The sequence below is a fragment of the Lissotriton vulgaris genome, chromosome 3_1, assembly GCF_964263255.1.
Source record: "Lissotriton vulgaris chromosome 3_1, aLisVul1.2, whole genome shotgun sequence".
NCBI lineage: Eukaryota > Metazoa > Chordata > Amphibia > Caudata > Salamandridae > Lissotriton > Lissotriton vulgaris.
In genome coordinates this window covers 596415282-596991997 of record NC_141689.1, presented here as the reverse complement: position 1 = coordinate 596991997, position 576716 = coordinate 596415282, and the positions used below count along the sequence as shown (strand labels likewise).

The window sequence follows — 576716 nt, the reverse complement described above, 5'->3', positions numbered from 1 at the left end:
CCAAGTTGAAGGTTTTCTTGTCTTTCTTAAATTTGGTAGTCTTGAAGTTAATTGTGTGATCTTTGAACGTTGCTAGTTCTTTCTCAATGTTCTCCTAGAGTACTTTTGCTTCAGACTCAGTATGGTTATCCTTGATTGCTTTTAATTTCTCCTCAATCTCTTCCTGTTCTTTCTTACAGATGCGTTGGGCAGTTTCAATGGTGTGCACCATCAGATCTCTACTGCATTTCGTACTGATACAACTGAACCCCTTCCTATACACTGGGTCGCCGGTGCAGATCACTGGAACATTTTTAACCTGCAAGCCCCAGGGAATTACACCTGCTCTGAGGTTTGCTAGTAAGAAGTGGCCGTGTAGTTTGGTTCTCACATTTTTGAGAAAGAACTAGCAACGTTCAAAGATCACACAATTACCTTCAAGACTACCAAATTTGAGAAAGACAAGAAAACCATCAACTTGGAGACTGTTTACCCCTATCTGTAAGACGAGATTTACACACGACCAGACTCCTCCAGGTTCTTGAACACATATCAAGGAAGATCAAAGAAGAAATTTCTCACGTTCTCTGACACCTCTTCCTCCGAGTCCACTATTGATTCAGATCCAGGCGAGGGTTCGTCAAACAGAAACCAACAAAAAAGGCCTTTTTTAGGGCAGGGCCAGCAACAACCATGCACGAGATTCAAAACCTAATGGGAAATGACAACGCGCAAACAACACTACAAGTCATGAATAAATCACCTATCATCAACTTATCAAATAAGGTGCTCACTAAGACAGAAATGGAGGTACTTGAATTGGGACTGTCTTTTGTCCCTGGCACTATGATGGACTTTACCAAAGTAAAAATGGAAGTCATTGAATTCTTCAGGAAGATTCGCTTGAAGTGGTTCTTTAGAGACTCACCAGATTTTGCCTCTACAGAAGTCTCAGGATTGAGAAACAAATCTTCGTTCTGCCCTCCAAATTACAACATGCCTAAAGAAATAATAACTTTTGAACATGCAGTACTATCAGCATTAAATGTCATTGAGAAAAAGCGAGCCTTTGTCCCAGCAAACATTACACAACAACCCAAGGAGGCTATTGACAGCCTCAGGAACCAGTGAGACGCGGTAATTCGATCGGCAGACAAAGGGGGAGCGTGGTCCTTTAGTCAAAGGATCTATATAAAGCATGAAACACGTGCAGAACTTGGAATGGTATCGACCAATCTCCCATGACCCTACCATCCAAATATTACAAGAAATAACATTGATTGTGAATGATGCCAAGGAGAAAGGCATTTTGGGTAAAAAGAAAGCGGAATACCTGGTGAAAAAACACCCCGAACATCCCATTTGTACTTCTTAACAAAAGTGCATAAGGATGCCTCAACCCCGCCCGGTCTACCGATTGTCTCCGGTTGCGATTCAATCTTTGAACCAGTGTCCAAATTCGTAGATGTTTTTCTAAAACTGTTTTTATCAGAAGTTCCTTCACACCTACGGGACACAATGGAATTCATAAATAAAGTGGAAGGATTCCAATTCGACCCTACAACCCAGATACTTGAAACAATGGACGTGACGTCCTTATATACTCAAATTCCCCTAACAAGACGGTTTGGAAGCTATGGAGATATACCTAGAAAAAAGACCCCGTCCACATCAGTACCAACGGATTTGATTTTGCGTCTAGCATCATTGGCTCTAAAAAGAAACTTTGTTAAGTTTGAGGATGACCTGTTCCTACAGATCAAAGGGACCGCAATGGGTTGTCCTTTTGCTCCTGAAATGGTGGTACTGTATATGGCCCAATATGAAGATAAGTACATATACAATAACAACCCATACAATGTACATATAAAACAATAGCTAAGGTACATCGATGACGTGTGGTGTATCTGGGATGGATCATCCATGGCCTTGGAGGAATTTCATCAATGGCTAAATAATCGCAGTCCTGATATTAAATTCAGCCTGACATATGATTGCAAATCTCTGTCGTTCCTAGATGCGGAAATAAAAAACAACCCTGAGGGTTTGATGTCCTCTTTGTACCTCTAGAAAACGGACAATAACAAAGCTCTGCATTACCGGAGTTATCATCCGAGAAATTTGAAAAACAATCTCCCCTACGGACAATTCCTTAGGGTGAGGCGCAACTGTTCGAAGGTGGAAGATTTCAAGACACGAGTAAAAAAAACCCTATGCCAAAAGTTGCAAGAAAAAGGATATCCACGTAAGCTGGTCAAGCATTCTATGAAAAGAGCATGGTGGACCCCGAGAGAACATTTATTGGAAAAGAAACACAAACCGCCCACAGAACGGATGGTGTGTGTTTCCACATTTGGCCTTCACACACAACCTGTGCAGAAAATCATTCAAAAACATTGGCATTTGGTGGAAGATGCCATTCCCCAAGTGGGCAAACCCCTGTTTGCACTAAAGAAGAACCGCAGTATAGGGCAACAAATCATCTCGACACGCCCTCCAGTCAAAACCCAGAGCACTCTCTTTGGGTTAGGCCCAGTCAAAGGACACCACAAATGTGGAACCTGTTCGGCATGCGACACTACTGTAGAAGGTACACTGTTCAGTGATGGCAAAAGATTTTGGAGGCACGACCTGTTTACAAATTGTAAATCCAAATACATTGTATATGCCATTATATGCCCGTGCCAGCTAATCTATATTGGCAAAACAACACAGGAAGTGCGACAACGGATTATCCAACATCGGTCTGGGTTGAGGAACAAAGTTCTGTCCGCCCCACTAGTGGCTCATTTTATGGAAAAGAATCACGGCCCCAATGAGTTCAAATGGACAATTTTGTCATCAATTAAAATTGCCGTAGGTGCCGGAGGAGACCCTGACCTGCAATTATCTCAGAGGGAGGCATTTCTGATCATGAAATTCAATACAACAATCTATGGATTGAACGAACTTTCTGAACTTAGCAATCTTAGATAACTGTGGTTTCCCAGTTCAAATTATCGATTTTGAACAAGCACGCTCTCAGACAATGGCGCAAAATTTCCTACTGCACAAAGGACACTGAGAGGCAGAGTAGTCGGGCAGATATAGGAAATGTACTACAAAGACCAAGCACCCCAGCAAGTCGCTCCAATGAAATGGCTCCTTTAAAGATTTCAAAAACGCATACGCCTCTAGACGTGCGTTGACGTCCACGCTGAAGCTGCCAGCGGTTCGTTGTATCGAGTGGAAACATACGGAGCAAAAGTAAGCTAAAGATAAAACCCAGTTTACAATTTGAGGCAGTTGTGAAGACAAGCTTTTGAAATGTCTTCTTTATGTTACGCTTACAGACCCGGTGGATATGATCTATAACGAACATCTCTTTGACAACTGTGAATAAATACGGATAGACTCCCCTTAGAAGTTTTAAGGTATGTGAAAAAACTCCCCTGCCTCACAGCAGAGTTGAATGTTAGACAAACACCTTTAGTAAGGGTGACTAAATCGTTGTTTAATCGTTGTCCACAGCACCGGGCACCACAAAAACCTCAATAGACCAAGTACAGACCCGAAAAACTACAGCGAGGTAGGATCATGAATTACGCATTTGTTTTTATGTCAGCCGAGTCCCTGTATACAATACTGTAGTGACTTTGGGTATTTTATATTTTTTACACCTGCAGAATCTCAGTGCCCCCGTGAGAAGCTACGCAGTCGCTCCATTAAGATTTTGCATCAGGTACATTTAGCTTAAGTTGAAGTGAGTGTGAGTCAGAAAATAAATGTATCAGTTGTTCTCACACCGATCATGTATTCATTTGTATGTCCCACAGTACAGGCCACTTTCCAGTCCATGTCCTGAGGAGAACCCCTAAAATATGCCCGGGTTCGAAACGTGTTGACTCTGTGTTGGAACAGGATTCAGGAAGGGCGTTTCAGGATTCTAAATTAAGACATTGTCTACCTGAGAATTGACCTTTGGATTTATATGTTTCCAGCACAGTCAAACAAGCAGGCCACCAAAAAGAATCGAATGGCCCCTTGTTTGTTGTTTTTGTATCAGGACTGGTGCCCCATGCATTGAATGAATAGAGGCATTTTTTCTTTTCATGTATATGGTGTGTTTGTAAATATGACTCATTTATATTGTTCGTAAAATGTGTGCAGTATCGTACTCCATGTGAATTTTGCCATTTGAGTATATTTGATGTTTGGACATATGTAAATGTTTTCTTAAAAATTATGGAATAAGTAAAAATTACTAAATGAAAAGTGTGCCCGCTTAGGATTTTTGTGGCTAAGTGGGGTATGATTCTATTCTAAACAACCTAACTGGCCATTTATGTTGTTGTTCTAAATTAGAGTGGTCTAGGCCAGCTAGTACACAGACCCAAGCCTCCTTTGGTTTCACCACTAATGTAAGTGGGCACCTTGCACCAGTCCAGACAACCCTCATGGTAATTTAAGAGGTCTTAGACAACCTTAGAAGCTCTCTAAGTGGTAGCTGTGGAGAGCATCCTTCAGGCTTCTTCCAGAAGGAGTGTAAAGCAGCTTGTGAAAAAGAACCACACAAGGTATTTACTAAAATATTTATTTATTATATAATACTCTCTGACACCTTTAGATATCTTCTACCTGGAGATAAACACAAGGCACAGAATACTTTGCAAAGAAACACAGTAAATAGGACAAAATACATAGTGGACCTGGGGATCATAATGCATGCTTCAACCCATGGGGGACCTCTGCGGTACCTATCACCTGGGTACCTTAGTATCATTTATTAGTGACATATGGGTATCCCAGTATCCAATCTGGGATGTACTTTAGTACTTGTCATAACAATTTAAGGGAGTCAGCAGATAGGCAGGGGTCCTTATTAGCAGTCAAACTAGTCAGTAATAGTTTAGCACCAGGCAAAAAGTGGGGGTAACCAGAAAAGCAGGTCCTACTTTCCTACACAACCCCCCAAACGTGAAGAGATGAGAATAACCCTGCCCAGTTGAGTATTTTCTAAGTGGAAATATCTGGAAAGTCCATCTGTGTTGGAATGGTTACTCCCAGGTCTATGTTTCACTGTATAGGCAATCCTCTATAGGGAAATGGACCACCTCAAAAGTTTGGGGTGATTGTCCTTCATCTGTTTAAGCCATAAGAGGGGCTTATGGTCTATATGAACAATGAAGTGAATGCCAAACAAGTATGGCCTCAGCTTGTTCAGGGCCCAGAGCACAGTAAAGGACTCTATAGCTGACCAACTTTTCTCTCTGGGAGGGTCAACCTTCTGCTGATAAAAAGCTACTGGTTGATCCTGGCACTCTGCATTAAGTTGTGACAACACAGCCCCTACTTCCAACTCAGATGCATCTATTTGGGCAATTAATGTTTTAGAGTAGTCCGGACTTTGCAGAATGGGATCAGTGCACATGTCCTGCTTACGGTCATCAAATTCCTTCTGACAGCTAACTGTCCACTGAACTTTCTTGGGTATTTTCTTTGATGTAAGATCATTCAAAGGAGTCACTATGGACCCATATCCTTTTACAAATCTACTATAGTACCCGGTCAGGCCTTTGGAATGTGGCAGATGCATTCTTCACACCTAAGGGCATTACAATAAATTGATAATGCCCACTAGGGGTTGAGAATGCAGTTTTTGTTTTGGCATCCTCAGCTAGTCTGATTTGCCAATTGCCAGCCATCTGTCATGATGCAATCTCTGACATGGTCAGGCTGCCTGTAGATTGTACTCTTAACAGCTATACTCTCACCTGTGACCACTTCATGGGTACACCAGGTGGGTTGACTGGGAGTCAGAGAAAATATATGCCTGAATTGATTGAGGACCTTCCTGCAATCAATCTGCTATTGAGCATGGAGATGGTCACTCTCGTCTTCCTGTACCTCATCAGTTGCCATGAGCAAGCACATGTCAGCCCTGTCAACAAAAGGTTTAAGTCTGTTCACATGAAGTACCCTATGGGGACTTCTGGGAGCGCCAAGGTCTACCTAACAAGTGACCTCACCATTTTGTTCAAGTATGGTGTGGGTGTCCACTCCATTTGTCCTGGAGAGCTGCTAGGGCCACAGGCCCCAACACCCACACCTTCTGACCTGGTTGGTAGACAGTCAGGACAGCATTTTGGTCATGCCAAGATTTTTGCAATTCTTGGCTGGCCTCCAGGTTTTTGTTTGCCTTCTTCATATACTTAGCTATGCCGAAGCGCGTACCAAGTACATAGTCCACTATGTCTTGTTTTGGAGGTTTGAGAGATAACTCCCATCCCTCCTTCACCAGACACAAAGGACCCCTAACTGGATGTCCAAACAGAAGTTCAAAAGGTCTGAAACCAACCCCCCTCTGAGGAACCTCTCTGTAGGCAAAGAGAAGGCAGGGTAGTAGGACAACCAATTTTCGGCAACGTTTTTCCCATGACAAGTGGAGTGGACCCTATCCAATTTTAGAAAAGAAAGTTGAGGTTACCTATTTGGTTGACCTTGGCACCCCCAGGAACCCTCATAGGGTCCTGCATATGAATAGATTGAAACCCCACCATGACAGGGCAGACATGACCATCTTACTGGTCACTGATTATGGTGTGGAGGAGGAAACTGAGCCTGTGCCCGACCTCCTCTCTGCTAATGTGCAAGATTGGTCAGTGGAGGGAGTGGTACTCTCTCCCAAGTTGACAGACCAGCAGTACAAAGACTGGTCGAAAGTGCTGGAGCAGTTTGCTGGTACAAAAAAGGGTATACCCAATGTAGTCACTTGGACCTGGGTAGATGATAGTACAAAAGTAGGGGGTCCCAGTGTGGAACCGCTTAGGAAAGAAAGGACACAATAGGAACTTTGAAAGAGAATAAGAACAATATAGATTCACTGTTGTATACTCACAATGAATCAAAACACAAGATATGGTTCACAATTTAATGACATCAAAAAGAAAGTTTGTTGGTTCACAAACGACAAAACAACAGTGCCCCAGGAAAGAGAGGGGGGGGAAGCTTTTTGTGCAAGGAGGGTGCGCAGGTTACTGGGAAATTAGGAAGAGAGTGCTGGTCAACGTGACCTGATTCATGAAATTGTTACAACTGTGTTGGCTTATAAATTCAACCACACTTTTCACATGAATGTTCCAATAATTTCATCACATGACATCATTAAAATAACCATTGTGGACAAATCAACATTGTGGTCAATTGCTGGCAAATAGGATTGTTGTCAGTTTGCTGGCCTGTTCTCATTGACCCCAGGCATCACTAAGTGGTGTGTGCACAACATTGACACTGGTGACAGCCTACCTGTCAAAAATAAACTGTACAGGTTGTCTGACCATGTCAGAGGCAGCATCAAAGCTGAAGTTGCTAAGATGCTGGAATTGGGGGTAATTGAGCAGCATAAATTTGGGACCCGCTCTTCTAAACTTTATGGCCAGGGAAAAGACAGGACAGCAGCAACAATAATATGATAAATTCCCTCATGGCCTCAGCATACTTTCTCAAATGACATTGTTCACATCCTTTAGAAAGGAACCCTTCAGATCCCCACAGATACACTTGTTTCTTCAAAATATATTTGATATTTTATTGATTTTTTTGGATGTATCTCAAAATTCTTTTTCTTCTATATATTTTATATTTTTAATCCATTATTCTTTTTAGTCATATAAACATTAAAAATGCAACTCATCATATACATACTTTACAAACACAGGCATCTTAGTAGCGCTCAGTAACCTCAGCTACAGAAAAAAGAGATTGTTCTGGTTGTATAGTGAAGTGTGTGTAGATGGATGGATGAATAATGTATGTATGGTGATAGGTGTGTAGATCTCAGGGTGTTTTTCTTGTTTTTTATATAAAAAATCTTTTTTGTATAATTGATTTGTAAAATATGTATATGATGAGTTGCATTTTTAATATTTATATGACTAAAAAGAATAATGGATTAAAAATATAAAATATATAGAAGAAAAAGAATTTTGAGATACATCCAAAAAAATCAATAAAATATCAAATATATTTTGAAGAAACAAGTGTATCTGTGGTGATCTGAAGGGTTCCTTTCTAAAGTATATGAACAATGTCATTTGAGAAAGTATGTTGAGGCCATGAGGGAATTTATCATATTATTGGGGGTAATTGAACCATCTGAGAGTCCATGGGCCAGTCCAGTGGTGCTGGTACCAAAACCTAATCCTCAGGGGGACCCAAGGAGTTAAGGCTCTGTGTCGTGTAGTAAGCTTCATAGGTCCATTGTTGACAATGGGTAAATTAGCATGATCTTCGCTGCCATGAACCAGCTTTTGCGCACGACACTGCAGCATCTATTTCGCAATACTTATTTCTGTCCCTTTTACACATGAGAATTGTCTGCTTTGCAGGCTCTTTGCTGTACCCTGTTTAGTCTGCACATGATGTTCAAGGTTAAACAACAATGCCCCTTGTTATTCTGTTCTAATCTGTCCCTCACACCTAGACAGGCTTCAGACAGCTGCACCTCTGGAAATTGTGCACTTTAATATTGCAAACACAAGCGGTTTTCACACACACGGAGAGACACCTTTCCAGAGAGAAGACCCATGTTTGTCCTGCGATGTGAACATTGCATCTAGGCCGTGAGGTAAGGGGGTCTGCTGACAAAGCCCAGAGGTCTTCTGTTTTATAACAAACTATCTCTTGTCACGGGGAGAGTAGTTAGGCCGTTCCGTCCTTTTCCATTGTTTTCTATTACATGACATCCCTGTTTGTATTCTATGGAATTGTAACAATGCTGACTATATTGTGTTTCTGCATTCTGCTGCTGGTATTGGCTTTTCTACTGCACCATATAGTGTGTTATTTGAAATAAACATTTTAAACTATACACCGCCTCTGATTACTCGCATTGTGGACTAGTGTGAGTGACTAAGAAAAAGAGTGTCTGGCTCCCACGATTCCCAAGATAGAGTTACGTGTTCTGTGTTGTTTAATCATGAGACACTATAGCTAGTCGGCAAGGGATTTTGGGTTTGGATGTGGTAGGTTGGTACACCACCTATTCATGAGGTCGTGTTTTCCTTTGCATAGTTCTGTGTATGTGCAGAATCCCCGCAACATGGCGCCACCAACGTTTGGTTCTTATCTGTTGTGCTTGTGCTTGTTCACGATACCCTCACATCCGCCTCCAGAGGCGGCTGTGACGGGAATACCTCCTATATTGAAGTTTTTATAGGTTCTTTCAAGCTTGAAGTTAAATAAAAAAGGTTACTCTCTCTTATTAGCCCGTGCTGTGCTGCCTAAACGTTACTTTTGTGATGGGGCATGAGATTGCAACACACAGTCGTACCCCGCTCAGGGACTACTTAAGGAATTTTGGGGTCCATGATACAGGGGTTGATCTAATTTTTGTAGTTGAAACGGATCCTATGTATCCGTTTGAAGTCTTTTATTCTTGGGTCACGTTTCCGGCAGTTGCGGATGATAATCTGTTTCATGAGTATACCGCCTCTACGGTTCCGGTCGCGTATCGTCCATATCAGACCCTAGAGGTTCCGCTATCGGCTTTGCAACACTGAATTTGGTTTAATGGTGCCCTTCCTCACACATTTAGACCTGTCCGTTTAGGTCCTTTAGCAATTGAAGGAGCCTCATGGCCGGTGTTAGCTGGGTATGCATCGCACCCGCGTGGGTTAACAAACTCTAATCTAGATGAATTGCGGGTGTTTCATACTTCCTTAATTCATGTTCATAGACCTGTTATACAGTTTGTGTCCCGTGCTATTCAGGCAGCTCCACCAGGGGTTGTCGCACACCCGGTGGGGACTAGTGGTGTGACTATCAGTCCTGTTATGGTTAATTCAGTAATGGGCAAGCGTCGGACAAATAAGGATCAACTACTGTCTTGGCTTGCTGAAAAATTTGGACAGCTTGAAGCTGTTTTTCCTAATACCTCTCTTGTAGAGAAACACCGAATTTTAACAATTATTTTGCCTCAAGATTTGCTTCCCGAGTGGGGTAATTGTAACACCTGGGGAAAGGTGTTTGCAGCTGTATACTCGAAGTGTTTCGGCACACCATCTATGAGTGTCATGCCCTCCGTGAGAAAGCGTGTTTAGGATGAACACAGTGCTAAAGCGGCTGTGGAATTGGGGATGCGTCTGGTGGGAGTATTCAACGTGGTGGCTGATATGATCCTTGCAAATGTCAGCTTTCAAGTCGCTAGCGTTCTCCTCGTTCTTCACAGGACACATCCAGCTCGCAAGCTGGTGGTGGGAATAGCCAGGATCATGGCAAGAGTCAGCAAGTTCCATGGGGACATGATCAGACTCGTCAGTTTGATGGCAAGGGGAAGCAGGAAGAGCAACTACGTTTCCGAGTCCCTTTTCAAAAGAAAAATGTTGCTGCTTTAACAGCGAGATATGCCTCAGACAGTGAGAACACGACTACTGGATTGGACTTGGGAGGTAATCCTGCTAGACAGTGCAGCGGAAGTTACAATAGTGCGGGAAGCACTGCGCCCTTGTCTGGAGGTGACAGCAACTGAAACATTCATTACTTCAGAGACAGCCGACACACAGGTAGCCCTCCCGGATCAGCTGTACGAAATAGTTTTTCATGTAGAGGGTGACATTGAGCATGTTAATGCTGGGATTTTTTGGGAGAATCTGACCGCTTCCTATGACATTTTTCTAGCGGAGGCAGATTTGCCCCCACCCTTTGTTCTGGCTGCTGCTCGTGGGGAGGACATGATACTTATCAATTTTTTCATGTTACGTACCAAAAGAGCATGCAGACGCTTTTGCAGCTGAGTGGGCTTTGGCCCTTTCTCCGGCTGTGTACCGTAATCAGGTTGGCTGGGACAAAGATTCACCACCACATGGTATTCTTTTACGGTAAATACCTCAACCGCAACCCCAATATCGTATTAAACGGGAAGCGAAAGGTCCTGTCACCGACATTCTCACTCAGTTGGACTATCAAGGAGTGATTGAGATAAGTATATATCGCCAATGAAAAATCCTCTCTTTACTGTGTCCAAACCTGATGGGTTGTACTGCATAGTTTTTGATTACCGGCATTTGAACTCCGATTGCCGGACCTTTGCTGTACAAAATACCCATAGTTTGCCTTGGTGGACAGCCTACTTTGTTAAAAAATACAAAACAACACTTGATATTTAAAATGGTTTTTACAGCCATAATCTGTCCCCTGAATGCAGCCAATTGACCGCATTCACAACAGGTGGAATCCAGAAAAAAAATACAGGCGTTTGCCTATGGGCTACAAAAACAGCCCTGGAATATTCGCTGCATGTGTTGTCTCTTTGTTAAACAGCATAGACCCAGATGCATATTCGTATGATGATGATATCTATCTCACTAACGAATAAATATTGCAGCAATTGTGTCAAATTGACTGAATAATTCAGCATTTTGCAGATTAAGCTTACAAGTTCAATTTTGCCAAGTCTCACATCACATGTTATGCGGTGCTCTTCTTGAGCTATGAGCTCAACAATGAAGGTCAAGGCCTGGCTCCTCATTTCCTGCAGAAATGCGAACGGTTGCAATCTTCAACCACACTGAAAAAACTTCAGTCTTTGCTGGGATTTTTACATTTCGGGCATACTTATATTCCCGAATATGCCCAGCGTACCAAGACACTTTATGCCTTGATAGAACCTACTTTTTCAAAAGCCAGCTGCTTACCGGAACATTCTGCTATATTACTCTCTTTGCAATATGGTTTGCTTGAATTTAAATACTTGTTAATGCGTGATAACTGCACTACCCTGGTGATGCGAATCGTACCAGGCGCAGTGGATTTCACTTACTTGACGTACAATGAAGGAGACACAGTGCCAATCGCATACAAATCATATTTGTACACTTCAGCCGAAATGAGGTTTTCAACTGTCGAGAAAGCTTTGACAGCTGTCAAAATGGCGGTTCTGAAGGAACGCGCCTTGGCACAAGAAAAAAGCATTTTGGTGGCTTAGAGGCAGTAACGAAGGCAAGTGTGCCAAATTCAAAAGCTTTACACCCCCGTAGGATACAATGGGCTACTTTTTTGACGTCCCCGGATGTCACTTTTATCTTTGACGCTTCTCTTCAGACACAGGAGTTCTTGCAGTATGAACATGTTCATCCACCTCCTTTGTCTTTACTTCCTTTGGCATACTATGCGTGTATTATTTACACTGATGGTTCAGCTCAACTGGCCATAGTTTTAAACATGCTTACTCAGCAGCGTGTGCTATAGTTGCCGGTACAATGGTGAATGGAGGATTCAAATCTTCCATAGTGCACACTCAGGCACTGGGAGACTGTACTACACAAATAGCTGAGCTGTGTGCCTTAGTTCTTGCTCTCAAGTTTGCTGATCCAAAAGTTTTGACTTGTGTTGTCTGAAATTCTTATTACTGTGTTCAGTCTTTCAATGACAACGTATTCTTCTAGTCTCAAAATGATTATTGAGATTCTAAAGGCAGAACAATTAAGCATAAAATGCTTTGGGCTCGAGTGGCAGATCTTAAACAACGTTTGCCACTCCCACGTTATACATACTCTTGGCCATCAGCGTGTCGGGGCACACGCTGTTGGGAATAGTTTGGCTGATGAAACAGCCAAATCTGCAGTAGTCACATGTTCCATAGCAGCCGTTACTCGATCCATGACGAAGATTGATAATGACATTTTGGCAGCAATAGCTCCAGCAAAGGAGGGCCTTAATTAATCAGTTAACTCCTGAACAAGTTCCTTTTGCTAGAATACCAGACGTTGGAGATCGGTTGATTCCCAACGCGGACCGCAAACACACTTTGATTGAAACCGCACATTAAGGCCTGGCCTTGGCACATGCTGCAATGTCTGCTACTGTTTCTATTTTTCAGCAGCGGTACTGGTGGGGTGTTTTATATAAACAGACGTGCAATTATGTGCTTTCATGTGACATTTGTCATCAAATTAAGCCATCCGTGGATACAAGTCCTCCACAAAGACAGCTTAGCATTGCTAATCGGCCTTTTGCTTGTGTGTACCTTGGTCAGTGCGGTCCTTTCTCTTCAGATACTGCATATAAATACATTTTAATTGCAGTAAATTTGTGCACCAGATTCCTTTGGGTGTGGCCACAACACAGTGCTGTCGCTCGAACTGTCATCAGGAATTTGCGCGTCTTTGTAGGGATTTTTGCCTGTGGCACCATTCATTCCGACCAAGGTCCAGCGTTCGCCTCTAAGGTGTACAAGGAATCTATGTGGTCTATGTGCAATTTTTGTCTCCATATAGGCCTGAGGGCAACTCAATTGTGGAGCAAATGGACTGTGATTTAAAGCAATCCTTGACAGCTAGAGTCTTAGGTACTAACAGGAACTGGTTACCCCATTTGTATGGCATCCAACATGTACATAATAATCTCCCTAAAAGACCTCTGGGTGGGCAGACCCCATACAAAATGCTCTTTGACATTAAAATGATTTTGCCAGACCTTGATGGTCTAGATGTTGTGGCGGCAGCCGCAACCTTTGATGTAGATTATCATTCTACTATGTTACAGAATCTACAAGAGACCCGTGCCAGCTTTGCTACTGAACAATTGTCTTCAGCAACTCATGCAGCGCTGCAGAATCTATTGGTCGGCTGGCTTCCAAAGGTTGGAGATCTGATCCGAGAAAAGGTGGGGAACAAAAAAGTATTTGGTCCCTCTTATCGTGCACCGGTTCCAGTGCTTAGCCTGAAGGGTACTCGAACAGTGATTTTACCACCTGTACAAGGTCGCAAAGACAACAGATACATCTAAGTGGACAATGTCAAGTTACAATATCATGCCGATTCTGAATAGTGTGACACCTGCTATTTCCTGCCCCACAATTTCAAGAACTCGAGAAACTATAACATCTTCTAATTTGCCAAATGACACTGTCATCAAGATGATGACTGATATTGAGCCTCCTACCGTCCCTCCTGTATAAACAGATACGACGGATGCTGAATACACATATCCCACAATTGACTCTGTGCATGATTTGTGGGATACTCATTTTCACCTTGGCAGATATTCATTTGATGCATCCTTCACATCATCAGGTGACCCAACAAAATTGTTAATTTTTTTATCTTGGTTTAAAAAGACTTATTTGGTTCCTCCATAGACATACATTTGGTTGACTCTATTTAAAAATGTTCTTATTATGTCCATTGGGTTTCTAACTGTATTTTTTCAACTCATCATTGGTCAGTACTTGCCTGAACGTTTTGCTGTTATCTTTGTCGATGGAATTCTGGCCCCACATTCACCTTCACATATCATGAAGCGTGACCAGACTCTTGTTAAAATTTGAGCATTGCCTGCTTCGGATGGTATCGTTTGGGATAAAGTGGGTTTCCTACAGAGCTGATTAACGTACTGTATGTCTTTAGAGTCTCTGTGGGTGATGTGGTTACACAAGACATTTGTTCAGATGATTGGGCTGCACATGCGATTCAAGCTTTGCTTTCAGATTGAAAAATATTATGCTGCTTTTGATGCTGAAGACTTCTATATGAATTCTGCTAATTATGCTGACCTTTTCTGTTATCAACATTATGGGCATCACTTCATACACAAGACTAGTACATTAAGTCCTGTTGTAAATTACACTCAGTGGGAGCATTGCCCCATGCCAGTAAAGGGCAGCTAAAAAAAATAAAGAAAAAGTTTACCTACTTTACAGAATTTAGCCCATCCAATCCTGAAACTTTCTATTTCAAAATGAATAGTCCCTCCTCTCAAAAACTTATGTTGACACATAGTAAACTAATATATTCTTCTTCCTTTCGCCATAATCTGGCCATAAAGGTTTATGACCATTGGAAGGAAACCATTGATCTAAAATCAATTTGGGGCTCTAAAGAATGGCAGCTGCGAGGCTCCGAGGCCCTGCATCGTGCGTGCCTCATCCCCACTCAAATGCATCTTTGAATAATACTGTTTACCAAATCACATGTTTTGGTTTGGTGACTACTAAACAAATGAATGCCTCAGCAATTCCGACTTTAGCTGAATATAATAATTGGTGCTCACACACAAAATATACCATTGAAGCTTTACAGAGTTTAATTAAAAATAATTAATTTAATGCTTCTGCAATGGATCCCCTGGGTTGGTTAATCTGGCCTAATAGTTCAAATGCTTGCAAACTCCGTTTTCTTAACTCTAGTTTAGGTTATAAACATGACAGGCCAGACCCTAGATTTTCTGATTCACATCCTGTCACAACCTACTCTGTTGGTAAACTGTGTCAACAATGGTTACAGCACTAGACACTGCCGTCTGTTAAACAACATTTATCCTTACTGTCCAATAATAGTAATTTGGCCGACTTTGTCTTAGGAGCGAGAGCTCCTAGAATAAAGAGATGGATATATGCTGCTTACAATGAAATTTGGAAACTATCACAAATAGAAGCAGCATCATGTTTACGGGAAAAAGGCCAGGCAAACTTGGAAAAGTTTTAGGTGTTGTTCACAACAGCATTAATACACTGTCTTCCCACATTTACCATTAGATAAAATTGTTTCTTCTGTTATTGACATTGTTCAAGAAGCTGTTTCACTGTTATATCATGGTCAAATCAATTACGCTCAGTAATGCAGTTTACATGGACTTTGCAAACATTGAAAATGGGAAAAGTGTCATGGGATTTTTTGAACGCTACCACTTTATTTTCCCTGTTTAGTTTGGCAGACAAACAGCAAGTTATGTCCATGAAAGATGCAACTTATACTCTTTTGCACAAAGAATCGACCCTTTATCATTTTTCTGTAGCAGAATCAAATTCTGCAGTTTGGTTAATCCATGGGGTTATAAATTTACAGTTCTCACTGTTTCAATTTACATCCTGTATGAAACATTACCCTGGGGGCCGTTTTGAACCTCTTGGAGCTTCATTTTTACATGAACTGTGGTTTCTGCCTTTCACTTATCGATGTTTAAGGGACAAACCAGAGGTTTACCTAACAGGGGAGGATTGTGATTACACTGTGGGACATTCTCTTGTCTGTAAAAATATAGTTGCACGGAGATTGTAACCGTTCAGCTCTGAATCTTGCGTGTGTTTAAAAAGGTAAACCAGCTCCAGCCATAATTCCCACGTTCACACTGCTTACTAACGGTAGCTATCTTATTTTAAATAACCAAAAATGCTGCAGCTTGCAGGCTGGCATTCCTTACATTGTAACGGTTTCCCAGCGCGGAATTTGTTCTAATAATGTACTATTCCCACCCCCGCACAGGCCGCTGGATAGTCCTGTGTGGCCTTCAATTCCAACTTTGAAGGCAGATTTCAACAAGCTGAGCAGATTGAAGGCGCTTCTAACGCAACAAAAATTTGCATTGACTTCCGCATGTGACACCTTCACGCTCCAGGTGGCTAGTGCGGCGTCTGAGATTCAACACTTTTAAACACAAACCTCCCACAACATTATGAGGAGTTGATTCATCGCATTTTTAATGCGTCGCATACACAAGGCTTGGCTAATTCTTTTAAACATGTGTGTTCAGGCCTCGTTACTTCGTTTCAGACTATATTTGGTGTGATGCCTGCATTCATTCATTCTATCTTTTCCAGCATTTTTGGCTGTTTACCGTTACTACTGGCATTGGCGGTGGGTGTCCTGCTTCTGGTGTACCTGCTTCGCAATGGCTGCTCCTCTAGTGGTTCTGCTCAGGCCAAGCCGGCTGCAACTGCTTCGTGACTGGATGCCTGAATGCTTCGGTACTCTGCCTCTGGCGACGCTCAGTGTGTCCTATGGATTATTGTTTTGTTCAGCTTACTTTACTTGTGTGCAACCTGTCTTTTCGTGCCTCCGCAGTGACTTTACATGGGCATTGGAGTTATGTCTCACCAACGCCTCATGTCCAGTCTCGGATTTCGACCGGCTAATGGGCCCATTAGTTGCTCATGAGCAAGAGTGTAATGGGGTTGGCTTGATGGCGCGTTCTGCTGCACTTGGCAGTTTGGCACAATGGGATATCTGTGAGGCTTTACAGAATCTCCTACTACAGAGCTACATTGAATATCACGCAAGTATGCCGGATGCCTTGCTTTCATCAATTTCTTACTATCACTTCCTCCTCTCTTTCTCGCATTTGACTACTTCCAGGACTTGTTTTTTTTTTGTGCTGCCCAAACTTTTGTTTTTGCTTTTTCCAAATTTAATAGACACACCAATTTAATATCTGCTCAGACTTTTTGTACTTTGCTATCTTTTATGATCTACATATGATGTCCATATCAGTGGGAGGGTTTAGTAAGGCTTATAGGTCCATTGTCGACAATTGCTAAATTAGCATGAGCTTCGCTGCCATGAACCAGCATTTGCGCACGACACTGCAAGCATCTATTTCGCAATACTTATTTGTGCCTCTTTTACACATACGATCTGTCTGCTTTGCAGGTTCGTTGCTGTGCTCTGAGGTTTAGTCTGCACATGATGTTCAAGGTTAAACAACAATGCCCCTTGTTCTGATCTGTCCCTCGTACCTAGGCATTACAGGCTTCACATAGCTGCACCTCTGGAAATTGTGTACTTTAATATTGCAAACACAAGCTGTTTTCACACACACGGAGAGACACCTTTCCAGAGAGAAGACCCGTGTTTGTCCTGCGATGTGAACATTGCATCTAGGCCGTGAGGTATGGGGGTCTGCTGACAAAGCCCACAGGTCTTCTGTTTTATAATAAACTATCTCTTGTCACAGGGAGGGTGGTTAGGTTGCTCCGTACTTTTCCATTAATTTCTATAACATGACATCCCCGTTTGTATTCTATGGAATTGCAACACTGCTGACTATATTGTGTTTATGCATTCTGATGCTGTATTGGCTCGTGTACTGCACCATAGAGCTCGTTAGTTGAAATGAACATTTTAAACTATACTGCGTCTCTGATTACTCACATTGTGGACAAGTATGAGTGGCTAAACAAAAGAGTTACGTGTTCTGGGTTGTTTAATCATTGGTAGCTTAGCTGTAGATGGAGAACGAATGAGAAACTATAGCTAGTCGGTAAGGGATTTTGGGTTCGGATGTGGTAGGTTGGTACACCACCTATTCACTGAGGTCCTGTTTTCCAGTGCATAGTTCGGTTTATGTGCAGAATCCCCGCAACATTGAACTACAGAGGATTGAATGCAGTCAGAAAGACTGACACTTACCCTATACCAAGAGCTAATGTGCTCATTGACAGCTTAAGGTCTGCTAAGTACCTGAGTACTTTTGATTTTACTTCAGGTTACTGGCAGATTGCCCTCACTGATGAAGCAAAGGAGAGGTCAGCATTCTCCACACCAGAGGGACATTATCAGTTCAAGATAATGCCCTTTGGCTTAAAGAATGCACCTGCCACCTTCCAAAGGTTGGTGAACAGGGTCTTGTCTGGGTTGGAACAGATCAGTGCAGCTTACCTGGATGATATAGCTGTATACAGTTCTACCTCTGGGGAATCACTTAAACCACCTAAGGGAAGTGTTTCAGGTCATGCAGCATGCAGGCCTGACTATTAAGGCAAGTAAGTGCCAAATAGGGCAGAGTTCTGTGGTATACCTGGGCCACCCGGGAACCTGGTAGGTGGGGACTCTGTACAGCCTCTCCAAGCTAAAATCCAAACTATTTTGGATTGGACAGCTCCTGTTGCCCAGACTCATGTCAGGGCATTCCTTGGACTGACAGGCTCCTATAGAAGGTTTGTTCAAAATGATGGGACCATAGTGGGGCTATAACAGAACTGACTTCTAAAAAGAGGCCAAAGAAAGTGGATTTGACCCCAGACTGTCAGAAGGCTTTTGACACTCTGAGAGCTGCTGCTATTTGTTCAGCACCAGTGCTGCTGGCCCCTGACTACACAGCATAATTTGTGGTTCAGACAGATGCTTCAGAGCAAGGGATTGTAGCAGTGTTGTCACAGCTAAATGAAGAGGGCCTTGGTCAGTGGGTTGCCTTTATTATCAGAAGACTTCTTCCCAGAGAGCAGAGGTGGAGTGCCATTGAGAGAGAGGCTTTTGCTGTGGTTTGGTCCCTGAAAAAGTTGGAACCATATTTGTTTGGGACTCACGTTGGTGTTCAAACTGACCATAGGCCTCTCAGATGGCTCATGCCGATGCAAGGGGAGAATCTCAAGATGTTAAGGTGGTCCATTTCCCTACAGGGAATGGACTTTACAGTGGAACACAGACCTGGGGTTGCCCATGCAAATGCGGATGGACTTTCCAGGTTTTTCCACTTAGCTGATGAGGACTACCAGGGAGTAGGTTAGTAACCCATCACCTTTCCTTTGGGGGGGCTATGTTGCAAAGTCATCCTGTGTACTGGGCACCCCCCCCCCCCAACATTTTGCTGAATGGTATTGGTGGTAACTGACTCTGACTGACCCTGGGCTCTGCCTAACCAGGCGCAGGGCCAGTGCTATGCTGAAAGAGACGCATTTAGAATACAGTAAAAACCCCTACATACACTAGGGTACACCTTGGTACGGGGTACTCCTGGATTGGCATGGCCTACCCTATCAGACCCCATTAAATATTAGGGCAGAGGGATTAAAACTACCAAGAAGTCCCTAGACCACAATAGGGAATGGCAGTTTAGAGGCCAGCAGCTTTTTCTGCACTTGCATGTGTGCACTGCTGAAGCCTAAGGTCAGTTTAAAAGCAGCCCTGGGTGGCAGGACTTTTAAAAAAAAAAGCAAATTGGGCCCAAATTCGACTTTTGTGTTTGGGGCACATAAAAATGGATAACCTAAAATGTTTTGGCATATTAGGAACCCCCAGGGTCTCCCCTGGTGTCCCAGGGGTGGTGGGGGGTTTGAGGTATTCATAAGGTAGACCCTTATAAAATGAGTTTTATATGCCCTGGGTTAAGTGAAAGTTCACATTTCACTCCCCACATTGTGATAAAGTGCTGCCCAAATTCGACTTTGATGCTAGGAGCCTTGTGGAGGAAGGATCTACAATACTTCTACATATTCAGAGCCCCTAAAGTCTCCCCTAGTTGCCCCATGGGGTGGGGGTCCCGTAGATATAAGCGAAGTACTTATAAGCCCTAGTGCTGGATAAATGAACCAAGTCATTTTTCCCATTGCAAATCCCATGCCACATAGGTTAAAAGGCAAGAAGTTATTAACCAATAACTCCTGATACGAGAATGATAGAACTTCCATTCAAAGACTTCCCACAATGGTAGTGATGATTCCAACAATGTCATAATGTTGAATTTCTCCAAAAAGTTACAGACAAGAAATTATAAGACTTTCTTATTTGTAAGTCCAGATTCAGCCTTAAAGTGCTCTGCCCTGATTGGTCAGAGTTAAGTGGATAAGCCAGGCTGCCTTGAAGAGGTAATAAAGAACCCCTGGGATTAACCAGCTCTGCTGGGAGGGTAGTGTGCTGCTACACAAGAATGCCAGAGCAGGGGGAGGAGTTGAAAACCATGGTCTTCAAAGAGAAAAGGACAGACTCAGTGTCATTTAGAACTTCACTCTTTTGACCCAAAACGAGAGCTAGGCTTCTGGAAGGAATGCACAGATGCAGGGGGTGGAGCTATGGAAAGTAGCCATCCTAGGGGTTTGTTTAGCCAGCTCTTGCCTCCCTGCTGGAAACTCAGCCATTATGAATTTGGAGGATTTGGTGCACTCTGAGACAAAATAATGCCACACTTGACAGGATGTGGTCATATCCATGGAGAGTTGCCCTGCTCCCATTGGTCAGGAGTGACCTCCTGCTTGACCCAGAGAACTTGGAATAAGTATCTGAGAGGGGCAGAGTCTCTTAGATTTGCTGCTTGAAAGTTAAGGTAATCAGAAGGGTCTAATTTGAAGATTTTGATGTGCATTTCCAAAGGCTAGGACTCTGAGTACAAAAGTACTAAAGAGTAGACTCCCTGCAAACTACAGGTTAACAGAGCTTACCAAGATATCATCACAAAGAATCCCCAGCCTGGAGTACTACCAGTGGATTTGTTAGAGTTTTGTTCAAGTGGATTGCGGAAAAGAAGTCTCACACTTTCAAGGACCCTCTTGGTGATTCCAGAACCTTAGATTGTGTGTTGGATACTTGGGGGCTTGCAAGAAGAACTTCAGGAAGGAGTTCTAACTGGACCCAGCCTGCTGGAAAAAGGCTGCACAACAATGGTGAGAAATTCACCAGAACAATTCCTAAAAATGTGTCCCTGTCAGAGAAAACAAAATGACTAAAAGGGGCACTGTTGGTTTCTAAGCACTAGAAAGTGACTAATCTTTAAAAATTCATATATCTGGGTAGCTAAAGTGGATTCTTTCATTTTGGTGTAATTTAAAAGATAAATATTTCCTATTTTTATAAATTGATGTTGGAATTTTATTTTGTGTTGTGTATTAATTATTTACTGAATTGTTTTTTTAATGCTTTACATACCAACTTTGAAGTTAAGCCTACCTGCTCACAGCTAAGCTACCAACGGTTGAGCATGGGAATAATTTTCTAAGACCTATGCTGAGTCCTATCATGTGTTAGTGGCCTTATTGCTAGGGGCAGACCCACATTTGCCCCTACCAATAATCTACTTTCCAACATTTGGTGCTCAGCTGTGTGGATGAGGACTTGTGTTTAAAAGTACACCTTTCAGTAAAGTGAATTAAAATTATAAGAATCCTTTAAATTGCCTTAGAACAAAACTTTTGAGTTTGATATTTAGAATTTGTACTAAACTATTTTAAATCCATTGTTTTGATTTTTCCAAATTGTTCTAAGTCTGTTGTGCCTAGTTGTTGTGACCCAAAACTAGGGAACCATGGAGCTGGACCTGGCTAAACTGTCCCAGTTAGGGGGCTGCCTGCTTTCAAGAAGCTTAGGTAGGCAGGGTTAATTGAGTCCCTAAAGGCCTGGGCTGGGGTAGCTAAGGAGAGTCAAGGGGGGTAGAGGGTGTCTCCCCAACCTCATCCAAGAGGAAGGTGAGGATGATACCTCCTTCATTTTTTCTAGTGTTACCATACGATTTCAGGTGGTGGGAGGGGGAAGAGTCCCTTACTCAGGAACCACCACTGTCCCTTGCAGAGAGACAGCTTAAGGCTCAAATACCTTTCATAGCTTTGGAGCGGAGGAAACTGGAATTGGCTGAGAAGAAATGGGAGAGGGAGGAGGTGTTGAAAAGAAATGGTGGCAGTAAAAATGATGAAGATTTTGAAATGTCCAGGGGTGGTGGTCATGATCACAAACTTCCCAAGAGAATAGTATCCAAGTACACTGAGGGGGGTGACATTGACAAGTGGCTCGCAGCTTTTGAGAGGGCCCTTAGAATGAGTAGGGTCCATTCTAAGTATTAAGGTGCACTCCTGTGGGAGTTGATTACAGTAGCTGGGAGTGATAGTCTCCTGATCCTGAAGGGAAAGGATGCAGAATCATACCAGCAAATGAAGGGGTGCTTAGTCAAGAGATTTGGTTTCAGTCCAGAGCAGTACAGAGTGAAGTTTAGAGGTACCCAGAAATTGAGTTCAAAGTTGTGGGTAAACTTTGTGGACGTTTCAGTGAAGGCACTGGAAGGATGAATTGTTGGTAACAAAGTTGACACATATGAGGTATTGTATATTTTGTTTTTGAAAGAACATATTTTGATACATTGTGCACAAGAGAAGTTACTCCATTATTTAGTGGGCTCTAAGCTGACATACCCCAGAGAGCTGGGGGAAGCAGCTGATGAGTGGGTAAGAACGCAGGTTTCCATTTAGCACCAGAGGGTGACCAGAATTAAGGAAGAAGGGGGGACGAGCCAACCCAAATTCAAAGGGAGGTGGAATCAGGGAAAGAATGGTAGGTTCTTTGATCCCTCAAAAGTGGGTAAGGGCTTTGACTGTAACCAGCCAGGGCATAAACAGGGAGATGCTCTCTGCGCCAAGAAGCTTCCCCCCAAAGGGGCCATCCACAGGGATTGCTAGTGTAAGTGTAGGGGTGGAGAGTGGTATCCCAGAGAGGGGTAGCCAGGTGGTGGAAGGAACCTTAGTGTCCCTGGATGGGGTGAATATTGCAACCCTTGCTGCCTTACCTCTAAACATGGACAAGTACAGGCAGAGGCCTAAAGTGAACGGGACTGAGGTTGAGGCTACCAGAGACACTGGAGCTAGTGTAACTATGGTCCTGGATGAGCTGGTGCCTCCAGGAAGCTTGCTACCTGGTGAGTTTCACCAGGTGACCTATGCGCACAGCACTATCAAATTCCATACTATGGCTGTGGTGGATTTGGTATGGGGAGGTGTGCAAGGCCCTATGAAGGTAGCTGTGCCTAGGGTGCTCCCAGTCCAGTGTTTGCTGGGCAATGATCTTGATGCCCGTGTGTGGTCAGAGGTGGTCAGAGGTGGAAAGAGGACTCCATATGAAAATATTGGAGCTCCTTGAGTCAGTATGTGTTGTGACTAGGTCACAGACTAGCTAGAAGGGAGGGGCTGGACACTTGGACCCTGGAACAAGGGGCCTAGCAGCCAAGGACAAGGGTACTGGGCCTGGAGAGCTAGCCTAGAGAACTCCAAAGGTGCAGGAAGAATCTAACCCTGACGAGGAGGATCCGGCCTCTGAGGGGTGAATTCCATCCCTGCCAGAGCTGTCAGATTTGGCAGAACTGACAGGAGCAGGTGGCCCCTTTAGAGAGGAGGTCATAAGGGGCAGCAAGACTCTCCCACCCTTGAGAGCTTGAGGCGGATTGCTTCTAAGCAAGAGGAGGGGGATGACAGTGGTTTCATAAACTCTATTGAGAAGATGAACTGCTTTGTACTGAGGCCAGAAACCTCAAAGAGGGGGCAGCCAGAAGGTTGGTGGTGCCCCAGAAGTACAGAGAGTTCATCCTGACTTTGGGTCAGGATATCTTCTTAGCAGGACATTTGGGACAGACAAAGATATGGAACCAGTTGGTGAACCATTTCTACTGGCCCCATATATCTGAAAAGGTAAAGGCGTGTTGCAGCTCCTGTGTCACTTGTCAGGCCAGTGGCAAGTCAGGGGGCAAGTCAAAGGCTCTTCTAATTCCACTGCCAGTGGTTGGGGTTCCTTTTGAAAGGGTGAGGATAGACATTGATGGTCCCCTGACCCGCCTACTGCATCAGGGAATACGTAAATCTTAGTGGTAGTGGACCATGCCACTAGGTACCCTGAAGCAATCCCTCTTAGAACCATTGCTGCTCCTGCAGTGGCTAGAGCACTGCTTGGTGTGTTCACCAGAGTGGGTTTTCCGAAAGAGGTGGTATCAGATAGGGGCACAAACCTCCTGTCTAGCCATCTGACTGCTATATGGGATAGGTGTGGTGTCAACTACAAGTTCACCACCCCCTATCACCTACAAGCAAATGGTCTTGCTGAGAGATGCAACAAAACCCTGAAGGGCATGATAAATGGGTTGTCAAGAGAAACTCAGGAGGAGATTGGATATTCTCCTCTCTTGCTTTCTGTTTGCCTACAGGGAGGTGCCACAAAAAGGGGTTGGTTTCAGTCCCTTTGAGTTGTTGTTTAGACACCCTGTGAAGGGGCAATTGAGCCAACTGAGAGTCTTTAGAGAAGCCTCTTAAAGAAGCAAAGGATAATGTGCTTGACTATGACTATGCGGCAGATAATTCTCCCACTTCGCCGCCAAGAGGTGAATCACCCTCCCTATCCGCCTACGGCAGACCGATTACCTCCTTACCTTAAGGAGACTCCTCAAGACTTGGCTCTTCAAACAGTAGCTGTACCCCCCTCCCCAGCTCTTTGAGACCCTCACGGGTATGTAGTGCACTTTACAAATGCTATGATTGATTGATTGATTGATTGATTATGTGCTAGGCCTGAGATCTACAATGGCAGAGTACATGTACAAGGCAAACAGGAAAATGGAGGCCAGCCATGAGCTCATGAAGCCCTGGTACGATCAAAAGGCCACTATGCCTGATTAAACTCCAGGACAATTGGTGTGGGTGTTGGAGGCTGTGGCTCCCAGGGCCCTCCATGACAAGTGGAGTGGGCCCTATCGAAGCTTAGAAAAGGAGGGTGAAGTTACCTTTTTTGGTTGACCTTGGCACCCCTAGGAACCCTCAGAGGGTCCTGCATGTGAATAGATTGAAACTCGACCATGATAGCGCAGACATGACCATGTTACTGGTCACTGATGAGGGTGCCGAGGAGGAAACTGAGCCTGTGCCTGACCTCTCCACTAATGTGGAAGATTGGTCAATGGAGGGAGTGATACTCTCTCCCAAGTTGACAGACCAGAAGCACAGAGACTGTAACCAAGTGCTGGAGTAGTTTGTTGGCCTGTTCTCTTTGAACTCAGGCATCACTGAGTGGTGTGTGTACCACATTGACACTGATGACGGCCTACCTGTCAACAAGAAACTTTACAGGTTGCCTGACCATGTCAGAGACAGCATTAAAGCTGAGGTTGCTAAGATGCTGGAATTGGGGGTAATTGAACCATCTGAGAGTCCATGTGGTGCTGGTACCTAAACCTAATCCTCAGGGGGGACCCAAGGAGTTAAGGTTCTGTGTGGACTACAGAGGATTGAATGCAGTCACAAAGACTGACGCTCACCCTATACCTAGACCTAATGAGCTCATTGACAGCTTAGGGACTGCTAAGTACTTGAGTACTTTTGATTTGACTTCAGGTTACTGGCAGATTGCCCTCACTGATGGAGGAAAGGAGAGGTCAGCATTCTCCACACCAGAGGAACATTATCAGTTCAAGGTAATGCCCTTTGGCTTAAAAAATGCACCTGCCACCTTCCAAAAGTTGGTGAACAGGGTCTTGTCTGGGTTGGAACAGTGCAATGCAGCTTACCTGAACGATATAGTTGTATACAGTTCTACCTGGGGGGGATCACTTAAGCCACCTAAGGGAAGTGCTTCAGGCCATGCAGCAGGCAGGCCTGACTATTAAGGCAGGTAAGTGGCAAATAGGGCCGAGTTTAGTGGTATACCTGGGCTACTTGGTAGGTGGGGGCTATGTACAGCCTCTCCAAGCTAAAATCCAAACTATTTTGGACTGGACAGCTCTTGTTGCCCATACTCAGGTCAGGGCATTCCTTGGACTGACAGGGTACTATAGAAGGTTTGTTCAAAAGTATGGGACCATTGTGGGGCCCCTAACAGAACTCACTATCTCACTTCTAAAAAGAGACCCAAGAAGGTGGATTGGACCCCAGAGTGTCAGAAGGCTTTTGACACTCTGAAAGATGCTATGTGTTCAGCACCAGTGCTGCTGGCCCCTGACTACACAACATAATTTGTGGTTCAGACGGATGCTTCAGAGCAAGGGATTGGGGCAGTGTTCACACAGCTAAATGAAGAGGGCCTTGATCAGCCGGTTGCCTTTATTAGCAGAAGACTTCTTCCCAGAGAGCAGAGGTGGAGTGCCATTGAGATAGAGGCTTTTGTTGTGGTTTGGTCCCTGAAAAAGTTGGAACCATATTTGTTTGGGACTCACTTTCGTGTTCAAATTGAACATAGACCTCTCAGATGTCTCATGCAGATGCGAGGGGAGAATCTCAAGATGTTAAGGTGGTCCATTTCCCTACAGGGAATGGACTTTACAGTGGAATACAGACCTGGGGTTGGCCATGTAAATGTGGATGGACCTGGACACCCCCAACTTTTTGCTGAATGGTACTGGTGGTAACTGACTCTGACTGACCCCGGGCTCTGCCTAATCAGGCCCAGGGTTGTGCTATGCTGAAAGAGACACATTTAGAATACATTGAAAACCCCTACACATACTAGGGTACACCATGGTATGGGGTACTCCTGTGATTGGCCTGACCTACCCTATCTGACCCCATTAAATAATAGGGCAGGGGAATTAAAACTACCTAGGAGTCTCTAGTCCACAATAGTACATGGCAGTTTAGAGGCCAGTAGCTTTTACTGCACTTGCATGTGTGCACTGCTGAAGCCTGAGGTCAGTTTAAAAGCAGCCCTGGGTGGCAACACTGTTTTAAAAATAAAATTGTGCCCAAACTCAATTATTTTATTTGGGGTACTTAAAATAGATAACCTACAATGTTTTGGCATATTAGAAACCCCCAGGATCTCCCCTAGGTGTCCCAGGGGTGGAGGGTCAGGTATTTATAAGTTAGACCCTTATAAAATGAGTTTTAAATGCCCTGGGTTAAGTTAAATTTCACATTTTACTCCCCACATTGTGATAAAGTGCTGCCTAAATTCGACTTTGATGCTAGGAGCCTTGTGGAGGAAGGATCTGCAATATTTCTACAGATTCAGAGCCCCCAAAGTCTCCCCTAGTTATCCCATGGGGTGTGGGTCCTGTAGATATAAGAAAAGTACTTATAAAATATGGTTTTATAAGCCCTAGTGCTGGAAAAATGGCCCAGCACAAGGGCTTATAAAAATGCTCCTTTTTTGCACAATTTAAGACTACAGCCCTGTGGAACAAACCTGCTTCAAAAGCACTAAAGAGTGGACTCCCTGCAAGCTACAGGTTAACAGAGCTCACCTGGACATTACCAAAAAGAATCCCCAGCCTGGAGTACTATCAGTGGATTTGTAAGGGTTTTGTTCAAGTGGATTGCGAATTGAAGTCTCACACTTTCAAGGACCCTCTTGGAGATTCCAGAACCTTAGATTGTGTGTTGGATACTTAGGGACCCATAAGAAGAACTTCAGGAAGGAGTTCTAACTGGAGCCTGCTGGAGAAGGCTGCACAACAGTGGTGAGAAATTCTACAAAAGAATTGCTAAAAGTGTGTCCCTGTCAGAGAAAAAGAAATGACCAAAAGGGGCACTGTTGGTTTCTAAGCACCAGAAAGTCTAATCTTTACAAATTCATATCTCTTGTTCCCTACAGTGGATTTTGTTTGTTTTGGTGTCATTTGAAACATAAAAATACTTCCTATTTTTATAAATTGGTGTTGGATTTTTATTTTGTGTTGTGTCTTAACTATTTACTGAATTTGGTGTTTTTAAATGCTTTACATACCTGTCTTTGAAGTTAAGCCTGCCTCTTTGCAGCCAAGCTACCAAGAGTTGAGCATGGGAATAATTTTCTAAGACCTATGCTGAGTCACATCATGTGTTAGTGGCCTTATTGCCAGTGGCAGAACTACATTTGCCCCTACCAATAATCCACTTTCCAACACATACCCTTTAGAGACTTGTTCAATCTTTCAACCAACCCATTGCATTGAGGATGGTAGGGTGTGGTAAATTTATAATTCACCCTACACGCATTCCAAATTGCAGTTATATAACTTGGCATGAAGTTTGTACCTCTGTCAGTTAAGACCTCCTTAGGGAAGTCAACTCTGCAAACATTCCCAAGAGGGCCCTTGCCACCACAGGACCTGCAGTGGCCTTAAGGAGACTAGCTTCTGGGTATCTAGTGGCATGGTACACCACCACTAGCATATAACTGTGCCCAGATGCTGGTGGAGGGTCCCTAGGACCAATATAATAATTCCAACCCTCTCAAAGGGAACTCCAACCACTGGAAGTAGAATTAAGGGTGCCTTTGTAGTACCCCCTGACTAACCACTGGCTTGGCAAGTGGTACAGGAGTGACAAAACTCCTTAGTGACCTCAGACACATGGGGCCAGTGAGAGTGAGGGGAAAGCCTATCCCAAGTTTTGAAATGAGTACTGTATGATGATTTTCTTTTTATTTCAACACGTATGTTGCTGTCAGTCAGCTCGATGACGGTTAAATACAAAGTCAACAGCCGACCCGTTTCGTCCCCTCATGGGACATCATCAGGGCTCTAAACAAGGAAAAACAAACAATCACTTTTTTGAAAAAACATTCTATACATTTATGACCCTTATTTGCATAGATCAGTTTCCTGTACGGTTCCTGTAAAACAAAAACCACTATCCTAATGTATTCCAAAAATTATTAAACTAGGACAATAATTGAAATACAACAGATCTCTTACTGCCTAATGAACAACCTAAGCATCAATACCTTGAAATTCCATAATGCTTAAAAATGCTCCTTGGGGAGGATATAAAAGGTGGCACAAAAATTGAAAAGAACACCTACGTAATAAGTCTGAACATTCCTTCATCGCTCATGGTCTGATCTCCCCTGCCCCGGTAATTAAATATCTATTCATCATAAGTTGCCATTGACTAGTTTCAAGGAACTACCACCCTCCCACCAAAAGCAGTACCTTTGTTAAATGGCTCACCTTTCTCTAAGTGTTGTTGTTTAAACAATAGGAGAAACAGTATCCTACACTCCACACGTTTCCAGCAGATGACCAAAAACTTAGTTGCCCCTCTGCCTGGTCCTTCCCTCGGTCTACATAATAAACAAAATATGTTGAACACTCATGTATCCTGCCACCTTTACCAAAAACGAAAGCGTGTTTAATGCTGATCTTTATACCTTGATAGGTTAGCCCAGAGGATGCCTCTTCCCCCTCACCTTGTCATTCCAAAGAAGACGTTTTGGAACTAGAGCTAGGGGTGCAGTTGCCTTGGGGCAGTGGTAGTAGAAGTTACCTTGGCTTTAGGACAATCTGCTTCCTTTGTCCAATGGGGTTTTACCTTACAGTTATAGCACCAATGTTTCTTCTTACTTTTCTTGGATGTTTGTGACCCCTCACCCCCAGATGCAGGGTTTTGGGGCTCTTGGGGAGACTCTTTTTTATCTTTCCCCTTGTCCCCACCCTTATCCTGGGATTTTGATGAATTCTGCTTCTTCTGGTCACCACCATAATCCTGTTTTTTTTTTGCTTCACCCTGGTTCTGACCCATTTGTCTGCCTTCTTTCCCAATTCTTGGGGAGAGGTCAGATAAGAGTCCACCAGGCACTGCTTCAAAAGCTGGATCTGACAATTAAGGATCTGCTCCCTCATAATCAAACAGTAAAATCCTAAGTAATCAAGCACTTTGCTGCCATGCAACCGACCTTCCAGAGCCTTAATGGCAAAATACACAAAATTCACCCAGTCCTGGGTCTGTGCTTTCTGGGTGTCTTGGAACGTAATCCTTATTGCCCAGTGGTTAAGCCAAACCCATAAATGAGAGCACTTTTAAAAACTGAGTAATTATCAGCATCCTCTTCTCTAACAGTGAGGAGCTTATCTCTCCCGTTGTTGTGAGGGACTATCTTGCTCAGGTTCCTCTGTTCATGAGAAGTTTCTCTAACTCTAGGGACACTGTTGCTGCCACCATGGGACTCTAATCCCAATTTCTTCCTAGCCCTTTGGATTTCTAGGGACTCTTTGTCAATGGCCACCTGCTCTTGCCTGAGCCTAAACCTAGCTTTCTCAAGTTCAAGCATTTGGTATTCCCTATGCAAAGAGTTCTCCCTCTTACTAGAAATGGAGGTCCCTACTGTATGTCCAGAGGCATTGGATTCTGTAGAGGAGGATCTAGACCTCCTAGGTCTACTCTGCACTTTTCCAGGAGGAACAAAGGGGGCCACCTACAATATCCTCTGGGAGATCTGAGTTTTTCAGGTGGGAGCCATCAGGCTTCACCTGGTCGGGATTATATTCAAGGTCAAAGAGGGGTCCCCCCTGGCCTATCCTCATTTACTCCCAGCCCACCCACTCTGTCCTGTTCATCTCATCCACTGGTTTTCCTTTCCTTGTCTTAAACTTTCTAGTGGCACACAGTGCTTTCAATTTTTGGAGTGAAAGTTCACTGTATCTAGTATTCAGAGAGCCACTGGCATCTCCTTTGGAAGACATACTAAGTTTGGTGGGGTGTTGCACCTACTGAACCTAGTGGGTACTAAACTCTCTAAGGTTGTGGAAAGGGTGTGCTAGACCCTTCACTTACCCAACCCTAAGTTCAGTAGAACTTACTATTATAAGCTTGTATTATAAAGGGGCATGTCCTTCCAGATGCGCAACGGACGTGTGCAGCGGAGCGCCAAAGGCGCACCAAAGGCAAGCCCATCTGCGCCCGTCCGCACCAGTACGTCGCCTATCCCCAGGAATGCTGGTCGAGGTGAGTCGGTTGGACACACTTATTCAAGGGAAACTCTTCTAGATCTGAACATATCAGGCATCCGATGTAAGAGGATTCTACTCCATCCTCTGAGTGGTCCCTTTCACTGGGAATGTGGGACGCTTTCTTTACCTAAACCAACGGTACGTATGCCCCCCAAAGCCACCTGCCCTCAACAACGGCTGCTAATCTTTCAACTGAATAGAAGAATTTTAGCTAAACATTACGCTGAAGTATATGATCTCATTGAGGATAAAAAGCCTGGATATTTTTTTCCTTACTGAGACCTGGCTGCAGGACGACATGACAACACTCCTTAATCTGGCTGTGCCGTCCGGTTATTCCGTGCATACTATAAACAGGCCAACGAGGGGTGGGGGTATCGCAGTGATTGTCAACTCATGCTACCCTTGCCTTTTCACTAAAGTTGGTATTGAAACATGGGAATTTGCCCGCTTTAGCATTCTGATTAACCCTCATCTGACCCTTTCTGGGATCCTGGTGCACAGGCCCCCTGGGCAAGCCAGCAGTTTCACAAATGCATTTCTGGAAGTAGTGGGTACGCTGGCTGTAGGAACTGCAAATTTTAGCATTTTTGGAGACTTGAATCTTCATTTTGATCTTACCTCAGATAAAAATATAGGCAGCTTGCTAGCAGATCTAGCAGCATTTCAACTGCACCAGTTAGTTGCGAGCCCCACCCATTGTGGGGGACATCTATTAGATCCCATCTTCACTAGTATGGAAGCTGTGGTAGTAGCTGCCCCCATTCCGGTCCCTTGGTCCGATCATATGCTGGTTGGCATGTCCCTACCTTTAAAAGAATCATCAGGTATGGTTTCGAGCCAACCAGTATATAAGCGCCCCTTGCGGAAATTACGATGAGAAGATTTTTACGCCTTGCTTAGAACAGACCCCCCTGTACCTTTCGACAATGCAGAGTCAGGGTATGAGATGTTTTGCACCTGGTTGACCCGGACTTTGGATTCTTTGATTCCGGCCAGCTGAATCAAAGGCCGCTCCCAAAAATGTAGCCCATGGTATAATGAGTCTCTAACTACTGTGTACGACACAGAAATAAAAGTGCAGTATATTGCAGCACAAAAAAATATCACAGAGCAATTTGCAGGACACGGGCTGCTTACTATGCCAAGGAGATCAGGCTCAGCCCGAATCTTTCAAAATGCATTTTTAAAATCTTGAAGGATCTCAGTGCCAAAAAAGCCTCGACACCCACAACTATCTCTGAATCACACTGCGAAGAACTGGTTCCCTTCTTTGTGGAAAAAGAGCGTGTAATTTATAGATCCTTTTTGCCTACACCTCTACCCATCCCTTCTAGTCCTGAGCCAACCATCAAACTCATGGCAATCCCTGAAATCTCACATGATGAATTAATTAGACTATGTGGGAAAATTAAGTCAGGCTCTCCTGCTGACCCCTTAAAACCTGCCCAATTTAGGGAGGCATCCGCGCTTGTGCTTGATCCCCTACGTCAGATAATTAACTCCTCCTTTGAATCAGCTCTGATACCGGCGAAGTGGAAACAGGCATAGGTATCCCCCATTATTAAAAGATCTACGTTGGATCCCACTAAACCTGAGAACTTCAGGCCTATTTTCTTGCTCCCTTGGCCGGCCAAGGTGACAGAATCTCACGTTAACAGTTCTCTTACCAGCTTTCTGTCCTCCAACAATATTCTAGATGCCTCTCAGCATGGCTTCCGAGCCGGCCACAGCACCGAGACGGCGCTTCTGAGCATGACTGAACATCTGCGGACCACTTTGGACTCTGGTCAAACGGCGGAGTGCCGCCTTTGACACGGTCTCGCATGCGGTTTTGTTACATCGATTGGAAGAAGCGGGGGTTGGGGGACCTGCTCTGGAGTGGTTCAGAGCCTTTTTAACAGGAAGAACCTTTCGGGTTTCCACTCCCCTGTTCCTTTCCAAGGAACGACGCATTGAGCTGGGAGTCCCCCAGGGCTCGGCACTTAGTCCTACGTTATTCAATCTCTATGTACAGCCACTGGCTGCGGTCGCTAAGCAATGGGAACTTTCAATGGTCTCATATGCCGACGACACGCAGGTAGTGGTGGCTCTGGCAGACGACTCTGCTTTGAACGCCACCAGGTTTAAGAAAGGCCTAACGGCTGTGGCTAATTGGATGACATCTAATTGCTTGCAGTTAAATGCGAGTAAGATGGAGGTTCTTTTAGTGCAGAAGAATGCCGCCGCTTGGGCCGAAAAATGGTGGCCTAATACTGAAGGAAATTTCCCGTCCCAAAATCAGAAGTAAAAAATCTCGGAGTATGGATAGATTCCTCCCTCAGCTTCTGCACTCATACCAAGAAAATGGCAGCCACATGTTTTGGGATACTACGGGGTCTCAGACCTATTTTAAAAATTTTCGACCCTCCTACCCGCCAGCTCATATTGCAATCGACTATTCTCTCCCGCCTGGATTATGCGAGCTCCTTGTTGTTAGGGGCAAACAAGGCAGAGATTAGAAGAATGCAGCGGGTGCAAAATGCGGCAGCAAGAACTTTGGTAGACCTCCCTCGCTCACATCCGGTTGCCAACACCTTAAGTAAACTCCATTGGCTTCCTGTGGCAAAGCGGATCCAATTCAAAGCTCTCTGCCTTTCATTTAAGATCCTAAAGCTCGCTTCTCCACCTATGCTCTGTTCACTACTGACCCCGTATGTCCCCCGACGATCACTGCGGTCGAAAGGCCAACACCTGGTAGCAGTTCCTCAGGTGAAACGCTCCCAGATGGGCGGTCGCTCCTTCCGCTATCTGGCTGTTAAACTATGGAACACCTTGCCGTCCCAGTTGCGTGGCTTAGAGGATATCCTGGCCTTCAGGAAAGCTATCAAGACTTACCTCTTTCCTTCTAACTAGGCCTCTGGGGCTGTTATGTTATGTTATGGCCTGCTGTGCTTTGTAGAGACAGCTGCCCTCCGTGTCAGTGACAGCGCTGGGACGCCCCTTGGCTGGGGCAGCTGAGTGCTATATAAAAATATGTAACATAACATAACATTACATATGCCTAGTATTAGCAATGGTTTTGCAATCAATCAATACAAAGATTTATCTGGTAAAACAATGCAGGCTTGAATCCCAACTGCTGCTCACCACTGTGAGAAGCTGGCCTGGTATATGATGTTCACTAACGTAATTGGGCACTTTGCACCAGTCCAGATAACCCTAATGATGATTTAAGATGTTTTAGGAAACCTTAGAAGCTCTTCAAGTGGTAAATGTGGAGATCTGCCTTCAGGCTTAGTCCAGAAGGAGTGAAAAGCAGCTTGTTTTACCAGAATGTAATCTTATAGAATAGATTATGTGAAAACAAACCACAAAGGGTATTTATAAAAATGTCAATTTATTATATAATACTCTCTAACACGTTTAGAGATCTACTACCCGGAGATAAATAATAATGCACATAATACTTTGCAAAGAAACACAGTACATAGCACGAAATACACAGTGGACCCCAGGGGGGACAAACTATATACTAAGAAAGAGGTATAAGAACCACGACTCATATCAAGACAGTGTCGAGAGGAAGTAGAAGTGCTGGGGATCCAAGGACTCACCCAAGGTGAGTAGATAGGGGCCACACGAAGAGCATGTGCAGTGTGGGAACACAACTGCATGCTCCGCACATCTGTACATTTAAGTTGTGGTTGGATCTTTAAAGATTAAGGACCCTTCCCAGTGGACCCTGAAGAAATCCCGTGGAAGACAGAAGGTTGGAGAGCCACCCCACCAGTGGATACCCTAGTACCCACATACCTACACCAGGGAAGCCGGGTGCATAGGTGTGAAGGGGTGTCGGAAACCGCCGACATACCCAATGGAGGACTTCAGGAAAGTGCTGCTGCTGAGGTACCTACAAGCAGACGGGACAAAGTCTATATCCCTCAGGAATGACCAGGAGACTTGGAAGATGAATGCCCTCCGATGTCTGGTGTTGCAGGATTGGTGACAATTTCCTTGACTCTGCAGCTGTGAGGACCAGGCGATGCTGAGGAGGACCTGCACGAGCCATGCACGAGCTGTCTCACGAAGGATGTCGAGTGCTGAGTGGTCGATGTTTGGTGGGAGCACCAACAAGCCTTGGCAAATGCAACCAACGCAGGAATTAAAGAAGGAACAAGGTCTGGGCCAGCTAGGTCCAGGGGACTCACCAAAAGCAGGGGAGTCGGGGAAGGCCTGAGCAATCAAGGGAGCACAAAAGGAACAAGTGTGACCCTCAAATAAAGGGGGATTTTGAGAGGCGATGCTGAGGGAAAATTAATTATTTATTAAATGTTCCCTCTGCATCATCCCTCAAAATCCCCCCTTATCCGCCACACCGCCCCACCGTTGTGACCTGCACGGACTGCGGCTGGTCGCAAGTTTACCTCGAGCAGCTTACCAAAAGAAGCAGGCCCGGTGCACAGGATGTGATGTGGCTGAACATTCTGGTTACTGGAGGTGCTTGAGGTTGGGGCTACTTGGAGCCAGAAGATCTTCTTGGAAGGAAGCCAATAAGCCTTTGCAACTGCACAGGGGTTCAGTTATTGCAACCCCCACGAGGGATACTGGCCTCAAACTTGGTGGGAGGGCAGGCCTTGGGAGCTGTGGAAAACCAACACCTGTGTTGCAGAACCTTACTGAGTACAGAGGAGCTCAGGATCAGCAGACCAGTAGACTTAGTTGAGGTGCCTGCGAATGTAGGGGAGTGACTCCTTCACCACAGGCCTGGTAAGGATCCTAATGGTGCACATGCAAAGACGATACAGCAGACTGGAAGGGAGAGGAAATCGAGCCCAAACTAAGTCCCGCTTAGTCCAGAGTGCCCAGACTATAGAAAAAGAAGTGGTGTTTGATCGGAATCTTATCCCACTTTGAATCTAGGGACCCACCCACAGGTAAGCCCTTAAGTACCCTTAGGAAAGGGTTGGGAGGATTCAGGGAACCCTCCCAGGGGAGGCTCTGGACAGGGGGAGGTTACTCCCATGTCCTTTGTCAAGTTGTGTGACAGAGCGGAAGCCAACGGCTCCCAGAACTGGTTTGAACTGGATTATACACAGGGACACCAAATATGCCCCTCATTCAGACCTAAAGGCGCTGGCAAGTGCACACATCCGGTCCCAATACACTTAATCCAGTCTGGGAGGTGGTCACACCTCCCTGTGACAGGATGCCTATTGTTCTGCCTTCCCCTGCTCAAGCTTGGCTCAGCAGCTGGAGGGCAGAAATATGTCTCTGGTCGGAAGCAACAATTTTGTGGTGTCCAGATCTAGAAGATTGGTACCGGGAACACTAAGAGCCAAACAGAGGGCTCTTCCAGTGCTTGGAATCATGCCTCCCACACCATTTACGGTGTAGTGGTATGATTGCAACATGTTTGATACCAAATATGATAGTATTCATTGCAGCCATTTTCGAGATGGCCATCTCGTAAGTACTCGGTGCTCGTCAATATGCTATATGGCTGCTTCACTGAAATTCTGGGAGAATGGCCTCTGTAGGCTGTAGGGGTGTCCTGCTCATGCAGGGGAACCCTTTCACTTAGAATCAAGCAGCCTGCCTTCAGGATTGCAAAAGGCCTGCTATAAGGGTGACTTATAGGTTTTAAGTGCAGTGACCCTAGATATAGGAAACTTTTTTTATTAGTAAGTGGAGCTAGCACCAACTCACAAAGGCTGCAATAGCAGGCCTATAGTTCCTTTTTGAATGGTCTCCCATGGGTGGCGTAATGCAGGCTTCAGCCTACGGGGGAGCTCTGGGGTACCTATGCCCTGGGTACCTTAGTACCATATACTAGCGACTTATAAGGGTACCCCACTATCCAATCTGGATTGAACCTAAGTACTTGTCATAACAATTTAAGGGAGAAAGCAGGTAGACTGGGGTCCTGACTAGCAGGATCAAAGTCAGACTAGTCAATAACAGCTAAGCACCAGGCAAAAAGTGGGGGTAACCATAAAAGCATATCTTACTTTTCTATACATTGGTACTTCACTATAAGAGGCAGATAGTTCTGAAGGAATGGTCTCTGGTTTCCAGATCAGGATTCGAGCTCCCCTTTACCCGAAGATGGTATGGACCTATGTTTCTCAAATCGATGCTCTCGCAGCCACTGCACAATAGTTAATGCTTGGTCCATCAGTACAGACATGGTCTCAGCCTGAGCTGCATGAACTAGTTTGACTTTGATTTCTACCTTGACACCTCTGGGAAACAGGGTGACCAACGTCCGCTCAACCCAGATGGTTTCTGCTTCCAGCTGACAGAAATGGGTGAAGTATCCTAAGAAGTCTTGATTACCCTGCTGGATGTTACACAAGGCTTCTGTGGCAGAGGACTCATTGCTGAGCTTTTCAAACATTTGTTTAAATGTGGTCAGGAGCGTTAAATAATCAGCCAGGCATGGATCTTCTGTGGCTTCTAAAGGGGTTGCCCACGCTAACGCTGGGCCAAATAATGCACTAACCAAACATCCAACTTTCACCTTATCTTGTGAAATTGAGCTGGGCCGAAGGCAAAATAAACTGTCAAGGAGTCCAGAAATTACTTCAGCTTACTTGGATCCCCTGAAAAGTATGGTGTTGCATAGGATACTAGGGGAACATAGGACACTCTGCCAGCAATGTCTTGACATACGGTTAGGTTCTCTTTACAAAGATATTGAACTGTCTGGACTAAGGCTTGGGTTGGATCATTCTGGTCACCCTGACCGGTATCCATGGTGTCTAACTCAGGAGCAAAATTTGGGCATCGCACTTTGACCTGTTCTTAATAACCAGTCTTTAACAGCCCTGGTCTATCAGTGCCATTCTAGTGTCAGTAGCCACAATGCCACTGACACTAGAAAAGCACCTAAGCAGGTGGTGTTTCCCAGGAGGACTCACAGAGGAGTAAAAAGTCGACAGGCAAAAAGCCTCCTAATGGCTGATAGACATAACCAACAGATGGTACCCAAAGATGGGTCGCATGGTAGAAGTAACACAGGATATTCCACACAAAAAAACTGCACAAGCACTGAACATGATTCGTAGGAGCGAGGAACACCCCAACAGGGATGGAGTGTAGCGATGCAATGAGCAAAAGGTAAAACAGGAATTGCATCACAGGAAGGTACAGCTGCCATCTTGTATAGGCAAGACACACTAAAGGCAGGACGAGCCACCATCTTGGACTGGGTCATGTAAATACTAAGTAGGATTCTGGGAAGAAGAACTTAGAGCAATAATGAGACGCTTACTGCGTTCTACCAATCATCTTTCTCAAGGAGAGGAATGGATTTGCGGGAGATGATATAGGCAGCTGGCCTCCACGATGTAAGTGTGCAGGAAGAGTGAGCCTGCTCAGGATGAGAGCAGAGAAAGCTGCCGGGCTTGATGCGGGCACAACCTATAACCCATTAGTGGAACTAGTTTGGTTTCATGCAGTTGGTAATAGGGGGATGCAATTAGCAAGTCATAATGCTTAGTGGCACCTTGCAGGGACATATACGAAAGTTATTCACTTTTTTATTTTCTGTGCAGTCTTGGTTAGTTGCATATTCTATACTAGGGATAAAAGTTTAGAGGCACCTCCATATGCTCTGGTTAAAATGATAGTATCACCCCCGAATTGCAATATAAGGATACATTTTAAGTATGGTTGAAACCATTGATTATTTAAAATCTATGAAGAATGTTTTGTGGGTTATCGTTGTTAGTTTACTATTTTATATGTATGAGAATTTCATTGTAAGTTGCACTTTGTTAGATAACGGTGCATACACTAATGGGATGTTTGTATTTTGATGTTGTCCATGTATTGTGTATATCAGACTAAATGGTAAATGCAAAGCTAAAAGTGTCATCCATTATCCATGTGTTACACTATGTTAAGGTTAGTCCATTATTATTAGTGGTATACATTATTAATTATTTTCATTATTGTAGTTGTCATACTGTGGAAAGGTGTATTTTTCATTTGTGATTAAGAAGTGTTGGTGTATTTCTATATATTCATTTTGTATAGGTGCTACTGGTATTTCCCTGACTGTTTTATGTTTCCTGGCAATTCATCTTTTTAGGAATGGTATGCCAGGGAATTGCCTGTTACTTTTTCGTATGTTTGTTAATATAGTTGTAGGTATTATTCCTGTAGGCTCTTGTGAGCTCCTACTGACCTCATTAAGTTATTGGACATTATTTCTGACTTGTATTCCATTAATATTTGGGGATTTTTATGTTCCCTAATGCCTTCCACTATTTCATTTCTACAGGTAGAATTGAATAACATTTTGAGAATTTCGAGTGCGCTTTTTCTCTGGTGGTGCCCTCTGTACTATAAGTATATCCTCTACAATCTAATAACATCTTCCCTTTTCGGAATTTGATATATTTTACTGTTTCTGACACTTTTTCTGTGGGTTTTAAAGTATACAAACTATACATTAATGTTATAAAAAATCCAATATGTGTTGCTGAACTAATTGTAACATTTTACATTGCACATTTTAACTTACATTCTAGATGATGTCTTTACTTTCTTTTAGTGGTAGAAGTTTGCTTTGCTTGTCCATGTGATGCTCTTTTTGATAGTTTTCTTTAGTTGTGGTTTATTGAGAGGAAACATTCTGTAATTCTCAACTGAGATTTCCGCATAGGCGAGATACAAGTTCCAAAGCAAAGTCCAACTTCCTTGAGCCACCAAGTATGCCCAACAATGTCAAAGTAAGAAATGGTGAGATGGGGGAAGATGGGAAACAGGGTAAGAGAAAAGGCACATGTTCCACAGCGCAGTCACGAATGAATGGCAAGGTTCAGAATATTTCTGTCTGATTCCTGCATGTAAAGAAAAGAATAAGAATGTTAGTGTATAATATGGTTTGAATCTAATAGCACGTGCTTTTATTCTAAATGTATTCACAGCTACTACAGTATCTACCTGCCTAATTACCCTCTTCCCCTTATGATATAGTAATTGCAGATGAAGGATCAGATTCCAATCTACATAGGTAAGAGAAGGAAAGTTAGCTGTTGATAGTAATCAGAGTAGAAGCCATATAACAGAAGTGAGAAGCATATATCGACTACCCTGAAATCATGGTAAATCAGGAATTCAGTGAAAGCACAAAAACATATATCCAGACAAAAATGAAAAGAGCAACAGATTCCCAACTTGAATTTTTCATCTAACAAAAAATAAAGAAATCAAACATATGTGTAGGGCTAGGAATATGGATTCGTTCCTTAACCCAAGGAATAAACGAATCCCTTTCTCGTATTTTATGTAGCATCAACAGCAATGCCTAACAGCTTCAACAGAAATGCACAACAGAAAATGGAATCTCCAAACGCTGTGGGCTTAACACTCAGATAAGTAAACAATAGTGCTTTGTCAGCATAGAGCTTGTTACTGCCTTAATTGTAAATGCCGATTCTTTAAATGTCCTTTGTATTGCTTTTTCCAGGTTCCAAAAGATTACAGACGTGACCGCAGAAATCATGGAGAACAGGTTCCGGATCTGTGAGGGAAGACCAGCAGCATTGCAGCCAGACGGAGACGTCGACCACGACGTGTAGTGATCCCTGAAGCAGGAGGTAAGTGAAGGGCAGGGCAGAAGACACGCACAAAATTATCTTCCGCCCTTAACGATCGCATTAATGCTAGTTCTGCTTTACCCCTTCTGCATACACAATTGAGTGTGGGGCAGGCATGGCATGCAGTCCGGCACAGTGTGACTCTCCTACTAATTCTTTTTTAGGAATTATTTAATTGTAAAAGTGTGTCAATTTGTTAACTGTTTTTAAGATTAATTTGATTGGTTAGTTGGAGACTATTTTTTTTGCTCAATTTATGGTAAGTGAAAATTAGTGTTTTAGTTTTTTATTTGATGTATATTGTTGACTTATTTGTATATGTGTTTATGAATTTAATGTATCATCATGTTTTTTATTTGAGGATGGGGCGTGGCTTGATGCCAACTGACATGGGGGCAACTTCGTGAGGCTCCCACTCCTAGGCTGTGAAGACTCGCTTTTAGGAATCTCAGCGCAAAGACACACAACAGAGCTTATCAATGAATGTTCCCTGAAGATGTTGCAAGCTCCTGGGACCACGGACGATATTATTACAAGGTAAACGCTCAGAGGCGGACTCGTGATCCCCCGACCGCCATTTTGTTGCACGAGTCTGCAGAGAGCGTTTACTTTTTTATCGAAAGCGGCGGAAATTACCCTCTCACAATGGCGCTTTTCATGTTAATGAAATGCTTAACTTTCAATGCCTAGATTCAACAGCATCCTGCAAGGTGGCAGCTATTTGATTTTTCTTCACTGTTTTCATTGCTTTTGAGCCTTTATGGACGTGGCAGCCATTTTGAGAGCTCCCTTTGATTTCACCATAAAACTCTCTGAGGAAGTATGAGAGTCACAAGTACTTTTAAAATGATTTTTATTATCCTTTTGTCTACCATATAAATAAGGCTTCTCCTGCGCATTTTTGTGAATTTTAGGCTGATGTGCTAAACCTAATGGGCTTGAACTAATTGAGGAGACAGGGTCATTTCAGGTATTAAACAGTTTTTCTTAAAACAAAGGTTACAACGAATCCTGAAATATCACATTGTCTAACCTCTTCTGGGCCATTGTACAATTCAAAATATTTTCCAACTACACTGCTTTTCAGGTTGGTTCCGTTAACAGGCTGGCTTGGCTTTTTCATATATCGACATTTTTACTTCACAGCTTCGATTTTCCTTCAAAACTCTCCATTTTATCTCATTTAAAATTGGAAGGGCAGAACAAAGGGATCATTTTTCGCTGCTCCACAACCAAAACGTGTTTTTATCAAAAACTCAAAACTTATTTCAGAGCATTCAAAGTTGGAAAATACGGGATCTCTTATGATGGAAGGCAGTAACGCAGTAATGGATCTTGCACGAGTGACATCAGGAAAGTCCAACTTGAAACGCCTGAAACAGGATTCCCCTTTGCCACTTAAACCAGCATCCCCAGTCTCAATGGAGTTGCTATCACAGGAAATCAGAGCGCTCAGACCCTTCATGGAAGAAACCAATTCCAAACTACAAACTTTGTTGAATAATTGGTTACACATGGACATCAGACTCACAGCAGCAGAGCAAAATGTCTCTGCTTTCAAAGAGACCACTAAGAATGTTTCCTTCATGCATACACAAGTCTTAACACTTCAAAAGCAGGTTGAGGACCTAGAAAATCGTAATAGGAGGAATAATTTACGCATTTATGGTTTGAATGAAGGGGTCGAAGGTACAGACTCTATTGTTTTCTTCAAATCCCTCCTTCCAAAGATTCTTCATTTACCAGAAGATTCTAACTTGAATATCCAGCGTGGCCACAGATTGGGGCGCACTCCTACAAATTCCTCATCCTCACAGAGACCCAGACGGATATCTTGGTCTGGTTTGACATTATTTTTTGTGCAAGATTATTCTAAAGCAACGGCAGCTAGACGCAAAGCATTCCTAGATATGAGACCAGATCTCCGTGCCATGGAAGCAATACAGTCTTTTTCACCCATGTATCTTTAAGGTCTTATACAACATCAGAACAACATCATATGAGGACCCAATACGCCTGCAAAGTTTCATTAACATGAATAAGCTTACTCTAATGGATTCTTCAAGACCTTCCTCTTCGCATATTACTTGACTTTCTTTCAATATACATATGGTTTCCATTCTTCATCTCATCCATACGTCTCAGTTAATGTCTAACTTTCATATGTTATAGCTAATTACTGTCTTTAGAATTCTGGTTAACTCCACTTGGCACTTGCAATCTTCATGTTTCGCTGATTCTCTTATAGATTTAACAATGTTCGTCTCATTATTTTTTCTTTTTTCTATAGTTCTTCATTCTCATGGTCAAGATTATGACATGGTGTGTTCATTTCTTGATCTGGTTTGACCCTCGCTTGATGTTTCGTCTGTTCCATGTGGTTTCACCCACCCTCGCATTTATATCTTCATTTGTAGGTATGTTAATTGTTTTGTCTTTTGTATTTTGTTTTGTCTTGAAGTCTCTTTCTATTTTCTATTTTGGTGTCTCATACATTTCTACTTTACTGTTTTCTCTTACTCTTACATCTTCTTTTGTCATTACATTCTTAAATTTCTATCTCTTCATATTTCTTCATCACTCATTTGATATTTGCTTCTTTCTCTATATTAGCATATTAGATTCTCATTCTTGGCTTCAATTGCTTGTTGTAGCTATTCTTTCCTGTTGTGTGATGCAAACGTCTTATGCATTGCCTTTTTCTCTACATAGATTTTCTTCACTTTTGGTTTAATGATTTGGACTTGTGTTTCATATTTTGTGTTCAATACTGTATTTATAGCCTACGTTATTAAGATTGATTACATGGAATGTTAGGGGTTTAAACTCTCCCATCAAAAGACAGTGAGTCCTATCTTATTTGGCAAAATTAAAGACTGACATTGTATTCTTGCAGGAAACGCACCTCACGGACACCGAGTCCTTAAAACTAAAGAAGGGTTGAGTAGGAGAAGTCTTCTTTTCTCAGGGGGGTGGCAAACGTAATGGGGTAGCGATATTGTGCCGTAAGTCACTTCCAGTTACATTGGTATCACAGGACTCGGATACAGAGGGTAATGGATAAATGTTAAATTGTTACTAAAGGATGTTCCAGTTTCTTTCCTCAATGTCTATGCCCCTACCTCTGGCTATACTTCATATTGGCCTACATTTGCAAATCAAATATCCCACTGCATACAAGATAATTTTATATTAGCTGGAGATTGTAATCAGATTTTCGATCCGTTCACAGACAGAAACGCTAAGTCCTCCTTTGTTCCTAATAAACCTCATAAAGCCTTCACTCACACTATTACTCAACATAAACTCCTTGGCGCTTGGCGACTATGTAACCCAACCACTAGAGAATATTAGTTTTATTCTCCTACACATCACACTCAGTCAAGAATTGATTACATTTTTGTCTCTCACAATATCTCACAATCCCTCAGTAATGCAGAAATTGGTCTCATTTTGTCATCAGATCATGCCCCTGTCTCAGTGTGCCTTGATATTTTGCCTAAACCTACCGGTTCACGAAGATGGCGTTTTATTAATGCTCTTCTTTCAAATCCAGAGTTTACTGCTTCCTTTAATACCTTCTTTGATGAATATTTCATGATAAATAATATGAAGTCTTTACCATTTTCAACTATTTAGGGTGCTTTTAGGCTTCTGCGAGAGATTTCATCATTAATTTTGTAGCCAAAAAATGAAGAATTGCACGTAAACATACCACTAATTTGTTAAAAGACATCAAGAAACTGGAGCATTCTTATTATACTTCCAACTCTAAGGAAACTTTAACAGAGCTTATAAATGCAAAATTGCAATTCAACAAAAAATCGACAGGCGATGCCTCATTATATTTATTAAAATCAAGTGAAAAATTCTATGGAGGGAAAAATAAAGCTGGGAAAATACTGGCTAATTATTTAAACGTTAGACAGAATAAATTAAATATTGAGTCCGTTTATGGCGAAAAATCTGTCTTAAAATTCAAGGATAATGACATTTTAAACACATTTTCTCTCTTCTACAAATCATTATATACATAACCCATGGAATCCCTGTCTCTCTTTTTCTCCAACATTCATAAATCCCAACACGATCCTCCTGATCTGACCCCTTTAGAGTCAGATATATCACAACAAGAACTCTTGAAGGCTCTACAACACCTTAAAAAGGACAAAGCACCAGACCCGGATGGTTTCACTGTCGAATTTTAATCAAAAACAGGAGGACCCCCCTAAGACTAAATCTATTAAATGGCGAACACTCTAGTCCATAACAAACATCATTGTAGTCCCACACAGAGAGTATTTATTTCAAAAACATATATATCTATTTATTATTATTTTCCGAAGTTTTCATTTATAGGTCATACAATAATAAAGGCACAAATGTATATACAAAATCTATTTACATATCAAAATGTATGCGGCACATACCCTCTAACATCTTCAAAGTAACCACCAATCACACCCATACAAACCATCATCAGTCATACCATTCAGCAATATATACAAAAAAGTACAAACACTTTACAAAAAAATGTACCTCATTAGAAACAAACATACACAACTGAAAAAAAGCAAAACAGAAAGAGAAGAAAGGCGCCGACGCCGAATATTGTGATATGAAGCGGCAGCCCTGAGTCTAGCTCTCTACATACTACTGTTTATAACTATTGATGTATACTTCAAACCTATGGAACTGTTTTTGAAATTACACAGAAGAGAATACCTGTAATTGTTTGCGCCCTGACGAAGGATTGGTGAATATCGGTCCTGTTCCGAAATGCGCGTCGGCGCCTTTCTTCTTTTTCTGTTTTGCTTTGTTTTAGTTGTGTATGTTGGTTTCTAATGATGTACATTTTTTTGTAAAGTGTTTGTACTTTTTTGTATATATTGCTGATTGGTTTGACTGATGATGGTTTGTATGGGTGTGATTGGTGGTTACTTTGAAGATGTGAGAGGGTATGTGCCGCATACATTTTGATATGTAAATAGATTTTGTATATACATTTGTGCCTTTATTATTGTATGACCTATAAATGAAAACTTCGGAAAATAATAATAAATAGATATATATGTTTTTGAAATAAATACTCTCTGTGTGGGACTACAATGATGTTTGTTATGGACTAGAGTGTTCGCCATTTAATAGATTTAGTCTTAGGGGGGGTCCTCCTGTTTTTGCTTATAGTTTTTCCCTGCCTCCTCCCCCTAATACTTATTTTCAGGGACCCTCATGTGTTTTTGACTGTCGAACTTTACACACATTTTTACAAACTCTTAATACCCAAATTACATTCTGTAATACATTATTTTCGCTCCTTGGAAAGATCCTTTGGCTCTTTCTCAGAAGCACACATCTGTCTTATCTTATCTGTCCATCCCGGACAATTACAAGATCATACGAAAAGACCGCCCCATCCAAACAGGAGGAGGTATCGCCATCGTCCATAAGAACACCATCCGAATCACGACCAGCTCCGTCGACAACCTTGCGGCCGCCGAACACCTTCACTTCCAGATCCACACCGACCCCAGGACCACACTTAGAGGCACCCTCATCTACAGACCACCAGGAACCCGCACACAATTCAACGAAGACATCAGTGACTTCATCAGCCCACTTGCCGTCACAACCGATAACTACATCCTACTGGGAGACCTCAACTTCCACCTGGAAAAGAAAAACGACAGCAACACTTCAACCCTTCTGGACAACCTGGCCAATCTCGGACTCAAACAACTTGTTGACACCCCCACCCACCTAGCCGGACACACGCTCGACCCTATCTTCACCTCCACCAAACACATCTCCTTCGATCACACCACAGCTCTCCATTGGACGGACCACAGCTGCGTCCACTTCAGCTACAAAAAGACCTCGACTCACAACCCCCCACAACCTATTCCTCGAAGAAACTGGAACAAAATCACCACCGACCAACTCTTCACATCGCTTAACCAAAACCCTCCTGCCATATCATCAGACCCAAACCAAGCTGCCACCAAACTCACACAATGGATCACCCACAGCGCTGACGAATTAGCACCCTTGAAAAACCACCAGATCAAACATGGTAGCAAAAATGCCCCCTGGTTCAACGATGACCTTAAGAAATCCAAAAAGTTATGTCGTACCCTCGAGAAAACCTGGAGAAAAAACCCAACCACTGACAACCTGACCACCTTCAAGGACGCCACCCGCAAACACCACCAATTAATCCAATCCACCAAGAAATCTGCATTCAAGGATCGACTCAACGCCCACAACAGCAAGGAACTATTCAACATCGTCAAAGAATTTACCAACCCCATCGCCGGCACCAACGACATCACTCCCTCCCAAGACCTCTGCGACTCTTTATCCTCTTTCTTCCACAACAAAATCGCCGAAATACATAACAGCTTTGAAAACCAGACCGAACAACAGACCACTCCACACCAACCTCCGAACCAAAACAGCACTCTCACAACCTTTACGCCTGGAAACCAATCACTACTGAAGACACCATCCGCTTGATGAACTCCATCCACTCAGGTTCACCAACTGACCCTTGTCCCCACCACATTTTCAACAAAGCAGACTCCATCATCGCACCCCATCTCCGTGATGTCATCAACTTCTCCCTCAACTCCGCAACCTTCCCGAAAAGCTGGAAACATGCCGAACTCAGCGCCCTCCTGAATAAACCCACAGCAGACCCCTCGGAACTTAAGAACTACCGCCCCATCTCACTCCTCCCTTTCTCGGCCAAAGTCATTGAGAAAGCCGTCAATAATCAGCTCGCCGCCTTCCTTGAATCCAACAAATCACTCGACCCTTCACAATCCGGCTTCCGAGCCAAACACAGCACCGAAACCGCACTCATCGCAGCTACAGATGACATCTGAACACTACTGGACAACGGAGAAACAATTGCCCTCATCTTACTTGACCTCTCCACAGCCTTCGACACAGTCTGTCATAGCACCCTCATACAACGCCTCAGCAACGTCGGAATACAAGGAAAAGCTCTGGACTGGATCATCTCGTTCCTCGCCGGAAGAACCCAGAGAGTCCGCCTCCCCCCATTCAAATCAGAGGCCACCGAAGTCATCTGCGGGGTACCACAAGGATCATCGCTCAGTCCCACCCTCTTCAACGTTTACATGAGTCCCCTCGCCTCCATCGTGCGACAACACAACCTCAACATCATCTCCTACGCAGACGACACCCAGCTGATCCTCTCCCTCACCAAAGAGCCAAACACCGCCAAAACCAATCTACACGAAGGAATGAAAGAAGTAGCTGATTGGATGAAGAACAGCCGCTTAAAACTAAACTCGGACAAAACGGAAGTCCTCATCTTAGGATCATCCCCCTCTGCCTGGGACGACTCATGGTGGCCACCGGCCCTGGGTACAGCACCCATACCTACAGATCACGCACGTAACCTGGGCTTCATCCTAGACTCCTCCCTCTCGATGACCAGACAAGTCAACGCCGTCTCATCTTCATGCTTCAACATCCTACGCATGCTCAAAAAAATATTCGGTTGGATCCCCACCGAAACAAGAAAGACAGTAACCCACGCACTGGTCACTAGTTGACTGGATTATGGAAATACCCTTTACGCCGGAACCACAGCCAAACTACAGAAAAAACTCCAATGCATCCAAAACACCTCAGCCAGACTCATACTGGACTTCCCCCGTCATACTCACATTTCCGGTCACCTGAAAGACCTCCACTGGCTCCCCGTAAACAAGAGAATCACATTCCGTCTCCTCACCCACGCACACCAAGCCCTCTACGACCTAGGACCAGAATGCCTCAACACGCGATTATCCTTCTACACACCCACCCGCCAACTACGATCATCCAATCAAGCCCTCGCCGCAATTCCGCGCATCCATAGATCCACCATGGGTGGAAGATCCTTCCCTTACTTAGCGGCCAAGACTTGGAATTCTCTCCCCACTCACCTCCGTCTTACACAGAACCACCTCTCCTTCAGAAAACAGCTAAAACCTGGCTTTTTGATAAGTAATGCACCGATCATTCCCTCAAGCGCCTTGAGACCCTCTGGGTGAGTAGGGCGCTATACAAATTCCTGAACTTGAACTGAACTTGAACTTCCCAAAGAAGGTAAAGATCCTAAACACTGTAAAAACTATAGACCCATATCCCTAGTCAATATTGATTATAACATGTTTTCTAAGACATTAGCTATACGTTTAGATTCCTTTTTACCAAACTTGCTGGGCAAAGAGCAATCTGTATTTGTTAAGGGGCGTTTTATAACAGATAACACACTACTATTGTTCAATGTTCTGTTGAAATCTATCCATCTAAAACAACACCTTGCGGCAATTGCCCTGAATGCCAAAAAAGCATTTGATAGAGTAGAATGGACTTATTTGTTTTACGCCCTTAGATGGTTTGGATTTGGCCCTAAATTTATACCATTGATTTGTCTTTTATACTCCAACCCATGCACTGCAGTTTGTGCTAATAGTTTGATTTTCTAATTTTTTGATCTGGGTACAGGTGTTCTTCGAAGTTGTCCTCTTTCTTCTTTTCTTTTTAATTTGGCCCTGGAACATTTTCTTTCCAAGTTATGTCAAAATCCAAGTTTACATGGTTTCCAAACTTTACAAACTCACATTGAACTTGCAGCCTATGCCGACGATAATTTACTTTTCATGTCAAGGCCAGTCAACTCTATCCCTGCCTTCCTAGCAGAAGTACGTTCAATATTCTCTCATCTCTAGTTATAAATTGAATAATGACAAGTGTGAGATTTTGCCCTTAACCAAATATACCTTTAAATCGGACTTTAGTGCTTCTAATTTTACTTGGACCCCCAACACATTAACTATTTAGACCTACACATTACCTCTTCAATCCCAGACACAGTTTCATTATGCATGAACAAATGCATACAAAAAATTTTGGATTTAACTTCTAAATGGCACCCTCTCTACTTATCCTGGTGGGGTCATTTAAATACCATAACAATGATGTTATCACCTATAATTAGGTATACTATTTCCAATATACTAGTCCATATATCCACTGAATGGTTTAAGAAGATTAACTCCATTCTCTCTTCCTTCTTATGGCAACACAAGAAACCTCGTATGTCACTTTTAAGATTATCAAGCCCTAAAACAGAGTGCAGAGTTAACTTCCCCGACTTTCACGTATACGACAAGGCTTTCCTTTTACACCAAGCTTCACATTGGATGCTTGACCTTTATGGACCTCAGTTGAACGTCATTGATTGTTCCCCTTTTCCTTTTTAGAATATCTTTCCTTCTCACGTAAACCATGGTCCCTTTCTACCCCTATAATTAAATTAACCTCCAAACTTTTGGAGGTACCTCCTATTCCGACTCTTATCTCTGTGGACTCATTTCTCAACTCAACAATCTGGCACAATAAGAACCTGCTCATTAAAAATAAACCCATTTGTTGGAAAACGTGGCGAAAAAGGGGTCTTCTTTGGATACATCAACTGTTCTCACAGTCAAACTTCTTATCCTTTGCTTCACTTAGTAAATCATTTCATTTACCTAACTTATTTAACCATATGCTCTCCTCAAGAAGACAGTGATGGATACTTATTCTAAATTACCCACTACCCAGATTCCCCCTATAGGTTCGGATACTTCCTCATCAACTTACACTTTGCTACAAACCTCTCCCAGAGCCTCTATTTTATACCATTAGCTGTATGACATCAACACAGTTGAACAGAAGCCAAAAACAGAGATAGCCTGGGAATACCATTTTGGAATCTCATGGCCAATGTCATTATGGATTAATCTTTGGAACAAAATTCATAAATCTTCAAGAGCAGCCAATACAACGCAAACATTGTTCTTTATCTATAATCAACTCTTACTTACACCGAAAGATTTAAGTAAAAAATTCACGACTGTCCCGGATACCTGATGGACATGCTCCGCTCTAAACGCTGATTTCTTTCATATATTATTTTCATGCCCACATGTCCGTGTTTTCTGGGAACAAGTTTGGACCCAAATTAATCTCATTTTTGCAACTAAGTTTCCTTTCTCTTTTGTTCATGTTTTTCTGGGCAGTATATCATCCATTTGGGATATTGTTACACTCAATACCAGAATTATTGATTTATTACTAGCGATTGCTTTTCAACAAATTACCACAAATTGGAAAGACTTTACAAACATTTCTTACAAGGCTTGGTGGTACACGATATGCCATAATCATAGGCTGGACACTTCCTTTGTATTTCCCACACAACTGGTGACAAAACGCTTAGATTTATGGTCCCCTGTTACAATGTGAATTGAAGCCAGTGGCAAACGATGCTCCCAACTCCATCCATCTCAGCAAGAAGTTCTTGAACCTCCTTGAATCCCCTAACTATTCCTAGTTCTTATATATTATACTGTTATTCCCATGTCACACTTTTAGTTTTGTTCTTCTTCTTTTTAGTAATAAGTCCAAATTTTCAGCACTGATGGGGGAAACATGGCGGCAGCCGCTTGAGCTGCTGCAGCGCTCTGTTTGTGCTCTCCCGGTCTCAATGTATTTGTGCCGATTCATGTCGGATTTGGATGCGGCTTGTTAGGTAAAATACCTAAACTGCGGACTCCCGACACCACGGTACCTTAATTGAGCAGTTGCTAAACGGGAAAGAAATCACGAGTGAAAGTCGGCGAGAATCAGTGAAAGTCGGCCTTTTCTTCATTACATGCCTGATGGGATTCGAGAGGGCGTGCTCTTCCGCAAGTGCGAGTGCGAGTGCCGTGGTGGAGAAGGCTCAACCGGCTCACCTGGTCTGCAGTAAGAAACTAGTCTCCGCATGCTGTGGGCGTACTCCTCTACTGAGAAGCGATCTCGTGTGGAGCTTGGCCGCCCTGGAGCTTAGACGAGGGTGCCGCATTCGTGGTTTGTTTCCCGGACGCCGGAGGATCGTTGCAGCTACAGAGGTGGAGGCGCCTGAATTATCTGATGAGACGTCGAAGGTAGGGGAGGCATCGCTGCTCCAGGAGCAGAGGGAAGGCGAAGGCAGGGATAATAGTGGTGATGTCGGTAAGAAAACAACTCATGACTCGAAAAGTGACCAGAGCAAGAACAAGGTCAGCAAGGTCAGTAAGGGAGGGCTAAGTAAAAGTAAAAGTAAAAGCAAAAATAAAATAATTTGGCCATGAGATGATATTGCTCCCTTGTGTGTGGTCACGAGTTTGCCTACAGTTGGTTTTGTAGCTGCGATAAATTGTGATGGTGAACCGTTAACAAAAATAGTGGTACCTGAGAGAAACAACAGTTTTACTATAGATCATATTTCTAGTGATAAAAAAAGCCCTCCTCTTATCTTACCGGGCAGGTCAAAGCAAAACGGGCGTACTCGCACAAATCTGCCAAAGGCTCAAAAGCGTCTAAGAGTCAGAACGCCACCTCAGTATCTAGAATAACTCCATCATTGAGGTCTTACTTTAAAGTAGTACCACAAGCAGTACTACTGGCGGACAGGTCAGAAAAGATACCAGAAGGGAAGATTGAATTTAAAGGTCTAATAAGTTCTGAGGATTTGCTTGACAAAACTGACTCTCCAGTAGAGATGGCGATGGGGGGCTCTGATATGTCCACTAACCCTGGAACAGGGGTGGAAGATGGCAGTGATATAGAGAGAGGGATAGGTGATCCAACTGCTGGTTCATCAAGACAATTGCCACCTCTGGCTTTGGTTTTGGCACCCCCATTGGCTCCTCCTCTTGCGCTAGCTTCTTTAGCTGGCTTAAGTCTACAAGATTCCGCACAAGGAGTTACAGCTACTAATGCAGAAATAATCACCACTTTGCTGGCGTCTTTTCAGGAGATGTTCACCTCTCTATCTGTGGATATTAAAAAGGGATTTGAAACCTCAGCAGCTAACCAAGCAGACATTAGGTGCTTTTGCGAAAGTTTAGACAAAAAATTAAGCGACCTATCAATGAGAACAGAGACACTGGAGGACAGAGTGACAGGCCTGTCTCTACATTTAGACGAAGCTAAGTCCAACATCGTCACTCTAGAAAAGAAGATCAAATTCTGTCAGAACGGATGGAGACGCTTGAGAATAATGCTCGCAGGAACAACCTTCGTCTAATGAATATTCCAGAGGATAAAGAAGGCTCAGACATCAAGCAGTATGTTATTTCGCTATTGAAGGAGGCGCTAAGACTTGATCAATCCGAAGAAGAGTAAGCGTTAGATATCCAACGCATACATAGAGAGCCTTTTAGGAAAAATCCTCAAAGAACCAAGCCCAGAAGAATTCTGGTTAATTTTCTTACATACTCCCTTAAAGAAACTATTCTTAACCTGGCCTTAAAACAAAAAACTGTCTCGGCAAAAGGGTTCAACTTTCAAGTAAGATCTGACCTGTCTAGAACCACACTAGACAAACAATGGGAGCTTGGAAAAAGGCTGGAGGCTTTTAGAAGCTATGGTGCAACTGCCCAATTGGTTTTTCCTGCTGCACTGAGAATAATGTATAATAATACTATGCACAATATAAGATCAGTGCGAGCAGCGGATGAGCTTCTGCTCACTATAGGTAGAGAAAAAGGAGAAAGGGGAAACAGGTAATTAGAGGAATTTCAATTAGAAATGAAAAAAAGAGGAGAAAAGAGGGAATAGGAAAAAAAAAAGAAAATGTTCATACACATATAAATAAGCACATAAATAAATAATTCAAATAAAAATGTTTTTTTTTAAAAAGGGGATTTATTAAGCTAATATAAGGAGAAAAAAAAAGCGGTCGAGGTTAGCTATCAAAACACATAACAAAAGTAGTGCATTATACATATGAATATAATGAATGAGCTTAGGCAAAGAGCATATAGGATAGTTTCAATTTATTCACGCTCACGCTCATATTCCTTATGGGTGACTATTCTATCCTTTCTATTGTTCTATTGTTTTTTCCGACTATAACTAGATAGGGAGTTCACAACAGAGGGCTATCTTCTGGTTTTTCCAGATAGATAAAACAAGGGTTTCCCAGGGGGTAAGGGGAGTTAGACAGGTGCCCTTGGGGAGGGGGGGGGGGGGGGGGTTGCAGCGGGGAAAATTAAAAAAAGTCCTCTTTTTCGCGGTAGTTTGGCTTTCTGTGTAATATGGTCACTGTTAAGTTTTGTCTCAGTTATATCTTTCTCTCGAATGGGCATATGGACTACAGAGCCTTTTTTCTTTTTGGGGGAGCGGTAAGAGTGAAGAAATGGAATCATTATATTAATGAGTAATTATGAGTAAACTATCTATTCTCTCCTGGAATACCAATGGTTTACGGACATGTCCCAGGAAAAATAACATCATGCAATATCTTCGAGATTCAACCGCACAGATTATGGTACTTCAGGAGACACTTTTGACCGATCCAGAAATACAGACACTGGTTAAGAGGAATAGATGGATTGATGCTTGCATAACGACGACACAAACTACACACACTAGAGGTGTAGCAATCCTATTTAGAAAATCTATAAAAGCAAGACTGCTCTCGAACCTCGTAGATCCAGGAGGACGATGGGCAATAGTGTCAGCTATAATATATGGCGCTCCAATAACTATAGCAGGATACTACGGTCCTAATCAGGCTGACCCATCGGCATTGAAAGTTCTGTTTTCACATCTATATTTGTATCCTGATCCAGTTATCCTAGCAGGTGACTTTAATATAGTTCTAGATCCTGCAATAGATAAATCTCCATCCAACAGAGCCAAAGTTTTGTCAAAAACTAGGGCATACTTGCAGGACAATATGAAGCAGCTAGGATATAATGATATTTGGAGAACAATGCATGGTCTACAAAGAGGAGTCACTTTTCGGAATTATAGGTTTCATCACCAATCTCGTATTGATTTCATCCTGATCAGTCAGTCTTTAGTACACCAGGTTAAATCAGTATCTCATTTACCATTTCATCTTTCAGATCATGCGGCAATTCTTTTAGACCTGGAAGGATTCCCAAAAAGGCGATCAAGTAATTGGTCGTTTGACCGTTCAATATTGTCATCATCTAATATCATTGAAGCTCTTAAGATCGAGGTCCAGTTTTTTCTGGATGATAATATAGGATCATCCTCTCCAGGCGTCATGGGATGCACTTAAGGCGTTCTTAAGGGGCCAGATAAAGAACAAGGTATCATATTAGAATAAAATCTATAGAGAAGTGGTGACCTCATTGGAATCAGAGTTAGCTAATCTTGAAGCAGATATAACTAGATACTCCAATGCCAGCTCTCCTATGGTACAGGAAAAGCAGAATAAGATGACCATCTTGAAAGGAGAGTTAAGCTCGATATTAAATACTAGGGTCCAAGAAAGATGGGAAGCCAGTAAACTGGCACACTTTGAGTATGGCGAAGGTGCCAGTAAATTGCTCGCATGGAAAACAAAGACCGAGTTAGTCCGTAATAACATTAACTCCATTATTTCTGACGGCATTATAGTTTCTACTGATGTGGATATTAGGAGAACGCTCCGTGACTTTTTTAGTAACATCTACTGTGAAGATATTCAGGTAGAGTCAAAGCAGGTTGAAGACTGGCTGGCGGAAGTTTCTCTTCCCGCTTTGACAGTAGAACAAAGTAATAAACTTGATGCTCCGATTTCACAAGAGGAAGTCAAGAGAGTTGTAGCCAATAGTTAAAAGGGTAGGGCATCAGGCCCTGATAGATTGCCATCTGAAATCTATAAAACTTTATCCCCAATCATTATTCCTTTTTTGACTGAGCTCTTCAATAAGATCCTCCTCGAAGGGATGCCCCCCTAAATCGTGGGATAATGCATCAATTACATTGATCTTAAAACCAGGCAAATCAGCTCTAAATTGTGGGTCTTATAGACCAATTTCCATCCTAAATACAGACTATAAAATCTTTACTTCTGTACTTGCGAATAGGTTGGGTGCAGTTGCAACAAACATCTTGCACACAGATCAAAAAGGATTTGTAAAGGGGCGTCAGTTATATGAACTGACATATGACCTTATAGGTGCTATTGATATGGCGACGGTGACATGCCTCCCTCTAGCTGTATTGACCTTGGATGCCACCAAGGCATTTGATAGAGTTAATTGGGTCTACTTATCAGAGGTACTGGAAAAATTTAATTTAGGTAACAATTTTAGATGCACTATCAAACTCTTGTATAAGAATCCATCAGCATCTTTACTTGTTAACAGTGAACTATTGGACCCTTTCAATATCACTCGGGGAGCCCGACAGGGATGCCCCCTATCCCCCTTCCTATTCGATCTTTATATAGAGCCTTTTGCTCAAAACATTCGAGACGATAGTAATATCAAGTCTTTTGTGTTTGAGGGTTGGGAGAGGAAGGTCGCTCTATATGCGGATGACCTTCTTATTTTTACATCAGAGTTAAGATCAGCATTTCCAACACTAATTACGTTGGCTAAAGAGTTTGGAGCAGTATCGGGCTATGAGGTTAATGCAGCCAAGACAGACATTATGGTCTGGAATGACCCTGAGTCCGTAGTGGGAGTCCAGATAAGTTCAGTCCTTCGATACTTGGGTTTGAACATATATAAAAACATAGATGAGATAGCTCCAGCAAATTTTTTGCTGATCTCTAAAGAATGTCGTAGGCAAATGAGATCATGGTCCACACTCCCGCTATCTCTGTTGGGTAGATCTAATCTAGTAAAAATGACGATCTTACCTAAGATCACATTTTTATTTAATACCATTCCTCTTTTTTTTATTCCAAAATGATAGCCAAACTCCAAAGTGATATACGTTCACTTATTTGGAATAACCATAACCCAAGAATCTCCTGGAAGAAGATCCGGCGTCGTATAGAGAAGGGAGGTTTGGCTGCTCCGGATTTACAACTCTACGGGTGGGCTTTTCAAATGTCCCATATCAGGATGCTGTTAAAATCACCTATAAACCTAGCGTGTGGACACATGTTTGCGGCACTACTTAGAGGAGAAAAAGTGGCAGATCATGAATTTTTGTTTAAATTTGGGGACCCCAAGTTTTTTAAGATAATAAAACTAAAGGTGCTTAGAGATGCATGTAGAACATGGATTAAACTTAGGTGTACCATTAAAATAGATTACTATTCTGCTAAAGCCCCATTATGGAACTCCCCTGGCTCTCCGAGCTGGCTTTTAGATAGTCTTGCAACACCATTATGTGAGGCAGGTATGGCAATTTGGGGGAACATCTTTGTTGAAGGAAGTCTACTACCATGGGAGGTTTTAAGTTTAAAAGTGGGGCCTAGGTTGTCTAGGTTTAAATATCTTCAAATGAAAGGCTGGGCAAATACAAGGTCCCTTGTTAAAGGTAGATTTCAGTTAGGAGGTGATAGCACATTGGTGTCACTACTAACGGATAGACTCCCATTTCAGAAAGAAGTCTCTTTATGGTAGAGCTTATTATTAGATGAAGCAGAGGGTGAGTTCTAATTACCAGATCAGCTATGGTCTACACATATGACGGATATTAGTGCTGAGAATATGTGGCACGAATCATTTAAAATCATGTGGAACATAGTAAAACCATCTTGGCTACGCCGAAACCATTTGATCACATTATATAGGGCCTACTATTCGCCTCATCGCCTGTCAAAGTTTACAGACAATAGGCAGGTTCTATGCCCCAAATGTGGTTTGGCAGAGGCCTCGGACGTGCACATGTTCTTGGAATGCCCACTGCTAATACCATTCTGGAACTCTGTTTCGACTTCAATATCCACCTCTTTGGGATCCCCATTAACTTTATCTCCTGCTCTTGTTATTTTTGGTATTTCTCCAGAGTTCCATGGTCCAGCAAAAAATCTAATTTTCTTCTGTATTCTGTTGGCAAGGAGGGAAATTTGTAAGAAATGGAAAGATCCATCACCTCCAATCTTGCTGGATTGGCAAAGGTCAGTTCTACAAACATCAAAGATGGACCTTTTAAGATCAGGAAATCAAAACAAGAGAAACGTCTGGAGCCTGCTAAACTGGTAAAGAGCTTCGGTTGATCTTGGGTTTTTTTGGGGGGGTTTTTTGGGGGGGGGTTTTTTCCCCAAGGTCCAATGATTACGCTGCTTGGCATCCTCTTCTTTTTCTGTTTGACTATACCCAATATATTCCAACACGATGGGTATATGAACGCAGCATGTGTTCCATATGGTTATTTCAAGGTGGCTTTGTTGGACTACGATACTACTTACTGTGGAGCTAGCAGAGTTGATCTCCTCGGAAGCTCCTTCCAGTTTATCTGAGACAGTAAGCTAGTTTCCACATGCTACTAGTTGATCACCAAGGGCGAAAATGAGGACAAAAAAAAAATACGTCAAAATTTTTGTATAACTTTATTACAGCTTATTTGTATTGTAATGACATGACCTTGACAATGTATACCTTGTATTTGACACCCCTTTCCTTACAATAAAATTTTCTTGAACTTAACATTTTTTTTAAAATTTAAAATATGTTGATTTTCAGGTGCTCTAATTTGTTTTCATGATTATGTTTCTAAAGTTTTAATGTGTAGGTGATATTTGTTATTTATTTGTTTAAAGTATCTTTGTGGGTTTTGTGAGTAATGTTTTTGTGTTTACTGTTAAAGTATAGGGTTGAAAAATGTATGTTGTTGATATTTTTTCTCGGGTGATATTTGCGGATGTTGATATTGTATTTCTCAATAAAGTGTCATGCAGCCCACACTGGATGCTATCCCCAGATTCTTTTCATTGTTTGATACAAAGTCAATGCACCTCAGATTTAGGTCACCCAAAGAAGCTGTAGAGCACAATATTCTCGCACAGAACACTACTAGGCCAGTGTTGAAGTTGTTAGAGGTATAGTGTTCTTGGAGTTGCCAGTGTGGCTTCCCCAGTGCCTTACAAAAGTGATTTTGCCTCTGACAACCTTTTTTGTGGACATTACCTTTACATAGTCATGTGGTAGCAGTGGTCTGCTGTACACGACTAGCTGGGCAGTGTGTCAATTCCACTCAAATGCTATTTGCACACCAAGAGCAGAGCTGCTGACTGAGCTTTTCTGACATCTGTGGCAACCTATGGTGCCAAAGTAAGGCACAGGCATGCGTCTTCCAATTGAAGATACAGGGCGGTGCAAACCAAGACGTTCAGAAAGCACGCTAATTTGCACTTAATGCAGCAATCAAAAGTACCAGGACAACACAGGCACTTCACGTTCTTCTGATTAAACTACTGAGTGCAGTGATGATATTTAGAGAGTCGCCTTTTTCCTGAGGCATGCTGCAGAAGTACCAGCGGACAATGCCTCACCACACAGCCTGCCAGTGCAGATACTTCCCTGGGCAATAGTGAACTGCTGCTCTGCTCCTCCTGATTAGCTAATTCAGCCATTCTATTTTAGTCAGCCTTTCCTTTATGTCTGGAGTCCTTGAGTACCCCTCTCAAGCAGTTAGCAGGTTTATTTCTTCAGGCGAATGCACGCTGGCTGCTCACTTTAGCAAGATTCAAGCGTTCTAAGTTTCTGGTCTTGAACTTGGAAAAGCACGTTGGCTGTCAGTGACCCCATTGCTAGAACCTAAACGGCATTCTGAGTCTCAATTAATTTAATAATATTATCATGAAGGTGAGTTGGAACTGGGTTTTACCTGTCAGGGGCGACCCATAAGAAAGGCACGAATGGGGATAAGGCTCTTGCAAAAGGAAGGATCAGAAAAGGGGGAAAGAATGTCCCTGCACTTCAAAGAGACACTCTGGCTACTATCCTTTACAACCTAGAACCTGGCCTACTGAATGGGTCTGAGGATTGGGAAAAGCCCGGCAATTCCCATTGCTGTCTGGCAAGGCCTTTTCAATCTTTATCTAATGTATCACTCATAAAAGAAAGCAACATGGATTTTTCTGTTATCACAGTCCTGCACAGCACACCTGCTCCACACAAACAGCAACCAAGCCCCACATGGATTGAGTGAAGGACATACATGCAGATGACTGACAGACTGATTTAAAACAGGAAAGGTAGGCAACTCCCCCCAAGAGGACAGGTAAAATACCTGTCCTGCCACTAAATTTTTTGCTGTATTCAGTCAGTTCACCATAATCCATTGAGCTAACGGTAGTCATACAGAGTAACACACACACTCACACTCACTCTCTCTCTTTCGCTTGCTCTCTCTTTCCCGTCATACCTATATTAAAGTATATATTTAGTCATCTTTGATACTGGGGTAGGTTATAAAGCTAATTGAAGCAAATATAACTGCACTTTTAGTTTTGTATACACTCGCTTGAATGTACCTAAACACTATGCGCCTGATTCGCAAAGGCAAACTTACACTTGTTTGTAAGGTTCCATTGTTTTTGTATTCACAAATTACGATTTAATAGTAAATTCATGACTCCAGAGACTCTGCAGTCTGGCGGAGAATTCTGCACATTAAAAGATGGAAAAGGCCTATTTTTTCATGTACAGAATTCTCCACCTTTTTTGCAGAGTCTCAGCAGTTTTACCTTGTGAATCAGGCCCTATATACAGTGGTCCTCAAAGCACGCTTGTCCTCACAGAGATGGTGTTTGTCTGGTTTTGTCAGGGTTTACCAATACTATGAGGACCAGTATGGTCCTTACTGAAGTCAAAAAAATTAAAAAGTCACCGGAAAATTCCTAGTCAAAAGCTGGGCAGGGACCTGACGGAATTTCTTTTCTAGGAAGCTTCCGATGTTTTTTTCTTTTTGCCCAGAGCCATACACGGGGGCTAAACGGTCTCAAAAGACAGTCTCGCCCAAACTTTAAGGAGGTACAGTTTTAAACTTCACCTTAGAGCGAGGTGCAATCAGTTTATCAGCAAAGAGAGTAACAGCCCTTTAATTGCACTGGACAGCAAGCATGTAGAGTTCACTTGTCACTGCAAAATGCTGATAAAATATTACACTTTCTACTAACACATATGCCATCTTTTCTGTGTGCACCAATATAGTGGAGCATTAATATATTAACTCTTGCAATAAACCTGAACTCCACCAGTGCTTAATTTGTAAAAGAATGAGTAAAAGAATGAGTGCCGGTGCTCAAAGCTCCTCTACAGTGGTGCTACTAAAATGGGCACGCCAAATATAAACGCTGCCTAGTACTGAAATCCCCACTTGCCTCTTCAATACACTATCAGACACTGCTGACCCTTTATCTCATTCTTGTCGGTCCCTGTTTTCTCCCTCTGCACCGTTTTTTCTGTTTTTCTCTTCATCCATGTTTTCACTTTTGTCTGTTTTTCCCTCGCTTGCTGCCAGTCAATACCTGTTTGGGGGAAAAAAGTGCTGATCCCCAAAAATGAGAGCTGGTGGTCCCCACCGGCAACCACCGCCTCAAATTGAGAACTGAGCTCTACTATGTTCATGTTTGAGATTTGGCCTTAGGGGTGAAGGGCCCTGTGCTCAATGCAGTATCACAAAGGTTTTGCTGCTCTTACCACGGATCAACTTGACAGCAATGGCCCTCACCTCATTGAGTATAACCATATGAATGGAATCCCATGTAACTGTATGTTCCTTAATTTGTGTGCCTTTTCTGTTTAGAATATTAGTTTGCAATCCACAAATGTTACAACCTACACTGTGAATGGCTATGGGCCAGTTTTCATTCTGCACTAGGAGGTACAATCGTTGTAGCTAATAAATACCATCCATGAACATGTCGCAAGTAAATTAACATGACTTTTGGTTTGCTAATAGTATCAATTACAAATTTGGGTCATTCAGTGATCTGAGTGTGACCTGAGGAGCGTCAGCCCCCCCCCCCCCCCAGCAGTCTCAACACTTTCAGCATAAAACGATAATAAAAGTGTTTAGTATAATTTTATTTTTCTTACAATAGCTGAGGCTTGGGGGTGGGGCCATAATGGAGGGGGAGGGGTTGGTAGGGGCAGCTCACCCAGAGCCCAGTGACCATGTCAGATACGGTGAGGAAGGTCCCAGCCATTGGCTCTCCTTCCTCAATGCAAAGAAGGTAGTCCCTCTAACCAAGGATCCCCCTCTAAGTCCCAAATGCAGAGTAAACACCAGCCATTGTTCAGTGTTTGCCTCAAGTCGAGCCAACTGCAGATGCTTATGTACGGTGGCCACAGCCATGATAGTCAGCAATGCGGCCATGGGCTGACTGTCCTCCCTCGTCCACAACAAAACACTTAGCACAAAATGGAAATAGACAAAATGCAGAAAGAGAACATGCCACTCCTTAATTCAACACTGATAGAGCGTAACGTTGCTCTTTATTTTGTAGGGGTGCATTATAATCATGGTTAGTCTGCATCCACCTATAATCTATTGTTGTATTAACATTAAAGTATTAGAACGTGAATTGTAAAAACATGTAAGTGAAATGCAAGATATCTTTTTCATGTAATCAAATACTTAAAGTAATAAATGTACATGTTTAGGTAAATTTTTCATATAAAGACTCATATAGTGTGTGTATATTAATGGTTCATGTATGTTTGTATTTTAAAGTGAGCACTGTTCTTATGTTAGCTGAACTTGATTTGGCCTAACTTTCCTTTCTCCCTGTTTGCTCTAAGGGAAACTTTTAATTATAGTTTATGTGACTGTGGAGTATTTTTCCTTCTCACATCTCTGTTGCAGGTGCATGAATTTGTCCTTGTTAGTTAGAATAATGTTGTGGGTGTCAAATGAATCACAGGAAACTGCGTAATAGTTGGTTGGTGAGTTTAATGTGGAACAACGAGCCACCGCACCATACACTGGCACAACAGATCACCAACTGGCAATACAGAGAACTGGAACATCCAGAACACTATGACAACAAGGAGATTCCAGAGAAGGAATCAAATAAACACAGGCAAATACAACATTATCTCTTTTTTTTCAAAAACAAACAGAAAACAAAAGAAAAATTAAAAAGAATAAATAAAATAAAACTAGCGAAGTTTCCAAGGAAGACGAATTACACGTGATGATTTCCTGACAGCGCCACTAGTCATGGGACACTCAGCAGATGAAGGACTAGAAGAAGAAGGCAAAAAATGTTGTACAGAACCTGGAACCACACGTTGAGACTCAGTAGAACAAGAGCCTGAGTCGCACCTTTTAACTTTGATGACTTTGCACAGATTCCACCAATGTCCACCTTCTACCATAACAGCATTCCCACACACTTTTTCAACTCGAACAGGTTCACCGAAAGCTTCACATCCCTTCCTAACAGTCCTATAATTCTTTACACGCATCATGTCACCAGGTGAAATATTCAAAGATTTAACAGACATCTTTTCATTAAACCTGTTGGCCATTTTGTCTTGAGCACATTTAACACGCATCTGCACTACATCATTATTTGTTGTGTGAAAAGCAAACTTGTGACCCACAGTTCTCAAAAGCCAGGCAGGGTAAAGAGAAGAGGTAGGTAATCTTCCTCTAAGAGAAACAAAAGTGGCAACTTTTGTGTCAGAGTGCGGAGTGGTGCGATAAAACCAAATCATGGGTCTCACAGCATTTTCCACATCAAAACTATTGGTCTTGACCCACTTAATACACTCCACAAGCACACGGTTCATTCTCTCAACCTGACCATTAGTTTGAGGATGTCCAACAGAACTTCTTAAGTGTTTAACACCAGACTCTTCTAAAAAGACACGCATTTCAGCATTAACAAATTGCACACCATTGTCAGAAACAATACATTCAGGAAAGCCTTCCCTCATAAATATTTCTCTGAGAAAAAGAATGGCACAATTTGCAGTAGGGTTGGTACAAAACTTAACCTCAGGCCATTTACTATGAAAGTCCATTAGTACAAAGGCAAATCTAAGATGAGATGGAAGAAAATGAAAAGGCCCAACAAGATCAATACCAATCTTAAGCCAAGGTCCAGAAGGAAAAGGAACAGGCTGCAAAGGAGGAACAGCAACTGTTAAGCCTTTCTCAGCGGTAGCACAAACACAACATAGCTTGACCCTTTCTTCCACTTCACCATCCATCGAAGGCCACCAATAATGCAATCTCAAACGTCTCTTAATCATGGTTAGACCGAGGTGACCCTCATGTGCCTTATCAATGAGACTGACACATAAATTCAGAGGTGGAATACACCTGTCATCTCTCATAACAACCCCATCTTCAATAGAAAGTTCATCAGAAACTTTCCAAAATGGTTGAATATGTTGAGGCAAATTCTTTTCCCTAGGCCAACCAGCAACAATAAAATCTTTTACTTTTGACAGAGTCACATCAGCACTCATGGCGTCAAACCACTCTCTCTCAGAACAGCCACCACAGACAATAGCATCCAAAGAGGCGATGAAACAATCCTCTCTATCCTCCTCCAACTCAGGACCATCATTCTCCTGCAAAGGTAATCTTGAAAGCATGTCTGCAGTACAATTGTCTTTGCCAGGTATATGTTTGGCAACAAACTGATATTGCAAAAGTTTAGTAGTGAGACGAGCGATGCGAGGGGTAGCATACTTAATACGATCACCCGATAAAATATAGATCAATGGCTTATGATCAGTCTGGATTACAAACTTCCTTCCCCAAACATAAGTCCGAAATTTTTAACAAGCCCAGTAACATGCTAGTAACTCTTTCTCAATCACAGAGTAATTGATCTCAGGATCCCTAAGAACCCTTGAAGCATAGCTGATAGTTACTTCCTTTCGATCAACAACCTGAGTGAGCACAGAACCAAGACCATAATTGCTCGCATCAACAGTAATAACACAACTGACACTAGGATCATACGCTTTCAAGAACTTAGCATTAACCAATTCGGATTTAACTAAATCAAAGGTCGACTGACAAAGCTGATCCCAAACAAAGGTAACACTGGATCTAAGCATACTCGAAAGAGACTTCATTTTAGTGGCGTAATCTGGGATAAAACGTGAATAAAATTCACATAAACCCAAAAATGAACGCAATTCATCTTTGTTCTTAGGTGCTGGACAATCAACAACAGCCTTAACCAAACCAGGTCTAGGAGAAACTCCCAAACCGGAGACCAAATGACCCAGAAATTTGACTTCCTTCTTCCAAAATTCACATTTGGTCTTCTTGACAACAATCCCTCTCTCATCAAATCTGTTCAAGACTGACCTTAAAATATGATCATGTTGATCCAAAAATTTGTCAAAAATCAAAACATCGTCCTGAAAAATCACAACACCTTTGACATCTTTGAGCGCACTCTGCATAATCCTTTGAAAAACAGAAGCCGCAGAGGCAAGCCCAAATGGCATTCTACAAAATTGAAAGGTGCCAAAGGGAGAGTTAAAAGCAGTATAATGTCTGGACTCATCTTCCAGGACAATTTGATGGTACGCAGAAGCTAAATCAATTTTAGAAAACCACTGTGCATCCCTCAGCTCTTCTAGTAAATCCCCAATTTTAGGAAGAGGATGAGCATCCACCCAAATCTCTTTGTTGAGACTCCTGAGATCACAGCAGAGACGAATCTCTCCATTGCGTTTGCGTGCGACAACCAAAGGACTAAGCCACAAGCTAGACTCAATGGGCTCTATAATCCCATTGTTCTCCAATCTTTCGAGTTCTGCTTTGAGATCTGATCTCAAACTAAACAGTACAGACCTTACTTTATGTTTCACGGACACAGCACCACTTTGGATTTTAATCCTATGCTTGAACCCAGAAATTTCACCAAGAGAATCAGAAAAGACTCTTGGAAATTCCTTCTCCAGCCACCGCACCATACACTGGCACAACAGATCACCAACTGGCAATACAGAGAACTGGAACATCCAGAACACTATGACAACAAGGAGATTCTTCCAGAGAAGGAATCAAATAAACACTGGCAAATACAACAAATAACATCTTTGTTTCAGGAGTTAGCCAGACATAGGGATGAGAGGATGCCTTTGAACAAGCACAGATGATAACAAAGGAGGATGTCTTTCATGTCTAAAAAGGCCTGGGGACCAAGGTCATCGAGCAAGAATCTGAACATACTAATGCTTCATAGAAAGTTACCTATAAGGCGGTGTTCAACTGGATGAAATGGTCATGTGATGTATTTGTGGGTGTGATTTTTGCCTTTTGTATTAAGGATAGGGACAGTGCCCGTGGGAAAATCTTCTGCCTTACCCAGAGAGGGGAGAGCATCTTAGAACGAGCTCCGTAGTTTTAAGCTATAACATGTGTGTTTGCTTCTTAATCCCTTTGCTGCTCATGACGAGCTCAGCTCGTCATGCAGTACACTGGTCGTGTGCTCATGACGAGCTGAGCTCGTCATGAAATAATGTATTTCAAGGATCTGCAGCACAGGAGGGGAATTGCCTTAGCAGTCATGTGGTTAAGAAGTCTTCACGTGCTGACCCCTTTCTGGGGCTTGCCTGGGAAATGTTAAATGGGGATGCCACAAGGTAGTGTAGGGACAGACAGTGTTGTGTCTATTATCCATTAATGAAGAAGACCCTGGATGTGCTTTCTATTATCAGTTGCATCTTAATTTTGGAATTTGCTATTCTGTGCATGTTGCACCGCTTAAATATTATTTGTAGATTTAGCTTTGTGTTAATGCCCACATATCTTTACACTCTCATTTTGAGGTGTTTATATGTTCAACTATTTCTGGCATTTCGTGCAATTAAAAACTTAGGCCCTAGTTACGGGGCGGTCTGTCTGACCGTTGACCGCCATCGCATTTGGCAGATGAGCCTCTGACAATGAGTTGGAGGTCCCCCTTGCCCTATTACGATCAGACCACCAGCATGGTGGTTGGAAAGTGCTGTTTTCTACTGCGGCTCATGCTGCAGCCCATGAAGAGGGCTGCAGCACAAGCCGCAGTAAAAAAAGGCACTTTGTGCACATCCATGCACCTTGTGCCAGGCACCAAGTGGTGCCTGGCACACTGTGGATGATGTGTGTGGGGACACCACATGTGCACCCAGGGCCACTTAACAGTGACCCCGGGGGGCCCAGCTTGAGGCCCCCAATGGCCATTTTCATCTGCCTTTTCATGGCGGTGGAACCACCATGAAAAGGCAGTCGAAAAATGACATCCTAATACCTACGGTGGTGCATGTTCAGGCTCCATCTCCATTGTAGGGTTAGGATTACAACCCCAACGAAATCTTGGATCCTGTTGAAGCTGGTCGTCTTCCCACCGACCTCTGCAGTCCGATTGCTTGCATGAAAATGCAGCAGTCGGACTGATGCCCTGGATGTCGGGCAGACCGCCATCGACGGACTGTCAGTGGCTGTCCGCCCCGACATTGAAATGAGGCCCTTAATTTTGATAATGTAAAGTTTATCCAGCTTTGCAATTGTTTTGCCTTTAAATAACATTGAAGCATTCAAAAGAGTCAGAATAGGTTTACTATTAAGTGCTATAATTGATGGCGAAATAGCTTGGCTGCTGTAAATTTTAAAGTATTATTCCAGTGATCGTGTAATTAGCCCAGCTTTTTCTGCTTTTAGCTAGGTGAACTTCCCAAGTAAGATTCTTATCAATTGCTACACCTAAATATTTATAATGTTCCACTTCTTCTAAGAGATTACCTGCAAGTGTAAGACCCAGAGAAACTCTATTGAACCCAAAGAACATTATGTTTTATCACAATTAACCTACAGATCATTTAGGTTGTTAAACTCACATAGCTTTGTCAGTTGGAGTTGAAGCGCTTTTGGTTTTAATGAAAAGAGGACAATGTCATCTCCATATGCAAACTAACTAATGGGCTATTGCCTGGTGTGGGGGCATGGCTATTTGGGTGATCTAAAAACAGGGCTAGGTCTGCCATATATAAAGAGAATAACAGTGGTGATAAGAAACACCCCTGTTTTATACTGTTGGAGGTCCATAATCTCGGCTCCCCTTACAAGGTTTGTTTTCATCCCGGTGTTATGGTGCAATGCCATTAAAAAATATAGCAACGTTTGATCATTGCCCCTATTAACTAATTTCCCCCACAATGTGTCCCTGTTAACTTTGTCTAAAGCCTGTGAGTGATCAATATAACATACATATCATGAAAAGTGCCTTTTCAGTGTCTTGTTGACTAACAATTTAAAAGCTGTGATATTGTCACTAACTGTGCAGCCTGGTCTGATGCCTGTTTGATTAATAGGAATGTGGTTGTTGTCAAATGGCCATTGATACAGGTAGAAAAATAATACATTTGCAAAAAACTTCCCTTCTGAGTTAAGTAGGTCAATAAGACGATAATTCTTAGGAACCTCTTTCTGACCTTTTTTGTAGAATGGGTGGATTAATTCGCCTTGCACTAAGTAAACCCATTTAGCACTTGATCATCAAGGTAGGACAGCAGAATGGCCCATGGCTTACTCAGTTTGGGCCTGTGAAGGTTAAAGAATCAGGACTCAGGACAAGAACAATAGTTAGCAATAAATCGATTTTCAGCCTCAGCTTTAGATTTAAAAAGAAAAATAATTTACTTCAGGTATAATTAAACAATAAACATCTAATAGCTTGACTGAGGAATTGACAAATTGTTTTGGTGCAATCAAAGTCTGTGGCTAAAAATAATGGTTATTCCCCACTGGAATTCTGAATCTGCTTGCCTGTAGTGATCCGGTCTCACATTTCACAATTTCTTTGTGCTTGATGCACAAGCTGCATTCGGACACCGTGGGATTCTTACTCTGTGGAACAGGCTCTACTTATGGACAGGCCTACCATCGTCCATGTTAATATTCCCTCTTAGAAGTATCCTTTCCCAGATACCTTCTAGCTATAAATGTTGACAGTTCTAGTAAACTATTTGGGTCTTGGTTCAGTCAATCAATCAATCAATCACAGCATTTGTATAGCTCACTACTCACCAGGAAGGGTCTCAAGGCGCTTGGGGGAAGGGGTCCGCTACTGCTCGAACAGCCAGGTCTTGATTTGTCTCCTGAAGGCGAGGTGGTCCTGGGTCAGTCGGAGATGGATGGGGAGGGAGTTCCATGTCTTGGCCGCCAGGTAGGAGAAGGATCTGCCTCCGGTGTCTCACCTTTTAGTACCTGGCCACATCACAGGGGGTTTCAGTTGGGTACTTTTCAGCTGAGTCCTCTGGTCAGAACAGTAGGCATGTAGGTCACTTATGGTTGTTGTGGCACCCAGCACTGGGAGTAGAAAGGGAGTGGGAGCCTCTGTGGCTCTTTTCAAAGGTCAGTAATGTTGTTCTCACTCCTTAAGGCGTCAGAGGGGTGGATCTTTAATGTGCAGTTTCCAGAGTGGCCATGCATGCCTGATAAGCCCAAATGGATCGGAATGTCCACACCTACAAGGCAGTATTCCAACTCAGATTCAAGTGGGACGTTTTATGGGAGTCCAATGTTTTTTCACTATATGCCCATGCATGACTATCTGTGGGCTGCATTGGTGAATGAGCTCTCAGATACAAAAGTAGCTGATCCGACTGTGCCCACAGTCATGATGAAAACTCCATCACAGTTACTTAGTTTTCTCCTGTACTGCAGGAAATGGAACAATGCAGTCGCAGATTGTTGGAATTAGTTCTCTTTGCAGGGTCACCCCTACATGTTTTGTCTTCTCCCCATCTGTTTTGCTGAATTTGTTTTTGTTGACCTTATAACTCTGCACTTTACCACTGCTAACCAGTGCTAACGTGTTTGTGCTCACTCCCTAAAACATAGTAAAATTGGCTTACACCCAAATAACACATTTAATTTACTTGTTAGTCCCTTGTAATGTGGAACTACATGTATCCAGGGCCTGTAACTGAAATACTACTAGTTGGCCTGCAGCACGTATTGTGCCATCCACCTATGTAGCCTTTTTAAACATATCTCAGTTCTGCTATTGTAGCCTGTATGCAGCTTTAAATCGCAAATTCGACTTGGCAAAATAAATCTTTTGGCAAGGTCTACTACTACCATTTTATTGCACGGCACCCCTAGGGTACAATATCATGCTTTCTGGATCCAAAGGGAGTGGTATAATTTTGGCAAACTTCACCAACTATCTGTTTCCAAAAACAGCCATACAAGATATAATTATGATGGTTATTAGTAAAGGGGGGGAGAGAAAAGAGAGGCACTGGACATCATCTCACTGACTTATCACTCTGCTAGAAGCGGATATTGATGTTGCTGGAGGCTTAGGTCTACTGAGTGATAGTGATCCGTATAGATGGAATTGATATCTGTAACACCTTATATTTGTATAGAAACCTCTCACACTTGCTATCAGAGCTCCAGAAATGTTTTAAGCCTCCAATGTTCTTGGCCATAAGTGGAACTCTTGACATTCCTGGAACTCAAAAATAAATAATATTTATGTAACTGACAGTACTTGAATAGTGACTCATCTTCCCTGCTCTGATAAAAGTAATTACATTCTGTTTTTGTGAGTACACTCTCTGATTTTGATAAACATTAAAGGTTGGTTCTTTATTGGTAGTATAAACAACCATTTATCTGGACCTAATTGGTCACACTAATATCAATTCATTATTTCTCTCGAAATATTCCACTAAATTAAATGCAAACTTGCATGGTGTAATATATCACCAGTTTTTAAAGGCAAAGAGAGGATACTGAACATTTCTCAAGCACATGGAGAGGCTAGTCACAAAGGTAACTCACACTTTACACATGTAAGTTTACTCTTACACTTTGAGCAACTTTACTACTTTTGGCTAATCAACGTTTACAAGTGCAAAGTAGCTCAAAATTGTAAGCTTACATGTCTTCACCCCCTAGAACAGGGGGCGAAACCAAATTTATGAGCATAAGTTACTACAGCCAAAAAGGTGCAGAAGTCCAGCACCACACATGGCAAACTCCTAATACTGCAACACCCAACCATAGAAAATAGTGGAGGTATGAACTTAAAATTGAACATCATAGAAAATAATGTTAGCTGAAATGAAATTATTTAAAAAATATATATATAATGTTTCATTTAATGCTAAACGTATTTAAAAAATAAAACATTTTTTTTATTTTAACTTATTTAAATACTCTTATAATTTAAAAAAATCAATGTAATATTTATTTCTATTCAACTATAATTAAATTACTTTTAATTTGTTTTATATCTCTCTTTTAATAAGTATTAATACATAATAAAAATATATATGTTTACCTTAGATGGGATCTATTTATAATTCGCATTTCAGAAAAATTATTTTAATTTCATTTAATATATTCAAAATATTACAGTTTAAATTTAAATCAAGTTAATAATGTTGTACTGTTTGTATTCTGTTTGAAATTTTAAATAATATATATATATATATATATATATATATATATATATATATATATATATATATATATATATATATATATATATAGTACATTAATATTTTACAAAAATATTTTTACTATTTTCTTCAAGTTTAATAAATGTCTTTATTTTACCTATACTTTGCTGTAGGGAGATCTCCACCAAAGTCTCTACTGCCATTCTACTACTGCTGACCTGTGTTCTGAACGAGAACACAAGCTCACATTAAAAAAATGGGTGGTTGGGGAAAGCCTTGCACCCGATTTGGAAGGCCCCAGGTAAAGGTGGGCCTGCTACTGGCCCCCAAAGTCAGATTTCAACAGCCGATTTGTTTCGGAATAACCGATTCTGAAAGACTGTTCGAATCTGACATTCTAATCGCTCAGCTGGAAACACGCTCCATAGACCGCTACGATTCAGATCCGATCGACTCGGTTATTCCTAATGCTTTTTAAAACAGTCGGACAGTTTGAACGTTTCCCAGCTATCATAATCGCTCGTTGGGAAACGTGTCTGAGTCGGTCCGAAACGCGAGTTCCGAATCGGATTCAGACAAATCGAATGCAGTTCGAAGCCTTTCCTAACAACATCATAATTGACCCCTATGGGAAAGCATTCAGACCAATTTGGTTCAGGAATGGTATCGAACAACTCGGATCGGGGGAGAGCACCGAGTGATTTTGATGCATCCGGATGCTTCTGGATACGATTCGGTCGGACTTCCATTGACTTCAAGGGGGACCCTGAGTTCTGAATAAGAACACAGGCTCCCATTGCAAAAATGGGTGGATAGGGAAAACCTTGCACCCTGTGGCGGGCAATCCATGGTGCCTGCCACACTGCATGGTTGAAAAGGGGGTCCTATGGGTACCCACTAGGGCCCGATTCCGAAGGCCCCAGGTGAAGGGGCCTGCTACAGGCCTCCCAAAGTCAATTAGTTTCGGAACAAACCGATTCGGAAATGCTGTCCGAATGTGACATCCTAATCGCTCAGTGGGAACCAAGCTCTGTAGGCCGATACGATTCAGATCCGACCAACTCGGTTACTCCCAGTACCTTTCAGAACCAAGTCAGACAGTTCAAGCGCTTCTCAGCCATTGTAATTGCTTGTTTGGAAACATGTCCGAGTTGATCCAAAAGGGGGGTTTCGAATAGGATTCGGACTAATCGAATGCATTTCGGAGCCTTTTCTAACGACATCGAAATTGACCCCTAAGTTGTAAATGTATGTGTAAGGATATCCGATGGAAAAGATCAAAGATGTGGAGGTGGAGATTTACACTTGCAGGGTGCTGAAATGCATTTTGTAGAAAGTAGCTCTACTGTAGTACTACTTTAAGTACTACAAGCTACTGTTTGAGTATCAGGCCCGGAGTACACAAATGCGTACCAAAAAACTTGAAATTATCCTCCTTCAAGGTTCTCTCAGAAACAATCCTTTAAACTATACAAGTTAGTTTCCATAAGATAATTAAATTCCTTAGAATATAACTCTGTATTTAGCTTCGGTTTCCAACATGCTTATGAAATGAAAACAGCTTTGGGAACAACGTTTTGGCCGCTGCAGCAAAGTATCTCAACTGCACAACAAGAAAGCTGTGGACCATGAGAACGCTTATAGTCAATATCAATCAATCAATCAATCAAGCTTTATTTCGACATAAATATCATAAAAGCAACTTCAATTTCAATGCGAGGGAGAAATGCATAAATAGATAAAAAACGTGCAGCACAGTTCTCTCTTGTTCGATAAAATGTGTAGCTCATTAAAACATAAATAATCAAATAGATTAAAACCTACAACAAAATTCTCACTAAATCAATAAAAGATAAAGCTTGTGACAAATGTCATGAATAATCAGCATGATTAAAATAAACAATGTAAAACAGAAAAGGCAATTCAAGGTTTAAAAATTAATTATCTTAATCATGGAGCAGCATACAAAACTTCAATCTTACAATCTGCCTGCTTTTGACCATTATATTGATTTTTTGGAAGCCCTGTGAATGGCCCTGTGCCTGATTGAACCGGCTCGTCCCAAGAACTTTGCAACAGCACAGACATATAAAGATCTTGGGTCTGTTCTCAATATGCGAAGGGCATCACGATGGCTAGTGGTGCCTAGCTGTTTGCAAATGGGTGCAAGCCAACTAGACCTAATGCTGGCGGAAGCAGGGCAGGCAAACATGAAATGTGCAATATTCTCATTAGGATTCCCGCAAGACGGACATTCTGCTGTGGTCTGGTTACAGGAACGCCCCCTTCATAGTAAATTCGGCTACTGGGATTGTGCCAAATCTAAATTGAATGTATAGAGTCCTGTCTCTAGGGATCTGAATCGCATCTAGGTACTGTTCAAATGCTCTAGATGGTTTGTGATAAAAGATTTGATTGACTATGATCTCTAGCACCTATCCTTACTTTACTTTAGAAATCTTTATTTCGACCGTTTGGTCATAAAAGATACATGAACAATAAAATCACATAAATTCCAACACATTCATATAAAACATCGGTGCATGCAGTTAAAAACCATAACCAGATAATGCAAGTGATTATTAAAAAGTGAGCAATTCTACAATCTACCCAGCAATTTTTAAAAGACGACTGCGCGTGTGCCAAACATTCGTAAAGAATTTGGAAAGTGCAAAGACAATTGGGCCGGAAGCATCACTTTTCAGAATCCTGTACATCGGTCCATATTCCCTGCCCCCCAGATTCTTGATCAAGGGCAGCAGCCAGTACTTTCTTGCTGCTTTGTATGCTGGGCAGAAAAAGATCAAGTGCAAATCGTTCTCCTCTTTGTCAGCACAAAGGGGACAAAACTTGGTAGAAGGGACTTTTGACCAGGTACTGCAAAAGGACCGTAATGGGAGTGTGCTGTATCTCCACTGGAGGAATAACTTTCTAGAGAGTATGGGGTAAACAGGGTCCAGAGCTTTCTCAAATATATAAAGATCCTTGGTTTGCAAGAATATAGAGGAAAGGGACCCCTCCGTCTGGGTAGCTATAGCCCTTACCCTTTTGTGCTCGTGGTACAGCTTCGCCAGTGCTCTCCTGGGGATTCTTGGTGCTGTGTCTGCTGGTTCAGTCCACAATTCAGGGAGCCCCATATCTGTGCAAACTGACTGGATGTTTTGGACCCAGGGGATACTGAGCGCCTTAGGATGTTTTAATAATTCGACCAGTTCCGCCCTATAATCGGCGAGATTGTCGCTGCTCCATAGCCTGCGCCAGAAGGCAATGGGTCTTAGGCTTATCTCGTCGGCAAGTGGCCGTAGCCCTAAATCAAGCCTCAGGGGGAGAAGGGGTGTGCTGGGGGGAAGTGCGGTAATTTGCCTTAAGAACCTGTTTTCTGTATTTGACAAGTTCCGGCATGGAATGTGCCCCCACAATTCAGCCCCATACAAAATAGCCCCCCTTGCCTGTGCCTTATATATCTGAATTAGGGCCCCCAATGGGCGGTAGGTCGAACCAGTCATCATCCGGGAAATACCCCCGGTAGTTTGTACTAACTTAAGGTTAGCCCTCGTTTGATGGCTCTCCCAGGTCATATTTTCATTGAGTGTCACGCCAAGATATTCGAACGTGGCTACTCTTTCCAGTCGTACTACTCCCAGTAGGGGGTTTGGGCGCTGTTTAGTGTTTGGGTTCAATACCATATATTTGGTTTTTAAGGCATTGATTTCCAACCCTCTATCCTGGCAGAAGGCCACAAAAGCATCAAGTATCTTTTGAATGCCCATGGATGTTTTGGATACCAACAGTGTATCGTCCGCAAACATTATTGCGGGTACATTGTTGCCATTCAATTTGGGGGCATCTGTGTAGTCGGTGGCGTTTAGATGGGCGATAACCCCGTTAACAAAGAGGCAAAACAGGGTCGGCGCCAGCACACAACCCTGTCTCACCCCTCTGCCCACGGGGAATCTATCGGTCAGCTCCCCCGACCTCCCACACCTCACCTGGGCATAATTATTATGATGGAGCCTCTGCAGGGTCAATAGGATATCTGGTGGGACGCCCATCCCTGCTAAAATGACCCATAGTTTACCCCTAGGCACAAGGTCGAAGGCGGCTTTTAAGTCCACGAAAATCGTGTACAAACTGCCGCCTTCAAACCTTACTGTCCTCCAATAGATCAGATTTAGTCTGAAGACCTGGTCTACGGTTGATACCCCTTTCCTAAAGCCTGCCTGGTATGGACTGAGGGCGCCCACCTCCTCAATCCATTCCTGAAGCCTGTTCAGGAGGACCCTACCGAACAGCTTCTGTGCTACATCTATCAGGCTAATTGGTCTGTAGTTGGCTGGGAGCAGGGGGGATCCTTTTTTGAATATCGGGACCACCTCGGCCCCCAGCCAAGTACTGGGGATTTCCATCCCACCAAGGACGCCATTAAAAAGGGCTGCGAGGTAGGGCGCCCAGACGGTGGACTCCTGCTTGTATAGGTCTCCCGGAAGCCCGTCTAGCCCAGGCGCCTTCCCCGGAGCCAGGCCTGAGATAGCAGCTGTTACCTCACTCAATGTTATTTGGTCCGCCTGCAAGCCCTGTCTCACTGATTCAATTATCACTGGGATTTCTCCAGGCTCAGCGCTATATAGCGACTCGAAGTGGGCCTGCCACACTCCCGGCGCTATGTTAGGCTCCACTGCCGAGTGAAGACTCTCTGATCCCCCATTCACCATTCTCCAAAACAGTCGTTGATCTTGCACTGCTAGGGCCTTTGTGAGCTCTTCCCACTGATTTTCCTCCCATTCTATTTTGGCTTGTGTGAGAAGCTTCTTATAAGCTTGTCTGCATTGCTTAAGACATTCCCCTCCTATGCCATCCTTAATGACTCCAAGGAGTTCTGCTTTGGCTCGTCTACAGGCTGTGTTGTACCATTGTGTTTTGCCTAGGGGCCTCACTCTTGGCTTTTGTGTTTTACGTGTCAAATGGGGTGCCGCCACTTTTATGAGTTCTTTGTGGGCATCAGACAGTTTACCCCTTATATCTATTTGGTTTGCCACACTATCAAGGGCCCCAACATTTTCCAGAATGGGAGTAATCTCTGCATAAAGCAGTGGAATTTTGTCCCTGTTTGTGACCATATGCTCCCACCTAATTCTTCTCCTGGTGTTGTCTAAAAGGAGCGGGGGATGGTTCCCTACCTCATGGGTCACTAAACCCTGCGGTGCTGGGTGGGCGAGGTCTAACTCGAGTGCATTGTGGTCACTGTCCATCCTGTCAATAACCCTAAAATCCTGAATTAATGGCCACCTCGTTAGTTGGACCAGAATATAGTCTAAGTGTGACTCCCTTCCCTGGCGATTATAAGTAATTTTGCCTGGTGTATCCGAGATGGTTCGCCCATTACACGCTCTGAGACCATACCTTAGCGTGAGGGCAGTAATTTGTAATGCTAGCGGGGTCCAAGCTTTCGGAGGAGTCACATCAGCCCCTGGTACTGCCCACCTATCCTCTTCTTCTGATAGGAATCCTTCCTGAAGGCCGGGAAGTGGCTCATAGTGGGAGTTAAAGTCTCCACCCACCACATAGTAAGAATCAGTCGTCAGTTCAGATAAAAAGTTCGACAGTTCATTAAAAGTCGCTGATTCTTTTGCCTTTCCCGTTGGCCTAGAATAGATGTTGACCAGCAAGAGGCTGACTTTATTTGGCCATGTTAGTAGGACCGCAAGGATGTCGTCGGTGCAGCATGGGAGCCGTGTTGCCACACAGCCCAGGTGAATAGCAATCCATGTCGCGAGACCCCCTGAAGGTCGGCCTTTGCCTTCCCACCTGGCTGGAATGAAAAAGCATGCATACCCTGGATACTCATAGTCCTCTCTGGCCCAGGTTTCCTGGAACATACATATGTCACCAGTTTCTATGTACTTTCCCCAGGCAGGCTCTTCCAATTTATTTGTTAGTCCCGCAATGTTCCAAGAGATTATCCTCAAATGTTCAATGGATGGGGGTGTTATGGCAAGGGGGATGGAGGGGGTAAGACCATATTCCACTTGCGCTATAGGACCTGAAGCTGGGGCAGCAGAGGGAGCATGTGACTCCGTGGATCCCAGCTCCCCCTCGCCCTCAGGGAAAGGAACCATAGTTGTTCGCTCTGCAGGGACTACTCCATCAGTGGTAGGGTTGAAGAATTCAATTTGGCCATGTTCTGGGATGGATAGATCATTCAGTGGGGCCGGAATTGCAACAGGGCACATCATCGGTGGGTCCGGGGGGCCACATAAGCCTGATTCCCTTAGCGCAGACTTATGGGCAGTGAGTCAGTCGACCCCGTCCAGCCCGTTCAGACAGTTGAAGCGATTAAAATCGCAGAAAGGTGTGTCCGGTGGTTGGTAATATGGGCGTTGGGCAAAGCCTTTATGGTTACGTCTATAGTCCACCCTTGTCCATTTATCATATGTTTGAGCTAGGTGACTGGGAATTGGGGGAAAGAAAAAGGATACTGGGAGGGTTTGTATCGTGGAATCGAGGGATCGGTTCATTCCTTCACAGATGTGACGAACCGTGCCTGGGTCTTTAAAGGTTACCAGGATGCAGTCCCCCACTATGGTTTTCCTGGTCTTCCCTAGCCATGGAACCCTCCTCACCATAATGATTTCATTATTAAAGTGAGGTGGCAGGGGACGGTTCCAGTTTAACCATTTAATTACCTTTTTCTTGAGGGATTGGTAATCCTCATGTTCTCCTGATCTTAGATGGGGGGCACCAGCTAGGACCACCGTTAATCTATTGGCCTCGGGTGGGAGATCTGGCCTCCGTGGTCTAGGGGTTGGACAAGCTGGCGTGGGTGGGAGGTCATTTACCTGATCTTGATTTGTTCCAGTAGGCTCTAAATGTGAACTATGTGGGGCTAAAGCCACTGGATCAATAGGTCTGTTGCTTGCGTTATTGTGCCGTGCTTGGAGTTGGACAGACATAAGGGGTTGCAGAGGGGCAGCCAGTGGCGTGCTTTTTGGGGGGGCTTTGCTATCGTTAGCTGCGGTTTCTGTTTTAGAGAGTTCCCCACCCGAGGAGTGAGTTTCCGCTAACTTTGTCTGCTTACTTACTAGAGAATTCAGAGTGGTAAGAGAAGTCTCTAGTAAAGTAAGCCTAATCTCAACTTTTTTTAGACTGTCAGTGATGGGCTGCAGTAGGGAGCGGAGTAAAAATTCAATGCTCCCCTTAGCAAAGAATGGATGATTAAGATTCGGTGTATCAGCCTCTGGCTCTTTGGGAGTCACGATTATGCTACGGTTTGGGAACTTAGATGGTGGAGCTATCTCCGTGTTATTCTTCGATGTGATGGTGTTAGTATTCCTCTTACCAAAATCCAAGTGCGATGTTTTGGATTTCCCCCGTCCCCCCGCTGATTTCCGAGCCCGTTTACTGGGTGGGGGCCTGTGTATCTCTGCCATGACATTTAATTTAGGCTTGTTCTTATTGGCCATTGATACTGGTTGGGTTTGAGTTACCAAGTCGACAGGGGTATGGGAGATCTCTAAGGGGACTGACTCTGTGATTTTGTCAGATGGTGTCCCCTGGGTCGAAGAAACTTCCCTTAATAAAGCAGGGAAATCCTCTATTGTTAAGGTGTCTAGACTAGTGGATAGCGCACCTACCTCTTGGGTAGTGGGGTGGGGGATGATATCTAGCAGAGACCTGGTTTTCATAGATTCAATGGAGCGTCTACGCTCCGCCCTACGTCTCTCAAGTGAACCTTCCGAGTCCGTTTCACCTTTGTTGGATTTAAAGTAGTTGTCCAGTGTCCCGGCACAGGAGGCACCATCCCTGGAGGGCGTTTCCCGTGGGGGGGGCGTAGGCATATCCTTGGTTGTGGCACTAGAGGGGATCAAGAGGGGGGGCCCGGCCCGGCCTCCTTCGGCCCCGGACGGCCACAGACGGTCCCGCCCTTGTCCCGGGCTTCTCCCGGCGCCCTCCCGCGCGCTCCCGCGCAGCGGGGACGGCTGCTTCTTTTAAGATGAACTAGGGGGCGCGGCCGGCAGGGAGAGGAGCCCAGCTGACACGGGCGCGCGGGGACTCCTGGAACTCAGAGTCCACCCGCTCTACCCTCGCAGCCCTGCCGGTGTCCCAACTAGCCCCAGGCAAAGTTCCACACACTGCTAAACCGCGAAGCGGGACCCGCGCAGCGGGTCCGGCGAGCAGCAGCGGCTAGCAGGCGGGATTCGGCAGAGGTCCGTGGTCCAAGGTCCGTGGCGTTGCACAAATAAAAGCAGATTCCCGCTGGTGTGGAGGATGAAGGTAATTAAATACCGCTGTGGTTGGGGGCGCGGCCGGCAGGGAGAGGAGCCCAGCTGACACGGGCGCGCGGGGACTCCTGGAACTCAGAGTCCACCCGCTCTACCCTCGCAGCCCTGCCGGTGTCCCAACTAGCCCCAGGCAAAGTTCCACACACTGCTAAACCGCGAAGCGGGACCCGCGCAGCGGGTCCGGCGAGCAGCAGCGGCTAGCAGGCGGGATTCGGCAGAGGTCCGTGGTCCAAGGTCCGTGGCGTTGCACAAATAAAAGCAGATTCCCGCTGGTGTGGAGGATGAAGGTAATTAAATACCGCTGTGGTTGGGGGCGCGGCCGGCAGGGAGAGGAGCCCAGCTGACACGGGCGCGCGGGGACTCCTGGAACTCAGAGTCCACCCGCTCTACCCTCGCAGCCCTGCCGGTGTCCCAACTAGCCCCAGGCAAAGTTCCACACACTGCTAAACCGCGAAGCGGGACCCGCGCAGCGGGTCCGGCGAGCAGCAGCGGCTAGCAGGCGGGATTCGGCAGAGGTCCGTGGTCCAAGGTCCGTGGCGTTGCACAAATAAAAGCAGATTCCCGCTGGTGTGGAGGATGAAGGTAATTAAATACCGCTGTGGTTGGGGGCGCGGCCGGCAGGGAGAGGAGCCCAGCTGACACGGGCGCGCGGGGACTCCTGGAACTCAGAGTTTACCCGCTCTACCCTCGCAGCCCTGCCGGTGTCCCAACTAGCCCCAGGCAAAGTTCCACACACTGCTAAACCGCGAAGCGGGACCCGCGCAGCGGGTCCGGCGAGCAGCAGCGGCTAGCAGGTGGGATTCGGCAGAGGTCCGTGGTCCAAGGTCCGTGGCGTTGCACAAATAAAAGCAGATTCCCGCTGGTGTGGAGGATGAAGGTCATTAAATACCACTGTGGTTGGGGGCGCGGCCGGCAGGGAGAGGAGCCCAGCTGACACGGGCGCGCGGGGACTCCTGGAACTCAGAGTCCACCCGCTCTACCCTCGCAGCCCTGCCGGTGTCCCAACTAGCCCCAGGCAAAGTTCCACACACTGCTAAACCGCGAAGCGGGACCTGCGCAGCGGGTCCGGCGAGCAGCAGCGGCTAGCAGGCGGGATTCGGCAGAGGTCCGTGGTCCAAGGTCCGTGGCGTTGCACAAATAAAAGCAGATTCCCGCTGGTGTGGAGGATGAAGGTAATTAAATACCGCTGTGGTTGGGGGCGCGGCCGGCAGGGAGAGGAGCCCAGCTGACACGGGCGCGCGGGGACTCCTGGAACTCAGAGTCCACCCGCTCTACCCTCGCAGCCCTGCCGGTGTCCCAACTAGCCCCAGGCAAAGTTCCACACACTGCTAAACCGCGAAGCGGGACCTGCGCAGCGGGTCCGGCGAGCAGCAGCGGCTAGCAGGCGGGATTCGGCAGAGGTCCGTGGTCCAAGGTCCGTGGCGTTGCACAAATAAAAGCAGATTCCCCTCCCCACTCCCGGTAGATACGTTTAAGCTCATTTTTTGTCGGGGTTTTGGGAGGCCCATGACTCTTTAAGACCCAAGGTTAGCACTAGAGCCTTGAGATTCGAAATCCATTGTATGTTTTTACCAGTGTCTATTGTCATTACCTCAGTGAAAGCGGTAGCATTGTTTGCAAGTTCTGAGGTATGCCCAATACAACAGAGGGCGGAGTTTGGCCAGATCTTTAATGTGACGCCTACCCAAGTCATACAACAGGGGGGTTAAAAGTGTTCCCTGGTGTAGCATAAGAAGGTTCCCAAGGAACTTATTTTCTGAACTACCAAGGTCGTCGAGATTGTTAAAACCCCATAGTTTGGCGCCATAAAGAGCCGAACTAACTGCCTTAGCCTCATACACAACGAGGGCTGTAGCAATACGCCTGCTATATGACAAGCGATGTTCCTTACTTATCATTCCAGCCGCGCGCTTGTGATTCAGGAACATTTTGTCCAAATGAAATTTCCACTGGGCTTTATCAGGGAGGCGTATCCCAAGATAGTCAAAAGACTTATCTCTCTCGAGACAGACTCCCTCTAAGGTGATGTTGCCCTTAAATGATTTATGGGGGTTGAAGGTCCTAAACTTTGTTTTAGACGTATTTATGACTAAACTCCGAGTACTGCAAAAAAGCTGGAACCTGTTCATAAGCTTCTGGAGGCCTGCTGGTGTCTTCGAGATCAAGAGCGTGTTGTCAGCAAACAGGAGAGTTGGCACCTTATTGCCTGCCAGGGTTGGGGCATCTGCCTATGTTTCTTGCAGGCATTTAACCACCCCATTCACATATAATGAGAATAGGGTGGGTGCCATCACACAACCCTGGCGAACTCCCCTGTTTACTGGAATCCTGCCAGTAAGCTGTCCCTGTGACCCCCACCTAATCTGAGCATAGTTACCCTCATGTAGCCTTATGAGTAAGTTAAGAATTAATGTAGGGATACCCATGCCCTTCTATACAAGCCATAATATATCTCAAGGGACCAGGTCGAAGGCAGTCTTCAGGTCGATGAAGGCAACGTGGAGACTGCCCCCTCCAAGTGTCACTACTTTCCAATAAATCATAATAAGCCTGAAGACCTGGTCCACCGTTCCTATCTTGGTCCGAAAACCCGCTTGAAATTTTGAGAGAATGTCTTCTTCTCTGCCTATAGTTGAATTCTCTGTAATATGACCCTGCCAACTAGCTTCTCCATTGCATCTATGAGGCTAATTGGCCTATAGTTGGAGGGGTCCTCTCTGACCTCCCTTTTATGTAAATTGGGACTACCTCAGCTCCCTTCCATGAGTCCGGGACCGAGCATCCTCCAACCATGGAGTTAATGAGGACGAGAATGTAGGCAGCCCAATTGTCCCAGTCAGCTAGGAATAAGTCCCCTTGGAGGCCATCAGGTCCTGGGGCTTTTGCAGGTAGTATCTTGCTTATGGCTGACTCTACTTCTTTCAGTGTAAATGGATCACAGTCGCCCTCAATTGGAGTAAGTGAGGGTTGAACAGAATATACCTCAGAATCTAAACTGGTAGGCTCGTAATATAGATTACAGTCTAGGGGCCCGATGTAGGTAAATCTAATTTACCACTTCTAAAATACCGAATCATACCGATTCGGTATTTAAGAAGTGGTAAATTAGAGGGGGGTAAATGTAGGTAATTCTGATTCGGTAAATACCGAATCTTACAGATTCGGTATTTACAGATTCTGTAAATACCGAATCGGTATCCCCCATTGATTCCTATGGGCCTTGAAGCCCATAGGAATCAATGTGGAATACCGAATCGGTATTTCTCGATTCGGTAATTACCTATTCTTGCAAGGGTGCAGGGGGTGTCACTTTGACACCCTCTAGCACCCCAATTACAGGCTTGTGTGCCATGTGACACACAGACATGCCCATAAGGCATGTCTGTGTGCCACATGGCACAGGTGTGCATGCGCAGATGTGCATGCACACCTGGATTCGGTATTTTACCACCCAATTGGATTGGGTGGTAAAATACCGATTCTTAAAGCCCTGTGGCACTCAGACATGTGCCAGCTACATCTGCATTTACAGAATCGGTATTTTACCGAGTCTGTATTTACCGATTCGGTAATTTTACCGAATCGGTAAATACAGAACGGTAAAATACCGATTCTGTAAATGCATGCTCTACATCTAAAAACCCTAATACCGGTCGGAAACGGCCAAAATCGGCCGTTTCCGACCAGTATTAGGGCTCCTACATCTGGCCCTTGGTATCCTGAAATTCAAAAATATTCTGAATCCTTTTCTGTAAACTGCTTAGCGTCTGTCAGTGAAATATTCCTGGATGCCATCTGAAATGTATATTGGTCTAGTAAACTAAAATGTGGACCCCAGAGCCCCTTTCTGTTGGGTGACAGAGAGAGTCAGTTTCACGTCACACTAGCTACCCAGCCACTTACCTTTGTTCTGCAGATTTGGTGGGCAGGATAGTGGACCTGGGTGTTCCCTCAGTGGGGCATGTGAGGCAACGACATGAAAGGATTTGGGGTTCCATCCACAGGCTAACACAAAGAGATCGTCTATGCACACCGCTGGGATCAATTGGAGAGGGTGCAGTGACTACTCTCATTTTCAAGGAATTTCTGTCTTCCTCCTTCCTTTGACAGGAGCACTGTCCACTTGGACTTTCAGAAATGCTCTTGGGGCAACTAACAGTTCAGACCCCTGCCTGTCAAGCTCTCTCGTCCCACATTTGTGAACTATTCTTATAAATGGATTCCTATGTTCCTGCAGCCAAATACAGTCCACACATTCCATGCCCACTTGAACATGATTCATGCATTGTCTATGCCTCACAAGGATGAGCGAAGGAGCTGGGTGAAAGGGATTGGCAGAAACCCTTTTAACAGGAGAGACCGCCCTCTCATGCAGGTGGCTGTATAAAATGTTTTTTACACAGCTACAAAGTTGCTTGAACCACATTTATGAACTGCGGTTCACAAAAGACATATGTGTGAGTCACAAACACGCTGAAAAAGAGAGAGACAGTTTATAACCTGCTCAGGCATCTCCGGATCATGCAAAAATGAGGTGGCAAGACTTCTACTACATCTCCCCGAATTCTATGCTACTGGTAGTATATGCTCCACAAACTTCACTGGCTACCAATTGAATGTCACATTCAATTTAAGGCACTTTGCTATGTGCATAATTGTCTATCCAACTCAGGTCTCATCTATCTTAGATTTCTGGTGTCACCATACAAACCCAGCCGGGTTTTTCCACGAATCAAGAAATCACGGTAAGGAGACCGCACCTTTGTCTTTTTAGGCCCACAGCTATGGAATTCCCTTTCCCCTGATCTGAGAGTCTGTCACTCTTTATCGCTCTCCTGCAAAAGCCTAAAAACTTGGGACCTGATTACGATGTGATCGGAAACAGCTCCAACCGTCGGTCAGAGCCTTTCCAACTGCATCGTAATATTCCGGTTAGATTCCTTTCCGACCACCTCATTACGGTGGAGCCGGTAGAGTAGGAATAGGAATCCGAACTGTCATTCCGACTGGCTTCTGACGGGCTCGGAGAGCCCATCCGTCAGTTGGAATGCGGCCAGTAATCCCAAGGGTGGCTCTTTCCGCCCCTGGGATTACGAAATTGGGTTTCGGCAGCCATTCTGTGCCAGCCTTTCCGACACAGAAAGGCTGTCAAAACTCGACTTTGGGGACCCCTGAAAGGCTCCCTTGGGTGCACGGCCTCCAGTTGGAGGCTGAGGGGCACATATGGTACCCCCTGTTGATCCCTGCAACCCATGGCAGGCACCTTGCGGTACCTGCCATGGAGTGCAGGGATTAACTGCACCTCCTATTTTACAATGGGAGCATGCATTCCAGCTGGAATACTTGCTCCCATTGTAAAGTATAGGAATGCGATTGAACAGTGTTCAGTTGCATCCTAATTAATCAGTCGGGACCGCCGACCGGGTGTCGGTTGGCCCCATGACCAAGACGATGTTGGGCGGAGGAAACTCCCCCCAAACATCGTAATCATCCCTTAGTTGTTCTAACACTGGTGTCATGTGAATGTGGGTTCTGCACTGTAGCGTAGGGCTGGGAAACCCTACAGGGTAGCCATGAGCTCTTCAAATCCATATAATAATAATAGTTACTCTTTTAAACACGTGACCATTGCGCTAAGGTCTGGATAAAACGGAAGATGCCATTTATTTGCTTAAATAAAGGATTTAAGAATATAAATAGTCAAAATTCATGGAGGAATAAAAAAAGAACTAGCTAAAACTCTGTGAAGAAAGTGTGTCTTCTTCGTCTAGTGTCATTTGCTCAATAAGAAAGAATGCCCTTTATGTAGTGTAGAGATTGAGAAAGGGTAGGAGCAGAGTGAGGGCAGCGAAAACTTGAGACCCACACCTGTGAACGTTCTGTGCAGGTGACACCTCTTCACGTGCGGTGCCTTTTCTCTGCCTTGTATGTAATCCTGTGACACAGTAAGCAATACCATGGCCCAAATTAATGTATGAATGGAAGGTGCTAATCTCATTTTATGCATGTCAGCTTCTCTGTAAGGACAATCAGTCCACAGGTGCCCTGCTGGCAGACGCCCACAGTCTGCACAGCTGCAGAGCAGGGCGAATCCGAGGGAACGAGCCAGGAACAAGAATTCATTCTTTATTTTACTACCTGGCGGACAGTTTACAAATCAAAGGCTGTGACACTGAATTCTCACCAGCAGGGTCCAGTTGCTGAGCGATGCAGAGACGCTTTATCTGTGCATTTTCTTAGCAGCAAAAGCACTTACTCATTGAATGTGTTTAGTACAACCATCCAGCAAAATCCTGTGCAGATTTTTAACATTGAGAAGAAGTGTACTGCCAGGGGGCCTGAAAAATTCATTTAGCCATAGACTCAGGGAAGTTTGTTTAATATACTACAACCAGGGTATGTCCAGCTGCACACAGTCGGTGGGGATGGCCCTGTTAAAGTCCGTGTGCACCCGTGTCCAAAAAAGGAACCACAATAGCAAAGGTTGCATTTTAGTAATATCTACTATGTGACTCATCCCCACCTCTAGATGGAAAATAAAATACCTTGTACTCATGGGAACAGACAACAGCCTTCCTCCTGTCTAATATCTGTCCTCCTTGCCCTCTCACTCTCTCTCTCTCTCTCTCTCTCTCTAAGACCCCTGCTCACCTCATCCCCCCTGGTGCCCACCTGCAGTAATTTGCTGAAGAACCTGAAGAAAGAAGCAGAGGTGCCAACAGCGGACCCCAGCCTTAAAAACAGGAAAACAAAGGGTACAGCCCACTGAGGAAAGTCCGGTCAAAGTATATAAAACACGGGCAGCCTGGGCCTGCTGGGGAGCTTGGGGGTCACTTCAAAGTATTTTGATGGTTGTATTAGAAAAAAAGAGGGTAGAAAGGTAATCAGTTCTGACAAAATTCAAATCATAATAAGGAAATAAACTGCATCAGCAGAGGAGCATCTCGAAGGCCAAACAGAGCAGCTGAGGCTTCAGTGATTCCCTGAATTTGAAGAAGCTGCTTTTCGAGCAAACATGCAATAAAAGATGCCTTTAAGCCAAAATATTAAAATCAAAATGCTTTTAGTTCATCTGTTACTCTGTCCGTCAATTCATATCCTATTACCGTTTCCCATGAGTCCTTAATAATTGCTTTTCAGTCATGGTTCAAGCTCTCTGTTCCCATTTAGGCCCATTATCCAATTCGGACTTTGTTTCCCCTAGGGCCAGTGACCTACATGATGGTCTCTTGCTTAGCAGTAGTTCCTATTCATCCACTCTGTAGTCCTCTGTGCTCTGGAGCAGAGAAGAAGGGGCTTCTGCCTGGTGACCACCATGACCTGTTACTATCCTCCCTCTGCCCCTCCCATGCCCTATTGCGTAACCTCATTCCATTGGAAAAACCCCACTTGGCATGAAGAAGGGCTTCTGTCAGGTAACCACTATGGTCTACTACTCTCCTCCTCGTCTCTTGTCCTGTTCTGGGTTTGAATATTTCACCGCGGTGTTGTTCCCTCCCTTGTCCTACTATGCTCTAGGGGTGATTTGTGGGCCTGGAGAATAGCCTAAATCAAGCAGGTATGGCTGTGTGGTCCCGCTCCCATTAAGAGTGTGCCCCTGCCCAGGCCTGCAGGAGCCGACATGGCGTCTGCTATTTTGCATGTCGGGTTCATCAGTGTCAACAACCTCCCTGAAGCCAATCTTATTAGACTGGCTCCCTCCCCAACATGTAACTGCCATCACAGCTTCTGCAGGAGTGCACCACAAACACGCCGCCATCCCTGGTAAATATTTATAGTGTATGCCTGGGCTCCAATATTACACCATTTCCAAATCCTGTCTCCTTTCCTTTTTCTGGGTTGGTCTCCGCTCTGTCCCACACCTTATGACAGGATACATAAAGAATTAAGTAAAAGAGAGAGAGGTCTTCATAATGAAATAATCTGCAGCCAAAGCATCTGGCCTGAGAAAAGCAAGATGGTTTCTGGCTTCAAAACTCAAGTGTGTGGTTGGTCGGGAAGGCAGCAGAAGTTTTCTTTTCTGCAACTAAAAATAAATATATAAAATTAATTTGGAATAATATCTCACATACAAATATTTTTACTATTTTTTTTAATGTAATAAACTTTTTACTTTGCCCAAATATTTACTATAAGGAGCTCTCCGCCAACGAATAAATATACAAATAAAAACAATTATAGCACAACTAAATTAATTTTAGATTAAATGTGTAATGGTGTAAATGTATTACATTTAATTGGCATAATTCTTTAAAAGTTTCATTATAAAACAATTCCCACCTAAAGTCTCCAAAAGTATAATGTATTACTAATTATGAAAATTGATGTTTAAAATTAAAAGGAAATAATTTAAGTAAATTTTAATAAAAAATAATGTTACATTTAAATTAAAAAAGTGTTCTTAAAATATGTTACCATAAAATAGAATTAAAAATAAATAAATTAATGTTTATTTTTTAAATACATTAGCATGATATTTTATGTATATTATTTTCTATGGGGTTTAGAGAGGGAGTTGCAGTACAACATGTTGGCCATCAGTGGTGCTGGACTTACTTCAGCTCTCACCTAAAGTGCACATACAAGTGTTTTGGGTTATTTTGGCTATAGTAACTTTGGAAGAGGGGATTGTGACTAGGCTTTCTGTATTGTCTGAAGGTGCATGTCCTACCCTAAACACCTTTCTGATCTTTCCGTAATCCATCTTTACCCCTCCTTTAACCTCTCCCCTTTAGTAATAAGTATTGCTTCTTTTTACATCCACATCCCCAATTTCTCCTACATTTATTAGTAAAGAGTAAACTTACATGTGTAGGAAGTATAGGAGAGGTTGAGGAGGAGATTTACACTTGAAGGTTTGTGAATTACATTTTGCCGTAAGTAAGTAGTGCGACTGTGAGACTATTTTACTAACTACATAACACAGTTTGTGTATTAGCCTAGAGTATCTAAATGTGTGCCAAGAAATATAATTTACCCTCCTTCAAGGTTACCTCTGAAACAATCCTTTAAAATATGCAAGCTCATTTCCAAAACATTAATACATCTTTAGAATACATCTCTGCATTCAGCTACGACTTCCCACTTGCTTGAAAAAGAAAACCCATTTGGCAACTAGGTCCTGGCTGCAGCAGCAAAGTGTCTCAACCGCTTAGCAAGAATGCGCTGGACCATGAGCAAGCCTGCAGCCAATATCTTCAAAATGACTGTCGCCGTTTCCAAACAATATGAGAGGTCTATGGCTTCATGAGAAAGGTATTTTACTGAGTTTGAATGCAGGTGCCTATGCATATTGCATAGTCTTTTGCCGAGAGTTGCCAACATTCCGAATGCACCACTAGCCTTTTCTTTCCTAGAACGAGTGTAGTACTTGTGAGTCAGGAGTACCGCGCTCACTCCTCTGCCGACCAAAGAAAGTTAAGTTTGTAACCCAGGTCATGACATTCCTGAGCAACCTTTTGACTTCTTTAGGCAGCTGGACTGTGAGTCACTTTTAGAGGCAACTTATAACCAAACGGATACATACAATACCACTTTCTCCTCTGTGATATCTCCTTCCCTCAAGCGTTCTCCTAGCAGGATTGTTGCAGGTCTTTATAGCCCTTTCCTTACACGAGAAGAGGGCTAGATGCCCTGAAACTCAGAAATATTCACAGACCACTGCTGTAAACTGCCTAACACCTGCCATTGAAAGATTCCTGGAACACTGATCCACGGATGTGTTCTTAAATTTACACTGATCTTGCAGACTAAAATGGGGATCTCAAAATCCCTTTCTGATGTGGGTTGCATCTCATTTCAGGGAGAGTCAGTTTCTCTTCAGACTAGCACCTCAGTCACTTGCCTTTGAGTGGATTGGGTGTTCCATTAGTTGGGTCTCTAAGACAATGGCACAAAAGGATTTGGGGTTTCCTTCAGCAGGCTAATACAAAGAGAACGTGTGTGCAGACTTCTATGAAAAAAGTAAGCAGCGAGGGGGCAGTGTAGGAAAGTGGGATTTGCTTCCATGGTTACGACCACTTTTTCTTGGTGTCAGTTGTTTTTTTACTAGTCTGACTGGAATCCTTCTAATCAGGACCCCAGTCACTGTGCTCCCTCCCTAAATGGATCATGGTAAGTACTGTTGTACATCCACAATTAGCTACTGGCATACCCTTGTAAGTCTCTAGTACATGGTACTAAGGTACCCAGGGCACAGTGTTGTGAGTGTTGTGTAGTTCCTAAAATAAATAGGAGCTGCACGTTTGGTGGACACATAAACTAAGGGATTGGTGTCCAGACTGATTCCAGACACCCCCACAAGATATGTCAGCCTATAGACCAGCTAGCTCACAGGGCCACTATAAGACCCCGATCTCTACCAATGAGCGAATAGTTCCTGGCAACCATTGAACATGACAACCTTTGACCCTTCAGCGATTGTGGAAACAGTACAGTACTTTTTGCTCAGTCAATCATGCTCGCTTAGCCTCACAGAGATATACAGAATAAATGTTGGGGATGTTTTCAATAAGCATATATTGAACCATCGTCATTCTAGTATGAAACATGTTTGCTGTGACAGTCAATAGACAGAAGCAAATGTAAGAGATTACAAGCACCAACAGAGTTAACAGTAGATACATTTCTATCATGGTGCTAAGCAACAAATATATGCAAGCCTAGATAAGACAAGTAATCCTAGCGTACTCCTACTATGTGTGCCCTATTTAAGTGTACCTCAATGTACCTAGCATGTATGTGTGTGTGAAGCCACAAATCCCCTAGGAAAGAGCCAACCCCTTTACCTGATGGGAGAGAATTAAGGACCCCGTCTTGGTCACAAGTTGGACACCCTGCAAGGGATGTCTGACAGCTGCATGTTGAAGCCTCAGCGTGCAGGGACCTCCTTGTTAGTGTCAGCGTAGAAGCGTCTGCTCTAGTTACCTAGTGATGGTGCGGTTCTTTTATACCAAAAAGGTAGCCTCTGGGGTTCTACCACAATCGATATGTTGTGTGTATAATTATGTAGCTAAGCCTAAATCAATAATTGTAACTATACAAAGAAACCCAAGGATGGAGATAGCAATGACTTTTGTACATAGTATGTTAATCCTGTTATGCACAGTTAAATATAAAAAGTTCCCTTTTGTGTCGTTGACTATTACTATAATATTTATACTATAATCATTCTGCACTGAACCAAAAGAAAATCACTTGATTTCACCAATGTAGCACAGCGTAAACTGACCTTATGTTCTTGTCATTTTATTATTTGAATCCACATCAAGCAATAGAAAATAATAGTTACCATAAAAACACATTAATTACACCTCATTGTAACAATTACAAATATTTAGCAGTTTGCATAGTGCATTTTTATATTCTAATCATTCTTTTAACAGTTGTTGACACAATCCATACAATGCATATACAGTTCTAAGTATAATGTATTCTGCTACATTAAAAAAACAGCTACTTCTGTTAAAACACATTTCTTATGTCCTTTTATCGACACTTTTCGGTGTATCTTATTGTTTGAAAACACCTTCTTCAGGACTCATATTAAAAACAAGATATTTTTCTTTAAAACCAGACCATTATATCCTTGTTCGCTATGAAGTATGAAATAGGGCAGTGGGTCTTTCTTACTAATCCCTCTGTAAACCTCTGTCAAGACAGAGAATCTGGAGAAATTTCACAGACACTGTACATATTCCTTTTCTTATGCCTTATGCCTCCAGTGAAGGAATTGGTGGGTTTGTTCTTCATTCACCCCTTTATTATAATTGAATCCTTGTCACTTTATTTTCAAGCCCAAGCAAGTGTAAAATCGCAGGCTTTTTGTAATTTGGAGCCTGCTCAGTATTCCTACTTGGAAGTACAGCTGACTTTTATCAATTTGGTCAGGTGTACAGTCCTTATGTATAAAGAAGCGTCTCTGCTATCGGAGGTTCAGTTCAATTTTAGGAAAAACCTGTTATGTACGTCATGTGCAAGGGATTAAGATACCATGCTAAAAATAATTATGCATAATAAATGAGGCTGGTTTCAAGGAAACCAATCAACATGTATTCAGCACATAACTGGATAAAAGGTCCGTGCTAGAACCGTTAAGCAGAGCAATGTAGGACAAATGTAGGTAAAAGGTCGCTTTGGCTAGGTTAGGAAACATAAAACCCACTCCACATCTAAAGGTCAACAAGGCCAACCGATGCTAAAATAAGCCTGGGTATCGTCGGCGTAGGATACTAATTCTATGCCATATGATTGAACCACGTCTGCCAGCGGGGCCATATAAAGGTTGAACAGGGTGGGGCCCAGGGCAGAGCCCTGAGGCACCCCTGTTCTAAAGCAATGCTGTCTGAGAGGAAAGCACCTCTCTGCACCTGGAAGCATCGGTCTGTGAGGAAAGCTTTCAGACATCCTAGTGCCGCTTTGGTGACCCCAGCTTTGTTTAGACACTGTAGCAAGATGGAGTGTGCTACAGTGTCAAACGCAGCACTGAGGTCCAGCATAATAAGTGCCATTGTGTGGCCCTCGTCAGCTCCTGCCCGTAGAGTTTCAGTCGCTCTCAGGAGGGCTGTTTCTGTGGAATAGCTCGTCCTGAAACCAGATTGGGAGCTATGCAGGGAGTTATTAGATTTTAAGTGAGCCATAAGTTGTTTGTTGGCTATTTTATCGGCCACTTTCGCTAGGTAAGGCAAGAGAGATATGGGACGCAAGTTTTCCAGGGTATCCTGGCTTACATTGGGTTTCTTTTTGATTGGTAGTACTATTGCTTTCTTCCAATCCTCCGGAAGGCAGGCTGAGGAAAAGGAGACATGGATGACGTGCCTGAAGTAAGGTTCCAGTACTTTTAGACTTGCTCCAAGTATCTTCGGAGGGGCAGGGTCACGGGGGGAGCCGGACTTGATGCTTTTACAGACGCTTACAAGCATTTCAGGAGGGGGAACCGAAAAGCATTGTAGGCATGACTCTGTAAGACTAACTCCTTCACTTTCCGTAAAATCATGACCAGATGTCAGGTTCCCAGAGAAGTTGGCATAGATATCGGTAATTTTCCCAGAGAAGTATTTGGCAATTTTATTGCAGGTTTCCACAGAGTCAGTGTGGGACGTATTATCAGTTGTGAGCACAGAGATCTCTTTAAAGATTTTGAAGAGCTCTTTAGAGGAGTTCTCTGCTTCCCCTATGCGGTTTTTGTAATGCAAGGCTTTGGTAGTACGTATTTTTTTATTATAGTCCTTTTGCACTATTTTATATTGTGTTTTAATAGCCGGGCAGAAATTGATACGCCATTCTTGTTCTAATTTTTTACAGGCGGATTTAGCAGCCTGGAGTTCAGGAGTATACCACGGGGTGGATTTTCTCACATTTTTAGAGCTTTTCATATTTCGAATAGGAGCAGTGTTATTTAGGGCAGTTAAAATACGGTTCTGTAGGCGACTATAGGCTGTCTCACAGTCTGTGCCTCCTGGGGGTCCTCCTGTTTCGAGTATTTCGTTAAAAGTGTCCTGGGAGAAATTTTTCCATTTCCGACACTGGTAACGGTGATCATAATCTTTTTTAGGATCAGGCTCGGATGACTGAATGTGAAACGGAATTAGGGAGTGATCAGACCAGGGTACCGGTATCGGAGATATAGCTTGCACTCCGGTCCAGTTCCCGAAGATAGGGTCCAGGAGATGACCAAGTCTGTGAGTGGGGTCATGATTTATTAGGTCTAGTTGTAGGGAGTGAAGTTCTAACCTGATGTCCTTTGCATCTTTGTCAAGGGGATCATCAAAGTGAATATTCATGTCACCAAGCACCAAAAATCTACTTTTTCTTATTGCTAAGTGTGCTGTGGCTTCTGTCAGGCTAGTAGTAAAATCATATAGCCTACCTGGGGGTCTTTACACAAGAATGCCCGAGAGGGAGTGTTGGGGTCCTATGGTGATGGTGAAAGAGCCTGCTTCACAATGATCGATCGTTAGGGGAGATAGGGAACATTCCATGGGATTTTTAATCGCAATTGCTATACCACCACCCCTGCCCTCCTTCCTGTCCAATCTGGAGAGGGAGTAGCCAGGAGGCATGGCCTCTATAATGTCAGGGTCAGAGAGTTCTCCTAGCCAGGTCTCAGTAAAAAACAAAATATCAAAACCTTCATCCTCAAGTAGGTGATATATCTGAGTACTATGTTTGCCAAGAGATCTACAGTTTATCAAACCTGCCTTAATTTGCTTTTTAGAGGGCACCTTAATCGGTGCTCCATCAGGCGTAAAAGGGCACAGAGGGCAGACATGCAGCGTTAGCGCCTCCATAGTATGTTTACAGGGTAGGGTAACAGCGGGACAGAGATCCAACAGCTCCTGTCTACCATACCGTATCTTGGGGGAATTTGGAAGGCTAGGAATCCTGGCCCCGCGCCCCGTCCGGCCGCAGACGGGCGCAGACGGGCTTGACTTTGGCTCGACTTCGGCGCGCTTCCGGCGCGCCCGCTGCACGCGTCCGCTGCGCGGTCGCGGTCCTACGCACATTTTATAGGAGAGGTAGGGGCAGCTAGAGCACTGACCTTGCAGCCCTGAGCCCGAAAGTGCTGGGCTCCTCCTCCACCCTCCGCTTCAAACGCCCAAAATGGACGCACCGGACCGGGGCGGGAGTTTAAAGAGTGAAATCCCAAGCAGAAATTACGTCAGCCTACAGGCTTCCATCATTAGGTCCCTCAGGTCAAGTTTCTGTTAAAGGACTATATAAGAGAGCACATGTCGTTGTATCCCTCTTCCTCGTCCACTGTCAGGGCCCCTGAATTTCATGCAATACCTTGTGTTAGAACCTGCAGCTGCGCCGCCAAATAGTAGAGCTCAAAATCGGGAACTGCCATTCCGCCCTACGGCTTAGGTCTCATCAAAGTAGTCAGTGCTACCCGCCTTCTCGCGCTACCCCACAGAAAGCTTATGGTCAGAGACCTTAGTTCTTTAAATATGCGTGGTGGTATACAAATAGGTAAGGTTCGGAAATAGTAAAGCAATCTGGGCAAAGCCACCATTTTGAGCAAAGCCAGTGTTGACCAGAATGCCATACACCCCTGCAGAGCCTTTATACAGCGCCCTACATTTGTCAGGTTTATCTCCACGGAATCCAGTTGTTGCATACAATGGTCCACCTCCAAATGTCACTAACACCTTGATTATGTTGCACAAGGTGTTTGAGCCATTAGGCGAGGGAAAAATAGGTGGAGGGAAAAAAGGAAGGGAAAGGAAGGGGTCAGCAGGGAAAGGGAAACCTGAAACGACAAATAATACTTTCATAAGCAACAATAAGCATGTAGGACTACACTCATGAATTCTCGCTAAATGAACCTTGTATACCTGCTAAAAGTAAAATAACAAGACTCTCTGATGTCAGCCTCTCTTCCCCTTCTTCTTGCGATTGAATATTGCCTATTAGAAACATAAACAACCATGTTACAACATCCATTAGGTATACTGGTCAAATGTTGGAAAAGTGTTCCTTCCATCTCCCCTAGGACATACCGCAGAATAAAAAAGAAGACAAGAAACTGGAGTATTAATCCTCAAAGAACCACAAAGAAAATCACTGGTCTCTGATGACGAAAAGATGGATACGGCAGTGTGTAGGAGGCAAGAACCACAACACTCCGCTCCAGACGATTCTGCTAGACCTGAGCAGATACCACTGCTGTAAGAATACACAGTAACGTGCAGTTGCGACCACTAACACGCTCTGCTTCCTTTCCACACAAAGAAACACATAATGTCAATATGGAAAAAATGGTAACGCGTAGTTGAGGCCACCACAACGCTCCGCTTTTCCTTCCTTCTTCTATTTCCAATAATGTCAATAGGCACGGCAGCGCGTAGTTGCTACCACCACTGCGCTCCGCGACATAAATTCCTGAGCCAAAATCATACTAACCAAGGGCATGTAGAGCACAGGCGAGTCTAAGTCTTTCAGAAGAACGATACTAGTTCCTCTAGCAAACGTCTTTTAACAAACCAAAGAAAAAGACGGAGACTCGTAGCAACCAGCTAGCGAGCCCCTTGCAGTCACAGCCTTAACCAAACTAATCCTTTCGGCCCCACGTCGGAAGGCAGCGCGCGCCGAACAAACAAACACCAAGAATCCTTCCTTGGATTCTGAATAACGGACCGGAGAATCCGCCCCGCTCAGCAGACAAGAACACGGCGTGAAGAGAACCTTCTCTCACGCCCGACAGCGTCAATAAACAACTCCAGAATAACATGCAACAGGAAGCGTGTCCTGACTCCTAAAGTACTTCCTGTGCAACACGGGAGGGAATCATGGGAAGTGTAGTTTCCTTAGTGATGCAGGCGCAGTACGGGCTAATTCCTGACAGCATTCCCGTTCAGCAGGTCTACGTTGTCATGGTAGATCCGAACCCCTAGATAGGTAAGGCACGTCGGTTCCCATGTGATCCCTCCTTCTAAACCCGGTGGATTCAAACAAGGCCGGAACGGGAAGAGGCATGTCTTATGCCAATTTACCCTAAGGCCCTATAGCTCCCCATATCGCGAGAGCAAAGATGTTGCTCCTCGCAATGCCTCCTCAGTGTTTTCCAGGAAGAGGAGCAAGTCATCCGCGTATAAAGAGATATACTGCGGTATACCATTGAACCTCAACCCCTGGTAACTTTGTCCTGATCGTGCTCGGACCGCAAGGGGCTCTATCACCAGTGCAAATAGCAGTGGAGATAATGAGCATCCCTGCCTCGTCCCCCTCAGAACAGGATATTGGGTGGATATTACCTCCCCTAGTCGTACCCTGGCTGTCGCCAAGGAATACAACACTCTCGTCCAGTTTCCAAATCGTTCGCCCAGTCCAAACCGTTCCAGCGTCTTGTGTAGTAATGCCCACTCCAGGCTGTTAAACGCTTTCTCTATGTCTACAGAGAGGACCGCTGGTGAGCGTGAGTAATGTTGGCCCTCACCGATAACCTGTAATAATCTTCTTATGTTCGAAGCAGTGTTCCTAGTTGGGATGAACCCCGCCTGGTCTGCTTGCACCAGCGTAGTCATGTATGGCAGGAGTCGGGTCGCCAATATCCGACTTAGAATCTTATAGTCTACTGTCAGCATGGACAATGGCCTGTGAGAGGTCACATCCGCATCTGCCCTCCCTGGTTTTAGTAGAGGGATAATCAGCGCCTCTCACATTGACAGTGGCAGGTAGCCTAGCTCCCTGGCCTCTGTGTAGACCTCCAATAAGCGGGGTGCCAAAATGTCTATATATTGTGCGTAGAATTCTACGGGTAAACCATCTACTCCCGGCATTTTATTCCGGGCCATGTGTTTAACTGCACCGCGGATTTCAGCTAGTGTTATGTCCTGTCCTAGTAGTTTTGCCTGCTCTTCTTCTAACTGTGGGAGCGGGGTCTCTGCCAGATAATCCTCTATGTCCATGTCCTCTGCCTCTAGCGTACTCTTATACAGAGATTCATAGTAACTCGAAAACCGAGAAAGCATCTCTGCTTGTGAATAAACTATAACCCCTGTGTCAGTTTCTATTCTCATGATCGGGCCACCCTTCGGCACTGGGTTTGCTAGGCGTGCCAACAGCGTTCCCACTTTATCCCCTTCTGCATGTACTCTCGCCATATAACCCTTATGGTCAAAGCTTCTCAACCGCTCAACTTCTACCGCTACCTTTTCTTTAGCATCTAGAAGCTGGTCTTGCAGCGTCGGCTGTTCCGGCCGTCGCCTTTCTATTTCCCTCAGTTTATCCTCTGCTTTCATCACATCAGTAAGCACCACACTCCTGGCTCCTGAATATTTACTGGTGCACAGCCCCCTTATGATGACTTTAAAGGCGTCCCATTCCACTGCTCTGGTAGAAGCCGTTCCCTGGTTTTCTTCAAAGTAATGTTCGATGCCCTCTTGTATTTCTGTACGAAAGACTTGGTCTTCCAGTGTTTCGGGGCGGAGCCGCCATGTAGGGATCGTTGACCGCGCATGCAGCCAATTAATCGACAGCAACTGCGGGTTGTGATCAGATACAGTTCTTGTGAGGTATTCAGAGTGTGCAGCCACATGAGCAATCAAGTGAGAGCACAGAATTGCGTCTATCCTGACATGTAGCTCATGTATTGACGAAAAGAATGAATAATCTCTGTCTTGGGGATGTTGTTTGTGACATGTATCTATTAACCACCATCTGTCCTGCCAGTCTAATCTGCTTTTGGCTAATCTCCTAACTGTGGAGTTGGCTAGTGGAGGATGTGACCTGTCAAGTTCTATGTCCGTTATTGCATTAAAATCGCCTCCCACTATTGCAGGACCAGCCAAATAGTGCGCCAATGCGCCCGATAGTTGGTCCAAAAAGCGTACCTGGTCGACATTCGGGGCATACACACTACATAGTACGATGTCTCTACCGTAGAGCCTTCCCTCCACTGCTACATATCTACCCTCTGGATCTAAGACGTGGCTTGTGGCCTGGAAAGGGACACCCACTCTCACCCAGATTAGCACTCCCCTAGCGAATGCCGAGTATGCTGTGCTAAAAACGTGTCCCCTCCACCTACGCTGCTGCACCTGACCCACTGCTCTGGTGAGATGTGTCTCTTGTAGTAGGGCTATATGGATCCCCCTCCTCACAAGATACGCATGAACCTTGTGGTGGCTTGTCATTGTGTTCAAACCCCTTACATTCCATGTGATACATCGCAATTCAGGTAATGCTCTGTGGAGTAGGGGTTTGGGCGGACCGGAATAACAGGCGGGGAGGCCGGATGTAGTGTGCTATGATCAGCGAGATTTATTGACTTTGCAGGGTACGGAAGGAAAAACTCAGGGAAAACAAACAATGTTCGGTAGGCCCTGGATGTCCTCCGCTGGGTGGGCGTCGTCTGGAGGGGTCCTCTGCTGGGCTGGGGTCGTCATGTGAGGGTCTCTGCTGGGCTGGGGTCGTCTTGTCCTGGGATGTGCACCGGTGTCCCTCAGAGGTATATACAAAGGAGAGAAAGTACAGGGCTGTTAGTCCTTTAGCGTAGGACCGTTTCAGTACTGTCACCGACACCGGGTTGTGAAGGTTCGGAAAACGAAATGTGGGGGCGGGACGGTAAGGAAGGCTAAGAAGGAGAGGGCAAGAAAGAGGAGGGGAAGAGGGTGATATCGTGAAGGGAAGGTGCAATGGCTTCTATACAAAATACAGTGTGAGTGGTAGGGTTATCTATAATATAGAGTGCCTCGGTGGTCTATCAGGTGAGGTTCTAGTTACACTAATTTACAACTATCTACAATGGGAACACGGAGAATAGGTAACAGCGTACTCATGTGCCCCGCCGCAACTCTCCAGCGAGTTGCGGCCGCTCTCCAGCCACCTCCTGAGGACTCCACCAGTCTTCGGACCAGACGTCCTCTTCCTCGTCCTCGCCTCGGCTCTTCAACTCGCCTCCGCTTTCCGTCACGGGTTCTTTGCTTGCTGGCTCCTGCCACGGGTCTGCTGCTCGGAACGCTCTCCCTTCCGGGTTGTCGGCTTTTCTGTGTTCCGGGGATGTACTTCCGGGGTCAGGGGGGACCGCTTCCGGTTCTCCGGGTGTCGCCACTGGTTCCTGTAGGGGGAGAGGGGAGGAGTCCTGGTTGACAGGGAAGCGTTATGGCCGGGCTAGGAGATCAGGGACCTCAGGCTCGGACACCACCCCGCTGAGGTAAGGGCCGATTCCTTTCCACATGCTCCCATTGTAGTTACCTCCCAGCTTCATGCCTCTCGTGTTATGTTCGCCCACACCATCGTTCCTTCCCCATGCATGAACAACCCATTCAACTCCCTCATCCCTCCCCCCCAGAACAGGACCTAATATCAAGCTATCAGCCCCCATCCAAACTTTACAACAATTCTCACAACTATGTCCTGTAGTAGCCACTACAGGTTGCCTTAAGGGCAATTGAGGGGTAACTTGGTTCCGACAGGCAGCGGCACTCGCCTCAGGCCCCGCCGCCCTTGATCCCCAATGGCAGCTCGCCGCATTTGCCCTACCCCCTGCCACTCCCAGGCACAATTACATGTTTAACCAGTCCAAGTTGGCTTGTCAGCTGCCAGCGTTCGCTCTGGTAGGTCATTCATCCAGCATGCCTTCCGCTGTTCTGGGCGTAACAGTTGGACCCCTGTTGCTATCCATTTCTGAGAATTCAGTGTCCGATCTCAACTTATCTTCTTCCGACTCCGTTCCCACTGCCGGTTCAGTCCTCTGCGATCCAGTAATTTCTGCTGTCGCTGTCAGTGCCCCCTGTCTGTCTGCATCTATTTGAGTTAACTGCTGTTTCCACAGGTTCTTGTTTCCTTTCCGTATCCGTTGGGATTTACGCGTCTGGGACATTGTAGGTGGTTCGGATTGTTGTCGACCTTTACGATCTGTGCCCGCTCTGTATGTTTCAAGCCATGTCCATGCTTCCTCAGGTGTAAAAAGGAACTGCGTCGTGCCATCCACAATAACTCTTAACTTTGCCGGGAAGATCAATGAATACTGGATCCCTTCCCCTCTAAGTTCCTTCTTAACTGCCAGATAAGAAGCCCTGTGTCTCTGAATCTCTTGCGTGTAATCTGGGAATATTGTGACTTTACTATTTCCGACTGTGAAGGGCCCTGCTGTACGTGCTCTTTGAATCAGCATATCTCTATCTTTTTAGTGGTGTAACTTGGCCACCACCGGTCTAGGTGGACGACCAGGCAGCGGCGGCCGAGCTGGGACCCTATGCGCTCTCTCAAGCGTAAAGTAGGAAGACAGTCCCTCCGGGCAACCTCTGATTTAAACCAGTTCTCCAAGTAAGCAATCATATCGGCTCCTTCTGTTTTTTCGGGTAGGCCCACCACACGTATGTTATTGCGTCGATTTCTACTTTCGGAATCTTCTGCCCTCGTTTCCAATGTCGCTATACGTTCCAGAGAATTCCCTAGTTTGAGTTCCATAGCTGCCTGGGCCGGCGTCAGGTCTTGGAGGGCCATTTCATTCACTTTCACTCTATCCACCAGCTTCGAGTGGTCTGCCCGCAGGAGCCCCAGTCCAGTTGAAACCTACGCAATGTCCTGTTGTAGGGCTACTTTCATTGCCGCTATGGCTTCCAGGATCTTATCGAGATGTTGACGGAGCCCTATGTCCGACATCACTTCCTCGGACCCTGGCTCTGCTCCACGAGGTTCGTCCTGCCCCGTTACCTCTTCTTTTCAGTTTTTCGGTTTCATATCCCACAAGCGGTTGTCACTCTATTCTGTATAGCTATGCTGCGTTGTGCAAGGGGCCACTGATTCCCGCTGCCTAGCCTGAACACCTGGTTAATATTAATCACCCTGGTCGTGTGTGCAAGATCTTTAAAGTTCCATTCGTGGGTGTCACACAGCTTCCAATCCTTGCTGCTTTATCCCCCAGGCATCTCACCACTGCCGCATGGAGGCCCTACAGTCAATGCCCGCAAGGCCCCTACCACTCGTTATCTCCTGTTTCTTCTTTCTCACAGTATCACGGACTCTATTGCTTCATCCGCTTAGCCGTGCGTCTGTGTGCAGCTCAGGGCTCGGTCTTCTCGGTGTCCGCCCCTCAGGCTTTCTCCCAACCCAGATGGTAGCACTCCCTGTTCATCCCTCCTCAGCGCTCGCTCTTCACATCATGCCCCCGGGCCTTTCTTCATGCCTCCAGAGTCTTTGTCCTCCACTGGGCGCTGTAACTTGCCCTGCACGTATCTCACAGGCCCTGGGGTGTCCACCTATCTCCCTCAGTCGAATTGTATCCGGGATCTGTTCTTAGTCCCCTCAGTATTCCTTCCTCGTGTTTTTCCTTAATCCGCTCCCTCAGCCTGTCGCGGTCGTCCACACACCCAGCCCTTGCCCATGCAGTGTTGTGTACCCTTCTCCCGCTCCCACCTCTGCAGTACAGGGACCAGGCACACTGCAACACACTTACCGGGCTCTGCTATCGGGCACTGCTGCTGGCGGTTCATCTCCCCTGACAGCTCGTTGGGCTCCGCTCGTCTTTCCTCCGCCGCCAAACCCTCAGGGATCCTGGGCCACTTGGTTGTCCCCTTTCCAGGTCTGCGATCTCAGCACTGTGCTGGCCGAACTCCAGGTGCTCCTCCTCTTATTTGTTCTCCACCTCCTCGCCAGCGCTCGTAGAGTCAGCTCCGCTGTGATCTCTTCCCTGTGCAATCCGCTGATGGCAGTATCCCTGGTCCGTGTCTTCACCAGGTCGCGTCCCAGGCGTTGGACAGCCCTCGGTCCGCCATTTTAGCTTTCTCTTTCAGGCCGTAGGACACTCCGGGTGTTAAGGCGCTCGGCTCGATTTGCCTGCCTTCTCCTCTACATTCGCAGCAGGGTGGGTTCCCCAGGACCTTGCGCATTTATTATATCCCAGCGCTGGATGTACAGGAGGTTCCTGAGTCGAGGTATGTTATACTCACGCCTCTCCGCAGCCATCTTGTCACTTCTCACGGAGCCGCTCTAGTCTCGCAGCTCACGCTGCAGAGGGTCTGCAGGTGGCTCCGGGTGCTCCGAGGTCGGTCGGGTCCTCTCCCCCCACCTCTCCGATATCGGAAGCGGTAATGTTTGCAGCCGGGTTCCGTTTTAGCAGGATGTTTTGAGGTATCGGGCACAGAGCTCCCAGCTCACGCCGCCTCTCCCATCGGCGCTCAAGCCACGCCCCCCCACACCACCACACTGATAACTCAATTTGTGAATTACATGAGCCTGTGGCAAGCATTCTTTTAGCTTTCAGACCTGTTCCCAAAGCAGCTTTTGCTTTATCGTGCAACTTTTGGAATCTCTAAACCCATTCCAGCCCTAATAGTGAAGATATTCATTGTATGATTGGATACAATAAAATGAATCACACAAAATGAGTGTGGGGAATTCTCGATCCGTATTTCGTAGTGTCAGTATCAGGGCTTTTCGTTCTGCCAGCTGCACAGTGTAGTCCCCTAGGGATTGCGTGTGCATTTTATCGGGTCAGAACTTTCTGCCATGCATGCGCCCTTGAACGATTGCGCAAAGCCACAGAGTATTGCATTTTAGTTCCTATGGCGGGCTGAGAAGATCCGTCAATATAAATAATACACTCAAACTGATCGAGAGGCAGGATTTCATCCGGGAGAGGATATTCTTGATCATACTGCAGAAATGCTTGTGTTTTCAGTGTAGTATCATATTTGCAATCTACATCTGTCGAAGTGAGAGAATTAGCCCTCTTTATCTATTGTGGGTGCAGTGCTTTTGCATTTGGAACACTTGCTTTGGTAACAGCCTCTAAGCTTGGTATTGAAGTCATAACAAGTGTGCGTTTCCCAGTGTGCTAGTGCTATTTCTCTCACTACAGAAGTTTAATTTAAAATTTTTAATTTAAAAGAATTTATAAAGCGCACATATACCATGCGGTTTCTTGGCGCTGGAGGATGCTAATACAAAGGGCAGGAGGACGGGTGCCTAGGACGAGAAGGTTTGCCGGAAAAGGAAAGTTTTAAGGGCTCTACGAAACTCCATGTAGGAGGTAGCCGATCTCATGGCGAGCGGAAGTGTGTTCCAGAATGATGGGGCGAGGACGGGAAATTTCAAGCCTCCCATTCTGCATTTCTTAAAGCAAGGAACTGAGAGAAAGCATTTGGAAGAGGAGGGCAGCTCTCTAGTAGGGTGATAGGCCTGGGTTGCAGAGGAGATAAAAGCAGGGTCCGTCCCTGCATGGGCTTGAAAAGTCATACAGCCCATCTTAAAGAGAGCCCGCTCCTTAATAGGCAGCCAGTGTAGTGCTTTGAGTAAAGGGGTGGCATGGTGAAATTTAGGTAAACCATGGATCGGGCGGGCCGCCTGATTCTGCACTAACTGAAGGTGTTGAAGGGCATAAGCGGGAACACCGTTATACACGATGTTCCCGTAGTCCAACCGCGATAGAACCATCGCCATAAGGATCAGCCTAAGGGCCGGGAAAGAAAAAAAACTGGAAATCTTCCGGATAGTGTGAAGAATGAAGAAACAAGAGGAAACAACAGAACTGATATGGGAGTGAAGTGTGAGATGTTGGTTTAATGTGATACCTAGTGTTTTAACTGAGACTGAGGGAGAAGGAGGGGGACCGAGAGAGGAGGGCCAAAAAATGAGGGGACCAGGGGCTGCCGCTGCCACCCGTCAGGACTAACTCAGTCTTATCCGGGTTGAGTTTGAGTTGGTTACAATTCATCCAATCCCGGATAAACAGCATGACCGATTGGAAACTGTGGATACCGGCTGGTGAGGAGGAAAGATTAAAAATAAGCTGGAGGTCATCGGCGTAGTTATACACCGTGACCTCCATCTGTTGTAATGCAAAAACAAGAGGAAAGATATACAAATTAAACAATAAAGGGGAGAGGGAAGACCCTTGGGGGACACCACACTGTACTTTGCAAGGAGGAGCAGAAAAGGCAGCCAGATGGACGGCCTGGGTCCGGTCGCTCAGGAAGGAGCTGAGCCAGGCCAGTATCGAGCCCCCCAAGCCCGCCGCCTTGATACGGGACAAAATAATTGAATGGTCAACCGTGTCAAAGGCGGCGGACAGATCCAGAAGGACGAGGGCCTGAGGGGTGTTTGTATCCAACCCCTCCCTGAGCTGGTCCAGAACAGAGATGGCAACCTTCTCGGTCGAATGTCGAGGGCGAAAGCCTGACTGGCAAGAGGCAAGATATCCACTGTCTTCCACAAAGGAGCTGAGTACCTGGGTGACGTAGGACTCAAGGACCTTGCCCAGAAAAGGAAGGAGGGAAATTGGCCGATAATTTGCGGGGAGGGAGGGGTCGGCCCCAGGCTTCTTTAAAATGGGAATGATGGTGGCCGCTTTATGAGGGGTAGGGACTATACCTTGTCTGAGAGAATCATTCATAAAGGTGAGGGGAGGGAAAAACTAATCGGATTTTTTTTTACACAGGACGTGAGCTGGACAGGTATCAGCAGGGGATCCTGACTTAACACGAGCCAGGAGAGGAAGAAGAGTTTCCTTGGTCAACGGCTGTATATGGGTAAGGACAGACCTATTGGGGGAGGCTGGGGATCACAGAAGGAAGGGGACGGGGTATGTTAGCCTTAATCAATGCGACTTTCTCAAAGAAAAATTTGTTGAGGGAGTCGCACAGAAACTGAGAGGGGGGTTTTTGAGGTATATCCTATCAGAGGAGGCCAGCTCACGCACAGTGGCAAAGATTTCCCTTGGCTGCTTCTCTGCGGCAAGGATCCTCCCCGAAAAGTATTCGGTCTTAGCGTGGAGGATGTCCCTTTTATATTCGGACAGCCGTGTAACGTGCTTTAAGAGTGGGACAATAGGCAAGCCTCCAAGCGCGCTCTGCTTGGCGCACCTCAAATTTTTTTGCTTTAAGGGCAGGGGAGAACCACTTATTGGCATCATGGGCGCATCTGACCGTGACGCTCTTCATGGGGGCCACGTGGTCGCAAGCCACCGAAAGCCAACTGTTGAGCGTGGCTACTTGAGACAGAGGGGCAAGGCCAGCTAGATCCGGGCACGAGGTTGACAAAGAGGCACATAGGGAAGGGATATCCACTCTACTCCAATTCCTAGCCCAGGTATTTCTGGGGAAGGAAGGTTTTTTTGCTAGGCTGAGGTCTAAAAAAAAAGAGATCAGAAAATGGTCAGACCATGCACACGGAGTGACGGAGGGGGCTGTGATCGGGGCATTAATAGTCCAGATTTGGTCCAGAGTGTGGCCATGAGAATGGGTGGGGGTATGGACCTGTGAGACAAAGTTAAGGCTAAGTAGAAGGTGAGAGAAGGCTCTAGACAAGGCGTCTTCCACCGGGTCGTTGGGCCAGAAATTGAAATCCCCTAAAACTAGGACCGATGCATTGTTAACCACCAATGTGGCCAATAAGTCCTGAAAGGTGGAAATAAAACCGGGGATAGGCTAGGGTGGGCGATAGACCAACACACACGTGATAGGAACCTGAAAGGAAGCGGAGCGCACCACTAAACAGTCCACTGCTAATATGGGAGGGGAGGAGAGGACCTGAAAGTGAAGTCCAGCTCGAGCAATCAAGGCCACCCCCCCTCCCATCTTCCCCTCCGGCCGATCGGCACGGAGGATAAAGTAGGGGGGGGAGAGCTGCCAGCACGTTCGGTAAGGAGTCCGACCGAAACCAGGTTTCTGTTAAAAACAGAAGGTCCGGCTTGATGGAGTCCAAAAGGTTATATAACTCCAATTGATGTTTTACTGCTGACCTAGTGTTCAGAAGGAAAGCCGAGATGGTAGAGGTGAGAGTAGAGCTGGGAAAGGAAAGGGGTTGGGATGGGGTAGAGGAGGAGGAAAAAAAGGAAGGCAGGGTAGCAGGGAGGGAGGAAGAGGGCGTAGCACGGGCCACACCAAGTTCCTTAACCCATGTGAGAGTGGCGGGTGGAGTGGCCAAGAATCCTGATATGAACAGAGTTGTGTAGCAGAGTAGGAGAGGAGACGGGCATAGTGGGGTGCCCCTTGCCCCAGCCGACCGTGGACGGGCGCAGACGGGCTTAATTTAGGCGCAACTGCGGGGCGCCTTCGTCGCGCCAGCTGCGCGCGTCCACTGCTCGTGCGCATGGGGCAGGGCTTAAGTGGGGTCTCGAGCGCGATGTCAGGAGCGCTGACCCAGCCTAGACTGCCCTCCCAAGATGGCGGCCTGATGACCCTGTCAGCCCTCCGAGTAACGGCACACTACCGATCCGGACCGGGGCTATGGGTGCAGGCAGATGGAATAGGAAGAAGGCGGCAGGTAAGCCAAGTAAAGAGTGCACACAGTTAAAAAACACAACACAGTTTTAAAATTAGCAAGAGCCCAAGCGCCGCAACAGCGTCCACCGTCCCACTGCCACTGAGGATTAGTGTCTGCTGCGCGTGCGCATGGGGCTGGGCTTAAGTGGGGTCTCGAGCGCGATGTCAGGAGCACTGACCCAGCCTAGACTGCCCTCCCAAGATGGCGGCCTGCTGACCCCGTCAACCCCCGAGTAACGGCACACTGCCGATCTGGACCGGGGCTAGGGGTGCAGGCAGATGGAATAGGAAGAAGGCGGCAGGTAAGCCAAGTAAAGAGTGCACACAGTTAAAAAACACAACACAGTTTAAAAATTAGCAAGAGCCCAAGCGCCGCAACAGCGTCCACCGTCCCACTGCCACTGAGGATTAGAGCAGTGTGAGTATATTTTCTGTGGATGCAAAACGCATTTCAGTGTTTGTGTACAAATGTGATTTGTATGTTATGGGTACCGTTTCGCCTTCATTGCATGTGATGAAGGTGTACCCTGATTTACCAGCGACTACGCGAATCACCAAATTAGTGGTATTTACACATGTATGTAATGTTTGGAATCTATCATTTCAGATTTGTTGGACTGAAAAATCAGGTCTGATTAGGTCACTGAAAGGTTTAACCCTTTCAGCATAATCCAAAATGTGTGTTCTGCCAAAATGTAGGAATCCTAAAATGAATTGTAAACCTTTCAGAGTCTTTGGAGCTTGGATCAGCGCACAATTGCCTAAAAATAACTAGCTGTCAGGCTTTTCCCTTCACTTGATAGCTCATATCCCAAAAATAGGACATTGAGGTGGGCAATTTTCTAAACTTAAATGTGTAGCCCACATTGGCAAACCACAGAATGATGTTCAAGTGTTCCAAAAACTCATTGCCTGTCAGATAAATATCATCTACATAGGAAAATGCCTCCTAATCACAATTTTGTAGTAACTCTGTTACTCTTGCTAAGAACAACCCAGGGCTATTCTTATACCCTTGGGACAGTCTACAGAAATGGCGGTGAGTGCCTTGAGTGGAGAACGCTGTCAAATATCTGCTTCCAGGTGCTATATTTTTCGCAGAAGAAACCATTCAAGATATCTAGTGTTATTCATTAATGCGGCACTGTGTGCATTTTGCAAATGTTTGTGTGCATGTGTTCAAATGCCTGTAATCCAAAACAAGCCAGTATGAATTGTCGGGTTTCATCACAGGAAACAAAGGATTATTCATGGAAGAGGTGCAGTTTTCAATCACACCTTGGTACTCAAGTTAATCTAAGCTCTCCCTGACTTGTTTCTTTGTGTCCTGTCTTATTGGGTACTGCCTTTGTGGAGTAGGAGTAGATTTTAATGGGATCTTATGGTGAAGTAGCTCAGTAACCTACCCTACATGATTGCAGTAAAGTGTGGGAGCAAGCTGTAACACCCACTCCTACGCATATACATTTTTAAGTGACTCTGGAACGAGGTCTGAGAAAGCTGGTAAAATTACATCTTCCCCCTTAGGGCACTCCATAACTAACTCAGGCGGCCATTATCTTTCAGCCAAAAATATGTTGTATCCATATGTCAGGTTCTCACAAAAGAGACCTTTCACTTTCCTGGGTATGTCCTCCTCCATTTGGAGTGTAATTTAGTATAAAGACACTTACCCTTGGATTTGGTGTCTCCACCGTGATATGTTCATTCAATGCTGCTGTCACAAGAAATTACATCAGGTTCTGGCGAGCTACTGTTACTTCTGCTGCACTGTCTAGCATCGTCAGAGCCCATTCCCCATTCAGAAGCAGAGTCCTCAGTAGTCCTCAGAACATGTATTCAGCACATAACTGGATAAAAGGTCCGTGTTAGAACCGTGATGCAGAGCAAGGTAGGACAAATGTAAGTAAAAGATCACTTTGCTACTTAGGCCTAGGTTAGGAAACATAACAATAGGTTCAGGTCTCCCATTGGCTACAACATGTATTGTGCCACCCATGAGAGACCACTCAAAATGTGACTATAGGCCTGCCATTATAGGCTGTGTGAGTTGGTGCTAGCACAACCCACAACAGACATAAGCATTCTTATATCTGAGGTCACTGAACTTAAAACCTATAAGTCACCCCTAAGGCATGCCTTCCAGTCCTTAAGGCAGGGTGCCTGGCAATAAGTTTGAGGGTACCCCCACACACCCTGCAGATGATTCCCCATGCTTTTTAAGTGCAGTTAGCCATTTTAATACATATAGGGCCAGATGTAGGTGGCCGTTTGAGGCCATTTACCGAGCGGTAACGGCCGATTTTGGCCGTTACCGATCGGTAAATGGGTGACAGCTATGTAGGTAGCATTATTTTACCGAATCGGTAAAATTACCGATTCGGTAATTTTACAGATTCGGTAAAATAAAAAATCAGTAATTTTACCGATTCTGAGGCACCCAGATGTAGGTGGGACTCTTCAGAGTCCCAAAGGCCTTACCGGATCGGTATTTTACCATCAAATCCAATTTGATGGTAAAATACCGATTCCGGTGTGCATGCCATGTGACAGGCAGACCTGCCCTTAGGGCATGTATGCCTTCCACATGGCACCGAGCCTGTTTTGGGGGTGCCAGAGGGTGTCAAAGTGACACCCCCTGCACCCTTGTGAAAATCGGTATTTACCGATTCTGTAAATACCGAATCGGTAATGCCCATTCATTCCTAGGGGCTTCAAAGCCCATAGAAATGAATGGGCATTACTGATTCGGTATTTACCGAATCGGTAAATACCGAATTCTTCCGAATCGGTATTCCAGCACATCTGGAATACCTACATATCCACCCCTTAGATTTACCAATTTTTAATTACCGAATCAGTAAAATTCGTTAATTAAAAATCGGTAAATCTATTTTACCTACATCTGGCCCATAGTTTACATCAGTTATTACGAGATGTCTAACTATTTTGTGGCTGCACCGAACCCGGTCATGTGTGGTATCAAACATGTTGGAATCATATTCCAACACCGATTGCAGTGTTGGATGTATGATCTCTTGTCCTAGGGGGACTCCCTTAGGTACCTCCCCGTACTCCCGGTTACAGCCTTTCAGGGTTTGACACCAAGCTAGTGCTGCTGCCGACCACAGACACAATTTTGCTCTCCTGCCGCTGAGCCAAGCTCAAGCAGGGGAAGGTGGACAATAGGTTTCCCGGGTCAGGGAAGTGTGACCACCTACGAGACAGGACTTAGTGTATTGTGTTGGGGTGGGGGCATTTGCCAGCGCCACCAGACTGCTATAAAGTGCACATTTGGTGCCCTCCTTCCATATCCCAGTTGGAACCAGTTCTGGGAGCCCTTGGCTAACGCTCTGGTGTGAAACTGGACAAAGGACATAGGAGTATCCTCCCCTCAGTGCAGTCCCAACTCTGGGATCTGGGAGAGACCCCTGAGTTATTCCAACCCTTTCCCTAGGGTACTTAAGGTCTTACATGTGGTGGCTCTTCAGATTCTTCATGGGACAAGACTAAGAGCCTGAAACCCTGTCACCCTTCGACTGTCTGGACAGTTGGACTTCGCTGGACTTCACCTGGAACCAAGACTGCATCAAGGAAGACTCCTGCTGCTCCTGGTCTCGCTGTTCTGCAAGTTTTCTTCATCATCTGGGCTTCTTCCAGGATCTTCACCAGACCTGTGGGCATCAAGGACACCCAAATTAACCTCCTTTGAAGTTAAGGAGTCATACCCCTGCATCTGCAGGCACTGCAACAAAGCTGTCCAGTCTGTTGCTCTTGAAGTCTCTCGGACTTCAAAAGGCTCAGCAACACAGGTGGTGGTTCTGCAACTCCCTTGAGGCCTAACCTGTCATCAATTTTGAGGCCAATATCACTCGTTGGAACTGCTGGGACCAAACCCATGTGTACTGCAATGAATTGCCGTTGCCAAGGCTTGTTGGCTTTGCACTCCAGAGATCTTTGGGCTACAAGAAGCTCCAGCATCTCTTCCTGCCAATTAAAGCGTCCTCACCGCATCCTCTGCACCTTGGGCCTTCCTTCTTGGGGAGCTGCTTGAGGTCCTCTTGCGACTCCTGTGCCTTTGACCTGTGGGTCCTCTTGAGGGTCTTCATCTGCTACAGTGGGCTCCCCTGCTTGCTCGGGGCCTGCTCTGACTCCCCTGCTTGTGGTGAGTATCTTGAACCTTGCCAGTCCCAACGTTGCTCCTTCTTCGCTTTCCACGTCTGTTGCAGCTGCCAAAGCTTGTTGGTGCTTCCGCCGTACACTGACCCCCTGGTTCTCAACTTCCAATGTGGAACAGCTTGTACATGGCTCCTGGTCTTCCTCAGCATAGCCTGGTCCTCACAGCTGTAGCAACAAGGGCACCGTCAACTCTTCTGAACTGTCCGTCATCTGTGGGCATTGCTCTTCCACGCCTTCTGATGACCTCCGAGTGGCATGGACACTGTCCCCTCTGCTTACAGGTTCTTCACTTCACTTCAAGAATCCACCCTTGGATTCTGCCAGACTCTTGCACAGTCTTCTCCAGCAGCATCTTTCCCGAAGTCCCCCATTGTGGTCTACGGCGATTTCCGACATCACTTAGGTATAGGTATTCTGATTCCTGGGGTATCCACAGGTTGGGGTGACTCTCCAACCTTCTGTCTTCCATTGGGTTTCTTCATATATTAATGTGTTAGTGAGTGTTGTGGAATAAAAATATATATTTTTATATATAAACTGTGTGGTTATTTTGCATTTAACCTACACTACATGATTACACTGGTAAAACAAGCAGCTTAACACTCCTTCAAGATAAGCTTGAAGGCTGCTCTCCACAGCTACCACTTTTAGAGGTTTCACAGGTTATTTGGATTAGTGCAAGGTGCTTTACTTACATAAGTGTACACCGTATACTAAGCCAGCCTCCTACAAGCAGAGACTGCCCCCATTCAAAAAATGGGCTTCTATCTCCCTTCTTTCTTTCACAGGATCAATTTCTACTTTAAAAAGCTCTCAGAAATGTTCCTTGGGGCTATCTAGAGTTCACATCCCTGTGTGTCAGACTTTCTCCATCCTACATTTTGTTAACCACTCTTATAAATGGATTCCTATGTTCCCCCAGTCAAATATAGTCCACCCACTCCATAACTACTGGCATACAATCACAGAGTAAACATTCAAGCCCTATCAATGCCTCTTATGGATGGAGCCAAGGACCTGAGTGAATAGGCCATTTTCTTATGCAGGTGACAGTGTAAAATGTCTGTTACATAAATACAAACATTTGATCAAACCACTGGCAGCATTTCCCAATTTGGCAGGAGCATAGTAGTCACTCTCCACAGTGTCTGCCCTACCAATCACAGAGTCCCACTGTGGGTCTCAGTCCATGCCACAGTCCTCAGTGTACATACATGTATCAATAAAAGGGTACACAACCTTGCCAAGAGGAACTTAAGCCTGGGGATCAGGCTCCACTGAGTCAAGGAGGGGACATCCCCCTCCCAACACCAAGTTAGTCCTTTTTGACAATTAACTCTCCTAGGGCCATAAACAATAAGTGCCCCGGGGGCACAACAGATGTTTGCGCCTGCTTTGCACGCCCCGGGGGACTTTGGAATTACAGAAGGGGGCGCATATGCTTGTGCGTCCCCTTCAGTAATACCGATAGAGCTGGTGCACTTAATGCACCAGGCTTACCATCATGGGGCATTCCCTCATTTGCATAGGGGTGTACCCTACGCAAATAAGGGAATAACTTTGCCTCTGCGCCCCGCCATATTACAGATGCGGGCATAGAGGCAAAGAAGCTCTCAGGTTGCGCCCTGTGAGTACGCCCCCCGAGAGCAGCCTTCTGGAGGGGAAAAAGAGTGTTCTATGGACCCCCAGACATCCCCGTGCATGCAATTGCACCCACCTACATGGGGATCGCTAATCCCCTTTAAAAGTGCAGGCGGGTTGCCGCCTGTACTGTGAAACCACATAGCCGCTCTGTGTTTTCAAATAAATGCGCTGCCCTGGGGGCAATACGAGTTTGCGGCTGCCCTAGGGGGAAGCCCATTCATCATAGTTGGGCGCATTGTCATTGTTTGCGCCAGGTGTACCTTTTAAAGGGTGCACCGGGTGCAAAAAATGACAATGCATAATACAGCCCCACGTTTAGCCAAATTGAGCACTTAAGATTAGGATAGGATAAGTGTTAGGAACTTAAGAATATTGTTTTTTGATGTAAGTAATATTGTTATCAATACTGACGTTTTCAATATTATGGTGCTTAAAATATGCTTTTAAAAATTATTTTAATATCTTTTAATTAATATACTAATTGTATGTGTTACTATTGTTTATATAAATGTTATTAATGGTTTTTAAAACAGCTTACAATTATAAATAATTTTGAATTTGTAAAATAAATGTTTATAGCAATTTATAGTGTTGTACCGAGTTGTTAGGTTTGAAAGGGGGTAGAGGAGAAAGAGAAGGATAAAAATGCAGTTAAGCGAGAGAAGGGGAAGATTCAGACACTGAATCAGGAGACAAGTATTGGAAGAAACGCTGCACCACCTCAGATTGAACGAAGCCCAGAGGAAATAACAAATTCAGTTGTCGAAGTGCCTACTACACAGAACACGCAGCTAGTTCTGTGGAGACCTCAAGAATATTTACAGGCTTTGATACACGGAGCAAGAACGCGGTCTTTACAACACCAGTAAATTCTAGTGAATTTCCTGGAAATGGAGATGGTGGATTACCAGCTTGGATTGAGGAATGAACAGAGGAAAGAAGGTCAGAAGCTGCAGAGTCCCCAAAGGACATAGAACATTAAAAGAATAAACCTTTAGACATTCCAAAAGTGAAAATAGGTCTAGAGGAATTAATCATAGGATGTTTGGATTTTAATCATTTGGACTAATACAAAAGACCTGAACTGACCTTTTTATGTAAGGAAATTACCCTCAGGGCAGCAGCCACACACAACTATTTGGCAGGAATAGCAAAGAAATAGGATGCTGATCTCACTAATAATGTGAATTTCATCACAATTACTGAGTATCAGACTATTGAGAATTTAAGAGCTCTGAGAATGCAAATTCACATTATTGAATAATTAAATGTATCCGCAGATGGAAGGATGTAGAGAAGTTGGAGCATAGGTGGGCAAAGAAGCATGAAAAGAAAAATAGGGAAGCTGAAGCGAGGCCGGATGAGACGGGAGAGGCGGCAGAGTATCCATTGAGAGAAATAGTGGTGGGTACCTATGTGCATGTTCCATGGAATAGAGGTGATTTGACTGCATTTACAAACAACTTTCCAAAGCTGAGAGACAAACCAGTGCAGTGGTATGATCAAGTGGAAAGGTTTTGTACAATTTCAAAGGCAATGTTGAAAGACTTGGATACGTTCTTTGACCTTGAGGTTCCAGCAGATTTGTGGTCTAAATGTAAAATGTCTGTGCAATGGCCAAAGGCTGAGCCCCCAAGAGAAAAGGGAACTGGTGCACTGTCACCTTTAGTGATGGAGAAATATGTGGCAGTGATAACTTTCCTGAAAGGGAAGATTTCTCCTAAGCATAATGAGTGGTTGAAAATTAAAAGAACTACTCAGGAACGAAAGCAAAATGTTCATGAATGCTATGAGAGGTTGTTGCAGTTTTCAAATAGCATAGTGGAAGTGAATATCCTGAAGAGGAGGACATGGGAATTATTGTGTCACCGCTTGTTTTTTTTTCTTTCTTGAAAACCTTTATTGTTCATTTCAGCAACAGTACAGGCATGGGCTTATAACCACAGGGGCCGGCCGCCAATTAAATTAGACATGAACATGGTATTGTAAAACACAGCTCTTCAGCCGGCAACCCAGGGGTCCGGCAGCGATTCAGCGTACAGTTCGTATTAATCATAGGATATTCGCATAGGATAAAATTAAGGTTTTGTATTTTATTTATATATAAATCTAATTATAAACAATAAATAAACAAGAACTAACGAGGCAAAATAAGCAATGTCGGTGAGTGCCTGCTCCAGGGGGGGGAAAGAAACCACGCCATAAAACAATGTATGTTTCAATATTAAATGAAAGGGGGGGGGGCAGGGAGGAAGTAGACAACCGTGTCTGCGAGGACCTAAACAGTACAAGGAATGCTCGGCTAGGGGGACTGCGACGTTTCCATAATATCTACTAAAGGAGGAGTACACACCTCTCCCTGGTATGAATTCCATTGGTCCCAAATTTTACCCCATTTCCTCTGTCTGCCACGAGCGACATACACAGTTTTTTCCCGAAACATGCACCAGTCCATGTTTTCCTTCCACGCTATGACCGTGAGTGCTCTTTGGGACCCCCACAATTGTGCTATGTCTCTTTTAGCTATCATGTTCCCAAGGGTAGCCCATTGAGTCTGTGCCACATTATAATCATTCGGTTCCCATACATTCAGCAGACAGCGCCGAGCTTCATGCAACAACGAAACTCCCGTAACCTCTTCCATAACTGCATGCACACGGTTCCAGAACACAACCACTTCCGGGCATTCCCATATGATATGAAGGAAAGTACCCATTGAACCACATCCACGCTTACACAATCCATCCACAGAATAACCCATACGGAGTAAACGGGGGCCCGTTATATAAATCCAGTGTAGGATTTTGAGTTGCACCAGTCGGAGATGGGCCGGGATCGCGACCTCCTTGGGAGAGGATATCGCAGCCTGCCAATCCTCATCATCTAAATCCAGCCCATCGCTGGTCCAAACCTCCCGGAGCTGCACAAGTAGATCCGTACGATCGTTAATTAATTTTTTGTATATCAAAGAAATGGTGCTGTCCAGAATATAGGGGAAGATTCCGGAATCGCGACCCCGGCCGGAAAAACCGAGTACAGTGCATGGCGGATCTGCATATAGCGAAAATACTCCCCGTCATTAAGCTTATATTCCGACTTTAGCTCCTCGAAAGTCTTAATCCTATCTTTATTCCAAAGATCTCCGACCCTACAAATACCGATGAGATCCCACTTCTCAAAGCCCTTCGTCTTCCATAAGTTACCCAGTCTTTCAGCGATGTAGAGCGGGGTCGCCCGGGTCAATCTATCCGAACACCCCATTGCTGCGTTCGCACTATGCCACACTCGTACTGCAATCTTGGTGGGTCCCAATAGCTTCCTTCCGACTAATTTGGAGTAAAGCGCCCTGTTGTAATCTCCACCCGGCAACTGCCACTTGTCCATTTCAAATGCGGGATTTGGCATGGGGCCATACATTGCGTGATTGATTGCACACAATTGAGATGCCCAGTAATAGCGCCTGATGTCCGGTAGTGCAATGCCCCCGTCATACCAAGGCAATGTCAATTTGGCCAGGGCGATACGAGGAAGTCCGCCCCATATCAACTGCCTCTGTAAACGCTCTACTTCACGGAAATAGCTCGCCGGTACGAGATCAAGCGTGTTTTGAAGTGCATATAAAAATCGTGGCAGAGACATCATCTTAAAAAGGGCCGCCCTCCCAAGAGGGGACAACGGCAGGCCACACCAGGCCGCCACGTCGGATTTCAGCCGCCGGAGCGGAGGAAGCAAGTTACGCTCATAGCGGACAGCGGGGTACAGTGAAATGAATATCCCCAAGTATTTAAAACCAATTTGTGATACCTGTATCGGACAAACACGCGGCAAGGGGGGAACATCTCCGGTAAGGACATAAACACAGGATTTAGCCCAGTTAATCACCAGACCAGAGTTCTTCCCGATTGAATTAAGTATGTCAAACAGTACTATTAATGACTTCCCGGGGGATGTGGGGTACAGCAAAATATCATACGCATAGAGTGATATTCGATCTTCGAAATCAGGGGTCCACCTGATACCCTTAAGCGATGGCTCCCACCGTAGCCAAGCGGCCCGGGGTTCCAAGGCAAGGGCGAAGAGCAATGGAGACAATGGGCACCCCTGCCGCGTGCCCCTCCCAAGAACAAAGGACTCAGAGACCTTGCCGTTTACCACTACCTGGGCCAGTGGTTCCTCATAAAGGAGTTTAACTCAGCTAATAAACTCTGGGCCAAAACCAAACTTTGCAAGAGCAGCCCAAAGATATGGCCATTCCAATGTATCAAAGGCCATCGTGACATCCAAGGAGACCAAGATGGCCGCTTCACGCAGCGACTCCGCTCTCGCCAGGACGCCATGAAGACGACGCAGGTTCAATGCGGTGTTGCGATGCGGAATAAACCCTGACTGATCCGGATGTATCAAATCGCTGATCACCTTTATCAGTCAGTTTGCCAACAGTTTTGCCAAAACTTTAGGTTCTGCATTCAAAAGCGATATCGGCCTGTAAGACGTGCATCCATCCCGAGGTTTCCCCTCCTTATGGATCACAACAATGGATGCAAATCGTTGATCACAAGGAAGGTAACCAACGTCTCGCGACTCCAAGAACATCCCACGGAGATACGGCACCATTTTGTCTGGACGTAGCTTGTAAAGCTCGATGGGGATACCATTCGGGCCCATAGCTTTTCCGGAGCGGATGGAGCGGATGGAGCGGATGGCGAGTGCTACTTCATCGTCGGAAAACTCTGCATCCATCAGCTCTCTATCAGAATCGGATAGACAAGGCAACGCGATATCTCGTAACAACAAATGCGAGTCCTCTTCTGGTCTGTCTGAGACTGGTGCATATACCTTTTGAAAGTGTTCAGCAAAACATTCCACTATCTCAACAGGGTCCACAACACGCACGCCATCCACTCTCTCAATCACGGGAACCACACGACTCATCCTCTCCTCTCTATCCAACCAGGCAATCAGCTTCCCCGCTTTGTCTCCAACATCATACAGTCGTCCCTGCTGCTCACGATTCATAGCTTTGGCAGCATCAGTCACCAGGGCCCTATAGTCAAGTTGTTTGAGGTTGAGAATGTGCAACTTATCATGTGTGATACTAGACTCCAATTCTCCCTCCAACTCAGTTATTTCGGCCTCCAGCCGTACCACCTCCTCATTCTTTCTTTTCTTTGCACAAGCAATCAACGACAGTGCCTAACCACGGATTACCATCTTGAAGGCTTCCCAGAGTGAGATTGAGGAGGACACTGACCCCACGTTTTCGGCAAAATAATGGTCTATAGACTTGACCAAGCCAGCCCGGTTCTTAGGGTTACGAAGATGCCAGGGATTGATCGGAGCCACTCGACCTTCGGCGTCCAGTTGTATATCAATAGAAAGCCACAGTGGGGAGTGGTCCGAGATACCCCTAGCCAAGTGCCCAATCTCTCTCACTGAGGCGACCTGTGTCGCTGGCATTAGGACATAGTCAAGCTTAGCGAGGCTACCATGTGCACCTAAGTGAAAGGTGTATTGTGTCTGTCCCGGGAGCATCAGTCTCCAGCAATCCACCAGACCCAATGTCTCTAAGAAGCTTCCCAACCAAGACTGCGATCTAGCGAGATCCCTGGGGGGGCAGTGGTCCTCCCTATCACAGACAACCGAGTTGAAATCTCCGCCCATAACAAGAATGCCCTCAGGGAGTCCCAACACTATTCTTCCCAAATCAGCAAATGTCATTGTTTGCAAGCCTGGCGGAACATATACAGAGAGTAAAGAGACCAGGGCCCTTCCCTTCCCACCTACCCGTGATGGCGGCATAGCGTCCCCTGTCATCCAGAATTGTATCATCTTGTAGCATTCTAATCTAGGATCCTGATCGATACTGTGACCTTATGCCCCTATTCGGCTATAAATCCATTTATTCCCTATATTGGCATAACCGTTCAAGTGCAATATTCAGAAACTCATCTCTGGCCTCACACGAACAGAGCCACATTTCAGAATAGCTTTCTCTGCCACTTCCTTTGCAACCAATTAGTGCAATGACATAGCAGAAGTCACTATCTGAGATTCCTAGATTAACACTCCGAGTTCTTCAACAAGATAAAAACTCAGCAAACCTGGAAATCCCCGCTTGCTGTGTTTTGATTAGTAATAGAACTCTAATGAGCACTGATAGACGATCACTTCCTAGTGACATCTTTATTGACGTCTTATGTCCAGCAAACTTACGTCAAACAAGGCACCTTTCAGGTATAAATACTACCAACGTGGCCTTAAGCAAGTCCCCTGTTGCCCGTCGCCTGAAGCTGCTGTTATGCTGAAGATATCATAGCTGCTATCGTTACTGCTATCGCTGCTAACTAGCGATTGATGGTGTGGTGAAATTAGAAGCTGAACAGCCGTCCCCCTGCAAGAGCCCAGCAGATGCAAGCTGCCCGCGGACGCTGTCCCCCCTCCTCCTCCTCCTCAACGTGCTGAGAAGAGACGCTGCCTTTCTCCTGCACAGAAATCCAGCTCCAGCGTTTCTGGTCTACCCTTGCGGGTGACTGGGATATCGAGCCCTGAGGGAGATACCAGACCTCCATCATTCTATTCCAGAGGTATGGTGTTGACTAAACCCTTGAGAGAGAATTCTTGAAGCAAACCTTGGCAAAACCAACTTAACTTAAAGCTACTTACTTACTCCCCTCCCAAGTATTAGGCTTAGGTCAGGTACACTGGGGTAGGCGTAGTTAGAAGCACCAGTTGAGTATTTTAGCCTAATGTATATATGAATGTATATATGTTTTATTCCTTTTAAACCATTGTATGGCTAAGAAACCATATCAATGCTTTTACAGTATTATTTCGCAATACTTATCTTACTGTGAGTACTTTTTATAATAACAAGTCTTGCAATTGTGGCAATTCATTTCTCTTGTACGAGAAGAAAGACTGTTCAATAAATGTTAACCCTTTATTGACAAACGCCCCTCTCTCTATTCTCTACATATTGTGAAAGTAAACTGCACCAACCTGACTGAGTAAAATAACTGTCTATTGTTTCACACGACCCTAGAGATTGACTCTTGATCTGAGGAGCAAAGTTGTCATGTTGCACGGTTGTTGGAAAACTGAATCCCTTCTTGTCTGTACCAGGGAAGCTGATCACTTCCTATTCAGAGAAGAAAGTTTCCAGTGACCTCTGAGCTAGTTGGTAACAAACCCAATTAAGTTTAGCATAGTCAGTAGAGGCCTGGAAGATCCGCACTTCTACGTCGATACTACTGTTTATGTTATTCTAATGCGCAGGGCCTATTGGGAAAATAGGAACTACGCTACAATCTAACTGCAGGGGTAGGGAACTCCTAACTAGGATACCCGCCCCCCTAGATCCAGTGGTGAATCCCGAGTGTGCAACCAAGCGATAACCTCGCCGATTCATGGCATGGCACGTATTTCCGACCAAGTGTGTTTCCTGCAGTAATACCACATCAGGGGAAAGACGTCTCAAAAGCTGTAGTACTACTCCTCGTTTTATCCTGTCACCCAAACCGTTAACATTCTAACTTAGTACCCTCAACCCCCTACCCCCATCCCAGAAGTAAGGGCAGGTTCCACCCCACAGCGAACAGGTCACCCAAATCAGAATATACAACAATGCATTGCCTCTAAATGAAAGAAAACCAAACAAAGTCCCCCTCTCACCCCCAAAGGAACCCCCTGAACACATCCCCCCACCCTGCACCCCTGCGTTAGACTAAATAGCCACCCCAACTTGCAGTGTGCCTGTCGCCCTGACATAAAACTAGTCTACAAGAAGAAAAACCCCGGAAGGAGGGAGAGTCCCGTCCTCCTCACCACCTCTGGGTATTACACCAGTTGCATTACAAATACAAAAAGTCATCAAACCGCAGCTGTGAGTTCTGTGTACTGCTCGGGCAGGTTACCACTCCTCATTCTTGTTCCAGCGGGCCACCCTCTGCGCCCCCAGAGTGTTCCGGGCGTTCTCGTTGCGTCGGCAAAGTGTCCAGCCAGTCACTAACATTCTCAGGCCGATCAAAGAAAAACGTCCGTTCGTTGTACTCAAAGCCTAGCCGAGCAGGAAAAAGCATTGCATACTTTAGTCCCATGTCTCTCAGTCTCCGCTGCACCCCCAGGAATCCCATCCTTTGTTTCTGAATGGATTGCGTGAAATCCGGGTAGAAGCTAACCGTCTCATTCTCAAATTTCGTGGGGCCACTGGCCCGTGACGCCTGCAGGACAGCGTCTCTATCTCTAAAGTTAAAGATTCTGGCTCTTATGGGCCGTGAAGGGGCGCCTGATTTATGCTTTTCACCTGGAACTCTGTGTGCACGTTCCACGGCAAAAAAGTTACTGAGGCCCTTGGGGGCTAGATGATTCAGAACAAGATCTTCCACGAGGAGATCTGTGGTTAACTCAGTGGACTTCTCAGGAATTTGATGATACGAACGTTGTTGCGCCTTGCCCGACTTTCAAAATCGTCCAGTCGGCGGGCAAATAAGTCGTTGGAGGACCGTAGATTACAAACCTCCGTTTGTAAATCGGACATGTCGGTCGTAAGGCTAGCGGTCTTTATGTCTAGAGACTTGACCTTTTCATTGGTCTTCGCTAGGTCCGTCCTGATCAGGTTGACGTCTATAGCCACTGTGTCGAACTTTAGGGCCAATGTCTCATATTGTTGGCCTATGGATATCTTCATGTTCGCAATGGCGCCCATGACGTCTCGTAGAGTCAAATCTTCCATTGCAGCAGAGCCATTTCCGGCCTCTTCCAGAGTTCTACTTGCACCACTGGGGGATCCTTTAGGCTGGGTGTAGCGATCCATAACATTTGTTTGAATGGTGCCCCCACGGTGTGTGATTTTGGTCTTCCGCTTCTCGCTGTCTGGCTTGCCCGCCATGTTGAGCGATGTGCCCCGGAGGGGCCTCTGGGACCTGGTAAGAATGGCTCCTCACAAGTCCGTCCAGGGAGAGTCTTGATATAAGACGCAACAGGCGACCACACAATTCGGCAAGGTAGATCGTCAGTACCGAGTGTGATTACGAGGTTTAGTCCGTGGGCCACCAAAGCTGGGCGGTGGCAGGGCAGGCTTCGGTAGAAAAATCCAAAAACGAAACCGAAAGTCCACCAAGGGGCACAATTCAGCTCCCGCTGGCCGTTGTTGTTCAACTACCACCTGGATATCACGGAGACTCGAGTCCCTGGCTGCTCCCTGGAGTAGGCCACCAATCTTCGGAGTGGCAAAAGTCTGGTTCCCGGCATCCAAATCGATTTTTGACAACAGCTATTACATCAGCTGGGTTATGTCCTTAATAACCCGTCGTCATCATCAGGATTAGTGACAGGATATATGCGGGAGGCGGCGACGGTCTCTGGAGTCCTGTGCTCACGCGACCATCTTGGTTGCGCGCTAAGCTCCTCCGTCACCGCTTGTTTTGAGATTGAAGCCTGAGATTAATTTGAATATCACTCAAAATATCATTTGTTTGAAGTCAAAATGGTTAGATGACATTTTGCGATATACAAATTACTGTAGTGATTAATTGGATACAAAACAGAGAAGGATTAGGCAAAAGTTCATGTCAGCACAGATGAAGTTGGCTCAAAAAGGATTTCAAGTTCCATCGCTGGCTGGAGGTCAGGGTATGAGGCAAGGAGTTGTTGTCTCACAAGCGGGGTTTGTGACAAATTCAAATGGAATGTGATTGTCTCAGGGAAGAGGTAGAGGTGTTTTCCTACAAGTGTGCGACCAGGAGCCAATATTGCTGCTTTGAAGAAAGTTACTGCTTGTCACATTTGCAATAGGGTGGGGTATTGGAAGCACAAATGTCAATTTAATCCTGAGAATATTACAAGGCAAGTCCAAAGTTCACAAGGGAATGACAAGTCAAAAGGTGGAGGTACGACCAGTTTCAAAATCAAATGCAGGGCCAGAACCAAATTACTTCTGGGATGCAAGGACAAATGGGAAATCCCGGAATGAATATAAACCAGTTACCAAAATTCCATCCAAATCAAATGAAAAATGCTATACCACAAGTCCAGAATTTGAATCAAGAAATGTTAGGACAATTTCCTTTGCTTGAACTGGATGAGATTGGTTCTGAAAATGTACTGTGACGGTACTCAGAGAGGAAGAGGACTGTGTATTTGGTGCCATCCTAGAGGAAGACAAAGTGGCCGTTAAGTAGATGCAAATGCCTATGGTCACGGTGTTTCGTTTTTCAATGATACAGGAGCTACCGATCTACAGTTAGAACAGTGGAAATAACAGACTTAACTCTCTCGGGAAGAATAATTCAAGTAGTTGGGGATATTTACCATGTTGACAGTTGCCAAATTACCAGTGGATCTCCGAACTACAGTGAATACTGAGGTTTGGGACTTTACAGAAAAAGATATTGGACTCATACAATGTGTATAATCAGTCTATATTCGAATAAAGCCAAAACCAGCTTTCCCAAGAACACCACCATATATTAATTATCCACTGAAACAGTTGCTGGGATACAACCTGTAATAGAAGACGTGCTTCAGAAAGGCATATTGAAGGAATTAATTGGAAGCTCATGCAACTCTCCTATAATGGGAATTCAAAAACCTAACAGAAAAATATAGAAAAGTACAGGATTTGAGGAAAATTAATGAGATTGTAGTGCCTTGCTGTCCCGTTGTGAAAAATCCTGCTACCGTGCTTTTCCAAATCTCATGTACTGTAGAATAGTTTACAATTGTTTATTTGTGTCAGGCTGTCTTGTCTGCCTTTGCACGAAGATAACCAGTGTTTGTTCTTGTTTGTTTTCAAATAAAGAACAATCATGGAGTGTTTAGTCCCTCAAGGGTATACATAAAGTCTTCCAATTTTTTGTCAGATCCTAAAGAAATATCTTGAGTCTTTGTACAATCTTTTTGATCCTTCACTAAAACAGTATATTGATGTTTTGTTAACCCCTTCGCTGCGGCGGGAATTCCGCCGCAGCGCTAAGGGGGCGGGGGGGCCGAGCGGCGCTCGCATGCTCGTGACGGAGCCGCTCAGTCACGAGCCGCGGTTGAGCTGTGCTCATGACGGAGCGGTTCCGTCATGGCCCCACCCGCTCAATGGAACGTCCAGCGCAGGCGCGAAATTCGCGCCACGCAGGCGCGCCGAGCGGGCCAAGACGGAACCGCTCCGTCATGAGCACAGCTCAACTGAGGCTCATGACGGAGCAGCTCCGTCATGAGCATAGAAGGGGTTAATAGCTTCAGAGTCTCGAGAAGCTTGCAAGAACATCACCATCTCATTATTGACTCACCTGGAAGAGAATGGACACAAAGTGTCCAGGTAAACTGCAGTATTGTCAAAAAGACATTCCCTATCCAGGACACATCATTACGAAAGGAGTCAAAAAGATATCACCAGAAAGAGTGGAAGCAACTTACAGATGAATCCGCCACAAACACAGAGAGAGCTCAGAATGTTCTTGGGAATGGTTGGCCACTGTGGAATGGATACCAACATTTTCCCTGAGAGCAAAACCTCTTCTGAGGTTAACACATCGAGATGTGTCAACTCCAATCCCCCCAAGAGCTTCCTGGAGCTGAAAGATAAATTATGTTGCGCCCCAGCTTTAGGCATGCTGGATGATACAAATGATTTTACACAGTTTTGCAGTGAAAGAGATGGGTGCACACTCTCAGTACTGACACAGAGGCATGGAGGAGCCCGAAGACCTGTGGCTTACTTTTCAACAACCCTTGACTCTGTAGCATCAGGACTCCCCGGCTCCTTAAAGGCGGTGGGTGCAGTTAGTGTAAGTCTGGAAAAGAGTGAAAACAGTGTGATGGGACACCCATTGATTGTGATGGTTCCTCTTTCTGTTGAATTACTACTTACCAGAACGAAAACACAGTATCTGATGCATAATATACTCAATAAATAGCAGAGTCTACTGGCACCAGATAATGTGACCATTAAGAGGTGTAATGTGTTGAATGTTTCTTTTCTTTTGCCTGTGATTGACTTAGAAAAAGTTGATGATTTTGTTCATGATTGCCTAAGCGTCACTTAACTATGCACCAAGCCACAATCAGACATTAAGGATGAACCACTGATTGGACCGATTATATTCTATTTGTTGATGGTTCATTCCTGAGAAGTAATGATGATACACTAAGAGCAGCATATGCTGTTTGCACTATAAATGATGTGGTTGAAACCTCCTGTCTACAGTCTGTCTTTTCTGTACAAGTTGCTGAATGGATTGCTCTTACAGGAGCTTTTAGTTTATCTGCACAATTGAGAGTCACCATCTTTACAGATAGCCACTGTGGCGTTGGTGTGATTCATGAGACTGAAATTGCATGTATTTTAATGTTTAATATTATGTTCCTTTACTTACTCTCACCACATGTTAAATCATTTCTATTAAAAATAATGAGCTTATTGAAACTTGATATAATAAATGGTGATGTTGACTCATATTGTTGCTTAAATATTACCTTGATATATGTTTTCCCATATGCTGACTAGCTCTTGTTTCTGCGCTGAGATTCACAATGAGGTCTTAGCTTAGGTAAGAGGGCTCTTATGGCAACCTTCCTCCATGTAACAATTCTACCAAAGGACTGTATCATTTCTGATGATGAGAGTGCAGACTGTGGAAATCAAAAGAAGATGCATCGTATGACTGGCAACACCACCTTATCAACTGTTCTGATTGGACAACCGGAGAAAATATCAATGTGAATCAATACATGTGTTGCAAGGTTAAAATATCTAGTTAGCTTATTGGGTTTCTTTATGAAACATATGTCTTGATTGCTAATTTCTAACATTCTTTCATATTTCTGTATTTATCTCAATTGAATAAAGATACTTGAGATTCTAACCATATAGATAATAAAGTATTTAAAACTAACCCCACTGCGCATGGTCGGGCCTCCTCCACCGGTCCCTCTCATCTTGGTCCCGCTAAGCCGACCTGATCCTTGGATGGGCAAAACATCTTGAATTCACACAGTTGGCCTGTCGGCCCCATCCAGGGGTGTTGTATCTGGCGTGGAGGGTCGCCAGCCGGGGGGTGTGGAATTGGCTGCCTCCAGCAAGCGGCGTGGGGTCCTAGCTGAGGGTCCCCTCCACCACCCCCTCACTTCAGACTTCAGAATTGCTCCTGGTGCTCCCCACACAACCTGCTATCGGCCTTCTGCTGCGGGGGCCCCCGGTATTGGGCCCAGAGGCATGCTCCTGTGACACTGCTGCCGGATAGACCATTGGGGAGAGGGGTGGATCTGACTGCAGCCCCTCAGCAGCGTGGGGTACTTGGTGCCTGAGCCCACGCATCATTCCTGTGCCTGTGCGGCCCCTGGAACACCCTGCCATGCCCCACACCCGCCGTCACAGACCGCCTGCGGGGGCCACATTTAACTCCACGCACACCAGATTACAGTGGTGGCCGGCCGACTACCGGAACACGCAGAGCGGTGGAGCGGTAGTCCACCTGGAAAGTGGGCGGCTGGGTACTCCTGGGTACTTTTTCTGGACCACGAACTGGCAAGGGGACCCTCCTTCCACAACTGGATCTGCTGCGATCCTCACGGCGATCCATCTCCAGCCGCACCTGGGGATGTAGGCCCCGACTGCACCCAGCGCTGGAGCACCGCCCTCGACGTCCATATCTGCTGGAGCCCAGCTGGCTCTACCCTGACTTTTGAGGCGCCATGGGGAAGGCCAACCACCTTAAATCCACGGCCTCCCATACCCAAAATAGGATGGACCAGTTTATCATAGCAGATAAGGAGACCGCGGGGCAGGGTGAGGGCAGCCCCCCTATCCAAGGTAAAGAACTGGAGGCCATCTTGCAGGCAATCAGTACATCCCAGGCCTCGGAGGAAGGTAAAATAGGGGAAGTCAAGGTGGACATATCCCTCCTCCGCAGGACCTTTGCAACGCCACTGCCTGCCTCACAGAGGCCGAGTCACGTCTCTCCACGGCGGAAGATAACATCTCTCGGCTTAAGGACCAAGTGTCAAACCTACAATCCCACACCAAGGAGCTTCACCGGTGGGCGGAAGATTCAGAAAGTCATTCACGCCGCAATAACCTCCGCCTGGTAGGTTTTCCCGAAGTGGCCGAGACAGCACAGATGTCCGACTTCATCAAAGCCTGGCTCACCTCATGGATGCCTAAAGAAGCCCTCTCCTCCTGGTTCGCAGCAGAGCAAGCCCATCGGTCTCTGGTGCCCAGTCCTCCGCCCGGGGCTCCACACCGCCCGATCATAGCCCGAATCCTCAATTTTAAGGATCGAGACGCTATCCTGCATGAAGTCCGCTCCCTCGAACCCCTCAAATTTCAAAACCACACTATCATGATCTTCCCTGATTACACCAGGGAAGTCCAGTACCAACGCCGCTCTTACACCGAAGGAAAGAAAAAGATGTGGGGCCTTGGCCGACAATACAGCCTTCTGTTTCCGGCCCACCTGCGTGTAATCTTTCCAGACAAAGCCCAATTCTTCGATTCCCCTCAGGTCGCCTGGTCATGGCTGATGGAGGAGCGCCCTGTCAGATCCCAACCTGCCCCCACGCCCGTGCCTCCGGTCCACACAACCACCACCACCTGGGCAACAGCACCAGCAGCGCCCACAATCTCACAGGAGACGCCAATCCAGCAGAGAGACTTTAAGATCCTCCAGCCTGGTGGCCGGTGGGGCTGATGGCTCTCCCAGCCCTTCGGGCTCGCCCACACGCCGCAGACATCAATCAGCCGGCGGCTTGACCGGGACATCATCCCCGCAGAACCTCCAGGAATCAAGGGCCGAAGACTCAGACTTGTCCGGTAGCCCAACCATGTGATTGCTCATGGGAATGGGACCTTGAGACGGGGGCATGTGTCGCCTCCCAGTTTGATCTACATCGGTGAGACACAGATGAAGGAGGGGGAAAACAAACTGTCCAGGTTAACGCTTACCCCCCTGCGACGGCACGTCTCCTCTAACCATGCAATGCAGAGGCATAGACTGTCAGAGAGCCGACCAGCGGACCCTGTGGAATATTGACCTTTGGGGCCCTGCCTGAAGGTGTGTCCTCACTGAACTATGGACAAGACACCGCAGCAGTTTTTTTTTGCTCTGACATGTGTCTACCTGCTGAGACATTGCTTTATCCGTATATATATATGGAGGGGTCCTCCACGTCACTTTACCTGAGCGTTCTAGTTTGGTTATTACTGTTACAACTTTCGGGACGTCAGATGCTTCTGTTTTCGAAGTATAGGGTGGGGGTGGTGGTAGGGGGAGGGAATGGGACCGTTGTTCCATTATTGTCACTGTTACATTGCCATATTCTTCACCAGCCGTATTGATGCACACTCAAAGTTTTCTAGTACACACTATAATGTCCCTTCATGTCGTGCACACAACACAGACACTGCCCCGGTCCTGCGCAAAGCCCCACCTACACACACTGTGGTCTGTGGCGTGGGTGCTCCCCCTTCTATACCAAGGACGACTATGAACACTACTATCAGTCTTGGTGCCTCTCTCCGTACAGTGTCCTGGAAAGTTAATGGGCTATAAGACAAGGTTAAATGAACCACAGTCCAGCGCTATGCCCAGCGCATGACAGCGGATGTACTCCTACTACAGACAACCCACCTAGCGGGGAACCACTCCTCCTTTCTGGCATGGTATGGATATGACAGAGTGTGTCACTCAGGGTTTTCCCTGGCGTTCTGGGGGTGGCCGTTCTTATAAAGCGTTACCACGCATTCATTCACACTCAGGTAACTTACGACCCCCAGGGTAGATATGTGACCCTCAGTGGGACTGTAAATGGGAAAGCCCTCAACCTTATGTCCATTTATTCCACCCCGTCCATGTTCATGAGTACACTGAAAGACACCTTTGACCTCCTCCTCTCCCTGCCATTGGGAACCACCATCGTTGGAGGCGGTCTCCGATGCCTACACTGACACTACCGGCACCCTCTCATCTTCCAGAATTACCCAAGCTAAACGACTAATGAACTGGGCGAGCTCCCTAGGTCTGTGCAATGCCTGGTGACTCTGGCACCCTCGTAGCAGACACTTTAGACACACGTCAGCGGCACACCACAAGCAGGCATGTATAGATGCCGTATTTGTCCCATCCACGGACTGCCAAAAGATTAAAGATATTTGCATACTCCGCCGAGGTATCTCCGACCACTCACCGGTTCTCCTCAGCACTGTGGACCCGCCCACCTCGGCACACCCAATGGGGCGGAGGAACGCCTGATTTTTGCAAGACAAAGACTTTTGCAAGGCGATTGGAACTGAACTAAAACAGTACTTCCTCACCAACAGGCACCCTTTGGGAAGCCGGCAAAGCTTCAATCCGTGGCTTTGCACTGGGTCAGCTCAAATTTCAACGACAAGCCCAAACCCACCAGATCACAATACGAGCGGTGCATGCGTTGCTCCTTGAGCAATCCCCTCCCCGGGATTGTGATGCCACCCACGAGAGGCAACTCACGCACCTCCAGACCGAAATCAAACAACTCTCCTTGGAAGCTGCCAACCTCCTCTGGAGGTCCTCTATAGCCAGGGTGTATGGTTAGGGTGGCAAGAATGGGAAGATCCTCCACCGGCTGGCCACCTATCCGAGAGCCAAACGCATCATCCCCGAAATCATAGACCCAGATGGCTTAACTCACTGATCCCCTTCAGCAATGGCCCAAACGTTTGCCTCATATTACCGCACTCTATACTTGGCCCAAAGACCCAATATATCCCTTTTTGACTTGCTTACCACGCCCCGTCCAACTTCCCGACCTCAACGCAACCGCTATGGCTGACCTGGACCTTCCCATCACCAACAAAAAAATTATTGACGCCATCACTCGTACCGCATCGGGCAAGATGGAATCCCACAGGAGTTCTATGCAACATATAGGGGCATTCTTGTCCCCCACCTGGCAGACCTCTTTGCAGAGGCTCTCGAGAAAGGCTCCTTCCCACAATAGATAGACCTGGCCACGATAGTCGTTCTCCTTAAAACACAACCTCCGTCACCTCGATGTGCGTATTACCGCCCAATATCTGTCATCAACACCAAGATTAAACTCTTTGCTAACATCCTTGCCCAGCGGATGAGGCCTTACCTCCCCCAGCTCATCCACCCCGACCAATGTGGGTTTATGCCCATGTGGGGGACTAGACATTGTCTCCGTCGCCTGCATCTGGCCTTGGCGCATCGTCATTTACTCACCCCTTAATTGGCGCTCCTTCTCGTCGATTTCGAGAAGGCATTTGATTCAGTGGACTGGCAATATATGGAGGGCGTGTTGGTGGAGATGGGGTTCAGCCCACAGTTTCGCAACATGGTGAAGGTCTTATATGCCCAGCCTCGGGCACGGGTGTTTGTCAACGAGGTGTTATCAGAGGTGTTCCCCCTGTGCAGAGGGACAAGGCAGGGATGCCCCCTTTCACCCCTCCTCTTTGCCTTGGCGATGGAGCCCCTGGCAACCCTGATTTGCTCGAACGACCGAATCCAAGGCTGGAAGTGGCCCAACTCAGATACAGACAAAATTTCACTGTACGCAGATGACGTCTCAATCTTCCTTGCAGAGCCAGCTCTGTCGGGCCCTCGCCGTCCCTGGGTCCTGCTGTCCTTTGGGCGGGCCTCCGGTCTTCGGCTCAGACTCAGCAAGTACGTCCTAGTACCCTGCACCTAGCATGGGGCTGTTATGACTGGCAGTCCACAATACCCCTTATACGCCAATCACTCAAAAATGTGGAGATTTGGATTGCTTTGTTACCTGACCTTGCTTGGTCCCTCAACATCACTCCCTTAGTGAAGAAAGGGAAGAGGATCTTGGGAGATGGCAAGCGCTTCCCCTCAATCCCCTGGGGAGGGTCACCCTATTTAAAATGATGATAATCCCCAGATTCCTTTACGTCCTTCAAAACACCCCCTTTTGCTTTCTGCAGTCATGGTTTTGAATGCTTGATGGCATGACCACCAAATTCCTCTGGGGGCAGAAGTCCCCTATAGCACTGACCCGTTGCCGGATCCCGCCTTTTGATGGAGGCATGGGAATGACCAACCTTTATTAGTATTATTTGGCAACCCGCCGCGGGTGGAACTGAGCAAATTAGGCTTACCCCGTATCCAGGCCATGATGTACGTAGACCCCATACCACGTACTATACGTGACTAGACAGGCACAGCACTTTTGTCGTGGCGAGCATCTCTGCGACACACCCAATGGACTCAAAAGTTAACCCGACATACACCTTTGTGGCATGACAATTTGTTGGGCGAGGTTAGCGGGCTGAAGGGATTCCAGACCTGGGACATTATAGGGATTTCTCAACTTGGGGATGTGTGGACCAGCTGCCACGTACCCTCCTACCAGGACTTACAATCTAGGCACTCCCTACATCCCTCACAATTCTAGAAGTATCTACAATTGCACCACGCCCTTCACTCCCACATACCGAAAGGCACTCAGATCCCGGAATACAACCCGCCAGAGGCCCAGATAATGTTAGGGAACCTAGGGAAAGGGGGTATTTCCCGCATTTACCACACACTAATCAATAATACCCCCACTACACTCGATCGGCTTAGAAGCTAATGGAAGGATTGGGTGGGCCCACTGGAGGAGGAGGATTGAAGGGATGCACTGATGGCACCTGAAACGGTCACCACCTCGGCCAGGCTCCACCTAATCCAACTATACTATCTACATGCCGCTTATTTAACCCTAGCATGAATACATAGAGCTGGCCTCTACCCGTCCCCCTCCTGCACACGCTGCGGCCATGAGCCTGCGGATTTCTTCCACTTGGTGTGGGCCTGTCCACGTTTTGCCCCCTTCTGGAAGGGCATTGAAAAGGAACTGACCGACATCTTGGGGTGGGAGGTCCCTCATGACCCGCAGCATTCCCTTCTGGGGATCACGGACAGACTGGACGGGTCGTGCACTGAGAAATTGTTCTTTAACTCAGCCATGGTGGTGGCTAAGCGTAACATTGCAGCTGGAAGGAAACAACCCACCCCGCCCACCATCAGGTCCTGGAGGGAAGGAGTGGACTGGTGTGCGACACAAGAGAAGCCCATGTATGAGGCACAGGGATGCCCAAAGATACATGGCCCGGCACACCTTGCCCCATAGCTGGCAATGATCCTAGAGGCCGTACCCGGTACCGGGCCTGCCAACTGCTGCAATGGTCTTGGCGAGGTGGCGCTGCACAAAGAAGACCAGTGCGGCCACCTCCACCGTGCTGAAGATCTCCCTGGGACTTACAGACTCCCCCCTTAAACGCCCGCAAAGGAGCCGGCTGCGGGGTGCTGGACTCTTCCCCTTGGACTTGCTGGCTCCCTTTGCCATGGTCCTGGGTTAAAGAAAGGAAAAATAGGAAAGAATAGGGAAAAAAGTTAATAAAAGAAAAGAGAGAGCTAAAATGAAAAGTAGTTATTAAAGTAACAAAAAGTAGAAAAAAACATAAAATATAGATGTACAGATAATGAGTAAAAAAGATCTTTAAAAAGTTCAAACAAACAAAGAATTGCAAAGATCGAAGCAGCATAGAAAAGGCATGCCTAGAACCATAGCAATGAATGAAAAACAAGATGGCCACGCCACTGCAACCACGTGGGTAAGTTTGCATGATATTTTCCGCACGAGCACGCAAAAATGGACGCGAACATGTAATTGCGCCACGGAACAGGAAATGCACAACGGGAGCATGCAACAAATGCCCGGAAATGGAAATACGCAACGTGAACCGTGAAAACAAGATGGCCGCGCCCATATACAACCGCATGGGTAACTTCGTGGTAGCCGCGGTGAAAAAAAATCCCGCGAACTCTCAAAAATAAAAAAATCCTCAATCTCATGAAAGTTTGTGTATTTTGCGGACCGCAAAATTCGCCCTTACTTAGAAAACGCTGAGCTTGACCCACACATTCTTTAAAAGCTTGTAGAGTTGTAATATTTACTTGCCTGGGGGGAATTAAGGGGAAGAGAAAATGAGGTGCTGCCATCACCCTCACCTCTAACTCCACGGTCTGGCAGCCCCCAGCCCCTCTGTATCCATGTCTAAGCAGGGGAGAGAAGCTGGGGAACGGTGGACGAAAGCATAGTGCCCTGCTCTTAATCTTAACCACTGCGAGGAAGAGCCGGCCGAAAGCCTGTGGTGCAGCATCCAGTACGGCCTTGAAATGAGGAGCTTGACGGGACCGGAGCAGCTCGACCATAGCAAAAGAGAATCCATCACAGTCAGGGAAGCTGGAGAGCGTGCCATTCCGGGTCCAATGAAAAGCCACAATGCAAAGTAAATAAAAATAAATAAAACAAATTACGGTCATGACAACCCAGAACATAAGACTACGGAGTCAGCATCCCGACCTCTCAGAGTCATGGAATCATGCTTGCAAATTGCAAACCTTGCAAAGTCTATGTAAGTTTTAAAGCTTTATTAAAAGTAAAACAACTAGCTCTGTGTGTACTCTGTGTACTCTGTATATTAAATTTCAGTTGTGCATTATATAAAAACATTTATTAAAATCAACTCCATAGAAGAGAAACGGTGAACTCATGAAACTGAACTATGGCTGATTTACACATTAATTGTGGGAGACCCCTCATCTGGTTGGACACCGCCGGCCAAAGTAGAGACTGTGCCTTGCCCCTTTTTTAAAGACTTTTGGGGGGGGGGAGATTGGGCGTTGGGGTTTTGGAACTTTAAGGGACATTTCATGGACATTGGTTGGGGTTAGGGAGGGGGGTGGGTCGGGTCTTGTGGGATTGTTGTTAGGGTCGAAATAATTATTGATTTTCCACCTAAACATAGCATACGCGTTTTTACTGTTTTCTGGGGGAGGCAGGGGGGGTTAACTGTACGTTTGTTTTCCTGAAACTTAACTGGCTGGTTGATTCAAATTGTCTAAGTAATCGCCCAAATTTGTACAAAAGTGCCACTGACAGAGTTAGTGAATTCAATTGTCCTACTACTTTACTAGTCCTACCGTCAGTCTCTCTTCTCCTCCTACTCCATTATTCTTCCTCCCCCAAAATGATTATCTTACCTGTGATTTGTGTTTGAGAATAGGGCTAGGCACAGGGTTGGCTGCATGGCAAATGGCGATTAAGGTTGGCTATGGAATCCTGGACGGATGAAATGGCATCGTTGTGATGGTAGTAGTAGTGGTGTTACACACTGGCAGTAGCAGCATATAAAAAAAAGGATATGAGACATTGAGTTTCCTGAGAGGAGCATTAGAACAGTACGATAGTACAGTACACAAGAGCAGTGCCATAAATTGTAGCCTAAGCAATGCTAAAGTATTCAATCAAAAGTTAACTACTAGTTGCGTGGATTATGGCTACTACAAGTACTAGTACTGAAGGACACAGCAGCGTACGTTTTCGTCACGTGTAGGAGGATGTTGTGGATGATGAATCCACTCGATGGCGCACATGAAATTCTGAATTGATTTGCAAATACTCATGGGTGTGTGTCAAGCAGAATAAGAATATATCCTCAGATTCCTTGACCTGCCTTGAAATTGATTTTCTGTTGCTTTTGACCTTATCCTCCCCAGAAAGTGTGTGGAATTATTGGAGTCATTTAGTCACACCTCAATGAAAACCACACCGGCGGGGGAAGAGGGTTAGGGTTTGAAAAATGGATGGGAATGGGGGTTTTTGGGAAACTTTTTTAGAGAGAGAAAAAAAGCAAAGCATGGACAAACAACAAATGAAGAAAAACACATTTTTGGATTCGAAGGTATGAAGTTGTTTGCTAAATGGATGGTTAGGTTACTGAAAGTAGTATTTACTACAACTTACTAACTAGTACTAAACAATTAGACAGTACAGGGCTATTACACAATTTCACTTGCCTATCTGCCCTCAGAGAGAATAAACACTTAGTAGTACATTACATTAGTTTCAAAAATAGCAAAGAAACTTATCAAATAGCTGTAGGGATGAATTTGAAGCAGAGAGCAAACGCACAGAGTCGCACTCATAGAAGTTCACAACAATAAAAATGTTTAAAAGATAAGGACATGTGAAGTGGATACTGTAACTGTATGTTGTAGTTGTCAAATTGGGAAGGTGCATGCATCCAGCCATTCCTCTTTTTCGCGGTACTCCTCCATTCCATTGGGCGCTCCGTTGATCAATCTTGGTGACCACACTGTCCACTGCCTGCCTGGCGGATGCAGAATTGCGGATTGCTATGGTAAGCCTGAGTTAATGTTTTTCCCATTGAGCAGGGTAAGTGCCGGCCTGTAATTGTCGATGGAAAAACAGAAAGGGATATTAAAACACCCCGGAGGAAAAATATAAGGTACGATGTGTAGTGCAAAAATAACACTTTCAATTTCAGAGGCGACAGTATTCAGACCCCCCAGGATATAGCGGCATAAAAGTGCAAATTTAGCGGCACAAAAATGTAAATTTAGCGGCACAAATTTGTAAATTTAGCTGCATTATTGCGGCACTTTATTTTACTCGTAATCATTATTTTTCAGCCCTAAATCAATGGAACCTGTTTCAGCATAGTATTCCTCTTTGAAATAGGCATGTTTAAAGTTTCTGCAGCTCTTCGGGAGCACAACTCCAATGTACTAACCTACTAACATTGTGGGAGGGGGCGTATCCTCCCTGGGATTTTTCTAGTGCCCATGAGTGCACCCCTGCCGGGCACCACTTTCACCGCTACCTAGGTGCAGTTGCACAGCTCCCCTTTGCTCCATGGGTGCAGTCACACAGCCCCCATTTGCTCCCTGGGTGAAGTCATACAGACCCCCATCGCTCCCTGAGTGCAGAGTACAGCTTCCTCTTGTGTTGCGTGCACTGACTCCCTTTTATAGGAAGTGCTGACAGGGCAGACATCTCGCAATAATCATCCTTCAGAACTAGGTTCCCCAGTTCCAAATTCAGTAGCTCTGACCATGGTGTGTCATCCTCTCCCCCATTAAACACCATAACGCCCATTGAGAGAAACTCGCACTGCCTCAACTATAACCAAATTGTGCCCGCTATAAACACCTGCATGTGGCTTAATTTAAATTATGCACTACAAAAGAGCAATATGCTGCCTACAAAAAAAAAAGCTAGGGTCCCTGTAAGAGTGCAGCCCGGGGAATATTGCATCATGTATTTCGTCTGGTTCCTCAAGATGAAAGAACTGGATTGGAGAAATAACCTCAGCACGGGGTGATAATGCAGTTAAACACACTCAAACAATAGGGATGAAAGCACTCCCTTCCACAGCCCAGCTACCACAGGTAAATCAGCAGAATCGGGGAACCTACCTGAACCCCCCTGCAGGGAAGCCAAGCCTCGCTTAAAGGTTGCTAGCTGCTTTCAACGTTGGCCCCTTGGAACTTTTCAGGTTTTAATAAGAACTTCTTTAATCCCTCTTCAGGCAATGACACTGAAACCGGATACATTATCAGGATCTGCACAATGTTTGCTGAGAATTTAAAGTTCAAAATTAAGCTCAATTTAACATAACAGCAATGAGCCGGAGAGTTCTGCTAAATATAAATTACCCTTAGCCTCCGTTACTAATTTTCTACGCGTTTCCTGTCAGCATCCGCCAGGGGGCACAGGCTGTGTACCTGTGGGCTATGTTTACCTGTTGCCAGGTCCCATTGTCAGGCCGAGGGGTGGGACGGACTGTTGAAGTTCAAGGTAAGAAGAGGAAGGCGAGGTTAGTTGCTGTGCCTGCCGAAAAGGGAGAGCAGACACGGAGGCGGCCGAGCTGGAGGAAGCGGCGTGAAGGGGAGAAAGAAGGGAAGCTCTGCAGGAACTCTAGGACAGCAGGACCATGGCGCCGTTTTACGGGGTGACGTATGGGCGCACAGCCAATAAAATGGCATCATTTTTTCATGCCTACCGGGAGAGTTTTTTTCGCGGGCAGTTTGGCAAATATCGCGCCCGTAGCGCTTGCCAGCTGATTTCGCGATTTTTTTGCGAATCGCGAAATCGCGAAATGCTGGAGGGTCTGAGTATTACATACATGCATCATTTCTAAAGTGCCTACTCTGAGTCTCTGTTTCCAGGATAATAATTAGCACACAGCAGGCCAGGGCCATGCAGACAGTCAAGGCAGGCACCACTGAGTGAACCAACATCCATGTAGCATACCTCTTTGACACAGACAGACAAAGCAGATCTAATTTTATACAGCAAGCCAAATAGCCGCAATTTTACATGAACTGCTGTCTGGACTCTGGCATAACACTACACTGGCTCGACCACTCCATACCACGACTAGACAGACATGTAGTTCTGCTGTAGTTGTTGTTGACTTGTTTACCTGTTTGCAACTCACGAAATGGCCATAGTTCTTCCGTAAATCGACGATGATGATCCATCCATCCCAGTGAGTGACTGTAAAGATATTATGTAACTTTGGTCATCATGACTCATCATCAATCATCATGGTGTTGGCAAACTCAATGTTGCTCATGCAGTCACAGTCTACACACCGTGAGTCCAAGGACATTTTCCATATTAAAAAATCATGCAACATAGTGGCTCCTGCAGTAGAAGTACAATTTGCACTAATCAAGGTAAACAGAGTAGACTTGAGTTACATTTAGTGTGTAAAAAATTAAATAATAACAGAACACATAGGATTCATTTCATGCACAACAAACAAACAGCAATTGCTTTCATCAGAGCCAGACAGCCAGTGTTGTCCACTGCATGCCATCTCATCAATCATTACCTGTTCCACTTTTTGTCAGCATCTTATTCTTACGTGAAGGGACACAGGGCAGCCTCTGGTGTCAGTTTCAGAAGTAACAGTCAGCATAGTCAGTCATTCCAGTCCCACTTCTTTTAAGGGGACTCGTCTACGAAGCGACAGTTTCTTGATTCTGCGTGATCCGGCCATCTGCCTTGGGGAAATGAATAGGGGGAGTCTGGAGGAGGAGGATAGAGGAGCATGACTGAGTTGTGAACTTGTGAACTTCAGGAATGCAGACAGTGGCACCTTCAATATGGAAATAAGACGAAGACAGTGCTGCTGATGGATTTATTTTGTTTATAGTTTTGTTGTGCTAAAAGTTGCAAAACAAAGAAAGACACACAGAAATAAAAGTGAATAAGGACGGAAAAAAAAGAGTAAGTATTTCAAGCCTAGGTGTCAGGGAAGTAGAGCTCGTCCTCAAACTCTGTGAATTGAAACGGGAGTAGGTCAGCTAACAGAGAAGAACTTCCGTCACCTAAGTCGGTGTCCTCTTCTTCCTGCGTGGGTTCACGTATTTTGTAATCTGGTGGTATGAAGGGCTGATTCATCATGATCATTGTTAACCTCTCCACATTATTGGGCGAGAGGCGGGTCCTTTTTGAAGTTACAATGGCACCAGCAGCACTGAAAACACGTTCAGAAGACACACTTGAGAGTGGGCAATCCTAATATTTAATAGCCAGCTTGGTGTTCAGTGGCCATTGAGGCCTTTTCCCATACCAATAGACCAATGGGTTCTGATCAATGAAGACCTCTATTGGGTCATCCAGATAGGCCTGCAACATCCACTCAAGGTCCTCCAGGGTTGTTCCACTTTGCGTACCATTTGTTGCCTTTGCATCAACACTGGAACGAGCAAACCCTGGATGAGATATCCAATCCGCTTCCGACAATATTATGGCTGGGCCTGGTGCAGGTGATGATGATACGGTTGCTGGTGTCGGAAACGGCTCTGAGGGAAAGTGACTGACTTCAGCCACAGAAGTGGACCTTGACACCGGATGGCCAGCTGCTTCAGTAGTACTTGTAGTGGTTCATTCAATTTCCTATCGCTCTTTTTTGAAACAAGTAGATGACAGAGTTAGCCAATGTTTGTACTTGGAAACATCTGCTTCAGAAAAAGGAATGAATGTATTGCTGGCCAGTGCCTTTTTGTACTGTGGATCCAGAATAGTGGCACAAATGTAATGTTGTTCTGAATGTATTGCTTTAAGCCTTGCATTGTCAACTAGGCGGCTTAATAAGCTCTCCGCCAACCGATATGCGTCTTGTTTTTCAGCATCAGCTCGGAACGTTGAAGACACCGCCTTCAGTTGGTGCTCTAGCATGCGCAACAATGGGATAGCTTTGCCCAAAGTACAGTCCTCCCTGCTGACTTCACGCGTGAAGACCTCAAAAGGACTAAGCATGTCTGTCAGGCTTTTAACTAGGTCCCATTCCTCCACCTCTAGCCTCATGTCTTTCATAGAAGCACCCTGTGTGTGAAAGACATACTCATCGATTACCAAGTACTACTCAAACAGACGCTCAAGCATGTAGAAGGTTGAGTTCCAACGTGTTGCCACCTCCTGGATGAGTTCTCTGACTGGCACTCTACGTTCATGTTGAATGATCCTCAGCTGCTTCCGTGCCTTAAAAGAATGGCTGAAATGTGTGCAGATTCTTTGGCAGGTGGTCAGTAACCTGCTGACTGTGTTTTCATTTTTCAAGAAATCTTGAGCAGTAATGTTAATGCTGTGCGCCAAACACGGCACTCTGAAATAGCCACCATCAGCCATGGCCTTAACTATATTACTGCCATTATCCGTGGAAACATAACCAATCATGCACCTTCTTGGCTGCAGCCATTGAAAGACCTTACTGTTAAACTGCTCCAAAACGTTTCCTGCAGTATGAGATTTCTCAATGGCAAACATGGCTACTGTTGCATGTTTCCTAGTAGCTTGAAAAATTGTGACACTGTCAACACCTGTAGCTATCTTCTCTCTAACCCCCGCAAAAGAGACCCAGTGTACAGTGATGCACATGTTATCAACGGCTTAGCAACTGGTCCACATGTCTGTTGTCAGGTGGATAGTGTGAACTGAACTCTTCGGCAAAGCTGCCCCAATCGCGTCCAGCACATCTTGATGTAGTACTGGAACCGCAACTCTGGAAAAATAGGACCGGCTAGGAACCTTCCATTTAGGGTAGACTGTTGCCACAAATTCTAGAAAACCCACCCCTTCCACGAAAGAAAAAGGGAGAACATTTTAGTCAGCATTGCATTATACGAACGTGCCGTTGGGTGGTTGCGTTCAAATGGCGCCTCCGACCAAAACATGCTTTTCTTGGTGGTCTGGACCGTTTTCATATGTGATGATGATCCAGACTTCTTCAACCCAGTTAGGCTCATTGATGTACTTTTTCGCATTGGTGTCTCTACCAGACTCTTACTGTGCCTCCTAGATGTTGCTGGGGTAGAGGGTGTGGGCGCTAACACTGCAGTGCTGCTGCCAGGGGTACTGTGTGTGTACCAGAAAAAATGTCTCTCGCTTCTTCACCTCCCCCCTGCACGATCAGCTCCTCATCATCAGAAGCAATATCAATGGCTACATTTGGATTTGTACTTTTGGCTTTCCGGATGTTACTTAGGTGCGCCTCCCACTGGATGCTGTGGTATTTTTGGAGATGACCTCTCTGGCCTTCGGTACCATAGTTGGTAACAAGCTTACCCCGACTAACTACTTGTTTACAAATCGAACAAATAACTTTTTTGCTAATACTAAAGAAGTCCCAAACTGGGGAGTTGAAATTTCTGGTGGTGGTGGAGGTGCTACTTTCAATGCCAGATGAAGTGGAGGATGGGCATGGCGGAATTTGACTCTGTTGTGCACTTACAGCACCACTTCTTGAGGTAATGGAGGTTGAGCTGGATGGAGGTCCCTGCCGGCCCTTCTGAAGAGAAAATATGGAAGCTGTAGGTCGTGTTGGTGTAATAGTTACCTGTGTTGGTGGCGGTACCAGTGCCACGACGCCGACATCCCGCGCAGCATTTCGGTATAGGGTGAAAATGTCTGTCTGCTGCATACCCGCTGGAGCTGGAGTGACGGCTGTGAGGACTGGGTCGTCATCATCAGACTCTTCATCAACAGCAGAATACACCACTTCTACTTCTTCTTCGTCAGACTCATCATCACCCATAACTGAAAGCCTTGCGGGAACCTTCCTTTTACCTAGCTTTGTCGGCTCATGGCGTGCCTCCCTCTCAGACTGAATTGGTGGGTGCCAATCAAGAAAAAACCACCGCAATGGAGCGCACACCGCTAGCCCCTCCTCCGGATCGCCCCTCGGGATTCTGGTACTTGTAGTTCAGTAGTGGATCACCCAGGTGGGTGCAAGTCGGTACTTGTTGGACTGATGAATCTCTAGACCCGATACATGTCCCGGGTTTTTGGGTATCGCCCGAGACATGGCTCGGGTTTCGGGATAACTTCCCTCATCAGTAGAGAAAATGGTTTAGGGGTGGAGGAGAAGGCCGCCAAACAACAGTCAATGGCCTCGATGCCCGAACCGGCACGCAGGGCAGCATCCAGGAGCCCGTCGGCTCAAAGCTCAAGGGAGCCAATTAGTAAAAACCACCGCAATGGAGCGCACACCGCTAGCCCCTCCTCCGGATCGCCCCTCGGGATTCTGGTACTTGTAGTTCAGTAGTGGATCACCCAGGTGGGTGCAAGTCGGTACTTGTTGGACTGATGAATCTCTAGACCCGATACATGTCCCGGGTTTTTGGGTATCGCCCGAGACATGGCTCGGGTTTCGGGATAACTTCCCTCATCAGTAGAGAAAATGAAGAGAAAGTATCGTCAGAAGGAAGGGGGCTTGAAGAAGAAGTTGTACTAGCCCTGCTGGGGATCTGGAAGACAATGGATCATCAGGAGTGGCTTGCTCGGCCGATACTTGCGCATGAATCTCGATTTCCTGATGTGCCGCTATTTCTGGAGGAACAAGTATTGTGGGCAGTTGTGCCTCTCCTTGTGCCTCTACTTGTGCCTCTCCTTGCGTTTCTCCTTGCGCCTCTCCTTGCGCCTCTCCATGCGCCTCTCCATGCGCCTCTACTTGTGCCTCTCCTTGCGCCTCTACTTGCGCCTCTCCTTGCATCTCTCTTTGCACCTCTCCTTGCACCTCTCCTTGTTGCACCTGTGGTTGTCGTTGCGGATGTGGTTGAATGCCCGTCAGATGAGTTACACCTTGCGTTGATTGGATGCTACTTTGCGATGAGTCATCACTGGTCGATGGTGAAAGAGCAATTAAAGTGGCTGCCTCTGCGGCACTCATGGGCTTGGGCCTAACTTGGCGTGGTGGCACTGAGACCAATGAAGCGGAGATGCTGCTCCCAGCTTGGCCCCCGCCGGACACCGCTGCTGCAGGCGTAGTTTTTTTTTCCCAAAAAAGTGTCGGTCGGCACACCAGTCTCCTTGGTAAGTGGCGCCACTTGCTTCTTCTGCTCCTTCTTACTGGCAGTGGCACTGGCAACTTTCTTGGTAGAGGAGCTACGGCCACCTTTCTTTTGGCCCATCTTCTTCAGAGGTCAGAACAGCAGGATGCAGTTGCACGAGTTGCAGAGTTGTCTGTGGCCACACGTGACGTTGTGCACACACTGCAGCAGGACTTCTTCCTGGCACTACAACAAGTGATGAGGATGAGGATGATTCCTGGTTCTCAGTCTTTGTGCACCTAAAAGCAAAGAAGCCAGAGGAACATCAGTTAAAAAAATGTTGCATATGTTGTGATTCAATAATACTATTGCAATTAGGCATTTATTTGTATTAAAACAACACACCCAAAAACGGAAAGACCCCAATAAAAATTTGCAATTCTAATAAAAAATGGATGTTTAAATTAATAGAAGAGAGACCACACAAAGAGAGTTGTTTCATGCACCCATTCATAACCCTAGGCCTACTGGCCCGCAAGCTTGCCGGCCTATGGCAAAAACTGCCTGGCCTCAATATGCCCCCCACCCACATGGCCATGCCCAACAACACCCCAAAAATCAAAATACACACAAAAATCACCCCAATCCAATGCCATCCATGCCCTAAATGATGTTTAAATTCAAGAGACCCCACTGAAAGACCTAGTCCATGCACCACTGAGTACCCCTGGGCATAATGGATGAAAGCAAGGCAGACTGGGTTCAGGCCTATGGCACAAAGCACACTGCCTGGCTTCAAAATGGCCCCTAGACCCCCACCCACATGGTCAGGCCCTGGACCAGGCATCAAAATGGCCCCCACCCACATGGCCAGGCCCTGGACCAGGCCCCAACAACACCCAAAAAATCGAAATACACACAAAAATCACCCAAATCTAATGCCATCCATACCCTAAATGATGTTTAAATTCAACAAAACTAACAGAAACAGTTGTATCATGCACCCATGACTAACCCTGGGCCTACTGGATACTGTGGCTACCCACAATATATATTTTTTAAAGTTGTGAAAAAGTTTATAAATTGTAGTTGCAGCAACTGCAATGCCCCAAACAAACAACACCAACTTACTTGTAAAATCTCAAATCCAAAAGTGATCCAAACAAAAAGTCCTCAAATACAAATATCCAGCAGCAGTCACAAAGAGTAATCCTTCCAGATCCAGATCCAAATGAAAAGGGACCAGGACATGGACAAAGCACTGGGAGGAGCCTACTGGACAAGAACAGGAAGTTGGAGACTCTGGGGCACTTCCTTCCTCCCACCCCCCCCAAAAATGGACTCCTTGCACAAAAAAGTGCAGCCAAATGTCAATCTGAGGAGTTATTCTGACCCAAATAATCATTTTCAGAAGGTTTATGCTGCCAGCGATAGATTTCTTGTGCAGAATTGCAATATTTGCGACTTCGGGAAAGCGAGCTGTTTAAATCTCCCGCCGGATGTCAGCTACGCATTGCATCTACGTATTCGCTATCGTTTACTCTTGCGATACGTGATCGCGAGCCCTTATGACGTATTCACGTTCTCATAGTCTTGGAGTACAGGATGGCGGGACTCCAGGACATACTCGCGGTCGCAAAGTCTCGCGTGATCACGCAGCCAGATCCAAAATGGCGCAGCGCACGCAAACCGGGAGGAAAACAACTCGGCGAACTCAGAATCACGGTAAGTCAACGCGCGCGTGCAAGATTGTATTTTTGAAGCGCGACCAAGCAAAAAAAATTCACCATCTCATGAACTGCAAATTGTTTGGCAATTTTGCGTGATTTGCTGACAGCGAAATTGCCAAAAATTCGCAAATTCTGCGATCGGAACGAATTTTCAGCCCATGCTTAGCGTTTTCTTTGTTTCAATCTGGGGACTTTGCGCATGGTGCTTTGTGTGATGTGCTTCTGTTTGTTATTCTTCATCTCCAACCTACATTGGATGCATTTTTACAAACCTTTTTCATTTTTTATTTAAAAGCAAAACAACAATCATTACTGAAGTTCATTTATTTAAAAGAGGCTCCCGTGGGATGATGCTCTTGATTGATTGCAAAGTATAATGATGAATTTTATTAAAGACGAGACAGAGTAACTGCAAGATGTTCTGGTTTGTGCTAAAGCCAGCCTGCTTGTTACTGTTAATGGGAGGGGACTGGGTAAGGTTGATTACGGTGACTACGTTCATAACTGTAGATAGTAAAGTGTGTTGCCATCTGTTACTATTATCAACGGTGCTCCAATCTAGTGTGTTAATTAGTCTCGGCTGGCAGGGGTGACAATAGTACATCTTAGGCGCACAGACAGCAATAAAGTCCACTCACGCTTAGGTTTTAACACCTTTGCTGCTAATGGAATTCCCCTCCTGTGCTGCCCCTCATTGAAATGGGTGTGGTCGTGACGGAACCATTCCGTCATCAGCACAGCCCAACCGTGACTGATGACGGAATGGTTCCGTCACAAGCATCGAAGGGGTTAAAGTGCATTCTGATATTCATGGCTGAGGACAAAGGAGACCTGGATAACCAGAAAGGATTAAGCCATAGGTAATGGTGTTGGTCCAGTGAATGAGGGGAAGAAAATGTGTTTGTGGGATTTTGCAGTAGACAATGAAAATTACAGATGGTTGTGAGATAGAATGTGCTTTCATATGGGTGACGCATGAAGGAACGCAAGAAGGTCAAGGCTTGAGTGCCATCAGGTAATAGACTGTAACAGAAACAACAAGCATTTGCATAGCCAATAGGACTCGCCTTTGGGACCTTATAAGTGTTTAGCCATGCAAAAGTTGATGTTGTTGCACCAAGGATATTGTGCTGGATAACTAAACACTTATAAGGTCCCAAAGGCGAGACCAATTGGGATTTCCAATGCTTGTTGATATTTGGTGTAAATCTATTCAGTAGTTTTTTAAATATTAAAGGAAATCCAAATTTGTATATCTAGGGTTGCGAAGCCTTTGCAAATAATGGCGAGCTTGTGCAGAGATCTTCAGAGCTCTGATTGGCTGGCAACACTTCAACCAGTAAGTTTTGGCAGCCATTTTGGGACTCGGCTTCAGCAAAGTCCCACAAATAAAAGATGCACACAAAAAAAGAAACGGGGGCAGATTAAGAATACCCTAACCCATTAGCCTTGGTCTTGGGGTCCCAATGGGACCACAACTGGGCAAGAAAGCATCTATTGTTTTGATTCACAGTAATTTTCAGATATATACGTGAATATCGCTGTGAATTTTAAAAAAACATGTGTGGTCTCCCGTACCTGTTTTCAATTAAGCCCCCAGGTGGGCCAGGTCCCTGGAGCATGCACATTTCTATAAAAATAATGGCGGGGTAGCACATGGCCTGCCTCAAAGTTCATTTTTATGCCCTGGGGACCACCCGGGGCTACATACAGATATGGGACGCTGCACGGACCACCCCCCAGCCCAGGGACCCCCACCTCCCGGGCTTTTTTTTATAAAGGAGGGGAGCACACATATCCCCCCTCCTACAGCTTTAAGAGTCCCTGAGGATCACCACCTCCCCGGGGCTACGAAAATATTATATATGGGGGGCACACGGAACCCCAAAGGGACCACCGCCATCCCAGGAATTGTTTTTTAGTTTTTAAAGGAGGGAGGCACACATATCCCCTTCTAGGGCTTTAGAAGCCTCTGGCACCACGACTGCCCCAAAGCAAAATTAAACAATAGGGAGGGGCTCCATGCGAATGCCCTGGCCCTGCGGACCACTGCTTTAATTGGGCCAAGTCCAAAATTTTAACTTTAAGGGGGGGGGGCGAAGCGGTCTCGCTCCCAGCCATTTATGGCCCTGTGGAACACCACCTCCTCGGGGCTGACTCATGCAAAACAAAGGGAAAGGGCCACGTACCCCTCCCTCCCCATGGAGCCATTTGTGGCCCTGGGGACCACCACACCCCAGGGCCTATTCCTGTTCGGGAGATAGCTCCCACCAAGGAAAAGCAAACACAAATTCTGCAGCCAGCAAACAGGAGCTGTCAAACTGCTCCGCTTGCTTGGAGCGGAGTTTTCATCTGTTTCCCTGCCTGCTGTCATGACAGAATTGCTCCGACACACAGGGAGCTGCATATTTATCAGTTTGCTATGTGTGGGAGAAATGTCGGCTCTCGCTGGAAGGGGTGAGCCAACAGGGACAGCAAGGGCATTCAGGCTCCCCCGCAGTCCCCAATGGTGCAACTGGGGGCACTGGGTGGGCTCCAGGGCACTGAGCTTGACAAGGCCGTGCCCCGCAGGGCTTTGGCCTCCAAGCCTCAAACTGGCCCAGGGAGGGGTGCCCATTGGATTAAGACCCGGCCCGAGGGATGCGGTCCCTGAGGCCAAAATCAACCTGGGGAGGGGAGTTATACAGCCCCCCTTGGGTTGGAAAAAATAAAAACAGAGACCATGGGTCTCAGTTTTAATTAACCATAGTATGCAAATGCACAAAATATCTGGAAGCTTTGCCCATTTGGCCACGTCACGTTTTCCATAGTAGCATACAAAGAACATCCTGCCTTTTCCATCGTTGATAGACAGCTTAACAAAAGGCCCCCAAGAGCATTTCCAGCCGATTTTGGTGACGCTTTACTGATGCAACGGACTATGAGGACATCTCCACCAAACAAAGAAGGATTTACTTTGTTTAGTTAAGAGGAAGTACTCCTGTTTGGTAGAGATTCGCCTCTTTGTTGTCTTGTCGCCTTCTCTTAACGAGGATTCAGGTTATCACAGATTTGTGTATGGAGATGCTCTAGGAGAAATCACATTGGCAAAATCACATGCACACAAGGCCACTGGAAACATTACCTCATGATCCTTTATGCAGCTGTAGTGTAGAATATGTACAATACATTTTCCGTACAAGGTAAAAATTACTTAATAACCAGATGAAAGTACTCTAGTTGGGTAGATGTGCAAAACTGGGGAATTGTCTTGGAAAAAATGATGTTTGAATCTGGCCTTGGAGCTGATTTCACAAAAATCAAACCTCAACTGGAAGCATTTAAAAATATAAACATAGCAGATGCCCCAATTGAAGCTCCACTTTGGCAAAGCACAAACAATCCCAACTTCTTGGGCTTTGCAAAGGCAAAGCAAGTGTGTTTCCTCTTGTATTCCACAGTGATAAACGATATAAAATCTTTAATGGAGGTGAATTTATTGTTGAGCTATTGGAGCACAATCTGATGTGTAGTGACTGTGATGAGTGGTTTCTTTCTTGCCATCTCCTGGTGAGAGCAGAGTCCATGATTCTCCTTTTTAAATACCCTATGTATGCAAATGCCCAAAGTCCATAGCACCACTCACACACCCACTCACAGACATATAAAGGCATTCACACACCCTCTCACATGCCCATACAGGCACTCACACACCCACTGAGACACTCACACAGGCACTCACAGACTCACTCACAGACACACACAGGCACTCACAGACCCATTCACAGACACACACAGGCACTGACACACCCATGCACAGACACACACAGGCACTGACACACCCACTCACAGACAATTACTCACTCACACAGGCACTCCCAGACCTACTTACAGCCCTACACAGCTACTCACAGACCCACTCTCAAAGGTGACAGGTTATGGTTCAGATTAAAAAGTCACAGAAAAAACAAAGGTTACAGGGACGTCATAGTTAGGCTCAGATTTAACTCGTACAACACCACTGAAATTCAGCAGTTATGGTTATCTGAGCTAACTATAACATACACCTTCACAATGCATTGCTTACGACCTCACATATTACATCACTCATGACATAGTGACATCACTAATGACATCACTGATGACAATTTCCACAGACCCACTCACACACCCACTCACACCCCATACAAACTCTCCTATGCCCACTCACACACCCACACAACCACCCACATATTCATTCACAAACCCATTCAACAACACTGACACCCACTCACTCATACAACCACACTCACTCACCCACACAGCCACTCACATTAGTACTCACCCATATAGCTACTTACAGAGCCACTCACTTACCCAAACAACTACTCACACATCCATTCACTAATTCAGTTAACCACTTACATATCCATTCACACATCCATACAAGCAGTCACACACTCACTCACTTGTACAGCCAGTCACAAAGACACTTACTGTGCAAAACAGCCACTCACACACACACTTCCCCATACATCCATTCAGACAAGCACTAACTTACCCATACAGCCACTAACACACCCACTCACCCATTCATAGAGCCACTCACACAGCCACTCAGTCACCAAAACAGCCACTCACACATTCCCCCACCCATATAGCCACTAAGGCTGCACAACTCACCCATACAGCAAATCACACTCCATCACCAATACAGCCACTCACACAGTCATTCATACAGCTATACAGCTACATCCACTCACACACATACAACATCCCAGACACCCACACTGATACAGAAAGTCACACTCCCACTCAGACGACATATGTTAGAAACAGTATCACTCATTACTAGTTTAGAAAGAATATTTAACTTATCCAGTGACTTACTATATACATTCAAGTCTCAGAAACACTTACAAAATACTTTCACTCACTGGATCATGTCATCAATGATGTAATCGGTGATGTCGCTGACCATGTCATGATTGAGGTAATATGCGAGGTAATAAGTAGTGCATTGGAGGGACATAACTTATAGTTAGCTCAGGTAACTATAACTGCTGAATTTCAATGGTATTGTATGAGTGAAATCTGAGCCTAACTATAACGTCCCTGTAATCTTTGTTTTTTTTAGGTTGCCAGTAGGTAGTTATAGCTAGGATAGTTTTCCATAGGGAATCCGCAACATTCTATTGGGAATAACTTTGGCGCGGGTTGAGGAATCTGCCAGTAATTTTCCTTAAATTTGCCTCGCTGCGCTCTGCTCCTTCCCTGAAAGTTGGGGGGGGGGGGGGATTCGTGAAGCGGGGGCTGAGATAAAAGGGGGGTCCCAAAACGTGTTTTCCCCATGTTAATTTCCATAGAACGGCTGAATGGATTTCCACCAAACTTGGCAAAATTGTAGGGACTGGTTGCCCGATGTGCCTTTGCTATGTCTCAAGATATGTGCTCCAGTGGATTTTGAATAATTTTGGTTAATAAAAATATATATATCTATCAGCGCGCCCAGGTAAGCGCACCGGGGCGCGTACCAGCGCGCTACGCGAGTTCGCGAGCGGAAAGCTGATTGGCTCTCGGGTGTCTGTCAACATTCCAAACAGTCCGGAGCGGCCGCCATCTTGTGTCTCGGTAGGATCGAGACACAAGAGGTGGCAAAAACAAAGAGAGAAATGACCAAAAGGGGGCAGGGTAGACCCCCTGACCCCCTAGGTTTGATGTGGGGGCCATAAAAGGGCCCCGTGGGGATAAAAAAAAATCATAATTTTCGATTTGCGCGGGGGGAGCTACCGGTACGCGCACCGGGGAGCGTACCGGGGAGCGTACCATGGGGGAAAAAGAATCAGATTTTTTTTTAAATTTAGCAAATTGGAGGTAGTTCTAAAAAGAACTGTTTTTTTATTCTTTTTGTTGTTTAATATTTTTTTTATTGTTTTTTGGATGATTTTTTACTTTTTTTGGCTTTTATGAACAATTTTATATTTTTTTGTTATTTTTATAGGGACAAACAAAAAACAGGGAATTGCAAACGGCTCAACTGGAGCAAAAAAATCAGGAAAAAATTAAGGTTTCTTTGGGCACTTGTGGTTCTCACCTGCACGGTTGATGAGTTTAATGCTTTGCTCACCATAGCAAATTGCCCTTCCACAAAATTTGCAAACTATTTTAAAATCTCCAAACTGAGTTTGGATGTTTGGGACCATCTCCCTAGTCTCTGGTCCCGATGGAGTGGGTTGGGTACTTTGGGAGGTGCTGGGAGAAGATTGGGGAGGGTTTCTGGTCAGTTCTCTGACCTCTGCATCAGCATAGTTGTTAGGGTACCGGCGTTGCATGTGGTGAATCATGGTGTTGTTGCCAAAAGAATAGTTTTTTTGCAGGGTTCCCCCTGGAAAGTACAGTGCCACAGATCATGCAAGTAACCTTTGGCGCATTAACTTTTTTGAGGCCCCTTGGGATTTTAAAAAACTCCCAGACAATGTGCTCCTTTGGCTTGTAGGGGGTAGTATCTTCAGGCAGGTAGCGCCTCTCCTCCTCATCCTCCTCCTCCTCTTCTTCATCTCCACCACTGTGGTGTTGTGGTGGTCCTTGTGGTGGTGGTGGTGGTGGTGGAGATGCTCCTGCTGCTGCTGCTACTGTAGCCATTTCTCAGTACAAATAGGTACAAATAGGTCTGCAAAAAGGTCTTCCTCACTCAAAGTACAAAGTGAGAATGAGGAAAAAAGGTGGGGGCTTTCATCATTTGGAAAACAAAACTGTCCTGAACCAATGAAAAGTTTTATTTTCAGGTCACATGACCAGGGCTTTCATCATTTGGAAAGCAAAACTGTCCTGAACCAATAAAAAGTGTTATTTTTAGGTCACATGACCTGACGCGCTTACGCTACGCGCCCCGGGGCGCGCCCCCGGGCGCTTACGTAGCGCGATTGTATGCGCTCGGGTGCTTCCGGGTGCGCTTACGCCGCGCGTATCACGCACACGCGGCTACGCGATACGTCACGATGATGTTTTCGTTTGCGGCAATAGCGCTAATGGGACGCTCACCGGTACGCGCACCGGGGCGCGTCGGAAAACTGCGCTTCCCGGTGCGCTCACCGGTATGCGCACCGGGAGCGCACCAGGGCAACAAAATAAAAAACATGAATAATATACATAAAAAAAATAGTATTACATAAATATACAATATAGGATTCATTATAAAAAAAATTATATTTCATAGCTATAGAAATTTGCTATTAAAAAACCTTTGAAAATTAACAGAAAAAAATAGGTTTGAGGCCCTATATATAGTTAGGAATTAGCATTTATAAAACCTATGAAATTCACTGAAAAAACCATAGGTTTCACACCAGTTATAGTTAGGAATTAGCATTTAAAAAACCTATTAAATTCACTGAAAAAACCATAGGTTTGACACCAGTTATAGTTAGATGGAAATTTTACTGACATAAAACCATTAAAATTCCCACGTTATAGTTAGTTGGACTCACTATAACTTGCGCGCCTGCAATGCACTGCTGATGATGACACATATTACATCACTCATGACATCACTGATGACTCCATCCTTGTGACAGAGTGACAGACCTCCTTTCACTGTAATGCAACCCTTGAAACACATATTCAAAAATAGAAACTAACATTTTCAAAAAAATGGAGATACCCATACCAGTTACAACAACCAATTCAGTCATTCCACCATCAATATACACATCCACTCATTCACCAACAGTTCTATATAGTCACTCATACATATACTCACTCATCATATGTAGTGATACACCTATACATCCTGTTACACACCGACAGTCATCCAAAAGTTACTCACACACATACTCACACATGCAAATAAACTATTGAACATCCATTTATTTGCATATACAGCTATACACACACTACCACCTTACTTCTAAGGAAACTTACACATACTTACTCTCTTAAACAATCACTTATAGAAACACATACTTATTTAAACAGGAACTCTTAAAATCTCCCACTCTCACATATACTCACTTATATACATCAATACTCACATATACTAGATTAAAACATATGTAGATATTGCTAAAGACACTAGTGAGGCAGTCATTAATGCATCTATGTGCTAAGTAATACCCCCACCAAACCATACAGACACTCATACTGATACTAAAAAACGCATCTAATAACCCATACACACACACAAGTAGCTACTCACCAACCCATGCAGCCACTTATACACAAAGTGAAACACTGATACATATATTTAAATATTTAAACATTAGTCGCTAATATATGTATTCTCTAAGATACACTTAATAAGCCAGTTAATCAATCAATTTTAAAAAAACAAAAAAACATTTAGACACTTATTTAAACATTTATTCTTCCATCGACCTTTACAAATACATATATCAAACAAATTTATTGTACAGAAAGACACACATTCACTGAATGGTGTCATCAGTGATGTTATGAGTGATGTCACTGACTATGTCATGAGTGAGGTAATATGTGACGTCATCAGCAGTGCATTGCAGGCGTGCAAGTTATAGTGAGTCCAACTAACTATAACGTGGGAATTTCAATGGTTTTATGTCAGTAAAATTTCCAGCTAATTGTAACTGGTGTCAAACCTATGGTTTTTTCAGTGAATCTATACTACTATTATAAAGAGAGAACTGTGTTCTTTGAGCCAGGTAAACTCGAAAAGTACACCACCAATCGCAACACCCAATACAGCAATAGAAAGGGGGGGTCCTGTAGATGGACATAGGCTATAAAAAATTTAAAAATAAACGTTATTTAAAAAATAAACAATAAAAAAAAGTAGTCCCTAAGAAGTAGCGCCGGCCGTGTGCGCTAACAACGTGGACGTGCGTACTGACATCATCTAGTGCGGGGAAGAGCGGTGGACAGCAGCGGTAAAGTCGGGCTGAGATACATGAAGCGCGGGGAGGAGCGGAACGTGTGCGGCTCAGAGAAGCGATGGGAGGAGGCGGCACGAGGAGTGGTGAAGTCGGGCTGATAGGAGGAGGCGGAACGAGGAGCGGTGAAGTCAGGCTGATGGGAGGAGGCGGAACGAGGAGCGGTGAAGTCGGGCTGATGTGAGGAGGCGGAACGAGGAGCGGTGAAGTCGGGCTGAGGTAGGTGAAGCGCGGGAGCGCTGGGAGGAGGCAGAACGTGTGCGGCTGAGTGAAGCGCGGGGAGGAGTGGAAATGTCGTGGCGGGCGGGGGCGGGAGTGCACGCAAGGCGGAGCGTGTGCGGCTGAGTGAAGCGCAGGGAGGAGTGGAAATGTCGTGGTGGGCGGGGGCCGGGCGGGAGTGCACGCAAGCCTGAAATGCTGCCCCCAGCCCCCTTCTGCCCCATGCAATGCTGGGGCGGGCTGCTAGTATATATATATATATTATATATATATATATATATATATATATATATTACCTACTGGCGGTCGCCAGTAGGTATATATAGTTAGGATTTTTTCTCTATGGGATTTTTGAAAATTCTATGTCTAATAACTTTGACGTTTGTGGCCCATCAAGGGGGGGCCGAGAAAAAAGGGGGGTCCCAAAACGCGTTTTTCCCATGTTAATTTCCATAGGGCGGTTGGCCTCACTTTTACCTCGAACGGCTGAATGGATTTGCACGAAACTTGGCAAAATTGTAGGGACTGTTAGCCCGATGTGCCTTTGCTAGGTCTCAATATATGTGCTCCAGTGGATTTTGAGTAATTTAGGTGCAAAAAAAGATATATATCTGGGCGGAGCCTAACCACACATCTGATCTGATTGGCTGTCAGCACTTCATCCAAGAAGTGTTGGCAGCCATCTTGGGACCAATATACATGATAGCACCTCATTAAAAAGCATTGTAGTTAATAGAGGGTTTTAGGACTTTAGTTACATAAATCATTTGTTGATGGTACCATACTCGTTTTAGGAATTGTGGTGGGTTCTAAGGTGATTTTACCATGTGAAAAAACCTTCTGCTGTGATATCATGAATATTGTTTGAAAGAAAACTAATATCTCATGATTTTCCCTCAGTGGTTTGGAAGGGGATCTATAAGCTAAACTGAAAGCATATTTTCTGTAAATTCACATTATCTTTCTCAGTCATGTGAAAATGAAGTCTGACATTCTCAGTAAAACATGTAAATCCAACAAGGCCAGAGACTGTCCGTTGATTCCTTTGTGTTCTACTGCAGTGATGTCATCAGTGATGTCACTGACCATGTCATGAATGATGTAATATGTGACATCATCAGCAGTGGATTGCGGGTGCGCGATATATAGTTAGTGCAACTAACTATATATGGAATTTCAATGATTTTGTGTGAGTAAAATAAGGTTTTGTAAATGCGAATTCCTAACTATATATGGTCTATAACCTATGGTTTTTTCAGTGAATTTTCAAGGTTTTGTAAATGCTAATTCCTAACTATATATGGTCTATAACCTATGGTTTTTTCAGTGAATATATATATATATATATATATATATATATATATATATATATATATATATATATATATATATATAATATATGTATATATATATATATATATATATATATATATATTCACTGAAAAAACCATAGGTTATAGACCATATATAGTTAGGAATTTGCATTTACAAAACCTTGAAAATTCACTGAAAAAACCATAGGTTATAGACCATATATAGTTAGGGATTAGCATTTACAAAACCTTATTTTACTCGCACAAAACCATTGAAATTCCATATATAGTTAGTTGCACTAACTATATATTGCGCACCCGCAATCCATTGCTAATGATGTCACATATTACATCATTCATGACATGGTCAGTGACATCACTGATGACATCACTGATGACATCTCAAATGACATCACTGATGACATCACTGACATCTCATTTGACATTACTGATCACATCACTGATTATATCATTTATGTGATAATACAATGAACATCTTCAGACTCTAATATAACCTTAGATACAATCAGTATAAACAGACACTCACAGACTGTCACTTATCCATGGAGTTACTCACACACCTACTCAGTCATGCAAAAGATTAATCACACCTCCATTTCCTCAACTATACAGTTATACACACCTTACTTATTCAAACATATACTAACACATATTTACTCTCTTATACAATCCCTGATACAAGTTCACAATGATCGATACAGCCACTCTCACATTCACTAGCTCTTATGTTCAGTTATTTATATATGTCAACTTTCACATGGACTGTGTTTTACATATGTACCTACTTTGACATGTAGCACTGAGATATCCATTCACTCACCAATACACTCATGCAGTCAGTCGACCGCCCATACAGCTGTTTCCACATGCACTTTTGAACCCATACATTTAGTTAATCAACTGCTCACACATCTATGCACAGAGTCATACACCTCCCAGCCACCCACACACATACTCAGTCTCCCATACAAATACTTGGGCAACCATTCAATAACCCATATAGTTACTCATATAGCTACTGATTTAAACATGCAGCAGTTTACAGAACAACATATATAATGATTGCCAAATTAAGACAGTTTAGTCACTAACCCATGCACTCAGTGAGACACATTTAATCACTCACTCATACAGTCAGTCATGCACCTACTAAATCCTTCATCCAGACACTTATACATCCACTCATTCTTCAATATGTAAGACATATTTTAACTTTACAGAAACATACAGTCACTGGGTGTTGTCATCAGTGATGTCATCAGTGAAGTCATTTGAGATGTCATCAGTGATGTCATCAGTGATGTCATTTGAGATGTCATCAGTGATGTCATCAGTGATGTCACTGACCATGTCATGAATGATGTAATATGTGACATCATTAGCAATGGATTGCGGGTGCGCAATATATAGTTAGTGCAACTAACTATATATGGAATTTCAATGGTTTTGTGCGAGTAAAATAAGGTTTTGTAAATGCTAATCCCTAACTATATATGGTCTATAACCTATGGTTTTTTCAGTGAATTTTCAAGGTTTTGTAAATGCAAATTCCTAACTATATATGGTCTATAACCTATGGTTTTTTCAGTGAATTTCATTGGTTTTTTAAAAGCTAATATCTATAGCTGTAAAATATATTCTTTATTACGTGACGTATCACGTAGCCCGTGAGACGCCTCATGATGCATCGCATAACCGTGACGTATCGTCTCTGCAGCGCAAACCAAACCCGTAACGTAAGCGCGCCAGAGCACCCTTAAAGATATATATATATTTTTTTTACCTTAATTAGACAAAATCCACACGTGCACATATCACAAACGTTCCAAAAACACAATATGTCGGACTCCCATTACGCTGCCAGTTAGCTGCCCGGTTAACGTACCGGAAAGCACCTCTACCGCGAAAAATCGCAATATTTTTTTCTTTTGCCCCGCGGGCAACTTTAATAGCCCCCTCATCAATCCTAGGGGTTCACCTTACCCCTTTCCTTCATTTACACCTTTTTTTTTTCCACCTCTTGTCTCTCGATCTCCAGACTGTTTACAATGTTAACAGCCAATCAGCTACTCCTCAGACTCCCGTTACGCTGCCGGTTAGCTGCCCGGTTAGCTGCCCGGTTAGCTGCCCGGTTCGCGTACCGGGACGCATCTCTACGGCGAAAAAATCTGAATTTTTTTAAAAAAAAATTTTTGCCCCGCGTGGCTCTATAATATCCCCCTCATCAATCCTAGGGGGTCAGAAGGGGTCTACCTTGCCCCCTTTCCTTCATTTCCCCCTTTGTTTTGGCCTCCTCTTGTCTCTCGATCCTACCGAGAGACAAGATGGCGGCCGCTCCAGACTGTTTACAATGTTGACAGCCAATCAGCTACTCCTCAGACTCCCGTTACGCTGCCGGTTAGCTGCCCGGTTAGCTGCCCGGTTAGCTGCCCGGTTCGCGTACCGGGACGCGTCTCTACGGCGAAAAAATCGGAATTTTTTTAAAATTTTTTTTTTGCCCCGCGTGGCTCTATAATATCCCCCTCATCAATCCTAGGGGGTCAGAAGGGGTCTACCTTGCCCCCTTTCCTTTATTTCCCCCTTTGTTTTGGCCTCCTCTTGTCTCTCGATCCTACCGAGAGACAAGATGGCGGCCGCTCCGGACTGTTTAGAATGTTGACAGACACCAGAGAGCCAATCAGCTTCGCATCGCAAAGTTCCGATACGCGAAAAGTACGCGAACCGGAGCGCTGCCCGGAGCGCTGTTACAGATATATATCTTGTTTAAAACGTTAATTTCTCAAAATTCACTGAAGCACATATATTGAGACCTAGCAAAGGCACATCGGGCTAACAGTCCCTACAATTTTGCCAAGTTTCGTGCAAATCCATTCAGCCGTTCGGGCTAAAAGTGAGTCCAACCGCCCTATGGAAAAATGAATGGGAAAAACGTGTTTTGGGACCCCCCTTTTTTCTCGGCCCCCCCTTGAAGAACCCCCCCCCAAATTTTCAGGGGCCGCTCAGAAACAAAATGTGCCATTTTCCTGAAAATTTCAGCCAATTCCGTCCACAAACGCCAAAGTTATTAGACATAGAATTTTCAGAAATCCCATAGGGAAAAAATCCTAACTATATATACCTACTGGCTATCGCCAGTAGGTAATATATATATGAAATCCTGTATCGCTTAACGCCAACAGCATCACACTTCCACTCCACTGGAAAAACAAACAAGTCGGACCCAAATCTTCGTGCAAAATTAAATGTTCTTTATTTTCATCGAGTAACACCCAAGCTGTCCTGCATGACGCGTTTCGCCTCTAGCCAGAGGCTTGATCACATGATACGCTAGTAGAGTTAAAAGGAGGGTATTTAAGGCATTTGTGAACCAATAAAAGGCGGAGTTCTATACATAAAAAAAACGCCCAAATTAACCCATTGTGGTCTCGCTTTCTGGACATATATACACAGCGGTATTTTGTTCAATGTTGGTATAAATAAAAGGCATAGTGCCCTAGTTAGTAATGCATATTTAGTTCTTAGTGGTACCAAAGTGTCTACTGAAAATTCCGTAGAAAAATCTATATCATATTTACACAATTTAGGAATTACATCAATTAAGACAAATATATATATATACAATATCATAAATAATTAAAATTCATGATATATACATACTATTTACAATAAAAGACATAGTGTCTGCAATGCAAATCCTATATGTAATTCATATTTGTAGAAATATCAAATTGTGCAAATTCTGGCAGGTAAAGTGCAACGTGCTGTGTACATTTTTTAACCTGTAATGTCAAAGTACCATACATTTTCTAAGAACATAATCATACGACTTGATAATGCATGTAAAAAAATAATACCACTGTCAAATTATGAAAGACAAGCCAACAAGACCTCATTCATAATCTAGTTTCAACGAAACTATTGGTAATTTTGTGCCCCCATGTTGTACCCTCTTAAAGACTCCACAAAAAAGAAGACCCCAGTGCAAATAATATACAACTGTGAAAAAAATAATAAAGTGATTATTTCTTTTCCTTTTCGTTTTTTTATCTATTTTTATATTTTCATACGTGAGAAAAAAATGACATGTAATACATTGTCACAATCATGGCGTGGGAGGTGAAAGAATATACTTTTAAGTAGTATTAGATGTTATTTCTTTCCTATTTATGGCAGACCACGCACACCACCTCCAAGATGTAACTTTATCACTAATCCCACTACTCTCGACCTATTCAGTTAATTATTCAGTCCCAGATCATCCTATGGGTTATATGTTTTTCCCTGGGGTGTCATTCTGATTTTTATGGGGCTATAAGCTACATTATTTATTGATTATAAACAAGTGTACAAATCTTCACCCGCATTCAGGCCCCTAGGGGCCTTACTGTCAAGTTCGATAATGTACCTTGTTTCCAAAAGGCGTAGCTTAGCATCCCTGTCTCCTCCTCTTTTTAATGGCGGCACACAATCTATAGCATAATACAAAAGGCCCTTCGGATCACTGTTGTGGACCTTCACAAAGTGGCGTGCCACCGGGTAGGTTTGGTCTTTCCCCACTATTGCCCTGATGTGCTGCAATACCCGTCTGTGCATCGGCAAGCGAGTGCTGCCTATATATCTTAGCTCACACGGGCACTGCAGCACATATATGGCAAAGTCAGTTTTACAGGACATGCGTTTTTTTATTTGTAATGGCTTGCTAGAGAACGGTGATATGTACTGGGTTTTGCTGCACCCATTTTTACATGCCTTGCATGAAGCACATTTTTTGAAACCGCCTCCCAAAGCTACCCAAGTATCAGAGATAGGTTTTTCAAGGAAATTCTTGACTAGTCTGTCTGACATCGAAACAGACTTTCTGAAGGTGATATCAGGTTTTTTAACCATGTACCTGCCAATAACGGGATCCCCCGTTATTAAATTCCAATTCTTGTAAAAGATACGTCTGATCTCTTTATGTTGCTTGGAAAAGGTAACAATTACTCTGGGTGCGATTAAGTTGGTATTGTCAGTGACCCCTTCCTTTGATTTATCTTTTTTAAGGAGAGCCTCATCTCTAGAAATTGTAAGAGATCTATTTATGGCACGTTGAATTGTTCTAACAGAAAATCCACGGGTCAAGAAGCGTTCTTTGCTTTCAAGTTGTAATTTGTGGCATTCTGTTTCCGAACTACAGATCCGCCTGATTCGCAGCATTTCCCCAAAGGGAATGCTGTCGATCAGGTGCCGGGGGTGCTGACTAGACGCATGCAGGATTGTATTACCTGCCGTTGGCTTTCTATGCATTCTAGTAGCCAATCTGTCACCAGACACATATACCTCCGTGTCTAGGAATACTACTGCTCTATCATTTATGCAGGAAGTAAATTCCAAATTTAAGTCGTTCCTATTTAGTTCTGAAATAAACACCTGCGCTGCTGTTTTCGAACACCGCCAAATTAGGAACAAATCATCTATGTACCGTAAGTACAAAGCTACATGTTGTCGCATGGTGTCTAGCAAGGGGCCGCCCAGCACGCACTCCTCCCAGAGTCCCATGTGGAGACATGCTAGACTCGGAGAGAAGCACGACCACACCTCGAACCTGCTGGTATATTTGGTTGTTAAATAAAATGAAGTTTTGTTCAAGGCAGATTCTTATCATGTTTAACAACATTTTGTTGTGCGCAGTGAAATTCATGGGCCGTTTGTTCAAATAAAATTCCACCGCCCGCACTCCATCAGCATGTCTAATCGATGTATACAGTGATGTAACATCTAGTGTTATGAGCAAACATTCATCATCCCACAGTGTATTGTTCACCTTTCTGATAAAATCAGACGTGTCCTGTACATAGGAATTTAGGCCCTTCACCCAGCCCTGGAGAAAAAAGTCTATGTACCGGGAAATATTCTCCGTTGAGCTATTTATCGCTGATATTATAGGGCGACCCGGTGGTGTGGTGGCGTCCTTGTGTATTTTTGGTATTAGATAAAATGATGGGATCACTGGATGGTCTTTCCTAAGGAACTTGTACTCGTCATCTGTCAACAGTTTAGCACTTCTCCATGCTACAAGTTTAGAGCTCTGTTCTTGCCAAGATACTTTCAATATTGCTTTTTCTGTAGCATGTGGTATCAAGTAATTGTTTCTCAGCTTCCGCTACATACATGTCTCTAGGCCACAGAACTATATTTCCGCCTTTATCGCCCTGGCGGACGATTACATTTTTGTCTGTTTCCAATTTCTTAATTAGACTATAGTAACATTGGTTCTTTTTATTTACCACTTTTCCCTGTTCATTAGTTTTGATATATAACTGTTTGAGCTCCTTAATTGCCAAATCGTGATACACATCAATATTATCATTAATTAGAATGGTTTGAAAGATAGACTTCGGTTTAAAGGGAGTCCAACTTATTGCTCTGTCCTCTCTTGATGTGATCAAGGGTAAATCTTCAACAGTGTCTCCTTCTTGTTGTAAATCCCAAATTTGGTCAAACGTTGATCGATCAGCCGATTCCAGTAAAGATGGGCTTGTTTGTAATTCCGTTTGTTTTTTTCTTTTAGGTTGCAATAGAAAGTGTTTACTTAATTTTAGCTTAAGAATGAATTGATATAATCCATCCTTGTATCGGCATAGTTGACGTTGGATGGGGGACAGTAGGTTAGGCCAAGACTTAAAATCATCTCATCATTTGCTGATAACGGGATTTTTGAAAGGTTGAGGTTAGAATTGCCTTGTTTTAATTCCCCACTACTTTTTTCTTTGACTTGTTCCAGCGACCTTTCGCTGTTTGCTTTTTGTTGTTTGATTTTGTGGTACCGGCATTTTCTTCTGGCCCGTCTTTTTTGGTTGTTCCGGAGCCGCTTGTCACTGTTTTCCCTTCTATCCTCGGTCGAAGGGTATCGCAGCGATCCTGACATAAACAGCTGACTTCCTGGGCTAATGTGAGCTTTTCTGATCCTACCGTGGAGGATCCCGCAGCCTCGTTTTCCGTCTCACTTCCTGATGTGATACTTCTATCAGTAGAAGAGACCGATACCGTTTTGTTTGCAGAGTTGATTTGTCTGGTTTTTCTTGCGCGTGCCTTTACATTTTCATATTTTTTTGCATATGTAAAGATTTACCCATTTTGATAATCTAGGCGGTCGCGCTCAAACTTATAGGCTTTTCTTTTTTTAATCACCTCTTCATCTTTTTTGACCCTCTGTAACATTTCCGTGCGTAGTTTGTTCATTTGTTCACTGGGTCCCAAGTCAGTTAATTCATTTTCGATTTGCTCGATTTCAGCTTGAATCTTTAATCTATCACTTTCCGCGTATTCCACCAATAGATTCATCAATTTGGCGAAGCATTCCAAATTTGTTTCAGCCCATCTGGTAAGCATTGTCGGGTCTGGTGCCTCATAGCTAGGAGCCAATGTGATTCTAAGCCCCCTGGGCACCCTCCCGACTTCCAAGTAACGAGATAAGGATTTGTTTTCCCACCACTTAGACTGTTCTTTCTTCATTAATTTCTCCAATTTTCTGAAAGTGTCTTTGAGTGTGGGATTAGTTGTGGTGGTGGCGCTGCCGGACGATGATGGTCCCTGTATGTTTGTACCTCCAGCCGGAGCCTTATCAAACATACTGTCCGCCGCCTCCTCCATGCTACGTAGCGTATCTGCAGACATTATTGCTTATGACTCAACGAGTCGCTGTGTTTAGGGTTGTTGTTATAATACAAGAACACTTAGACTTTAGGTAGCGATTTCTCCTCGGTCTCCCAAGTTAGCTGACGCGCCAAAAAAGTCTGCACTCCTCCTCACTGGCCTTTCCAGTTCGTCCTACCTTGAATTGGGCTGTCTTCAGATGTGGTCGGTTTTTCACCGCTACCAACGATTCTCGACTCCCATTTTCATGTAGAAAATCCTCATGGACGCCAGGGGCTATAAGCGGTTTGCTCCTCGCCGGAGCCGTGTAGAGTTGTGGTTCCGGGTTAGGGAACCATTCTGCTTCCTGCCGCCAAGCCAAGCAAAGGAGTAGGGGTCCTTATATAGATAGATATATATATGAAAAGATCATCCAGATCCCTCGTGGGCTTACAGCGCCATTTCACACTGCTTCTGCCATGAAAAGAATCACGAACCACTGGAACTGCAGGCAAAATTAATTATTAATTATTTATTCTTGCTTCCTGGTAACGCATTTCGGGCAACACTTGCCCTTGGTCACACACTGTGAAAGCTAGAAATGCAATTTTTTTTATATGTGAATGCAACACCACGTGATCAGGCACCATGAATAGAAATCAAAGAAATACATATACTTGTATGAATCCACTTTGAACACAAAGTCTTTCTTCTTTCTCCAACAATTAAATTGTTTTTTTTGTTGTTTTGTAAACACAGAATGCTTTCTCATTTCTCTTTAGTCCATGTCATATTTTAGTTGTAGTTGTGTCCATTTGGTCTGAGGTTATCTCTTTTGCGATGATAGATCCTTGAAACAATTAGTTATCCTCGTGTAAATACATTGGCAATTTTCTTTTTTCTTTTTTCATGTGCAAAAATGCCAGGAATTCTAAATACAATATAAATATACCTAATAAAATACCTAAAGATATAAATAAATATATAAAAATATACCATTTATATTTAATTAATTGTAAATTGTGAAAAATATTGCTATTGCACTATTTGTTAGGCTCCTACATTTCCACATGTTGACTTCCAGCTTAAATGCCTCTGTCTACTCTTGTTTCTTAAGGTATCTATTCCACCATGTTCTTCGATACATACTAGTCTTATGAGACCCCATGTCATCTTACTGTGTATAAAAAATTCTTCACAATAAATATAAAGTGCCACCTAAAATCCATTGACAATATTAAAATGCTAATACTAATAGTGTTATACTACTCCCCAAATAAGAACCACACCATTTGATTAAAAAAAAGACGTTTACATAGTACCGGTCCCAAGCAATGGAGTGTACCCGGACATGAATAAAATCCACATCCAAATGTTTCCCAATTGCTAAAAAATCATCATGACTGCTGCAGAATTACATTAATATATTAAATTATTGAAAAAATGGGTGAAAAGATAAATGGATACTAAATTTCATTTCTTTACCTATAGATGCAAAAGTAAACACCACCAGACGGCCTATATGCTGATATTATCTGCCTCTAGAGATGGTAAGGAGGGATCGACTATAAAAATTTATGTAAGTCCTCCGTGTTGTTTAGCCCATGAGGATGATTAGAATCCAGTTCTAAAATCAGTCTGGACTCAAGCTGCCTGAGGGCTTTCTCTCTGTCACCTCCCCGTCTAAACTTGGAAACAGCAGCTGCCACAAAATAATTCAAACAACTCAAGTCATTGTTGTGTGTATGTTTAAATTGGCGGCCCACCGGATATGTAGGGTCGTTGTTAACAATCGCACGCAGATGCTGCAATATCCTGACATGCACCTGTAACTTGGTACTACCCACATATTAAAGTCCACAGGTGCATGTCAGGACATATACTGCAAATTCTGTTCTACACGAGAAGTTTCCCCTAATGGCTATCTCTTCTGGACAAAATGGAGAAGTATAGTGTGTGGTATTTTTACCAAACTTGCATGATCTGCAAGTACTGCATTTTGTGAAGCCATTTTTGGGTTGCAACCACGTTTTGGCAGCTGCTAACTCTGGACAAGCCTTCCCTATCTGCGTGCGCATTGAGATGCCCTTTCTATAGGTGAACATGGGTTGCAGTGGTAATCTAGTGGACAAAACACCATCAGTTAACACAATAGGCCAATGACGCTTGATGATGGCTCTCACTTTTCTCTCCTGCTTACTAAAGGCAGTGATCTTTCTTGGGTTAGAATACTTTTCCTCAATGTTATCCTTGTTGGTACAAAATAAAGATTCCCATGATCTTTCATTGGTCTTATTCAAAGCCATTTTCAAGATCCTGTTACTGTAGTCCCTTTGTTTGAACCTATGATATGCCTCTTCAGTGCATCTGTTTAAATCTTCATTGTTATTGCATATTCTTTTTAGACCCAAAAATTCCGCATATGGAATGTTGTCTATCATATGTTTGGGACGAGCACTGCTGGCATGCAGTGTTAGATTGCCAGCAGTGTCTTTTCTATACAAAGTAGTGCACAGTTTTCCTTCCTTTTTGTGCACCTTAACGTCTAGAAAGTCAATGCTATTTTCACTGATATTGGAAGTGAATTTAAGATTCACATCATTGATATTAATCTGTTCGATAAAATCAGTTGCACTAGAGTGATTGCCTTGCCACACAATAAAAACGTCATCGATATATCTGAGCCAATGTAAAATGTGTTCATTAAAAGCTGTAGCATGTGTTGCCTTGAGAACTTGCTCCTCCCACCAGCCAACATGCAAGCAAGCGTAGCTGGGGGAGAAGCAAGCACCCATGGCAACACCGCGTTTTTGCAAATAAATATCATTGCCAAATAAAAAATAATTGTTATGCAGTCACCACGAGATTAAACTTAAAATCATCTTATTGTGTTGATAAAATCCAATCGGTCTAAAACCCAGGAAGTACTGTATAGCGTTCAGGCCCGCGGAATGCTCTATACTGGTGTATAAGGATTCAATGTCTAATGTTATGAACAATAAATCATCTGATCATTCAATCCCTTCAACTTTTCTTAAAAAGTCACCAGTATCCTTCACATATATATATATATATATATATATATATATATATATATTCACTGAAAAAACCATAGGTTTCACACCAGTTATAGTTAGGAATTAGCATTTAAAAAACCTATTAAATTCACTGAAAAAACCATAGGTTTCACACCAGTTATAGTTAGCTGGAAATTTTACTGATATAAAACCATTGAAATTCCCACGTTATAGTTAGTTGGACTCACTATAACTTGCGCGCCTGCAATGCACTGCTGATGACGTCACATATTACATCACTCATGACATGGTCAGTGACATCACTCATGACATCACTGATGACACCATCCCTGTGACAGAGTGACTGACCTCCTTTCAGTGTAATGTAACCCCTGAAACACATATTCAAAAATAGAAACTAACATTTACAAAAAAGTGGCGATACCTATACCAGTTACAACAACCAATTCAGTAATTCAACCATTTATATACACATTTACTCATTCACCAACAGTTCTATATAGTCATTCATACATATACTCACTTATCATATGTAGTGAAACACCTTTACATCCGTTAACACACCGACAGTCTTCCAAAAGTTACTCACACATATACTCACACATGCAAAAAAACTATTGAACATCCATTTATTTGCATATACAGCTATACACACACTACCACCTTATTCCTAAGGAAACTTACACATACTTACTCTCTTAAACAATCACTTATAGAATCACATACTTATTTAAACAGGAACTCTTACAATCTCTCACTCTCACATTTACTCACTTATATAAATCAATACTCCATATACTAGAATAAAACATATGTATACACACTCATATATAAAACATATTTATTTTTTCAGAAAGACACACATTCTTTGGATGGTGTCATCAGTGATGTCATGAGTGATGTCACTGACCATGTCATGAGTGATGTAATATGTGACGTCATCAGCAGTGCATTGCAGGCGCGCAAGTTATAGTGAGTCCAACTAACTATAACGTGGGAATTTCAATGGTTTTATATCAGTAAAATTTCCAGCTAACTATAACTGGTGTGAAACCTATGGTTTTTTCAGTGAATTTAATAGGTTTTTTAAATGCTAATTCCTAACTATAACTGGTGTGAAACCTATGGTTTTTTCAGTGAATTTCATAGGTTTTTTAAATGCTAATTCCTAACTATAACTGGTGTGAAACCTATGGTTTTTTCAGTGAATTTCATAGTTTTTTAAATGCTAATTCCTTTGTATATCGAATTTCTAACCTTTTTTTTTTTTACAATTTGCTGTTTTTTTTTAAGTATTTATTTTTTTTTATATTTTTTTTCTTTTGCGCTCTGGGTGCGCGCTCCGGGAAGCTTTCAGCTAAGCTCTCCTGTAAGCTTCTCCGAGAGCTCATCTGAAAGCGCACCCAGAGCGCAACTGTCGTTCGTGAAAAAAAAATATGAATGAAAAGTTAATAATAATGCAAAACATTTCGTACCATACAAATAAAATTTGTTTTTTTTAATATGGAAAATGATTATGCATTTCTATAAAAGATTGATGACGTCACTTCGGCGCGCAACGTAAGTGCCCTCGGAAGCGCATACGTGCGCGGCGCATAAACGCACGGAAAAGCGCCTACGATCGCGCCACGTTTGCGACCCGGAAGCGCCTACGATCGCGCTGCGTAAACGCACCCGGAAGTGCACCGGAGCGCGCAGCGTAAACGCGTCGGGTCATGTGACCCTAAAATAACACTTTTCATTGGTTGCTAACAGTTTTTTTTTACAATGAATGAAATCCCCACCCATTTCCTTCACTTCTTCTTTCACTTTTGTGACTGAAAGACCTGCCTTTTTTGCTGCTCCATATTCCTGGATTCATCATGGCTGCCAGACTATCCAGCAGTGAAGATGATTTCATTGATGAAGAGCCTCCTACCCCAAAGGTGAAGGAACATTTCATCTGGAAATTTTTTAAGTTTCCAGAAGGCCAGAAGAAGGTGAATGCACCAAAAGTAGAGTGCAGGATCTGCAAACAGGTCCTGTCACGGGGTAACCCCCAAAAAAAATACTCTTTTGGCAACTTCACCATGATTCGCCATGTGGAGAGGAGGCACCCCCAGAATTTTGCCCGGGAAAGTGTCAGGGCTCTGGCACAGGAGGTTCCCAGAGATGGGGCCTCTACATCAACAGGAGGAGCAACTTCTTCTGGAAGAGAACAATCTCAGGGGCAGGTAGCAAACATTCAACCTGCATTCAACCATGGGGTCGTCAAATGCAGATACTGCAATCAACTCCTCACCTATGGGGAGCAAAGTGTCCTGCTCATGGTTCGGGCATTGGAGAACCATCACTGCCCTTCCCACCCCTAATTTTTTTCTTTTCTTTTTGCTCCTGTTGAGCAGTTTCTATTCCCTGTTTTTGTTCCTCTTCAGTTAAAAGAAGAAAACCAAAAGTTCTTTTCAGAACTACCTCCAATTCTCATCAAAGAGCTATAATCTTAAAAAATGAAGAGTAAGTGAAATATAGTGCATTGATAATTGAAAGGAGAATGAGTAAGAAAGAACAGAAAGGTATGAGAGGTGAAAGGAAGTGAAGTAGGAGGACTGAAAGAAGGTGAGTGTTAGAAAAGAAAGTTATGACACAGTGAATAAACTGGAGGCCTCATTTCTGAAAAGTGACGCATCGCTACGTGAAAATAGCGATGCGTCACTTTTCTGGACGCACTCCTTATGACATTCCAGATATGTCATATTTAATATATGACTAATCAATTCGCAAGGAGTTACAGATATGTCAGTATTTCTGACATATCTGTAAACACAAAAGTAACGCATTGCAGGAGTGCGTCACAAAAGTGACGCAACTCCAAAAATGTGTCCTTTCACATGGAAAAAGCACCATGTGAAAGGTTTGCTGTGAAGCAGGCGCAAGATTTTGGCGCAACTGCATCCTAAAAGTGACGCACTGCGTCATTATTACCAAGCTTTTTGCAAGGAACACCCCCTCTGCATGCATTATACCTGACACTATTTTTTAAAAAGTGACGCATCTAGGTACATGGGTCACTTTTTAAAACTCTGCGCCATATTGTATCTGCATCAGGTATAATGTATGCAGAGGGGGCAATCCCTCGCAAAAAGCTTGGTAATAACAACGTACTGAAATCTATGAGATTTCCCTGCGTCACTTTTAGGATGCTATTGCGTCAAAATTTTGCGCCGGCCTCGCATCACTTTTATGTTTACACATATGTCAGAAATACTGACGTATCTGTAACTCCTTGCAACTTGATTCGTCATACATTAAATATGACACATCTGGAATGTCATAAGGACTGTGGACAGAAAAGTGACGCATCACACCAGCAGTGTAATAAAATGTGCCTCGTTGCACTATATTTAAAGGATGCAACAGCATCCTAAAAGTGACGCAGTGAAATCTCAAACATTTCACTGCGTCGCTATTACAAAGCTTTTAGTGGGAGAACACCCCCTCTGCATGCATTATACCTCACGCAGATATAATGTGGCGCTTGATTTTAAAAAGTGACCCATCTACCTAGATACCTCACTTTTTAAATATAACGCAACGCAACACATTTTTTTACACTACTGGTGCAATGCGTCACTTTTCTGTGCGCACTCCTTATGACATTCCAAGTAACGCATTGCTGGAGTGCGTCACAAAAGTGACGCAACTCCAGTAATGTGTCCTTTCAAATGGGGAAAGCAGCATATGAAAGGTCTTGCCTCAGTCTAACACCTGCTGTAAAGCAGGCACAAGATTTTGACGCAACAGCATCCTAAAACTGACGCAGTGAAATCTCAAAGATTTCACTGCGTCGCTATTACAAAGCTTTTTGCGGGAGAACACCCCCTCTGCATGCATTATACCTGACGCTATTTTTAAAAAGTGACGCATCTAGGTACATGGGTCACTTTTTAAAACTCTGCGCCATATTGTATCTGCAACATGATTCGTCATACATTAAATATGACACATCTGGAATGTCATAAGGAGTGCGCACAGAAAAGTGACGCATAACACCAGCAGTGTAATAAAATGTACCTCGTTGCACTATATTTAAAAAGTGACGCATCTAGATAGATGCGTCACTTTTTAAATATTGCATAACAATGCGCATTTTTTTACACCGCTGGTGCGTCACAAAAATTGACGCACAGGAAGCGCAAAACTAACAGCGCAAGGCCTTCATAAATATGGTCCTGGATTTTCCCCGTGCTTCGCCGGTGCGCGTACCATGCGCTTCCCCCGCGCAAAACGAAAAAAAAAATTTAATGCCCTGCAGGACCCTATTTTAGTCCCTACATCAAACCTAGGGGGTCAGAGGGGGTCTACTCTTCCCCCTTATGGTCATTTGCCCCTTTTTTTTTCAAACCCCTTGTGTCTCGATTTTACCGAGACACAATATGGCGGCCGCTCCGCACTGTTTAGAATGTTTACAGACAACTGAGATCCAATCAGCTTCCTGCGCGCAAGTCGCGTGTCGCGCCTGGAGCGCACTCCGGTGCGCGCACGGGAGAGCGCCTATAGATATATATATTTTTTTTAACCTAAATTACTCAAAATCCACTGGAGCACATATCTTGAGACATAGCAAAGGCACATCGGGCTACCAGTCCCTACAATTTTGCCAAGTTTGGTGGAAATCCATTCAGCCGTTCGGGCTAAAAGTGAAATCGACCGCCCTATGGAAATTAACATGGGGAAAACGCGTTTTGGGACCCCCCTTTTATCTCGGCCCCCGCTTGACGAATCCCCCCCAAACTTTCAGGGAAGGACCGGACCGCCATGAGACCATTTTCCTGAAAATTTCAGGCAGATTCGTCAACCGGCGCCAAAGTTATTCAAAATAGAATGTTGAGATTTAACATTGAAAATTATCCTAACTATAACTACCTACTGGCGACCGCCAGTAGGTAATATATATATATATATATATATATATATATATATATAATGTGATCAAGGGCTCTTGAATCCCGAAACAAGTTGTGGGTGGGTTGTTGATCTTTAAAGAATAAAACATCTTGCCATAAACACTGCGGGGTCTGCGTCTCCATCTTCGCCTCCGCCGCTTGGAGGTTGGAAGTGTTGCGAGTTGGAATCTCTCGATATATATATATATATATATATATATATATATATATATATGTATGCAGGATGCACTCACTGTGAGCAAACTCCAATTTGGGGAAGAGACCCATGCTCTCAGCATCAGCAGAGCCTGACGCGTTTCAGGACAACTCCCTTTCTCAAAGGCTTTCTGCAATTGAATGACTGCCAGCTACACGAACAACAGCGTTTGTCCCTCCTTTATTTCAAGGGCACAATCATACTCAAGTGAGTTATTACCACTGCTGCATTATGGGGCTGGTAGTTCGTCATAATAAAACCCAAGTGGGCTGCAGGCAGTCCATTCAATCCAATATTATAAAAATCATAGGGGCACAGGCAGAGTTCATCCCCATTCAAATTTCTTGCCCAACAGTCCTTCTCCGCTGATGCGACGCACCAGCAGCGGGACCGCTGACTTCTGCGGCGGTGCATCCCTCGACCGGGTCGGCCGATTCAAATTCAGTTTCACAGATGCCCACATGCAGGATGCACTCACTGTGAGCAAACTCCAATTTTGGGAAGAGACCCATGCTCCCAGCATCAGCAGAGCCTGACGCGTTTCAGGACAACTCCCTTTCTCAAAGGCTTTCTGCAATTGAATGACTGCCAGCTACACGAACAACAGCGTTTGTCCCTCCTTTATTTCAATGGCACAATCATACTCAAGTGAGTTATTACCACTGCTGCATTATTGGGCTGGTAGTTTGTCATAATAAAACCCAAGTGGGCTGCAGGCAGTCCATTCAATCCAATATTATAAAAATCATAGGGGCACAGGCAGAGTTCATCCCCGTTCAAATTTCTTGCCCAACAGTCCTTCTCCGCCGATGCGACGCACCAGCAGCGGGACCGCTGACTTCTGCGGCGGTGCATCCATCGACCGGGTCGGCTGATTCAAATTCAGTTTCACAGATGCCCACATGCAGGATGCACTCACTGTGAGCAAACTCCAATTTGGGGAAGAGACCCATGCTCCCAGCATCAGCAGAGCCTGACGCGTTTCAGGACAACTCCCTTTCTCAAAGGCTTTCTGCAATTGAATGACTGCCAGCTACATGAACAACAGTGTTTGTCCCTCCTTTATTTCAATGGAACAATCATACTCAAGTGAGTTATTACCACTGCTGCATTATGGGGCTGGTAGTTCGTCATAATAAAACCCAAGTGGGCTGCAGGCAGTCCATTCAATCCAATATTATAAAAATCATAGGAGCACAGGCAGAGTTCATCCCCGTTCAAATTTCTTGCCCAACAGTCCTTCTCCGACGATGCGACGCACCAGCAGCGGGACCGCTGACTTCTGCGGCGGTGCATCCCTCGACCGGGTCGGCCGATTCAAATTCAGCTGGGAGCATGGGTCTCTTCCCCAAATTGGAGTTTGCTCACAGTGAGTGCATCCTGCATGTGGGCATCTGTGAAACTGTATTTGAATCGGCCGACAAGGATGCATATTTGGCCCCTTTTCTAGTTCTTTTGTATATTAATTGTTAGATTTGGGTGTCTCTAGTTGGCAGAGGTAGGTACCTCTGATCAAACACGGCCCCCTGCGTCTAGTCAGGGTAAGGGGCTACACTTATTTTAGGAGGGTTATTCCCTGCTCACCCCTTTGGTAGTTTGGCCCGAGCAGGCAGGCTTATCGCAGAGGCAGTGTGTAAAGCATTTGTGAACACATACACATACACTACAGATCAACACCACTCAAGTTGTATTATAAAAATAAGTATTTTTATATAGACGTAACATAGGATCAAACGTAAAATACCCACAATACTGTACTCAAAAATACACTAAAATTATAGAAAGTATCTGAGTTCTCTCAGGTTGTAAATGCTACACTTTAATGTCAAAGTACCTGAGATGCGTAAAGCAAAGAAAATAAAAGGGTCGCAGGGAAAGTGATGCGTCGGTTACATACACTCAGGGGAGTGAATGCGTTGGTTCCTTACTGCTGAGCAGGGGAGTTGATGCTCGCTTCCTTACTCTGTGGGGAGGTGATGCGTCAGTTTCTTACTGCTCCCCAGTGCGATGGGACAGGATGGAATCTCGATGCAATACTTCTCTCCGGTGCGATATGACAAAGATGGCGTCTTGGGTACTGTGTGACAATGTTGATGCGATGCGTGCACACCCGACGCCCGTGCAGCGACTCGATGATATTTGGAGCTGCAGCAGGCCCTGCGACGCGCTTCTCTGGTGATGCGACTGTGACTTCTGCGGTGGCGGCACACTTCTCCGGTGATGCAGTGTGCTTCGGCAATGTGATGGCAACAGCCACAGATCGCTTCTTTGGCGATGCAGCAACAACTGCTGCGGCGGCGACACGCTTCTTGACGTTGAGTCGCGCTTCCAGATCCCAGAGACACGCAGTCTTTCAGAAGGCCCAGCACAACAGCAGACACTCCTATTCCCAGCAAGGGAATTCAGGGGGAGCTGGTTGGTGAAGTCTTGTATCCCTGAGACTTCAGGCAGGAGGCAAGCTCACCTTCAAGCCCATGGAGATTCTTCTTCAAGTTGATGAAAAGCATACTCAGTCCTCTTCTCCTTTCTTTGGCAATGAAGCAACTACTGCAGGCCAACCCCCAAACACACAGCACAGGGGTAGTCTACTCCTTCAGCTTCCTGGTTCTTCTCCTCAACAAAGGTTCATCTTGATTCTCAGAAGTGATCTAAAGGTCCCCTCTTTTATACACCAAAATCCTTTGTCTCTGAAGGCAGAGAGTGTCTGTGCCTAGTCCAAACCAGTTATGTGCAGTCCTGGCAGTTCTGTGCAGTCCCGGATCACTTTGTTTACAGTACTCCTTCTTTTCCTTTGACAGTGTAGGCCAGGGACATCAGACGCACCCCAGGAGGTGGAGCCAGCATTGTGGAAGGCAGGCAAAGCCCTATTCAGGTCCCAGGTGCTCCCCTCCCACCACTCTATATGCAGATGGGTCTATTCAGCCCTGTCTCCTGGAATTCCCCAGCCCCTGTCACTCACAAACCAGACAAAGAATACACAACCTAGCATAGGCAGGCTTGGACAGTTGAGCAAAAAAAATACCTACCTTCTAAAAGTGGTATTTTCAAACACTGAATGTTAAAACCAACTTCACTAAAATATGTATTTTATCATTCTGAGTTCAGGCATACTAAACTCAAATGTCTACCTAGTTCCCTCCATCAGTTAGGATTATAAAATGTCCTAAAATCCTAGAAAGATGTGTACTCCAACAACTAACACAACACCGGAACATTACCAACCTCCTCGACTCCCATCAGTCGGGATTCAGGAAAGGGTGCAGCACAGAAAGCGCAATCCTCAACATAATTGATGATATACACAAATCTCTGGACTCAGACCAATGCTGCCTCCTCATTCTCGTAGACCTATCGGCAGCATTTGACACAGTTGACCACAAACTTCTCCTCAAAGCTCTTGAAGAAAGGGCTGGTCTAGACGAGGTGGTCCTCAAATGGTTCTCCTCATTCCTACACAACCGCTCCCAGAGAATCAAAATCAGAAGCTTTGAATCCGACCTTCAGACATTCTTGAGGGGAGTATCCAAAGGATCAGTGCTCTCCCCTCTCCTCTTCAACATTTACATGGAACCCCTCGCCACCCTACTCAGAAAAGCTAACATCCCCTTTCACCTTTATGCTGACGATACTCAAATCTACTTGGAAATATCCTCTCCTACAGACATCCAAAGACTCAATGAAACATTAAGGGAGGTGTAAAGTTGGCTGTCAAGCAACCACTTAAAACTGAACACGGACAAAACCGAACTACTCCTCATCTCGAACAAAGAAGTGAACCCACAAATGGCTGAGTGGCTAAAAGAGATTGATGCGCTCAACGGAAACCTCACCCTAGCTGACTCTGTTAAATCATTAGGCATCACGCTAGACTCAAAACTGGATTTCGGCCAAGAGTGCCTTCCTTAACCTGAAGCTACTAAATAAAATAAAACCTTTCATTCCAACCAAAGATCTCAAACAAGCCACTCAAGCATTGGTGCTCTCTAGACATGACTATGGAAACGCAGTCCTCTCGAGAATAGCAAAAACACACCTTGCTCCGCTGAAAACAACTCTCAATTGCAAACAAAACAGGTGATGGACCGAATGTGGATCAATGTCACACATTCAACCCAGTCAAAAGATCTGGGCCCAAATCCATCGTTTTTTTGCACTCCACACCACCCTGGGTTAGAAAATGGCGATATGCAAATCAGCTCTGACCCTGTGCCCCATGGGAACAGTCCAGTCCGAACTACAAAAGCCATGTCCTTCCCAGAACGGAATCAAGCATCCGAGGACCGGACCGGTTTCGAGGTAACACCTCTCATCAGCCCGGCTAGCTTGACTCCAGTGGTGTGGAGTGCCTGGGACCCACGTCTGAGCATCCCCAGCACACTTATGGCGGCAATTGCAAACAAAACAGGTGATGGACCGAATGTGGATCAATGTCACACATTCAACCCAGTCAAAAGATCTGGGCCCAAATCCATCATTTTTTTGCACTCCACACCACCCTGGGTTAGACAATGGCGATATGCAAATCAGCTCTGACCCTGTGCCCCATGGGAACAGTCCAGTCCGAACTACAAAAGCCATGTCCTTCCCAGAACGGAATCAAGCATCCGAGGACCGGACCGGTTTCGAGGTAACACCTCTCATCAGCCCGGCTAGCTTGACTCCAGTGGTGTGGAGTGCCTGGGACCCACGTCTGAGCATCCCCAGCACACTTATGGCGGCAATTGCAAACAAAACAGGTGATGGACCGAATGTGGATCAATGTCACACATTCAACCCAGTCAAAAGATCTGGGCCCAAATCCATCATTTTTTTTGCACTCCACACCACCCTGGGTTAGACAATGGCGATATGCAAATCAGCTCTGACCCTGTGCCCCATGGGAACAGTCCAGTCCGAACTACAAAAGCCATGTCCTTCCCAGAACGGAATCAAGCATCCGAGGACCGGACCGGTTTCGAGGTAACACCTCTCATCAGCCCGGCTAGCTTGACTCCAGTGGTGTGGAGTGCCTGGGACCCACGTCTGAGCATCCCCAGCACACTTATGGCGGCAATTGCAAACAAAACAGGTGATGGACCGAATGTTAGACAATGGCGATATGCGAAAACAACTCTCAATGCATGTGCCAGAATGGTCACTGGAATTAAGAAATTTGACCACATCTCTCCCGCGCTCAAGGAACTTAACTGGCTACCAATAGAAATGCGGGCGAACTTCAGAACGGCCTGCGTCACCCATAAAGCCCTCCACATAAGCAAACCCGAATATTTGGCGTCCAAATTAAAAAAAGCAGTTCAGAGCAGGAACCTCAGAAGCTCTAATACCATACTTCTTATCCCGCTTAAACCACTAAAACAAAAAAACGCGACCATATCCTTTGCTGGAAACGCGCCAAAAATATGGAAATTTATACCTCCCCACATCAGAACTTTGTCCTCCTTTGCTAAATTCAAAAGTCAGCTCAAAACCCTTTTACTCTATCGATCCTTAGCGATTAGATAGGACCAGTTGGAGCGCTGAAAATGACACTGATCCTCTCCTGGCTGGGGGCTAACAAGCCCCTGATACTGAACTCTTGAACATCTTCTTTACTATGTCTCTAATCTGGATTGTCTCACTTTATTGCAAAATGTTCTGCTCTCTTTTGTTCGCCTTATTGTAATATACTCTGCTCTCATTTGTAGGCCAACAAATCCTTGCAAGGGAACTCTGCTACATCCTCTTTACCATGACTCTCATCCGGATTGTCCCTCCCCAATGCAATATGTTCTGCCTCTTTTGCTCCCTTATTGCATTATGTTCTGTTCTCGTTTGTTCTCCTCTGTAACTGTTATGAAGCGCTCCGATACCCTCCGGTCAGACTAGCGCTATACAAAACTTCGTAAATAAATAAAAATAAATAAATAAAAAATAAATAAATAAAATAAATTATCAAACTGCCCATTCTGGCCTATGAGGAACAGGTAGCCTTGCAATAGTGAAAAACGAAAATGGCTGCACTATGAGGACAGGCCACACACATCAGGGCATGTCCCACCTTTTACCTACAATTCACCCTGCCCTTGGACCTACCATAGGGGTGACTAATATGTAGAAAAGAGAAGGTTTAGGGACTGGCAACTGGGTGCACTTGCCAAGTCAACATGGCAGTACCAGACTGCACACAGGCTCTGCAATGGCAGACCTGAGACACACTTCGCAAGATCCTCCAGTGGGTGGCACAATCAATGCTATAAGCCCACCAGCAGCAATTAATTTACAAGTCCGGGTCACACGCAGTGCACTGTACTAGGGTCTGACAAGTAAACCAAACAAGCCAATCATGGAGGGCCCGATTTACAGAACTAACTTAAGACAACATTTTTACTTTTGGTATTCACAGAATGCACTTACTACTTTTGGTATTCACAGAATGGATTAACGACTACGAACTTTATGTCCGCACTTGGGCTGGAGATTCTGGCCTGGAGGCGGAGCTTCTGGCCCGGAGGCGGAGCTTCCGGACCGGAGGCGGAGATTCCGGTTTGGAGGTGGAGATTCCGGGCCGGAGGTGGAGATTTCGGCCATGGCTAAATCTCTGCCACCAGCCAGAATCCCCACCTCTGAGCCAGAAGCTCCGCCTCCAGCCCAGAAGCTCCGCCTCTGGGCCAGAATCTCCGGCCCGAGTACGAACGTAAAGTTAGCACTCGTAAATCCATTCTGTGAATAACAAAAGTAGTAAGTGTATTCCGTGAATACCAAAAGTAGTAAGTTTCTGATTTTGTCTTAAGTTAATTTTGTGAATCGGGCCAGGAGTCACTAATCCATACATCAATTTAGCTTAGGGAGCACTTACACTGTGGCACTGAATAGCAGTGGCACAGTGCCCAAAAGCATCTAAAACCAGCAAAAACAAAAGAAGCAACAGCAAAAAATGAAAGGTCTAACACATGTCCCCTCCAGCTGAAATGTGGGAGAACTACCCTACCTCTTGGGAGTTCTTATCACCAATTCGGAAAAATCTGGACAGACCATCAGCATTGGTGTGCTCTGTACCAGGGGGGTGTTCCACCATGAAGTCAATCCCCTGTAGGGAAATGGACCACCTCAACAGCTTTGGAGTCTCACCCCTCATCTGCATCAACCATCTGAGGGGCCTGTGGTCTGTCTGAACCCGGGTGTCAGTCCCAAACAAGTATGGTCTCAACTTCTTCGGTGCCCAGACCGCAGCAAATGCCTAACGCTCAATCGCACTCCACCTCTGTTCCCGTGGCAGTATCCTCCTACTGATGAAAGCTGCAGGTTGGTCTAGGCCCTTTTCATTAATCTGTGACAGAACAGCCCCCACACCATGCTCTGAAGCATCTGTTTGAACAATAAACTATTTTGAGAAGTTGGGTGCTAGGAGCACGGGCACCGTGCACATGGTACTCATCAGGGCATCAAAAGGTCCCTGACAGGTGCCAGTCCCAATCACTCACTTGGGCTGCATCCTGGAAGTCAGCTCTGTCAAGGGAGCAACAAAGCTGCCATACCCCTTGACAAACTTCCTGTAATACCCAGTTAGTCCTAAAAAGGCTCTCACTTCTGTCTGGGTCTTGGGGGGTTCCCAAGTCAGGATGATCTCAATCTTGGGCTGTAGGGGCACCACCTGGCCGCTCCCAATGTGGTGTCCCAAGTACACAATGGAACCCTGCCCGATCTGGCACATACTCACCTTGATCGTGAGGCCTGCTCTCCGCAGTGCCATCAACACTTCCCAGAGGTTGAACAGATGTTCTTCCCAACTGGCGCTGAACACTGCGATGTCATCCAGGTAGGCGACACTGAACTCTTCCAGTCCAACAAACACCAGGCTGACCAACCTCTGAAAGATGGCAGGAGCATTCTTCATCCCAATGGGCATAACTCAGAACTGGTAGTGCACATCTGGTGTGGAGAATGCTGACCTCTCTCTTGCCCCATCAGTCAAGGCTATCTGTCAGTACCCAGATGTTAAGTCAAACGTGCTGAGGTACCAAGCAGCCCCTAACAGATCAATGAACTCATCAGTTCTGGGGATGGGGTACGCATCAGTCCTGGTGACTGAATTGAGCCCTCGGTAGTCCACACAGAACCGCAGTTCTGGCGTGACACCCGGTGCAGCAGTCTTTGGAACCAAGACCACTGGGCTGGCCCAAGGACTGTTAGAGGACTATATCACCCCCAAATCAAGGATCTTGGAGACCTCCTCCTTGATGCAAGCTCTCACCCTGTAAGTTTTGTGCTTAACAGGAGGACTTTCCTTAGTGTCTGCATCATAGACGCACCAATCAGTGACACTGGGAATCAGGGAGAACAGGTCAGAAAACTGTCCAAGTAACTGGTGACAGTTATTCTGTTGCTCAGGGTGGAAGAGAGGTTCACACCATCCACTGACCCATCTTGCTCTGTTGCAGACAGGAGGTCAGGAAGAGGCTCAGTCTCCTCCTCCATTCCAGCATCTGTTGCTTGGAGCATGCCCACTTCGGACCTCTCTAAGAAGGGCTTCAGGCGGTTGACATGCAGGACCGACAGAGGGTTCCTGGGAGACCGCAAGTCCACCAAGTAGGTAACCAGACTATGAAGCTCCACCACCTCAAATGGTCCGGTCCACTAATCCTGGAATGCACAGGATTCCACAAGGGCCATGACCCACAATTTCTGAACCGGCTGAAGCTCAATTAGATGTGGCATTCTGGTCGTACCACCGCTTCATCTCCTTCTGGCTGGCTTCCAGATTCGCATCAGCGAGTTGCCTGAATCACCTAGTCCGGTTCCTGAAGGCCAGTATGTAGCTATATACATCCTGGGGAGGTTTCCTGGGAAATTTGCTCCCAGCCTTCCTTGACCGAACTCAAAAGTCCTCTCACTGGGTGACCATAGAGAAGTTCAATGGGGCTGAACCCTAAGGACTTCTGTGGCACCTCATGGTAAGCAAAGAGAAGGCATGGTAAGAGGACATCCCACTTACGCCTCATGAGTTCCTCTAGACCCATAATCATGCCTTTGAGGGTCCGGTTGAATCTCTCAACCAGCCCATTACCTTGGGGGTGGTAAGGCGTGGTGAACTTGTAGGTTACACCGCATTTCTGCCACAGGGACATCATATACTTAGAAATGAAGTTTGTACCTCGGTCTGACACAACCTCCCTGGGGAACCCCACATGGGAGAAAATCCCCATCAGTGCACGTCCCACAATGGGGGCCATCACTGTCCTAAGAGGGATGGTCACAATGGGGGCCATCACTGTCCTAAGAGGGATGGTTTCCGGGTACCGGGTGGCATGGTCCACCAAGACCAGGATGAACCTGTTGCCCATGACTGTCTTGGGATCCAGAGGCCCCACAATGTCAATGCCCAACCTTTTAGAGGGAGTGCTGACCACAGGGAATGGATGGAGAGGAGCCTTGTGCTCCTCCCACTCTTTCCACTTGCCTGGCAAGTCTGACAGGCCCTGCAATGAGTGTCTGGACTCTTGCAAATTTGGGGCCAATATAAGTGGGTGACAAGCCTTTCAAAGGTCTGTCCTGCCCCAAATGTCCTGCTAAAGGCTCATCAAGCGCTGGGGTACCACCAGCACAAGGGCTAACTCAGGCTCAGCAACCTTAGGCTCACTATACAGGAGGCCTGCCTCCTACTGGACCGTGGGAATTTCAGGGGCCGGTTTCACTTGCCCCCTACCTCTTCTCTTTAAGGCAGGTACCTGGGCCACTCTCACAGGCTCCAGGTCCTCTTGAACACCCTTACTGGCTACCATAGACCGAGTGGTCATGCAGGTCCACTCAGGCAAACCCAACATCTCTAAATACGCTCTTCACTCAACCTTAGCCCAATGGGAGCTCTCCAAATCGTTACTCAACAGACAATCAACAAGCATGGCTGGCCTCACAGCTACTTGAAGAGTCTCTGAGACCCCCGACCTCAAAGGGAATCTGTGCCACCTTGCAGTGGCTCTCTGTGTTGTCAGCGGCAACAACTGGGTAAAATGCATTGGGGACTACTTGCTCTTCAGACACCAGCTAACAAATGACAGCTGTCACACTGGCTAATACAAAGCTGCCCCTATCAGAGGGGAAGACTCCTCCGTGCACTGCTTTAAGGACTAAAAAGTCTGATGGTCTTGTACATTAATTTGATAAAGTTTTCTCAACAAGTGTAGGTTTGAAACTTTTTTATTCCATTTTGTTGCTTCGTTTCTTGTGTTTCAACACATTATTTTCATGGTTGTAACCAATGAGATTGTCAATAATGCCCAAACATGTTGATGATTCTTCTTTCCCAATGCATTTCGGGCTTTACTGGCAGCCCTTCGTAAGGGGATATCTCTACAAGTGAAGAAAGTAAGTTCCGATCAGTGTGGGTATTCTGGATGGTAGTTAGAGCGCAATGCGAGGTTAGAAAGTGAACTAGTGCTGCAGTTCATGCTAAACATGCCAGTGTATAGTTTAAACAATGTGAGAAAAATCAGGGACTAAAATTGTGAAATAAATGCGCTTAACGTCATGTTGCCATTTACGGTTAGTGCGGTGGATACCACGAGGTGTCTAGTGCCCGGTTCTAATGGGATTGTGCTGTGAAACGTGACCGAAATTGAATCTAGGTACAGGGTGTTTCAGTACTCACGGTCGAAGTTCTATAGCAATCACGCCTGTAACAACAAGCAAGGTCTCAGTACTGTGGAGTTTAGCGGGCTACGGTATAAAAATTAATAAGCAGGTCCTCGTTCGAGGTACTTACTGGGTCTTGGATGAGTCTGCGTCGTAAACTGGCAATGTAGTAACTCGCAAGGTGATGTGTAGTGCCCGAGTGAAACCGGGTGGATTAATGGGAGCTGGGGTAGCTAAACATGGAGGAAGGACTACATGCTTGCTAGTGCCGATGGTCGCCATCTTGGAGTGGGGTGATAAAGCGTCGTGATGTGATAAACATGCAGGAAATGTGTGAAAGCAGAATAAATGGGACTGATGAGGTATTACCTGTGAATATGAAATCGAGATGTATAAATTATAAACACTATACACAAACATATTTCAAGTACAACTACAACAGCATTGCATTCAGAATAAACATGAAATGTCTTTACAGATAACATAGGAATTCCATCCTATTATTCAACCCGTTCGGTTGCATCGTGGCCATATATCGGATCCAAAAGTTCTCTCGTTTAAGCAAAGTGTTTTTATTGTTTCTGGTGGGTTTAATCTGTTCCAAAATCAAGAATTTCAACTGTGCCGAAGTATGGTGTTTCTCGACAAAGTGCGCTGCGACTGAAGACTTCATGTTGTTGGTCCGAATGTTGCTCTTATGTTCAAGTATGCGTACTCAAATTTTTCTCTCTGTGTGCCCTATGTAGCAGGAGCCACACGGGCATTTTAGCATGTAAATCACATTGGCTGAGTTGCAGGTGGCATTTACTTTAAGTCTGACTTCATGGCCTTTCATTGGATGGTTGGTGTAGTTGCCTGGTATGATATTGTGACAATTGCTGCAGTTATGACAAGGTAAAAGTCCTCTGTAAGTTGCTGGTTGAGGTTGTTCACGTGGTTTTGTCAAAATTTCTTTGATGGTACGTCCTCGTGTGTATGCAAATATGGAGGGTTGTGCAAAAGCACCTTGGAAGTCCGGTTCAGTGCTCAAAAGTGACCAGTGTTTGGTTATGATTCACTTGAATTGGTTGCTGATGATGGTGTATTTAGATACCACCACCATACGTGTGTTTTCTTTTTTAGGTTTGACCAGTAGTAAGTCTTTGCGCGCAATCTTCTTGCAGCGAGAGACCGCTTTATCCAATGTTTCTCTAGGATATACTCGTTTCTCAAATCTGCCTACCATGTTATTGAGTTCTTTGTCACACTCATTCTCCGTTGAGACTATGCATTTGATCCTCAACAGTTGTGAGTATGGTAAATTGAGTTTGAGGGCAGGCCGGTGAAAACTGTGATAGTGCAAAATGGAATTGCGATCCGTCGGTTTTCAGAAGATCGTTGTGTTAAATTTGACTCCTTGTCTCTGTATTTCCACATCCAGAAAATGAATGCACTCTCTATCATGGCTCCATGTGAATTGGATTCTTTCATTGATTAGATTCCAGTTGTTAAGAAATTCAAGTAAGGTGCTTGTGCTTCCTGACCATAGAATGAAAATATCGTCTATGAATCTTAGGTAAAGTTTGCCATGTGTCAACCATCTAGGATCATTGAGTATGTGTGTCTCTTCAAAGGATTTCATGAAAATGTTCGCATAGGAAGGAGCAGAGCAATTTCCCATGGAAGTTCCACATAATTGTTGAAAACCAGTTGTTGTTGACGGTGAAGTAGCTATGATACAATGTAAATAGCATTAACTCCATGAGGAGAACTTTTAAATCTGGATCCAAGATCGATTCTGCGAGTACCTTCTCAACTGCTTCAATGCCCAGGTCATGAGGCATCGACGTGTATGAAGAACACACGTCGACTATGCATAACAATAAATCTTGGTCTTTTAACTGATTGGTGCAAGCCTCAGGTTTAACCAAACAATCAGTAGTGTCTCTGATGTATGATCCTGTACGGAGTACAAATGGTTGCAGATATTTGTCAAGGAATTTGCCAGTGGCTTCGTGGATGCTCCCCTTGGTGGATACTATTGGTCTTAATGGTGGACGAGTAGGATGTTTATGTACCTTGGGTACCATGTACAAGACTGGAGCTGATGGATTGTTGGGTGTGAGGTATCTTCTGGCTTTGTCTGTTATCGTGCCATTGTCAAATGCCTGTTTGATGATGCCGTTAATTATGTTGGTGTACTCATAAGTTGGATCGGTAGGTAAAAGAGCATATGTATTCTTATCCGATGTATGAGCATCTACTTGTTCTTGATAATATGTCGCATCCATAATGACTAGTGCTCCCCCTTTGTCGGCCGTTTGGCAAACTATGGATTTGTTATTCGCCAATTGTTGTAGAGTGTTTTGTTCCTTTTTGGTGAGGTTCCCCCATTTAACAGGTTGTTGAAATGGAAGGGTAGCAATCTCATGTTTAATCAAATTCTCAAAAGTGTCTATGATCTTGTGACCTTGAGGAGCCAAAAATGTGCTGTGGGGACGAAGTCCTCTCAAGACATCTTCTTCAGGTATGGGTGCCGGCACCACGTTTTGAATGTAATGGCGTAGACGTATGTTGCGTACCAGTTTGAAAGCACTGACTTCCAATTCCAATGTATTCGTTTGAGTTGTGGGTACAAATGATTGACCTTTTTGTAAAGTACGTATTTCCTCATGGGTGAGATGATGCGAAGAGATGTTAATCACCAACTTGTCCTGCTCATTTATCTCTGGCGTGTGCCCTTTTTGTTTTTTGGTTTTATTGGTGTTTTTTCCACCTCTGCTGGTTTTTCCCCCCTGGGTGGGTTGGTTGTTCCAGACCTGGCTCCAAAAAATGCACCGCAGCATTGGATGTGCCGGGTTGTTGGTGTTCTGTACTCGTAGTCTGCCGTGTAGGTTTCGATCTAGTATCTCCATCAAAAGATGAGGTTTCCTGTTCCGAGTATGGATTGTAAGACCGGTTGGGGCGTCGGCGGGCGTACACTTCTGCCCAAGTGTACACCTCGCCGAGCTTGTAGTCTATTGTGTCACGTTTAAACTTCCGTATCTTACGTTCCTGTGTATCTCGAGTGTGTTTGTCCAACTGGATGTTAATGTCTTCCAACATTTTGGTTAATTCTGTGGCTTCCATGGTGTTGGTCAGCTCTGTGCGTGTATTCTTAATTTCTGTGGCCAGATCTTCTAGAGTTTTTGAAAGTTCCTCTATTATAAGAAGGATTAGATCTAGTGAGCACTTGTTGGGTATGGCCTACCAACGCTGAACAAACCTCATGTTATTCTTGCATAGGAGTGGTTTTAAAGGGACCCTCAGGCCTCTGGGAATCCGTTGGGCCCGGTGGTACCGGAGGAGCGTGCCAGCGTGTAGCTTCTGATTGGATTCTTTCTTTAACAAGTAGAGAAGTTGTTTTATATTGCTTTCTGTGCTGCGTGGATTAGTGGTTGGAGTTATGTCCTCCTACATCATACCATAAATTTTGCTGGCATCATCGGTTGTGAAGGCGAACGTGTCCGCTTTGAGGTCAGTCATGTTGGTGATGGTATTGTAATTCGTTTTGCAAATGAAGGCGTGCTAAGTCTCGGGGACAGAAATCGTGTGAAGACAAGGAATGCAAGTCTCCACTCCTTGTCTTCACACGATTTCTGTCCCCGAGAATTAGCACGCCTTCATTTGCAAAATGAATTACGATACCATCACCAACATGACTGACCTCAAAGCGGACACGTTCGCCTTCACAACCGATGATGCCAGCAAAATTTATGGTATGATCCAGGAGGACATAACTCCAACCACTAATCCACGCAGCACAGAAAGCAATATAAAACAACTTCTCTACTTGTTAAAGAAAGAATCCAATCAGAAGCTACACGCTAGCACGCTCGTCCGGTACCACCGGGCCCAACGGATTCCCGGAGGCCTGAGGGTCCCTTTAGAACCACTCCTATGCAAGGTTTGTTCAGCGTTGGTACGCCATACTCAACAAGTGCTCACTAGATCTAATCCTTCTTATAATAGAGGAACTTTCAAAAACTCTAGAAGATCTGGCCACAGAAATTAAGAATACACGCACAGAGCTGACCAACACCATGGAAGCCACAGAATTAACCAAAATGTTGGAAGACATTAACATCCAGTTGGACAAACACACTCGAGATACACAGGAACGTAAGATACAGAAGTTTAAACGTGACACCATAGACTACAAGCTCAGCGAGGTGTACACTTGGGCAGAAGTGTACGCCCGCCAGCGCCCCAACCGGTCTTATAATCCATACTCGGAACAGGAAACCTCATCTTCTGATGGAGATACTAGATCGAAACCTACACGACAGACTACGAGTACAGAACACCAACAACCTGGCACATCCAATGCTGCGGTGCATTTTTTGGAGCCAGGTCTGGAACAACCAACCGACCCAGGCGGGAAAAAACCCGCAGAGGTGGAAAAAACACCAATAAAACCAAAAAACAAAAAGGGCACACACCAGAGATAAATGAGCAGGACAACTTGCTGATTAACATCTCTTCGCATCATCTCACCCATGAGGAAATACGTACTTTACAAAAAGGTCAATCATTTGTACCCACAACTCAAACGAATACATTGGAATTGGAAGTCAGTGCTTTCAAACTGGTACGCAACATACGTCTACGCCATTACTTTCAAAACGTGGTGCCGGCACCCATACCTGAAGAAGATGTCTTTGGAGGACTTCGTCCCACAGTACATTTTTGGCTCCTCAAAGTCACAAGATCATAGACACTTTTGAGAGTTTGATTAAACACGAGATTGCTACCCTTCCATTTCAACAACCTGTTAAACGGGGGAACCTCACCAAAAAGGAACAAAACAATTTACAACAATTGGCGAATAACAAATCCATAGTTTGCCAAACGGCCAACAAAGGGGGAGCATTAGTCATTATGGATGCAACATATTATCAAGAACAAGTAGATGCTCATACATCGGATAAGAATACATATGCTCTTCTACCTACTGATCCAACTTATGAGTACACCAACATACTTAACGGCATCATCAAACAGGCATTTGACAACGGCACGATAACAGACAAAGCCAGAAGATACCTCAGAAGATAGAAGATAGAAAGTACATTCATTTTTTGGATGTGGAAATACGGAGACAAGGTGACAAATTTAACACAACGATCTTCCGAAAACCCACGGATCGCAATTCCATTTTGCACTATAACAGTTTTCACCGGCCTGCCCTCAAACTCAATTTACCATACTCACAACTGTTGAGGATCAAACGGATAGTCTCAACGGAGAACGAGTGTGACAAAGAACTCAATAACATGGTAGGCAGATTTGAGAAACGAGGATATCCTAGAGAAACATTGGATAAAGCGGTCTCTCGCTGCAAGAAGATTGCGCGCAAAGATTTACTACTGGTCAAACCTAAAAAAGAAAACGCACGTATGGTGGTGGTATCTAAATACACCATCATCAGCAACCAATTCAAGCAAATCATAATCAAACACTGGTCACTTGAGCACTGAACCGGACTTCCAAGGTGCTTTTGCACAACCCCCCATATTTGCATACACACGAGGACGTAACATCAAAGAAATTTTGACAAAACCACGTGAACAACCTCAACCAGCAACTTACAGAGGACTTTTACCTTGTCATAATTGCAGCAATTGTCACAATATCATACCAGGCAACTACACCAACCATCCAATGAAAGGCCATAAAGTCAGACTTAAAGTAAATGCCACCTGCAACTCAGCCAATGTGATTTACATGCTAAAATGCCCGTGTGGCTCCTGCTACATAGGGCACACATACCTGAAGAAGATGTCTTGAGAGGACTTCGTCCCCACAGCACATTTTTGGCTCCTCAAGGTCACAAGATCATAGACACTTTTGAGAGTTTGATTAAACATGAGATTGCAACCCTTCCATTTCAACAACCTGTTAAATGGGGGAACCTCACCAAAAAGGAACAAAACACTCTACAACAATTGGCGAATAACAAATCCATAGTTTGCCAAACGGCCGACAAAGGGGGAGCACTAGTCATTATGGATGCGACATATTATCAAGAACAAGTAGATGCTCATACATCGGATAAGAATACATATGCTCTTTTACCTACCGATCCAACTTATGAGTACACCAACATAATTAACGGCATCATCAAACAGGCATTTGACAATGGCACGATAACAGACAAAGCCAGAAGATACCTCACACCCAACAATCCATCAGCTCCAGTCTTGTACATGGTACCCAAGGTACATAAACATCCTACTCGTCCACCATTAAGACCAATAGTATCCACCAAGGGGAGCATCCACGAAGCCACTGGCAAATTTCTTGACAAATATCTGCAACCATTTGTACTCCGTACAGGATCATACATCAGAGACACTACTGATTGTTTGGTTAAACCTGAGGCTTGCACCAATCAGTTAAAAGACCAAGATTTATTGTTATGCATAGTCGACGTGTGTTCTTCCTACACGTCGATGCCTCATGACCTGGGCATTGAAGCAGTTGAGAAGGTACTCGCAGAATCGATCTTGGATCCAGATTTAAAAGTTCTCCTCATGAAGTTAATGCTATTTACATTGTATCATAGCTACTTCACCGTCAACAACAACTGGTTTCAACAGTTATGTGGAACTTCCATGGGAAATTGCTCTGCTCCTTCCTATGCGAACATTTTCATGAAATCCTTTGAAGAGACACACATACTCAATGATCCTAGATGGTTGACACATGGCAAACTTTACCTAAGATTCATAGACGATATTTTCATTCTATGGTCAGGAAGCACAAGCACCTTACTTGAATTTCTTAACAACTGGAATCTAATCAATGAAAGAATCCAATTCACATGGAGCCATGATAGAGAGTGCATTCATTTTCTGGATGTGGAAATACAGAGACAAGGAGACAAATTTAACACAACGATCTTCCGAAAAACCACGGATCGCAATTCCATTTTGCACTATAACAGTTTTCACCGGCCTGCCCTCAAACTCAATTTACCATACTCACAACTGTTGAGGATCAAATGCATAGTCTCAACGGAGAATGAGTGTGACAAAGAACTCAATAACATGGTAGGCAGATTTGAGAAACGAGTATATCCTAGAGAAACATTGGATAAAGCGGTCTCTCGCTGCAAGAAGATTGCGCGCAAAGACTTACTACTGGTCAAACCTAAAAAAGAAAACACACGTATGGTGGTGGTATCTAAATACACCATCATCAGCAACCAATTCAAGTGAATCATAACCAAACACTGGTCACTTTTGAGCACTGAACCGGACTTCCAAGGTGCTTTTGCACAACCCTCCATATTTGCATACACACGAGGACGTACCATCAAAGAAATTTTGACAAAACCACGTGAACAACCTCAACCAGCAACTTACAGAGGACTTTTACCTTGTCATAACTGCAGCAATTGTCACAATATCATACCAGGCAACTACACCAACCATCCAATGAAAGGCCATGAAGTCAGACTTAAAGTAAATGCCACCTGCAACTCAGCCAATGTGATTTACATGCTAAAATGCCCGTGTGGCTCCTGCTACATAGGGCACACAGAGAGAAAAATTTGAGTACGCATACTTGAACATAAGAGCAACATTCGGACCAACAACATGAAGTCTTCAGTCGCAGCGCACTTTGTCGAGAAACACCATACTGTGGCACAGTTGAAATTCTTGATTTTGGAACAGATTAAACCCACCAGAAACAATAAAAACACTTTGCTTAAACGAGAGAACTTTTGGATCCGATTATGGCCACGATGCAACCGAACGGGTTGAATGATAGGATGGAATTCCTATGTTATCTGTAAAGACATTTCATGTTTATTCTGAATGCAATGCTGTAGTTGTACTTGTAATACGTTTGTGTATAGTGTTTATAATTTATACATCTCGATTTCATATTCACAGGTAATACCTCATCAGTCCCATTTATTCTGCTTTCACACATTTCCTGTATGTTTATCACATCACGACGCTTTATCACCCCACTCCAAGATGGCGACCATAGGCACTAGCAACCATGTAATCCTTCCTCCATGTTTAGCTACCCCAGCTCCCATTAATCCACCCGGTTTCACTCGGGCACTACACATCACCTTGCGAGTTACTACATTGCCCGTTTACGACGCAGACTCATCCCAGACCCAGTAGGTACCTCGAACGAGGACCTACTTATTATTTTTATACCGTATCCCGCTAATCTCCACAGTACTGAGACCTTGCTTGTTGTTACAGGCGTGATTGCTATAGAACTTCGACCGTGAGTACTGAAACACCCTGTACCTAGATTCAATTTCGGTCACGTTTCACAGCACAATCCTATTAGAACCGGGCACTAGACACCTCGTGGTATCCACCGCACTAACCGTAAATGGCAACACGACGTTAAGCACATTTATTTCACGATTTTAGTCCCTGATTTTTCTCACATTGTTTAAACTATACACTGGCATGTTAGCATGAACTGCAACACTAGTTCACTTTCTAACCTCGCATTGCGCTCTAACTACCATCCAGAATACCAACACTGATCGGAACTTACTTTCTTCACTTGTAGAGATATCCCCTGACGAAGGGCTGCCAGTAAAGCCTGAAATGCATTGGGAAAGATGAATCATTAACATGTTTGGGCATTATTGACAATCTCGTTGGTTACAACTATGAAAATAATGTGTTGAAACACAACAAACGAAGCAACACAATGGAATAAAAAAGTTTCAAAACTACACTTGTTGAGAAACCTTTATCAAATTAATGTACAAGACCATCAGAATTTTTAGTCCTTAAAGCAGTGCACAGAGGAGTCTTCCCCTCTGATAGGGGCAGCTTTGTATTAGTCTTTGTGATCCTCAACGCTGTAAGGTTCAGACAGCGATCCCACTGGAGCACGCAAACCTATTAACCATCCAGAAACAATAGAGAATTCAAAAAGCTGTGCAAGTCTCATCCACTCCTAGCTGTCACACTGGCTCAGGTGTCTCTAAGAGCTTTCACCCTCTTGCCATTGATGGTCACACACCGCCTGTACTTCTTAGGGTTATCAGGCAGATGGGTCCTTTGGACCACCTCACAGTCTCCTTAAGAAAATAGGGACATCTCTGCAGTACCCCACCTACCTTGGGCACCCATCTGCTCTCACAGGGCTACACTAGCCATCTGACGGGGTGGTGCACCAGTGGGTGCTGTTTTCCCATTCAAGGGACATCTAGAATCATAAGAACAGTGGCCTACTAGACCACACTTAAAACAGGTCTTGGGCCCCTTGTGAACAGGCTTATCTATCGGGCCACTGCCTTCTTCTCACGGGGAGGCTGGGAACCTTTCCCTTGGTTCCCTTGGGATTACTTTGGGGCCCTTTCTGGGACTCCCTCTGTTTACCCTTCTCCCCCCCACTCTTCTGCTGGGGACCCTGCCCACCTTTGGCGAAGTCTCCCACATGACCCTTCTGGACCCGGGTACTCACCCAGCAGTCCGCCTCCTCAGCAAGCTTCCTAGGGTTAGTTAGCTTGCTATCAATAAGGTGCTGGCGTAGCTCAGAAAAACAATTGTTTGACAAGTGCTCCCATGCAAACAAATCATAGAGCGTCTCAAAATTATCCACTTTGCTACCCTTCACCCAACCATCTAATGCTCTGCAAAATAATAACACATATTCCACCCATGTGGTAGACTCAAGTTTTCTGCAATTCCTAAACCTTTGTCTGTATAGCTCTGGGGTCAAACCAAATCTGAACATTAGGGCTCCCTTCATGTGGGTATAGGACACCTGCTCCTCTTTAGGTTAATCTAACAAAGTGTCCCGCCCATCACTAACAAAGCTGCCCACAACTTCGCTCCCCAATCCTTCTCAGGGACCTGGTTGGCCATCATTGCAGCTTCATAAGCCCTAAACCGTTGACCAAAGTCCTCATTCTTGTGGAAATCTTTAACTACTTCTTTGGGGATGTAGGCTCTTGCTTCTACAGGCACTGGTGGTGTGCTGCCACCAGAGGGAGGAACCTGTAAACTTTTGGCCTTGAGTTCCAATTCCCTCAGTCCTCTCCCATGCTCAAAATGCATTCTCTTTTCCTCTAAGGCTAACTTCTTCAATGCTAATTCCATCACAAGTTCTATTTTCTTGCTCTCTATGTTTTTATGACCATCCATTTTGAGCCTAGCTAGCTTCAACTTGTGCACCCTCTCCCTTGCTTTGTCGTCCAGCTCTCCTGGTGACAGACCCTTGGAAGAAACACTGCTGCCCACCCTGGAAGGTGCTTTCTCCCCGGTTGGGCCCACTGGACCCTCAAGTTGCCCATCAAAATTCTCTGCCTCCCTCCCTGGCTTCTCAGGATGGTCACTGGCATTCCTAGATTCTATGGACAGCACTGACACGAAATGTGCAAGTGTCTCCTATGGCACTGGTGAATTGGTGCTGGGAGAACCAGCTGGTGTTTAGTCAATAAAGTTTTTCAACAAAGGTTTTATGCACTTCTTGTTTTCACAAGTATTTATTCATACTTGTAGCACTTGTTCAATGTAATTGCATAATTATGTTCGTTATTGTCCATCAAGGATCATGTATATCCAACTTTCTCTATTTTCATATATCAAAAAAACATACCTTCCAATGCATTTCGGCCAAATGGCCTTCATCGGGGAAGTCTGTGAAACAAAGAATGTATCTATCACTATTTTATACAACACACAAACTAGAACCAACATAACGTTATCCGTAACCGAATACATTTCGAGCACTTAAATACCATCACGAATCACACGCGATGGCGTATTACACACGATTTCAACGGCAACATTGTGGCATACCTCATGGAGGGTAGTTAAACGAGTTTCCTGAATAATGGGTAGCTTGTTGTTTGTACATGTATTCAAAATTGACAGTTTTTCTTTTATTTAAAGTCCTTTTATTTAAGTACTTTTGCTGTCATATTAGATAAAAGCTGACTCAGTCTTCTCATTGATATACTTTTGTGTGTTGTATAAAATAGTGATAGATACATTCTTTGTTTCACAGACTTCCCCGATGAAGGCACATTTCGTGTCAGTGCTGTCCATATTTATTGTAACATACTCCTGAGCGGGGAGTATTCCTAAGGAGCACTGTATACGCCTTAAAACACAAATACAAATTGCGCAGTGCACAGACATTACCTACAGTTATTCCTAGATTCTACCCAGGCCCTCAGCGCCTTTTGGTATTCACTTTCCTGGTGAGGCCTTTCACATAGATTTTAAATATCCTGCACAAAGCTTTGGGATTAGGCACAGTGTAAGTATCAATTCTCTCTTCTTCCAACACGATGTCTACAGATGCTATTGATGCTGACTTGCTCATGGTAGAAAAGACTGGCAATTCTCAGGAATCAAAAATAGAAAAGAAGTTCCAAGGAAAAACTCTACCAAAATGTATGTGGTTGTGTTATGGTCTGCACTCACTAGTAGTGTACACCAATCACTGTATATGAATCACAAATGCAAGTCCAAATCCTCACCACTAACCAACAATGTTAAGTTTGGGGGTCTCTAGTTGGCAGAGGTAGGTACCTTTGACCAAATAGGGACCCTTGTGTCTAGTCAGGGTAAGGGGCTACACTCCTAAAATAACCCCTGCTTACCCCCTTGGTAGCTTTGCACAAACAGGTAGGCTCATCTCAGAGGCAGTGTGTAAAGCATTTGTGAACACATGCAGTAATACAATGACAACACTACAGATGGACAACACACAGGTTGTATTATAGAAATAAGTATTTTTATATAGACGTAACACAAGACCAAACAACAATAATCCACAATACTGTACTCAAAAATAGACTTTGAAATGGTAGAAAATAGCTCAGTTCTCTCGGGTTGTAAATACAACACTTTACTCTCAAAGTACCAGGGATGCGTAACGCAATGAAAACAAAAGGGTTGCAAGGAAGGTGATGCGTCGGTTCCTTACACTCAGGGGAGTGGATGCGACGGTTCCTTACTGCTGCACAGGGGAGTTGATGCTCGCTTCCTTACTGTGTGGGGAGGTAATGCGTTGGTTTCTTACTGCTCTCCGGTGAGATGCGACAGGATGGCACCTCGATGTGATACTTTTCTCCTGTGCGATGAGACAAAGATGGCATCTTGGTTACGGTGCGACAATGTTGATGCGATGCGTGCACGCTCGACGGCCGTGCAGCGACTCGATATTTGGAGCTGTGCCAGGCCCTGCGACGCGAAAGGCCCTGCGACGTGCTTCTCCGGTGATGCGACGGCGACATCTGCGGCACGCTTCTCCAGTGATGCGATGGCGACAGCGGCAGCTCACTTCTTCAGTGATGTGTCAATAACTGCTGCGGCGGCGACATGCTTCTCGTTGTTGAGGTGCGCTTCCAGCTCCCAGAGACATGCAGCCTCTCAGACGGCCCAGCACAACAGCAGGCATTTCAATTCCCAGCAAGGGAATTAAGGGAGAGCTGGTTGGTGAAGTCTTGTATCCCTGAGACTTCAGGCAGGAGGCAAGCTCAAGTTCAAGCCCTTGGAGATTCTTCTTCAAGTTGATGAAAAGCACACCCAGTCCCTTCTCCTTTCTTTGGCAATGAAGCAACCACTGCAGGCCAACCCCCAAACATACAGCACAGGGGTAGTCTCCTCCTTCAGCTTCCTGGTTCTTCTCTGCAGCAAAGGTTCATCTTGATTCCCAGATGTGATCTAAAGTTCTGGGGTCTGTGTTCCCTCTTCTATACACCAAAATCCCTTGTCTCTGAAGGCAGATAGTGTCTTTGCCTAGTCCAAACCAGTTCTGTGCAGTCCTGGTTCACTTTTTTTTACAGGACTCCATCTCTTCCTTTGATAGTGTAGGCCAGGGACATCAGACACACCACAGGAGGTGGAGCCAGCATTGTGGAAGGCAGGCATAGCCCTATTCAGGTGCCACCACTCTACATGCAGATGGGTCTATTCAGCCCTGTGCTGACTCACCCTGTCTCCTGGAATCCCCTAGCGCCTGTCACTCACATATCAGACAAGGAATACACAACCTAGCAGAGGCAGGCTTGGACAGTTAGGCAAAAAATACCTACTTTCTAAAAGTGGTATTTTCAAACCCCAAATGTTAAAACCAACTTCACTAAAAGATGTATTTTATCATTCTGAGTTCAGGCATACTAAACTCGAATTTCCACCTAGTTCCCTGAGTCAGTTAGGATTATAAGATGTTATAATCAAACTGCCCATTCTGGCTAATGCGGAACAGGTAGCCTTACAATAGTGAAAAATGAAAATGGCTGTAATTCACTATCAGGACAGGCCACACACATCAGGGCATGTCACACCTTTTACCTGCAATGCACCCTGCCCTTGGGCCTACCTTAGGGGGGACTAATATGTAGAAAAGGGAAGGTTTAGGGACTAGCAAGTGGGTGCACTTTCCAAGTCAAAATGGCAGTACCAGACTGCACACAGGCTCTCCAATGGCAGACCTGAGACACACTTTACAAGCTGCTCTTGTGGGTGGCACAATCTGTGCTGCAAGCCCATCAGCAGCATTTGATTTACAAGCCTGGGCACACGCAGTGCACTGTACTAGGGTCTGACAAGTAAACCAAACAAGCCACTCATAGAGTCACTAATTCATACATCAATTTACCATAGGGAGCACTTGCACTGTGGCACTGAATAGCAGTGGCACAGTGCCCAAAAGCATCTAAAACCAGTAAAAACATAAGCGGCAGCAGCAAAAAATGGAAGGGAGACCCACACCAATGGTGCCAGGTCTAACATTAATGCTTTGGAAAAACCCCTGTCTATCTGAGGGAAGGATGTCACAGATCGGAAAACGTCCTGTACCAATTCTTATGCATGCAGACTATGATGGTCTCCCATTGAAAACTTCAAATGGGCTGCAATTCCTTTTGGATATGTTTACCTCCTTTATGCTATAATTAGACAACATTTAAATGTAACTAAAACAAAACATACTAAATCGACTAAGCGCAGGATAGGAGGCTCATTCAACTTAAGAGGTATTAAGTCTTTTTTCACATCTTCTGCATATAACTGTGAAAGAAATGATCCATATATATTGCAGTAGGTGCCTTCCAGTTGGCCCTTACTGCGCTGGCATGTGGAGTTTAATTAAACTTGCCTCATTTCAGAGGCATGAAAATAACTTTATGAATAGGTTCCTGTCAGTCTGGCAAGGACTGATTCAAGTCTTTGCCATGTATTGCCATGTAGGAACTGGAATGGATTCTACTGAGGATATTGTTGGAATGACACCTCTATTGATATGGTTTAAGATATGGCAAAACCACAGGGGATAATACCTGAGACACTTAACAATGTTTCTAAGGATCCTTTGTCGTTATTTTATCGTAGTGATGGATATGTTGATGGCTGCTGTGATTGCTATATGTTGACCTTCTTTACTGCAATAAACAGAATTGTTAAAAAAAGATATGGCAAAAACCTGAAGCTGGTTCTTCTAGATTAATGATAAAAGATTGTACAGCCCTGGAAAACTGCGGAAATCCCTTCATTATGTGAATCTGACATTTTTAAGGCTTGGTTTTCTTTAATATTTTGAAAAACCCGACACCTCATATAAAATATCTTAACAGCAATTAAAATTGGTTATCTTTATTACTGTGATAGGTACCACAAGTCTAGGGATTTGCAGGAGCATAGTGCCTGCTTATTTATGCCTCTGATGACCACACGAGGGTCTTTTTACAACCCTCAATTCAGGTTTTATCTAGCAAGGTTTCGCTTAAGCACTGAGCACTTTCTTGTGGCTCTTGGTTTTCCAGTTTGCCTCCTTGTCCCGGAGATACATTGTCACAACATTCTTTTTGTCATTTGCTGCTATTTTGCACATTATATAAAACTATGCGAAAGTAATTTCTGGTCCCCTTAATACTCTAAAATAAACTTTTGCACAGTGAAAATTAGCGTTATTACATTTCCAGCATCTAGGTTCTTCTGATGTGGCGCATTTAATCTTATTACTAGTGCCTTAATAGTTAGAAAAAGATTATTGTTATAATGCCATAATTGTTGTATTTTTACTTCTTCTTTTGACTTGACTTTTTGTCATGTAATATATATATATATTTTTAAATTCTGTATTAATTGTAACTTCGAACACTTTTATGGCTCTTATACCAATTAGTGTCTTGAATTTAATGGAGCGAGATACTTCAAGTAAGAAAATGGAACAATTGAAACTGTAAAAATGATGGTCAGCGTTGTTGTGTTTTTTTTAATTTTTACAAGCATTTCAGTATAGGACTTGGGTTAGGCGAGGATGCCAAAATACTCAAGGAACAGGCAGGACCCATACATTGTTCGAGAAATGTCTACAAATATTTATTCTCATTATAACCTTTTATTTTATCACATGAACTTATAAAACATCTCAAAAAATCAAATGTTGTTTAATGATACTTTTAAAAGCGCCATTTGTGGAGTATCTTGATTTTAACAGGCAGTTGCAAAGTGTCTGAGGAATCTTCTGTCCTCAATCACCAACCCCAAACAACTCTCCACCCCTGCCCCTCACAAACCTCCCAGCCCTGCCAGCCCTCTAGCACCGCTCTTTGGTACCCTAATGCTCCGAACCCGAGTTGGAGGAGCAGTGTTTTAAATGGTCAGTATAGATTCGGTTTATAAAAGAGACACTTGTATGTCACAAACACGTAGAAAAACAGAGAGTGTTTATGACCATTTTAACAAGTTACGGTTGCGCTTAGGCATGGATTCTTTGTAAAACAGGAGATGGCATTTGCCTTAAGTATTTGATTTTTTAGAAGAATGAAAAAGGACTAGCCACAACCAGAGTCGGATTGGGAACACAATTTGGCCCGGGCACTGACGAAAAAAGTGGCCCACATTCATGGGCGTGCCCTTTCATGAAACACACAAGGAATGTAAATGGGAGGATATTGTTCTTGGGAAGGACACAGGGCCAAGGTGACAATGTCCTACAAGCTGAGCACCTGAAAAACAAGTTCAAGTTCAAGTTTCAAAGCTTTATTCGACATTTGTCATAAAAGCATCCATCCTAACCCTATTACAATAAATACTATAGCTAAAAATACTTTTTTAAAACACATATTAAACAATGACAGTCGAATACTATATATAATAAAAATTTGACCTTAATTCATAAAAATTATTATAAAAAGCATTTCAAATGGCAAAGCAATTAGGACATGGCAACCATATTTCATTTTGTTACATTTAACAATAAAGTGCGAGTGCGGATTACCCAGGCCCAAGCAAGAAATTTTGCTACAGCAACTACAAATGGTGTGGAGCAGTCAGATTCTAATATTCTAAGTGCTGTCGATTGGCTGCGGCTGCCGATGTTTAAGCAAACTGGCTTTAGCCATTTGCGCCTAGGGCTGGTATATAATGGGCAGCAAAACAGCAGATGGGAGATGTGCTCTATTTGATCCTTACAATGATAACAATGTTCCTCCCATGATGGGGACCAATGCTTCTTAAAAGCATTCACTGGTAGTGTTCCAACGCGAAATTGGAAATATAGTTTCCTGTCATGTGGGCGTTCAATTATATCCCAGTATGGTTCACATGACGGAAACATTTTTATGTCCAAAAAGCGGGATGACAAATTTGGTGCAGATCCTTTGCAATACATTGTTAAATACACCATCTCCCAATACAATTCTTTCAATTTTGTTTTCGAAGGAAAACTAGCCACATCCTTGTTACCCCATAGGTGTTCCAGTTTTAACTTTGCAAGTAGGCCCCGTAGTTCTTTTAGCCATACAATACAATGGAAACGATCACACTTGACAACATCTGACAAGGCTGTAGCATAGTGGCTTAACTCTGGGGTCACCATCAAACATCTCCAATATAGAAGTGGCCGCAGCCTAGCTATGTCCTCAATATTTTTCCTGCCAAGGTCCAGTTTTAGTGGGATTATGGGTGTGCTTTGAGGGGCCATTACAAGCCCTTGCAAGAATCTATTTTCTGCCCGCCACAACTCTCCTAGATTTGAAAACCCCCAAAGTTCGGAACCCTATAAACAGGCGCTCAATACTTTCATATTATAAATTTCAAGGGCACAATTTATTGGTTTTGTCAGCGAGGCTCTATGTTTTAGGGCAACTACGCCTGCAAGCTGGCTAAACTTCAGTACTGCCGTGTTGATATGCGATTTCCATTTCATATCGCCCTGCAAAATAATGCCTAGATAGGAAAAAGCATCTACTTTCTCTAGCGGAGTGCCTTTGTATTTTATTACACCTTTGAAAGTGGACTGATGGTTTAGGCACATGAATTTAGTCTTGGTGGTATTCAATTCAAGGCCCATGCTATCACAAAATTCACCAAAGGCATCAACCACTTTTTGGAGACCGCTCGGTGTACATGAAAGTAAGAGCGTTTCATCCGCAAACATTAACACGGGGACGTGAGAACCTGCTATAATTGGGGCATCGCTTGGAGATTTCTTTAAATGATCAACAATACCATTTATGTAGATTGAAAATAGTGTTGGGGCCAGGACACACCCTTGCCTTACCCCTCGCTCCACTGGGAAGGGCTCAGTTACTTCTCCCTGCTTGCCCCACCTAATTTTAGCAAAATTGTTTTCATGGAGGCGCACTAGCAGGGTGAGGAGTTCCTGGCTTAAGCCTACATCAGCCAAGGTCTGCCACAGTTTTTCTCTTGGGACCAGGTTGAAAGCAGCTTTTAAATCCACAAAAACAGCATACAATGTCCCCTTTTTTAGTGTGGCTGGTTGAGTGCGTTAACCAGCCACAAATCTCCGGCGTATTGGGACGGTTACGCCACTTGTTGGAGCACCCTAAAAATCCCACTAAAATTCATCTTTAATTTCAAATAACCACACAACAACTTTTTGAGTAACCACTCGCGCCCGTGCGCCTTGCCCCCGTATCTACAGTCTTTATTCAACCCTTTTTTAGTGTAACATTTCTCCAATAGAGGGCTATGAAGTAAAAGACTTGGTCAACACTGCTAGTCAAGGGACGAAACCCTGCTTGATAGGGTGACAGTATGTTTTTTTCATCAATCCATTGTTGCAGTTTGTTCTGGACTAAGCGCCCCATAAGTTTTTGTGCTGTATCAATAAGACTGAGGGGTCTATAATTTTTAGCCAGGGTTTTGTCGCCTTTTTTAAATATAGGGATGATTTCCGCTCCCTGCCATGAAGCGGGCACTTCCCCTCCCATAGCCACTGCATGAGCCAACCATTTAAAATAAGTACACCATGAGTTCCGGTCAGATAGGAACACATCTGCCGGGATTCCGTCCATACCCGGAGCTTTTCCCCCCGCTACACAATCCAAGGCCATGCTGACATCTTTTTCATTAAATATTTGATGTTTGAAAAAGACGGGTGGAGGGGGGGGTCGGAAGTATGCACTGGATTTCGGGCATACTGCGGTTGGAAAAACTCAGTCCATTTGTTTTTAGCAACATAGTTTTGTGGTTGCGCGGCTGTCCCTCCCCTGTCCCATTTTACTGTGGCCCAAAATAACTTAGAATCCTTAGCTGCGCAAGCCTGTTTCAGTTCGCGCCAGCATTCCTCGTCCCAACGTTTCCTGGCTTGTTTTTGGGTCTGTCTATAGCTATCTCTCGCCTTCCTAACTGCTATGGCATTGCCCGTTCTCAATTCAGTGCTTAAGTTAAGTCGTGCCAACCTACAACTCTTGTCATACCATCCTTGTCTAGGTTGTTCTCTTTTGACTCTATTTGAATCTACTGTTTTAATGAAGAAGCTTTGGAGTTTGCAGAAGAGGTTTTTATGAACCTCCATCATATAGTCCTGGAAGTTAAGCTTCCCATAATGGGACTTGATGTTGTTTACTTCGTCCATCACTATTTTTTTAAGGACCTCTAGTTTTTGCTACATCTTCTATCAGCATTCTCCATTTCAGGTGGCGTTGATTGTTTGAACATACAACATCTTGCGTCACCCGTTCATTTTTTATTGGTATGCTTTATGGTCTCCTAATAGGAATAAAGGGTCATGCGTAGGGGATTGTGATCGCTTTCCAATCTTTCTTCCACAACCATGTCTATCAATTTGTTCCAGGCCCTTACATCTAATAACAAGTAGTCAATTCTACTAGCTGCTCGGCCGTTGTCAAACGTATTGTTCCCTTTTAGATCAGAGGGCGAGCGCCCATTTACCGCTCTCAGTCCTCTTGCTAAGCAGAGACTCTTTAGCTGAATTGCCACAGCACTCCATTTTTTAACAGCAGGCACCTCCAACTGGGGTATTCCCCACTTGGTGTCCTCCTCCTCGGACAGAATCCTATCCTCTTCACCCAAGGGTTCAAAGGTGGCATTAAAATCCCCGCCCACAATAATGTGAGATTGGAGTGTTAACATTTCAATGTTCTGTTCTAGAATAGTTACGGCCTCTGAGGATTTACCGCCACCCACCCCCCTGGCATAAACATTAAACAGGGCAGGTTCTTGGCCATTTTCCCATCTAACGTTAAGTGCTAGAATGTCATTAGATGGTACAGATCTTTGCGTTATTGAGCAATTCAGCGACTGGCGGATACAAATTAATAGGCCTCCAGAGGGGCGTCCTAAACGATTTCTAGTTGCTGGTATGTGGAAATTTAAATACCCCTGGCGAAAAACTGGGTTCAGTGACCAAGTTTCTTGTAACATGATAATGTCATGTTGGTCAATAAAATCAACCCATTCTGGTTTAGCTATCTTATTTGCTACGCCTGCTATATTCCATGAGACGAGGGACAGAGATGATGTTTCTTGATATGGCATTGTCTGGCCCTTCTCCACATTATTTACATTTACATCAGGGTCAACAATTATTATTTCTCCAACCGTCAATGCTGCCTCGCTCTCTGCCGCTTCCCTATTTCTATTTATACCCTCTGGTTCTTTGTCTAGCTCTCCAGAAATTGAGGTTCGAAATTCCCTGTATCCTATTTTCTGCTTATTAGATTGTATGCATGCCATGTAATCTGCCAATCTATTAGTTTGCATTCTCTGTGGTTTGGGAGACAAAGATTTACACCTTGCGAGTCAATCGCATTCGTTTAGATTGGATAAAGCCGAAAAACGATTTTCCAGATTCAGCCCCCAATCACAGATAGGACCATCCCTAGCCCTTCTATTTCCCACAACTGACCACTTAGTCCTTAGTATACTTGGCTTCGCCACGAGTCCTCTTCTACTGTAGAAGAAGTCCAACGTGAGTGGTATTATTTCTGCCGTTCTGCGTTGGGGAGGGAATATGTTGAGCAGGATGTCCGGTAGTGCTTCAGGGCCCTTAAAGTTTAGTACAATACCGTCCCCTGCGAATTTCTTAGGTTTATTCCCTATCCACTTCACCCGTCTTGCTGTTAACAAGTCTTCTGACAGCTTTTGTTTGCCCCAGGGAAATATGTGCATATTATTGCTCAACCATTGCAGTGCTTTGTTTAGTAGGGTATCTGGTGACTCGATCTGGCCTATATTCAGTGGTGGCACGTTGGCAAGAACAAGAATCAGGGTTGAGGCTTCTACAATTAGCTCCACAGGGCTTGTTTCTAGATTAAAGTCAGAATCTATAGTATTCCGTGGGATTATTGGGGGGCCCACAACTATAGGGTTGTTTGGTTGCATGCTAGGATTTAATCTAGTTGGCTGAATAGGAGCTAGTATGTCTACTGTTCCCCCTGGTATATTTCCCATCGATTGTTTTTCGTCGAATTTACCTCTTACCAGATTCGGTATTTCCCCCACACTATCATTAGTAGTTTTTAGGAGGGTCTCCAGTTTGTTGACTTTATCAGTGAGGTGATCAATTTTAGATAGAAGAGGTTTAATTATCCGAGTTAACTTAGTGTCCAGCATACCCATGAGCTTATTCATAATGGCATCGTCCCATCCTATACTGCCATTTTCTTCCTCCCCTTTACCTTCTGAGACACTTTTTTTAGGGGGGGTTGCTGGTCTTTTCCTACTAGACCGCAGTTCTTCTCTTTTAGGGGGAATCTTAGTGGCTCCTCTGGCAGCTCTTGGCGCAGGGACAGGCGTTGGTGGAGAGATACATTCCTCAACTATCTCTTGGTCATGTTGGGAAACATTTAGGTCATCCCCCGCTCTTATGTCAACATTTGTGTCTAGATTTGAAACCATGGATACCGTGGAGACATTTAACAATGGACTATCATTATTGTGATGTGTAGATAGTTCTATGGCATTTGTTGTATCAGAATCCATTACAGTCAAACCCCATTTCTCTCTTTGTGAACATGTTGGTGAGGTACTAAGTCCTAAGGAGGACCTCCGTTCATTATTTATTTTTGCCACCACCTGCACTAAATAGTTGTCCATGGTGTTGGCGGGAGCAATGGGGGTATTTTGTTTCGACATGTACAAGGCTAGAAAAACCCAGATAAGATATAATAAGCTAATGCAATTTGCAAATATCAATGTATTAACCCTTTGTCCCTAAGACAGTTGTTGTACATTGCTTGTTCTTTCTCAGCCTTCGCCTTCTGTCACCCTTCTAGATTGCTTGTAAGATTCTTCCTGAGATGCTTATGCTTGTTCTACTCTGTGGCAGTTAGAGATTGGCCAGATGGGCGACAGTCCTGTTTACTTCTGTGCTGCTGTATTAAATAACTTACCTGCCAACTACCTGCGTGTTGGATCTTCATTGCAACTTACATCATTTGGCGACTTGGTGATGAGATGTATCTGGCCATTCCATGAACTTGGAGATTTACAGCAGAAAACTAACAGAAGAAACAGTGATCTGTTCCCAACGAATCCACTGTGAGCAGCGTTTTTGATCCGAATTTCTCTGCTACTTCAAGCGTCGAGTGGTGTCCTGAGGAATCGATCGTAATTGTATTTTGACATTTTCTTCGCTTCTGGAGTTCCGCTTGATTTAAAGCTGTGACGTCATCTGTTGATCGCGTGCTGATTGCATCCAGTCTCCTGAGTAACTGTCTCCCTAACAACGGAAGACACAACATGTATCATACGTCACCCACTGTTTTCTCGAGCTGGAAGCTGGTACGTCTTGTTGTGAGCGTCATTGACGTGAGGTTAGACGTGTGACCTCGATGACGTCTGACGCTGACAGCCATTTTGAATATATTTTCAAAGTCTGTCAGTCATCAGCTGTCGAGCGCTAAAGAAGCATATTAACGCTATCGAGTGTGATTTTAACAGAGACCATTTCAAGCAGTACTATAATCTTCATTCCACCAAGTAAGCGCGCGCTTTTATAATCTATAGTTTTATTTATTTGCCTCTTCAACATTTAAAGGAATAGATAGTTAGCGCTTGATACATGGCTACATGACTTGGTTGCACTAGCGCTCATCAATGTTATTACTTCAGTGCTTAAAGGAGTAGCGCTTAATACATGACTTGGTTGTGCTAGCGCTCATCGCTTTTAGCGCTTACTAGTGACTTGCCTCTTTTATCTGTCAATAATCCAATTGCATTAATTTATTCAGGACTGGGCAACTACAATTTTATTATTTTCTCTGCTGTGATCTATTAAAGGAAGTATAATCATGGCACAATCTATTAACGTTGCTCTTCCCCCACAATTCTTGAGTGAACCGGGTAATCTATCCACTGCCTGGGAAGATTGGATTATAATGTTCAACAATTACATAGAGGCTCTAGATGGAGAAGACTTTTCACCCAAAAGGAAAAAAGCGCTTCTGATGACGACATTAGGAAAGGAAGGACAGCGTTTATTTAAGTATCTACCACAAGTTTTGTCTTCCAGTTCACAGCCTTTAGATGAGTTCAAAGAAGCTGTTGCAAGACTTGAGAATAGATTTGGAAAAGAAGAGAATCTGGTTCTGCAAAGATACAAGTTCTACAAGAACAAACAACTTGAGGATGAAAGTATAGACGATTTTGTTGCCCGTCTACGTGAACTGTCCGTCAAGTGTAACTTTGGTCAAATGGCGGATGAGCACATTAGGGATCAATTAATTGTACAGGCAAATAATCGCAAAATTCAAGAGCGGTTATGGGCTGCTAAAAACCCTACTCTCAAGGTGGCGATTGAGTTAGCTAAAGTGGTTGAGGAGAGTGAGAAGTGCATGAAAGAACTACAGAAGAGTGGTGTAGATTCAAAAATTGCAGAAATATCACAAAAGGTTGTCAATAGTGACAACAGTGATGAAGAGGCAGCTGCTGTTGCTATTGTAAGGAAAAAGGGTTATGTTCTGCAGAAGAAGAATATCCCTCAACAGTCCTTTAATAGATCTCAACCGCAGCCCTTTAACAAGTCACAGTCTAAGATGTGTTCTAGGTGTGGAAGTTATTCGCATGCGTCTGAGGCAAAATTTTGTTTTGCGAATAATAAGGAGTGTTTACGTTGTGGCAAAATAGGACATTTTGCAAAGATGTGCAAAAACAGGTCCAACTCAAGGGTTACTGTTGTGAATGAGTATGGTGAGCTTAAACGGGATGTTAAAAAATTCTAGTTTTGTGTGATTCTGTATGTTCTTGTGTTGAAAAGAGGGAGCGTATTCCTAAGGCTGATTTTAAAATTGATGACAAATGTATCAGTCTGATGGTTGACACTGGATCTAAGTGGACCATTATTCCATCATCTATGCTGAAGGAAGTGTGGGGGACAGACGTTTAGATATCTGTGACATTTTTCCCTCTGGTTACCAGGGCGAAAAAATTGATCTTCTTGGTTACTTCGAAGGGAAAATTGTTTTTAAGAACAGGTCCACTTGGGGTAAAGTTTATGTTTCTGCAGATGGTCCTGCTATATTGGGGCGTTCCCACCAATATGATTTACACATTATTGTAAACCCTAGAGCTGATGAACCCGTTTTAGTAATAGATAATTGTTCTGTGGATGACATCCTTACTAATCACAATCTTGTCTTCAGGGAAGAATTAGGTGAGTTGCAGGGATACTCTCATAGAATACTGTTGAAAGAGGGCAGTATTCCCGTCCAGCACAAAGCTAGGAGAGTTCCTTTCGCTTTACGTGATGAGGTTAAGTCTGTTCTGGAGGAGATGCTTCAAGGTGGAATTATTGAGCCTGTGGAAGCTTCTCCATGGGTTTCCCCTGTGGTTATTTCGCAGAAACCTGACAACAAAATTAGGTTCTGTGTAGATCTGTGCTCCTTGAACAAATGTGTAGTGGCTGATATATTTCCGTTGCCAAATATTGGTGAATTGGTTTCCACACTTAAGGGGGCAAAGTTTTTCAGCAAGTTAGATCTGAAACATGCATATCACCAGATTCGTCTAGATGATAGTTCAAAACACCTCACGGCCTTCATCACGGGTGAAGGAACTTTTCAATTCACTAGGTTACCATTTGGACTCATTTCTGCTGCTAGTGTATTTCAGCGAATGGTCACAGACGTGTTTAAAGGGCTAGACAAGGTAATTTTCTTCCAGGACGATATTCTCATTTTTGGAGATACTTTGGAAGAACACAACAATGTTTTGCAAAGTGTTTTGCGTAGGGTGGTTGATGCTGGTCTCACCTTGCGTCGTGAGAAATGTGCATTTTTGGTTAAGGAGATTGAGTACTTAGGCTTTTGCCTCTCTGCAGATGGTATTAAACCAAAGAAAAATCTGTTGGAGGCTATTGAATTAGCCCCTCCCCCAGCTGATAAAGAACAACTCAGGTCCTTCATGGGACTAATTGAGTTCTACGCCAAATTTGTGAAGGATTTCTCTTCGAAAACAGCTCCCTTAAGATCTCTGTTAAAAAAGGGTGCCAAATTTTAATGGTCTAGAGAACAAGAATCATGCTTCAGTGAGATTAAGTCGGAACTTAAATCCGCCAATGTTCTTACCCCATTTGATATTAAACGTCTCTCTGTCTTGATGGTGGATGCGAGTGGGGTTGGTCTTGGTGCAGTGCTTCTTCAAAAACATGCTGGAGCAGAGAAAACTATAGCCTTTGCGTCTAGACCATTGTCTGCCTCTGAAGCAAACTATTCTGTGATTGAACGGGAAGCTCTTGCAGCTGCGTGGGGGGTAAACTATTTTAGAACTTACTTGTGGGGCTCACGTTTTATTCTTCGTACAGACCACAAGCCCCTGCTCAATGTTTTGGCGCCTGGAGGAACGGGCAAGGGATCGCCCAGGCTAGCCAGGTTAGCTTCTCGCTTAGAAGATTATCAGTTTGTTCATGGTTGGCGGAATATTCAGGCGGATTGTTTGTCGCGTCTTCCAGTGCCTTCCGTCAAAGGACGGGACTCTTTGGACGATGTATGTGATGATACTGCTGTTGCTTCCTTGCAAGATGTTTTGTTTTTGGGGGAGGGTTCCTTCTCGGCTGAGGAGTGGTCCAAGGGCATGGAAGAAGATTCCGTCCTGAAAGCTGTTGTTGATCTTGTCATTAAAGGGGCGAGAAGGGAGAGTACCCTAGAGCCTTCAGTCAGACCTTTCCTTAGAGTTTTGGGTGAGTTGTCTCTATATGGTAAGAACGTATTAATGAGAGGTGATCGCTTTGTTCCTCCTGGTTCTTTAAGGAATAAGATTCTCAATCTAGCTCATGAGGGTCATTTAGGCCAGACCCTCACCCAGCGGCGTGTGAAGGAGAATTTCTGGTGGCCTTCAATTGACAATGATGCTGTGGATTGTGTGGTTAAATGTTGCTTTTGCAAGGAAGGAGAGAAACGCCTAAAAGTTGTGGGTTCTCATTCAATTGGTAATATCTCTTTTAAGGATGTACCTTGGCATACCATATGCTTAGACTTCATTGGTCCAATGAATGAGTTACCCTCTAATCAACGTTTTGCTGTGGTCGTTATCGATTGTTCCTCTAAGTGGTTGACTGTTCGTTTCATGAGAGAGATTACGACTGATTCTACTATTGGTTTTCTAAGGTCTGTATTTCTTGATGAGGGTTTTCCGTCTGTTCTGATTACCGACAATGGCACTCAATTAACCTCTGCTAAAATGGCTTCCTTTGTGCGTGAGTGTGGCATTGCTCATCATCGCACATGTCTCTACAATCCTGAGAGCAATGGTTTATGTGAGAGAGTGAATCGGTTGGTGAAAGGTGTGATCCAGATGTTTGTTGCGAGTGGCTCCTTTTCGAACGAGCGTGTTCAAGAGCTTGTCTGGGCCTATCGCTCAACTCCTCATAAGCAGGGGGAAAAGTCTCCTTTCGAGTTGATGCGTGGACGCTCCCCTGTTTCGAGATTGACTCCTGCTTGGTTAAGAGGGTATGGTAATCAATCCTCCTCACCTGATTTGGTTCCTTTGCCGATCTCAGTAGGTGATCTTGTCAAGGTCAAACCTGGTCGGTGTGCCAAAGGCCTTTCCAAATTTAGGGGTCCTTTTGGTGTTAAGCAAGCGTTTTCTCATTTTGTACTTCTTGACAACAGAGAAAAGTGGAATTACAGGAGGGTGGCGCTTTACCAAAAGCGTGGAGTAGCTTCTCCAGGGGGTTCTTCCTGTTTTTCTGATAAAAGTTGTAATGGATACATGTTATCCTCTCAGGAGGATTCAAATGCTTCTTTTCTGCCTGCTGTACGGGGGGAGGTGGGTAGGGGTGATGCTTCTTCTTCATGTGAAGTTGGAGTTGGAGTTCCTATCCCTGTTTCCGTTCCTGCTCATCTCTCTCATTCTAGTGTTAGCTTGAGGAGTCCTCGCTCTCGTCACCCACCTGCTTACTTAAATGATTATATTCATTAAGAGCCTTTTTGTTTCTTTGTTTTCTGCATTTTTGTTTCTTTTCCTTTGTTGTCCAAAGGAGGGAGATATGTTGTACATTGCTTGTTCTTTCTCAGCCTTCCCCTTCTGTCACCCTTCTAGATTGCTTTTAAGATTCTTCCTGTGATGCTTCTGCTTGTTCTACTCTGTGGCAGTTAGAGCTTGGCCAGATGGGCGACAGTCCTGATTACTTCTGTGCTGCTGTATTAAATAACTTACCTGCCAACTACCTGCGTGTTGGATCTTCATTGCAACTTACATCAACAGTCAGTAACAAAGACTCGAAAGGCCAATTACCTCACGGCACAAATTTGCAAGAGTCCTGGTCCAGTCCAGTCGTGGCCAGTCTTGGACTGTCTTAGACTGTCCGCCCTTTGTCCGGGCTTAGTCTGGGCGTCCCGCTCGCGTCCCGCGACGCGGAGGGCGCCGTCAATTTGAAGCGCCTCCAGGCGCGGTGACCCCGGTGATGGCTTCCGGGTCGCAGGGCAGGCTGGGAGGTGTAGTGTCCCTCCGCTCGGCGGCCGCGAGATGGACTACAGCGGCGGCGGGAGGGAGACCAACACACGGGCAGAGCGTTGCAAGTGTTGGCGAAATCGGCGTTTGCAGGTATGAATTCCCCACTTGGTCAGCAGCAGATACGAATGGATAAACTCTGATGAGCGTAACTCGTTCCTGTCGTGCACCTTCTTTCTATTGCTTGCGAGTGCTAGGTGTGTTTCCAAAGTGGCTGTCATGCCTCACACGATAACATTTCCATCACTATGATTGTTTCTTCAATTATTTGCAAAAGGTCTCGCCTTTATCTTGAGAATGATTTCTTCTTTTCACAGCGCTGCCGTTGTCCTCCATGTATTGATTCGTTTTCATTAGGACCAACGGTTCATATTCGCACTCTGCTACATTTAGGGCAGCTTCACATCATTCTTCGATCTTGCAATTTGGAGAACCACGCATTCTGGTGGGCTTGTGCTGTCTCTCCTTTTGTAAAGTTTGGCTTCAGTATAGCCAGACCCCTTTTTATTACCAACTTATTCCCAGCTCTCCAGCGCACGAGCACCTGAAAACAGCGAGGCCCCTTTCTCTTAAAAAATGATTCCCCAGCCCTCCAGTGCAGGAGCATCTGAAAACAGCCAGGCCCCTTTCTATTACCAAACAATTTCCCAGCCCTCCAGCGCAGGAGCATCTGAAAACAGCGAGGCCCCTTTCTCTTAAAAAATAATTCCCGAGCCCTCCAGCGCAGGAGCATCTGAAAACAGTGAGGCCCCTTTCTCTTAAAAAAATATTCCCCAGCCCTCCAGCGCAGGAGCATCTGAAAACATCGAGGCCCTTCTCTTAAATAAACTATTCCCCAGCACTCCAGTCCAGGAGCACCTGAAAAACAGCGAGGCTCATTTCTCTTACAAAACTATTCCCCAGCCCTCCAGCGCAGGAGCACCTGAAAAACAGCGAAGCCCTTTCTCTTAAAATATTATTCCCCAGCCCTCCAGCGCAGGAGGACCTGAAAACAGGGAGTCCCCTTTCTCTTAAAAAATTATTCCCCAGCCCTCCAGCGCAGGAGCACCTGAAAAACAGTGAGGCCCCAGCTATTGGTAAATGACTCAGCCCTCGCCAGTCCTTCACTGCCGCAGGGCAATGGCGTGGCAGGAGAAGGCTAAAGCAAAAAAACACAGTGTCAGGGCCATCCATGGGGGTAGAGGGAGGCTAAGGTGAAGATGGTGTGAGTTCCCCACATCACCTGACCCCCATAGTGAGCCCCATTTTTCCTCACCCACTATGCCTTGAATGAAAAGGGCTGTGGGCGAGGACTAATGCAAGCACTGTTTCTGGGCTGCGTGGGCCCCAGGGGGCCGAGGTGAAAATGGCTCATAGGCCTGAGCAACACCTGGCCTCCTGGGAAGCCGATTCTGGCACACAATCACCCCTCCCCAGCCCACCATCAGCATGATTGCTTGGCAGGGCAGGGTGACCCCCTGCCCTGCCAACCAATCATGCTTGGCAAGGAGAGGCCACAGCTGATCATCGCTGAACGGCCAGCCGCACAGCAGCTGCTTTCCTCTCCCTGTCAGTGCTCTCTGTGGACTGGGGGAAAAAAACAGCCCACAGAGTGCACTGAGACACTGGCCCTTCAGCCCATGCCCGAGGGCCCGCAGTGCCAATCCGCCCCTGGTCACAACTCTATGAAGAAAGTGTGCCTTCTTTGTCTAGTGTCATTTGCTCAAAAGAAAGAATGCCCTTTATGTAGTGTGGAGATTGAGGAAGGGTAGGAGCAGAGTGAGGGCTGCGAAAACTTGGGACCCACACCTGTGAATGTTCTGTGCAGGTGGCACCTCTTCAAGTGCGGTGCCATTTCTCTGCCTTGTATGTAATCCTGTGACACAGTAAGCAATACCATGGCCCTTATTAATGCATGAATGGAAGGTGATAATCTCATTTGATGCATGTCAGCTTCTCTGTAAGGACAATCAGCCACAGGTGCCCTGCTGGTAGACACCCACAGTCTGCACAGCTGCAGAGCAGGGCGAATCCGAGGGAACGAGCCAGGAACAATAATTAATTCTTTATTTTACTACCTGGTGGACAGTTTACAAATCCAAGGCTGTGACACTGAATTCTCACCAGTAGGGTCCAGGCGTTGAGCAATGCAGAGACGCTATATCTGTGCATTTTCCAAGCAGCAAAAGCATCTACTGTAGGGTGTACTTAGCATTCACAGCGCACAGAATGACTGCATGGGTTTCTCAGCATTCACAAGCACATCTTGTCTGATACGGGTAGAATGTCAGTCCTGACTATACTACTACTGCCAGTTGTATACAGATGTGTACAATACAGAATAGACCGAGCTATGGAGCTCCTGGGGTTGTGACGAGGGTTTGGGGTATAGCCTGAAAGAAGTCTAGACCTAAACTTTGGCGTCACCTACTACCCAGCTGTAACCAGAGCTGGGCTGGGAACCAAAAGCAGCCATGAGAGTTGTTGCCATACCAGCCTCCACAAGGTCTGGAATGAGCAAGCACACTCGAGCACTGCATAGGAGTCTGGAAAGAACAATGTGCTTTAAAAAGAAGGGCAACTTATTCATATAAATGGCACAGACTCGATTTCCTTTTTTCGCTTTTTAAAATATCCATTGCTCCAATGAAATCCAGTATCAAAATACAATTTTTGTTCTTTTTGGCTCAAACGTTGCCTCTTGGTTATTGCAAAATCGTGATACTGCCTGTTTCATCTCCTCATACAGTCACCATCTCACTACCATCCTTAATGTCTCCATCACCACTGCCACCTTTACCGATGCCTGGAAACATGCAGAGGTCAGACCCCTCCTCAAGAAACCCTCAGAAGACCCCAGCGAGCTCCTGAACTACCGTCCCATCTCACTGCTCCTGTTTCTCACCAAAATCCTGGAGAATGCCATCAACCTCCAACTCACCGAAAACCTGGAGAGAAACAACATGCTGGACCTCATCCAATCAGGATTCAGAGGCAATCACAGCACATAAACTGTCCTGATTGCTGCAGCAGATCACCTCTGCACCTTATTCGACAGAGGGTAATCACTCGCGTCCTGATCCTATTCAAAGTCTCCGCAGCTTTTGACACCATCTCCAACCTTGCACTCATTGATCGCCTGTGCCAAATCGGAATCAGAGATGACGTGCTCAGATGGATGGCATCTTTTTTCATGGGGCGCACCAAGAGAATCCATCTCCCTCCATTTACCTATTAACCCAAGTACACCCCTGCATCGTCCCTCAAGTTTCATTCCTCAGTCCTACCTTCCTCAACATATACATGACACCATTCACAGAGATCATCAGAACCCACAACATCAACCTCATCTCCTACAAGGACAACACCCATCTCCTCTTCTAACTCGCAGAGGACCTCACAATACCAAAGACCAATTTCCACAACTGCAGGAAAAATGTCTGGGACTGGATGAAGAGCAACTGCCTAATGCTCAACACAGACAAAACCGAAGTACTGATCTTCAGCAGACACACCTCCCTCTGGAATGACTCCTGGTGTCCATCGGAACTCGGACCAACCCCCACTCCTAAAGACCAGGCCCTCAACCTCAGCATCATCCTGGATAGTAAACTCTCCATAACCCACCAGGTCAACACTGTCTCTGCAGCTTGCTTCCACACTCTCCTCATGCTCTGCAGAATTTCCACGGGCTACCCATCAACACCCAGAAAACAGTGACATAGGGCCTCATCACCAGTCGGCCAGACTACAGCAACACACTGTATGCAGGCACCACCACCAAACTCATGAGAAGACTCCAGACAGTCCAGAACACGGCAGCCAGGCTGTTCCTCAATGTATCCAAGAGAAATCACATCACCCAGTACCTGAAAGAGCTCCACATCCAGAAAAGATGCCAATTTAAGCTACTGACCCATGCCTACAAGACCTCTGCGACTAAGGACCTGCCTACGTGAACCACCACTTAATTTTCACCTACCATCCTGGAACACTGTTTCACCCACCTCGCCCTTGCACAGACACTGTGCATTCGCTGCTGGAACACCAGAGAACTCTCCTTCTCCTACCTTGCTGCCAAGTCCTGGAACACAGTTCCGCTCCACCTCCGCAAGTCACCTTTACTGACAGAATTCAGGAAGGGAATCAAGACCTGGCTCTTCGACTAACACCCTCAGTAACGCACCTGGATACCCTTAGGGCTGAAAAGAAGCTCTTTATGAGTACATTTTGATTGATTGATTGATTGATTGATTGATTGAATCTTCCCCGACTCCATTGCCCTCCTTCTCCCACCCTCATCCTGCCTCTACCAATCACACTGACCCTAATTATTCATTCTGAACCTAAATTCTGTTGACTTGCAATGCTATAATCTCACTCCACTTCTAGCCTTTTTCTCTTCATGTTCTCCCTCCAATAATACCTCCGCCCCACCCTCTGTATGTATCATTGGTTTGTTCATTCATTTCATAAACGTCTCCTCATTAGACCCTAACCCTGCACTTTGCTCTTATTCTTCCTCAAACAGCTTATACCACCTATATGCTCCTACCATTTTTCCTTCTGCTACCGCCTCCAACACTGTAACCCTTCAACTTCATTCTGTCCGACTTCCATCTCTGCTCTTACTAAGTCTCGTCCCTTCCATGTCTATGTGCTCCAGTCTCTCGGTTTGCATATAGCCTTCATTCTTCCAGTAAATTTAATAACCTGTCCTTAATCCACAATCTTTGTTTCTTTAGTTCTTATGATAATCCTACCCTCCATCAACATTAGGGTGACCCCATCACTCTCGGTCATTACAAACACTTTTTCCAGTCCTGAACTTTTCACCAACAAATTATTGTTTCCAGGCGAATTAGTCTAAGTAGTTTGATGGAAGTACATTGAATATCCATTAAGTTATCACACAAACGTCCTGCATTGGTTGCAGTTGTTGTGAAGAAAGCAAGGGCATACACACCTCGCAATGCCTTGACACCTGTTAGGTATGCCCCAGTGATGAAAGTGGATCGGGCATCGCCGGCTGCTTAGCCTGATAGCGATAGCACCTCAAAACAAAATGCTTACATAAAGTTCTAAAGTTGCTGCACTGTCTCCTGATAGTGACCTATTCACACTGAATCTTTAACTTGCAGCGCGGCTCAAAGCACACACAATGATGGCTGGAGAGTGTGATAGTGGCTGTCAGGTCTTAAAGGCCGGCTTCGCAAAGCCAGCCTCCAGCACTGCTGTGGGACTGCCCGCAATGGCTGGCTCAGCAATGCCTTTAATCTAACTTTGCCTTGTTTAAATAAATCTACTTATTAAGTGGCACCTTCTTATAGGTGTAGGTAATACAATTGTATTTTTGATTTTATAATAAGGTTGGAACAACTTGATGAATCTGCACAAACAACCTAAATTTTGTACAGTTACATTTTAGGGCGGTGGGCACAAAACATGTTTTTAACCTGGGAAGCCACATGTAAATGTAAATGTATTGCAATTTATATAGCGCACGTATCACCCGAAGGCATCAAGGCGCTTGCTTAGGGAACCCGTCCTGGTATTCCCCTGTGAGATACCCCTGCAGGGTATCCGCAAGGTGAAAGCCAGGCATTCCGCCACGAGGGGCCGTTGTGGAGATTAAGCAAGCTATTGCCCAGAGTCGCAGAGTGTGAACCCGTGAATCGAGTAGGCACCGGAGCGAGAATTGTCGAGTCCATGGACAATTTAGGACTCAAGACCCCGCCAAGCCGGGAATTGAACCCTGGTCCCGGGCTGACCTCTGCTTCCAGGTCTGCCTCCTCTAACCAGTGAGTCACACTTCTCCACATAAGAATGTCTGCTCAACTATACAAACACAAAATAGCCAGCAGAATTACACCAACATTGTCATGAAGATAGAAGATGAGAGAGAACATGTTCTCTCCCGCACCTCTCGAGCAATTCCATTGAGTAGTTTGGAAACATTCTTACAAAAGGAGAGGTAACTACATTTTTTATCTCAATAAGTCGTATTACATTCCCTTGAGCAGAGTGTCATGCAAGTATGTCATTTGTTGAAGGATGCAGGCTTGAATCTGAATGTTGAAAACTGTGAATTGCACATGAAAATCTTGAAATTCTGTGGCTGTGTCTTTTCTGATGGGGATTTGAAACCTGATCAGGCTAAAGTGCAAGCATTATCTAATGCAAATCCCCCACAGGGAAGTTCTATGTCACAATCATTCCTTGGAATAGCTAGTTACTGTTTTAGATACTTACAAGATTTTGCTACGGCCAGTGCACCGCTACGAGAACTGACAAAAAAGAATGTATTATTTCACTGATCACATGAATGTGGGAAGAGCTTCCATAAAATCAAGTAAGTCATCGAGGATGCCACTGAAATGGCCTACTTTGGTTCTAAACTTCACACAGAGGTTGTAATTGATGCTAGCCCTGTCGGGTTAGGCACAATCCTTGCATTACACAACAGACAGAAAAATGTTCAGAGACAAATCATGGCATACACCAGTAAAAAAAGCCTGTCACAAACAGAACATGCTTACTCGCAACCTGAAAAAGAACGTTTGGCAGTGGTCTGGGCTTGTGAATATTTACATGTGTTCTTATATCGAAAGCCTTTCAAAGTAGTGACTGATCACCAAGCACTGATGACAATATTTAGCAATCCCAAACTCAAAATGTCTCTTCGAATTGAACATTGGAGTTTGAGATTACAAGAATACAATTAAACAATTCTTCATCATCCAGGGAAAGATCATAATCCAGCTGACTATTTTTCAAGAGGGCAATTACATTGCCCATCTATGACAGCGACAGCCTACATCAATTGTATTGTAAGATCAAGCACAGCAGCTGCCATGTCTTTAGAACAAATTAAAACTGCCATGAGCCAAGATAGTAACATGTTCAAGTTAAAAGGCATGTTTGCTCACCAATTGTGGAACCAGCCTTCTAGACCTCTCTAAAGAAAGCTGTTCAGCATGCTGCATTGGAGAAGCTCGACCTTAAATTTATTTTGATCACTACTCTTTGAGCTTACCGTTTGACCCCTCACTCAACAACAGGGGAAAACCCTGCAAATGTAATGTTTGGAAGAGCCATGATGACCGAGCTGCTACAATGGACCAACCTCAGATCTAAGACTGAGGAAAATATTCATACTAAGGACTTTGGTTGCAAACAAAGGATGACAATATATGCTGACAAATGACAACATGTAAAAGATGTCACCTTTACAAGAGGAGATTGAGTGCTTATCAGACAACCCAGAAAAAGAAAGATGCTCCTTTTGAGCCTGAACCATTTACTATCACTAACACCAAAGGATACATGGTGACTCCCCGGTGTCCTGGGAAGTCCCTTACGAGAGATTCCTCTCACTTTAGACATATGACCCATAACTCACCAAACATCAATGTCATTGTAGAGACTGAGGGCTTAATTATGATGTTTGTGGTCCATCCGTCTGCCAAACCCATGGTGGAGGTGTGGTGGAGGTCAGGGATAGCGGCACCAGCAGTCTGACCACCTTATTACGACTACGGTGGTTGGCCCGCCAAAGGACCACCACAACCGCTGGGGATCGGCAATCCCTGGCGGTGGCATGTCGGTCTAAGGCTGCAATATGCTTGGCGTGCCGCTGCAGCACCGCCAAGCATAATATGAGTTTCTTCACAGCCTGAATTTTCATGATGGTGCTCACGCCATGAAAATGCTGGGAGTGAGGAAACTAAGGGGGCTCATGGCCACCACACCATTACTTTCCAGATGGTATACGGCTCTTTTCTTGTGAACAATCCTACAGTCTAAAAAATACTTTTCAATTTCCTTTGAATACAATAGCACACCATTGTCTTTAAGCACAACTCTAGGATAACTTTCCCTGCTGAGCATTTCCGGTAAGAAATTCCTCACACTACAAGAGATGTCATGTATCCAATTTATCTCTGGCAATCTAAAAAATAAGTCCATCAATACAAAAACATATGCAAACATTGATTCATCTGAAAGAAATTCAATAATATCTATTTCTTTCTTTTAAAAAACGTCACAAAATGGTTTGTGATCTGTTCGAACAGTAAATACCTGACCCCACAGAAAATTTCAAAATGTACTTAGCGCCCAATGCGTTTCTCAATGACTGAGTGGTTTGCTTCTTAATTTCTATGAGCCCAGAAGGCAAACACAATTGTATGTTCAACACCCCCATCAATTGAACCCACACAGCACACAAATCATTAGCACTTGCATCTGTAGTCAGAATACACTTTCTACCAGGGACAAAAACCTTAAAACTTGGAGTGTTTTCAAAGATTTTCTTGAACTTAAGAAAACCTTGCTGACACTTCTGATTCCTCTGAAACTTAACACCCCTGTCGAGTACTATTGCGCATGGCATGAGTTTTGTCAGCCATGCAAATGACACATTTACCGTAAAATCCAATCATCAGAGAAAAGAGAGAAAGTGTTGTGGTTCCTTAATACAATGACTTCCACGCAATAACATTTAGGTGTGATATCCTGACCATTCACAGTATGCCCAAGATATGCGATTCACTCAACCCAACACCACATTTTGCAGCTCACAAGGTCAAATCATGTTCTCAGAGATTCTCCAGTACCTTTGAAACTCTGTCATTGTGTTCAGGCCAACTCCTTCTGAAAAACAGAACATATCTTGATACAACTTCTCACTTTTGATTTCCCCAAAAGTAGAGGTCATAGCACTTTGAAAAACACAAGTAGCTGGATTAAGCCCAAAAGACACATGCAAACATTTGAAAGATCCTCCAGGTGTAATAAAATATGTGTATTCTTGGCTCTCTTTATGAAGACAGATCTGGTGATATGCAGAAGCCAAATCCCTCAATTGTTCTACTATTTACATCATTAATGCAGTAATTAAAAATGAGAAAATCAAACTGAAATAACTCTCCTATGCAAAGGCACACACATGTATAATTGTTGGACTTAGCCCTTTTTGCAGGGTCATCCCTGAACTTTTTGCCTTCCTCTTGTATTTTGTCTGACCTGTTTTTGTTGATTTTATGACTCTGGGCACTTTAACATTGTTGATCAGTGCTAAAGTGCATATGCCCTCCCTATTGTAAATTGATGTATGGATTAGTGATTCCATGATAGGTTTGTTTGGTTTACTTGTCAGACCCTAGTACAGTGCACTGAGAGTGCCCAGGGCTTGCAAACCAAATGCTGCTGGTGGGCTCGCAGCACTGGTTGTAACACCCACAGAAGCAGCATGTAAAAGTGTGTCTCAGGTCTGCCATTGCAGAGCCTGTGTGCAGTCTGGTACTGCCACATTGACTGGGAAAGTGCACCTACTTACCAGTCTCTAAACCTTCTTTTTCTGCATATTAGTCACCCCATGGTAGGCCCAAGGGCAGGGTGCATTGTAGGTAAAAGGTAGGACAAACCCTGATGTGTGTGGCCTGTCCTAATAGTGAATTACAGCCATTTTCGTTTTTTACTATTGCCAGGGTACCTGTTCCCCATAGGCCAGAATGGGCAGTTTGATTATTACATCTTATAATCCTACCTGACTCGGGGAACGAGGTAGGAATATGAGTTTAGTATGCCTGAACTCAGAATGATAAAATGCTTCTTTCAGTGAAGTTGGTTTTAACATTCTGTGTTTGAAAATACCACTTTTAGAAAGTAGGTGTTTTCTTGTCTAACCATCCAAACCTGCCTCTGCTATGTTGTGTATTCCTTGTCTGGAGTTTGGGTGACAGGGGCTGGGGGATTCCAGGAGACAGGGTGAGTCAGCACAGGAGTGAATAGAGAGATCTACATGCAGATGGGTGGGAGGAGTTGCACCTGGGACCTGAATAGGGCTGTGCCTTGCCTCCAAAATGCTGGCTCCACCTCCTGTGGTGCGTCTGATGTCCCTGCCCTGCAATGTGAAAGGAAAAAAGGAGTCATGTAAACAGAGTGCTCCACGACTGACAAAAACTAGTTTGGACTAGGCCAAGGCCTCTCTGCCTTCAGAGAACAAAGAGAACATATGTATAAAAAGGGGACCCAGACCCCAGAACTTTAGATCACTTTTGGGAAACAAGAAGAAACCTTTGCTGATGAGAAGAACCAGAGAGACTATGCTGAAGTGCTGTTTGGGGGATTGGCCTGCAGAGGTTGCCTGACTGCCAAGTAAAGGAGAGAGGAACTTTTTGTGTACTTTCATCAACTTGTGAAGGATTCCCAAGGACTTGAGAAAGAGCTTGCCTCCTGCTGAAGTCTCAGGGACAGCAGGCTTCACCCACCAGCCCCCCAAGAGTTCTTTGGAAGTGCCTGCAGTTGTGTTGGGCTTTCTGAGGGACTGCGTGTCGCAAGGAGCTGGAAGCGCGACTCACGAAGGAGGAGTGTGTCGCCGAACTGCCGCAGTCGCTTCACAAAGCAAAAGCGCCTCGCATCGCAGGAGAATAGGATTGACATCTCACCAGACGCCGCTGCATCATCGGAGAAGTGTGTCTCTGCTGTAGCCACTATCGTCACATCGCTGGGAAAGCGTGTCGCCACTGCAAGCTGTTGCATCGTTGCCGAAGCGCCTCGCATTGCCAGGGAAGAGGATCGACATCGCATCAGATGCCGCCGCATCAAAGTGAAGCGTGTGTCGCAGGGCCTGTCGTGGCTCAGAAGTATCGTTGAGTTGCCGCACGGCCGTCTGGCGTGCACGAATCATGTCGCATCCAAGAGAAGACGCCATCTTTGTTTTATTGCACCGGATCTTCATGGCATTACGGCGTTGCGGGCCGCATCGCCACGGAAGCGCAATAAGAAACCCGATGCATCACCTCCCCACGCCGAGAAGAACTGACGCATCCCTGACGCATCAGTAGGGACCTGAGGCATTGCTGTTCTTGCCTGTAAGGAAAAGACACATCACCTTCCCTGCAACACTTTCGTTGTACAGCGTTACGCATCCTAAGGTACATTGAACTCAAAGTGTTGCATTTTACATCTCAAGAGAACTAAGCTAATTCTACCATTTTTGAAGTACAGTATTGTGGATTTTTGTCATTTGTGGTCTTGTGTTAATTCTATATAAAAATACTTATTTTTATACTACATGTGTGGTGTCCATCTGTAGTGTTGTCACTGGGTTACTGTATGTGTTCACAAATGCTTTACACACTGCCTCTGAGATAAGTCTGTCTGCTCTTGCCAAGCTACCAAGGGGGCGAGCAGGGGTTATTTTAGGAGTGTACCCTCTTACCCTGACTAGACGCAAGGGTCCCTATTTGTCAAAAGTACCTACCTCTGCCAAATAGAGACCGCCAAATCTAACATTGATGTGACTCATAGACAATGATTGGTGAATAATACTAGTGAGTGCAGACCAAACGCAACCACATACTTTTTGATAGATTGTTTTTCCTGGGATTTTCAATTTTTGCAAAGAACTGCCCAGTTTAACCACCATGAGTAAAGCAGCATCCATAGCATCTGTTGATTATGATTGGGAGGAGGAGAGACTAGAATGTTACAACGTAAAACAGTGTAAGCATGTCTGCAGGAGATTTAAAGTTGCAATGACTGGTCTCACCAAGAAGGATGAGTACCAAAAGGCGCTGAGGGCCTTGGTCGAAGCAAGGAATACCCCTGAGGAAGGGGCTGAGAATGCAGATGAGCAGCTGGAGGGCCATTGGATCCAGAGGGGAGGAGAGTAACCTCCCCAGCAGGTAGCAGTGTCTCTGCCAAGGCCTGACACTGGAGGACCCGATGTACAGTCACACCACGCACTATATACTCATGCTACACAGTGCATTCAACGCCCTGTTACCAATTTTTTGTATAATCACCAGATATGTTCTTCTAATGTCATGTCACTTTCAACATTATATATTTTATTCCAGTTGCAGCAGTTCTTGTTTATAACATTGTATGTTCAATTCCAATGGGTGTTTCTGAACATTTTTTGCGTTACATAGAGCACCTTATACCAAGCACACCGGTGAGTTTATCCCAAACACCCCCATCCCACACTGATACAAGCACACACAACACAGAACAACAAGTCTTTCGTCTTTGTAGTTCTCCCAACCGGAGGTCATGCACGTTACTTCCAGTTTACTAGGAAGTTTATAGTTTGTTCCGGGTACAAAGCCCGGCCAGCATCTTTTCCGACATTGCTCACAGGAACGCGTTAAACTTACCAGCTTCTGCCTTTAAGTAAGTACCCTGTAATCCCAACTGTTTTCACATTTGTTGTCACGCTGCTATTTTGTTGCCAACCTCATGCGATACGCATAGCACTGTCTTTTTTACAGACATCGAACACCTCAATATTACGTTAATGTCAAATGAGCATTCATTTGTTATTTCACTCGTCTGTACACTTCTCACCATGTTCTTCTTATTATTCTGCTTGGAACGATTTTTACTGTATCACCCAGTTGCACCGAACGGATGTTTCTTTAATTAACCATCAGTACGGCGCATTTCGTACCGTAGCACAATGTTTGCATTAGACACTGATGCACCGGCATGCTATGCGCAGCGCACTGTTTACCCCCTCGTCTTCTTTTCACTGCACTGATCACTGGGCTCAGGACGTTTCACTAATTACTGACATTCCTGTCATTCATTTGTCAGCACCATGGGAATTGTACTGCATGTACCGTTGCATCACTCAGCCATGTGCACACCCAGTGCTTTACGCTGACACCCTGTTTCCTTTCATCCACAGTAAATTATCCCCTGACGAAGGGCTTTGTAGTGTCCTGGGGGACACGTTCTAGTGTTCCGCAGGAAGCTGTAATCCCAGCATCTCCCTCGAGGGCTGGACACACTGCACTCCCACACCCATCCATCACGGATGCCACGAGTAACATGGCCCCGTCAATAAAAGGGCCAGTTACTGCACTGTCTCGCCTGGTGTCTGTGTCTACCATTCACGTAATGTGGGCCTGAGGCCCAAAACCACATTGGCGACGAGTCGACTAGCTAACCCCGCATGCCTGCTGCTTTGCTTCCTTGTGGAGGAGGAAAAAAGCCTGGCAAGCGGCACCCACGGCAAGCGGTCTACAGCCATCCGTGACTGCGGAGGAGACTGAGCTTCTCATGTCACCCGGTCACCGCCTCCTAGGCCCGGGAGGATCAGCGTTGCCGGCACGGTGGCTTGCTCATACCACGTGCCAGTACGAAGATCAAGGCAATGCTGAGGGAGAAGAAGGCCACCCAGCACTTGCACCGGCATGAAGTCCCAGCAGCACCCACAAATGGCCGCCGCTGCAGCCGTGATGCCAGTGGCCCAAGAGGCATGACAGAGACTTGCTGCCACTAGCGCTGCGCGGGGATCGCCCGAGGCCCTGACCCTTGGTATACCCCACCCATGCCTGAGGTGCCCACAGGCCGCCCCGCCCGCCGTTATTGCACCGACACCCATAAGGAAAAGGGACGTGACGCAATACGACTACTCCCGGCACCGCCAGCAGCAGCCTGTGACAAGAGCTGGTCATGCCATCGGAGGACGTGGAGAGGCTGTTCAGCCTGAATGCCCCACTACCCCGCTCTCAACCCCTGCATCCCAGCCACTGGGATCACGCAACCAACGGCGCACCAACCGGCACTCACCTCTGAACCCTCCCTACCAGCTGGTCAGAGACGACAGGGTGCCAAAGCCTGGTGAGGTGAGACAGTGCTGATTCACAACCTCCCTGTTACTGCACAGAGGACGAAGTGCCGCGCCCCGAGCAGACACCTGCAGCGTTGTAGCCTAGGGAAGAGAGGAGCCTGTGCCAAGCTGCACCGGCCGAGCAAGATCTCTTCTCCACCCCTTGCCCCTCAACTTCCGGGAAACGGCCAAAGTACTGGCAACGCAACCTGGCCGTCAGGAGCAACTGTGCATCTGCTCCTGAATGAATAACAAGCACCGGCAACGGGTGGGTTGCCCCATCTCTCCCGCACGCACACGTCCCCGGAGGCCTGCCACACCAGCAGAGCTGCTCCAATCAATGTTTCCCCAGCAAGAGCCCACAATTCTAGGGGAAGAAATAAAACTGTCCTACCTTCCCCGTGCTTCACACACCGTAAACAAGTTCACAGGCACCTGCCTACCCGAAGCCCTAAGACAGCATGGCCGGCAGCATGTGAAATGCTGCCAGCCTGAACACTGAAGTGGGATTTGCAGGAGAGACTTAGAAGAAGAGCGAAGCTCTCTGATCGGGACGTATTCATTGATCAGAGAGGAAATGAAGGCGGGGGCAGTGCCCTGGCGTGCCTGAAAAACCATACAGCCGGTTTTAAAAAGGGAGCGTTCCTGGACAGGAAGCCAGTGGAGCTCCTTGAGGAGGGGTGTGGAGTGGTGAAAGCGTGGGAGACCATAGACCAACCGGGCCGCCTGGTTCTGGACCATCTGGAGCTTCCGCAGGCTGTATGCCGGGATGCCGTTGTACAGGGCATTGGCATAGTCCAGCCGCGAGATCACCAGCGTGGACATGATCAACTTAAGTGCCTGGGGGGAGAAGAAACGGGAGACGGTGCGGATGGTTCGAAGAGTGAGGAAACAGAAGGAGACTACAGAGCTAATTTGTGAGTGTAGGGTGAGTTGGTTGTTCATTTTGACACCCAGTGTTTTAACTGTGGAGGAAGGAGTGGGGAGGGACCAAAAGAGGAGGGCCAGAAGAGAGAGTTCCAGGGACTGGAAGAACCACCGGTGAGAACCAACTCGGTTTTATCCGGGTTCAGCTTGAGATGGTTGTAGTTCATCCAGTCCCTGATGAAAATCATAATAGACTGGAAGTTTGAGGCAGAAAGGGGAGAAGAGGAGAGGTCAAAGATGAGCTGGAGGTCATCCGCATAGTTATACACGGTGACCTCCAGCTGCTGAAGTGCGAAGATTAGAGGAAAGATGTAAAGGTTGAACAGTAAGGGGGAAAGAGAAGAACCCTGGGGAACACCACAGGTGACTTGAAGTGGGGTGGTCGTGAAGTCTCCCAGCCGAACCGCCTGGGTGCGGTCCCTCAGGAAGGAGGATAGCCAGACCAGGGCGGATCCCTCAATTCCAGCCGCCTTGACACGGGACAGTAAGAGGGTGTGGTCCACCGTGTCAAAGGCGGCGGAGAGGTCGAGGAGCACCAGCGCCTGGTGTTTGTTGTGATCCATACCCTTCCTGAGGTTGTCTAGGACCGACACCAAGACTGATTCGGTAGAGTGCCTGGGGCGGATGCCGGCCTGGCGGGAAGCCAGGCCCCCATTTGCTTCTACGTGGGCGCTGAGTACCGAGGTGACATGGCGCTCAAGCACCTTGCCCAAATAGGGCAGCAGGGAAATGGGGCAGTAGTTGGCTGAGATGGACGGGTTGGCGCCGGGCTTCTTTAGGATGGGCACTATAGTGGCTGATTTGAGCGCGGGGATCACCACTCCCTGCGTAAGGGAACTATTGAGGAAAGTAATGGGGGGTTGGGGACAAGAGGAGTAGATCTGTTGCAGGATTCGTGCTGGACACATGTCTGCCGGAGACCCCGATTTTACTTTGGGGAGTATCCCTAAGAATACTTCCTCAGTGAGGGGGGAAAATGGAGGTAAGATGGCATTGAACAGTGGGAGGGGAAGGATCAACAAAGGTAGACGAAGGGAGGGGTATGTTGGCCTTGATGGTTGCGATCTTGTCCAGAAAGTAGGTGTTTAATTGGTCACACAGGGGCTGGGTTGGAGGGATTTGGGGTGAGGCTCTGTCGGAGAAGGCTAGATCGTTCACTATACCAAAAATCTCCCTAGGTTTATTTTCGGCTGTCGTTATTTTAGTTGAAAAGTAAATGGTTTTGGCGGCTAGGATAGCTTTTTTATACTCAGTAAGTAGTGTAAGATAGTGGGTTTTTGATGAGGGGCAGTAGTTTCTTCTCCATTGCCTCTCTGCTTGCCGTACGGTCAGTTTTTGTTCTTTTAGGTGGTCGTTGAACCACCTGTTGGAGTCCTTGGGTCGTCGGGTGGAAATACGACGCAGAGGAGCCACTGAGTCACAACCTCCAGCCAGCCAGGTATTGATAGCGATGGCTTGAGAGTTGGATGAAAGACCAGAGAGGGTCGGAATGGAGTTCCGAAGCAGGGAGGTCAGGGAGGGAAGATCAACTCGGTTCCAATTCCGCGCCCAGGTGTTTTTGGCGTGTGGGACCTTAGGTACCAGGTTGAGAGAAATGGAAAAAGAGATAAGGGCATGGTCGGACCAGGGAAAGGGAGATACAGACACCGGGGAAACAGGAAGGTTGAGGGACCAAACCTGGTCGAGTATGTGACCGTGAGAATGTGTGGGGACGGATATGTGCGGGACAAAGTTCAAAGAGAGGAGAGGTTAAGTAAATTCTTTCGAAGCGGTACACTCAGAAGGGTCCGAGGGCCAGTAGTTAAAATCGCCTAGCACCAAGACCGCGGCGTAGTTGACCACCAGGGTGGCCAATAGGTCTTGAAATGCAGGTAGAAACAGAGACGAAGGCTGGGGTGGGCGATACATCAGGAGGCATGTGATTGGGGGGGAGAAGGAGAGGGAACGGACTACAAGGAATTCAGTGGGGGGAATGGGGGGGAAGGAAAGGGATTGAAAGTTAAATTCAGACCGAGCAATTAGAGCCACACCACCGCCTATCCTACCCGCAGGGCGGTCGGCGCCCAAAGCAACATAGGAAGGGGGGAGGGCAGCCAAAAGAGCGGGAAGGGAAGAATCACAAAACCAGGTTTCGGTCAAGAGCAGTAGGTCAGGCTTCTCGGAGTCGAGCATGACAAACAGCTCATGATGGTGTTTGACCGCAGACATGGTGTTGAGCAGAAGAATAGATAATGAGGGAGTAGAGGGAGGGGGGTCAGGCGTAGAGGAACATAGCGGCGGTGGGGCCGGCAGAGGCGGCGGTGGTGTTGGAGTAGAAGAAGGGGCAAGCCCTAATGAGGCAATGTGCCTGCGGACGGATTCTGAGAGTGGCCAGTGGCCTTGGAGGGTGGTGATCTCCTCAGAAGAGTACGATGTTAATTTGGCATGGAGTCGTGCCCCTAGCCCCGTCCGGCCGCGGACAGGCGCAGACGGGCTTACCTTAGGCGCGCCTTTGGCGCGCAAACGGCGGGCCCGCTGCGCACGTCCGCTGCGCGTTCTGAAGTTGCACATTGAAGTAGGAGGCCGTAAGGGCGGGAAGGGGGCGTGGCCTACAGGTGGGCGTGGCCAGCGGCGATGGAAGCCGGTAGAAGGGGGTCACGTGAGCGCTAGGTCCGCTGCACGGCGCCCTCAAAGTGCAAAGTGCTTTAAAAGAAAGTAATAGTTTTAAAATCACATGAATCACATTTAAATGCTGCTACTCCCGGCTTTCCGCCTCAGGAGACAGGAACCGAGCGCTCGCGTTTCAGCGCTTAAGAAGGGCAGGAAGGGGGCGTGGCCTACAGGTGGGCGTGGCCAGCGGCGATGGAAGCCGGTAGAAGGGGGTCACGTGAGTGCTAGGTCCGCTGCACGGCGCCCTCAAAGTGCAAAGTGCTTTAAAAGAAAGTAATAGTTTTAAAATCACAAGAATCACATTTAAATGCTGCTACTCCCGGCTTTCCGCCTCAGGAGACAGGAACCAACTGAGCGCTCGCGTTTCAGCGCTTAAGAAGGGCGGGAAGGGGGCGTGGCCTACAGGTGGTCGTGGCCAGCGGCGATGGAAGCCGGTAGAAGGGGGTCACGTGAGCGCTAGGTCCGCTGCACGGCGCCCTCAAAGTGCAAAGTGCTTTAAAAGAAAGTAATAGTTTTAAAATCACATGAATCACATTTAAATGCTGCTACTCCCGGCTTTCCACCTCAGGAGACAGGAACCAACTGAGCGCTCGCGTTTCAGCGTTTAAGAAGGGCGGGAAGGTGGCGTAGCCTACAGGTGGGCGTGGCCAGCGGCGATGGAAGCCGGTAGAAGGGGTTCACGTGAGCGCTAGGTCAGCTGCACGGCGCCCTCAAAGTGCAAAGTGCTTTAAAAGAAAGTAATAGTTTTAAAATCACAAGAATCACATTTAAATGCTGCTACTCCCGGCTTTCCGCCTCAGGAGACAGGAACCAACTGAGCGCTCGCGTTTCAGCGCTTAAGAAGGGCGGGAAGGGGGCGTGGCCTACAGGTGGGCATGGCCAGCGGCGATGGAAGCCGGTAGAAGGGGGTCACGTGAGCGCTAGGTCCGCTGCACGGCGCCCTCAAAGTGCAAAGTGCTTTAAAAGAAGGTAATAGTTTTAAAATCACGTGAATCACATTTAAATGCTGCTACTCCCGGCTTTCCGCCTCAGGAGACAGGAACCAACTGAGCGCTCGCGTTTCAGCGCTTAAGAAGGGCAGGAAGGTGGCGTGGCCTACAGGTGGGCGTGGCCAGCGGCGATGGAAGCCGGTAGAAGGGGGTCACGTGAGTGCTAGGTCCGCTGCACGGCGCCCTCAAAGTGCAAAGTGCTTTAAAAGAAAGTAATAGTTTTAAAATCACAAGAATCACATTTAAATGCTGCTACTCCCGGCTTTCCGCCTCAGGAGACAGGAACCAACTGAGCGCTCGCGTTTCAGCGCTTAAGAAGGGCGGGAAGGGGGCGTGGCCTACAGGTGGGCGTGGCCAGCGGCGATGGAAGCCGGTAGAAGGGGGTCACGTGAGCGCTAGGTCCGCTGCACGGCGCCCTCAAAGTGCAAAGTGCTTTAAAAGAAATAATAGTTTTAAAATCACATGAATCACATTTAAATGCTGCTACTCCCGGCTTTCCGCCAGGGACAAGGTGGAAACAAAGAAAAAGCCGCAGGAAGGATCGTCCAAACTGACACCAGTAGCACATGTAAGCGGGCCCCTGCGCCCACAATTCTGCTACACAATTGCTCCTCTGACGAGGTTTTCACTTGCACAAGACCGCTGCAGTGCGAAAACGAGGTACCTCCACAGTCCTCACACTGCAGCGGTAGCTCTACCTAGTGACTGGTAATCTGCACCAACAGAAAAGGAACTCTCAGGCACGGCCCTATAGTGCCACGGCCCTATGTCTCCATGCCCAAACAGCCACGCATGGCCTATGTGACCCACCCAGGAACGAAAGCGCCTGAAGTGCCCAGCATAACAAGGTACACACATAGGAGTGGCCTCAGCATTTCTATGTCCCAGGACTCTGCAAGGGGAATAGAAGAGCAGTGCCTGCCACCTTTGCAAAGCACGGGGAGACTGACAAACCCCGCAAGGAGCCGCCAGAACCTCAGAGCTAAATTTAGGCAGCAACGCCAAAAACACCCACCACCAGCAAGAGTGGAAGACCAGACAGACAGCACCGTCTCAAGGTAACCATCCCCACTACAAGCACACAAAAGACTGGCGCAGAGCGCGCACCACAAGCGGCTGCCCAATGCCAACGCCAGTGAGAAAGTCACTACTCGCTCCCACTGGTGTACAGACACAACCGCAAGCAAAAAACACAGGCACACTAGTGCCAGAAGAGAGTGCTCAATGAGAAAACGGAGCGCACGTGGTCAGAAGCGAGCAGAAGACAGCACCAGTGAATCCGACAGCACAGGGAGGCACCCGGGAGATATAGACATCTCCACAAAAAAGCACTGCTGAAAGCAGCATCGAGAATGCCTGCATCTCTACTGCAACAGCAAAGCCCTGCAGTGGGCCGCAGACAACACAGTGTTCTCCCTCGCACTGCCTCCCGATGGAGTCGGCAGTGACCCACGACAGGCAATAGAGGAGTAGCACACTCCACGTTGCAGGCCGCCACAGCAACATGCGCTCCAGTGACACGAGACCGGACGTCACGTCGCCCAGCAAGCAAGGAGCCCGTCACAATGTGACCTGTCCAGACATGCACGCCGGAATGAAGGCAGAAGCCGACGCCATGACAGCGCCGCCTCAAGGTCCAAGCACAACGCCCTCAAAGGACGAAGAGAGTGACAGCCCGGTCACCCCGAAAACCGGATGAACACAGTTGTGCTTAACAGACCAACAAAGGGAGAAGACCGAGGACCCACAGCAAGCCAAGAACACACCTTGACACACCAGACAACCACCAAGGATGACCGACGTCCCTGGATACAGCCCTACAGGTGAACCGAACATAAACAGCACCAAGCGCAAACCGTATCCCATCCCAACGCTTCTCCAGGTGACTGTCTATCCCAAAGCGTCGGCAGTCGAAGTCAAGTGGCATCCCTGCTCCTGTCCGCAGATGCCATGGATAAAGATCAGCGCAGAGTGTACGTCCTCACACCGCCTCAAGATGGAGTCTGCAGTGGCCCACAGCCAGGCAAGAGAGGATCCACACACTCTACGTGTCAAGCCGTCACAGACACTTAACCTCAGCAAGACGAAAACATATGGCTGCCAAGTCCCTCCTGACATCCAACTCTCCCAGCAAGTCACCACCACCTGTCATCCTGAGTCACCACATGGCTGGCCACATCCATCACGCCAGCCATCAGCACCTGCGTCAAACACCACTCCCAGAGTACCGATGGACTGGAGTCCTGCACCGTCGCCTCACCAGCCGACAAAGGAAACCAAATGCTACCTGTGAACCTGGCCTACACCTAAACCGCGGCAGCGAGAGCAAGTCTCGGCCAAGACTCATCCGCCCTAGAGGGTTGTGCGTGCGACTAAGTAACGGCTCCTCTGTGGCCCTGCAGCTGCCTCCAGTCCGCACACAAGCAGCCACAGCGCTGCCCTCCTGCAGTCCCACAGCAACCCCGACAATGGGCCTTTCCAGGCAGGAGAGTGAAGAGAGACTTTGCCTCACCGACAGGTCATCGGTTGCAGCAAAAAGGTTCCACAGAGACAAATGATCAGACAACGCCTCCAAGAACTCTCACCTGGGACTCCATCCATATCAATGACGCAATCCACTGTAAAGAACTGTTCGAACTCACCACAGACATTCACTGACGTCAGCGAGATGGGAGCCATGCAAGATATGTCCTCATCAGTGAACTGGCGTTATGCAGCGGACGTCTCCAGGCCAGCGGTGGTGTCCTGAACCCCTCAGGTTAAACTATGGGTGCCCCCCCGAGAATGTCCTGCTGCAAGCAAGTCACCAGCTCATGTCTGACGTACTCCTGCCACCTGAATCAGAAGACTGATGGACCCAGTGGTATCTAGTTTAACTATTTGTTTTTGTCCCCACAGGTTGGACCAACATTTTGTTTGTTCCTCAATAAAGTTGGGAAGGACTGTATTGTCCTGCGGGACACGTTCTAGTGTTTCGCAGGAAGCTGTAATCCCAGCAACTCCCTCGAGGGCTGGACACACTGCACCCCCACAACCATCCATCACGGGTGCCACGAGTGACGTGGCCCTCCCAGCTGCTCCTCCCTCTCACTGACAAGATAAGGGAAGACCCGTGTAAGGAAGAACTGTGACCGACCTGACCTGGTCAGCATCCGGTCGCTCTACCCGCTCCTTGGCTCACTGGTATCATATCGTCATAGCTTGCATTATTATCTGCGCCCGATCTCTGTGCCATTGCTTGAATTAATATCTCCTGATCTCTGTGCCATTGCTTGAATTAATATCTGTGCCAGATTGTGCCCCCGATCTCGTCCTGCTTTGTTTTGTTTTGGCCGTGGTGCCATTTTGTTGTGCCTTCTAGCCCGATCCCCTCCCCATTCGCCACCTCGCTCCGCCCCCCTCCACTCTCCACTTATGGCAGAGTGGCAAACGCGCAGCGGACGCGCCCTATGCGCGCCGAAGGCGCGCCAAAGGTAAGCCCGTCTACGCTCGTCCGGGCCTGGACCGCGCCCTGCGCCAGACCCCCGCAGAGGCCATCCCACCCGCCGAACATACGACGCCGTCACCCTCACTGCACTAAACACCGACCAACTCCCCGACTGCCACTGAGCCGCCCCAGGACGCACCCATGGACCCTTCACCTGCCAATCCTGCATGTTCTACTGCACCAGTTCCTACACTACAACCACAAACGCCAAACAGAGCTCCAACAACAACCACCTGAAGTGCATCCTGCTCAACACCCGCTCGGTCCACAGACACGCCATTGAACTATGGAACCTACTCGACACTACAACTCCGGATGTCGCCTTTCTCACAGAAACCTGGATGAACGCCTCATCAGCACCCGACATCGCCATAGCCATCCCGGACGGCTACAAGATCATCCGTAGGGACCGTATCAACCAAACAGGAGGTGGCATCGCGATCGTCCACAAGAACACCATCCGCATCTCGACCAGCTCCGACGACACCCTCACAGCCGCCGAACACCTTCACTTCCAGATACACACCGACCCCAAGACCACACTCAGAGGCACCCTCATTTACAGACCCCCAGGACCTCGCACACAATTCAGCTAAAACATCGCTGACTTTGTTAGCCCATACGCCCTCCCCTCCGATGACTACATTCTCTTAGGGGACCTTAACTTCCACCTGGAGAATAACAACGACAACAACACCACCACCCTACTGGACAACCTCGCCAATCTCGGACTCAAACAACTAGTGAACACCCCCACCCACTACGCTGGACAAACGATTGACGCAATCTTCACCTCCAGCAAGAACATCTTCTTCAATCACACCACGGGACTCCACTGGACGGACCACAGCTGCGTCCACTTCAGCTTCAGTAAGACCACGACCCACCACCACCCGCAACATGTTCCCCGCAGAAACTGGAACAAAATTACCACCGACCACCTAACCACATCACTGAACCAAAACCCTCCCGCCAGATCAACGGACCCAAATCAAGCAGCCATCAATCTCGCACAGTGGATCACCCACTGCGCTGACGAACTAGCACCTTTGAAAAACCATCCCAACAAGCCAAGAAGCAAAAAAGCCTCCTGGTTCAATGACGACCTCAAAAACTCCAAAAAGAACTGCTGCACCCTCAAGAAAACCTGGCTAAGAAACCCAACCACAGACAACATGACCGCCCATAAGAACGCCACCCGCAAACACCACCAGCTGATCCGCACCACCAAGAAATCAGCATTCAAGGATCGATTAGACAACAACGCCCACAACAGCAAGGAACTCTTCAACATCGTCAAAGAGCTCACCAATCCCAACGCCGGCAACAACGACATCACCCCCTCTCAAGACCTCTGCGACTCTCTAGCCTCATTCTTCCACAACAAAATCGCAGACATACATAACAGCTTTGGCGACCAATCCACTACTCCCACCACTGAACCGAAGCCCGCCACCACCACCCTTCGCGCCTGGACCCTGATCAGCACCGAAGACACCATCCGCATGATGAACTCCATCCACTCCGGATCGCCAACCGACCCTTGCCCCCATCACATCTTCAACAAGGCCGACTCCGTCATCGCACCCCAACTCCGGGATATCATCAACTGCTCCTTCAACACCGCTACCTTCCTGGAAAGCTGGAAGCATGCCGAACTCAGCGCCCTCCTGAAGAAACCTACAGCAGACCCCACCGAACTCAAGAACTATCGCCCCATCTCGCTCCTCCCATTCCCCGCCAAAGTCATAGAGAAGAACGTCAACAGTCAACTCGCAGCCTTCCTTGAATCTAACGGTTCCCTCGACCCCTCACAGTCCGGCTTCCGAGCCAACCACAGCACCGAAACCGCCCTCATCGCAGCCACAGACGACATCCGAAAACTGCTCGACAACGGGGAAACAGCGGCCCTCATCCTCCTGGACCTACCCGCAGCGTTCGACACGGTCTACCACCGCACCCTTGTACATCGCCTCAGGAAAGTCGGGATACAAGATAAGGCATTGGATTGGATCATCTCGTTTTTCGCCGGAAGAACCCAGAGTCCACCTCCCCCCTTTCAGATCAGAGGCCACCGAAGTCATCTGCAGCATACCACAAGGATCATCGCTCAGCCCCACCCTCTTCAACGTCTACATGAGCCCCCTCGCATCCATCGCACGCCAACACAACCTAAACATCATCTACTACGCTGACGACACTCAGCTGATCCTCTCCCTCACCAAAGACCCAACCACCGCCAAAACCAACCTACACGAAGGGATGAAAGACGTAGCAGAGTGGATGAAGAACAGCCGCTTAAAACTGAACTCAGACAAGACGGAAGTCCTCATCCTAGAATCATTCCCCTCTGCTTGGGACGACTCATGGTGGCCCCAGGCCCTAGGCAGCGCACCCAAACCAACAGACCATGCCCGCAACTTGGGATTCATCCTAGACTCCTCCCTCTCGATGATCAGACAAATCAACGCCGTCTCTTCATCATGTTTTAACATCCTACGCATGCTCCGAAAGATCTTCCGACGGATCCCCACCGAAACAAAGAAGACGGTCACCCAAGCTCTTGTCACCAGCCGACTGGACTACGGAAACACCCTCTACGCCGGAACCTCAGCCAAATTACAGAAAAGACTTCAACGCATTCCGAACACCTCCGCTCGACTCATCCTGGACATACCTCGACACAACCACATATCCGAACACCTGAGAGACTTGCACTGGCTCCCCGTCAACAAGACAACCATGTTCCGTCTTCTCACCCACGCACACAAGGCCCTCCACGACCTAGGACCCAGATACCTCAACAATCGCCTGACTTTTTACACCCCACACCCACCAACTACGATCGTCCAACCAAGCCCTCGCCGCGATTCCGCGCATCCGAAGAGCCACCATAGGAGGAAAATCCTTCTCCTACCTGGCGGCCAAGTCCTGGAACTCCCTCCCCACCCACCTCCGTCTTACGCAGGACCACCTTTCCTTCAGAAAGCAACTCAAGACCTGGCTGTTCGATCAGTAACAAACCCCTCTCCCTTAAGCGCCTTGAGACCCTCTAGGTGAGTAGCGCGCTATACAAATTTCTGATTGGATTGGATTGTGTCTACAATTCATGTAATGTGGGCCTAAGGCCCAACACCACAAGCTTGTATGCCCGAAATGCATTGGGCATTTTGAATGATTTGACAATTCAAAGCATAATGAAGCCTAAATGAAAATATGTAATTATTTGACAAACCACAAAGAAAATTAAAGAATTAACGATACCTACCACGCCACGCATTGAGTGATCTTTAACTTGAAGATTAACCATTGAACTTTACTTCGATGCAAGAGGGAGACAGACACTCTCTTAGTCCAAGAGAGTGCAATCACGTCAATAATCCAAATACTACCCTTGACCATATATACACAGGGCACATGACAAACTATTGAATCACTCCATGCAGAGTTTCCGGAGAACTGAAGGGGAAAGGTGATTTATTCTAATGCCCTTAAGTGAAATACAAGTTATTTCAACCTGAAATAGCCTTTTTTATATTTTTTACATCAAATCTGAAGTATCATTTACATGCCAAATGTTTTGATGGCTTGTCTCTCCATTTTGGCTTCCTCGCCTCCTGTATGGAAGAGGAAGCTTATCATACTCGTTAGTCCACTCTTCAGTGCGGACGGTTGATTTACGCCCCTGACAACTCGTGCATTAAAAAGAACGCGCGGCGCCCCAGACAAAAGAATGATTATTGTAGCTCCCTGGACACATATACACACCCTTAACAACAGTACGTTTATAACATTATTATTATAACATTATTCTAACACCAGCTTTCGCCTTATCGCCACAGTATATCGCATTCGCAACAGAGAGGATTCCGAAACGTTCCAGTCTCACAATAGAGACGGCTTGCAACGACTGATGGGTGCAACGACTGATGCTTTGTAAAGATTTTCTTAGGTGATACAAACCAATGGCAGCTGTAAGAAGAGACCACGTGTGTATCCTCATCCAAAATGGCCGATCCGTTTGAACACTGCAGGTCTATGCTTTTTAATGCAACAATTTAATTGGCCTTCAGACTTCTGGTGAACCGGCGTCCCTGCCTCTAGGTTGTGCCTTTATCGACGTACGCGCGTAACGTGTGACGTCACGTTTCAAGGTTTCTTTTAATGGCAGCTACCTGCGACCTTCCTTCTAATGGAAAGTAGTTACCCTGCAGTCAGAACCCCTAAGCACTGTGACCCCCTAACCCCCTAGCCTCCCTCGGAAGAGGGGTGCTCAAGGAAGCGCATCAGCATGGTGAGTGCCGTGGATCGCTGTATACGATAGACGGCCAGGGTGCCAGAGGTGGAAAAGGCATGTTGCTAAAGGACGAGGGTTGATTGAAAGGAAGGTGCATATTTAACAAAAAAGAGCATGAGGTTAGGTAGCCTGGAAGATAAGGAGGGTGGAATTATCTGTGGGTCGTATGACACATGTTAAGGAGGATGGGCAGATCAAGTGGGACAGTAAACCTTAGAAAATGGAGCAGGTAAGAAATTGGCAGGCGAGTGTCCAATTGTCTGAAGATGATTGTGCCAGTCACAAGGTGGTGGGTTAGGTGTCTGAAAAAAGAGAGCGAGTTAAAGAACAGCAGATAATGATGTAGTAGGCTGAAGGGCAGTTGCAAGACGAAGTGCTTGCGATGTGTGTGCCCTAATGAGGCAGGTGAAGGAACAGAACTGAATGGAATAAGTACGGATATAAGAATTATGAAGGGTTTATGTAAGACTTAAGCGGGAGGACAAAGTTTCTGAAAGGTGAAAACGCAGAAGCATCATAGCAGATGAGCTGAAGCAGGCGCACATTTACGATATACATACAAAACTGTTTAGAGGGCTTTTTCTAAGTGTAAACATTAGCTTCCAAACAGTGGGGGGAGTTGAGAGCGGGCTGCCGGCGATGGAGCAAAAGGTGAAAATATATAACTTGTTGTAAAATGTTATTTCCGCCAATATGACCATAAAAGCATTTTAAACAGAATCTCACATTTCATTTATATTAAAAACAAGTAAAAAATATACAAACATCAAGTGGCATTGTATACTAAATGCAAAGTGTAGCTTGCAGAAATCTAAATTCTAATCAATCCAGAAATCACGGTCTACAGATACTTGAATATGTAGTGCACAAGTTCAATTTGCAATACCAGGGTATTTTCCCACATATGCTGTGACTCTCAGATCAACTAATAAAACGATAGTATATATGTTAGTGTGAAGTGCTTGTTACAGTCAAAAAGACAATTATTAGCAGCATGACTGGTTACATTAATGTGCTTGTGCAACGAATAGGAAATATGCATTGCCTAAAGTACAGGTCTTCAAACAGTGCGGCGTGCCCCCTGTGGGGGGGTCGATGGGTTGGGGGGGCGCATATGCCTCTGCAAGTATATGTAAATGAAGATGGCCTGGAAGTGTGGCGATGTTTATTTGCTGCATTTCCAGGCTGTCTTCGTTTACTCTGAGCCGAGAAGTGTGAACTGTGATCAAAGTGGCTTGGGGGTGGGGGTCAGTGAATGTGCTGGCAGGGTCAAAAGCTCGCTTAAAAAAGAAAAAAGCGCGATCTAGCCTCCAAGCTGTAGCAGTGTAGGCTATTTTTGTATTGGCAAGCTCTGAAAAAGGTAGAATGTTAGCTCGTTGTGTTCTATGTTTATCTATTGTAATGTAATGTAGTAGTAGTAGTAGTTAAAAAGGTTCTGAGATTACAAGGTGTCACAGAGGTGAAGTCTGTTCAGTGGGTGCTCTCCAAACAAGCTATTTAGCGTCCAATAGTCATCGTAGGTCCCCCTTAATGTTGTGCAGCTGTTAAAAGCAGATTCATCCCCTGCATGTTGTGAGAGGAACACTCACAAGCGAATTCAAGCTGCCTTGTCTGTGCACGTCGTCAGGTGATGGTCTTAAAAGGCTCAGCGGGATGGCAACAGGGTGAGGTCGAATCCCAGGGCAACAGTGCGGTCTCGTCTGCATGTCCTGTCACACTCTAGAGGGCCATCACTGGAGGGCACGAGCAGGCCCACAGTCAGTGGGTGCATGTCAATCAATCAGCAAAATTTGTATAGCGCGCTACTCACCCGTAGGGGTCTCAAGGTGCTGAGGGGAGGGTGGGGTCGCTACTTGAACAGCCAGGTCTTGAGTTGTTTTCTGAAGGAGAGATGGTCCAGGGTCAGCCGTAGGTGAGTGGGGAGGGAGTTCCATGTCTTGGCTGCCAGGTAGGAGAAGGATCTTCCTCCGATGGTGGATTTCCGGATTCGTGGGACTGGGGCGAGGCTGGCGGAACGGAGCTGGCGGGTGGGTGTGTAGAATGTGAGGTGGCTGTTGAGGTATCGGGCCTGTGTCGTGGAGAGCCTTGTGTGTGTGGGTGAGGAGTCTGAACGTGATCCTCTTGTTGATGGGGAGCCAGTGCAGGTCTTTCAGGTGGGCGTAGATGTGGCTGTGGCGAGGGATGTCTAGGATGAGGCGTTCTGAATGCGCTGGAGTCTTTTCTGGAGTTTGGCTGTGGTTCCCGCTTAGAGGGTGTTTCCGTAGTCCAGACGGCTGATGACGAGGGCCTGGGTGACCGTCTTCCTGGTTTCGGTGGGGATCCATCGGAAGATCTTTCGGAGCATGCGCAGGGTGTTGAAGCAGGATGACGAGACGGTGTTCACTTGCTTGGTCATCGTGAGGGAGGAGTCCAGGATAAAGCCCAGGTTGCGTGCGTGGTCCGTTGGCTTGGGTGCGGTGCCCAGGGCAGGGGCCCACCAGGAGTCGTCCCAGGCGGAGGGAGATGGTCTGAGGATGAGGACTTTCATCTTGTCTGAGTTCATTTTCAGACGGCTTGTCTTCATCCATTCTGTGACGTCTTTCATTCCTTCCTGGAGGTTGGCTTTGGCGGTGGCGGGGTCGTTGGTGAGGGAGAGGATCAGCTGGGTGTCTGCGTAAGAGATGTGATGTTGAGGTTGTGTTGGCGAGCGATGGCTGCAAGAGAGCTCATGTTGACGTTGAAGAGGGTGGGGCTGAGTGAGGATCCTTGCGGAACGCCGCAGATCACTTCAGTGGCCGCGGATCGGAACGGGGGGAGGCGGACTCTCTGGGTTCTTCCGGCGAGGAACGAGATGATCCACTCCAGTGCCGCTCCTTGGATTCTGGTGTTGCTGAGGCGCGCTGTATTAGGGTGCGTGGCATACGGTGTCTGAGGCTGCTGAGAGGTCCAGGAGGATGAGGGCAGCCGTTTCCCCGTTGTCGAGCAGGGACCGGATGTCGTCGGTGGCTGCGATGAGGGCGGTGTTGTGGTTAGCTCGGAAGCCGGACTGTGAGAGGTCGAGGGATCCGTTGGTCTTGAGGAAGGCGGAGAGTTGTCTGTTGACTGTCTTCTCGATGACTTTGGCTGGAAAGGGGAGGAGCAAGATGGGGCGGAAGTTCTTGAGGTCCGTGGGGTCCGCGGTGGGTTTCTTCAGGAGGGTTCTCAGCTCGGCATGTGAATAACACATTTTGAAAACTTCTGAAAAACAGTCTGTTTCCTTCAGCATATGTGTCTACGGTTATTTGGTGAGAGTCTGGAAGATTGTTATTCCATAAGAAGAATATTCTAGCCACTGCGTTTTGTTTGGGACCTAATTGCCCTAATTTTTGAGCATTATTTTGGGCTCTTCACAGTAAAATAAATATTCTTTTTTGATTATTGGCAAAAATAATGAAATGAAACGTGTGCCAGAGGTTTTCCATTTTTGACAGAACACATTTGACCCAAGGAATAATGGGAGTATCATTAAACTAACCTGGAAAATGACTGACTTGAGTAAACTGAGCTGGAGCCACCATACAAATTTGCTGGTAGAAAACTAATGTTACATATTTACCGGCTTTCTTCAAACGCCAAAGCTTCCATCTTCTTGCTGCTTGTATCACCAGGGTCTGTACCATGTCAAATGTGTTTTTTTTTTTTTAATTTTTATGTTTATGACTGAAACAGAGTAATATTATATTCAATGTTCTGTAAAATTAAATACCGCCTTCTCTAGGTGCTCTTCTACAACTGTCATCTACACTAGGCCTTTTACAGTGCTCCACATCTGAATGCAAACTAAGCAAGTGTGAATTTTCCTTGGTTTTACCACACTCGCTAATGTAGTTCATTGGAACTGGCAGAGCTGGCGCACATTGGGTTCACACCAGGGTAACTTCTGCTTGTTTACTACCGCGAGTAAGGTAGCAAAGGGGAGAAGGGGGAATTGGTGGGTTTAGAAGTATGTATCATGCAAATCGCTCCCTCCGGAAAGCAATGCTGGGTCTGGTGGCTTGGTGGACTAGTGCGTTCTCTGTGGGGGCATGTTTGCCCTCATCCCCCTCCACCTCCCTTTTACTCATACCTAGCCTCCTACTGCTATGAGCTCCAAAACAACAAATTAAATCATTCCCTCTTCTGTCCCTCCACTATCCTTTTCAATCCAAATAAGACTAACATGTCGACCACTCTAATTAATTTCATATTTCTTTATACTAATTCACAATTAATCCTTTATGGCTTCCAGGGTAGCGTGCTACTGCCGAAAAAGCACTATAACCCCTCATGAGGGGTAGCAAGTGCAATATAAATGCAAACTTTTTTCCCTCTTCTACCTCTTCGCTATCCTTCTCAATCCAAGTCACTGACTAACAGTCAACCACTCAAATTACTTTAATATTTTACATTACTAATTTACCACAAATACTGTATGGGCTCCGGAGTAGCATGCTACTCACCGAAAATGCACTTCTACACCCCACCAGGGGTAGCAAACGCTATTTAAATGCAATTGCAATACAAAGTGTTTTGACAGTCATTTAAGTGCACATAAAATAATGTAGTAACAGCATAATAATTATGTGGGAAAAGCTGCTGCTGCAGAAACCAACCTGTGGCCCTGACTTTAAGGGACTTAATCAATTACGGCTGGTAAGAAGGCTGGTTTCTTTAACTTTCTGCACTACCACCACACCTTTCACTTTCAGGCAGAGGCTCCCCAAAGTCAGCATCAACCATGCAGGGGCAGTTTTTTGTGAAAGTGGAGTCCATGGGTGGCAGTTAGAAGGCCAGCAGGGTTGCATTCAGATGCAGAGCCCAATCATCTCAACTCGTGGGGCCTCACAGTAATGGTCTATGAGACAGAGAAAATGATTGAGATACTAGATCTTGTCAAAGAGAAGGCCCAGAATAGAGAGCACTGTATGGGAGCTCATTTTTATGTTTACAAATGGCCAGACAGCTTCTTCAGAGAGATACTCCAAAGAAGCGGACAATATAAGTGGTCTCTTTTTTTATTTTTATTGAAGGGCCATTCATTAGTGAAGCTGGAAAGGCTGCCAGGTGTGTAAGTGGCCACTGCTGGTTATCATTAAGGACGAAAATGAGGCTGGACTGGGATCCAGAGGTTTCAGGGGGCCACTGCATCACAGTTATGACTGTGTACCTTTAACACAAGGGCATGGTAGCTTACTTTCCTTTCTAGCATTAGGAATGAGGTGATGGTCCGTCATGGTGGGGAAGAGGTAAATGATTCAGAGGAGATTGCCTGCTACTCAGGACTGCAATTATGATTAGTGCAGCAGGTGTGGTCGCATTGGGGGTACAAGAGTGTGAGGGGCTTATAACACCCCAATCATGGGGATAAGTATGTTTGGGATAATACATGTTTTTGTTTGATGCATTTGCTGTTTTATAAATCTCATTGTTAGTTTGGTTTATAAGCTACAGAAATAGTACTCCTGAAATGATCTCATATGCCCCTCCCCCTGCACGCAGCCATGTCCCTCCTTCTCCCCCAATCCCTGCCATCAATTTTGGAGGGGGGCCTGACCTCAAAACATTTTACTTAGGGGGGGGGGGGGGGCTCTGAGCAAAAAAGTTTGAAGACCTCTGGCCTAAAGTAATAGATGGGGAGTTCGTATATTGGCTGTTTATTTATATCAGGGAGGAGGCTAAAGAGCACTGTTGTATATCATTAGACACAATGTTCATACCCTTCCAACTCTATGCTGACAAAACCCAGATCTATCTGGAAACCTCCTCCATTGAAGATATTCAAAGACTGAATGACACTGAGAGAAGTCCAGCATTGGTTATCACAAAACCACCTGAAACTAAACCAAGACAAGACCGAAATCCTCCTCATCTCCAACAAGGAGAAGAACCCCAAATCACCAAATGGTTAAAAGCAATTGATGCTCCCAATCACAACCCCACCCGATTCTGTAAAATCGCTGGGAATCACTCTGGACCCTAAGTTAAACATGAGCAGACACATCAAGAACACTGCAAAGAGCGCTTCCCTCAAACCACTCAACAAAATAAAACCCTTCATCTCTCCCAATGACCTCAAACAAGCCACTCAATCTCTGGTGCTGTCAAGACTGGACTAGGGAAATGCAACCCTCACAAGATCAGTAAAATCTCACCTAGTCCCCCTCAGAACAGCAGCTAGAATGGTCCCCGGAGTCAAGAAATATGACCACATCTCCCCTGCACGTAGAGAGCTACAATGGCACCCAATCGAAATGCGTGCCAACGTCAAACCTGCCTGCCTCACGCACAAAGCGATGCACACAGGGAATCCCGCCTACTTGACCTCGGAACTCCAGAAGGCCGGTCAGACAAGAAGCCTAAGGAGTACCAACACCCTACTCCTTATCCCTCCGAAAACTCGCTAACCGAAACAGCATCTCGTGCCTTCGCAGGAAAAGCTTCTAAAATCTAGAACTCCATTCCAATCAGGACCAATCCCTCTTTCCTAATTTTTAAAAGGCAGCTCAAAGACCTCCTCAATCGATCTCTCATGAATGGATAGCTAAAGCATAACTAATCTAAGCCTGTCCATAGCAGAACTCAGATACTTTGACACTAAGACCGTACCTTATTTATCGCCTGGACCTTCCTCCAGACCGGTTGCTCCCCCACGCTCCAGCTGAACTGCAGCTGCCTCGCTCTATCTCCTGGCGGTATCGTTGTGTGAACTAGCATTTCCAGCTGTATTTACATATTTGTCTGACCCTCGCAGCCTAGAAGCGCTTTGCTCGCGCAGCGCCGCATTTCTCTATTTAAATAATTAATTGCTAGCGCGACCTTGCTGAGGCTGGCTGAATTGATTGATTGTGCTACCTTGAGGCTTGTGTATTCACTCGCAATTGTCCTGCACACTCGGCGCTGTAGTGTATTTGCTGCCCCTGGCTCCATTAGCCTTTGACCCTCCATTTTGTTGCTTGTTTTCCCCTGGTCCGCCCCTCCTCCCGCCACTGCCTCCCAGCTGCTGCCCCTCCCACGCTCCGCCCCCTCCAACATCCATTTATGGCCAATGTCCCCACGCGCAGCGTCCACGCGCTACGGACACGCCGAAGGTGCGCCAAAGGTAAGCCCGTCTACGCCCGTCCGCGCCTGGACCGCGCCCAGCGCCATACCCCCTGCCCCTCGCGCTGCCCAACCCTCCCGCATTACCTACGATGCCGCCACCCTCCTAGCCCTTAACCCCGGTCGCGCCCCCAACTGCGTCCAACGATTTACAAAAAGGGGGTGGTGATGAACAGAGTGTCTGAGTTAAACAGACCACTCTTACCCAGTCCAAAGATCAGGGCTTGATCCATCACCGTTATTTATCTCACTGCCCCATCCCAGCTCAGAACCTGGCTATATGCAAATCAGTCTGTCCCTGGCCCAGTGCATCATGGGAACAGGGCAGACTAAACTACCAAGCCAATTCTTCACCAGAAAGGAGACAAGCTACCGGGGACCGGTTTCTGGCATTTCAGCCTTCTTCGGCCCGGCTTGCTTGAATCCTGATGGAGCAGTGAGAAAGGGACTCATGTCTGAGTATACCCTGCCACACCTATAGTGGCCAAAAACGATTTACAACAAGGGGGTGGTGATGAACAGAGTGTCTGAGTTAAACAGACCACTCTTACCCAGTCCAGAGATCAGGGCTTGATCCACCACCGTTATTTATCCCTCACCCCCCCTTGTTGTAAATATTTTTGTCCACCCTAAGCGTGGAAGGGTATTCTCAGATGTGAGACCCTTGCTCATTGCACCATCAGGATTCAAGCAAACCGGGCCGAAGACGGCTGTAATGCCAGAAACCGGTCCCCGGGAGCTTGTTTCCTTCCCAGTGTAAGAATTGGCTTTTGTAGTTTGGTTTGTCCTGTTCCCATCATGCACTGGGACAGGAACAGACTAATTTGCATACAGCCAGGTTCTGAAACTGGGATGGTGCAGTGAGCTAAAAAACGGTGTTGGATCTAGCCCTGATCTCTTGACTGGGTGAGAGCTTTCTGCTTAATTCAGAGACTCTGTCCCTCACAACCCCTTGTTGTAAATATTTTTGCCCAACTGCGTCCAAGCCGCCCCTGGACACACCCATGGACCTTTCTCCTGCTACTCCTGCAAATTCATTGGCACCGACAACATCTCCGCTACGACCACAACACAGATTCCCGACCCCAACCACCTACAGTGCATCCTTCTCAACACTCGATCGGTCCACAGACACGCCATTGACCTATGGAATCTACTAGACACCATCTCTCCAGACGTCGCCTTCCTAACAGAAACTTGGATGAACGCTTCCTCCGCCCCAGACATCACCATTGCCATCCCTGAAGAATATAAGATCACTCGCAAGGACCGTACCAGCCACACAGGAGGAGGGATCGCTATCGTCCATAAGAAATCAATCCGCATCTCAACCAGCTCTGACGCCAACCTCGCTAACTCTGAACACCTTCACTTCCAGATCCACATCGACCCCAAGACCACACTCAGAGGCACCCTCCTCTACAGACCACCAGGACCCGCGCAAAATTCAGTGAAGACATCACAGACTTCATCACCCCACACGCGCTCCCCTCCAAAGACTACATCCTTCTGGGAGACCTCAACTTTCACCTTGAAAAGAACAACGACCGCAACACCACCACCCTCTTGGACAACCTCGCCAACCTCGGACTTAAACAACTGGTCACTTCCCCCACCCACATCGCAGGTCACACACTCGACCCCATCTTCACCTCCAGCAATCATGTCTCCTTCAGCCACACTACGGATCTCCTCTGGACTGACCACAGCTGCGTTCACTTCACCTACAACAAGCCGAAACCCACCAACCACCTCCAACCAACTCTGCAAAGAAACTGGAACAAAATCACCACGGACCAGATCTCCGCATCGCTCCTTCTAAACACCCCAGCCCACTCTTCTAACGCAAACGAAGCCGCCGCCAACCTCACCCTATGGTTATCCAACACCGCCGACACCTTAGCACCACTGAAAAATCGTCAAAGCAAACCTTGCAGCAAAAAGGCCTCATGGTTCAACGATGATCTTAAGAAGTCCAAGAAACTCTGCCGCTCCCTTGAAAAGGCCTGGAAAAAAGACCCAACCACTAGCACCAAGGACGCCTTCAAAAACGCCACCCGCACTCACCACCAACTAATCCGTAAGGCCAAGAAAACAGCATTCAAGGATCGACTTGACAACAACGCCCACAACAGCAAGGAACTTTTCAACATCGTCAAGGAATTTTCCAATCCCTCGGCCAACTCCAACGACATCACCCCCTCTCAAGCCCTCTGCGACTCCCTAGCCTCATTCTTCCACAACAAGATTGCAGACATCCACAACAGCTTCGACAACCAACCCGGAAACCAACCCACCCTACCATTTGCTGAACATTCTCCCCCCGTGAACACCCTTAACGACTGGAACCCAATCTCCACTGAGGACACAATCCGCCTGATGAATTCCATCCACTCAGGATCCCCCACTGACCCATGTCCTCACCACATCTTCAACAAAGCAGACTCCGTCATAGCACCGCACCTCCGAGACGTCATCAACTGCTCCTTCAACTCCGCCACCTTCCCGGAAGACTGGAAACACGCTGAACTCACCGCCCTTCTGAAAAAACCCACAGCGGACCCCACCGAACTCAAAAATTACCGCCCCATCTCGCTCCTTCCATTCCAGGCCAAAGTCATCGAGAAAGCTGTCAACAACCAGCTCGCCGCCTTCCTCGAAGCCAACAAATCCCTCGACTCCTCACAATCTGGCTTCTGAGCAAAACACAGCACTGAGACCGCCCTCATCGCAGCAACGGACGACATTCGAACTCTACTGGACAATGGAGACACAGTCGCCCTCATCCTCCTCGACCTCTCTGCAGCATTCGACACAGTCTGCCACAGCACCCTTTTACAACGCCTCAATAACATCGGAATCCAAGGAAAAGCACTTGAATGGATCACCTCGTTCCTCACCGGAAGAATCCAGAGAGTCCGCCTCCCACCATTCAAGTCCGAGGCCACTGAAGTCATCTGTGGCGTACCACAAGGATCCTCACTCAGCCCCACCCTCTTCAACGTATACATGAGCCCCCTCGCGGCCATCGCCCGCCAACACAACCTCAACATCATCTCTTACGCGGATGACACTCAACTAATCCTTTCTCTCACCAATGACCCCAGCACCGCCAAAACTAACCTACACGAAGGAATGAAAGAAGTTGCCGAATGGATGAAACAAAGCCGTCTGAAACTGAACTCGGACAAAACAGAAGTCCTCATCTTAGGTACCTCCCCCTCTGCATGGGACGACTCCTGGTGGCCGGAAGCCCTCGGAAAAGCACCCATCCCGACAGACCACGCACGGAACCTAGGCATCATCCTGGATTCTTCACTCTCAATGAACAGACAAGTCAGCGCCGTATCCTCTTCCTGCTTCAACATTCTTCGCATGCTCAGAAAAACATTTCGCTGGATCCCCACCGAAACAAGGAAAACAGTCACCCATGCTCTGGTCACGAGCCGACTGGACTACGGAAACACCCTCTACGCAGGCACTACCGCCAAACTCCAGAAGAAACTCCAACAAATCGAAAACGCCTCAGCCAGGATCATATTAGACATCCCACGCAACGAACACATCTCTGGTCACCTTAAAGACCTCCACTGGCTACCCGTCAATAAGAGAATCACTTTCCGACTGCTAACCCACGCACACAAATCACTCTACGACATCGGACCAGAATGCCTCAACTCACGACTGTCCTTCTACACCCCCTCCCGCCAACTACGCTCTTCCAGCCAAGCCCTCGCCACTGTACCTCGCATCAACAAGACCACCATGGGAGGCAGATCCTTCTCATACCTGGCTGCTAAAACATGGAACTCACTCCCCGCTTACCTTCGCCTTACCCAGAACCACCTAGCATTCAGAAAGCAACTTAAAACGTGGATATTTGACAAGTAATCCTCCTCCCCTTTCTAAGCGCCTTGAGACCCTCTGGGTATGTAGTGCGCTATATAAATTCCCTGACTTGACTTGACAGTGCTTTCTTCAACGGCGTCTCTGAAATGTCATAAGACACTGGACCCCCTACTATGCTAACATATCTTATGAAGGACAAGGGGCTCTTTTTCGAAGATACTCTGCGATACGTCCTGACTCACTCTTCATGTTACTGTGTAAATGTATCTTACGTGTGACAAGGCTGTAAAGCGCTCCGATACCCTCGGGTCTAGCTAGCGTTATATAAAACTCTTAAATAAATAAATGAATACCAGTTCTACTTCTTGATTGTTCTACTTACCAAGTAAAGTACATCTTAAATACGATACATTATTAAAGTACTGCTAAAATACACATAAAATTTGTATACAATTTCTTCAGTAAAAAAAGAAAGAAAATTAGTGAGTACACAGATTTAATCACCTACTTTAGGTTTTTTTTTAAGAAAAATCTTCAGGTACACCACATGGAGTATAAAAAGCCTGCCACTGAGAAAGCTATGGGGAGGCTAGCATCGTATTTCAGTAGCCTGAAAACCTCTGAGCATTGCCTAGTTCCCACATTTCTGCATATCTGGACCAGCCATCGTTTTCTTGCTTTCTTATAGCCAGTACAGAAAAAAACACGTGGTATTCAGATTCTTCTGTGCTATTGCAGGTTGGGCAACCCAGTGTTTTTGGGCCTGTCCATTTGTTCGAAAAAGCATGCAGTGGCAAAACCCCATCCATGCCTGTTTAGCTGTTTAGAGGGCTTTTTCTAAGTGTAAAAAGTAGCTTCCCAAATGGTGGGGGGAGTTGAGAGAGGGCTGCCGGTGATGGAGCAAAAGGTGAATATATTATATTATAACCCTTTCTTTTCATCTTCTTGGGCCAATAAAGTGGATATCATTGAATTGGGCAGTTTTTTTAACATTGCCATTAGTTTAATTGTATACACCTGAATTAAGATCCATATGTACACAGCACGCAAATTATTTACTGGCGCGCTTCATGTCGTCTTTAGTAATATCAGAGCGTTAGATTGAATACAGGATCTGGGAAGCTGTAGTTAATCTGAAATGTAAGGGTCATAGTTCGATGTTATTCTGTTGTTGTCCTCTGAGTGTGTGGTTTAGCTAAACACACAGTGTTCAGTTATGCAGCCTTTCCTGAAAAGGTGGGTAGTTGGGTTCCGCCTGATTTTTGGATTCCATAAATTGTGCTATTTGAGTTCGAGCAATCAAAGTGATTTCCTTCAATGTTTATTCTGTTTGAGGGCTCGTTGTGTGATGTGGTTTGTCATAGCACAGTGCAAGTTTTTTCTTGGAGACATAGTGGGTGACCTATTTCCTTAGACATCCTGGCTCAGCGTGCCTTTAAAATGAGTCAATTAACATTGAACTTTATTCATGTATTGACTGGCAGCCAATTGAGCACTTTTATGTTGAAGTGCTGCAGATTGTTCAGGCACATTCTAGTCACTTGCCTCTGGAACCTTGACGCCTGGTGTAAACTGACTTTTATAATAGTCTAGATGCGTCATCACCATGGCTTTCACCAGCTTCACTAAGTCACTATGGAGGACTGAAAGGATTTTCAAGGAGAGCTGCAGGTTGCTGACTTTTTACTGTTATGCCTTAGATAATTAAGGAGAAATCAGAGCCTAATATGACTTCCATATTTCAGACTTTCAGTTTGGGGGAAGGTGATGATCCCATATTGATGAGCAATCTGAATGACAATTAGTTATATTCATGCCTTCCCATCAAAAACATTCTCATTTGTCTACCAACGGCAAACAACCTTTCTTTTATCTAGGAAAATACACAGTCCAGACTTTTCGAGCTGTTCGATTCCTTTAATAAAAGCCTGTTTTCTAGTTAAACGTAGATCTGGGTTATCTCCTTGCATTTGAATGTTCACCAAGTACTGCTCTAAAGGTGGTGCCATCGGTTACATTTAAAGATTGAAGAGCAGGCAGCATGGCAGCGATGATATCTGGGTTACATCTCATGGCATCTTAAAGATTTATGATTTAAGTGATCTAATTCAGACTTGTTAGCTGAGGTTGGAGAGAAAGACAAGATCCATCCTAAAGCTGAGACAGTGACTCCATCCCATTCCTTGAGTCTGCTCAATGACCAATCCTGTTCCATGTGCCATACGCTACTGAGACTGGACTATACCAATAACTTGTGCTTACAGCTGCCTGCTTTCCTAATTAAACGGCTCCAAATGATCCAAAACTCCGCTGCATGCTTAATCCTCAAGATTCCTCTGCATTTGTTAGTTTCTTATCACCTCCTGCATCTTTATTTGCTCCCTGTCATCAAGATTACATTTAAGGGTCTTACCTTTTCCTTTAAAACCTTTACTCACAAAGGTCCTCTGTACCTCAGGAAAAGATTGAAAACATAGGCGCAAACCAGGTCCTTAAGATCCAATAAGTTGAAACTGCTCCAAGTCCCTCTCATTTACAAAGCTAGGAGAGGTGAGAGTTCTTTTACATATCTGTCTCCCAGACTCTGGAATGTACTGCCACTTAGTCTGCGGTGCAGCTTTTCTGAACCTTGCTTCAGACTGAGTCTTAAGACCCTGCTTTTTAACTACTGTCAAGTAGGCTAAGTGGTCCTGCCTGCTTTCTAGCCTTGTCTTTTCCCATTAGCACTCTGATATTGTCGGGATGCCTCGTCGGAGGCAGGTGTGCGCTCTAGAAATGTTATGAATTTCATTAAATTGAGAAATTGGCGATTATGAGGGTTGTGCTCTTTGTCATCCAAACACAGAATATATTTTATTGTCTATTATACAAATAGCTCTAAACACATTTTCATATTCAGTAATGTCATGGCCAGCTTCCAAAAGCAAATATATCTTCATTCCCCTTTATGACCTGCTATGGTTGATGTCAAAACTATTTAGCTTTGGCCGGTGACCTCTGCTCAGTCAGCACACCATTTTATCTGAAGTACTTCTTGAAAAGATGCTTTCGTAGGTTGGTATGGTGGTCCGGTAAATCAGCATCTCCAGTCCTGTTTTCCTGTCCCCCTGCAACCTAATTTTCATCTCCAGCCTGCTACATTGTGATGCCCCATGCCACTCCCCTCACAAGCGTATGGGAGAGTACAGGGATACAGTCATTCTCTCCTTTCCCTGGTACAATATGCATAGTACATTTGCACTGAAGACCGGTGCAAGGAGATTCTGTTGTTAAGTTCTGCTTTGTAGTCCAGTGGTTTCTACTGTGAAAAAGAAGCATAGTGGGAAGAAGCCTGAGGTACACAAAAGGAGAAATAAATATTACATGACTAAGCACCACATCAGAGATTATTTATTGCAACTAAACGGCACAACAATTATAGAGATTGATATACAAGCATGAGGATTGAAAGAATAGCAGAAATATTATGAAAGCAATGTAGGGGATGATCATGAGACCCAGCAAAAGAAGTAAACCTTTACAAAATTATTTGGTGCATGCACAGATAGTATGGAGATGAAAATTGAGCCAATTCTGCACCTGACAAAAAGGTCTTATATTGAAAACATTCTCCCTAATGTGCGATATTTTCTAAAATAAACGACAGTGTACTATCTTAAAGTTTTATTTAGCAATATTACACAATTGAATCAATGATTTAAGACCGCATGCATTTGTAGTTTATATGTTCAGTATTTATTTCGATACCTGTAGTACTGATGTGCAGGCCCATACAAAGACACGCAGTGTCTTTCGTTTTCTTTGAATTGAAACAGCCCGAGAGTTGGCTTTTTGGTAAAGAGAAGTGTGTTTCACAGATTTGGTGCAGATGCAGAACATGAGTTGCGACCTATACAGGTTTGTTGAAGTCTGTGTCTAGCATGTAGAAGGTTGCGCAATTCACTAAACCAAGGTTTTTGAACATCATCTGCTTCTCTATGCATAGCTAATGCAGGCATTTAATATCTTCTTAATCTGATCCTAACAGGCAGTTTGCTTCTCTTGTAATTTTTAGAAGATTATGTAGACCTGGGGTAGAAGCACCCAGTATATGCAGTTGCAGTAGGATCTAGCTGATAAACTGGTATCCTCAATCTTCTGTGTTTCACCAAGGCGATGAAAAAATCAGATAATTCAAATGAAAAATGTCAGTCTTAACAATGGACACTCCTTGCTGGGTGGGAAGAGTGCTCAGTCAGAATGAGCCCTCTGCTTCTTTCCAATGCTGCTGGTGCTGACTGGAGGCAATAAGATCTGAGACATTCATACTTAATGTTTATTGAAGGATTACCAAGTACCAGAATACCTACCTAAAACACATTTAGCTTGAATGAATGTTGACTTTTCCAATTGTCAAGGGCTAATATTGATAAAACTGAGGCCCTGATTAGTGTTACCAATGGTTACATAATCTAATCTTTATAGAGTGTTTGGCCCTTTTGCAGGCCCGGTATTTGGGCCACGCACATAGAGTAGACACATTGAAAAATCTCGGCAACAGTAGGGTTATATTGGATGCCACAATACAATCAGTCATGAAGTAAAGGGCCTAATCTATTTTCTGCGTATGAAAGAGAGAGGTACCCCTTAAACTAGTCAAGGGAAATGAGGTTCTACAACCAAAAATTACAAAAGTTCCCTTGAATCAAAGTAAATACAGGTTTACGTAAACATACCTCCAAATACAAAGAGTGCAATCTTATATTACACCAAAAATTGAAAGTTAAAAGATCATTTATTATGAATACATTGAAATAAAAGCAATAATGTTGAGCTAACTAATCTAATGTCCTAATCTAAAATACATAAAACGAAACAATCAATTATGGCCTGCACAATTGAAACTAGAGACAGAAGAAGTTAAACATAAAAATTGTTAAATAAAGGTTGTACATTCGGACTCCATTATATTTCCATCAATATTATGCTACTACAGAATCTGTGCGTCAACATCGATGTCAGAGTCTTGAATTATGCCTGGTATAATTCAGAGTCTTGAATTATGCCTGGTATAATTCAGAGTCTTGAATTATACCTGGTATAATTCAGAGTCTTGAATTATACCTGGTATAATTCAAGACTCTGACATCGATGTTGACACACAGATTCTGTAGTAGCATAATATTGATGGAAATATAATGGAGTCCGAATGTACTACCTTTATTTAACAATTTTTATGTTTTACTACTTCTGTCTTTAGTTTCAATTGTGCAGGCCATAATTGATTGTTTCGTTTCGTTTTATGTATTTTAGATTAGGGCATTAGATTAGTTAGCACAACATTATTGCTTTTATTCCAATGTATTCATAATAAATGATCTTTTAACTTTCAATTTGTGGTGTAATATATGATTGCACTCTTTTGCCTAGATGCATCAACCTATTTAGGAAGTGCAAACGGTGTGAATCGCGAAATTCGGCCGTTTGCACTTCCTAAATAGGTGTCTGGGATGCATCAAGCATTTTTGGAAAATCGCTATTTTTAGCGAATTCCAACAATGCGATTGCTTTTAAGGAATCGCAAATTTGCGATTCCTTAAAAGCAATGCATGATTATTTTTAAAATTGCGATTTCGCAAATAGGGGGTGCAAAATACCACGAGGTTGAACCTCGTGGTAATTTGCAAAAATGTGTCAAAATGCCCAAAGATGCATTTTAAAACACTGTCATGTTACAGACACACATGTCCTTAGGACATGTGTGTGTGTGTAACATGCACTTTAAAATACATTTCAGGGGTCCAGGGGGGGTTCCTTTGGACCCCCCCCCCTGCACCCATGGAATGCATTAACATTTTGCGAGTTCCAAATTGCGAATTCGCAATTCCCATTGATTCCTATGGGCCTTTTGGCCCATAGGAATCAATGGGAATTGCGAAATCGCAATTTGAAACTCGCAATTTTATTGCGATTCGGTAAAAATTGCGATTTTTACCGAATCTCAATAAAAATGCGAAATAAATGATGCATTGCCATTTGCGATTCCTTATTTGCGATTCCTTATTTTTCGCAAATAAGGAATCGCAAATGAAAACGTTGATGCATCTACCGGATAGTATTTGGAGGTATGTTTAAGTAAACCTGTATTTACTTTGACTCGGGGGAACTTTTGTAATTTTTGCAAATCTATTTTCTGACAGTACCCAAAGTCCCATCTTCGCCCGCCTTTATTAAGAGTTTCTTTTGATTAATGAGAAATGTTTCCTGCAAGTCCAAAAGATTTGAGGGGGTCTCTGCCCAGGGAGGATTAGGTGATGCAAGATACTGATCAAAGCCTGTCTGGAGAGAGTCTACTAGTTCTTTTGTTTTCTATTGCAATTTGGTATGATTTCATATTTTAATAGATTTTTCACAGTATCAGTAAAGTACCAATCCAGAGTATTTAGTAAATAGTCGGGGAAAGTATCTAATATGTAGATCGTGAAAATAGTATTCTTGTGTTGAACGGAGGAAGACTGAGAAGGAATTAGTTGTTAAGGCAAATAGAAAAACAATGTCATAGGACTATGTTATATGTTATTTGTAAAGCACACTATTACCCAGAAGGTAATTCTGGTGCTGAGCAGGTGTGTGTGTGTACCCTGCCCATGATAGTTGGGTTAATTGAAAGCCAAGTTATAACCTCTCAATTGTCTCAGACAATCGAAATGTAAAGTCTCATCATGTCACATATGTGTGAGGTCCAAGATGTGTACCATCAGAAAACACATGATGGAATAAGAGAATAACTGGCCATTGGCCCTAGCATCCGAGCATTAACATCCTTCTACCTGTATAAAGGTTACACCTTCTTCATGACGGTGAGGATTTCGGCCTAAGTTCCCTGTATTTAAAACTCTAGACTATATAGATCCACTGTATTAGTTATGCTAGAAAAGAATTACAAATAGCTTTACATAGATGTAGTTGATCTTTAATCTTATAAATTAGTCTTTCGGGACTCAATTGTCTCCAGTGATATCATTATCCTCAAGTGTACGTGGTGGTGTTGCTTTCCATTTCTGAAAAATCCATAGCTTATCTTTTGCTAAGATAGTGTACTTCCATCTTTTTTCCCAAGAGACCATATCAACAATGCTAGGGTTATCATGAAGAATCGCCATTTCTAGTGAAAGCTTTTATTATTGGGTCTTTGTGCCAGACTGATTGCAGACAGGTTGCAGACAGGTTTGTATATTTTGTCAGTGTCACTAAATATGGAAGAGATCTCCTTCTGCTTTTTTACAGTGCATGCTTTGTGGTGATAATGACAACTTGGCTTTGTTTAACTTACAGGGAGTCCAATGTCAGTCATGTAGTATTTTCGCGGAACTTAGTTTGAGGTGGGCTTCCCTGAGACCTTTGTCATGATCTTCAATAATTCTGCTCAGTCCTCTTATGTATAGTGTTTTTGTAGTCTTACTTGCCGTTTATTCCTTAAGAAGCTTTCTTTAGGTTTAGAAAAGAGTTCCTCTATCAAAGTTTCATTAAGGCCATAGATCAGCTTCTCATAGTGGCCCCATTTCACTAGGTAGTCATATATAGGAGATGTTTTATATTCTCACATCACTTGTCCTGGTTTTGATGTCACTGTGTTTCAATAGCAAGTATTTCCAGAATTGATTCCTCTGCAGATGATATTCTGTGATTAGTTCCAGAAAGCATTTGAAAAGACCTATCCAGTAGTTTGGATAAATTTTATCGACCAACTCCTGTCAAATGAATGGTTTGTTGCACAGTATTCCATATAGGGGCAGAGCGGTAACAAAATCCCTCCTTTTGAAAGTTTTTATGGATTGATATCTATATGCTTAGCATTCCCGTAAACATTTGGATCTCGAGCACCATCGATGTTCTAAAGCATTGTAAATATCTTGGGCTCCTACGGCCCCCTTTTGTAGGTGTTTTCTGTAAGTGGTGCTCATCATGGTCACACACCCGACACATGAAACGACATCTGGTGGCCCCCATCCCTCGGGGACCCCCGTCCCCCACGGACCACGCAAGCAATCTCAGAATCATCCTGGAATCCAAACTCAAAATGGACCGTCAGATCAATGCCACCACCTCCTCCTGCTAACACACCCTCCGCCTACTCTAAAAGACCTTCAACTGGATCTCCCCCGAACACAGGAAAACCTTCGCACACACCCTCATCAGTAGCAGACTGGACTACGGCAACGCACTCTACGCCGGTATCAACAAGTGTATGTAGTGTAGTTCCTAGATTCCCAATAGGCTCTGCGCATTGGAATAATATATCCTATAGCTATGACGTAGGAGTTAGGTCAGTAGGTCTCTATCGAATATACTAAACTTAATTGTGAGTGCCAGCTAGCTCAGAGGTCACTAGAAACTTTCTCGAATTCACATGAAGGGATTAGTTTCTGACAACCGCATAAACATGACAACTTTGTTTCCCTTGGACTGGAACAAATATCTTCAGTCGTGGAAACAATAGTAATGTATTTCACTCAGTCAATCATGCATGCTTCGTTTTTTACAGAGTTTGCAGAGAAATAGTGAGACGGGCGTTTTCAATAAAAGGTTTATTGAACAGTCTTCTTTCTCATGCAAGAGAGGTGAACGGCTACAATCGTTAGACAGTATGCAAAGTATAATGCGTACAGCGAGAATAGTATTATAAAATAATACTGTAATAGCATTGTATGGTTTCTAAGACATATAAAAATACATACATAAATAACACAGGTTAAAAAACTCAACTGGTGCTTCTAAAGTACGCCTACCCCAATGTACCTAACCTAGGTCTAGTACGAAGAAGTAAGTATGGTCTTTAGCATAGGTTTAGTTTTTGCCAAGTATTTACCAAATGTTTCTCTAGGTTCTGATCAGCTCCATACCTTAGAATGAAGGAGGTCTGGTATCTGTCTCGGTAATCGATTTCCCAACACCCTGCAAGGGGAGTCAAACACTGGAGCTATATTTCTCAGCAGAGAAGGGCAGCTTCCTGATCAGTGCGTCAGCTGGAGAGTCGGCTTCCTTTGGCACTTGCTGTAGTGAGCTGCGTCGGGCAAGTAGGTCGTCGAACTGCTCCGAACCACTGTGCTTTGCCATAGCAAGTGAAGGTATATTTATATCTTGAAGGTGTTTAGGAATGCCAGCATTGATGTAAAGTTGGGCATATGAACGTCATGAATGAATCCCTAAGGAATAGATGTTCATTGTAAAACTGAGTTCTTGGAGAAATCAATATTCAAGCAAGGGGAAGTCCCTAATGGCTTACGCTGGTTTTCCAAGAAATCGTTGTGAAGTTTGGTGAACGGATGGAAATAGCTATGCCTGTATTTGGGTTGCATGGGCTATGCCTAAATAAGGGCTTGACTTCTAAGCCTATATAAGGCCAACGCGAATTGTACCTATATAAGGGCATGAATCGGGGAAAATCCTTTCGGAATCTAAAACGCCATACAACACCCACTCCAATTTCTTATGTACGACATTACTAAGTTCCAAGCACGTTAAACATAATCAATCAACCAATCATTTGTAAAGCGTACTACATACCAGTGAGGGTCTCGAGGTGCTGGGGGTTGAAGGGGGGGGCGCTACTGAATGAACAGCCAGGTCTTGAGTATCCTCCTGAAAGTCAGCAGGTCTTGGGTCTGTCGTAGGCTCAGTGGCGGCGAGGTGGTAGAAGGATCTCCCACCAGTGGTTGTTCTTCGGATGTGTGGGACGGTAGCGAGTGAGAGGTCGGCGGAGTGTAGCTGACGGTTGGAGATGTAGAAGGCGAGCCGTCTGTGGAGGTAGGCTGGGCCAGTCTTGTGGAGTGCCTTGTGTGCGTGGGTGAGGAGTTTGAAGGATATCCTCTTGTTGACCGGGAGCCAGTGCAGGTTTCTCAGGTGGGGGGGTGATGTGGCCGTGGCATGGGACATTGAGGATCAGTCGGGCTGAGGCGTTTTGGATGCGTTGTAGTCGTTTGAGCTTGGTCGGGGCTCCCGCGTAGAGGGCGTTTCTGTAGTCAAGTCTGCTGTTGACAATGGCCTGGGTGACTGCCTTTCTTCTATCTGTTGGGATCCATCTGTAGATCTTGTAGAGCATGCAGAGGGTGTTGAAGCAGGAGGAGGAGACGGAGTTGACTTGCTTGAGTCGAGGACGATTCCCAGGTTGCGTGCGTTGTCGGTGGTTGTTGGGGCTGCCCCCAGTGCCGTCTGCCACCAGGAGTTGTCCCAGGCTGAAGGGTTGGAGCCGAGGATGAGGACCTCTGTCTTGTCTGAGGTCAGCTTCAGACGGCTGGTATTCATCCAGTCGGCGATGGCCTTCATTCCTTCGTAGAAGTTTATCTTTGGCCGTGATGGGGTCCTTGGTTAGGGAGAGGATCAGCTGAGTGTCGTTGGCGTAGGAGATTATTTTGAGGTCATGCTGTCGGGCTTCGTGTGCGAGCGGGGCCATGTAAATGTTGAACAGCTTCGGGTTGAGGGAGGATCCCTGAGGTATGCCGCAGATGATCTCGGAGGCTTTGGAACGGAATGGGGGAGGCGGATGCTCTGGTTCTGCCAGAGAGGAAGGAGGTGGTCCAATCCAGAGCCTGGTCTTGGATCCCTGCGGCGGGGAGGTGTGTGCGTAGTGTGCGGTGGCAGACGGTGTCGAAGGCGGCAGAGAGGTCTTGGAGGATGAGTGCTCCGGTCTCGCCGTTGTCCAGCAGGGTCCTGATGTCATCGGTGGCGGTGATGAGGGCATTCTAGGTGCTGTGGTCGCTGCGGAACCCTTACTGGGAAGGGTCCAGGATTCTGTTTTCTTCGAGGTATCTGGTTAGCTGTCTGTTGACGGTTTTCTTGATGACCTTGGCCAGGAAGGGTAGCAGAGAGATGGGCCGGAAGTTCTTGAGTTCTCTTGGGTCGCCTTGGGTTTTTGAGTAGGACGTTGATCTCTGCGTGTTTCCAGATCTCTGGGAAGGTTGCAGTCTCAAAGGAGAGATTGATGACGTTGCGCAGGTGGGGTGCGATGGAGCTGCTTGCTCTATTAAAGACATGGTACGGAATGGGTCTGACGAAGAGCCGGAGTGGATTGTGAGCATGGTCTTGATGGTGTCATTGATGCTTACGCTGGCCCAGGCTAGCATGGGGCTGTGGTCGATGGTGTGGGGAGGGTCTGTTGTGTTGCTGTCTGTTGGGGTTGTCTGAGTGTTGAAGCTGTCGTGGATGTCTTCTATCTTGCGGTGGAAGAAGGTGGCGAGGGAGTCGCACAGGGCTTGCGACGGCGGGATGTCGTTGGTGTTGGAGCTGGGGTTGGAGACTTCCTTCACGATGTTGAAGAGCTCCTTGCTATTGTGTGCGTTGTTGTCGAGGCGGTCTTTGAAGGAGGTCCTTTTGGCCTCCCTGATGAGGTGGTGGTGGAGGTTGCTGATGGCGTCCTTGTGTGCTGCGTGGCTGTCCGGAGTTTGTTCACTGTGCCATTTCTTCTCTAGTTTCTGGCAGGCTTGCTTGGAGGCTAGGAGTTCTGCGGTGAACCAGCTGGCCCTCTTGCTGGTGTCTCTGTGGGGAGGGGTGTTTCTTTAGTGGAGCGAGGCTGTTGGCGCAGTCCTCGATCCAGCTTCTGAGACTTTGGACAGCGTCGTCTGTGTTGGCGGGTTCGGTGGGTGGTCTGAGAGCGATGTTTGAGTGTAGTTGGTCTTCGGTGATTCTGCTCCAGCAGCGTCGGGGGATCTGTTGGGTGTGGTGGGTTTTTGGAAGGCGAAGTGAATGCAGCGGTGGTCGGTCCAGAGGAGTTCGGTGGTGTGGCTGACTGAGATGTGCAGGCTTGAGGAGAAGACTGGGTCGAGCGTGTGGCGGGCAGAGTGGGTGGGCGTTGTGACGAGTTGCTTCAGTCCAAGGTTGGCGAGGTTATGGATCAGGGTTGGCGAGTTGTTGTCGTTGTTCTCAAGGTGAAACCTCAGGTCTCCGAGGAGGATGTAGTCGGTGGAGGTCAGGTCGTGCGTGCTGATGAAGTCGGCGATGGAGTCGCTGAACAGGGGGCAGGGTCCGGGGGGTCGATAGACAAGGGTGCCTCTGAGGGTGGAGTTTGTGTGGATCTGGAAATGCATGTGTTCGGCGGTGCTGAGTGAGTCGTCGGTGCTAGTCGAGACCCTGATGCTGTTCTTGTGGACGATGGCGATTCCTCCTCCGGTGCGGTTTCTGCGGGTGATCTTGTTGCCGTCTGGGATGGCTATGGCGATGTCTGGTGCGGAGGAGTTGTTCAACTACATTCAGGCTATGTCAGGAAGGTGAAGGGGCCGTGTGCGCGTTTCGGGGCGGCCTTGAAGCAGGTGTGGCTCCGTCCGGAGTTGAGAGCTTGCAGAGTGCTGGCGGCGTAGTGGAGGCGGTCGTCGTGGCGGGGGCCAGGGGTTCTGGTGCTGGGCACGGTCCAGGCACGGACGGGCGCAGATGGGTCTGCCTTGGGCGTGCCTTTGGCGCGCCCGCACATCGGCCGGCATTTATGGGGAGGGAGGAGCAGCTGGGAGGCGGGGGCAGCAAATGGGAAGTGGGCAGTCAAGGGGGCGGGGCCGCAGGGTACGCAGCGGCGAGGGCGGTGTGGAACAACGAAGGTAACAGAAGATAAAAAGGGAGACAGAAACGAGGGAAAAACGAGTGGCACAAAGGGCAGAAGCGCACAAAAAACGAGTTACACAGAAGGCAGAAGGGCACAAAAAACGAGTGGAACAGAAGGCAGAAGGGCACAAAAACGAGGGAAAAAACGAGTGGCACATTAGGCAGACGGGCTAAAAAAACGAGTGGAACAGAAGGCAAAAGGGGTACGAAAACGAGGGGAAAACGAGTGGCACAGAAGGCAAAAAGGGCACAGAAGTACTGAAAAAACTAGTGGCACAGAGCAAAATACAGAGTACACAAATACAGGAGCAGCTGAGAACAGAAGGCAGAACGGGTAGAGAGGCACGGGGGCAGCGAGGGGAACAGAAGGGAAACCCGGATAGGGACACTGGGGCAGCTAGGGGTAAAGAAGGAAAGACCGGGCAAAGAGCACGGGGACAGCGAAGGGAACAGAGGAAAGAAAAAGGGGCACGGACCACGTATAAGCAGCGGGGGAAGACCGACAACAGCAGTCACAGACACAGCAATGAAAATACAGGCAATACAATAAAAGCAATAAAGCGGAGGATGAACATACCTACCTACGGCCTACCATTGGCCACCAGGGATGAGGCACAGGTGGTAGCCTGCGGGTGGTGGAGGGCCTCGAACGTCCTAAGCAGTGGGAACTGCAGCTGAGACAGGGACACACAGGCGGTGCTGTGCGAAGGGGGGGCGACCTACCTGGTAACATGTTAAAATCCACCCTAAACACATACAAATGCAATGGTACTGGTTGTACACAAAAGCGTATTTGTTCTGTATGCATTCAAAGCAATGTTGCATTTTAAGCATAAAGTTGACATTTGTAAATGCTGTCTGGATGAATCCCGAAAATACATTTATGAAATGGCTTATAAATACAGAATAAAAAGGTGACAACACCATTTCATGTCATAATACATATAACTGTTGGTATGAGGACAAGGTCAAATATTGTCTCTGGAAGTTTTTCAAATAATTCTAGTTCTCTATGAATAGTTCTTCTTTAAGCAGATTGATATGTGCCAAAAAATGAATAATACAAATTTGGAAAAATTAATAATCATAGAACAAAAGAGTTCTAAAGTTAGAACTTTGTTTTGAAAAAATGAAGGTCGAATTCAGTCTCTCAGAACACAGTGTGCCAAATCAAAAGTCAGTGTTATTGTTTGGAGAAAACATCAAATCTTCTAAGTCTGTAAAGAATTAGTCTACCATTGTAGGTGAAAGTTGGATTACCTTGTTAAGAAGATCAACCGCACATTGATGTAAAGCATCGCCGTGAGCATTGGTCGCATTAGCAATGTTTGTAATGGATGATACCTGTGTGCCGGTTTCCTCTCTTACTTCACTGTCAGCAATTTGCGTCTGAGATCTCCATGAATGCCGTCATCAGAATTGGTAGCCGCTGGGGACGACACAGTGCATAGGCCTTTACTGGTTCAACCAAAGTATCAACATTCGTTGGCATGACTGATGGGAGTGTCAGACATGTGTCTAGCACACATTCTTCTCCGCATAGCAGGCAGCGTAGAACAGGTAAGATGCAATCTTGCCATATTGGTCTGAATACCAGAAACCATGTGGTATTTAATTCTCTTAAACAAGTTAATCCCAAAATTTGAACGATGCGCTCACGACACTTCATCGTCAGTAGAGTTGTCTCCATGGTGAACTGGGTGTCGCTTGTTGATTGACTTGCCATATCGTAGCAGTAGGAGTAAAAATAGTATCCCTGCAGCGAGTCCCAAAATGAGGCAATCCGCCAAACACAGAGTGCACGAAGTTTGGAAGTATTCCTAGGACTGCTTCAAAAGGTGCTAACAGTCCAGAAAATACTGTCTTAAATACATGTAAAATACCACTCGTATCGGACATGTTTAAGATAGGTCTTAACATTTCCTAAAAATGTATAGGGCAATTTGTAGTTAAGAGGGCATGTATCTCTGCAGAAGTCCTTGCAGATCATAGGTTCCTTTGGCCGAGGTCAGTGGCACAGTTTTCTGTAAAAGAATGGCTTTCATTCTGCTTAAATTATCAATTTGTTTAGAAGAGATGTTTAGTGAAGTCCATAATTGCGACTCCCGGTCTGTCTTGATTTTTGGAAACAATACTTGCATACAGCAAGTGACCCTGGCTGGCAGTTACTAGATAGGGTAAACCTGGCAACATGCCACAGCAGCTGTGATCATTCAACCTAATGTAACTTCCATTTGAAAGTTTTCCAAAAAGTGGATCAATCACCGCAGCCGGAGAACCTTGCAGGTGGCAGGATAATTTGTTAGAGGAACCATCGCAGGCCCCGTGTAGGCTTATACCCTGAAAAGGAATGAACCGCTTAGTGCGTTTTCACAGTTTTTCCCGCTAAGAAACACTTTACGACCCCCACTCCAACATCTGTAAGTGTACGGTAATTCCCAGGATGTCTTGATGTATTCTTTACCCAACCTTTCATATGTGCCTGCTGGTATGTGTTTTAGGCAATATTGAAAATGGAAAATTGTAACTGAGTGATTGTTCCATGTATAATCCATTCTGTGGCTGGCTTTTCAGCTATAGTAAATGGCAATATTTCCAGTTTTGCTCAGCACCGTATAGTCTGCTCCCCTCTGTGCCAGTTTGATCTGTTTATCAGTGAGATTGAATTCTGAAAACAGTGACGTAGTATTGATTAAAAACCAAGGCACATAGCCTGAATGTAGGTTTTGTAACCTCCAGCCCAGTAGCATTATAGAACGTAATTGCGACTGACCATGTTGCAACATGACCAAGTCCTGTTCCATGATGTCTATGGCAGAGGAGACGATGCTGTCCAAAGAATATATCCTGGATGATAGTCGCTAACCCATTGTCAACTACAGAGAGAGTTTTCACTAAATTAATACGATCAATTTCTCTTTTTTTTTCTTCAGTCTCTGCTTGCGTAATCTTCCATGCTTCATTATAAGCAGCATAGATAGAGGCATATATAAAACGTTTGACGCTGTTTTCTTGGTCCTAGCAAGAATTCCCTAAGATCAGTTCCATCTTTAAGTAAAGATAAGTGTTGTTTTACATCCGTGAGTGTAGATCTATGTAACCATTCAAGGCACAGTTTCCTATACTGTATGTTGTTACTATTCCTGGATGTTGTCTCTGAACATATCTAGGATCTGGCCTAGTGAATGTGAGCCCCCGTGTTTTATTCAGGAATCCATCCTGACAGTTGTTTGTGTCTGTGGGCCAGATTAACCATTTTTCCCCATCTGGATCTGTTCTGTTCTGATGTAAAATAGTATGTTCGTCGACCTCCCCCTCTGCAGTGTTATCAATAGCAGGTGAAGGTGTAGGTATGGACGGATTGTTTGTCTTTTATCTTTGCTAACCCAAGACAAGATGTCTGTTGGACAGTGTCATTCAAAAACATAATTTGCTCTGGGATGATGCAGGCTCTAAATAAAGCTTCTATCCCCTGCACTTTCCAATCTTTTGTGCCCCAGACAGTTTTTGTCTCAATGTTGTCTTTCCAAAAGTCGAAACCTAGTGAAGACCACTGAGCATAAAAGGCTGCAGAATAAATTTCCTTGGTATTTATCAACATACTTTTCATTCATGTCTTATTAATATTTTTAAAGTAAAATGATTCTGGATTGGAAATATTAAAACCTGAAAAGTATGGAAATGTTTCCAAATTTTTTGAGCTACCCTTTGGTGGCGTAGGACAATGTTCCCATTGGTTATACATCAATACATTTCTATGGTTTGCAGATTTGTGCAAGAAATGATGATAGTGATTAGAACAGTACATTTGTTCATAATCTGTCTGCCATGTGGGCACTTCCTGACGAATTCTGGTGGCCAATCTTGTTCTGGTAGAAGAATGTCATAACCCTTAGAAAGTTGCTCCCTAACGAGTGCTCTCACTTTTCTTGGTATGTCTCCCTCCATCCGGAGTGTTACTTCATATAACTTGTATGGAGAGCTAACCCGGGTATCTGCAGTTTCAACTTTAATAAATTCATTCAAGTCCACGGTCTCCAGATGATCCTTCAAGTTCTTGCGAGCTATCGTGACTTCTGCTGCACTGTCCAATATTGTCTGAGCCCATTCCCCGTTCTTGAGTTGTGGCCTCAAGATCCTCGGCATATCGGATTTTTAGCCCTGCTACTTTCTTTTTGGTGAATTGAGGTTTCTTGTTTTTCTGAACGTGCTGATTGTCTTTGGACTTCACGCGTTCTTCCTTGTTTTCTGACCGTCCTCTTCTTTCGGATTTCTTTGACGAAGTCTGAAAGGTACGAGAGGAACGTGTATCAGTATCTTGATATCTATCAGGTTTTCTCAAATTATCCCTATTCCTGAGGTTATACCTCCTTTCAGAGGGCTCCTTTTGAGGAGATCTACCGCAGGATTGAGAACACTTCTCTTTAGAAGTTTCTTTGCTATTTTCCCACTTCTTTTTAGAAGGAGTAGGAGTGTTTTTAGAAAAGACCTTTAACTGTGTAATTCTACTAATCTTTGTATATTATTAAGTAATTGTTCATCCGACATTGATTCAATGTCTGGGTCAGGTCTGTAGTTAGCAAAAGCTAGCCATGTTGCTCCTGGTCTACCTAGTGGACCGAGCCTGGTAATGTGATTTATATGTTTTAGGTCGCCTTTAAACTAGAGCGCAAGCTCCTGGTAAGTTAGTGGAATTTCAATATCCTCTAAAGGAATGTATTCCGTTGGTGGTTCATCTTCTTTGTAGAAGTGAAACACATTTGTTACTGGATTTGCTTCAGGGAAGACTATCCAAGAATAGAATACCTCTGTCTGGTGATATTCATGTGCCTCTATCACAAAAACTGCCCTACCACCTCTCGATGTTAGGCCATTTTTTATAAGTTTTATAGTGATGGCTCTCCTTAAATTTGGAGGAATGATTATATCATCCTCATCAGTTTCATTAAAACCTGTTGTGTCAAAACCTGCTGGATCTGCCGCAGCTCCACCGTTCTCAGTGTTGTTGCCGTTATTCGACATTTTTGTTGACTGAAAGTTTGCAGAGCAAGTTTCAAGGAAACAAAGATAAGGTGGTCAATATTTTGGAACACTGTATCCTTCAACGTTGAACAAACCAAACGGCTAATACATAGGATTTTTGTCTTATTCAGCTATGGCGGATATTATCCCTTCACCCACTCCAGACGTCTATTTGAGTATTACGGAAAAAGGGGTCTCTGAGAAAAGCAAGACTGACTGACTGACTTTCGCATCTAGTGTTAAATTAGTGCCTCACCAAACGTTGGGCACCATGTAGTGTAGTTCCTATATTTCTAATAGGCTCTGCGCATTGGAATAATATATCCTATAGATATGACGTAGGACTTAGGTAAGTAGGTCTCTATTGAATATACTAAACTTAATTGTGAGCGCCAGCTAGCTCAGAGGTCACTAGAAACTTTCTCGAATTCACAAGAAGGGATTAGTTTCTGACAACTTCAGAAACGTGACAACTTTGTTTCCCTAGGACTGGAATAACTTTGTGTTTGTTTTATTTAATTCCCTTTTGTTTCCACATTTTTGCTGTCTTCCAGAATGTCACATTTCTTAAATTGAGCTATTTCTTCCACATTTTTTATTAGTTCCCTCACATTTCTGGGAACCTAGTGAGGCATGCTTTTTGGTTAACCCAGTTACATGGATTTGATAACTATTTCTTTATGTTGTTCTGTACCACACAAACATTAAGTTGCATTTCTTTTGCAGGTGAGCAGCATAGAGCACATGTTTTCTCTTCATTATTGACTACTGTTGTGCAGAAGTCCATAGTTTCTGTACAGCTTTTTACAATCAACACCGTTATTAGCAGATTTTATATTTGTGTTGTACAAACTAACCCATCAATGAGTGGACCGAAAATGGGGGAGGGCTACAACAAGAGTTGATTTGGTGCACACTTCAGTAATGATAAAAAGAAAGCGTACACTCTTAACATTTGCAGTCCTCATTAAGTTTACACCATAGGTAAGTTCATCCTCCTGTGGACAAATAACATTCACATTTCATTTTGTCATCAATTAATAAATAATATTCAGCCAACATTCAGAAGCATTGCAAGAAAAGGTAAGTGTACTCTTACTGCTGCAGAATGACGGTAATTCTAATCGAGTGGTTCTAAACAAGTACACATGATTACTTGATCATCATAATACTACTGCTTTTGTATTTAAAATCAGAAACTTTCTGATTTTGGTCGGGAGCATTCTGGTTTGTGATAACACCCATTTAGAGAAAAAGATATCTATGATATCTTGGAGAAAGAATTATTGCTGGGCATCAGCCTGGGACAGGTTATAAAGCCATTAAAAAAAAAAAGTAAGAGATCCATCATTCCACAGTGAAAAAGATTTACAGAAGGAGAATGTTGCCAGTCTACCAAGAAGTGGGCATCCTAGCAAATTAAAAGAATATGAAATCTGCATCTAGTTATCTACATGCCTTCTCTTTATACGACTTGTATTTTTGGGGCTGGAGAACGCTTTGATGGCTAGCTCAGTGGATAACCTGGTTCTAAAAAAAAAATATTACTATTCCAACTCTAACCAATGCAGACCTGCTATCAAGGACCCCTCAGGGGGCTACGGACTCTAGTAGCGAATTATATTAGATGTATGACCAATTTGAAGTTGGGGTTTAATGTTAAAACTTATCTGATGGCATGTGGACCAAAGGGTGTTAAAATGAGGCAACTATATATTTGTGAGAACCCCATTTCTAGAGATTATACATTTTCCTATTTGGGGGTCATCTTTGTCTCATTAGGAACCTAGTGCCCTTGTGTCACCATGGCTAGTAAACGTTTTGTGTGTAGCGTAGGATTTCTGGTCAATTTGGTCTAATATTAGTAAGAAGCTGATTGCCTCCTTCTTAGAGGTCTACAGGAGAAAGTGTATCCCTGTTTTAACGTATGGGTTGGCTTATGGGGCATTAAATATAAATTGAGAGGCTCCAGGCCGAAGAGAATACAGTCTACTTGGCCTCCTGCCTAGCTTCCCCCCTTATGTGTTGCATGAGAAATTTGAGCTTGAGTATGCTGAAAGTCTCATAAATCTCGCCCTTTTGATATTGTGGTGTTCTGTCTGGAGTAATCCTCAGGCTGTGCTTAATAGAGAAATCATTGAAAATCGTTTATCCTGTGCCAGGGGACGACATATCCCTTGGCTAGAATATGTTAGAAAGACTTCCATTCCCTAGGACAGACCATCTACCTTTTCCAAACCTGTGGATCTGTCCAAAGGTGAAAGACTATGGGTGAAAAAGTATTTTATGGCCTTCAGGCTGGAATCAATAGAATTAGTGGAAACTCAGAATAAGTATTATGACTTGATTAAAGCCACTCCAGGTCTAGAGCCATATCTTGACTTTATTCTGCACTCTCCGAACAGGTCCCTTCTTATCAGATTACGCTAAGGAATTATAAGATCGCAGTTATGCTTCCCTCTTGGCCAATTATGATTGTGCGTCCATCTCTCTGTCCATGTGACAAACGTGCCGCTCAAAGCCTGCTTCACTTTGTATTCTTTTATGGGTTTTATTCATGTTTTACTAAGCGTTTTTTAATCCCTGTTTTAGAAAGGTCTGATCTTTTTAAATGTAAACTGGCCCTGCTGTATCTGCAGAAACTGAGCACTCCTGTGATCTATGTTAATGTTGATTTGTTTTTCAAAAATGCTTTACATGTTAGGAATGAAATGGTCTTTTATCAGTATTAGCTTGATGTTTTTATTATTGTTACATATTTGGGGATCCCATGATTGTATGTTAGGTAATACATTTAGTAATTTACTGTTTTTATGCACTGGGATGTATATGATCGTGACATTTTAATGTGTTATTTTTTAATGTGCGGTTGTCGTATTGTTTGCTTTTATGATCATTTATGAATACAGCTTACTGAATAAAATACATATTTTGATGGGTAACCAGGAGAAAATCCCCTTGTATCGAAAAAGTACAATGCTGCATGGGTTAGTTTTACAAACCTGCACCCGAATGTACCACAGAATGTTTAGAACAAGGTCCTCTGACATGTTTGGTGAAATCCTGTGTATCACCACAAGAACCTCATACCAACCGTCAAGTATGGCGCTAGATGAGTTATGATTTGAGCACTCAATCATTGCTCCACCATCAATTCCTCTGTTAATTCGGGCATTCTAGGGAAACATGCAAGACCATCAGTCTCATTAGCTAAAGCTTAGCTGAAAGCAGATCATGAAACGGGACTGTGATCTAAAATACATCAGTAAGTCTTTGACTGAATAGCTAAAACAGTAAAGAATTAGGGTTTTTGAATGCCCACATCATAGTCTAAACCTCAAGCCTATTGATGTATTGTAGTGGGCCCCAAAGAAACTGTTTCATTTTTCATGTTGGTTGTATCCGATTTGTTGTTCAGTTTGTGATAAGCTTCAAAATATTGTTGATTCTTTAATTTCTTTCAATTCCATATCTTTTAATTTATCTACAGTTCTGTAGCCAAGCTATATATAACATTGAGAAAAGATGACTATCCCCTGGCTTTTTGCATACTAAGACATCTTCCTTCTCTGTGTATGCTGGCAGCTGCACTGACTATGCACTAGCAAACGACTAGGACAATGAGGAAGATATAACTGATAAATGAATAGTTCTTGCTTATACGTGTCTTAGCTAAAAATTACAAATTGACTTTCTCTTGGGTCTCTTTTTTTAATTTTTTTGTTTTTTAAACCGAACAGTCAAAACCAGCAATGTGTGCAATTCTTCTCCAATATGAACCATGAAACTAATCCCTTACCTGAGGAATATATGTCCATTTCCTATTAATTACTAAACACCACTATGTATTTTCTACCTTTAAACTAATAACACCAAGATAGCTATACCCAGTGGTCCTCAGCAAGACTGATCATTTCTGAGATCTATCTTACATAACTTCCAAAGAGAAGTTTTTTAACTGTATAAATGCGATCCTCGTCATGTGTAGAGAAGCGTTATTTACCACACTTTGGATAGAAATCAGTTTTGGCATTCTAGTCTTCTCAAAATGTGCTTGTTATCCTTTTACAGTGATAGTCCCATGGTGCATTGTATTTGTACCGCTGTCACGTCCTACCCCATCTTAATTCGCTGGGATCATCTTTAAAACTTAGAAATAGTATTGAACGTAGGAGCTATGGCTAATTTGGAAAATGTATACCATAGCTGTGAAGGGTGCGTGCTAGTAATCCTTTTTAAAGTAATGTCTCACTACGACTTTTCCAAGTATTTTGATAGATTCTTTATCCTGTTAATGAAAAGACCTCGTTGTTATATAATTTGACCTTGGAAAATTGCATTATCTAGGTGTGCGGCGTCACCTCTACTGTGTCCATGAACACTTGCGATAGTGACTGTGTACATTTGGATGTAATCTACTTTGTAATCATTTTTGTATTTCAATCCATTAGTGTCAATCTGTCAGTTTGCATATGTTATCTTAAGTTACTGCTGCTTGCAAAAATTGGACAACATATACTGTTCAGGTTTTGAAACTTTTTTTGCCTTAGACCAGTGTGTTAAGTTTAATTACTTGTAGGTGAAGTCGTTCATGTTTGTCACTAAATCTTAAAAAGTGAGTTTTTCACAAAGTATTTGAAAACATTTGGTGTTCATATTCTCGTCACTTTAAAAACTCCTTAATTACAAGCATTAAATGAAACGTACTAGTTATTTAACATGCATTTGGCGTGAACCTTACAGGCCTGTGGTTTTTGTGAAACCAAAAAGTGGAATTCCTCCCAAAAATCTTGTATTCAAGCACTTTTTTAAGCGACCTATTTTAAAAGTATTACTTTACGTTTTTAGGAAACTTTATACTTTTCCGTTTTTAAAGTTTGACACACATGTTTTTAATATCTGCTCAATTTAATTCAAGGCATTATGAGGGCTCTACAGCTCCAGTGCAGCGGGGACTGGAGTTTTTTCCTGCATTGGAATTACAAGCCATGCATTTATACCAAACTCGTGATGTTTTCTAGTACGTGTTCTGACGCAGTGGCTGACAGGTAGTTGCATTTACCTGGAATTTAGCACAGTAGGCGCGACATGCCAGTTCCCAAATCTACTCTTCCTGTTCTAAGATTTCCCAAGTTACTTAGCGCCAGTAATATTGTTAAACTATGACCATAATAACAGCAATCTCACACATACATCTCGAACACCTCTTTGCTAACCCGATTAACATTGTGGAATATGGTAGATGTAACTCAAGTCTAATTAATTTGTTTAATAAATATCTGTATTGGTTCTCACATAAAATATATGAGAAATTATAAAACCAGTGCTGCGAAACGCAGGGAATACAGGGTGCATGCGTCGACACAAGAACCATGTCGGTCCTATTCAAGTAGTTGAATTGAATTCATTTTATTCCTTAAGAATCCGGCAGCACAAGGTGCACACACAATCATTGTGAAATCTAGTGGTTTTCAATTATTTTCTAACAGTTTAAGTAGCTGCAATGCCCCAAATATTTCTAGCATCTCAGCAAGGTGCCCTGTAGTAGACTATATTATTGCTCTTAACTGCTCTTGCCACCAAGGCACACCATGCACTAACATCACACAACAAGCCTTTCCTGAGCTAAATGACCTGTAATCACCTGGAAAGGAGCTTCTTATTCTACCTAACAGATGCATAAGCAACTGGTAAGTGTCCTACAGCAGACCACCGACTTCAAAATCGCTGTCACAGAACTTAACAATACTACCAATCTCCACACAGAGCAGCACATAGTACAGAGAACATTTTGTCACAATTTGACTTAGACCATTGTTTCTCATCGGATGCCTGGGATTGCTTGCTGTAGCACTCACAGATATTCTAGAATGCTATGAGGCAAGGCAATACTAATGGCTGACAATGTACTACAAAAACCAGCAGCATAGCAAGTGTCTAATTGCCCTTCTCCAACCCCTCTGTAACTGAGGGCTGACTTGTAAATGTTATCTGGTGCCACTTGTGCCAGGGTGCTTCCCTGCGGTGGCTTAAATTGTTACCATGCTCTTAGATTAGTTCTACTGAGTTTAGATCGAGCAGTCCCCCAGAAAACTGAAAGGCCTAAACTCGGGCGGAGGGTTGAACTCCCAAGGTAACTCTTGCCTCCTGCAGAGACAGACCATGTGCATGGCAGCTGTATGTTAAGTCTGTGATATGTGTCTTAAAAATCTGCCAGATGTAGATAAGAATATCCGACTTACTAAAGGGTGAGCTTAAGGCCCTTTGTGACTTCAACAAGTTAGACACTTTTTTGGGTGGGGGAGCTCAGGGTTGTGTCCTCTGACTGCGGACTCTCCCTGATTAACTTTTACATGGATCCTGTGGAAGAAGTGGCCATCTGTCGAGGTGATTAAGTGAGCTATTGCCCAGAGTCACGTGGTGCTAAGCTGAGCTGCCACCTACGATAGAACCACGATCCCTGCACTCTGGAGTCAGCCGCTCTGGCTGCTGCACCACACCCCTCCCTCAAATTGCATAAGGATAATCTCTAGGACTCTACATTAACATAATACTCCATCTCAAGTCTTACCAAGCCTCTTCATTCCAACTTCACCTTTCCAAGAAGCTAAAAACATGAGTTGCAGCACCAGTATCCAATCAGGCTTCAAGCTCCAGTATTGTCCCATGCAGTAAGGAAATCAATAATTGAGTTAGTTGCTTGCTTACTAATGGTTAAATTAGAACACAATATCTTCTGAATAATATGAAGGCAATCCACCTAAGTTGTCCCTGGAACCTGAAGAATAAACTTTACTTTGGTGAAGGTTCTCTTAGTACCAGAAGCAAATCGCTACTCCAACGTAAACCTGGAAGTAAACCTTCTCCTGTCTATGATCAAGCCTTTTCAGTATTCTACTTGAAAATTCTACAATTAGCAGACACCTAACATAATACCCCATCTAAAGATCTAATTCTAACGTTTGATCATGTGTCCCATGTTAAGGTTTAATCAGAGATAACCTGAGAAAATCCTGTTTGGAATAGCTAACATGTCACTTTTCCACCTCGAATGGACTACCTTTGGTTGCGCATTTATAGTTAAATCACTTCGCATTAACTTCATCCTGAAGGACTTCCCCCTGCCTCCCTGTTGAAGCCAGAAACACCTTCATTATTTTTGGCATAACAGTTCAAGGCTATCCAACTAAGTCTACCCTCCTACCTGGTGGATACTCATACACATCGCAGAAGGTTCACAAGGCACCATAACTAAATGACATCTGTAACTGAAACCCTGAAACAAACCTGCGTGCAACATTATAGCAATTCCTGTTGGCCCATCTATCCTCCATTCATCTCGAAAATTAATTCACAGGTTTTGTTCTCTGCAAGTACCTCTGTATTTTATATTCCTACCTAATGCCACTAACCTGTTTATTACTGTTTCTAATGTTATCTGCGCCTGTGTGACTGTGTCCGTGATAGAGTGTTGCTTTCTTTGCCGGATATGCCACCATGATTCAACTGTTCCCACATGGTCACATTCTAATCACAACCTCCTTCAGAATGGGGCTTGTTTGAACATTTTTGCCTGGTCTGATATTGATTCCAAGGCCGGCCTCTATCTCTGTCCACGGTACACAAACACCATTGCTAAACATATATTACACCACATGGAATCAAGATATAAATGCCCACCCTTGCCCCCACTTATTATGTTACTAATTGCAAATTTTGGCAGGGCTGTTATTGCATGGGGGCCTGCCCGATGCATTGAATCTACCATCCCCAGGATCCAGTACCTCTTGGATAGTACTGGCCGTTCTGGATAGTAAGAGCCGGCAGTGGATGGCCAATCATTTCCCAGAATTAGACCATGTTATTGCTGCTCTCGTTTTGGAAAGGGTGTAGTGGGGCACTGGTGGTTTTATGAGCGACTGGTCAAGGTGTATAGGTCCACAGGAAGTGTCTAGCCCGGCTGGCATGTGGAGATCTGTTTGTAGAGTTCTTATAGCCTATATTTAGGACTCACCTAGGCAGCGCTAGCGCTATCTCTTCGAGACATGTTGTATTCAGAATATGGCCTGTAAAGTTTCATCTCCGCCTTGCACTTCTGGTTGGTCGGTTGGGCTGCCTTTTGGAAATTCCTTTACTTTGGTTAGTCAATAGTGCCCATCTATCCTGCCTTTGGGTGCTTGGTTCCCTCTGACAGGGACATCACTGATTTTCCTTTTTTTTTTTTTTTTTTTTTTTTCTTTTGGTTGGCCATCTCTGGCAGTCTGTTGCCTCCTCGCTTGTAGACGCCCCCCCCCCCCCCCCCTCCCATTATTGCTGCTTTCATTCCTGGTTTACGCAGCACAAATATTTTGTCTACTTATTTGCTTTTGTGGCAATGACGGCACGCCTCGCTTTAGGTTTCAACATCTAAAGCTAAAGGGCGATGTGCCACCATTGCTCCAAAAATCAATAAATAAAAAAACAGAGGCAGGCAGGTGCCGCATTTCTTTTTCATTTATTTACTTTTTATAGCAATGTTGGCATGCTGCACTTTACTTTTAAATATATTAAGTTAAGCGTGGCGTGTCTCAATTGCTACAATGGTACATAAATAGAAAAATATATGGGGGCCAACCTACTTTTTTTCTATTTATTGACATGCCACCATTGGTACAAGAGTCAATAAATAAAATAAAAAAGGCAGGCGGATGCCACATTTCCTTTCCATTTGCAAAGCCAATAGCTCTTCATTTAGCTAATGCGAGACCTGTTGCATTGCAAATGCTTGTTTAAAATTCCCATCAAAAGTTTCCTTCCTGAACCACTAGCGCTGTAAGTGAACACAAACCCATCATAAATCTTCCTTGCAGACAGTTATGATGGACTGTTCTGGACAATGTAGAACACGCACCAATGTGCACTTGTCTGTTCTCCCTGTATAACAATGTTTTCACTTAGATGCCATATGACTAGGCCTGTGTGAAATTTTAATCAACTGGAATAGGTTGGCAATGTCATTTAACAAGATCTATGCAAAATTGCAGAGACTGCTCCATAACGTCACATTGCATAATTTCAGAGAGAAATTTTAATGCAAGGTTATTACTTGAGTGGACAGTTCGGGTAATTGAGTGTGAAACTACGAACCCGAATGCAAGCTGCAGCTCCTTTAACCCCTTCGAAGCTAATGACGAGCTGGGCTCGTCATGGCGCTTACCTGCCGTGCGCGGATGACCAGGCCAGCTCGTCATGAATAATGGTCATTTTGGTTCTTCAGCGCAGGACGGGAAAACGCCTAGCAGCCATGTGGTTAATGTGGATCATCAAACAAAATTGCAGGTCGTTTTTGTTGTTGTTTTTTCTTTTTACCAGAGTAGATTTCTAGTGTAATTTTTGAGTGGAAAACAACAAATCCGCAGGGGTGTGGAATTCCTATAGCTCAACGCTCAGGACATATTTTTTGAGGTCAAGGACCAGCAGTTTCCAAGTTCTTTTCCTCCTTGATACAAGAAGGCCCACCCCCTGCAGCACAAACCCTTCGGCGGCCAGATTACACTGCCACATTATGGATCAGTGAAGGTCGTTGTTTGCAGTTTAGGGAAAAGTTGTGAGCGTATGTTAATACTGTTCGAATTTGTATTTTAGTTTCATTAATAAAAAGCCTTTATTAGGGTGAGCGATCTAAGGAAATGTAAGTACAGACTGCACTACTGACAGTGGTTCCAATATAAAAATGTGTACGCACGTTTGCAAAGTTTAACAAAATACGGTTATATATAATGCTTCCAGGATGCTCTCTGATTAGACGCAAATATATGTAAAAGCTTGAAAGCAAGTTTGATGATTATTTGCTATAAAAAAATGCAACTAGGTAAAAAACATTTGCTAAACTACTAAATTAAACTACTATTTCTTTGAAGCATCGTTCAGCAAAATGTGTTGATACATGCTAGTATTTCCAGAAAATATTCATAATGAAAAATGAGTGTAACCAGTTGCAACAAAATTATAGGGAACATGAAAATAAACAACCCTTGGCAAAGCCAATAGGTATGATTTTGGTGGTCAGCTTTCTGGTTATGTCCATATGTGCCTTGTTTTGAAGTGGGTTTTGTAAAACTTTATTGTTGTGGGAGCTACCAGACCCTCATCATTATAACAAACATTGGCACAAGCAAAAGTATTTTTGGTCTCAAAAACCAAACATTGCCACAGTAGTTCCTGTCACTGAGCTAAACTCCTTTGCATGCCAATATGCTCCTTGTGAAAGAGCAAAATGGTGTCACTCCGTCTAGCTAGCCCATAGATAGCGAAACCATTTCAATAAAAATAAAACACCAGACCTAAATAGGGGCCAATTCTTAAAGAAAATCACAAAAGTGCACCCATGGTATATGTCCTTGCAGTAATGCAGATTTACGGCTTTCATGAAGTCACAATAATTTACAGAAGTAGGTCAGGAAATAGTACTACTAGAAAATATTTTACTGCATTTTAGACTGGCAACTAATCATGTGTAAATTTCCTCATGCGAAAAACTGTTGCACGGTAACAAGTTAACTTTTTAACTGACCACTTTTTTGCCCCAACCTTGGAAAAAGTTATATGTCTGCCCTTGTCAGGAGTACATTTCCAACCTTTCTCTGCATGGGAAAATATTTGGGACAAGCTAATGAAAACCCATAGAACATGCAAGTTAGTAGGTTTGTACAAAATATGGGGAACTCTTGCTTACCGCTACCTCCAGCTCCAGTATGTAGATCTGTGGAAAGGTGGCAAAACGGAGGAATTGCTAGTATTCAAACCCTACGATTGTATGAATTCTGGCATAAGCAGAGAAGCTATTATCACAGCTCGTATATAATGAGATTGCTGCCATAATGTGTTGCCGCAGTACATGGCACCAAAGGAACAAGTGGATTTTGTTACAGGACAAGTATTGTGATTAAAAATCCTGTCCCATGGACAAGTAGATATTTTATTAAATTCCCCACCCCTGAATCCAAATGTGTGCAGTGGAGGTTTGAATGCAATCAACACAATCATTTTGAAATTACATTTTCGAGTTGAATTCTTACCCACACAGACTGTTCGGGTGATTGTTTGAGTATGAAATGCATTTTGCGGAACTGTCATTTTGTGTTAATTTCACACAATTGACCTTCCATAAATTACGCAGGTTTTGCACACCTTTACTAACGACACAACAGCTTTCTCAAAATTATTATATAAAATAATAGATGTTGAGCACGTACGTCAAATGATAAATATTGAGCAGTTTTTTGGGTTCATTTGCTCCCGAAATGTAGATAAACACTTTTGTTTCCTAGTGTTGCTTTTGAAGTGGCTTTTCAGAAGGGACTTCTTCTATGAAAAGCACAAAATTAAAGTTCGGCGTTTTCATGGCATATCCAGTGAAACCAGGCAAAATATGTAAAGGGAATTTAGTGTTGACTTGGAGAACTAGAGTATGTGTGGTCTAAGTTTATTCTCCAGAAAACGTTGATGGCCATTGCTGCTTTTTAATGTCTCACAGTAGCATATTTAACCTCTTCACAATTGCCATCATGATAGTTTTTCTCTCCGAAAAGTGCATTTTGCCAAGTTAATGCAACATGATTTTTATCTAGAGAGGCAACAGTATAGCAGCAGTCTAAATCATCCTCCTTGGCTAAGCCTTGACACTGACAAATCTACTGAGCCTCAGAATATTTCTGCACCCCCTATGGCGATCGGTTTAATGCTTTTTGCATCACTGTCCTGGTTTCAAATATTGCCAAACTGTCCTAACCCTTTGCCTTACCATATGCAGCGCTTTCTTATGTTTAAGTTTTCGTTTATTTAGGACCAGGCAAGCCACAAGTAGGACCTTTGGGGAAAGTAGGCAATGCATTTCTACAAAGCATGATGGATCATACTGGAGCTGATGGGGTAGTATGTTCTTGTGTTCTTATGTAACTGGTGGACCACACTGTTGCCTGATTGGCTCCTCCCATGTGCATGATTGGAATATTAGAGTGAGTGAAAGTCTTGATTTATCAGATCTTAGAATGTTGCTGCACTTCTGCACATTAGCCAATGGGCTAAGCTGAGGTGTTGTGAGAGCAAGAAGGCCATCCACTATGCCTCATAGAGGCACTGACTGGCAGATTCCCAGAAGAAACTGATATCATAGATCTCGTTTTTATGAAGTATGGTGGACCAAATGATGGAGAGCATTGCACATACAGTAATTTCTTAGGCAGTAAGCGGACTACACACTCCTTCCTGATAGCATGTACAGGGCACCTGGCAAGAGCATGCTTGAAGATGGCAGAATTTCTTTCCATCAGGTTTGGTCCTCTGCCATTGCTGCTTGCATTTGAACATTTTATTTAGAGATGGGTGGAATCACTCAACGCTATAGGAGTGTCCAGATACGCTATAACTTTACCTGATCTTATGGCAAGTTGTTTCACTATTTACCATTTACTACACCAACATCAAGACACACATTTTTTCTCCTTTTTTTGAGCAATGTTGTGTATTGTTGGCTAAGCCATGAAGTCCGTTAACACTATGGAAAGGCATTCCAGAGGTGTCTTGATTCAACTTGGCTGCTCAGTGGGCAAAAAGCTCTTAACATAAAACACCAATAGCTGGAAGATATGGCAACAAAATCACTACTAATGCAAGAGTGCACTTTTTACTAATACCCATTGCATAACAAGCTGACCATAGATATTCGCAGTATGGGAGGAGAAGCAACACTGAGGGTCTCCCTTGCTGAACAGGGCTGCGTTTCGCCGTAGTACACTTACACTCTGTGGTTTGCAGCGGGGGACACAAGACTCTCACTGATTTTAAACTATGTGGAATCGCATCAGGAGAAAATCAACCTTGCATGACGCCTGTGTAACCACCTACAACACAACAACATAGAAGCCACACAAGATTTGAACAAATAAAGTGCTCCACGGTTCGCCAAACCCTTAACAGCTCTGCAAAACTAACCTGGGATAAAGAGTTGGAGGTGAAACAGCAGACACAATACAGGAGAAGAATGAATACTGAGTAGAGCCACACCCAACGACGAACACCTTGAGACATCAAATAAACCCTGAACTCAGTCGAATAAACAGCTTATGGTCACAGCCTATAGCATCAACACAGCGAAGCCCGGGAACACAATCTCATAAACCAGCAGCAAGCTATAGCAGGGCGGGTCCAACACTCCTGCAGTCAACCCCTACAGACAAATGCTCTGAAACCGGGGCTTGGCAGAGGGGGATAACCGACCGGCCACATAAGTCCTACCACAGTGGGCGGCGGAGAGTACCCATCCATATCGAGTCAGCGGTCCCAATTAAACAATGGCTACAACCAAAGGGGGTCGTGGCTTGTGGCAACTGAAGATCGATAAATTTGCCTGGCACAAGTTCAGGGGAGGGAGGGGGTGAGGGGGGGAAATCAGCAAGTGAAAATCAACAGAAACCAACAGAACAAGACTTCCCTACACTCCAGGAAGTCATGGCGGTGATTAACTGCATTCACATCTTGCTAGAAGGGCACATAGACTCCGTCTCCACAGATATATCCCTGCTCAGGGCAGATCTCAGGAAAATGGACTGTAGAGTTAAGGAGGTGGAGGACAGCACCCAAGGCCTAGTTACTGAAATGTCAAATACAAGAGAAACGAGCTTTGGATCTGCAAAACCGCACCAAATTACTAATAATGGAGCTCGATGACTATGATGGAAGATCCAGATTCAATAACGTCTGCATCCTAGGAGTACCGTAGAGGGCGGAGGGATCAACAGACCCGTTCCTCGAGGAACTAGTGATTAAACACTGGCAACCCAAGAACCTCTTCAACTACTTCTCTATTGAGCGAGCTCACCGCATATTGGGGGGAAAGCCCAAGCCAGGGGCACACCAACCCACCCTGGCAAGGGTGTTTAACTTTAGAGACCGGGATGTTATCCTTCAAACCACTTTAAGTGCTCCCCCCTCAAATACGAGAACAGCACAATATTGTTTTTCCCTGATTTCTCCGCCAAAGTGCAGAACCAGAGACACTCCTTCCTGGAGGTCAAAAAAGCTCTCAGGGCGCAGGATATTAAATATGCTTGCTACTATTTAGGTTATTGGCCTCCCAGCTGAGGAGAGAGATTCCCTCGAGGGAAACCCCACAGTAGAAGAAATACAACTAGCCATCCAAGACGAAAGCTCAGGCAAAGCAATGGGACCAAACAGGCTCCCAATCAAGTTTTTCAAGTTGGCAGCAACCAAATTGACACCCCACGTCCACCAAATGTACCTAGAGAGCTATGTATATGGTCTTCTGCCAGCCGAAATCTGATTAGCTACAATAGTGGTAATACATAAGCTGGGCAAACCAACAAATGATTGTGGGGCGTACCGGCCCATCTCCCTCCTCATGGCAGAGGCCAAAATTACTCGCAAAGGTATTTGCGAACAGGCTCATCCACTGATAACTAAATTGGTGCACCCGGTGCAGTCTGGCTTCATGCCCGGCCCAAACGCTGCTTTAAACCTACATTGTTTGCACAGTGTCCTGGGAAGGAAAGACAGACTAAAAGAGGATGCAGCCTTGCTGTCATTAGATGCCAGAATGGCCTTTGATACTATCAAGTGGCACTACCTCTTTGCTTTGTTGGAACAAATGAGTTTAGGACCCAAATTCATAAAGTGGAGCAAGCTCTTCTACACGGACCTAGTAGCACAAATCGTGGTAAACGGTCACACATCACAACACATTCGGTTGGGTAGAGGTACCAGACCAGGGTGCCCACTCTCGCCATTGATCTTTGCACTGGTGTTAGAATCCCTGGCATTCTGGGTTAGGGGGAACCCTTTTCTACGGGGACTAAAATGGACAAAATATGACAAAGACAGAAAATCCCTCTATGCAGATGACATTTTACTATACATGGCATCCCTGCATTCCTCCCCCCCCCCCCCCCACCCCCCATACTTTATAGCTTTTGTATATTGGTAATCACTCTTGATAGAGAAAAACCAAAGGAAATGATGGACCGAGCGTTGACAATACGAGCACTCGCCCCCAGTCAACTGATCTGGGTTTAATCCATCACTGTTCTTTAGCCCACTCTGCCACCCCAGTTCAGACATGGCCATATGCAAATCAGTCTGACCCTGGACCGGAAACAAGCTACCGAGGACCGGTTTCTGGCATTTCAGCCTTCTTCAGCCCGGCTTGCTTGAATCCAGTGGCAAAGTGAGCAAGGGACTCACATCTGAGCATACCCTGCCAACTTATGGCGAACAAAGAAAAACCAAAGGAAATGATGGACGGATCGTTGACAATACAAGCACTCACCCCCAGTCAACTGATCTGGGTTTAATCCATCACCGTTCTTTAGCCCACTCTGCCACCCCAGTTCAGACATGGCCATATGCAAATCACCGGTCCTCGGTAGCTTGTTTCCGGTCCAGGGAAGGCATGGCTTGGCAGTTCGGGCTGGACTGTTCCCATGAATCACAGGGTCAGACTGTTTTTCATATGGCCAAGTCTGAACAGGGGTGGCGGAGTGAGCTAAAGAACGGTGATGGATTAAACCCAGATCAGTTGACTGGGGGTGAGTGTATTGTCAACGCTCCGTCCAGTAATCTTGATGTACAATAAATTGTTCCAAGTCTCAATTATCCCCACTGCATGACCCTAGACCCAAACTGCAGAAAGACTATGACATCCCTGTTGCAACAGACTGATTCTGCTACCTAGGGATATATACAACCATGGACCCTATAAAATTCTATGAAACCAACTTACACCGTCCTTTGACAAGTCTGAGAACCAATGTCAGACACTGGCTGGGCCTCCCGCTGATTTTGCTGGGTCGGGCATCTCTCTCCAAAATGTTAGCGCTACCCCGCTTCCTATACGCACTGCAATGCATGACCCCTATAGGGTCCCACATTCCTATTCCTCAAGCATTGCCAGTGCCGTACGTACTCTATTGTGGTACGGCGGGCACCCTGTATTGTGATGCATAAGTTAACGGCGTGATGGTACGATGGTGGGATCGAACTGCCGGAACTCAAGCTTTATTAATGGGCATCACAGCTAACAGTGATTAATTGCTGTGCATATGGTGTCGAGCCGAGACTCCGCACAGATTTGTGACTGATGGGGCAGGGATACCAAAGAGCTCTCTATACAAACCCCCCAAAACTCGGTCTAACGGAACCCACAGCCCGAACAATAGAAATCTGGTATAGAGTCAACAAAAATCTGGAATACTGTCAACAGAAAACTTGGCTGGGACAAAATAATTACACAAGCAACCCCACTCTGGCTGGGCCAATTGAGTACCTGCCCAAGGTTCGGCAAATGGGACTTGATAGGCCTTTCATCCTTAGGGGATATGAGAAACAAAAAAGGATTGGTCAAATTTGCGGACCTCCAGAAAGCATATCAACTTCCACAGTCCGATACTTTAAGGTACCTACAGATCAGCCATGCTCTCAAAGCGGTGATACCCAAGATAGGCTCAATTCCCAAAACATCCCCCCTCGAAGACCGATTGATATTAGATCCCATGCCTAGGAAAGCCATCTCTCTAACATACAAAAAAGTGATTAACAATCAACCGGATCAACTGACAAGACTTAGGCAGCAACGGGAGACAGATTTGATTGAACTAGACTATTATGACGACTGGCGGGACGCTCCGGCTTCCCCCAGGTAAATTGCAATCCCTATGAGACTGATCCAGCTTAAGACCCTACACCGAATCTACCTATCCACAAGGGTTCTGGTAAAGATGGAAAATAGGGCTGATACTCAATGCCTCAGACGATGCGCTCTGGAGGGTACCTTCTCCACACAATAAGGGAATGCCCAATCATCCAAACATACTGGGACGCAGTCACAACATGAATGGAGGACTCAGGAGGGAAAAAGTTGAATCCCACCCGAAACTCTGTCCATTAAATATATGGGAGGCCACAGACTTAACCCAAATTGAACAATCCTGGGCTTCATTGGGGTGGGCCCTGGCGAAGCGTAATATTACACAAAAATGGGTAATTGGGAAACCACCACTATTAAACGGGTGGGTAGGCGACATGGATATGGCCATGATAGCATAGATGGATGTTTTCAAAAAGAGATGGTGCCTGTCCCCTACGATCGAACTTTGCAGAAGGGTAGAGGGGCTGCAAGACTTGCAAAATGAAGAGGGTAAGATAGTAGGAAGGTTCAGAATTGCCGCTCTGCAAACGAAATGTAACTAGATTGTGCTTAGACGCTGTCAAATGACTAACTGTACTACCATGCTTTTGTTTTGTTTAAATAAAGAGTTTAAAAAAAAACTGTGAAGAAATAAAACCCCTCATAACTACCAGCCACCCCGCTCCTCTGTACTGAGTATTTCTAGGCTATATGTCATGGGATTCAAAAAGCATTTAAAGTTAAGGGATAACCATGCAAGCATCATTAGTATGTAGAGAGTATCAGGAGACTCTTTAGTAACCAGGCCGAGTAGCCGCAGGTGAGAGGGACATGTCAGTTCTCTAAATTGGACAATAAAATTTGGATGAATGGGGCCCAGCTGTCGGCATAGGAAGTAGATTTGGGGTGCAACACTAAGGACAGTTTCTTTATCGACAGAATTACACAATTTGTGTAATAAAAAGGTGTGGTCAGGTATTCCATCTGTTCCTCATAGGGACAAGATCACGTGGTGAGCAGCTCCCATGGCTAGCGCCATTTGTCTGCTCCTGTTGGAACGTAGGGGGTAGGCCAGAGGGTTTGGGAGTCCTAAGATAATTTATGTCGGAAACCTAGGGATGAAGGTGTGAAAAGCAGTGTCGATGTCCAAAAGTATTTGGCCCCAGTATCTGGTAACTTTCGGACAGAGCATAGGAGATACAGTAGAGTCCCCAGTGTTTCCACACCCTCGCCAGCATTCCCTGGAGCACCCAGAATTCCATTTGTGGAATTGTGCCAGGAGACAATCTTAATAGCATTTTCAGTACTGGCCATAATATTCTCTATGTGATGAGCTCTATAAAAAATGTCTTCCAATTCTTTTGTGGTAAGGGCGCACCCAGTTTGTGCCTCCTGGTGAATTTGTCCCTTGGTTTTTACGGGGGGCATCTTCCCTGACTAGCATGATGTGCAGCTCAGATATAAGATGTTTGTCATCCGTCTTAAGCAGTAGCCATTTCACAAATCGGGTAATGGGACAGCCCCGCACCTGCCCTATATCCCTGGGAGGTCACTCAGTGCTGGAGCTGCACATATTGAAAATGCTCAGCCACCGTCATAATAGTCAGCTTTTTGTTGGTCAAAGGGAATGAGGCCACTCTGGTCAAAGATAAACTATTCACTTGAAGCCCCATTCCTCCCACTGTCGAAACATCCCCGGTGCCAACTTCGGAGGCAAATCGGGGTTGGCTAAGGTCCGTGTCATCGGAAAAGGGAATGTGGTAAGGCCTGATCGAACAGCCACCATATCCCACACTTTAAGCATTGTTAGTTACAGGTGAGGACTATCAAGCCCCAGGTCCTATTCTTGCACAGTAACCAGACCTCTTTCCAATGCTGGAGCCCTTGACCACTTGTTCCATAAAGGAAAGTTGTGCGGTTTCACTCCACCAAAAACCTGAGTTGCACCGCTTGATAATAGCAGAGTATCGTAGGGACCGCTAGACCTCCATCCCTTTTCTGCCGATAAAGTATACCTTGACGAAGGTGAGATCTTTTACCATCCCATTAAAGTGTGTTGATCTCTAGTTGCAAGGAGAGCTAAGCCGTAGGATCAGCGAGAGCTTCTGAAACGTGTATAGATTCATAGGAGTATGACGGACAGAGTGGCCAAACAACCCAAAACTTTTTATTCTTTTGCAAATTTTATATAAAATATGCTAAATGGCTTTTAATACTGTTTTTTTAAAAAAAACCTGCCTATCCATTTAGCAGATGCATACAGGAGCATACTCAAATTGGAAGACTATGAGCTAACTTTCCGTGTTGGCACCTTCCTGAGAACTGCTGATGGGCCTGCATAATGATTAGCAATTCTTGAAGAGCATTTTGAAATGTATGGGTAATTAAAAAAAATATTCATATTTATTTTAAATAATGTGTATTTTGGCCATTGCTATTGAAATTGTTTTATTGTGACATAAATTCAAAACTTGAATTGTGATTTTTTTTTATTTACTTTTTATTTGTTACATTCAATCTGCTTTTATGGTAATGGATATTGTCCTATCCGAATAAAGTATTTTGACTTGACTTGACATGGGAGTATGGTTCATTTTTTTTCTGCTATTGGGCCAGTCCAAGAAAGACTGAGACCTCTCCAAGCATCCAGTGCACCACTCGTCTGGGAGAACAGAGGAGATTAGTTACAGGCCAGAGTCTTGGAGAGAGACCTGGTAGGTTTGACACTTAGGTAATGAATGGAATCCTTCACCCATTCAAACCGAATTTGAGCTTGCAGGGCAAACTCATGAATAGGAGTGACGGAGCGGTTCAGAAACTGCAATATCTGTATGTGTATTTTAAAGCCAGAGACCTCGCTGGGTAGTCTGAGACCAGCACAGGGAGTGAGGACATAGGGTTGGTTATGGACAAGATGACACCATCAGCGTAAAGGCTGATGAGAAGTTGGTCAATCCCAGAAGTAACACCTACGATATCCGGATTATCCCCTAACGGCTGTGCAATGGAATCCATATATAGGATGGAGGGGACCCCAGTTGTGTGCCCCGTGATATTGGAAAGGTAGGGGAAAAAAGTCCATTGACCCTCACTGATGCTGTGGGTGCGCTATAAATGCAGCAGATCCATCGTCCACATTTGACCAACCTAAAGTCGTGAAGAGATGGGTCCAATGGACTCATTCAAATGCCTTTTTCAGCATTCATGGAGAGGAGCAGTGCTTCTCTGAGACCTGTGGATCTTATCCAGAATGTGGAGAAGACGCTTGGTATTTTCACCACATTGATGTGCCGGAAAGAATCCAGCCTGGTCCAGCTTTATCAAACCTGGCAAAAATGGGTTTAGACGGTGCGCTAAGATACCAGTGAACAGTTCGACATCTATATTTAATAAGGAGATGGGTCTAGAGGACCCGCATAAGGTCGGGTCTTTGCCCATTTATGGGATGATAGAGCGAGCAATTTCCAGCATTGAATCAGTGAGGGAGCCGGAGTCGGCAAAGGAGTTATACAGCCGTGTGAGTATGGGGACAAGCTCCTGGCAGAAGACTTTGTAAAATAGGGCACTACAACAGTCCAGTCCTGGGGATTTCAGCAGCTTCAGACGAGCGATCGCCGATATCACTTAGTCAATTCGTAAGGGTGGATCCAAAGCTTTAATCTCTACAACCCACAGGGTATTGAGATTGGACTCACTAAGCTAAGGGAGCGGATCTCCCACAGGCTGTCCACTGAGTAGAAGCTGCCATAAAAGGCCAGAAAAGCAGAGGAGATTTCCGCATTGGAGCGGGCTGTTAAGTGGGGCCCAGAGCAAATCTCCTTGACCGTTCCGGCATGGATATTACTACGGAGGTGGTGAGCAAGCATCCTCCCGCAGCGATTGCTGCAGGTGTAAAATTTATGCTGGAGAAGCACTAGGGTGTTTTTTGCCCGATCAAGATTAAGAGGCTCTTGCAGAAATACCATTTGTGCATAGAATAGACCAACCTTTTGGTATCCGAATCTTACCTTTTTTCCCCCCTAAATTTAACCTGCTCAAACTGCAGATGCCCAATATCATTGGTTAAAAGAAACTGCCTCTCACCTTGTACCTATAGAGTAAATCCCACTCAAAAACCACATAACTGCAAAAAAGTGGAACTTTCCTCCTGATCTGCTCATGGTGCCACGAGAAACAAAAATGCCACCTTGTTGGAAAAGCTTATAAAAAAAAAAGTAGTCAAGGAAGGTTGTCTCTCCCACTTACCTGCCACTATTAATTCAGACACCAACTCACCCAGTGCAATTTATAAAATTATTACAGACCTTATTTGACCCTACCACGCGATACACACCCTTATCTTGCTCCCAAGACTTTTGTAATGCCTTGTCCAGTTTTTTCAAAGCCAAAGTTCTTTTATTCAATACTATTTTTGGGCTTACACCTGCCTTTGCTGTCCCTTTATTACTGATTCATGAACCTTTAGATCTCCTTTTGCATTTTCCCTTCTTTCTGTTGATGAAACTATCTCTTTTTTTTTTTAGCAAACCTGGTTCCCTTTTGGACCCCTACCCAGTATTCATGATGAAATAAACTGCCCATGTGTTTGCTTCTATGCTCCAATCTCTCTGCAATCTCGATTCATGACAAATGTGTGCCTGCCTGATGTAAAAAACAGACTATTTAGCTGCTGAAGAATCATTCATCAAATCTGGCCACCCCCGTAACTACCTACTAAAAACTTTGAGAATCAACCTGGAACTTCCTCTGTTCATTGACCACACCCCCATACATTCAACCCAAGCAACTTTCCTATGCTCTACAGTGTTGGTGTTGTTAATCAAGATGAAGAGGGTTTGGGGGTGGCGGCTTTGTCATGCTGTATTTTAAGTGCAGCTTTTAATAAGATCTCTCATCCCCAATGTTATTCGCAGGCAAAACCTGTTGGGGCTTTGTGGACCTGGGCTCCTCCACTAGATCACATTGAGTCCAACAGGCAGATCCAAGATTTCTCTTCCTCCTTTCTGCTTTTCATCGAAATATATAATTTACAGACTTCCTCAGAGATCCTCCATCAGTCTATCTCTTTAATCTTTACATCTCCACTCTGGCGTTCCCAATCCAAGACCATTACTTTTAACTGATGTTTCATTCCAATGATATACATATAATCATATCCTTTAAGGGCTTTCTTGGTCCTCCCAAGACCAATTTTATGGCTTGTCTTGCGACAGTGACCTCTTTGATGCAGAGTAACTGCCTCAACATCAATAGAGACAAAATGTAAGTTATTTTCAGTGGCCCTGCAGTCACCTGGACCCCCTGATCATGGTGACGCCCCTGTGCCTACACATTTAGGTTAAAACCTTGCAATGCTCATTGATAGCAGCCTTTACTTTGAGAAACAAATCAAGAGTTGCATCATCTTTTTTGTAGTGCCTTAAACTAATTCAGAAAATATTCTAGCTCCTTCTTAAAGAATGCTGTAAATTGGAAGCTCAACCCCTTATTCTGTCTGGAAGTGACTATTGTAAATCTCTTTACTTGGGTCTCCTTAAACAGCTCTTGCAGCAACTCGAACGTATTCGGAACTCCACTGCCAGACTTCTGCTGAGATGCTGGGCCAACTCCCCCATCTCTAGCGAAGTGCTTGCTTCACTGGCTTCCAGTAGCCAAACAAGTTATTTTCAAAGCGTTGCACATCTGTCTCAGAGCTTTTTATCGTCTCTGGACATTTTGTTCTTCAACCGATTTTTTATTTTATTTTATTTTTTTATCAATTATTCAAAAACCTTTATTGAAAAAGTTCACATATACAAATTGCACTTCAATATCAAATCAGAACATTATGCTCGGCTGGTCATTGACAGAGTATCATGGACCGAATGATACTACAGTCGTACGCAAGCTTAGTTCTGTGCAGCATGGAAAGGGCACCACAAAAATCAAAATGCTAAAGGAGACAGCGGCACCAAAGTGAAGATAGTGGTTGGAACTGCCTCAGATGGATGTAGGGACATAAAGGGGAGCAGTCACTGATCAGCACTGGTGACCGCCGCGGACGTAGTGCCAGCGGGGAGCGCGGAAGAGGCAGCACAGCTCTGGTGGGGTCGGGAGAGGAGGTATGTCACCAGGGGTCCCATATGTCTTTTGGACGGGATTGCGTAGGCAGTAAGTCCCACAATACTGATAACTGGGTCTGACACCTCGAGGCGTCTTCGAGCCAATGGGAAATCTGAGGCGCCGGTCTATGGCCCCAACACATAGCCTCCCTGCGCATATCCAGAATGAGCAGCATAGCAATTAGGCATTGAGAAGAGTCTGGGCAAAACGGTGGGTCTGGCTGTACCATGGCAAAAACGATTCCAGAAATGGCGGCACAGACCGCCTGCCAGAACGACAACATCTTTGGGCACAACCATGCCAGATGAGTAAAATCCCCAGCAGGGGCAGCGCAGCACAGCGCAGCACATGCCACTACCGTTAGGTGTGAGTCCCAGTTTATGGAGCTGAGCAGGGGTGCAATATAGCCTATGTAAGTATTTAAAATGTATTAGACGAAGACAATAATTGGGTGATAATTTCTTCGTCTGGTTGCAGCAATAGAGCCAGTCTGCATGAGCAATATCCATGTCCAAGTCCTCGCCCCAAGCCAAGCGTGCTCGGTCAGTGGAGATAGAGGTGGGTGATAGCGTAAGAGCGTATAACTTGGTTACCAATTTACAAGGAGAGGAGGATGTATATATAAAATAATGGCAGGCATTGAGGGAGGGGGCTGGGGAAACGTTGAATGCAACTTATTGCAGATGGCGTGCAGCTGATATAAAATCAAAGTGTCCATTGAACCAGAGGGATCCGGAAGAGAGTAGAACGTGTCACCGGGATAAAGATCCACCAGACATGCCGTTTGGCTGGAGAGGAGGAAATGCAGGATGGTGTATAATCGGCATGGCATTAGCCGATAAAATCGGAGCATTGGAGGGACGGTGCAGTCCGGACCAGGCCCAGCTCAATGTCTCGACCGTGTTTACCTTAGCACGTTCTTCAACAGTAACTTCGTCTATATGTGCTTAACTTGCCATGCTTCCTAGGATTCAGTAGTTTGGTACTGGTGGGTCTGTCCTCCTAGTTGCTCACCAACCACAGGAGCTCCTTTCCAGCCTCCATTTGCATGAAGCACAATCAAGACCTTCTCATAAAAGTGCTAACAATCTAGTATTATTACTTCTCCCAGGTCTTAATTCAGTTTATTGATTCACCTCACATCAAGTTTAGCAGAGCACTGCACAAATTCCATTCATTCATTCACTATCAATGTCTTCTATGCTTTCAATGCTTATATTCAGTGAACTTCTATTTTCATATCTGCGAAGTGCAAGCCTTTTCATTCGTTGCAGCTGGAGGGTTTCTTTGTTGCTTGTTTTAAAGGTCGTTTTATTGAATTGGGTGAGTGTCATAGTCATCAATTGATATATTGAACATAGGCGAGAGCAGGTATAATGAATGACATGGTACATACCACACCAGTAGCCATCATATTAAACACATTTTAGGCCTTTTTTGAATTAGTGCATTTTCAGCACATGAGCAAAAGAGACATTCGAGTATTTGAACGGCTACATTCCATTTTGTTTTTTCTCCAGGCAAGTGTTTCTTTTATGTTGGAATTCCTCCCTCTGTCCATTAACTGATTAAGGACATGTGCCCTTCCCTTTTAATGCTGAGCACGGATTTGCTCCTTACCCTGACATATATAAACCCCGTAACAGTGTAAAGCTGTCTGCAGTAGGTTTATGCACACTCTCAACCCTCAGGTTTTGTGTTTTTTCACTACCTTTTTACATTGTTCGTTGCCTGAAACACCACAACCATGAGGAGATTTCTTCATACTTAAAAATAATGTGAGTACATTCATTTACAGGTACAAATTCACATTTTACGAACCACAAAGTTGCAATTTGCACTTATTAGCAATGCTATTTACAGAAGCATTTGTCCCTTAGGGACAGAAATAGCTTTGTCAAGCCACTTGCCGCAGATATTACTATTGTTAGTTTGAGTCTACATCTGAAGAATGAAAAGCTGAGTTCACCTGACCAACCGTGGAGAAAGTAAGCCTCTCCGGATACATGCACATTTCTGCAGTAGTGCTATTAACTGTGAGCAGTTGCATTATGTTGCCAAACCGGTTTTAAAAATGCCCTGTGCTTTTATGCATCCTCCTGTTTTGTGGATTTGGGGGCCGAGGAGAGGAAATTGAGGAGCAAAGAGAATTGTATGAAGCAAAAGGGGATAAAAGAAGGAATAAATACAGGAACTGTGAAGGAATCGAGAAACAATGAAATGAAGAGAAAAAGTATTTGATGGAAAAAAAGGAGTGGTTAATCGAAGTAAACAATATTAGGCAACTGAGAAATGAATGGAGGAAGTAAAGATATTATTGAAAGAAAATGGATAAGAGGGAAAAGATTAACATCAAATAAAGAAAAAAGGAATGGTAGATTCCAAACCATTGAAACAATGAAGAAAAGGTGAATTATAACAGGTAAAGGTGAGCAGAATGGGGTGACCAGATGAACAAAAGAGGATAATGGAGAAATTAAAAAGAAGAAATACAGTAGGGAAAATCTGGACCCAGATCAGTACAATAATTTTCATAGAAGATGGGATGGAAAGAAGGCGGGATGAATGAATGAATGCAAAAATTAATGATGAAAGGAATGAGTAATAGAGTATGGCAACAAATGGTAAGAAGAAGGACCTATAAAAATATGTTAAAAAGGAAAACAGCATGGCGAGCAGTGTATGAAATGGGGAAGTAGGAAATGATAGCACCCAAGAAAGGAGGTGGCAAGGGGGAAATGGAGTAAAGGAAACACGAGGTTAAGGAAGGCGTGTTAAGTCAGCATACTGTTCAAACAAATAAATCTGGATTTTAATTCCAACCTCATCATTTGCTCAAAGTACATGTTGAAAATCAGTCCTATTTCCCATACCAAAAGATGACCTACACAGGTAGAAAATGCTGCCAGTCTTTAACTATGCGTATGCATTTTTCGTCCTTTTTTTGTTAAATCCTTCTCTGTGGAAATTAAATGTAGAGGACCATGCCTTCGTTTTTTATGCCAATTTCAGACATATGCACAGGCCCACATCTACAGGTGTCTAAACTTATTTCTTTGATATCAGTGCAGCATATGTGCCTCTTTAATCTAAAATGTGCTCTTTCATTACGTGATCTAATCGGCAGAGACTGGTACCATGCACATCAGAGTATTCTGAGAGCATCTGGTCTATGTCCATTCTATAAAGATTGATATCCTTCTCGTGTTCTGTCATTTGATGTTGCATTTTGCGTTCTGCATCACATCCTGTATGCTTGATCAAGATAACAAATAGTAAGTTAGTTCACCTAGGGACAATTCGCTCCACTCTGTCAGTCATCTGTTTTAATGTTTGATAGTAGCTTGGGTATAGCGTGTTAAGCCCTTTCTCTCCTGTAGTACTATCCCACTGGTGGAATAGTACTACAGAAAAGTCAGCAATTTCTAATTGTAATGGGGGAAAAAGCTCAGACAAAAGCTAGAGCATTTTTTTTTATATAAATGGAGCTGGTGTTGATATTCTTACTAGGATTGTATCTCTCTGACCTCTTGATGTTATACAAGAAAGAAGATATTTCCTACTATAAGGACCAGAGGAAACTCAAGAGAAGGGTGGCTGTGTGTTGGGTAGTGCGCTGACTCCAATGACTAGGTCACGGCTTAGGAGCATATGGTACTATACTGATGCAGTCAACTCATATGTACAGTTATTGCGCTGCACTGCACACCCTGAGGATCTACATGATAAGCACTGCATGGGTTCTTGTCAATGGAAAATGGGGGCAAAATGAATGTCTGTCCTTAGTGCCTATTGGGTCATGGGCTGGTTGCTCATGCTTACCTAGAGGGAGGGTTGGTATCTTATCGTTCTGCTTAAAAATGTCAGTACCCCGACAATCTGACCTCTTGACTGAGAAACTTACTGAGTCAGTTCAACCAATCTAGAGGCAATCAACAAGCGCTTCTTAGTAGGGAAGGGTCTATTAGGTTCTACTTGATTTTGGTTTCCAGACAGCTCAGTGCACGCTGGGAGCAGAGTGGTATAGTGTATCCTTGCTTTCTTGTTGGTTAACATAACGTATGATAATAAGTTCCCACAGTAATTCGTTGTTAATAAGATCAGAAGAGCTTCTCAACCGGATGAAAGGGTTTGTTTGGCAAAGCTGAAGCACAGGTTTTTAGACCGTAGCCATGAGTATTCGGACAAGAGAAAGTTCTCGGTGATAAGTGTTTCTTGCCAAAAAATGGTATCTGCATCTCCTGGTTCTGACTGATGATGCAACCATCGTCAAATGACCTTACGGTTTCTTAGTTCATTTATGAGCCTAGCTTCAATCTTCCTAGTTGGGGAGTTTTCCTTCGATTGTCCTACAATTTGTTGATGAGGTCTCCAAAAGTAGAATGGGGGTGAAAGTTTGGCAAAGCCCCTAACTCGGAGGCTATCTATAGTGTTGGTTAGAGCTTCAGTATATGAGATATGGAATAGTGGAGGTAAATATAGTTTCTGATTCTAGCCGCCTTCAGCAGCTTACTTAGTAGCAGGCCCATTGATGCCACTTCAAACATATCTTTACAAATTTCCCTGTTGCCCATCTGTTCGAAGATCCTGGAAAGGCACACCAATACTCAATTGAATCATCTTGTGGAGAGTTCTGGTTTTTTACACTCTTCCCAGTCTGGCTTCCGAGCCCACTATTCCACAGAGACTGCGCTTCTTGGAGTTACGGAGAGTTTACGACACGGTATCGATCAAGGTGAAACATCTGCACTGATCCTGTTGGATTTGAGTGCCGCGTTCGATACCGTGTCCCATTCCATCCTCATGAAATCTCTCCGCTCCCTGGGAGTGGCAAGTCCGGCTTTAGCCTGGACTGCCTCCTTCTTGAGAGGGCGTACCTTCCAGGTTTTCTCGGCCAAAGCGACATCTGCAGTTTGTCCTTCGGCTTATGGTGTTCCCCAGGGGTTTATACTCAGCCCCTTATTGTTTAACATCTGCGCAAGACCCCTGGCCACCATTGTGGAGGAAGCGGGGCTGACGCTATACTCCTATGCTGACGACACCCAAATTGTCTTCTCTCTGTCTGGCAGTGATGATAACAGCCCTTCTGCTTTAAGGCTCGGCCTGGTACGTGTGGCCGAGTGGATGCCGAGGAACTGTCTGAAATTAAGCGGGGAGAAGACAGAAGTGGTGATATTGGGCAAAAATAAAAATCTATGGGGCCCCCAACACTTGCCTAGCGATATGGGACCACTTTCTCAACCAGCTACAGTGGTGCGTAATCTTGGTTTTCTTGTTGATGACCAGTTATCTATGAGGCAACAGGCTAAAAAGGCAGCCGCAATCTGTTTTGTCACCTTAAGATGGCTACAGAAAATCTTATGGATGCTGCCCCTCTCCACTCAGAGAACTGTTGTCCAGGCGCTGGTTGTTTCCCGCCTGGACTACGGGAATGTTCTCTATTTGGGAGCTGATGTTGCAACCATTAAAATTCTGCAGGTAGTCCAAAATGCGGCTGCCCGATTGCTTCAGAACGTTCCCAGGGGAATTTCAAGCCGAATTAAATTTAAAGCCTTATGTTAGCTGTTTAAGATCAGATAGGGCACAGCCCCAAAAGACCTACAGAACTTAGTTCAACCATATAGGACACACCACACCCTTGGATCTTCTGGCAATGGAGACTTTAGTATCCCGAGATTCAAACTTGCTAGAATGGTTGGGCGATCTTTCGCTCATTTAGGCCCCAAGCTCTGGAACACCCTACCAGTTGTCTTAAAATTAGAGAATAATCTGCTACGTTTCCGGAAGGGACTCAAGACTTTGCTTTTTGAGTGATTTTTGTCTTTAGTTAGCCCCGCTGCCCTGAGTTTGCTGGTATTACCTGATATGTTCTTTTCCTCTTGAGTCTATCCCTAGCGCCGGGAAACCCACTGTGGGTAGCTGTTGCGCGTTACAAGTTTAATAAATAAATAAATAAATAAAATCACACAGTGCTTGATCCATAAGACATGCTGCTGGTCTAAGTGTTGGGGGGTTAGGTTATTGGCTTTTAAGACCACCAGGATGATGAAGCTAAAAGAGTTTTCTTAGTTTCAGCACAGTGGAATGAAAGCAATAGTTTTAAAATGATCTGTTACTCTCTCGGTGGGTTTAGGTCCGTAGTGGGATGAGACATTACTCTTGAAGCAAGGGCTGGCAGGAGGCTTCTGCACCATCATCAAATGAAACACTTTGATCTGTCAGGAGGCTCCTGCACTATCTTCAAATGAAACACTTTGGATGGTCACTGGAATGGGAATCTACATCCTGCTCTTTGTGGCGGGGAGGACCGTGTTGCAGTGGTGTTCCCCTGTTAGATTGGATACTGTGCTATCATTCCTATCATTAGTGGCAGTAAGACTTGTACAGAGGGAGAATTGTGAGTACAAGGTCCTCTTGCATGGGGAGCAGGAGATAGTAAGTTGGTAGTAAAAGTGTGCGTTTTCTGTCAATAGAGGCTGGGTCAGTATTTAGTCACTCATTTTGTTCAGACATTTTCTATACATACTTCTAGGGACCATCAATATATTTGGGATGTCAGTGAACCGCTTTAAGTTGTAGCGCAAAACATTAAAGAATCCAAGTTTGTGTGCGTATTTCTAGACACCAGATAAGACATGACTTTCCCACCTAGTGATTTTGTTCTGTAACTGATTAAGGTATACAGTACCATGTTTCATTTCATCAGAACGCAAGATCGGTTACTCCTTTGCATGTCAGTAGAGAGTCACATAGGAGATGGGGTTGTAACTGAATCCTAGTGGTATAAAATAAATGAACTACAGTCATAGGGCATCCCCTTTCAATATGTAACATGTTCTACCTACTTATAAAGATTTAATTCATTCCCCCTCACCCATAAGGCTTTTTCGTGCCTATTTCTCTGTTGATATGTTGTCCCCCAAATCCATTTTCTTGGATGCAGCTGATATCAAGGCGTAATTGCATATCAATGTAAATCTCTCAGAGCTGAAGCCCTGAAAGGTGGTTCTTGTATACAATTAGCAGACTTTTTGCTGTCTTCTGTTTGAAAAAGCTGGAGGTGTCCAGACTGGCCACCTGTGCCAGCAGGCCATCAATCACATGGTTTTGGGTTAGAACGTTTCAGCGATCAGTCTACTTATTGAGAGTAAAACTCTGAGATTAATAAGTTGCATAACGCCGGAATTGAATGACCGTTTAAGCCCAGTTATTTGATTGTACCCAATGACTGCCATTTGTGTCTAGGTATCCATTTTCCTTTGGTAACTTACACGACTCTCTGTGTGGCGTCTTCTGTTTAAATTGAGGACATTGAAATGATGATCCACAAGGGCAAAACTGGCAATCCTTGCTTTCTCATATGTTGCCCAAACCAGTTGAATGGTCTTGTGTCCTTGACAAAAAATAGTACTTTTCTATTTTTTATAGAGAAGACTTCTTTGACAAAAGGAAAGGCATATTCTCAATCACTCCTTCAGCGGATAGCTGGTAGGTGGTACTCAACTATATATCCATACACAAAACTCTTTCAGGGCAGTTATCTGATAACATGATCATTGCATACTTGAGCAGCTATGCAAACCACCTAGCTGCAGAAAGTAAATGTCTTCTAGCGTTCTAGTTTCTATCAATAACATTTAAATGTTTGTTTAAAACATCAGTGTTAAAATCTACTTAAATACGGAGATATTCAGTTTATCGCATTTTTGTATATACTCTTTTCTCTTTGTTCACATTATTGGTTCGACCCTCCTCCCCTTTTTCCTTCTATTAGAATGTCCCACTGGGAGCTTACTGTAGAAAGTTCATGGCTGAATGTTTGGCAGTTTGGAGAGTGGATCACTGGAATAAAGAAGGCTCTTCTCATCCTTCGTTTCTCGTGCTTTATTCACTTTGAATTGTAATGCTGGCGACGATCTCTGTGCAGGGGGCAGTCCAGTCATCTCCCCTTTCAGTACTCTCTCCATGGTGGACTGGTTTTCCAGTGCTTGCTGATGTGACGTAAAGGAACAGGGTCGCCTTCCTACAGCTACGAAGGTGAGCATGCCTGCTGCTCACTGTCAGCGGGTGTTTTCTAAATTAATGTAAGTGAATAAAGCAAAAGAAACAACGGATGAGAAGAGCCTTCTAAATTCCAGTCATCCACTCTCCGAACTGCCAAACGTGAAAAAGGGAACTAATTTGCTAGGTTGGCAACATCAAAAGGAGTTGGAAATAACTTATAACAAAGATCAAGTTCTACTTGTAAATTGCTGTAATGGTGCATCTAATATATGTGAAAAATATCCGGAATAATATTCGGATAATCTTAGTCTATTGAAATATTTTCAACATAGAATAAAGGTAATACAAGGTGCAACACCTATTTTGCATAAACCATGCCCTGTTCCACTTATGTTGAGAGAACTTTTACAAAATGAGTTAAACATGTTGTCTGAGTTGGGTATTATACAACTCATAGAATCTTCTGAATGGTTGGTGTAGGAGAGTAGGATCTGCTTACTATGGTTACCTCCACTTTTTGCTGGTGTTTCACTGTTTCTCGACTTTAGCCTGGCTGGGGCCCTGCTAACCAGGACCCCAGCCTTGCTGCTTCCTCTCTAAAATGATTGCATGTACATTTGGTACACTCCAGATTGGTTAATGGGTTACATTTGTGAGTCCCTAGTATATGATACCTTAGGTACTAAGGGCATAGGTACCCCAGAGGCCTACCAGGGACTGAAGTATGTATTATAGCCACCCCTGGGAAGCCTTCAAAATGGCACCACAGGTCTGCTACTGCAGCCTGGGTAAGGGGGTGCATGCACCCCTTACTAAGATATAGGTCACCTATCAATCCTGAAGGCAGAGTGCTTTTTTTGTGTGAGAGGGTGCTCGTGCATGAGCAGGACCCCTCTGCAGCCTTCGGAGCCTATTCTCTGAAGCTGTTCTGTGATGCAGCCAGACCATATACTCCTAGGTGCATTATAACCTTGCGGTAAATGCTAACTTTGGAATGGCTGCATGGAAACATGTTGTGTTTGGTGTCAAACACTTTAAAATCCTAATGCCTCCCCGCCAATCCTGGCGGGGGTAGAATTCCACCCTTCTAGGGGGGGAGACATGTACACACTGACCAAACTGGTAATAATTTTAAAAAATGGATGCTGCAGCCACAGACCCGGGTCTGACCTCCTGCTGCTGGACAAAACTCCGGCAGGGAAGGCCTGGACAATAGGTTTCCTGTCACAGGGAGGTGTAACCACCTCCCAGACAGGCTTTAGTGTATTGGGGCTGGGGGGATGTATTCAGAGAATGCTTTTCAGACAGTGCAGGCCACACTTGGTGTCCCTGTGCATACCCCAGTTCAAACCGGTTGAAGGGGCACTCAGCCCCTGCTCTGGTGCGAAACTGGACAAAGGGAAAGGGGTGTAACCACCTCCCTAGATCCTCCCATAGATGGGTCCCCAGAGTATGTTCAACCCCTTTTTTCAGTATAAGCAAGGGACCCCAGTCCTTAAGACTTCAGATTATACCTGGACGAAACTCTGATACATATATATCCTGGAACTTCGACGTGCTACACGACTAGAAGACTACAGAATCTCCCTTGGGGTCAAGGCACCAAAGAAGCATCTTTCCAGTCTGCATTTCCAAGGCTTCCGCCAGACCCCGAAGTATTTGCGTCTCAGGACACTGACTTCCAGACTTCTCAGAGGTTGACACGAGATCCCAGCAAAGCTGAGACCCGCAGCCCTCACCAGTGACGTGGGACCGGAACTCCTGGACACCGTGCACATTTGCTAGTGCATCGACTTCCTGAGCTTTCCCGAAGTAGTGCATTGGACTACTTGTAGTCCAAGCCCTGAGCACCATTTGCACCGAAGATGTGGACCTACACTCCACAAGTGTTCCGTGAGTCCGTTTCTAGCATTTCTGCTCGAGGTCCCTTCGCAGTCCCTAGTCCGTCGACTGGCGGGTCCCCACAAAGGTAACTCTTCTTTCCTTCAGGCTTCCCTGGTTGATCCAGACGTGCCCTGACTCTCCTCCAAGGGGTGAGTCCCCCAGACTTTGCTGGTCTGCACCAAAGCCGATCTCTGCTTTCTGCGTGGGTTGCTGTTGCCCAGGCTTGTTGGGTCCAATCCGGAATCAGACACCTCAGCACTCAACATCGTTCGTGGGACAGCTCGAATCCAGCACCTGGTCGTCGTCGTCGACGCCTCGTGGTTGAAGAGTCCAGCTTCACCTTCTTCACCTGCAAGCACCCGACATCGGTGGGCATCCGCTTATTGCCTTTCTGGTAACTGGCAAATGACCCAGACTCTGTCCCCTCTGCTTTCAGGTTCTTCATAGCTCCGATCCACCCGGACCCTTTCCACTTGGTCGCCAACAGCACTTTAGCAGCAACTCGCCATTGAAATAAACGACGAAACCCGACACCCATAGACTCCTATGCACTCGGCTTCCCTGGGTGAGGTAACTTGAGTACTCCAGTGCTCCCATGGGTGTTGACTCTAGAACCTCCTAGTTCTAAAGGGGTTTGCTCCAAGTCCTCTTCTAAGTTTCCTTTTACTTTAAAATTCCAACCGCAACTTTTCCCATCGAAGTTAATGGTGATTTGTGGCTGTGTTTAGACACTACACACGTCCCCTGTGTCACTACCTTAACTTCTCTACTTAAAACTTTAAATATTTTGTATTTTGTGTATTAAAGAAAAGAAGGAACAAAGAAAAGAAGAGAGAATAACTATTATTAATTGTATATTAACACGTCACATAAAACTTTTATCATATAATAATTAATTCATATAAACATTTTATTACCACTTATTTCACATAATAACAATAATAAACAAGGAGAGAAGTTATTTTAAATATTGGGGGAAGAAGCCACTATAGTGGCTGGTAAACTCTAGTGGAATCACTGGGAGTTTTACGTTTTTTATTTGTTATTAGTAAGTGGAGATGAAAAAAAAGTCCTTGGTAACCACCTGTAGCGTAGCAATAGCTGCTGCTGTATCAAGTCTGTGATGTGAACAAAGACAATTCCACCAGCTGGTAACATTAATATCCCTGGCATTTTTCCAATCGGAAGTAATGACTTAAAAGGCAATAGCAAGTGACAAATCTAAAAACTTGCCTAGTTTAGAACGTGTTGGCCAAAAGCTTGACGAACTTCCTAGAAAAATGCACCTAACATCATCCTCTTGATCTATTTTTAGTATCAGCGGCTTTCTTCAGGACCAGATATTTATACGATGCTGCTGCAATTTAGTGAATAAAGCAAAAAAGAAAAAAGGAACATTTTGGTAATACACCACCAGTACTCCTGCGCAATATTATTGCTGTGTCAGGTCATAATCTGGATATCTGTGAACAAAGAGTAAAATACAAAAGGTGGTTGTTGAGGAGAGCAAGAAACATATATATATAGGGCAATTCAAAACCACATCAATATATTCATATCACATGTGTCATGTGCATATTTTCCTATAACTATGTCACACATAATAAATGCCTAATTATAGGCATATAGGACTTACCCACAATTGTTGAATAGTCCAGCCTCACCTCTACCTGTCAGGTTGCTCAGGAGGGAGGCCCCGGACTGCGGGAGGAAAAAGATAATGTAGTAGTTGCTAACCACACTATCTTACTATTTCTAAAATCTAGTTTCTCTCAGTGTCTGGAAGGGTTCCCAAGTGAGGGGCTGTGCATAGCGAGGTCAGTATTTATATACATATTATCCATACTTGTGTTCTAGAAACATGTGTTCAAGAAGACTAAAAACCCAGTTGTTCTGAGGGGAGATTAGCTAGAAACTTGGTACTTATAGTGGATTATATCTTGGTTACAGAAAGAAGGAACCTATATACCAAGCGAAGTTAATAAAGACTTTCTGTAATTTAGGTCTATAAGTAATTCTCTATTACCAAGAAACTTCTAACCCTTAGTGGTCTATGTGGGTAGCAAGCAGAAAGGCTGCGCATCCTATTAGTACCACAACAAGCCAGCAGAACTCACCTGTCCGTCGGTACCTCTACGTGGAGTAGAGCTAACCCCGGGAGGTACCGAACGGCAGGTATGCCCGCGTTTTTGTAGTCACCTCAATCAGATTAATTGCCCTCAGCTGTGTATTGCAGGTCCTTACAGTGGACGCCGTCTTAGTTTATGCCTGCATTTTCGGGTATTAATGCGCATGTGCAGCTATAAACCACTGCTGGTTGGCGCACGCGCTTGTGCGTTCTCTCTGCCTTCTTTATTGAACGTGGCGCGCATGTTTGTTAATGTCACGCTAACTACTCGCGCATGCGTTTCAGTGCTGTTATAATATTCAAGACCGTAAGCTGACCATGCTTACGAAGATGTCCTCTATGTATTCTTGTTTTCATTAAAGGAACTGCTTTGAATACCGGCAACCTTATATCTCTCCGTATTTCTTTAATGGGGTTACAAGTGATTAGTCCAAATATCAACTGCTATCATTGTTTCTCATGGAACGAGTAAGGAGGTATTGTTCTATACTCGAGTGATATTTATAGGGATAATCCTATTCTCTAAATAAGTAACTCCTAGGTGAAGCTTTATAAGGGGATACTTTAGAATATTATTGTTCTTCAGTGCATCTTAATTCAAATAAATAATCTTTTGGGGCTCTCGTCCTGGAATACTCACAGGGAATTTTATACACGGTAATCCTGGGATTTAATGTTGTTGATATTCGTGTATGAAGTTCAGTAGGGCACAGTACTCAAAGGTAGTACCCTGCGACTTGTGGCCCTAGTATATGTGTATATCTCCTCAGGCAAATATAGATATGATAGAGTTTTTATTTTTTATTTTTCGGTGCTTAGGCTGGCATTCTCCTCATCCTGCCTACTCTACCTTTTGTTGTAAATATGTCTATATGTTGCATCTAGCTCTAAGGTATATGAGTATGTAAGAATCTATGTAGAGTAAGATCCAGGGTATATCATCATTTAGACCTATGGTGTCGTTCTAAGTCTGTATACCCATTTCTGTTCTTTGCGAAATAGAAATTTTGCAGGGTCTGTCAAGTGTGACGGGATCCACAGCTTTTCCAACACCACCCATTTAGTCAGTTTTGTTGACCGTCTGCCACATTTTATGGTGCTTTTGTGTAATTGTATCCGCGTTTTTACTTTTCTAGTGGTCATGCCCACATAGCGGAGCTGACACGGACACCATATAAGGTAAATCAACCCCTCGCTATTGCAGTTGGTATGTTTTTCCATTCTCCAGGGGCGTGAGGTTTCTCTGTTTGAGGACAGACTGAGCATGTGCCACAAGGAAAATGTCCTACTACTGGGGGTAGATTCCACAGAGTCAACTGTGTCCCGGTGTTACTGTTTTTTTGAGGACGGGTATGGACCAATTTGTCCCTCAAGTTCGCACTCAGTTTGTATGCAAATATTGGGCGAGGTAGTTCGTTGTTTGCTAGGTTGAGAATGGGCCAGTGTTTGTTTATACTTTTTTTGACTGAGTTTGAAAAGCTAGAGAAAGTATTTACAAACGTGATTCTTTGATTAGGTTCCTTTTGTGTATGTTGTTCTAATAACCACTCTCGGTTATTATTGGCCGCTCTTTTCTTGGAGTTCCGAATGATGCGATTAGGATATTTTTTCACTTTCAGATCTATTGTCAGTCCTTGAGCATGTTCTTCATACTGTTCCAGATTAGTGCATTTACGTCTTATCCGTAAGAATTGGCCATCGGTAAATTTTCACGCAAAGCACGTGGATGATAACTTTCGAATGGTAAAAGCGAATTGCAGGAGGTAGGCTTCCGGTATAGTTCTGTTATTAGTCCTCCATTCATAGGTTGAATCAATAGATCTAGAAAAGAAAGTTTGCTTTTGGGGGATTCTAAAGTGAACCGCAAAAAATCGTTCTGATTGTTCAGCCATTCATGGAACATTTTAAGGGTTTCTTCTTCTCCTCTCCATATGACAAAGATGTTGTCTATGTACCTTTTCCAGGTACGTAGATGACTGTAGAACGGGTTGCTAGCTGTTAGTATTGTCTCCTGTTCTACCTTGTGAACATACAAATTGGCCAAGCTAGGTGCACAAAGACTGCCCATACAAGTACCCAATATTTGTAGGTACAATAGATCTTCAAATCTAAAGAAATTTTCTTTTAGGACCATTCTTGCACCGAACATCACGAAATCAATCGGGGTGATACTCTCCAAAGTGGTGTTTTCAAGCATTCCTTTTATGGTGGCTAATGTCTCCTCTTGTGGAATACACGTATAAAGTGATTCCACATCGAAGGACACCATCCAATCCTTTTCAGTATCAAAAGGAATTTGTTTGATATCCTTTAAAAAATGTTTAGTATCTTGAATAAAGGTAGGCATCTTTGACACCAACTGTATTAGAAAGATATCCACAAAGCTGGATAAGGGCTCTAGTAGGGAGCCGAATCCAGAAATGATCGGTCTTCTCGGTGGTGGTCTGGTAGGCTTGTGTATCTTGGGTACACGTAAAAGTAAGGAGTTACAGGTGTCGTTGCTACCAGATATTGTGCTTCATGATCCGTGATCCATTTCTGTTCCTTGACTGCTTCTACCTTTCTCCAGATTTCCGCCTGTAGGCGTTTTGTAGGATCTTGTAGTAGCCTTTTGAATGATTTTTGATCATTTAGTTGGCGCAGACATTCTTCTCGGTATGTCTCTGTGTTGCGGAGCACTACCGCTCCCCCCTTATCCGCTGGTTTAATTATAATGTCTGTGTTATCCGCTAGATTTTTTAATGCTGTTTTTTCATTCCTAGTCAGGTTATGGTACTGACCTTGACGGGCATTCATAATATGGTCAAAGTCATAAAGGACTGCTTCTTCGAAGGCGATGATCCGTGCAGGTGCCAAGTGCGTTGGAGGATTGAAGGTAGATTTAGGACGTAATCCTGTGTTGGTTATGGGCATATCTCCAGAGTCTATCTTTAAAGAAAGCTTCAAGACGGATCTTCCTAAAAAAGGCTGCCAATTCCTGTCGTGTTTGGAAGGCATCTCCTTTATAGGTGGGCACATATCCAAGTCCTTTTTTTAGGATCTTCAGCTCCCATTCTGTGGGTGCGTAGGAGCTGAGATTGACGATTACTTGTTGGTGCCGCTCGTCGTGGCTGTCCCTGATGGTTGATTTGGCATTGTTGTGGCCACTGGTGAGTTCCAACTCACTCTTGTCTTTGCAGCTCTTCTTCTTCCCCTTTGGTTGGTGGGGCCATACCCTAAAAAAGGCTGGTGTGGCATCATCTGGTTACAGGGTGGGTAGGGGAAAAACTGGGGTGGGTTTCCTGGCGGGAAACCTAATGGTGCTGGTGGCCACCATGGATTTGGTCCAGGTGACTCACCAGTGGCTACAACAATGCCAAATCAACCATGAGGGACAGCCACGACGAGCGACACCAACAAGTGATCGTCAATCTCAGCTCCTACGCACCCACAGAATGAGCTGAAGATCCTAGAAAAAGGAATTGGATATGTGCCCACCTATAAAGGAGATGCCTTCCCAACACGACAGGAATTGGCAGCCTTTTTTTAGGAAGATCCGTCTTGAAGCTTTCCTTAAAGATAAAGACTCTGGAGATATGCCCATAACCAACACAGGATTACGTCCTAAATCTACCTTCAATCCTCCTACACACTTGGTACCTGCACGGATCATCGCCTTCGAAGAAGCAGTCCTTTATGACTTTGATCATATTATGAATGCCCGTCAAGGTCAGTTCCATAACCTGACTAGGAATGAAAAAACAGCATTAAAAAATCTAGCGGATAACACAGACATTATAATTAAACCCGCGGATAAGGGGGGAGCGGTAGTGCTCCTCAACACAGAGACATACCGAGAAGAATGTCTGCGCCAACTAAATGATCAAAAATCATACAAAAGGCTACTACAAGATCCTACAAACCGCCTACAGGCGGAAATCTGGAGAAAGGTAGAAGCAGCCAAGGAACAGAAATGGATCACGGATCATGAAGCACAATATCTGGTAGCAACGACACCTGTAACTCCTTACTTTTACTTGCTACCCAAGATACACAAGCCTACCAGACCACCACCGGGAAGACAGATCATTTAGGGAATCGGCTCCCTACTAGAGCCCCTATCCAGCTTTGTGGATATCTTTCTAAGACCGTTTGTGTCAAAGATGCCTACCTTTATTCAAGATACTAAACATTTTTTAAAGGATATCCAACAAATTCCTTTTGATACTGGAAAGGATTGGCTGGTGTCCTTCGATGTGGAATCACTTTATACGTGTATTCCACAAGAGGAGACATTAGCCACCATAAAAGGAATGCTTGAAAACACCACTTGGGAGAGTATCACCCCGATTGATATCGTGATGTTCTGTGCAAGAATGGTCCTAAAAGAAAATTTCTTTAGATTTGAAGATCTATTGTACCTACAAATATTGGGTACTTGTATGGGCAGTATTTGTGCACCTAGCTTGGCCAATTTGTATGTTCACAAGGTAGAACAGGAGACAATACTAACAGCTAGCAACCCGTTCTACAGTCATCTACGTACCTGGAAAAGGTACATAGACAACATGTTTGTCATATGGAGAGGAGAAGAAGAAACCCTTAAAATGTTCCATGAATGGCTGAACAATCAGAACGACTTTTTGCGGTTCACTTTAGAATCCTCCAAAAGCAAACTTCCTTTTCTAGATCTATTGATTCAACCTATGAATGGAGGACTAATAACAGAACTATACTGGAAGCCTACCTCCTGCAATTCGCTTTTACCATTCGAAAGTTATCATCCACGTGCTTTGCGTGAAAATTTACCGTTTGGCCAATTCTTACGGATAAGACGTAATTGCACTAATCTGGAACAGTATGAAGAACATGCTCAAGGACTGACAATAGATCTGAAAGTGAAAAAATATCCTAATCGCATCATTCGGAACTCCAAGAAAAGAGCGGCCAAAAATAACAGAGTGGTTATTAGAACAACCTACACAAAAGGAACCTAATCAAAGAATGACGTTTGTAAATACTTTCTCTAGCTTTTCAAACTCAGTCAAAAAAAGTATAAACAAACACTGGCCCATTCTCAACCTAGCAAACAACGAACTACCCCGCCAATTATTTGCATACAAACGGAGTGCGAACTTGAGGGACAAATTGGTCCATACCCGTCCTCAAAAAAACAGTAACACCGGGACACAGTTGACTCTGTGGAATCTACCCCCAGTAGTAGGACAGTTTCCTTGTGGCACATGCTCAGTCTGTCCTCAAACAGAGAAAACTTTGGAGCTAGACATTGGAACCTCACGCCCCTGGACAATAGAAAAACATACCAACTGCAATAGCGAGGGGTTGATTTACCTTATATGGTGTCCGTGTCCGCTCCGCTATGTGGCCATGACCACTAGAAAAGTAAAAACGAGGATACAAGAACACAAAAGCACCATAAAATGTGGCAGACGGTCAACAAAACTGACTAAATGGGTGGTGTTGGAAAAGCCGTGGATCCCGTCACACTTGACAGACCCCGCGAAATTTCTATTTTGCAAAGAACAGAAATGGGTATACAGACTTAGAACGGACACCATAGGTCTAAATGATGATATACCCTGGATCTTACTCTAAATAGATTCTTACATACTCATAAACCTTAGAGCTAGATGCAACATATAGACATATTTACAACAAAAGGTAGAGTAGGCAGCATGAGAATGCCAGCCTAAGCACCGAAAAATAAAAAATAAAAACTCTATCATATCTATATTTGCCTGAGGAGATATACACATATAATAGGGCCACAAGTCGCAGGGTACTACCTTTGAGTACTGTGCCCTACTGAACTTCATACACTAATATCAACAACATTAAATCCATGGATTACCGTGTATAAAATTCCCTGTGAGTATTTCCGGACGAGAGCCCCAAAAGATTTCATTTATTTGAATTAAGATGCACTGAAGAACAATAATATTCTAAAGTATCCCCTTATAAAGCTTCACCTAAGAGTTACTTATTTAGAGATAGGATTATCCCTATAAATATCACTCGAGTATAGAACAATACCTCCTTACTCGTTCCATGAGAAACAATGGTAGCAGTTGATATTTGGACTAATCACTTGTAACTCCATTAAAGAAATACGGAGAGATATAAGGTTGCCGGTATTCAAAGCAGTTCTTTTAATGAAAACAACAATACATAGAGTACATCTTCGTAAGCATGGTCAGCTTACTGTCTTGAATAATATAACAGCACTGAAACGCATGCGCGAGTAGTTAGCGTGACATTAACAAACATGCGTGCCACGTTCAATAAAGAAGGCAGAGAGAACGCACAAGCGCGTGCGCCACCCAGCAGTGGTTTATAGCTGCACATGCGCATTAATACCCGAAAATGCAGGCATAAACTAAGACGGCGTCCACTGTAAGGACCAGCAATACACAGCTGAGGGCAATTAATCTGATTGAGGTGACTACAAAAAGGCGGGCATACCTGCTGTTCGGTACCTCCCGGGGTTAGCTCTACTCCACGAAGAGGTACCGACGGACAGGTGAGTTCTGCTGGCTTGTTGTGGTACTGATAGGATGCGCAGCCTTTCTGCTTGCTACCCACATAGACCACTAAGGGTTGGAAGGTTCTTGGTAATAGAAAATTACTTATAGACCTAAATTACAGAAAGTCTTTATTAACTTCGCTTGGTATATAGGTTCCTTCTTTCTGTAACCAAGATATAATCCACTATAAGTACCAAGTTTCTAGCTAATCTCCCCTCAGAACAACTGGGTTTTTAGTCTTCTTGAACACATGTTTCTAGAACACAAGTATGGATAATACGTATAAAAATACTGACCTCGCTATGCACAGCCCCTCACTTGGGAACCCTTCCAGACACTGAGAGAAACTAGATTTTGGAAATAGTAAGATAGTGTGGTTAGCAACTACTACATTATCTTTTTCCTCCCGCAGTCCGGGGCCTCCCTCCTGAGCAACCTGACCGGTAGAGGTGAGGCTGGACTATTCAACAATTGTGGGTAAGTCCTATATGCTTATAATTAGGCATTTATTATGTGTGACATAGTTATAGGAAAATATGCACATGACACATGTGATATGAATATATTGATGTGGTTTTGAATTGCCCAATATATATGTTTCTTGCTCTCCTCAACAACCACCTTTTGTATTTTACTCTTTGTTCACAGATATCCAGAGTATGACCTGACACAGCAATAATATTGCGCAGGGGTACTGGTGGTGTATTACCAACATTTTCCTATTTTCTTTTTTGCTTTATTCACTAAATTGCAGCAGCATCGTATAAATATCTGGTCCTGAAGAAAGCCGCTGATACTAAAAATAGATCAAGAGGCTGAAACATGTCGACCTATCACTAACAGTGGTTCATATCCATACCACTGTGCTGTTACATTTTAACCCTGTCAGGTAGTACACAGGAATAAAGGTTATTGGTGACCTATCTAGACAGTTTTAATTCACATTCCTCTATCCTCACACAGCGCTGCAACATACCTCACTCAACCTACAACAGTACACATATGGGATTACCATCCGACTCCAAAAAAACATCTCTGAGCTCCTTCCTTAAAACCCAGAAGTAGTAGCTCCCAGTGGTGACTAGGTTTTCCCCACTGGTAAGGAGGCCCCATATGATGAAGCATGTCACCTTCGGGTGAGTGAGGGGTCTTATCCTTAAGGGATGCCTTCCCCGGTGTTACAACACCTTCAGAGTTGAGAGATAAACTAGGGCTCTTCAATATCACACCACATACACATGTGTAAGACCATAGGTATATATTGTGTTTTTTTTTATTTGAATTATGCCCTTCAAAACCCAATTTTTCCCAAAAATTGTTCTATTCGAAATTTTAAGCTTTGTTTTGTCCATATGGAGGATTCTATTAATTGTTGTATCAGAGATAAATATTATTAGGCAAAGAGTCAGTGCCTACCATATATGGTGGTACTTTGTTTTTAAAACAAAAGCATTATGATATTGTTGAAAATTTTGGGAAATGTACACCTCCCAGGTCCTTAGGTTTACAAAGAGATTTTTTTTTCTTCGTATAATGTAAATATCAAATAGATTTCATATTTGAAGTTAGCAAAATTGTTATTTACAACTTGCACATTCACAACACATTATACATGCGCATGTAATATTGTGAAGTTTGTGCAAAACACTTTCCCTTAACACCCATGCCCCATAATTGAACTTTGGACAGCAACGCAACTCTTCCCTCCCCCCCCCCCCCCCCCCCGACCCCTCCCCACCACCCCACCTCGATTAGAGAGGACGTACCATTCTGTCAATCATTGCAATTTTAGAGTCAAATTGCTGTCTCTTTTTAAAGTATTACACGAGTAGCTGAAACTTGCCTGGAAGCTTCCATCTATTCCAGTCAAATTCCAGTTGTAGTTGTAGTCCAGATCTGAACAGACTGCAATTATGTTTTTATAGCTCTGAACAATATTTCCTCTTATTTTGTTCACTCGCTTTTTTAGTTTGTCTCATGACAAATGTTTTTTGTGCATATTTGAGACACCTGTAAATTCCTGTATGTGTTGCTTGATTATATTTGAACTATATATACTGATTTCATATCAACATATTTTGTTTCATAGGGTGTGATAGGTGTACAGCTTGTTGTTACCATGGTGATGGCCAGTATCATACAGAAGGTCATGCCTCATTATTCTCTTGCTCGATGGCTTCTCTGTAATGGCAGGTAAGAAGATCTCTGCTCCATAGTAGGTACACTGCGTTCTATTAACTTTTCACCCTATGAAAGATTCCTTCTTGGACTTTTTACTTTCAGATTTTACATGCCAGAGACAGATTGTAAGAGCAGGTTTGGCTTAAACTCAAAAGCAAAGACTATTAACCCATGGACACAGTCCCCTTCATGGCATTCTTTAGATCGCAACATTACTCTCAATTATTCCACTGCTGTTTGATCTCTCAAACACTCTGCTGAATTTTGTCAGTGAACGGCATGGGTAGTAGGTTTTTTCTGGTAATGAAGGTAATGCACTTTCTTGCTGTTTCTTGGGGATCCTAGTTTTGTGAATGTTAGTGATTTCTAAGATAAATGTATTCTGGATAGTGCATTTATGTTTCTGCTCTCTCCCATACATTTTGGCAGTAGCGTTAAGCATTATTTGCCTCCTGAAGTGATTTGTGAGTTACCCAGTACAATGAGTGTATTATCCAGTGATTGTCCTTATTATGTTTCATTAGTGCTGCATTTCTGACAGAATCATGTAATACTTGTACTGTCTGAATCCTGCCACAGAAACCTGGATGAGGAGAGACAGCCAATCTTTGTTACTGGTTTATACCTTGAATATTGTAAAGAGAAGATTCTGAAAGAACTGACATCTCCAAACCTTCTTGCTGAAGTTCTTTCTGCCTGCAGCACTGTGTTCCGTAGACTAATTGCAGGGGTTTGATTGGCTGGCCCATGAGTAAGGGCAGTTCTAGGCTAGGTTTAGGTTGAAGATCTTACAAGAACCTGGATAGTAACAGTAGGGTGGCAACAGACCCCTTGCTTAGGAAATTTAACAGAGGTAGCCACCAAGCAACCCATGAGATCCATATATTTGATCCTTTTTCACAAGAGAAATGTCACATTTAATGACATGTTACTGCTTAATGCGGGCCAGGACAAGTGGTGTACATCACACTTCAAAAATTGACCACCTACTGGAATATACTGCCCTAGATGATGTCTGAATGCTAGGAATCCTCCACTACATCGTAGGCATCAAAAAAGCAGTCAGTTAGGTTTCCAAGTTTCAAGAACAAAGAATGAGAGTGCAAAGATTTAGTTAGGTGAAGTAGTTGGCTCTTTTGGTTATGAGGGAAGGTTTTCAATTTGTGGAAAACGTCGAAGATATGCATAATGGAGCTGCAGCAGTTTTGTGTACCGAGTCCATCTGAACAATAAACCAAATCACACAGCAGCAGACCAAGGTTTCGCACATCAACTTTGTCTGTTTCAAAAATATTTGGTGGTGCAGCTACTCTCACCATCCGCTGCCGAGGAGGTCTGTCAGAGCAATAGTACAAGAGAGTAGAGAGGCGCACTCAGTGAAGTCAATAACACAAAAAGTTCATTAAATGTGTAGATCTTCTGTTCTTTTCTTAAATATATTCTTTATTTTCCTTTTCTAATTTCTTTGTAAAAACTTTTTGTAAACTAGCTTGGACATGTGTCATTTTATATGTATATTTAAACATAAGGTAAATCAAATACTTATGTATGTCAATATCTTCTTGCAGTCCTGATGAAATTCCCTAGGCACGAATGGGAATGAAACGCGTTGGCTGTGCCGTTGTATGTAAAAGGAAAATAAAGAATATATTTAAGAAAAGAACAGAAGATCTACACATTTAATGAACTTTTTGTGTTAATGACTTCACTGAGTGCGCCTCTCTACTCTCTTGTACTACCGAGCCCATCTGGCTCAATTTGGAACACCTAGGATTATATGGGTTTTGTGGTGTTGTATCTTCTGAAGAACTTTCTGCATCAGTGAACTTCAAGGAAATGAGTGATAAAGATTTTACGACCAGTGAAGGCCATCAGTGTACCCTATCAAGTTTTCTTTTGGGTGCTCTGCAAAGCCTAATTTGAAATTATTTTTAGTGCTCTCTGTTGCAAAATATTCTGTCCGGCTTGCCCTGTGTTTGGAATAGGCCATCTGGGACTTCCTGAAGCAGGTCCGATTTGTAATCGGGAAACTTCAGTTTGCTCAAGCATTCTGCTGATTTTTTGGTTCCCTGACAGACAGACCAATTTCTCTTTCAATGGTCCAGTTTCCCATGTGCATCGGTTCTTCACAAAGTGACTTCAAGTTCATACCACCCTACTTTGTTATGACTTACTTTGTCAAGGTGTTGCCTGTCACGATTCGGATTTCCTACTCTATTTTATAATATTCCACTCCAGTGCAATCTCATAATATGCCTCTGTAGTAGGTACTATTCCACAAAAGAGGCCAAATGGTGTATAATTCAAATAGGTTTTTGTTTCCAAGGAAAAGGATTCCATTTATCAGAGTTTTCACCAGGCCAGCATCAAACTGTCTCATCTGGAATGCTCCTGTGCCTTCAGCCATAAACATTCTCAGGACTCCTTTGACAAAGTATTAGCAGACAACTAGTGCACTAACTACGTTACTAAGAATACCCAACCCTCCTAATGTTTAATTTACCACAGGTTCCCTGAGCATTTCTACTTATCTCTGTCCCCACGGCCAATGCATACACATTTGGGGAATGGCAGAACTTGCACATTGCCTTTGCTGAGATGCCAGGGTCCAACAAATTTCTCTACTGCTTGGGAAATATGACAGGGCTGCTATTTTTTGGGCGTGAAAGAGACCTGATATTTCCTTCTTTCGATCTGGTCTGACCAGGGAATGGGCAAGAGTGTTTCATGCCCACAGAGTCAAACTTTGTTTCCTCATTGCTTACGGGAGCAGTGTTGTGGTCTGCTGTCAAGATGGAGTAAAGAGGCGTATATTGGTTGATTATCATTAAAAAAATAATAATAATAATTGGGCAAGATAGGGTGCGTGCCTAACCCCTTACCAAGTCCTCCTCCTCTTCCGACAGAACACCCCTAATCACCAACAGACCAGCTTTGGCAGGTGGCCAGGTTTCACAAATGGGTATGCCTCCACAAAGCTCCTAAAAATAGATGAGATTCTAATGCCCAATGGGAGAACCTTGGTTATCCAGGTTAAATGTACTAGCATTCTGGCTGAAGACACAAATGGTAAGGAACAGTATCAATCCTAGATATTAGTCAGTAACCATTAACGTCCCCATTTCCCAAAGAAAAAGCCTCTCTATAAGCCTGTATAGTTGTGTTATTGGTTTATTAGCGCTCAGACGCGGGCTGTGTGGCACCATGGAGGCCTATTCCGGGGCTATAAGAACAAGCTTTTTCAATGCAATAGGTCTCGCATTCATGCACGTTTGAGCTTTTGGCATTTTAAATGAAAATGCATTTTGTTCATGTTTTGGGTTTTAAAACCTGAATAAGTCATTGTCATTTACAATACTAATAGCTTAAACTCTTGCAAATGCGAGACCTGTTGCATTGTAATAAAGGGCCTTCTCAACCGCTTTTTAGATTGTAAATATCAGGGGAAGAGACCGGCCTCCGACATCTTCAAAGTATTGATAAATAGTGCAGTGAAGATGTGTAAGTGTTGTAAATTACTCAGACACAAAGTTTGAAGTGAGAGGTACATATGATCCGAGCTATAAACACTAACAAAGTGCTCCAACACCTTTCGATCTGTGATTACTCTGTCACGGTCAGGAGAAAGAGTGGGAGGGGGGCTATTTCCTGACCTCTCCATAATTTGAGTGTGCAGTGTGGCCTTGCGTAATGTCATTGCTATCTTTGACTTAATAAAAAGCACTCCAGCTTGAATAGGGCCCTGGCTTCACCTCGTGGTGGTGGACAGCATTGTGGAAGGCAGGCACAGCCCTACTCAGGTCCCAGGTGCAGCTCCTCCCACCCATCTAGATGCAGATCTCTCTATTCACCACTGGGCTGACTCATTCTGTCTCCTGTAATCCCCCAGCCCTGTCACTCAAACTCCAGACAAGGAATACACAACCTAGCAGAGAGTGGCTTTGGATAGTTAGACAAGAAAATACCTACTTTCTAAAATTGCTATTTTCAAACACAGAATGTTAAAACCAACTTCACCAAAAGATGCATTTTACGATTCTGTGTTCAGGCATACTAAACTCGAATTTCTACTGTGTTCCCTTAGTCAGTTAGGATTATAAAATGTAATAATCTAACTGCCCATTCTGGCCTATGGAGAACAGCTGCCTTGCAATAGTGAAAAACGAAAATGGCTGTAATTCACTATTAGGACATGCCACACACATTAGGGCTTGTCCTACCTTATACTTGCAATGCACCCTGCCCTTGGGCCTACCATAGTGTGTCTGATTTGAAGAAAAGGAAAGGTTTAGGGACTGGCAAGTGGGAGCACTTCCCAAGTCAGCATGACAGTACCAGACTGCACACAGGCTCTGCAATGGCAGACCTTAGACACATTTTACTAGGCTGCTTCTGTGGGTGGCACAACCAGTGCTGCACGCTCACTAGCAGCATGTGGATTTACATGCCCTGGGCACACCCAGTGCACTATACTAGGGTCTGACAAGTAAACCAAATCAGTCAATTATGGAATCGCCAATTCATACATCAATTTACCATAGGGAGCACTTGCACTGTGGCACTGGACAGCAGTGGCACAGTGCCCAAAGCATCTGATGCCAGCAAAAACACATGAGTCAACAGCAAAAATGGAAGGGAGACCCGCGCCAATGGTGCCAGGTCTAACCAGTTTGTAGCCTGTTTCGTAGAGGATATTGATTTGCCATGTATTAAGGTTCTTGCTGAGTTTTATTTAGCACTTAAATAATGTTTCAACTTTGTGTTCAGCAAAATAGATTTTGGACAATGGAGCAGTTGAAGTACGTAAAAACCTTGGAATTTTTTCACATGAATTGTACAGCTGTGTTGGCAAGAAAATGTCTCCTTCTTTCAGCTTGCGTTGGTATCAGCATCCTACAGAAGAAGAACTTCGAGCCCTTGCAGGAAAGCAGCCGAAGCAGAGAAGCAAAAAGGATAGGTAATTATTGGTTCTAACTCCTGGCTTTCATTAAGAGTGGCCTTTTAATTCCAGCGGGCCTTGCAACAGCAGCTACCAGTACCTCAGGTATTATATCTGAGGGAACACCATAGATCTGTATGGTTTCACCCGAAGCAGCTGAAAACTCCAGATGAGACTCCAGGGAGAAATGAGGAAATACCGTGGGAAACGGACCTACCATCCCCCATACTTCCTCATTTCTAAGGGGCTAATCCCCAATTATTCCAAACCCCTGAAGTTAATGGTATGCATGCTTTTGATAACTCCTGGGCATGGATGGAGTGGAATTAATGGGCCATTCAGAATGAGTGTCTTAGTATACCTGGAATGTATATTTATTTGTAAGTATGTGACGTGTTAGGGAAAATGCATTGTCCTTTGCTTTAAAGGACCATTGGAAATGAAGAGTACTTTAAAGAAAAGACCCTCATCCATGATTCATATGCCTTTAAATTTGCTGCTGGCACTTTAGAGATGTTCTATGTTTAGAAAAATGTAGATACCAAGATCATTTTGTTTTATTTTCTGTTTATTACTGTTTATTGTTGGGACTCCCCTTAGAATCTTCTCCTGGTTTAGTTTTCATATTTAACACTTAAAATGTAATTTAATAATTTTTTTCTTCCCTTTTTGGAACCCCATAACTCTTTTCTACTGCCACAAGTCTCTTCCTTGTTACATCGAGGGTTCTATATTCTACCATTATTCTACCTACCATTGATGATTAAACTGCAATTTTTGTTGTATAATATTTCATACTTACCTTCTATTGAGTCCCATGCTCGCAACATTTTTTTGTGCCTTAGCTCATGTTGGATATAAAATGTACAAACCCTAGGCCCTGCCTATGTGTGCCAATTTCCGCACCCAAGTAAAACAGATCTGCCAGGTTTTGGAATGTATTTGGTGTGATAAATGGCTTTTGTTTTGAGTTTAACCCTTCCGAATGGAGCACAAAATGTGGATTTGATGCTTTCTGCCCCAAAATATTCTTGGCCCACTATTTACAAATGATTTCCCTCAACAGGTTTTACTTGCTTATATGTAAACACCTGAGAGAACTTGCGAGTGTAATCTTTATCTCACTAATCCGAATACCAGCCACTTCACAAACGGGGATTTGCGTAGGGGCACATTTTTTAATCAGGCCACCCCTTTTTTTAACCATTGGTTGCTTTTGGTCAAACACTTTCTGCTACTGTTTTAAGTGTCATTCATGTTTTCAAATTCTCAGCCATGTCTTTGGTATGGAGGTGTAGGAGTATCCCTATGCAATGCTTCCATTACAAGCCTATTGCTATTATGATGTATTTTTGAGCAGGTGAAAAGCTTCACCCACTATACACTCCCTGCGCCCCTCACAGACCAGACATGCAGTAGGAATGAATGGCCATAGTGTTTCCTTGCCGTCATCTTTGGCAGTGGTATGCTTTGTAAAAGGATGCAAGGCTGTTTTTCTTACCAATCATCTGGTTATTTGAAGGCAGTTTGCAGCTTGGGACCACCCACCCACCATATTAGCAGACACAAGCACAAAGCCACTGTAGGCTAGAAACAGACATTCTGGATGTGGGATGAATCAAGGCTACCTACAACTTTTCAAACGTTACAAGAGATTTCCCAAGACATATCTACACATCAGAATGTATTTGGATGTGTGTATTAGTACGGGATCCTGGTACATTCAAAGTTTGCATTCACATTCAATATTGCCACCAACCTCACTCTTTGTTTTTGTAATTGTTTTAATTTGTAGTGGTATTTGTAGAGCGCAAATACCTGCTATTTCTGCATATGTTCACATAGACTTCCCAAACACATTTCTTGTAATCTGCACTTTTGGCAAGAAGCATCTGTATCCCAGCTGCTCTTATAAAAATAATAATTAAAAAAAAGCCTAAGTATCTTCAACGGCCTTCCTGTCTGACATCCTCGTCCCCAAGGTTCACCTTGTCAGACACTCGCACACAGGAGTTCCAGAATCTATTTCTGTCTCCATCCAGTGAAGCTCAACACATATATTTTCCACTCATTCTGTCTCATGCCTTACTTTCTGTATTCAGAATAGCCACTTCTCACATCTGTTCTCCTGTCTCATCAGGACACAGTTCCTTCTGTGATCACATTTTGCTCCTGTGCTTGTAGTGCATGTGATTTCAGCTATTACCCATAGTAGCTCTTGTTGCACCACATAAGTGACTCAGTAGAGAGCAGAGGAAGATCACAATTGGCATCTTGTGAGGGGCAGATTATATAGTGGGTCTAGTGGCATGTCATGGAGCTCTGATAGGCATCTGGGTGCACACCCTATTGCTGGGAGGCTTGCTGTTGGTGCAGTGTATCCTGGCCACCTGTAGTAGCACTGGCAACAATGCAGTTCATTTAGATGGTGCCAGCGACCTTCTCCACTAAGAGTCCATGACCAGCAGTGCTCTCCACCATACACCTCCCTCTGACCAGCAGTGCTCTCCACCATACACATCCCTCCACCTGCATTTTCATAGTAAGCTCTGCTGCAACCTTTCAATATTACACGCCATGGGGCTAATTGGCAGCAGCACAAATATCCATGCCCTTGTCTAGGCTGATTCCCCACATAATTGAGTGCCGATCCCCAGCTTACCCCTGAGTGTAAATCCCTCACACATACCTGTGTGTAATTACACATCACACCTGTATGAACATTTCTTATCCATCTTTGTTTAGATTCCCTACCTATCTATGTGGAGATCCTTGCATATCTATGTCTGGTATCTCTCCTTATTTCTTCCGTTCAGGCCCTTTCTTTCCTTTTAAGTGAGTTTGACCAGGACCGAGGTCTGTGCGGTCATTAGCTTGGTGCTTTAATAGGGACTCTTAAACTTCTTTGCTTGCTCAAAATTGCAAATTGCTATTTAATTGCAGCATCCTGACCTATCCAGCTATGGTATAGGTGCCGCAGCCTAAAACAGTTGGCAGTGACTCGACAACACAGTACAGTCTCAATACGTGGTAGGACTCTGAATCTTGGCTGTGCTGCTTTACGCTGCTCAACGTGACCACGTGACCGGCACTCTCGGACCGGACCAGATCGGATTTTGGAGCAGAGAACGGCGGAGGTGCATTGAAGGCTTAAAAAAATAAAAAAACGCCAAACGCCGTGTATATTGAGGAGCTACCGCGCAGGGTACAGAAAAAACTAGAAGCTAATAAGAACGCGAAATTAGCGAACTGCGATGCAAAGAACTAGTTGTACGTAGTGCGGAGGAAGGAAGCAGGAAGCCCTGAACTCTGCTTCGGTAATAGCAGTCGGGCAGCGTGTAGCCGAGGAACAGAGGTGAGTGTAATCACAGAGAGGGGAAAATTAAGGAAATAACCTAACGCCAATTGAATTTTGTGGGAGTACTAAAGGAGACAACGTTTATACGGAGATCTGATATTGGATACTAAGGATATATTATGCTGGATAGGGCATTGAAGGTGATGGCCCTTGGGAGAACAAGAGCCCGGAAGGGCATTAAAAAAAAGAAGAAACAAAACCCTGATCTTAGTATAACGGAAGGAGAAGTTATGGATTTGGAAGAAGGGGGCAAAGAGTTGGCCAAGAGAGGTACATACTGCAGCAGGCATGCCCAAGGAGGGACAAGGGCAGTTCTTCTGCTACAAAATCAATTAAAGACTTTGTGGGGAAATATTACAAAGGAAAGAGCTTGAAGGACGGGAAATAAGTGCGGATATAAATCACCCAACCTCCGCAAATATGGTATGCTCAACTTCAGTCAATACAGTGTGTCTAGGACAAGATTCACAGGTCCTGTTCGACCATAACCTCTCCGCAGCATCGTTGAACCTAAGACTGTCCTCATCCCCAAGACTTTATGCCTCGCCAAATGCCTCGCCAAGTGTCCACGAGATAGGAAGGGAGGCGGAGGAACGGGGGATTGAGGCAGAGGAGTATTCAAGAAATATCCACTCTTCAAAAGAATATCGGGATGAGAGGGAGAAGGACGGATTGGAAACCTATCAGGAAAAAAATAACTGATTCCACCGGACCATCTGTGTCTAATTTAGAGGTCACGGGGTCTTCTAGTGCTTCAATGTTTGATGCGATAATGATACTGCAAAATACTTTGCAAGATTAATTAGAGGTAGCAGTATTAAATAATGAAGCCTTAAAGGCTCAAAGGGACCAGTTTAATATTATGATAGGGGAGTTAAAACAAATTAAAGATCTTATGCCTTCCATGGTTAGACCGGTTGGGGAGGAAGTTCGAGAGGGGGGTAGACAGCTGCCCAATATACTGATAGAGAAGTCTGAACCTAGTGTGTACGTCTCAAGATACCCAATGATAATTAAAAAAAGGAGTGAGAGGAGGGGTTTCAAACTACGTAGCCCACGTCTACGAGTGTGGGAGGGTAAGAAAACAATTAGATGGACCCAACCTCCTACACAGCAGAGACCAATAAATGAAGTTTCTGAGAAAGAACAAGAGGGCGAAAAAGAGTCAGTAAGGTTTGCCCAGTTAATGGAAAATAAGCGAGGTAAAGGAACTGCCTCTGATGAGCCCGAAACGGTAGGCAGAAGTAAAAAAGACATAAGAAATCCTGAGAACAAGAAAGATAGTCCAGATAAGGATTGTGTGGTACCAGGCCAGGGGTTAAAGGCTAATAAGAAGGGAGTGAGACCGCAAGTTGGTGAAAGTATTAGCTCTACCAAAGGACATGTCGAGACTGGTATCCTCCATGAGAGAAGTATAAATATAAGGGACCCATCAAGGATCCCCCGAAAGTTAGAGGTAAGAGGTAGTTCAGATTTATGGTTATATTTTGAACCGAGTGACCAGGGAAAAGGGGGGAAAAGGGGAGGAAATTAATCCTGCTAAATAGATCCCAATTGCTTTTCTCTCTGTCAAACTGTAAAAGTTTACGTAGTATTGGCTCAGCAGATCTTAAAGAAGTGGGGATCTCTGTGAACAATAAAGGCACTGAAGTCACTAAGGTTCTGCTGCATTCTGAATTAGTTAAGTCAGCATTAATTAGGGCGGAACCAGAGTTACATAAAGAAGTTATTAGATAGGTTAAAAAGATGGAAATGCAAGGATCAATTACACCGGAGAGACCATTCCTTTTAAACCATGCAGGTCTGGGACAAAGGCAGATCAGAATGATTGATGCCTGCTGGGAAGAAAAGGATGATCTAGAAATTACGATGAAAAATAGGGATTAGGAGTTAGGCGAAGAAGCAATATTAGCTGGAAATAGATATAAAGCCTTGGCATTTCCTGATTATGATATAAACAGGAGCCTAAATGAAATTGACCAGGTATCTGGGTCATCACACAGCCTGACAGTGTTATCCTGGAATATATATGGGTTTAAAAGAATAGAAAATCAGGCACATTTTAAAAAGATCATTGATAGCTGCGAAATTGTGTGCTTGCAAGAGACCTGGCTGTATGACGATGCCCAAGTAAGTGTAGGGTTTGTTCAGCATACAAAGGTAGCGGTAAGAAGACGCTTTGGTAGACCCTCAGGAGGGCAAGCAACATTGGTATCGACCAAAATTGCCAAGAAAGTGGTTCTGTTAAATGTAAATGGGTGATAGGATGTAGTGTTATTGTTGTGCTAGTGCTGGGTGATTTTAATCATAAGTTAAACCCTGATCAATGGTGTCAGGATCTATTGCACTTCTACAAAATTAAGAGTGCAATATTTCCAAGGGTGGCAATGTCAGAACATGACTCGACTTTAGGTCAAATGTTGCGGGCCTTGGGGTTGATTTGTGCAAATGGTAGATTTGATGTAGATAGACCAGCAAAGCGAACCTTTAAGTCAGGCCAGCAATTCTGACCAATCGACTATGTTTATATACAAGCTTGGAATTTTGAGCTGATCAAAATATTTGAGGTGCTATGTGAAGAAGGTAACGATCACTTCCCGTTGAGGTTTAAAATGTGTGAGCTAAAGAAAAAACAAAGGGATACAGTGTTGCCGGTCCAAATTGATTACCCCAGACGACTAACAACTCGGATTACGGAGTAATATTTAAAAAAAACTAGTAGCGGTTCAACAGACGTTGCTGGTAGAAGAGCGTATAGGACAGCTCCTGGTTTGAGAACTCAATTGGTGTATTAGTGTATTAGTGGAATGTCTGAGGTTAAAAATTAAAGAAGGAAACTCCTGAGAGGGAAAACACAGTATATAAGAAAGGGAGGGGATGGTTTGACGAGGAATGTAGGAAGGCCAAAACCTTTATTAGGCAACAGGAAAGAAGATTAAGGTCAAAATACAATGTAGAATTGTTGTATAATCTCCGGAAGCAAAGGAGACTTTATAAAATGTTGGTGAGGAATAAAAAACAATGTTATAGACTAGAGCGAGTTGCTGGGATAAATTGCTGATCGCAATCGAGTCTAAGGATCTGAAAGGGTTTTGGAGATTGGTACAAGAAAGCTCAAGTAAAGTAAGGGGGAGTCTTGAAATCTACTAGCACAACCTGCAGTGCAAAAAAGTTTCTCAGCAGGGGCTTTGGTGTATAGTTACCAACAAACCTGGTCTAATTCTCCGACTTACCCATGGCCCCCTTGGAAGTTGGCTTTGCAGGTTGTAAATCCAATCCTCAATGTGCTATTTAATCAATATCTTTCACTGCCACTGTCCTGGTTGTTTGAAGCATGCCCAAGTAGATCCATTATTAAATAAACCCACCCATCTACTGTAACTGATGGATCACCCTACCCTATTCTGTTTGGGGATATTAAGGAGGTCCATGAAAAGTAAACATTGCTGATGTTGTATGCTAGGTGAACTGCTGGCTGCTTTATTATTTATCTTTCTGATGGATGTTTTTAACTTATAACTTAAGATCACACAGACTTGAACAAGGGCCAGCATTAATCAAAGAGAGATTTTCCTTTTCTTTATTGCAAAAGATTTTATTCCGCATCTCTGTGAAACTTTTAAGGGGTGTGCGTTTTTTAGGTTGAGCATTCTCGCTAGTTTCCAATTACCTACTTGCTTACCATTGGTTAGTTTTATTGTCTTTCTCATTTGCTTGCTTCTTATTCAGTAGGTTTACTTGGCCCAGCTTTTTCATGTTATGTTTGTCCCTCCCCTGGAGCATGTCCCCTTTAGCATTGTTCTGATTGGCTGGCTTCTATCATTCTACTGCTTAGTCTTAGGGAACTACTTTTAACTTAACACTGTATGAGAGCGCATGTGGTTTTCAACTCTCTCACTCTTGTGCTTCTGCCCTTCATATCTGCCTCCAGTGCAGCAGCCTTCATCTTGTGCATCTGAAAGAGACAGTAGTCATAGATTGTTTCCCTTAGAATTACCCCCATTCCTCAGGCTGGATCCAGAGATTTTTTTTTCGTAGCAGTACCCCTACATGTCGGCAGATGGTGTCGGTTGACTCTGCATTCTTCGTCTGCGTCGTGGTCCCCGGGATGACGTCGAGGTGTCTACTTAGATGCCGCCCCTGCACGCTGACGTCGGTTCTTTTTCTGCACCAGCCACCGCAGATCAGGAGAGAGGGTGCCCCTTGCATTAGTCACTGTTCGACTAACCCTTTTCTGACTTTTGTCGAAGTCTTTTTTGAGTCTTCGACTCCTGGTGCACGAGGGATGTCCCATCATCGGACCGGCTTCAATCCCTGTGACTCCTATCACAAGTTGATGACGGTCACCGATCCACACCTCGTGTGCCTTTGGTGCCTGGAGCGTGACCACGATCCAAAGTTGTGCTCCGACCTCAGGGCCGTGTACCTGAAGTCTTTGCGGGCCCGGTCCTGTAAGCTTTTGGAGGGCCGGCAGTCTGCTCCGCGCCGCCAGAGGTCCCCGTCGAGAGGAAGGTTGTGGGACCGGTCATGGAGTCCAGCTTTGAGCTTTCTACGAAGTGCTTCACAGCATCTTTGGCCAGCCCGACTCTGCTGGTGCACCTTCGGGCCCCGAAGACTCTGCTGGGGGCCCTGGGCTTTCAAGGCCGGCGGCTTCGGTGCCAGAGGGCCCCGAGGATCCAGGCCTGGATCCGGATGAGCCCCGGTCGACCTCACGGTTCCTTGCCTGGCGCCCATTCCAGTGACTGGGCCCCTGATGCTGGTTGTGCCCCCAACCGGCATCGACCCCGACTTGGACCCGGCACTGGACCGACATCGACTGACGCCAATACCAGGGCTGGAGCGTAGTTTTGTACCTCTGTTCATCACTGGCGTTCTCCATTGCCTTGAGTGGCAGCAAGAGGAGGGTGAGGAGGTCTGGGAGGGTTCTGTTAACACTCTAGCAGACCAACTTGAAGAGCCGGACTGGCGAGAGGAGTTGGGTGATGCCAGTGGTCTGGATACCTCCCCAGACCTTGGTATGCTTTCTCCCCCTACCGTGGCAATAGAAGAGGGAGCTACCTACTCTGTGGTGTTGCATAGGGCGGCTGATGCCTTGTTCCTCGAGCTTCGGTGGTTGTCAGAACTAACCTCCTGACTGAGGTGCTTCAGCCGGCAGCAGTCTCTTCAGAGCCCATGCTGCCTTTTAATGAGACTCACTGACCTCCTTCTGGGCACTTGGCCCAAGCCCAGAACAGGGGCTCCTGTGGACAGGATGATTGCCCGACCATTGCCCGGCCCCGGCGACCCACTTTTCCTCTCCCAACACCTAACCCCTGAGAGCTTGGTGGTTCAAGCCTCATCCTCTAAAGGCGCATTCCCTACTGCTCCCCCAGATAGGGAATCCAAGAAGCTAGACCATCTTGGGAAGAAAGTGTTTTCTTCTGCCAGCTTAGGACTGCGGTCGGTGAACACTGCATGTCTCTTGGGCCGTTATACATACATGGTATGGGATACAGTCACGCAAGTGCTGCAACAGAGCCCCGATGGAGGCCTGGGCCTTGCTCACCCGCGCTGTTGCTAAGGGTCAACACGCAGCTAAGTTAACCATCCGGTGTGGACTGGATACTACCGACTCACTGGGTAGATCGGTTTCCACTTCGGTAGCCCTGAGGCGCTACGCCTTGCTGAGAACGTCTTGCTTCTCTGGGGATGTCCAATCACACTTTTGGACATGCCTTTTGATGGCCGTCGCCTGTTTGGTGACAAGGCGGACAATGCGCTTGAGCGCTTCAAAGATTCTAGGGTCAAGGCCAGATCCTTGGGCTTCGCAGCAACTTCTCACCCTGTGCAGTCTGCCTTTCGCCCCTTTCTTGGCAACAGACTGAATTCCCCACCACGTTCCACCCAGGGCCACAAGGCCTTGGAAGCTACCTAGCCCATGCATGGCCAGGTACGTGGGAACCAGTGTCGCAGGTCTGAGGGCCTGTGGGCGGGCCAGCCCACCAATGCCCCCCTGCAGAAGCCTCCCAAGCCTCCTAGTCCGACTTTCCAGGGCCACCAGTTACCAGTGGGCAGCAGGATCCGCCATCACCTCCCCCACTGGCACAACATCAGGTCAGACAGGTGGGTTTTGCAGATAGTCCAAAGGGGTTACTCCCTCCCCTTTGAGACTACGCCTCCCTCCATGCCACCAACGCTCCATCGCATGTCTGAGGATCACTTGGCCCTTCTCATCCAGGAAGCTACAGCTCTCTTGGCCATGGGAGCTATCGAACGAGTCCCTGTGCCAGAAGTAGGTCATGGTTGTTACTCCCACTACTTCCTGGTACCCAAGAAGGACAAAAGCCTGCATGCTGTCTTGGACCTCAGGGACATCAACCGCTTCACCCGGAAGGAGAAGTTCAAAATGTTAACCTTGGCTCAGGTCCTCTTTGCCCTCCACCCTTGAGACTGGATGATAGACTTGGACTTGCAGGGCACTTATTTTCACATCCCGGTCTTGCCTGCCCACTGGCGTTACCTACAGTAGGCCACCAGCATTTTGAGGTTAACATGCTCCCCTTGGGCCTTACCAGCGCCCCTTGGGTGTTCACTGAAGTGATGGCGGTGGTTGCAGCTCATCTTCGCAGATCAAGGGTTCCAGTCTTCCCCTATCTCAACGGCTGTTGAAGGCAGGCTCGCTCCAGGCTGTTGTCTTCCACCGGCAGACTACAGCCGACCTCCTGCATTCGCTGGGGTTCACTATCAACGTGCAGAAGTCGCACGAAATCCCCTCTCATAAGCTCCTTTTCATCAGAGCGATTCTGGACTCAGCGCCGTTTCGGCTCTATCCTCCTGAGCAGCAAGTCTGGGATATTCAGGCTATGATCCCGATGTTTCAGCCTCTATCCTGGATTTCTGTGGGAAGGACGCGGAGGCTGCTCGCCTCATGGCCCCCTGCATCCTGTTGGTGGATCATGCCAGAAGGCATATGCAGGCTCTGCAGTGGGACCTGAAGTACCAGTGGGCGCAGCATCAGGGGAATCTGTCTGATGTTGTCCGGATGTCGGAGGGGACTGCAAGTCCGATGCAGTGGTGGCTCCGAACCATGATTGGGTCAGCGGCAGCTCCCTCCCCCAACCAGAGTTCACTGTAGTGATGGATGCGTCACTTTTGGGATGGGGCGGCCACATGGTGGAGGCAGAGATCAGAGGCCTCTGGTCTCAGGCGGAGTCCGGGCTCCACATCAACCTTCTAGAGCTCCGGTCGATTAGTCTTGCACTGAAGGCAGTCCTTCTCTCTGTCTAAGGAGGATTAGTGCAGGTGTTCACGGACAACACCACTGCCATGTAGTACTGCAACAAACGGGGCGGGGTGGGGTCGTGGACCCTATGTCAAGAGACTCTTCATCTTTGGGCATGGCTGGAACATCAGGGCATATCCCTGGTGGTTCAACACCTGGCAGGTTCCCTGAACGCCAAGGCGGATGAACTCAGCCGCGGTTGCATGATAGATCACAAATGGCATCTTCACTCAGAGGTGGTGCAAGGTCTCTTTCAGCAGTGGGGAGAGTCTTGGTTACATCTATTCGCTACCAAAGAGAACACGCCATGTCAGCAGTTCTGCGTGTTGGAGTTTTTAAGGCGGCACTCGCTCGGCGACGCCTTTTGTCGCAAGTGGAATTGCGGCCTCCTGTACGCTTTTCTGTCTGTACCACTTCTACCCAGAGTGCTGAAGAAGATCAAGCCTGACTGGTCAAGTAATTCCTGTGGCCCCGGACTGGGCACAAAGAGTCTGGTACCCCGAGCTCTTGAGCATGGCCATCGATCCTCGGATCAGACTGCCACGTCTGGAAGATCTTCTGTAGCAGCAGCAGGAGACGGTCCTCTACCCGGACCTGTCCAGTCTCCACCTCCTTTGCGTGGAGATTGAGCGGCGACAGTTGACAACTTTCGACCTTCCTCCCGAAGTCTGTAATGTCATCTTGGCAGCCAGGCGTGCCTCCACTAAAACGGTGTACGCCTGTAGATGGAACAAATTTGTGGCATGGTGTACAGCAAAGGCTGTGGATCCCCTTTCTTCTCCTCTTTCGGAGGTTCTCCTCTTCATTCTTTCTTTGTCCCAGCAGGGCTTTGCTCTGGGCACTCTTAAAGGCTATCTTTCGTCCATTTCGACCTTTCTTCGCTTTCCCGATCAGCCTTCTCTTTTCAAGTCTCCTGTTAACAGATTTCTGAAGGGCATTACTCATCTCTTTCCTCCTTCTCCTTTCATAATGCCCCAGTGGGACTTGAATCTTGTCCTCACTTATTTTATGTGCGCTCCCTTTGAGCCACAGCATAATTTTTCACTTCGTCTCCTTACTTTGAAGACTGCTTTCTTGTTTGCCGTCACCTCTGCTCGCAGGGTGTGTGAGCTTCAAGCCTTATCCTCCAGACCTCCCTTTCTTGCTGTCCATCCGGACAAAGTAGTCCCCCGTACTAGCCTCTCTTTTCTGCCCAAAGCGGTTACCTCTTTCCACATAGGTCAGACCATCACATTGCCCACCTTCGTCCCGCTTATGCACCACTCCAAATAGTAGGAGAGAATCCAACATCTGGACCCAAAACGTGCGCTATTGTTCTTCCTTGACAGCACTAAAGACTCCCGGGTGGACTATCAACTCTTCGTGGGTTATGTGGGCATCAAGAAAGGTCGGGCCGTGCACAAACGTACCATCTCGCGATAGGTTGTCTTATACATAAAGATGTTATTCTTTGGCGAAAATTGGGTTGGCATTGCTAGGGTATCTGTTCTAAGGTAAGGAATCTATAACTACGGTCTCTTTCAGATGAACAAGTTACTTACCTTCGATATCTGTAACAGACATTAGTAGTTATAGATCTTCCCTGTTCTGCGAACTGACTTCTAGGGAGAGGACTTCCTTACAGGGCCAGAGTTATGTGCACTAGTGGTCGGTGTCTTGCATGGCTCTGTGCTTCTGGCGTGGAAAGTTGTGTCAGAACTGAAGTGGGCGCGCAGGGGTGGCGTCTGAGTAGACACCACAATGTCATCCCGCCGACCAAGACGCTGCCGGCGAACGCGGAGTTGACCAACGCCGACGCGCGGGGGTACTGCTACGAAAAAAATTCTGCGGGCCCAATCTGACGCCTGGGGGTAATTTTAAGGTAAGGAATCTATAACTACTAATGTCTCTTACAGATACATCATTACCAAAGGTAAGTACCTTGTTCTTTATGCTCTTTTGTGTCTTTCTTCTCCTCATCAAACTCCCTTGTGCTCCCTATTGCTTTCTTCCTGTGTTTTTCTCCCCTTTTGTATATCGCCTGTGTGTGCTGCTTTTAACCTTAACATTCCTTCCCACACCCGCCTTTTGTTTTTATTATTGTTTTCTTGGAGTACCAGGCAACAAATTGCTGCCGACCCCTCTGCCTCAAAAACTTGCTTTTGCGCTACTTCAGTTTCGTTTTTATTTTATTTGTTTACTGACCCTTCCCAGATCTGTAAATAAATAAAACTGAAGCCTCATTTAGTTCTTAAGTGTGCATGCATGGTGACATACTTGCTGATGCTTTACAGCATTCCCAGACGGCATTGGCAAAGCTAATATGTCCCATTGGCCTATTGAGACCTATTGGCCTTGCCATTGCTTGTTCGTATTATGGTGGAATATCTTCTTCTGGAATAAAAGAGAATATTAATGAATATTTACCGTTGTGTTACATTACTGCTTTTAGTTGAGGTTTGTCTAAAGATGATTTCTGGAACTGTGTGAGATAACTGTAACAGTTCAATTATTGTTTTGTCTGAGCTCAACATCACAAAATGTTCTCAATACAGGAAGCACCCCCAAACGTTTTCCATCCTTTATACATTTTACTGCACTTTAATCTTCAAAACAGCCCAGTTATTCACAATGATCTTGCCATTCTTCCATGGCTACTGAGGTGCCTATATTAGATGTCTTCTTCTTGAGCACAACTCATTTTCCACCAAATGAGACCATTGTGACTGGCGACTGCATGATGTGGGATTATTAATGCCTGGGAGTTGTTTCAAGCTGCTCATCTCTAAACTTTGAATCCAGACCAATCATGCAAGAAGACGAGATCCGTGACTCTGTCACAAGAGTGCCCATTGCACCAGCTGACAAGCTGACCTCAGGAATCTGGCTGGAGAGAACCTTTGTCCTTTCAGTCACATTCACCATTATTGTCTCATAGCTGCTAAAGGTGCTACTGTGAGCTCCTCGTAGCCTATTTCTGTCAGGCCAGTATTGTTCTACAACAAGCGGTTTCCCTTACCCCACTCCATCTCCAATGTTCTCAGTGCTAGCAAAATAATGTATTTGTTTTGAGGTCTTTGCTGTTATTTTCATATTAATAATTCTTTAATAATTTTGCCATGCTTAACTAAATTCAAATTTGACTCTTGCAGGAAGTATAATGGTCACATTGAAAATAAACCTTTAACAGTTCCAAAAGATCTCGATCTTCGCCTAGAAACTAAGTCTGTTGCAGAAGTAGATGTGTTAGGTAAGAAGTAAAAAACAATTATATGGTCTTCCTGTTTACATGGTGGTCTATAGTATTTTTGGGACTGTGGAGGCATTGCCATTATTAAGATATTTTAATGTATGTATTCAGCATTCTGTTGTCCTCCTGGTCTTTTCCCTCAGTTAATTAGCAGCTTCAAGTAGTTTGGTCTGACTGTAATCCAGCCAGATATTCTCTCCAGGCAGTGCTGCTTGTAATCATGACCCCAGAGTTCAAACACAAGCAGGTTGAACCTCTATTTTGAAATATTTTTTGTAGGTGGCTCTCCAGGTTTCCTTTTTCCCAGGATATCGGCTGAACTTGATATGCTGTGTTTGAGATCCAGTGAAGGTGCAATGAATGAGGACGACAAATACTCATAATCCTAGATGTTATTGAATATATGCCCTCTTCCTGACAAGAGAAAAGAAATTAGTGATTGAAATGGTTTCTCCTACCTTAGAGTCAAAAGGTACTAAGATAACTGACGGTGCCTTGCACTCTAGACATGATAGCAATTGTCCTGTCTCAGTGTCTGAGTGATCATTTGAACAGAATTGAGAGTGATGGATAGTTCACCCCTTCCTCATTTTTTTCGTTTCAAAAGAAGTGTAAAATGTCTCTTTTCAGTCTAATGTTTCACTATGAGCTTGGATTCAAATTCAATTTCATTAGTAGCAACTGTTGGCATTGTAACCTTCGGATTTGCATTGTTTCGTACATACTTTCAAGAAGAGACTTTTCTCCTTTAAGTAATTGCTCTTAGATAGCACACATAATGGAGATTGTTTGTGATCATGAGTTCAGTGACGATACTGATTTTGAGAACTATTTTTTATTATAAACCGATTTGAAATAACAAAACAGACAGCAACTCTCTAAGAGCATTGTGAACCCCTAAAACAAAATGTAGTAAAATAAAACATTAAGCCCTGCAGATGACATCTTGTAATATTTTATGTTTTTTTTTGGTACTGTTTTTTTCAGCATTGCATTATTTTCCTGAATATCAGTGGTTGGTAGACTTCACAGTAGCAGCCACAATTGTGTATATAGTAACAGAAGCCTACTACAGTTTGATGAAGCCTTCACATGAAATGAATATCAGCATTGTCTGGTCCCTGCTGGTATTGGCGTTTGCCATGTATCCTTTTTAGTGGTTTTGACGATGCTGTGTTTACAGACATTCTCATGTATGAAACATCTTTTTCCTTTCAAAATGTAATTTAGAAGTTACAAATTCACAATGAGCATTGAATGTATAACTGAAGCTTTAAGCATCAACGCTTTATTGACCGGCCCAGAATTTAAAGAATGGCAAAACGTCTTGTTTTTTTGAGCCTGCAGTACACACATATAACAAATAAGATTTGAACACACTTAAGTTGTAACTTGGCACTTGTTGAACACTAAAAAAACATTTAATTTTCTAGCTTAAAAAGGGGTACTATTGATTGTTAGTGTTGCAGAGAAACTGTTATTTCCTGTATATTTGAACTAGTGACTAATGCACATTTTTTTAATTTAAGAAGCACTGAACTGTTCTTATGACGTCGTTTTGTTCTCATCTGGTCAATCCCAGTCGGCTCTGGTCAGCCTCGCAGTTCCCATAATGTTTAAACCAGCTACTTATATGAAGCTGGGGAGATACTAGTAGTTCAGGAGAGACTCATTGGAGAAGCCTGGTCTAAACAATAATTCTGCATTCTTCATTTCATTCATTATTTTCATATTTTGGTAGAGCTCTGCTAGGAACAGAGTTGTTACCATTTTTCATACTGCGGCTCTAAAGTCCTTGGTTGCCATGTCTGCAGACCTTAAATGAATCTATAAAAACAAACTGTGTCTGCTGTTCTGAGGCAATAGCAGTATTTTCAGTGCGTAACTTAGTATACTGTGCCTTTACATTGTTGTGTGAGTTTACTCCAGAATATTGCTTTTGGCTGTTGCTCATAACGTTGCTCGTTTATGAACCCCGCAGTTTTTGCCTTTTCTTCCACCCTTTCTACCCCCAGAATTCATTGGCACCTGCTCTCTTGCCCTTCTCTCCCAAGTTTTTGCTGTTGGTATTTTCTGTTTTTTTATTTTTAATATTAACTTGTAGTTAAAATCGGGTCTAATACCTCTAACATTATTTGCTAATTTGTAGAAGGAAAAAGATGTATTCATTTTTAATGATCTCAAATTCTATATTTATACCTATTGTACACAATCTTTCTCAAAATTGATTTGCTATACGTATCAAGATGCCATACATAATGTACTTGTTTTCAATTTTTTGATTTAGGCCAGTGGTTTCCATTTGGATTTTTATTTTCGAAATGGTTATCAACGATACAGTAAATTATAATATATCTGTTCACACACATCTGTCATGTACAATGGCTTTAACACCGCAAACAAAATGATTACTCTTTTTAAAAATGCTGTCTTTGCCAGTATTATTTTCCTGAATGAGTTCTCATGAAGCAAAATACTGTTCTCATTGACCACACACTACTTCAAACTTGAAGATGGAGGAGAAAGATCAGTTTGTGTCACCTTTGGATTTTTCTTCTTCGTCAAAGCAATGGCCATCCTAATTGTAACCGAAAACTACTTGGAATTTGGACTTGAAACCGGTAAGACCTAAATGTTACGAAATGCAACTCGATCTAGAAAAAATACTATTGTTTCAAATAGCTATTTCCACACTGTTATTTATTTAAAAATTAAAGCATATATTGGCATATTAAATGCCCTTTGCATAATACTTGGTATCTTTTGTAGCCTTGTTGCAGGAAAGCAGTCTGTCTCATAGTAGATTTAAAATATGAAAGCAAGTTTCCTGTACAGCACATCTCTAGTCATTGGGTCATTACAGTGGTTCTGCAGGAGGGGTATATAACTTCTATTTTCTTAGCCTTGTTTCCGTCTCTGAGAAATTTATTTTCTGCACAATTGTGCTGTAAACTGTGACTGGATACCCAATAAAAAATACGACCGGCTATTTGGTAATCACGTCCCCAGGCAACCACTCACATTGCACATGGGCTACTTTAGGTTTTGGTCCTCAATCAGCTCTTTTAGTCCTTGTGGGATTTTCCTTACAGAATCTTATTCAGTAAACATGTGAAACCATCTGAGATCCTGCAGATCTATTATAGAAAATAGTATGGATGTCCAAATCTGCTGGATTGAGTCATCCATTGAAAAAAAACTAAGTTTACAATTACCCATGTACAGCAGTCTCTTGTGGACTTTGTTTCTGGTCCTTCACTTTCATTCAGGGAGGCAAGGCATAGTCTGATTCTAGGTGGTAGCGCATTAGAGGTAGCCATAAACATAGGCTATCAGCACTGCTGGCCCTGGTTGGGATACACTTGTATTTTAATAGTAACTAATTTGAGTTGCAGACTGGCCTCTGTAGATGGGACAAGCATGCTGATTTTACTGGGATGCGTCTTGTCTTAAGTCACTCATTTGCTTATCTAGCACTACTAGCAGTCCTCTAGATCGTAAGAATGAATTGCATGGACTGCTGCCATTTTTTTTCGTTGTGGCAAGCACACGAAGACTTGTAATACAAAAAACATGCCTGGGTCAGAGGCGCAGGACATGGGGATATATGGGGTAGGTATGTAATTGCAAATTGACTGTCACTCGGAAACACAAGTTACTGAGGAATGAAATGTGTGTGGGTAGGACAAAGACCCTGGCAGCAAGACGCACAAAGATGGACATATAAGACGAGTCAGGGTATTTAAATATTTTATGCTGCTTTGTTTCTAAACAATCCAGTACAATTATCTTAGTGTGATGAAGCTTGTTGTTTTGACATTAATTTGAGAAATATGGATGTAATTTTTTGTTGTTGTATTTTTCACCGAATAATTCCCCAAATAATGTTTCCCCCTATCAGAAATGTGAAGAACATGTCTCACTATTGCACATAATGTTACACAAAACTGCATGGCTCATGGATAGTAGGAATTGGAAACAATCTGAAGCCATTGAGGGCTTTTGGTTTCATGGGCAGTCCCTCATTGTAATTGGGGTATAAAATGGATCTCTTCTAATACACCTAGTTTAGGGAGCACTGTGGTACTAAACAGTAACTAAAGGATCCCATTAGATGAGTAGGCTATATTCGAGACTCTTCCTGTGGTTTCTACTTGAAGAAATGAGCAACTGGTCTCCTGCCCAGTCCTTTCCTAAGTTTCCCATTTGATATGGGATTGATGTTTTAACTAGTTTCATGTGAAAGTTTTCTGAGCAACATCAATGGTTATTGTTTACAAGGTTGACAAGATTCACTCCCAAATTTCCTAAAACAGTCCATTGTAGCTCTTTCTGCACTGAAATAAGTTCACCTGGATACAAAAACACACAAGTGGAGGAGCAAGGCGAGTGGTGAAATTCCACTCTATTTTGAAACCTTGCTCCTCAAGACGAACCAGAAACATCCTGGGAAACGTAGAACTTCCTATGGCTACCCCAGTTTTTTTTACAAATAATCAATTTGACCTCAATCTAGGCCTCCCTGCCCGTTACTGTTTCAGGTGTGGTGTCTGGCCACCTCCAGATTGTAGTTTCTCTACCCCTTTCATTCAGCTGGTCACACAGAGGAACATAGTCAGATCTCTCCTTAACCCTAAACAATAACATCTATTCTCCGGAGAATTAATCTATTCTGTGTAACTGGTGGAAAACACGCTTTATAAATGTTTACATTTCAGCTTCTTTAAGATCGTTGAGCCGTGGCACTCCCTGCCAGCCACATTACAGAGAGCTTATAGGAGTCTAGACTCCTAATGTTGGAGATACAGAACCTCAGGAAGCAATGTTCACACTTAATGGAAATCCAGAGCTTTGACCAACTACTGGAAGATAATGTGAAACATTATTAGGACTTCAACATACATGCATGATTACATTTATTGGTGTGCAAAGAATACATCCTCTTGTATATAATCAACAACACCAAGGTTGTATTTAAATAGGCAAATAAAAGTGCAATTCCCAATGTGGAGAGGTATGTAGCCTTCACAGGGAAGATCCCACTGAGAACAATCCTCAATCCCAGGGTCGGTAGTGATTCACTGTTGCAGGTGGAGGCTTCTGTTAACGCATCACAACATTGACACTTGCCAATTTCCCTGACCCTGGGATTGAGGTTTGCTCTCTGTGAGACCTACCCTGTGACATGCATTCTTTGCACACCAATACATATAATGAGGCATGTATTTTGAAGTCCTGATGATAATCCCGCATTAAATCGCAGATCGAAACGTCGTCCACCTTAAACACTCCCCTTCAACTATGTGTACATTGTGAGAAGTTGGCCTGGTATATGTTCACTATTCTAGTGAGCACCTTGCACCAGTCCAAACAACCCTTATGGTGATGGTTGTAAATTCAACCTTTTAGACAAGCTATCCTAGTGGTAGCATGGACAAAGCAGTCTTAGTCTAAACTCAAGAGGGCATGTGAAGCCAGCTGTTTTACTATATGTAACCCCTTTAATACCAAATGAAAGGACATCACACAGGATATATATAAAATATGTTATTTATTTCTAGACAATTCCTCTGAACTCTTTATGAGGTCAGAGGCACAAGCACAATACAAGATATTCAATTAAAACACAATAAGTTGCACAAAATATAGTACGGCCCTAGGGGCACGCTAAACCATATACTAAAATAGTTGTATAAGGACCACTACATGGAAAGTGAATAGGCTTAGGGAATCGCTGGGGCTACGCTGAACTACCAAGAATTAGGGAGCAGGAGGCCCACGGGATGCGTGTGCAGTGTCTAAACACACACGAGAGTTACCATAGAGAATGAATGGGAACGTAAAAGATGGAAACTAGTTCTTTTAGGGCACTTCTGACTGGACTCGATGAAAGTTACTTGAAACCTAGACAGTTGGATAGTCCATACCCACAGGAGCACCGGAGTACTCGCGTTACCTCACCTACAGGAAGCGGGTGCATAGGTGTCAAAGTGTCTCGTGTTTCGTCGCTGAATCCTATAGAGCCTTGAAGAAAGATGCTGCAGGCGACCATGAGAGAAGTGTCCGGTTGGATCTAAGGGCGGATTGAGGATGAAGAGGACCTGAAAGCAGAGGCGGACAGAGACTGGATCACTAGCCAGTGACCAGGAAGGAACCAGGCGATGTCGTGAAGCAATCAGGTGATGTCGTGAAGCTTGTCTCTGCAGCCACGTGGACCAGGAGGCGTCGACGACGACCAGGAGTCCGGCACGGACTGTCCCGCAAAGGCTCTCGCTCCAAGGCGGTGTCTGCTTCCGGATTGGAGTCAACAAGCCTTGGCGAAGGCAACCCACGCAGGAAACTAAGTTGGCTTCTTACTCAGACCAGCAAGGTCTGAGGGGCTGCTTCTTTTGAGGGAAGCAAGGGCCAGTCTGGAGCAACCAGACCAGCGGTTTAAATTCAAAGGTTCGTCGCCAAGATGGCCACTAGCCAACGGGCAAGTGACCGGGCAGACTCGTCGAGCAGGAAAATGCAGAAGGGCCCCACGCAGAACTCGTGGAGTGTGCAAGGCTGATCTTTGGTGCAGATGATGCTCGGGGCTGGGGCTTCTCAATCCCCAATGCACAGCTTTGAGGGTGCCTCGGGTGCTGCACAATTAGCAAGTCGCAGACTTTTCAAGATGGCCGGTCCCACGTCTCTCGTCGCCTCCACGGGTCTCACCTCTGCTGGGACTGTGGATTGGGCTGTTGGAAGTCTGTAAGTCTGGTTCTTGTCAGGCTCTGTGCTCGGGCTCCGGCGGGAGCGTCGACAAAGCAAGCCGTTGATCGCTGGATGGTGCCTGCTCGTGCAGGGTGGTCACTCCTTGACCACAAGGGAGATTCTTCAGTCGTCTTCTTGCAAAGTAGATTGTCGAAGGTCCAGAGTTTCGTTTCAGAGTTTCAGTCAGGATAAATCTAAAGTCTTGGGACTCAGCTCCTACCTATATACCAAATCTAGGGGCTGGATTACCTGCTAGGTCCCTCCTATGGGTGGCACCAGCGAAGGGGGTGGTTACACCCCTTTCCCTTTGTCTAGTTTCGCGCCAGAGCTGGGACTGGGAAGCCCCAGCACCCGTTTGAACTGGACTATGCATGGGACACCTTGTGTGCCCCAGGCAGTGTCTCATTTCTTTCAGCCCTCCCTGCCCCAATACACAAATGCCTGGCTGGGGTGGTGCTAGCACCTCCCAAGGCAGGAAACCTATTGTCCAACCCTCCCTCGCTGGAAGGACTCCCAACAGCAGGAGGTCAGACTTGTGTCTGTGGCAGCAGCATCCATTTTGTGATGCTGAGGCTCTGGTTAACTTTAACCGGGATTAGTAGGAACAACAGGTCTTCTCCCTCTAGAAGGGTGGAATGTTACCCCCGTCGCCAGAACTGGTGAGGGGGTAGTATTCCAAATTGTATGACCCCTTACTCGACATGTTTTGATAAAGCCAAACCAGAGTTGGCATTTAACCGCGATAATCAGTATATGGTATGGCAATATCCTAGAACAGCTATAAGGACATGGTTCCGAAAGCGGCAGACAGGCTCAGCTCATGCTAGAGCACCTTCTCACATAAAACTAAGCACTCTGCCTCCAGGATTGTTAAGGCCTGCCATAGGAGTGACTTATAGGTGTATATGTGTCTAGATATAAGGTTAGATATAGGTATACTATATTTAAAGCAAAGGTTGATTATACCACCTTGCCCCAGCTGAGTGATCAGTCAATTTGGGTGGCCAGCCAGGGGTGGCATAATACATGCTGCAGCCCCTGGTAGGCCTTGGATGCACCTATGCCCTGGGTACCTACAGGGGCTCATAAGGTGACCCAATATCCAATTGGAGATGTACCTAAAGTACATGGAGTCCATTTTACAAAGAGAGCAGATAGCCTGGGGCCCTGATTAGCAGGATCCCAGGCCAACTAAGTCGAAAACCCGCTAAACACTAGGCATTAAATCTGGGATAACAATAGTCAGGTATCCACTTTCCTACACATACTACTTCTGGGTGAAGTAGTATTCTCCTTGATGTAAATAAGTGACCCCCATTGTGGATACAACTGATGGTCATTTAATGTCTTATACCGGTTTGTTTTCATGTTTTTAACACCCGTTGAGGATTACCCCAGTTATATATATACCAACGTTGTCCTGGTATACACTCGCCCACAACGGATTCCTGTGAACGCTTGTTTTGCAGGATTTCCGCTCCCCCTTTTTGCAGAATGCCCGTTGAATGCTGCGCTGATTGCTGTATGGCTTCGCCCCCACATGCCCACAACGGAGCCCTGTAACCGCTTGTTTTACCTGATTTCCGCCCCCAGATTTCCGCCCCCAGCACAACGCACATGGCCACAAGGAAGTACTAACACGTAGCGTTGGCCACGCCCCCACATGCCCACAACGGAGCCCTGTAAACAGTTGTTTTACCTGATTTCCGCCCCCAGCACAACGCACAAGGAAGTACTAACACGTAGCGAATGCCGCGCCCATCGCTGTATGGCCATGCCCCCAGCACAACGCACACGCCCCAAGCAGACCTCACTGAGCAGAAAGCCACAAGGGACTACTTTGCCCCTAAGGTTCTTTTACCCTTCAAATGTATATGGTGGCCAGCTGTATAGCCTATGTCCATCTGCTGCAACTGTCCTTTCCAATGCTGTATTGGGTGTTGTGATTGGTGCTGTGGTTCCTGAGATTGCCCGCCTCAAAGGTTTGGGCTCTCTCTTTATAATATATATATAAAATATATATATATAATATATATATATATATATATATATATATATATTTTTTTTTTGTTGTTGTTGATTGAAAGTGTACTACCTGTTCATTTCTTATTACAACTAGACATTATTTTTGTCTCCAGAGCATTGTCATCGATTTATTGACTGTAGGGATCTTTGTTCTTGAAAATACTTAACATTTTCCGACACTCCCCTTCAGTGTCAAGATGGCTATCCCAATCACTGACAGTGATGCAGGTAGGTAATTTGTGCTACTGGAAAACAGCAATGCAGTGGACCTGCAAAAACTAGACTGAAGAAATGTACCCAGGGCTTGCTTATGAGCAAACTCATTTACAAACTAAAAGACCAGCCAGTACAATTTGCAGAAATATGGGGCAAGTTTCTTAGAAAGTGACAGTGTTTAGACTTTGATCCTAACTACGACACCACCCCACAAGGATTAACAGATGTAGGTATTATTGAGTATTAAACATTTACCAATGCCTTTAATTACAGAGCACTGCCTATGGCTGGGAGCACAGTAGGATTTCATACCCTGCTGATGGGATACTGGAAGAATATAGCGTTATCAGCTTAGACTTTAGATGACTGTCTGAAACTGTCAGACACAGAATGAGAAATGTTTGTTGGTTGGAACTGATACCGTTGAGTATACTCTAGGGAACAAGAAAATACTTGTGTAAGTGTCTGTCCCAAAATGTGATAAAAAGGCAGTGAAGAATGTTAGACACTGATGCATTGTTATTATATTAGTAAGCTATCAAATACCGACTTAAATATGAATAAGAGAAGGACCTTTATACAAGAAGATAGAGCATCAACCATTACGCTTTCTGTATGGGTATGATAAAGGATTACAATCCTATACTGTTGATGTAAAATATTTAATTTATCACTACTAGTTGCTTGGAAATGTGTGATGCATGTTCAAAAAAGCAATCAAAAATTGAAATACAAGAACAAGCATTGATATTATGGGCGTTCACCAGCCTCTACACTACATCTGTCAGAAAAGATTCGACATGAAAAGGAAGCTCCTTCCTAATTAATGCCCTTTGCATGGACATACTGAAAGGAGTATGTTGTAAAGATTCGTTTAGGTTCTGTATCCCACACAGTGTGCTTTCTGAAAACTCACCTGACTTTCATTCTACACTAAAAGTAAAAGCCATGTGACCCCCTTTCCTGAGGTTCATACTTTTAAATGAATCATTCACCTATTCAGTGCCAGAGTATGTGTTATTTTTATGTTAATTCCGATCTTCAAGAACAATGTAGATATTTATCACAGCATAGGAATCTGTATCTTTAAAAAACTCACATATATGCTTTAATCCTATATTCATATTTAAAAAATAGCCGTAGCTGAGCCCCACCAGTACTATCTGTAGTTCTGTCACCCAATACCTAAATAATATGTTAACAATCCTATTACCTTCTATGATTGGGTGATAGTCTCTCTAGCAAAGAGCATACAGTTCTCTTTTTTCTCCAACTACATGTTATGTGACCTCTGTTTCTGCTCTAAGCTTCTAGTGAGTAATGGCTTTTGGTGCAGTCTCAAATTGTGTGTTTTTCTTTAAATTAAATATTCAAATCTCTATACTGGAGATGTGGAGGAGGCAGCTCTGATTTTATTCTGTGTCACCCAGCTACCAAGCTGTGCCTTGTAGTCAATAGTGTGTGGGGCATGCCACCTTTTGGTATTTTCCAAACACCCAAGCCTCCATGCCATTTTAATGCAACTGTGACTTCATGTGACTTTCCTTTTTTGAGTCATTGCCTTCAGGTGTGATTAAGAATTGGTTGGTACCCAACTTTGCATTCTCTGTAATTTACTAATGTCTCATAGGCTAGCCCAGAAATGTTTTTAACATTGCATAGGACAGAAATTCGGCGGAGCCGAAGACGGTTGCTTAAAGCCTGTTTTGGGTGTTGCGGACATCGATGAGGCTGGCAGCGGCGGGCATGACACATTTGGCTGGGATCCACCGGGAGAATTGTGCTGGCCACCTGAGATGTCCGACTTGCCTGCATTCACCCACACCCTCACCGGATCGGACCTAGGGACCAAACCTGCTTCGGGAGTGTCACGCAGATGCCTGGGTTGAGCAACCGGAGGTTTCCGACGCGCCTGCACTCACCCTCACTATCATCGGACAGGTCCGAGGAACTGGATCGGCACTGGGAACATTGCGCCGGCGCCCAAGCAGAAAGCCGGAGTGCAGTCACCCCCGCCACCGCCGGTCCTGACCTGGGAACTGGATCTGCACCTGGAATGTCGCGCCAATGCCCAGTCGGTGCAAAAGAAGTGCAATCCTGAAGGCAGTCTGATCGGGGCTGGGGATGCGCACATCGCCTATCGAGGCAGGCTGAGCTGCGGACTCCTACTCTTGATACACCACAACAATCTGCGATCATATGGGATGCACTTAAGGCTTTCTTAAGGGGCCAGATAAAGAACAAGGTATCCTATAAGAACAAAATCTATAGAGAAGCAGTAAATTCATTAGAATCAGAGTTAGCTAATCTCCAAGCAGACGTAACTAGACACTCTGATTCCAGTTCTCCTACGGTTCAGGAAAAACAGAATAATATGACCATCTTGAAAGGAGAATTAAGCTCAATATTAAATACTAGGGTTCAAGAGAGATGGGAAGCCAGTAAACTGGCACACTTCGAATATGGCGAAGGTGCCAGTAAATTGCTCGCATGGAAATCAAAGACTGAACTAGTCCGCAATAACATCAACTCTATCATGACTGACGGCATTATAGTTTCTATTGATGTGGATATTAGGAGAACGCTCCGTGATTTTTTTTGTAACATCTATTGTGAAGATATTCAGGTGGAGCCAAAACAGGTTGAAGATTGGCTGGCAGAAGTTTCCCTTCCCGCTCTGACATCAGAACAAAGCAATAAACTAGATGACCCGATATCACAAGAGGAAGTCAAGCGAGTGGTGGCCAGTAGTAAAAAGGGTAAAGCATCAGGCCCGGATGGTTTGCCATCGGAAATTTATAAAGCCCTATCTCCAGTCATTATTCCTTTTTTAGCTGAGCTTTTCAATAAGATCCTCCTTGAAGGGATGCCCCCCCCCTAAATCATGGGATAATGCATCAATTACATTGATATTAAAACCAGGTAAATCAGCGCTAAACTGTGGGTCTTATAGACCAATTTCCATTCTGAACACAGACTACAAAATCTTTACTTCTGTACTTGCGAATAGGTTAGGCGCAGTTGCAACAAACATCTTGCACACGGATCAAAAGGGTTTTGTAAGGGGGCGGCAACTATATGAACTGACATATGATCTAATAGGTGCTATTGATATGGCGACGGTGACATCACTTCCTCTAGCTGTAATGACCTTGGATGCAACCAAGGCATTTGATAGAGTTAATTGGGTTTACTTGTCAGAGGTACTAGAAAAATTTAATTTAGGTAGCAAATTTAGACGTACAATCAAACTCCTGTATAAGAACCCATCAGCATCTTTACTTGTTAATGGCGAACTATCGGACCCTTTTAATATCACTCGGGGAACCCGACAGGGATGCCCCCTCTCCCCCCTCCTGTTTGATCTTTATATAGAGCCTTTTGCACAAAAAATTCGAGACAATAGTAATATTAAATCTTTTGTGTTTGAAGGGTGGGAGAGGAAGGTCGCTTTATATGCAGATGACCTTCTTATTTTTACATCCGAGTTAAGATCGGCATTTCCAACACTAATTATGTTGGCTAAAGAGTTTGGAGCAGTATCAGGATATGAGGTTAACGCAGCCAAGACAGACATTATGGTCTGGAATGACCCTGAGCCCGTAGTGGGAGCCCAGATAAGTTCAGTCCTTCGATACTTGGGTTTGAATATATATAAAAACATAGATGAGATTGCTCCAGCAAATTTTTCGCTCATATCTAAAGAATGTCGTAGGCAAATGAAATCATGGTCCACCTTGAAGCTATCTCTATTGGGTAGATCTAATCTAGTGAAAATGACGATCTTACCCAAGATCACGTTTTTATTCAATACCATTCCCCTTTTTTTTGATTTCAAAATGTTAACCAAGCTCCAAAGTGATATACGTTCTTTTATTTGGAATAACCATAACCCAAGAATCTCGTGGAAGAATATCAGGCGTCGCAGAGAGAAGGGAGGTTTGGCTGCTCCTGATTTACAACTTTATGGGTGGGCTTTTCAAATGTCCCATGTCAGGATGCTGTTAAAATCCCCTATAAATTTGGCCTGTGGACACATGTTTGCTGCATTACTTAGAGGAGAAAAAGTGGCAGATCATGAGTTTTTGTTTAAATTTGGGGATCCCAAGTTTTTTAAGAAAATAAAACTAAAGGTGCTCAGAGATGCATGCAGAACATGGACTAAACTTAGGTGTACCCTTAAAATTTACTACTATTCTGCTAAAGCCCCACTATGGAACTCTCCTGGCTCTCCGAGCTGGCTTCTGGATAGTCTTGCAAGACCATTACGTGAGGCTGGCATGGTAATTTGGGGGGACATCTTTGTTGAAGGAAGTTTACTACCATGGGAGATTTTAAGCTCAAAAGTGGGGCCTAGGTTTTCTAGGTTCAAATATCTCCAAATCCAAGGTTGGGCAAATGCAAGGTCACGTGTTAAAGGTAGATTTCAGATAGGAGGCGATAGCACATTAGTGTCACTACTAACTGATAGACTCCCATTTCAGAAAGAAGTCTCATTATGGTACAATATGTTATTGGATGAAGCAGAGGGTGAGTTCCTATTACCAGATCAGCTATGGTCTATACATATGACTGGTATTAGTGTTGAGAATATGTGGCATGAATCATTTAAAATGATGTGGAACATAGTAAAACCATCTTGGTTACGCCGCAATCATCTGTTCACTCTACATAGGGCCTACTATTCCCCCCAACGCCTGTCGAAGTTTACAGATAACACGCACGTTTTATGCCCTAAATGTGGTTTGGCAGATGCTTCGGACTTACACATGTTCTTGGAATGCCCACTGCTAACACCATTTTGGAACTCTGTCTCGATTTCAATATCCACCTCTTTGGGATCTCCACTAACTTTAACACCTGCTCTTGTTATTTTTGGAATTTCTCCAGAGTTTCATGGTCCAGCAAAAAACTTACTTTTCTTCTGTATTTTGTTGGCAAGGAGGGAAATATGTAAAAAATGGAAAGATCCATCACCTCCAATCTTGCTGGATTGGCAAAGGTCAGTTCTACAAACATCAAAGATGGACCTCTTAAGATCCGGAAATCAAAGCAAGAGAAAATTCTGGAGTCTGCTAAATTGGTAAAGAGTTTTGGTAGATCTTGGGGGTTTTTTTTTGTTTTTTTTTTCCCCCCCAAGGTCCAATGATTAAGCTGCTTGGCATCCTCTTCTTTTTCTGTTCGACTATACCCAATATATTCCAACATGATGGGTATATGAACGCAGCATGCGTCCCATTTGGTTATTTCAAGGTGGCTTTGTCAGAATACGATACTACTTACTGTGGGGCAATTAAAGCTGCACTCCCCGGAGCTCCTTCCAGTTTATCTGAGACAGTAAGATCGCTTCTACATGCCACTAGTTGATCACCAAGGGCGAAAATGAGGACAAAAAAAAAGAATTGGTTTGTACCCAACTTTGCATTCTCTGTAATTTACTAATGTCTCGTAGGCTAGCCCAGAAATGTTTTTAACATTGCATAGGACAGAAATTCGGCGGAGCCGAAGACGGTTGCTTAAAGCCTGCTTTGGGTGTTGCGGACATCGATGAGGCTGGCAGCGGCGGGCATGACACATTTGGCTGGGATCCACCGGGAGAATTGTGCTGGCCACCTGAGATGTCCGACTTGCCTGCATTCACCCACACCCTCACCGGATCGGACCTAGGGACCAAACCTGCTTCGGGAGTGTCGCGCAGATGCCTGGGTTGAGCAACCGAAGGTTTCCGACGCGCCTGCACTCACCCTCACCATCATCGGACAGGTCCGAGGAACTGGATCGGCACTGGGAACATTGCGCCGGCGCCCAAGCGGAAAGCCGGAGTGCAGTCACCCCCGCCACCGCCGGTCCTGACCTGGGAACTGGATCTGCACCTGGAATGTCGCGCCGATGCCCAGTCGGTGCAACAGAAGTGCAATCCTGAAGGCAGTCTGATCGGGGCTGGGGATGCGCACAACATCGCCTATCGAGGCAGGCTGAGCTGCGGACTCCTACTCTTGATACACCACAACAATCTGCGACCAATCCCGCTCTGCAGGCGGCCCCCGAGAGTATCCGGCACCCGACGAGGACGGTGGTGTGCACGCTCGTCCTGGCCCCCTGATGCTCGTCCTGGCCCCCAGATGCCCAGGGCCGCACTGGCGATCCCGTCAATCAACACATCTCTCGTGTACCCTACACGCATGATCGGGCAGTTGCAACTCAATTTGTTTTTACCGCTGCTTTTACCGGGTCCTTTGGTGAGCTGACTTACAGACCGTGCATGAAACTGATGCACAATACTACGATATACAGTTGATGAATACCCCGATGTCTGCTCAACTCCGGCTACACAGTAACTTTGCAAGGTATTTACACTGTTCAGTTTTAATTTTTAGACCCTCAATTTAGCCTCTCCACTGTCCAAAATGGCTGGGGCCATAAATTGGAGCAATAAAACGCCTCCATTATTTCCAGTCGACCACAAGGTTGCATAACAACTCGGTCTGTGGTCACCAAAACAGAGATGACTTCTCCTCCCCCACCAAGCAACCTAGATACTGGACTAGCTCGACCTGCCCCGGATTACAAATCGAAACTAAACTCTCTAAACTTTCACAACCACAGACAGAGGACTATTATTCTTGTCTCCATCTCTCCTACTTGGCGGCCATCTTAGACTAGTCATCCTCATTAACTATCTCTCCTACTTGGCGGCCATCTTAGACTAGTCTTCCTCTCTGGCGGCCATCTTAGAATAGTCATCCTCATTAACTAATCTCTCCTACTTGTCGGCCATCTTACACTAGTCATCCTCACTGGCGGCCATCTTAGACTAGTCATCTTCTTCATTTGATCTTACCCAAGGCTAGTCACAAATTATATTCCTATAGCTCTCTGTACCTACACCTACCCACACACCCTCCCTCTTCTACCTACTCCACCTCTCCCAACATGGAACGCACGGGCATGCACACATATAAAATTAACTACCCACCCGAGCTCACCAAAAAAAACGCCAAACGATTCAAACATAACTTCCTGAAGGCCCACCCTGAACCCCCTTTCGTGGACACCTACTTCTCACTGAGCAATGGAGCCAAGAGCACAGATATCATCTTCTATACTATACGTAGAGCACAATGGAGAAAAGCGCTCCTCTCCTTACTCACTATCTCCACCACCAGGAAATCCGCTCATGGCCTAACACTTTCTATCATACCATCCCAACTCTTCCCAGGCCGCGCTACCATCACTATCTACAACAGCGGAACCATCCTATTTCAACCCACAGACAGGAACCTTGACCTACTTGACAACTTGTTCCCCACTTTTAAAGAACATATCTCCAACCGTCTGTCCACCAATCCAAGCACCTCTGACAACACTACACCCCCTACCCCTAATCGCCTTTCTGCCCCCACCCTCAACCACTCTAACCTAGCACAGCATCAGAACGTCACGCACCTCTCCCCTCCCCCCAGCACGATAGTAACGCACCCTCCCGCTGTAGCTACTTCACACCCCTCAATCACAGGCGTAGATCACTCTCCTTCATACATTCTCCACTCTCCCACCCCCCCAACCCCCCACCTTAACACCTCCCTCACACTTCCTACTAGGCGCTCAGAACTCCCCACCTCCCTTAACTTAACTCCCCCCACCCCCTGCAACAGGTCCATCTTCCATTCTATTTCCCCCTCCACGCTCAGTCCCCACTACCCCACTCTCCCTACTAGTCCCCTTACCTTAAGTCCCCCTCCTCTCAACAGGACCCTCCCCCATTCCATCTCCCCCACACCATTCTCAGTCCCCTCTACCTTACCTGCACCCCCGCCATCCCTAGCCGGCACTCATCCACCTACTCTCCTAAGCCGCCTCCTACCGACGCCCTCACTCATACCACCAACTTCCACCCTACTTCATCCACACCCTTCGCCCCCAAAGTCTCTCACACTACGAATACCAACCCACATACTAATACCACAGAGCCCGGCACTAACACCAGCGCAACCCCACCCCCCCACTCTAGTACCCTATCCAATCACTCACCCTCGGTTCCCATCCCCAGTCCCACACTGGACAAGATTATGTCCACCCTCCTCCTAGTCATAGAAGATCTTCACACTATCAAATAACTTCTTTTCATACACCCCAGGCACCCCTCACCCACCAACACTTCCCCGCTCAACAAATCACCCTCCCTCCCCACGGACCCTCTCATTTTATATTCCCAATATTGGACCTCTATCCCTGATCGCAATCCCACCAACCACCCCCGACGCGCCCTCAATCCCCTTTCGGACCATGACATACACAACCTCCTCTGTTCATATATCCCAGCTCCCCTTAACCACACACCTCTCCATACCCACGATTCACTCAAATCCCCTTAGGCCCCCCACACAAAACAACAGAAGCTCCGTCCCCAATAACCTTAGAAAAGTCCCCCTCTCTCTAGAACCTTCTACCACCCTTTTCACTCCCCGACTCAAATGCATACTGCTCAACTGCAGATCGGCCCCTAGACACTCCTCCGACATCGCGGATCTCATCATAAATATGGACCTTGACCTAGCCATTCTGACAGAAACCTGGCTTACTGAATCTTCTACACCTATAATGGACATTTTAGTCCACCCCCCCCCCCCCCAACTACCACATCATTAGACTTGACAGGATAGGCAAGACTGGCGGGGGAATCGCATGCATTTTTCGGAACAACCTCTCTGTTACTAAAGCCACTTCTCCCTCACCTCCTGTGAACTCTTCTGCCTCGCTGTCACCAGCGAGGGCAAACCTATATGCTCTCTACATGTCATCTACCACCCCCCCGGGGACAACCTCACCTTCACCCAACAACTCATGGACACGATCTCTACAAATTCCGGACGGCAGAACACTCAAATCTACCTGGGTGACCTCAATCTCCATTGGAACGATCACAATGATGCAGTGGTGAATAGTCTTAAAACTTTCCTCAACGCGCTTGACCTCACCCAAATCTGCAACAGCCCGACCCATGACAAAGGCTCTATCCTCGACCTTATCGCCAAAGAGGCCTCCACCCAACTGGGGGCAATCCAACCCTGTGACTGGTCAGACCACCACATTATCACATTCTTCATCAACGAAAAAGTTAAACTTAACCCGGCTCAAACCACCAAATCCAAAATTTGGAAAAGGGACCTGAAGAAACTCAACCCCAACTCCTTACCTTCCCACTGCTGCAATCTCCTCCTACCCCCTACTGGCGCCTCGGACGTACAATCTCTGACCAACCTCTACCTCAACTCTATGACCTCAATAATCAATGAAGCCGCCCCCCCTTATCTTATCTTAAGAGGGACTTGTATAGCGCTCTGTCACCATAGGTTTCCTGGCGCTGGGTGGTACTGAGAGATGTAGAGAGGGGGAGCTAGCCAGACTGTGTAAAAAGATTGGTTTTAAGAAGTTTTCTGAATTCCAGCAGAGACATGGAGGATTTGAAAGATAACGGCAACTGGTTCCTGAGTTTGGGAGCCAGATGAGCAAATCTGCAACCACCATATTTTTTGAGTTTGATTCTGACTGCGGTCAGAAGTTGATGGTGGGAGGACCGAAGGTTGCGTGCCGGACGGTAAGGAGTCACTAGGGACTTCAGAAAGACAGGGGACGTACCAGTCACAGCTTTGTAGGTCAGGCAGCCGATCTTGAATGCAGCTCTCTGTTCGACCGGCAACCAGTGGAGTTTACAGAGTAGTGGTTTTGCAGACTGCCACTTCGTGGTCTTAAAGGCTAGTCGGGCCGCCTGATTCTGCACGACTTGCAGCCTATGTAGCAGGTATTTCGGTAGGCCATGATACAAGGAGTTGGAAAATTTCAGACGAGAGAGCACAAGGGCGATCAAAACTTGTATCAGGGCTTCAGGCGAGAGTAGGTGGGAAACTTTCCTGATTCTCCGAAGCTAAAACATACACGAGGATACGACTGCACCAACCTGAGGCTTGAGGGAGAGCTCTGAGTCTATGATCACCCCCAGGCTCTTTGCCGATTTAGCCGGGATGGGCGGGGAGCCCAGCTCTGTAGGCAAAAACTGTGGGCCCCAGTGAGTGGAGCTACTGCCAGGGAGACTTAGCTCAGTCTTCCCTGGGTTCAGCTTGAGCTGATTAAGGTTCATCCATTGCTGGATATGTAACATGACCGCCTGACAGTCGAGAGCTGCGTTAGGGGTGTTAAGAGGGAAGATGATTTGCAGGTCGTCTGAATAATTGAAGACGGTAATGTCCCAGCTCTTCAGGGAATGGATGAGCGGGCGAAGATAAAGATTGAAAAGCAGGGGAGACAGAGGAACCCTGAGGCACTCCACAGATGAATGGTTCCCTAGTAGCCGTGAAAGGACCCAGGTGAACAGCCTGGGTTCTGCCTGTCAAGAAGGATTTATTCCAGACCAGAGCCGAGCCCCGGATACCGGCTTGTTCGACACGGTGGAGAAGGATGTTATGGTCCACCGTGTCGAACGCTGCCGACAAGTCCAGAAGGATCAGGGCCTGAGGAGACCCTTTGTCGGCGTTGCTCCTGAGAGAGTCCATAACCGCTAAGATCACAGCCTCAGTAGACTGCAACTGAAGAGAGTCTCCACCAAGAACTCTAACCCATGGTATCATGGTAGACTCGTGCCATGCGAATGGCAGAGCGCACCTGGAGATCAGACCCCTCAGCACTGCACCTTAAAACTCTTAAGAAAAAGAGAAACGCCTACTTTAGGAAAATCAAGCGCTCAAAAACTGATTTCTTCAGCCTCCAGCTTGATCACGCAAAAAAACGCCCAAGAAAACTGTTTGACCTAGTCAAAACTCAAACCAAGGAACAACCTCTACAATCAAACAGCACAACAAGCGATATCCCATCTTGTGAAGACTTCTCTGCTTTCTTTGAGCTAAAGACTGATAACATAAGAAGCGATCTCCTCAATGATGTAAGCCGCTACTCCAGCCTCAACAGCATAACCTCCACTAAACCTAAAAACAACGCGGCCTGGTCTTCCTTCGACACCTACTCAGAAGAGACAATTAACAAACTGCTCGGCACCTTGAAACCCTCTAATCACCTCACAGACCCCTTACCTGCTAATGCTGTAAAAGACTTCATCCCCCTGCTCCTCCCACTTTGGACTAAAATCATTAACAGCTCCCTTCAACAAGGACTCATCCCTGACTCCCTCAAGGTGGGACAAGTCACGCCTATACTCAAGAAACCTACAGCTGACCCTGCTGACCTAAACAATTACCGCCCTATCACCAACATCCCCACCCTGGCCAAACTGCTGGAAAAATGCATACAACTCCAACTGACAAAACACATCTATCATTTTGACCTCCTCAACCCTCATCAGTCAGGCTTCCGAGCAAGACACAGTACGGAAACGGCTATGACACACATAATTGATGACGCCCTCCAAATCCTAGATCATAACGACACCTCACTCCTCATCCTACTTGATCTCTCCTCAGCATTTGACACCGTCAAACATGAGAATCTACTTGAACTGTTAAGCACCAGAATGGGTTTATCTGGGACGGTTCTCAAGTGGTTCACTTCCTTTCTACATAATCTGTCTCAAAAGTTCAAGATCAACAACGTGTTATCCCCATCTGTGCCTGTAACACTAGGCGTCCCACAAGGATCTTCCCTATCCCCAACTTCGTTCAATCTAGTCATGGAACCACTCACCACTTTGTTACAAGCATCTAATGTACACTTTCACATGTACGCCGACGACACTCAAATCTATCTCAAACTACAATCCCCGGAAGACATCAAACTTCTGAACTCCACGCTCAGAAACACCCAATCATGGTTGGCCGATAATCACCTCAAACTAAATGCTCTGAAAACTGAGTTCCTTCTGATCTCACCTCCTGCGAAAATCTCCACCACTCAAACCTGGCTCAAGCACCTAACTGCACTCAATGTCCAACCCACTATCGTGGACTCCGCAAAATCCTTAGGCATCACACTTGACACCAATCTCAACATGCAGCAGCATATCAGCAAAGCAACTAAGGGAGCTAATTTCCAAATCAACACTCTGAGGAAACTTAAACCCTTCCTCCCAGCTAAGGACTTCCAAACTGCAGTACAAGCCCTAGTCATTCCACGCATAGACTGCGAAATCGTCGCTCTCTGCGGACTCCCCCGATCAACAACTCTACCCCTAAGAGCCTCCTTGAACGCTGCAGCGAGACTTATCACTGGATCAAAAAAACATTTGCGTATTTCCCCTGACTTAAAATCCCTGAACTGGCTGCCTTTTGAAGCCAGGATACAGTTGAAAATTGCTTGTATAACTCACATGGCTGTACACCACAATTCACCCAACTACCTCACTCAAAAGCTGACTATGTCCGGGGGCTCGAGAAACACAAAAAATCTCCTCCTGAAACTGCGAAGATTCCTGAAGGAAAAACTTATAAACGCTCCTTCTCGGGAATGGCACCCAGGATCTGGAATGCTCTCCCTCCTGAAACAAGGATTATCTCCTCCACTGCTTCTTTTAAGAAAGAAGTAAAAGCCATCCTTATGGCTAAATTCACTTGAACTCTTTTTTTGGATATATCGAACACACTGCACCAACTTTGTATTATTTGCTTATCTGATTATCTAACTGTACTCCTGTTTTATATGATTGCTACCCTAGTTTGCTACTCACTTACTACCTATTTTGTATCCAAAAGTTTATTTAACCACTCCCTTTTATCCCTTACCCCTCGTTTCTGTTAAGCGCTCTGATATCTGCAAAGATCTTGTTCGCGCTATATAAAACTTTGAAAAAAAATAAAAAAAATAAACAGAAATAAATCTTCAACCCTTATTACAAAAGATCCTTTAAGGACTGAATTCTTTAAAATTGCTTTAGATCAACCCATCTTTGCAATTATAGGGTGCTTGTTAAGAAGGCCCCTATGAGAAGCATGTCACCAACTGTGACTAAGCTTTATTTTCCTTAAAACAAAAAAACAGGAAGAAGATTCTTGAGGCTTTCCTAAATTGTTGGGTTAAGGGCAGGGAATTACATTTTATCAGGAGCAGTCTTCCAGCTGAAACATTGTTTCCAAGCCCTTTTGTTGATTGATCTCGATATAGGCAGTCACCCTTGTCAAGCTTACAAAAGAGCAAACCTGTTTAGGTAGTACTAACCCAAGGAATGTTAGGAGAAAAGACCAAATGCTTCTGTTGAATTAGCACTATTTATCCATTTGTCCTTTAAATGATCAAGTTGTGGTTTGGTTATTTTATTCTAGTTTCTGCACCTTATGATTGCCTACGGCAGTATTGGCTCTCGTGCAGCTTTTTTTTAAAAAAAAGTGAAAATAAATAATTTGCATGTTAGTTCAGGGCAATTTTTTGTAGGTTTTAATGGGAAAGAAAAAGAAAACTCACAATCAGTCAATCTTTGGCTTGAAATCTAGTTCAGTCTTCTATGATTGTTATTGGTGAATTGGATCAATATTACATTCATCCTTCGCTGATTCATCGTTGGTCACCATTGGAATGACCTAGTTGTTGGGATGAATATCAGATAAGATATTTGTCCTGTAACCTTTTAACTTTGATAGTACTGTCCTTCTACCTGCAGGAACAACAAGATGTGCAAACTAGGTTTGCCTTAAAAGAGAGGCATCTTTGTTTTGTAACTCTGACAATGTTTCTAAGCTAGCACTATATGAATCGGCATGAACGGAAAGGTAGTTGTATGTACATTTTTCTGAGGACGTTCCTTCTTCATATGTTAAGGGATCAGTTGTTGCATTAATACACCACATGACCTGTATGGTCCTAATTACTAAATTCCATATTACTTTGAAAGACTGACAGTGAATTGTCAAATGAAAAGGTTTCTTGCTCTCTTTGGAAATTGAATTAATGCACATTCAAAGTTGATGCCATTAATATTCAAACTGAAAATCTAAAGTAAACATTTTATACTGCAGGATTTACAAATTTTTCTGATGGAGCCATACAGTTTCTTGAAAAGCAAGGCCTGGATTCCCAGTAAGTGTTTTTACTTTGTAAAAAAAAGACGTGTAAAAACAGAAGTCTGATTTTGACAATAGTTTTGGGCAACTACATAAAATCAAAATTAACAATCAGTTGTTTGTTACCTACGAATGATGTTGTGGGAGGGTTACGTTTCCTAGCAACATGAGATCCCAGAGTTCAAATATTCACCCAGAGCTCAATAGCTGTTTACCCACCTTCCAATGTCATGAGAAGACTGCTCTGCAATGTTAGTGTGCATTAAAGGAACAAAGAAAATAACACCCCCCACCCCCACCCCCCACCCCCCCCACACACACACACACACACACACACACACACGCACTTTACTGTATGAAAGTGCTCCAGATGGCCTAATGTTTCTTTTAAAATGGCAAAAATGAAATACTAATTCAAATATTTTGTGCAACTTACTCAACATTTAAACAGGGCAGATATGCAGCAGGTAAGGATTACCCACAGATTGCTTAGATATTCAGCGTGAGATATTTTGAATTGTCCACCCAGTGTTTGCATTTGCAAACAAAATCTTGTTTTTTTTTTATTTATTTTTTTAAGTAAACCATTCAGATTATCAGCCTATCACTATATCCCCAGTCAGTTGCTTAGTGGGATTTAGCTACTGAGCTCAGCAACCATTAGGCTCTCCCTTTTGGAACTAAGACTTGCTGACAAAGATAAGTGTTTGTAATTGATCATGTGATCCAATAAAATAGGTGCAAAATAAGTTTATATACAATTCTGCTCGATAACTCACTGGGGACTGCCAATGTTCATATATTATGAAAAAAGTGAGAGAAATAAGTGGTTTGTAACATTGTGCTACTTTTCCATTGAGAGAAAAGAATAATCTTCTCTTGAAAGGTGATAGGTTGTAGGAAAATGGCGCTCTAAAGAAATCCACACAATATTTGTTGTTCAGTACTGTAGATGCTGTGCCCATAAGGTAGGGAGATGCACCCTAATCCCCAACAAGTGATCAATGATCAGCAATATAGTATAATCACAGCCTCTAGCATACGCTAATGTACAATTGCATAGAATCAAGTCATATATGTTCAAGAAACCACGAATCTATTTTTTTTATTCTTTCATTCTATTGTTCAGTTGGTATGTTCTCAGCCACAAAGCCAACACGTGTTTCATCGCACAATGGGAATTATCCTGCCACATCCTCAGGGCTGTATGTTCTATAGTAATCCTCCTCATTGACGTTGTACTTCAGTCCCGTTGTGGCCAAATGTATGTTATCTCTGTAGGTAGCTCACCGACAAATGCTGATTCTATTGTGGCAAATTCTGGCTTATATAGTCTCAAGTCTGTCCGCTTACTAGTTTTACGCTTTTAAGGTTTGGCCAAAGAACTAGCATGGTCTGTTTCTATAGATGATGTCCGCTGTTTCATCTTGCCTTCAAACTAAAACTACGCACACTTTCTGTGGAGCGCTACCTAGCTGTCATCCTATTTGCATACACATTGCCGCATTTTTGGTTACTGAAAAGGACATCTTGGTTTTGCTTTCCCGCCTTCTTAACCACATCAAATCTTCACGGGTCAAAAGTCTACTGTTTACGAAGAAACAAAAAATCTAAAGTTGCTATTTAACGACAAATAGAATGCGTTTATTTTTTATTGTCAAGACCAGTGTTTGAATTATGCACTTTTCAATGTTAGTAAATCGAGAAAAATCCAACAAACCTCCAGAAACATGCCCATACCTTACACTCTTTGTAATGTGACTTTCAGAATTTTACCTTTTTAAACACTCAACCAGGTTTTTAAAAAAAACGTTGTCTTTAAGGTCTCTTCTCAGATCCGCTCAAGAGTCTCTTTAGTCAGATTAGGATTCTTACAAATCTTTGTGGTGGCTATGCTTTCCTTTTTACTCTCAAATTTAAGAGCGTTGTTTTCATTGAAGTCATTGCTTTCAGAATTGTAGGCATGGTATTAGGATGAGCAAAAATGTATATTTTGTTTCTGGAAAGGAAACCAGAAATATTTCCATTTCTTTTTTAGATCTGCAATTCAACTTGAATCATTGCGTTTTAAATAGCTTATAGAAATGCTGTGAGATAATTTAATTGTTCAGAGATTCTGCCAATATACACACTAAATTAAAGGCTATGCAGTTGTTTAAAATAACCTTACTCTTCCTTCTCTTGTCATTGACAACAGCTACTTGTACTAAAGTTGCTGGCCGTCTTTTAGGTCCCAGCTGGCTCAGGAATATTTAAGATCTGAAGCTTGCTTCAGTATTAAAACAAACATATTTTGTATAATTACAGATGTATTTATGTTTAACCTTAATTTACAGCTATATCGGCTCTCTGTAACAGAATGTTGTAGCTGGTAGTTTTTGATTAGGAAAGCTACTCTATCCTTGAGCCGGGCTTAAACTGGCTGCGGTTAGTGGAAATAGTCAGAGAAATTTTGAATTTGTGTTGAATGTACACATTTTTAGCATGCTCCTAAATGGATGCTGTACCCTTAATGCATGCTAAAATATACAAAAAAGTGATAGATGGATAGCTTGAATTAATCTCAGCCACAATCCTATGCAAATCAGTCCTGTCCCTTCTCCAATGGGAGCAGTCCTGCCTGAACTGCCAAGCCAGGTCCTCCCTGAACCAGAATACTAGCAACCCAGGAGCGGTTTCACCCTAATTTGGACTAATCTGCCTGTTAAAGCCTTGTTTCAGTGACCGAGTGGGCCCTGCAGAATGTCTGGACATATCCTTCCCTCTTAGGACGAAACTTGAGTATATGAAAAAGAGATGGATGGAATGCTTGAATTAAACTCAGCCACTGGTAATCACTCTGGACTGCATCCCAGTCCATCTTATTTTGCACACCACGTGTCAGTAGATGTATTCATGACCAGGACCAACGGAACCTATTTGATTCGATCCAGTTGTCAATAGGAGATTGCAGCAGACTCCTCTTCTTACCCCTCCCATGGCTACGGGTGTGACGGATGCAATGTTGCTTGGTTTACGGAGGCTGAGGTTGAGTGAGGCTGTTTGTGAGAGATGGAGATCAGTCGACAGTGGTCCATGGTTGAGACTTGGCTCCACATCAACGTGTTGGGTTTGCAAGCGATTTGTTTGAATTTTAAGCCATTCCTTATGACCATCAGGGCTGTATGGGGTCATTTGCCGTCTGCCAGCAGGCGCTACATTTCTGGAGCTGATGAACACTCAAGGCATCTCCCAGACCCTACTACAGATTACTCACTTACCCATCCTTCTCCATGTTCTGTGGAATGGACTCGGACAGTACTAATAAGATACCAAATCTAGATATCTGCAAACTGGCATAATCTTATTTTCTATGAGCTCTGTGTTCAGAAAGAAATTATCATCCAATCGCAGAGGTGATGCTGATATAGTGGCCTGGCCGTCACCTCCGGGGTGAAACGAATCCAACGTGGAACTTCACAACACCACCTACAGACACACAAAGATATTTGTCAAAGTTTCTGGCTGCAGTCTGCCTCCCCGGAAAGGTCATAAGGGGCAGAATCTGCAGTTAGAGCATGTAGGAAAGTGCCACTTTTGAATATGGTTAGCTGCAAGTATTGCTTGGAAAATGATGTAATTTGGATTGGAAGTGCATAGGGTCCCTGCCAAACGAGTCCCCTGTGCCAGAAGGTCTTTCCCTAAACTGTACCTTTTTGTTTACCAATTGGCACAATTTCAGCACCTCTTATAGGTCCCTAGTAAATGGTGCCCCTGGCACCTTCAGCATTGGCACTGAAGAGGGACCCCCAAGGGTAGCAGCACGAATTGTGCCACTCTAGGGCCCTTTCACCAAGTCCATGCACACTGCCATTGCAGAGTGTGTGCCTTGGTGCAGATAAAACCGAATAGTCAACATGGCACACATCCCTGTGTGCATGCGCACAGACACTGCATGGGATATAGGTAAGACAGTCCGCTGGCAGGCCTTATAGCCCTAAGGCAGGATGCACTATATATCCTGTAAGGACATATCTGCCTGAGTAGATATGCCCCAGCAATATCCACTTTGAATCTTTTACATCGTAAGGGAATAGGGAAGCCATAGAGAGTCAGGGATGAGGAATTCCTATAGCCAGACACCCAGGACCTATATGGTTTGGGGTCATGGGCAACAGGTTTTATGTGTATTCTGTCCTTGGGACAAGTAGGCAATCGGAGAGCAAGGGGCCCCCTCTAAAAGGCGTATAAGGTCTGGGAGTGAGAGGAGAACTGAACAAAATAAATAGAAACTTACGAAACCAGAAAAACTCCACTATGACCTATATTTATTTTCCAATGATTAAATCTAGTATGGGTATAAATACATATAAAACATCAAATATTTACAACATACAGAAACACAAATTACTTTTTTAAGTTTTGTTAATTATTCTTATGAACTTCTTCTTTTCTTAACCAGTGCATTGAATGACATTATTTTGAAAAGATAAATATTTTTCCTTTTTTGATATATATACACATTCTATCAATTTTTTATACAAAAATAAATGCAAATTTGTTGACCCCCAGTTAAATAATCCATCTTCTATCCAACTCATGCATTCCTCACAGTCAAACAAGACACATACAAACATCTACATTTAAAGGGAAACACAAAGATGTAGACCGTTTCCACAAAGGTAACAAAAAACAATAAGGTCTGGACACACAAGGTCGATGCGCGTTTCGGTTGGTTAACACTCAACGTGAACCACCTTCATCAGGACCTTGTCCAAATTGAGTACAGTCTCACACAGGCAAATGAACTGGTCGTACCTGAAGAAAAAAAAGAGTTGTTTATTAACCCATACACTATAAAATGTTTACAAAGACTATACACTTGATCAGACCAATTCATTGCACGGAAGTGTCAACACCAAGAAAATAAACAAACTAAAACCACATCACCCTGATCGTGCTGTATAGACTCCATTTTCATTAATGCGAGTTCTAACATCTTCTTGGAGCCTCTCATACTTACTTAGAGGAGTTCCAAATGGTGAAAAAGAGTAGATTGTGCAGTGAAATGAGAAGGAAGAAATCAGTATAGCGGACAACAAATACTAGCATGCTGTACCTGCAAGGCTCCCATTGTATGATACCACATCTTGTGTGTTATAGGGCAAAAACGGGCTAGATTTACAAGTTTCCTGTGTGATAAATTTTCTGATGAAAGGTTGAAGATGGCAGGGTATCATCTCCGTTGGTATGCTGATGAGCAGACCTGTTTTAAGTCCTCCAGTATTGCTGGTTGCGTGTTTTTAAGTAAGGTTGCGGATGTTGAGGGGCCATTGGTTGTTGCTGGTGCCCCCTGTCCTGTCCCCAATGTCTGTTCCTCCCGCGGTACTGGCCATGGTGTAAAAAAGGAGACTGGCCCGATAGGGTTGTTGATTCATTTGCCTGCATTTCATCTGTACTTTGGTAATTATCTTTCTGATGGATACATCTGCCAGTGGATTCCTTGTGAATATCCCCTGCGCCAGCAGCATTTGGAATTTTTTTGTAGCTCTCCACGAGGACGACGTCACAAAAGCATGGCTCCGCCCGCGACTCTCCGCTGACGTCACTGGAGCCATAAGAGAGCCTCTTCGGCGTGATGACGTCCGTTCCCTTTTTTCCGCGCCATCGACGCTAGCGGTTTTTCTTGGACTCTCCGTGGTTTCACTTGCTACTTTGTGTTTCTGTTTGTATTTCTGGTCTTCTTCTTGTTTCCATTTCAAGGAGGTCGTCGAAAGTCCGGGTTCAAGCCCTGCCGAGAGTGCGGAGGACACATGTCTATTACAGATCCACATGAAGATTGTGGCTGGTGCCTGTCGTCGTATCACGATGTCGAGGGATGTGCCTGCTGTAGAAAAATGAACCCGAAGGCGGTAAAGGAAAGGCAAGCTAAACTCTTCATGGCGAAGATGAGGAAGGAGAATAGAGGTAGAAGAAGGTCGAGGTCTCGTTAAAGATCGAGGTCGGGCCCGAAGTCGGGGCATGCTTCTGGATCTAAGAAGCATAAGAAGAAGAGGCATGGGTCAAGACACCGTTCAGAAAAATACACGGCTCCAAAGTCGACCTCGCCAGCTCCTAGACGTCGTAAAGACTGTGTGTCACCTTCTCCCTCGAATCAGGGTTCTCTGGTAAGACCGGCTTCGCCAGCGCATTCTCTGATGCCGGCTCCATCTCCACTTCGGCACATTCTCCGGCTCCGGAGGAAGAAGTTCCAGTGCCAGATGAGTCGTCGACTCCAGTGGCTCCACCGTCAGCGCCGACTCGCCCGAATCCGGTAATGCCTGCGCCTGAGCCTTCTCCAGGCTTTTATCCACCTTTCCCTGGCCCGGGGCAAGAGCCATTGATTTATCTAAATGTGATGTATGGAGTTTTTCAAAGGGGTATGTACCCCTCTGGAGCACCTTCGGGTCCCATGGGTCCTATGGCGTTTAATCTGGGGGTTCCCTTTACACCATTTCTGCCAGCGACTCCGACTTGGCATTTCACGGCACCGAGGACGTTGACGCCGTTCCCTTCTTCTCCGGCGCCGTCGGCTCGCCCTCGTTCGACGTAGGCTGTGCCTCCGGATCCGTGTTTGACGCTGGCTCTGTCTGAGTCGTGTCCGACTCCATCGACGCGGGTGCCGAGAATGAGATCTAGGAGAGAGACTCAGAGGATTTTAGAAGAGCAGAGGGAAGGAAGGAAGGGGAGAGAGGTTAGATTCAGGAGTCGGGTGACTATTTTGAAGAACTGAAGGAGGCAAGTGGCCTTGATATGTCTCCAGAATGGGAGCTTTCACCTTCATCTGATGCTCATCAAAGGATGTGGCTCCTTACCACACAGTGATAAGGAAGGAAGGCAGCAGAACATTTAGACCTCCAGCTTCCCCCGGCTGAATTTAAGTAGGATATCTTGACGGAAGTTCTTCATTGACCTTCTACTGTGTTGGAGCCTTTGCTACCATTCAATGATGCCATCACTGAGCCTGTAATGGACATTTGGCATAAGCACTTTTTGGCTCCTGCAGTTTCTAAGTCTGTTGCCAGGAGATACAGGGCAGCTCCAGAGCACCCAGACTTTTTAACTTCCCATCCTTCTCCTGAGAGTCTAGTGGTTCAAGCTGCCTGTTCCAGAAGATCTTCTGGGGGTTTTCCTTAGGTTTCTGGCGATAGGGAGTCTAAAAAGCTTGACCAGTTTGCCAAAAGTGTTTTGCTCGGCAAGCATTGCATTAAAGTCCACAAATGCCACCTGTCTTTTGGGACATTACATCCATGCCCTAATGGACTCTGCTAAGCAACTTGCCCCTAAATTGTCTGAGGAGGACAGACAGAATTTTTATGAGGTCTTGCCAGACACACAAGCTGCTTCTCGTCAGGTGATTTAAAGTGGTCTGGACACTGCAGACTCTGTTGCCAGGATCATGGGGTCTGCTGTCGCTACAAGGAGTGCCTGGCTTAAATCATCGGAGTTCTCCCCAGATGTGCAGGCAACACTTTTGGATGTCCCTTTTGGGCTGTTGAGAAAGATAGCGGATGCAGCCTTGGAAAGGTTTAAGGACAGTAAAGCCACTACCTTTGGGGCTTCAGGCTCAGCCTAGAGGATCCTTGTATAGGAAGTACAGGGGTTTTGGGAGATCGTCCTTTCGGACCTACAGACAGTCTCAGCAGCAGCAAAACACCTTGTACAAGTCCTACAGGGGCAAGAACAGAGGTAGTCAGCCCTCCTCTTCCTCTACCTCCCCCCCCCCCTTGCCACAGCAAAGCAGCCCTAGATCCACCATTCTGGATCATGTTGGCCCTGTGGGGGGTCGGCTTACTAATTTTCTTCAAGATTGTGAATCGGTCACTACAGACCTTTGGGTTCTCAATCTTGTAGAGAATGGGTATGCTCTTCTTTTTCGGGAGTTCCCACCAAATTACCCTCCTTGTCAAGGGGCTTGCTCGTAGGACCACCTTCTTCTCCTGCAAGAAGAAGTGTTAACTTTACTGAAAAAGGGTGTGATAGAGGTGGTTCCAGAGCAGGAAAGTGGTCAGGGATGCTACTCCTGGTATTTCCTGATTCCCAAGAAGGATGGCAGGTTATGTCCAATCCTGGATCTCAGGATCTTGAACCTTTTTCTGAAACAGTTAAAGATGCTCACCCTTGCACAGTTTCTTCAAGCGCTGCAACAGGAAGATTGGATGGTGTCGATCGACTTGCAGATGCGTATTTTCATATTCCGATTCTGAAGTCCCACAGGAAGTATCTCCGTTTTACGGTAGGGTCGCAACATTATCAGTTTGTGGTCGTCCCGTTTGGACTTACTACTGCACCTCAAGTCTTTACCAAGGTGATGGCAGTGGTGGCAGCACATTTCAGGAGATCAGGGTTCCGGTTTTCTCCTATCTGGACGACTGGCTGATCAAAGCAGAGTCGCCAGAGAAGGTGCTTCATCATCTGCAAGTTACAACTCAGCTGTTGTACAAATTGCGTTTCTCAATAAACGTGCCCAAGTCTCACCTGGTGCCCTCTCAGCGCAACCGGTTCATAGAGGCAGTACTGGACACTGTGTGTCGAGCATTCCCTCCTCCACAAAGGATTCAACATTCAGGAAATTATTCCCTTGTTTTACAACGGAGCTGTTGTTCCAGTCCTGAAGGTCCTTCGCCTGCTCGGTCTGTTTGCTTCCTGCATTCTGTTGGCCAACCATGCACGTTGGCACATGAGGGCTTTCCAGTGGTGCCTCCGCAGGCAGTTGTATCAACACAACGGAGATGTCAGGGAGTCTGTGAGAATCTCCAGAGAAGCTGCATCGGATCTGTCTTGGTGGAGCGTGGAGGGCAATCTGTCTCAAGGAAAACACTTCCATCTACCTCCATCGCTTGCCACAGTGATAACTGATGCATTCACCTTAGGGTGGGGTGCTCATCTGGGAGATCTGGAGATCAAGGGTTGTTGCAAGGATCCTGCTCATACACAGAACTGTGCACGGAGACCTAGGATGTCAGTGAATTGTGGTGTACGAGAAACTCACCTCCGTACCTAGAAAAACCCCAACCAGCTATCATCAGTGTCACATTAGCTCTTCGTCCTCTAGCAAACTAACCAATGATTAGACAACCTAGAACCTGCGACTTAGGACCAGGAATGGTGGGAAGGGAGAACACTCTTTTGTAATACTCATACCAGTCCACAACAGGAGTAAAGAAGAGACACAGTAAGGTTAAAATATGTTCGAGGCATGTGGGCTGCTGAATTCATATCTGTGCATAGATCGCCACCTAGTGTTGGGTCCGGATGATTGCACATTGTTGTCCTGGAAGAGTCTTCGAAGTATCACGAGATAGGTGGCTCCTCCCCTGGACTACAGTGCGCATGGGCATCGCCTCCATCCCCAGATTGTTTTTTTCCGCCATTGGGTTCGGATGTGTTTTCGGTTCCCTCTGTCGGAACCGATAGTTGTTCGACTTCTACTCGAGACCAAAAGGTCTTTAGGCTGGGCGTCGGTATAGTTGCGTACGGGTTTCTTTCTGACTCTCAGCTCCGATCTCTTGCTGCCCTTCCACGTGCTTTCGGCGCGGACGGGCCTACACTACACTCTTGCTATGGAGCGAACTCCGTTTAAGAAGTGCCCGGTGTGTAACTCTAAATATTCACACCTCGACGTGCACCCTGTGTGCAATACCTGCTTGTCGCCGGATCACCGCGAAGACACCTGTATGGCGTGTTCGAAGTTCCGGAGCAAGAAGACTTTAAAGATTCGCCGGGCTAACAGGCTCCAGGCTCAGTTATCGGCTACGGCGCCCCCACCAGACGACATTTTCCAAGAATCTGTCGAGGGAGAAGACGACGTGCAAGGTTCGGACTCTAATCCCGCATCCGAAGGTGAAACCTATGACGAAGGTGCGGAGAACTTTGACGAAGTCGCCGACGAGGTAGGGGACGACGAACAGGCTTTTGCCACTATGGGTGATAGCTCAGAGGAGGAGCATCCCCAACGAGACTCTGGGGTTATTACCCCTCCTACGGCCCAGGTCGAGGGATCGCCTTCGGGCCTTACCCAAGATCTAACTATGAGTCCTACGTCCCCGCCTCCGGGCCCGGTCACGGACACTTATGAACAATCACTTACGTCGAAGAAACCGAAAGTGAAGCCAACTGGTCCCGCACCCTTGGATGCGAAACCGAAAGTGAAAGTTGCGCTGGTGAAGAAGGTTCTGGAGGCGTCAACTTCCAAGGAAACCAAAATGGCCGACTCAAAGAGCCACGCCAAGATGGCCGACCCGAAGTCCTCGGGGTCGGTACCGAAGGCGAAATCGTCCGACGCGGCTGCGTCGGCTCCGAAAGGGGTCGTGAACCCGAAGTCGGCTCCGAAAGGGGTCGTGGACCCGAAGTCGGCTCCGAAGAAGCGCCTGGGCGACGACTAGCGTGGCCAGGGGGCCTCGGCCCCGAAGAAGGCGCATGTCGAGCCGGTCAAGCCCTCTCCGGCCTTGACGAAGAAGGTGGAGGAATCCTTGCAGCGGATTCGAAAGGACACTGTGGCGCCTAAGCCTGCGAAGGAGCAGACGCCTATCCGTTTCACCTTTCCTCCCAAGTCGGCGCCAAAGGCCTTCGCGCCGAAACAGAGTGGACCCTCGAAGGAGGTATTGGCACCTAAAGCGGCCTTGGTGGTGTCGAAGCTTCGATTCCAACCCCTTGCTGAAGAGGAACGTCGTGAGGTAATCATCGACGCCAACACCGGAAAACTGTCGCTCCTCAAAAGGAAGATCACGACGGAGCCGGCGTTGGAACATTTTAAGATCCCTCTCGAACAAACGGGACTCCGAGGGCTCTTCGGCTTTGGTGGAACCTGTGTCCCCACAAACCTTGGGGTACTCGCCGACGCATTCCGTCGCAGCCGGTGCGGACGAGGAGGATGCCGAGTACGACTATCCGGCGTACTCGGATCCGGAGGAGGAGCACGTTCCGTGGTCCGCCGGAGGCGACCCGGAGGACCCGCAGGGGGGTCAGGACGCTCAACTTTTCGCGGCAAAGACGTCCCCGACCGAGGATTCGGCGGCCTTCAATGCCCTGATAGAAAGAGCTGCTGCTAACCACGACGTCGAGCTGCACTCGGACCCCGTGGATGTGGACTTCTTGTTCGACACCTTCTCGGTAGCCGAAAAATCAGTCAAAACGCTACCGATGCTGAAGGGGGTGCTTAAACATGCAACAGAGGTTTTCAAGGAGCCCACCCGAGCGCGTGTGGTCAACCCTCGCATCGACAGGAAATATAAAGCAGCGCCAACGGATCCGACATATATCAAGGGACACTTGCAATTGGACTCCCTGGTCGTTTCCAATGCTCGGAAGAGGGCAAACTCTCAAACTACTGGTGACGCTCCTCCCCCAGATAAAGAGTCCAAGATTTTCGAAGCCTCAGGCAAACGGATTGCTGCACAGGCAGCTAATATTTGGAGAATATCTAACACCCAAGCCTTGCTTGCACGTTATGATAGGGCCCATTATGACACATTAGAGGCCTTACTGCAACACTTGCCTGACCAATACAAGGAGGCGGGGGAGATGCTGATTCAGGAGGGTAAACTCATTACAAATGCATCCATTAAATGTGCTTTGGATGTGGCAGACACAGCCTCCAGGGCTATCAATACTAGTGTGCTGCTTAGACGCCATGCCTGGCTTAGAATTTCGGGGTTCAAACCCGACATCCAAACAACTATACTGAATCAGACAGTGAATCCTGACCATCTGTTTGGCCCAGAGGTGGATGCCACACTGGAAAAGATGAAAAAAGATACGGAAACTGCCAAGTCCATGGGGGCTTTACAAAGTCAGCAGTTTCGGGGTAATTCCTTTCGCCGCTCAAACTCCAGAGGCACCTCAAGGGAACAAGCATCCCAGTCCACACAATATTTCAAGACTAACACCCAAGCCTCGTATAACAACAAAAATAGAGGTGGTTACAGAGGCAATAATGTCAAGGGCAGGGGACGTTGAAACAATAGCTCCAGGTCCACCGCCAACAACAAACAGTGACGTCTTGTCACTGCCCCCCGGCCATGCAACACCGGTCGGGGGGAGGCTCCAGCAGTTCCTGCCGGCGTGGAAGTCCATCACCACGGACAGGTGGGTGAGGTCTATTATCCAGTACGGGTACTGTCTAGAGCTTACGTCCATTCCACCGGACATACCCCCAAGGAGCCGTCCTATGTCAGGCGAGCACTTGACCTTGTTGCAGCAAGAAGTTGTAGCCATGCTGCAAAAAGGGGCGATAAAGCTCGTTCCATTGCAAGAGCGGGGAACAGGGGTTTACTCCCTGTATTTTTTGATTCCCAAGAAGGACGGATCCCTCAGGCCGATCCTGGACCTCAGGCCCTTGAACTGGTACATCCTCTCGGAGCACTTCCATATGCTCACGTTGCAGCAGGTGCTTCCCCTGCTTCAACAGGGGGACTTCCTGGCTACGCTAGATCTGAAAGATGCCTATTTTCATATTCCCCTGCATCCTTCCCACAGGAAGTACCTCAGATTCACGATCTTAGACCAGCATTACCAGTTCAAGGTTCTGCCGTTCGGGGTCACCACGGCACCAAGAGTGTTTACCAAGTGCCTAGCGACTGTGGCGGCGCATCTCCGCCGCCAGCACGTCCACGTCTTTCCCTACCTGGACGACTGGCTCATTCAGGCAAGGACAGAGCAGCAGTGCGTCGACCACGTGTCACGCACCATTCATCTCCTGCACGATCTGGGATTCTCTCTGAACTACCCAAAGTCCCATCTCCAGCCCGCCCACGTGCGACAGTACCTGGGTGCGACAATCGACACTCTGGCAGCCACCGCGCAGCCGAATTCAGTGAGAATCGCCAGTATCCAGGTGCTGATCCAACGGTTCAGACCCCAGCACTCGCTTCCGGCGAGGGTGTTCATGCAGTTGATAGGCATGATGGCCTCCTGCATCTCCATTGTCCCGCACGCGAGACTACATATGCGTCCGCTTCAGGAGTGCCTTGCACGTCAGTGGACTCAGGCTCATGGGCAACTGACAGACCTAGTGTTGGTGAGCGGTCGGGCATACAACTCTCTGCATTGGTGGAATCCACACAACCTTTGCAAGGGCCGACCATTCCAAGAGCCTGTCCCACAGATTATCCTGACGACGGACGCCTCTCTCCAGGGATGGGGAGCGCATGTACTCCATTACACTGTGCAGGGACTACGGACACTACAGCAAAGGAAGATGCACATCAATGTGTTGGAACTGATGGCAATCTTCATGGCCTTGAAGGCGTTCAAAGTACATCTGTGCAACAAAGTCGTGTTGATCCGGACGGACAACATGACGGCCATGTACTACATTCAGAAGCAGGGAGGCACACACTCTCCACAGCTGTCTCATCTGGCTCAGAGCATGTGGAAGTGGGCCATTCAGAGGAACATCTTCCTCATGGCAGAGCATCTCCCGGGCAAAGACAATCAAATGGCGGATCTGCTCAGCAGGCACAGCCATCAGATGCACGAGTGGGAGATACATCCATCAGTACTCCAACCGTACTTCCAAAGGTGGGGTCATCCAGAGATAGACCTGTTCGCCACAAAAGAGAACGCAAAATGCCAAAGCTTCGCCGCCAGATTCCCACACCCCCAATCACAGGGCAATGCGATGTGGATGAACTGGTCAGGCAGATTTGCGTACGCTTTTCCCCCAGCACCTCTGATACCGCTGATGGCACGCAAGCTCAGGCAGCACTCGATGACTCTCATCCTGGTTGCTCCAACGTGGGCTCGCCAACCATGGTACACCACGTTTCTGGAACTGTCCGTGGTACCGCATCAAAGGCTTCATCTCACTCCCAGCCTTCTGACGCAGAGCCATGGCGACATTCAGCACCCAGATCCGCAACAGCTCAACCTGGCGATCTGGCTCCTGAAGTCCTAGAGTTTGGCTACCTCAATCTTCCTCCCGATTGCATGAACATCATTCGGGAGGCAAGGAAGCCCACTACCAGAGCTTGTTATGCGGCTAAATGGAAGAGGTTTGTCATCTACTGTGCTAACCATAATATTGACCCGCTAGATGCTTCCATTCAAAACATCATTTGCTATCTTTTTCACCTGTATCAATGCAATCTGGCATACTCTTCCATCCGCATTCACCTGTCTGCTATGGCAGCGTACCTCCAGAATAGACAACACCTGTCACTCTTCAGGGTCCCTGCTATCAAGGCCTTTCTGGAAGGACTCAAAAGGGTCATTCCACCAATGACCCCACCAGCTCCAGAATGGAACCTCAATGTGGTTCTTACGAGACTGATGGGTCCTCCCTTTGAGCCACTGCACTCTTGTGAGCTTCAGTTTGTGACTTGGAAGGTTGCGTTTTTAGTAGCGATTACTTCGCTACGGAGGGTTAGCGAGCTGCAGGCGCTCACCATCCAAGAACCCTTTTTCCAGGTACATGCTAACAGGGTGGTGCTCCGCACTAACCCTAAATTCTTACCCAAAGTGGTATCCCAATTCCACTTAAACCAAACAATTGAATTGCCGGTGTTTTTCCAAAACCCGGATACGCTGGCGGAGCGCATTCTCCACACCCTTGATGTTAAAAGGGCCTTGATGTATTATGTAGACAGGACAAAAGATTTCCGCAAAACCAAGCAGCTTTTTGTTGCTTTTGCCACTCACCACAAGGGAAACGCTATCTCTAAAGCAGGGATTGCTAGGTGGATAGTGAAGTGCATTCAAATCTGTTACGCTAAAGCTAAGCGCACTCTCACTGTCCCACCGAGGGCCCACTCCACCAGGAAGTTAGGGGCCTCTATGGCTTTCCTAGGTAACATTCCCTTAGAAGATATCTGTAGAGCAGCCACATGGTCTACCACACATACTTTCACTAAACACTACTGTGTAGACGTACATTCCAAACAACAGGCAGCTGTTGGTCAGGCTGTTCTAAAAACGCTTTTTCAGACTGCTGCAGCTGGCACGGGCGGCCGCAGATAATGGAGGGACTGCTATGTATTCTATGCACAGATATGAATTCAGCAGCCCACATGCCTCGAACTGCAAATGCTACTTACCAGTATGCATCTGTTCTTGGCATGTAGGGCTGCTGACATTCATATCGCCCACCCTCCTCCCCGGCGCCTGTAGCAGCTGCAGAATTCATTCATATACATACATATGCTCATAGCATGGTCATCACTCACATTCTTCACTCCATCTCTGCCAATGGCTAAAAACAATCTGGGGATGGAGGCGATGCCCATGCGCACTGTAGTCCAGGGGAGGAGCCACCTATCTCGTGATACTTCGAAGACTCTTCCAGGACAACAATGTGCAATCATCCGGACCCAACACTAGGTGGCGATCTATGCACAGATATGAATGTCAGCAGCCCTACATGCCAAGAACAGATGCATACTGGTAAGTAGCATTTGCATTATTTTAACAACGTGATCTCATTTGCAGTATCTTAGCCAACATAAGCAGACATATGATTACAAATAATATGGTCAGCATGATTAAAATTCCATAAAATCCAAAAGGAGGAATCATATTACAATTATGGTGAAAACAGGTCGTATAGTGCCTAGTTTTAACACCCTCCCTATATAGGAACTATGTATTATAAACTATAGAAGGTCTCTTAGGCTTGTATTGGGGGACCCCATTACCTTTCCGCTCAGTAAGAGTAAATTACATCTGGATCAGCATAGACTCTCTGCATCCCTGGAAAAGGAAATCTTCCAAGTGCCTGAAATCATAGCTAGTGTGTGATAATAAGGACGCCAGAATCTTACTTGGCTCACAGCTGCCAAAATGTTGTCTAGAAAACGTTACCCGAACATGTCGAAAAACAACTAACATGTTTTGAATACCTTGACTGCTTTAGCACTCACTGTGCAGACTAGTGGCACAATGGAAGTCTAGAGATGCTGAAAACAAACCTTTTCTCATGTGTAGACCTTCGTGAAAGCTAACTTACCAAAACAGCTATGCAATGTCGTGTGCAAAAGCAGCAAAAGGTAAAATGGCGTTTAAACTTCTAATGAGCCATGCTAACATAACATGCACGTAAAGTAGGCCCTAGGTCATACATAGGGCTCCCAGTTTTATGGTATTTATTTTTTTGCCATTTCCGTCTGTATTTATCCATATTTATTTTTTGGGCATTTTTTCAGTATTTATCCACATTTATGTTTGCCACAAGCAAAAGACGACTTTACAGCTAGTATTTTTTCACATTTATTTAAATTGCGCTCGGATGCTATTGGTCAACACTATACATTCATCTGAAGACTTTGCCATTTGCAAAGTGCTATCACAATCCATTTGTCTCAGAGTCCTGCAGTTTCTTTCATCTGCAGAGTGCCACATCCTCTTCCCCCACTGAACACCATACTGCCCCACTGAGAGAAACTTACACTGCCTTCAGCTGCAACCCAATTGTGCCCCTCTATAAACACATGGAAGCAATTCAATTCAAATTATGCACTAGGCTACAGTAATATGCTGCCTGAAAAAAAGTTACAACATACTGGAAAAAAGAAAACACTCATTGGGAATACAACTTAACGCTTTTACACTCATTATTCAGAAATCAATGAGCGTTTTTGCTTGAAAAGCTAACAACATGAAAAGAAAAGTAGCGCTTCACTGGAAAACTCTGTAGGGTGGTGCTAATGTGTTTGAGTGTAAATATAACCAATCTGGCCACTTTGCGACTACTCTGTCTTGCTTTACTTAGTTATGTATTTGTTTGTATTTTAAAACCTGTAATAGGCGAGTGAGGCTACTGTTCGTACCCACAGTGGGGAGGGCACAGACCGAGGCACAGGCAGGTGTTATGTTAATACTTTTACTCAGACACACTCACTGACGGCCCATGGCCTGTGGTGAGCTGCTGCCTTCCTCCTCCTCAGTTATGCAACCTCCAATGGCACAGGAGGCACCGTTTCCTGCTTGTCTCTGGCACCAGTGACCTTTCCACCCTCACCTGTTGGGCTACTGCTAACGGCAAAACAAACGCGCTCTTCAGATAAGAGGCTGCAAGTGCCTCCTCAGTGCCAGACCGTGTTTAATGTAATAGGCATTGCCGCCATACGGGGAGCTGGCATTCTATTCCTGCTTTTGCTGCCCCCAAAACTGCATTTGCCAGTGACTCCACCCTCACACCCCCTTCCTCGAGGGCACCATCTTTTGTTTTGAAATGGGTGCATATGCTGCAATTAAGCAGGTCTTGGGTCAGACAGTCAGCCTCTTGGCCACTCTGGGTGGCTTCTTTTTAATACTAGAGGGGTGAAAGAAAAACAAAGCCTCATTACCAAGTAAATGGTCTTTCAAAGACCTGTGAAGTACTCTGGTACTGCTGTGTGTGTGCCCCGGAAGCTGTTTCAGCCCGTGCTGACACCTGAGAGTTTTTTTTTCCTGGCACCATTAGTATTTTGATGTCCTGCCCTGTTCAGAAATATGTAAAATTACTAAAAGTTGGTAGTTTTATCCTTTATCTGTACACACTTCAGGAAATGGAAATTATTTTAAATGTGTTCTACAGCCGTGTTAATGAACCATGACTAATAACGAAAGTAAAAAAGCAGGCGAGTGATTGTTACAAATGTATACATACGTTTTTATTTAGTCATATTTAGTATCACGTTCTGTCCTTTGCAGGCTCTTAAAACAATAAATGACCGGTATGTTCCTAGGTGGAGTCCGACTTTGAGTGCAAAGCCAGATCTCTCCCCTTCATTTTTGTGTTCTTTCTCCTGTGAGAATTCACAAACAGCGCACATTTAAAAAAAAAAGCTTCAGACAGTCTTCGTTTCCCCTTTCAACCCTCGCGCTTGGGGTTAAGTGTTGGAATGCGGGAAGGTGTTGCCACAGCTGTTGGCGGGGTTCACAGGAGGGAATAGGGGCGCCGCAGTTTTGGGAGGAGGAAGTTCATGCGAAGTACGGGGGTGTTATCCTGTCCTTCCATTGTTGGTGTCTGGGTGCCCTCCCTTTCTTCACTATTCACTGGTGCTCCAGAGAAGGCCTCTTCCCTGGGGGAGGTGAGTGAACTGCGAAGAGGGTCATTGAAAAAGGTGTGGAAGGACAGGGGGCTGGGTTTTGGGCAAAGGCATTCCACTCTCGCTCCATAATGGACCACTCACTGACCCCCGAGGACATGCTCTGATCTAGTATAGGGCCGGAATACCTAGCTCTGCTGGGGCACCTCAGTCCTCACACTGATACATCACCCCGGTACCGTTCCAGTACTTAGACTCACATACAGCTCTCCAATGCCCGCAGGCCTAACCTGCAGACTCTGGATATTGCAGTAATAGGGCATACAAGCACCTCTGCCAGTGCACTGCATTCCTGACAAACAGAAGCTGCTATTTCTGGATTGTGACAGTTAATAACTACAATAACATAACCTTGATGGCTGTAGGAGGCAGAGGGGACATGGTTTTATAAATGTATTTTATTGGTCACAGGTTTGTACTAGTATTTTCCCATTTTTATATATTAATACAGATAAAGGAAAACTTGTTTTCCGTCTGTATTTATATGTAAAAATCCGTTTAAACGGAAAACTGGGAGCCCTAGTCATACAACACCCTCCCTTGATAGGGGAACGCACAATAAAGGGGTCAAGATTCATAGAACGCAGAGTTCAAGTTCGAATGAGACAGAACCAAGTGCAGGAATTTTGCCAAACTTGATAATTGGGAGTAAAATCCGAATTAAAAACGAAACCAAGTTAGTGAAAACAATCACGGGTGGCCATGGTGTGAAAAAAGACCTCAAAAGTAAGAAAAACATTAAGGCAGTACAGGGGGAGAAAAAAAATCTTCACAAGTTCAGTACGTGTCTTTGAAGCAGAAAGTCACACTTCAATCCAACAGTGTATAGGCACCATACGTTGCAACTGCCTCCAATAGGAAGACGACGTCATCATCCATGAACATTTCAGCCATCCAATTAAGTAATGAAAATGAACATACATGCTCTTCAATTCTTGGAGCCTCTCGCACCATCAGAGGACAACTCAGGCTTACTTCAATATAACTGCGTGCCAGAAAGTCATTGGCAGCAGTCCAAATGTTCCAATTGCCTAGAACCCCATGAGCCGCTGCGCAGGCCATAATCCCGAAACTTGAACAATTTATTTCATGAGCAACTAAGGGACTCATTAATAGATTAAAATCCAGGTTAGGAGACACTGTGTTGCAGAGAAACAAATCCAGGGCCCATTCAAATCCACAATCTAGGCAATGGAAAACAGGCTGCACGCAAGTGAAGAATGAGAACCGGAAAGATAAACCATACGTCACTCAGTCGCCAGAGGCAACAATCCATAGTATTCTAGCATCCGGTTACGAAGCTGGAGCAGCCGGGCAGATCGTCGTGGGGCACAGATTGTGCATCCATTCTGGAGTAAACAAATTAACAGCAGTATGCCAGCTCCCAAAGCGAGAATTAATGGGAAACCGCAAATACACTCCAAAAAATCGAAATGAAAAAATGCAGGGATCACACAAAATATAGTTTGAAATGAGGTCACAAGGCCAGAACATACTACTTTAAAAAAGTGTGCCAGGCCAGTGGTCGACGAGGCATTAAAGATTGTGTGAGTCAAAGCACCGAAATGCAGGGGCAGGTCTGTGTTTAATAAGGCATTCACCTCAGTACGAGTATTGGCAACATGAAGGACGAATGTCTCACACGCAGATGGAAGGGGGACTTCCTTCTGGGACAAAAGAGCTCTTAATCGACTCATCTTGTTGAACTCTGCTTTCAAGGTCGGAATAGAAGGCCAGATGGAAACATCGAGCCCCCCATGTGGAGGAGGAAACCAGACATTCTTACAGAAAACCACACGCTGGGAAACTGTAACAATATAAGGAATACCGGAAAGCATACCACAACAATCTTCATTATTTAATAATAAATAAATACCGTTTGCAAGCAATGTGAAAGTCTGTGTAATAGCCGGGGTGGAGGTGCCTTTCAAAACACACGCAAGATTTGGTGCCTGGGCATTGCAAGAACCGTGCAATTGCAGATTTCTACAGACTAATGAATGATCTGGTGTGGATGTGCAATCTTCACCTTTCAAATAAACTTCCTTTCCTTCCCTCAAGCTCCTATATGTGAACTGGAGATTCCAGACTTCATGAAGATAAGCACTACTTAAAGGTTCAAATCTACCTATGGCATAATGTTTCATGCAAGCCTCAAATTTAAACAGGGGAAAAGGTAGAGTAATCAACCCATGGATGAGCCAAACTGCAGAATTCGACTCGCTTACTGAAAATGGTAGCGGCTCCAGTTTTTTAATATGCAACAGTGAAAACGTGGCATCCTTCATTGACATAAATTGTTGTTTAACAGTCAAATTAAAAGGCAAAAATAACAAACTTGTTTTCATGTAAATCCAAGGCACTTTGCCATTTTTCAACGTTTGAAGAGTCCATGCAAACTGCATAACAGAACACAATTGATTCTGCCCATGGTCCAGTACAGCAATTTCTTCTTACACAATATCAACAACCGATCAAACAATATTGTCCAATGTGTAAATGCGGGAGGAAAGGGTGTTAATGCTATTATCTACAACTGCAAGCACTTTTTCCAAATTGGCCTGATCTATATCTCTGAGCCAAGAAGCAGCTTCAATCTGGGAGAGTTTCCAAACATCGTTGTAAGCAGCATATATCCATCTTTTCGATCTGCCTGCTGCAGGACCTTTAACAAAATCAATTAAGTCGACGGTGTCAGTAAACTTGGACAAATGAAACTTAACAGACGCTAAGGTTGAGTGTCTGAGCCAACTCTGGCATAATTTGCCTACAGAATAGGTGGTAACTGAATGTCTAGGCTGAAAACTGGGATCTACTCTAACTGCTGTAAAGCCAGGGGTTAGACCCAGAAAACGGTACTGGCAGGAATCTGCACTTTTTTGCCATAGCAACCAGCCTTTGGGATTAATGCTGGAGACATTAAAAGAGGAATTTTTCAACAGGGCTTGTAAATCACTCAGGGAAGTACTGGTGTAATTATTCCAATTGGGACTTCACCCAAATCAGGAAATGAAGGAGCATTTAATTTTTTAGAAGTAGCCAATCCAAAGCATGTGGGTTGTGAAACAACATATGGTTCGGGATGAGGCATGCACGATGCAAAGCCTCCGTGCCTTGCACTTGCCAACTTTTAGAACCCCAATCAGATTTAAGATCAATTGTATCCTTCCACAGTTCATAGCCCCCAACAGCCAACTGGTCTATAAAGGACTTTGAGTACAGTAATTTAGTGTGGGTTAGTCTAACCTTGGAAGAGGACTTCCCAGTCAACATAAAATAAAATGCATCACGGTTGTATTGATTAAAATCAGTAAAATAAAAGTTTTCAAAAGCGTTTTTGAGCTGACTTCCACTGGTGCGGGACAATATTCCCACTGTGTGTTGTTAACCACATTTCTAAATGAATTTGTTTTATGCAGAAAGTGATTGCCAAAATGCTGGTAACAATACAAATCACCATAGTTTGCAGACTCCAAATATAAATCTTCAGCATCAAAGGCAGCATAATATTTCAAATCAGTAAACAAAGCCCCTACTGCCTGGACGTCCCTATCATCAGAGCAAATATTTTGTTTAATCACATCCCCCATAGAAACACGGAGTACATTGGGAACATTAATAACCTCTGTGGGACCATGAGTCTGGAACTTTACAGCATCCCATACAATCCCATTCAAAACGGGTCAAGCAGTTATATTCACAAATGTCTGGTCCCTCTTCATTTGATGCGAAGAGGAGTGGGGGCCAAAGTTCCATCAATTAGTCTAATTGAAGTTCTTTATTGAACGTAGTGTCCATTAATAAACAAAAAAAATATACACCACAAATCAGATGGGCATGAATAAAAAAAATGCCAAAAGTACCAGCCAAATATAAGTCCAAAGGGGTATCAAAAAATGTTTTTTAAACCAGGCTGCAAAAATGGAAACTTTTGAAGGGGCCTTTGATGTTGTAGAGCCAGTGTCAAATGAAAAACGGGATTGAGTAGCCACACTGGTCTCCAAATCAGGCATAGACGACAGTGGGGTAAGTATATTCAGTATCATTAAGAGGATCACCAGCAGTTGAATTCAGTAAAGGATTTGCAACTGTATGCATTTCAATGACCACATCAGGCCCTATGGCAGGATCTGGGACAAAACAGTGTCGCACCATTGCTGGACACGAAACTGCAGGAGTCATACTATGAAGAATCGGCCACCCTGTGTAGTTTGACATTGTCAATGGAGATGTACCTGTTCCCCTTTCGTCCAAGAAGAGGAGGTAAAATGACTGTTCTTGTACCCTGCACACAAAGCACGGCAACTGGAGCTCGATAGGAAGGACCAAATTATTTCTTGTTGTCAATCTTCTCTCGGACCAGTTCTCCAACTTTGGGTAGCCATCCGACTACCGGAATCTGCAACACAGCATCAGATGTGGAGGGCAAGTGTTCTTTGCAAGACTGTGTCTGGTCTTTTGTAGGTTCTGCAAAACATTAGAATGTTCATCTGCGTCAAAGGATGCGGCTGCCGCCGCCATGTCTAGACCATCAAGGTCCCGGACAAACATTTTGATGCCAAAGAGCATTTCGTATGGGGTCCGCCCACCCAGTAACCTTCTAGGGAGATTATTTAGTGCACGTTGTACGCTATTGAGGTGGTTAAGCCAGTCTCTTCCAGTACCTGATCCCTTTAGCTGTCAAGGGTTGCCTTAAGTCACGGTTCATTCGCTCCACAACACTATTACCCTCAAGCCGGTATGGAGACGAAAATTTGACCTGGACCCCCAATGAAGCCATGGCATCCTTGTACGCTGTAGAGGCGAACGCTGGACCCTGGTCCGAATGGAAGGTACCACACACAAAAATTCCCACAAAGACACAGAAATCCCTTACAACAGATCAGGAATCAGCACTTCTTTGAGGCCATAGCCACACAAAGCACGTGCAAGTGTCAAGTGCTACTAAGATGTACTTATACGCAGTATCAGATTGGAAAGGACCGCAGTGATCTAAAGAAACACACGCAAGTGGTTTATTAGATATGTACAACTGAGTTTGGGGCGGTTGTGCAGCAGTAGAAGGTTTAATTTGCTGACAAAGGCCACATTGAAGGACATAATCACACGTTTGTACAAACCCCACTACCAATATCGTTGTTGGAGAAGAGAAACAGTAGCTGACAACACCGGCATGCGCCGAAGCCATCCCGATATGGGCTGCTGTAATCAAAGCCTGCCTGTGGTCTGCGTTGGCTATTCACCCGTCACCAACGTTGTTAATTCTCACATAAGGGACTTTATCAGGGCTTAAAATATAAGAGTATTTAGAAGGGAAACGCCTCGGGTAATTACCTATCTTCTCTGTTGCAGCAATAGCTGCCAAGATGCCATCCCAACCACAATTGCGCAGGCTGAAGAATATGCGTGCTTTGAACCCCCAGCCGCTTGTGCACTGCCATCCGTGTATATGATACATCGGAAATCCTCAAGTGGGTGCATAATCAGAGGCGCAGGATAAACTGCAAGTACTCTTGAGTCTGCAGTTGGGAATCAAAAATGAACGTGGCCTATTGTATCCACCAAAGATGCAAAACTTTAGAATTTGGTACACTGGCTTTCGTCACTGCCTCTAAGGCAGGATACGGAGTAACAACCAAAACTTTTTCCACAGTGGAAAACCGCAACTCAGCCGAAGTGTACAAGTGTGACTTGTAAGCGATAGGGTCTGTGTCACCCTCATTAAAAGTGAGGTATGTGAAACCCACCGCCCCTGGCACCATTCTTATCACCTGGTTGGTGTGGTTATCACAGGTTAGCAAAATTTAGATTCAAGCAGATCAGCCTGCAAAGATTGCAAGAGGGCTGAATGCTCAGACAGCCAGCACGATTTGGAAAAAGTAGGTTGTATCAAAGCGTAAAGAGGCTTGATACGCTTGGCATATTCGGGAATGTCTAATCTAATAGTATCGGGGCATTCTTCAGGACCAGACAAACAAAATATATAAAGCTGCTGCTAATGGTGAAAAACTATACAGTGATGAATGTAAAAACATATCATATACTGCACTGGTAATGTCCAACTGGGCAAGTGTGGAAGTGATTACCGGGTTACCCATATCAATTGGGTAGTGACCAGGTAGAGGTGAGGGTGATACTCAATTAGATCCTTGCGAGGGCAGAAACATGTCGACCTAATTTCACTGCTTAAAATATGATAATCTCTAGTGTTAGTATACTGCTTTTTAACCATGACAATGGCACTCTTGGAATAAAATTGATATAGAGTTCCTTTAGTCATTTTTAAACACACGCTTTTGTATCACTCAGCGCTGCACGTTTTCTTCATTTAATAAAAAACCCTTTTCACTTAGCATAAAGATATGCCTTTGGGTTCTGTGTTGTACTCTGCGGAGTCATCAGCCATCCTCTAGCTCTACTATCAACTAAGGGTACCCCAGTCAATTCTGAAGACTGAGGTCCCTGGTGAGAAGAGGCCAGACCCAAATGATGAAACATCACAATCTGTGAATGATGGGTTCTGGCAAAAGAGTTTATCTTCTCGAATAAGAGGAGGCTGGTGTCTTAACCTGTGACATACATTTACCCCTACCCATTTCACATTCTCCCACTGTTTTTTCTAGACCCAAGGTGTTTTGTGGTATATATATATAAAGCATTAGACACCTGGAAACTAACTGCATCCCCCTTGACATTTGCAAGGACTAGATCACGTACCATGTCAAACACTCCCACGAGTCGCATTCCTAACTCCACAGCCGCCTCCGGACCGTGTTCATCCTGAACACGCTTAATGACGGAGGGCAGGACAGCCATTGACGGGGGTGCCGAAGCAACTAGTATAGACTGCCGCAAAAATCACACCCCAAGTTGTACAGTCATTTACGTCTGGCACTAAGTCTTTCTGCAAACTTATGGTAAGAATCCTGTGTTTTTCCACAGGAGTAGTATTCGGGAAAACTGCTTCCAGTTGGCCGAATTTCTCGGCAAGCCAAAAAGGCATCTCACCATTATCCTGGGGACGCTTGCCCATGACCGCATTAACGATGACGGGACTAAGCTTTAGCCCGCTCCCACCAACTGAATGTGCTGCACCACCCGGGGCCCCACCCGGGAGGTTGCTTGTAATGTAATGAACCAGACCCCTAATAACTGACACAGCAGAAGCATAAAGGGGTCTTGGCTGCGGAGCTGTTAACTGCCCTGGGTAGGATGCGGGGTGTAAGCAGCTAAAACAGGCCAAGTAGCTCCTGGGATTGACAACGGCCCTCGTCTCACCGCCATTATAACGTGTGGTAGGGCGTCATTAAACCAAACGACATGCTGCCAAGCCAAAATCGGAATTTCCACAGTCCTATATAGAGCGTACACTGCAGGCACATCAGCAGTGGTGTGTGAAATACACCAGACACAGCATCTACCGCAGGAAACGTGACCCATTAGTAAAACAACTGAAACTGGTACACTGAGTCAGCTGATACTACAAAAACTACTGCCTGTCCCTTCAAAGAAATTAGGTAATCCTGAAAGTGATTCCACACAGCCAAGCGACTGTGTGCTGGGATATCAACAGCCATATCGAGACAGTGATAGGTGAGTACAATGCAATAGAAAAAGGCACAACTGGGTAGTAATTCAATAGAAAACCGTTTTAAAATATCAAGCTTGAAAAGACCTATGAAACTATGGGTAGGTTTTATCAGTCACTACTGTCATCCGTAAACAATAGTGAGGGGGTAGTAGACTGATATAAGCACTACTCAAGTGTCTCACAATAAGATCACACTCGTTGGCGGTCTTTGGTCTCCAGAGGAAAGGTTGCTTCACATCAACCTTCTAGAGTTGCGGGCGATACGTTTGGTGCTCAAGGCCTTCCTCTTTCCCTTCCCGGTCAGTCGGTCCAAGTCCTGACGGACAACACTACTGCGATGTGGTATGTCAACAAGCAGGGAGGAGTGGGGTCGCATTTTCTCTGCAGAGAGGCTCTGCGTCTCAGGTCCTGGGTTCGGGACCATCGGATTTGTCGGATGGCAAATCTGGCCGGAGTTCTGAACGTTCGTGCTGAACGTCTCAGTCAGCAGTTCTCTGCCGACCGCGAGTGGAGGCTCCATCCGGAGGTGGTTCGTCACATCTTTTGGACGTGGGGAACTCCTCGGGTGGACCTGTTTGCCACTCACGAGAATGCTCACTGCCCGTTATTCTGCAGTCTCTAGTATCCATTGCAGGGAGCGTTGGGGGACACGTTTCAGTTGAGTTGGAGCTCACAACTCCTTTATGCGTTTCCTCCCATACCCTTGATTCTGAGGAAGATTCGCCAAGACCGGGCCACAGTTATATTGATTGGCCAATAAGTGTGTTGTATACAGACCTTCTCCACCACTCCTCGTGCCCTCCGCTCCATCTCCCTCTCAAGGCAGACCTCCTCTTGAAGTCGCAGGGGTAGGTTCTACACCCCCACCTCCAGAGCTTACACCTTCATGCCTGGAGATTGAACGGGGCAACCAGAATTCTTTCTCTCTTCCTTCTGAAGTGGTGGACGTTATTTTGTCCGCCAGACATCTCTCCACCAAGTCCATCTATTCCTATAGGTGGTCCAAATGTGTTCACTGGTGTGGGGAGAAGTCTATTGACCCTTTGAGGGCTCGCTTATCCAACATCCTTCAATTTGCTCTTTCTCTAGCCCAGCGGGGTTTTGCTGTGGCTACTGTGAAGGGCTATTTATCGGCTTTGTCAGCGTTCCTTTGCTTGCCGGACCAGCCGTCTTTTTTTAAATCACCCATTGTGTTACGGTTCATTAAGGGCCTTTACAACAAATATCCGCCCACTCCATTATTGTGCCTCAATGGGACTTAAATCTTGTCTTAACCTACTTGATGGGTTCTCCCTTTGAGCCCTTGCACAAGTGTCCCTTGAGACTATTGTCTTTAAAGACTGTATTTCTTGTTGCCATTACCTTGGCAAGGAGGGTAAGTGAGCTTCAAGCTCTGAGTTCAAAACCCACATTCCTGACTATACATGCTGGTTGAATGGTTCTCAGGACCAGGGCTGCTTTTCTGCCTAAGATGGTAACTCCCTTTCATCTGGGGCAGTCCATTACCCTTCCTTCTTGCTATGCTCCCCCCTCACCTTTCCAAGGAGGAGGAGCGGCTTCACCGCTTGGACCCTAAACGGGCGGTGAGTTTTTACCTCGATAAGACTAGAGACTATCGTGTGGATGACCAACTCTTCATGGGTTTTGATGGCTGCGGGAAAGGCTGAGCGGTGCACAAGCGTACCCTTTCCAGAAGGATTATCTTGTGCATCAAGATCTGTTACTCTTTGGCCTTGTCTAGAGGTGTTCCTGTGGAGGACATTTGCAGAGCGGCAACTTGGGCCCCCCTCCACACCTTCGCGAAGCATTACTGCTTAGATACATATGCATAAATACATATGAACTAACTGTGACCAATTCACAATCCCACAGTTCTACAACCGTGAATGGAATCCGAGAGCAAGGGACCCCCTCTAAAAGGCGTATAAGGTCTGGGAATGAGAAGAGAACTGAACAAACTAAATAGAAACCAGAAAAACTCCACTATGACCTATATTTCTTTTCCAATGATTGAATTCAGTATGGGTATAAATACATATAAAACATCTACTATTTACAATGTACAGAAACCATATTACTTTTTTGTGTTTTGTTTTTTATTCTTAACTTCTTCTTTTCTTAACCAAGGCATTGAATGACAATTTTTTTTAAAAGATAAAAATGTTTTTCCTTTTTGATATACACATTCGGTCAATTTGTCTTACAAAATAAATACAAATTTGTTGAATCCCCCCCCAATGAAATAATCATTCTTCTATCCAATTAATTTCTTCCACAGTCGTTCACAATCATACAAGACACATACACATCTAGATTTAAAGGGAAACACAAAGATGTAGACCGTTTCCACAAAGGTAACAAAAAACAATAAGGTCTGGACACACGAGGTCGACGCGAGTTTCGGTGGGTTAACGCTCAATGTGACCACCTTCATCAGGGCCTTGTGCAAATTGAGTACAGTGTCACACAGGCAAATGAATAGGGGGTACCTCAAGAACAATGATAATGTGTTTATAACCCATACACTATAAAACATTTACAAAGACTATACACTTGATCAGACCAATTTGTTGCACGGAAGTGTCAACACCAAGCAAATAAACAAACTAAAACCCCATCCCCGTGATCGTGCTGATGTGATGTATAGACTCCATTTTCAATAATGCGAGCTCTAACATCTTCTTGAAGCCTCTCGTACTTAGAGGGGTTCCAAGTGGTAAAAGAGTATATTGTGCAGTGAAATGAGAAAGAAGAAATCAGTATAGCTGACTATAAATACCAGCTTGCTGTACCTGCAAGACTCCCATAGTGTGATACCACATCTTGTTACCTGTGTGTTATAGGGTGAAAAATAAATTCCGACTCAAAGGATAATGGGCAAGTTGAAATGAAACTTGGAACAACAGTTTTTTTCACGGATGGCTATCGGTACACTTTGTTTTCTATATTAGGTAGAATGACAAGTGCGATGTTACTATAGACTCATCTACGAGGTAGATCTGTTCTATATGTTGACATATTAGTAGGACCTTACCACGTAGTAAAGTGTGCTTATGAACTTCAAACTTTTTGTTCTATGTCAGGGAAGGGCCATTGCAGGAGTTTTTTTTTTTTTTTTTTTTTTTTTTTTTTAATAATCACTATCAGTTAATTAATTTGCTGTTACACACAGAAGAAAATAAATATAATAGAAGGAGAAAAAACAAGAAAAAATAAAATACAGTTCCGTACAAATGTTCCTCAATCATATATAACTGATATAATAGATACTAAATTCATTTTAAACATTGATGGGAGAGAAAAGGATAAAACAAACAACAATCCACTACAATTATATTAAGTTATACCCTGTTCCCACTCTTCAAAATAATAAGAATAGCATATATACTGCAACAGTTAAAAACGGCTACTAGCTTCAAGACCGATGATTATAACTAGGTCCCTCCAATCTGATTTTCCAATCGGTTACAGGAGCCCAGATCAGTTCCCCTATCGGTCTTGCTTGCCAACCTTTTTTTTTTTTTTTCCTATAGCCCTATTTCCAAGCTGTATATGGCTAGAAGCCATGACACCCAATGTTGAAACGTTGGGGGGGGGGAGGGAAGGGGGTTAGGATCTTTCCATACAGATGCCACACAGATCCTAACAATAGCCATTACAGAAATACAAATTCATGATGAGCTACTTGGGCACCGTCCCTGGTGACCCCCAAAACCACTCGTTTGTTAGTTAACTTTATCTGGATGCCCACAGTCTGCCCCATAAAAAGCTCTATCGCAGTTTTCAGTGGGGCCAAAATGGGACATGGGGCGAACATATGGATCGTATCAGCTTCTATACTATGACAATGCGGGCAGCAAATACCACTAATCCCACCCCATTGAGTTATTCTTGCTGGAGTGAAATATAGTTCAAAAATAGTTTTAAAATGTTGGGCTTGAAGGTTGGCCACCTTTAGAACCATACACCCCAGCTTAAGCAAAGCTTTAAACTCGTTCCCTTCAATGTTCAACTTCCCCCACCATTTTTCTGAAGTTTTTTCCAGATTATCATTTTGTTATTGACTAAGTTCGACATAGATCTGTGTGATTGAGCACCCCTCCGGAACTTGCAATCATTCCATAACAGTATCCCTACCGAATGCTCTATTCCCCACTTGTTTCCTTACCAAGACCGACCTGATCTGCAAAGATTTAAAAATTTCTCTACGCTTTAAATTATATAGATTTTGTGCTCTTTCAAAAGTAATTATGCCCTCAGGATCCATAATATCCCCCATTTGTTTTTACTCCCAACTCGTTCCATCGTCTCATTACACCATCATGGAAAACCTCTGGTAGAAATGGATTCCTAAATAAAGGGGTGTAGTAATTCATTCTACCCAATCCCAGTTTCTTCCGGATAGAAGTCCAGACCGTAATTGCTGCTCTGAGTCTTGAATTTGACTTTTTTAAAGTAACTTGCCTCGCTAAACCTTAGAAGCCAATTATAGGCCTCGCCGTTTAACAATAACTCATATACATCTGGTATACCATCATACCCCCTCCACCGGTCCGTGATCATGCCACCCAAAAGTCCACGAATATATTGCCTGAAATACGATACTGCCCAACCCCCTCAGTCCTTAGGGAGGGACATAAATGTAAGTGCCCTTCTCGTCTTGCCATGAACCCAGATGAATCGGTTAACAACACACTCTATTTCCTTAAACCAATTATAACCAAACTTCAAGGGGATCCTCCTGAATAAATATACAACTTTTGGGAGGAATAACATTTTGATAATGTTACGGCGCCCAACAATTGTCAAATGTAGGTTATTCATCCTGTCTAGATCTCCTTGACTTTTGAATTACAGGAGCTAAGTTCTTTTCAACTATTTTTGTAAGAAGTTTAATCAAAAATATTCTAAAGAAAAGAATATACATAATTGTAAAAATATTTTGCTTTTATACTATGCTAACCTACAATAATTTAGGCCGCTTTGCTCTCGTACTCACATGAGTGAATGTATTGCAGGATCTACCTCTGTATACTTTCTGGTCTCAAAATAAGGAATGTTGCCAGCCTCAGTAAAGGGTTGAACCCCGCAATGTGGCCTAAGATACTCAGTTGGGGTAGCCTTCAATAAAAATTCCTAGGAACACAATAAATCGATGAAAAGATTGGTAGTAGCGTGTAGATCTATACCCCCATGATTGGGAATATATCAAATATATGCGTTAGCGAGTGAAGCCTATGATTTAGAAGCTAACAAAGATCAATGATGCATCATACGCAGTCTCCGACGTGCTCAGAAACTATAAGTTATCTTAATCAGAGATCAAATTGCAGAGGTTTCCTCGTCCATACGTTGGAAATATACATAATGCACATGTTCAAATCAAGCGGTAGGGCCTAACTACATCTCATGAAGAAAACATGTTACTATATACAAGTGTGTGGTGGAAGAATGTATACTCCTGTGGTTCTGAGCCAGTCGGAGACTGCTAATGACTTGACTACACAGAGACTCAAACCGGTCCCGCACCCGCTGACACTTGAAGAACAGAGAACGATTACTACTAACCAGATCCCTGGCCTGTTACGCACCTATATTTCCATATGGGTCATTCTTACAGCTCGGCGTCCATCCAGTACTGCAAACTCTGGCGGTGATGAGATTGGCCATTAAACAGTGTTACTGCACATGCGTGGTACGTCACGCCTAATGATACGTGAGCACTTCAGGCGTAACTAACAGCGAAATTACAGCAATGTTGCCACTAAAGTCTGTGCCATCTTGATATAGTGTATGGCCGGTTGTACGGAAGGGTAGCTCAAGTTCACTCTTGGCCAGGCTCAGTTGTAATAAAGAAGTGAAAGGTTCACAAGCCTTCCAGATTTTTATTACCAATGGGACAAGTAGGCCCAACCCCCTAAAGAACAAACCATTTGGCTGCCAGTTTGCAGTACCTTATTATGGATCAGGGAAGGGCACTGTCTGCAGTTAGGGTAATATTTTTGTCCATATATTAATGCTGTTCAAACTTGTATTTATGGTTCATTAATACTGATAGTGGTTCCAGTATAAAAATGTGTACACACTTTTTTTAAAGTTTAGCATGATGAGGCTGTTAAATGCTCCCAGAATGCTCTCTGATTAGATGCAAATATTTGCAGAAGCTTGAAAGCAAGTTTGATGATTCTTTGCTTTCAAAATACAATGTTCATAAAAAATGAAAGCAGGGAAAAAACATTTCTCTAAACTACTGTAAAATTTCAGGTACCATTTCTTTGTAGCATCATTTAGTAACACGTGTTGATGCATGCTAGTATTTCCAAAAATATTCATATTGGAAAATCAGTGTAACCAGTTATAAAAAGATTATGGGAAATAAACAATCATTGGCAAAGCCAGTAGATCTGAAATTAGTGGACCGCTTTTTAGTTTTGTCAATGTGTGAATTGTTTTGCCTTTGGTTTTTGCAAAACCTTTCTGGTGTGGGAGCTGCCAGGCCCTCACCATTATAACCAATATTGGCAAAAGCAAAAATTGTTTTGGGACTCAAAAAGCACACACTGCCACAGTAGTTACTGTCACTGAACAAAACTACTTTGTGTGCCGATATGCTCCTTGTGAAAGAGCAAAATGCTGTCACTCACAATGAAGCTAGCCGATGCAGAGAGAGAGACAGAATTTTAATTAACGCAAAAGGTACTGTTCATCGCCATTCTAAATTAGGGGCCCAATTATTAAAGAAAGTCTCAAAAGTGCACCCATGCTATATGTCCTTGCATTAAGTGCAGCTATACAGCGTTCGTGAATACCCAAGAAATTATTTACAGAAGTAGGACAAGAAATAGTACTCCTCGAAAATATTTGTGAACTGCATTTTTGCGTGAGCATATAAGCATGTGTAGATTTGCTCATCCGAAAATCTGAGTGTTTGCAAGTTCACTTTCACTCCTACCACTTTTTCCCCCAACTACTGCCATTGTCGGGAGTAAATTTCCAACATTTCTCAGTATGGGAAAAGATTAGAGAAGAGTTGTTGGAAACCATTAACCATGTATCAAAATAAATAAATATTGTTTGACAAATATTTTGTCCTGAATTGTGTTTTAAAAAAATATTGTCCTATTGGAATTAATAATGGAAAATCTACAATCAGTGGAACAATATTTATACAAACCTTATTTAGAGCACAGCATTTGTATAAACCAATATTTCTACATACAGTAGTCTTTAAAAAATAAAAAAAGAATAGCTGTGTTTATGGGTACATGAATATGGAAATCCCTAAATATAATTCGTGTGTAGAGAAATGGTTAGTAGGTTTGCACAGACTCAAAAGGGCGTTCTAACCCTGGAACTATTGCTTACCACTACCTTCAGCCCCAGTATGTAGATCTGCTCAAACGTGGCAACTTAAGGGAATTGCAAGTATTCAAACATAACTATGGTATGAGCCCTGTCATAATCAGAGCAGCCATATCAGAGTTCTTATATAATGAGATTGCTGCCATAATTTGTCGGTGCACTACATGGCACCAAAGGAACAAGTGGATTTTGTTAGAGTACAAGTTAATTTATGACACAACCTGCCCCACGGCCAAGTAGATATTTTATTAAATTCCACACACCTGGAGAGTACATGGGCTGGGCACTCGTCATTGGGAGTTCCCCAGCACCATGATGGCTTCACTGTATTATGGGATGTTCAGTAAAAAACCTCTAGTCTTAATAAACCTGCATTGATTACAGTGTCAGATTTATTAATAATTGCACACTGAGGACACCCTTAGAGAGGTCTCCTTAACCTACCAACCCTTCCGACTGGTCTAAGCCAGCCTGTTACCATCAGACAGAGTGCTGAACTTATGGGGTTAGTGCTAGCGCGCTCAGAGGTCTTGAACAAAGCCTGTCCTGGGCGGAGGTGTTCACACCTTTCCCCCCTCCCCTGCTGTCTGCAGGGGTAAGTCAAAGACCTTGCCGCCTTTGCAACGTGACCCCAGCGTGTCCTGATAGAATAAGCAGCCTGCCCCACCCCCTTGTCCTCAAAATCTTTTGGCAAGAAGACAGGCAGGAAAACGCAGAAAAAATAGTTGTGCCACCTTCTTCCAACTCCACCCATCATGTGCTGGAGGAGAGATGAAGCACGTTTTTCAGTGCCCACCATCTTAAACATTGCCAGACTTCTCCAATCAAGGCTAGGGGATATGTCTCCCTCCCACTGGAGATAGGCATAACAGAGGGTGTAGACACCCCAGGTAAGGGGCCCATTGGCCACTGCCTGTCACTCCTTTGGAAATGCTTCTCCATGTAGTGTTTAGGTGGCGCCTCCAGACCCTGAACAGTAGTATCCAGACACAAGAAGATGACAAACAAGGACCAGCAGTTGGACAGAGAACTGCAAACCTCCTGGTGAACTTTAGGCGCAAACTCCTGCCTGCCGCCACAGAACTTGACAATCGCCATCCATCCTCCAGCTCGTCTTGTCGCTGTGTGGCCTCCACAAACACTAGAGAGTCTTCTGGGCTTCTCAAATCGCCAGAAAAACTCACTTGAGATAGAAGTACTATCTCCCTGCAGCCACAGACCTCCAAAACAGCAAATTCTGGTCCAGCTCCCCAGCCTGACCAACATATCCGACTGCTGCTGAAGGTACACTTGCTCTGGAGGTTTAGCTCGGCCTCTGCACCAGGTCTTGAGGCACCAAGACCAACCGGAACAGAAAGGCACCAATACCTGGGTTACTGGACCCCTTGCTGTAAAAAACTACAAAGCCTAGTCCAGACTGACTCGAACTCCTGAGCCCCTCAGCAGTGGGCCAGCAGCTCTAGAATCATCGCTCCAAGGTGCTAGCCCCTAAGCGTGAGGTGCTTCTTTGCATGCCGTTTCACAGCCAATCTTTATAACCTCTACCTCACCTTATCGAATGCTAAGGATCTTGATATAAGCTAAGCCTTCTCACCTTGTATTGCTAATTGCACATGTGTTTGGAACATTTATATTTTGACACCTTTTATAGCCATAGTTTCCACTACCTCATATCTGTTTGTTGTATAATTGATACTGTATTGTCATTGTGTAACGTTCCTCGATGTTAAGCGCTCTGATACCCACGGGTCTTGTTCGCGCTATACAAAACTCTATAATAAATAAATAAATAAATACAAGCTGCACATCTTCACCTCACCCAATCCACCCGGCCTGGACATCTTCGAACCAGCTGTGCTCCAGGGGCCCCAGAGCCCTTGCAACCTCTATTCTCCCTTGAGAGTCCTTGCCTGCAAGTCCCCCTTTGCTTTGCTTTTGCAGGTGGGCCTCTTTCTTCATAACGCACCAGCTACAAAGTTCCCTTTATCCTTGCTTCTGGTGAAATCCAGGAAGCTCCCAAGAACATGGCTTTGGACCTTTGCTTCCGAACCTTCCAATTCTAAAAGGTGAACCACTCAAGTAACTGCATCGCACTGATTTTAAAATTGCCTTTGTTCTTCCATAGACAATGTATTGTGCGTTATTGTACACAACTGTGGCATTTATTATGATTTTCTCGTATTGTGTAAAGTATTTACCTTGTACCTGAAGTTCTTGGTCTTAATATATATATAAATAGAAGTACCATTTTTCTAAATCGGTCTCTACTTCATTCCTTGTGTGTGTATTATTTATTGCCTCTGCGAGTACAACAAATGTTTAGCACTAGTCTCTAATACTCCTAACGTCTCACCCACACTACCACAAAATAGAGCGTTCACATTATCTAATTGTGCCTCTGTAAACCGATAAGGGTCTCCCTGACCTCTCTGCACTGTGTACTCTGTTGTGGTGCATTATACAGAGAGGTGGGTTTCCTACAGAGTATCTACTATTAAAGGCTTTTAAGGAAGAAAAGTCACTGGTTCCTCTTGTCTACTTCAGTAATACCTCCCATCACATAATGTTTATTTTACAGGAGACCTGATTCAACAAGGTGTTAAAGTCAACATTTTATTGATGGAGGTTTACCATCTATATTTTACGTTAACTGTGATGCAGAATTGCGATAGGATTCCAGAAGCACTCTTGGGATTCTTTGGCTGTTGCAGATTCTTGAATTACTCGTGCTCGCATGCATAAACATTTAGGCACACAAATTTAAACTTAATCCATTTGTTCTTTAAATATATTTTTTTTCCTCAGAGTGAAATATTTTTCTGGTGCCTTACCCCTTTTAGCTATACGTCCATCAGTTTTGAGAGTGTTATCTCGTATCTATCCTATCTATCTATCTATCTATCTATCTATCTATCTATCTATCTATCTATCTATCGTTTTTTCAGGCTGAGAAACTCTATACAAAATGTTTCCCCCAAACTATGCAGGTTGACCTACCATGAACTTTCATGGTTAGAGCATCTCATTTACAAACTACCATTTATTATTTAGGAACATGATTTTGCCCTTGTAAATGCTACTATATGGGCACTAAGATTGGTCTCAAATAGCTTTGTGAATCATCTCAGTCATAATGTTTGCTGAAAGAGGATGTAGTAAATTAATGATATGATCAACCCTGCTTTATAAGAAGCAGGAGAAAATAATGGCTACTCACTGATTATCTAGCCAAGTTTCAATGAAACATTTTAAGCTGTAGCTCACCGAATATTTGTCTTTGTTCCTAGGGGGCCTGTCTCTAAACTTTCTTTCAAGTTCCTTTTGGCTGTGCTGTGCTCTTTGATTGGTGCTTTTTTGACATTTCCTGGCCTCAGACTTGCTCAAATGCATCTGGATGCTCTAAATTCAGCAACCGAAAAGTCCACACAGTAAGGATATTTTTTATATCTAAATGGAATGAGCTACTGAAAATCTTGGAAATGGTTTCTGTTACATGCAGTTGATGATGATATTGTGAACGGTACATTTGTATGACATGTTAGTCTGTTTAGTTTTCTTTCAATAAATCATGAATTATATAGGAAATGTTTTGTTGTGTATTTATATACTGATGCATTTTACCGGCTAGGCCACTTGAAAGAACGTTTGCTGCTGATCAGTCTTTAGCACTACGTTTTAAATCGTTTTGAGGATGTGTATGGGAATTGCCAAAGGCTCATTTGAATACCATTTGAGCAGGAAATGAATCCACAAGTCCGCATCCTAGATACTAAATTGTGCTGCTGTATGTAGATGTGGAGCAGGTTGGGCAAAACATCCTGCAGGACACTTCAGCTATTTTAAATGGCCATTCCCAACATGGAAACGTGTAAAACTACTTCAAAGGTATTGTATCAAAATAAATAAATATTGTTTGACAAATATTTTGTCCTGAATTGTGTTTTAAAAAAATATTGTCCTATTGGAATTAATAATGGAAAATCTACAATCAGTGGAACAATATTTATACAAACCTTATTTAGAGCACAGCATTTGTATAAACCAATATTTCTACATACAGTAGTCTTTAAAAAATAAAAAAAGAATAGCTGTGTTTATGGGTACATGAATATGGAAATCCCTAAATATAATTCGTGTGTAGAGAAATGGTTACAGTTGCAGTATTTTATTTTTAGCACAGCATTGTGATTTGCCACAAGGTGCGGATGCGTTCCACAAAGTTTTCTGGAGATGTTCAAGCCTTGCTCCTGAATATGCCCTTTAGCTGCTTCAGGCCTGTTTGGTGAAAAAAGCTGATACTGCCCTGCCTGGGAGCAAGCCGTGGAATGCCACCTAGAATACTTTACTCCTTCCAAGCAATTCCTGCATCAGTTTAGGAAATTCAGGGGCTACTTCAGGACACTGGTATACAGACCACCTTAATCTCCACGACCGTTGCAGCAATTGCCTCAGTCCATTGAATGTTTTAAGATGAGGGTCATCAGGGTTACGAGTCCCTAAAGTCCTCCTCCCTTGTGGCAGGCACCTCTAAGCTGCTTTGGTTTTCGCTAGCAGCACATACCCCTCCTGTAGTGTGCTGGATCTAATATATCCTCTGACAGATTGTTCAGCGTGGTTATTGTCTGGCAACAGGTCCCTAGGCGGAAGAACCAATACCCTCAGGAGCGAAGAGTGAGCCTTTCCTCTCCCTTAAGGTACAGCTGCCTCTTGCCACGTAAGGCTCACCGAAGGATAGACTAGTACCCCCAGGGAGCGAAGAGACGACGTAGGACCACCATGAGGATCTTCAACAAGACCTGCAGGATGATGGGGCGGATCTGGAGGAAGTGTAGAGCAACCCTGCAGAGTAGAAAAGAATACACAACAAGAGAAAGAATGAGATTGTTAAAGGAGACTCTCCTCCCCAGGGGAGGGTGTAGATGATCACTATAATTTAGAGAGCATAGGTTGTTTACTTTCACATACTCCCTTTACTCAATTAAATGTATCCCACGTAAATGCAGTCTCTTCCTAAAGGATAAGAGGATGAGGGGAGAAGCAGTACTCCAGACTGTGAGCGTGAAGTCCAACAAAATAGTTTACAGGCATACATCTGACAACAGTCAATCTCAATTGCAAAAACGGAAACGCAATGGCAAGCTCCCATCAGCAGATATAAGAGTGCAAGTTAGTGAGGCTAAAGAAGGACTCCAGTATCACTTGTACATGATGGATTGTCCACAAGAGGTCAGTTTACAACCATGCTCTATTTCTCAGTCTAGAACACACAGATAGTGCAGTCAGCGCGGGCGGAAGCAAGCGGCAACTAAGTATCTGCTTTGTTTCACGACTCCGTGCATAAAAAAAAAGAATAATAAAAAAAAGAAAGGTTTAAACACGCGCCGCTCGTCGTTAGCAGTAATCACAAAAGAAACAGCAGTAGTGCGACCTTGCGCTTCAAAAAGGAAAACTAACCCAGACTCACTTGTCCAGTTCCAGGGAGACATGAAAGGAGCACAGCGCGTCCTCGCGCTCTATGGCGGGCGGCCGAAAAAGGACAGAGGCCGTAAGCCTAAATTGACTTGTGAATGTCTTCCTTTAGATGGACAAATTTAAGATGTTTGCATTGGCCCAGATCATGGAGACTCTGGACGTAGGAGACTGGAGGGTGTCATTGCCCCTGCTGGACCTGTAATTTTGTCTACCCATTCTGCAGTCCCAAAGGCGTTGCCTGCTATTCAAGGTTGGCCAGGAGCATTTCTAGGTTGCTGTGCTCTCCTTTGGCCTTACCAGTGCCTACAGGAGTTTTGTGATTGTCCCGAAACGCGTTAGGAGGTTGGGAATATCAGCCTTCCGCTACTTCGACTACTGACTATTGAAGGTGGGTGCACCACAGTCAGTCATAGAGCTCCTCAAGCAGATGGTGAACCACTTAACATCGTTGGGGTTCACTCTCAATAAATCAAAGTTCAATCTGACAACTTTGCAGAGGTTGTCGTTCTTTGGGACTATCCTGGACACAGTGTGGTTTAAGGGCTATATCTTTGCTATGGTCATCTTGTAGCAGGCTCACTCCAGGATATCGGTGAGAACAGACCTGAGGCTTCTAGATCTTAGCCACCTGCTTCTCCCTTGTTGTCTATGCCAGGTGGCTCATGTGGGCTGTGCAGTGGAACTTGAAATTCAAGTGGGCCCAGCAATCACGAAATCTGACGGATACTATCTAGGTTTCTGAAGAGACTGCTCACAATTTTCTGAGGTGGCTCTGTGAATGCAATTGGACCTGCTTTAGGCTATATCCATTCCACACCCATTTCTGACTGTGATGACTGATGTCTAACTGCTGGGTTTGGGATTCCATCGGGAGAGGTGGAGATTAGAGGACTCCGATGTCTGGCAGAAACCCAGCTCCATTTCAGTTGCGCGAGACTCAACTGGCGTTGAAGGCCTTCCTGCCGTACATTAATGGGAGGCTTGGGCAAATTCTCACTGACGACACTAGTGCCATGTGGTACTGAAAAGTGCGAAATGGAGGTCTGTGTCCTATAGATTCTATGCTTCTTGAGTTAGCTGGGGTGTTAGTGTAGCTCCCTAATTGTGAACCACTTGGCAAGGTACTTGAATCTAAGGGCGGACAAGCTCAGCCAGCGTTGTCTTGCGGATTGCGTATGGAGTCTGCATCACAAGATGGTACAGGGTATTTTCCGACAACGGATAGAAGCTGGCTAGATCTGATCACCACCATAGAACGCGCAGTGTCTGAGATTTTACACTTTAAAGTTCCCACAAAGACACTCACTGGGAGATTCATTCCACCTGGAATGGGACATAGAACTCCTGTATGCCTTCCTATTCCTACCTCTCCTGCCCTGAAATCTGAAATAGATAATGAACAGGGCCCAAGTCATCATAGTGGCTCAAGATTGATCCAGGAGAGTGTGGTATCCAGAACTTCTGGTCATGAGCATCTAGCTGATCAGGCTCCCACTTAAGGAGTATATTCTGTTACAGAAGCAGGGCATGGTCCTTCACCTGAACCTGCCCAATCTACACCACTGTGTGTGGAGATTGAGCTGTGCAATTGATCTGCCTTGTGGATGTCCTCCTTGCCATAATGAATGAATGAATTTGGGACTTGTATAGCGCATGGCTGCCCGGGAGCGTCCCAGCGCTGATGTAGCTTTTCACAAAGTCATTTTACACTGGGGTCTAAGTGACATTTGTGGCCTGTTTAGGAGTTGGAAGATAGGCCCTTTACAAACCAAACTGTTTGATGTTTTCCTGTTCATTGTCTGTTTAGCCCAGCAAGGTCTTGCAGTGGGCACTATTAAAGGTCCTTTCTCAGCCCTGTCAGCCTTTCTGTTTGCCAGACCAACCATCATTACTGAAATCAACTGTTGTGTTGAGATTTATTAAAGCCTGGACATACATATTCCCTACCAAGGTTTTTGTGGTGGAGGAGGGCGCTTCCTATACCGTGGTGCTGCGCCGGGCTGCCGAGGCTCTCCATCTTGACCTCTTGGTTACTTGGTTGCGAACTGCCTTGGGGGTGCAGGTGGATAAAAACATCGCCAGGCGTCATCGCCCGGCGCCTTGTGACCCCACCTTCTTGAACACTCACCCCACGCCTGAGAGCCTGGTCATTCAGGCCTCGACGTTGCAGAGTGCCTTTCCCGCGGCTCCGCTGGATAAGGACTCTAAAAGGCTAGACCAATTTGGCAAGAGGTTGTTCTCCTCAGCCAGCTAGTGGTTGCGTTCGGTTAACACCGCCTGCTCATTGGGCCGTTACTCCCACGCAGTGTGGGATTCGGAAGCTGAGGTCTTGCCTCAGTGTTCTGAGGAGGTCCAGGCTGTCCTTTTCCAAGTGATTGCGGAGGGCAAGGATGCGGTGAAGTTTGCCATCAGGTGTGGTTTGGACACTGCTGATTCGTTGGGCAGGGCGATTTCCAGGACTGTGGCGTTACAGCACCATGCCTGGTTGTGTTCCACTGGATTCTCACCCGATGTCCAGAGCTAGCTCATGAACATGCCCTTTGATGGCACCCACCTCTTTGGCGATAAGGCCGACAATGCCCAGGAGCGTTTTAAAATCTCTCGGGCCACGGCCAGTTCCTTGGGTCTTTCCACAAAGAGCCCTGCCACGCCTGGGTTTCGTACCTTTCGTGGCCAGGGCAGGGGCACCCAGAGACGCTTTTCTAGCAAGCCTGTGCAGAACCAGCCTCAGCGCTGCCGTGGATTCTGCAGAGGTGGGTCTGGTAACCAGCGCGTGGGTCAGTCCACTTCCACCCCCGCTGCTTCCACCTCTAAGCCTTTCTAATCTGAGCTTCAGAGACCACCCGACGCCGGTGAGTGGCATGATCCGCCACTGCCACGAAATTACATCGGACAAGTGGGTGCTGCAGATAATCTGCCAAGGTTACTCCCTTCCCTTGCAGTCCACCCCTCCAGCCAAGCCACCTTAGTACCACTGCATGTCGGTGGAACACTTGGCCCTTATCCGGCAGGAAGTCACGACCCTCTTGGCCAAGGGGGCCATCAAGTGCGTTCATGGGCCAGAAGTAGGAAGTGGTTGTTATTCCCTCTACTTTCTGGTTTCCAAGAAGGGAAACGGAGGTCTGCGTCCTATCTTGGACCTCCGGAGAGTCAATCGCTTTCTCCGGAAGAAGCAAATCAAGATGGTGACTCTGGCTCAGTGTTGACTGCCCTCGACCCTGGCGACTGGATGGTAGTGTTGGTCCTGCTGGCCCACCGGCGATACCTGCAGTTCACGGTAGGCCAGGAGCATTTTCAGTTTACTGTGTTCCCCTTCGGCCTTACGAGCGCCCCTTAGGTGTTCACGAAAGTGATGGCGGTGGTCGCAGCTCGTTTGCGCTGGTCAGGGGTATCAGTTTTCCCCTACCTCAATGACTGGCTGTTGAAGGCGGGCTCGCCCCAGGCAGTCGTAGACCATCTTCAGACTACGGCCTACCTCCTGCATTTGCTGGGGTTCTCCATCAATGTGCCAAAGTCGCACCTGAGTCCCTCTCAGATGCCCCCCTTCATCGGAGCAGTTCTGGATTCAACGCGGTTTCGGGTTTATCCTCCCGAGCAGTCAGTCCAGGATATTCAGGCTATGATTCCGATCTTTCAGCCTCTATTCCGGGTGTCAGTCAGGATGACCCTCCGGCTCCTGGGCCTGATGGCCTCCTGCACCTCCTAGTGCAAAATGCCAGATGGCATATGCGCGCTCTGCAGTGGGACCTGAAGTTCCAGTGTGCGCAACATCAGGGCAACCTGTCCGATCATGTCCAGATCTCCGAGGGCACTGCACGACACTTGCAGTGGTGGCTCGCGAATCGCGATTGGGTCAATGGCAGATCCCTCTCCCTTCCCCAACCGGAGCACACAGTAGTGACGGATGCGTCCCTCCTGGATGGGGAGGCCACTTTGGAGAGGTGGTGATCAGAGGCCTCTGGTCTCCGGCTGAGTCCCGGCTCCATATCAACCTTCTGGAGCTGCGGGCGATCCGACTTGCACTGAAGGCATTCCCTCCCTCTGTCCGGCGAAGTGTAGTGCAGGTGTTCACGGACAACACCACTGCCATGTGGTATTGCAACAAACAGGGCGGGGTGGGGTCCTCGACTCTGTCAGGAGGCTCTGCACATCTGGACATGGCTGGAACATCAAGGCATTACCTTGGTGGTTCAACACCTGGCAGGCTCTCTGAACTCCAGGGCGGACAAACTCAGCCGCCTGTGCATGATGGATCACGAATGGCATCTGAACTCGGACGTGGTGCAAGGACTCTTTCTGCAGTGGGAGAGCCTTGGTTAGATCGGTTCGCCACCAAAGAAAACGCTCAATGTCATCAGTTCGGGTGTTGGAATTTTCCAAGGGGGCACTCGCACAGAGAAGCTTTTCGTCTCCAATGGAGGTTTGGTCTACTGTACGCTTTTCCGCCTATACCACTTCTGCACAGAGTGCTGAAATAGATCAGGCGCGACCGGACCCAAGTTATTCTTGTGGCCCAGGACTGGGCTTGAAGAGTATGGTATCCCAAGCTACTCAGTATGAGCTTCGATCCCCCGATTTGTCTGCCTCTTCTGGAGGCTTTCTGTCACAGCGATCCTCCACCCAAACCTGTCCAGTCTCCACCTCCATGCGTGGAGATTGAGTGGCGACAGTTGACAGCTTTCGACCTTTTACCGAGGTTTGTAATGTCATTCTGGCAGCGAGGCGTGCCTCCACTTAAACTGTATACGCCTGCCGATGGAACAGATTTGTGGTGTGGTGCACAGCAAAGGCTGTGGATCCCCTTTCGGCCCCTCTTTCTGATGTTCTTCTGTTTCTTCTATCTTTGGCAGGGCTCTGCTCTGGGCACTATCAAGGGTTATCCTTCTGCCGTTTCTGCCTTCCTGAGGCTTCCTAATCAGCCTTCTCTTTTTAAGTCCACGGTTGTTAACCTCTTTCTCAAAGGCATTACACACACGTTTCCTCCGGTGCCTTTCATAATGCCTCAATGGTACTTAAATCCTGTCTTGACTTTTCTGATGTTTGCTGCCTTTGAGCCTCTTCATGAATGTCCTTTACGTCTTCTTACTCTATAGACTGCTTTCCTGGTAGTTATCACCTCTACCAGAAGAGTGAGCGAGCTCCAGGCTCTTTCTTCTAAACTTCCTTTCCTTTCTGTTCATCCGGACAAGGTCGTTTTGAGTACCCGTCCTTCTTTCTTGCCAAAGGTTGTCGCGCCCTTCCACATCGGGCAAACCATCACTTTGTCCACCGTCTTTCTGCCTCCACATCCTACCAGGGAAGATGAGAGGCTCCACCATCTGGACTCAAAACGTGCGCTCGCTTTCTATCTGCAGCGTACACAACAGTTCCGGGTGGTTGATCAACTCTTTGTTGGCTATGTGGGTGCCAAAAAAAGTCGGGCTGTGCACTAACTGACCATTTCCCGGTGGGTTGGTTTGTGCATCAAAGCATGTTACTCCTTGGCCAAGAAGGAGCCTCGTGTGGGGCTGCGTGCCCATTCGACCAGGGCAACTGCAGCCACTACTGCCTTGGGACAAGGCGTTCCCTCACTGGACATTTGTCAGGCAGCTATGTGGGCCTCGCTGCACAGGTTTACAAAGCACTACTGCTTTGAGAGTCGGGTCCGGAGAGACTGCTTCTATGACCGATCTGTACTCCGTGAGTTTTTCGTGTAATCTCGTTCACATACTCACCAGCGGGGTTGGTATTGCTGGGGTATCTATTCTAAGGTAAGGAATCGATCACGAACGTGTCTCTTTCAGATGCCCAAGTTACTACTTGTGTAGCAATATATCTGTAAGAGACATTAGTTAGTGATAGATTCCTTACCGGCCCACCCATCCTCCCCATTCTGCGAACTGATTACTAGGGTTAATGTCATTCCCTGTTAGAGCCCTAGTTTTATACACCAATGGTCAGTATCTTGCTTGGCTCTGCGTTTCGGCGCGAAAGTCGTGTACAGAACGGACGTCAGCGCGCATGGGTGGTGCCTAAGTAGTCTCCATGACGTCATCTCGGTGCTCACGGCGCCAGTGACGGACGCGGAGCTGCATGACGCCACCTACCGACGCGCAGGGGTACTGCTAAGCAAAAACTTTCCGGATCCAGTCTAACGCCTGGGGAATATTTATGAGGTAACTAATCTCTCTTACAGATATATTGTTACACAAGTAGTAACTTGTGCTTTCGTTTCAGCTGAATAACGTAACCACTGCTGCTACCTTAGCTAGTGAAAAGGGAAAAAGAGGGTGTGAGCTGAGCCTACTGGTGAAGGTACAAAGGCACTCCAGTGCACCAAAGAGAGACGAAGTTGGTTGTCACCAATTTCCATGAGTGAACCTAAAACAACTACCGAACCATTGTAATTGTTTTTCTATCTCACGGATTTCTTCTACTTGAGGTACTAATTCTATAACTGTCTTGTTTCCTATCTGTTCAGTATATCTGATTGAGACTTCTAATTGCAGATTCCCTACCTTCGAATTATCCCCAGACGTCCGACTGGATCCGGAAAGCTTTTGTGAGCAGTACCCCTGCGCGCTGGTTGGCGGTGTCGTTTGGCCCTGTGTGACATTGGCATCCACGACTGGAGTGACGTGCGTGGTGCCTATATAGGTTGCAGGCAGACACGTTAGTGCACTTTGATTCGCCTCGTTGGGGGGGATCTCTGTTGATAAACTTGATTTTTTAAATTACTGTATGCTGCTCCGATTCTGTGATTTTAAATTTCCTTTTCCCCTGCACATAAATTGTTTGACTCGGTTATCACGCAACTGGGAGCAGTATCCATGTTGCTAGAAGACCCGCCTCGCTCCCTGTTCCACCGCAGATGTTACCATTTGCTGTGGAGGGTGCAGGAGGCTCCATTGCTCCTCGGCCGGCTGGCGTGGGGCGGAGACAGCTGGGTTAGCGCTTTAGTGCGTGAAAACTATAAAAAGCCCATGCCCTGCCTGCCGTGCAGCAGACGCAAGCAGCGGACGCGCCGCTGGCTGTGCAGGGATAATTTTACCTGTCGCTCGTAACTGCTCACATCACCGGCCGATCAATATCAGGCCCTATATTTCTCTATTAACGCCCATCCCACCGAAAGTTTCTCTGGAGTGCTCTGCTGCCGGCAACCTGGATCTAGGGCATCCTTTACTCAGGATTTCTGTGAGCTTTTGGAGCCCTATTTAGAAAGAACTAGTTTCACACTTCTTGGTGATTTTAATTTTCACTTGGAGAATTTTGCAAATCATGATACCAAATCCATTTTGGAAAATATGAATGGCTATGGCTTTTCTCAACTGGTCACCCTCCCTTCCCATACTGTGGGCCACACACTGGACGGGATTTTTTTCCATTGATTACCGTATTAGGGTAGGAGAGCCCCTTCCGTTAGCTTGGTCAGTACACTTTGCCATTCCTTTTAGTTTGAGAGTTTCAGCGTCGGGGAACAAGCAACCCGAAAACAAGAAAACGTTTGAAAAACGGAATCTGAAGTTGATTAGTAATGAGGATGTTGCAACCGCCTTGGTAAATTTTCATATTCGGGGTCACCTAAGTGCTAACTTAGCGGCAACTGAGCTATCCAAAAAGCTAGTAGAAGTGCTGGATACTTTAGCCCCCTTAAAAACTCATTACTCAGCAAGGAAAAGACCCTCCTCTCCATTGTTTTCTGCTAGACTGCGCAAGCTGAGACAGGAGTGTAGGAGGCAGGAAAGATTATGGCGCACTGAGCTTACATCGTTGGGCAGAGACCTGCTTAAACAATGTCTGAAGGTGTATAAGGCGGCCATTTTGGAGGAAAAGGGAAGGTTCTTTGTTAAAGTCTCAGAGCCTATTAAATCTTCCAAAGAGCTTTTTAATATTGTAAATTCCCTGATTACTACTACAATTACCGACCCTTGGGAGGTGTCACAGGAACTCTGTGACACGCTCTCCGCTTTCTTTCGCACTAAGATCAAAGACATATACACTCAACTGGAAGCCCAAAACCTTGACTAGGACTCAGATTCTCAATATGAAAGTGACTTCGGGGAAAGGTCCAGAAATAACATGATCCCCAGCTTACTCTCCTTCCCGAGTCTGTCTCTTGAGAGTACAGACCATTTATTAGAAGGAATCCAGTCTGGCTCACCAATGGACTCTTGTCCCTTGAAAGTTCTAAATAGTGCCAAAGGTGCCATCTTACCGCATCTCACCACTGTGCTTAATTTGGCTATATCGGAGGGGCAATATCCCCTGGCCTGGAAGGCGGCAGTAGTTAGGCCACTCTTAAAAAAGCCATTGTTGGACCTGCTGGAATTGAAGAATTATCGACCTTTCTCTCTCCTGCCGGTTCCAGCAAAAATCTTAGAATCCCACCTAAACTTCCATCTGAGTGCCTATTTGAAGGACCACCAAATCCTTGATGGGTCTCAACATGGCTTCAGAAATGGTCATAGCACCGAGACTGCGCTCACCACGGAGCTTTATAACATTCGCACACAGGCGGATGCAGGCCATACTACTCTGCTGATTCTACTTGACCTCACCGCAGCTTTTGATAGCCTTTCTCCACTGAGGCTTGTGGATCGCCTCAGGGAGATAGGGGCCGGAGGCTCGGCTCGAAGTCTTCTTGCCTCCTTTCTTAGTGAGCGGACCCAAACAGTGAAACTGGGCAATTTCTACTCTGACACAACCCCCCTTCAATGCGGTGTGCCCCAGGGCTCTTCCTTGAGCCCTACATTGTTTAATATATACGTTGCCCCGCTAGCAAAGGTGGTAAAATCCTTTGGTCTGGAAGTGTTATCATATGCCGATGAAACGCAGCTCACGCTGCCTGCAATTTTAAAAATTGTATGCAAGCAGTATCATGATGGATGGTCAAAATCTTACATTGAATGGCGAGAAGGCGGAAGTTCTTATTTTTGGGGACAAGGCGAACATCTGGTCCGGAGAGTGGTGGACCGAATCTTTGGGCACTTGCCTGGCCCTGTCTCCCATGGTAGGAACCTGGGAGTCCTGTTGGACAATGCTTTGTCCCTCAATTTACAGATCAGTAGGACGGTGGCTACCTGTTTCAGGCTCATAAGGATCATAAAGAATATCGCACAGTGTCTTTCACTCTCTGCCCGCAAACAAGTTGTTGTTGCTTTAATACTATCCAGACTAGATTATTGCCCTTTATTTGGGCATTAATAAGGGACAGCTGCGGCGTCTACAGTTGGTGCAAAACGCTGCAGTTAGGCTGGTGACTGATGTGCCCAAACATCATTCAGTCTCATCCTCCCTTCGGTCTCTGCACTGGCTTCCAATCGATTGCAGGGTCACGCTTAAAGCCCTCTGCCTTACTCATAATGCCTACTATGGCCGGGGCCCGGACGGCATTAAAGCATTATTTCATCATTATGTCCCTACTAGGAACCTTAGGTCTGCAAGTAAGCATCTTTTTTCGGTGCCCAGTTTCATACTGCTGAGATGGGGCTGGAGATCCTTCTCAACGACCGCTACTAAATTGTGGAACTCTCTTCCTGACGAAATTGCTGGACAATGCTCACAATTTTTTTTTCGAAAGGTGTTAAAAACCTGGCTGTTTACTCAGACGATGGTTTAGGGGTGCCTCTGTTGCCTGCATGTGTCTTCTGCGGTTAGCGCCTTGACGCCCTTGGGGAAAGTTAGCCCTTTACAAGTTTTATATTCATTCATTCATAGGTGCCACCCCAGCATGGTGACCTCAGGCATCTTCTTTGCGGGCCAGTCAGCACAGCTCCGGAGAAGAGCTACCTTAGGCTTTTTAACTGACCTTTTCTCCACCTTTTTGTCGAAGAGTTTTGAGACTTTGTCCCCTGGTGTGGCAGATATGTCCACAAGTAAGGCTGATTCAAGCCCTGTGGCACCTGTCATCAGCAGATGTCAGTGACAGACCCACACCTAGTCTGTCTCTGGTTCCTGGAGGGCAACCTCTGTATCTGAAAGAGACACGTTAGTGATAGATTCCTTACCTTCGAATATACCTAAGCGTCAGACTGGACCTGGAAAGTTTTGCTTAGCAGTACCCTTGTGCGTCAGTAGATGGCGTCCTGTGGCTCCCCGTCCGTCGCTGGCGTCGTATGCACCGAGATGACATCACGGAGACTACTTAGGCGCCACCCATACACGCTGGCGTCCGTTCTTTCTTTTTCCGCGTCAGTATGTGCAGATCCGGCTAAAGCAAGTACCCTAGTCATTTTTTTACTATCTTTTTGAGACTTTTGTCTTGTGTTGGTTTCTCTGGTGCTGGTAGGGATGCCTGGTTTTAAGTCTTGCGGGACATGCCTTCAAAATATGTCAGTGGCGGACCCTCATGTTGATGGTCTCTACTGCCTGGAGCGCCCATGACTCCCGGTCCTGTCTGAACTGTCGGGCTACGGCCCCGAAGGCCCTGCGTGAGCGGCGCCGGAAGTTGTTTGAAGTTTGGCACTCGCTCGCGCTATTCCAGATCCAGGGGTCGTTCCTGGGACTGGTCGCGGCCCCGTCACCACCGCTCCTCTTCCCCTTCGGATTCGGGTAAGAGATGGCACAAAAAGAAGCATTTTCACTCTCGGACGTCCCCCTGTCGGTCCCCGGATGGGGACGAGGGGGACTGGGGCTCTGCCCCTGCGGCTCCTTTGGAGCCTGGGAGTCCTGCGACCTACCTGCCTTACCCAGTCCCGTCGGCGACTCCCGCACAAGGTTCAGTCCACCTCCGCCCCGCGACGTCTACCTCAAAACCTTCCTAGTCTGAGCTTCGGGTCGCATCCCACACCAGTGGGTGGCAGGATTCGCCATCACCTTCCCCATTGGCATTCTGTCACTTCCGACAAGTAGGTGTTCTAGCTCATCGGGAGGGGCTACTCCCTCCCCTTCGAGTCTACCTGCCACCTCAGTTCTGCCGCATGTCAGTGGATCATTTTGCGCTTCTCCAACAGGAAGTCACGGTCCTCTTAGCCAAGGGGGCCATCGGGCGGGTACCTGGGCCGGAAGTAGATTGTGGTTGTTATTCCCACTATTTATTGTCCCCAAGAAGGACAAAAAGAGCTTGTGCCCCATCTTGGACCTTAGGGATGTCAATCGCTTCTTCCTGAAGGAGTTCAGGATATTGATTCTGGCTCCGCTCTTGACTGCCCTCGACCCTGGAGACTGGATGGCAGTGTTGGACTTGCAGGACGCATATTTTCACATTCCCGTCCTGCCGGTCCACCAGCGTTACCTGCGGTTCACAGTAGGCCAGGACCATTTTCAGTTTGCTGTTCTCCCCTCCGGCCTTAGCAGTTCCCCTCGGGTGTTCACGAAAGTGATGGCGGTGGTCGCAGCTCATGTGCGTAGGCCAGGGGTGTCAGTCTATCCCCTACCTCGACGACTGGCTGTTGAAGGCGGGATCGCCTCAGGCAGCAGTCACCCACCTTCAGACTACGACCGACCTCCTGAACTTGCTGGGGTTTTCCATCAATGTGCCGAAGTCGCACCGGAGTCCCTCTTAGAAGCTCCCCTTCATCGGAGCGGTTCTGGATTCAACGTGGTCTCGGGTCTGTCCTCCCGAGTAGCGAGTCCGGGATATTCAGGCTATGATTCGGGTCTTTCAGCCTCTACTCCAGAATTCAGTCGGGATGACCCTCCGACTCCTGATGGCCTCCTGCACCTGCAGGCACAACATGCCAGATGGCATATGCGGGCAAGTTCCAGGGGGAGCAGCATCAGGGCAACCTGTCTGCTCATCTTTAGATCTTGGAGGGCACTGCACGGCACTTGCAGTGGTGGCTCACGAATTACGATTGGGTCAATGGCAGATCCCTCTTCCTTCCCCAAACGGAGCACACAGTGGTGACGGACGCATCCATCCTGGGATAGGGTGGCCACTTGGGAGAGGCAGAGATCAGAGGCCTCTGCTCTCCGGCGGAGTTCCGGCTCCATATCAATATTTTGGAGCTTCGGGCGATCTGGTTTGCACTGAAAGCATTCCTTCCCTCTGTCCGGGGAAGTGTAGTGCAGGTGCTTACCACCACCGCCATGTGATACTGCAACAAACAGGGCGAGGTGGGGTACTAGACCCTATGTCAGGAGGCTCTGCACCTCTGGACATGGCTGAAACGTCAAGGCATTACCTTGGTGGTTCAACACCTGGCAGGTTCTCCCAACGCCAGGGCGGACAAACTCAGCCGCTGGTGCATGATGGATCACGAATGGCGTCTGAACTCAGACATGGCGCCAGGTCTCTTTCTGCAGTAGGGAGAGCTGTGGTTAGATCTATTCGCCACCGAAGAGAATTTCCAAGGCGGCACTCGCTCAGTGACGCTTTTCGTCTCAAGTGGAGCTGTGGTCTGTTGTACGTCTTTATCACTTCTGCCCAGAGTGCTGAAGATCAGGCGCATCCGGGTCCAGGTTAATCTTGTGGCTGTGGATTTTGCACGAAGGTACTGGTATCACGAGCTACTCAATACGGTGATCTATCACCCGATCCGACTGCCTCTTCGGGAAGATCGTCTGTCGCAGCAGCAGGGGACGGTGCTTCACCCAAACCTGTCCAGCCTCCATCTCCATGCTTGGAGATTGACCGGCGACAGTTGGCAGCTTTCGATCTTCCTTATGAAGTCTGTGATGTCATTCTGGCAGCCAGGCGTCCCGCCACAAAAACTGTATACGCCTGCAGGTGGAACAAGTTTGTGGCATGGTGCACAGATAAGTCTGTGGATCTCCTTTCTTCCCCTCTTTCCGAGGTTCTTCTGTTCCTTCTTTCCTTGGCCCAGCAGGGCTCTGCTCTGGGCACTATCAAGGGTTACCTTTCTGCCATCTCCGCCTTTCTGCGGCTTCCTGATCAGCCTTCTCTTTTTAAGTCCCCGGTTTTTAACCGTTTCCTGTAAGGCATTACGCACACGTTTCCTCCTGTGCCATTAATAATGCCTCAGTGGGACTTGAACCTTGTCTTGACATATCTGATGTGAGCTCCCTTTGAGCCCCTTCATAACTGTCCCTTGCGTCTATTTACTCTAAATACGGCTTTTCTGGTAGCTATCAACTCTGCCAGAAGAGTGAGTGGGCTCCAGGCTCTTTCTTCTAAACTTCCTTTCCTTTCTCTTCATCCGGACAAGGTGGTTTTAAGGGCCCATTCTTCTTTCTTGCCAAAGGTTGTTGAACCCTTTCACATCGGGCAGACCATCACTTTGCCCCTGTCCGCCTCCGCATCCCTCAAAAGAGGAAGAGAGTCTCCACCATCTGGACCCAAAACGTGCTCTCTCGTTCTATCTGAAGCGCACACAACAGTTCCTGGTGGATCACCAGCTCTTTGTTGGCTACGTGGGCACCAAAAAAGGTTGGGCCGTGCACAAACGGACCATCTCTCATTGGGTCGTTCTCTGCATCACAGCCTGTTACTCGTTGGCTAAGAAGGAGCCTCCTGTGGGGCTGCATGCCCGTTCAACCAGGGCGACGGCAGCCACTACTGCTTTGGGCCGTGGTGTTCCCTTGCAGGACATTTGTCTGGCAGCTACATGGGCTTCGCTGCACACGTTTACCAATCATTACTGCCTTGACAGTCATGTCCTGAGAGACTGCTTCTTTGGCCGTACTGTTCTCTGTGACTTTCTGGTGTAATCTTGTTTGCAGACCCACCACCGGTGGTGGTATTGCTGGGGTATCTATTCTAAGGTAAGGAATCTATCATTAACATGTCTCTTTCAGATGCACAAGATCCTACTTGTGTAACGATATATCTGTAAGAGACATTAGTTAGTGATAGATTCCCTACCGCCCCTCCCATCCTCCCTGTTCTGCGAACTGATTACTAGGGTTAAGGTTATTCCATTCAGGGCCCTAGTTTCAATGCACCAGTGGTCAGTATCTTGCATGGCTCTGGGTTCCTGGCACGGGTAAGTCAGGTACAGAACTGACGCCAGCTCGCATGGGTGGCGCCTAAGTAGTCTCTGAGATGTCATCTCGGGGCATACGACGCCAGCGACGGACGCGGACCGCAGGATGTACCTACTTGCTCGCAGGGGTACTGCTAAGCAAAACTGTCCGGATCCAGTCTGACGCCTGGGGATATTCTAAGGTAAGGAATCTATCACTAACTAATGTCTTACAGTTATATCGTTACACAAGTAGTAACTTGTGCGTCAATACCTGCATCAAATTCCGGCGGCATGCACAACAAGGGCTTAATGGAGTGGTCCCTCAAGCTCTTTGCTGCTCGATGGTCTCAATCTTGATCAAAAGGAAGACACCAGGATAGGTATTCGAGCCATAGTCTGGGGTTTTGGATAAGTCCCACAAACTTGAGATGACTAGGAAGTTGAAGAGGGCTTCGCCCCATCAATTTCACCCGACTAGGCAACATTGGCATTTGAGGCCTGGCTCTGTGGTTGAGCCTCTGCCAGGGCCCTCTCCATCTCTGCTTGAGTTTCCTGGAGCTGGAGCGACCCCTGCCCAACTCAGTGATTTTTGAGGCCATACACCTTCTATTTGGTCGGCCCGTCCCCCTAGAATGCCCTCGGGACAAGCATGGTCGGGAGGTGCCCATACCGGTTATCATGTTCCGATGCCAGTCACAGTCCTCGAATCCTTCAACGGATCTGAAGGAGCGCAGGCAGAGCCACTTAGACCATCCCTGACGCTAGCGCCATTGCTGAAGTCACGGCGCAGTCCTCATGCTAGTCCTGACTCTGAAACTGCACCCGGTGTGCTTCGTTCTACGCTGACTAGAGATATTCCAACCAGGCTGGAGCCTGTACCCTATTCCTATGGGCTAGGACCTGGAGATGATTGAATGGGACCACTGGACCCTGATGAATACCAGCCCCTAGATATCACCAAGGACACCTAGTATGAGAATCTGGCAGATGCCAGTGATCTGGACACCTCCCCAGATACTGGTTTGGTCTCTCCTCCTACCGTAGCTATGGTGGAGGGAGCCTCATTCAGTATAGTGGTGAGGAGGACCGTTACGTGGCTATCAAAACCAGTCTCTTGACAGGTGCTTCAGTAGGGAGTCACCCTATCTGAACCCCTTCTCCCGTTTAATGAAGCATCCTACTCTGGGCTTGGCCCAAGCCCTGCACATCAGCTCCTGTGAATAGGCCAGTTGCCCGCTGCCATCACCCCGCCCCAGTGGGCCCCAGTGTCTTTATCCAGCACTCCACCCGAAGTGTTTGGTGGTCCAAGCCTCCAGAGGGTTTCGTGCATTCCCTACCACTCCCCCAGACAAGTAATCCAAGAGGCTGGAAACCTTGGGAAAGAAGATGTTTTCTTCCACCCACCTGGCACTGCAAACTATGAACACCAGGTGCCTTTTGGACCGATACTCCTACTCACTCTGAAACTCTGTAGCACAGGTGCTCCGAATTACTCTGAGACTTGGTTGTGGAAGTGCTGCCTATGGTGTCTGTGGAGGTCTGAGACAAACTCTCCAAAACAATTGCTGCTGGGAGAGTCACCGCTATGGTTGATATGCCCTGTGGGCTGTATACGACTGGCTCACTTTGCAGAGCTGTGTAGTCAGTGGCCCTGAGGCATCATATCTAGTTGACAACCACTGACTATTTGGGGAATTTCCCTATCCGACCAGGAAGTTGTGACTTTTGGCCAAGGGACCCACAGAGAGGGTGCCAACACCAGACGTAGGTTGTGGTTGTTATTCGCACTACTATCTGGTGCCTGAGAAGTGCGGAGGCCTTCGTCCTATCCTAGAGCTGGGTTTCTTCCTGAAAAAGGAGACATTCAAAATACTCAGCCTCACCCTAGTCCAATCTGCCCTGGGCCCGAGAGATTGGATTGTAGCTTTGGACTTGCATGATGCATATTTCCACATTCCTGTCCTACCTGCCAACCGCCTGCAGTTCACAGTAACGGGGTTAAGCCCATAAAACTAACCGACCTGGGTCATAACATAGGTACATTAGAGGAATGGTCGATATAGTGAAGACATTTAACAATACTTAAAACAGTAGACCATACAAAGAGTTAAGTTTGTATTTAAACAAAAAGGAACTAATTCATTCAATTTGATCATCAGATCTTTGATACATGCTTCTTATAATTCAGAAAGTTCATGTATATATCCAAGCATTTTCTTAACCGTGTCAGTATATACCAGAGGTCTTCAAACTTTTGTAGGTTGAGCCCCCCCAACGGATATTTTTTACATGTCGGCCCCCCCACCACCTGACAAATTTCTGGAATCTCATACACCACATAATGGACCGCCACCCTCATATCCTGGGCCATATCCGGCAAATAATGTCCAACACAATAAGTGTGTTTAGTTAACTGCAGGTTTGTGAGTGGGTGTGGTTAAATGACAAAGGCTTATTACACAGCTCAAAACTCGATCTTCCAGCAAGTACATTAGTCACCTGACCCTGGTGAACTACACCTGAATATAAGCGATGCCACTTTTATTGTTGCCTAAAAAATGCTGGATATAGAAGGAACTTTGCAGTGTCAACCCCCAGTAACAACCCCCCCCCCCCCCACCTTTCCAGTCTCCCTGGGAACGTCTACCGGTGCGGCCAGTCAGCCTTGCTACCACCCTCCAATGGTGCCCCTCATCTTCGCATAGACCGTCCCTCATGTGTATTTGGTTTCTTTTATAGTGCTACTCATCCAAGTATGTACGTCAGGGTGTTGAAGTGCTTTAAATCACACACATTATATAAAGACAATGACTCATATAAATGTGAAAGTCATTGTTCTGAAGATAATGGGGCTACAAGGTTTAATCATTCTTTCATCCATCATTCAGTCTTTCAACATTCATTTATTTCACCATGTCCTTCCACCTATGTGCCCATCCATGGCAACACATATTCAACCATTTGAAAACCTATCCATCATATAGTCTTCAATCCATCATTTCAAACATCCATCCCTACATCCACCCTTTGACCCTATCCATCCGTACACTTGTCCATCCATTCACCACCCTTTTAGTCATCCATCCATTCTCCCTTTCTCTATCCCCCTTTCTCTTAGCCACCATCAAGCCTTCCATACACCCACCCACCCATCCACTCATCCACTCATGAATCCATCTATTGACCCTATCACTCATCCATCCTCTCTCATCCATCCTTCCTCTCATTCATTCACCCTTACACTCCTTCACTCATCGACCCATCCTTTTGTCCATCTACCCTCCCTTTTGTCCATCTACCCTCCCTTTCACTCACCCATCAATCCTTACATCCACCCTTTCATTTATCTGTCCATCCACCCTTTCAATTATCAATCCATCCATCATTTCACTCATCCATCCACCCATTCGCTCGCACATCATCCACCATTCCACCATACATGCATTTATTTACCTTTTCTCTCATCCATCCTCCCACTCACCCATCCATCCTTTCTCTGATTATCCATCCATTCACCCTTTCACTAATCCACTCCACCATCCACCCATCCCTTCACTTACTCACGCACCCACCATTTCATGTTAATTATGTTCTGAGCTTTGGTCTGCTGGTCTGAGGGCTAAGTTTTCTCTGGGACTAAAATTGTTTGGGTGTTTTTCAAACCTGCAGGATACTTGCCAAGGGCCCCTCATCCTTTCAGGTGGCGCCCCATTCAGCCCAAGACCAATAAGCATATGTGAAACTCTGGGGCCTCTCCACAAACGGGGACAGTCATTTCAGCTGCAGTGGGAATCAGAGAGTCTCTTCTGCCATGAAACAGAAAAACAAAGTAACTGACAGTCCTCTGTAGACTGTCTGTGTGTTTGCTTTTGGTTTCATAGCAGAGGAGACTCCCTCCCTCCCACTGCATCTGAACCGTTTCAGCTCTCACAATTAACCCATTCCCGGGAGGGTTAGCTCTTTCCAGAAGGGAGGCAAACTTTCCCTTGAAATTAAAAAAAGAAAAAGCATGGGCACGTCGACGTCCCGCATCCATTTCCCTTCTAAACCTCCATGACAGCTGAACCCCCTCCATGTCCCCCCAACGGACTTGTGATGTGGGAAATGATAGTAAGAGTTTAGGATGGAGTGTGCGCCCCCCCCACCCCCCTGAGATGGCATCGCGCCCCCCCAGGGGGGCGCGCCCCACACTTTGAAGAACACTGGTATATACAATATAGTATAGTGCTCTTGGTGCAAGAAAAGTTGGAAAGGAATAGGGGTGGTTGGGTCTGTGAGGGATGGGGTAAAGGTATAGTGATAGGAACACAATTCAATCCTGTTCAATAAAACCTTTACAGCCTAGGTTCTGTCTGAAAATCCCTTCAGAAACATTACACATAGGACAAGATTAATTTGATTTTCAATCCTATGGTGTATGTCAGCGTGTGAAAGGTTGTCGACGTTTCGACCCCTGATTATAAGGGTGAGTGGGTCCTCATTCTGGGGTCTTCCTCAGGACAGGTAGGTAGAGCACCTGAAACCATAAATGTGAATCAGTATTGGTCTAGGGGGAGGGGTTCTACTGAAAGCGTAATTAAAAACGACCAGATTACCTACACAAAAGGTCGGCTGCGGATGCCCGATCTTTGTTTGTGGCCGTCAGGCTCATTCATATCTGTAATGGAGGTAACCTGGTTAGTGGTCATGATCATGTGTGGGTTTTAGAAAAGCATTAAAAAGGAGGGAGGCTCAAGCGGAACTATGCCAGCCAATATTACCAGTATTCTCTTTTCAATAGATCCAATTCCAATTTGGAGTAGGAGTTGATGAATGTATCGCCAAAAGTGGGCGTCTTGACAGAGTAAAGAGAGGAAACTAAGTGTAAGCGCGAGACTCGCAAAACTCGTGCGCGATTTACAATCCATACATTCTAGATCTAGTGAGGACCCCAAGGTCCATGGTGTACCATCTGAGTATTTAAACGTTCCATATGGTTGTAGGCAGTTATCTATTATACTATAAAGGAACGTTTGTGAGCGTTAAGCAATGTGATGCTTCTCCGTCCACGAGGGCCACCTATGCGGGGTTGCTAGATATACAGTGGGGTGGTCATGGGCTTGTATATATCCACACCGGGTCTAAGAATTCTCATTCATGTTTGGAGACAAAAGAGGGACTGGTCGCAACAAGCGGGGTCCCAGTGCGACATAAATCTGAAAGTGCTCAATCGCCATGCACCGTATTTAAGAGACTGAAATAGCCGATACTCGGGGCATCTATATTCATAAACAGAAAAGGTCTCTCCACATGACTGTGGGCAAAAAATTAAAGTGAAGCCTAATTTTATATAGATTATATCATAAGCGTTCAGAAGTAATATGTCTACCTACATAAAGGCCACTTAGGCGGGATCATTCGTTACTGGCCTATTTAAACAGCGGGCATGGCTCGCATACGCCAAACCGCGGGTCAATGAGCTGTTCGCGGTTCTAGGAGAACCGATATTTGGGGCATCTATAAATCCCATAACACAAGTGTCTGGGGGAAGGGGGTTCTAGAGGGCATCGCACAGGGAGCAGGGAGCTCCCCAGGTCTTACCTTGCCTTCAGAGTGTCGTACGCTCATTGACTGGGCTGACAGCGGCGCCGGTTCTTACTGCCTCATATTAGCCGGTGGGCGTGGCCATCGCACACGGTGCTGCCGCTGGATGCTTGCGGAGGCTCAGCTCGGGGGGGCCAATGGGTGTGTTGTTTCTCCGTGATTGAGGTGGTGTAATTTAGTGCATGGAAAACTTAAAGTGCTAGTTGTTCATGTCTGTAATACAAGTCAAGGGCTAATGACTCAACTGATATGGTACAACGATCGTCCGTATGTTGTTCCTCCATGTCTTGCTAAATAGGAAAACCTCGCGTAGGGGTACATAGTGTCATGTTACAATAATCTAGTTATGTGAAAACAATAAATAATTGAAACAATGCAAGTGCTTGGCATGGTAGAATGCACATTGAATAAGATACATTATAGTGGTACACAACAGTGCATGTAAGATCTAATGATACTTAAACCGTAGACCACCTTGTGTCCTCCCAATATTACCCATAGATTTACACAGTACTGGTAGTAAAACACAATGGCACATTATTACATTCAAGGCACCTTACATGTTGAGTATCTGGTAATAACATGCGTGACTCAATAGTAAACTGCGTTCCTGGAACAATCAAACACATTTATGTCAGGATGGAAAGCAATTATAACCCACTCATAAGTGGAAACTTGGCATTACATGTGTAATATCCCTGGGATATCGATGTTTGGCACATTGAATACTTCAAAGAACATCCATAAAGTTATTTGGTGTTGGGTCTATATTCTTACTGAATCTTGTGGTTGACTTATGATGACACATCTGTATATACCATAAACCATTATTATTATAAATCTGGTATTGACCAAAGTTGACTAGATGAAAAGAACCAAATAATGGAACAATCAATGCAAGTATATGTCAAAATAGAAGACACAATCATAGAAACACTTGATGGTGGTACCCAGTACTGCATGCACGATCTCCCTGATCAGTGATGTCTAGCACTCTACATACTCCTAGTGTCGCACGTATCAGTGTATAGTGTCTGCCCTTGTCGTAGGTATAAGGTCAGTGCAGGTGTAATTCTTGTGTGCAACTAGTATATTACCCTAGCAATGGGGGGGTAAATGAATAGGTGGGCATCTACAAGACGCTCTGTGCTGTGTTATTCAGGTTCTAGGCCAGCCATTTAGGCGTAGGTGGCATCCAGTTCATTGAGGCCATTCTCAACTGTGTCCAATTGGTGCATCCATTTGCATTCCCTTATGTTCATGATGGGACGAAGGTCACCTCCTCTAGGCCCTAATGTTATTTTCTCTAGAACAAACTATCTCAGCAATTCCAGACTGTGTGCTTCCGTGTGGAAATGTTCACAGTAGGCCAGAAATGCATTATCAGTTTACTGTGCTCCCCGTTGGACTTACCAGTGCTTCTCGGGCATTTAACAAGGTGATGGCAATGATTGCAACTCATCTGTGGAAATCGGTGGAGCCAGTCTTCCCCTATCTCGACGACTGGCTGTTGAATGTGGGTTCACACAAGGTGGTTGTCTCCCACCTCCTGACTATTGCAGATCTCCTACACTCCCTGAGGTTCACTAGCAACGTGCCGAAGTCACATCTGATCCCTTCTCGGACACATCCTTTCATCGGGGCTGTTCTAGACACTTTGCAGTTTCAAGCTCTTGCTCTCGATTGGCGAGTCCAGAATATTCTGGATCTGATACCGATGTTTCAGCCTCTGTTCTCTATTTCGGTGAGACTGACTTTGAGGCTACTGGGCCTCATTGCTTACTGGATCCTGCTTCGAACACATGCCCGCTGGCATATGCATGCTCTGCAGTGGGACCTGAAGTTCCAGTGGGTGCATCATCCGGGGAATCTCTCGGACATGGTCCAGATCTCTGAGGGCGCTAAAAAGATCTGCAGTGGTGGCTGACGAGCCATGATTGGGTCAGCAGCAGACCCCTCTCCATTCCCTATACAGATCTGACTGTGGTGACATACACCTCACTCCTGGGCTGGGGCAGCCCTCTGGGAGAGGCGGAGATTTGAGGATTCTGGTCTCCGGAGGAATTCAGACTTCACAACAACCCTTTGGAGCTCTAAGTGATCCATTTTTCATTGAAAGCCTTTCTGTCCTCCATCAAGGGAAGGCTTGTACAGGTGTTCACGGACAACACCATCACCATGTGGTACTGCAACAAACAAGGCGAGGTGTGGTCATGGACCATCAGCGAAGAGGCCCTAGTTCTCTGGAAATGGCTGGAAGGTCAGGGCATTTCTCTGGTGTTTCCACACCTGAGAGGCTCTCTGAACGATAGAGCGGACAAACTCTGCTATAGATGTCTAGCAGATCACGAGTGGTGTCTCCAACCAGAGTTGGGGCAAAAGTTTCTTTCAGCAGTGGGGAGAGCCTTGTTTAAATCTGTTTACCACGTTGAGAATGCGTAATGACATTAGTTCTGCACCCTGGAGTTTCCAGGGTGGCTCTTGCTTGGAGATGCTTTTCATCCCCAGTCGAGCTCTGGCCTCCTGTACGCCAGTACCACTCCTGCCCAGAGTGATCAGGATAAAACAGGCCCAATGCCTCCTAGTGGCTCCGAACTGGGCTTGGAGAGTCTGGTATCCCGAGCTGTTAAGCATGTCCATCGTTCCTCCGATAAAGCTGCTCATTCAGGAGGCTCTCCTGTCTCAGTAGCAGGGGAGGGTTCTCCACCCGAACCTGTCAACCCTCCACCTTTATGCGTGGTGATTGAGCAGCAAAAGTTGACAGCTTTTGACCTTCCGCTCGAAGTCTGTAATTTTATCTTGGCTGCTCCGCGTCCTTCCACCAAGATGGTATACACCAGTGTAAACCTATAAACACTGAAAAAAAACAAAAGGAAAGTGAAAGTAATTTTTATTACTTCCTGATGGGGCCAATACAATGTAACTTTGTTACATAAGGTAGCAGTAAGAAAGACTGGGCTAACATTATTCTGCTCGAGTTTTGTTGTTTAGAGATGTCACTAAAATATTGTTTGTTCTTCCTTTTTTCAGTTTTGTGGTCTTTGGTCTAAAGATACAGGGTAAAAACCATTGATACATCTCCCCCCTTTTCTAATGAGTCAGTATTGATTGTAGGTGAATTGCCAAACACCCCAGGCTTTAAACATTCAATGCAAGGTACGGTGACAGGTGTATGTGAAAAGAATGCAGTCACAAAGCATCTGGGATACTGGTAAAAACATGACACCAGAATTTTGGAAAACATTGAACACAGTTTCACTTGGAATGATGCTGCAAAACGTTCTCACAAATTTGAAGGAAAGGGAATTTCTGTTGTGGTAACCCGCCCCCCCCCTCCCCCCACACTTTTTACCAGACAACTGATGCGCTTTTTCTTGGTGGGCCCTGGGTCCCTGCCAATCAGGTTCCCAGGGCCTGTGTTCTTTCCCCAAAACTAACACAATTGGCATCTCTGGCCACAGGTCCGCCCCTGGAAAATGGTACCACAGGGACCCAGGGCACTGACCAGGGAAGGGCTGCAGCACTTATTGTGCCACACTTAGAGGCCCTGTACCTTTACACACAAACACTGCCTCTGCAGACTGCATGTTTTGGTGCAGAACAAAGTAAAGAGTCGACGTGGCACTCCTGTGTGCCATACCTACAACACACTGCCTTGGCATCGATCAGCCACCCCTCTAGCTGGGTGCCCTATGCCTGTGGTGAGGGTACAGGTGCATGAGCCCTGTACTCCTACAGTGTCTAAATCCAGTCTTAGACGTTGTAAGTGCAGTACTGCCATTAAGAGTATATGGTGCTGCGAGCTCCACAGCACGATAATGGCTACACTGAAAACAGAGAAGTTTGATATCAAACTTCTCAGCACATTAAACCCACACTGATGCCAGTGTGGGATTTCATGCAAAATGCACACAGAGGGCATCTCCGAGATGCCCCCTGAAAACTAACCCATCACTAGTGTCCTGACTGAGTGGCTGCTGCGGCTGCCACCACCAGACATGTTTCTGGACCCCTGGGTCTAGAGCCTGCTGCTCTCTGGGGCCAGAAACAAAGCACATCCTAGGACGAGGTGCCAAATCTCCTCCCCCAGGATGGGCAGGGTTCACAAAGGGGAAGCTTCCAAGGCATGCCGCCTTTGTGAGCCTCCCCAGACAATTTGCTGCTTTCAGCAACTGGTCCCCACTGGTTCTACCTCCCACTTTGGGTGGGAGAGATGGCAGGAAAAACAAGTGAGTGAAAGAGGTGTGCCCACCTCTGCCAACTCCACCCCTCAGGTGGGGGATGCGGGTGAAGCACAACCCGGAGTCCCCGCCTTCTTGAGGATAGGGGACCCAACCAACCAATGACCGGCTCTTGCCCCCCCCCCCCTCCCCACTGGAGGTTGTCCCGATAGGGTGTGTACCCACCCCAGGGAAGGGACCCATTGGTCCATGCCCGTTACCTATCTTTAACGCCCCTAAATCTAGTATTTAGGGGGCACCCTGAACCTTGTAGCCTCAGATTCTGAAACGACCAGAAGAAATGAAGGACTGAACAGCTGTGCAGCCAGCTAACAAGAGGAAGACACCCACTGACTTGGCCCCAGCCCTACAGACCTGTCTCCCCTTGAGCCTGCTCCTGCAAAATCCCGGTGTGTCCTGCAGCCAGCAACCTCGAAAACCCCGGAGGACCTGCCTGCCTTCACTTCCAATGACTGCTTCTCCCGTGAACACCGGATTTGTTCAACTGCAACCTCTGGCAGCAGCCAGAAACCGCAAATCCAGCCCACTCTGCACCCGCCGACCCCGGCCCTAGCTCGAGTGGGAAAACACCACGAGGACGTCAACCCAACGATCTCGACCTGAGATGCGACAACTCCTGACCTGACACAAGCCTCCAGCCGATGACTGCAGTCTAAATCCAGAAGGCCCCCCTAACCGCTACCAGGAGCTGGTAAGAAGATCCAACCCCAAAAGGCACCCCTGCACCCAAAGCCCCACGGCCATGTGTGCCCAAACAAACTGTGCCTAACCATCCCTTAACTTCCCAACTTACCTCTCGAAGTAGTGGTCGCACCCAGAAGTCCTTCGTCTCCCTCCATGCAGTGCTTTTGCAAACCGGAGGTTCTCCATTGCATCCGGCCGCCTCAGTGCTGCTGAGGGTGCACCTTTTGTGCTATTTTGTTTCGCCATTTGCCCTGACCTAAGCCCTAGGAGCTTTGCTCCCACGACCCAGCGGCCTGCTTGCCAGCAATCACCAACCAGAGACCTCCTATCCCCCATTGGATAACATTGGGCCTCAACACTCTGCACCTGGCTGCCCTAGTGCTGCTGAGGGTGTAACGAGTGCATTACTGACCTTGGGGGACCCCTGAGTCTAACCCAAGAACCTTAACTCCCATTGTCGATAACTTACCTGTGAACCGATAACCTGTTTTTCCTCCATAGGATAACATTGACAGTTTTCTTCCAAAAAGTTTCTAAGTGTGGAGTTTTGAAATCTAAAAATATTCTTTAAAAATCGCATGAATAACCAAAACGTATTTACTTACCTGTTTACAGGAAATGTCCCAGTGCTGAATCTAGGTATCCAGCACTGAGTTAGAAAAGTAACGTGAAAAGTAACTTACCTGTAATTTACTGAAAAAGCCTTTTCATTTTATTGTTCTGCATTTCCTACACACTACAACCTACTACGTTCCCTGTAAATCAACCAAAATGTACAAGTTCTATTGCATTTTCAAACTGTTCTTCGTTCAGCAACGTATTACTGTAAAGTATTTAATGCTTACCTGGGCCAGACTTGCTTGGTTCTAAAAATAAAACAGTATATTTTTTATACAACAACAATTGGTCCAGAGTTCAGTCCTTGAGTGTGTGAATTCATTTGCTGACTGAGTGTGTACATCAAATGCTTAACACTGTCCTCTGATACTGCCTTGCTGCTCGACCCCTCTACCACAAATAGAGAGTAAGGTTTTATCTAACTTTAACCTCTGCCTACCTCTGACGTCACCTGGACTCTATAACACCATACCTAATTTTAATGTAGTGTACATATATATATATATATATATATATATATATTCACTTTAAAACCCATAGGTTTTAGGCCTTATATAGTTAGGAATTAACATATAAAAAACCATTGAAATTCCTCCTATATAGTTAGCTGGACATTTTATTGATATAAAACCAATGAAATTCCACATATAGTTAGTTGCACTAACTATATATTTCGCGCATCCGCAATCCAATGCTGATGATGTCACATATTACATCATTCATGACATGGTCAGTGACATCACTGATGACATCATCCAGTGTCTGTGTGTTTTTGTAAAGTTTAAATATGTTTTGCATATTAAAGAATGAGTGGATGTATAAGAGTATGGATGAAGGATTTGATTGTATAAGTGAGTAAGTATGTGTTAGTATATCTGTGAAAATGTAAGCTGTTCTGTGTTTAACTGTATAGATTAAGAAATCAAAGTGTGATTGATTCTTTACCGGACTGACTAGGTGTGTGAGTAACTCCATGGATGAGTGGCAGTGTGAGTGTCTGCATAGGTGTATGAGTGCATATGATACTATTGTAATGATGAGTGACTGTATGTACGAGTGACCTTATGGGTGAATGAATGAATGTGTGTGCAGACGTAGGAAGCAGTGAGTGCGTATGTAGTAAATGGTATTGGTGTGTCAATAGTTTCAAAAATGATACTCTGTATTTTACACTAGGTGTAACAGAGGTTATATTAGAGTGTAAGGAGGTGCATTGTATTATCACATGAAGTATATCATCAGTGGTGTGATCATTGATGTTAAATGAGCTGTCATCAGTGATGTCATCAGTGATGTCACTGACCATGTCATGAATGATGTAATATGTGACATCATCAGAATTGGATTGCGGATGCGCGAAATATATAGTTAGTGCAACTAACTATATGTGGAATTTCATTGGTTTTATATCAATAAAATGTCCAGCTAACTATATAGGAGGAATTTCAATGGTTTTTTATATATTAATTCCTAACTATATAAGGCCTAAAACCTATGGTTTTTAAAGTGAATTTCCAAGGTTTTTTAAAGGCTAATTCCTAACTATATATAGTCTATAACCTATGGTTTTTTCAGTGAATTTCATTGGTTTTTTAAAAGCTAATATATATATATATATATATATATATATATATATATATATATATATATATATATATATATAAAGCACCTGCTTGTTTTTACATACGTTTAGTGTCCCACTTTTCTACACCACCTTACGCTCAGCTCCAAACTATCAACACTACAAGACAAAATTAGGTAAGAAAGAAGGGATACAGTTCATAGCTGCTGGCTAATGCAATACGTGGTAGAATTGCCCAAAGAGACATTATTTTGACCCAACTGAGCTATCCTTTTGGAGGTACGTCATAAAACACTAATGCAGACTTCTCCTTATTGTTATATATATGCACATACTATAAAATATATGAAAACTGTAACATTTCCTCACAACTGATGACACAAGGCACTGTTACAGCCCATGCCCACATTGGCCCCCCCAATACAACGATGCAGTTTACACTCTCCCAGTTTGTCAATGATATGCGGTGCAACTTGTGACAATACAAGCCAACGTCACAATCCCCTTTCTCCGAAAGATACTCGTCCCAGTCTCACTTGTAGATCCAACCAATGGTACAGTGGAGGTACTCTAGTCCAGAGAGGTACGGCGCATGAAAACCAATCACTACCTCAAATCTCTCTAACATCCAAGCCTTCCTTCCATGTCGTACCTGCCGCTATCCATCTGAAAGTTTCAATGGGAGTAACACTCTAAATTGAAGGCAGTTTAAAAATGTCTAGCGAGACGATCATGCGAATAGATGTCTGTAAGTGACATTTTTTTTCAGTGAAAAAAAAAAATATATATATATATATATATATATATTATTAAGTTGCCTGGTTACTGATTGGTACGTTTATGGTCTTATGTCAGTCAATAGTTGTTCACTAGAATCCCAAGCACATAGACAGCTTTATGGGAATATGGGAGTAATGACATCAAACACTTGCAGAGACCACCACTACAACAGCACAAAAATACAACACCATAGCACAGTAACTTCATAACAACACAACACAGAATAACACAATATAACACCAAAACAAAACAATAACAGACCATTCCAAACACACAACACCACTGAACAACACCGAAACACAACACAATGAAACAAAATTTAAAAACCAAACAAAATAGTACACCATAACAGCAAAGCAACAATAAAACACAACACAAAAATACACAAAAATACAACACAGAAAAAAATACTAATAAACAATGTGGAACTGAGCAGAATACAGCAAAACTGCAAATTGATAGAACACCAGAACACTAATAAAAGCATTATTAATACAGTCCCAACAACACACAATGATAGGATCCACACACTACAAAATCAAAATAGCACGAGACACAACATAAGCCAGCACAAAACATCATAACAACAAAACATAAAAGATCAGAACAGCAAGCTCAACCAGCTTCAATAAAGGCCTGAGTTTTCAAGTTGATCCCCTGAGTTCAGTGTTCACAAACAATAGCCCCAGAGTACATCAAAAGGCAGCACGTGGCGCTGCTCCACAAACCAGTTGTAGCATAGCATAAGGGGGGTAGGCTGTTCATAGCCGACTTTCACACGCTGTATATGGTGGGCTGCTTCCTCAAGCCCCCAATTAAAAACTACAACAGGGGGATTTTTCTTCCTGAATGCCTGCCCCGGGCACTTGCTTTGTCTTCCCTCCCTAGCCCCCCTGAAATCTGGCAGAGAGCTGTTAATGAACTTTGACCTTGGTATTGTTGCCCTCTTGTTTTATTGTTGTCTATGGGTTTGGCCAATAGACAGCCTGGAAAAACTCTAATTAAAAAATGGAAGCGGCGTTATCATTCTGCGCTTCCCAAACCACACAATCCATTTATGAACCAGATGGGGCCACGTGGCGAGCGGATGCGACCTGTGCTCTTGGGCAGGTGGCAGCCTTCACAAGGGCTCTTTGGAGAGCATGGGCGCGCTTGCCCAGCTAGTTCGGGGCTGCCCTGCCCAGCTTATACTAGACATATGCTCCAAAGAGAAGAGTCGTCCTCGCTTGGGATCCAAGAAGCCTCCCTGGTAGAGCATTCATCGACCGCGAGAATAATACCCCATGACAACCAAGAAATGGACGATGTGGAAGATATCAGCCCCCCCACACCTCCCTTGAGTATAACACCAACACCATGCAGACATTCTCCCACAAATGCACCCATGACTACACTTAATGGAGCGAGCAAGGATGACACTCCCAGCAGTATCGGAAGGAACAATCAAACATGGGCTGCAAATGAAAGAGATACAGAACTAAGAACCGAGCCAATAAAGAGAAGACCAAAGTACAAACCCCGGAACAATAGATCTGCCCACCCTAAGAAGTCACATCAGAACAGGAAAGATTATAAAATGCTCCAGAAATTTGTAAACAAGATGGCACAAATCACATTAAATACCTCACAAGCAATTGATAAAATCGAGGAGATGATGACGAGCATTCACTCCAAGGTCACGCACATACAAAACGTGATACACCGTTCACAAAGAAAGAGTAACGAAACAATCTGGCAACCGAATCTTAATGACAACAGACCGAATAGGGCAAAACCTTTATCAAAGGATGAAACTCTGGCCTTGACCCGATCGTATGAAACACCGGAACACGAGAGAGAGGAAAGAATCGAAACAGTACCACTCGACTCAAACAGAACATCGAGAAAGAATGATAGAACAGCTAATCCACACAATCTACAACATGTACAGCTAACAGCCACAGAGAACATGAATGTAAACCTCAGCAACAAAGAAAAACCGTTGACATGTTTACTGCTCAACTGTCGGTCGGCATCGAAACATGCATCGGATATAGCCGACCTCATCATCAACAAGGACATTGATGTAGCAGTTCTTACTGAAACTTGGCTGACGGAATCCTCATCACCTATCATGGATCTCCTAGTACCTCCCCAGTACAACATTTTGAGACTCGATAGACCTATAAAGTTAGGAGGAGGCATAGCCTGCATTCACAGATCCGAGATCGAGGTCAAACAAACCCAAGCCGAACCCCTAGAATCAAGTGAATACCTAGGTCTTAACTTCAGAACAGCTACCAAACAAAGTTTCAACCTCCACTCATTCTACCATCCACCAGGAGACAGCGAAAAGTTTACAGAGGAGCTAATGGAGATCATAACGACTAACTCTAAGGACGGCGCAAAGAATATATTTCTTGGCGACTTCAACCTACATTGGGAGGACCACAATGACAAACTGGTCAAATCGCTGAAAGATTTCCTCACCGAACTGAACCTTACTCAACTATGCACACAACCCACACACTCGAAAGGAGCGACACTAGACTGGATTATTGCGAGAAACAACGATGCAGCAATCCTATCTATAACACCATGTGACTGGTCGGATCATCATGCCATTATATTCACGTTACCTATAATGGTAAAAGGCACAACTAGACAACCCCTCAGGACCAAAAAATGGGCAAGAGACACAAGAGATGCAAACGTAGAGCTTTTAGTGGAAAGCTGTGAAAGAGACCTAAAAAGTCATAATAACCTACAGAACGTAAACGAATTGACCGATCACTATTTAACAACGGTCGAAACTATTGTAAACAACACCATGCCATTAAAACTGAAAAACATCTCGGAGAAGACTAAAAATCCTTGGTTTAATGAATCACTAAATGAAGAAAGGCGTAAATTGAGAATGGCCGAAAGAAAATGGAGACAACACCCTTCATCCCCAGAGCTGAAAGCACTCAGAGAAATCAGAGGTCATTATAATAAAATGATCATCAAATCAAAACAGGAATTCATACGGTCAGAACTGGAAAATGCTAAAAACAGACCACGAAAACTCTTTGAAATCCTAAAGCAACAATCAAACAAATTAGCCAAATCTGCCCATGAGAACTCAAAAACACCCCTAAATTGTGGAGAATTTGCTACATTTTTCACAGAGAAGGCGAAATCTCTTGAAGTTGAGCTCAAAGACGCTGTGACAAACAATCCCACTGAACTAATGCCTACGATGGATATCGCCGCGACAACGGAGAGCACCATATCAAAAAATGAGGCAAGTTGGGACACGTTCGAATTGTATGACCAGCACAGTATCGCCAAAACGCTGTCCAAAATTAAACCAAACAATCACTATCAAGATCCCCTCCCCGCAAAATGTGTAAAAGAAATCAATCACGTTCTAATTCCGATATGGACCGAAATTATAAATGCCTCACTTTCACAAGGGATCCTCCCGGACTGCCTAAAAACAGGTCAAGTTGCCCCCTTAATCAAAAAACCTACGGCAGACAGATCAGACCCAAACAACTATCGACCAGTGACCAACATCCCACTATTGGCCAAACTAATTGAAAAATGCGTACAGAACCAACTAAGCCGACACATCAACAAGTTCTCACTGCTGGATAAATGCCAATCAGGATTCAGAACAGGTCACAGTACTGAAACTGCGATCCTCCATATTGTTGACGATGCGCTACAGGCACTCGACCAAAACAAAGCGTGCCTACTGATTCTCCTCGATCTGTCGTCGGCCTTCGACACCGTAAATCACGAAGCATTACTGTCCAGGCTACGGGATAGGATGGGTCTATCAGGAACGGTGCTGAAGTGGTTCATCTCTTTTCTACAGAACAGATCACAACGATTCCTGGTCAACCAGTCAATATCACCTCCCTGTCCTATTTCAATCGGAGTCCCTCAAGGGTCTACGTTATCCCCAGATCTGTTCAACCTTTATGTTGAGCCGCTTACAGAAATCTTCCAAAAAGCAGGGATATCATATCACATGTATGCAGATGACACGCAAATATACCTAAAGATCTCGTCCATACAAGACTTGGAACGAGGAAACAAGGCTTTAAAAATGGCTATGCAATGGTTAACTACCAACCAACTGAAGCTTAACACCAACAAAACGGAGTTCCTACTAATCTCACCAGCAAGGAGCCGTACGGAAATAAAGGAATGGACGAAAGTGATGACTGCGCTAAACTGCACCCCAACACTAATCAAGTCAGCGAAATCTCTAGGAATCACTCTGGATGAGAATTTAGACATGAAAGCCCATATCAACGCAATGGCCAAGAATGCTCGATTCCACCTGAACTACTTAAAAAAACTGAAACCTTTCATCTCAGAGGCGGATCTCAAATTGGCTATCCAATCCTTAGTTATCTCTAGGATTGAATATGGCTGCTCCACCTTAGCGGGCTTACCAAAAATGTCCACAGCACCACTGAAAGCATGCCTAAACGCTGCAGCAAGAATTATCACCGGATCCAGGAAATATGACCACATATCGCCACACCTGAAAGCATTAAGCTGGCTACCCTATGAAGCCAGAATCCAAATGAAGATAGCTTGTATCACTCATAAAGCGCTACACCACAACACCCCTGGATACCTAGCGAAGAAACTCCAGCTTTCGGGAGGGAATCGCCCAGCGAGGAGTACTGAAGAATTTTTACTACGACCAGCCTTTTTCTACAAGAAAAAAACCTATGACAGAGCGTTCTCAGGAGCTGCCCCCAGAATATGGAACTCAATTCCTCCTATCATCAGGAAGATCCAAAATGTAGAAGCATTCAAGCGAGAGTTAAAGAGCTATCTGATGAAAAAATACACTACCTAGATCTGATCAGTCGCGAAATGACAATGAACTAAATATCATACCTGTTTACACACTCTACTTAAGATAGATATATACCCACCTACGACCTTATTTATCATCTACCTCCTATCATCTACCTCATAGTTGCTTACACATCTTCTCGTGTTTGAAGTATATCCAACACTGTCTATATTTATTACATACCTCCTATCTTCTACCTCATACGTGTTGTCAATAGTACTGTTTGATATATATGTCTTTGTCCACGCCTCATATGTAATTCGTTCCGATGCCTTTATAACTGAGTGATATATACTGTCTGTCGCATACGCCTATATGTTAAGCGCTCTGATACCCACGGGTCTTGTTCGCGCTATACAAAACTTTCTAATAAATAAATAAATAATAAATAAATAAATAATAAATATGCTCGTCCCCGCTTGATAGCTCCCGCTGTTTCCGAAATTAGATCATATCGCCATATAAATGTAAGCACAGATTTCTGTGTGTGTACTTTGACTCAAACCCATGGCTACCGGGAACTATTTACATTTCTGCGTGCGGAAAAGAAAAATAATTCTACAGATATGGTCAGCTTGCTGAATATTATATGCCTGTGAGATTATTCGCTGAGCCGCACTGGATGGATGACATTTTTTCGAGGTTCTCCAGACACCACACTTTTTTGTGGGTAAGCTTGAAAAGAAAGATATAATAGCTTTTGAAATGGAAATAGCGCACAGATGCACTCATTTGGCAGCTATGCGGACAGCGCCTCTTGAAGAGGGGCCTGGCTTGCACTGGTATCGGGGAACAACCGAATACTTCACCGCAAGTTTTTCTTAATAATCCATCTGCAACATTTGACACCGCAGGGGTCCCGGGACTTAATTGTGTCTGCTTACATTACAGCAATGGCCATCTGCCCGGGTCAATACATGCAGTCAGCGGATGGCTGTCATGTGAAAAGACTGCGGAACAAAAAGAGACCTCTTTAAAAGCGAGAATGAGCTAATCACATGAGACATTTTGCAGCAGTTCCCCAGGCATGGGGGGTCTGGGACATCCTGGAACTTTCATAGATGTCGCAGGAAATGGCTGCTCTGTGCCAGTTGATCCCGTACATGCTGGACCACTTACAGGGGCTCCTCGCTTCCCCTAGGCGGCGGCTGGACTGCGGCGGGGGCGGGCACCGACAATGTGCCCCGCGCCCCCTCCGCCACTGCTCCAGCCTCCCTCTTGGTCTCCGGGGCTCCCTCGGCACAGGGGAGCCCCCGCACCTGTCCGTTCGTCCTGGTGCCATCTTCCTTCTTCCCCCTCGCGGCGGGGGCTGGCATTCCCGGCCAGCCGCGCTGGGATTGGCCGGCCGGCCCCAGCACTTCCGGGTCGCCGCGGGCAGCGCGGCGGCCCGATTTCAGGCAGGCAGGCGGGGACAAAAACGAGGTGGGCACTCGTAGGTGCAAATGACACTTGTCATACAGGTGGCAGGGCTCCCTCCCATCACGGGAGCCCTGCACAGTCAGCCGCCATCGTCCTTCTTCCCCCTCGCGGCGGGGGCGGGCATTTCCAGCCGGCCGCTCTGGGATTGGCCGGCCGGCCCCAGCACTTCCGGGTCGCCGCGGGCAGCGCGGCGGCCCGATTTCAGGCAGACAGGCGGGGAGAGTGCGCGCACGCGTGCGCGCCGATAGATATATAATTGATTTTAAATGCAATTTTCTCAGCAAATACTGGACGGATTTATACCATTTATAGAAAAGCGTAATCTGCGAAACAGTCAATTCCATTTTACCAAATTTCAAATAATTCCGTTCAGCCGTTCGGGCTGTAGCAGAGTCTAAAGGTCCTATGGAAATTAACATGGGGAAAACACGTTTTGGGACCCCCCTTTTTTCTCAGCCCCCACTTGACGAATCCCCCCCAAACTTTCAGGGACGGAGAGGAGCGGAGCGAGCCATCTTCTTTGAGAAATTTGCGAAGATTCATCAACCAGCGCCAAAGTTATTCCCAATAGAATGTTGGGGATTTCCTATGGAAACTAGGTCCTAACTATATATACCTACTGGCTACCGCCAGTAGGTAATATATATATATATATATATATATATATATATATATATATATATATATATATATATATATATATATATATATATATATATATATATATATCCAGTTTCCTACAAAAGTTCAACAAAGAATGGAGTGATTTTGTTTGTATTTGCAGGGATTCAGCTATGTATATGAGAAAGTTGTGTGATGACCTGTCTAAATCGATACCTGAGCTGAAGTGCTTCCCTGTAAGAGATCCTTGCCACTTGTTCGATGGTATGCTGAAAGCATCTTTACAATCTTCACAGTTAATGAAGAATGCTATTGACTTTTTTGTCCATTCTGGTGCACTGTTTTGTTAGGCACGGAAACTAAAACACAAATATTTCTCATTTTGACTTTGTGTGACATCAACAAGAGTCATCCCAACTGTGTCACTTAGCTGGTGGTTCTCAGTCCCAGAGGCCATGAATGCTATATTATCCATGTAGCAGCCGTTTACAGAACTTTTGCTGAGTGATGATGCCAAAGGCAAGAAATGTGAGGATCTTTGGTCACATATTGATAGTGATTTGAAAAAAAGTACACTCTACTGCATGCTTAGATTGTTCCAGAAAAGCATGACTGCTGTAGTGGGCAGAATAAAAAAAATAGTTTGAAAACTCCCTTGTCTACTAAGTGTTCAGCATAATTGGTGTAGATGTGAAATATCTCCTTGAGAGTAGGCTTGGGTACACTTTTAGTGACTTTTGCACTTTTACATATTCCATGTTAGAGTGCTTGCCACAGTGTAAGCAACGCAATGTTGAGGAGCAATCAAGGAACTTTTATTTTACAATGTATGAGAAATAGCCCTTTACCAACCATGGCATTTGAAGTCGATGGAGCCTCACTGTGGTACTCTGCATAAGTTATAGATTCCTTCCGTAAAGGGAAATTTTCTCCGGAGTTTCAAAAGTGCTACCTCACTTTTGACTGCGTCAATAACTGAGTGCAAAAAGAACAATTGATAGCATATGCACCCTGTTCAACGCATATGTTGAACCTGTCGCAGAGAATTACATGTGCACTAGTATTGGCATGGAAAGCTATGTCAGTGGCCAGAGTTAGCAAATTGTATACTGGCTATTTTGGCGTTTGCCTGTTTCAAGTGCCAATATTGAGAGGGCCTTTTCACACATTAATGTTTACAAGGAAAGAGCGAGCATGCATGACCAAAGACTCACTGAAGAAGTAATGTATGGTGTAGTACAAAAAGTTTGATTTGTAAAAATGTATTTGGACCTCATTTACACGTACACTGCCTATATACCATGCACTATCAGTGCAGAAAGCAACAATCATAAAAGAAAAATGTTCCATAAATACAGTTCAAACACTGTTTCTGTTTTTAATGGCGTGAACATGTGTAACCACTGTTTTTTAAGGTATTGAAATCACTTGAAAAAACTGAAAAAAACACACCAGACTTTACCAAAAATAGAACCTGAAAACAGGAAAGCCTACTAATACTCCAGAAAGCTATGAAAGATTAAGCTATATTGGGCTGCACAAAGGTGATCTAGGAAAGTTGTTAAATTTGTAGCAGCTATTTAAATTGACATGCATCTCTTATTTGATTGCTCCAAGAAAGGCCAACGGTGAAGTCCTTTTCTAAAATGGATTATTTGCTGATGATTACTAGTTATCTTGAATCCATAGGTTTAGATTTTACAGTCTTTTCCCAGATATCTTGCTTATTGAAATTCTAGCTAAAATTCACGAATTGAACACATTTCACGATCTCACAAGTTTCTTTACATATTTTTTTTCTTCTTACTTTCAGGATACTTCTTCACTTAAATTTTTTAGCACCTTTACTTATGGTTCTTCTGTGGGTAAAACCAATCACCAAGGACTACATTATGAATCCAACCATGGGGAAAGAAAGCCTGCCCCTGTAAGTTTTTGTTCATGGTTGTAAACTGTAAAGCATGTGACTACATTCTTCTGAGTCATAGCCTGAGATATTAATGTATATTTTTGCTTCATGAAGGATGGTAAGAATGTGTTTTAGTACAGCTTATGTCTAATTGAGTTCTTCTACGTGAATGAATGAATCAGTACTTGATGTTAATATTACCTGCTGCATTGTATGTTATCTTATGAAACCAGAAACAAAATGTCTCCCTACATTCTTTCCTCCTGGGCCACAGTGCTATGGTGTATTGAATAGAGAACCTAGTCGCACTGCTGTGTAAGATGCACAGTCTATTTATTTTTGTATAATATAGCATTTGGAAGTGCGTAACCCTTGGAAGAGGAGGCACATGTGGTTCAGGGAGACTGTGATTAGCCCAGGAGAACAGGGGACCAATTTATTACGAAATTGAGAAATGGGCACTCATAGGATTAACTTCACCATTTGGAGCACAGTTCTGAACTTTTTTGTATTCACAAACAAATCAACTAGTTTTTCTGGAAAACAGCAATTGTTAGTTTTCCCTCCGTACTTGCATGCTTCCTATGCCTGAAGATCCTGTGTAAGATTCACCCCATCCAAACGAATTCCCCCTCCCTCCTACCTAATGTCAATAAACTGTAGACTTGGAAGTGATAACTTCCCATCTGGGCTATTGTAATTCCTTATATCTTGGTTATTTTTTATTCATGAAAGATATACCGTATTTAGCTATCATACTTATTATGGGACACCCACCCAGAGGTCACATTTTGCAGATTTGCTGTAGCTACCTATAGGTCACAACATTTGTTTGAATATCTTTTCATCTGCCACCAAATTATCCACTGCTCAGGTTCGACATTTCTACTGTTCTCCTTAGACTGCTCTTCAATCTTTCTTTTAAAGGTTCCCACTTTTTGATGGATGCGTCTAACCACAGATTTCCTCTCCTAGTGTGTAATCACCAGGGGTCAGACTGGATCCGTAAACATTTAGAGCAGTTCTCCTGCGCGCCACTAGGGAGTGGTGTGCTGCTTGGTGCCAATGTTTATTTGCTCCGAAGGTGACAAGCAGAGCTGTATATAAGAATCGACCATGCACACTGACTTTAGTTCATTTCTTTCTGCACCTCCAGACATAGATCCAGAGCTTCTCTCTGTCCTTCAACAAGAATTTTTCAACAACATTTCTCCAGTGTGCAAGGGAAATGTAAGCAAAATGCCACCCTCCAAAACCACAGGGTTTAAACCATGCAGGGATTGTCACAAACAGTTGGCTGTCACAGACTCTCACAAAGTCTGTTTGTGGTGCCTGGAGTCAGACCACGACTCCCAGGCCTATAGCAACTGCGCGTACATGAACCTGAAGGTTATACGGGACCATGAAGCCAAATTTTACGTAAAAAACAGGTAAACACCACACCCCAACAGGGCAAATTCAAAACGGAAGGTTCTGTTCCCACTGCTGAAGGTGTTCCAGCTGTATATCGTTGTGCGGTCAAAATCTTAATGTAAGTTGAAGAAAAGCACATGAAATCGAGCAGGAAAGGGCCCCTCTCGCCACTGTCTAACTCAAGAGATAGTGCAAGTCAGGTCCTGACACACCATAAATTACCAGGTTGCACTGTTCCTCATACCGACCCATTTCACTCATCAACCTGGAGGCCAAGGTCCTGGCCAAGGCTACAGGAGACAGATTGGTGTCTGTTATTTCTGATTTGGTACACGTTGACCAATCCGGGTTTATGCACTGTAGGAGCACCCGCCACAACCTGCGGCGTCTGTATGGGGTACTTTACCTGACCGAGAATGTTGGGAACACCCAGACGGCATTGGTGGCGTTAGATGCCTCAATGGCGTTCAACAGCATTGTATGGCCCTACCTGTTATTCGTGCTCCCGAAATTAGGCTTTGGCCCGATCTTCTGTAGTTGGGTGTGCCTTCTGCCTCCTTGTGAAGAAGTGTGGCTCAATGGTTAGAACGGCAGACCCTGATGCAGAGGTCTGGCCCGGCACCAGGGTTCAATTCCCGCCTCAGCGGCTCTTGGTCACAATTTCCCAGGACCTGATAATTCTCGCCTCGGTGCCTTGTCTAATCATGGGTCCCACTCTGTGACTCTGGGCAATAGTTTGCTTAATCTCCACAACGGCCCCAGCAGCGTTTGGATGCCTGGCTTCACCTTGGGGGTGCCCAGGAGTGGACATCTCACAGGAAAGCCAGGAAGGGTTCCACAGTGGTATGAGTGCAGCGCCGGGTTGCCCCGTTGCTGAGGCAGCCGTGCGCTTTGCAAGTACAACTACATTTACATTCTGTATGAGCACCCTACGGCTCGAGTGAGGGTCAATGGCGCTGTATCCAGGGCCTTTTTCCCTTCGAAGGGGCACCAGGCAGGGCTGCCCCCTGTCCCCCCTCCTCTTTGCCCTGGCTCATTGGATTAGGAGGGACAGGTCAATCTGGGGTTTTGCCCTGACCGACGAGTGGGAAAAGTGTATTTCCTTATACGTGGATGATATTGTGCTATATATGGCACGACTGTACCACTTGTTAGCGCAGGTGTTACACCTCTTTGAGTTATTCGGCAGATATTCTGGCTACACAATTAATTGGGCGAAGTTGGTGAGCTTCCCCTTGTCGGGCCCTCCCCCTCGGATCCCTACTAGGTGTCCCGTTGCCGTGGCGGCTGGCGGGTTCAATTACCTGGGGATATAAGTCACGAGAGACAAGGAGGAATTCTTTGCTAGAAACCTCGAGCCCCAACTGGCTCGCCTTGGGGCTGATGTTTGTCACTGGCGATCACTGCCTCTCTCAGAGTGGATAGGATGGTCTTGCGTGGGGAGGGGTGGGGGGTAGACTGCGAGCCCCTTCTCTATGCCCGTAGACCGCGGATAGAGTGGCCTGCACACAAGGGTAGTAGTTCAGTGCTGGAGAGAGGCAAATAAGTTCCTGGGGTGGACGGACACACTGACTGGTAGAACCCCTCTTTGGCTCGGAGACCAGTTGAGAGAGGTGACAAAGTTGACCAGTTTCAAGGGGTGGAAGTTAATTGGTATTGAATATTTGGGAGACGTTTGGAAAGGGACTGCCCCCGATCCTTTGCTTATCTTCAGAAGGAATATGACCTCCATAACCCGAAAAGCTACTTCTACATACGTCTCATACACGCCATACGCTCATACATATGCAGTGGCACATCAATCCCGGAATACTCCCCCATGGAGGATAGACTGCTCCTAGACCTCATACTAGAAAAGCCCACATCTACTGCAAGCTCATAAACAAACAATATGCCGGACCCTTTGACGTCTCTTAGGGCAGCATGGGCCCGGGATATTAGTAGCCTGGATGACGACGACTGGCAGGATGCCATGCAGTGTCCGAGTGAAATAGCAACCCGCTCAAGGTTTAGGTTGGTGCAGTTAAAGATACTCCATCGCATATACGATCCTCGCACACACCTATATGCTTGGGGCAGGAGTCAGTCGGCCCTCTGCATTAGGGGCTGTCAAAGGGAGGGCACCTTCTACCATATATTATGGGAGTGCCCTGAGATTGTTCCCTTCAGGGGCCAGAGTCACTGACCCTGTAGCAGGGTTTCCGTTCTCCCACAGAACTGTGCATAGAGATCTAGAACCTCAGTGAGTTAGGATGATCCAAAACTCATCTCAGTGTCAGACATCCCCTTACCTAACTAGCTACAGTGTCTCATGGGTCATTATGGAATGATCCATGTCTTAGACAAACCAGAACATGAACTTTAGAATACCTCAGGAATCGTGGAACACATGAACACTCTTTCGTTATATAATCATTTCAAACCAAAACTGAGAGTCAAAGAACACAAGTGCAAGTTTGAAATATTTATTATTCAATGCAAAGTTCTCAAACGCAGTATCTTGTATAATACTAAAATGCAGATTATGAAAATCAGCGTTAGCAGCATAATCACTAATCCATAGTAAGCAAAAGGTGATAGCATGTTACAATGCAAAATCTATAGAAATCTATATCACCTATATTTCGCGCACCCTATTTAGTATATTATTTTATATCTAAGAAGGTCTCATTCGGGCTTTAGCAGGGCGGACCCATACCCCTAAATGTCAGTAGGAGTAGATCACATCAACAGCTACCAGCTCTCTTCATGCGCAGCACCAAGTGTCTGCGTTCATTCCGTGTAACTCTATCTTAAACCCGCGTAGAGCCCAAAATGTTGGCATCAACATTATTTGTGTTATGTCTAATGTGGTGCGAGGATCAGGCCTCCCAGCAACCTTGTGTTAGGTTAATATCAGAGTGTGCAGCTCTCAGTGTGCAGACAGTTGTACCAAGTGTACCAGGCAAAGCTGATAGCATAGAAATAACATATTATTCTCAAATAAATCACCTCACCGCTTCTAGGGTGAAAGCGACAACAACAAGTAGGTGTCGTGTGCAAAACTGAAGCCGAAGGAAAAACGGCTGTTTAAACATGTAATACACTCATGCTAACTTAACGCAATATATGTAAAGAAGTATCCATATGACACCCCCCCATTGATCCGAGCACCGTCAATCATAAGGGAAAAGGCAATACTAAATCAGATACATAAAATGAAAGCAAAGTTCAATAATCTTGAGCTAAAATAAGCTAAAAAAAAATATGTATGAATGCAGGGCTCGACAAATCCACTCGCCCGCTCGCATTTGCGAGGGAGAATGGATGAGGACGAGCTATTTTTAGCTCCTACTCGCCCTTTCTGGCGAGTAGGAAACAAACTAACTTTTTTCCTCTGCCTTTGAAAACGGAGCAAAAGTGACAAGATAACAAGATTTAAAGGCATTTTTATTGCTCACAAAGGAACTAAGCAATAAAGATGCCTTTAAATCTTGTTAACTTGTCACTTTTGCTCTATTTTCAAAGACAGAGGTCAAGTAGGTTGCAGTTGGGTCGAGGGGATTTTCCAAGTTACTAGACCTGCAGGACTAGTACAATTTTTCAGATTTGTCGAGCCCTGGAATGAACATGTATGAATGCCTACAGTGGCCTCAAATCTAAAAATAAAAACAACTTTCGAACCAAAAGTTATCCGCCAGGTCTCAAAAATATGCAATGTAGGACCAGGTCGCATTAATTCTAATGTCTGTAAGAGAAAAAACAAGGCACTTATCCGATATCCAAAGTCATGTGCCACATTGACGTTATTCTCAGCGACATCACATGATTGAACTCTCCATCATCCGAACACAGTCCATCCCTCCAATCCAGCAAGGGGAAAGTCATATTTCATAGCAATCCTCCCAGGCATCTCATGATTGGACAGTATATGCAAAGAAAGTTGCAACAGCCTCCAGTATGAAATCGCTGCCATCATCCGAAAATAGTTCAGCAATCCAATTCAGCAATGGGAAAGAACATACGTGCTCCTCCAGCATCGGATCCTCCTGTAATGTCAGAGGACAACTCGGTGGGTTCACCAGATCGCTGTGTGTCAGAAAGGCATCCGCCGCTGCAGAGATCTCCCATTGGCCCAGTATTCCATTTATTGCTGCCAAAGCCATAACTCTTTCGCCAGAACAAATCAGCTCGTGAGCCACCACGGGACGCATTAGCTGTTCAAAATCGACGTCAGGAGCAGTCCTCAAGCATAGGCACAAATCAATGGCCCAATCGAACTCGCAGCTCAGGCAGTGAAACACAGGTTGGACACACGTGAAGTCGGTGAACCGAAATGACAATCTATAAGCCGTGCTTAATGCTGCAAGCGGCAATGTTCCATAGTAATTGAGCATCCGATTACGGCACAGTGTCAGGAGGCGTTGAACGGCTTCTTGCGCAGGATGGGCATCCATGTTTTATGAAGAAAAACACCAACAAAATGCCAGCGGCTACAGCCAGTAAAACAGGTAGTCCACCAAACAGACTCGAAAAAATAGAGTGGAAAAACGTGGGAATGATACCAAAAACTTTTTCAAATGTAGTCACGAGGCCACTGCTAACCAATTTAAAAAAATGTGCAAGCCCAGTCGTGGAAGATGCATTAAAAATCTGGTGCACCAGCTCACAGAAATGAAACGGCAAATCAGTATTTAAAAGCGCCTGCACCTCTGTGCGTGTGTTAGCTATGTGAAGGACATAATTTTCCCGGGCCGAACTCAGGGTCACTTGTTTTTGAGACAAAAGGGCCCTTATTCTGCTTAAACCATTGAACTTCGCTTCCAAGGTTGGAATCCGTGGCCAGATGGAGACATCTGAAGATCCATGCGTGGGTGGGTATAGAACATTCTTGCAACACACCACACGCTCTGATACAGTTACCACATAAGCCACACCAATTAATAACCCACAACATAACTCGTTGTTTAAAAGCAAATAACTACCATTAGTCAATAATGTAAATGTAGGAACTACTGCTGGAACTGGCGTGCCTTTTAAAACACATGCTAAATTTGGCCGGTCTTGATTACAAGAACCGTGTAACTGAATGTGTCTGCATATTAATGAATGGTCAGGTGACTGTGTGCATTCCTCACCATTAAGATTCACTTCTTTTCCATCCTTCAGACATCTGTATGTGTATGGTAATGACCATGCCTCATGTAGGAATGCATTGCCCAGTGGTTCATATCGTCCTATAGCAATATACCGCATACAATTAGTAAATTTGTATAAGGGAAATGGTAATGTAATTAATCCATGAATTAGCCACGTGGCAGTAGTGGTTTCAGCAACAGAGAAAGGCAAGGATTCTAGCTTTTCAATATGTAACATAGAAAATGACGCATCACGCATAGAAAGCATGCGTTGCTTTTCAGTCAGATTAAAAGGGGCGAAAAGGGACGAAACGTTCAACGAGTTCCAGGGAACTCGACCAGCCTTAAGTGTCTGTAGGGTCCATGCAAACTGCATTACAGAACGCAACTGATTTTGACCATGGTATAACGTGGACACTTCATCATGTACAATATCAACAACAGAAGAAACAATATTATCCAACGTGTAAATCCTGGAAGAAAGCATGTTAATACTGTTATCGACCACTGCAAGCACTTTTTCCAAATTTGCTTGATCAATAGCTCTCAGGCGTTTAGCAGCCTCAATCTGTGAAAATTTCCAAATCTCATTGTACACAGCATAAAGCCAGCGTTTAGATCTACCCCTAGCCGGGCCTTTTATAAAATCATTTAGCTCTATATTCTCATTCAACTGGGACAGATGCAGTTTAACTGCAGCCAAGGTGGAATGTTGTAACCAGTTCTGACACAATTTGCCTACTGAATAAGTAGTAACAGTGTGATCTGTTTCAAACCTGGGATCTGGCCTGATGTGTGTAAAACCTTCAGACAAACCCAAAAAACGACGTTGGCAAGAATCAGAGCTCCTTTGCCACAAAAGCCACCCCTCTGGATCAAAACTGGAAATATTAAAGGAGGAATTGTGCAAAAGTGCTTGTATCCCACTGATGGACAATGTAGTGAAATTACTCCAACCTGAGTATTCTTCCAAATCAGGGATGGTAGGTGTATTTAATTTTTTAGATGTAGCCAATCCAAAGCATGTTGTTTGGGAAATAGTAGAATTTAAAAACAACATGTGATTCGGGATGAGACCTGCACGATGCAAAGCCTCAGTGCCTTGTACCTGCCAATCTTTGGTACCCCAAACCGATTTAAGGTCAATAGCCTCCTTCCATAACTCATAACCATCCATAGCTAATTTGTCTAGAAAGGACTTCGAATACAGCAATTTTGTATCGGTAAGTCTAACTTTGGACATGAATTTCTGTTTCACTTTAAAATAAAACGACTCAGGATTTGACTGATTAAAATCTGTAAAATAAGAGTATTTTCCCAGAAATGTACTTGAGCTCCCCTGTAAAGGAGCAGGACAATGTTCCCACTGTGTGTAATTCACAGGAACCCTCCTGGAACTTGTTTTGTGTAAGAAATGATTTCCATAATGTTGATAACAAAACAAATCACCATAATTGACAGAATCTAAGTACAAATCCTCAGCATCAAAGGCCGCATAATATTTCAAATCAGAGAACAATGCTTCTACGGCCTGTAGATCCCAATCATCAGAACGAATATCTTGCTTAATCACATCTCCCATGTTTACTCTAAGCACATTAGGAACATTAATAACTTCTGTGGGGCCATGTATCTGAAACCTAACCGCATCCCACACAATCCCATCAAGGACAGGCCAAGCAGTAATCTCTACTGTATTCAAGTCTCTTTTTAGTCTGTGTGCTGAATGTGAGGAGGAAAGAGGGGCCAATGTTCCATTAAGGTACCGAATTCCTGTTCTTTCTTTCACATAATGGCCATCGATCAGGCGGAAAAAATAAAACACAAAACCAATTGACATAAAAAGATAAAATGAAAATAGTATCAGCCAAACGTATGTCCAAGGTGGAATTAGAAAATGTTTTTTAAACAACGTGGCATATTTTGCAATAGTCGATGGTTTCTTTGAAAGTTCCGAATCAGAGTCAAAAGAGAATCTGGACTGGTTAGCCAAACGAGCTTGTAAATCGGACATAGATAAATCAGCAGGATCTGCATAGGTCAATTCATCAATGTTAGTAACAGGAATAGTATTTAATAAAGGACTGGATATGGCAGGCATCTCGAGGGACACCTCCTGTTCTGCGCCAGATGTAATAGCCAGCACAGAGTGCCTCACCATGGAAGGACAGGATACAGCCGGTGTCATGCTATGAAGAATCGGCCACCCTGTGTGTCTTGACATTGTCAATAGAAATAAATCTGTTTTCTTTACGACCTGGAAGTGGTGGTAAAATGACTGTTCTTGTGCCCTTCACTCCAAGTACTCGAACCGGTGCACGATACGAGGGACCAAACTCTTTCTTGTTATCGATCTTCTCTCGAACCAGTTCTCCAACTTGGGGCAGCCAGCCAACTACCGGGATCTGCAATTCATCATCCGACGTGTAGGGCAAGTGTTCCTTAGCAAGACTGTCTCTGGTCTTTTGTAGATTCTGTAAAACATTGCAATGTTCATCTACGTCAAAGGCCGCGGCCTGGGCCTGGCAGTCTGCACCATTGAGGTCAGGGACGTACATCTTGATACCAAAGAGCATTTCGTATGGGGTCCGCCCACCCAGAGACCTTCTAGGGAGATTATTAAGCGCACGCTGCACGCCATGGAGGTGGGTCAGCCAGTTTCTACCAGTGCCTATAACTCGGGCTGTCAAAGATTGCTTTAAGTCGCGGTTCATTCGTTCTACTACACTATTGCCCTCAGGCCTGTAGGGACTTGAAAACTTGACTTGGACTCCCAACGAAACCATAGCATCCTTATACGCCTTAGAGGCGAAAGCCGGACCCTGGTCCGAATGGAAAGTACCACAGGCAAAGATTCCCACAAAGACACGCAAATCCTTAATGACAGTCCGTGAATCAGCGCTTCGATGCGGCCATAACCACACAAAGCGTGTGCATGAGTCAACTGCTACTAAGATGTATTTATACGCAGTATCAGAGGAAAAAGGACCGCAGTGATCCAAATAAACGCAACCAAGCGGTTTATTAGAGATGTACAACTGAGTCTGAGGCGGACGCGCAGCAGTAGAAGGCTTAATCTGCTGACAAATGTCACACATGGACATAATCGCGCGTCTGTTTGTACAGTCCCCGCCACCAGAACCTTTGTTGTAGCTGAGTTACAGTGGCTGAGACGCCCGCATGCGCAGACGCCACACCTTCATGAGCCGCTGTAATCAGAGAAGCCCTGCGATCCGAGTTGGGAACTAGACGTTCACCAACTTCCGGAATTTTCACATAAGGAACCTTATCGGGACTTAAGTGGTATGTGTACTTCGAAGGGAACCCCGCAGGATATTTACCTCCCTTCTCCGTGGCAGCAACAGCCGCCAAGATGTCATCATCTATTTTGCTTTTGGACCTCGTGACTGCTGCAACTAAGTATTTTGATACCGCAGACTTCGCTGCCTCATCAGCAAGCGAATTACCAACAGCGTGGACCCCCACGCGCTGGTGGCCGAGAGTATGAATCACAAACACGAGCGGCAGTTTCTCTTTTAAGTTCTGCCACTCGGACCCAGATCATTTTATGTTTTATTGTGCTACCTTTGGAATCACGAAAGTCATTCTGAATCCAAAAGAACAAGTTTTCATTGTAAGACTGGACACAGTAGTAAGAGTCACTTACGATTAAAGTCGTCACACTTGGATCGGCGTACTCCAATGCAAGCATCAGAGCACGAAGCTCAGCTAATTGTGCGGTGCAGTCCCCGAGCGTTTGCGTGTGCACGACACTGGACTTGAACTCATCGTTCACCATGGCACCGACCACAATGGCGCAAGCGGAAACGTAAGCATGTTTAGAGCCATGCGCAACCTGCGCCGAACCATCAGTGTAAATGATACAATGGAAATCCTCCAACGGCCGCATCGCTAAAGGAGCAGGATGAACAAACTCATACTGTAAATACTCCTGCGACCGTAAAGCGGCGTCAAAAATAAACGTGACATCCTGGGATGTCAAGGATGTAGCCCACTGAATCCACCGAGGGTGCAAAGCTTTAGAATTCGGTACACTGGCTTTCGTGACCGCCTCCAAGGCAGGACATGGGGTAACAACCAACATGCGCTTTCCCTGCGACAGGGCACGTTCCTTAAGAATTGCCATCTGCACAGCCGTTAAAACTTTCTCCACAGTGGAAAAACGCAGTTCAGCCGAAGTGTATAAGTGTGACTTGTAAGCAATAGGTACAGTATCCCCTTCATTAAAAGTCAGGTACGTGAAACCCACCGTCCCAGGGATAATTCTTATCACCAGGTTGGTCCGGTTATCACGAGTCTGTAAGTAGTCAGAAGCGAGCAAGTCAGCCTGCAAAGACTGCAGAATGGCTGAATGCTCAGGCAGCCAGCATGATTTGGAAAAAGAGGGTTGTATCAAGGCATACAAAGGCTTGATACGCTGGGCATATTCCGGAATGTAAGTCCTCCCGAAATTTAAAAAACCCAGCAAAGACTGTAATTTTTTCAGCGTTGTCGGAGAGCGCAACTGCGCGCACTTCTCCAGGAATTGAGGAGCCAACCCCTTTCCTTCGTGGTTAAGTTCATAACCCAGAAACAACACTGTGTACTCCGCAATGTGTGATTTTGCAAAGTTAAACTTGTAACCCATGTCTGCAAAGTTACAAATTATGCTGTTCACTCGACACAGATGCTCCCAAAGTTCGTCGTCTGTGAGATAAATGTCATCCACATAAGAACAAGCAACTGGATCGAAGCTCTCCAAAAGAGAGACTATGCGGGCGGAAAACACTCCAGGACTATTCTTATAGCCCATTGGGAGTCGTTTAAACATTTTTTGTACGCCGCCGCATGTAAAACTGGTCCACTGGGAACTTAGACCATCTAATCTGTGTGCATAAAAACCATTGGAAATGTCAAGCGTGGTTTTGAACCGTTTACGCTCAAGACTATTCACTAGGGCAGAGCCGTGAGTATTCTGTACTGCACAGTTACGGCAATGCGAGTTCAAATGCCGGTAATCCAAAACCAGACGATATGAGCCGTCCGGCTTGTTCACAGTAAAAAGGGGATTATTCATTGGTGACACACACGTTTCAATTACACCTTGATATTCCAATTGTTCAAGGATAGCCGCGACAGAAGCTTTAGCTTCACGCCGTATGGGATACTGAGGTTGTGGCTGCGGCTGTGACCTTAAAGGAATCTCATGGCTAGGGGACAATTTATCCCAGCCACACTGATTTCGGTACACAGCCGGCGCAAGCGCCAGAGCCCACTCTTCTGCAAAATGCAGCGCTTCCACTCTCGACACAGTGTGCGCGAAACTGGGGAGGATCACCTCCTTCCCTCGCGGAGCTGCGAGAACAAAAGGTGGGGGCCAGTCAGCCTCCGAAAGCAAAATGTCATACGTAGACGAAAGATTTTCCCAAAATACCCCTTTTACAGTTCGCTGCATGTCACCTTCAATTAACAGGACAATTTCAAAAAGTCGTTCAGGGGGAGCAACATGTGTATCAGCCGTTTCAATCACAACATAAGTGTCAGTCGCTGTCACCTTCAACAGTGGACGGAGGGCCTCTCTCACTATGGTAATCTCCGCCGCGCTGTCCAGCAAGGTCAGAGCCCACGTCAGATTCCGAAGCCGCGTTCTCACTATCTGGGGCATATCGATGCGCCGTTAAGGCTGCGACCTTCTTCTTTGCAAACTACGGTCTCTTCGGCGTAGAGTCGTCCCGCTGATCTCCTTCACTTCGCGTGCGGGGCTGGCCACGTCCTTGCTGGCCACCCCTGCCCCTGCCGCCCCCTCCACCACCGGTTGACGGAGCCGATGAGTCCTGAAAGGAACGAGGAGAGCGTTGGTCAGAAGCCTGAAATCTTTCAGGCGATTTAATCGTCGCGCGATCGCGCAAATCATAAACTCGATCTGACTGCGCAGGTTGTGAAGGCGCCGGACTAGAAACCTGTGTCTGCTGTTGTTGTTGCTTACCCTGATTCTGCTTTTTTGGCCAATTTTGTTTTTTGGACTTGGGTTGTCAACCCGTTTCCGAAGACTGTCCCTGGGGCTGCTTCGTCTCTTTTTTCGAAAAAGCTTTTAAACCCTTAGAAGTGCGGCCAACCATTTTATAAGCCGCCACAATAATTCTTGCTAGCTGACGGGGTTTCTCGGCATCAGGAATTAACGCCAGAGCATTGGCCACCTGAAAGTTCACTGCATCCCCCTTGACATTCGCAAGGATAAGACCGCAAACTGTCTCAAACGAGCCGCTCAGGCGCATACCTAATTCAACCGCCGACTCCGGTCCGTGATCATCCTGAACACGTTTAAGGACCGCAGAGAGGTTTGACACAGACGGGGTGCCATAGCACCTCGAGTAAACCGCTGCAAAAGTCTTACCCCATGTTTCACAGTCAGCAAGTTCAGGGGCTAAATCTTTCGGTAAACTGAGCGTAAGAATCCGGTGTTTTTCACCCGGAGTCGTATTAGGAAACACAGCCTCCAGCTGGTCGAATTTCTCGGCAAGCCAGTAAGGAAAATCATCCTTATCCTGGGGCTTCTTGCCCATAACGGAATTCACCAAGACAGGACTGATTTTCAAACCAGCCTGTTCCGCTCGAAGCTGTGCACACTTGGTGCTGCGCATGAAGAGAGCTGGTAGCTGTTGATGTGATCTACTCCTACTGACATTTAGAGGTATGGGTCCGCCCTGCTAAAGCCCGAATGAGACCTTCTTAGATATAAAATAATATACTAAATAGGGTGCGCGAAATATAGGTGATATAGATTTCTATAGATTTTGCATTGTAACATGCTATCACCTTTTGCTTACTATGGATTAGTGACTATGCTGCTAACGCTGATTTTCATAATCTGCATTTTAGTATTATACAAGATACTGCGTTTGAGAACTTTGCATTGAATAATAAATATTTCAAACTTGCACTTGTGTTCTTTGACTCTCAGTTTTGGTTTGAAATGATTATATAACGAAAGAGTGTTCATGTGTTCCACGATTCCTGAGGTATTCTAAAGTTCATGTTCTGGTTTGTCTAAGACATGGATCATTCCATAATGACCCATGAGACACTGTAGCTAGTTAGGTAAGGGGATTTCTGACACTGAGATGAGTTTTGGATCATCCTAACTCACTGAGGTTCTAGATCTCTATGCACAGTTCTGTGGGAGAACGGAAACCCTGCTACATGGCTCGAAGCTGTGCACCTGCGGGGGCTGCGCCATGAACATTACGACCAATGTAATGAACAAGCGCCCTAATCACTCCAACCGCGACCTCATGAAGACGCCGCAGCTCAGCTATACTACAAGTAGCGCGATTAGGGTGAGGAGTAAATCCACCCAAAGCGGGCCAATTTGTGCCCGGAATGGACAAAGGACCTAACCTCGGAGCCGTCAAAGAATGGGGTAGGGCGCCACCAAACCAAACTCCGTGCTGCCAAGCATCTATAGGTACTTCCAGTGCCCTGTACGGAGCATAAGCCGCCGGTACAGCCGAGGCAGTGTATGAATGGAAGACACCCGAATTAGCGTCCACTTCCGGAAATGTCACCCAGGAATAAAACAATTCGTACGGGTACGCATGTTCCGCACTCACCACTAGAACCACAGCTAAGCCCTCCACAGGGACATTATATGCCCGTAAGTGGTCGCGAACCGCGACGCGGCTATGCTGCGGTATGTCCACGGCCATGGTAGCACAGGAAGAGAAAAAAGACAAAGAACACTTTGTAGCACAACTGGGTAGTAATTCAAAGAAACCGTTTTTAGAAGAATTCAAGCTTGAAAAGACCTATTTAAAAATAGGTAGGTTTTTCCGACACCACCGTTTACCGGAAACGGGAATGAAGGTGTCAAGGTTTGAATGATATACTACTCGTGTGTCATGATATAAGGCCAACAACGTACGGGCGCCATGTAGCAGGGTTTCCGTTCTCCCACAGAACTGTGCATAGAGATCTAGAACCTCAGTGAGTTAGGATGATCCAAAACTCATCTCAGTGTCAGAAATCCCCTTACCTAGCTAGCTACAGTGTCTCATGGGTCATTATGGAATGATCCATGTCTTAGACAAACCAGAACATGAACTTTAGAATACCTCAGGAATCGTGGAACACATGAACACTCTTTCGTTATATAATCATTTCAAACCAAAACTGAGAGTCAAAGAACACAAGTGCAAGTTTGAAATATTTATTATTCAATGCAAAGTTCTCAAACGCAGTATCTTGTATAATACTAAAATGCAGATTATGAAAATCAGCGTTAGCAGCATAGTCACTAATCCATAGTAAGCAAAAGGTGATAGCATGTTACAATGCAAAATCTATAGAAATCTATATCACCTATATTTCGCGCACCCTATTTAGTATATTATTTTATATCTAAGAAGGTCTCATTCGGGCTTTAGCAGGGCGGACCCATACCTCTAAATGTCAGTAGGAGTAGATCACATCAACAGCTACCAGCTCTCTTCATGCGCAGCACCAAGTGTCTGCGTTCATTCCGTGTAACTCTATCTTAAACCCGCGTAGAGCCCAAAATGTTGGCATCAACATTATTTGTGTTATGTCTAATGTGGTGCGAGGATCAGGCCTCCCAGCAACCTTGTGTTAGGTTATTCTTAGAGTGTGCAGCTCTCAGTGTGCAGACAGTTGTACCAAGTGTACCAGGCAAAGCTGATAGCATAGAAATAACATATTATTCTCAAATAAATCACCTCACCGCTTCTAGGGTGAAAGCGACAACAACAAGTAGGTGTCGTGTGCAAAACTGAAGCCGAAGGAAAAACGGCTGTTTAAACATGTAATACACTCATGCTAACTTAACGCAATATATGTAACGAAGTATCCATATGACAACCCCATGGCTGCTGTAGTGGGCGACATGGTTCAGATGGAGCCAAAGTGGCTGTTGCTACTGATTAAAGGGGACACAGACTGGTCCAGGTATGTGGAGATCTGGCTAGCATTGGCAGCGGGGTGGCACAAAGAAACGTTGCCAGAGGGTGGGGTCACAGGCACCTCCACATTGGGAGCAGTGGAGGCGAGTGTCAAAGGGTCGATGAAACTATTTACACGAGTTGGGGTTGCACTAAGAAATGGAGGAAAGTTTGGGGGCCTTGGTTGAAACACAGGGGGTCAGAGGGAGAGTCGGGGGAGTAACTACGATAATTGGGTATCCCACCTGTGTCCTCGTGCTTCAATTTGTTCAACACAATGCTTTTCCCTGACATTTTTTTCAGATATTGTCTGTTATTGTATGGTTCTATAAGTTAGGTTAATAAAAAGAATAAAAAAAAATATATATATATATATATATATATATATATATATATATATATAATATACACATACACACGCGCACACACACACACACCCACACACACACACACACACACACACACGTCCGTCAGCTACATCGCAGCAAGTAGCAGACTTCAGGAAGCCATGCTGTGTATTTTCCACTCTTAGCTGCTCTCTCTGATTCACCTTGGGGCCTCGAAATCTGCATGGGCCTCCAGTCGGACTTCTACCAGTGGGTTAGCCCTCAGTCTTTTCTGTGCCTCTTGGACCCGTATCTGGTTCAGCACTGACTCCAGCGCCAGCCCTGTACTAGTCCTGTTCACACTAGCACCAGATGAGGGTGTACAGCCTATACTGCTATACGACTCCATATTGAATCCCCTACGACCGGGGCTAAGCCCTGTTCAGGGCTGCCGGTTACTATATAGGTTACTTGTCACCACTGCCCAACACAAGATCCAACTCAGGAAAATCAGATGGTACAAGCATTCACCAGCAAGGTCAACCACAATGCCTTCCTTACCACTCCTCCTAGTTGCTCCCACATGGGCGAGACAGCCATGGTACACAACGTTCCTGGAGCTTTCAGTAGTTCCTCATCAGAAGCTACGCCTCGCACCCGATCTTCTAACTCAGAACCATGGAGAAATCAGACACCCAGATCCCAATCAGATGAACTTAGCGATCTGGCTCCTGAAGTCTTAGAATTTGGATACCTTAACTTGCCTCCAGACTGCATGAATATCATTACGGAGACAAGAAGACCAACTACTACAGCATGCTATGCAGCTAAATGGAAGAGATTTGTTAATAACTGCAACAATAACCAAATCAACCCATTAGATGCTTCCATACAGAACATTATATGTTACCTACTGCATCTTCAAAGATGCAACCTAGCATACTCTTCTATAAGACTACACCTCGCTGCTATAGCAGCATATCTCCAAAACAGACAACACCTTTCACTGTTTCGGGTACCAGCAATCAAGACTTTTATGGAGGGTCTCAAAAGGGTGATTCCTCCAAAACACCCACCTTCACCAGTCTGGAACCTAAATATAGTACTTACCAGTCTCTTGGGACCTCCTTTTGAACCTCTACACTCATGCGAATTGCAATTCTTAACATGGAAGGTGGCATTCTTGATTGCCATTACTTCAATCAGGCGAGTTAGCGAACTACAAGCACTAACAATACAAGAACCCTTCATGCAGATACATGCTAACAGGGTAGTACTTAAAACAAACCCTAAGTTCATGCCAAAGGTCATATCCACTTTCCACATTAATCATTCAATAGAACTGCCAGTGTTCTTCCAAAATCCACAGTCGGTAGCTGAAAGAGCCCTACACACACTAGATTTAAAGAGAGCTCTGCTTTATTATGTGGACAGAAATTAATCATTCAGAAAAACAAAACAATTATTTGTTGCTTTTTCACCACAACATAAAGGAAATCCCATATCAAAGTCAGCAATAGCCAGATGGATAGTTAAATGCGTTCAAATATGTTATCAAAAAGCTAAACGCACGTTAACTGTCCACCCAAGAGCGCACTCTACACGCAAAATGGGGGCATCCATGGCTTTCCTCTGGAATATTCCTCTTGAAGACATATGTAGAGCAGCCACATGGTCTACTATACACACTTTCACAAAACACTACTGTGTAGACGTACAAGCAAAGCAGCAAGCTGCTGTAGGCCAGGCTGTCCTAAAAACTTTCTTTCAAACTGCTGCAGCTGGCACAGGTAACCACCGCTAGAGTAGATACTGCTATACAGTCTATGCACAGATATGAATTCAGCAGCCCACATGCCTCGAACGGAATATGCTACTTACCAGTATGCATCTGTTCTTGGCAAGTAGGGCTGCTGACATTCATATCGCCCGCCCTCCTCCCCGGTGCCTGTTGCAGCTGCAGCATTATCTTTTGCATGGCCATCTCTTACTTTACTATCTCCATCTCTGCCACAATGGCGAAAAACAATCTGAGGATGGAGAAGATGCCCATGCGCACTGTAGTCCAGGGGAGGAGTCACCTATCTCGTGATACTTCGAAGACTCTTCCAGGACAACACGGTGCAATCGTCCGGACCCAACACTAGGCGGCGATCTATGCACAGATAGGAATGTCAGCAGCCCTACATGCAAAGAACAGATGCCTACTGGTAAGTAGCATATTCCTTAACGATTTTAATGGCTGCACCTCCTCTTTGGGGTCGATTCAGGAAAATATTGGGTATAGGTTATTATTCATATTTTTCACCAATTTGGGATTCCCCTGGAAACACAGAATGTATGTTGGATGGATTAAGCCTTCCCAGAGGAGGGCAGGGATAGCTACCTGGGGAGAGATACTTGCAGAACAAGGGATTAATACCTTGTGAATCGCTTATTTAGGACAGGGGTTAACCTATCAAGATTCAAATATATCCAGCTCTCTTTGTGGTATGCAAGCATCAATAGAGAGCAGAAGAACATTTGGGATGATGAAACATCTATGCAGGATGTGAGGTCTAAGCGTAAAGAAGTCACTATGTGGTAGTGGAAGCTATTAGATGTTAAAGAAAAGTGGTTGGCAGCGCCACAGAAGTTATAGGAGGGAACAATCCCAGGGCCTGAGCTGCCGTATTTGTGGCATACATCCCTAAAATATCTATGCTCTACGGTTAAACCTGCTAACTTAAAGAGAAATATGTTTTACTTTTAATAGATTATATTGGACACCTCATAGGGTAGCCAGATTTGAAAAGGACCCGACCCCCTAAATGTAGAGGATGTGGACATCTGGAAGCAAACAATGACCATCTATTTGTGACATGCCCAATGGTGGAAAACTTGTGGGAGACTGCTGTGGTAAATATTTAATTACCGTCTTAATTTCTATGCAGGTAAGTACTAAAATTAGAATAACTCAATCGGAAAGAAAGACGCAGAGTCCGTGGTGTTAGAGTTCTTAGGGGTTTTATTCCTTAAAAAGGAATGGTTCTTGAACCGGATATCATATTCCTGACACCACTGGGGTTCAGGAAGGGATTGAGCATACTTTATTGACAAGACATAACTTTTATACTTAAAGCATATAATGGATACCAATACAGTAGGCGTGACAGCTGAGAGAAACAAGATAAAAGCACGCACGTGTTAGCAATACGTAATTAGAAGGCGTGAACTAGGCGTGAACATAGAGGTGTGTGCTAGAAACGTCACATGAAAGTGTCACAAGTAGGTGGGTACATAGCAGAATCTTGCAATGTCAGCAGAAATCTGAGGTCTGGATGCGCGCGCAGCTACTTGACGTGTGATTGACGTGGAGCTGGAGGGTGCAGGGGACTTGACATTTACACTAGCGGAAAGAGACAGAAGTCTGGCATGTCAGATCAACTTGTACCTATATCATATCTGATGTTTGGGAACCATATTATCTAGAGGGAAAGGTCTCTTGGGCAGAGGCTATTCTATACTGACTGTGAGTGCGTGTATAAGCGTCTACGTGTCTGCATGAGATGCGAGGGGCATGGGCCTACCATGGTAACAGGAGCTATGAATTACTTGCACGGAGACAGTGAGGCCGGGCCCTTTGCTCTGCAGCTGGAAGGATGTTTACTTGAACTAGTAGGCAGGAATGTATTTCTGAGGAGCGGAGCAGATAATTCGAAGGTTGAGTACAGTCTTGGCAGACAACAGGCTGAGCTAAGCGCCGTTAGCCGCGCAGGGAGTAAGGTAAAGGTCACGGGTACAGAGGCAGGCTAGGCTGAGGCATTTAGAGTCAGAAGGCAGGAAAAGGCTTGATGGCAGAATTCAGGGCCTACTTCGCCTGGGCTGGAAAATGTGTAAAGTACACTACATAAAGACGTTGGCACGGCATACTTAGAAATGGAGTATTCAACCCGTTCAAGGTGGATCTGAAAGAGGACATGTTAACGTTGGACGCAAATGTATTTGCGTCTTCATAGCTGGCACAGGAGGGAAGTTACATGCACTTTAAGCTTGTACATGGAGACGGTGGGGTACACGTTAGGGAACATTTCTTGACCATAAAATTTATATTTCCTCATTCCCTCCTTGTTCCCTACGGACCCTTCATGATATATCAATCCTCATGAACCGATCAGTCTGTTCATGTAACATCATTTGCTCTTCTTTCTTCTTTTCGCATTTTGAGTAGGAACTTGGATGCGGAATACATGATGTGGCGCATAGACCACAAATCGCTGGCCCACATTGTAGGCAAAGGCAACAACTGAATACTACGAGAAGGGCAATGCCTAGGAAGGATAGGATCTTCCATCCCTAAGCGGTCAACGTTGTCCAGAACCAACCGGACCAAGTCCAGGTGCCTGGAGTCTGATGTATCAAACTTGCAATCTTATGAAGACGTGTGATAGCCTTATATACTGTTGGCGCGTTTTCTGGAATGAAAACACAGCAACTTGACCCAATGACCTTACAGGCTCCGCCCCTATCTGCTAGGATGACGTCCATAACGAGACGATTTTGAAGAACAACAACCCGCATGGCAGATTGCTCCTCTGTTAAGTTACCTAGAGCGGAAGTAGTTTTATTCACTACTGCTTCGAGTGTTCTAGTTAATTTTCGTATCAGTTTACTATTAAAAACAGTACCTAAGTAGGGGAAGAAACCTTTATTGAAGTCTGTGTATTGCTCCCATGCCGTTTCAGTATAGTCGACAATCGGGAGATCTCTTCGGAGTCTAGTAGTTACTAGATTTGTATTTCTGTGATAATCAGGAGGGGCTAGGAAAACAGGTGGCAGAAGGAATGCAATGGAACAGGTACCATCCCAATCTGGAGGTAAGCGTATGTATGCGGTATGGCCACAAACAAAGTAGGAATGGCGAGTAGCTCTAAATGTAGACCTGCCTTAATCACTGAATTCGACCACAGTAGTACATTTACTATGACCTAAGTGTACTGAACCCTTCTTTCTGACACATAAGTCACCAGTGACTGGTAATACTGACATAGCAGGGAGAACTGGTGCAGCTTCGGATTCAACAGTAAGAATCATGAGGTTAATTGTATAATTACCTAACCCATATACTTCATTTTCTAGATCAGTTCCTGTCCTAGTAGGAAGTCCCTTCTTGTCAGGATAACAGGCGTTAAGCAGAACTAAGTTCAGGTTTCCCCAAACCCAATTTCCTTCGAAAACAGCAATATCAGAATCTAAAGAATTAATTAATCTAAACCATGCTCCACATGAGCCATTGTGAGTGAACGGGTATGGAAAGAGGGGCAGAACTCCCTTGTATTTCTGATAGGGAGGGAGTCGGCCACATATCCAACAGTTTGTAGCATTATTAGTCTGATGGGAGTGATGTAACATACTAATGAATGTGTTGTTGCGCAGCGCAAGTCTGTAAGATAACTCGTGAGGGGGTAATTCGCTAAAAGAATGTTCGGCAGTGACATTGTAAGCAGATTGTTCACGCTTGAAGATAGGGTAATATACATGCAACAATATACTGGCAGCAATAATCAGAAGGTTTAGGAAAAACATAACCAATAATGTCACTATACAGTGACTACGAAGTGATTTACAATATGCACGTTTCTTGAGTTGTCTCTCTCTCTCTCTATCTCGGTCTAGGGGATACATGTCAGAGACTATTTAACCGATTCACCTAGGGGAGGACTTAAACAATTAAACTGTCTGACTTGCTAGACCGTAGTTTTGTTTTATACTCCTCTTGCAGAGTTTTCTCTCTTTTGCAAACTTTAAAGTCACTAGAATCGGGGCAGTCCTTTGAGGGGGTGGAAGAGTCAGTCTCTGGCAACAGTTCATTACATTTTTTAATATGACTCGTATGGATCCACCCCTTTCGGCCCTCCACTTTAATTGCCGTCCTCGTGGTCAGAAGGACGAGCTTCGGATCCTGCCAGCGAGGCTCCAGCGGACTCCTCCTGTCGAAATTTCGTATTAAGACTGTATCACCAGGACGGACATCGTGTGGCTTCACATCAGTGTTGTCGGGAAAGGCTGCGGCAACCTGTGAACGACATGATTGGAGTGCAGACATCAAGGAGGCAAGGTAATCTGTCAGCATATTACAGTCAATATCGGTTATTTTCTTAGGCATGGGCGTCCCCCACATATTTGGTGGTCGGCCAAAGACCACCTCATACGGGGATAGTCCTGATCTCGAATGGGGGACCATTCTCATATAGAACAGTGCAACTGGCAGGGCGACTATCCAGTCGACCCCTTTCTCTTTACATATTTTGGCGAGACGTGTCTTCAATGTCTGATTGTGCCTTTCTACAAGGCCAGCTGCCTCGGGATGTCGGACGCAATGGAATTTCCACTGGTATCCTAGCAGAAGTGAAACCTGCTTCATGAGCTCGGACGAGAATGGCTGTCCGTTATCTGAGTACACGATACGAGGCAAGCCGTACCGTGGGAAGAATTCACGAACCAGCTGCTTAGCAGTGGTCGGGGCAGTGTAATCTGGGACTGGATATGCTTCGGTCCAACGGGAAAGTGCACAAACAACTACGAGGACGTACTTGAATCCTCGACAACGGTCCATCTGGATATAATCCATCTGGAGGACTTCAAAAGGGTGGTCGGGAGGATGAAATCCACCTTGCTCTACAGGGACGCTTTTACCTGGATTGAACTGACAACAGATCATGCAAGTACGTACTTTCTGTTTTGCGGCTGCTCGTAAATGTTTGTTGTACCAGAGATTCTGTAAACTGTCTAACATAGCTTTTTCTCCTAGGTGTGCTGGACTATGTGCTGTATTTAATATGACTTGAACCATAGAGTCGGGGAGAAACCATGTAGATTTTCCCTTCGTCATCCATCCCTGATCTGTCTGGATCCCTCCTAGTTCAGTCCATTTCTTAATTTCATCTGGAGTAGCATGTGTCTGAATATCGATTACATCTAGTGTGGGATCCCTAACTGTCATACAGTGTGTCGGCACTATGATCTTTGTTACATCCGTTGTCTGAGTGTGAGTTAATGCTGTATGTTTTGCTGTTTGGTCTGCCAGGTCGTTACCCTGGGAAATAGAGTCTGTAACTTTAGTATGTGCTTTACACTTCATGATGGATATGCCTGAAGGCAAATGTATTGCTTCTAACAGTGCTTGAATAAGGGGACCGTGTTGAATCTTGGCACCGTGAGAGGTCAAGAAACCTCGTTCTTGCCATAACACTCCGAAGTCGTGTACGACTCCGAAAGCATAACGTGAATCTGTGTATGTTAACATTTCTGTTCTTGGCTAGTATACAGGCTCGGGTCAGAGCGATAAGCTCTGCTGCTTGAGCGGACAGTGTATCAATACGATGTGTTTCTTTGACTTCAGTTTCAGTGGTCACTGCATATGCGGCTACTAATTCTCCTGTGCTTGTTCTCATACATGAACCGTCCACGTAAAGTGTCAGGTCCGGATTAGTCAATGGAACGTCTGTTAAGTCTCGTCGGGGCTTTGTTACTGCATTAATGATCTCTATACAATCATGCTGGGCTGAATCTGTCGTAATCGAAGGTAACAATGTTGCAGGATTTAGAATGTTACAGCGTCTGATTTCTATGTGTGGCTGGAATAACGTTAATTCATAACCTGTCAGTCGTGCTATAGTCAGGTGTTGAGTCTGTGTTCGGTTTAGAAGGACCTCTACGGAATGTGGAACTTGTACTGTCAATGGATGTCCTAATACTATTGAGTCGCTCTGTCTGATTGCTAGGGCTGTTGCTGCAACTGATTTTAAGCACGCAGGGAGTGCCTGGGCTACTGAATCCAATGTACTTGAAAAATAAGCACAAGGCTTATGTGAACCTGCTTGATCTTGAGTGAGGACAGACAACGCTGTACCATCACGTTCTGTAACAAAAAGTGTAAAAGGTTTGCTGTAACATGGTGTCGCTAAAACTGGTGCTTGACGTAAAGCTTTCTTTAATTCCTCAAAGGCCTGTGTATGTTCCTGAGTCCAAGGGAGGGCAGTCGAAGTCGCTGCCTCCTGTGTTGTCAACTGAATGAGTGGTTTAGCTAGAAATGCATATTGAGGAATCCATTGTCTGCAGTACGAGGTGAGGCCTATAAAGGCCCGCACTTCCTTTTGTGTCTGGGGTTGTGGCATGTTTACAATTAACTGGATGCGATCAGGAGTGAGCTGTCTCCCCACTTTGGACAGCAAGTGACCCAGGTACACAACTTGCTGAACACAGAATTGTAGCTTCGAAGGAGACACCTTGTGTCCCTTGTCGGCCAGAAAATGTAAAACTGTCAGTGATGCTTGTTCACATTCGGGTTCACTTCGTGCGGTGATCAGCAGATCATCGACGTACTGTAGTAAGGCAGTGTTAACTGGCATTTGGATACAATCAAGTTGTCTTTTCAGTGCTTGGCTATAGATGCTGGAGCTTTCTGTGAATCCTTGAGGTGCGCGTGAAAATTTGAAACTTCGTCCATTTAAACTGAATCCGAAGAGGTATTGGCTCTCTGGATCAATGGGTATACTGAAGAAGGCGTTCTTGAGATCAATTACAGTAAAGAACGTCGCTTCTGAATCAATAGCAGCCAATAAGGATGAGATGTCGGGAACCACAGGATACTGTGGGACAATGCATTTATTGAGTTCTCGTAAATCAATCACCAGCCGATATACTGGCGGTGCATTGGGATCGGTACGTTTAAGAATCGGAATGATAGGGGAATTACAGATATTGGAGTCGGTTTCTACGACCACTCCTTTGGCAATGAGCTCTTCAACGATTTCCAGTAAAGCCACTACAGCATCGGGTGGTAACTTGTATTGTCTGATTCGTGGTAAAACAACTCCTGGTTTGAGTGTAACACGGTATGGTGTAATGTGCATACAACCTACATCGGTTGGGCCTTGTGCCCACAGGTGTTTCGGTACATTTTTCAATCTGACATCTAACTCTCGTAATACATAGTGACCCTTAAAGTCACGTAGAAAAAGTCTAACTCCTTTCGGAGAACAACATATCACTGCTCCTAGAGCCTTCAACGTTTTGATACCTAGCAAGTTTTCTGGACATGATCTCGTTAGTAACAGGTCTGTAACGCGTGATAATGGACCTACTGCTAGGGGGACTGGTTTCGATACTTCATTTACAATAGGCTGTCCTGAAAAACCAAGGGAAACATTCTGTGAGCCTGAGAGGGGTGCCCCTGGGACTTCATCATGGCTGATTGTTGTGCGGCTTGCCCCTGTGTCAATTAAAAACTTTCCGTCTTTTCCCAATACTTGACTGTGTACATAAGGACCCTCTTGATCTACAGGAATCTCAATAAGAGGCAAGCCAACCTCCCTCTCTAGGCTGTTTCATGTGTATCGCTGATAATCGGGATAATCAGATTGGGCATACTGGTTCATCTGTCGTGAAACTTGCTGCGTCGCGGCAATGGGCTGTGGCGGTGGCTGTGATACCGCTGCAGTCTGTACTGTATGTGGTGGAGCATGCATAGGCTGTGTATTCTGTGAAGTCTGTTGCTGGACCTGGTCTGGTCTAGGCTGACGCGGTCTTTCTTTAGTTTTACCTGTTGCTATATTGTGTTTCAGGACTGAACATTCATGTACATAGTGACCTGGCTGTTTGCAATAGTTGCATGTCCCTTTAACGGGAACTGCTGAATTACCTGTCTGGGTCGCACCCTTTCTCTGACCGTCGGCTGGAACCGACTGTGCCACTAACATTTTCATTTTCGTGTCTTTCATACGTCTCTGTTCGTGATCCTGTTCTTCTCTAATTCTATTCTGGTGGTATTGTAACATTTGTAACATCTGGGATGGCGTGTTTGCTTGCCATGTACTTTCAACTTTATATACACGGTTCTTAACTTGTGTCAGGGAATTCTCGACTAATTTTGTTACAAAAAGATGTGGGTAAGACTCGCTACCTGGTTTCAGGCCACTATTAATAATAAAACATTTCTCGAATCTCGAATAAAAGTCACTAGTATCTTCATCGTGTTTCTGTTTACAGGCTGAGATTGCGTCCCAGTCTTCCTTTTTAGTTGTCAATAATCTTGGCAAGACCTGTACTATTAAACCTGGTAATGCTTTTGCTTTGTCCCCAAGACCTAGCCCTGGGGTACGGCCTTTTTCCTCGTCTTCTATTTCAGTCCAGATAATCTTTTTATCTCCCACCTCCCATTCTTTTTCCTTGAGTTTCTCGTAAATGCCGGTGGGCAGCAGTACCTTTAACAATTTCATAATATCCGTATACGTGTAATCTCCCATGAGTAATATGTCTTTAAGTTCTCGGTGAAAACCTGCAGGGTCTTTGTCATGACAGGGTACTAGTTTCTTCATTTCTAACAATTCCAACTTTGTTAAAGGTGTGTACACAAACACACGTTCCAAGGTATTATTGGCATTCATAACTGGGTGTACTTCTCGTAAAGGATTCTGCCTGTCAAAATGACACATTTTTCTTTCTGGGGGCGGAGCTGAAACATATTGTGGGCCTAAGAAAGTGTTATATCTGCGGCGTTGTTCTAGAATTATTTGAATTAATCTAGTACTTAGGCCTCTCCATCTATTCATAAGTAGCGCTTCTAAAGTATCCGGTAAGGGACCTGGATCAGAATGTTGTTGTCTGTATAAAGTGATGAGATGCTGAATCATGTATACACCAGCTAATTTCTGCTCGTCTGGGGAAAGGTTCAGAAATGTCTGTGCTACTGTATCATCATTGTATGTGTTAGGATTGTCAGCCCATAGTACTGCTGACCGGGCTAGTTCTTGTTCATCCATAGAATTGAGTACATGGTACCCCATCTGTTCTTGAAGAATTTTATCGGTACCTTGAAACAGATATTCAGGAGAATTCGGTTTTGATATACCAGAGAGGAAAACTCTCTTGCTTTCTGGACGAATGCTCTTCCTAAGATAATTTCCCTTACCTACATATGCTATCATTTCTTTAGCCGTGTCTTGTTCTTCAGGTCCGTCCTCCTCGGAGGAGTCATTCCTGTCACTTTCTTTTTCTTTTTCTTGTTCCTTTTCGTGTATTTCTATTACTGCTTTTCTGATTTTCTTGTACATACTTGCTATACAATTCAGTTTGTCATGTTTTCCCTCGGCTATATTTTGACCCCACTTGTTTAGTGCTTCCATCTCTTCCTGGTCTACTCCAGGCCTGTCTCGTTCTCTTATTAAGCAATTTATGAAAAAACGTAATATACAACCTTGAATGTCTACTTTCTGGTGAGCCAGGGCCTCTTTAATACTTTCAGGATTCTCCCCAGTCTGGATAAAATGATATATTCTATCTAGGTGCTCAGACATTCCTGGAAATAACACTAGGTAGTCTGCAACTTTTCGTATGCGTAGTGATGCTAACAACATTCTATCGTCTTTACCTGGTACTGGATCGTATCTGCAAGTTGGAAGGGGTTCTTTAAGCATGTGTGGTGTTTGGGGTGTACGTTGCTTCATTATGTCCCTAACGTTCAATCTGTGTGTTGATGGCGGAGTCTGGAGACCTCCTGTCGCACCTCCTGTAGCGGAGGCTTGAAAATTGTATGTCTGTGGAGTCGGTATCTGTACCTGAACTTGTCTCTTACTAGAATCAGGCGCAAGCGGATTTGGAATGTCAATCTTAGATGTGGGAAGTGGTGGAGGTGGAGGAGCAGGTGGAGCAGATTGTTGAATGGGTGAGCTTTGTTGCGGTAATGGCGGGACATTATCTTGGAGTGCGTTGCCACCTCCGTCACCGTCAGTAGGCGGTACGTGGGCACGTGAATTGGTGTAAGCGGGAGCTACATCGTCTAGATAGGAAGCAAGGAATATATCTTTAGTGGTCCTGTGACTTACTTTAGTCGGAACCAATGGTGGCGGCAGATCTTTCGGTATTTCTGAAGTGGCTTCAGGCAAACCCTCGGCCACTAAGTACATGCCATTTACAAGATTGTTTCGCATACGGTCTACTTGTTCTGTTTTTACTCGGATCCCTTCATTAACTAATTCGTTTTCTCTGACTCTATCCGACTCTTCTCTGTCTGTCTTCTTTACGGAGTGCTTTTTCGGCACGTTTATGTGATTCTTTACGCCAAAATTCTATGGCGTCTTTCTGAGATTGTCTGGCTTTCTTTTTCCATAACGCTTCTTCTACCTTCATGATGCACTCGGCATCCCATGTTCCTGTAACGGGCCATCTGTGTCTCTCGTCTAGGTGCTTGGTATAATCGGCCCATAAATCTAGATACAGTATGGCATCTAAGCCATGCTTATGATACATAAAATTTCCAGGAGTGTCCCTAGGGGGAATAGGAATTTCTTCCTCTAGTATCCCTTTCCTAGTTCCTATCTGTCTTAATTTATTGAAAAACGGCATCTTGTTACTTAGTACTGGACACTCGATACTTGTTACTTACTCTGAACACAGCTAGTTACACAAAAACACAATAATGTACATCAAACAATCGCTCATACCACGACATTAATTACATGAAAACATTTTGAACACATATGACTACCCACGATACTAGATGTACTGCTAAACAGCACAGATACACTGTTGGAGAACAGTGCAAGAACTTGAATAACTGATGTACTGCTAAACAGTACAGATACACTGTCTAAAACAGTGCAGACCGTGTTTGTGTACCCAAACCCAACTTTACCGGATACATAATAATGCACCCGTCTAGATGCGTCCCCAGCAATGGTACTCACCGGGAAGCACGGAACAGAAGGCCTCGGAAAACTCGACTGGACTGGACCGGACTGGACTCGACTCGGCTCGATACGTGAATACTTCGGAACTGGTGGGCCTCTTGACACCTCGGACCTTGCTTCTTTCGGCTAGGCTCTGGTCGGGATCCTCCGCACTCCTCACTGCCTCGTCTGGGTGCTGATCGCAGTCTCCGTCGCCTCCGTAGGCCTGAGGGAGATACAGGAAATCCTGCGGGTACGCGTAATTGTCCGTCTTGACTTATGGCAGGGGGCAAAGGTTGCAATGCACCAACCGGCGCGTGAGGTGGGGGAGGGGTCCCTGTTCGGGCGCCAAAATAATGTGGTAAATATTTAATTACCGTCTTAATTTCTATGCAGGTAAGTACTAAAATTAGAATAACTCAATCGGAAAGAAAGACGCAGAGTCCGTGGTGTTAGAGTTCTTAGGGGTTTTATTCCTTAAAAAGGAATGGTTCTTGAACCGGATATCATATTCCTGACACCACTGGGGTTCAGGAAGGGATAGAGCATACTTTATTGACAAGACATAACTTTTATACTTAAAGCATATAATGGATACCAATACAGTAGGCGTGACAGCTGAGAGAAACAAGATAAAAGCACGCACGTGTTAGCAATACGTAATTAGAAGGCGTGAACTAGGCGTGAACATAGAGGTGTGTGCTAGAAACGTCACATGAAAGTGTCACAAGTAGGTGGGTACATAGCAGAATCTTGCAATGTCAGCAGAAATCTGAGGTCTGGATGCGCGCGCAGCTACTTGACGTGTGATTGACGTGGAGCTGGAGGGTGCAGGGGACTTGACATTTACACTAGCGGAAAGAGACAGAAGTCTGGCATGTCAGATCAACTTGTACCTATATCATATCTGATGTTTGGGAACCATATTATCTAGAGGGAAAGGTCTCTTGGGCAGAGGCTATTCTATACTGACTGTGAGTGCGTGTATAAGCGTCTACGTGTCTGCATGAGATGCGAGGGGCATGGGCCTACCATGGTAACAGGAGCTATGAATTACTTGCACGGAGACAGTGAGGCCGGGCCCTTTGCTCTGCAGCTGGAAGGATGTTTACTTGAACTAGTAGGCAGGAATGTATTTCTGAGGAGCGGAGCAGATAATTCGAAGGTTGAGTACAGTCTTGGCAGACAACAGGCTGAGCTAAGCGCCGTTAGCCGCGCAGGGAGTAAGGTAAAGGTCACGGGTACAGAGGCAGGCTAGGCTGAGGCATTTAGAGTCAGAAGGCAGGAAAAGGCTTGATGGCAGAATTCAGGGCCTACTTCGCCTGGGCTGGAAAATGTGTAAAGTACACTACATAAAGACGTTGGCACGGCATACTTAGAAACGGAGTATTCAACCCGTTCAAGGTGGATCTGAAAGAGGACATGTTAACGTTGGACGCAAATGTATTTGCGTCTTCATAGCTGGCACAGGAGGGAAGTTACATGCACTTTAAGCTTGTACATGGAGACGGTGGGGTACACGTTAGGGAACATTTCTTGACCATAAAATTTATATTTCCTCACTGCGAGTAACATCATATTGGATATGGTAGGGGAAAATATCCGGATAACTCCTTTGTTAGTTCTGTTAGGGGTAGCTATCACAACTGGACATCTCCTCTGTAGATCCCAGCGGTCCCTGTTGTTCTACTTACTATTGCTAGCTAGAAGCGAGATCTGCATACATTGGCTTGATCCAAGTCCTCCCTCACCGGAGAGCTGGCTAAAAGAAATAAGATGGAACTGTAGATTGGATATTGGAAGCATCCCAGCCAGGGTGGATACAGTAGGGGCCGAGTATATAAGATGGAGTGGCATATCAGCTACAGAAAGTTGAGTGTCCTATGATTATGCCTAAGCACATGGTTATTGGCAAAATCAATGCAGCAGCAGGCTGATGGCCACCACTGAATAAAGTATAGCTTGGATTTTCAATAGTTTTGGTGAAATGAGGACCAAAAAAAGAGAACTTCAAAACTATCACATTTGCTGAAGTCCTTTCTGCCCTGGACCCGGGAAACTGAATGGTAGCATTGGACTTGCAGGATCCATATTTCCACATTGCCATCCTGCCTGCCCACAGGCGTTTCCTGCGGCTCACTGTGGGTGTCTAGCATTTGCCGTGCTCCATTTTCACCTTACCAGCACCCTTGAGTTCTTTACCAAAGTGATGGTGGTGGTTGCAGCTCATCTGCAGAGATGAACAATGCCAGTCTTCCCCTATCTTGACAACTGGCTGTTGAAGGCGAGCTTGCCCCAGGCTGTTGTGTCCCACCTCTAGATTACAGCAGATTTCATGCATTTGCTGGGGTTTGCTATCAACTTGCCAAAGTCACACCTTACTCCTTCTCAGGTGCTCCCTTTCATCTGAGCTGTTCTGGACACAGTGCAGTTTTGAGTTGAATGGCGAGTCCGGGATATTCAGGCTATGATCCCGATGTGTCAGCCTCTATCCTGGATTTCAGTGAAACTGCCTGAGGCTGCTGGGCCTCATTGCCTCCTGCATCCTGCTTGTGGCACATGTCCACTGGCATATGCAGGCTCTGTAGTGGGACCTGAAGTTCTTATGGGCGCAGCATCATGGGAATCTCTTCGACATGGTCGAGAGCTCAGAGGGAACTGCAAAGATCTGCAGTGTTGGTTAACGGACCGCGATTCAGTCAGAGCCCAACCCCTTACTCTTTCCCATACATATGTGCCTATATTGACAGAGGCATCACTCCTTGGATTGGGTTGCCATCTGGTAGAGGTGGAGATTAGAGGCCTCTGGTCTTCGGAGGAATCTGTACTCCACATCAACATTCTGAAGCTCCGGGTAATCCGGCTGGCATTGAAAGCCTTTCTGTCCTCCATCGAGGGAAGGCTAGTGCAGGTGTTCACGGACAACACCGCCGCCATTTGGTACTGTAACAAACTGGGTGGGGTCATGGACACTTTGTCGGAAGGCCCTATGTCTCTTTACATAGCTGGAACATCAGGGCATTTATCTGGTTGTTCAACACCTGGCAGGCTCTATTAACACCAGGTTGGACAAACCCAGCCATAGAGGCCTAAGGGATCACGTGTGGTGTCTCCATTCGGAGGTGGTGCATGGGCTTTCAACAGTGAGGAAAGTCCCGGTTAGAATTGTTCACCAAAGCAGAGAATGCCCAATGTGAGCAGTTCTGCTCGCGGGAGTTTCCAAGGCGACTGTTCTTCTCGAGTGGAGATTAGGGGTCTTGAATTCCTTTCCGCCCATCCCACTCCTGCCCAGAGTTTTAAAGAACGACTGTGCCAAAGTAATTTTTGTGGTCGGAGAGTTTGGTATCCAGAGCTGTTGAACATGGATATCAGTCATCAAATCAGGCTGCTCCTTTGGGAGGACCTTCTGTTGCAGCAGCAAGGGAGGGTTATGCACCTGAACCTGTCAGCGCTCCACCTTCTTGTGTCGAGATTGAGCAGCAACAGTTCACAGCTTTCAACCTTCTGCCCATAGTTTGTAATGTTATCTTGCCAGTCAGACGTTCATCTGCCAAGACTGTATACCCCAGCCTTTAGAGCAAGTTTGTGGCATGATGTGCAGAGAAACTGATTGACACACTCTCTGCTCCCCTCTCTATGGTCCATCTTTTATTCTTTCTCATCCATCAAGGCTCTGCTCTGGGCACTCTTCAGGGCTACCTTTCTGACATTTCAGTCTTTCTGTGACTGCCTGATCAGCTATCCCTCTTCAAATCCCCTGTTGTGAACAGATTCTTGTGAAAGGGTTACAACACATGCTTTCACATTCAAGCTTCATCATGCCTCATTGGGACCTTAATCTTGTGCTCACTTTTCTCAAATGTGCTTCATTTGAGCCCCTACATAAGTCCCCTCAGGCTTCTTATTATCAGGACATCCTCCCTTGTTGCAATAACATCAGCCTAGAGGGTCAGTGAGCTTCATCAAAGCCTCCATCTCTTAGCATCTACTCAGACTAGTTGATTCTACGTACCAGGTCCTCATTACTGTCGTAAGAAGTCACCCCTTTTCATGTAGTCCAATCCATCACCTTGCCTACCTTTTATGCTCTGCCTCATCTCTCCTAGGAAGAGGAACAACTTCACTGTCTAGACCATGGGTACTCGCAAACTCTCTCGAGGCCCAAATTTAGAGTGTGGTTTGTGGCCAAGGGCCGCACCTGTGGGGACGGGGGCAGTGGGGGGCGGGGCTAGAGTATAAAAAACTGTGACCATGAGGTTGAACACAGGCCCCTGCAGCGGATGCTAGTCCACTGAGCCACCAAACCCAACATACACATAAGTCTGTGTGTGTCGGTTTCTCGGTTTGTGTGTCCGTCTGTGTGCCTGTCTATATCTGTCTGTGTGTCTCTATCTCTGTCTGTGTGTCTCTATCTCTGTCTGTGTGTCTCTATCTCTGTCTGTGTGTCTCTATCTCTGTCTGTGTGTCTCTATCTCTGTCTGTGTGTCTCTATCTGTCTGTGTGTCTCTATCTGTCTGTGTGTCTCTATCTCTGTCTGTGTGTCTCTATCTCTGTCTGTGTCTCTATCTCTGTCTGTGTCTCTATCTCTGTCTGTGTCTCTATCTCTGTCTGTGTCTCTATCTGTCTGTGTGTCTCTATCTCTGTCTGTGTGTCTCTATCTCTGTCTGTGTGTCTCTATCTCTGTCTGTGTGTCTCTATCTGTCTGTGTGTCTCTATCTCTGTCTGTGTGTCTCTATCTCTGTCTGTGTGTCTCTATCTCTGTCTGTGTGTCTCTATCTCTGTCTGTGTGTCTCTATCTCTGTCTGTGTGTCTCTATCTCTGTCTGTGTGTCTCTATCTCTGTCTGTGTGTCTCTATCTCCGTCTGTGTGTCTCTATCTCTGTGTGTCTCTATCTCTGACTGTGTGTGTTGCTGTGCTGTCTGTGTGTGTCGCTGTCTGTGTGTGTCGCTGTCTGTGTGTCTCGCTGTCTGTGTGTGTCGCTGTCTGTGTGCGCCTGGCTGTCTGTGTGTGTCGCTGTCTGTGTGCGCCTGGCTGTCTGTGTGCGTGTCTCTGTCTCTGTGTGCGTGTCTCTGTCTCTGTGTGCGTGTCTCTGTCTCTGTGTGCGTGTCTCTGTCTCTGTGTGCGTGTCTCTCTCTGTGTGCGTGTCTCTCTCTGTGTGCGTGTCTCTGTCTCTGTGTGCGTGTCTCTCTGTGTGCGTGTCTCTCTGTGTGTCTCTGTGTGCGTGTCTCTCTGTATGCGTGTCTCTCTGTATGCGTGTCTCTCTGTGTGCGTGTCTCTCTGTGTGCGTGTCTCTCTGTGTGCGTGTCTCTCTGTGTGCGTGTCTCTCTGTGTGCGTGTCTCTCTGTGTGCGTGTCTCTCTGTGTGCGTGTCTCTCTGTGTGCGTGTCTCTGCGAGTGTGTCTGTGTGTCTCTGTCTCTGCGTGTGTGTCTGTCTGCGTGTGTGCATCTACCTCCTTGTGCACTTTTACGCTGCTCATCTTTTATGCACTTAATCTGCTCCTGATTTAAGAAATATTTAGAACAATATACAGACTGCTTAGTTAGGGCGGGAGGGGCCTACGGCAAATCTTTGTTTCTCAGCCCTATTTTTAGACAGATTGCCAAAGCCAAACGCCTTCCAGAAAGTCTCTTTAGATTTTGGTGGAATTAGTAACTGATTTGAATTTGTATGTATACCAATTTTCACCTTTTTTGAACACGTTCTGTTAGACACGGTAATTTTCCCGGATTCCGCTCTTGGATTGAGAGCCTCACATACCCACTAACCAGCCTCCTAGCTCCGACACTCTCCTAGGAGGAGTGGAGTTCCGGTAGTTTTCCAGAAGTGCAGTCACTTCCTGTCCACTAGCAGTCTAGTGGTTGGGGCACTCGCACTATAGAATGTGCCTGCCTTCAGACATGCAGCGGGCGCGGCAACGGCAAGCCCTTCTGCACCCAGACCGTGGCCAGCGCCAGCCATGCTGCCCTTTGCAAGCCATGTACGCTATTAACAAGAGATGTATTACTCCGCCTCAATAAGACACAACAGACCTGTGACAATTATTTGCACCTGGAAAACTGGAATGGCCCCAATGCATGTAGAAAATGCAAGTTTGCACTTTACCTCCAACCAGACAAACATAAGAAAGCAGCAAGGCCCTCCAAATCACCACTCCTAGGAGGACTACTTAATGCTTGATCTCTCTTCCAGCACTCTCAGAATATTCATGATCTAAACCTGGATTGGAACCTTGATATTCTGTTTGTTACAGAAACATAGCTTTGGGAGTGGTGAGGCCCAGACATTGCGCAGGCCCTTCCCCAGGGGTACTCCATACACAGACAAGATAGATTGGATTCACGGGTAGGTGGGATAGGAATTCTCTACCTCAATACGCTTCAATTTTCCTCCTTCAAGATCACTGATCTAAAAGGGGCTGAAATCTTGGGTTTCTGTCTCCAGATTGATTGGTCTACTTCCTTACCTGGAGCCGTATATCTTCCACTCTGGGTGACTTCTGTTATTTCTTTGGCTTTTGGTTGCACAAAGACCTGACTGTGTGATAAATCTGTCCCTGACCTCGGGTGACATTAGCAGTAGTATATGTAAGATGACTGGATAATAGGGCGAACCTCCAGGTAATCTGGAAATAGTCAACAAGGCACCAATGTCACTTTAAATGTACTCTTACTGGACAGATTATCTTGCTGTTTTTTGTCCTCAATCATTTTATTTTTTTGCTCCCTACATGTCCAAGTTGGGCATCTAGTCATGCCGTGGTTTCCAGGAATGTAAAAACCAAGTGTTTCTCTCTACAGATCCCAGTTCTCCGACATGGTCAGACTGAGACAGAAAATAGGCATGGGCAGGAAAATAAAAGTGAGCCCATGTTTGGAAATTCAGGCAGTTGGGAGATGGTTAAGAGTCCCTTTATAAGTGTTTTTGAGGCATGGGAGACTGCATGAATTTGAACTTGCTACAGGCAATGTTTGCAGTAATATCAGGGAAATGAACAGAAAAAAACCCCACCAGTCAATAGAATAGGCCCACAAGCAGCAACGAAACAATGACCCACACAGACCTGTCAGATGCCCTTTATGCCAGCCCAACTCTGCTGTCAAACATCTTTGCAATCACCAACCTCGTTTTCACAGATGCCGCCAATGTGGGTTTTGAATGTTTAACTGTATTTGCCAGCAACATTGGTGAGCATGAGCACTGCCCATTAAGATCCTGTGCTCATTGTGACTTCTTTCTCATCTCGCTGTATTAAACCTCTACCTGATTCTTTTGTTAGTAGGCTCGGATCAAGTTGACTTAATGTCTGTTAAAACCAGGGGTTCATTGCAAGTTAAGAATGTGGATGGCTCTCATTGCTTTAAATATTGTTATTAAAAAACACAAAAGTAAACTAAAACGTCTGTTTCAGTTTTGGAAACTGAAATCCATTTACTTACATATGTATATGATCATGAAAAGATACTTTCTCCCTAAAAATACTCCAGAGCGCGAATGATCTCAAGGTACGTATGAGCAAGCGTTTGCTGAGTGAAAGGAGCATCTTGAATCAGAATAAAATGTGATACATACTTATAGTAAATACTGCTATTTCCAGTTAAAAACTGAATTTGATGTGATTCGTAAGCCATTTGAATCAGTGGAATAACGGAAATAACCAGTGCCATGGAGCTTCATTGTAACATTAAACAAGATGAATTATTTTATCTTCCCTAAGGAATTGGTTATTTTTTTTTTTAAAGGGCTAAGGGCAATCAATCGATCATGGCATTTGTAAAGCGCACCACTCACCAGTGAGGGTCTCCAGGCATGGGGCGAGGGTGCTGCTATTGCTCGAATAGCCTGTCTTGAGTAGCCTCCTGAAGGTTGGTAGGTCCTGGGTCTGTGTGGGGAGGGTGTTCCAGGTCTTGGCGGCGAGGTGGGAGAAAAATCTGCCGCTGGAGGTTGTTCATCGGATGCGGGGGATGGTGGCGAGAGCGAGGTCAGTGGCCAGAGCTGTCAGTTCGGAGTGTTGAAGGTGAGTCGACTGTTGAGGTATGCTCGTCCGGTTTAGCGGAGAGCCTTGTGTGCGTGGGTGAGGAGCTTGAAGATGATCCATTTGTTGACAGGGAGCCAGTGCAGGGCTCTCGGGTGGGGTGTGATGTGGTTGTGTCAAGGGATGTCGATGATCAGGGGGGCAGAGGCATTCTGTATGCGTTGCAGTCGTTTCGGCAGTTTGGTCGGGGCTCCTGCGTAGAGTGCGTTTCCGTAGTCTAGCATGCTGCTGACGAGGGCCGGGGTGACCGTTCTTCTTGTGTTGATGGGGGTCCACCTGTAGATTTTGCAGAGGATGTTGAAGCAGGAAGAGGAGACCGCGTTGACTTGCTTGGTCATGGAGAGCGTTGAGTCAAGGATGAATCCCAGGTTGCGTGCGTGGTCGGTGGGTGCCAGTGCAGCTCCCAGGGCGGTCTGCCACCAGGAGTCGTACCAGGCTGAGGGTGAGGACTTCAGTCTTGTCCAAGTTCAGCTTCAGACGGCTGTTCTTCATCCATTCGGCGATGGCTTTCATCCATTCGGCGATAGCTTTCATCCCTTCGGCGATGGCTTTCATCCCTTCGTGGAGGTTGGTTTTGGCAGTGAGGGGGTCCTTGGTGAGGGAGAGCATCAGCTGTGTGTCGGCATAGGAGATGATGTTGACGTTGTGCAGTCTGGCGACGTGGGCGAGCGGGGCCATGTAGATGTTGAACTATGTCGGGCTGAGGGATGATCCTTGGGGTTCGCCGCAGATGATCTTGGAGGCTTCGGAGAGGAAGGCGGATGCTCTAGGTTCTTCCGGAGAGGAACGAGGTGGTCCAATCCAGAGCATTGTCTCGGATCTCTGCTTTGTGGAGGCGTATGCGTAGGGTGCGCTGGCAGACGGTGTCGAAGGCGGCTGATAGGTCCACGAGGATGAGGGCCGCGGTTTCACCGTTGTCCAGCATGGCAATGTTGTCATTGGTGGCGGCGATGAGGGCAGTTTCGGTGCTGTTGTTGTTGCGGAACCCGGACTGGGACGGGTCCAGGATGATGATCTCAAGGTAGTGGGTCAGCTGTTTGTTGACGGTTCTCTCGATGACCTTCGCTGGGAACGAGAGCAATGAGTGGGGCTGGAAGTTCTTGAGGTCCTTCGGATCCACCTTGCGTTTCTTGATCAAGGCGTTGATCTCGGCGTGCTTCCAGCTATCTGGGAAGGTCGCGGTCTCGAAGGAGATGTTGATGGCCTTTCAGAGATGGGGTGCGATGGTGGTGCTGGCTTTGTTGTAGATGTGGTGAGGGCACGGGTCTGACTGAGAGCCGGAGTGGAAGGTGTTCATGATGTTGATGGTGTCCTCGTCGTTAATGTTGGTCCATGCGAGTAGGGGGTCGCTGTGGGTGGTGGTCGTGGGATCTGACGAGGTGTTGGCTGTTGGGGTGGTGAGAGTGTCGAAGTTGTTGTGGATGTCTGCGATCTTGCGATGGAATTGATGGCAAGGGCGTCGCACAGGTCTTGCGATGGTGGGATGTCGGTGGTGGAGCTGGGGTTGGAGAGTTCCTTCACAATGTTGAAGAGCTCTTTGCTGTTGTGCACGTTGTTGTCGAGGCGGTCCTTGAAGGAGGTCCTTTTGGCAGATCTGATGAGGTGATAGTGTTGGCGAATGGCTTTCTTGTGGGCTGCGTGGTTATCTGGTGTCCGCGTTGCCATTTTTTCTCTAGTTTTCGGCAGGTTTGCGTGGAGGTCTGCGGTATTCTTGTTGGTGCGTCTGTTGGAGGGTTTCTTGATCGAGGCGAGAGTGTTGGCGCAGTTGTCGATCCAGCGTCTGAGGTTGGTAGGGGCGGCGGGTGGGCTTCGGTTGAGGGCTGTGTTTAGCTGGTCTTCAGTGATTTTGCTCCAGCTGTGGTGGTGGATCTGTTGGGTGTGGTGGTGCGTGCCGGGTTTCCGGAAGGCGAAGTGGATGTAGTGATGGTCGGTCCAATGGAGTTCAGTGGTGTGACTGAAGGAGACGTGGGAGCTTGCGGAGCAGATGGGGTCGAGCGTGTGGCTGGCGGAGTGGGTGGGCGTTGTGACAAGCTGTCTGAGTCCGAGGTTGTCAATCAGGGTGGTGGAGTTGGTGTTGTTGTTGTTCTCGAGGTGGAAGTTCAGGTCTCTGAGGAATATGTAGTTTGAGGAGGCGAAGGCGTGCATGCTGACTAAGTTGGTGATGGAGATGCTGAACTGAGGATGGGGTCCGGGGGGGGTCTGTAGACTAGAGTTCCTCTGGTGTTGGGGTCGGTGTGGATCCGGAAGTGTAGGTGTTCGGCGGTGCTAAGGGAAAGAAGACAGAGGCTCTTCTGAAGTTACTTGTTCATCGAGTAGACTTTGGAACCACCATGGGGGTTTTATCAAGTTTCGGTGCCCAACACATTTGTTCACTTAACTCTTTCCAGTGTTCATCTTGATAGTCATGATTATGCAGTTAGGAATAACTTTCCAACTAAGCGTGCTGCGCACTACCCCATTTTTAGAACTCTTTACATTGCATTTACACTCATATTCATTGATTTTATCTAAAGAGAACTTTGACTGTCGGCTCCAGTATCAACCCTTTCTTTAAGCAGGACTCTGAAAGTCTTCGGATAGACCTTTAATCTGTTTTTGATATCTTTGGTGTCAGCCTTCCTCTTGGGTTTTTGGTTGTTTACAGTCTTCCTATTAACTGATATGAAGGACATCAGTGTAAGAATTCTTTATTGAACTTGTGTTCCTCGTCCTTCAACCCTGGTCTTCCTGATGCCACATGCCATCCATTCCCTGTACATCATTGTCTGTGGTATGAATGTGAAACAAAAAAACTAATGTTAAGGGAAGCTGATTTACAATTGATAAATAGTCTTGGTAGTTGTGAGATCAACACTCAATCATACTCCCTTGTTGTAAAATTTCATTTTATAGTCCTGCTGATCTGTATGAAAACCTTCTTTTGTTTGTGTTCCTCAGAATGACAGAAGCATCCTTTGATACACTGCGTCTGTGGATTATCATTTTCTTGTGCACTTTGCGGCTTGCTGTGATGCGTCATCACCTCCAAGCTTACCTAAACGTAGCTCATAAATGTGTGGAGCAGATGAAGAAGGAGGCTGGCAGAATAAGCACAGTAGAATTGCAGAAAATGGTAAGAGAGAAAGCTGCAACAGTGCATTTGAATGCTCTTATTAACGCATAATTGAAAACTAATGGTCTCTTGTAGGAGATTTCCGTTAATAGTCTTAAGCGCAGAATAGTCCCGCTCATGTGTGGGGACCTCAGAGCAGTTTTTCAGTATAGCTTCTTAAGTGTAGAGTTTTGCTTTTATTCAGGAAGGCCTGAAAAGACACTTAAGAAAGAGACAGATTATGCAGCCTATATACCTAGGCTACATTGGCTGGAGTCTTCTTCATGAAGATGAAAACGGACCACAATAAAGTATTTGAGGATAATTTGCAAACAGCATAAATATCCCTAGCAAGCCCCTTTTATGATAGAGATGAAGGAGACCATGACAGAGTACCCTCATCGGCTGTCATTATATGGCTAAATAAAAAGACTGTGCCTTTAGGAACCCAGATACCACCAGTATCTCATCATGCTTAGAAGATGGCAGTTGCTTCAGTTCTCTTCCGGGTCCTGCTGACAGGACCCGGAGCATTGAGCTTGCCAATTTGTGGCTTTTCTGTTCAAAATTCTCAACTGAATTTTGATGGCAACTGTTTTACTCAACATCTTTGGACTCTCCCTGCTTTTTCTGACCGATATTAGTCTTTTTCTCAGAAAAATGCCTTCTCTTTTTGGCAAATGCACAACCTGTGGGAGGAAAAAGGCCAAAACCTATGAGGTGTTTATACCCTGCCTCTCAGAAGAACATGTTCCTGATTCTTGCCATCACTGCAGGAACATTTCAGGGCATACCCTGAGAGACCGAGAGAAGATTTGTCTTCATGGTACCTTGGAGCGAAGAAAAGAGCAGATGCAGTCAGAAGGTGGGACCTCTGGGTTGAAGAGCGAGTCAGACCTCTACCAGGCCTCTGTCATCGGTCTCTGGTGGATCTCCTCACGATGGACAAGGGTCAGATTTGCCATCCGGATCCCTCCTCTCTGAAATTATCGGCCTGGAACCTGAGCACCTTGAATTTGCCCATTTGAATATTTCGCCAGACTGCAGAGACATTCTCGCTCAGGCCAGAGCTCTGTCTACAGTTAAAACCTACAAGTTCAAGTGGAAGAGATTCTGTCATTGGTACGCAGATGCTAATACCATCCTATTCATTCCACTCAGGCTCAGCTGCTCCCGTTCTTTTTGCAACTGGCTCAATCAGGGCTTTTGAGAATAGGATCCGCTGCACTCCGAAAGGTGATCCTTGTAATAAGGAGGTGAAGGGTAGGTCTTTTTTGTTTAGGGTGCTCTGGGTGATCCCCTTCTGTCCGGGAGGGGCATGTGATGAACAAGAGTGAAGAAAACCTTACGGGTGTAAGGTTAGGCTCCAGAGCACTCCTATGAGCTAGACAGTTGCTAGTGATTAAACGCGAGTATTCAATTGGTTCAAAGTTTTATTCACTTTGTGTTGTCTTGTGTTTTAAATGCCGCAAGATTAAATGTTCAATTTTTGGCAACAGCCAGCAGCTGAATACATGTAGTTATTTAAATTTTCAAAAACAAGATTCAAAGTAGCATGGCTGTGTTTTCTGGCAAACAAGTCACAAAATCTCCGATGCATTTCGAGCATAGCTCTTCCTCAAGGGGTCCATGTTAATCTAAGGAAATAATGTAGAAATGCTATGTTTAGCAAGACAGGGCCCGAGGTGTAAGAAAATAAATTTTAATGTGCCCTTAAGAACGTGCATGGAAATGTCAACGAAACAGGTAGGTGCAAGGTGAAAATACAGACGAGAACGAAACATGCTGGTCACTTTGAGAGTTTTCTTGACGGCAATCTCTCGTTTCCGTCAGGATGGCTCCTCCTCGCTCTGTTCTTCCAGAGTCTCCGCCAATTTTTTAAAGGACTGTTCCGGAAGTTCCCACCTATTCGGCGTCCTCCTCCTACCTGGCACCTCAATGTCATATTGGCTCAACTAATGAAGGCACCATTCGAGTCTATCCACAGGGTGGACTTAAAGTTTCTATCCTGGAAGGTAGACCTTCTCCTTGCTCTGACCTCATCACATCGCATGAGTGATATTCACGCCTTCACCATTAAGCCTCCTTTTCTCCAATTCAAATCGGAAAAGTGTAGTGCTTCGCACCAATCCAACATTTTTGCCTAAGGTGCCCACGGATTTCCATATTAATGAACCTGTTTTCTTGAAAAATGTCTTTGCCGATCCTCAATCTCCGGCAGAGCAACGCTTACATTCCTTGGACATTAAAAGATGCCTTAAATTTTACATCAACAGGACGGCCCCCTTTCGCAGGCCCGATCAACTGTTCATTGCCTATGGCCTTATGCGCAAAGGGCGTCCTGTTACCAAGCCAACTATTGCACGTTGGATTTCTTCAGCCATTGCTTTCTGCCATCAGAAAGCTGGCAAGCCTCTTCAGTCTTCAATGAGGGCTCATTCCACCAGGGCCATGTCATCCTCACTGCCCTGTTTGCCGGTGTGCCGCTTCATCAGATCTGATGAAGGGGCCACGTGGTCCAGCAGGCACACGTTCACGAAACACTACTGCCTGGATGCCATCAACTAAGCAGATACAGCAGTGGGACAGGCAGTGCTTCGCAATCTTTTTAACTAAGGTGAGCCTCTGTCTTCCTTCCTCCATTATGGTTTTATATGCTTACTGTTATTACTTGTATGACTATATTATTGTCTCATTGGGGTTCTTCCATACTTTTGTATGAATATTCGAGCCTTAGCGGCTACTACTGCTCACTATTCTATTCAAGCATTTGAATCTATGAAAGACACCCTAATACTGGAGAAGAACAAGTGTTACTTACCTGTAAACAGGTGGTTCTCCAGTATTGGTGTCTTTCATTGATTCACATGCGACCCACCCACCTCCCCTCAGAGGCTCCCTTCTCCTCTTAGACTCTTTTGTCACTTTTGTGCTACGAAAATCTGAGGGACTGACCTCTGAGGAGAAGGTTCTGGAGGGGTGCTGGCGCATGATTGGCTGTAGCTTGGACTAACATAATGACAGGAATATGTTACAAGTGTTTTTTATCTCTACCATGTATTCCTATGTAGGAATTAGGTCTGGGTATTTTCTACCTTTTCTAGTGTGTATTTTATGTGTTATGTTTTTACATACATATATTATTAGTATTTTATTGCTATTTTATTTACAGTGGGACTCCCACTTCGACGACTGGTAATATTCAAGCATGTGAATCTATGAAAGACACCAATACTGGAGAACCACCTGTTTACAGGTAAGTAACATTCTGTAGTAGGGGATCTCTGTGTATAGTCATAATCTAGTGAATAGTCCCGCCCATGTGCGTGGAACCCGGAGCAATCAAAAGTAATCTCTTAAAGTGTCGAAAAAATGCAGAACTGCACAGACACTTAAGAGAGAATTTAAAGACCTATGATGCAGCCTATAAACAGGCTACACTGTCCAGTACTTCAGTTAGAAATTCCACCAAAAATCCACAAAACGGAGGAGGAGCTACGCGCGGATCCAAGATGGCCGCGTGAGCACAGGGCTCCCGAGACCCTTCCTACCTCCCGCATCTATCCTGCTAAATATCCTGACTCAGACGGGTTATTGTCGCTGATGCCCTGCTGACATATTATCGCTTTTCAGAAATTGATTTGGACGCTGGGAACCGGACTCTCTGCGCCTTCAAACTTTTGGGGCCTACACCGACGGACCTCTGCGGCCTTGAGTCTCTGAAGTACCCAGGTGGCAATTGAACAACAGCGGCTGCTGGCATCACTCTGTCGCCCCTGTGGTACTTTCGGTTTCGCTTTTGATTCATCATCCACTGTGATTAACCGACTGCTGCGACTGTTGACCTCGCTCTGCGGCTGGCCCTACGTCTCTCTCCCTTTGCCCTCATCCCTGCCTTTGTTGGTTGGTGTCTTGGGGAGACATTCTCACCAGATCTCGAATGGCCCGGCCGGGCTCGCTCACCGGTATGACGGGCAGGCCGGATAGTGAGAAGAGAGCCACCAGGGGCACATTCCGAGGAGGTGCAGCCCAGTCTAACACTATCGACCGTTTTGCCCGCCCGAAGGGATCCCCAGGTGGGGTGGGCAAGGTTTCGGATGAGACTGGAGATAGCTCTCCTGGAATGGAGGACTTGACACTGCGGGTTGTCATGGGCGCCATTGCCGGCGTTAAGACTTCAACGAGCCAGCAATATGAGACCCTGGTTTCAAAAATAGATACGGTTGCGATTGAAGTCAACCTTATCAGAACGGACCTTGCGAAAACCAACGAGCGGGTCAAGTCGCTGGACATTAAAACTGCAAGCCTCACGACGGATGTATCGGATCTACAAGCGGAGGTTCGTACTCTTCGATCATCAAACGACTTGCTTGCTCTCCTACTGGACGATTTTGAAAGCTGTGGCAGGCGTAACAACGTTCATATCATTGGTGTTCCAGAAAGTTCCTCAGAGCTCTCTATGGACCTTTTGGTGGAGGATCTTGTATTGAACCATCTCGCGCCTAAGGGACTAAGCAACTTTTTCACTGTGGAGCGTGCTCACAGAGTCCCGGGTGGTAGGCCTAAACTGGGCGCTGCACCGAGGCCTATTATTGCCAGGATTTTCAATTTTCGTGATAGGGATGTTATCCTGCAAGCCTCGCGTACCAACGGACCTACGAAATTTGATAATGCATCGATCAACTTCTACCCGGACTTCAAGCAGGCGGTGCAGAAACAGCGTATGAGCTTCACTGGTGTTAAAAGGCGCCTCAGAGACATGGGCCTAAAATATGCCATGCTCTTCCCAGCTCGCTTGAGGATCCAGTACGAGGAGCGTGTGCTCTTCTTTGACCGCCCTGAGGTTGCGAGTGACTGGCTGGATACTTTGCCGACCCATCGTGATGGACAAGATCGGTCGACGGGAGCCGAAGGCGGCCTGGAGGAACGGGCGGAGTGAGCCCTTACTGGCGGGCCATCTATCTAGACTTTCAGCGGGGGTTTGATTATTATTTTTGTATGACCTATTGATTGCTAGGTGGCGGAAGGGCTCGGGATTCTTCTTCCTCTAAGGGGTCTTTTCTCTCTTTCCGTAGATTAGTTTAATGGGGCGACAGGCACACTGCAAGTTGGGGTGGCTTTCGGGTCTAACGCAGGGGTGCAGGGTGGGGGGGGGGGGGGTGTTTTGCGGGTTTTCCGGGGGGTGGGGTATGCTTTTTGTCTATTTGTTTATCCCGAGAGTTTGTTTTGCTGCATATTTCGATCACTGTGTCTGTTTCCTTGGGGGGGGGGCATTGCTCATGCTCTGGAAAAGGGGGGATAGGGGGCTACGGGTACTGAGTTGGAATGTTAACGGTCTGGGTGACAGGATTAAGCGGGGGATCGTTTTACAGTATCTGAAACGTCTTTCACCTGATGTAGTACTATTGCAGGAGACATATCTTATAGGAAATGCTTGCCAGGCAATGAACAGAAGGGGATACCGCTTGGTGGCGCATTCCGGATTCACTACTGGATCGAGGGGGGCGGGTGTTATGATTCGGAGTTCCCTCCCCTTGGAGATAGATGATACTGTGTTAGATGAAAGAGGCCGGTACGCGGCCATTACTAGTCGCTGGGAAGGGAAGACAATCACTATTCTTTCTGTATATGTCCCACCGGGTTTACAGTCTGTCACCTTTTCTGATCTGGGTAGAGTGGTGTTAAATTTCCCATTGGGTATGATGGTGGTTGGTGGGGATTTTAACTTGGTTGTTTGTGGTAGTGAAGATCGTCACCCACCCCGGACTCTTTTGAGGTCGCAATTATGGATGAGCGATTTCCTGAATGCATTGGGTTTGGTAGATTGCTGGAGGTACTTACACCCTGGGCAGGCACAATATACTTTCTACTCGAGGGCACACGGAAGTCTCTCTAGGCTTGATTATATCCTATTGCCAGCGGCGCAGATGGTCTCTGTGAGGGAAATTCGCCATCTTGCTTGGGGGATCTCGGATCACTCGCCTCTCTGGATTACGATAGATGTACAATTGGAAGCCGGAGGCCGGGTTGCCCCAATTAACCCCTGGCATCTGCGTCATCCGAAAACAAGGGTTGAGGTAGTGAAATGTGTAGACCATTACTTTGTGGAGAATGCTGGGTCGGTGTCCTCTTCGGTGTCCCTGTGGGAGGTCTTTAAAACTGTTGTCCGGGGTCAAGCCCTTTCTCTGATTGCTATTGCGAGAAAGTGTAAGAATGAAGAGGTGGTGAGATTGGAGACTGAAATTGTGTCGTTGGAAGAGGAGTTGGGATCTGAAGTCACACCAGAGGGTTTGCATGTTTTGGCCCTTAAACAGGCCGATTACAAGGCGCTGGTGACAGATGCAGCGAGTCGTGAGCAACAGGGGCGATTGTATGACGTCGGAGATAAGGCTGGGAAGTTGATTGCGTGGTTGGATAATAGAGAAAGGCTGAATCGTGTGGTGCCAGTGGTGGTGAATGAGGACGGTGAACGAATCGTGGACCCGGAGGGTATAGTCGCGGTGTTTGCTCAGCACTTTCAGAAGGTTTACTCGCCGGTTTCCGACAGGCCTGAGGAGGATTCACACTTGCTACTACAAGATATCGCGTTGCCTAGTCTCTCGGAGTCTGATAGGGAGCTTATGGAGGTAGATTTTTCTACTGATGAAATAGCGCTCGCTATTCGCTCCCTTCGTTCAGGGAAGGCCTCTGGTCCGAACGGTCTCCCGATAGAGCTGTATAAATTGTGTCCGGATACAATTGCGTATACCTTCGCCAAATGTTTTTGGAACCGCCCGATCTTGGGCTTTTCCCCCCGAGATCAGAGATTGGCTTCTATTGTTGCTATTCATAAGGATGGGAAGCCTTGTGATCAATGTTCTTCATATCGACCGATCTCACTCCTGAAGGTTAAACCCAAGATTCTGGCGAACCTCCTTTCTAATCGTTTGATTACGGTTATTGGCGATCTTATACACCCGGATCAATCAGGGTTTATTCCTCACCGGAATACGGTCCCTCAATCTACGCCGCCTCCATGGTGTGCTTGCTAGAGCGGGGTCGCTTCGCGAGTCGGCAATTTTGGTCTCGTTGGATGCCTCGATGGCCTTTGACACGATCGAATGGCCGTATTTGTGGGTGGCACTTGCTAAATTCGGTTTTTGGCCTCAGTTTATCGGCTGGGTTAAACTCCTATACGAACAGCCAATGGCCCAAGTGGTCGTCAACGGCAGGGCTTCGGAGCCTTTCGTTCTTGGCAGAGGCACACGACAGGGATGTCCATTGTCACCGCTCCTTTTCGCGCTTGCTCTTGAGCCCCTGGCAGCGTGGCTCAGGTGGAAACCGTTGCTAAAGGGCATTAGGTGGTTCCCTGATTTTGAGGATCGTGTATCCCTATACGCGGATGACATCCTGCTATATCTTACTTCCCCTCGTAAGTCCCTGGGAGTGCTGTTTGACGTCTTGCGCTCCTTTGGAAGAAATTCGGGTTTAGCCATCAATTGGCCTAAATCCTGTATCTACCCGCTCACCGTGGAGATACCACTGTTGCCCCGTTACTGTCCGATACCAATATCGCGTGACTGCTTTAAATACTTAGGGATATATATCTCCCTGGACTCAGCCGTACGAAATGAGAAGAATCTGCTCCCGCCACTCCTCCGGTTCCGATCTGACGTAGTGGCATGGTGCGGATTGCCGTTGTCCCCGGTTGGGAGAGCGGCCTTGTTTAAAATGATGTCCCTCCCTCGCTTTTTGTATGCCCTTCAGAACACGCTTGACCTGGTGCCTGCAAGTTACTTCCGGGAGATTGAGGGCCTCCAGAGGAAACTGATATGGGGTGGGCGACCTCGCATTGCGTTGGCGAAAATGACCCTACCCTGGTACGACGGTGGTATTGCGCTGCCTGATATCAAGAGGTATTACTGGGCGTCGCAACTCAGTGCCATCAACCATGCAATGTACGGCCCGGTCCATAACCCGGCATTTGAGATGGATAGATGGCAGCTCCCGGGAGGAGATTATAACAGGGCGCTGTACTCTAGGTCGGCGGGAAAGTTTTTAACCGGACCCACCAGTGTTCGGTACGAGTGTGGGGCGCGGCAACAGCTGCCACGGGATGGGTAGATCGGCTGACCAGAGCTACTCCGCTTTATGCGGCTGAGCGACTGGGCTGTCTTTGGAGAACGAAGGGGTTTGACAAGTGGGATGTCATAGGGATTAGCAAGGTTGGGGACGTCTGGGTCAAGGAGAGGGTTAAATCTTTTATGGAACTCCAACAAGAATATAGACTGGGCGATAGGGAGCACTTCCGCTACTTGCAGGTTCGCCACGCACTCGTATCTGTCTTTCCTGTCGGTACCGATGTCCCGGAGTCCTCTCCCTTGGAAGATAAGGTGCTTGACGCGCATGTCCCGGATAGCACCAGCTCCCTTATTTATAAAAAACTGATTAATAATCGCTCAGATCTTCTGGTGCAATTGAAGATACTACACCGCGTGTATGTCACGGGTCCACGTTTGCTGCGTATGGGTTATTCTCTGGATGGATTGTGTAGGCGTGGCTGTGGTATGCTTGCTACTTTTCTTCACATTCTGTGGGAATGTCCGGAAGTGGTGGAATATTGGAAACGAGTGCATGAGGTTATGGATGAAGTCACGGGTGTTTCGCTTTTACCGGAGGCCTGGAGATGTCTGTTGAATGTGTGGGAGCCGAATGATTATAGCATAGCGCAGACTCAATGGGCTTCCCTTGGCAACATGATTGCGAAGAGAGACATCGCCCAGCTGTGGGGGTCTCCACGTGCGCCTCTGGTTTCCGAGTGGGAGGACAACATGGATTGGTGCATGTTTCGAGAGAAAACTGTGCACCTCGCCTGTGGACGACCTAAGAAATGGGGAAGGATATGGGGTCAGTGGAACTCGTATTGTGGAGAAATCTGTACCCCCCCCCTTAGTAGAAACGAATGTCATCCCTCAGTCCCCGTGACCGAACATTCCATACGTCTCTGTCCTGCTGTTTCTCACCTGGTTGTTACTGACCGGCCCCTGTGGTTGTAGGTCTGTATTTGTATTGCTTTCTCGAAATAAAGGTTTTCACAAAAAAAAAAAAATCCACAAAACAGCAAAGCCTGTCCAGATTTCCCTTGCCTTCAGCAAAAACCCCTCTGGAATGATAGAGAGGAAGACATGGACAGACAAGCCCCAGAGGCTGCCATTATGTGGCGCAGAACAGGATACTGTGCCTTTAAGAGAACTTTCCAGAACTTCAAAGTATCCCAGAATGCCCTGCAGGTCCCTCTTACTTTCAGTTCTTTTTTCCGGCTCCTGCTAGCAGGACCCTGGAGCATTGAGCTCTCCCTTTTTGGGATTTATTTGGTGTTTTTCACTAATTTTCACAGTTTAAGTACTTTATTGTGCTGTGGGGCTTTTCTTCTTGGTTTTCTCACTCTGTTTTTTGTCGAATATGCCTGCATTATTCGACAAATGCCCGGAGTGCTCCAGGAAAAAGGCCAGGTCGGACCACCATGAGGTGTGCATCCTCTGCCTACCAGCTTCTCATGTTCCAGAGGAGTGTGTTATCTGCCAAGGCTTCTCTGGAAGGACCCTGAGGGAAAGGAAGAAGATCAGACTTCAGGGTCTCGAAGAAAGAAGACTGAAGGCACAAGGTGGGTCTGGAGGGGCTTCTTCTGCCCATGCTGAGGCCTCTGGGGGGTCCCCCAGGGGTAGGAAGACCAGCAAGCGTCACCATTCTCCGCCTGGGTCCATTGCACCCACTACGGCGTCGAGAGGAATGACTGCGGTCTGTTCCCCATCGTCGGAGACGAAATGACGTCGACGCTCGGCGTCGAGGGATATCACTAGACCTTCGAAGTCCCCGGTGACTGTTTCTTCGTCGTCATCGTCGACGTCGAGCGATCGACGTCGACGAGCCAGCCGTCGGCGCTCGCCGTCGAGGCGATACCGCCGTTCGCCGTCGGTGAAGAGGAGGCGGACGTCGTCAGTGAGGTCTTCGCCATCAGTCGCCGTCAAGGCCAAGGCCGCCGTCGAGGCACAGGAGGTCGCCGTCAAGGCGCCGAGGATCGCCGTCGAGGCACCGAGGTTCGCCGTCGAGGCACTGAGGTTCGCTGTCGAGGCGCAAAAGGTCGCCGTCTAGGCGCAAAAGGTCGCCGTCGAGGCGCAGAAGGCATTAAACGCCGAGGAAGAGACGCTCGACGTCCAGGGGCCGACGATCGCCGTATGGTCGCCGTTCTTCGACGCCGAGAAGAGGTGGAAGTAGACCCGACGCCGTGGGAGGTTCGCCTACGTCCCAGGCTGGAAGAGAAGGGGGTTCGCCGCACTCGGTGTATACCCCGTCAGGGAAGGTGACTCCCCCTCCTCCGTTACCGAGGGGTCCCCCTCCGAGGACGCCTACTACGCCTCTGTTGCCTCCACCGCAACCTGGGCCAGGGTTGCCCGAGAAGCCACCTCCGATTCCACCGAGGTCGACTTCGTTACCTAAGCTTCCGACGCCTCCCAAGGGTACACCTAGACCTAAGGCTCCGTCCAAACCCAAGTCACCCGTTCCAGTGGACCCGGTTGACCGTCCTCGTCCGAGGAGGTCCCGCTCACGCTCCGGACGGAGAGGAAGATCAAGGAGTCGTCATAGATCCTCCACCAGATCTAGGCGTCGCCATAGGAGGCGAGAGTCTAGGTCCCGCACGGACTCTTACAGGACCCATTCCTACTCACCGACCTTATCGGACTCTCCTGAGAACAGGATCTCTCCAGTGGACGACATTGCCACATTCCAGGAAGTTCTCCTGAGGTGAGCTGAGAAGTTGGGTATCACGGTGACGGCTCCAACACCTACGACGTCCGTGATCTTCGAGACGCTTCACAAGAAGCACTTGTCTCGCCCTCTTCTGCCTCTGGTACCTGGATTGAAGGAACCTGCGGAGGAGCTGTTCCTCACGCCAGCGGTGGTGAAGGCCGCTCTGTCCCGGCTTCTAAAGAAGTACAGGGCCCCGGATTCGGACCCTGCCTTTCTGAGAGTGGATCCGGTACCGGATTCAGTGATTGTGACGGCGGCAAGGAAATTGCATTCTACCTCCCAGTCATCCACAGTGCCGCCAGATAAAGAGAGTCGGTGGATCAACTCAGGGGGCAGGAAAGCGTGTGGGACCGCTTCCGCAGCCATGAAGGCAGCCAGCAATACAGCTCTGCTAGGCCGTTACGACAGGGCGCTGTGGGACTCCCTGTTACAGTTCGTGGAACTGCTACCGAAAGACAAGAGGGTGGACTTCCAGGAGATCTTCAAGGAAGGGATGCTGGTATCAAACCAGGTGATCAGTGCAGCAGCGGACGCCTCCCTGTTGGCCGCACATGGTTACTGTCATGGAATCAATCAGCGGCGGCATGCCTGGCTACGGCTCACGTCACTCAAGCCGGAGGCCCAGCAGCGGGTGGCCAATCTGCCGTTTTCGGGGGAGACCCTATTCGGGAAACACGCAGATGATGAGATGGCCCGCATGAAGGCGGAGGCGGAGACCCTTACGGCTGTGGGCTTGGAGAAGCCCAAAGAAAAGAAAGCCTACCGACCGTTCCAAAGGCGGTTCGGTGCACAAGGAAGAGGACGGGGACAGTCTTCGGGACAACAGCAGCAACAACAGCAGCAGTTCCGAAGACCCTTCCAGAAACGGCAAAAGGGTAGAGGAGGACAGCAGTCCTCTACCGCAAACAAGGGCCCGGCCGGGTCTCGACCCTGAGCGGTTACTTCCGCTTCATCCGTTACCCGCTCCGGTGGGGGGAAGCGTTCAATTTTTTCTGGCAGAGTGGAGAAAAATTACTCCGGACAAGTGGGTGCTGAATATTGTTTGCAATGGATACAGTCTTCGGTTCATCAGCCCTCCTCCAGCGATCCCTCCGGTCAGCTCGCAGTATCAACTGCGCGAGCTCCAGGCAGAGGCCGATATCCTGTTAAGGAAAAGGGCGATAGAAGACGTACCTCTGTCTCAAAGAGGAAAAGGTCTGTACTCCCGGTTCTTCCTGGTTCGCAAGAAGGACAAGAACGAGTTCAGGCCCATTCTGGACTTGCGGCAGGCAAACAAGTGGATTCGCAGAGAAAAGTTTTGCATGCTGTTGTTGCATCAGATTTTTCCTCAGTTGCAACAGGGGGACTGGCTTTGTGCCATAGACCTACAGGATGCTTACTTCCACGTACCCATCGTGTACAAACACAGGAATTTTCTGCGATTTCAAGTCGGCACCAACCATTATCAATACACAGTGCTGCCATTCGGGCTGAAATCTGCGCCCAGGACTTTCTCGAAGTGCATGGCAGTGGTAGCGGCACACCTCAGGAAGAACAAGGTGTTTGTCTACCCGTACCTATACGATTGGTTGATCAAGGCCTCCTCCGTCTCGGAAGCTCAGGCAGACTTCCAGAAGACGTGCGTTCTCTTGAACAAGTTGGGGTTGCACATCTACATGTCCAAGTCTGTCCCGATCCCGGTCCAGTGCATTCAGTACTTTGGGGCCACCATCAATACGCGGTCAGCAAGCATGTCTCCTTCGGAGGAGCGACGGCGATCGATCCTTCGGAAGGCTCAGGCTCTTATGACCGCTCCATCTACAACAGTGAGGACGGTGTCTTCTCTACTGGGGTCGATGGCCTCTTGTATCTTCCTCACTCCTCATGCACGGCTACACATGAGACCTCTGCAGGAGTGCTTGGAGGACCAATGGGACCAGAGGAAAGTATCTTGGGACGACAAGATACGACTGTCTCTGCATGCTCTTTAGTCTCTGAAGTGGTGGTGTTCACCGGAGAATCTCCTCAGAGGGGTTCCCTTCCACAAGGACATCCCTACTCAGACTATCGTGACGGATGCTTCTCTCCAAGGCTGGGGAGCGCATTCGGGAGACTTACAGATTTAAGGAACGTGGTCTCAGATGGAGTCCACGTATCACATCAATTTCCTGGAACTCAGAGCTGTTCACTTGGCACTGAAGGCCTTTCTTCCTTCCTTCCAGACCAACTCTCTGCTTGTACAGACGGGCAATACAACCACGATGTATTACCTCAACAAGCAGGGGGGGGTCGAGATTGCGCACTCTGTCTCGGGAGGCGCAGACGATCTGGCGCTGGCTTCTGGCCAGAGGATTGACGATAACGGCTACCCATCTACCAGGTGTGCAGAATGTTTAGGCAGACGCACTGAGCAGACTGATTCAGGAAAACCACGAATGGGTCATAAACGACGACGTACTAGGAGAAGTCTTCGAAAGGTGGGGGACGCCAGACGTAGATCTGTTCGCCACCGCCGAAAACAGCAAATGCCAAGACTTCGCCTCCAGGTACTATCAGCAAGGGACGCTGGGGAATGCACTCTGGATCAACTGGTCGAACAGCTTTGTTTACGCTTTTCCGCCCATTCCCCTGATTCCAGCGGTGCTCATCAAGCTGTCCCGGTCCAGGGCGTGAATGATCCTGATTGCCCCGGAATGGCCCAGGCAGTGGTGGTTCACGGACCTTCTACACCGGTCAATCCTTCCGCACATACGGCTGCCGTGCAGGCCGGACCTTCTCACGAAGTTCGGGGGGCAGATGTTGCACCCCAACCTCTCGTCCTTGAGTTTGGCGGCATGGCTCCTGAGATAGTGCAATATGGCCATTTGAATCTGCCCGACGATTGCATGGACATACTGAAGAAGTCTAAGAGACCTTCCACTCAGACTTCTTATGCTTACACGTGGAAGAGGTTTTGTATCTGGTGTGTGTCCAGGAACTTTGACCCAACGACGTGCAAGGAAGATGTCATCCTTCCTTACCTTCTGCATTTGGCGCGGTCTGGCCTTAATGTTCATTCCATTAAGGTTCATCTCGCTGCATTGACTGCCTACAGGAAAAGCCCTTCACAGACTTCCTTCTTCCAGATCCCTGTGATCAAGGACTTTTTGGAAGGCTTGAAGAAAGTGTTCCCTCCTGTCAGGCTTCCCTCGCCTTCATGGGAATTGAATGTGGTGCTGTCCAGTTTGATGAAGGAGACTTTTGAACCCATTCATAAGGCTTTGTTGCAGCACCTGTCCTGGAAGGCGGCGTTCCTCGTGGCCATTACATCGGCCCGCAGGGTGAGTGAAATTCAGGCGTTGTGTTGTAATGAACCTTATACTGTATTTCATGCTGCTGAGGTTGTTATGCGTACTCGCCCTAAATTTCTTCCCAAGGTTATTTCTGACTTTCATGTCAACCAGACTATAACTTTGCCTACGTTCTTTCAGAACCCTTCATCTCCAGTGGAAAGGTCTCTACGTTCCCTGGATGTTAGGAGGGTGTTGAAATTTTATCTGGATAAGACCAGAGGTATTCGTAGGTCAGACCAGTTGTTTATCAATTATGGATCGGTCAGGACGGGTCTTGCGACCTCTAAGCAGTCCATCTCTAGGTGGATTGTGTGCTGCATACAACTGTGTTACCAGAAAGCTAATAAGACCTTAGGAGGTAAGCCTAAGGCTCATTCCACCAGGGGCAAAGCTGCCACGACAGCCTTGCTCCGTAATGTGCAGATTGCAGAAATTTGCAAGGCCGCCACTTGGAAGTCGGTTCATACCTTTGCTAAGCATTACTGTCTGGACACTGATCCGGGGCGGATGCTCAGGTTGGACAGGCTTCGCTGCGGAATTTTTCTCCACCGCCGCTTGTTGTGGGGATGGGCTTGCCATTCTATTCACTAGATTATGACTATACACAGAGATCCCCTACTACAGAAGGAGTAGTTACTTTTCTGTAACTCCAGTTCTGTAGTAGGGGTATCTCTGTTATAGTCATAAGCGCCCGCCCTCCTCCCCGGTGGAGAAAGATATTCATGTAAGGAATGCTACATGTCTGGCGTGTTACGCCTTCAAAAAGAACTGAAAGTTAGAGGGACCTGCAGGGCATTCTGGGATACTGTGAAGTTCTGGAAAGTTCTCTTAAAGGCACAGTATCCTGTTCGGAGCCACATAATGGCAGCCTATGGGGCTTGTCTGTCCATGTCTTCCTCTCTATCATTCCAGAGGGGTTTTTGCTGAAGGCAAGGGAAATCTGGACAGGCTTTGCTGTTTTGTGGATTTTTGGTGGAATTTCTAGCTGAAGTACTGGACAGTGTAGCCTGTTTATAGGCTGCATTATATGTCTTTAAATTCTCTCTTAAGTGTCTGTGCAGTTCTGCATTTTTTCGACACTTTAAGAGATTATTTTTGATTGCTCCGGGGTCCACGCACATGGGCGGGACTATTCACTAGATTATGACTATAACAGATATACCCCTACTACAGAACTGGAGTTACAGAAAATAAACTACTCCCTCGTTCTTATAGTCCTAAGCGACCCTCCCTCCCTTCAGGTATTCATATAATCTATCTGTTTACACAAAGCCTTCAAAAAGAACTGAAGCAACTGTCACCTGCTGTGCATGATGGGATACTGGTGGAATCTGGCTTCCTAAAGGCACACTCTTTATTAGCCATATAATGACAGCCTATGAGGCTACTCTGTCCTGCTCTCCTTCATCGCTATCATAAACAAGCATTTGTAATGCAATAGGTCTCGCATTTGCTGGAGTTGGAGCTATTGACATTGTAAATGACAATGCCTTTTATTCATTTGTTTTGAAAACCTACAAGCAATGCATAAACATGCACTTTGTACGTATAGTCCTTGCTTACGCGAAGCAAGGCTGTCAGTAAAAGAGACTGCCAGTTTTGCTTCTCATAAGCAAGAGCTATAAGTACAAAGTGCTTATTTATGCACAGCTTGCAGGTTTTCAAACGCATAAATAAGGCATTGTCATTTACAATGCCAATAGCTCAAACTCTCGCAAATGCGAGACCTTTTGCATTGCAAATGCTTAGTCATGTGGCTCAACAAGGTATCTACATCCAGGCAGTGGTCTTGGGGTATGCTAATGCACAGAGGTGTGGGTGCACACTTTTCCACCATTACCAGACAACAAACGATACAAAACCCAAGGACAATCCCTTGGCTGGCACTTTTATGAAAAGATCAAGGAAAATAAATTTCAGAAGAGATAATTGCGCCTTCACCTAAAAAACTATTAGAATTAGAGCTACGCAAAACAAGGATATTGTGCTGCAAAACTAAGTACGTATAAGGTCCCAAAGGCAAGACCTATTGGCTTTGGGGACTGGGGACAGTTAAAGAATAGGCATCAGGTGCTAACTTGATTCCCACAGGGCTCGATCTTGAGCCCAACCTTATTTAATATATACCTATCGCCTCTAGCTAAAGTAATCAAAGCATACGGCTTTGAGACGGTATCTTACACCGACGATACCCAGATCCTGATAACCCTAGGACCAAATCACTTAGATGCCAAAGTGAGATTCCAACAGTGCATGATCTCCATTCAAGAATAGATGACGACCAACGACTTAATGCTAAATGCCGCGAAAACAGAAATTCTGCGATTTGGCAAGGCCAATAAAATCTAGTCGGAAGAGTGGTGGCCATCATCCCTAGGCCCGTGCCCAGCTCCAAAAAATTCAGCAAGGAATTTGGGAATCATCATCGATGACAAACTGACCTTGTCCCAACACATAAACAAAGTGGTACACACCAGCATTTGGCAAATGAGAAGCCTTAGAAAAATCTTCAAGTGGATTCCACTCGCTTCCCGGAAACCCCTCATCCAGGGCCTCGTAATCAGTCGCCTTGATTATGGGAACGCACTTCTGGCTGTTGTGAACGAACGTCTCTTAACTAAACTTGAGACCCTGCAAAACTCTGCCGCAAGGCTGATTCTTGACCTTCCTCCCCGCACTCCTTCAGCTCCGTGCCTCAGGACTCTGCACTGGCTCCCAATAAGAAAGCGCATCAAATTTAAGGTCTGCTGCCTAGTGCACAAGTCCATAAACGGACAGGGACCAAAGTACCTTCAGAGAAAACTCCAGGGCTACTGCCCAGGAACGACTTTACGTTCATCAAATAAACATCTTTTAAAAGTCCCATAGGTCAGGACTGTCAGAAATGGGGAAGAAGTTTCTCCAAAATAGGCCCCACCACCTGGAATTCCTTACCATTATCTATTAGAACTGACCCTAACCACAAAACTTCCCGCAAGAATCTTAAAACCTGGCTATTTTAAATCTGTTAACTGCCCCTTGTCTCTCTAACCTCTAGATTCAGCAAGCGCTCTGAGACCGAACGGTGACATATGCGCTATACAAATATAAATACATAAACATAAACATAACTTAGTTCTATAAATAGCTCATTTCTGAAAGCTATGAAACCCACTTTTTTCGAGAATGCTCTACAGCTGATGCCCGTGAACCTGTCACATTCCATTCACAACATGGCTCTTAGAGCTCTATAAATGTGTGGCCTTCCCTTCTCATAGGACTTAAAAATCTCTCCAGAGGCGTTGCAGCACCATGCAACTGGTATATTCATTCATAACATGAAACTTGTTTTGAGAGATCATTACGGTGGTAGATATCCTGCCAGAAGCGCCCCTACAGCAATGCAAAGTCGCCACCTAAGGCAACAATAGAACACCTCAAAGAAGCAAGCACATGGCCCCACTGCCAGGGAAATTAACTGCTAAAAATACTTTTGACATTTTGCCTCAAATCCTCGCACCATTCCACTTGGTCCAGGTTCACATTTTAAAGACTGTAATTGTTCATTTTAGCAGGGGTAATTGCCCAATTTTCAATGCTAAAAAATTAATTCCACCGATTACATTGTAGCTCATAAATACACATAATTATTACAAATATTCAGACGTTGGAAATGCTTTTTCTTTGTGGTCTCCTGGAAGAAAGCAGACTGTGTTCCTCCAAACGCACAATATGGAATGTGCCAGAGGGGAGGGGGTGTCAGACGTCTTCAGATTGTACGGATGTGGTTTGACCCAAACAAGTAAAACAGTTAAACTGCAAGTAATGAGGTGCGAGAAACATCCTAGGAGGGTCCCTTTGAGAAAAAGACAGGGCCGAGGTGCCTGCAGCACGTGGCAGAACGCACTACTCACGATCCTCATAGTTCTTCAAAGATGTTGTTACACAGGCACACATGTTCCTGAAAATAACAGGAAAAAGTGCATGAAACATGGGCGATTGAAGAAAAACAAGCAATGAGGATTTGTAGTATACGAGGCGGTAATTATTCCCCAAGTACTTATGTACTTTCAAAATGTTAAATTCAAATTCAATTTCTTTTTATTCAATCCCGACTACCCATTAATGAAGCTGGGAACACAAAATCACACTTGCAAAGCACAGGGCGGTTAAAAGGCAGGGGCACGCCACCCTAAAGCAGAACCAGGAAGAGACAAACTGCAGTTTGTATCGTCTCTGGGGAAGTGTCAACAACAGAACTTCGTGTTTAGTGGAGGTGATTAGTAAAGTTTACAGTATCAACCAGTAAGGATGACACGTGTGTCTGAAGAAAACAAAAGGTTGGCCAGCCAACTACTAGGCTTATATTAACAAAGCGCGGAAATTAGTTTCACCATCAAAAGGTTAATGCGTCCCGCCTCGGTCTGTACTCCGGCTTAGACAAAAGCTTATGGTAACCATAGTTACAGTTTCCCCTTCAGTCAACTTATCGTGCTATCGCTTGGAGTGAACACAGAAAGGAACTTCTCTGCACAGAAAACCATGTCTCGAACCCAGCAAGCTTCGGTTCTGTAGCTGGGGTGCGCGCGCACCACTCGCGAAGCTGGCAAAAGTGAAAGCAGGGGTGCGTGCGCACAACTCGCGAAAACAGCAAAATGGTAAAAATAAACAGGAGATCTGTACAGCTTGGTCCAAGTAGCATGGCGCAGGGAGGGTCTGCAGCATGACTGTGATAGTTCCCAACACAGGATTATTGTATGCAAATAAGTTATCAGCTTTACGCCATGCAGATGCATGAGCCCCTGAAGCGGTTGCTTAATAAAACAAGCAGGGTTAGCTTGAATATGTATGATTAACAGCGCGTGCCGTGCTTATTATTGTATGCAAATAAGTGTGCGCACTATTTTAACAATAACAATTACGCTGTGTAAGCGTAAGAAGACTGTAGTTAGGCTATGCTGCTTCCGGTACTAACGGAAGTTACGTATTGGATCAAGAGTCGATACTAAGCCTGCTAACAAAAAAGATGCAAAAGTTAACCAATAGCAAGCGGCGAGAAATGAGCCAGCAATGGGCGGAGTTTCAACTAACATACTGATTACGTCATGCCTCGTAGAGGCAGCGCATGCGCTGCCTATGCGAGACCTAAAAAGGGTTTGTGAGGGGTTTTTATGCTGTTTGTAAATCATTTAAAATTATCCTCCACATTTTTAATCTGGCCCTTTTTTGTCTCAATGATGAATTGACCATTGTAGCCTTAGTATTTAGGCTGCATAGTCTCTTTTATAAGTGTCTTTGCAGGCCTTCTTGAAGAAAGGCAAAGCTCTACACCTACGACGGTATATTAAGGAACTGCTCTCTGGTCCCCGCACATGAGCGGTGCTATTTAGTGCTTATTACTACGATGGAAATTACCCTACTGGAGTTACAGGTAAGAAACTATTCCTTTCACTTATGCTAAACTGTCCTAATCTTGTTTAGATGTTAGTATGCAGTTGTGTACAATCTGGTTCTATTATTCAATGGTATTCCACAACAGAAAATAAGTTGGTCTGTTCTGGGAATATTTTTCTCTTGCTCATCCACTTTTCTCAGTATTTTGCTGAGCAGGTTAATTTTGATCAGTTTGAAGTTTCGGTTGTTTAAATAATTCTCCTAGCTGCTCCTATTACACCAGGATTTGCAGAGCATTATTAATTTTCATATATAATAAGCTTAGTGGTCTTTTACTACCAAGAGGAGTTATGATGTAGTTGTGGAGATATAGGAAGGCCGTGTATATCCAACCTGCATTAACTTTTAGGACCCTTTTTCACAGTAATTAAGTATCCTAATCCTTAAATCTGCATGTGAAGAATAGCCTATGCTAATTGTGAAAAACCACACCCAGCCAAAAAGTAAAGATTTTGAATAAGAAAGGTTTTACACCGTCAGATTTCAAGTGAGTATGATAAGAACCGTTAAAGCTATCACAATTAATGTTAGGTGATCTTCTGCATCAGTACTTTCTTAGCAGATATTGTATTATATAGTTTGTAACACGTAACTTGTTCCTAATAATCGCCAGCCTGCAAAAAAGTCCCAATGATCACTGAAAGAATGATTGCAACTTTCCAGCTACAACAGAACAACCAATTGTTTTAACCATATATTTCATTGACCCATATATTTCGGAATACATTTCCTGATTCCTTAGTCCCAGTTTATTGCTGTGGTGTTCAAGGTGGAATTTTCTCTCCTAATCCTAGTCCAGCGTCAGCAGTACAAGGACATACCACTCTGAGCAGGATTTTGTACATTGGTTATAGAAACAGATTGCATCATGCCGCCTGTATCCCCTTTACTGCCATTTATTGTTAAATATGTATATTTGTATAATAATCCCTATACTGTCCACTAAAGTTGAATATGTGCCACTCTTGCAGGAATACCATTTTATCAACTGTAAACCCTTATTCCAAGATAATATAGATGTGCAGCAGTTCTGGAGAAAGTCTAGACGCCAAAACTAACGATTTGCCTTTACATTTTTTTTTATATATTTAAGCTTGTATGTAGTTTCTAGTAATTAGTAAGAGCAATATATGGAATTTTGGCATATGTTTTCACTCTGCAATTAATGCCTGTTTTTGAAAGCTTTTTTGCCATCTAGTTGTGGATTTTAACTCTCTAAGGGTTCAAATGCAATATGCAGCGTTATTTGCGGCAGTTTGTGATTGGCACTGGTATATAGCTTTAAAACACTAAATTATACCTTTTATTGTAGCAGGTGGTATTATAAGCCTTAAACTAAAATCTCAGTTACCTTTCAAAAACAGTCTTTTATTTACAATTGTACGTATGTTGCTTATTGCAAATATTGCAAACTTTTTAAAATGTATATTTTTTTTACCACCACTCTCTAATACTCTAGGTCGTTTTGTAAAGGTGTGGTATGCTGACAACTTTATCTGAGCTGTTGAAATATTCAAAAGAGTTTTATTGCTTTCAGGTTGCTCGTGTTTTTTATTACCTTTGTGTAATTGCACTGCAGTACGTGGCACCTCTGGTGATGCTACTTCACACAACGTTACTTCTGAAAACACTAGGTAAGAATATCTTGACAGATTAAAGCAATTGTTTTTCTTGTGACTCAAAAAGCTATTGTGACTAATAGTGTTGAAGATCAGATGGGTTATCGTTACCCTTCTCACAATTCTTACAACCTTTGGAGCATGGCGTCTCACATTGCCGCTGTAGTTTGCATTTTGAGAAAGGGTGCACTTAAAGTACTCTCATATTGTTAATAGAATGCTTCTGCACATATATGTTGCAATAGTAGTCTATAAGATCACAATTGTAAAAGTTACTGAAGATTCACAACGTCCCATCATATTCAACAGTCTAGTGGCTTTTGGTGTATTCAGTAGAGCAGCCAAATTCAAAACATTCCTTTTTCAAATTCTGAAACAGTAACTGGGGGCCTGATTTACAGATTGGCCATCTCCCCGCCTGTCCTGCAGCGGTCCCCAGCAGTTGTGCTTCTTACGACGGGGAATATTTTTTCATATCTGTCGATGCTTGTGTGTATATTTTAACTGCACAAGTGTCAAATTCACACGCATGCATGACACTTAAAAAAAAGACCTACTATGAGTACTTCCCATTGCTGGAGTCCAGACTTTATGTGCCTAGTCCAGCTAATTGGTAAAAAATGCAAAACTGACTTACCTGGATTTCGGCGCCAACGGGGTCATTTGCATCCTGGTCAAAATGCTGTGACGTGGGGACCTGGATGAAGGGATCCGCATAGGAAACCGAAGGGAAGAAAAGGAAGTTGTTGAATGTGTACTCTGTTGTAATGTACCTTTACTTAATACACCCTCCCTACTGTGGTTCTCTCCCTGCTGCTCAGCCAGTGATGACATCAGATGGAATGTTGATTGTGTTGGTTTGGATGAGTATGTTGTGGATAGTTTCCACTGGTCTTGAAGTATGTTTTAATTAACTTGCTTTCTTTTTGTTTGTGATCATTATGAAGGGGAGATGGGTGTGGTATTTGAGTTCTCATCCATTTTCCTTTGTCCTCATTTGTATGTTTGGCAACTTTCATGCATTTGTTGTTGTGATCACTTTAGCATGGGGATGATGTATATTGTTTCTTATTATTGCATCCTCTTTTGTCGGAACGTGTGTTTTTTCACCTTCACATGTTTTGTTTGTTTTCTTTCATTATAAAGCGTGTGGTACTGAAAATTCTGGACCCTGCTATGATGTTGTACCTAGGCCCAACACTTGTGTTAAAAAATATCATCATACCATGACGAATTTGGTATTGGCAGACCGGTAATGATTGGGACATTATACCTGTGCATTTGCGTCACGATTGAGTGACGAAATCACCCTTAAATCACAGTTTCTGTCTTTGAACCCTCGGGTTCCATTTTGTGATCAGCATCCATCTTGTGGTTGCCCTTACATAGTCAATTGACTAAGGCCGAATTTGAGCGGAAAGGACACATCCACCTCGCCTGACTCCTCTGTGACCTGGGCGAGCTGACTCCACTGCCTCTAGCCAAACCTGTTCGGGCAGTCCTCATCCCAGTGGCCGAGCGAGATTAGCATCAAGGCACAACATGTCATAAACCGTTTATCCCATACAAACCACGCTTTATCATACACACACCTGTCCCTGTTTCTTCTTTATGGCTAGTTTTACAAGGAGGAGGTGCCCGATTTTATTGGGGGTTCATCGATATCTGATGAAAGTTCTGGGCCTGGCTGGGTAATCTATCACAAACTGGACATACGAAAATGTGGGATTGTCATCATGACTTTGCTTTTTCTTTTTAAAAGAAATATTTATATGACCAAACTGTAAATCTAGGAATTCTTGCCTGAAGCTGATATTTTTGTATAAAAGGAGAAGGATGGTTCTGTAAAAACGAACAGTCTCCTGAGAATATACACACCGTGCTGTTTTACTTCTAGGACGCTTGTTACTTGGTTGCAGCCAATAAAACTCGATCCTTGACATCACCTAGAAGACTCTGTGTTTCTGTGGGCCAAAACAGGAAGAACTCAAGAGGTCTCTGGGTGTTCCCCCTGGCAGCGCCGGGTCCCTAAAAACCCGGTACCTCAGTTTGGCGCCCAACTCGGGGCGGTATCAAGCGGTGTCGGTCCAAGCCAGATGTTCGTGAGGAGCTTCGTGTGAAAATTCCAGAGGACGGCCAGCCATTTCAGCGACCCCTGTATGTCGACGTGGTTCCGAAGGTCTTTGCTGCGAGGTTCCCCGCGTCCCGACGGCTACGAAGGACTGCTGCCCTGACTATCGCCCTGTTTTGGACCCATTGATGCTTGGTAGAGCGAAACGATAGATGAGTCTTCTAGTGACGTCATCGATCTTCAATACTTCAGTTAAGTATAAGTGGAGCGTCTCCCAGTCCTTAGTTTGATTCTTATTTTTGGTATCCTTGAGATACGCTTTGATGGAACTTGCAAGCGCCAAAGCCGAGGGACTCATGTATTCACAAGAATATCGTATTCGATAATCCTTTGAAGTTTGAAGCTAGACTAATGAGTGAAGATGCCTGGTCTTAGCAGACTTGGAAACTTGTTTTGTCTTGGTTGTAGTAGGGACTCCCGATTAGAGGATTCGTGTCTGGTTCCTCCAATTGGAACTCCAACATATGAGCTCTATGTAAAGCACGGCGTAGGCCCCATTGCATATAATGAAGTATGGATCCAATGCACCAGAAATGATGGGGTCTTAAAATGGCCACAATATGGTAGCTTTGATACAGAGATTTTGGATAATCTAGAGGTGAAACTGTTCAAGAAGAAAGCCCGGCCGGCGATGTTTGACTCCTTTCGCCTATGGCGCAAGGAAGCCAAACAGAAAGAAAGGAAATTAGCAAAGAAAAATAAACGAGGTATGTCCATGGTACAAGCTGCCGTTGCATTCAGGGATAATGAGGAAGAGCAAGAGAATGAACAAACACTTAGAAGTAAGAAGCTAGCAATAGATAAATGCTGCCCAGTTCTGCCAAATAAAGGACAGGAATCAAAGGAGACACTTTAGAAGGATCCTTTAATGTCTCATTTACTGAGTTCTCCTCCTCCATATGCACAAAATGCTACTGCACCCCCGTAGCGCTTTGTTATACCGCGCCCGCCGCACGAACACCAGTTCTTCCACAAGCACCAGCTCCTCTTCAGCTGGTTTCTACTCCTCCGGCGCAGCCCTCTCAAGGGCCGCCGCCTTTGCTACATACTCCATCTGCTTTCTCTATGACTTCGCCTACTGCTCCAACTGTTTACCCTGATACTACTTCTGCCACTGCCTCAACTTCTACTTTACATCAGCCTGTCTTTTCCGGCGTTTCTGCCTTTCCACCAGCTTCTCCTTCTGTTCGACAGAGAGTGGCAAATACTGTCACTGGTCTTTTCTCACCTTTCTTTGGGTCGCTTAAGACGACCCCTAACACAGAATGTAGACAGTTGCGAAGTCGACTGCCTGACTATCACGAAAGAGAAGTGCTGAATGAGTTAGCACGTAAATGGGTTACTGACACTGTAAAGTATGATGTTCAGTCCGTTATGGAAGTCTTCCGTCAGTGGGAAGCATCTACACAGAGATATGTTTTTGAACAAATGTGTATATTCCTCTCTGAAGATGTAAGGGGAAATGATCGAGAATACAACATGAATGAATTATTCCGTGTGCGATTCAAGTTCGCAGAAGGTATGATTGTGGGTGCCGATGTTGAATTAGCAATAGACATGTTGTTGTCTTATAGGAGTAAGGGAAGCAATTCTGGACCACTTGCTGATCATGACAGGCAAGGTAGGAAAAAGGCGCGACAGTATCCCATGAGAGAGGTTCCTCCAGTTTGGAGGGAAGGTGATGCAAATGCGAATCCAGCCATTCCGCCACATTTCCAGCGTGTACGGGTACATGTCCCTTGGAAAAGATCTGAAGTTTTAGCGCTAAAGCAGACATTTCCTGATCCCCGCAAAAATCCTGCAGGGTATTATAAGGAGTTATCACAAACTGCCAGCTCCTGTATCATGAATCTAGCAGATGTAGACATGTTGTTTGGAAATGTTGTTCCACAGCCTTTATGGGGAAAGATTAGTCATGCAGATCATGATCAAGAGTTAGGTGACACATGGGTTAATATTGCTGCTGCTGATGCTAGACAAGGGTGGCTCTAAACCCGAGCCTTTAGTAGCAGAACTTCCTGGTAGAATTATTGCATACATGAAGACTTTAATGCCCGAACTGCGTGTGAATTGGGACAAGTTGTCTGCGTGCAAGCAGAAGAAAGATGAGAATGTGCCTGACTTTTTCACGAGGTTTGAAGAAACATTCGTCGACCATAGTGGTCAGGATATGGCCACTGAAGGTGGCCAGAGATTGTTTGTAGACAAGTTTGTACATAATCTGCTTCCTGAACTATGTAATAAGTTGAAAGATTCAGAGAGTGCTTGGGCTGTTTCCATGTCAGCGCAGATTTTAGCAACAGCCGAGTACTACGAAAATAGACGCAAAGATGAGCTAGATAAGGCTGACAAAAAGACTAAAGAATTGAAAACTAAAGTCCTTCTGCAGCAAGCTTACCCAACTCGTAATAATAGCCAGCATGATTATCAGCAACCACAGCAGTATTCAAGGGACTCACAAAGAAACGAGTCTTCTCAACTGCGTTTACCATATGGTCCGAATCAGTGTGCGTATTGCAAGGAAGAGGGTCATTTCAAGAATAGTTGTCTGGCTTTGTTGCGACGTTTGAATGGTGTTTCCGGTGCAAGAGGTAGAGGTGTTCAGCAGGCCCCTAGAGGTAGGGGTCGTGGAAATTTGCCCCAGAATGCTCCTTCTTTTCCGCCTCAGAATTCCATGAACAGCTTTGACCAACAGAATAATGCGTCTTCCAGGACAGCTCAGTACTATGCTGATGACTACTATGCAGAAAACGAGAATGAGGGTAATGATTGCTAGGACAGCCATGGACAAAGAGAGGGAATTGTTTCAGTTCCAGTAGATCAGAATGGACCTTATGTTGAGGTGATTACATCAGGTGTGTCAGAGCCTTTTCTGCTGGATACTGGTGCTACAAAAAGTTCTATGATGCACTCAAAACTTCCTGGCGCACCTTTGTCTGACGAAATGAATATTCCAGTAGGTTTTTCTGGCGCCCCGGTTAGGAACCCGATCTTCCCTTTCTGTTGGGCCATGTGAATTAGAAGCACCCCTCATTCTTACAACAGGTTGTGGTGAAAACGTGTTAGGATTGGATTTGTTAAAGAGACTATATGCGACTTTGTACTGTTCTCCTTCGGGAGTACAACTTACCCTAGGTAAGAAAGTAGTTTCTCCAGTATATTTGTCAAGGGAAAAACTTCCAACAGAATTGTCTTCTCTTCCGGATATACTTTGGGCTCTGGTTCTAATGATGTGGGTCTTTTGGAAATAGCGCCATATGTTATAACATTGAAAGCCAATGTTAGGTTGCCATGCATTCCCCAATACAAGATCTCTAGCGAAGGGGAAAAGGCGTTGTTAGCAATCATTTATGATCTGATTGAGAAAGATGTCATTGAAGAGACAAGAGGCAACATGTGCAATAGTCCTGTCCTGTCGGTTTTAAAGCGTACTGATCCTTCCCAACCGCCTGTCTATAGGTTCGTGATTGATCTTAGAGAAGTGAATAAGATTGTTGTGCCACAGTTTCCAGTTGTTCCCGACATTACTGCCTTATTGACTATGGTTCCAGCTTCAGCCACTTGGTTCACAGTGATTGACTTGAAGAACGCTTTCTTCAGCATCCCTATTGCCGAGGAGAGCAGAGACATTTTTGGCTTCAATTTAGGAGGCCGAAGCTTCCGCTTCAAACGCGCTCCTCAGGGCTACTGTGAAAGTCCATCTATATTCAGTCAGGCTCTGAAATCACAACTTGACACGATTGTTCTACCTGATGGCGCGAATCTTATTCAGTACGTTGATGATTTTCTGGTCGCTGAAGATACTGAGGAGATTTGCAAGCAAGCCTCTTTGTCATTGTTGCGTCATTTATGTGATATGAAGCACAAAGTCTCTCTTTCAAAACTGCAATTGTGTCTACAAGAAGTGACCTACTTAGGTCACATCTTATCGAAGGAGGGAAGGAAACTGACCCCAGAGAGAATACAGGCAATTGCAAAATTGAGTGTCCCAAGGACACAGAGAAGTGCGTGCTTTCCTGGGCATTACATCATATTGCAGGCAATGGATACCGAACTTCTCCTTGTTGGCCAAACCTTTGGTGGCCTTAACTTGCAAGGACACACCGAAACCCATTCCATGGTCTGAAGTGTCAGAATAGTTTTCACGAATTGCGTGATGCATTGTGTTCGGCTCTTGTGTTGGGTACCCCCGACTACAGTAAGCCTTTTACATTGTATGTCCATGAGAGGGAAGGTTGTGCATTATCAGTCCTGACAGTCTTTTGGGGACAAACAGCGTCCATGCGCGTACTTTTCAGCGACTTTAGATCCCGTAGCTAAGGCATTACCAAGTTGCTTGAGGGCCACTGCGGCAGCAGCTGTCTGTATTCGACAGTCTGCTGGGATAGTAATGAATAATGTACTGATTGTTATGGTCCCACATGCAGTAGACATTTTGCTAAATAGAACGAAGACACAGCACTTAACTAGTGCTTGATTGTCAAGTTATGAGCTGACACTGTTAGCGAGCCATGTACACATAAAGAGGTGTGACACATTAAACCCAGCCACGTTATTGCCCATTCCAGTAGAGACAGACGAGGTCTAACAACATGACTGCTGCTTTAGGACAGAAGAAGAAACAAAAGGGAGAGTAGACTTGCAGGACACTCCTCTTCCATCAACCCATAAAGCATCATTACATTCAGGTTCATGTTTCAAGTTGCCGAATGGTGATACGACTGCAGCATATGCTGTGACAACATTGTACACAATTCTGCACAAGCAGCAGAATTGATTGCACTTACAAGAGCATGTGTGTTAGCAAAAGGAAAGAGAGTGAATGTGTACAGGGACAGCCAATACGCCTTTGGCGTGGCTCACAGTTTTGGACGATTAATGGCGTGAACGTGGGTTCCTGACATCGCACGGTACTTCTCGAGTCACTGACCTTGCCACTACAAGTTGCAATTGTGAAATGCAGTGCACACAAAAAGATTCAAGATGATGTTGGTCGTGGGAATGCATTTGCAGATGAAGTTGCGAAAGAAACTGCAAGGAATGTAATGAGTCGAATGTATGTTGCAGGCCCTGCGAGATGGATTGGTGATGTGGGTATGTGCGAAGATACAATTGAGAGTGTGAAGTCCATTCATTCCGAAGCCACAGAGAAAGAGGTGAATGAATGGAGAGAAAGTAAGGGTAGATTGGATGCGAATGGTTGTTGGATCGAACTGTCCGAGCATCAGAGATGGCTGCTACCCGACGCGTATGTGCTTGCAGTGGTGACAATGGCTCATGGAATGGCTCACATCAGTGTGAAAGGGATCTGTAAGTTGTTGGCGCCAGTATGGCAGAATAGTGGAATCCCTAAATGTGCAGAGAATGTGGTCAAGAACTGTATGGTGTGTCTGAAGTACAATCCTGGTAGGGGAATCCCAACTCCGGCTGGTCATTTTGCGCCTCCAACGTATCCGTTCGAGGTTTTGCAGCTAGATTTCATCCACATGGAAAGGTGCAACAATCTGAAATACGTACTCGTTGTTGTTTGTGCCTTTTCCAGGTGGGTGGAGGCGTATCCCCTTAAGGACAATACTGCCTTATCCACAGCCAAAGCCCTTGTCAAAGAGTTCTTCCCCAGATTCGGAATGCCTAGAATGGTCTGGAGTAATGATGGGAGTGAATTCGTGGGACGAGTGATGAAGAGAGTGTGTGAGGGGCTAGGCATACAACAGAAGTTCCACGCTGCAAATCACCCCCAATCAGCTGGACTAGTAGAGTGCTATAACGGCACTCTATTTATTTATTTATTTTGAAAGTTTTATATAGCGCGAACAAGATCTTCGCAGATATCAGAGCGCTTTACAGAGGAGGGAGCATATATACACAGATACATCAATAGTGTTAAAAGTACAGTGTAGTGATATCATAAACAATCAAGTAATTCAATTTCAAAGTCATACAGAAATGCAAAGGGTTCGAGCAGGTAGTACAGATCAGTATCGAGTCTTTGAAGTTGATCCCCAGTAGTGGTTCAGGTGTATTTAGCCAGGATCGCTTTTACTTCTTTCTTGAAAAGTGTGATAGAGGGGATGAGCCTGGTTTCAGGGGGGAGTGAGTTCCAAATCCTGGGAGCCATTCCTGAGAAAGAGCGTTTATAGGTTTTTTCCTTGCGGAATCTTTTAGGCTTTAGCAAAAGATTGTTTGTGCCTCTAGTGATTCTGGAGCCTCCAGAAATCGTCAGCTTCTGAGCGAGGTATCTAGGTGAGCTCAGGTGGACAGCCTTGTGCGTCAAACAAGCGATTTTCAGTTGTATTCTGGCTTCAAAAGGCAGCCAGTTCAGGGATTTGAGGTCAGGGGAAATGTGTGAGTGTTTTTTTGATCCAGTGATGAGTCTCGCTGCGGCGTTTAAGGAGGCTCTTAAGGGTGCCGTAGTAGCTAGGGGTAGACCGCAGAGGGCGGTACTGCCGTATTCTATTCGAGGTATGACTAGTGATTGTACCGCGGTTTGGAAGTCTTTGGCTGGAAGGAAGGGTTTAAGTTTCCTAAGGGTGTTTATTTGGTAGTTCGCTCCCTTAGTTGCTTTGTTGATGTGTTCCTGCATGCTGAGATTGGTGTCAAGTGTTATGCCTAAAGATTTTGCTGAGTCCACGATGGTGGGTTGAACATTGAGTGCTGTTAGGTGTTTAAGCCACATTTGTGCGGTAGTGATCTTCGCGGGAGGTGCGATCAGAAGGAACTCTGTTTTAAGGGCATTGAGTTTGAGATGATTCGCGGCCAGCCAGGATTGGGTGCTTCTGATCGTTGAGTTCAATAGCGTGATGTCTTTGGGTGATTGTAGTTTGAGATAAAGTTGGGTGTCATCAGCATACATGTGGAAGTGTACATTGGATTCTTGTAGCAAGGTGGTGAGAGGTTCCATGACTAGGTTGAACAAAGTTGGGGATAGGCAGGATCCTTGTGGTACGCCTAGCGATACAGGTCTTGGCGCGGACATCAAGTTGTTGCTCTTGAATTTCTGCGATCTGTTATGCAGAAAGGACGTGAACCATTTGAGCACAGTTCCAGATAGGCCCATTCTTGTGTTTAATAGTTCGAGTAAATTCTCATGTTTGACGGTGTCAAATGCGGAGGAGAGATCAAGGAGGATGAGGAGGCAGGTATCGTTGTGATCTAGGATTTGAAGGGCGTCGTCGATTATGTGAGTCATAGCAGTTTCAGTACTGTGATTTGCTCGGAAGCCTGATTGATGAGAGTTGAGGAGATCAAACTGAGTAATGTGTTCAGTCAATTGTATTTGTGCGCATTTTTCCAACAGTTTGGCAAGAGTCGGAATGTTGGTAATGGGACGGTAGTTGTTTAGGTCAGAGGGGTCGGCTGTCGGTTTCTTTAGCAAAGGTGTGACTTGACCAACTTTGAGGGAGTCGGGAATGGTCCCTTGCTGAAGTGAGCTGTTAATGATTTTAGTCCAGAGTGGAAGGAGCGACGGGGTAAGGACTTTGACAGCGTTAGCAGGAAGGGGGTCCGTGAGGTGATTAGAAGGTTTCAGAGTGCTGAGCAGTCTGCCAATTTCTTCTTCCGTGTAGGTGACAAAGGTTGACCAAGTGGCATTGTTTTTTGGATTAGTGGGTGCTATGCATTGGGGTTTGGGATAGAGGCTTGCGTCCATGAGGAGATCATTCTTTATGTTGTCAGTTTTTTGGTTAAAGAAAGAGGCGAAGTCTTCGCAGGAGGGAGCTTCGCACATAGTGTTGAGAGGTTGGGGTTGTTCTTTGGATTGTGTTCGGATAAGCTCAAACAGCTTTCTCGGACGATTTTTGGCTTGGTCGAGCTGACGGCTGAAGAAGTCTGATTTAGAGCGTTTTATTTTCCTGAAGTAGGCATTTCTCTTTTTCTTCAAGGTTTTTAGGTTCAGTGCAGAGGGAGCTGATCTCCAGGTGCGCTCTGCCATTCGCATGGCGCGTCTATCGTCATTGAGACTCCTGTCGTACCAGGGATTGGAAATTTTTGCGGAGGCTTTTTTTAGCTGCAAGGGTGCGACTTCATTGATTATTGCGGTCATAGTGTTAAGATAGTGATCAGACAAGGATTGGACGTCCTCAACGCCACTAGGAGGAAGCAGTAAGTTACAGCTGTTGGGGGGCAGAGAGTTTGAGTTTAGTTTTTTCATGTCTCTTTTCCAGACTTTGGGCCTGGCGGATTGAACAGGGTTAAATTTAACTTTTTCATTGATGAAGAAAGTGATAATATGATGGTCTGACCAGTCACAGGGTTGGATAGATTCGAGTTGGAAAGAGGCCTCTTTGGAGATGATCAGGTCGAGGATAGAGCCTTTCTTGTGTGTTGGACTGTTGCAAATTTGAGTGAGGTCAAGGGCGTTAAGGAAATTCTTCAGACTTTTTACCACCGCATCACTATGATCGTTCCAGTGGAGGTTGAAGTCACCAAGGTATATTTGTGTGAGTTGTCGCCCGGAGTTGGTTGAGATCATATCCATGATTTGTTGGGAGAAGGTAAGGTTGTTGCCGGGTGGGTGGTAAACGCCGTGAAGAGTGCAGATCTGTTTGCCCTCACTGATAATATCGAGGCAAATGTATTCACAGGAAGTTGGGGAGGGTAGGGAAGGGGAAGTTACTTTCAAGACAGAGAGGTTGCTCCTGTATATACATGCGATTCCGCCACCTTTTTTATTGCCAGACCTGTCAAGTCTAGTGATGTGGTAGTTGGGGGGGAACCAGAATGTCCATTATAGGTGTAGAAGATTCTGTTAGCCATGTTTCAGTCATGATGATTAGGTCAAGATCCAATTTTTGGATGAGATCGGCGATAGCGAGGGAGTGTCTAGCGGCTGATCTGCAGTTGAGGAGAGTGCATTTGAGACGTGGTGTGTCGAGGGTGGAAGGAGGTTCTAGGGCGAGGGGGACTTTACTCAGGTTACTATGGATAGCGATTCTGTTGTTCAGTGTGGGGGGTCTGAGGGGATTGGAGTGAATCGTAGGAATGGCAGTGAGAGTGTGGGGTGTGATGCTGTGGGAAGCGGAGTCGTAGGAGCGGAGGAGGGTGATTGTGTCGAGGTCCGAGAGAGGGTTGCAGGAGCGATGGGGGCGGTTTTCGCGGTTGTGAACAGGGATTGAGGTCCAGTGCGGTGGGAGTCGAGTGCGAGAGTTCGCCGCCCGGGTGGAGGACCAGCCGGGAGGGGAGGTGAAGGTGGAGGCGCGTGAGGGGTGTCCGGGGTTTGTGCTGAGAAATTGTTTGATGATGTGAATGTCTTGTTTGATCTGGTGGAGGGTGTTGGGTGAGGGGTGACTGGAGTGTGATAGACAGAGTAGTTGTTGTTTGATGATGTCCATGTCTTCTTGGAGCTGGAGGAGGGAGGCCGTAATGTTGTCCAGTGTGGGAAATGTGTTGGAGGTGGGGATGGGAGGGGCGGGCATGGATGACAGAGGGGAGAGGTTGGTGGTGTGGATGAGAATATTGGTGTTAGGCGGAGAGTGCAGGGTGGAGGATGGGCGCTTATTAGTGGTGAAGGGGGTGGAGGTTGGGAAGTTGGGGGTGAGACTGGGGGGGGGGAAGTGGGATTGTAGTTGGTTCTTTTATGAGGGGGTGGAGTTGAGTTGATGGAGGTGGTGTGTTCTGTGTGATTAGTTAATGGGTGGAAGTGGGGGCTGAGAATGGGAGGGGATAAAGGGTGGGGCTTGCCTTTGTGTGTGTCGGTCCGATGCTGATCTAGGTTAGGCGGGGTGCGGGTGGGAGCTGTGGTATCAGGGGAGAGAGGAACGGGGATGAGGGCTGGTGTGTAGGGGGAAGGGGTGAGGTGGTTGGTGTAAGAGGGGGGGTGATCTATGTCTGTGCTTGAGGGGAGTGGGGTAGCTACGGTAGGAGGTTGAATGACTAGGGTGTCGGGAGTAAAGGAGAGGTGCATGTCGTTTTGGGGCTGGGCTAGGCTAGAATGAATGTGGTTGAGGCTGTGGTGTCAGGGGTGACAGGAGTGGGTGTGGTATGAGAGGAGGACAAGGTGAAGTTGGTGGGGGGGGAGGGGGTGCCGCTGGGATGTGTGGGTGAGGGATCTCTGTCTGTAAATGAGGAGTGCGAGGTAGCTACATTGGGTGGGTGAATGTCTAAGGTGCCGGGGGTGGAGGGAAGGTGCGTGTCGTTTTGGGGTTGCGCTAGGTTAGAAGGGATGTGTTTGGGGGCTGTGAGTTCACGGGTGGTAGGCCTGAGGGTGTTATGAGTGGGGGTCCGATGATTGGCGAGGTGTTGTTTGAACGTGGGGAACAGGTTGTCTAGTTGTTCCAGGTTCTTGTCTGTGGATTGAATTAGGATAATCCCGTTATTGTATATAGTGATGGTGGTTCTGCCCGGGAAGAGTTGGGATGGTGTGATGGAGAGTTTTAGGCCATGCGCGAAATTCCTGGAGGTGGAGACGGTGAGTAAGGTGAAGAGCGCATTTCTCCATTGGGCTCTGCGTGTGGTGTGGAAGATGATATCAATGTTCAGTGAACCATTGACTGGTGAGAAGTAGGTGTCTGCAATGGGAGTTTCAGGCTGGGACCTCAGGAAGTTGTGCTTAAAGCGTTTAGCAGCATTTTTAGTGAGTGAGGGTGGGTAGTTTATTCTATATGTGTGCTTGCCGACGGGTTCCATGATGGGAGGACAGTCTAGGTAGGTGTAGTAGGGAGGGGGCACTGTCAAAAGCAGTTGTGTGGGCCAAAAGTGACGCCAGTGAGTGCACAATAATGCTATACACAGAGTACGGATGCAGACAATGATAGTGAGATAATGGGAGGTGGCACTAGTGAGCTGCCAAGGTATTTGAGGTAGCAATCGGTGCATACAAGACTAACACTTGAGATGGGTGCGCGTTGCACAAGTGTAGGGTGCACAATAAAGATATAATGGAGCAGAATACTGATGTGGACTGTAGGTTACATGGAGCAGGGGTGACGTCAATGAGCAGCTAGCAAATATGAGGTAGTAATCAGTGTGTACGGGAAGGAACAATGAAATGAAATGAGTGCAGGTTACATCAGTGACAAGTCTATGTGAGATATTCGTCAGTACATTTTAGGAATAGGAGTGAATTTGACGTAGGATATAAACAAGTGCAGAATTTGACGTAGGATATAAACAAGTGCAGAATAAATAGAAATAGGAATATAATACTGACAAAATACTGGAATAGAATAACTGTGCAGACCATAAAAAATATCTAAGTCGAAGGTGACAATAGTGAGTAGTCAAAAATATGTAAGGTACAAGAGTCAGTGACAGAATACAATTGCACACACAAATTATATGAACCACCAACAAGTGGCATTAGTGAGCAGCAAAAGAAAAATATATGAGGTAGCAAACGGTGCATTACCGGTGACGATAAAGTGGGACGTGCAAGATACAATTAAGAATGTAAAATATAATACCACTGTAATATACCACATATAATATAACACTGCAATAAAAGGCAGATACTTAAGCACACAAAGATTTAAATACAGAGCTATGTGAGGTCTTTGGTACCGATAGTAGATGATAAATGATAGCCAGAAGGACTAGTCCATGATGGCCGCCAATGAGAGAGAGAGTAGTCTAAAATGGCCGCCACATAGGGAAGATAGAATCTTTAGTCCTCTTTTGTTGTTGCTGTTTTCATAGGAGAGAAGAGCAGTTTCAGATTCAATTCCGGCTGGCTCAGGGTCTTGCATTCCATGAGGAGTCTTATCTCCGTTTTTTTTTTTTATCTAAAGTGGAGCTGCTGAGGGGCCTCGTGGGTTCAGGCAGTACAGGAGGGGATTAAAAGCTCAGTTCAGTTTCAGTTTATGGCCCCGGCCATTTTGAAACAAAAGAGGTTGTTTTTCTTATTCTTGGCATAAACGAAAACTAATGGGGCAAAAATATGTAGCTTATCTAGCAAAAAACGAGTGGGGCACAGTAAATACCTTTATCAGCCTTCATTTCGGCATGCGATCTGCAGACCCAGCCTCAGGGACAAGTACGATCTTCAGCGTTTACATCTCGGCATAAATGAGTGAGACGAGCTGCACTGAAGCTGTTCAACTCAGAATGCCGAAGGTATATTTGTGCAGATGAGGGTTTCATAGAGGCAGCCGATGTTAGTGCTAGCAGATCTTTTCAATTGTTCAGCGCCTTTCCTGGAGGGGTGGTTGGGCTATTAGGCGTCTTCTCTGTATGCAGGCTTCGTGGCTTTCAGCCGACCCACCGCCCAACTCTCCCGCCAGCTGCCCCATACCTCCACAGCTCCCGGAGTGCAGTCGATAGAGGCCAGACACATCTCCGTCGTGAGCCGCGCAAACCGGGGCTCTAGTGCAGAGACCAGTCCTCCAGTGCCTCCGTCGCGCTCTTCTTCTTCCACGCAGTCTCTCAGCAGGAGGATCGGCCCCGTCGTCCCGCTCCGCACCACTGTGCTGGGGCACCACCTCAATCAACACAGTCTTCCCGCCTCGCCTACAACACCTCCACAATGCCCGTCAGTGGCTGGCGTCCCGGCAGACGGTCCCGAATGTCCTCAGACCGTCAGCAGGGGGAACCGGGGCGGATGAAATGAAATGACCGATCCTGGAATGAAATGACCGTCCCGATCATGAAATGACCGTCCCGGCAGATGGTCCCGAATGTCCTCAGACCGTCAGCAGGGGGAACCGGGGCGGATGAAATGACCGATCCTATGCCCGCCAGTGATCGGCATTCACAGCAGACAGCCCCGGCAGCCACGGCCACGCCGGATGGGGGGTGCTTCAACTCGCAGCTCCTGTGCAGGGGGTGTGGGGTGACCTTCTGATCGCTCACTAACCCACCGTAGGCACAAGACTCGCCGGGAGCCACGATCCGGTGCAGTGAGGGGGGGGGGGGGGGGGGGGAGCTTCAGAGCGCCGACCCTCTGCAGCAGTCGTCCGATGAGGGTGGTGATGTCTCCAGGTGACCCGGACCGCGACGAGTGGCTAGCAGGCTCCAACCATCCGCCGGACAAGGTAGGACGAGAAAAAAACGATGCTGGTTGCAATCCTATTACTTTTAAGAGTTCGGTTCCATGGAGCGATGGGTGCTAACAGGGATAAATCCAACCAAGGGGATCCCAAGCACTGGGAGCTCTCAGTGAGCTCCTGCTCCGGCGGCCATCTTGAGTGAAAAACTCAAAAATTGACTCTAAAATTGAAACTGGCCAAAATTCAAGCCAGCACAGGTCTTAAACGGCCTGACGCCCTGCCTTTGGCACTCCTATCGACAAGAATGACTGTCCACTCTAGAGTGGGACTTAGTCCTCATGAAATCGTGTTCGGCCGCCTGGCCAACATATGGGGAGTGCCAAGGCCCAAAATGTTCAGCGAGAGAGAGCATCCTGTACTGCTTGACTATTTGCACGAATTGACGACTAAATTGCGTGTTTTACACCAACAGGTCCACAGTTCCTCCCCGCCAGCGTCTGATGATCCAGGCCACGCAATTGAACCTGGCACCTGGGTCCTGGTGCGCAACTTCCAGCGAACCAAGAACGAGCAGCCTCGCTGGTCCGGACCATTCCAAGTCTTACTGGCTACTCGCTCTGCAGACGTGTCCACGGCAGGAAGAAGTGGGTGCACTGCGCCCATTGCAAAAGGGTCCCGTTACCCCTTCCATATGACCGGTGGGTCCAGGAGGGAATTGCTGACTCTGAGACCGAGACTGTGCCTCGCTTCTTACCCTTCAGCGATGCACGTTTGAAAGGAACTACTTCAGAAAAGGAGAGCGATAACATTCTGCAAGGATCTGTGCCACCGTCAATGCAATTGGACACTACTGAGCCTGAACTCCTGTTTCAAGACCACACAGCTCCTGGTCGAAACCGCTATAACTTGAGGCCAAGACCTGACTATGGACAAATAAACAAGCTTTTTCTTTTTGATTTTGCAGCTCTCTCATCCAGGAAACTTGCTCATTTTTGATTTTCGAACCGCCATCCGGTTCTGCTGCTAGGGTCGCGGTTGCCACAGTCTTTGGAGTGCAGCTGGAGACGGTTAGGTCAACAGTTCTGGTTGGTCTAAGGGAGTTACCCTGGACTGAACAGAAGCACTCCTTAGCAGAATCAATCACCCACTGCGGGCAGCAAATTAGAGGATGGAGTTTCCCAAGATGGAGAGACCTGCCAAATCTATGAACTTTAAAACGAGAATATGCATGGTGATGGCAAAGGCACAATTTTTAATAACATGCATTTTTATGTTGTGCAGTATAATGATGTTTTTGATTGGCTATGCTTTATTCACCTTTCGAGTTTCATTTGCACACGACACTCAGCCCACACCTCCTCCTACTGTTTCCCCACACTCCTTTCACCCTCTACCTGAACACAAGTCTGCCAGAAGGTTAGAATTTGTAAATAACTCATTCATTCAGCTCCTACACCAGCACCAGTCTGTAATGAACACAACGAATTGTTGGGTGTGTGGACTTATGCCACACACGACAGACAAGGGTATCCCGTATTTTGTCCTGCCATTCAGCTACTATGGTTCCCTGTGGGCATTTCAAACCATGTTCCTATTCGCTATCGAACCATATCCCCCGCGTCCCACAGGAAGAAACTCAAGCAACAAGGCACTAGTGGCAGGAATCAGAAATATGAGCAGGGATATTGACATATATAGGACGATTCCCAGAGATGAATATGAGCCTTACAGTAGATGGAAAATAACTAAATATGGGATTTCCTTGAGTGAGAGCCAGCGAGCAAAGAAATCCTCCCCAATCTGGATAGTACCCCATCAAGGTCACCTATGTCTGCATGGAAATAGCAACAACCCTGGAGCTCAGTTAGGGAAGAGTGTCTGTACTGAAACTTATGTTTTCCTGTCCCAGACCTCCCCTTCATTCTTAGCGGCTAAGGGTACCTACTTCGTCTGCCATGATAGAGCGTATACATGGCTGCCCCCTGACTTCTCGGGCACATGTTTTATCTCGTTCCTGTTGCCACCCACCTACACGGCCGAGGCAGATTACCATAGGACAAGGATAGTTAGGGGTGTTGTGAGTAAAGACGACACTGCGGAACAGGAGTTTGGGGATTTCGCAAAAGGTTTTCTGCCATTTTGGGGCCTATGGTGAACAGCAGGAACATTCGCCAATTGACGAGGGTAGTTGAATCCGCCGTGATTGAAACGGCTGGTGCCCTTAGTAACTTGACTGCGGAGCTCCAGTCGGACCGCCTTATGACTCACAGGGTTGCCCTAGATGTCATTCTTGCAGACCGTGGTGGGGTATGTAAGGTGATCCAATCCAGTTGCTGCATTTTCATCCCTGACAATGCTCCAACAGTATACCAGGCCATCTCCAAACTGCATAAGATCTCTGAGTCCATTCATGTGGACAAAGGAGACTGGTCCTTGCTGGGGTGGTTCTGGGAGCTGATATCTGCCTGGGGATGGAAAACCCTGATATTCATTGGGATGGTCTTAGCCATTCTGTTTATGTTCTGCCTGTGTGTACAGTGCGCTCCTGCAATATGTGGCCTCTGTGCTACATTATGTGTAAGGAAGCCTGTGTCAAGGGACGAACTAAGTAACAGGATGATGCTACAGCAGCATCTCCATGACTTCATTAATACAGATTTGGACTCAGATTAGCATGATTTATTGCCTATATAAGGGCAAAAGGAGGGTCTGTGGAACTGAAAATTCTGGACCCTGCTATGATGTGGTACCGAGGTCCAACACTCGTGTTAAAAAATATCATCATACCATGACGAATTTGGTATCGGCAGACTGGTAATGATTGGGACATTATACCTGTGCATTTGTGTCACGATTGAGTGACAAAATCACCCTTAAATCACAGTTTCTGTCTTTGAACCCTCGGGTTCCATTTTGTGAGCAGCATCCATCTTGTGGTTGCCCTTACATAGTCAATTGACTAAGGCCGAATTCGAGATGAAAGGACACATCCACCTCACCTGACTCCTCTGTGACCTGGGCGAGCTGACTCCACTGCCTCTAGCCAAACCTGTTCGGGCAGTCCTCATCATCCCAGTGGCCGAGCGAGATTAGCATCAAGGCACAACATGTCATAAACCGTTTATCCCATACAAACCACGCTTTATCATACACACATCTGTCTCTGTTTCTTCTTTATGGCTAGTTTTACAAGGAGGAGGTGCCCGATTTTATTGGGGGTTCATCGATATCTGATGAAAGTTCTGGGCCTGGCTGGGTAATCTATCACAAACTGGACATACGAAAATGTGGGATTGTCATCATGACTTTGCTTTTTCTTTTTAAAAGAAATATTTATATGACCAAACTGTAAACCTAGGAATTCTTGCCTGAAGCTGATATTTTTGTATAAAAGGAGAAGGATGGTTCTGTAAAAACTAACAGTCTCCTGAGAATATACACACCGTGCTGTTGTACTTCTAGGACGCTTGTTACTTGGTTGCAGCCAATAAAACTCGATCCTTGACATCACCTAGAAGACTGTGTTTCTGTGGGCCAAAACAGGAAGAACTCAAGAGGTCTCTGGGTGTTCCCCCTGGCACCGCCGGGTCCCTAAAAACCCGGTACCTCAAGCGGGGGATGTGTTGTAATGTACCTTTACTTAATACTCCCTCCCTACTGTGGTTCTCTCCCTGCTGCTCAGCCAGTGATGACATCAGATGGAACGTTGATTGTGTTGGTTTGGATGAGTATGTCAGTTGGTGTGGATGGGGCTGAGCAGTGGAGAGCCTGCTCCTGGTGGGGCATTCCTATGGATCTAACTACATCTGGTCACCTGTAACTATGAAGAGATCTAAATAATAAAGTACAGATCTTATTACCTACTTCACCTGGTCTACGCATCATTCATCATTTTTACATACTCCAATTCATTCAAATCTTCAGATTCAAAGCAGGCGGTCTTCCCGCCACGATTGGCTCGACAAGCCAACCTGTAATTCGGATGGCGGTTAACTTATCTATACCGCCCCCTGACAGCTGCTTTCCCCCTACCGCCGTCGAGGCGGTCAGCAAATGGGTGACAGCTGTGCTCCAGCTGTCATCTGTTCTGCAAACCGCCAACATCGTAATACGGTGGGGGACCTTAAGTTGGGTAGCAGCGTTAATGCCATTTTAATGACGATTTCCTTGCCGCCAAATTTGTAATCAGGCTGTAGTTCTTTATAACCAGTGAAGAGGACAGGATCGAGCTATTTTATTTTGAAGTGCTTGATGTATGCCTTTCACTCTTTAGTAATATTAAATGTATACCATGTTGTGTGTCTGTCGGTCCAGTTTGAATATTTTCTGTTGCCCGGTTCGCATCAGTACTTTGCTTAGCTTGTGTATCTAGCTTTGTTGTCATTTAATATATCACAGTTACTTTATGTTGAAAATCCACATTGTGGCTGTTTCTAAATTTCAATCACTGACTTGAAGGTGATTGTCAGATAAGCTGTTTGGTTCACTGAAAACAACTTAAATAAACCTTTGTGGTATTTTGTAGCAAGAAACAGGCTTGTACTTGCAATAATCTCATCTTTTGTCTTTACCTTCTGCCTATGTTTTGGCAAAAACTGCCAGTGACCCCATCATGCACTGTTTATTCTGCATTATACAGTCTGAATTTTGTGCTGACTTTATTAAAATGATCTGTGCAATAATGAATCTGAAAACACTGCATACAAGCTGGAATTTGTGGGCCTTTTTCTGCATTTCTTATTCTGAGGAGGAACCAGAAGGAGGGGGAATCTACTGATTCTGCATCTTTGCTTATGAAAGTTATTTTTACAGGGTTAAAAAAGTCTAAACTTACAGTGCTCTCTGGAGTGAAGGTTTTAAAGCCTAAGTTTTAGGATATGAAATTATGTAAACCTATTTTGACTTCAAAGGTTGTTGATGTCAAGAATCCGGTTTAATTTTTCTTTTAAACCTGTGCGGAGAAGACTCCACACCCAAAAAAGGCAGATCTCATTTGAACCAAAGTCAAAAGCCTTTCACTTTTCAAGAGCCAAAGCCACTTTGATGTTGAAAGTGCAAACCAAACTTTGAGATAAAAAAAATCATATCAGTGAGGCAGATGGCTTGTGCACAAAAGAGACAACATGGTTAACAAAGCCTTAAAGTCCTAAAACATTCGAAACAAACTTAAACACTGATGGCCCTATTATGAGTTCAACATTTTCCCTGCTAGGAGATATTGGGGACAGATTTCTTGATACTGGACTGTATCTCCCCATAAGGTAATGGGAGTTCCAAGTTATTTCCTTAGGAATGGGGAAAAACATTTGGACCGGATTATATCTGGTCCAATTTCACACGTTTTCCACCTGTCTGACTCCTCCTTTCGGTAACCGTGCGCATGAGCACCGACTCCATTGTTAGATTGTTTTTTTCCACCAACGGGTTTGTATGTACTCTCTCGTGCTCCTGTTTGATATAATTGTCTGCCTCCGTTTCCTTAGATAGTCCTCTGCATTAAATGGTATTGTTTCCATCTCGAGAAATGTAACGGGTCGGGGTCATCGGATCAAATCCTTGGCTGATGAGCCTCGCTGGGCTTGAACTTTTCGACTCTAACAGCTCTCTAAGAAAATAGGCTGCTAATGGACCACACTCCATTTCGTTTTTGTCTGCAGTGCCACTCCAATTATCCTCATAGGTCTTCATTCGGTCTGTAATTTATTCCCTTTGCCTGATCATCAAGAAAGTATGTGTGAGGCTTTCATATCGTTCCGGGAGAAGAAAACTCTTTGCGACCAACGTGCTTGTCATTTTGAGATGGAGCACAGAAACACCAACACGCCAGACATCTTCAGTCTGCAGGGCGAACAAGATGAAGAAGCGGCCACAGCCCAAGAAGTATTTGTCTCCATACACAGTTCCGGTTCCGAATCCGAGGATGTTGCAAGCCTTCCAAGATCGTCGGTTCGTGAGTACTTAGGCCCCTGATCCTAAACCTATATAAAAAATAACTTCCCACTGATAAGACTGCTCTAGGGACCCCCCCTGCACCAAAAAAATATCTTTGGAAGCCCCGGCCTCGAGCTCAGCACCGAAAGATCTGCTTTAAGCCGGAGCCTCTACCTCCAGCAAATCATACTGCATCTTCGAAACTGGAATCTTTGGACAGACACAAAAATAATCTGTTGATTCGGAACTGAAATCTAAAAATGTTCCCCAACCAAAATGTTTTACCTAAAGGCTCAAAACCTTTGCCCTCTGATCAAAATAACCTCCATAACCAATTCTTGAGGCAATGTCTGAAAAACACTGCAAATACAACCTTGTACAAAGAAGATTGTTTGGCCAGGAAAGACTCTAGGTTCTAAGAAGCCTTTGTCTTTTCAAGAGTCTCAGGACACTTCACCGCCCCCTCATAAAAAACAAAAGGAAAAACACACTAGCCATACACAACCATGCTTAATCTCCATCACAGCCTACTACTCAACCTCCTCATTTTTCACCACAGTCACAAGGAAAACATTAACACCTCATCAATCCCCTTCTCATATAGAGGATACTGATGACATGTTATATTATCCACAACAGCAAGATTCTTGGAATGACTATGATATAGAGCCACAGGATCCTGACCTCTATCCTTCATGGCCTTCTCCGCCAGATCATGCCTCAGCTTTTCAAGATATAATTGCTAGAGCAGCAGCCTTCCATCTGGTCCCTTTACATAAAAAATCCTATTGATGATGATTTCCTGTTTTAGACTCAATGAGGAACACAGTATTTACCCATGTTAAAGGGAATTCTTCATCACGCTGATGACCTTTTTAAAGACCCAGTTAAAGCTTGCATCATCACACTGAGAATAGACGAAAAGTACAAGGTCTCAGCTTAAGACCCTATACACATTAAGGGTCAATTAACACCAGACTCTGTAGTTGTAGTAAATACTAGAAAAAGAGCAAATTCCCAAACCACTGGGGTTGCCCCTCAACCAGACAAGGAATCAAAATTAATTGAATCCTCTGGCAAGAGGGTTTCAGCTCCATCAGCAAACCAGTGGAGGACAGCTATTTACCAGGCCCTGTTAGCTTGCTAGGATAGGGCACACTGGGATGAAATGGAGGGGCTACTCCAACATCTTCCACAAGTGTTTAGATCTAGGAGTCGGGAATTAATTACAGAAGGAAAACTCATTTCAAACCATTCCATTAAGTGTGCACTTTATGCAGATGATATTACAACTAGGAGTATAAATACTAGCTGTGCTTAATATAAATACTAGCTGTCATTAATTTTCGTTTTGATCAGGAACACCTCTTCAGGCCTCAAGTTGACATAGTCCTTGAAAAAATAAACAAGCATTTGCTATGCAATAGGTTTTGCATTTGAAAGAGTTTGAGCTATTGGCATTGTAAATGACAATGTATTTTACCCACGTGTTTTGATTAGGAGTGTAGTGAATGTATGTGGTATGGAGTGGAATTATGTGGGTTGGATTTGGAACTGTTAGTTGTGGAATTGTGCTGGGTGAAACTTAATGGTGTGGAGTGCATTTGTGATTTTGGATGATTATTCAAATGTGTGTGACTGGATCACAACAATACTGCAAGGCAAGACTGACATTACCATCTAATGCCACTAAAAAATGCAGTCGGGGACAAAGGAAGTGGGTATGATAGAAACAAGTTAATTTTGAGCAGAAATAGTATCAATTACCTACTGCAAAAAACATTTTTCCATAAACATGACAAAATTGTGCTGAACGGATGGCACTGTGATAACTTTTTCCCCAGGAATCTATCATATTGTGCAAATCACGTAGTCGAAGTGGGCTTTTAAAATCTATAGTATTTCTTCTTTGGGGAAGTGTTAATATTTTACAATTGAACCATCATGACTCTTTGATATCAGCACATAAGGCGAATGTACTCGAATATTGTTATTATACGCAGAGACCCCACTTTGAATATGTACAGGTGACTGCAAAGTAGAGGTTGTTCAGGACCACTTTCTGCACACTCTAGGTTTTGAGAACCTTTGCAGTGTATTATAAAAGTTGTTTTTTATTTTTTTTACAGCACTCGTATAAAGAGTAGAAAAATAAAATAGATTTGCCCAAGTGATGGTCTATTTACCTTATGGTGAGATTATACCAGGGAGGAGTTTAGTGATGACATACAGTTACCTCCTGCAGGCCAGGGGTGGGAAGCCCGTATCACAGCTGGTTGCACTCGAGCTCATGAGTAGGTCTACTCACGAGCTTTCTCGTAACTTACTTGGCAGTCTAGAGCCTGGGCGGCGTTAGACATTTACAACGTGCAGTGCAGCCCCCTCTTCAGGATTGTACTGGGAGAACTGCACCTGAGCACAGGGCATCTTTTTGTACATCACTCCAAGCTGCAAACTGCTCAATGCTGTCTCCGTGTCTAAAGGGACCAATTAGACACACTGGTCTGATTGCAGCAGGGTAAGGCTCTATGTGGCGTTGTTGTGTCATCACTTTATTTATTTACGCCACTTCAGGCAAGAAGACCATTTAGAATGCTGCAGCAAGAGGCTGAGCTCAGCTGAAAACCCTGGCGCCAATAAGTAACACACACATAGTTCTGTTGATTTGTAGTTTATTCACAAGACGCACAGTGCCTTTCAGACAGCTGGCAGCACACCGGACACACTCACTGAGAGTGCACTCCCTGCTTAAATGCAGCTCCTTGATGAGCACACCTCCCACAGGATGATAAGGGAGCTATAAATGCTTGACAAATGAAATAGAGTTTGGTGATGGCACACTAATTTGTGGTATTTGGGAGGGCTAGGGAATGATCAGAGGAATGGGCAATGCTGTTTATATAATTAGCAGCCAGTTTCAGGACTTGAAGACTACGGAAAGCATTTAGTGTGGTGGTGTCCTTAATTTGACTTGTGATTTGAGCTACAATCTTTTTTTGTGGAAACGGAACTTCGTCATATATTGTGTGCCACTATTTGCCTATTTTCACTTTTTGGCATGCAGTCTTTGTCATACTGATGGTTTCAAGTTTAATTTGGAAACTATAAGTCCTAGAAAGCACAATGGTGCTGGTAAAAAAGTCAAGATCCCTTAAAAAAATCACAGTGGGCCCCAGGAGAAAGGCCGTGAAACCCCTTCTGCACGTGGAGAATTTCGACAGAGAAAAGAGCAGTATAATGAAATAGGCGGCCATGTGGGTACTGGAACTAGTCACAGTGACGGGCATTCTGGGAAATCACTTTTCACCACTTTGCTGAAATGTTAGGTGTATGCCTCAGTGGAGAGGCGTGTGTGAATATGGCATGCACCCATGGTTTTCAAATAACGCTGTCAGCGGGAGCTGCGGCTCAAGAATTCTAAGTGTACCTTCAGAAGTTTGAGCTGTGCACACAATCAAGATTATTACTGTTGATAGTATAATAGTTGAAATAGTTTAAGTTCCCTTACACAGCAGACTGTGCTGTCTCCTTAGGTTTCAGCACGAAGGAACCAACCGGATCTGGCTTGAGTCTCCTCCCCAGGAGACTGCGTTTTACAGCTCATTGGCTTAAAATTATTTTTTCTTATTGGCTGATTTTAACGCTCACAGTTATTGGTTATTAATTATAAATTGGTCATTTCATGGCCGAGCCCGAGACTACTGACTTCACAATCCAGACATTTCCAAAGCAACAGGAAATATTATGCACTTCAAATAAATACTCCTACCGACCCCAGAACCAACCTCAGAGGCACCCTGATCTACAGGCCCCCTGGACCACGCACTCAATTTGTCGAAACCATTGCAGACTTCATAAGCCCGCACGCCCTCACCTCCCCTGACTACATCCTCCTAGGCGACCTCAACTTTCACCTGGAGAACAATCAGGACAACAACACCGCCACCCTGCTGGACAACCTCGCCAACCTCTGACTCAAGCAACTGGTGAACACCCCCACCCACTACGCCGGCCACACGCTTGACCCAGTCTTCTACTCCAACGAGTAAATCTCCTTCAGCCACTCCACCGGACTCCACTGGACAGACCACAGCTGCGTCCATTTCTCCTTAAAAAAAAAAAACACGAACCACCATCACCAGAAACAGGCCCCCCACAGAAGCTGGAGCAAGATCAACCGACCAGCTCACCACCTCTCTCAGCCAGAACCCTCCCACCATCACGACTGACCCCAACGAAGCAGCCCGCAACCTCGCACAATGGTTCGCCAACTGCACCGACGAACTCGCACCACTGAAGAAACCACCCTGCAGACCTCAGAGCAAGAAAGCCTTGTGGTTCACCGACGACCTCATAAACTCAAAGAAAACCTGCCGCTCCCTGGAGAAAACCTGGCGCCAGGATCAGACAACAGAGAACATGGCAGCCCTCAAGAATGCCACCCACAAGCACCACCAACTGATCCAGCACCACCAAGAGAACTACATACAAACAACGTCTGGACAACAAAACTCACAACGGCAAGGAACTCTTCAGCATAGTCAAAGAGCTCTCCAACCCCAGCGCCTGCAACAACGACATTACACCCTTGCAAGACCTCTGCGACTCACTCGCCTCGTTCTTTCACCGCAAGATCGCCGACATACACGACAGCTTCGGCGCACTGCCCACGCACCCTACCACTGAACCAACGCACCCAACCGCCACCCTCTGCACCTGGACCCCGGTCAGCACCGAAGACACCGCCCGCACTATGAACACCATCCGCTCCGGCTCCCCCACCGACCCATGCCCGCACCACATCTTCAACAAAGCCGACTCCATCATCGCACCCCAACTCCGGGACGTCATCAACAGCTCCTTCACTTCCGCCACCTTCCCGTAGAGCTGGAAACATGCCGAAAACAGCGCCCTCCTGAAAAAACTCACCGCGGACCCCACGGACCTCAAGAACTTCCGACCCATCTCGCTCCTCCCTTTTCCTGCCAAGGTCATCGAGAAGACAGTCAACAAACAACTCTCCGCCTTCCTCGAGACAAACGGATCCCTCAACCCGTCACAGTCCAGTTTCTGAGCAAACCACAGCACCGAGACCGCCCTCATCGCAGCCACCGATGACATCATGTCAATGCTCGACAACGGTGAAACCACCGCCCTCATCCTCCTGGATCTCTCAGCAACCTTCGACACGGTATGCCACCACACCCTGATACAACGCCTCAGCGACACCGGAATCCAAGGCACGGCCCTGGAATGGATCATCTCGTTCCTCGGCGGAAGAACCCAGAGAGTACACCTCCCCCCGTTCCGGTCCGCGGCTACCGAAGTCATCTGCGGCGTCCCACAAGGATCCTCGCTCAGCCCCACCCTCTTCAACGTCTACATGAGCCCCCTCGCTTAAACACCCTGCGCATGCTCCGAAAAATCTTCCGATGGATCCTCACCACGACCAGAAAGACGGTCACCCCGGCCCTTGTCACCAGCCGCCTGGACTACGGAAACACCCTCTACGCCAGAACCACAGCCAACCTCCAGAAAAGACTACAGCGCATACAGAACGCCTCGGCAAGACTCATCCTGGACATCCCTCGCCACAGCCACATCTCTGCCCATATGAAAGACCTGCACTGGCTCCCCGTCAGCAAGAGGATCACTTTCCGACTCCTCACCCACGCACACAAGGCTCTCCACGACGCAGGCCCCAGGTACCTCAACAATCGCCTCGCATTCTACACACCAACCGGCCAGCTCCGCTCCGCCAGTCTCGCCCTCGCCACCGTCCCACGAATTCGAAGAGAAGCTGCCGGAGGAAGATCCTTCTCCTATCTGGCAGCCAAGACATTGAACTCTCTCCCCACCCACCTCTGGCTGACCCAGGACCATCTCGCCTTCAGGAAACAACTCAAGACCTGGCTGTTCGAGCAGTAGCGCCGACACCCCCCCCCACCCCCCCCCCCCCCCCGCGTCTTGAGACCCTAACGGGTGAGTAGCGCGCTCTAAAAATTCCTTGATTGATTGATAGAGCGAGGTAAACAAAGTCCACTTTGGGTTTGAGCAAAACGCCCGACTCTTATTTCAGACGCCTTTTACCTTCGTAATACAACCGTGCTTATGGCGTGCTGAAATGCCATGTCCACATTCGATAGCAAGCGCACCGGCACCGTTAAAGAGTGTTGTACTTTTAAACAAGGAAACTAAGTCTGTAAGGAAAATCACTCCGCACAACTGATGTGGATTCCTGCTTTGACCCCGGGGGCACCAGAGAATGCAGAAAGAACACGGGAGTCCGCAAGTAGGCCCCTGCTTGTGCCCCGGGGGAAAGATGGAGTGCACGCTCGATCGGAGTGTGAAACTGACCCAGGCACGCTGGGTCTGAGCAGCAGCTGGCCAGTCAGTGATTGGGCAGCGCCGGAGAGCAAAACAAGTAGTTTAGAAGCATTTATCAGTGGAACTGATTGAGATCCCCATTAATGGTAAAATTTGCTACCTTACTGGCCATTTGACCAATTTTGTTCACCAGGTCCTCCCGAAATTTTCCGGAAGGCCCAGGGGGTCTGTATATTAAAAGACCGGACATAGTCAGGTTGCAGCTGAGCTTAATTTTAAACAAAGCACTTTCACAACCCGCTATTCCTTCCTTGGTCAAACTAACGGTGTAAGCTTCTTTAGCTATCACAGCAATGCCACCTCCTCTCCCTCCCTATCTATTGATACTATTTAAGGTAAATCCCTCAGGGAGGGCTAACCATGGCTTTACCACTATTTCCAGGAAACCCAGGTTTCTGTGAGAAAGAGGGCATCTGGGTCCTCGTCCATCAAAAGGTCAAAGACGTCAGCGTGATGTCTCACCAAAGAGCGACAGTTGAGGCTAAGAAACTTTAATTCAGTGCAATCAGGTGATTAGGGAGGCAACTCCCCAGAATCCAGTATAAAAGCGCAGAATTCGCACCCAAAAGTCATCCCCTGAAAGGCCCATGGTGTCGAAAGGCACTTTGGAGTCCAAACCCAGGAGCTCATCGCGTGTGTACCTGCATAATTCGCCTGTGAAAGATACAGGGGTCCTGGCGACGGCCTGGCGCAGACGGGCTTGCCTTTGTCGCGCAAGCGGCGCATTCGCTGCGCGGGCGCCTGGGTGGCTGCATTTATAGAAACAAACGAGGTGACCAGGCGAGGATCCAACCACTGGTCAGCTAACCCCGTAGTTCCTCCCCAAGATGGCCACCACACTCCCACCCTTGCAGCAACAGCATTTTCCCTGAGGCAGCAGCAGACCGTTAGGTTTTGTTATTTTAAAAGCGGGGCAATGAAGAAGAAATGTAAAATAAAGTGTCAAACAGAAATTTAAAAGCAATAGCAGTAATTACAAAAGAAGCGCTAGTAGGGCTCCCGGCTCACGCCTCAGGAGTCTGGTAGTAGCGCGGGCGCCTGGGTGGCTGCTTTTATAGAAACAAACAAGGTGACCAGGCAGGCGAGGCTCCAACCACTGGTCAGCTAACCCCGAAGTTCCTCCCCAAGATGGCCACCACACTCCCACCCTTGCAGCAACAGCGTTTTCCTTGAGGCAGCAGCAGAGCGGTAGGTTTTGTTATTTTAAAAGCGGCGCAATGAAGAAAAAATGTAAAATAAAGTGTCAAACAGCAATTTAAAAGCAATAGCAGTAATTACAAAAGAAGCTCTAGTAGGGCTCCCAGCTCACGCCTCAGGAGTCAGGTCAGGACTGGACTCAGGAGCAATAGAGCCAGTTCCAATTCAACAATTGGGAACTGGGGTATATTCCCTGTACTACTTCATCCCCAAAAATGATGGCTCACTCGGACCCATTGTAGATCTCAGAGCATTAAATCAATACATTTTGTCAGAACGCTTCCACATGGACAGCCTTTAGGAAGTCATAATATTCTGTCAGCAGGGAGATTTCATGACCACACTTGACTTACATATACCCATTCGCTCAGCTTACCGAAAGTAACTATGTTTTCTATTCCAAGGAAAACATCTGTTGAAGGTGCTTCCCTTTGGAGTCACCACAGCTCCAAGGGTCTTCACAAAATGTCTATCAGTAGTAGTAGCACATCTACGAAGGGAAAATATTCATATATTCCCTTAACTCAACGATTGGCTTCTAAAAACAACCTGCTCATGCCAATGCAGTCAATATACTCTCGGACCTCTAACTCTATCATACCAGCTAGGGTTCACAGTCAAACTGCAAAAAATTACAACCAGCACAAAGACAACCATACTTTGTAGCCATTCTCAATACTCATCTAGCGTTAGCGCTTCCAAATTCAGCCAGGACATCCTGTCTTTAGCACACCAATTTCAGACTGGAGTACAAATCCCAGCCAGATTGGTACTAAGACTACTAGACATGATGGTATCCTGCATAGCCGTAGTTCCACATGCCTGTCTTCATATGAGACCACTGTAAGAATGCCTTTCACGTCAATGGACTCAGTCACAGGGTTGCCTGAAAGATCCAGTGTTAATAGACATCAGCATACATTACTCTCTGCATTGGTGGAACCTACAAAACCTGTCCAAAGGACAGCAGTTTCTGGACCCAGTTCCCCTAGTCATTCTCACAGCAGATACCTCTCTCACAGGTTGGGGAGCTCACCTTCAACATCTAACAATCAAAAGGATATGGGATGTACAACACCTGAGTCTTCATATCAACTACCTTGAGCTTCAAGCTGTTCACCTAGCATTAAAATCATTCCTAACTCACTTACAGAAGAAGTTGTCTTAATTCAGGCAGACAATACTTCAACCATGTAGTATTTACAAAAACAGGTGGGGATGACACTCTCTTTAGCTATCACGTCTAGCACAGACAATATGACATTTAGCTTCACCTCTCAACTTTCATCTCGTAGCAGAACATGTCCCAGGTGTAAGCAGTTAGGTTGTAGACCTCCTCTGCAGGATGCAACAATAGTCCACTTCATCCCCAAGTTCTATTCACATACTTTCGCAAATGGAGATTTGCACAAATAGATCTGTTCGCAACCCCAGAAAACACAAAATGCAAAGACTCCGCAGCCAGATTTCCACACCCACTATGAAAGAGCAATGCTCTATGGATGAACTGGTCAGGGATATTTGCATACGCTTTTCCCCCCTCTCCCACTACCTCCATTTGGGGTCAGGAAACTTCGACATTCGTCACTTACACTAATACTAGTGCCTTCCACATGGGCTTGTCAACCATGGTTCACCGCTCTCCTGGAATGTTCTCTGGTACCTCAGGAGAAATGTCCTTCACCCGGACCTTCTCCCACCGAATCATGGAGAAATAAGGCATTCCAATCCCAAGGAAATTAACCTTGCAATTTGGCTCCTGAAGTCATAGAATTTAGGTGCCTAAACCTTCCACAATCGTGTTTGGATATTCTTAAAGAGCCACATAAACCTACAGCAAGAAAATGTTACGCAGCCAAATGGGAAAGGTTTGCTGTTTGTCAAAGCCAAAAATGTAACCCTTTGAATGTAAAAGTACAACCAATAATTGGGGATCTTTTGCACCTGCAAATATCAGGTCTTGAATACACTTCTATAAGACTATATTTAGCTGCAATCACAGTCAATCTACAAAATAGACAACAGTCAATCTACAAAATAGACAACAGTCATCTTTATTTGTTACCTGTCATTAAGGCTTTCATGGAGGGACTTATAAGAATCATTCCCCCTAAGCTGCCACCAGCACTAGCTTGGAGTCTAGCACAGCTCGTGTGACTACCATTTTAGCCATTGCATCATGTAAGCTCCAGTATTTATCTTAGAAAGTTGCTTTCTTAATTTCTGTTAGATTTGGGGGTCTCTAGTTGGCACAGGTAGGTACGTGTGACACATAGGGACCTTCTACTCTAGTCCGGATCAGGGAATTACATTCCTAAAATAACCCCTGCTCACCCCCTTGGTAGCTTGGCATGAGCAGCAAGGCCTTATTTCAGAGGCGTTGTAAGTTAAGGCGGTGTGACCACGTACAGTAACCCAGTGACACTACAAACAGACACCACACAGGTTTTATATAAAAAATAAGTGGACTTTATATAGACTTACCACAAGACCATAAATGACAAAAAAACACAATACTATGACTTTAAGATGGTAGATTTAAGCTTAGTTCAGTTCAGTTCTTAGATGCGACACTCTGTGTCAATGTACCTTAGGTAGCGTTGCGCTTCCACTTCGAGCAATGTCGCAGCGAGGGGAAATGCAGCAAAGTTCAGATACAAAGAAATAAAGACATGAAGATCTTCCAGATGCAGCACGCTTCTAGGGGATGCGAGAAGTTCTCGGTTTGATGTGTGGACTGCAGCGGCGACACCCTTACGATGCAACGACAACAGCTCCAGAGGCGACGCTCTTCTCCCAGGATGTGTGAAGCTTCCGCTCGATGCGACAACCAAGATGCGACGGCAGCAGCTCTGACGGCGACGCGCTTGTCGCGGATGCGAGGTGCTCTTGATCGATGCGGTGCAGTGCCACGGTTCCAGCAGCAACACCCTCCTTCGGAGTTGCGACGGCAGGCACAGCGACAGCGACACGCTCCGACCTCGTTGCGAGATTCTTCTCCTGATGCGGTGCAGTGCGACAACTACAGCGGCGACACCCCCCTTCGGAGTTGCGACAACAGCAGCGACGGTGTCACGCTTCGTCTTCGTTGCGGCACGCTTCTCTCCGATACGGTGCAGTGCGACAGTTCAAGCGGCGACACCCTCCTTCGGAGTTGAAATTAAATTAAATGAAAATTAAATTTGTATAGCGCATAATCTAGCCTGAGGCCTCGCAGCGCTTTGGCTAGAATCAAGAGGTAACCAGGCACAGGGCTAACAGGTTATTCAGAACAAATACGTTTTTAAAAGCTTTCTGAATGCCTGCAGATTTTCTTTCTCTCTGAGAGCAAGAAGGAGGGAATTCCATGTTCTTGCGACGTTGTGTGAGAACGAGCGACCACCCCAACGAGCCTTGTTTGTCTTAGTAGTGGTGGCCAAGTGTAATGAACTAGAGCAAAGAGCTCTGTAGGGAAGGTATGGGGTCACTAAAGGATGCATTATAGCTGGACCCATTCTCTGTATAGCTATCTGGGTCAGACACATGGCTTTAAACTGTATCCTGGCTGACACAGGGAGCCAGTGCAGTTTCCTCAAAGCTGGTTTAGCAGACTGCCAGCGTGGAATTTGAAAAAGCAGTCGTGCCGCACAGTTCTGAGTGACCTGAAGCTTGTTAATCGCAGCCCTCGGGGCTCCCAGGTAGAGGGCAATGCCATAATCCAGGCGAGAAAGTATCAAAGCCTGGACCATGATTCTTCTTGCCTGGAAAGGAAGCAGAGGGAGAACCTTCAGAAGCATTCTTATCAGGCCATAACAGGTGGATGAGGTTTTAGTGGCCTGGACTGTAAAATCGAGTGAACTATCCAGCCACACTCCTAGGCTTTTTATCTGTGGTTTAGGAGAGGGGGGAACCAGACACATGGGCCAATGGGGGCTAGACTGGTGGTTGAAGGATTGCCCACCAGCATAACATCTGTTTTTTCCCCATTCAATCTAAGGCAGGAGACTTCCATCCATCTGGCCACTGCCTCTAAGCAAGGACCCAGAGTGCTACATGACCCCTCAGCATGATTCAGTGACACCACAAGCTGGGTGTCATCTGCGTAGGTGACAATTCGGAAGCCAAATGGGTGGACTATCTCCGCCAGGGGCCTCATGTAAATGTTAAAAAGTGTGGGGCTCAGGGCCGAGCCCTTGGGACCCCACAGCTAAGTGGCTGTTTGGTGGAAACAACCTCTCCTTCAAAGCCCTGAAAGAAGCGCCCGTCCAGGAAGGAGGTAAGCCATGTCCGAGCCCGACACTCCCATACCATTGAGATGATGTAATAAAATGGCATGATTAACCCTGTCTAACGCGGCGCTCAGGTCTAATAGTATAATGGCTGCCTTCCCTCCCTGGTCTAGCACACTTCTCGTTTCCTCGGTTACTGCCAACAATGCTGTCTCCGTCCCATGTTGGTACGAAATCCCGTCTGGGAGGCACACAGCAGGTCGTTAGATTCCAAATGTTCCACTAAGATGTTATTAATGTGCTTCTCGACCAATTTGCTCATCCAGGGCAGCAGGGAGATGGGGCGAAAATTAGATAAATTGCTTTGTCTAGGTTTTTTTTTTTTTTAAAAGAGCCCTAACCATTGCTCATTTCCAAGATGTAGTAACTATGCCCGAGATGATTGAGGTGTTAAGAACATTCAGAATAGCTGGGCGAATTACATCAATGAACGAGGTAACGAACTGTGGCGGCGCTGGATCTCTGGGGGATCCTGAGGTGACTTTGGGCATAATTTTATCCAAGGAGCTAGAATCTAGGAGGGTACATTTTTCCAGCGTACAGTTGGTCAGGGCACTGGGATTCGTTGTTATGGCAGCATCTAATTCCATTTTATCAGGAGCAAAAGAGGCATCGATAGTCTGGATTTTATGATAGAAAAAGGTTGCTAAATTATTACAGTGGGCAAGTGCTAATGTTGGGAGGGGGTTAATCAGCGATTTGGCTATCGGAAAGATTTCCTTGGGGGTGTTTGCAGCTAAATAAATTTTTGTTTCATAAAACCGGGCTTGGGCCACCTTAATTTCGGTTTTATAAAGCCTAATTGCAGCCCTATACTCTGTCTTCTTGTGTTGTGAGCAATCTTGCCTCCAAACCCTTTCCATCTTGCAGCATGATTGTTTCATATTCCTTAGACTGGGGGTATACCAAGGGGCTACTTTTTGCCTTTTTATATAGTGCATAGGTTCCTTCGGGAGAACTAAATCAAGGGAGTTTTGGATCCAATTGTCAAAGTTGCTACTGGCCGTATCAGGATTGGACGGCTTCGGAGGTTTGAGATCCGCCAGCGCAGATTCCCACTTGATAGAGGAAAGTTTAGACCACTTTCTACCCCAGTGTTTTTTAGGTTCTTGGGCAGGTCGGGGACTTCCAGTTACCCAAATAAGAGGTATTAAATAGTGGTCAGTCCACGGTAGTGGTAAGGATGATTTGGTGTTCAGGGCATCAAGATTACTGTACACATGATCTAAAAGATGGCCCTTGTGTGTCGGGAGAAATCCCTTTTGAGGCAGATTAATAGCTTGAAGGCCCAGCCTGAGACTGTTGGCTGCTGAATCAAGCGGATCATCTAGATGCAAGTTTAGATCGCCCAGCACTGTAAAGTTAGCCGAGGTGAGCGCCAGATTAGCAACTAGGCCGACCATGTTAGACGTAAATTGACCTAGCGTTCCGGGTGGACGATAGACCAGGAGACCTGTAAAGGTATTTGTCGGGGATAATTCAAGCGAGAACGCCATGCTTTCGCAGACTGATGTGACGTTGGGAGTGGTGCAGCATTTATATATTTCTCTATAAATGATGGCAAACCTACCTCGACCCATATTGCGGTCAGATCTTTTTATCGTGTAACCTTGTGGAACTGCCCATACGGTAGCTGGGTCGGCTTCCAGTTGGAGCCAGGTCTCCGTTAGGAAAACTACATCAGGTTTGTGTTCTTCTATTAAAAGGGCTAGCTCAGTGTGGTGCTTAGGCAGTGATCTGCAGTTAAGGAGGAACAACCTCCATATACTAGGAATCGGGTGTTTCCCTATGGTATTAGATGGTAACTCCCAGTTGCAATACATGCAGTTGGTCGTAGTGTCCGTGAGTCGTATTCAATGCAGACATTTATGATTAATGACCGATCTTCGTTTGTGTAAGCATGAGGAGTCATAGGTACACAAAATTCCGGACCCATGACTAGGGAACCTGGGACCTGGGCACGGCTGGGCGCGGACTGGCGCAGACTGGCTTCTCTTTGGCGCCTCTACAGCGTTCCCGCTGCGCGGTGGTAACATGTGACCTAAGTAGATTAGGTTCTTGGAAAGGCTGGAACGTCACCCTGCCCTTCTAGTCATGAATACTTTTTTTGGAGAGCACCAAGCTTATACATCCATTGCATCGTACACATCCAATATAAAATTAGAATACGGAGTTAAGTAGATGGATGATGCTTACTTTTGATCCAATGGATAGAGCTTCTTTTAAATGGCTTACATTAAAGACAAACAACTTGGTTGACACATATCCCTCATGCGAGTTTAGTGAAATTCAAACACTTGCAGGTAAATTATATACAATATCACATTTCATAATCCTCTGAAGTTTATGCCTAAAGTACTCGCATCTTTCCACATATACTAGACTATCTATTTTCGCGTCAAAAAGAGCATTACACATGCTGGAGATAAGAAGGACAGTAAAGTAGTACATAATTAAGAATACACCCATAAACAGTAATTTTCTTCTGTATTGCTTGACAAATTAATAAAATCTGTTACACACTGAACCATTTTTAGATGAATATCACAAGTAAATCAGTTAATGTAATCCTTCATTATTCCTATTCATTACAAGTACCATTAAGAGCATATTCCTAATATGCCTTTTAATTTTGACATATTGTTTAACTGACCTTTATGGAGGTGTTCCATTTGTCACTTATGCACTCTTTTACTAAACATTACCACTAGATGTTCACTGAAGGGAAAAGGCAGAGGTAGGACACGTTAAGGCATTTGTGTGCTATTGCTAATTATTCTCACCCACTTTCCTAGGTGGGACACTGCTATACAATCATTGCACAGCATGTGAATCTAAAATAGTTTGACACTGAAAAAACAATTTAATATCCCCGCCAACAATAGTTTTGCATCTTGAAACTGTAGATCCATGCCACAGTCCTGCCTTCTTTGTGTAACGCACATTAACAAATGATGTAATAATTAAATACATATCTGAAGGAGACTTCTAGCCGCAGATTCATTACCTTAGAATTGTCCTCAGACGCCAGACTGGATCTGGAAATTTTGCTTGAGCAGTACCTCTAGGTGCCGGTAGGTGTTATTGTTCAGCTCGATGTGGCGTGGTCCGCGCTAGAAGTGCGGTGTGCAGTGCCCATATAGGTGCCACCCTATCATGCTGACTTCAGTTCTTTTCTTTCCATACCAGTGCAGATCAGGGAAGAGCTATCCCGTAGTCAATTTTTGACTAACTTTTTTCAGCGTTTTGTTGAATTGCTTTGTGTGGCTGGATTGTCATTTAGAAATGAAGGCTTCAAGCCCTGTGATGCCTGTCGCAATCAGTGTCGGTGACAACACCTGCCCCTTTTTTTGCCTTTGGTGCTACGACCCAAAGGCCTGCTCAGATTGCCGCGCCATGCACCCAAAGACCTTGATCGAGCAATCCCTTAAGCTCCTGGCAGCTCGACGTGCGTTGCCGTGATGATCCAGATCCCAGTCGAGAGGAAGGTCCCAGGAACGGTCGTGGAGTCCGAGAAGCTTATCGCAGTCAAAATCATCAGGCTATTATGGTAGTTCCTGGAATAAGAATATGTTGTAGCGTGTTACAACTTCTTGTCCATCCGCCAAAGACAGGGGAGCGTCACTCGAGGCTCGGCTCCTCACCTCCTGGAGTTTCAGGGAGCTTAGCGACCCCCTACCCAATTGAGAGAATTTGAAACTATGCACCTCATATTTGGACGGCCCGTTCTTCCGGCACGGCTCGGGCCAGAGGGTTTAGGAGAAGCTCCTACTGGATCCACACCAGCGGCTCTGGCGGCAGTTGGGTCCCAAGGATCCACAGATGGATCCAGGTCGGCGCCAGTCATGCCTTATCGACATCCTTTGATGCCGGTCACCTTTTCCATTTATATCCCCAACTCCAACATGGAGCCGGAGGGGCGTTGCCCGACTCCGCCGCAGATCGGAGCCATCCTTTCTAGGCAGTACCCTATTCTTACGATCTAAGACTTTTTTTTTAGACACATTTTATTGCATACTTCTCAATTTACACTGCCATTCGCATACAACCCTGAGGCTGACAGCTTATCATCCGGATAACAGTACACAGCTTTGTTTGCCTACATCCCGAAGGGCAGGCAGCGAGGGTTTACCAGTATGCATCCTATCATGAAAAGCAATCTGCAATGCAATTAGTAACATCATAACATTAAAGCCAGCTAAAACCGTTCAGCCCCCCTCCCCCCTACTGCCATTCTATCAAATCAAGAGGTAAGCCTCTCCAAATACACATCACCTAGTCCGCCGTGTCGTATCCTACGAGCTAAGACTTGGGGAGGAATCGCTGGACGCTGAAGAATACCAGTCATATGACACTAACAGACAGTTTTGAGTATTTGGCAGACGCCATCAGATTGGACACTTCTAAAAATACTGGCATGCTTTCTCCCCCTAACGTGGCTATGTAAGAGGGCGATTCACTCACAATGGTGGCGAGGATGGTGGCTGAGGCCCTGGACCTTAGCTTGCCCTAGGTGGTAGTTAAGACTAATGTTTTGACAGAAGTGCTTGAGCCGGGAGTGTCTCCTTCAGAACCCCTTCTTCCATTTTATGAAGCACTTATTGATATGCTGCTTGGGAACTGGTCCAAGCAGAACACATGCTTCTGCAAACAGGACAATTGCCCATCGCCACTGCCCCACTTCAGGGGACCCCAAATTCCTCGCAGAACACCCTACCCAGGAGAGCTTGGTGGTCCAAATCTCCACTTCTCTCGTAAATCTTGGCACGTTCCCAACTGCAACACCGAATAGGGAATCCAAGAGGCTGGACAACTTGGGCAAGAAAAACTTTTCTTTCACAAGTCTGACACTGCAGTGTATGAACGCTGCATGCCTTTTGAGTCGCTATTCCCATTCTCTGTTGGATACAGTTGTGCAGTTGCTGCTGATAGAAGCGATGCAGTGAAGTTCACCATTTAATGTGGAGTGGACACCACCATCTCACTGGGCAGATCTGTTTCATCGACAGGGTTCTGTGCGCACCGTGTCAAGCAAACTAAGCTGTCCCTGGCTGATGAGCCCATAACTAGGACGAAACCGGACCTTGGTTGCTGTTCACGGCGCACCTGGCTCGGCAGCTCGGACTGGATTGTTCCCATGAAGAGCAGGGTCAAGACTGATTTGCATATGGCTGGGTCCAAACTGAATTAGCATGGTGAACAAAAGAACGATGGGTTGGAGTGCTACCCTGAGCTATTGCTAGTGGTTAGACTTATTGCAGGCAGCCTCCCTTCACCTTTTGTGTATTTCTGATCACCAGATTGGTATACATCTAAAGGGCTATCTGTTGCGCATTACTTGCCAAGTCTGTATGTATCAAGAAAAATTTGGAGGCTTGTAGACTACTGACCAGAAATTGGTCCCCTTTTCATGCTCATGTAATTCAGAATTAGAGCGATGTGTGGGTATTATTGGGTTGGTCCCAGCTGGTTCTCTTACCAGTGCATTAGCTGAATGAATGTTCAGTGTTATTATGGTGCCAGTTCAAATTCTAGAGGGCACTACAGGGTATAATCTTACCAGCTTGGATTAAAAGAACTAGTGTAGAAATGACCTTGGATGAACACATTTCCGACTGACAGTAACTTCCTCCTGTTTGTAAACCAGGATTGTTCCAGATTGTTGTACCTCTATCACAGTTTACTTGCTTTCAGTTTCCCATCTTTAGATGTCTGTGTCTCACAGCAGTAAATGATCAGACAAGTCCTTTATACTTGACACAATGTCCTTACCATGCTAGTGTCAGAGAATATGTTCTTCTAATAGAAGTCAGGTGGCCTGTCATCACTCTAACAAATAGGTAAATCAGTTGTGAAAGTTAATTTTTCACAAGAACATAGACCCCTAGTTATTAACCTGTATATTTTCAACTATAAAGCATTTCTTACAACACAATGATTGTGGTACCGCTTGAGGTTCTCTAAAGTATCAGCCTTAAAATGCTAACCACATTTCAAAAAGATTATGCAGGTGGAGCAGTATTAAATTGTGGTGTGCACAAATTAGGTACTTTTTTGGTTGATCGTTTTTAAAAGCCTTGGCCACTTAGTCTTTTGGGGCCTATAGCTTCAGTAAATTCACAGGCATATTTCAAGATCAAATGTACTTGTTGATGTCACAAATCGCATTATATGAATAGGTAACGGGTAGCATAGCGAAGATCTAGTTGTGACATGGTGGCACTAGCATCTAAATCAACTGCACTTTCCCGCATAGTGACATGTCAAGCTGTTTCCATCTGTCACAATCTGTAGACCTTTTTCCAAGTAGAGGGATACCTACACGACTGATGGGACATGGCGGGCGAGAACGAACGTTGTCTTTTAACACATAGATTGCAATAGGCTAAATGCTGAGCCTACCACTTATAGATATCTGAATCGAATACCTAACCATTAACTATATTGACATTTGGGACATAAACAACCCTTTGCTCAAATGTATCGTAAGTATCTCATTGACGAAAATAGAAACACATTCATTGGAAATATATTGGCCCTGAAGAAGTCCTTAGGGACGAAATGTGCTGGCTATGGTAGTTTCCTATTAAAGAAGATTTTGAATAAAGAAAATGTCCCCAAGACCTGCTGATTGGATCATTTTGTTAATTGAAACATGTTTTGATACTGAGTGGAGTGCTGGATCTCTTTGTTTGTTTAAAGGGTTTAAGTTGTGGATTACCATAGCTCTAGGTCCCTGTTAACCATGATGCCAATGTGGTTTGTTACAGGGCATTCATTTAAATCTGTATTCAGCTATGGGAACACTGATCCTGTGCCTGGGCATTGGCAGTGTCTTACTCTTCTCTTACTTTACTCTATATCTGAAGAAGGTTGTGCATTGATCAGTCATAAACAACAATTTTCTATATATATTGAGGATTGAAGTGGTTTGCAGTTAGGATATCAGCCTACAGGATAGCTATTTTTCATTGTTACAGCCAACTCTGGCTTTCATCTCTGGAGACTGACAGTTGGGTACAGTCAAAGTTAGCAGAAAGAATTAAGGTGAGAGCAGGCATCCTTGCCTGGTGCTACTTTTAAACTCTGCTTTGTCAGACTGTAATCCACCACAGTTGACATCCGCGATATGTTGTAAGTAAAGCTATCTTATTTTAGGGATAAAAATCATACCCTGGTATGCATGTTCAAGGATTCCAAAAAAGAAGCCTCCCACATACCCAAATAACCCTTTTCTCTGCTTTTATTGTTAGCTCTGAATTGTTTGTCACTTGCCACAATAGGATTAGCCAAATGCTGATGTTCTGTCTAGAGGATTGCACAAAACCCACATCTGATTTGCAAAATAAATTGGTTAGCGTTGTGTGTGATCTTTCAGCTAGGACTGTTGCCATAATTCTAACTTTGTATTTTGCCATTTACCAGCAGTTATCCTCCAATATCAAAGTATGTTTCCCTGTCTTAGCGACAAGGTGTACTGGTGGTCTAGTTGTATTACTTAGTGATCCATTTTCTTTTGCCCTGGAAGATATTTTACAACACAGAGGTTACTTGTAGACTTGCAGCGTTGTATGGTTTAATTGGAAGGAAACCAGAGCTTTAATCAAGCCCATATCTTTAGCAACCATGCAGATCTACTTAGTACTGATTTCACCCTTGTGCCTCAATTTCTCAGTGAGTCTCAGGAGATGGCGATGTTACAATAATGCCTCCACTGCCCTGGAGGTGTCTTGTATTCAGCGTGGCACAGATGACTGAAACAGGCAGCACATGAGCTCATCAGTGCAAGGGGATGCATACCTAGATTTCCTCTGGCGTAATATATGGTTCGGATTGCTGACAGTTTACGGCCTGCCTTTTCCCTTTGTTCAGGATGCCACTATTTCCATCTATAGAAGACTTATTTGGTCAAGTGAAAGTTTTATAAAGTTCAATTATTTTTGAAAATCAGTGTAGTTAATCATTGAGTGTCCTCCTGATGTATTGCTGTGTCATATTTCTGATTGTCTCCTGGTCAGAGACCCTACTTTCCACCCCAGCAGCTCTGCTGTTTTGCTGCTCCCCCCCACACCTCTCCAGGTCGGTGTTTGAGGCCCTCTTCCACCGCAGGCTGCTGCCTGCGCCTCGACCCTGGTGGTCCAGTGGGAGCGCCTTGCTCTTCTGCTGGTCCGCTGTTATCTGTCTGTGTTTGTGCCTGTTTACTGTTTTTCTGTCTGTCTTTTTTATTATTATGCCCTTGTAATTGTTATTTCTGTATTCTTTATACTCTTCCCTGTTTTCTTGTTATTGTACCTGTGCCCTTTGTCCAACGTGCCTGTTTTTGCCTCCATTTTCGTGCCGCTGCAGCCCACGCGGCCCCTTCCCCCTGACATTTCCTGCTTCCCAGCTGTGCTTCCTTCCACCTTCCCTATTTAATGGCGGCCACGCCAGGGACTCTGGTTCGCCGAACATCCACAGGTACGACTCAGCTGACCTCCTCACACTCAACCACGAATGAACAACTGCCATCTGTCTACACCGAACACCATCCACGGCTAGTTCTCCTGCCGACACTGCTGTCAAACCTTTACCACCCTCTGCACCCTGATGGCCGCCACCTCCACACCGGACGCCAGCACCTCTGAAGCCCTGAGGTGCATCCTCCTCAAAGTGCGCTCCCTGCACAGACATGCTGTAGAGATCTGGGACCTTCTCGACACCCTCTCGCCAGACTTCCCCTTCCTAACGGAAACTTGGACCAACTCCACCTCTGCCCGACATCGCTACAGCCATCCCCGACCGATACAAGATCCAGAGGAAGGACGGCTCCAACCGCCCAGATGGAGAACTCGCCATCGCACATAAGAGCTCCTTCTGACTCACCACCTGCAGCACGAGCGACTCCCTGTCCACCACCGAAAACCTTCATTTCCAGATCCTGACTAGCCCCAGAATGACCTTGCGAGCACCCTCGCCTACAGACCTCGCGGACCACCAATCTCGTTCACCACTACAATCGCTGACCTCTTCGCGTCCCCACGCCATCGCCTCCTTGGACTACATACTCATCAGAGACCTCAACTTCCACCTCGACAGCCTCCGCGATCCCAAACTCCGCCACCCTCCTAGACAACCTCCCCAACCTCGGACTGAAACAACTCATCACCACCTTCACCCACAAGTCAGGACACACACTTGACCCCATCTTCGCAGGAGGTAACAACATCCACTTAGGTCACATCACGCAACCCCCCCCTGGACGGACCACCACCACGTCGACAAACCCTCTGCCCCCAAACCTGCACCCCACCCGCCGCATAGAAACTGGAGCTATGTCACTGAGGAGCACCTCAACTCCACCCTCAATACGATGCCCCCCCCACCTCGCCCACACCAACCTCGCAGCCAATGATGTTCACAGATGGATCACCAACTGCGCAGACAAGCTCTCCCCCCTCCGCACCTCCGGCAGACAGCGCCTCAGGAAGGCCACCTGGTTCACCGCCGACCTCCAACAATCAAAACGCACCCTCCGACGTCTCGAGAAGAATTGGAGAAACACCAAAACTTTGGAAGACCGCACCACATACAAAAACGCCATGACCAAAAACCACAATCTCATCAGATCCACCTAAAGGACCTTCATCCAGATTAAGATCATCACCAACTCCAGCAACTCGATAGAACTCTTCAGCATCATTCAGAAATTCACCAACCCCCCCAGTGAAACCTCAGACGTCACTGCCCTCCACAACCTCTGCAATAAACTCTGCTCCTACTTCCATCTGAAAATCAAGTCTCTCCATGACAACTTAAACGAACAGACACCTGACTTCGAAACCACTCCCTCCTCCATCAATGCCAGCCAGCCCACCATCTCCTCCTGGGCCCCAGTCACCGCCGAAGACACCAAAAGGTGAAAACCCTGGCACTCTAACCATTCATATGTACAATTTTGTATGAGTCTCTAAATCAAGGAAAACACCATACTAATGAGAGAAGCTTTCTATCACAGGAATCATATGAGCGAACAGATTTTGTCCATTTGTTACAATGATTTATTTGCTTATAAATATAAAAAAAGATTCTTTCCTCAATAACACTACAACCAATATTTTAACATTCACAAAGGACGTGTTCTGTGATGTGCTTAAAGTTCCAGTTCTTTGTCATGCAGAATGAAAACAGCCAACGTACGTTTCGTCACCACCGTGACTTCCTAAAGGCTTATATCGTGTTGACACAGAGCCCGGAAAAACTTTTCCGTGGCTCTATATTCTCAAAATATGTAGAATCCTTGGTCCTCACTCGAAGCTTTTGTAAAGGCGGTTTGTAATGACTGTTTCTGATCCCCTTCTTTCCTATTGTATCCTGGGCACCGAAGCTCAGTTTCACATATATTTAATGCGTCGCAAAAACATAAGTCACAGTCAATATTTGTCTCCTTGACTGATGTTGAATCGGGTATGAATAAAAGTAAAATCCGAATTATGATACTTTTGAAAGATTACTATTGAAAAAATCAGACCATACAAAAAGTCTACGTTGTGAATATCATCCAACATTTCGATGTCCAAATTGTTACGGTACCATAGATAAGACCATTTAGTAAATAGTTTTCGTCCTATTCTGAAGACAAAGACTCGTATACAAAATTGTACATATGAATGGTTAGAGTGCCGGGGTTTTTGCTTTTTGTATACATTGAACAAGTCACTGTGTGCCTTGTGTCTATTGATGCTCTGGGTAGTGGGGTTTTTTAACCTGAGTGGCACCTATTAGACTGTTGGTGTCTAAAACACCTATGTGATATATTATCCAAATTTACCAGTGTCTGATAACTTTTCTTGGAAGTACGACAGTATAACCACCACTACCTTGTGTGGCCCTCCACCACCGAAGACACCGCTTCGACCATAAAAGGCATTCACTCAGGAGCTCCCACGGACCTCTGCCCTCTGCACATCTTACACAGAGCCGCTGCCATCGCACCAGAGCTATGACTCCCCATCAACACCACCTTCAAAACTTGCACTTTCCCCGACGACTGGAAAAGCGCAGAAGTCAAGCCCCCTACTCAAGAAGCCCTCAGCAGATCCAACGTACCTCAATAACTACTGACCCATCTCTCTCCTCCTTTTCACGGCCAAAGTCACCAAGAAGACCATCAACGTCCAACTAACAAAATGTATCGAAGAGAACTCCATCCTAGACTCCTCCCAATCTGATTCCGCAGCAGCCACAGCACCGAGACCGCTCAAGTCGCCGCTACAGATGACATCCGCACTCTCCTCGACCAAGGCCACACTGCGAGCCTGATCCTACTCTGCCTCTCTGCAGCCTTCGACACCAACACACACTCACCGCCAGACTCCACGACAAACCGCCCTCTACTGGCTCCGCTACTTCCTCACTGGCAGAACCCAAAGAATCAGACTTCCTCTCCGAACCCACAGAGATCAGCTGGAGAGTACATCACGGATTATTGCTCAGCCCAATGCTCTTCAGCATCTACATGGCCCCCCTCGCCGTCATCGTCAGACACCATGGACTCAACATAGTATGTTACGCCAGCTCATCCACTCCCTCAACAAGGACCCCACCTTCACCAGATTCAGCTTCCAGGAAGGGATGAAGGAGATTGCATCCTGGATGAGCAGCAGCTGCCTAAAGCGCAACTTTGATAAGCCATAAGTCCTCATCCTCGGACCCTCCCCCTCTGCATAGGACAACACCTGGTGGCCCACTGTCCTCGGCCGCTGCCCCCACCCACCCCCACAGACCATGCCCAGGACCTCGGCATCATACTCAGCTCCTCCCTCCATGACCCGACAGATCAACGCGGTCGCCTCAACCTGCTCAACCAGCAGACTGGACTACGGAAACGCCCTTTACGCCGGGATCGACAAATCTCTGCTCCACAAACTCCAGACAATACAGAACATCGCAGCCAAACTCGTCCTCGGCATCCAACACCTGCGAGACCCCCACTGGCTCCGGGTCGAGAAGAGAGACTTTCAAGATACTCACCAACGCCTACAAATGCCTGGCTCCACAAAACAGGACCTCAATATCTCAACAAAGGAATCTCCTTCCACGTACCCAAGAGAAACTTCCAACCTCGCGGAGGCCCCGCGCATCCGCAGAGCAAGAACGGGTGGAAGAGCCTCTTCCGACATCACAGTTAACACCTTGCGCGCTAGCGGTTTTAACGCTGTGCGCTGGGTTTTTGAAAAACCCGCGTTACATGACGAGCTCAGCTCGTCATGAATGTATGAGTGGCGTAGCTCGTCATGACCATAGAATGGGTTAAAACCTGAAACGAGCTCCCGATCGACATCAGATACGTTTCCAGTCTGCACATTTTCAGGAGGACCCTCAAGACCTGGTTCTACGACTAACCGGAGCTGCTCCCCCTCCAGCGCCTTTAGACCCTCACAGGTGAGTAGCTCACTTCACAATTACCTGATTGATTGATGGTATTCAAGAAGAAAGATTTTATCTTGCCAACTCATTTTTGGGCTTCAAATAGCCTTCCTTGTTACTCGGAGCTTCTGACCAGAGAGATTTGAGCCTACATTTTCATCTTAGATGTTTGAATATTCAATTGTAAGGAATGCTTCGCCTGACGCATCTTCTGTTTGGAGATTTTGTATCCTGCACCAAATTGTTGATTGGGATACATGGTCGAACTTCAGTAATACGTGGTTTGCTTGGAGATTACACCTCAAAGTGTAGTACAGTTAGAGGTGTCTAGCAACTATGACTCAAGATCAGAAAAATTAATTCTCAAGCACATCCCATGAACACATAAGTGTTTTCCATATCCAATAGTCGAGTCAGTCTCCAGAGGTTGAAGACGTTTTAGTCTTTCATTAAATTGGTCAGCATGGGGTTAAGTGTCTAGGCTATCACATTTAGTATACATGGCATCCAAAGTAACATTTCAGTCACTTCCCACAATATTTGTACTGTCAAATTCTTAGATCGCAACAAAAGTGTGATTTGTCACTTTTCACAGTGTACATTGAGTTCAGTCAGTTTCAAGCTCATAATGTCCATGTTGGCACGTAATAATCTGCCGTCAGCAGCTTTCCCATTTTAAAGGTTATTCACAGGTAACACTGTGTGGCTCGACAAAGTGTTTTGTGCAGAATTAAGGGTCTTAAATGCATCTGATTCCTCAGGTGAAAAATGTGATTTGCATGAGCACAATGTCAAATGATTTGGTAGTTAAGAACGTATTTCCTTTTAATAAAGTGCACGAGACTGTTTGTTTTGAGAAATCAGTCTGTAGAGTTCAATGAGGAGACGCAGTGGTATGAAGAAATGTACAAATAATGTGGTAATGCAATGCAGGTACTTTAAACAGCTGCGATATGCTATTTCTGGCAAGTCAGTAGTAAGTTGTGGCTCTAAATAAGTCATGTAAAAGAAAAATGAGATACTGTATATGGGTGTTACTGACAGGACAGTGTAACCTGACCAAGCATTTAACGGGGTCCCAGCAATAGTCTGATGGAAAGAAAGAGGGAAGACCCTCTCTGGATCAGTGACCCATACTAAAAATATAGTAAAGAGGGCTGTTAACCTCCGGAGGTTAAAGAGGTGGTGAGCTGGCCAGATTGGCCAGATTGGAATCCACAGCAGTAAGTAGAAAGTGAAGTGGTGTCCTGTCTTGAGAGAAGAGTTATCACACAGAGATAGGGAAAGGGGTTGTAAATGGTGTGAAGTTTTCCTGGTATAACCTGTTCACAAGTTATAGTGGGTACCTTGTACTAGTCCAAACAACCCTTATTGATGATTAGGTTAAAGACCACCTTCATTGAAAGCTATCCTAGTAGTAGCTCTAGAGAGCAGCCTTCAGGCTAAGTCTTGAAGGAATGTAAAGCAGCTTGTTTTACCAGTCAATAACCTCATGAATGACCAAATGAAAGGAGAACCACACCAGGTATATATAAAATATATGTATTTATTACTAAACACTCTCTACTAACCTCTTTATGAGATTAGAGAACAAGGCATACAATATTACAGTACTAGAACAACAGTAAATAAAACAATACACAGTGGGCTCCAGGGGAGACCGAACCATATACTAAAAGTGGTACAACAACCACGACTTGACACAGTGCCTAAAGCACATAGAATTGCTGGGACCCCTAGGAACCACCCAAGGTAGTGACACAGGGGACCCACGGTGGACGCGTGCAGTGTGAGAACACAGCCGCGAGCTCCGTACAATCCTATGGGAAGGTCGCAGTGGGAATTTTAAAGAATAAGGACACTTAGGTGGGGACTTTGAGAAAACCCTTTCAGACTTAGAAGGTTCTAAGGCCAGCACCCATGTGAACACCGGAGTATTCATGTTACCTAACCCAGGGAAGCCGGGTGCATAAGTGTCAAATGGTGTTCGTAATCTTCGTAGTTTTTAATGGCGAGATGCTACAAAGTGCTGCTGGCGTGAAGAGGAAAAGTGTCCGGTGTGATAAAACCCTGGATCAAAGCTGAGAAAAACCTGAAAGCAGAGGCGACAGTCTGGGTCACTTGCCAGTGACCAGGGGCACGATAGACGAATGCCCACCGATGTCCGGTGTTTCAGGTGAGATGAGGTGAAGCTTGACTGGAGCCACGGGGACCAGGAGACGTCGACGATGACCAAAGTTCGCAGGCGAGCTGTTCCACAAAGGATGCCGAGTGCTGGGGGGTCAGTGTCCGGATTGAACACCATCAAGCCTTGGCAACTGCAACCCGCGCGGTTAGAGAAAAGATGCTTTGGTGAGGACCAGCAAGGTCCTGGGGACTCCCCAAGCGGTGGAGAGTCCGAGCACATCTGGAGCAATCAGGAAAGCCAGTTGGAAGTTAAAGTTCCCTTCTCAGGGACCCACAGGTCGACGGACCTGGGATCGCGAAGGGACCTCGAGAGGAATCGCGAAACACCAGCCCACGGGGTCCGTCTATGAGTAGCCCAAAGCACAGCTTCAGGGGGCCCCGGAAAGCAGATGCTTCTGCAAATTGACACTGTGCCCCGGGGTTTCGGTTTCACAGTCCCCACGAGGGATACGGGTCTCAAGATTGCTGAGCACACTTGTCGACCTCGGACGCTTGGAAACCCACCTCCTGTATTGCAAGAGTCTTAGGAGTCATCAGGACCTTCGGAGTTGCAAACCGGTCCGATGCATCTTTGATGCCTGCTTAGCAGGTAAGTAACTCCTTTACTCCTAGGGAGATTCTTTAGTCATCTTGCGTAGTGCAGATCGTCAAACTACTTGGTTTCTGTAGCAGAGTTTCGTCCAGGTAAATCTAAAGTTCTCTAGCCAGGGGTTCCTACTTTATACCCAAGGTAGGGGTGGGACAAACTCAGGTGCAGTGATAAGGTGGATATAGTGAACCTATATCCAAGTAAGGGGTGCATACACCAATTTACACAGGTTGCAGTAGCAGACCTGTGGTGTCAATATGAGTGGTCTCTCAGGGGTGGCACAATACAGGCTGCAGCTCTGAGGAGCCCCCTGAGGTACCTATGCCATGGGTATATATTAGACCATGTACTAGGGACTTATAAAGTACCCCAGAATCCAATCTGGAGTGTACCTAAGGCACATGCAATCAGTTTAGAGGAGTAAGCAGCTAGGCTGGAGTCCTGAATAGCAGGATCCCAGCCAGAATGTGTTGAAAACGGTGAAACATCAGCAAGAAGTGGAGAAAACTATAAGAAGCAGATTCCACTCTCCTACACAAGGCCCCCCAAACGTCAGGACATTAAACTAACCTTGCTTAGTTGAGTCTTCATGTTCAAAGTGGAAATATTTGAAGAATCCATCTGCATTGGCATGGTTGGGAAACATCCTTTACAACGCAAATTTTACCACGCAGTGCTATTACAACGCAGGTTTTACAACGAAAACCATTACAACGCATTCGCTGGGGGGGCGCTCTAGGATAGGGAATAGATTTAATTTACTATCCAACGCCTTCCCTAGTGTCCAAGGGGACTAGAGTTGGAATAGTAAATTAAACTATTCACTATCCAGCACCCCAAAGCGCTATGCGTTGTAATGGTATGCGTAGTAAAACCTGCGTTGTAACAGCATGCTTGGTAAAAGCATGCGTTGTAACATCATACAACCGCATGGTTACTCCCAGGTCTATGTTCCACTGTATAGTCCATCCCCTGTAGGGAAATGGACCACCTCAAAAGTTTGGGGTTTTCACCCTTCATCTGTTTTAGCCATAAGAGGGGCTTATGGTCTGTTTGAACAATGAAGTGAATGCCAAACAAGTATGACCTCAGCTTCTTCAGAGCCCAAACCACAGCAAAGGCGTCCCTCTCAATGGCTGACCAACGTTTCTCTCTGGGGGACACCCTTCTGCTAATAAAAGCTACTGGCTGATCCTGACCTTCATCATTCAATTGTGATAACACAGCCCCTACCCTCAACTCAGATGCATCTGTTTGGACAATAAATTCTTTGGAGTAGTAAGAACTTTGCAGAATGGGAGCAGTGCACATGACCTGTTTCAGGTCATCAAATGCCTTTTGACAGCTAACTGCCCACTGAACTTTCTTTGGCATTCTCTTGGAAGTTAAGTCATTCAAAGGGGGTCACTGTGGATCCATATCCTTGACAAACCTCCTATAGTACCAGTCAGGCCCAAGAAAGCTCTGACCTGAGTCTGGGTGGTTGGAGAAACCCAGTCCATGATGGTCTGGATTTTGTTCTGCAATGGGTGAACCTGACCTCCACCTACCAGGTGGCCCAGGCTTACAACTTGATTCTGACCTATCTGGCACTTGGTGGCCTTGATAGTGAGGCCTACTTTCTGCAGGGCCTCCAAAACATTTCTCAGGTGGACCAGGTGATCTTCCCAGGTGGAGCTAAAGACCTCAATATCATCTAGATATGCTGCACTATAGGCTTCCAGGCCTGTAAGGACTTTGATCAACTACCTTTGAAAAGTGGCAGGTGCATTCTTCAAACCAAAGGGCATCACCACAAATTGGTAGTGCCCACTAGAGGTAGAAAATGCTGTTTTTGGCTTTGCATCTTTGGCTAATCTGATCTACCAGTACAAAGCTGTCAGGTCAAATGTGCTCAGAAACTTGGCTGAGGCCAAAGTATCTAAGCCCACTACATACCCGTGAGGGTCTCAAGGGGCTGTGGGAGGGAGGGAGTGTTGCTACTAATCGAAGAGCCAGGTCTTGAGGAGTCTTCTGAAGGCCAGTAGGTCTTGGGTCTGCTGTAGGTTGGTGGGGAGGGTGTTCCAGGTTTTGGCGGAGCGGTTGGAGAAAGATCTGCCGCCGCCGGTCGTTCTTTGGATCTATAAGCTCATCTGCCCTTGGAATTGGATGAGCAGCAGTCTTAGTGACTGCATTGGGACCCCTGTAGTCAACACAAAACCCCATCTCTCTTACCATTCTGGGTGTGAGGTTTAGGTACTAAGGCTACTGGACTAGGCCAAGGGCTATCGGAGGGTTCAGCCACTACCAAATCCATCATCTTCAGGACTTCAGTCATGATACAGTCCCTGGCATGGTTGGGTTGCCTATAAATCTTATTTTTAACAGGCAGACTGTCCCCAGTGTCCACTTCATGAGTGCACCAGGTAGTCTGACTTGGAGTCAGTGAAAACATATGTCTAAACTGTTGTACAACTTTTCTGCAATCAGTTTGTTGCTGGTCAGTGAGGCTGCCTGCCAAGGCTACCCCATCTACTGAACCATCATCAGGGTTCTGTGAGAGCAGGTCAGGGAGTGGATCACTCTCTTGCTCCTGTCCCTCATCAGTAGCCATGAGCAAGCCCAGGCCTGCCCTGTCAACATATGGTTTGAGCCTGTTGACATGGAGCACCATATGGGGGGTCCTGGGAGTTCCTAGGTCCACCAGATAGGTAACCTCTCCCTTCTGCTAAATTATAGTATGAGGGCCACTCCACTTGTGTTGGAGGGCTACTGGGGCCACAGGATCCAACACCCCTACTTTCTGTCCTGCTGATGAACAGTCAACACAGAGTTTCGTTCATGCCAGGCCTTTTGCAATTCCTGGCTAGCCTCAAGGTTTTTAGTCGCCTTATTCATGGAGTTTCCTTCTTCTTCTTACATATACATCACAGAACATGTGACATCAACTGTCTTGTCTGTTTGAAAGTATAATGGCAGTGATTGATCAGTAAAGGAAAAATCACAGGTAACAGTGTTGGGTTTTAGACCAAGAGATTCTCTGTGTCGCACTAATCAAAGGACATTATGCCACAAATATTTTAAAACAATACAGAGACGAACTCCATCTTAATCACACTTGTCTGACTGCCAGATACAAGACCAACAATATGTACAAAAAGTCGACTCGTTTCGAATCACGTAGTTTGCAGAAAGGGAGTTCTCCTCCGGACCAATCTATAAAAGACAATAATGAAAGATAGGAAAAGATAGTTCCTTTTGTTTACCCGCCGTAATTCTAATCTTCATCCACGCTATGGAGCTCACTGGGAATGTCATTTATTCCATCACCTACCCTCCAAACCTCACAAAAAAAGCAGCAAAATGCTACAAACACAACCCATTAAAATCTCATCCTGAAACCCCTGTCTCTGACCCTTATTTCTCTATGCAAAAAGAGCTCATCAAGAACATCATCTTCACCAAAAGAAGAGCACAATGGAGAAAAGCCTTTATCGCTCTCTTCAAGATCTCTCCCATGAAGAAAACCGCGCACGGATTCACTCTAACTATCCTACCTTCCACATTCTTCAATGTTACAGTCACTGTTAATATCTACCACAGTTAAAGCATCCTCATTCAGTCCTCCGACCACAACCATAATAAGTTAGACCACATATTTCCACTCATCAGGGAGAGCGTCTCGCTAATGCACCCCTCCTGTACATCCAATCGCTGCGAAAGCTTCAATTCCCATCTTCATCCAGTTAGAATTCAGGATTCCCAGCTATCCCCATCTGCTCTGTTACAAACTCTAGACCTCAACAACTCCCAACCGAAGAATTCATCCCACTTTATATCTGCCTCCCTCCTAAACCCTCCCAACACACTCTCTCGCCCTCCTTTCCCTGCATCACCTCCCCCACCCTCACCAGCGTTCCAAGCAACTACCCTCAGCCCACATTCCCCACCTATACCCCCTCCAAGTATGGCGCAGCCGGCTCTCAATCTCCCCTCCTACACTCCCACCCCCTCCCCCGCCCACTACCACGTATCCCAACTATCTCTCATAGCACTTCACCCCAGCCCACCATTCCCACCTCTACCCCCACGGATCCCGACTTAACGTCTTTTCCCCCTTCCTCCACGCCACCCCCACCGATACCCCTACTGATCTTGACCTAACCGTCTCTCTATCACTTTACCCTACACCTTCTCCAGCCCCCCGTCCCCTTCACCACTACCCTTAGCTCCCTTCATCAGCTCATGAAATCCACCCCTAACCCACGGATCCTGATTCAGCAGTCGCTCAGCTTCCCCCCCCACCCCCACCCTCACCTTCCCACTCCCCCCCCCCTCTCCATTGACGCACCCACAGATAGAGCACTTTGTTCTATCCCCAACCACGATCACCCATCAAATGACCCCACAGATGCTACTACTCAGCCCATTTCATCAGTCCTCCTTTTCAATATGGACACTCTCAAGCCTGTTCCCAAACTCGACAAGATACTATCAATCCCTCCAGCAGGTCAATTCTGACATCCGAACCCTATATGATCTGCTCTTGCAACAACCCAAGTTCCTTCGCAATAAACAGGAATATAGATCTTTCCCTCGATCCAAGAACCCCAGTCACACCCAACATCTTCCTGCAAAACACCCAGGTGCAGGGATCTCCTCGTTAAAATGTAAATGTAAATTGATACTTGTATAGCCCACTACTCACCCGCAAGGGTCTCAAAGCGCTTTCAAGAATACCGCTGTGGAACCCGTCCTGGCTTTCCCTGTGAGGCGTCCACTCCTGGGCACCCCCAGGGTGAAGGCCAGGCATCCATAGCGTTGTGGGGGCCGTTGTGGAGATTAAGCAAGCTATTGCCCAGAGTTGCAGAGTGGGACTGTATGATTAGAATAGGCACTGAGGCGAGAATTATCAGGTCCGTGGAATTTTGAGCCCAAGACCTGCCGAGGCGGGGAATTGAACCCTGGTCCCGGGCTAGACCTCTGCATCAGGGTCTGCCGCTCTAACCATTGAACCACACTTCTCGTTGGAGCACAATACCACACCCTAATGCCCCATCCCGTCCCAGTAGGATGATAAACCCTCTTTCCACCACAGAAGTAGGGGCCCTCCTTCACTCATACGAGCTGCCTCCCCCTCCATTGAACTGTGGGCATCCAGCTCTCCCTCCTACAGAATCCCAAATTCAATCTATCCCTATCAACACTCACAGAGCCACTAGGCACAACTCCAGAGGCATAGTTGAGAACAACCTCACTAGAATCCCCCTCACAATGGAACCTTACACAGTACCCAATAAAACAACACTAAATTGTATTCTCCTTAACTGCAGATCTGCATCTAGACATGCAGCTGAGATAGCCGACTTACTACTGTCTAATGAACCAGACATTCTGTTCTTGACAGAAACTTGGTTAAATGACACTTCCACTCCCATCTTGGACATTTTGTTACCCCCAATTATGATACCACCAGACTCGACCGAACAGACAGGCCATGTGGGGGGATAGCCTGCATACATCAGACCAACCTAACAGTGTCTAATTCCAATGCCCCAGTCTTTTTTTCCTGTGAATACCTCTGCTTAAACATCGCCAGTAACAAACACATCTGCTCTTTTCACATTTTCTACCACCCTCCTGGAGATAACCTCTTATTCATAGAGCAATTCATGGATATTCTAGCGTCAAACAGCAGTCCTCAAAATAAGCAAATATTCCTGGAGGATTTCAACCTCCATTGGGACGACCAGAACGACCCTGGGGTAAATAGCCTCAAAGCCTTCATCGCTGACCTTAATCTCAAACAAATATGCAACAGCCCTACACATGACAAAGGTGCAATTCTCGACCTAGTAATTTCTAATGTGGACTCCAGACTGCTTGACTCGATCCTCCCTTGCGACTGGTCTGATCATCACATTATCACTTTCCAAGTCCTAGAAGAGGTTAAACATCTCCCAACACAACCCCTGAGACCTAAGATCTGGAAGAGAAACTGGAGTAACGCTGGCTCAATCCTGATAGCATTAACAAACTCTAACCTTCTATGCCCCCGGAAGACCTAAATGATGTCCAGGGACTAACCAATCGCTACTTCCACTCCATGACCAATATTCTTGATAACTTGGCCCGCTCCAATTGAAAAGAGCCTCCACAAAAGATTCAAAACCCTGGTATGACGGTAGGCTCTCTCAGACTAATGGAACGGCGCTGAAGAGCCGCTCCCTCAGATGACCACCTGAAGCTCCTAAGACTCTCCAGAAACTCCTATTTTTTAGAAAAATCAGAAGGTCTAAAACTGACTTCTTCAGGGCGCAACTCGACCAAGCCATGAACCGACCCAAAAAGCTTTTCGAGCTTATCAAAACGCAAACCAAGAGCATACCCAGACTTCCGAACGCCATCCCTCTCAATTTGCCTCCTTCTTTGCTTCTAAGACAGAATCCATAAGATCTGATCTACTCAATGACATCCTATTCATCTCAAACATGGATAAGAACCCTTCTGCAGTCCTGGTTGGTGCCCATTCTAACATCTCCCCCTAAATTCAAACTCGAAAACAACGCAACTTGGTCACACTTCAACACTTACAGTGAAGACTCTATTCTAAAGACACTAACCTCTCTGAATCCTGCCAGCCATTTCACAGACCCGCTCCCGGCTAACCACTTAAAGGACTTCATTCACCTGCTACTACCTCTATGGACCAAAATCATAAATATGTCCCTCCTTCAAGGAATCATTCCTGACAGTCTGAAAACAGGTCCGGTGACGCCGATCCTAAAGAAAACAGCTGACCCCTCGGAGCTAAATTACTATCGGCCAAACTCTAACATACCTACGTTAGGCAAACTCCATGAAAAATGTGTTAACATGCAGCTGAACAATCACATTGATCAATTCAACTTGCTTAACCAATTTCAATCGGGTTTCAGAGCAGGTCATAGTACCGAAACGGCCATGACTCATGTAATTGAAGACGCTCTAAAAATTTTGCACCAAAATGAAACCTGCTTACTTATTTTTCTCGACCTATTGTCAGCATTTGACACCGTCAAACACTACAACCTGCTTGAACTCCTGAAACACAGAATGGGTTTGTCTGATACTGTACTTAACTGGTTTGCCTCCTTCCTGCAAAACAGATCACAAAGATTCAAGGTCAACAAATCTTTGTCCAATTCTATGCCTGTAACACTTGGAGTCCCACAAGGCTCCTCCCTCTCACCGACCCTCTTTAACCTTTTTATGGAACCTCTTACTGATCTTCTCACCCTCACCAAAATCCATTTCCATATGTATGCAGACAACACCCAAATCTACATCAAGATCCACTCACTGGATGACCTCAAATCCCTCGACTCCACCTTGCTAAAAACCCATACTTGGCTGGCCGAAAATCATCTGAAACTAAACTCCCTCAAAACAGAATTCCTCTTTATTGCCCCACCTAAGAAATCTCCCACTATCCTAGACTGGTTGAGGCATTTAACAGCTCTCAAAGCTCAACCGCTCTTCGTCGATTCATCGAAATCGCTTGGGATAATCTTGACAGCAACTTAAAGATGCAGAAGCATATCAGCGCTTCCACAAAAGGAGCCAACTTCCACTTTAAGACCTTGCGAAAACTGAAACCCTTTCTGCCAGCCTTCGACTTAAAACAAGCAGTTCAAGCCCTAGTAATACCAAGAGTGGAATATGGGGTGGTAACCTTATGCGGCCTCCCACGGGCATCGACAGCCCCACTAAGAGCCACTATCAACTCAGCTGCGAGACTCATCACAGGCTAAAATAGAAATTCTCACATATCCCCTGACCTCAGATCCCTCAACTGGCTACCGTTTGAAGCTAGAATTCATCTTTAAAACACCTGTATGTCTCATAAGGCCCTTTACCACAACTCCCCGTATTACCTTGCTCAAACTGGAGCTCTCTGCTGGCAACAGAGCTTCCAGGAGTGCCAAGACACTTCTTCTAAAACCCCAACGATTTGCCTAGAAAAAACCTACACTTGTTCATTCTCTGGTATGGCTCCCAGGATCTGGAACCCTTTGCCCACTTGAACCAAGAACAAACCTGCTGTCTACCTCCTTCAAAAAAGAAGTGAAAGTGATCCTCATGGCGCAATTCACGTAAACTTTGGCAGTTCTGCTAACCTCCTGTATATTACACCTATTGTGATCTCTGTGCTCAATATCTGGCATTTGATCCCCCAAGATAGTTGACTGTACTTGTATAAGTTATGTAACTCTGCTTCGCATATCTCTTGTTTTGCTACTTTTGTTTTCTCTACTACATTTGACTTGTAAAGCGCTCTGTTACTCGCAAGAGTCTTGTTTGCGCTATATAAAACCTTCAAAATATAATAGAAGATATTAAGAGGCCAGTTTTTAGGTCGAGCATTCGAGACCTCTTGTATACTTTAGTATACCTATTTGCTTACTTGAATATGTGGACACGAGTCGGACGCGCACTTTTTCAGTGTCAGATTTGTCCTTGTGAGCGCGTGTTTGCTGCTGGCATGAGCTGTGAGCGTGTACGGCGGAGTCCGCTGCATCTGTTCTCGCGCTCCCCCATGCTTTCACTTTTGCGACGCCTCTCGCAGGCACCTTCACTGCCGCCGACCTCTCCCCCACAGTGCTTGTTGTCAAGGTCAAGATGCCCTCGGATTCCATCCCTAAGAGGGGCGCTCGGGGGATTGTTTTATTTCCGCTGACGCTGCGGCTAAAGGATGCGCCTGCTTGAGATGCCGGCAAGGAACCGGGATGAGTCCAGTATACCGCCTTGAAGTGGTGCAAGGTTTTCATGGTTTAAACCCCCCTTAAGTAAATAAATATCAAATCAACAGAATATATGAATAAATAATATAACAATATGTCACCCTGGTGTTCCAGTATTTTAGAAAGTGACTTGCATATACGTGTGCGTGTTGCGGCATCATTTTTCTTTGATTAATGTGTTGGGAAGGTGGAAGCAAAGCGAACAAACATGGACCACTTGTGCGATTGACTTTTAACAGTCATAACCCCTGATATTCATTGAAAACTGAGGGGCAAAGTAATGTTGGCAACGGAACGCTGATTTCTATGAGACAGGTGACTTGCTACTTTCGGGAATTACGTCAGTTGTTTCCAATTACCGGGCAGATCGCGTCTCCTGTGGTCCTCCTGCAGACTTCTCGCATCATTTCTATTTGCTTCAACGAGAAGTGAGCGCTGCTCAGGGCACGGGGCGCTCTTGCCGTTTGCAACACTTCAGTGTAAACACGTCTGATGCCAATCTCGGCACGCGGGGCCTCGAGAGGGCTGAAAAGTAACTCTGCACAACCTGCCTTTGGGATGTGACGGGTAAAGCAAACATCTTCATTGCAAGATAGAATGGAATTGCCACAAATTGAGTTAAAGGTCTGAAGCTGAGAGATAGTAAAGCCAACATGTACTGTGCGCACTGAATTTCTTACATTTTTTATTTATTCAGGAGTTATATGTACTGCTGGCGAAACCTGAGGGGTATCAGAGCACTTTACAGCAATGTTACAACAATTTTGAGACAAACAGGGTACAATAAAAATACAAATTCGAGAGTCTAGACACATTTTCAGTCAATCTCAGAGGAATTAAAAAGATAACCGTTTCATGCCGCCTCCCCCTTCACCTCAGCCTCCAGCGGACCCAGCTCACGAGAGGACTTCCATCGGTGTGCAGCTTGTCTCGCGCTGTCCGTCACTGGAACCTGCATATCGCATTGCCCAAATAATTTCAGCTTCATGACTGACCTGTAGCATCACTCAGGAACAACACCACATCACTCGGGGACACCACCCCATCACTCAGGGACACCACCCCATCACTCAGGGACACCACCCCATCACTCAGGGACACCACCCCGTCACTCGGGGACACCACCCCGTCACTCAGGGACACCACCCCGTCACTCAGGGACTCCACCCCGTCACTCAGGGACTCCACCCCGTCACTCAGGGACTCCACCCCGTCACTCAGGGACTCCACCCCGTCACTCAGGGACACCACCCCGTCACTCAGGGACACCACCCCGTCACTCAGGGACACCACCCCGTCACTCAGGGACACCACCCCGTCACTCAGGGACACCACCCCGTCACTCAGGGACACCACCCCGTCACTCAGGGACACCACCCCGTCACTCAGGGACACCACCCCGTCACTCAGGGACACCACCATGTCACTCGGGGACACTACCACGTCACTCGGGGACACTACCACGTCACTCGGGGACACCACCAAGTCACTCGGGGACACCACCACATCACTCGGGGACACCACCACATCACTCGGGGGCACCACCACATCACTCAGGGGCACCACCACATCACTGAGACACCACCACATCACTTGGGGGCATCACTCAAGGGCACCACCACATCACTCTGGGGCACCACCACATCACTCTGGGACACCACCACATCACTCTGGGACACCACCACATCACTCTGGGACACCACCACATCACTCAGCCCAACCACACCATCACTCAGCACCAGAACAGCACTGTCCTTGCTTGCTACCAACAAGCACTGCCATAGCCAATAGGACTTGCATTAGGAAAGTGAAAGCTATTGGCTTTGTAAATAACAATGCTATTAATTTATATATTTTCAAAGCCAACACATATTTAAAAAAATTGTCATTTACAATACCAATAGCTCACACTTTCCTAATGCGAGACCTATTGCATTGCAAATGCTTGTTCTATGTTGGAATTCAATACTGGTCTGTTTTTTAACTTCGCTTTGAGCTAAAAGAAGCCAGGCTTAACTATTTGGGCGAAATCAGCCGATTTCGCTTTTTTAGATTCAAACTACTAGGGATTCACAAAGTGTCTAAAAAGAAACATGAGGTAAAAATAATGGAAAACTGTCAGGAAAAATCGTCAGACCATGTCATGGCAGGGAAGGACTGTTTTCTACTTACTTAGTGAGGACAAGGCCTCATTGAGGTTTATAGATGTTATTGTTAAAACTCTACCTTGTCCCTTTATCGCTGGTTTTTTCCAGGAGACCTCCATGTGAGATTTGATGCACACTGAATGACTGCAGGTCCATGGTCAAACACGTGTTTGAGATAAATGACCGTATGACTGCGCATAAATTAGTTAATTTCCCTTACCAAAAACTTGGCATAAACCATGTTCAGGGCCTGAAATTGGCACAGCTACTCAGGATATACAATTATGCACATAGATCGATAGAGAGGTGGGGTAGTCTTAAACTACTGTGATTGCTACAATGTTTCAGAACTATCAGCCCCACTACATCAGCCAAATATCTTCCTTTTAACATTATGGTTAAGGCCATGTTGAATTATAATGTTTTTATTTGTAAATCTGCGCATCTAAATAGACCATGGGTAAAGTTGAAGATAGAGCAGGTACTGCCGAGATTGGGAGGCGTTTTACTAATTCTATCGTATTGAAAATTATGGATTATTTCTGTGCGAAAAGGGACTTTTCCATGAAAACACATGCCTAATCATACACTTGTTCTTCGTAAAATCTCCCTTAAGTATGAACGGGCAAAATCTAAACGGAAACTTTCAAAAATCAGAAGCAACTTGGGCAGAAACATACTCCTCACATTGTCACGTTGAAATGCAGGGAACTCATTAAATCATACCAAGAACTTTTCTGACTTTTTTACATAAAATGTTGACTAAAATGACTTCTCTGGAAGCCAACTGAAAAATACATCAGCCCGCTTTGTCACAACACTATCAAGGAATTGAAGTCAATAACCTGTGGAAATTCTCTTCCTAATCTTCTCCTCTTTTTATCTCTAGTAGCGTCTGGGGAATCCCAATTGCCCCATCACCCCCCGCCCCCCCCCCCCCCCCCCCCCCCCCCCTCCGAACACAAGAAACCAGTTCACCGCCTGCATGACTGAAGTCGCTAACAGAAAGAAAGCCAACTGTCTCAAGCTCAACACGGACAAAAACAAAGTAGTGATCTTTGACGAGAACACCTTACTATGGGGCTTTAACTGGTAGCCAACTGAACTCTGACCCACACACAGAACCCATGCCAGGGACCTCAGGATAATCATTGACAGCACACTGGACATAACTGCACAAAAAAACAGTCTCTGCACCCTGCTTCCACTACATGATGATTCTGAGGAATATCTTCAAATGGATCCAAATCAACACAAGAAAAAACTGTCACTCATGCCCTAGTCACCAGCAAGTTGGGCTATGGGAAAATCCTCTACACCATGATCACCAAACAAGTGGCTAGAAGATTACAGACTATTCAGAACTCTGCAGCCAGACTCCTCATCAACCTCCTACACAGAACTTGCATTACACCACACCTCACAGAACTACACTCAATCAATCAATCAGGGAATTTGTAAAGCGCGCTACTCACCCTTAGGGTCTCAAGGCGCTGGAGGGGAGAGAACCGCTACTGCTCGAAGAGCCAGGTCTTGAGCTGTTTCCTGAAGGAGAGATGGTCCTGGGTCAGTCGTAGGTGGGTGGGGAGGAAGTTCCATGTCTTGGCTGCCAGGTAGGAGAAGGATCTTCCGGCGGTGGTTCTACGAATGCGTGGTACGAGGGCGAGGCTGGCGGGGCGGAGCTGGCGGGTGGGTGTGTAGAATGTGAGGCGGTTGTCGAGGTATTTGGGTCCCATGTCGTGGAGACCCTTGTGTGCGTGGGTGAGGAGTCTGAACGTGATCCTCTTGCTGACGGGGAGCCAGTGCAGGTCTCTCAGCTGGGGCGAGATGTGGCTGTGGTGGGTGATGTCCAGTATGAGTCGTGCAGAGGTGTTCTGTATGCGCTGGAGTCTTTTCTGTAGTTTGGCTGTGGTTCCAGCGTAGAGGGTGTTTCCGTAGTCCAGTCGGCTGGTGACGAGGGCCTGGGTGACAGTCTTCCTGGTGTTGGTGGGGATCCACCGGAAGATCTTTCGGAGCATGCGCAGGGTGTTGAAACAGGATAACGAGACAGCGTTGACTTGTTTGGTCATCGTGAGGGAGGAGTCCAGGATGAAGCCCAGGTTGCGTGCATGGTCCGTTGGCTTGGGGGCGGTGCCCAGAGCAGGGGGCCACCAGAAGTTGTCCCAGGCGGAAGGGGATGTTCCCAGGATGAGGACTTCCGTCTTGTCGGAGTTCAGTTTCAGCCGGCTGAGCTTCATCCATTCCGCGATGTCTTTCATTCCTTCCTGGAGGCTGGCTCTGGCGTTGGCGGGGTCGTTGGTGAGGGAAAGGATCAGCTGGGTGTCGTCTCCGTAGGAGATGATGTTAAGGTTGTGTTGGCGTGCGATGGCTGCGAGGGGGCTCATGTAGACGTTGAAGAGGGTGGGGCCGAGCGAGGATCCTTGCTGGACGCCGCAGATGATCTCGTTGGCCGCAGACCGGAACATGGGGAGGCAGACCCTCTGAGTTCTACCGGCGAGAAACTAGATGATCCACTCCAAGGCCTTTCCTTGGATTCCGATGTTGTTGAGGCGCTGTATCAGGGTGCAGTGGCATACGGTGTCGAAGGCTGCGGAGAGGTCCAGGAGGATGAGGGCAGCTGTTTCCCTGTTGTCGAGCAGGGACCTGATGTCGGTAGCTGCGATGAGGCCGGTCTCGGTGCTGTGGTTTGCTCGGAAGCCGGACTGCAAATGGTCGAGGGATCAGTTTGTCTCGAGGAAGGCGGAGAGTTGTTTGTTGACTGTCTTCTCGATGACCTTGGCCAGAAAAGGGAGGAGCGAGATGGGGCGGAAGTTCTTGAGGTCCGTGGGGTCCGCGGTGGGTTTCTTCAGGAGGTCGCTGAGCTCGGCATGTTTCCAGCTCTCCGGGAAGGTGGCGGAAGCAAAGAAGCTGTTAATGATGTCCCGGAGTTGGGGTGCGATGATGGAGTCTGCTTTGTTGAAGATGTGGTGTGGGCAGGGGTCGGTTGGGGAGCCGGAGTGGATGGTGTTCATCGTGCGGGTGGTGTCTTCGGTGCTGACCGAGGTCCAGGTGCAGAGGGTGGTGGTGAGGGGTGCTGGATCGGTGGTTGGGTGCGTGGTCTGTGTGCCGAATCTGTTGTGTATGTCGGCGATCTTGCGGTGAAAGAACGAGGCGAGTGAGTCGCAGAGATCTTGCGAGGGTATGATGTTGCACATAACCTTGCTTGTGATGGTGTGGTTTAAAAATACACATAACAGTGCACTTTACAAATATTTATAACCAAGTATTTCCTCTGGCTCTCCTTCGGACACATGTCCTCTTAATAGCTACAGTCCACTTTCTTACACCTAATCTGACTGCTGTCTACAATCGTTCATTAGACTTGGGGATGGTTCCAACCTCGTAGAAGGTGTGCTATAGTTACTCTACTACTACATAAAGTGAACACCATTAGCAATTCCAAAAATTGAAGGAAGTATTGTCCATTTGCAGCTGAATTCTTTTATTGAATCCAACACTATTTTAGACCATCATCCTCCACCAATCAATCAGGTTTCCATAAAACCTATACCACAAAACCGTTAAGTCACAGTAGTTTGACATTTGATAGTTTCTGGATGGAAATGGACTGCTGCCCTAGTTTTTATTAGACTTTCCCGTATCTCTGTGCACCTACAACCACTTTGAAACACTGGTGCCGGGGACACTGCTCCTAATTGGCACAGTTGAGTCCCATTATGGAGCCCTTCAGGGTTGTGCGGGTTCTCAGACCCTGCTTTAATTTACTTTTTAGACTTTTTTAATTCATATCCATATAATACTCCACTATTAGTGCTTATACACTTCCGAAATAATAATCAGCGTAATATTCAAGGACTGCATTCAGAGCATCATGACCATGAGCTGTGTCTTAACGCAGCTAAGATGAAAGTGATTCTTTTTTGAGGAAAAAACATTTGCTTGGTCCACAAATTGGTCAGTGGATGAATTGCACCCTTCTCCTGCCACCACTGATTGTGCTAAAAAACGATGGATCAGATTGGACACAATTCTTCTGTCAAACCACAGAACACTAAACTATGTACAAGTTGTTCAGTCACTCTGCATACTCGGAGGAAAATACTACACTTTTCCCCAGAATCCAGCAGTGAATTGGTGGTCCAGTGATTGGTGATTTCTCGCCCTGCCTATCTTACAGACAAGCTCACCTTAACTGGTGGGTCTCTGCACACCACAGCCAAGACAGTCAAAGTGCAGACTAAGAAGTGTAAAAAAAAGGAGCAGTAAGACAGCAGGTCTTTTCCATCCATTCACACAGTATTCGGAACATCATCCCTATATCAATCTAGACTGCTCTAACTTTGCTCCAGTTCCGAAAACAGTTGAAGAAGCATCACTTTAATCAACACTACATTACAGTGCATTAAACACCCACAAACCAATTACTTCTATTATCACTTGTTGGTTTAATGCTTGTTTTTAAACTTCTATATCTCCACTTCCTTTTGACTAGGTTCACACATAGAAATGCCATATACATACTACCAGGTATAGTAACACGTGCATGCATCATCAGAAAATGCACTTGTGCCGTGACATATGCACACATGTGCATTGTAACGTATGCCAGCATCATGAGGGGGCTCAGTTTTTGTCTTTTCAGTTTTCTGTCTCGTTGTAACGGGCACACCCATCTTGGAGGAGTATACTTTTAAATCTTTTTTTTTTTTTTTTAAAGAGGTATGTAAGCAAAAGCTAATTTTTTTATAGGAATAGCACAGCAGCAAATGCACATACTAGCCCTTGGAAAGGGTAGGTGTGTGGGGGCGTGGTCTCGCCAGCTGCAAGATGGCTGCAGTTTAAGTGAGCTCTGCCGGCTGAGCGAATAAATCCGTCAGAATCTGTGAAGCATCGTGAAAGCCCAGAGTTGCCCCCCACCTTGTTGTGGCTATGATGGGAGCCTGCCCTGGGGGATGATATGGAAGTAGGGAGGTTAGGTTGGAGTTATAAGGAAACCGTTATGTCCAGTAGCTGCACAAGAGTCTCCACCGTTTCAGTGGCAGTAACAGTCCATGAGATACCAGCTAGCTACGGCACAGGGTTACTAATCAATCCTCTGTAATGCCCAGCCAAGATTTATGTTGTAGCTCAAGCACTGGGTCAGGGCACTATTGGGATAGCAAGTTTGTATTGCTTGATGTTAACAGGCTTCTGAATTGGTGTGTTGGCCAGCCAGTGATGGTGTGTTCATTCTTCATGCTCACTGTGTGGTTGAGTGGATCGGTCGAAGCACTAGGCTCAGTTGTTCAGGTAAAGCGCCTGCCCTGGGTCCTCACGTTAAAGTAGTTACCTCTCCATTGATGTGAGTGGGATTAGTAGTCCCTTTGGGCCACAGGAAGATGTAGGAAGCCATGCTCAAACATGAGGCGTCTGTGCTTGGGCCACTTTTACCTTATGGGGGCTATTGGTCGGTCTCACTGTAGCCTCTTCTGTGCATGTTGAGACTGGGGTCACCTCTAATTTCGGTGGCTGGTCTTCATTTTGGCTCCCAGACCAGGTTCAAGGTCCCCCCCCAACTGAGGAGCCCCACCGGACTGCTCATTTAATTCACAGGAGCCTACCAATCACCGGAGCGCCATTCACCAAGTGTCCTTCTGTTGAAGGTGAAGAGGGAAAGTGCCGTCTCCAGGCCGCTTAGATCAGTGATCCGGAACAAATCCTGTTTGATTGTCGCAGCGGAAAATGGTGGCTGCATTCCTCGCAGTCAGCCAAAGCCGCTCAGACTTTTATTTCTCAAAGAAAAGTGTGTTTTCCAAAGTCCGAATTGGGTTCTGGGGAGCTCTCTGTGGAGGCTATTGCAGTGGAATTGGCTCCAGTGTTAGAAGCTGGGGTTTGAGCCAAGGTGTAGAGGATCCCGAGGATTCTGCCTCCTATTCCAAGCATGGCTTAGCCACGCCCCCATTTGAATAGGGTATCCATTTGAAATTCTTTACAGCTGCGGGTTGAGGCTATTAGTGTGGAAAACTGGTTTCTTGTTTGCAGTCATGTTTGCGAGGTGTGTTAGCGAGTTGCAAGCACTGAGCATCCTTCCACTATTACTTTTTTAAGTCTCCCAACATGTTGGTCCTTCAACCAGATCTAACTTCCTAGCAAAAGTGGTGGGTGACCCCTTTCCATCTGTGTGAATCTGTTTCTCTACCTCTTTTTAACTCTCACCACATCCTACCAAGGAAGGAGGAGACGCTGCACAGACTAGATCCCAGAACGTTAGTTTTTACACTGAACATACTAAGAACTTCCAGATTGATGCCCACCTTTTCGTAGGGTTTAGGCAGCGGGCAGGGTAAAGCAGGACAGCGTTCAGATGGATCGTCTTGTGTATCAAAAGGTGCTAGCCCTTGAGCAACTATGCAGGGAACAATTATCAACATCAGTCTTGAAATAGAGGGTCACTTTGGTTCAAGTGTGTAAGAAAGCAGCATGGGCATACCTTTGGAAATCATTACTGCTTGCAGTGCATTGCACTGGTGGCATATGCACTCTTCAGGCAGGAGTATTATGGATCTTCCTATGGCCTGGGATTACTCAATTATTTCCTAAACGCAGGATGACAAGATAGACATAATTCTTAAACTCAAAATGATGCAGACATTTGAAATCGGAATCTTTCTCCCCTTTTTAATGCCTGGCTCTGAACCCCAACTCTATTGCACAATAACATAAAAACTAATATGATATATTATCCACCTGGAGAGAACTCTATCTTTTTAGAAATCGATAGTAGCACATTACTACCCAACTGATCCTATCCTCCTCAACAATACATGTATGGAGTTTTCAATCGACATTTGGGTAATTCTAATGATCTTACGGATTTCCTATTCTCTGCTTTCTTTCTAAATAAATACCTCATTGAATATTGTTGGAAACCTTCTTTCATAAAGGTTACTATACTTGAAGTATCATTGCCAAAATGGACAACATTGTGGTTCTCATAGAAAAGTCATACAAAAAACTAACATCATCTCCTTTGGATAATAAATATATTCGGGGGAATAAAAGAAGAAAGCTCTTTGACATTGTAAAATATGCAGCAAATCCTCCACTTCATTCGTGATTGACATTTGGATAGTAAATGTAAGGACATTTTCAATACAAAAGTGAAAAACATTCATCTTTCCTTTGATGGGTTTTTGAATACTCTTTACCCTACTTTTTACAGAACATTTTGAACTGGAAACATTTTAAAGAGCTGTTGCAGATGCAGCTGATTATCAGCAATGCCATATTTAAACACTTGAATCATTTCCCTGACTCAATCCTAACAGCAATGTTGTAGAGACATTGGAATTCATCTTTAGGAAGAAGAGTTGATAGATTAGCTACAGGGTTTTGAAACCCTGGGTCTGAATTGAGTGTCTTTCAGTTCAGTGGTAGCAACCTACTAGAGATTCCAGTAGAACTTGGGTGAACATAGATTGTGCAATTAATTTGTTTGCCCCCATTTGGAATGACCTTCCCATTCCTGTCTCTAGCTCCTCCTTTAAAAGCTTTTGTAGTCTGCAATTGACTCTCTCCGGCTCCTTTTGGGACTTCTTCTATTCGTGCCCCCTCCCCCTTGTGGATTTCAGATTCTTAGTTGCCACCTTGTTAGAACTGGGGGTCTCTAGTTGGCTGAGGTGGGTACCTTGGTCCAAATAAAGGAAGGACATCTCAGATAGCCCCTGCTCACCCCCTCTGTAGCTTGGCACGAGCAGCCAGGCTTACCTCCAAGGCAAATGTGTAAAGTATTTTCAACCACGCGGTCAGTAACCCAGTGATAACACAACAAATGGACTCCACACGAGTTTCCAAAAAAATTATATGTTTATAAAAAAACGATATACGATGAGACCACAAGATAAAAATCCAACATATGTGTATTTGTAATATTTCACCTTACCGGTTATTAGGCCAGCAAGCCCTTGTAGGCTCTTCCAGTATTAATGAGCAATTCTCAATGATCCAATACAGTCTTAATGCAATGCTATGCAGTTCGTAATGCAAGAATCAGGCACTTCGTGATATAAAAATAATGCAATTCGTAATGCAACAATCTGGCAGTTCGTAATGCAAAAATATTGCAATTCTTAATGCAACATTCAAGCAGTTCGTAATGCAAAAATAATTAAACAATCAGGCTGTTTGTAATGCAAAAATAATGTACTCTGCTCTGTACGGTCTCTATGCCACTCTTACTGACTCGCGGTCAGCTACCGCCAAAATATGCCCCCAACACTGTTATTATGGAAAACAAAGTGCAGCTCCCCACTCCGTCCCCGGTTCTGCCACTCCTCTGCAAGTACGGTCCGCGATACGGACTTGAGCAGAGGCTTGCTCTGCAAAGAGGGAAAGGCCGAGAGCATTTCTCTCGTAGCCCATAGCCCGCCCCAGACGGGAACACACGCATGCTCGCTGAGCGTTACCTGGGGGGTACGATCTCACTCTCCTCGCAGCTTGGGCCTCCAATGCTACTTCGTTGATCTTGGGCACTGGAACTCGGACCTCCGACGATGATGGTCAGAGGTCTCTCCTTGGCGAAGGCAGGCTTGGGCCGGTGGTGGTGAAATCTCACAGCTCATCTAGGGATGCCGGTCCGGTCCGATGGCAGTGACGATCGCAGCACTTCTGGTCACGCTGTAGATTGAAGCAGAGAACAAGACTGCTCTGGGACACTCTGTCACGGAACAATTGCTCACAAAGGTCTCAGGCAGCAACAGGGCACACGCACACAGCGTCGCTGAGACTCACTTGAGCTCCGGGTGCACACTATCACAGGGCAATCCTCCCGAAAGTCTCAGGCTGCACGAAGCACACAGCGTCGCTGAGACTCACTTGGACTCCGGGTGCACACAACCACAGGGCAGTTCTTACGAAGGTCTCAGGCTGCAAAAAGCACACGCACACAGCGTCACTGAGACACACTTGGAAACTTTTATGTTCCTGTATTTCCACAACAGAAAGCCAGCTCTCCTCTGGCCCTTGGAGACCAGTTACTTTGGGACACAGCAAAGTCCTTTCAAGCAGGGGGACACAGTACACAGAAAAGTCCTTTAGCCTCTTCTTAGTTAAATCAGCAAACTGCAGTCCAGCCCCAGAACACACAGCAAGGGGCAGTCCTTCTCTTCAGTCTTTTCAGCTGTTCAGAGGTTTCTCTTGACCGCAAAGAAGTTTCAATCCTTTTCAGTCTTGATCTGTCTAAAGTCCAGGGGTTTCAGCTCTCATAGTTATACCCCTAAATGTCTTTGAAGTCTTTGTATTCAGGGGGCACTCACCCCTGTCCAAACCAGTTCTGGGTGTCTCCCTGCCAGTACTCCTTCCTTTGATAGTGGAGGTCTGGATCCTCAATCACTCAGCAGGAGATGGAGCCATTGTTTTATGGCAGCAGCATAGGCCTCTTCACCTCCGGGGGCTACTCCTCCCCCTACACTCCAGATGTAGGTCAAACGTGGCTTTCTCGCCTACTCCTCCGACTGGGTCAAGACATTTTCCAGAACCTGTCACATTCACATCCAGACAGTCAATCCACAACCAGGCAGAGACGCACATAATTGTTAGAACAAAGAAACTAGCCACTTCTAAAAGTGTGGTTTCTAAACATACAATTCAAAAACCACCTTCACAAAAAGATGTGTTATTAAATGGTGAGTTCAGGCACACTAAACATCCTCTTTATCTTACTCCTATAGGAAGATAGGCTGGAAATATATGTTCGAGGCATGTGGGCTGCTGAATTCATATCTGTGCATAGATCGCCGCTTAGTGTTGGGTCTGGATGATTGCACATTGTTGTCCTGGAAGAGTCTTCGAAGTATCACGAGATAGGTAGCTCCTACTTAGGACTACAGTGCGCATGGGCATCCTCTCCATTCTCAGATTGTTTTTTTCCGCCATTGGGTTCGGATGTACTTTCCAACACTCCAAGTTCAGAATTTACGAACTCTTCTCTAAAGGCCAAAAGGTCTTCGGATCCGTCGGTATTGTTCAGCGCTCGGTACCGATATACTTTCTAAACATCTATTGCAGTTCGGTGGTCGAATCGGGCCGTGAGGCCTTCTCGACACCACGTGGACCGACAGTCGATGGAACGTAGTCCATTGAAATACTGCCCACAGCGCAACTCTAAGTTCCCGCACACAGATAAGCATCCCGTGTGCAACAAATGCCTATCTCCAGATCACAAAGAAGATAGTTGCCTGGCCTGTGCCCAGTTCCGGTCGAAAAAGACTATCCGGAATCGACGGGCGGCGAGGCAAGAAATGCAGCGGTGGCGCCAGAGCCCGATAATATCTTCGACGATGAGGATGAACTAGCTAGCGCCGAAGACTCGGATCAAGACGAAGACCAATACTCGGAGCACGACTCCGATGATTACCTCGAAGAGGAGGACCAAATTGTCGAGAACATATTCAAAGAGCTCTCTGAGACACGGCACCGGTTCCATCGAAACCAAAAGTCGTCGAACCGAAAGTAATTAAGCCAAAGGTCGTCGAGCCGAAGGCCGTAGCCCCAACGCAGCCTTCGAAGCCAGAGACCGTCGAGTCGACATCGAAGATTAAAGCTGTTGAGTCAAGCTCAAAGCCTAAAGCCGTCGAGTCAACATCGTGGCCAAAAAACGTCGATTTGACGCCAAAGCAAAAGCACATCGAATCGACCCCAGAGACAAAGCCCGTCGGGTCGAGCAAAGGAGCCTCAAATATCGACAAGGGGATAAAAACAGTCAACGAAAGTAAAAGGCCTACGCCCAAAACTAACGTCGAACCGAAAGTGAAACCTAGGGTGGACCAAAATAAATCTGTCGAGCCGAAGCACCTCGAACCAAAAAAAGGGCATCGAGCCAAAACCACAAACACCTATAACACCTAAAGAAACTGTCGAACCGACCAAACCACTCGGTCCGAAAAAGGTGGTGAAGCCAGCCAAAGACGTTCAACCGATAAAATCTGTCGACAAACATCAAAAACCGATCCAACCACAAAAAACGGTCGAACCCACTAAACCTATTGACCCGAAAACAGTCAAACCAAAGGCTACTGCACCAAGGCCAAAAACTGTGGAGGACGAGCTTATTCACCCAGACCCCTCAACAGAAGGCCAGTCAAAACTGTATATTAACCCAGTAACTGGTGAAGTGACTGTTTACACAAAAAAGAAAAGGCCTCTGCCAATAGAAGACTTTCCTAGAATACGACTCAAAAAGAAAAGAGACAGTGCTACCTCTCCAATACTTTTTGAACCTATCACTCCAGCTATGCCTACAACCCCATATACTCCAGCTATGGCTACAACCCCATATACCCCAACATCACCTGACTACAACCCAGATGAAGATCAGGATGCAGATGTGGGGTTTGGATCCACAAAACCCAACTGGAGACCCCAACCTGCAGCCATGGGTTGCAGGAGGAGAACCAGACAATGAAGGGACTCTGCCCATTACAGAACCTACAGTTTACCCAACTAAGCCATCACCCACAGAAGATCCAGTGGCCTTTAATTCTTTACTTCATAGAGCCAGCTACCTACCATAATGTAGATATGCACTCTGATGCTATTGAAGAAGACTTTGTCTTTGATACACTAACAACATCTGAGAGACATGTAAAAACACTCCCCATGTTGAAGGGCGTCTTAAAACACGCACATGACATTTTTAAGGACACTGCTAGGGCACGGGTCATAAACCCTAGAATTAAAAAGAAATATAGGGCTGCACCTATAGACCCTACATACATCAAGGGCCAGCTACCCCTAGACTCCCTAGTGGTATCCAACGCACATAAACGGGCTAATTCCCAAACTACCGGAGAGGCTGCTCCTCTGGACAAAGAGACAAAGTTCTTTGAGGCATCAGGCAAAAGAGTAGCAGCTCAAGCAGCAAACTCATGGAGAATTGCCAATACACAGGCCTTGCTGGCCAGATATGACAGGACACACTACGACAGCTTAGAAGAAATTATCCAACACTTACCTGATCCTTACAAATAGCAGGCAGATGAACGTATACAGGAGGGAAAGCTCATCACCAATGCCTCAATTAAATGTGCCCTAGACGCGGTGGATACAGCGGCCAGATCCATCAATATAAGCGTGCTGCTAAGGCGACACGCATGGCTCCGCATATCGGGCTTTAAGAATGAAATTCAATCCACAATTCTTAATCAGCCCATCAACCCAGACTTTTTATTTGGTCCAGCAGTTGACTCAATTCTGGACAAAACAACATCGGGGCTCCTTTCGTCGCTCCAAATATAGAGGAGGAGCGCGAAGTAATACATCACAGCAATCCTCCAGCTACTAAAGTAACACGCAGTCCACATACAAAAAAACATAAACAGGGGTGGATACAGAGGCAATAACACCAAAGGAAGGGGTCGTGGAGGAAATGCAAATATATCCTCCTCTAACACCAAACAGTGACTTCTTGGCACTACCCCCAGACCATATAACACCGGTCTGGGGAAGACTACAACAATTTCTGCCAATCTGGTTAAATATAAAAGACAAGTGGGTCAGGCAAATTATCCAACATGGCTATTGCCTAGAACTCACCTCAAGCCCACCCAACATACCACCCGTGCACCGTCCAATGTCACAGGAACATATAACACTACTGCAGCAAGAGGTCATCAGTATGCTGCAAAAGGAGGCCATAGAACCAGTCCCACTACAACATCAGGGAACAGGAGTGTACTCCCTATACTTCCTAATTCCGAAGAAGGACAGGTCTCTCAGACCAATATTGGACCTCAGAGCCCTCAACCTGTACATTTTGTCGGAGCATTTTCATATGCTCACTCTCCAGCAAGTCTTACCATTGCTTCACAAGGGAGACTTCCTAGCAACTCTAAACCTCAAAGACACATACTTTCATATACCAATACACCCTGCTCACAGAAAGTATCTCGGGTTCACCATTCAAGGACAGCACTACCAGTTCAAAGTCCTACCATTTGGTGTCACAACAGCTGCACGAGTCTTCACCAAATGTCTAGCTACAGTGGCGGCACATCTCAGAAGGCAACACATCCATGTGTACCCATATCTGGACGATTGTCTAATACACGCGCCATCAGCCCAGCAGTGTGCCAACCACATGTCAAAAACCATCCATCTCCTGCACAGTTTAGGCTTCTCGCTAAACTACCCAAAATCACATCTGCAACCCTCCCATGTACAATACCTGGGAGCAACTATAGATACACTGGCAGCAAAAGCATATCCCAACGCAGCACGGATCAACGGCATGCAAGCATTGATCCAAAAATTCAGGCCCCAACACTCAGTACCAGCTAGAGTGTTTATGCAACTAATAGGCATGATGGCCTCGTGCATATTCATAGTCCCTCATGCCAGATTACACATGCGTCTGCTCCAAGAGTGCCTGGCAAGGCAGTGGAATCAAGCTCAAGGGCAATTACAGGACCTAGTGTTGGTGACCAGTCGGGCATACAACTCTCTGCATTGGTGGAATCCACAAAACCTCTGCAAAGGACGGCTGTTCCAAGAGCCTGTCCCACAAATAGTGTTGACCGCAGACGCATCCCTACTAGGATGGGGAGCCCATGTCCTACACTACACAGTACAGGGACTCTGGACTGTTCAACAAAAGAAGATGTACATCAACCTTCTAGAGCTGATGGCTATCTTTCTAGCTCTAAAAGTGTTCAAGACACACTTATGCAACAAAACCGTGTTGATCCGGACGGACAACATGACAGCTATGTATTCAAAAACCGGGAGGAACACACTCACCACAGCTGTCGCCCCTAGCTCAAGCAATGTGGAAATGGGCCATTTAAAGGAACATGTTTCTTATGGCAGAGCACCTCCCAGGCAAGGACAATCAAGTAGCCGACCTTCTCAGCAGGCACAGTCAACAAATGTACGAATGGGAGATTCACCCCACAGAGCTCCAACTATTCTTCCGGAAGTGGGGACACCCGGAAATAGATCTGTTTGCCACAAGCGAAAACGCAAAATGCCAGTACTTCGCCGCCAGGCTCCCACATCCGCAATCGCAGGGCAATGCGATATGGATGAACTGGTCAGGCAAATTTTCGTACGCTTTTCCCCCAGCTCCATTGATACCGCTGGTGGCACGCAAATTGCGCCAACATTCGCTGACACTGATCCTAGTTACTCCCACATGGGCGAGGCAGCCATGGTACACAACGTTCCTAGAGCTGTCGGTGGTGCCCCATCAAAGACTGCGACTCACGCCCAATCTTATAACTCAGAGCCATGGAGAAATCCAACACCCAGACCCGCAACAGCTGAACCTGGCGATATGGCTCCTGAAATCCTAGAATTTGGATACCTGAACTTGCCTCCAGACTGCATGAATATTATCAAAGAGTCAAGAAAGCCCACTACCAGAGCATGTTATGCAGCAAAGTGGTAACAACGATATTAACCCACTTGATGCTTCTACTCAAAACATCATTTGCGATCTCTTGCACCTACAACGCTGCAATTTAGCCTATTCATTCATCAGGATACATTTAGCTGCATTAGCAGCATATCTTCAAAACAGGCAACACCTTTCACTATTTAGGGTGCCAGCAATTAAGGCGTTTATGGAAGGACGCTTAATTCCTCCAAGACACCCAACTTCACCAGTCTGGAATCTAAACATTGTTGTAACCAGACTTATGGGACCGCCTTTTGAACCACTACACTCATGCGAAATACAATTTCTTACTTGGACTTGGAATGTGGCTTTCCTTATTGCCATTACTTTGCTTCGAAGAGTTAGCGAGCTGCAAACCCTAACTATTCAAGAGCCATTCATTCAAATACATGCAAATAGAGTAGTTCTCAGAACAAACCCTAAATTCATGCCAAAGGTGGTATCCCATTTCCGTATAAATCAAACCATCGAACTGCCAGTGTTCTTTCAATATCCACAAACAGTAGCTGAAAGGGCCTTGCATACTCTAGATGTCAAGAGAGCTCTGCTATACTATATAGACAGAACTAAGGCATTTCGAAAAACAAAACAGTTGTTTGTTGCTTTCTCACCGCAACACAAAGGCAACCCTATTTCAAAATCAGGTATAGCCAGCTGGATCCTTAAGTGCATCCAAATATGTTATTTAAAAGCCAAACGCACCTTAACAGTTCCCCCTAGGGTGCATTCCACACGCAAGCTAGGGGCATCCATGGCTTTCCTGGGTAATATTCCTTTACACAAAATTTGTAAAGCAGCCACATGGTCAACTACACATACATTTACAAAACACTATTGTGTAGATGTACAATCAAAACAGCAAGCTGCTGTAGGACAGGCTGTTCTTAAAACTCTTTTCCAGACTGCTGCAGCTGACACAGGTAGCCACCGCTAAGGGAGATACTGCTATACATTCTATGCACAGATATGAATTCAGCAGCCCACATTCCTCGAACTGAATATGCTACTTACCAGTATGCATCTGTTCTTGGCATGTAGGGCTGCTGACATTCATATCGCCCACCCACCTCCCCGGTGCCTGTCGCAGCTGCAGCATTCACTCTTTGCATGGCCATCTCTTACTATACTATACTCTATCTCTGCCACAATGGCGAAAAACAATCTGAGAATGGAGAGGATGCCCATGCGCACTGTAGTCCGAAGGAGGAGCCACCTATCTCGTGATACTTTGAAGACTCTTCTAGGACAACAATGTGCAATCATCGGACCCAACTCTAGGCGGCAATCTATGCACAGATATGAATGTCAAATAATTAAACAACAGGGGGTGGTGATGGACAGAGTTTCTGAATTAAACAGAATACTCTCACCCAGTCAAGAGATCAGGGCTTAATCCAACACCGTTTTTTAGCTCACTGCACCATCCCAGCTACAGAACCTGGCTATATGCAAATTAGTCTGTCCCTGGCCCAGTGCATCATGGGAACAGGGCAAACCAAACTACCAAGCCAATTCTTTCACTGGGAAGGAAATAAGCTACCGGGGACCGGTTTCTGGCATTTCAGCCGTCTTCGGCCCGGCTTGCTTGAATCCTGATGGTGCAATGAGCAAGGGACTCACGTCTGAGTATACCCTTCCACGCTTATGGTGGACAAAATAATTAAACAACAGGGGGTGGTGATGGACAGAGTTTCTGAATTAAACAGAATACTCTCACCCAGTCAAGAGATCAGGGCTTAATCCAACACCGTTTTTTAGCTCACTGCACCATCCCAGCTACAGAACCTGGCTATATGCAAATTAGTCTGTCCCTGGCCCAGTGCATCATGGGAACAGGGCAAACCAAACTACCAAGCCAATTCTTTCACTGGGAAGGAAATAAGCTACCGGGGACCGGTTTCTGGCATTTCAGCCGTCTTCGGCCCGGCTTGCTTGAATCCTGATGGTGCAATGAGCAAGGGACTCACGTCTGAGTATACCCTTCCACGCTTATGGTGGACAAAATAATTAAACAACAGGGGGTGGTGATGGACAGAGTTTCTGAATTAAACAGAATACTCTCACCCAGTCAAGAGATCAGGGCTTAATCCAACACCGTTTTTTAGCTCACTGCACCATCCCAGCTACAGAACCTGGCTATATGCAAATTAGTCTGTCCCTGGCCCAGTGCATCATGGGAACAGGGCAAACCAAACTACCAAGCCAATTCTTTCACTGGGAAGGAAATAAGCTACCGGGGACCGGTTTCTGGCATTTCAGCCGTCTTCGGCCCGGCTTGCTTGAATCCTGATGGTGCAATGAGCAAGGGACTCACGTCTGAGTATACCCTTCCACGCTTATGGTGGACAAAATAATTAAACAACAGGGGGTGGTGATGGACAGAGTTTCTGAATTAAACAGAATACTCTCACCCAGTCAAGAGATCAGGGCTTAATCCAACACCGTTTTTTAGCTCACTGCACCATCCCAGCTACAGAACCTGGCTATATGCAAATTAGTCTGTCCCTGGCCCAGTGCATCATGGGAACAGGGCAAACCAAACTACCAAGCCAATTCTTTCACTAGGAAGGAAACAAGCTACCGGGGACCGGTTTCTGGCATTTCAGCCGTCTTCGGCCCGGCTTGCTTGAATCCTGATGGTGCAATGAGCAAGGGACTCACGTCTGAGTATACCCTTCCACGCTTATGGTGGACAAAATAATTAAACAGGGGGTGGTGATGAACAGAGTTTCTGAATTAAACAGAATACTCTCACCCAGTCAAGAGATCAGGGCTTAATCCAACACCGTTTTTTAGCTCACTGCACCATCCCAGCTACAGAACCTGGCTATATGCAAATTAGTCTGTCCCTGGCCCAGTGCATCATGGGAACAGGGCAAACCAAACTACCAAGCCAATTCTTTCACTGGGAAGGAAACAAGCTACCGGGGACCGGTTTCTGGCATTTCAGCCGTCTTCGGCCCGGCTTGCTTGAATCCTGATGGTGCAATGAGCAAGGGACTCACGTCTGAGTATACCCTTCCACGCTTATGGTGGACAAAATAATTAAACAACAGGGGGTGGTGATGGACAGAGTTTCTGAATTAAACAGAATACTCTCACCCAGTCAAGAGATCAGGGCTTAATCCAACACCGTTTTTTAGCTCACTGCACAGCTTGTTTCCTTCCCAGTGAAAGAATTGGCTTGGTAGTTTGGTTTGCCCTGTTCCCATGATGCACTGGGCCAGGGACAGACTAATTTGCATATAGCCAGGTTCTGAGCTGGGATGGTGCAGTTAGCTAAAAAACAGTGTTGGATTAAGCCCTGATCTCTTGACTGGGTGAGAGTATTCTGCTTAATTCAGAAACTCTGTCCATCACCACCCCCTGTTGTTTAATTATTTTGTCCACCATAAGCGTGGAAGGGTATACTCAGACGTGAGTCTCTTGCTCATTGCACCATCAGGATTCAAGCAAGCCGGGCCGAAGACGGCTGAAATGCCAGAAACCGGTCCCCGGAAGCTTGTTTCCTTCCCAGTGAAAGAATTGGCTTGGTAGTTTGGTTTGCCCTGTTCCCATGATGCACTGGGCCAGGGACAGACTAATTTGCATATAGCCAGGTTCTGAGCTGGGATGGTGCAGTGAGCTAAAAAACAGTGTTGGATTAAGCCCTGATCTCTTGACTGGGTGAGAGTATTCTGCTTAATTCAGAAACTCTGTCCATCACCACCCCCTGTTGTTTAATTATTTTGTCCACCATAAGCGTGGAAGGGTATACTCAGACGTGAGTCCCTTGCTCATTGCACCATCAGGATTCAAGCAAGCCGGGACGAAGACGGCTGAAATGCCAGGAACCGGTCCCCGGAAGCTTGTTTCCTTCCCAGTGAAAGAATTGGCTTGGTAGTTTGGTTTGCCCTGTTCCCATGATGCACTGGGCCAGGGACAGACTAATTTGCATATAGCCAGGTTCTGAGCTGGGATGGTGCAGTGAGCTAAAAAACAGTGTTGGATTAAGCCCTGATCTCTTGACTGGGTGAGAGTATTCTGCTTAATTCAGAAACTCTGTCCATCACCACCCCCTGTTGTTTAATCAGATATGAATGTCAGCAGCCCTGCATGCCAAGAACAGATGCATACTGGTAAGTAGCATATTCCTACATAGCATTCCCCATTCTGTCCTATGAGCAACATGGCCTTGCAACAGTGAAACATGAAGTGGAGAGTATTTCAATGTCAGGACATTTGACAAACAAAACAACAAAAGTGTCTGGGTGGGCACTTTCAGATGCAAAAACATTTGTACAAAACCCACCTTAACTACTAGTGTGTTTTGCTTATTTATTACACTCTCGTAAATTGATCACATTTAGACAAAAACATGAAAACAATTACACAACATTACAGAAAAAATGAGGTGACCAGTCCTTCAGTTATGCACAGAAATGTGGCGGCACAGACCATTTTCAATTTCAAAGGCTGCAACCTGCCAAAACAGCTAGTCATCTATAACAATCGTAACAGGCAGATTGCCGTGTTTGAATCCTGTGTAGTTCTGTGATTAAAGGTTAGAGTAGTGACTAGCTGAGTAGGGTCATCGCGTTTAAGATACCCAAATTTCTTTGAGGGTTCTTCCTCAGGACCGGGCAAGGTCAGGAACCTTCAAAAAGTAAACACCGCAGTGTGGTCCCCGCGGGGGCACGTATTTCCTCTATTAATACGGGTTTCTGCTAACCTCCGGCTCACTGGTTGAGTGCAATTGCCTGGAGGGAGGATTTCACATTGTGCTGCCCTTCGTTTGATAAGGCGTCACAGAAAAAATCATGGTGTGTCTGAAAACGATCACTCTGTCTTTTCCTAGTTCTAGAAGCTTGAGCAGCTGTAGCTTCCCTCCAGCTTGCATGGATCAAAGCGATCAGGCCCACTAGTAGCATTTGTATCACCAGACCTGACACATATAGTGCACTTTACTATGGACTTTACTAGTAAGACAAATATGCCAAATATGGACAACCAATTACCATTACACTTTACACGGGGAGCACTTGCACTTTGACACTGATAAGCAGTGGCAAAGTGCTTAAAGCGTCTACGTTGGCAACACCATGTCAGGAAAAAAGGTCTGGGGAAAGACAAAAAGTTTAGGGAACTTTAGCCAAAAAGGGCCAAGTCGAACATACCTCATGTGTTCTTTTATCTGCATAAAATATTTTGCAGATTTTCCCATGAACAGAGTCCTCTGTACAGATATATTCTGCCTTTACCCTCCAGTAAGTCCCTTCTCTATCTCAATATATTAATTACCTCTTTATTGTTTGCCTTCTTAATTAACCCCTTACCTGCGCCGTGAATTCCGCTGTGGCGCGGGTGGGGCTAGGGGGTGGATGTGGCGCTCCGGTACTTATGACGGCTCCGCACCGTCATGAGTCATGTGCGGCGTGTGCTCATGACGTCGTGGAGCCGGTATGACCCCGCCCCCTCGTTAATTAGCCCGCACAGGCGGGGAATTAGTGCTGTGTGGGCGGAGTGCCAGCAGCATGACGGCTCCATGCCATCATGAGCACACACCGTCCATGACTCATGACTGCGTGGAGCTGTCAGGGGCACCCAAAGGGTTAACTCCAGTACTCCTCTATTTAAGCCTCTGACCTGTTGGGTCATTCTCCTCTACTTGAACTTCATGGTTGCCCTATCTCCATGTTCTGCAAGTATCTGCATAGACGTGTCCTCAATCACTCACAGATTGTCACACATTGACTTTTACTGTGACCTCCCTTATTTATGAAGCAGTAAGTCATCCCTTCCAGACAGCTTGCACTTCATGTATACAGTCTTTTTTAGGCAGTTCTAGTTTTTAAGGTCATATATCAAGCAGCAGGAGCTGAAAACTCCAGGGACCAAACCCTAATCAATTTTAAAGACTATTTGCATCATTTTGTTGATCTTAAGCCACCTGAATACAGAGATCTCCAGCTGGCAGATCATTGTGTGATTTACCTAGTCTCTCCTTCTTGTGGCATTAATGTCTAGCTCACCACACAGCCTTGGCAGATTGTACCATGGAGTAGATAATATCCCCTCCTGGAAACACTCGTTGTTGCAACTCTGTTGTAATGAGGCAAATCCAGCTCAAGACTCCTTTTCCTCTCCACTTGCTCTCCGCTGCATCTGCCTCTTGGTGCAGTTTTATATTGAGTGGGTGGTGACTGCTGAATCCGTGAGTGAGACATCTCAAGATGAAGGGAAAAAGGCTGGTCTCCAAAGAGGTTGGCACAATTTCACAACTTCTCTGAAACACAAAAGGCAAAAAAAGCACATGTACTGAGACACATTAGCACTGGCTGAGTCCTAGCTCAGTGATTGGACACGTTTTGTTGGTATATTGCTCCAACACTAAAGGAGCTGTGGCCCATCTTTTCTCCCCAACTGATTCTAGAAAGAGATGCATTTGTAACAGCATTTGGTGCAGTCTTTGGTTCAGATCTCATTGGAACACAGCTACTATCTGTGAGCTGTCTCCGGGTGATTGCTTCATGTTGGGGTGGGCTTACTGTAGACTTTTTTTTGTTCATCCTTCATTAATTAATCTTTGCTGTTCCCCTGTCTGGAAATGTAGATGCCATCATAGCATAGATGCTGGACACGTTTTATTTAAATATGGAGCAGATGAATCTAAGTTGACTTCTCCGGCAACACTTTCTTCTGACCTGGCTGCATCTGACTATCATGTGGACATCCATCCTCAGTTCAAACTTGCTCCTGGATGCTCTAAGTATACAGCTGAAATCCAGGCAGACTAGTCCAACTACCTTAAGGATCAACTTGACCCCACGCCATGATGGTTATATTACAGCTCCCAACACCAGAAGTTCCTCTGCACTTTGACTACTGAACCACTGTCAATTCACCAGCTATTGTTTTCTGTTTATTCTGCCATTAAAGATGCTTGTCCTTCAGCCCCCTCTGAACATGCCTCAAACACACCATATGCAGACAAGACTTTGGCTCATCCATACACCAGGATCCTCTTTGCTAGAGCCTATGCAGTCATCTAAAAACGAACCCCACTATCTGAATGTCTGACCATGAACATTTGCACCCACTTAAGCGGTACAGAAGTAGATCTGGAAAAAATGTTCATTGTGCCAGTCATTTTGAATTACTTTTTTAATGCACAGTTACCGGAAATGTTGCGAATGCAGCCATTCAAGTAATCATGAGTAACCACTACTGCAGAAGCACAGGAACAACCAATTTGGGAAGTGTGAGCAACTGCTGGTTGCTGCTGTTCATGTTCTATTTCATTTAGTGCTATTTTCTTAGTGCAAAATGCATCCTTAAGTCCTTATTGCAAGCAAGGGTGCATTTAGCGTTAGGAAATTAGCACTAAATACTGGATTACACTCCTCACATAATTCTGCATCATCTAGCGTAATTTTGCTGTTATTTCATGTAAATATACTACTCTAAATTATGCAAGTTATGCCCACCCTTAGATCGAAGTCCTTATGTTTATGTTCACTTGAGACTCTAGTTTCCCCCAAAAAAAGAGGCCATCTACATAATTTGGCTTCTTTGGCTGCTCTTCTGAATCACACTGTTATTATTGAGCAACAAGTTAACTGTCTGACTCATGAAATCTGGAGCGGATTGCAATCCAAGCCCTCTACTTCAGAGGTTCTGGACAACAAGTACATGTCACGCAAAGACAGCCTCATTGTCACTCAAAGATCTGACTCAGCCGCGGAAATAGAGGATTCCCATTAAAACATCTTAGATCATTTTCCTCTGCTGGATTCTGAAACACTCGAGCTCTTAATACATCAAATAAAATCGGGCTCCCCATGTGACCCTGTTCCCCCGAGCACGCTGGTCCTAGCCGATAAAACTATTCTTCCCATACTTATGGGTCTATCGAACTCTTCAATAAGGACTGGGACAGTACCACCTGCCTGGAAACATGCCATGGTACGAGCCTTACTGAAGAAACCCGCTCTCGACCCTGGCAATCCCAACAGCTACCTCCCGATTTCACTGGTCCCCTGGGTAAGCAAGGTCCTCGAAAAACATATGAACATCATTTTAACTAGGTTTCTCGAATGTAACCACCTGCTTGATGCTTCCCAGACGGGGTTCCGCCCCAAACATGGGACGGAGACAGCTTTGTTAGAAGTAACAGAGGAAGCGAGGCAGATCTTGGATCAGGGAGGATCAGTGGCAGTGATCCTCCTTGATCTGAGCGCCGCCTTTGATACGGTAAACCATAAAATCCTTCTGCGTGGTGTCTCTGACCTAGGAATATCAGGAGAAGCCTTGGCCTGGTTCAAGTCCTTTCTAAGTGATTGGACCTTCCAGGACTTTGAAGGCGCATCTGTCTCCGCAAGAAAGCCGCTGGGCTGTGGGGTGCCGCAGGGCTCATCACTGAGCCCTACGCTGTTCAATGCATACATGAGACCAATGGCTGGGATTGTCCGTCCGCATGGTTTTAACATCATTACCTACGCGGATGACACTCAGCTAGTAGTCTCCCTTGTGCAAAAGAACAGCCTTCAACCACAGACCAGTTTGACAACATGCTTGGAACAGGTCAAAAGATGGATGACAAAGTCCTGCTTGAAGCTCAATGACGAAAAAACTGAGCTTATGCTCCTCGGCCCATCAGCCCCCTCCACCTTGGAGCTGCTATGGCCTACGAGCATGGGCGCACCCCCCACTCCCAAAGACAACATAAAAAGTCTTGGGGTATGACTGGACAAATCTTTGACCTTCAATATACAAGCAACTAAATTGTCAGCGATCTGCTTTGGCCTCATTAGGATGATGAAAAAAAACTCCCACTTCTTCCATTTGAGGCCAAGCAGATAGTTATACAAGGCCTAATCCAATCCCGCCTTGACTTTAGTAATGCCCTGTACATTGGGGCACCTGAGTACAGTCTGCAAAAACTTCAGCGGATTCAGAATTGTGCAGCATGCACATTGCTTGGAATTCCACGCAGAACCCCGAAAGCCTGGGTTAAGAGCTCTGCACTGGCTCCCTGTTGGGGAAAGAGTCAAATTTAAATCTATGTGCATTGCCCACTAAGCATATTGGAAATATGGCCCAGAAATCAGTCACTCCTGGATCTCTCCCTACCAACCCAATAAACAACTCCGTTCATCACAAGCCTTTTTGGCGGAAGTCCCCCGGATTCGGAAAGCTAGAGCAGGAGGCCGGTCTTTCACCTACAATGCATCTAAATTATGGAATACACTCCCTCTCCATCTAAGAACTAGTCCCAATCTGCTGAGCTTTCGTAAACAGCTCAAGACCTTTCTTTTTACCTAAACCAGACTAATTTCTGGACTGACTCACTGGAAAGCATCGCCCTAGTTTTAGCGCCTGGACGCCTCAGGGCAGCTGCTGCGCTTAATAAAACCCCTTTTCATTTCATCCATTCATTTCATTTCATTCCATTCATTCACTTGGTAAATATCTGTGGATTCAAATGAAGGCAAGGCTTGGTATTCCCATGTGGTCAAGAAGACAGAACTAGAGGTTTTAAGCAAAAATCATTGGCCCTATTGAGGTTACTAATGCCATGGGAATTACAAGCTGCATCAGTAGCACTGGTTTGACTATGGTACCACCTTTTTGACAGACTCTGCTCGGGAAGATTATATGGTTATGCTGAGACTAAGCCTCCTAAATGAGTAATGGAATCACCCTGCATAGGTAGGCTTGGCTACAGTGTTTGGCCTTAAACCCAGGAGATAATTATGGACCAAGAACCACTTCCACGTCTCCACTCAAGGTCAACCATCTGCACAAAATCACTGCACACAATCCAAGAAGTACTGAATAGACTGTAGTTAAATGCCTCTGTTTTCAAGGCTAGATAAAGTTTCAGGTATTTGTCTTCTTTTCTTCAGTTTCGTCTCCCAGTCCAAGAGCACATGCTCCAGGTAAAAGGCAAAGCTAGGCCCATATATTTCTCCACCTATTCCATGATTTCATTGGTTTGGAATTACTTCAGCAGTTAGCACTTAATCTCCTTCATTTATGTATAAGAGAGAAGAAAATGTTTAAAATAAATCTACTAACAGTCAAATTGAGTATGAAGCGGATTCCTTCCTAGTTTTTATAAGTACCCTTTGTTGGGGATCTTTTCTGAAGTTTTGAAATCATGAAAAAGCCCTATATAAACCACAGAAAAAGTAAAGATTAGACAGGCAGCTAAGCATGTACCATCACCTTCAGACTTAGTCCCGGACAAAAAGTTTCAATATCTCTACAGTTACTAAAAGAACTAACTCTAGAGACATTATGCATTAAACTCCTGGCATCGCTAAAGAATAAAATTGGCTCTGTTTGGATACAACTCAAAGTTTTGAAAGAATTTGGGAAAGGGTCCATCCCAGCATGTCTGGAAAAAAAGGACCTAAAAAGCTGGGGGTTAGGGAATTAAACAGACATACTGAGGCTAAACAAGGTGCTGTTGAAAAAATTATTCTATACTTGAGAACATTTGTGGGTTGGCTTTGATTGGTTCCTGTCATCTCGTTACAGTACTCCTCAAGATATTTATAGCAGTGAACCAAAGAATGTTCTTGCAATATTTCTTGTGACTTTTGACTCCATCTTGTTTTGTCTCGTAATGCACCCCTTGACCCGCTGCCCACAGTCCCCTTTTCGCTTCTCATTTTGATTCAGTTTTCATTTGAGCTCTGACCTGTTGAACTACAACCACCAAGGCTGGACTGACGAAAGGACATCCGCAAATAGATAGAACTGTCTGTAGGAATTTGTCCATTATCCTTATACAGGACACATTATTAGGTCTCGCCTTAGCAGTGCACATGCGCTACATAGGGGACCTTTTGTAATCGATTCGCTTTTTCGGCGAAAAACGTGCATGCGTTGCATTGCTTTCAATAGCAACTCGTGCACGTCTGGCGATTTCCCTTGTGGGAGCGAGCTTTGGATGGTGCCCTGCTCGCTCTGTGTGCTCTTGGCCGTACACCCCCCAACCCTCTGCGTCTACTCTCTCCGCTCCCCCTGCTGCCTCCTCCTCTCCTGCCAGGCGCGCATGCTTATTTTTACTTTCAAGGAAGCACGTTAATTCAAGTCAACCGAGTGATAGTGTTACAATTGAGGATTTGTTTGAATAAAAGGTGACACAATGTGCATTTTACACGATGTGTGAATGTATTCACTGAAAAGCAATATTTGTAAAGGACCGCTCTAGAAATAATGCTGCAAAGGAATCTTGTTTTAATGTTTTTTCCGTCTTTCTCTTCCCGCCGTGTTTGTTTTTCGCTAGTTAAATGCGTGATGCAGAAAGTTAAGAGCCGGTCTAAAAAAAAAATGAGTGCTGGGCTCAGATTAAGCTCTGTAGTTTCAGCGCACAAACTGACCACAGCAAACAGTAGAACATTCTGGAATGTCTGTTTGTGATTGTTACTGATGCAGGAATAGGTGAACAAAACTCTTTATTTATTTTTATGTGTACACAGGATAGCCACTTTAACATTTTATTTTTCATGCTATGAAAACAAAATCCACTGTTACTTCTCCATGTGTTTCGCATGTAGTAAGAAGTATGTATAGTGTGTAAATAAGTGCAGTTTAAAAATATTCCTCTCACCCCCTCACCTCCAGCGCCCCACCACAATCTTTGGTGTGTTTTTTCCTCTACTTAGGATCACTGGGATGTGTTCACCACTGCCAACTTTTGTGAATGTTTTGCTTATAAAATTGAAATGTATTTGTTTTTTTTTGTTAAAGAAAACTGCCCTTTATACACACTCCAACTTTAAAGGTTTCTCCGCTTGTTTCAGTTTGAATTGCAGCTCTACGGCTGAACAGAGCTGTGCTGCTTAAAACAAAATTACTGTAATAGCTGATGCGCCCTGTGATCTTGTATATTTTCCATTTAAAAAAAATGTTTTTGGGTAAACGGTATTTATACGGATTACTGCACTGCAGGTTCGTGAAAGTGACACCATCTTGAATATAGCCATGGGGAAGTTAGTTTAAGCTTGTGGTGTTCACCACGTGTGAGCAGGATCAGTCAGGCAAACACGTTTCCAAGCCAATCTCCTCTTTCCGGCTCTTGTCTGCAGTTTAGTAAAATGAGCCCATTGTCCATAGACTGCTTCACTCTCATGAGGCCTTTGTTTTATCTTACTAAATCATATCAGATTACGTTACTGAGAGCTGGCTTCATGCATTACAACACAGCCCACAGGTAACTTACAAAACGCATAACATAGAGTATAGAATGAGGGTTCTCGAGCTGAGAAAAACAAAAAGCTGATGTTACTCAGGCAGGATTCCAGTCTATTATTTGACTGGGGGTGAGTGTCTGAAGAGTTTCATCACTCCATCCGTCATCCCCTCGTGTTTGCTTTGTTCGCCCTAAGCTGGTAGGGTTTGCCCAGACATGGGTCCCTTGCTATTGATTGTTTATCCTGTAAATGTGATTGGCTTAGAAGCTAGAGCCAGTGTCTTAGTCTGGGCTCTAAAGTTAACCCTCTCCATGTTCTGAAGCTGATACCAGAAGCTGTTTATCTCTCCCTGTGTGCTGTAGTCACTGCATGCCTTCTATTGTCACTTTCACATCCACACCACACCGTTTTCTAACCTTTGTGTCTTTACAGTTATTTCATTACATGAATGCATTGTAATAGCTCTGATTCTGCTCTCAAGCCAGGGTTGTACTGCACATGGTTGCAGGCTCTGTTCAATGAAGTCTTTTGTGTATGCAAGATATTTTTGTTTCACAAAGACTTCTTCATGCTAAAGCAGAAATGTCTAATGATGTTATAACTGGGATATTATTAATTTACTGGTGTCATCACATTTTCTGACAATAATGCTAGTAGTAAATTAATCTGTTTGTAAAGGCAGACTGAATCTTACAGCTTCCCAGCCAAAGATTTCATTTATTTACATTGCTAATACTCTGCAAATACATTTATGTCTTCGTCCTTAGGAAATTGTGCTTTGGAACACAAACATTCTCGAGTGTGAAACAAAAAGATTCTCATCAATGTATAATTTTTTTATTTTTGTTCTAAAATGTCGAATTTTAAAACTGCTGATTTTTTAATATTAAGTTAATTATAATTTTCTTCCATCATGTGGTGTCAGTCTCACATGTGGGCAAACGAGACTGACAAAAGTTATACATGGTACACGTGATGCCCTCCACTTACAATGTAGGTATAGCGTGTATAGCATGCGTTACATCTCCGGAAATCTGTGCTGTAAGAACAAGCATTGGCATAGCCAATAGGTCTCACCTTTGGGACCTTATAAGTGTTTAGTTATCTAGCACAATATCCTTTGTGCAACATCAACTGTTACATGGATAAAAACTTACAAGGTCCCAAAGGCGAGACCTATTGGCTATGCCAATGTTTGAGAGCTCTGTGGTTTGCTTCCCCAAGTTCCCTTTATCTTCTGTTCCTTTGTTATTCTGCACCACCAAGCTCTGACTAATTGGGAAGAATTAAAGTATAGCTGCAAAAATCAGACTCTAAATAGTCTTTAAAGCCATCAAGCTGAAACCCTGCTTCCCCGCCAACGCGCCACAGTGAAAGTATTAGCCTTTTTAGGTTTTGCCTGGCGAAAGATGCGCTCTGCGCATCTTTTTCGCGCAGGCGAAAACCTAATGAGAATAATACGGGAGACAGGAACGGCCCCCGTCTTTCATTGGCTAGCTCCATAAATGGAGGCTAGCCATTGGAAGACGGGCCTGTCCGTCAATGCCGGACCAGATTCGGGGGCGTTCCCGAGAATTTTTGGCTTTTGGCGACGTCATGCTACGTCAGCCAAAAGCCCTCGGGAACGCCCCCGAATCTGGTCCGGCATTGAGCCGGCACCCGCCTTCCTGCTTGCGTGAGTGCTTTGTTTTTTTTGCCTTATGTCCGTGTGTGTCTGTTCCCGCTCCCCCCCCCCCCTCCGCTGTCAGTGTGTCCGTGTGGGTCTGTTCCCGCTCCCCCCCCCCCCCCCCCCCTCCGCTGTCAGTGTGTGGCCGTTCCCGCCCCCCTCCCGCTGCACTCTCCCCTATAATGCAGACACTCTTCATTTGCCTTCAGCCGATGCCGCTGGAGCTCGGACGATGCTCGAGGTGTGGTTCAGGGCCCGCTGCCTCCGGTCTCTCGTTTCCATGCGTGTGTTCAGTGTGTTGTTTCCTCTCTTGCTAAGTGTTGCCGCACGCGAGCGCCTCCTGATAAAGACAGTGGGCCTGGCCTGGCTGGGATGAAGATGGGTCACTTGCAGGAGGGGTGCCAGGCCACCCGCAGGCAGCGGAGCCAGCCTCATTGCCAGATCTCTCAGCCTCACATGCCAACAGATGTGGCTGAACCGGCAGCTTCCAAGTGTCAGCAGGAACTTCAGATTCCAGCTGCTTCCCTCGTGCCGGCCCCCCCACACCCATGATGCTGCACAGACCCCTTACATTAGATGTCAAACCCATTTGGATTGGGTCAGTTTACACGCACCTTCAGCTGTGAGCCGAACTCGATGATTCAATCTCGATTTTAAACACAGATTTCGCTGGTACAATGATCACCAAGAGAAGCGTCTGACACACGCCCTCCTCTCTCACCACCTCCTCTTGATTATTTGTGCAGTTTTATAGCGCGCGAGCGGGGCCCGGAGGTATCGGAGCGCTTTACACGAGCACGGGTTGCAAAGCTCATTTTTGGCAGGCGAGGGGGCTGAATGATTTGCCCAGAATCACAGATGCTGAACCGAAGCCCAGACCCCCCCTCTCCCCTATAATGCAGACACTCTTCATTTGCCTTCAGCCGATGCCGCTGGAGCTCGGACGATGCTCGAGGTGTGGTTCAGGGCCCGCTGCCTCCGGTCTCTCGTTTCCATGCGTGTGTTCAGTGTGTTGTTTCCTCTCTTGCTAAGTGTTGCCGCACGCGAGGCGCCTCCTGATAAAGACAGTGGGCCTGGCCTGGCTGGGATGAAGATGGGTCACTTGCAGGAGGGGTGCCAGGCCACCCGCAGGCAGCGGAGCCAGCCTCATTGCCAGATCTCTCAGCCTCACATGCCAACAGATGTGGCTGAACCGGCAGCTTCCAAGTGTCAGCAGGAACTTCAGATTCCAGCTGCTTCCCTCGTGCCGGCCCCCCCACACCCATGATGCTGCACAGATCCCTTACATTAGATGTCAAACCCATTAGATATGTCCCATCGACTTTTTGGCATCTCACGTGCAACTGAATCCCTAGAAGGTCCAGCGTGCGCGTATGGACAGGGCGTGTGGACATCCACTCATCACGCGCACACACACGCATACACTCATCACACGCACACACACGCATCCCCTCATCACACGCACACACACGCATCCCCTCATCACACGCAGTGTATTGTGTGGAATGAATGTCGACAAAGGTCATATTCATTCCCCAGTGGTGCACCTGGAAACAGGCGCCTGGTGGAGTGAAGTACTGATTTCTGAAAAGTCGTGCACATACAGCTGTGCGCGCGGGCCTGTGTATGTGGGTAGAGGGATGACTTTTTGGTGCCTGGGGACGCTGCTGCTGCACGTGAAACGTTAGGCAGCAGATTAGTCCTAATCACTAGGAAAGAGGAAGCTTCCAGAAGGACCTGCTTTTCAGTCAACATGAAGTTTCCTACGTGTGGAAGCAGGTCCCCTGCTGAGGCAAGAGAGCAGAGGCTACTTGTTACTGTGAACTCAGGTCTTAGGCAGGGCCACTGGAATTGTGTGATTGTGCTTCTGCAGATGTTTTCGCATAATTATAGGTTTGCGGCATTTGCCACACAATCCATCATCTGCTGCATAATCTGCAGATTTTAACCTCCAAACATGTGTTTCTAGCTCAGACGGGTCAAAAGTTGCTAAAAGTGCATCAACACGTGTTGCCGCATAGGGGCACGCCCTATGCAAAGGTGGACTTATCACCTTTCTGTTGCTTAGCGCTCTATCTGATACTTATGAGGTGCAACCAATGCCCATACACTGTTAACAAGTTTTAAAAGGATGAAATGATGAACTAACATCATTATGAAATGTGCCGCATTATACCGCATAATTTAGCTTTTCATGCTGCATAATTTACCCAACCCTGCAACATAATTTGGCCCTTTCATTTCGGAGTGAGACACGGTGGGTGGATGGATGCATGATGAATGGATGTATGCATGATTCATGGATGTATGGGTGGATGCATGGATGGGTTGTTGGTTGGATGGGTTGGTGGATTGCATAAATTGTTGAGGGATTGGCTGTATATATGCATCTATCCATCCACCCATCCATGCATCTATCCATACACCCATCCATACCCCCATTCATGCATGCACCCATGCATGCATCCACCAACTCATCCATGCAAGCATTACAACAAGAGCCCGCAGCTCTCCTTCGTCTCTCCTCGCCCCCCTTCCCTGTGCCCTGCCCTGCTATTGTAAATGACAATGCCATTTATTTATGGTAAAAAAAAACATAAATAAAAAAAATGTCAAGAGCAATGCCAATAGCTCTAACTTTAACAAAGGCAAAACCATTGCATTGTAAATGCTTGTTTGAGAGGGGATGGGGGGAAATCTCCTTTTCAAATACCGGGATATGTAACACATGTTCTACTTTGATTTGTTTTTGTTCAGAAACGCCTGTTAACAGAGCCCAGAACAAAAATTTGGAGAACAACATGTTCATATTCTGTGGAACAGGGTATATTGAGTACCCTACTGCTTATAAGGCTTTAATGTATTTAATGGATTTTTAGTCTTTTGGGTGACAGGCCAGGCTGAATGACCTTCTTAACTTTCCGCTTAGTCGTGTAGGCAGAAGTCCCTAGGTAGTATTACATGATTTTAAACGTTTTTGTCAACAAATGCTCATTAGCACCTACTTTAGAGGTGCTTTTAAAGAATACATACAACAATGTTAGTAGCCACACAAAAGTAGAAATGCTAATTGTCTTTGTGTTAAATGCAAACTTTTTATCTTTATATTTTTTAGGTAATCACTCCTGGGGCATCGTTCAAGAATCAGAATCCCATATACCTGAGGGAACCACACAACATGCCAATTCTGTGTATTCTGATTTTCCTGGAGCTAGTGAAAAGATGAAAGTTACTGTTGCAGAAATCACTGTGGCACTCGGTGGTCTAAAAAACATTTTTACCCCACTCCTCTTCCGTGGGCTTTTATCTTTTTTGACTTGGTGGATTGCTGCTTGCCTATTTTCCACGAGTTTGTTTGGTCTTTTCTACCACCAGTACCTGACTGTGGCATGAACGCAAGCTAATAGCTCGGACCCTTAACTCCATGGGTTGCCTCCAGGTTCGATTTTGTTTTTCAAAGTGGAGGACGAAAAAAAACAAATTGGGAGAAAACCTATGAAACATATCTAAAGGAAATGTTCACAGTTTAAATGCTTCCTCTGTGTTCTCAGGGTGAATTTCGTTCTAAGCATCACCTGGTTGATGTCTAGCTCCATAAACATGATGATGGATAATGATTGCCTAATCCACTCTTAGATTGGAGACCTTTATTTAATTACTTACAAGGACCACACTTGTGCTTGCTCTGCTTTCCAGCAACACTTAGCTGCCAATGAAACTTTTCGTGTGACTTGGACAATGACAATAAAGGACATGGTGTTGGGAATGTCAACAAAAGTTTAATCAGAAATATTCCTGGAATTATCACTTGTTCTTACATTTGAGTCATACGAGGAGAAAAAGAATTGCTTCTGTTGGACATATATTGATCACTTTTCTTAGTGAACCAGCTACCAACAGGACTGATGATATTGTTACTGTATATTACAGTAAATGAATCTGTATAATGTATGAATTTTAGCGTAGGTAAATATATGCGACTCAGATATCTGTTGCCGGTGGTGGCAGAAATGCTTGTTCAAAGGGGATTATTGCTGTTTAAAGATACGCTCAGATATTTGTGGCCATTTGTACACTTAAAATGCAGTATTGGTGCTATTCTAGACTCTAAAAAATATGTTTAGGTTTTTATACTTATTCTTTCCAGGTAGTCCTTGTGAAAGTTCACTGAATTTACTAAAATGCTTAATGAGTTAATTATTTACCATGATCAAATCTGACATTAATTCATGGTTCTGCTGATTGTGTATGCATTTGGGTCCATAATATATGTTTGATACATAATCCGTCAATAACAGATGAGATAGCAACACTGAATATTTCTTAACATGTAAGGCATGTTACATGGATTTGGATGGTGTTGGATGAAGAGGCAATTCTTTCAGGAATCCTCTGAAATGAAATGTTTTGTTAAGCGATATGTGAATGTATAGGCCATTTTGTCAATATTTAAAAAATGAAATCTGTAGTGAAAGTCAGTACCTAAATTAAATTAATTTGTCCAATACTCAAAGAAATCTTGGTTTTAAGAAATTATTAAATTACTTCAATCGGTCAAAGCAGAAGATGAATGTACGTATGCTTTGTATTGAATTAATACCAATTAAAATCAAAATGCCATATTTATGAACCTTTCTAAGTGCCTGAAATTTTGTAATGTTAGTAGTGAGTATGTAGCCTATGAACATAGCTGGAACCTACTTAGTAACTTAAATACATTGGTAAAAAACTGGAAAAACTGTTATCATACATTCTGAATCCCATCACATTTCCAGTCATTCATGTTCTGGTGGGAATGTAATTCTTGTCTGCTCAAAGCCATTAATGGGCAAAGGTCCCCACAGAAGAATTGACTACTGTGATGTTTACAAAGTAAGTACCTTCTAGTTCAACAAATGGTAGATACACATGAAATATACAATGCTTGAAATTAGTTTTAAAAGAATTTTGTACTGGTCTGACATGATGTATTGAACTGTTGTTTCGACAATTGTGTTAAGTGGCATTGACATTCTGAAATGATGTTTTGTGTTGAAATGTGTATATATTTGGTATACTTTTGAGAGACCGCTTTGAAAGCCTGCTAAATGACCACATATCAGGATTCTGAACATAGATCCAAATGATTCCCTGAAATTTATCCTCCAGTGATACAGAGGCTCGGTATGGTAGAAATGTCTATATCTCTAATCCTTTGTAAACTTTATTGTCCCCCTTTTAATTCGAACTTTTCAACCCATCTGACCTCAGGGTACATGGGAATAATGCGGTTTCTCTGTGAATGTGCACTTTATTGCAAGACAGTTTCATCCTTTGGGGGTTGTGTGCTGAACGGCTTAGTAAGATGGCCATCCCTTCACTGCAACACTTGGCTTTCCTCACATCTCTATCCAGGAATAATCCACAAATATACCCACTCGGACAGTCTATTTAAAATGTTTGTTAAACTCTATTGAAATCAGCCCTTATAAGAGAACACAAATAAGCAGGTATTTTGCTTATCCCTGGTTCAGGTTTGGATGTGAAGTCCGATCCTGACCAAACCATTGGAAAAAGATGCATGGCTGGAGAAAGAGTTTGAACATGCTTTGTGAAGATATTGGTTAGTGGCCAAAAATCAAACCAACAATCCCCTTATTTCAGTAGCAGTGTCCTGCCCAAGTTGGATTCCACGAAAAAGAACCTTCTTCTTAGACATGCTAGTGCTGCCTGCATGCCTGGAATTGCATATGTTAGTTTCCCCAGGTTGAATTAAAGTCTGCAGAACTTCTGCTATTGGCCGTGCTGTTCTTCCTAGTCGCTTTTAAGAACCATCTTTCAGTGATCCCTTAGCCATTAAACTGCGATTCCACCCATGCAGAGCTGCAGTCCTCCAACGATCATATTTCAGTATTGGGGGAGATGCCCCACTATATTGCTGTTCAGGAGAGAAGACCCCATCAGGAATGACTCATCTGGTGAGCATTTTCCCATGCATCTACAGCCTACTTGTATTAGGAATTGGCACTTCATTTTCCTTCTGGTGGCATCACCTGTCATGGAATTGAGTACAGTCTCCTAGGTATACTGTTGTAAAGCAAAATAACGCCTTCAGTACTGCAGATCCAGACCTTGCTGATTGGATCTGAGAGACAAATTTGAATAGGACACGTTAGAACGCATGCATTTACAACGCATGTGATTACGAAACAAATCATTACAATGGCTTGCTGTAGGGGGGAGCTGGAGTCTGGAATAGTATAATTTACTATTCCAACTCCAGTCAGTGGAACAGTAGGGACGGTGTTGGATTTAAAATCCAACACCTTCTGCCTCCTACAGCAAGTTGTTGTAATGACTTGCGTTATAATGGTATGCGATGTAACAACGCAGTCTTTTTAATGACTGCATTGTAATGGTATGCATTGTATCACATGCGTAGTAAACCATGTTTACCGACAAATTGCAGCGGTTTGAACCATGCAATTAAAGACAACTTTTGCGTAGATCATGGTTAGCTAAGACTTTTTGATTCTCCAGTATTGGATCTTTCTCAGATTTTCAAGCTTGAATCGTCCTTGTCCTCAAACTGGGAGTCTCATGGTAATAATTTTTTTTGGTAAGCAGTACAATGCTAGATTCACTTTTAAAAGCCTAAACAAAACAACCACTTTATTAATGTATTCTAATCCTTCGAAAAGGAACCAAACTGCAACCAAGGTTGCTAATATCTTGGATTTCTTGCTGCACGTCATATGAAGGATGTCTATATGAGCAGTGCTCAGTTTGTTTTCTCTGCAAGAAATAGTTTATAAATCTTCTATCAACATCAATCTGCCTCATCTTTTGGTGTTTTTTCTGATAAATAACTGACAGATGCTTCTAAATATTAAAAAATGTATTTTCACACCTTCTGTCTCCTTTGATAAACTACATTCTGAAGACATCCAGAAGGTATGTATCTACTGTCTTCACCCAGGACACAAGACTATAGAATACAAAATGTGTCATACATTCTGAGCTAAGAACCTGAAGGTCAGAGAAGATAAATTACTACTATGACTAAAAAAGATAAAGGCCAAGAAAACCCCATCATCTGGGGATGAGCAGGACGGTATTTCAAAAGCCTTCAAAAAGCTCACAAAAGAGAGCACTCTTGTGAGCTCTTTCCTAAGCATTCCTCAGAAGGTGGACCCTCTGGTGAGCCTACGAGATAAATGCATACCGGCACAGAGCGGATACCACCTGGTCTTCCTCGGGTCTGGATAGACCACAATCTGAAACTTCCACACTTCCTCCAAAGCAATAGCCTTATGACACTTACAATGCTAAATCAAAATCACTGTGAACTATTCCTTCATCTGTAAGGTTAACAAAACAAAATCTTCACTGAAACACCACCACATCAACAACCACATCTTTAGCAACGAAGATGATAGTTGTTGGGACCTTCACCGAAGGCAGCCCCATCAACAATGACATCATCTCGAAGAACTACCTTGTAAATTGGTACCACAGGTGCCCAGGGCCTGTACATTTAATGCTACTAGTGGGCCTGCAGCATTTATTGTGCTTTGTTAACTTTATTTGTATAGCGCATTACTACCCTGAGGGGTCTAAGCACTGTTATGTTTCAGCTGTGAGTGTCAACCAGGGCTGCCGGGAGAGTTACCAGGATTTGAATTACCAGGATTTGAATTACCAGGTCTGTACAGCCTTTCTGAAAGAAAGGAGACTGGATTCATTTTGTATGCACTGAGGAAGTGCATTTCATACTTTGGATGCTTCCATTACAATGCTCTTTCCACCCCATTGTGCTTTTTGAAATCTAGGCTGTACCAATAGGTTGGCAGTGGCTGTACGAAGTTTTCTAACAAGAACATACTGTTTGAAACTGTGATTCAAGAAATCAGGACCAAGATTATAAATTGCCTAATAGGTTAAGGATAACACCTTAAACATTATTCTTTGCTTAACAGGAAGCCAGTACAGATCTTTTAGATAGTAAGCAACTGAACAGAATTTGGCCTTTTTCTGTAGGAGCCTAACTACA

General features: G+C 45.3%; 1 protein-coding gene across 1 annotated transcript; it reads left to right on the top strand.

The window, feature by feature from the left end:
- The first annotated feature begins 232112 nt into the window (after positions 1 to 232112).
- TMEM161B (transmembrane protein 161B) lies at positions 232113 to 573314 on the top strand. Its single transcript, XM_086960872.1, has 12 exons — positions 232113 to 232288; positions 304234 to 304337; positions 309199 to 309282; positions 323015 to 323112; positions 324100 to 324256; positions 325582 to 325733; positions 346044 to 346104; positions 382373 to 382513; positions 420592 to 420705; positions 460174 to 460348; positions 481397 to 481493; positions 571800 to 573314. Exons 1-12 carry the CDS (start codon positions 232286 to 232288, stop codon positions 572075 to 572077), a joined length of 1464 nt encoding a protein of 487 aa, XP_086816998.1. The 5' UTR covers positions 232113 to 232285; the 3' UTR covers positions 572078 to 573314.
- Positions 573315 to 576716: the final 3402 nt, after the last annotated feature.

What these genes read in the sequence shown, in the direction of transcription:
- TMEM161B (XM_086960872.1), top strand. An exon ending in TGGCTTCTCTGTAATGGCAG is followed by an intron (nt 304,338 to 309,198) that starts GTAAGAAGATCT and finishes TCCTTCTTTCAG; the next exon opens with CTTGCGTTGGTATCAGCATC. An exon ending in TGCAGAAGTAGATGTGTTAG is followed by an intron (nt 323,113 to 324,099) that starts GTAAGAAGTAAA and finishes TGTTTTTTTCAG; the next exon opens with CATTGCATTATTTTCCTGAA.